General features: G+C 48.8%; 1 protein-coding gene across 1 annotated transcript; it reads left to right on the top strand.

The window, feature by feature from the left end:
- Positions 1-85,235: 85,235 nt before the first annotated feature.
- CUL9 (cullin 9) lies at positions 85,236-528,719 on the top strand. Its single transcript, XM_086948773.1, has 41 exons — positions 85,236-85,316; positions 98,176-98,778; positions 146,439-146,593; positions 148,927-149,469; positions 153,962-154,097; positions 174,546-174,736; positions 175,651-176,032; positions 176,685-176,877; positions 198,965-199,172; positions 206,108-206,298; positions 229,376-229,602; positions 230,730-230,967; positions 232,007-232,112; positions 234,395-234,622; positions 243,063-243,153; positions 244,647-244,818; positions 245,232-245,337; positions 246,455-246,550; positions 260,665-260,840; positions 261,192-261,325; positions 271,033-271,218; positions 277,183-277,298; positions 300,721-300,903; positions 301,347-301,504; positions 314,051-314,285; positions 316,147-316,318; positions 330,867-331,012; positions 343,921-344,050; positions 344,388-344,590; positions 385,929-386,185; positions 407,359-407,728; positions 408,983-409,123; positions 410,696-410,860; positions 427,351-427,514; positions 429,275-429,368; positions 432,467-432,541; positions 447,430-447,540; positions 453,556-453,673; positions 466,057-466,190; positions 525,754-525,827; positions 527,293-528,719. Exons 1-41 carry the CDS (start codon positions 85,310-85,312, stop codon positions 527,507-527,509), a joined length of 7,632 nt encoding a protein of 2,543 aa, XP_086804899.1. The 5' UTR covers positions 85,236-85,309; the 3' UTR covers positions 527,510-528,719.
- The last annotated feature ends 12,432 nt before the right edge of the window (positions 528,720-541,151 follow it).

The raw sequence follows: 541,151 nt of genomic DNA, 5'->3' as shown, positions 1-541,151 counted from the left end.
GGTCAACAAACCCCGCAGACTACCTGTCAAGGCACCCCCAAGAAGCCACTCTGAAAGAGAAGGAGGAAGCTGAGGACACCGAGGAGTATGTCCTGCCAATGGAAACATTTAGACAGGTAAGCAGACTTGGCATAAAGGCTGTCCTTCAGCAGTACCCGTAAACTGCCAGGTAAACCCTGGGCTACTTCCTCACTCTCTTACAATTCTTTACCTAAACACCCGTTCCCTGGTGAAACACCAAATGGATATTTACTTGTTGCTGGACACGGAGAAACCGGATATTCTCCTACTCACTGAGACGTGGCTGACCCCAGATTCCGCCCCGGATGCTCTCCCACCCAATTATTATATCATCCATGCAGATCGGGCCACGGGGAAAGTGGGCGGTGGAGTTGCGGCAATTATCCACACTAATCTGGAAGTTACCACCCAGACCGGCCTCACGTTATTAAACACGGATAATCTAGTATTAAAAATCAAATTTGCCCACATGACGATTGCATGTGTTCTTTTGTATAGACCTCCTAACTCGATGCCTTCATTCCCCATGGCACTGAGTGAACAAGTTGCTAATCTAGCTCTGGACCACACCAGGATCCTCCTAGTTGACGATTTAAATTTTTGGTACAACGATCCTATGGAAAGCCCCCAATCGGTCGAATTGACCGAACTTATGTCCAACTTAAACTTCTCTCAATTAGTGCTCGCCCCTACTCACTGCAAGGGCCACATTTTAGACCAGGTTTGGACCAACACCACCTGTGTAACTACTCCAATAACCTTGCCCTGTCTCTGGTCAGACCACCTGATTCTCAAATTTAACTTGCATTTTGCTCCCGCTCAGACTGCCATACCGGCCACAGGTGGCCTAGCCAGGAATTGGAATGCTATGGATAAAGCAGCATTTCTACAAACACTAACCAACACCACCCCCATCCTTCATGGTGATATTAATTCCTCAGAACCTATTCTCTCAGACTGGCTACAAGTGTCTAGTAATTTACACGCCCCCTACAAAAAAATCAGACTGGCACGGCGAGCGGACGCCCACAGATGGTTCTCCTCTGACCTAAAGTCCAGGAAATTGGCCTTGCGTCAGCTGGAACGCTATTGGCGTCACAACTATGACCTGAGCTAAAGATCAACTATACAAGGGCCAGGAAGGAATATATGAATGCTATTTCCGCCGCGAAGGCGGCTTATTTCTCTTCCCGAATTCTTAAATCCTCTAATAGATCAAAGGATATTTTTAATATCCTTAATGAACTTACAAATCTGGATAATGTCCGTCCCAAGATAACCCCTACCCAGCCTCTCTGTGACTCACTTAATACTTACTTTAGTGAGAAAATTGTAGACATTAAAGCTAGCATCCCCCAGTCTGCGACTCCAATTACGACTGGCATGGTAATCAAGAAAAGCCCTAACACCCTCAGCAGTTTCCTCCCATAACACAGGACCAATTTCAGGAATTACTAACACGAGTTAAATCCGGTGCTCCTTCGGACAACTGTCCCCCCCACATCTTGAAGGAGTGCTTTTCTGCCCTTCCGGCCCCTGCTCTTTCACTCCTGAATGACTCTCTGACTTCCGGCCTAGTTCCTCTAGCTTTTAAGGAAGCCACGGTCATACCGCTCCTGAAAAAACCCTGGGCAGATCCAGCCTGCAATGCAAACTACCGGCCCATCTCCTTACTGCCCTATTTGGCAAAGGTATTGGAGGCCCACATAGCTAAATGCCTCTCTAACTTCCTAGAGGAATCCTGCTGTTTTGACCCCCACCAAGCAGCTTCCGGCCGGCACATTCAACAGAGGCAGTAGTAACCGCTGTCCTGGACACCTTGCGGGATTGTGCTGACAGACGCTCCCCTCAGGCTCAGGTCCTCGTTTGACACGGTCGATCATAACATTCTGATCGACCGTGTCAGACAGGCCGGCATCCGGGATACGGCGGCCTGTTGGCTTATGTCCTTCCTGGAGAACCGCACCCAAGCAGTACGTCTTGGAGACCTTGTTGGTTCTAAACAGTCCATCTCATGTGGAGTTCCACAGGGCTCCTCCCTGTCACCCTACCTGTTCAATCTCTACATCCTCCCTTTGATTCAGGCCCTTAGAGATGAGCAAGTGAAGGTTTTTAACTACGCTGATGATTTACAGCTGCTAGTTATGATCGATAATTCTGAAACCTCCATCCTGCATTTTCAATCGACCATGAGGTTCATTAAAGCATGGATGGACCAAAACCAGCTGAAACTAAACCCGGGAAAAACTGAGTTGATCCTCACTGGAGACAGCGCCAAGTATTGGAGCCACCACTACTGGCCACTGGACCTGGGTCAAGCCCCAACCCCTTCACTTTTGGCTAAAACACTCGGGGTCACCGTGGACTGCGATCTTTCACTAAAAGCACAAGTAGGCCAGGTGGTCTCTAAATGCTTTTTTTAACTAAAAAAGATTCGAAAGGTCCGGCGTCTCCTTACTTTGGATGCGATCACCCAGGTGGTGATCGCTACCGTCTTGTCCCACCTGGACTACGCAAACTCCATTTATCTAGGTCTCCCCCTCTATTTGATAAAACGTCTCCAAATGGTACAGAACTATGCCGCGAGATTGATTCTGAACCAACCTAGGTGGCATGCAGCTACTCCCTTACTCATGAAACTCCACTGGCTCCCAGTTACTCAACGGTGTGCTTTTAAAACAGGATGTATGATTTTCAAACCCTGCATTGCAAAAGTCCCAAATTCATTGATCAACTAATCACAAAATATGTACCATCTCGCAACCTCCGCTCATCCTATCTTAGCCTCCTCCAGATGCCCTCTTTCAAACTCAAGCTCTCTGGAGGCCGTAGGTTTGCAACACTGGCCCCATGTCTGTGGAATACCTTCCTTCTTGAGATCCGGACCTGTCAAGACCTCCTCTCATTTCGGAAAGCTTTGAAGACCTGGCTCTACAGACAAGCTTACAAATAAAATCTTCATCTCCCATCCACGTTTATGTTACTGTTGATTTTAGCGCCAAGAAACCAATCGGCGATAGTGCGCTTAATAAATGCTTTATTAACATAACATAACATAACATAACATAACAAAGATCCCGACCACTACCTATGAGCCTAGAGTCCATCATCGAAGCTTCACAGAGTGATGAATGCCTCCAACTAGTCGCCGATGCGATCCATCCAGGAATCCCTGGGCAAAAGAACCCACCAGGCGAAGGCAGCCCTAGAGTCCATCCTGAGAATCAAAGATGAACTGTCTCTCGACAGCCAAGGATGCATTCTACGAGGTCCCCACCTAGTCCTGCCAAGCAGCCTAACCCATCAAGCGGTGGAACTAGCACATAGAGGACACCAAGGCATGGTGAAAACCAAAAGCCGACTGAGAGCCAAGGTGTGGTTCCCGGGCATGGACCCCATGGTGGAAGAGACTGTCAGAACATGCAACTGGTGTCAGGCAGCGTGGCCGCCGGACCGCCCTCAACCAGTCATGACCGAAGACAACCCCCAGAGGCCGTGGGAGTGTGTAAGCGTGGATTTCGGACACCTCCCTGACGGGCGATACGCGCTCGTGATAATTGATGACTTCACCAAGTATCCAGAGGTAGAGATAGTAGGAAACCAAACGGCCACGGAAGTCATCGCTAAATTCGAGAAGACCATCGCCACTCACGGCATCTTTGGAGTAGTCAAAACTGACAACGGACCACCATTCCAAGGTCAAGAATTCGCAGGCTACCTCAAGAGCTGGGGGATCCGTCACCGCAAAATAACCCAGCGCTGGCCCCAGGCCAACGGGGAAGTAGAGAGGTTCATGCGCAATCTCAACAAGACCATCCGCATAGCCCTCGCAGACGAATCACCTCTGGAAAAGGCCATCTACAGTTTCCTCAGAGAATATCGCATGACACCACATGTCACAAAAGAGGCGGCACCTAGTGCATCGACCATGGGCTGGATAGTGAGAGACACGCTCCCGAACAGCCCCGATATGGACTGCGGAGAAACCCAGCTCCCTCCTCCCAGCTGGCTGATTACCTGGTAGATTGAAGCCTGGAATGAACACTCACAGACTGGTAACAGATCCATCGTCTTATGGTTTAATGCGATGCTTATGTTATTTTGTTTTGATAAAGGTTAGAAGGAATGTAGTGTTCCGGGGCGAGTAGACAGCGGTCTAGATGACCCGCGCCTCCGGAGCGTCCCTGCGCTGACGCGTGACGTCAGGCGCCGGGGGCTATAAATAAAGAGGCGTGGCTACGGCAAGTCAGTCGGAGCCACGTGTAGAAAGTAACCTCGGCTCCTGTGATCTCTAGCGTAACGCGGCCGCTTCCTAAGCGCTAGCCTAAGCACAAACGCTACAGTCTTCAGAAGTGGAGGCGATAGTTGCCACGTTGGCTTCCGGTCTTGGTTTGGACTAATGGTGAAATCGCAAAGAAAGAAGAGGTCGTATGGTTCACAAGGACTATTATGTGGTGGACTTGACAGTGATTGGTGCAGACTGTTGGAGGGGGTTGTCCTTCCGGGGTCATGCCAGTTTAAAGTTTTATTGGCTGCTGTTTTTGTCAGTAAAGAATAGAGAAGCATAATCCTCGCCTCTGTGTCCTTAATAGAATTGAAAATTCTTTGTCGTGTCTGCCAGACAATTTTTCATTCTGGCACAAGAATCACAAATTTGCTAGCATTCGCGCCAAGAATTTGCAATTCTATTAAGGACACGGAGGCGAGGATTATGCTTCTCAATCTTTACTAGAAGCTCACAGCAGCCAATGAAAATGCTTGCTTTTCATTATTAATAACGTTAAACACTACATTCCCCATCATGACTAGCACATAGGCACACCCCCCTTGTCCATAAGAGGCCTCTGCCTGCCGCCATCTTCCTCTTTCTTTAAGGCGAAAAGCTCCAACAACAACTTGGATAACTTTGCAACTCTTCCAACGTGGAAGAACCGAACATCTTCAGGCGTAATATCCTGGCATTCTTTGACCTTCAGTCGTTCTTCTTATCAGAACCTGGAATAAAGGATATGAGACCGTAACCACCATAACCACTGGGTGGGCAAGCATTTATACATAACATGCCGGGTGGGATAATCCTCGCCTCCGTGTCCTTAATAGAATTGCAAATTCTTGGCGCGAATGCTAGCAAATTTGTGATTCTATTGCAGGACCGGAGGCTTCAGATTATGCTTGTTTAACGCTTATTAAAAACTACAGAGGTAATATCCCCCACCGGCTTATAATAATATGTTCTAAAGGTCGATTCCGACGACCAGTCTGCACTACGCATGATATCTTGAATACTGGAACCCAACATGAATGACTTTGACGCCATGGCTCCTCTAACAGAGTGCGCACCAAAAATAGTGATGTCAATGCCGGCTTCTTTCATAACATAACGAAGCCATCTGGCAATGGTGGCCGCAGGCACTGCTTTGAAGGGCTTTTGTAAGGCAATCAAAAGCTGCGAACAGCCCTGAGGCCTAAAAGCCGCTGTACATTCCTCATAAGTTTTCAAACATTTAACAACACATAACTTTTCGTTTTCTTGAAATGCATTATATGAAACATGACTAGATAATGTCTTAGTGCGTCTAACTATGGTAAAAGAAACTCCTTCCGGAGTAAATACTCTACCTGTTAACTCCAGCGCGCGTACATCTGGCGATCTTCTGTATGCCGAAAGGCAGAGTAACATGGCTAATTTAGCCGATAACTGCTTTCTGGATAAAAGGGAATTTGCTGGCCATCTGTTAAATAGGTCCAAAACCAGAGATACATCCCACAATCCAGAGTATTTTGCACACAATAGGGTACATACCTACTGGTTTCCCATCCAGCTGGACATGGCCCGCTGAAATGGCTGATCTGAAGTTGTTGACTGATCTATAGGCCAAACCTTCGGATGCTTTATCCGATAGGAAATTCAGCACATGGGGTAACTCAGCCCCCACGGGATCCAGGTGTCGTTCCACGCACCAATCCACCCAACCTTTCCAGGCCGAGGAGTATCTTTTCCTCGTGGATGGTGCCCATGCTTGCTTGATGAAGTCAGAAGCCTTGCTCGAAACCCCTGGCACTTGCCACTGCTCCCTGAAAGCCTCCAGGCCATCAGCTGAAGTCTGCCTTCCATTATCAGAGGGTGCCTCTCTTGATGAGGGCCCAGCAATAGCGTCATCGACTCCGGGAGGAGTCTGGGTAGGTCAGCTTGGGGAACCAGGATTGCGACGTCCACCATGGAGTCACCATGACCACCTCCGCTTGTTGTCTGATCACTTGCGACATCGCTCTGGGGATCAGCAAGAAAATGGGAAAAGCATACTGTACCCCCTCCGACCAGTCCTGGAGAAATGCGTCCGTTGCCTGCGCCAACGGATCCGGCCTCCAACTGAAGAACCGTGGAATCTGGTATGTTAGTCTGGACGCAAATAAATCCGTCCTGAATGGACCCCAAATCGTCTCCAGCCACTGGAATACCCTCTGGAGCAACTTCCAGTCGCTGTAGTCCCTGAGGTATCTCGAGTTCCAGTCCGCCACCTGATTGGACTGCCCCGGAAGATATTCACGATTATCGATATTTGATTTTGAAGACAGTAGTGCCAAAAGTCTTTGGCTATCTGCACAAGCATGGACGACCTCGTGCCGCCCAACTTGTTGATGTATCTCACTACTGACACATTGCCCAAACGCAGGAGAATACAACAGGATGTTTGCTTCGGGGACAACGTCCGCACCGCGAACGACCCCGCGAGTAGCTCTAGACAATTGATATGAAGAGAAAGCTCTTCCGGAGACCATCTTCCTCCTGTGGAAATGTCTCCACAACGCGCGCCCCAGCCCCAGCGGTTGGCGTCTGACGCTATCGTGATTTCTGGGAGGAAGCCGAAGATTGCTCGGCCGTTCCAGGCATCGACGTACCCCATCCACCATTGCAACTCCGTCCTCTTTTCTTGGGTGAGGGGGATGCTGTCCGAGTACGAGAGACCCCTTTGAAGATGCCTGATCTTCAACTGCTGCAGAGCCCTGTAATGTAGAGGGCCCGGGAATATCGCTTGGACTGATGACGCTAGTATTCCCACCATTCTGGCGATTCCTCTGAGGGAGACTGTCTGACTGTTCAGCAGTTTTCTGATCTCCTTCTTTAGATCCTTCAGCTTGTTCTTCGGGAGGCATAGCTGAGCAGTCACGGAGTTCACTGTGAAACCTAGGAAATCTATCACTTGAGTGGGAACCATGACCGATTTTTTGCTGTTTATTACAAAGCCTAGATCCTGCAGTAAGGTTGTGGTCAACGTGAGGTGTCGCAAGAGAGTCTGCTGGCACTGATCCACTATCAGGATATCGTCCAGATATATGATGAGGCGTATACCCCGCTCTCTGAGGTACGCCACTACTGGCTTCATCACCTTGGTGAAGCACCAAGGAGCCGAGGAGAGCCCGAAAGGCAGAACCAAATATTCGTACCATTGGTTTCTCCACTTGAATTTCAGAAATCTGTGATGCGGGGGAAATATCGGAATAGAGAGATATGCATCCTTCAGGTCCAGCCGGACCATCCAGTCCCCAACCTGCAGTAGGTCTGTCAAAAGATGGATGCCCTCCATCTTGAAGTGATTGTATGTAAGAAACTTGTTGAATTCTCTGAGGTTCAACACCAGTCTGTTTCCGCCCCCTTTTTTCTGTATAACAAATATATTGCTGCAGAACCCGTGAGGGCCTTGCGGACTTGGCGCTATCGCGTGTTTCTGCAGCAAACCTGCGATCTCCTCGTCTATAAAACTGAGATCTAGTTGGGAAAAATGGAGACCTGCCGGTATGCCTGATTGAACAGGATGCGAGTAAAAATCCAAGTGAAACCCTTGAACTGTCTGCAAGACCCAAGCGTCTTGTGTAAGCTCCTTCCACTGCTCCAGGCAGTGCTGTGTTCGACCCCCCAAAGGAAGAAGAGAAACATCTGCTATTCTCACCTGAGTTCTGCTGGTGCTTGAAATTCCCCCTGTTATTATTGGATTGGTACTGGTTCCTGCTGAACCTCCTACGGGAGGGATAGAAGGTTCCACCACGGGTGGAGTCATACTCATTCCTGCCTCTGCCGAAATCGCCTCTATGGGAGTCTGGAGGACCTCCTCGGCCTGACGAGCGGCCCCCGCCTCGTCCGGCCCTGTTAAAAACTCCCTGGTTTAACGCTCGTTTGATGCCCGATTGGGCCTTGTCTAGCGCCGTGAAGGTTCCAACGTATTTGGAGACATCTTTGACAAATTTGTCTCCAAATAACTGTCCCTCAGCAAGGGGCCCTGGCTCTGCGTCTGCAAGTTCCGTCAAGTTGGTATCCATTTTCATAAGCAAAGACTTCCTCCTCTCCGAAGAGATGGCACAATTTGCGTTGCCTAACAAGCAGATGGCTCGTTCGGCCAACACATCTGGGTCCACAGGAGTAGAAGCCTCCTTGGGCGCCAAGGCCATCTCTAAAATCTTGTCCAAAGGGCCTATAGCATCCAGCATCTGGTCCTGACACCCTTTCCAAGTCCTGTCCAAACCTCGCTTGGGATCCTTCGTAAATTTCTTCAAAAAAGTTAGAAGACTTGCGTCTATCTCAGGCGTTTCCGCCACCTTATTAGGGATGTCAGGTCTGGGGCATTCCGATTTTAAACGGTTCCTCACTTCCCTCGGGAAGCTCTTTCGGAGGTTTTCGTGAATATATGCCGCCACTGCCGTAGGCGGAACCCAGTCCTGCGACCTGGGGTGCATTATTTCCGAAGGGTCAAAGGTAAATGGGGTATGAACCGGTGCAAGACCGGCTGCCTGCGCCTTCTTAGCCTTCTGAGGAGGGGGGCGCTCTTCTGATGTATCCGTATCCGTGTCTGTGTTGGTATCAGTGTCAGTGTCTGTGTCCGTGTCGTGGACCCTACACTTAGCTTTGGCTTTACCGCTTGAATATGAATGGTCCGCCATGTCTGGCAAGGTAGCTAAGGCCTGAGCATGAGGCCATGTGGCAGAGTCACCCGAAGGTTGACCCGAGGTGGAAGCCTCAGTTTTCTTCTTCTGTGGCTTGTCGAAGCCATGCCTCTTGGCGAAGCCCTCAAGCTGTCTTCTATAGGGCTAAGGGCTGAAGCAAGGGCTTGCTGTACCGTCTGTGGGACCGTAGTCTCCATAGCCCTATTGACGGAGGACTGGACCGAAGCATCCAATGCACTCACTAGATTGTCCTCCAAGGCAGCCGCCTGCCTAGTCTCAAAAGTCTCCTCCTCTGCATATTCCTCATTATAATGCTCCCATTCCGACATTATGGGGTGGCTTTTGGAAAATGAATCCACTAGAGAGTCCTGAAACAGTATGTTCAGCCACAAGGAGGGTCTAGGGGGGGGGGGGGTCAGCCCTCTCAGCACACTCACACACCAAGTCCTTCAACCCCCTCAGCAAAGCTGTAATCAACAGGGGTCAGAGACCCAGGCCAACACAAAATACCCAGAGCGTGTGCACACTCAAATATAGGCCCTTTTTATATTTTACAACCTTTCCAGGCGATCAGAGGGACAGAGGGACAACCGGCATGTAAAGCAGTCACAAACGCTATAAATTGTCAGTTGAGGATCGCGCCGCGACGTGCAGCCCAAACGCGACTGAATACCTACTGAAAAGTAGCCCAAAATCAGCGCGTTTGGGCGCTCGTCGCGGCCGAAAGCCACCCGGCCTCTACCGGCGTCACCGGCCACTAGGGAATGCCGAGTGCGCCTGCGCAAAGCGCGCCTGTATACGGGGGATTCTCCGGGACACTCAATGCGGCCCAAGTGAAAACCGGAGCCCGTCTGTCCCCGGTCGGAGACCGTAGCTACCTTCGCTCCGATGAGCGCGCATCTCAGCCACAAAGCAAAGGAATGAGGAAGGCGGAGCACCGAGGCTTCCCGCCAGTGCAATAAACTCCCTGAAGTAAACAAAGGTATGAACAAATGACTCCAGATAATAAGTCCCAACTCTAGGACATAATCGATCAATACAAAGCTGTAATTAACACATAACTATGCCATAAACGTATCAAACTGATAACAGCAGAGGGAGTAAACCAAAGTGCACTTAGCTCAGCTGTGAGCAGCAAAGAAAGAGGAAAAAGGGTGGAAGGCGCCCATGCCTGTGACAAGAAAAAGAGAGTGTCCTGAGAAACTCCCGGCACTTGCCATCGTCTCCTGAAAGTCTCCACGCCATGAGAGACAACTGATCCAGAAGGATCAGTGGATGTTGAAGGCCCACAGGGTCCGTCAGAAGGTCTGGGAACAATGAGATTCGCACCGGAGGTGCGCATGCAAGACTCATCGCGACCGGAAACCACACTTGGGTTTTCCAACATGGGGAGATCAAAATCACCTCTGCCTTCTGTCTCGGAATCTGAGCTAGAACCCTCGGGATCATGATGAACGGGGGGAAAGCATAAAGAATGCCCATCGTCCATGACTGAAGAAAGGCGTCCGAGCTGATCGCCAACGGATCCGGGCGCCAACTGAAAAAATGGGGCAACTGTCTGTTGAGTCGTGAGGCAAACAGATCTATCACACACGGACCCCACAAGTGGCCCAAAGCCCTGAAAATCCTGGGATGCAACCTCCAATCGCTGGCATCCCTCAAATACCGAGAGTTCCAATCCGCTGTCACGTTGACAGATCCCGGAATGTACTCTGCCGTCACCGATATTTGATGGTCCAGGCAATAGTGCCAAAAATCCTTGGCTATCTCCGCAAGGAGACAAGACCTGGTGCCCCCGAGGCGATTTATGTACCGTACCGCGGACACATTGTCCATGCGTAGGAGAATACAACAAGAGATCTTTTGAGGGGAAAGAGTCTGCACCGCAAATGAACCCGCCAGGAGTTACAGACAATTGATGTGGAGTTTCAATTCTTCGCTGGACCAACGTCCCCCGGTCTCCACCGAGCCGCAACGGGCTCCCCAGCCCCACCGGCTCGCATCCGACTCTATCACAACTTCTGGGGTGGCCGCAAAGATGGCTCTGCCGTTCCAGGCTTCCAAATGTTCCAATCACCAGTTCATCTCCGTGCGAGCGTCCGTCGACAACAAAACCTGCTGGGCGTAAGTCACGCCCTTGCGAAGATGTAAAGCTTTCAATCGTTGCATCGCTCTGTAGTGCAAGGGGCCCGGAAAGATCGCCTGGATGGACGAGGCCAAAAGCCCCACCAGGCGAGCTAAGGTCCTCAATGAAATTGTCGGAGAGACAAGCACTTTCCTTAACTCCTTCTTGATTGCCACCCTCTTTTTGAGCGGTAGGAGCAATTGAGCTTTCACAGAGTCGACCTGGAAACCCAGGAATTCCATAACCTGTGAGGGAGTCAGAATGGACTTCTGCAAGTTCAAAAGAAAGCCCAGTTCTTGAAGGAGATGAACCGTCCAAGATAAATGGAGCGAAACAATCTCCGGAGAGCATCCCAAAATCAGAATGTCGTCTAGGTAGATGATCATTCTTAAGCCCCTCTCCCTTAAGCACTGAATTATTGGTTTCATCAGTTTGGTGAAACACCAGGGAGCGGACGAGAAGCCAAAGGGCATGGCGGCAAACTCGAACCATTTGTTGCGCCACTGAAATTGAAGAAACCGTTGATGCGGTGGAAAAATGGGCACCGCCAGGTAAGCGTCCTTCAAATCCAGACGTACCATCCAATCCTGTTCTAACAGAATGTCTCGCAGTAGGTGTATGCCTTCCATTTTGAAGTGTCGATACACCACCCATGCGTTGAAATCCCTGAGGTTTAAAACCAACCGAAAACCCTGGTCTTTCTTTGGGACCACGAAGACGGTGCTCGCAAAGCCTTGAGCGTGCGGCAAAGTTTCCACTATTGCTCCTTTTTTGAGCAAAGCCAACACCTCTGTGTCTATGAAACTCTGTTCTTGTAGGGAAAAATGAAGTGGCGCGGTGCTTGACGCTGCGTGGGGGAGGCATAAAACTCTATGTGATACCCTTGGACGGATTGTAACACCCAGGGATCTGTTGTTAGCTCCCGCCACCTGTGGACAAATAAGGCCAACCTGCCTCCCACCTTGTGTTCTGTTGCACAAAGAATTCGTACCTGAATAGGAGTTGTCTCCTGAATTATTTTGCTGTCCTCTGTAATTTCCTTTCTGTCCTCTGCCACGACCTCCTCGATTACGGGAGGGGTAGAAGTTGGGGCGTTGATAACCTCTGCCTCTCTGCTCACCTCCACGTGAGGTCTGATTAAAACTTCGGCCGGACCCTCGACCTCGCTGACGTCCGGCCCTGTCAAAAACACCGGTGTGAAGCACCCTCTTAATCGTGGACTGCGCCTTGTCAAGCGCAGAAAAGGTGTCGACGTACTTGCCCATTTCTTTAACGACTTTGTCTCCGAAGAGCATGGCGTTAGCCATAGAACCAGGTTCGTTGGTGTCTATCTCCGCTAGTTGGGAATCAATTCGCATCAGAAAAGAGCGTCTCCGCTCCGTAGACAGTGCCACATTCGCGTTCCCCAAAAAGCACATGGCGCGTTGGGCCCATTCCATGATATCAGACCTGTCCATAGGCACGCCTTGTTCTTTGGCCTTGACTGCGACATACAGAATCTTAGTAAGGGGTCCAGAGACGTCCAGTAATTTGTCCTGGCACCCCCGCCATGCCCTATCCAGTCCTTTTTTGGGGTCCTTAGCAAACTTCCTCATGAACGCTGTCATGGTAGGATTAAGGTCCGGAGTATCCGCCACCTTCCCTGTCACTGAAGGTCTGGGGCATTCCGATCTCAGCGTGGCTCGTACCCCACTCTCAAAGCCTTGACGCAAATTATTGGTGACATAATGCGCAACTTTGGCACAGGGCACCCACTCCGAGGATCTAGGGTGAATTATATTATTGGGATCAAACAGAAGGTTCCTAGGGCCCTGACTATCGTCTGCCTTGAATGCTGTGTGCTTAGTTTTCCTAGTCTTCTTTTTAGAAGCTATCGAATCCACCTTCAAATCTGAAGTACCAGGTGGCGTCGAGGAGGAATCCCCCGAGGTCTGAAAAGCCATTGAGCCATGGTCCCTCATCACTGACTTGGCCATCTGCGCTATCTTGTGGGCCTGGGACTGATCTGAAGTATCCCCCTTTCGTGAACTTCCTCTTGCCCGATGGATGATGGGACTTAGTAAAAGGCTTTAACGCCTTAATCAGGGCTTTACTGACAGAGCTCTGGTCGTGGGTAGCCAGGGCTTCACCTAAGTTCTCCTCCAGCTGTTCTTCTTCAGGCTCATATTGTTCATACTCATTAAATTCGACCCACTGGTCGCCCTCCTCGGCGTAATACGCCATATCCACGGGGAAAGGAGGTGAGGAGGAGATTAAGAGGGGGGGAGTAACCCAGGGGTGCCTCAACACACTCACTTCGCAACCTCAGTTGCCAACACACCACAGAGGCAGGTCACTACAAGGTGGAAGGAGCCCCTAGCACAACCAAACTCCCCTAGAGCCAAGCTCTTACTCCGGACATGCTCCGCTCAGCGTTAGATTGAGACCAGGGATGGATGCAGTCCTTAACGTGCAGATCGCGAGGAGCCGGTAATCTGAAATCGGAACTCGGCTCCTCGCGCATGCGCGTTGCAATGGGGGCACACACTCGACTGCTCCCTGCGCGCGGCAAAGCCGCGTCTGCCTCCTCCTGCTCCACCGCCCCCTAACGCGCTCAGGCACGCAACGCGCAGGACGGCGGCCCGGGAACGAAACCCAACGCCGAAAAACGTTCGCAAAGGCGCAATAATAATAGCGTAGAAGCGCTACAACCAGTTGCGCACTCAACACCTATAAGTCACACACCATAAACCCCCATTCGCAAAACAAATAAGGGAAAGGCACTTAACTCGCTGCTGCAGCAGCAAAGAAAGAGGAAGGTTCCGGTTTTGTATGGACTGTTATTGTATGGGACTGGACAGTGATTGGTGCAGACTTATGGAGGGGGTTGTCCTTCCGGGGTCATGCCAGTTTAAAGTTTTTATTGGCTGCTGTTTCTGTCAGTAAAGATAAGAGAAGCATAATCAGAGCCTCCGTGGACTGACATAGAATCACAAATTTGCTAGCATTCGCGACAAGAATTTGCAATTCTATTAAGGACACGGAGGCGAGGATTATGCTTCTCAATCTTTACTAGAAGCTCACAGCAGCCAATGAAAATGCTTGCTTTTCATTTCAATAAACGTTAAACTGCATATCCCATCATGCTTTACATATAACCATGCCCCTTTAGTCCATAAGAGGCGTTAGCCTGCCGCCATCTTCCTCTTTTTTGCGGCGAACAGCTCCAACCGAACTTGTAACTCCAGAACTCTTCCAACGGGAAGGAGAACCTTCAGGCGAACCATCTTGTCATTCTTCGAGGCTCAATCACCCTTTTTTTCCGAACCTGAAAGAAAGGATACGAGACCGTAACCACCGTAACCATCTGGGTGGGCAAGCATTTTATAACTCCATATACAATGCCGGGTGGGATAATCCTCGCCTCCGTGTCCTTAATAGAATTGCAAATTCTTGTCGCGAATGCTAGCAAATTTGTGATTCTATGTCAGGACCGGAGGCTTCTGATTATGCACGTTTAACGCTTACTAAAAACAACAGAGGTAATATCCCCCACCGGCTTATAATAAAACGTCTTAAAGGTCGATTCCGACGACCAATCTGCACAATGCATAATATCCTGAATGCTGGATCCCAACATGAACGATTTCGATGCCATAGCACCCCTGACAGAATGCGCACCAAACATGGTGATGTCAATGCCAGCTTCTTCCATCACAAAACGAAGCCATCTGGCAATGGTGGCTGCAGCCACAGCTCTGAACGGCTTTTGTAAGGCTATCAACAGCTGCGAACAGCCCTGAGGCCTAACTGCCGCAGTACATTCCTCATAAGTCTTAAGACAGTGAACGACACATAACTTTTCATTCTCCTGAAATGCATTATACGATACATGTGTAGACAATGTTTTAGTACGTCGAACAATCTGAAAAGAAACTCCTTCCGGAGTAAATACTCTACCTGTTATGTCCAGCGCGCGAACGTCCGATGATCTCCTACACGCCGAAAGGCAAAGCAACATAGCCAGCTTGGCTGAAAGCTGTTTCCTGGAAAGATCTTTGTTAGCTGGCCATTTGTCGAAGAGGTCTAAGACTTGCTTGACATCCCACAAACCAGAATATTTAGGTTTAGGGGGGTTCTCCACCCTAATACCCTTCAACAATTTACACACGACAGGGTGCATACCGATAGGTCTCCCCTCCAGCTGAACGTGGCCCGCTGAGATGGCAGATCTGAAATTGTTGACCGACCGATAGGCCAGGCCCTGCGATGCCTTATCCGTCAGGAAATTCAACACATGGGATAAGCCGGCCCCCACGGGATCCAAATGTCGTTCCACGCACCAACCCACCCAGCCTTTCCAGGCCGAGGAGTACCGTTTCCTCGTGGAAGGAGCCCAGGCCTGCTTGATGAAGTCTGCAGCCCTGCTCGAAATCCCTGGCACTTGCCACTGTTGCCTGAAAGCCTCCAGGCCATCAGCCGGAGCCTGCCCTCCAAGATCAAGGGATGTGTCTCCTGATGAGGGCCCAGCAACAGGCTCGTCGACTCTGGTAGGAGTCTGGGGAGGTCGCAACTCCACTGCATCAGTTTGGGGAACCAAGACTGGGACGTCCACCAAGGCGTCACCATGACCACCTCCGCGTTCTGTCTGATTACCTGCGACATCGCTCTGGGAATCAGCAAGAAGGGGGGAAATGCATATTGAACCCCCACTGACCAGTCCTGTAGAAAGGCGTCCGTCGCCTGAGCCAACGGATCCGGTCTCCAACTGAAGAATCGAGGGATCTGGAAGGTCAACCTCGATGCGAATAGGTCCGTCCTGAACGGACCCCAAATGTTCTCTAGCCACTCGAACATCCTCGGGCTCAACTTCCAATCGCTGAAGTCCCGGAGGTACCTCGAGTTCCAGTCCGCCACCTGATTGGACTGGCCCGGGAGGTACTCCGCAATGACCGATATCTGGTTGCGGAGGCAATAATGCCAAAAGTCTTTGGCTATGTGTACAAGCATGGACGACCTCGTGCCTCCCAACTTGTTGATGTACCTCACTGCCGAGATATTGTCCAGACGCAGGAGGATACAGCAGGAAGTCCGCTGAGGGGACAATGTTCTCACCGCGAACGACCCCGCCAGCAGCTCCAGACAATTGATATGGAGGGAAAGCTCCTCCGGGGACCAACGTCCCCCTGTGGAGATGTCTCCACAACGCGCGCCCCAGCCCCATTGGCTGGCGTCGGACTCTATCGTGACTTCCGGGAGTGAACCGAAGATCGCTCGGCCGTTCCAAGCGTCGACGTGTCCCAACCACCATTGCAACTCCGACCGCACCTCCTGCGTGAGGGGAATGCTGTCCGAGTACGAGAGACCCTTCTGAAGGTGTCTGATCTTCAGTTGTTGCAGGGCCCTGTAATGAAGCGGGCCCGGGAAAATCGCCTGGACTGAAGACGCTAGAATTCCTACCATCCTCGCCAGCGCTCTCAAGGAGACAGACTGGCTGCTCAGAAGTTTCCGGATCTCTTTCTTCAGATCTCGAAGTTTGTCCTTCGGAAGGCACATTTGGGCCCTCACAGAATCCACCGTGAAACCCAGAAAATCTATAACTTGTGAAGGAACCATGACTGACTTCTTGGTGTTTATAACAAACCCCAGGTCCTGCAACATAGTCGTGGTCAGTTGGAGGTGTCGTAAGAGGGTCTGCCGACACTGGTCCACTATCAGTATGTCGTCGAGGTATATGATAAGACGAATACCTCGTTCTCGGAGGTACGCCACTACCGGCTTCATCACCTTGGTGAAGCACCAAGGCGCCGAGGAGAGCCCGAAAGGCAGAACCAAATATTCGTACCATCGGTCTCTCCATTTGAATTGAAGAAACCTGCGATGTGGGGGGAAGATTGGAATAGAGAGATACGCATCTTTCAGGTCCAGCCGGACCATCCAATCTCCCACCTGCAGTAGATCCGTTAAAAGATGGATGCCCTCCATCTTGAAGTGATTGTAAGTCAGGAATTGATTGAACTCCCTGAGGTTTAAAACAAGTCTGTTTCCACCCCCTTTCTTCTGAATCACAAATACGTTGCTGCAGAAGCCGTGAGGGCACCGAATACTTGGTGCAATCGCGTGCTTCTGAAGCAAGGCCGCAATTTCTTCGTCTATGAAACTGGCCTCTAGTTGGGAAAAATGGAGAATTGGGGGTGCGCATGTCTGAACTGGACTTGAGTAAAACTCCAGATGAAAGCCCTGAATAGTCTGTAAGACCCAAGCGTCCTGAGTAAGGTCCTCCCACCGCCCCAGGCAGTGCCGAGTCCGACCCCCCAGGGGAAGAAGGGAAGTATCTGAAATTCTCACCTGAGCTCTGCTGGTGCTTGAACTTCCCTCGTCCATCTCCAGTCTGATATCTGTTTTTGTTGAACCTCCTCCGGGAGGGGTAGAAGGTTCCTCCTCGAGTTGAGTCAAAATCATTTCTGCCCCTTCCGAAGTCTCCTCTGTGGGGGCCAGGAGGACCTCCTCGGCCTGACGAGCGACCCCCGCCTCGTCCGGCCCTGTGAAAAACACCCTGGCTGAGGGCGCGCTTGATGCCCGACTGGGCCTTGTCCAAAGCTGTAAAGGTACCGACATATTTGGAGACGTCCCTAACGAACTTGTCACCAAAAAGAAGGCCTTCTGCAAGGGGTCCCGGCTCCGCGTCAGCGAGCTCCGTAAGATTCAAATCCATCTTCATCAACAAAGATTTTCTCCTCTCTGCCGAGACAGCGCAGTTCGCGTTGCCCAAAAAACATATGGCTCTCTGAGCCCATCCAGCGAGCACGTCCGGGTTTATGATGACTGAGGTCTCCTTGGCCACAAAGGCCATCTCTAGGATCTTTGCCAAGGGGCCGATGGCGTCTAACATTTTGTACTGACACCCCCGCCATGCTCTATCTAGACCTCTCTTCGGGTCCTTGGTGAACTTCTTCAGAAAGGTGAGAAGGTTAGGATCAATCTCCGGTATTTCCGCCACCTGATTTGGGATTTCCGGTCTAGGGCACTCTGAGCGTAAACGATTTCTTACATCCCTAGGGAAGCACTTACGTAAATTATCATGGATGTAAGCCGTGACTGCAGCAGGCGGCATCCAATCCTGTGATCTAGGGTGTACAATCTCCAATGGATCAAAGGTGAACGGTGTATCATCCGGCGCGAGGCTCTTGGGCTGCGCCACCTTTGCCTTCTTTGGAGGATTGCGATCCTCTGAGGTGTCGGTGTCCGTATCCGTGTTCGTGTCAGTATCCGTGTCTGTGTCATGGACCCTACGTTTACTGGTGGCCTTGGCTCCAGCGTAAGAATGGTCCGCCGTGTCCGGCAGGGTAGCTAAGGCCTGCATGTGGGGCCAGGTGGCCGAGTCCCTCGAAGGACCCGAGGTGGATGCATCATCCTTCTTCTTCTGAGGTTTATTAAAGCCATGTCTTTTGGCAAAACCTTCTAGTTGTCGTCGGATAGGACGAAGGGCTGAGGCCAGTGCCTGATGCACTGTCTGAGGTACAGTAGTTTCCATCGCCCGGTTAACGGAGGACTGGACCGAAGCGTCCAAAGCACTGACAAGGTTGTCCTCCAAGGCAGCAGTCTGCCTGTTCTCAAATTCCTCCTCCTGATAGTACCCCTCATTAAACTGCTCTTCCGACATTCTCACTGGGAATTCTTTCTAGGTTGTGTTCAGACAAACCAGGTACGAGGAGGGTCAGGGGGGGGTCAGCCCACACAGCACACAAACTTTCGCTACCTAAACCCCCTCAGCAAAGCTGTAATCAAGGCGGGCCAGAGACCCAGGCCACTGTAATACACTGAGCGTGTGCGCGCTCTAATTGGCCTAATTAGTATTTGTACCACCTCACCAGGCGATCGCTAAGGCAGAGGGATCCTTCCTAACACTCCGATGTGAAATACCAATTGAAACTGACAAACGCGGTTCGCGCCGCGACGTGCAGCCCAAGCGCGACTGAAACCTACCAGAAATTAGCCCAATTCAGCGCGCTTTGGGTGCACGTCGTGGCCGGGAGCCACCCGGCCTGAATGAGCGTCAGCGGCGATTAGGGAAGCCATCTGCGCATGCGCTAACGCGCGTAGCCTACGGGGACAACACCGGGCTCCAGCAGGCTCCACAAACAAACTACCGGCATCCGTCTGCCTCCGGTCAACGACCGTCGCTACCCTCGCGCGAATACAGCGCGCTCCTGCCACCTGAGGAATGGATTACCAGGAAGACGGGCACAAAGGTGCTCCGCCGAAAGACAGCTACTCCCCCTGAAGAGGTAACAACCTCAGCACAATAAATAGCAGTATGATAGCAGTATAATACTAATAAACAGTATGAACAATGTATAAACAGTATGAACAATGTATACAGTGCCAAGTAATGTCAATCAAACATTAACAAGCGCAATAGAGACACAGAGGGAGTAAACAAGGTTGTACTTAGCTCTGTGAGCAGCAAAGAAAGAGGAAGATGGCGGCAGGCTAAGGCCTCTTATGGACTAAAGGGGCGTGGTTATATGTAAAGCATGATGGGATATGCAGTTTAACGTTTATTGAAATGAAAAGCAAGCATTTTCATTGGCTGCTGTGAGCTTCTAGTAAATATTGAGAAGCATAATCAGAAGCCTCCGGTCCTGACATAGAATCCTGAGGCCATGAGGCAAGAGCGACCAGCCAATGACAGGCTCTGTTAGTGGTGGGAAAGAATGGCGCCTTCCGATTGGCTCGCTGTGGTAGCTTCCCATTGGTTCGGTGAACGCTTCTCAATGGATTAGCAGCTGGATGGAGTTCAGGTCAAGAGTTCGTTAGTAAAACTGTTCAGAGACAGCGCTTTGTGATTGGCTGGTAGAAGCCTGACCTAGCTCGGTCACGAGCTCGGCGGCTCGGGAATGGCTGGGAGGCTGCCTGTCATCCGTTGATTGGCTGCTGGGCCCGAGCAGTGCACGTGTCACGAGGCGCAGCCTTCAGCTGCTTGCACGTCCGGACACTTCCGCGTGTGGGCGTGGCTCTGGTGACGTCGGAGCAGCGCGCCTCACCGGCTGACAGACTCTGGAGGCTGCACCTTGGGCCTGAGGCCGGCGGAGGAGCCCGACACCCCCGGGGCGAGAGAACTCCCCACCCCCGGCCGGAGCGGCAGCACCCCCACCCGGAGCGGCTGGCGCTGGCTTCCGGGTTCACCCTGCCTGAGCCACCCGGGCCGTACCGACGTCACCGCGCGTCACCTCCTGTGTGGGACCGGCTCAGGTGCATTTCCGGGAGCCTTGGAGCGAGGGCCGCGCCCCCCCCCCCGGCAGGTGAGTGACGGGGGCCCCAGTGGGGGAGGGGGACAGGCTGCACTGGTGGGGGGCTGCATGCCACCCCCCTGCACTTCACATGGCCCAATGGGGTCCATGCCACCCTGCCCTGCGGCTCCATGCCACCCTGACCTGCATATGAGGCTCCATTCCACCCCGCCCCTGCATATGGGGCTCCATGCCACCCTGACCTGCATATGAGGCTCCATGCCACCCTGCCCTGCGGCTCCATGCCACCCTGCCCTGCATATGAGGCTCCATGCCACCCCGCCCCTGCATATGGGGCTCCATGCCACCCTGACCTGCATATGAGGCTCCATGCCACCCTGACCTGCATATGAGGCTCCATGCCACCCCGCCCCTGCATATGGGGCTCCATGCCACCCTGCCCCTGAGGCTCCATGCCACCCTGCCCCTGAGGCTCCATGCCACCCTGACCTGCATATGAGGCTCCATGCCACCCTGACCTGCATATGAGGCTCCATGCCACCCTGACCTGCATATGAGGCTCCATGCCACCCTGACCTGCATATGAGGCTCCATGCCACCCCGCCCCTGCATATGGGGCTCCATGCCACCCCGCCCCTGCATATGGGGCTCCATGCCACCCTGACCTGCATATGAGGCTCCATGCCACCCTGCCCTGCGGCTCCATGCCACCCTGACCTGCATATGAGGCTCCATGCCACCCCGCCCCTGCATATGGGGCTCCATGCCACCCTGACCTGCATATGAGGCTCCATGCCACCCTGACCTGCATATGAGGCTCCATGCCACCCTGACCTGCATATTAGGCTCCATGCCACCCTTATGGGGCTCCATGCCACCCTGACCTGCTTATGAGGCTCCATGCCACCCTGACCTGCATATGAGGCTCCATGCCACCCTAACCCTGAGGCTCCATGCCACCCTGCCCCTGCATATGGGGCTCCATGCCACCCTGACCTGCATATGAGGCTCCATGCCACCCTTCCCCTGAGGCTCCATGCCACCCTGCCCCTGCATATGGGGCTCCATGCCACCCTGACCTGCATATGAGGCTCCATGCCACCCTGATCTGCATATGAGGCTCCATGCCACCCTGACCTGCATATGGGGCTCCATGCCACCCTGACCTGCATATGAGGCACCCTGCCCCTGAGGCTCCATGCCACCCTGACCTGCATATGGGGCTCCATGCCACCTTGCCCCTGCATATGAGGCTCCATGCCACCTTGCCCCTGCATATGAGGCTGGCTCCATGCCACCCTGACCTGCATATGAGGCTCCATGCCACCCTGCCCCTGAGGCTCCATGCCACCCTGACCTGCATATGAGGCTCCATGCCACCCTGACCTGCATATGAGGCTCCATGCCACCCTGACCTGCATATGAGCCACCCTGACCTGCATATGGGGCTCCATGCCACCCTGACCTGCATATGGGGCTCCATGCCACCTTGCCCCTGCATATGAGGCTCCATGCCACCCTGACCTGCATATGGGGCTCCATGCCACCCTGACCCTGCATATGAGGCTCCATGCCACATGCCCCTGAACTGCATATGTGCCCAGGGAGGCTCCATGCCACATGCCCCTGAACTGCATATTTGCCATTGGGGCTCCATGCAGAAAGTTGCTGTCTATACCTCCCCTTTAAAAAAAAAATACTTTCATGCTTGAGACATTTCTTGTTTATGTATTTACTGATCTATCTTGGATCGGTAACTTTAAAAAAAAAATGTCACCTACATCAGTGTTTCCCAAACTGGGGTCCATGGACTCCCAGGGGGTCCCCAGGCAGCAGTTTTAAAAGCACTACAAAGTTCTTTGTAGAATTAGAAGTTTTTGAGCAACAATAACAGTGTCAAGATAACACCAGTGATTAATGTACCTGCTGGAGAGAGATGAGAGTTTTGTCCAGTGGCGGGTTTGACTTATCTAATGTAGCACAGAGGGTTAATATGCCTACTGCAAAGAACGTGTACCATACATTTAAAAAAATAGTATTTTATGTGCATTGGTCAGTGGGTTACAGCTTTTGTCACAGAGATTCTTGTGTTACTATGCAGCTCATAAGAGACAATCAATCTAGCACAGTGACCTATAAATTGTCATCAAAGAGCTGCTTACACACTGCATGGTACAAGTTAGTAACGTATGTTTTTTTGCAGTCTTTCATTATCCAGATGCTGCTAGAGGGGTGTATTTGGGTGGAAATACATTTATATTGTTAAAGTCAATGCTAACCACTGTGTTATGTTCTGAATCCTGAGTTTGTGCTTTTCCAGACCAAGCATTCTTTAAAAATGCCTACCTGTGTGAATGACATGTGAATCCTACACCTTGTAGTCCCATTTGCCTTATGTAACACTTATTTTCTGTACACTGATTTACACGTATGATTCTTTGTCTCTATGTGTGTGTGAGATGTAAAGTGTTATGACATCCTACAATGGTATGAGAGATGCTATAAAACAAATGAAACACATGTGACAGATGTGCAATGGAGAAATGAGAGGCACTGTTGAAGGATGATGATAAGGGAATCCTTGACGAACCAACAAAGATTGTTGTATCCTGGTGCATAGTAAGGTCATCATTTATTATACTTTAAAAGCTATTACAATTCAATATATAATGATAAATGTGTTGTAGAATGAACCATTGTATCCTAAATTTTCTTGAGAGGAGAGCCTCCGAAAGCCCCCTTTGTAGTGATCAGGCTCACTCCCTGCACTTGGTGTGCACTGTATGGGGACTGGTCTGAAAACATTTTCTAGGGCTGCTTTGGGTTTCCACTCTGGCCTTGGCAGGAGCCTTGTACTGCGAAATAAAACAAACCCTTTAAAAGTTAATCACGAAAATGCAGCACCAACCTTCCCATTACATTTTTCAATTTTTTGCAAACTCTTTCAATATAAAATTCTAAAAACTTTAGTAATTCTAGTGTTTGTTTTGTGTGCACATGTGCGTTCATTTATTTTTATTACTTTTTTAATGTTTGAAATTTAAATCCTACAAATTGCTGGGGTCCCCGGCTTCCAGTGGCGAGTTAATGGGAGTCCTTCAGAGTCAAAAGTTTGGGAACCCCTGACCTACATCATTTAGTAAGGGCACATATACTTAGTGACGCATGAGCACCCCTGTGCACGTTTGTCATCACCCCAGTGAAATGAATCAGCGCCAAAAGGCGAGACCTATTGGCTTTCCAAATGCTTGTTTACACTTTTTAACTCTGCGCCTAAACTGCACCTCATTTAGTACAAGTTTAACACACAAGTATAGCAAAACGCAACTGAAAGGTGAATAGGCAACTTTTGCAAAGGGCCTTCAACTGCGCTGCAACATGTGTTGCGGAATATTCTAGTAACTTTTGATTACTTTGAGCTAGAAACATGTGTTTAAATCTGCAGATTATGCAACAGATGATAGATTATGTGGAAAATCCCTAACTTTGAGGAAAGCACCAGAGCCATGAAATTGCATAATTCCAGCGGACCGGACTATAACCTGGGAAAGTGCAATGTACTGTAACAAGATATCAAAATATGAAATGCCTACATTTGTAACTCTGCAATTCTGGTGAAGGGATGTGGAATTTAATACAATATTTAGTTGTCCATGGGGCAGGTTGCTTCATAAATCTATTTGTCCTGTAATAAAATCCACTTGTCCATTTTGTGCCATGTAATACGGTGACAAATTATGGCAGCAGTCTCATTATATGAGGGCTCCGATATAGCCTCTCTGATTATGCCAGGGCTCATACCATAGTAGGGTTTGAACAATCTCAATTCCCTATGTTGCCACGTTTCTGCAGATCTACATACTGGGGCTGAAGGTAGCTGTAAGCAATAGTTCCTGAGTTGAAATGCCCTTTTGAGTCTGTGCAAGCCTACTAGCTTGCATGTTTTAAGGGTTTTCACCAACTCTTCTGTAATCTTTTCCCATCCTGAGAAAGTATGGAACTTTACTTATTACAAGGGCAGATGTTAAACTTCTTCCAGGGTTTGGGGAAAAAGGGGTTGGAGGGAAAGTGAACTTGCAAACACTCAGATTTTCGTATGAGCAAATCTACACATGCATATTTGCACATGTTAAAATATAGTTCACAAATATTTACTAGGAGTTCTATTTCTTGGCCTACTTCTGTGAATTCTTGAAAGTTGCATATCTGCACTCAATGCAAGGACATATACCATGGGTGCACTTTTGAAACTTTCTTGAATAATTGGGCCCCTAATTATGTCTGGCGTTAATAATGACCTTTTGTGTTTATTCAGATTGTGTCCGTCTCTCTCTCTCTCACCGTCTATTGGCTGGCTTCCCTGTGAGTGACAGCATTCTGCTCTTTCACAAGGAGCATATCCGCACACAAAGTAGTTTTGTTCAGAGCCAGTAACTACAGTGGCAATATGTGATTTTTGAGACCAAAAACAATGTTTGCTTTTGCCAATATTTGTTATAATGGTGAGGTCTCGGCAGCTCCCACACCAATAAGGCTTTACAAAAACCATGCCAAAACAAGTCACACATTGACAAAACCAAAAGACTTACCACAAATTTCAGACCTGCTGGCTTTGCCAATGCTTATTTATTTTTGTTTCCCATAATCTTATTGAAACTGGTTACACTGATATTCCATTATGAATATCTTTGTGAAATACTGGCATACATCAGCACGTTTTACTAAATGATGCTGCAAAGAGATGGTACCTAAAATGTTACAGTATTTTAGCTAAATGTTTTTTTCCTACTTGCATTTTTTTGTGAACATTTTACTTTGAAAGTAAAGACTCATCAATCTTGGTTTCATAGAGCATTCTGGGAGCATTATACATAGCCTCATATTGCTAAACTTTGAAAAGATGTACACATTTTTATACTTGAACCACTCTCAGACGTGCAGTCCGAGCTTACAATATTTACTTGGAGCGCTCACCCTAATAATAAAGACTTTGCATTAATGAACCATGTATACAATTTTCAACAACATTAACACATGGACTTAAATATTACCTTAAGTTCAGACAATGCCCTTCCCTGATCCATAATGTGGTACTGTAAACTTGCAGCCAAAGGGTTTGTGCTGCAGAGTTGGGCCTACTTGTCCCAAGGGCAAAATACACACGAAAACTTGTTGCCCTTGACCCCAAACAATATGCCCAGGGCGTCGGGCTATAGGAATTCAGCATCTCTGCTGGTGAGAATAAATTCAACCCAACACAGTATCTTACAAGATAAGTTATTTACTTTACCACAGCGTCTGACAGAAAACAGACAGACTTGCTCAAAGCCTGATTTGCAAAGGTAAACTTACACTTTTGTGTAAGTTTACTATATTTTTTGATATTCATACACTAAAAGTTTAATTTTACTAATAGTAATTTTAGGAGAGTCAGCACTCGTGGTAGAGACCCTGCACATAAAAAAAATAGGCCTGTCCTATCTTTTTATGAGCAGAGCAGAGCTCTCCATCCCAGACTGTGGCATCTCCAGAGTCGTGAAATTACTGTTAGTAAAAATAAAGTCGTAGTTCGTGAATATAAAAAGTAAAGTCCTAAACTTACACAAACGTGCTAGTTTACCTTTTCAAATCAGGCCCTTAAAATAATAGGCATTGTAATTCCACATTCATTTTTGGGTAATAGGGGGAAACTTATGATTTCCTAGCCCTCGTGGCTGTTTATCTGTTAAAATCAATGAAAGGGGTGGTATGCACACCATTATTTTTCTTAATACTCTGTGTTTTCAGCGTTGTCAGTTGCGTGCGAAACTAGGCGTATGCCTTGCCCGTGGCACCTCATGGTAAACATTCAATGTGGGGAGCGCGGTGACGCTTCACTCCCAGATGCACTGCTTAAATGGATGGAATATCCTATTAGCGAGTTAGTAATTTACAGCAAAATTTGTGTCGGGAGTAATGGGCATAAAGATTTTTTAATTTGGAGAAAAGATATTGTTTCAATGATTCTCCATGTTATACGGAGGAAATGTAGTAATGGTGGTTCTCTTAATGTGTTAACTTACAGTTACCCCTGATGAAGGGCTCAGATAAGCCCGAAATGCATTGGGTTGAATAAAAGAAATGCTGCTCTAAACGATTCTTTGAAATTTTTGTTCGTGTTTAAGAAGAGGTCCAGATGGGCGCACTTGAATGTGGGAAGTGTCAAAAATGCAAGATGCCATACATGTGGATTACAAAAGGAAAACATCAGAATCTTTGAATATATACTGTGGATTCTTTTTGTTGAATATGGAGAAAGCATTTAGTGGAATTACTAATAGGATATTCCATCCATTTAAGCAGTGCGTCTGGGAGTGGAGCGCCACCGCGCTCCCCACATTGAATGTTTATCTGTTGAGGCATGCATTGCCACTATCTGAATAATATAATGCATGAGCCATCCTACTGTATATTACTCTGCGCATCTTACGCAAACTAAAAAACATAAACACTCTGAGCCCCACACAGACCATAATTGAGGTGCAGTAGGCTGTTCACGGGCCTGGGCCCTAGTGTCATTGTACCTGCTACTTCATTGTAAGGTAAACTATGTCCCTACCCTCCCAAATAGAGATGAGGGGCCTACTGTAACCTCAAGCGAGGCTTGAACCTGGCTTGTAAGTAGCCATCCAATGACAAGTGATCAGCAAGTTGTGAACTCAAAAAGATGATATATTTGAAAAGGTTCCAGTTGCTCTAAGCTTGTAACTGCATATGCAGCAGAGGACGGTAGAACAGCTGGGGTGGGTAAGTAGGATGCTCAGGTGACATCCCAGCTGAGTGACCTCCGAAGCAGTGAAGCATATTTTTGGAAACAGCCAGCGCATTACAGGCTTTCTGAATTTGCGATTGTCGTGGAAGTTACTTATCCATGGTGGTAGTGAGTCGCAGAGCTTGGCTGTTTGTACAGACATTCTGAACTCATGCATTTCATGGTGTTCTTATGCGCTAATGAAGCAAAAGGACGCAAATTGAAATCAAATAATTGCCTAGGGTCACGCAGTTGGTCAATTGGTTAACCCGCAGTTGATCCCTGTTTGTCTGATTTCACATTTCAGTTTAGATACTAGATGGGCATCTGTCTCTGGCTTTACAACAAAAGGTATCACCATCGCCATCCCTGAAGACTATAAGATCACACGCAAGGACCGTACCAGCCACACAGGAGGAGGAATCGCTATCGTCCATAAAAAATCAATCCGCATCTCAACCAGCTCTGACGCCAACCTCGCCAACTCCGAACACCTTCACTTCCAGATCCACATCGATCCCAAGACCACACTCAGAGGCACCCTCCTCTACAGACCACCAGGACCCCGCGCAAAATTCAGTGAAGACATCACGGACTTCATCACTCCACACGCGCTCCCCTCCAAAGACTACATCCTTCTGGGAGACCTCATCCCTGAAGACTATAAGATCACACGCAAGGACCGTACCGGCCACACAGGAGGAGGAATCGCTATCGTCCATAAAAAATGAATCCGCATCTCAACCAGCTCTGACGCCAACCTCGCCAACTCCGAACACCTTCACTTCCAGATCCACATCGATCCCAAGACCACACTCAGAGGCACCCTCCTCTACAGACCACCAGGACCCCGTGCAAAATTCAGTGAAGACGTCACTGACTTCATCACTCCACACGCGCTCCCCTCCAAAGACTACATCCTTCTGGGAGACCTCAACTTTCACCTTGAAAAGATCAACGACCGCAACACCACCACCCTCTTGGACAACCTCGCCAACCTCGGATTTAAACAACTGGTCACTTCCCCCACCCACATCGCAGGTCACACACTCGACCCCATCTTCACCTCCACCACAGCTGCGTTCACTTCACCTACAACAAGCCAAAACCCATCAACCACCTCCAACCAACTCTGCAAAGAAACTGGAACAAAATCACCATCGACCAGATCTCCTCATCGCTCCTTCTAAACACCCCAGCCCACTCTTCTAACCCAGACCAAGCCGCCGCCAACTTCACCCTATGGTTATCCAACACCGCTGACACCTTAGCACCACTGAAAAAACGTCAAAGCAAACCTGGCAGCAAGAAGGCCTCATGGTTCAACGATGATCTTAAGAAGTCCAAGAAACTCTGCCGCTCCCTTGAAAAGGCCTGGAAAAAAGACCCAACCACTAGCACCAAGGACGCCTTCAAAAACGCCACCCGCACACACCACCAACTAATCCGAAAGGCCAAGAAAACAGCATTCAAGGATCGACTTGACAACAACGCCCACAACAGCAAGGAACTTTTCAACATCGTCAAGGAATTTACCAATCCCTCGGCCAACTCCAACGACATCACCCCCTCTCAAGCCCTCTGCGACTCCCTAGCCTCATTCTTCCACAACAAAATTGCAGACATCCACAACAGCTTCGACAACCAACCCGGAGACCAACCCACCCAACCATATGCTGAACATTCTCCCCCCTTGAACACCCTCAACGACTGGAACCCAATTTCCACTGAGGACACCATCCGCCTGATGAACTCCATCCACTCAGGATCCCCCACAGACCCATGTCCTCACCACATCTTCAACAAAGCAGACTCCGTCATAGCACCGCACCTCCGAGATGTCATCAACTGCTCCTTCAACTCCGCCACCTTCCCGGAAAGCTGGAAACACGCTGAACTCACCGCCCTTCTGAAAAAACCCACAGCGGACCCCACCGAACTCAAAAATTACCGCCCCATCTCGCTCCTTCCATTCCCGGCCAAAGTAATCGAGAAAGCTGTCAACAACCAGCTCGCCGCTTTCCTCGAAGCCAACAAATCCCTCGACTCCTCACAATCTGGCTTCCGAGCAAAACACAGCACTGAGACCGCCCTCATCGCAGCAACAGACGACATTCGAACTCTACTGGACAATGGAGACACAGTCGCCCTCATCCTCCTCGACCTCTCTGCAGCCTTCGACACAGTCTGCCACAACACCCTTTTACAACGCCTCAGAAACATCGGAATACAAGGAAAAGCACTTGAATGGATCACCTCGTTCCTCACCGGAAGAACCCAGAGAGTCCGCCTTCCACCATTCAAGTCCGAGGCCACTGAAGTCATCTGTGGCGTACCACAAGGATCCTCACTCAGTCCCACCCTCTTCAACGTATACATGAGCCCCCTCGCGGCCATCGCCCGCCAACACAACCTCAACATCATCTCCTACGCGGATGACACTCAACTGATCCTTTCTCTCACCAATGACCCCAGCACCGCCAAAACTAACCTACACGAAGGAATGAAAGAAGTTGCCGAATGGATGAAACACAGCCGTCTGAAACTGAACTCAGATAAAACAGAAGTCCTCATCTTAGGTACTTCCCCCTCTGCATGGGACGACTCTTGGTGGCCGGAAGCCCTTGGAAAAGCACCCATCCCGACAGACCACGCACGGAACCTAGGCGTTATCCTGGATTCTTCACTCTCAATGAACAGACAAGTCAACGCCGTATCCTCATCCTGCTTCAACATTCTCCGCATGCTCAAAAAAACATTTCGCTGGATCCCCACCGAAACCAGAAAAACAGTCACCCATGCTCTGGTCACGAGCCGACTGGACTACGGAAACACCCTCTACGCAGGTACTACCGCTAAACTCCAGAAGAAACTCCAACAAATCCAAAACGCCTCAGCCAGGATCATATTAGACATCCCGCGCAACGAACACATCTCTGGCCACCTGAAAGACCTCCACTGGCTACCCGTCAATAAGAGGATCACTTTCCGACTGCTAACCCACGCACACAAATCACTCTACGACATCGGACCAGAATGCCTCAACTCACGACTGTCCTTCTACACCCCCTCCCGCCAACTACGTTCTTCCAGCCAAGCCCTCGCCACTGTACCTCGCATCAACAAGACCACAATGGGAGGCAGATCCTTCTCATACCTGGCTGCTAAAACATGGAACTCACTCCCCACTTACCTCCGCCTTACCCAGAACCACCTAGCATTCAGAAAGCAACTTAAAACATGGATATTTGACAAGTAATCCTCCTCCCCTCCCTAAGCGCCTTGAGACCCTCTGTGTATGTAGTGCGCTATATAAATTCTTTGACTTGACTTGACTTGACTTGACTTGGGTCTACTCTAACCACTGTGTTGTGGAACCTGCCTAGACCTAAACTGCAGAGTTCACAACCAGAATGTTTTGGAAAAGTGGATTGCTAGGATTAAACATAAAGAGGCCTATTAGGATGGCGGACAGACCTGCGTCCGTCCGCCACCCCCGAGGTGGAGGGACCGTCCGCAGGGGCAGTTGCGGTCCCCCCGTTGGAAGTAGGTGTGACCACTACCCTGGCGGTCACATCTCGTATATATAACATTGCGTCGGATGCTGCTTTAAGCAGCACCCGCCGCAAAGTCAAATATGCATGCTGTGCATTTGCATGCACAAAGCGGCAGGCACCGCGCGGTGCCCGCCCGCTTTGTGCATGCAAATGCAGGGGGGTACCATAGGTACGCCCATGTGCACCCCCCCCATCCCCCAACACCCTGGGGGCTCGCAGCGGGTCCCCAAAAACAAAAGACCACATGCTTTTCCACGGCGGAAAAGCCGCTGTGGAAAAGCATGTTTCCGCCTGATTCGTGATATGGCTGGCCGTGTCTTGCAGACACTGCCACCATATTTGCGTACACCCACTGCGGATCAGCGGCGGACGGACTTGCCGTCCGCCGCTCATCCCAACGCCAACGTAATGTGGCGGTGGTGTTTTCCCTCACCGAGGGGGTGAATCTGCATCCTCCAGCCCGGCGGTGGCTTCCGCCGGCCCGGAGGATGCGGATTCACCACAGTTCTAATCGGCCCCTAAGTCTTCTTGTGCCATGGCTACACCTTTTCCACTGTCCAATGTCTAGCAGTTGAGGGTGGGTGTTTGTGTCTACCCACCTCCGTGTATTGCAATCTTTGTTGGGCAGTCTTTTTCAAAGATTCTTGCAGCATTATCGACCCTCATTTAGCCTGTTTTAAGTACTCCTGAAGTTTACAGACCATAAACTAAAGGCATATGGAGGCTGTGAGGCATAAAGTTCTATTTCAGTTCCGCAAAGAGACTTCCTTTGTACACTTGACGCTCACAAGGTAGTGATAGCATGCAGAGAAGGCTTACCCCAAGGTGTGGTAGAGGGATAGTGTACAGATACAGCATAACACAGTATTGTGAAATCTGCAACTCTTCTAGGGACTAGGAGCTTTAATTAGAGGGCTGTTTAGAGCGAAACCCTCAGAATAACTCCACAACTCACAGGCCACTTCAAGCACAAGCTTCGGTTCACCTATGCCCACCTTATAACCCCATGGCTCCCACCCTCCTGGCATCAGTGCAGCCCTCAGTCACACCATAGACCATACTTTTCGGCCCTTGGGAAACTTTGACGACTACTCATGTGTAGGGCTAACATTTCATTATAACCTATTATACGTGTGTATGTATATATATGACTACTGAAGGGTGAAATAAAAGAATTGCGTACCTAAAAGTGGAGTTTGTGCCCTTCTATTGCGATTGCACTGAGGAGGAAGTAAAGGAGGGTGCTGTTTGGTTTTCTCGAGAAATATACATTTTTTTCACTGAAAAAAACAAAGGTTTCAGGAACGTTCTAGTTAGGCTCAGATTTCACTTGTATAAAACTATTGAAATTCAGCAGTTCTAGTTACCTGAGCCAGCTATAACTTACGGCCCGCAATGCACCTCTTTTGATCTTGTATATTACATCACTGATGACATTATCCACAGAAACACTCATTGTATGTGTGCCATTAATCGATGGATGAGTACACACTGTTTTAAACACAACTCTGATAAAACAGAGATTCTGATCTTTGGCAACATACAACCAAACTGGGGCAATCTGTGGTGGCCGGCAGGGATGGGAGATCCACCAAAACCTGCAGTTAAGGCTAACAACCTGGGAGTGTGGTTTGACAACAAACTTTCTTTCACCCGGCACACACATGCAACCGTTTCCTCCGCCCACTTTCTCATTAAGAAAGTTCGGAAGATTCTTCCTTACATTCCTGTGGACACCGGAAAAACTGTAGTTACATCATTGATTGAGTCTAAGCTGGATTACTGTAACAGGCTGTTTTTAAACATTCAAAAGCAGTGCCTAAAAAAAGCTTCAGAGTGTACAAAACTCCGCTGCACGGCTACTGTCTGTATCCAAAGAGATTCGCAGCCTGCATTGGCTTTCTGTAGTACAACGGATTAAATTCAAGGCACTGTGCCTAGCGTACAAAGCACTGCACCACACAGGTCCTGTCTTTCAGCAGGACCTTCTTATCTGGTATGAACCAACCAGACATCTTTGCTCTTTAGGAGCCAAACTCCTGACAGTGCCCAGAATCCGAACATCACTTTGAGGGGGGGGGGGGGGCAGCTTTAGCTTTGGCACTTCTAAACTCTGAAACTCTCTTCCGAGTAAGCTCAGAAGTGCGAGCTCCCTCTCCTCCTTCAGGAAGGGACTGAAAACCTGGCTGTTCCAGAACTAGACGCCCAAGCAGGTCCACTGTTGTACTTCGCACCAAGACATCTGCGGGTGGGTATACGTGTGCTTTATAAATCACAGTAACATTAACATACACCAGCTCAAACAATCACTCACATACCCATTCACATACTCCTGCACCCACTAACTATAACTCCCCTGTAACTTACTTTTTTTTTTTATATCCGTGAATTTTTGTGTTTTTTTTAAATGTAACTTCCTAACTAACTTTTGAGAGAGAGAGTGTGTGTGAGAGTGCATGAGTGTCTTAGTGGGTGTCTGAGTTGCTCTGTGAGTGGATTCTGCTCATTTTCTGCCTTCTTCTGCTCACTTGTGACCTTTATTTTGCCTCTTTTTGCTTGTTGCTGACCTTTATTTTTTAGGTCTTGTCTACGCATGCGCTGCATAGGAGACCTTTAGCCGTCGTACAGCTGTTTTTTCAAGCACATACTCGTGCTTGTGGCGGCATACAGCTTATGGGAGTGCGCAGCGGCGCACCACAGGCACGAGTGTGTGCTTTGAAAAATATAAATATACATATACACATATACACATTACATACATATAAATATATACATTTGGAAATTAGCACTTCTGGTTGAAACAAAATATCCCGGAAGCGTTTTAAACTGAAAAAATGTCATACACAGCATGCAAGATGCACAACAATCTGAAATAAAATCATTAACTCAATCAATGTATCAATGCCTGCTGTAAAGCACCCACGGACATCTTTAGAAGACGTTAGCATCGGCCTTGATTGAATTGTACTGGAAGTGTACACATCAGCTGGCTAGGCACCTCCACTCTGGCATTTTAATTGAACGTTCACTTCAAGGTTGCATTTGGAGAAAACTGAAGTCATTACCAAAGCTCAATTCACTGTTGCAATCGTGACGGAGACCTAAAACTATTACCCCTCCAAACTATTCAGCAAATTGCAGAATGCTGCTGCAAGCGGAGGGATGTAACGGCTCTGCAAATTAGACCAAAATCAGATGACAAAATTGAACCAAAAAAGTATCGCCTTCACACCTGTCACCAAATCCCCATGCCACATGCTACATTACTGAGTGCAATATGAAGAACTGATTATTGTCGACCCGCTGAAACAACTGTGTGACTCGCTCTTTATTATCACTTGAAAAACGAGTAACAGTCCCATCCACTGTGTGTGAAGTTTGGTTGTCACGATGCAGACATGTCATCGGCTGCATGCAAAGCAGGAATGGAAATCTTACACACTGAACCTCTAAGGGTTACCTGTAAGGTTATGAAAACATGCAGGGCTTTAAGTCGGATAAAAAACTGGAGGGGTCTGTCAAAGGGCGTGGCCAATGTACTTAAGGGCGTGGCTTAAAACAGATAAGCTAGAAATCAGTGCTTACTATGGTGTGCTGCCTGTCTTGTATTTTGCTGTTTCTGTCAGTGCATCCAGATATGATACAACAAGTAACATCATACCTACAAATCAGGACTATTGGCTTTGTCAATGGTTGTTAGCTGCATAAGATAAATAAGCAGCATCTATGGCTAGTATATAATATTAAACAAGCATGGCATAGCCAATAGGTCGCGCCTTTGGGACCTTATAAGTGTTTAGCCATGCGACAGCTGATGTTGTTGCACCAAGGATATTATGCTGGATAACTAAACACTTATAAGGTCCCAAAGGCGAGACCTATTGGCTATGCCAATGCTTGTTTCCTTTTTCTGCTAGGCCTGGGGGAGCTTCCGGAGTTTCACTCTAGAATTCCGCAGAGTTACCAAAAAACTCTGCTGAATTCTGTGAGCGGGCGGGGTATTACTCCGTCACCCCTAATTAAGTCCCCTTGGATGCTGAGTAGTTAAGGGCCAAGGATCCCTTCTGCTACCACCAGTAAGTCCCTCACAGCTGGATTGTTGAGACCTCGCCGGAGGCCCTTCCCCTTTCTCAACCACTCTGCAAACGCGACTCCTGGCACAATACTGGTTGGGGGATTACGGGGGCATACTTCTGCTCGTTTCTGACCTCTATTTTGCCTCTTGCCGGCTCCTTTCCTCTGGCTGCTCGTTTCTGACGATTGTTCTAACTGTTTCTTCTAGTTTCTGACCTTTTTAATCTGTTTTTTACAACTCGTTTCTCACCTTTATCTTGCCTCCTTTTGCTCGTTGCTGTCCTTTTATTTAGTCTCTTTCTGATCTTTTCCACCCGGGACTGCGGGGGAGCCTCAAGACCCCCACTGTCCCTGCTGGCTCCCTGCCTCCTGCAAAGAACCGGCATTGCTCTCACAGATGGGGAGCTGCTAATCATACAGCTCCTTGTTGTGAGAGCAATCCTTTCATTTGTTTTCCAGCCACTTGACAGCAGGCAGGAAAACAGCAAAAAGCTCCACTTCCTGTAAGTGAGAGCATTTATCAGCTCTCGTTGGCTGGAAGCAGATTGTTTGCTGTATCTTGGTGAGAGTTCTCTAAGCTCCTGCCAACTCACAGCAATCAGCAATGTCTTGGGGATGGGCACTCCAGGGCATAGCCGGAGCTGACTTTGGGGGGTAGCGGTCCCCAGGGTTATTATTGGCTCCAGGAGGGAGGACACGCCGCCCCTCCTTGGATTTAGGACTATTGCCCAGGGGAGGTGGCAGTCCACGGGGCCGAAAACAATCGAAAGCCCAGGCAGGGTAGTGGTCCCGTGCAGAACCCCTCTTCAATGTGTATTTAAGCCCCAGGGAGGTGACGGTCTGCACAGCTCCCTCCCCCCCCCCCCCCCCCCCCCCCCAGTTTTTTTATTTTTTTGCATGATCCCGCAGGACATGGCCCACCTGGAGGCTAAACATTAGAGAAGCGCTGCTGGCAGGAGCCACAGACCCAGACCCAGCACGATTCCCACGAGAAATCAAACAAATCTTTTTTTTTTCTCCCATGTGGGACCCTCCCACCTGGGGGTCTTGGGACTGGGCTTGCCCCAGGTTGGAAGTCCAGTCCCAAGATGGCTGCCAACACTTCCTGGCTGAAGTGTTGGCAGCCAATCACGTTTCAGCATGGGGACTATGGGATCCTCTGAGGGTTCACATCCTGATATATCTTTATTTATTTATTTTAATTTTGCAAAAACTACTAAACTGATTTACACCAAATAACAAGCATTTGCAATGCAATAGGTCTCGCATTTGCGAAAGTTTGAGCTGTTGGCATTGTAAATGACAATGCCTTTTATTTACGTGTTGGTTCATAAAACATTAATAAAAGGCATTGCTATTTACAATACCAATAGCTTAAACTCTCGCCATTGTGAGACCTATTGCATTGCAAATGCTTGTTGTAAATTAGCTCCACTACATTTAATGCAAATTCTTTAATAAATGAGCAAATTGGAAACATTGTGATGATGCCTATAAGTGATCATTTTTTCTCCGTGAATATTGTACACTTTAAATGTATTAATGTTGTGAAGCTTTTCAAGACCTATGTTGATTGATGCTGTTGTTAACGCTGAATCAAAAAACAAACACATCAGTAACGTTTTTTATATAATGCATGTAAAAAGTTATCATTTTTTTGTAAGGTACACATCAATTCGCACTGCAAAAGCTTGGCTTGCATTAACATTGATGCGCAGTGATTTTGTCTGTGTTTGCTCATTAGAGACAATGTTTACCTCCTTTTAAATTTTCGACTACAGATGTGCATTAATTGTGTCAAAGTATAAGTATGAAGCCACCTTTAAAAATTGTATTGTTTTTGTTGTGTAGTTTGAGTGGAATACTTTCTTGTACTTATGGAAGAATTGCAATTAGGATGTGACGTCTCGTGCTCTTGTGATTACGCACTTTCTTTGTTTTGTGGATTCTTTCCACCATTGTTTAATGGTTTATTTATTTTCCCTTACTGTCCTCGCGATGCATAAAGTTTTCATTTTTGAATACCTACAAGTGTGTAATATGAAGTTTTGTTATTGAATTAAATGTTGCCTAATGCTATTTACTTTTGGAGTTGGAGGGTGGATTAGTAGTTGGAGGGTGGATTAGTAGTTGGAGGGTGGATTAGTAGTTGGAGGGTGGATTAGTAGTTGGAGGGTGGATTAGTAGTTGGAGGGTGGATTAGTAGTTGGAGGGTGGATTAGTAGTTGTAGGGTGCAGTGGTGTTGTAGGGTGGAGTTGTAGGGTGGACTTGGACGGTGTGAGTGTGAGTGGATGTGAGGGTTAGGGGGTGTGAGGGTGTGTGATGGTGTGTAAGGGCGAGTGAGGGTGACTGTGTGAGTATGAGTGAGGGTGTGAGTGTTGTGGGGGTGAGGGTGTCTGAAGATGAGGGGGTGAGGGTAATGGGGTGTGAGTGTGTGTGATGCTATGTGTGGGTGAGTGAGGGCGAGTGTTGTGAGGGTGTGAGTGTGTGAAGGTGAGTGAGGGTGTGCGAGTTTTAAGGTTGAGTGTGTGACTGTGGGTGAGGGTGTGTGAGGGTGAGTGGGTGAGGGTGTGTGAGGGTGAGGTTGTTGAGGGTGAGGGTGTGTTGTTGAGTGATGGGGTGTGAGGTTGTGAGGGAGTTTTTGAGGATGAGTGATGGTGTGTGAGGCTGAGGCTGAGGGTGAGGGTGGGTGAGGGTGTGAGTGGGTGTGAGTGAGAGTTGTTGTGATGATGGCTATAAGTGTTTATTTTTTCTCTGTGAATATTGTACACTTCAAATGTATTAATGTTGTGAAGCGTTGTTTCTGAAGCTAAGAGACCTATGTAATGTTGATTGATGCTGTTGTTAGCGCTGATTCCAAATTCAAAGACATCAGTATTTTTTTTATATTATACATGTTAAATGTTTTCATTTTTTTGGTAAGGTACACATCAAGCCGCACTGAAAAAGCTTTGCTTGCATTAACATAGATGCGCAGTCATTTTGGAGGGTGGAGTTGTAGGATGGTGTTGTAGGGTGGATTTGGAGGGTGGACTTGGACGGTGTGAGTGTGAGGGTGAATGGATGTGAGGGTCAGGGGTTGTGAGGGTGTGTGATGGTGTGTGAGGGTGAGTGAGGGTGACGGTGTGAGTATGAGTGAGGGTTGTGAGGGTGGACTTGGACGGTGTGAGGGTGATTGGATGTGAGGTTCAGGGGGTGTGAGGGTGTGTGATGGTGTGTGAGTGAGGGTGACGGTGTGAGTATGAGTGAGGGTTGTGAGGGTGGACTTGGGCGGTGTGAGGGTGATTGGATGTGAGGTTCAGGGGGTGTGAGGGTGGGTGACGGTATGAGTGTGGGTGATGGGGTGAGAGTGTGTGAAGATGAGGGGGTGAGGGTAATTGGATGTGAGAGTGTGTGATGATAGGTGTGGGTGAGTGAAGGTGAGAGTTTGAGGGTGAGTGAGGGTGTGCGAGTTTGAAGGTTGAGTGTGTGACTGTGGGTGTGGGTGAGGGTGTGTGAGGGTGAGGGGGTGTGAGGGTGAGGGTGAGTGAGGTTCTTTGTGGCTGAGAGTGTGTGATGTATAGTGAGTGTTGTGATGGGTGTGAGGAGATCGTGGGTGTGTGAGTGTAATGTGTTTGAGGGTGAGGGGGTGTGAGTGTGAGGGTGATTGAGGGGGTGTGAGGCTTCGTGTGTGTGAGGGTGAGAGAGGTGTTAGGTAGAGGGTGTGTGACGGTGTGTGAGGGTGAGGGTGAGTGTGAGTCATTGTGAGTGAGTGCGAGTGAGTGGGTGAGAGGGTGTGGTTGTGCGATGTTGTGTGAGTGTGTGTGAGGGTGAGTGAGGGAGTGTGAGGTTGTGTGAGTGTGAGTGGGTGAGGGTGGGAGTGAGGGTGTGTGAGGGCGAGGGTGTGAGGGTGACTGAGGGTGTGTGAGGGTGACAGAATGAGTGTAAGGGTGTGTGAGTCTGAGGGGTTGATGTTGAGAGAGGGTGAGTTGGTTGATTCTGTGAGGGTGTGCGGTGTAGTGAGTGTGAGGGGTGTGAGGTTGTGAGTGTAGCGAGGGTGTGTGAGGGTGTGTGAGGGTGAGGGGGGTGAGGGTGGGTGAGGGTGAGTGAGGTGGTGTGGGGATGAGGTTGTGTGACGGTGTGTGAGGGTGAGTGTGTGTGTTTGATGGTGAATGATTGAGTGTGGGTGTGTGATGGTGTGAGGGTGAGGGTGTGCGAGGGTGATTTACGGAGTGTGAGGGTGTGTGAGTGGGTGATTTTGAGAGTGAGGGTGTTTGATGGTGACTGAGGGTGAATGTGGTTGAGGGGATGAGGGTAAGGGTGTGTGAGGTTGAGCTGTGTTGATGAGATTTTGCAAAGCTGAGGGTGGGTGAGTGTGTGTGAGTGTGTTTGATGGTGAGTGTGTGAGGTGTAGTGAGTGTGAGAGTGGTGTGAGGTTGTGAGGGGATTGAGGGTGTGTGAGGGTGATGGGGTGTGAGGGTGAGGGGCTGTGAGTGTGTGTGAGGGTGAGCGAGGGAGTGTGAGTGTGTGTGAGTGGTTGAGGGTGAGAGTTAGGGTGTATATTTGAGTGTATGCTGCTCAATGGTAGAGAGGCTGGCTGATGAGGACTTTAAGGAGTTTGCACGTCTTCTTTTAAATGTTTAGGCTGTATGTTTGAGGCTAGAGTCTGAATGTATCCAATGTATGCTGCTGAATGGGAGAGAGGATGGTTGATTTCTGTTGTAAGACGTAAAGGTTGTGAAAGTTGTGGCTAAATGGTATGAGCTGATGTATGCAGCTGAATGTGAGCACGGCTGTATTGCATTGCCTGTTCGTACACAATTTATTTGTACTGAAAGTTATACCCTCCTACAGTGAGTCAAAGTTGTGATGCGAGCCTAGAGTATGAATGTATAAAATGGCTGCTGAGAGGTGGCCATGAGGGTATAGACGGCCCTGCGGCGATTTCATTAGTAATTCGTCTGTGAAGTCGTTTGTTTTTTGGCGGCGATTTCAGTTTCAAGTCTTTTGTTTATTGTGTTGTGCGAGCCTGGCTGTGTGCAGGGAGAGAGAGGGGAGGTGCTGGCGTCTGGGGAGGAGAATTGCGAGCCTGGCTGTGTTCGGGGAGAGAGAGGGGAGGTGCTGACGTTTGGGGGCTGGGGAACAGATGTCGAAGGCTGGTGATTTTGTTAAAAAAAATAGTCTGTTTCAGTGGTCAAAAAATTAGTTGTGCAGGTTTAAGGGTTTAAGACGAGACAAGGTTTAAGGGTTTAAAACGAGAGAAAGCCGTGATACTGCAGGGAGAGAGAGGGGAGGTGCTGGCAGATGGGGGCAATAGTCTTGTATTGGAAAGAGTTTAAGGTATTGCCATTGTAAATGACAATGCCTTTCATTTATCTGTTTAGATAATTAACAATTAATTACAATGCCAATAGCCAGCGTTCAAATGCTGGTGAGCCCAACAAAATCAAAATACAATGGCAGCCCTCTATCTGTTTCGTGTGGCTTAATGGGGTGGGGTGCTGAGGGGGCTTTCAATTCGGCTTTCCTTTTGCTGGCTCAGTTTGAAGCCCTGGTCTTAAGTATGCAGCCTCGGCACTCGATACAAACGGAGTAGCAGCAGAAAGGAACGGGCTGCAACTTGCAACCAGCATTTGAACGCTGCCGTTCACTACCACACATCTAGATAGTGTATTTTATGTTTTCGGTCCAAGGCAAATTAATGTGTGTTAGTTAATACAAATTCTTTTAAGAACATGATGCTTCCAACATGTTTTAGTATTCAATGCGACGATGTGAAATGCGGGTTTAAGACGAGACACGGCCGTGATACTGCAGGGAGAGAGAGGGGAGGTGCTGGCGGATGGGGAGGGGGAGGAGAAATGCGAGCCTGGCTGTGTGCAGGGAGAGAGAGGGGAGGTGCTGGCGTCTGGGGAGGGGGAGGAGAATTGCGAGCCTGGCTGTGTCCGGGGAGAGAGAGGGGAGGTGCTGGGGGCTGGGGAACAGATGTCGAAGGCTGCCGAATTTTGTTTAAAAAATAGTGTGTTTCAGTGTGTGAGTTGTGCATGTTTAAGGGTTTAAGTCGAGACACGGCCGTGAAAGGGTTTAAGACGAGACACAGCCGTGAAACTGCAGGGAGAGAGAGGGGAGGAGCTGGTGGCTGGGGAGGGGGAGGAGAAATGCCAGCCTGGCTGTGGAGGAATGCGAGCCTGTCTGTGTGCGGGGAGAGAGAGGGGAGGTGCTGGCGGCTGGGGGTGGGGATTGCCGTGGGAGGGAGCCTTGTAGCTTTCATGTGCGAGAGAGAGGGGAGGTGCTGGCGGATGGGGTTGGGGATTGCTGTGGGAGGGAGCCTTGTCGCTTTCATGTGCACGCGCTTTTAATGTCAATGCGCTTGCGCATTGAGCTTCAATTTGACGGGCACTGCAAGGAATCGCCATGGAATCGCAAGTTGGTTAAAGTCTGTTTAAGCCCCCATAGTCTCGCAAGCTCAATGCGCATGCGCATTGACAGGCGAGACCTAAAAATGCTGCTGCTAAGCGGGAGCAAACGCAGGCTTCCCTGCCTGTGCCGGCGCCAGCACGGAAATCGCTATGCCCCAGTGTTGGGCTCTCAGAGACAAATCTAGTGATCCAGCCCTGGGGAATGGGGCCACATGGGGCTATTATTGGCTCAGGATGGGGTGTCACAGCGCCCTCTCGTTTAATTAGTGTAAAAGACCTCGGGTCCCCGGGGCCTTTAGAGTCTCGGGAAGGGGACCGTGAGGTCCTCTTCTCTTTTTAGGTCTCGGCGTCAACGCGGGGAAGCGCGTCTCCGCCGAGATCATTTGTTAGCGACTATGCTTCCCAGGAGACAGTCCCGGCCGCGCGCATCCTTCGAGGCGATTTGTAACTGGAACGCGCGCTGTGGCCAGGCGCTGTCTCCTGGGAAGCGCAAGCACCACATGCGCATACACACACACACAAGCGCCCATGCACGCACGCACATACATACATACAGAGACACCACCCCTGACACATACACACACGTGCGCACACACACAAGTGCACCGAGGTCCCCCCTACCCCCCCGCCCCCCGCCGTCACCGTCGCACTCCTCCTCCCCCGCCGTCACCGTCGCATACACACACAAGCATACACGCACACACACAAGTGCACCAAGCCCCCCCAGCCTTTTGAAACTTACCTGGCCAATGTCGGGGACTCTTCTCTCAGCACGCGGCGCCCAACCTCCTGCTAGCGCGGCCCCGGGTCTCCACACCGCTCACAGGAGCCCCGGGCCGCGAGACGCATCGACTCCGCCTGCCTCCTCTTCCGGTCTGGACGTGGCCCCGCCCCCGTCACAGGCGACCGTGCCTGACTTCCGGGGCGGCCGCGGCGGGATTCCACCCGACCATGCTACGCCACTGCTTGTTTCGTAATCTGTAACTACTCTGTTGCCAGGATGGACGTAGCGATTTCTATTGCGGTCCCCTCTGAAGACCCCCGCGTCCCGGTCCCGCTCTCCCCCGCGGCTCGCTCCCGGAGTCCGCCGAGGGCTTTTGAAGCATTTTGCTGGGTTCAGGGCTCCAGGCTAAGGGGGGATCGTGACGTCGTTGAACCAGTGGGCCCTGAGGCTTCTTGAGTGGCGTGAGTGAATCCTTGGGAGACTGAGGGGCCAGGGCTTGGTGCGCGTGGAGTCCCCACGATAATAACCATAATAATGCTGCAGAGGGCCTGCTCGGCCCGCACGCTCACTCACTCAGCGGCCTCACCGCTCCCCTGCCTGGACCTTGAGGTTGTGCGGGCCGATTACAGGCCGAATTGCGGGCAGGTTTGCGGGCCGATTATGGCAAGATTAACGAGGGCGTCTTCCCAATGCGAACTCCTGCTCCATAGCCCGTGTTATATTTCTCGGGTCGGCGGGGCACTGAATTTTTACTTTCTGCAGTACTGAGCCGCAACAAAATTATTAGTATTTCCGAGAAAGGCAAGCTGAAAAAACATAAAAACAATCGTGTCGCGTTATTTCGCAAATGGTGCAGGGAAACCTATACGTGATTTAAAAAAAAAACATATGGTACCGATCCGTTTTGCGTTGAGCATTCAGATTACAATGGGCAAAAACTGCGTGCCGTGAATTGAAAGCAGGAGTGAGAGGAGAAGGCAGGGGGAGCTGCAGCAAGAAGGTGCCGTGCTCCAGGGGGCAAGCGCGGGGCAGAGGAGCAGCCCTCCCTGGCTAGCGCCTGTGCTGTTTCCGCCTAGCTCCGTGCCAGGTACACACCAGCCTCACTCCAGGCGGCATCACCAACCCGGGGGACTCTGTATCACGAACCGGCATCACCAACCCGGGGGACTCTGCATCGCGAACCACCAACATCTTTACCGAGAAGTACCAGCTCTTCTTGGCACCTGGAAAGTAAGGATGCTACCAGATATCCCTCCCTGGGGGGCTTGCCCATTCCATTCTTGTCACGCATGCTTGTCCATCAGCTCTCCCATCTTTTTCCTTTTCCCTGCATTCCTGTCACTCGTTCCTTCCAGTGGAGGAGGGAGGGGGGAGTGTCACCCATTTCTTCCAGAGGGATATTTGTTCGAGTCACCTTTCGATAGAGAGGCCTGCTTACCCCGTCCCCCACCCCTCCCCCTTCTGACTTATATGTGTATATCACAATAGGTGGTACTACGGGAAACCCATGCAGGAAAAAGGTAGTGAGGAGGAAATTGGGGAAGAGTACCACAGGGCGAAGAGGGCAAGCTTCCCTGCCCCCACTCCTGCCTACCTGCAGCCTTGGGTGCCCACTCACAGGGCAAGAAGGGGTGTTGGTGCATAGCAGTTACTCGCTGCTCGCCCGCCCCTTTTCCATGGCTGCGGTGCTTTAAGTCCGCGCAGCTGCCTGCCCTCCTTTTCACCCCCCCCCCACCTACACTTCTGGAAGCCTGGACTACGAATGCTTAGTAACCCCGAGGGGGTACATGGCCTACCTGGTCTATAAACGGAGAATTGCGTTGTGTATTAACACTACACAGAAAAGCCCCCCACCTATCCCCAATTTGCGTGTCATGAGAGTTATAATAATGCAACGCAACTCCACCATAGAGCCAAAGAACGGAGGACTGACTTGTCCCCTCCTCTCATTGCTCTGACGAGCCCATGTCACCTGTGATCTCCGAGGAGGGCTTTGAGATGATGGAACACGCTGTGTGGGGGGGGGGGGGGGGGGGGGTGCAGCTGTGGGCATACCTTTGGAAGGCATGCCTGGTGGCCGTTTGTGTAGTGGGGTCCGGCTTCAGCCGCTGTCTCTGTTAGAATAGATATTTCCCACTGTTTACATCGTAGAACGACGTGCTAGCCTGTTAAATTGTTAATTATGAGAACTGGCTTGAAAAAAATAACACTACTGTGAAGAAATGTGTATAAAACGTACGCACATAGAATGCACGCGCATACATGTGCACACATTCAGTGTTCAAAGTGAAATTGCATGCGATTCTCACTAATCAAGTAACATAATTTTGCAGAACATCTGTGCACTGATTTTACCTGAGTGACAGTGTAAAGGGGTTTGAATCTGCCTCCTCCAAATTCTCTTTTTTCCCGCCCTGAATTTAGAAGGGGTATTGGCAGAAGAATGGCCTTCTTGTGGTAGCAGAGCACTGGCCCCTGATTGCGTTATTGTTACTACCCACAAGGCAAACGTTCGGTTCTATTTTATAGCAGCATTGGTTCTTGCTGTTCAGTTTTTTATATGTACTTTCCGTTCTGATTCAATCTATCCCGAATCTGCTCTGGAGGGCCAGGTGGCAGCCCAGTGGGTTTACGCGCCTGGTGCAGGGATCTGTGTAGAGTGCGCAGAGCACCTATTCTTGATTTCACAAATAGCTGTCTCAGCATCTCACATTTCTAATCTTTGTACGTAGAGGCCATTTGCTTTGGTAATGGAGTAGACTTGTTGTGAAAGGTCACATGTGCCATGCAGCTGAGGTAGCAACAAGTCACGTAATAAGCCCTTATATGGGCATTTACTTTCTTTAAGCACTCTTAATTTTGAAAGGTGCATTTAATTAAGCACATGGAAAATAAGCAATGTGCCCAGGCTCACACAACGAGCCCCTGAAGTGCCTTTTGCCTCTGCAGTCCACCACCAGTAGCCTGTGGCTGATCTTCACCCCTAGACATCCCTCTCATATCCTTAAGAATAGCACCCCTCCTCCCCTTACACATTCACATCTGGAGTCAAAATTCAAACTCTTTTACAGTACTGGTGCCGCCGCTTCCCGATACAAAGTGTTGGCCGCCTTAGGTTTACCAATATGCATTGTTACTCTTTCTTTCCTCACAGAGCTCTCACACCCTTGGAGCTTCTCCTCGCCCAAGGCATTTCTGCAATCCTTCCATTTCACTGGACACTTTGCCATAATGTTCTTCTAAAAGGTGCATACTCAGTCACGAACTGCGAGACCACGCCCCCTCTGGATGGAAATAAAAGCAACCACGGATATCTAGTGCCTTGTGAGGCCGCATCAGTGAATAGCAGCTTGAGGCCTATTGAGGGGCAAGACTTTTGCTTTTGGCACTCTCCATGATAACTCGGTGAGCAAAAAAAAAAAAAAAAATGGAAGGGAGAGCCGCCATGAATTTTCACCAGTGACTATGGTTATTCAAAGCGGTTCCACTCCACACTTTTGGTTTTTCTCTGTAAGTGACTTCGAGAGAGACCAATACTCAAGTGAGGACACTGTCCCCAGTACTGGGGCTTGAACCCACCTTCTCTTCCATTGGCTAGCTTCATAAATGGAATGGAATCTCTGTCACCACCGCAGGCCCGGAAGGCAACAACGGGAATGATGTCTACAGTAGAATATGGAAGCATCTGGGCCTCTCATCACACATAGCGGGTAATATGTATTTCTTTATAAGGACATTGTCAAAGAAGCTGAAGTATTGCACTGTGTTACTGCCGGTAATTAAATATGTGCTTCATGAAGATTATTAGACATTAGTTGTGTACATACAGTAATAGTAACAACTGATCACATAACTTGGGCAGGCGTGTGCGTGGCTCTGTCTGTCTGTGTACCCATGGGTGGCTCTGTCTGTGTGTGCGCGTGGGTGGCTCTGTGTGTCTGTGTGCACGTGGGAGGCTCTGTCTGTGTAGGTGGCTCTGTGTGTGTGGGTGGCTCTATGTGAATGACTGTGTGGGCGGCTCTGTATGTGTGTGTGGGTGGCATTGTGTAATGCAATAGGTCTCGCATTTGCGAGCAATTAAGCTATTGGCATTGTAAATGACAATGTCATTTATTTATGTTTTCAAAACAAAAACATAAATAAAAATAATGTCATGAACAATGCCAATGGCTCTAACTTTAACAATGCCAAGACCATTGCATTGTAAATGCTTGTTTGTCAAATTGTGGTCTCCACAATAGGCTCCTCGAAGGCTGTGATGGCTCGGGAGGGGGACCTTGTAGCTCCCCCCTCCCCCTGTTTTTTTTCAAGAAATTTCGGCCCTGAGGATAGGCTCCTCATGGCCTTTGATGTATCGGAGAGGGCGCCCCCCCCCCCCCCCATTGCCCCCTCCCCTTATTCAGAAATCCCTGTGGCATAAATTGACGGGGGGCAGCACGCCTCCCACCCATTAATAAAAGTAATAAAACATAGCAGCACTGGAAGCCCTTTTATTTATTTTTTCTTTGATCCCACAACATCGCTGCAAATTTTGCCAATTTATATATGTATTATTTTTTTACATTCTAGGGTGGGGAACTAAGTCCCTTAGACCTGCAGTGGCTGCCAGCAACATTTTTCTGATGTTTCTGGCAGCCAATCAGAGTGCGCGCTCCTGCATGGGTCTGAATACTGCAGGAGTAAATTGGCCCAAGGTGAAAAACGCTCCAGCGGCCAATCGCAACACTATTTTTTACAATTGAATTGGAAGGACTCTTGCGAGAGTCCTTCAATCCAAACCGCCCAGATATCCATATTTTTTTAATCTTAATTTCTAAAAAACTACTGAACAAATTTACACTAAATAACAAAAACACAATTTACGTACCAAATCTAGCTTCCTGCCAAATTTTGTGTAATTCCATTCAGCAGTTTTTGCTGTTGCACTTTTTAAGGACGTTTATAGAAAATGTATGGGGACTTTGCATTTTAGGACCTCCTCTGTTCTCCGCCTCCACTTGATGGATCACCCCGACACTTTCCAAGCGCTAACTAGTCAAAAAATAGCACCTTTGTGGAACGTTTCATGGAGATTCGTCAAACAGTGCCCAAGTTATTAGCAACACAAAAACGCTTTTCCCATGAACAGCTGAACCTAACTAGAACTACCCAGTGGCGACTGCCACTGGAGGGGCAAGTATAATGTGTGCCAGTGTGTGTGTGTATATTTTAGTATGTTCGACGGCTGAGGTGCATGCTGGTATCACAATAGTCTCTGCTGCCAAAAATAATCAAATCTTAATAGTGATGTAAAACAATTTCCAGCCTCTGAGCTGCTTACATATACCGCTAACGTTTTGGTTTAACTGTTAAACTCTTGCCTTGTTTCCAGGCTGATGTGGGCTATCTGACCCAGACAGTGAAGAACCCGCACACTAGTGCTGCTGTCTTCTTCAAGCAACAGTGCAATCCCCAGCTGACAGCAACAACGGAGGGTAGCTCCTTTGCCAACTGTCATTGAAAGACTCTGTCACGCATCTTACACTGACCGGTCTCCACCCCAGCTAAAGCAGCTACATCTGGTAGGTACAGCAGGGTGTTATCTGGAGCGGGTAGCTGCAGATGGGAAATGGGAAGCAATTTAAATAATGAGTTTTATGGCATCCATATAAGCAAAGTTAACTCTTCAGTTTAATTTTCTCCCTTATCAAAGTGTTGCCTTTACACGCAGCAGGCGTCTTGCTTCCAGTGGCTGGTAGACACGGAGCCATATTTATAAGAGAAAATATAGCAATTATTTTAAGCGAGAGAAATTTTACACGTGGAAAACTTTACATTATGTAAACATTTTTGCATAATATTTTTCTGCACTTTAAATTTTTGCCTTTTGCATTTTTTTAATTGCATGTTATACCTGTAACCGTGTCATATATGGCAAAAGGTATGTCCTGTGCCCAAAGTACATACGACACAGGCTCTCAGTTACCAATACACATGCACCTGATTCAGACGCACGCATGTTCATACATCCCCAAAGACCACTCTCACTGATAAACATGGCAGCCCTGTCATGGTGTTCTAGTCAAAGTATTTTGTTCAAACCATAGTATCTGGTTCTATGAACATTAGGCTTAAAGTCAACAGAGCTCGGCGTGGGTTGTCTGGTAACAATGAGCAAGTTGTTTAACCTTCAGTCGCTCACAGAAAAGGTTGGAGACTCCAGTTACAGAGGGAGGTTGAAAGATTCTCAAGAAAGGAAGCTAGTATGTAAACATTAATATGCCTGAGCGCACATGCGGATACAAATATCTAGGTATAGTAAAGGCGATCGAGGAAGCCATAAAAGGCAATTATCAGACGTAAAGACTACAGCCATAGCATTAAATACATCCTTTGTCAGGCAACTTAGTAGACTGTTGGGCCTGTCCCTCAGTCCATTCTTGCAAGTGGTGAAGAGCAAAGTCATGCCCACACTAACTTATGACCAGATCATCTTAAATGTGAAATAAATTAAATAGGTCAGTATCAAGTGACAGATCATCACAAGCCCAAGTGCACCTACAATTCAATCTTTTTAACCCCTTTGATGCGCCCGTCGGCCGTTGCGAGCACTACCTCCGTAGTGCTGCGTACGTCCGTTGGCCGATGCGGACCCGCCGACTCAATAAAACCGCTGCACCACAGCGGAATTGCCGCCGCGGTTAAGCAACAGTATGTCCTGAGAGCTTTTTTTGTAGTCTATTGTGTAAAACTTAGAGCGAGCAGCTCAAGAAGATTCATTAAAACTTCTATTGTGGCTATCAATATCAGACGGTCTCAGAAAATAAAAATCCATGGAGCAACTACCTGGAAGACTCATTTGTAAACAATCTTGAACTTGACTTTACCAGTTCAAAGAAACACAAAATTTGTGTTAAAGTAAAGGAAAATTAATCTCCCAAGTGAATGATTATTCTGCCTACAAAAAAAACTCCTTGTTGGACGATATTAAATACATATGAAACAATATAAGACACAAATACTGGAACTTGCCTCTCATCCTTCAGAGGAAATTAGGGCTAATCAGAGTAAAATTTTGTTTACTTCCACTGAGGGTATTTAATTATGACATCACATCTCCTCTTTAAAGTCGACCAGTAATCATTGCTCTGTATCATTAGTATCCGCAATGAGTTTGTTGCCCTGAGGTGGAAATTCTTACGGCAATCTTTCCTTCGAAGAAGTGTTAGGAATTGTACTCAAGTAGTGAAAGCATGCCAGAGTGGAGCTGATCCCCAGTTAACTGATAGCTTTTAAACATTTCTGGGCATAGCTTTAAACATTATTAAATTCTTAGTTTCCTAAACCATCTGATGTTTGTTTTTAATAGGGATAAGGAGCTCTCCATTTTTATCCCCATAGTGTAGTGAATTATTGAAATTTGTTGCAATGATTTTAAATAATTGTGCAATAAATATTTAACATTCAATCCATATGATGGTTTCTAATAAAGTGGTGCTGGTGTTGTTTTTCATCAATTTTATGCAATATTATAATTCTAAATTTGTGTTGAAGCAAATGATTATCATTTTGAAGGCCACATGTAGATTTCAAAATACATCTAGTTTGTACACCAGGGGGCTGATTACGATGCGTTAGGAAACAGCTCCGACCGCGTTTCTAGCGTATCGTAATCAGTCTGTCGGATTCCTTTCCGACCAACGCATTTTGAAGATGTCGGTCAGAAAGGAATCTGACTAGTTATTCCGACTGGCTTCCGACAGTCGGAATGACTTAAGTAATCCCAAGGGCGGCTCTTTCCACCCAAGGGATTACAATGTCTGATTTCGACAACCCTTCTGTGTCTGCCTTTCCGACACAGAAAGGCTGTCAGAAGTCGACTTTGGGGGCCCGTAGCAGGGCCCCCACGGGTGAATGACTTTCAGTTGGAGGCCGAGGGGCACCTATGGTGCCCCCCTTGTTGACCCCTGACCCCGTAGCAGGCACCGTGAGGTGCCTGCCACGGGTGCAGGGATGTGCTGCACCTCTTGGTTTTACAATGAGACCTTGCATTCCGGTTTGAATCCATGCTCCCATTGTAAAGAATAGGAGTGCGATCGAACACTTTTCGGCTGCATTCAAATTGGTCTGTCTGGACCGCCGACAGGAGGTCGGGCGTCCCAAGACCGAAATGATGTCGGTCGGATTTAAGTCCACCCAACATCATAATTAGGCTAAGGTCATACTTTTGGACCTCAGACTGCAGCTCTGTTGGCAGCCATTGTGTTTTCCTTATTAAACTTATCTTCCTCAAATCCTTCCCAGCCGGACCACCGTTGGGTTATATGGTCGCCGTGACCTGAAATGATGCCCTCCCACTGCCTTCTCATCTTCACAAACTACTAGTTAGCATGTGGATGAAACGTCTTGTGTACTGGTCCATTTTGAAGTGGTCAAACGTTATTCTTATTATTATAATTATATTTAAGCTTATAAAGCGCGCAGCTACCCGGAGGTTTCTCGGCGCTAGAGACCAAAAGTGAGGAGAAAACAGATTGATAGCTGAAGCGGCATTATTGGTTGAATAACCAGGTCTTGACTTCTCTACGAAATTTAAGATAACAGGGTTCCGTGCGAAGAGATAAAGGAAGAGAGTTCCAGAGGGATGGGGCCAGGATGGAGAAGGAGCGACCGCCCATCCTGGCTCTCTTGACTCTGGGAACTTGGAACCTGTGCTGATTAGAAGATCGAAGGGTACGGGCAGGGCTGTATCAATGCACTAAAGTACTGAGGTATGGTGGGGCCTGGCCTGTGTTTATCCTGTGCATGTAGCAGAGGGCCTTAAATTTCGTGCGGCTTTCAATGCGTAACCAGTGCAATTTACGAAGTGAGTTGGAAGTGGGAGATGTGTTAGGTAATTTACAGAGCAGTCGAGCCGCCATGTTTTGGACTGTCTGTAGTTTACAGGTTACATCTTTGCACGCCCCCAGGAGAAGAATATTGCCGTAGTCCAGTCTAGAGGTGATTAAGGCCTGGACTACGGTTTTCTGGGTCTCCTGAGGGAGCATCCCGATGATCTTACGAAGCCACTTGATGATGGTAATGCAGGTGGAGGAGATTTTTACCACATGATGTTTCTTGGAGAGTTGATCATCGAAAGTGATGCCCAGATTACTAGCTGTTTTAGATGGTACGGGGAGCTTACCCATTTCTGCGGGCCAATGTTGGGGGTCCCATAGAGTAGTATTCTTGCCAAATAAGAGAAGCTCTGTTTTCCCCCCATTCAGCTTTAGTTTGTTTTCATGCATCCACTTGGCGATGTTACTAAGGCTGACACAGAGGGAAGAAGGGGTGGAATGGGTACCGGTTGAGAGAGAGTAGATCTGTGTATCATCGGCGTATGAGTAGATGGTTAACCCTGCTTGTTCTGCAATGTAGGCCAGAGAGCTGCCATACAGATTGAAAAGTAAGGGGCTTAGGATGGAGCCCTGGGGAACACCTTGCGCCGATTTATAGGTTTGAGAAGCAGAGGAAGGGGAAAAGACTTGGAAAGTACAATCTGAAAGAAAGCTAATGAGCCAGTTGAGGGCTGGGCCGGTGATGCCAGATGATCTAAGGGTATTGATGAGGATGGGGTGGGAGACCGTGCCAAAAGCGGGACTCAAGTCGAGTAGAATGAGTGCCACGGTCTCCCCCTCATCCACTCGGCAGCGAATAGTTTCTGAGACCCCCAACAGGGTGGATTCTGTTCACATGATTGTTCTATAGAAAAGTATTGTAAATAATGATGGGCGCAGTGGGACTTCCAAACACATAATCCACATACATTTACTATGTGAGCATCTGTGGGCGCCCTTTAAATGCCTGACTACCACACATGTTTTAAGGTCATGTGAAAACTCTTGATTTTGGGAGAACTGGTAATTTATAATAGCCCAGGTAGGATAAAAAAAACACTTTTGAGGGTGTGTAACCTGCGCACAAAATGGGACTAACCTGTATTACGACAAGTAATACAAACCGCATGGACCCAGGGCACGTGTTGTGTGATGGTATGTTATCTCAGTCATCAAATGTAGTCATGGCATTTGCACTGAGGCTATTTGTATAACATAAATACAAAATTGAATCTAGTTTAAATTTGTCCAAATGAGTGTACATCTGGTGAACAGAGAGAAAAGGGACAATATAAGGTCTGAGCTACACCCCTATGTTGACCATCACTTGCTCCCAGGTTTACATTAACTGCTGAGCTGCATGCTGATTCTCATTAGTGTGTAGCACCTGAAACTCTTGTAGCTTTTCCAGTGTCTATGGTAAACACTTTCTCAGAACTACAATGATGACAGTCAACTGCCACACATGTCCAGTCTGGTGACCTTGTCCTGGGGGGTGAATTCTTTTTTTGTCTTTGCTGTTAGATTGTTAGCTCGTTTTTATTACATTTATCAAACAACTGAGGTTCAGCTTGAAATACTGAGTTTCTCTACTTTGACTTTGTGTCATTTATCTCTACCCATTCTAACTCTGCAGAGTTTATTTAATATATATTTCACCCCAGCTTTAATATTTACTTTTTGTTCGATGTCTTTTCAAAAATGCACTTTAAAGACGCAAAACTTTTTGTATAAAGCTCCATGTCCATAAACTGCTGATTTATATATGGGATAAAGTACCCTCTTCTGTGCATTCTAAGGATATTGCAAGTTACAGAGGAGTTCTATAACCGTATAGAGGAACTAGGCCGAAGGAGAGCGCCTTTATATGGTTATGGAATCTTTGAGGTGACTTGCAATAGCCCTAAAATGTATGCCAGGAGGTACTTTATCTCATATAATATGTGGTCACACCATCACCTTACCAACAAACCACTTAAAACTTTGTTGCAACGTTGTTTCATGTGAAAGAGTGACCATGTTTCCAAACATGAAGAATAAAAATAAAACCTCCAGTGCAAGATTAAATACATCAAAAATCTGTTCGATATGTGTTGCACCAGATGTTAGAAATGGCTCAATACAAGTATGTTTATCTTAAACATAAAATCTGCAGTAGCTCCGAATGTGTAGAAGCAGGCATAAACCTCTAGCATTTCTCTAATGATATGGGAGCAAAAAATAAACATGTTCTCTCTGCTTGTCATTATAAGCTAAAAAATGGTAGCAGAAGAAAGAAAAGCAACATTTCTTTGTGGTTGCTTTAAACAGCTGCTTCAATTATGCTTAGTGACCTGAGCTGCATTTCATCTCTTCTGGCAGCACGCATTGTTACGTCAGAACTTGACTGTTATAACTGCTATTCGTCAGGTCTGATGTCTTCTTTATAATCGGTGACTGGTGCATCAAAAGTAACCGATTTATAAAGAAATTAGAGACTGACGTTTATACAAGTGTTGGAGAATCCCTTGCTTTATACAAGTTTATTGCTTGACAGTGCTCTCTCTTGTATTGCTGAATTCTTCAAGTTAAGATTTCTAATGATGTAGGTGCACAGTAGTTTGGTCGAGGCCCATATTAATTTACTTTCACAAACATATCTGCTCTGAAAAAAAATGGTCTTCACGTGCTATCTTTAGAATCCAGCAAACGGGGACACTGACCAGCAAAGTCACTTAGTTACATTGACCCTTGTCTTCACACCTGTTGTACTCACTATAAGGCCAAACTCCAGAGATGCGCCATCTCCCTGAAATAAGGCGTGTTCCAAAGGAAGGAAATAAATGCAGTATTTTTGCCAATTCACAAGCTTGCCTCCTCAGTGATTCTTCCTCGTGTAACAGAAAGCCACTCCGCACGGCTTGGAAACGCTGTGTATCCTTGAACCAGTTTGTTTACTCTGTAGCCCTATATTTTTCCTCCAGTAAGTTCATCAGTTTGATGCTCCACTGGTTGTGCTCCACATTTCAACACTGTTAATCAGTCGAACAAGCATCTGCAGGCAGGTGGTACACTTCAGCCCCCTGCCCTGCACACCGTTGGTACTGCCCCAACCTGTAAGGTTATAAAATAACGGGCGATACTGGGAACAGAGTTGTATTCTAATTGCAGTCGCTTTTTACCTCTACCCCTGGTGGAAGCCTTCATACTGGAACGCCTGAGTAAAGGTCTCCCCACTCCTAATTACTCCCCATTACTTGGCTGTTGAACTTGTGCTGGGGATGGATGTATATTTTGTGTGTGGGGAGGTTTACTGATTCCTTCCTTTTGTTTACTTGCACAGTGAAACTTTCTCCGGCCCCCTTTTCCTGTAACAGTAAAGCTCTGCTTGACTCATTCTGGGGCCAGTATACATTCTGAACATGACTAGTTCCAACTTATTTGACCAGAAACAATCTGTGCCTGGAGGCCACCAATACTCAAGATACAGGCTATCATGATCAGACCAATTCCTTTTAAAATTCTCCATAGACATCTAGCCAGACAATGGTCTTAAGATCTGTTTTAACCCCTTGGGCCGCGGGGCTGATTCCCCCGCTGTGCTGGGGGAGGGGGGATGCGCACACCGCCCCGGTGCTCATGGCGAGGTCCGCTCGTCATGAGCCAGGGTGCTCGTGTGCTCATGACGAGCTGAGCTCGTCACGGCCACACCCGTTTCCTTAGAACGCTCGCACAGCAGGGGAATTAGCCCCGCGTGTGAGCGTTCTAACGGCCATGACGAGCTCAGCTCATCTTGAGCACACAAGCACCGTGGCTCATGACGAGCTGACCTCGTCATGAGCATGGGATGGGTTAAAACAAATGCGCCCTCTCTTCCTCTGGGGCAACTTATACTTCAACTAGAAGCATTCTTTCAGGTGCTGACGTCCTGACTCTCCTCTCACTATCTCAGAAGATCTATTTAACCATCTGAACTTCTGAGTTACTGGAGGCCCTCACCTCACATTCTCTCTTCTCAGCAGTAAACTGTTGTCCCATATAATCTGACAACTTTCACTGAATGAATAGGCATTATAGAGCTTTCGAAAGTCAGTAGCTTAAATCTGAACTCTCCTCGGACTGTTCGGCTTGCTGAGTCCACTCCAGAGCCTGCAGGTATGCCAGTGTGAGGGCAAAAAAAGTAATAGTATAGTGCTGCACTGTCATTCCCTCTAGCTCTATCCAGGAATGTTTCTGTATCTGCCAGCGCCTGCATGCTCCCTCTTCTAACATCTGCATCTCGTGTCCTTCTTCCTCAAAACGGACTCCTTAAAGACCCGAATCACTGGTACCAGGGCTCATTCTTGTAAGAACACAGGCCTTTTTTGCCGATGCCCCCACTTTTTGGCCCCTTTTGAACTACAGGATGCTTGTTTTCGACTCCGACAGTGCACCGAAGCCTGCTGACTAGGTCCTAGTGCTCTCTCCCTAAAACTGATGTGTGAATTAGTAACCCCAATTGGCAAAAGACTTTAACCCCTTATAAGTCCCTAGTATATGGTACAGTGGAATTCAGGGCCTGGGTGTTAAATGGGTCCTCAAGGCCTGAAGCACTGTTTGTGGCATCCTGAGTGACACAAGTAAACCACTGGCCTGCCATTGCAGACTGCAGGAGCAGTGCAACTGATCTAACTCGACTTTGCCCTCACCATGTGTGGCCACATCAATGCAGTATTTTTCAAATATGCTAATCCCTAACCTCAGGAGGCAAGGTACATTTAACAAAGGTGTGCACAGGTAAATGCACGCTTATATGTCCCTATAGTGACCTTTACAGTTAAATGACACTATAAGTGATAGACGGTCCATAGGCCACCCTGGCAATCCTGAGGTTGGCAGCGCCATTATGGTATACTTAAATATGTTGTGTTTGGTATCAAAGAATGTGCCTAATCACCCCAGACGCAAATCTTGTGTCGAGGACTCTGTGGCATGCACTTGCGTGGCTACCTTCGATGTTGCCCACCTGGTTGCACCAGCCTTCCTGTGCTCTGACTGCCAGCCCGCACTTGCTGCCGCCAAGACAGGAATCGGACCCCCTCCCAGGAGGTGTGAAGTTTGCCAGTAGTAAGAAACAATGGCCTGGATGGGGAGGAAGTCACACCTCCCTCCCTGACAGGCTGGCTAGTCAAGCAGCACATCGAGGCGGTGTGCTTCAAAGGCTACACCGACTGTGATATGCAATCCAGCTGCGTGCCAAAGAAGGAAACGGCCCTCCCCCAGGCATATTTGCACCCGGGCAGGTGGGAAAGGTAGGTATTCATGAGGTGTACACCCCAGCAGGCTATCCACACCTCTAGGGTGGACTACCTCGTTTGCACAGCTAAGGGAGACTTCTGCCACTTTTAAAAAGTGGTAGAATAGTAGGTTCGGAGTAGAAAAGGTGACATACAACTCCGGATGTGGTCACCTCAGGGGCAGATTAGCTGCGGGGGCTAGTACCGCCTTGACCACTTGCATCCACATCCCTAACGCCCCATAATCTAGGATTTAAGGGCTACCTCTGACACCATACCCTCAGTTCTGAGCCTTCCTGCATCAAAGAGGACAAAGACGAGACCAGAGTCTGCAACAATGGGTCTGGCTCAAACCAAAACAGGGATACATTGTACCTGTGGCAACCCTCCTGGAACTGCATGATTGTGACTTGGCCTAGGCTAAAGCTTGGCTTCCCCAGACAGAGGGGGACCCTTGTGAGAGCTAGCAGCAACCTAAGACTCCTCTGGACTATTAGCATTAGTCCCCTCCAACTGCAAGTAAAAACAGCGTACTAGAACCAAAGAATCAGTGGCCCGTCGAGGGATTGCCCAGAAGTAGGTTCTCCAGTGCATTGTGGGAAACGTAGTCCTGACTTCCACGAAGTTTCAGGCGGCTACCGTATTCTCAAGGAACTCTGGACGTCAGCCCAATTCTGCTGTGTCTATTATTGCCAAGGCTTGTTGGTCGCCAGTCTAGCAACCGCCCCCTTTAATCAACACTGCACTTTGAGGGAACACCGCAAAATCTTCATCTGACGTCGGCAGTGGCTTCATTGTCAACGTTTTTCACCTTGTTCCACACCAGCAGCATGTAAGTTGTAAAACCGCCTCTCTTGTGACTCATGCTTCAGGACCAAATATAGCCAGGAGAACTCTGCCCTCCTCTCCCTTCTTCTCCCTTCTCCCCCCTCTCCCTTCTCCCCCGCTCGCTTCTCCCCCCGCTCGCTTCTCCCCCCTCTCGCTTCTCCCCCCTCTCGCTTCTCCCCCCTCTCGCTTCTCCCCCCGCTCGCTTCTCCCCCCTCTCGCTTCTCCCCCCTCTCGCTTCTCCCCCCTCTCGCTTCTCCCCCCTCTCGCTTCTCCCCCCTCTCGCTTCTCCCCCCTCTCGCTTCTCCCCCCTCTCGCCTCTCCTACCCTCACTTCTCCCTCACTTCTCCCCACTCTCCATTCCTTCCCACCCACTCTCCCTCTCCTAGCGAGCGGAGGCTCTCAACCCAGCGATCCAGAAACCTGTCTGGTGGTGGCAAATGGGTAGCCATTCAGGAACCACACCAGGGCTGATGCCCCCCTGTGTGCGTTGTGCATTAAATCCCACACTGGCATCAGTGTGGGTTTAATGTGCTGAAAAGTGTGCTACCAAACTTCCAGGGTTTTAGTAAAGCCATTATGGAGTTGTGGAGTTTGTAATGACCAACTCCCAGACCATATACTGTTTATGGCTTTACAACACATACAATGTCTAAGAATGGACTTAGATGCTGTGGGTTCAGGGCTTATGCCACTGTACCCTCACCTGGGGCCAGTGCACCCTGATAGAAGGGTGACCTACCTAGGTCACAGGCACTGGGTTGCAGGCATGGTACAAAGGGATGTTTGCCTTGTGGAATTTTCACTTTTCTTTGCACCAAAACACGCAGCCTGCAGTGGGAGTCTGAGGGTGTTAAGGTGCCAGGCCTCTAAGGGTAATGAAACAAAAAGAGGTCGTGGAGAACCACAGCCTACGTAGAGCATTGCGCAGGACAATGTCTTCAAAAGTTTACCTCCAGATTAATGTGCGGATATGTTATGTTCAAACTATTTTAGTTCTTACTATTTTCATCAAAGAATCCTGGTATATATTTTTTTCTACAAAACCTTCCATTTTAGCAGTAACAAACCATACAACTGTGGCGATTCATAATGTGAAAAGAGTCAATTATTTAAACACACATTAAAGAAGAATAACACATCAAAATAATCAGAAAAAAAATCATTGTAAATGAACTTTACCAATGCATTTTGGGTTCATTCTGAACCCTTCTTCAGGGGTTGAAGTTTCAAAATATATTAGAGAAATGCATCAAATCTTGTTAATCCTCCTTCGGAATCTACAACACAATAAATATGAGTACATCTTACTATGGTTCTCAAAGCAAAAACGTTTAATTCATGCAGAGTTCCAGAATTACAATGAGGTGACTAGGATTTGCACTCGAAGAATCACAGTAATTAGAAAAGCACAATGGTATGCCCAAAGGAGAAAGCACCCTGAAAAAGTAGTGTTGAGAAAAACATAAATTTGAACATGTGTGCGAAGCATCTAAATTGTAAAGTACTACAGTATGAAACCACCCTAAACTTATGTGTTGAAGTATCGAAAAACAATGTGACATCCCAAGAATACCAAAAGTAACCTGAAATGCTCTTACCCTCTCAATCTAAGACTTCGCTCTCTGTATCACAAAAAACAGAGGTAGGAGTGGTTGTTAAAATAGACCCAAGAAGAAGAACTAAAGGACATCAGACATGATAGAAAAAGCGGGTCTTACCCGTCGATGTGAGAGAAGAGAACGGAAGTGCTCTGTTTTCAATATGTGAATCCTCATAAGGTGACCCCCAAAAGTTAAACCGATTCGGATAATCCAGCAGAAGCCCCGGAGCGTTCGAAATCCAAACGCCTATTCTGTATAGTAAGTCAAGTCAAAGTCAAATCAATTTATTGTATAAAATTAATAAAAATGATTACAAAATACATTTGGATCATCGTTAAAATATTAAGCAAATATTAACATTTAAATGATTAATTAAAATGAATAGTCCATTCAGATAATTTGAGCTCATATATTTCGATGTGGTATTGTAGTTCCTTGTTCCGCTTATTGTAGGAGTGATTGGACAGACTTCATGTACTTAACCCCCCTACATGCCAACATGGGAGATGATCCATCTAACCATCGAATTACAGCTTGCCTGCATGTTCGAATGTTCAGTTTGTTAAAAATGGACTTTAAAAGCCGTCTCCTCAAATCCGTAAGTGCCGGGCAAGCACATAGTAAGTGGGTTAAAGTTTCATTTTGATATCCACATAGGCGACAATTAGGGTCAGCATGACTACCTTTCCAAGATGGTAGCAGGTCCTTTGAAAAATGTAGGCCCAGTCGATGTTCTATGTATCTTTGTTTTAGTGGCCTACTAAAGTGACTTTCCAGATAAGACTGTGGCTTTACCCCTAAGTATGAGTTTATCACGGTCCACCCGTGTCGTCGTTTTGCGGTAGTTATTTTGTCTTCCAGATAGGATTCCCATTTGACAGCATTATTTATAATCTTGTCAAAGCTATTTCTGTCTGGGGTCGAATCCCATGTTGCTTCGAGTCCTATGCCATTCAAGGATTGGGACAAAAAATCTCCCCAACTGTTTGGCACATGCTGTTTTTCCTGGGTGATGATTTCTCTCCAACACAGGTTATCCAGTGAGCCGTCTTCAGACATACGTAGTATATGACCGAGTTTCACAAAAGTTCCCATACTGCGGAATTTCTGATTGAGCAGACCGAATTCCAAACGAACCTGCGCTGGTGATGCTGATTTTGGAAGGTTTAGAGTTGCCTTATATACCTTTGTTTATAGGTGGTTTAACAGCCCGCTTCTTTGCCACACCAGGTGACCAGTGCGTATGACAAGGTGGGTAGAGTTTGCGCTTTTATCACTTTCAGAAGGTGTGTATAGTTTGGGCAGTTTAATTTTTTTTGTAGTTGCCCGTATGTGTAAATCAGGGATTGTGCTTTTGCCTTTAGGTATAGTTTATGTTCTTTGTTCGTTACTCCTCGCCCCAATTTCAGTCCTAGGTACTTATATGATGTTTCCTCCTTTATTGGGGTACTGTTTGCGTACCATTTAAATGTTTGCTTTTTCGGGTCCACAATGCGTATCACTTTGGTTTTATCATTGTTCAATTCCAACCGTTCGTGTTCCAAATAAATTACCAAATTATTGATCATCCTTTGCAGGCCGATTGGCGTTTGACTCAGAACAACGATGTCGTCCGCATACTGCAGGAAGGGGATCGGCGTTTTTGACAAGTATGGTGGATGGCCTTCCCCGACCTCCAAGTGACTGACGATGTCTGCCATATAAAGGTTAAATAAGCTTGGGGCCAGTATGCAGCCTTGTTTTAAGCCCTGTTGTGTATTAATTTCAGCCGTGATGCTGCTTCCATCTCCCAATTTAACTCGTGCCCAGGTGTTACTATACAAGCTTATAATTGCCTCCAATAGGTTCTTCGGAAGGCCCCATGTTCTTCATTTTTCCCATAGTCGGGTTCTTTTCACCTGGTCGAAAAGTGCGCGTAGGTCTATTCTGTATAGTAAAGATTAAGTATTTAACAGAACTGCCAAGCGAACACAAAACCTGTTTATTGGAATGTAAATAGTGAAACGCTCACCTAAAGTTGGAAAAACGTAGTTTCAAAGTCTAGAAACCGAAGTGAGGCGAACGCCAATCTTCGCGGTGTCGAACTATACCCAGAATGCCTCACGCGTTTAAAGGTCCACGAACGTGAACTTGGAGAGATGTTAAAGAAATACTCACAAAACTGCGGAATAGAGCGGAAACCAACTTTATTGTACCGATCTCTGCAAAAGTCACTGACACTTCTCCTCAGCCTGCTATATAATAATGGAATGCCAGCGTGAATTCGGCTCACAAGCCGAATACGAAGGTATAGGCCCTATGATACAAAGGATGCATGCCGTACAAGTTATGCATTAAGGGTTTGTCTCAAATCAAACAACCATGGAAGGCCGAGCTGCAAACATCAAAGGCTATACTTGATGTCTACACTGCTACAAGAAAGGAAGAGAAGTGAATCAGAGAGGCAAAGATTGTGCTAAAAATAAATAGACTTATAGAACTCATGTGGTAGCTCCTGGAAATGTACTGCAGTAAACCAAGTACACAAAGTGACGGGGAGACGAAAAAAGAAAAAGACATTTTGAAGATGTCGGTCAGAAAGGAATCTGACTAGTTATTCCGACTGGCTTCCGACAGTCGGAATGACTTAAGTAATCCCAAGGGCGGCTCTTTCCACCCAAGGGATTACAATGTCTGATTTCGACAACCCTTCTGTGTCTGCCTTTCCGACACAGAAAGGCTGTCAGAAGTCGACTTTGGGGGCCTGTAGCAGGGCCCCCACGGGTGAATGACTTTCAGTTGGAGGCCGAGGGGCACCTATGGTGCCCCCCTTGTTGACCCCTGACCCCGTAGCAGGCACCGTGAGGTGCCTGCCACGGGTGCAGGGATGTGCTGCACCTCTTGGTTTTACAATGAGACCTTGCATTCCGGTTTGAATCCATGCTCCCATTGTAAAGAATAGGAGTGCGATCGAACACTTTTCGGCTGCATTCAAATTGGTCTGTCTGGACCGCCGACAGGAGGTCGGGCGTCCCAAGACCGAAATGATGTCGGTCGGATTTAAGTCCACCCAACATCATAATTAGGCTAAGGTCATACTTTTGGACCTCAGACTGCAGCTCTGTTGGCAGCCATTGTGTTTTCCTTATTAAACTTATCTTCCTCAAATCCTTCCCAGCCGGACCACCGTTGGGTTATATGGTCGCCGTGACCTGAAATGATGCCCTCCCACTGCCTTCTCATCTTCACAAACTACTAGTTAGCATGTGGATGAAACGTCTTGTGTACTGGTCCATTTTGAAGTGGTCAAACGTTATTCTTATTATTATAATTATATTTAAGCTTATAAAGCGCGCAGCTACCCGGAGGTTTCTCGGCGCTAGAGACCAAAAGTGAGGAGAAAACAGATTGATAGCTGAAGCGGCATTATTGGTTGAATAACCAGGTCTTGACTTCTCTACGAAATTTAAGATAACAGGGTTCCGTGCGAAGAGATAAAGGAAGAGAGTTCCAGAGGGATGGGGCCAGGACGGAGAAGGAGCGACCGCCCATCCTGGCTCTCTTGACTCTGGGAACTTGGAACCTGTGCTGATTAGAAGATCGAAGGGTACGGGCAGGGCTGTATCAATGCACTAAAGTACTGAGGTATGGTGGGGCCTGGCCTGTGTTTATCCTGTGCATGTAGCAGAGGGCCTTAAATTTCGTGCGGCTTTCAATGCGTAACCAGTGCAATTTACGAAGTGAGTTGGAAGTGGGAGATGTGTTAGGTAATTTACAGAGCAGTCGAGCCGCCATGTTTTGGACTGTCTGTAGTTTACAGGTTACATCTTTGCACGCCCCCAGGAGAAGAATATTGCCGTAGTCTAGTCTAGAGGTGATTAAGGCCTGGACTACGGTTTTCTGGGTCTCCTGAGGGAGCATCCCGATGATCTTACGAAGCCACTTGATGATGGTAATGCAGGTGGAGGAGATTTTTACCACATGATGTTTCTTGGAGAGTTGATCATCGAAAGTGATGCCCAGATTACTAGCTGTTTTAGATGGTACGGGGAGCTTACCCATTTCTGCGGGCCAATGTTGGGGGTCCCATAGAGTAGTATTCTTGCCAAATAAGAGAAGCTCTGTTTTCCCCCCATTCAGCTTTAGTTTGTTTTCATGCATCCACTTGGCGATGTTACTAAGGCTGACACAGAGGGAAGAAGGGGTGGAATGGGTACCGGTTGAGAGAGAGTAGATCTGTGTATCATCGGCGTATGAGTAGATGGTTAACCCTGCTTGTTCTGCAATGTAGGCCAGAGAGCTGCCATACAGATTGAAAAGTAAGGGGCTTAGGATGGAGCCCTGGGGAACACCTTGCGCCGATTTATAGGTTTGAGAAGCAGAGGAAGGGGAAAAGACTTGGAAAGTACAATCTGAAAGAAAGCTAATGAGCCAGTTGAGGGCTGGGCCGGTGATGCCAGATGATCTAAGGGTATTGATGAGGATGGGGTGGGAGACCGTGCCAAAAGCGGGACTCAAGTCGAGTAGAATGAGTGCCACGGTCTCCCCCTCATCCACTCGGCAGCGAATAGTTTCTGAGACCCCCAACAGGGTGGATTCTGTTCACATGATTGTTCTATAGAAAAGTATTGTAAATAATGATGGGCGCAGTGGGACTTCCAAACACATAATCCACATACATTTACTATGTGAGCATCTGTGGGCGCCCTTTAAATGCCTGACTACCACACATGTTTTAAGGTCATGTGAAAACTCTTGATTTTGGGAGAACTGGTAATTTATAATAGCCCAGGTAGGATAAAAAAAACACTTTTGAGGGTGTGTAACCTGCGCACAAAATGGGACTAACCTGTATTACGACAAGTAATACAAACCGCATGGACCCAGGGCACGTGTTGTGTGATGGTATGTTATCTCAGTCATCAAATGTAGTCATGGCATTTGCACTGAGGCTATTTGTATAACATAAATACAAAATTGAATCTAGTTTAAATTTGTCCAAATGAGTGTACATCTGGTGAACAGAGAGAAAAGGGACAATATAAGGTCTGAGCTACACCCCTATGTTGACCATCACTTGCTCCCAGGTTTACATTAACTGCTGAGCTGCATGCTGATTCTCATTAGTGTGTAGCACCTGAAACTCTTGTAGCTTTTCCAGTGTCTATGGTAAACACTTTCTCAGAACTACAATGATGACAGTCAACTGCCACACATGTCCAGTCTGGTGACCTTGTCCTGGGGGGTGAATTCTTTTTTTGTCTTTGCTGTTAGATTGTTAGCTCGTTTTTATTACATTTATCAAACAACTGAGGTTCAGCTTGAAATACTGAGTTTCTCTACTTTGACTTTGTGTCATTTATCTCTACCCATTCTAACTCTGCAGAGTTTATTTAATATATATTTCACCCCAGCTTTAATATTTACTTTTTGTTCGATGTCTTTTCAAAAATGCACTTTAAAGACGCAAAACTTTTTGTATAAAGCTCCATGTCCATAAACTGCTGATTTATATATGGGATAAAGTACCCTCTTCTGTGCATTCTAAGGATATTGCAAGTTACAGAGGAGTTCTATAACCGTATAGAGGAACTAGGCCGAAGGAGAGCGCCTTTATATGGTTATGGAATCTTTGAGGTGACTTGCAATAGCCCTAAAATGTATGCCAGGAGGTACTTTATCTCATATAATATGTGGTCACACCATCACCTTACCAACAAACCACTTAAAACTTTGTTGCAACGTTGTTTCATGTGAAAGAGTGACCATGTTTCCAAACATGAAGAATAAAAATAAAACCTCCAGTGCAAGATTAAATACATCAAAAATCTGTTCGATATGTGTTGCACCAGATGTTAGAAATGGCTCAATACAAGTATGTTTATCTTAAACATAAAATCTGCAGTAGCTCCGAATGTGTAGAAGCAGGCATAAACCTCTAGCATTTCTCTAATGATATGGGAGCAAAAAATAAACATGTTCTCTCTGCTTGTCATTATAAGCTAAAAAATGGTAGCAGAAGAAAGAAAAGCAACATTTCTTTGTGGTTGCTTTAAACAGCTGCTTCAATTATGCTTAGTGACCTGAGCTGCATTTCATCTCTTCTGGCAGCACGCATTGTTACGTCAGAACTTGACTGTTATAACTGCTATTCGTCAGGTCTGATGTCTTCTTTATAATCGGTGACTGGTGCATCAAAAGTAACCGATTTATAAAGAAATTAGAGACTGACGTTTATACAAGTGTTGGAGAATCCCTTGCTTTATACAAGTTTATTGCTTGACAGTGCTCTCTCTTGTATTGCTGAATTCTTCAAGTTAAGATTTCTAATGATGTAGGTGCACAGTAGTTTGGTCGAGGCCCATATTAATTTACTTTCACAAACATATCTGCTCTGAAAAAAAATGGTCTTCACGTGCTATCTTTAGAATCCAGCAAACGGGGACACTGACCAGCAAAGTCACTTAGTTACATTGACCCTTGTCTTCACACCTGTTGTACTCACTATAAGGCCAAACTCCAGAGATGCGCCATCTCCCTGAAATAAGGCGTGTTCCAAAGGAAGGAAATAAATGCAGTATTTTTGCCAATTCACAAGCTTGCCTCCTCAGTGATTCTTCCTCGTGTAACAGAAAGCCACTCCGCACGGCTTGGAAACGCTGTGTATCCTTGAACCAGTTTGTTTACTCTGTAGCCCTATATTTTTCCTCCAGTAAGTTCATCAGTTTGATGCTCCACTGGTTGTGCTCCACATTTCAACACTGTTAATCAGTCGAACAAGCATCTGCAGGCAGGTGGTACACTTCAGCCCCCTGCCCTGCACACCGTTGGTACTGCCCCAACCTGTAAGGTTATAAAATAACGGGCGATACTGGGAACAGAGTTGTATTCTAATTGCAGTCGCTTTTTACCTCTACCCCTGGTGGAAGCCTTCATACTGGAACGCCTGAGTAAAGGTCTCCCCACTCCTAATTACTCCCCATTACTTGGCTGTTGAACTTGTGCTGGGGATGGATGTATATTTTGTGTGTGGGGAGGTTTACTGATTCCTTCCTTTTGTTTACTTGCACAGTGAAACTTTCTCCGGCCCCCTTTTCCTGTAACAGTAAAGCTCTGCTTGACTCATTCTGGGGCCAGTATACATTCTGAACATGACTAGTTCCAACTTATTTGACCAGAAACAATCTGTGCCTGGAGGCCACCAATACTCAAGATACAGGCTATCATGATCAGACCAATTCCTTTTAAAATTCTCCATAGACATCTAGCCAGACAATGGTCTTAAGATCTGTTTTAACCCCTTGGGCCGCGGGGCTGATTCCCCCGCTGTGCTGGGGGAGGGGGGATGCGCACACCGCCCCGGTGCTCATGGCGAGGTCCGCTCGTCATGAGCCAGGGTGCTCGTGTGCTCATGACGAGCTGAGCTCGTCACGGCCACACCCGTTTCCTTAGAACGCTCGCACAGCAGGGGAATTAGCCCCGCGTGTGAGCGTTCTAACGGCCATGACGAGCTCAGCTCATCTTGAGCACACAAGCACCGTGGCTCATGACGAGCTGACCTCGTCATGAGCATGGGATGGGTTAAAACAAATGCGCCCTCTCTTCCTCTGGGGCAACTTATACTTCAACTAGAAGCATTCTTTCAGGTGCTGACGTCCTGACTCTCCTCTCACTATCTCAGAAGATCTATTTAACCATCTGAACTTCTGAGTTACCGGAGGCCCTCACCTCACATTCTCTCTTCTCAGCAGTAAACTGTTGTCCCATATAATCTGACAACTTTCACTGAATGAATAGGCATTATAGAGCTTTCGAAAGTCAGTAGCTTAAATCTGAACTCTCCTCGGACTGTTCGGCTTGCTGAGTCCACTCCAGAGCCTGCAGGTATGCCAGTGTGAGGGCAAAAAAAGTAATAGTATAGTGCTGCACTGTCATTCCCTCTAGCTCTATCCAGGAATGTTTCTGTATCTGCCAGCGCCTGCATGCTCCCTCTTCTAACATCTGCATCTCGTGTCCTTCTTCCTCAAAACGGACTCCTTAAAGACCCGAATCACTGGTACCAGGGCTCATTCTTGTAAGAACACAGGCCTTTTTTGCCGATGCCCCCACTTTTTGGCCCCTTTTGAACTACAGGATGCTTGTTTTCGACTCCGACAGTGCACCGAAGCCTGCTGACTAGGTCCTAGTGCTCTCTCCCTAAAACTGATGTGTGAATTAGTAACCCCAATTGGCAAAAGACTTTAACCCCTTATAAGTCCCTAGTATATGGTACAGTGGAATTCAGGGCCTGGGTGTTAAATGGGTCCTCAAGGCCTGAAGCACTGTTTGTGGCATCCTGAGTGACACAAGTAAACCACTGGCCTGCCATTGCAGACTGCAGGAGCAGTGCAACTGATCTAACTCGACTTTGCCCTCACCATGTGTGGCCACATCAATGCAGTATTTTTCAAATATGCTAATCCCTAACCTCAGGAGGCAAGGTACATTTAACAAAGGTGTGCACAGGTAAATGCACGCTTATATGTCCCTATAGTGACCTTTACAGTTAAATGACACTATAAGTGATAGACGGTCCATAGGCCACCCTGGCAATCCTGAGGTTGGCAGCGCCATTATGGTATACTTAAATATGTTGTGTTTGGTATCAAAGAATGTGCCTAATCACCCCAGACGCAAATCTTGTGTCGAGGACTCTGTGGCATGCACTTGCGTGGCTACCTTCGATGTTGCCCACCTGGTTGCACCAGCCTTCCTGTGCTCTGACTGCCAGCCCGCACTTGCTGCCGCCAAGACAGGAATCGGACCCCCTCCCAGGAGGTGTGAAGTTTGCCAGTAGTAAGAAACAATGGCCTGGATGGGGAGGAAGTCACACCTCCCTCCCTGACAGGCTGGCTAGTCAAGCAGCACATCGAGGCGGTGTGCTTCAAAGGCTACACCGACTGTGATATGCAATCCAGCTGCGTGCCAAAGAAGGAAACGGCCCTCCCCCAGGCATATTTGCACCCGGGCAGGTGGGAAAGGTAGGTATTCATGAGGTGTACACCCCAGCAGGCTATCCACACCTCTAGGGTGGACTACCTCGTTTGCACAGCTAAGGGAGACTTCTGCCACTTTTAAAAAGTGGTAGAATAGTAGGTTCGGAGTAGAAAAGGTGACATACAACTCCGGATGTGGTCACCTCAGGGGCAGATTAGCTGCGGGGGCTAGTACCGCCTTGACCACTTGCATCCACATCCCTAACGCCCCATAATCTAGGATTTAAGGGCTACCTCTGACACCATACCCTCAGTTCTGAGCCTTCCTGCATCAAAGAGGACAAAGACGAGACCAGAGTCTGCAACAATGGGTCTGGCTCAAACCAAAACAGGGATACATTGTACCTGTGGCAACCCTCCTGGAACTGCATGATTGTGACTTGGCCTAGGCTAAAGCTTGGCTTCCCCAGACAGAGGGGGACCCTTGTGAGAGCTAGCAGCAACCTAAGACTCCTCTGGACTATTAGCATTAGTCCCCTCCAACTGCAAGTAAAAACAGCGTACTAGAACCAAAGAATCAGTGGCCCGTCGAGGGATTGCCCAGAAGTAGGTTCTCCAGTGCATTGTGGGAAACGTAGTCCTGACTTCCACGAAGTTTCAGGCGGCTACCGTATTCTCAAGGAACTCTGGACGTCAGCCCAATTCTGCTGTGTCTATTATTGCCAAGGCTTGTTGGTCGCCAGTCTAGCAACCGCCCCCTTTAATCAACACTGCACTTTGAGGGAACACCGCAAAATCTTCATCTGACGTCGGCAGTGGCTTCATTGTCAACGTTTTTCACCTTGTTCCACACCAGCAGCATGTAAGTTGTAAAACCGCCTCTCTTGTGACTCATGCTTCAGGACCAAATATAGCCAGGAGAACTCTGCCCCCCTCTCCCTTCTTCTCCCTTCTCCCCCCTCTCCCTTCTCCCCCGCTCGCTTCTCCCCCCGCTCGCTTCTCCCCCCGCTCGCTTCTCCCCCGCTCGCTTCTCCCCCCTCTCGCTTCTCCCCCCTCTCGCTTCTCCCCCCTCTCGCTTCTCCCCCCGCTCGCTTCTCCCCCCTCTCGCTTCTCCCCCCTCTCGCTTCTCCCCCCTCTCGCTTCTCCCCCCTCTCGCTTCTCCCCCCTCTCGCTTCTCCCCCCTCTCGCTTCTCCCCCCTCTCGCCTCTCCTACCCTCACTTCTCCCTCACTTCTCCCCACTCTCCATTCCTTCCCACCCACTCTCCCTCTCCTAGCGAGCGGAGGCTCTCAACCCAGCGATCCAGAAACCTGTCTGGTGGTGGCAAATGGGTAGCCATTCAGGAACCACACCAGGGCTGATGCCCCCCTGTGTGCGTTGTGCATTAAATCCCACACTGGCATCAGTGTGGGTTTAATGTGCTGAAAAGTGTGCTACCAAACTTCCAGGGTTTTAGTAAAGCCATTATGGAGTTGTGGAGTTTGTAATGACCAACTCCCAGACCATATACTGTTTATGGCTTTACAACACATACAATGTCTAAGAATGGACTTAGATGCTGTGGGTTCAGGGCTTATGCCACTGTACCCTCACCTGGGGCCAGTGCACCCTGATAGAAGGGTGACCTACCTAGGTCACAGGCACTGGGTTGCAGGCATGGTACAAAGGGATGTTTGCCTTGTGGAATTTTCACTTTTCTTTGCACCAAAACACGCAGCCTGCAGTGGGAGTCTGAGGGTGTTAAGGTGCCAGGCCTCTAAGGGTAATGAAACAAAAAGAGGTCGTGGAGAACCACAGCCTACGTAGAGCATTGCGCAGGACAATGTCTTCAAAAGTTTACCTCCAGATTAATGTGCGGATATGTTATGTTCAAACTATTTTAGTTCTTACTATTTTCATCAAAGAATTCTGGTATATATTTTTTTCTACAAAACCTTCCATTTTAGCAGTAACAAACCATACAACTGTGGCGATTCATAATGTGAAAAGAGTCAATTATTTAAACACACATTAAAGAAGAATAACACATCAAAATAATCAGAAAAAAAATCATTGTAAATGAACTTTACCAATGCATTTTGGGTTCATTCTGAACCCTTCTTCAGGGGTTGAAGTTTCAAAATATATTAGAGAAATGCATCAAATCTTGTTAATCCTCCTTCGGAATCTACAACACAATAAATATGAGTACATCTTACTATGGTTCTCAAAGCAAAAACGTTTAATTCATGCAGAGTTCCAGAATTACAATGAGGTGACTAGGATTTGCACTCGAAGAATCACAGTAATTAGAAAAGCACAATGGTATGCCCAAAGGAGAAAGCACCCTGAAAAAGTAGTGTTGAGAAAAACATAAATTTGAACATGTGTGCGAAGCATCTAAATTGTAAAGTACTACAGTATGAAACCACCCTAAACTTATGTGTTGAAGTATCGAAATACTATGTGACATCCCAAGAATACCAAAAGTAACCTGAAATGCTCTTACCCTCTCAATCTAAGACTTCGCTCTCTGTATCACTAAAAACAGAGGTAGGAGTGGTTGTTAAAATAGACCCAAGAAGAAGAACTAAAGGACATCAGACATGATAGAAAAAGCGGGTCTTACCCGTCGATGTGAGAGAAGAGAACGGAAGTGCTCTGTTTTCAATATGTGAATCCTCATAAGGTGACCCCCAAAAGTTAAACCGATTCGGATAATCCAGCAGAAGCCCCGGAGCGTTCGAAATCCAAACGCCTATTCTGTATAGTAAGTCAAGTCAAAGTCAAATCAATTTATTGTATAAAATTAATAAAAATGATTACAAAATACATTTGGATCATCGTTAAAATATTAAGCAAATATTAACATTTAAATGATTAATTAAAATGAATAGTCCATTCAGATAATTTGAGCTCATATATTTCGATGTGGTATTGTAGTTCCTTGTTCCGCTTATTGTAGGAGTGATTGGACAGACTTCATGTACTTAACCCCCCTACATGCCAACATGGGAGATGATCCATCTAACCATCGAATTACAGCTTGCCTGCATGTTCGAATGTTCAGTTTGTTAAAAATGGACTTTAAAAGCCGTCTCCTCAAATCCGTAAGTGCCGGGCAAGCACATAGTAAGTGGGTTAAAGTTTCATTTTGATATCCACATAGGCGACAATTAGGGTCAGCATGACTACCTTTCCAAGATGGTAGCAGGTCCTTTGAAAAATGTAGGCCCAGTCGATGTTCTATGTATCTTTGTTTTAGTGGCCTACTAAAGTGACTTTCCAGATAAGACTGTGGCTTTACCCCTAAGTATGAGTTTATCACGGTCCACCCGTGTCGTCGTTTTGCGGTAGTTATTTTGTCTTCCAGATAGGATTCCCATTTGACAGCATTATTTATAATCTTGTCAAAGCTATTTCTGTCTGGGGTCGAATCCCATGTTGCTTCGAGTCCTATGCCATTCAAGGATTGGGACAAAAAATCTCCCCAACTGTTTGGCACATGCTGTTTTTCCTGGGTGATGATTTCTCTCCAACACAGGTTATCCAGTGAGCCGTCTTCAGACATACGTAGTATATGACCGAGTTTCACAAAAGTTCCCATACTGCGGAATTTCTGATTGAGCAGACCGAATTCCAAACGAACCTGCGCTGGTGATGCTGATTTTGGAAGGTTTAGAGTTGCCTTATATACCTTTGTTTATAGGTGGTTTAACAGCCCGCTTCTTTGCCACACCAGGTGACCAGTGCGTATGACAAGGTGGGTAGAGTTTGCGCTTTTATCACTTTCAGAAGGTGTGTATAGTTTGGGCAGTTTAATTTTTTTTGTAGTTGCCCGTATGTGTAAATCAGGGATTGTGCTTTTGCCTTTAGGTATAGTTTATGTTCTTTGTTCGTTACTCCTCGCCCCAATTTCAGTCCTAGGTACTTATATGATGTTTCCTCCTTTATTGGGGTACTGTTTGCGTACCATTTAAATGTTTGCTTTTTCGGGTCCACAATGCGTATCACTTTGGTTTTATCATTGTTCAATTCCAACCGTTCGTGTTCCAAATAAATTACCAAATTATTGATCATCCTTTGCAGGCCGATTGGCGTTTGACTCAGAACAACGATGTCGTCCGCATACTGCAGGAAGGGGATCGGCGTTTTTGACAAGTATGGTGGATGGCCTTCCCCGACCTCCAAGTGACTGACGATGTCTGCCATATAAAGGTTAAATAAGCTTGGGGCCAGTATGCAGCCTTGTTTTAAGCCCTGTTGTGTATTAATTTCAGCCGTGATGCTGCTTCCATCTCCCAATTTAACTCGTGCCCAGGTGTTACTATACAAGCTTATAATTGCCTCCAATAGGTTCTTCGGAAGGCCCCATGTTCTTCATTTTTCCCATAGTCGGGTTCTTTTCACCTGGTCGAAAAGTGCGCGTAGGTCTATTCTGTATAGTAAAGATTAAGTATTTAACAGAACTGCCAAGCGAACACAAAACCTGTTTATTGGAATGTAAATAGTGAAACGCTCACCTAAAGTTGGAAAAACGTAGTTTCAAAGTCTAGAAACCGAAGTGAGGCGAACGCCAATCTTCGCGGTGTCGAACTATACCCAGAATGCCTCACGCGTTTAAAGGTCCACGAACGTGAACTTGGAGAGATGTTAAAGAAATACTCACAAAACTGCGGAATAGAGCGGAAACCAACTTTATTGTACCGATCTCTGCAAAAGTCACTGACACTTCTCCTCAGCCTGCTATATAATAATGGAATGCCAGCGTGAATTCGGCTCACAAGCCGAATACGAAGGTATAGGCCCTATGATACAAAGGATGCATGCCGTACAAGTTATGCATTAAGGGTTTGTCTCAAATCAAACAACCATGGAAGGCCGAGCTGCAAACATCAAAGGCTATACTTGATGTCTACACTGCTACAAGAAAGGAAGAGAAGTGAATCAGAGAGGCAAAGATTGTGCTAAAAATAAATAGACTTATAGAACTCATGTGGTAGCTCCTGGAAATGTACTGCAGTAAACCAAGTACACAAAGTGACGGGGAGACGAAAAAAGAAAAAGAGAGCAAATCCTATTACAAGGAATTCAAAAATCAAGCAATAGATACATCTTCAGAGGAAACACAATAACTCATAATGATCATTGAGCCCCCCTGGAATCACTGTACCTAGTAGTTTTATCCAGTGTCTCTCTACGTGCCAATGCAGTGTTGATATCTGTGCCTGTGTTAACTGCTACCCGTTCTAGAATGGTGAATCTCAATTGTGGAATAGTATGTGAAGCTTGTATCCAATGGGCCACAAGTGAAGAATTGGTGTTTTTATTTCTAATCCTGCTCTTATGCTCTACCATGCGAGTCTTCACCTTACAACTGGTTCTTCCCACATAAACAAGTCCACAAGGACATTTAATCGCGTATATCACTTTCTCCGTATTGCAATCTGCTGTGTGATGTAATTTGATGTTTCTGCCTGTGTGTGGATGTGTAAAAACATCCCCTGTGATAACATTTCCACGCTGTCCACAATTGTAACATTTCCTCATCCCCTTTTGCACTGATTTATCTGCTGTTAATTGAAGATGCTTGTATCGAGTGTTTCAAAATGAAAACTTCACGATTTTTAGATAGTTTCTCACCAGGTTTTAGTAAATCCTCTCTAGATTTCAATGCAACCTTATTAATAGCCGCTACCAGAATCTGCTCAGGATAACCTCTGGTTTAGTAGCGTGTCATTTGCTCACGCATCAACCCGGTGCACGTTTCAGTGTCTGATGTGATTCTCTTAATCCTAGTCAGTTGACAGACTGGCAAGTGACGTTTCAGGGAAAAGGGAGGTGCACTAGAAAAATGAAGTGCATTGTTAACATCTGTTTGCTTTCTGTATACCGATGTCTGCAAGCCTGAATTTGTCTTGCTGATTTCTATGTCCAAAAAGTGAATTATATCTTGTTGTATGTCATGTGTGAATTGAATCCTGGGGTTGAAGCCATTGAGCTCCATGATACATTCTTCCAACTGTGTCTTTGTTCCTTTCCAGATAACGAGTATGTCATCTATATATCGCACAAAAAGTGCTGCATTGTCCATCCATTTAGAATAAGTCAAGATGTGTTTGTGTTTACAATAAGCCATAAATGTGTTGGCATATGAGGGGGCCCCGGAAAAACCCATTGAGGAACCTGTCTTTTGTAAATAAAAATGATTTTGCCAAATGAAATAACTGTGATGCAGTGAAAAATGGAGGAGTTCTAGTAAGAAAACACTCTTGTCTGAAGGTAGTAAGGAGTCCAACAACCTCCATTCAACTGCCTCTGTGCCCTCATTGTGGGCAATTGACGTGTAAAGAGAGACCACATCTATGGTACATAAGATCACATCCTCAGCAAATATGTGAAGCACTTTTTCAAGTTTTAATAAACAGTCAGTAGTGTCCTTGATGTAAATTTTCCCAGGCCTGTACCAATGGTTGCAAATGATGATCTAAATAATAGCCATGAGCTTCATGTATCGAACTGCAACCCGCTACAATAGGTCGAAACGGTGGCCTCAATTTATTCTTATGCATTTTAGGAAGCATATAGATATGCGGAAATTTGGGATTGGTATTTACCAAAAATCTACCAGTGGTCTCATCAATGGTGCCACTTGCCACTGCCTGCGTGATAATGTCTGTCAATAATGTCATCATCTCTTGGGTAGGATCCTTCTCTAGTCTGATATATGTATCCAAATCCTGTACATGTAAATCAACCTGAGAATTGTAATAGTCGGTGTTGAGAATTACTAAAGCTCCACCTTTGTCGGCTGGTTGGCAAATAATGGATCTGTCTTGTCGTAGTGTATTAATGATCCGAAGTTCCTTGTGTGTAAGATTGGCACGTGCTGGTTTGTTGAAAGCTATTTCCTTCAGATCTTTTTTAACCAGAAGTTCAAATGTATCAAGGGATATGTGTGTGACAGGTGACATGAATTTACTCTTCGGCCGAAATAATTTGGTTTCTGCTTTGGATTCCTCAGATGGTGGCAAAGTTGAAAAAATCCACCTCAGGCGTAACTTGCTCATGAATTTAAACAAAGATACTTCAGTTTCCAATTCATTCGAAGTATATGTCGGGACAAAAAGAGATTCCCTCAGCTCTTCCTTGCTCAAAGTCCTGTCAGAGATATTCATTACTAGGAATTCTGTTTCTTGAGGCTCCTCTGAGGTCTTCCTGTTTCTGGAACTCTGGTTCTCAAAGCAAAAACGTTTCATTCATACATAGTAAGATGTACTCCTATTTATTGTGTTGTAGATTCCGAAGGAGGATTAACAAGATTTGATGCATTTCTATTTTAATTTGAAACTTCAACCCCTGAAGAAGGGTTCAGAATGAACCCGAAATGCATTGGGAATGTTCATTTACAATGATTTTTTCTGATTATTTTGATGTGTTATTCTTCTTTAATGTGTGTTTAAACAATTAACTCTTTTCATATTATGAATAAAGCTTTGTACTACTACTACCATATTATGAATCACCACAGTTGTATGTTTTGTGGTTCAGGCAGACCCGGGATCCTGCAGGAGTGGGGGGTTCAGGTGGACCCTGGATCCTGCAGGAGTGAGTGGGTTCAGGTGGACCCCGGATCCTGCAGGAGTGAGGGGGTTCAGGCGGACCTCGGATCCTGCAGGAGTGAGGGGGTTCAGGTGGACCCCGGATCCTGCAGGAGTGAGGGGGTTCAGGTGGACCCCGGATGCTGCAGGAGTGAGTGGGTTCAGGTGGACCCCGGATCCTGCAGGAGTGAAGGGGTTCAGGCGGACCCTGGATCCTGCAGGAGTGAGGGGTTCAGGTGGACCCTGGATCCTGCAGGAGTGAGGGGGTTCAGGTGGACCCTGGATCCTGCAGGAGTGAGGGGGTTCAGGTGGACCCTGGATCCTGCAGGAGTGAGGGGGTTCAGGTGGACCCTGGATCCTGCAGGAGTGAGGGGGTTCAGGCGGACCCCGGATCCTGCAGGAGTGAGGGGGTTCAGGTGGACCCCGGATCCTGCAGGAGTGAAGGGGTTCAGGTGGACCCTGGATCCTGCAGGAGTGAGTGGGTTCAGGTGGACCCCGGATCCTGCAGGAGTGAGGGGGTTCAGGCGGACCTCGGATCCTGCAGGAGTGAGGGGGTTCAGGTGGACCCCGGATCCTGCAGGAGTGAGGGGGTTCAGGTGGACCCCGGATCCTGCAGGAGTGAGGGGGTTCAGGTGGACCCCGGATCCTGCAGGAGTGAGGGGGTTCAGGCAGACCCGGGATCCTGCAGGAGTGAGTGGGTTCAGGCAGACCCGGGATCCTGCAGGAGTGAGGGGGTTCAGGTGGACCCCGGATGCTGCAGGAGTGAGTGGGTTCAGGTGGACCCCGGATCCTGCAGGAGTGAAGGGGTTCAGGCGGACCCTGGATCCTGCAGGAGTGAGGGGTTCAGGTGGACCCTGGATCCTGCAGGAGTGAGGGGGTTCAGGTGGACCCTGGATCCTGCAGGAGTGAGGGGGTTCAGGTGGACCCTGGATCCTGCAGGAGTGAGGGGGTTCAGGTGGACCCCGGATCCTGCAGGAGTGAAGGGGTTCAGGTGGACCCTGGATCCTGCAGGAGTGAGGGGGTTCAGGTGGACCCTGGATCCTGCAGGAGTGAGGGGGTTCAGGTGGACCCCGGATCCTGCAGGAGTGAGTGGGTTCAGGTGGACCCTGGATCCTGCAGGAGTGAAGGGGTTCAGGCAGACCCCGGATCCTGCAGGAGTGAGGGGGTTCAGGTGGACCCTGGATCCTGCAGGAGTGAGTGGGTTCAGGTGGACCCTGGATCCTGCAGGAGTGAGGAGGTTCAGGTGGACCCTGGATCCTGCAGGCGTGAGGGGGTTCAGGTGGACCCCGGATCCTGCAGGCGTGAGGGGGTTCAGGCAGACCCGGGATCCTGCAGGAGTGAGGGGGTTCAGGTGGACCCTGGATCCTGCAGGAGTGAGGGGGTTCAGGTGGACCCCGGATCCTGCAGGAGTGAAGGGGTTCAGGTGGACCCCGGATCCTGCAGGAGTGAAGGGGTTCAGGTGGACCCTGGATCCTGCAGGAGTGAGGGGGTTCAGGTGGACCCTGGATCCTGCAGGAGTGAGGGGGTTCAGGCGGACCCCGGATCCTGCAGGAGTGAGGGGGTTCAGGTGGACCCCGGATCCTGCAGGAGTGGGGGGTTCAGGCGGACCCTGGATCCTGCAGGAGTGAGGGGTTCAGGTGGACCCTGGATCCTGCAGGAGTGAGGGGGTTCAGGTGGACCCTGGATCCTGCAGGAGTGAGGGGGTTCAGGTGGACCCTGGATCCTGCAGGAGTGAGGGGGTTCAGGTGGACCCCGGATCCTGCAGGAGTGAAGGGGTTCAGGTGGACCCTGGATCCTGCAGGAGTGAGTGGGTTCAGGTGGACCCCGGATCCTGCAGGAGTGAGGGGGTTCAGGCGGACCTCGGATCCTGCAGGAGTGAGGGGGTTCAGGTGGACCCCGGATCCTGCAGGAGTGAGGGGGTTCAGGTGGACCCCGGATGCTGCAGGAGTGAGTGGGTTCAGGTGGACCCCGGATCCTGCAGGAGTGAAGGGGTTCAGGCGGACCCTGGATCCTGCAGGAGTGAGGGGTTCAGGTGGACCCTGGATCCTGCAGGAGTGAGGGGGTTCAGGTGGACCCTGGATCCTGCAGGAGTGAGGGGGTTCAGGTGGACCCTGGATCCTGCAGGAGTGAGGGGGTTCAGGTGGACCCCGGATCCTGCAGGAGTGAAGGGGTTCAGGTGGACCCTGGATCCTGCAGGAGTGAGGGGGTTCAGGTGGACCCTGGATCCTGCAGGAGTGAGGGGGTTCAGGTGGACCCCGGATCCTGCAGGAGTGAGTGGGTTCAGGTGGACCCTGGATCCTGCAGGAGTGAAGGGGTTCAGGCAGACCCCGGATCCTGCAGGAGTGAGGGGGTTCAGGCAGACCCCGGATCCTGCAGGAGTGAGGGGGTACAGGTGGACCCTGGATCCTGCAGGAGTGAGGAGGTTCAGGTGGACCCTGGATCCTGCAGGAGTGAGGGGGTTCAGGTGGACCCCGGATCCTGCAGGAGTGAGGAGGTTCAGGTGGACCCTGGATCCTGCAGGAGTGAGGGGTTCAGGTGGACCCCGGATCCTGCAGGAGTGAGGGGGTTCAGGTGGACCCTGGATCCTGCAGGAGTGAGGGGGTTCAGGTGGACCCTGGATCCTGCAGGAGTGAGGAGGTTCAGGTGGACCCTGGATCCTGCAGGAGTGAGGGGGTTCAGGTGGACCCCGGATCCTGCAGGAGTGAGGAGGTTCAGGTGGACCCTGGATCCTGCAGGAGTGAGGGGTTCAGGTGGACCCCGGATCCTGCAGGAGTGAGGAGGTTCAGGTGGACCCTGGATCCTGCAGGAGTGAGGGGGTTCAGGTGGACCCTGGATCCTGCAGGAGTGAGGGGGTTCAGGTGGACCCCGGATCCTGCAGGAGTGAGGGGGTTCAGGTGGACCCTGGATCCTGCAGGAGTGAGGGGTTCAGGCAGACCCCGGATCCTGCAGGAGTGAGGGGGTTCAGGTGGACCCCGGATCATACAGGAGTGAGGGGGTTCAGGTGGACCCTGGATCCTGCAGGAGTGAGGGGGTTCAGGCGGACCCCGGATCCTGCAGGAGTGAGGGGGTTCAGGTGGACCCTGGATCCTGCAGGAGTGAGGGGGTTCAGATGGACCCCGGATCCTGCAGGAGTGAAGGGGTTCAGGCGGACCCGGGATCCTGCAGGAGTGAAGGGGTTCAGGCGGACCCGGGATCCTGCAGGAGTGAAGGGGTTCAGGCGGACCCGGGATCCTGCAGGAGTGAGGGGGTTCAGATGGACCCCGGATCCTGCAGGAGTGAAGGGGTTCAGGCGGACCCGGGATCCTGCAGGAGTGAAGGGGTTCAGGCGGACCCGGGATCCTGCAGGAGTGAAGGGGTTCAGGCGGACCCGGGATCCTGCAGGAGTGAGGGGGTTCAGATGGACCCTGGATCCTGCAGGAGTGAGGGGGTTCAGGTGGACCCCGGATCCTGCAGGAGTAAGGGGGTTCAGATGGACCCCGGATCCTGCAGGAGTGAGGGGGTTCAGATGGACCCTGGATCCTGGATCCTGCAGGAGTGAGGGGGTTCAGGCGGACCCGGGATCCTGCAGGAGTGAAGGGGTTCAGGCGGACCCGGGATCCTGCAGGAGTGAGGGGGTTCAGATGGACCCTGGATCCTGCAGGAGTGAAGGGGTTCAGGCAGACCCCGGATCCTGCAGGAGTAAGGGGGTTCAGGTGGACCCTGGATCCTGCAGGAGTGAGGGGGTTCAGGTGGACCCCGGATCCTGCAGGAGTAAGGGGGTTCAGATGGACCCTGGATCCTGCAGGAGTGAGGGGGTTCAGATGGACCCTGGATCCTGCAGGAGTGAGGGGGTTCAGGCGGACCCGGGATCCTGCAGGAGTGAAGGGGTTCAGGCGGACCCGGGATCCTGCAGGAGTGAGTGGGTTCAGATGGACCCCGGATCCTGCAGGAGTGAGGGGGTTCAGGTGGACCCTGGATCCTGCAGGAGTGAGGAGGTTCAGGCAGACCCCGGATCCTGCAGGAGTGAGGGGGTTCAGGTGGACCCTGGATCCTGCAGGAGTGAGGAGGTTCAGGCAGACCCCGGATCCTGCAGGAGTGAGGGGGTTCAGGTGGACCCTGGATCCTGCAGGAGTGAGGGGGTTCAGGTGGACCCCGGATCCTGCAGGAGTAAGGGGGTTCAGATGGACCCCGGATCCTGCAGGAGTGAGGGGGTTCAGGTGGACCCTGGATCCTGCAGGAGTGAGGGGGTACAGGTGGACCCCGGATCCTGCAGGAGTGAAGGGGTTCAGGCGGACCCTGGATCCTGCAGGAGTGAGGGGTTCAGGCGGACCCTGGATCCTGCAGGAGTGAGGGGGTTCAGGTGGACCCTGGATCCTGCAGGAGTGAGTGGGTTCAGGTGGACCCCGGATCCTGCAGGAGTGAGGGGGTTCAGGCGGACCCCGGATCCTGCAGGAGTGAGGGGGTTCAGGTGGACCCCGGATCCTGCAGGAGTGAGTGGGTTCAGGTGGACCCCGGATCCTGCAGGAGTGAGTGGGTTCAGGTGGACCCTGGATCCTGCAGGAGTGAGGGGGTTCAGGTGGACCCCGGATGCTGCAGGAGTGAGTGGGTTCAGGTGGACCCCGGATCCTGCAGGAGTGAGGGGGTTCAGGTGGACCCCGGATCCTGCAGGAGTGAGTGGGTTCAGGTGGACCCTGGATCCTGCAGGAGTGAGGGGGTTCAGGTGGACCCTGGATCCTGCAGGAGTGAGTGGGTTCAGGTGGACCCCGGATCCTGCAGGAGTGAGGGGGTTCAGGCGGACCCCGGATCCTGCAGGAGTGAGGGGGTTCAGGTGGACCCCGGATCCTGCAGGAGTGAGTGGGTTCAGGTGGACCCCGGATCCTGCAGGAGTGAGTGGGTTCAGGTGGACCCTGGATCCTGCAGGAGTGAGGGGGTTCAGGTGGACCCCGGATGCTGCAGGAGTGAGTGGGTTCAGGTGGACCCCGGATCCTGCAGGAGTGAGGGGGTTCAGGTGGACCCCGGATCCTGCAGGAGTGAGTGGGTTCAGGTGGACCCTGGATCCTGCAGGAGTGAGGGGGTTCAGGCAGACCCGGGATCCTGCAGGAGTGAGTGGGTTCAGGTGGACCCCGGATCCTGCAGGAGTGAGGGGGTTCAGGCAGACCCGGGATCCTGCAGGAGTGAGTGGGTTCAGGTGGACCCCGGATCCTGCAGGAGTGAGTGGGTTCAGGTGGACCCTGGATCCTGCAGGAGTGAGGGGGTTCAGGCAGACCCGGGATCCTGCAGGAGTGAGTGGGTTCAGGTGGACCCTGGATCCTGCAGGAGTGAGGGGGTTCAGGCAGACCCGGGATCCTGCAGGAGTGAGTGGGTTCAGGTGGACCCTGGATCCTGCAGGAGTGAGTGGGTTCAGGTGGACCCCGGATCCTGCAGGAGTGAGGGGGTTCAGGTGGACCCCGGATCCTGCAGGAGTGAGTGGGTTCAGGTGGACCCTGGATCCTGCAGGAGTGAGGGGGTTCAGGCAGACCCTGGATCCTGCAGGAGTGAGTGGGTTCAGGTGGACCCCGGATCCTGCAGGAGTGAGGGGGTTCAGGCGGACCCGGGATCCTGCAGGAGTGAGTGGGTTCAGGTGGACCCCGGATCCTGCAGGAGTGAGGGGGTTCAGGCAGACCCGGGATCCTGCAGGAGTGAGGGGGTTCAGGTGGACCCGGGATCCTGCAGGAGTGAGTGGGTTCAGGTGGACCCTGGATCCTGCAGGAGTGAGTGGGTTCAGGTGGACCCCGGATCCTGCAGGAGTGAGGGGGTTCAGGTGGACCCCGGATCCTGCAGGAGTGAGTGGGTTCAGGTGGACCCCGGATCCTGCAGGAGTGAGGGGGTTCAGGTGGACCCCGGATCCTGCAGGAGTGAGTGGGTTCAGGTGGACCCTGGATCCTGCAGGAGTGAGGGGGTTCAGATGGACCCTGGATCCTGCAGGAGTGAGTGGGTTCAGGTGGACCCTGGATCCTGCAGGAGTGAGGGGGTTCAGGCAGACCCTGGATCCTGCAGGAGTGAGTGGGTTCAGGTGGACCCTGGATCCTGCAGGAGTGAGTGGGTTCAGGTGGACCCTGGATCCTGCAGGAGTGAGTGGGTTCAGGTGGACCCCGGATCCTGCAGGAGTGAGGGGGTTCAGGTGGACCCTGGATCCTGCAGGAGTAAGGGGGTTCAGATGGACCCTGGATCCTGCAGGAGTGAGTGGGTTCAGGTGGACCCCGGATCCTGCAGGAGTGAGGGGGTTCAGGTGGACCCTGGATCCTGCAGGAGTGAGGGGGTTCAGATGGACCCTGGATCCTGCAGGAGTGAGTGGGTTCAGGTGGACCCTGGATCCTGCAGGAGTGAGGGGGTTCAGGTGGACCCTGGATCCTGCAGGAGTGAGGGGGTTCAGGTGGACCCGGGATCCTGCAGGAGTGAAGGGGTTCAGGTGGACCCCGGATCCTGCAGGAGTGAGTGGGTTCAGGTGGACCCTGGATCCTGCAGGAGTGAGTGGGTTCAGGTGGACCCTGGATCCTGCAGGAGTGAGTGGGTTCAGGTGGACCCCGGATCCTGCAGGAGTGAGGGGGTTCAGGTGGACCCCGGATCCTGCAGGAGTGAGTGGGTTCAGGTGGACCCTGGATCCTGCAGGAGTGAGGGGGTTCAGGCAGACCCCGGATCCTGCAGGAGTGAGGGGGTTCAGGTGGACCCTGGATCCTGCAGGAGTAAGGGGGTTCAGATGGACCCTGGATCCTGCAGGAGTGAGTGGGTTCAGGTGGACCCCGGATCCTGCAGGAGTGAGTGGGTTCAGGTGGACCCTGGATCCTGCAGGAGTGAGGGGGTTCAGGCAGACCCTGGATCCTGCAGGAGTGAGGGGGTTCAGGTGGACCCTGGATCCTGCAGGAGTAAGGGGGTTCAGATGGACCCTGGATCCTGCAGGAGTGAGGGGGTTCAGGTGGACCCTGGATCCTGCAGGAGTGAGGGGGTTCAGGCAGACCCTGGATCCTGCAGGAGTGAGGGGGTTCAGGTGGACCCCGGATCCTGCAGGAGTGAGTGGGTTCAGGTGGACCCTGGATCCTGCAGGAGTGAGGGGGTTCAGGCAGACCCGGGATCCTGCAGGAGTGAGTGGGTTCAGGTGGACCCTGGATCCTGCAGGAGTGAGTGGGTTCAGGTGGACCCCGGATCCTGCAGGAGTGAAGGGGTTCAGGTGGACCCCGGATCCTGCAGGAGTGAGTGGGTTCAGGTGGACCCTGGATCCTGCAGGAGTGAGTGGGTTCAGGTGGACCCTGTGGACCCTGGATCCTGCAGGAGTGAGTGGGTTCAGGTGGACCCCGGATCCTGCAGGAGTGAGGGGGTTCAGGTGGACCCTGGATCCTGCAGGAGTGAGGGGGTTCAGGTGGACCCTGGATCCTGCAGGAGTGAGGGGGTTCAGGTGGACCCTGGATCCTGCAGGAGTAAGGGGGTTCAGGTGGACCCTGGATCCTGCAGGAGTGAGGGGGTTCAGATGGACCCTGGATCCTGCAGGAGTGAGTGGGTTCAGGTGGACCCTGGATCCTGCAGGAGTGAGTGGGTTCAGGTGGACCCCGGATCCTGCAGGAGTGAGTGGGTTCAGGTGGACCCCGGATCCTGCAGGAGTGAAGGGGTTCAGGTGGACCCCGGATCCTGCAGGAGTGAGTGGGTTCAGGTGGACCCTGGATCCTGCAGGAGTGAGTGGGTTCAGGTGGACCCTGGATCCTGCAGGAGTGAGTGGGTTCAGGTGGACCCCGGATCCTGCAGGAGTGAGGGGGTTCAGGTGGACCCTGGATCCTGCAGGAGTGAGGGGGTTCAGATGGACCCTGGATCCTGCAGGAGTGAGTGGGTTCAGGTGGACCCTGGATCCTGCAGGAGTGAGTGGGTTCAGGTGGACCCCGGATCCTGCAGGAGTGAGGGGGTTCAGGTGGACCCCGGATCCTGCAGGAGTGAGGGGGTTCAGGTGGACCCCGGATCCTGCAGGAGTGAGTGGGTTCAGGTGGACCCTGGATCCTGCAGGAGTGAGGGGGTTCAGGCAGACCCGGGATCCTGCAGGAGTGAGTGGGTTCAGGTGGACCCCGGATCCTGCAGGAGTGAGTGGGTTCAGGCAGACCCGGGATCCTGCAGGAGTGAGTGGGTTCAGGTGGACCCCGGATCCTGCAGGAGTGAGTGGGTTCAGGTGGACCCTGGATCCTGCAGGAGTGAGGGGGTTCAGGTGGACCCCGGATGCTGCAGGAGTGAGTGGGTTCAGGTGGACCCCGGATCCTGCAGGAGTGAGGGGGTTCAGGTGGACCCCGGATCCTGCAGGAGTGAGGGGGTTCAGGTGGACCCCGGATCCTGCAGGAGTGAGTGGGTTCAGGTGGACCCCGGATCCTGCAGGAGTGAGGGGGTTCAGGCAGACCCGGGATCCTGCAGGAGTGAGTGGGTTCAGGTGGACCCCGGATCCTGCAGGAGTGAGTGGGTTCAGGCAGACCCGGGATCCTGCAGGAGTGAGGGGGTTCAGGTGGACCCCGGATCCTGCAGGAGTGAGGAGGTTCAGGTGGACCCTGGATCCTGCAGGAGTGAGGAGGTTCAGGTGGACCCTGGATCCTGCAGGAGTGAGGGGGTTCAGGTGGACCCCGGATGCTGCAGGAGTGAGTGGGTTCAGGTGGACCCCGGATCCTGCAGGAGTGAGGGGGTTCAGGTGGACCCCGGATCCTGCAGGAGTGAGGGGGTTCAGGTGGACCCCGGATCCTGCAGGAGTGAGTGGGTTCAGGTGGACCCCGGATCCTGCAGGAGTGAGGGGGTTCAGGCAGACCCGGGATCCTGCAGGAGTGAGTGGGTTTAGGTGGACCCCGGATCCTGCAGGAGTGAGTGGGTTCAGGTGGACCCTGGATCCTGCAGGAGTGAGGGGGTTCAGGTGGACCCCGGATGCTGCAGGAGTGAGTGGGTTCAGGTGGACCTCTGATCCTGCAGCGGTTCTGGGGCCCTCTCCGGGGTGGCCCCGGTGGAGTAGGCTTCAGTTTCCCTCTGTAACCTGCTGACACGGGACACAGTCCGCAGCGCCTGTACATCCCTGCAGGAGTGAGGGGTGGTTCCTGCTGCCGTTGGAGCCTTGGGCCAGTAGGAGGGCCTTCTCTGGAGCCTCACTTGCCTGATGTCCGTGCAGTGGATGGAAGGAAGGGCCTGGCTTGTTATCACTTTACGGACATTTAACAGAAACTATCACTTGGAGGCTGGATTTTTATATTCTTCAACCTTTGTATGCGAGAGATACTCATGCGCTGCATCTTTTTGTTTGAGTTTAACAATTTAAATAGCACTTGCTATTTTTTTAAATATTTACATTTCTTATATAGCTCTACTCGTTTGAACATAGGGTGTCACTCGGGGCTTAATTTGTTCTGGTGTTCTCCGGTGCTTGGCACCTGCACATATTTAAGGCAGTTCACCACATGAAGGCGCTGTCAGTTTGGTCTTTAATTAAAGCACATGAGCAAACTGTTTACCCATTAAAGGTAGGATTAAAACAATAGTGCCAGGGTGCTCCGCCTGTGACGGCTGTGGGTCAGCCGGTGGCAGTGCAGTCCAGAGTATAACATATTTAGGGCTGCCGTGGCCCCTGAGAGCTCTCCCGGGACTTGGCACGTGTTATAGAAGTTATCTAGTGGTGTCAGAGAATAACAACCCCCCCTCCCCCCCCCCCCCCCCCCGCAATGTGAGGATTGCAACTTCTGATCTGCAAGTGACTAACAGATCTCTGTGACAGGAGCAGTGACCCACCGAGCTGCCTGCGTGAACTATGAACCTGTGATCCGCGTGTTACACGCACGAGGCGCTGTACAGCACATTACACCTCTGCTGCTTTGAGTGAACCCCTGATCGCTGCAGCAAGCGCATTAACCCCCAGGACTATCTCACCCCCTTAAATCTGCTGGGCAGACAGCAGTCTCTGCAGCAGGTGCCTGGACCCCGTGAGACACCCTCTAATGCAACCTGGCTGTCACCCAATGAAACCAACCAGGACAGACTTCCTGCCAGTGACTGTATAGGTTACCCCCGTCCACACTCCGCCCCGTCTGAGTGCAGCGCCTTGAGCTCCGTCCAGGGATGTCTTGGCGCTCGTGTGAAGCGCAGCCCTTCCCCGCAGCCTGGGGCGCCGGTGCCTGCCGCGGGAGCTGCATTCCTGCGGGGTGAGGAGTCCCTGCTGCTTCCCGGACTCAGGGCCTGGGTGGGTGGATGCACTCTCACACATGAGACTGACTTCATGCGCCGGCAGCCCGCCCCCTCCTGCCTCTCGCCAGGACTTCCTGTAAAGGGGTGTGGGCACTCTCCAACCACATGCCACAGAGGGAGCCGAGCCTCTGACTGCCGAGCCTGCCTCGGGCACTGCAGGGAGGACCCGGGGCCGCCATGGACGGTGAGGGGGCCCCTGCGGGGTTAGGGTGACTCAAGGACCTGGGGTCTGTGAGCTGACGCTCTTAGGGTGACTCAAGGACCTGGGGTCTGTGAGCTGACGCTCTTAGGGTGTCTCTCAGGGACATGGGTCTGTGAGCTGACACTCTTAGGGTGACACTGAGGGACCTGGGTCTGTGAGGGGACCCTCTTAAGGTGACTCTGAGGGACCTGGGGTCTGTGAGCTGACACTCTTAGGGTGACACTGAGGGACCTGGGTCTGTGAGCTGACGCTCTTAGGGTGTCTCTCAGGGACCTGGGGTCAGTGAGCTGACACTCTTAGGGTGACTCTGAGGGACCTGGGTCTGTGAGGGGACCCTCTTAAGGTGACTCTGAGGGACCTGGGGTCTCTGAGCTGACACTCTTAGGGTGACTCTGGGACCTGGGGTCTGTGAGGGGACCCTCTTAAGGTGACTCTGAGGGACCTGGGGTCTGTGAGGGGACCCTCTTAAGGTGACTCTGAGGGACCTGGGGTCTGTGAGGGGACCCTCTTAGGGTGACTCTGAGGGACCTGGGGTCTGTGAGGGGACCCTCTTAAGGTGACTCTGAGGGACCTGGGGTCTGTGAGGGGACCCTCTTAGGGTGACTCTGAGGGACCTGGGGTCTGTGAGGGGACCCTCTTAAGGTGACTCTGAGGGACCTGGGGTCTGTGAGGGGACCCTCTTAGGGTGACTCTGAGGGACCTGGGGTCTGTGAGGGGACCCTCTTAAGGTGACTCTGAGGGACCTGGGGTCTGTGAGGGGACCCTCTTAGGGTGACTCTGAGGGACCTGGGGTCTGTGAGGGGACCCTCTTAAGGTGACTCTGAGGGACCTGGGGTCTGTGAGCTGACACTCTTAGGGTGACTCTGAGGGACCTGGGGTCTGTGAGGGGACTCTCTTAAGGTGACTCTGAGGGACCTGGCGTCTGTGAGCTGACACTCTTAGGGTGACTCTGGAATCTGGGGTCTGTGAGCTGACGCTCTTAGGGTGACTCCCAGGGACCTGGGTCTGTGAGCTGACACTCTTAGGGTGACTCCCAGGGACCTGGGGTCTGTGAGGGGACCCTCTTAAGGTGACTCTGAGGGACCTGGGGTCTGTGAGGGGACCCTCTTAGGGTGACTCTGAGGGACCTGGGGTCTGTGAGGGGACCCTCTTAGGGTGACTCTGAGGGACCTGGGGTCTGTGAGGGGACCCTCTTAAGGTGACTCTGAGGGACCTGGGGTCTGTGAGCTGACACTCTTAGGGTGACTCTGAGGGACCTGGGGTCTGTGAGGGGACCCTCTTAAGGTGACTCTGAGGGGCCTGGGGTCTGTGAGGTGACACTCTTAGGGTGACTCTGAGGGACCTGGGGTCTGTGAGGGGACCCTCTCAAGGTGACTCTGAGGGACCTGGGGTCTGTGAGCTGCCACTCCTAGGGTGACTCCAGGACCTGGGGTCTGTGAGCTGACGCTCTTAGGGTGACTCCCAGGGACCTGAGTCTGTGAGCTGACACTCTTAGGGTGACTCCCAGGGACCTGGGGTCTGTGAGGGGACCCTCTTAAGGTGACTCTGGAACCTGGGGTCTGTGAGGGGACCCTCTTAGAATGACTCTGAGGGACCTGGGGTCTGTGAGGGGACCCTCTTAAGGTGACTCTGAGGGAGCTGGGGTCTGTGAGCTGACACTCTTAGGGTGACTCTGAAGGACCTGGGGTCTGGGAGCTGACACTCTTAGGGTGACTCTGAGGGACCTGGGGTCTGTGAGGGGACCCTCTTAAGGTGACTCTGAGGGACCTGGGGTCTGGAGGTGACACTCTTAGGGTGACTCTGAGGGAGTTGGGGTCTGTGAGCTGACACTCTTAGGGTGACTCTGAGGGACCTGGGGTCTGTGAGCTGACACTCAGGGTGACTCTGAGGGACCTGGGGTCTGTGAGGTGATACACTTAGGGTGACTCTGGGGGGGCCTGGCCTATGTTGCTGCAGCCTTGGGGTACTTTCAGGGCTTTGGGGTCTGCAGGGGAAGGAGACACATGCCCAAAATTCTGCACCGGTTTTCTGAATTATTAAGTGAGCAGTTAGGCGTAGTATTTAATGGGATATTTCAATCCGGCATTTTCCCAGACGCCTGGAAAATAGCATCAATCCTCCCACTTTTCAAGAAATCGAACCTTGACCCTGCAGAATCCACCAGCTATCGGCTCGTCTCCAGACTACTTTTTCCGGCCAAAGTGCTCGAGAAAATACTAAATACACAACTCACGACATTTATTACATCCAGGGACCCCCTAGATCCCTCACAGTATGGGTTCCGGGAAGGGCATGGAAGGGAGGCGGCTCTGGTCATGGCTGTAGAAGAACTGAGAGCAATACTGGGCACGGGGGGAAGGCTGTCTTGATTCTGTTAGATCTATCGGCGGCCTTCGACACTGTGAACCACGAAATACTAGCCAGCAGGCTATCTGAGCTGGGGATCAGCGATGCCGCCCTGACGCTGCTGACCTCTTTGCTTGCTAATCGGACCTTTGAAGTAGAATCAGGAGACTTTTCCTGAGTCTTTTGCTCTTCCTTGTGGTGTGCCTCAGAGCTCATGCTTGAGCCCCACACTCTTTAATGTATATGTGGCCCCATTGGCCTCTCATCAGGCAGGTTGGGTTCTCTGTGGCCTCTTATGCTGACGACACCCAGTTAGTGGTGTCGGTTTCAAGCAATAATGAGGAGACAGTGGACCGTTTCAACAGGTGCATGACACAAGTACACCTGTGGACGCGGTCCAACTGCCTTAAACTAAACGGCGGGAAGACGGAGCTCCTGTTATTAGGCTTTGATTCATCTTTTTGGTCACCTTGATGGTTGCCTGGCCCCAGTGCCTAAGGTCGAAAATCTTCACTTCATCTTTGCCAGTAAGCTGACATTCAAGAATCAGATCAATACCCTCTCCTCGACCACTTGGTTCATCCTAAAATGATTAGGAAAATTCGCCGTCATTCCTCCTGACTTTATAAAAACACTGGTCACAGCAATAGCCTTGTCCAGGTTGGACTACGGCAAGGACTTGAACGTGTGGATCCAAGCTCCGTATCGACAAAGGTTGCAGCGTTGTAGAGTGGTGTTGGATATCCCTAGATTCCAGCCGGTCTAAGAACCCTTCACTGGCTTCCAGTGGACGAGAGGATTAAATGCATATCCCACTGCCTAGCCTTTAAGGAACTACATGGCGCCAGGCCTCAATTCCTGAAGACTCATTTGAAATGGTATGTGCCGTCTAGATGTTTAAGATCTGCACACAGCAAACTCCTGCAAACACCCAGGTTCAAGAAAGCTTACTGGGGAGGGAGAATCTTTTTGTTAGGGACTGCAAAAACTTTGAACTTACTCCTGGTCGATATAAAGAGCAGCCCCACGCTGCTATCCTTCAGAATGGCGCTAAAAACCTGGCTCTTCTCCAACTAACGTGATATGTACACCTTATTGGCAACCTTACTTGGCCCACCTGTCTGAAGTGCCAAGACGCCCTTGGGCTTTCTTTGCACTTTATACATTTATATATCAAATCAGTGTTAGGGTGACTGTGGGACCTGGGCTCTAATGTAATGTAATGTAAGGGACATTTCTACTGCGCAACTTCCACTCCAAGGAGTATCTTGGCGCTCACACAACTCAGATGGGGGAGTTGGAAAGGAAAAGGGTGTCCTGATTTCTACACACACATTACACTAAGGTCCTGCAAGTGGCGTCAGGCAAAGAGAAAATCCAAGTTTTTAATGCCTTCCTGAAGGGGGCTTCTTGAGAGAAAGACCACAAGGAAAAAAGGAAGTTTGTTCCAGGCTTTAGTTCCCAGTACAAAAAGGGATTTGCCACTCTTTGTGGCCAGCTTGAAATGAGGTGGAGTAAGTAAGTTCTGGCTTGCAGATCTCAGACAACGCGCTGGATGGTATCTTTTAAACCCGTTGCATAAATAGGTTGGGCCTCGTTGGTGGAATGCCCTAAAGGTGATTAAAAGAAGTTTAAATAAGATTCTTTTACCTATTGGCAGCCAATGGAGGGTGTTTAGAGCTGCTGAGGCTGACGACTAAGAATAACGGGAGGTGCCGCAGTGTTGGGGTAACTCTCAGTGGTTTGGGGTCTGCAGGGTTGGGGGCACCTGCAGTTTTAGGGTGACTCAGAGTGACTTGGGGTCTGGAAGGTAAGGAGGTCCCTGCAGTGCTAGGGTGACTCTTAAGCGTTCGCGGATCCGGAAAAGTTACTTTTTCATTCTGTTTTTAAGTTGTGATCTCATGCCAGTGAGTGGTATATTTGACGCTATTTGCCCTTTGATTCCATGCCAGTGAGTGGTATCTTTGACGCTACTCGCCCTTTGATTCCATGCCAGTGAGCGGTCTCTTTGACACTACTCGCCCTTTGATTTCATACGGGTGAGCCGTCTCGTCAGCGCTACTCACCCTTTGATTCCATGCCAGTGAGCAGACTCTTCAATGCTAGTCACCCTTTGATTCCATACCAGTGAGCGGTCTCTTTGACACTACTCGCCATTTGATTCCATGCCAGTGAGCTCTCTCTTTGACGCTACTCTCCCTTTGATTCCATGCCAGTGAGCGGTCTCTTCGATGCTACTTGCCCTTTGATTCCATGTCAGTGAGCGGACTCTTCGATGCTAGTCACCCTTTGATTCCATGTCAGTGAGCGGACTCTTCGATGCTAGTCACCCTTTGATTCCATGCCAGTGAGCGATCTCTTCGATGATACTTGCCCTTTGATTCCATGTCAGTGAGCGGTCTCTTTGACACTACTTGCCCTTTGATTCCATGTCAGTGAGCGGTCTCTTTGACACTACTTGCCCTTTTATTTGATACGGGTGAGCCGTCTCGTCAGCGCTACTCACCCTTTGATTCCATGCCAGTGAGCGGACTCTTCGATGCTAGTCACCCTTTGATTCCATGCCAGTGAGCGGACTCTTCGATGCTAGTCACCCTTTGATTCCATGCCAGTGAGCGCTCTCTTTGACGCTACTCGCCCTTTGATTCCATGCCAGTGAGCGCTCTCTTTGACGCTACTCGCCCTTTGATTCCATGCCAGTGAGCGCTCTCTTTGACGCTACTCGCCCTTTGATTCTTTACCAGTGAGCGCTCTCTTTGATGCTACTCGCCCTTTGATTCCATGCCAGTGAGCGCTCTTTGATGCTACTCGCCCTTTGATTTCATGCCAGTGAGAGCTCTTTTTGACGCTACTCGCCCTTTGATTCCATGACAGTGAGCGCTCTCTTTGACGCTATTCGCCCTTTGATTCCATGCCAGTGAGCGATCTCTTCGATGATACTTGCCCTTTGATTCCATGTCAGTGAGCGGTCTCTTTGACACTACTTGCCCTTTGATTCCATGTCAGTGAGCGGTCTCTTTGACACTACTTGCCCTTTTATTTGATACGGGTGAGCCGTCTCGTCAGCGCTACTCACCCTTTGATTCCATGCCAGTGAGCGGACTCTTCGATGCTAGTCACCCTTTGATTCCATGCCAGTGAGCGGACTCTTCGATGCTAGTCACCCTTTGATTCCATGCCAGTGAGCGCTCTCTTTGACGCTACTCGCCCTTTGATTCCATGCCAGTGAGCGCTCTCTTTGACGCTACTCGCCCTTTGATTCCATGCCAGTGAGCGCTCTCTTTGACGCTACTCGCCCTTTGATTCTATACCAGTGAGCGCTCTCTTTGATGCTACTCGCCCTTTGATTCCATGCCAGTGAGCGCTCTTTGATGCTACTCGCCCTTTGATTTCATGCCAGTGAGAGCTCTTTTTGACGCTACTCGCCCTTTGATTCCATGACAGTGAGCGCTCTCTTTGACGCTATTCGCCCTTTGATTCTATACCAGTGAGCGCTTTCTTTGACGCTACTGGCCCTTTGATTCCATGCCAGTGAGCGCTCTTTTTGACGCTACTCGCCCTTTGATTCTGTACCAGTGAGCGCTCTCTTTGACGCTACTCGCCCTTTGATTCCATGCCGGTGCACGCTCTCTTTGACGCTACTCGCCCTTTGATTCCATGCCTGTGCACGCTCTCTTTGACGCTACTCGCCCTTTGATTCCATGTCTGTGCACGCTCTCTTGGACGATACTCGCCCTTTGATTCTGTACCAGTGAGCGCTCTCTTTGACGCTACTCGCCCTTTGATTCCATGCCTGTGCACGCTCTCTTTGACGCTACTCGCCCTTTGATTCCATGCCTGTGCAGGCTCTCTTGGACGCTATTCGCCCTTTGATTCTATACCAGTGAGCGCTTTCTTTGACGCTACTCGCCCTTTGATTCCATGCCAGTGAGCGATCTCTTCGATGATACTTGCCCTTTGATTCCATGTCAGTGAGCGGTCTCTTTGACACTACTTGCCCTTTGATTCCATGTCAGTGAGCGGTCTCTTTGACACTACTTGCCCTTTTATTTGATACGGGTGAGCCGTCTCGTCAGCGCTACTCACCCTTTGATTCCATGTCAGTGAGCGGACTCTTCGATGCTAGTCACTCTTTGATTCCATGCCAGTGAGCGGACTCTTCGATGCTAGTCACCCTTTGATTCCATGCCAGTGAGCGGACTCTTCGATGCTAGTCACCCTTTGATTCCATGCCAGTGAGCGGACTCTTCGATGCTAGTCACCCTTTGATTCCATGCCAGTGAGCGGACTCTTCGATGCTAGTCACCCTTTGATTCCATGCCAGTGAGCGCTCTCTTTGACGCTACTCGCCCTTTGATTCCATGCCAGTGAGCGCTCTCTTTGACGCTACTCGCCCTTTGATTCTATACCAGTGAGCGCTCTCTTTGATGCTACTCGCCCTTTGATTCCATGCCAGTGAGCGCTCTTTGATGCTACTCGCCCTTTGATTTCATGCCAGTGAGAGCTCTTTTTGACGCTACTCGCCCTTTGATTCCATGACAGTGAGCGCTCTCTTTGACGCTATTCGCCCTTTGATTCTATACCAGTGAGCGCTTTCTTTGACGCTACTGGCCCTTTGATTCCATGCCAGTGAGCGCTCTTTTTGACGCTACTCGCCCTTTGATTCTGTACCAGTGAGCGCTCTCTTTGACGCTACTCGCCCTTTGATTCCATGCCGGTGCACGCTCTCTTTGACGCTACTCGCCCTTTGATTCCATGCCTGTGCACGCTCTCTTTGACGCTACTCGCCCTTTGATTCCATGTCTGTGCACGCTCTCTTGGACGATACTCGCCCTTTGATTCTGTACCAGTGAGCGCTCTCTTTGACGCTACTCGCCCTTTGATTCCATGCCTGTGCACGCTCTCTTTGACGCTACTCGCCCTTTGATTCCATGCCTGTGCAGGCTCTCTTGGACGCTATTCGCCCTTTGATTCTATACCAGTGAGCGCTTTCTTTGACGCTACTCGCCCTTTGATTCCATGACAGTGAGCGCTCTTTGACGCTATTCGCCCTTTGATTCTATACCAGTGAGCGCTTTCTTTGACGCTATTCGCCCTTTGATTCTATACCAGTGAGCGCTCTCTTTGACGCTACTCGCCCTTTGATTCCATGCCTGTGCACGCTCTCTTTGACGCCACTCGCCCTTTGATTCCATGCCGGTGCACGCTCTCTTTGACGCTACTCGCCCTTTGATTCCATGCCGGTGCACGCTTTCTTTGACGCTATTCGCCCTTTGATTCTATACCAGTGAGCGCTCTCTTTGACGCTACTCGCCCTTTGATTCCATGCCTGTGCACGCTCTCTTTGACGCCACTCGCCCTTTGATTCCATGCCGGTGCACGCTCTTTGACGCTACTCGCCCTTTGATTCCATGCCTGTGCACGCTCTCTTTGACGCTACTCGCCCTTTGATTCCATGCCGGTGCACGCTCTCTTGGACGATACTCGCCCTTTGATTCTGTACCAGTGAGCGCTCTCTTTGACACTACTCGCCCTTTGATTCCATGCCTGTGCAGGCTCTCTTTGACACTACTCGCCCTTTGATTCCATGCCTGTGCAGGCTCTCTTTGACGCTACTCGCCCTTTGATTCCATGCCAGTGAGCGCTCTTTTTGACGCAGCTTATATACTGTTCGATGCTTCTGGCCTTTGTTACTATTCTCGGAAGTGTGACTCAGCTGGGGTATTTCCAGGTTAGTTCAGTTTCTGCTGCATCACGTCAGATTAGTAAACAGTTTTGCAGAACTCTAGGCATCCAGAGTGCAATGTCCTGAGCTGGGCACTGCTGGACTGTCATGTTTTCCTGTTTGTCTATGTTCTCATCCAGTCGCTCTCAAGTTCAAGTTCAGAAATTTATATAGCGCACTACTCACCCAGAGGGTCTCAAGGCGCTTGGGGAGGCGGGTGCATTTACTTATCGAATATCCAAGTTTTTAGTTGCTTTCTGAAGGAGAGGTAGTTCTGAGTAAGGCGGAGGTGGGTGGGGAGAGAATTCCAGGTCTTGGCCGCTAAGTAGGAGAAGGATCTCCCCCCCCCCCCCATGGTGGATCTGTGGATGCACAGAATTGCGGCGAGGGCTTGATTGGAAGATCGAAGTTGTCGGGTGGGGGTGTAGAAGGACAGTCTCGTGTTGAGGCATTCGGGTCCTAGGTCATAGAGGGCTTTGTGTGCGTGGGTGAGGAGACGGAACGTTATTCTCTTGTTGACGGGGAGCCAGTGGAGATCTTTCAGGTGGCCGGAAATGTGAGCTTGACGAGGGATGTCCAGTATGAGTCTGGCTGATGCGTTTTGGATGCGTTGGAGTTTTTTCTGTAGTTTGGCTGTGGTTCCGGCGTAGAGGGTGTTTCCGTAATCCAGTCGGCTGGTGACCAGTGCGTGGGTGACCGTCTTTCTTCTTTCAGTGGGGATCCAGCGGAAGACTTTTTTTTGAGCATGCGTATGATGTTGAAGCAGGATGATGAGACGGCATTGGCTTGTCTGGCCATTGAGAGGGAGGAGACCAGGATGAAGCCCAGGTTACGTGCGTGGTCCGTTGGTTTGGGTGCGTTTCCCAGGGCCGGTGGCCACCATGAGTCGTTCCAAGCAGAGGGGGATGAGCCTAAGATGAGGACTTCTGTTTTGTCCGAGTTCAGTTTTAAACGGCTGTTCTTCATCCACTCGGCTACTTCTTTCATTCCTTCGTGTAGGTTGGTTTTGGCGGTGATCGGGTCTTTGGTGAGGGAGAGGATCAGCTGGGTGTCGTCTGCGTAGGAGATGATGTTGAGGTTGTGTTTGCGTGCGATGGATGCGAGGGGACTCATGTATACGTTGAAGAGGGTGGGACTGAGTGATGATCCTAGTGGTACGCTGCAGATGACTTCGGTGGCCTCTGATTTGAAGGGGGGAGGCAGACTCTCTGGGTTCTTCCGGCGAGGAACGATATGATCCATTCCAGTGCTTTTCCTTGTATTCCGACGTTGCTGAGTCGTTGTATAAGGGTGCTATGACAGACTGTGTCGAAGGCTGTGGAGAGGTCAAGTAGGATGAGGGCAACTGTTTCTCTGTTGTCCAGTAGTGTTTGGATGTCGTCTGTTGCTGCGATGAGGGCGGTTTCGGTGCTGTGTTTGGCTCGGAAGCCGGATTGTGAACTTTGACGCATGATGGCATGATCGCATGATTGCTCTCAACTGACACATGATGGCTTTCAGCATTGGCTCGACACGAGTCGTGCCTTAGTCTTTAAGGTGCCCTCCATTATTGAAATCCAGGATATGAACGCCAGACCTACAAGTCACACAGTGTCAGCAGCTAGCGTTTAATCCAGTCATACAAAAATATACAGGAATGTACCAGTTCTGAGAAGGGAGGAAATATACTGCAGATTTGCTGAAATAAAACCCCTAGAGTCAAAGCTGCCAGGTACTGCCGGGTGCCAGACTGGGGTGTGACGTTCCTGAGCATTACCACTGGGTAGAAACCCTGCAGACTTGCTTGGGCACTGCCTGTCATGTAGAGCTAGTTTCTGGATGTGTCTCGAGGTGAAGTTCTCTCAAGATGTCCGCTTGAGCTCTTAGGGCAAACTGAGGCAGAGCCCGTCAAGGCGTAGTATATATGGAGCCCCGAAACCTCCATAGCCTTCGAAGAGGGTATGTGAGGCCGCTTATGGGCTGTCTGACAGACAAACTGATACTAATAGAGGCAGAGCCCATCCCTGTTCTAATTGTAGTAAAACCACAAATTTATGTCTGGTTAAATTGTTTTTACTGTAAGTGACCGAGTGGTCCTAGTTCTTTTAGACACGGCTGGGTTGAAAAGGTGGGATAATTTGAGGTCTGCGGGGCAGCCATGCCAGAAGTGAGTGCGTAAGTGGCCGAGTGGTCTTGTTGTCCTGGTCTCCAGTCTAAAGTCGGAGCGCGACTCTTCCAGTGTCGCTCCTGGGACTTGTTCCCTGCTGCAGACCTTCCCATGTGGAGCAGTACTAGGGACAGTTGTCTTAGGTCTGGCTTTGTAGACCACGTTAGTTGTCTTGCCAGACTGTTTTCCCCCCAAAAAATACATTCGCTGTAGGGATTTTGGTCAGCAGGATTCATTCATTTAGTTGTTTAAGTGCTATCTCCTGCCGTTGCATCGTTGTTTTTTTACTGCTTTCTCTTTTTTTTTTAATCCTTTTTCTGCTTTTGCCTAGTTTTTACTTTGTCCTTCCTTCGCCTTGTTTTTCTGAGTGCTTTTGCCTCGTTTATTAATGATTTCTCCTTCCGCCTTTCTCCCTGTTTTTCTGAGTGCTTTGCCCTCTTTTGCCTCGTTTTTTACTTCTTTCTCCGTCCTCCCCCCATTTTTCTGAGTGCTTTCTCAAGCTTTTGCCTCGATATTCACTGCTTTCTTTGCAAAGCAGATAGCAACTCCAGCAAGGTGAGACCCTTATGGGTGAGTTGCAGCGCTTTATAAGTCCTCATTGATAGAGTATGGGACAACGGGTCAGACCACTTTACCCGTGGCTCCATTCACTTTGAGTGACTGCACAAAGCCTACGCACTGTATTTACATCTGTTCCGTCCATAGGTGGCAGTTAGTTTTCATACTAAGGATGTATTTCTTCATAATGTACTGTGGCCTCATAGAAATGTTTATTGCAGCTATCGGGTATTTCCCAATTTCTTCATATTTTATGGGTCAGAGTACATATTCTGGACACTGGACAGCAGTGTCCCAGTGGGCAGAGTCAATAAAATACGGTTGAACAAGAGGCGATAAATCTGTGGCGTAGGCGTGCAGAAAAGGTGTATTTCCTACAATTGAGAAACCTTTTGGTATCTCTCTTAAAATAACTCCTAACATGTAGAAGTGTCACCGTGCCCTTGCAAGTCTTGTTTGACAGTCTAGCCAGATTTTTCAAAGAAAGATAACATGTTTCTACACTTTCCTGCCCTGTCTCCGTTTTATTCTCCCATCTATTTTCTCTTCTGCTACAACTTCTCCCACAGGTTCCTTGCTTACTGAATTTGCTTGCTTAATCTGTGATCACATTCTAACCCTAGAGCACACAACTCAATCCGTTTTTTTCCCTCAACCAAAGCTCCCTTTTGCCATTCACGTGGCCTTAGATCAGATTGCCTGTCGTCCCAAGGAACTCTAAAAAATCATTGGCAAATGATAGTCGTGAATCCTTGGGGAAGTAGTCCTTGACGGTACCCGTTCTTAGCAAGTCAGTTGCCAAACCCAGTATCTTGACCAACTATGGACCCATCTCCCTTTTACCTATGCCTGCAAAAGTCCTAAAGAAAGTAGTTAATTCTCAACTTTCAAGAACGCAAAGATTTGGCAGTAGTGGTCATACTTGACTGCACTACACTATTACTCCGTTTATTACAAACCTCCTGTAATAAATGACTGTCAACAAAACCAATCTAGGGAAAGCTCCAAATAACCAATAATCTCTGGTTATTTGGAATGCTTTTTCTCAATTTTTTTGGGAGAGTTTTATATAGTGCAAACTAGACCCTAAGGTATTAAAGTGCTTTACATTTGCACCAGTTGAGTTACAGACTGGCACATTCATTTATTTTTGTTAGGCATGGGGAGATTAAGTGATTGGCCTAGATTCTCAGGACGTTGAACGTCCCTGCTTAGACTCAAACCCGGTTCCCCAGCTTAGATGTCGACCGCCGTAGCCTTTAGGCCACATTCTCTATTGGATTAGTTCTCTACTTTCCAACTATGTGGAACAAAATTCTCTGTTAGACTCTTCTCCATCGGGTATTCGACCATCGCATATCACCAAAACCATTCTGTAGACCATGTTGGATGATCTCCGAATCATCTTGGACCAAGGAGACTTCGCTGCGTTGTTCCTACTAGACCTGTTTGCTGCTGTGAGCACCTCTTGTTCAGTCCTCATCTTCAGCCTCCGTGACTTTGGTATATGTAAGCAAGCACTGTTTTTCCTCTTCCCTCTTGTATAAAACTTGAACTGTGATTAAATTCAACATGTCACAAACCTTTGTTGAAATATTAAAACGCCTGGTTTCACCAGGTCACTGATAAACTACTTTATTATTGAAAGCATTTTGTAATGTTTTGTTTCTCTAAACCTCTTTACACCTACTCTACACTATGCCTATCTCAGCCCTCTAACTCCTACGTGTGACTCCTCCCCTCCCCCTTTTTCCTGCCCTGCCCCACCTCCCTACCCTCCCCCACCGGTCTACTTTTCACACCTCTTTGCACTGTCCCTTCTCTGCTGAACTGTCTGCCTTCTTTCCCATCCAGCCGCGCTGCCATCACAGGCTTGTCATGACCTCCTTTTGCCTGGATCATGCGCCTGCCTTTCCTTCTTGCACCTTTCTTCCTTGTCTCTCTATCTACCTTTCTCGTAGTTTTTCTAAACCTTCTTTCTCTGTTCAGGCATAAATGTAACTGGTTGTTCGATAAGATAACTATGCTTCACAAGTCCTTTAACATGTTTTTATTTTTGCTTGAAGACACCTGCACGATGGTGGGCGAGCGGAGGAATGGCAACCTGCTGGTCCACCTGGGGCCACGGCTGCAAGCGTACCCCGAGGAACTAATCCGCCAGCGTCGCACTCATGATGGGCACAAGGAATACCTGATCCGCTGGAGCATCATCAGCCTGGACGACAGCACTGGATCCAACGGGGCCGCCTCCTCGGAGAGCAAAACTGAGAACATCCTGATGTGGATGTCGACTGAGGAGGTTTACGCCAACTGCCCGACACTGCTGGGGAAGCGCAAGCACGAGGGGCAGCGGGTAAAAGAGGAGAAGGCTCCCAGCGCGTTCCCTTCCGATGGCACGCTGGACCAGGTCTCACTGCAAGAGATGAAGGCAGATGTTCGCTCACTGGTGCAGCGGGCCTCCAAACAGATGTCCAGGACAAGCGGCCCAGAGTCGTCCATCTTGAACACTATCCATGTGCTGAGTGCATACGCCAGCATTGGATCCCTGGCTGGCGTCTTCAAGGAGACGGGTGCCCTGGACCTGCTGATGAAGATGCTGTGCAATGAGGAGAAGCAGATCCGCAGGAGCGCAGGGAAGATGCTTCGGGCACTAGCCTCGCATGATGCAGGTAAGCAGCCTCTACTAGTCTCACAATGTTTTGTTGGTCCATGACTAGCATCTGACTTTTGAGAATATTTGCAACTTTGCTCCTGATCAAAGTGAAACTGCTTTCTAAGACCAGTCAAATGTTACCTATTTCCTTCCGCTCCTTTTCTAAAATTGACCCTGCGGTCTTTTGTCCTAAGCATCCTCGCCCTGCAGAGTAGGTGGCTTACGCTTCACTTTGTTACAGTTTAGTAAGAGTTGTGAGAGTAAAGTTCCTCTAGACTGCACTTCTACTGTACCAAGCCTCTGGTGGATATTTGCAATTGCCTTCTTTCCAAGCTTTCAGTAACAATGAGCCATGTTGAATTGTAGTCCTGATGGAGGTGTCGAATTGTTATTAGTATCTTTGTCTTTTTTACTTTTATTGAGTGTGTGGCAGCCCTTGTGTCGTGCTCTGTACTTCCTTGAGGCTGATCTTATTCTGATGGTGCATTGTTCTCAGCTGGTGTCTTTAGGAAGGAACAGCCAAACTGATGTGGTGTTAAGAGTCCAGGTATCACACGCTTACTTAGACTTGCATCAAAATTCAAGTTGGTGGCCATGCAAAGTTGTAAAACCTCGTTATTTAGTGTGTGTTTAGGTATGTGAAGCACAACTTGTGAGAGCTAAGACTTGCTGAATTGAAAATCTTTACAATTATTCTTGTACCAAATGCTGTTCCACGGGTATCTAGTGAAGCGAGTCCATGGGTTTGAAACATGCTCTTTTATTGCTGTGTCTTTTAACCTGCATGCAGCACAATGAAGCATGTGAAGTCTCGGTTGAACCTTACCTGGGTTCCTATAAGACATCCCTGTAGCTTGTTTGCTGCCAGGGCTGTGCTGATGGTGTAAGATGCCTTGACGAGGGCCTAGCTCGCTGTCTTGGTATTCGCAGGTGGACATAGCCTGACCATGTTGTTATTGGATGTCTCAGTTGCCTGTATGAAGCACTAATTTTGCATTTAATAATAAGGTGTAACTGAAATGAAAGATTTAGTGCTGGTTTAAAAAAAAAAAGCTCTTAATTTTGCGAAAACATTGATGGGGGAAGCAGTGGTCCCATGAACTACGGGCGATCTGCCCCTTCCTCACTCCACTGAAGCTGCTGAGTTGATTCACAAATGGGAAGGTGTCTCCGAGGGAGACTTTCTGCCTCCGTTACTACCTCCTTTGAGGTGTCAGTAACTCATAAGTGGTTGTCGCAAACCATTGACAAATACCTTACCCAATTGCAATTAGGAGGGAATGCCCCTTTCAAGCCCCTTCCCAATAGTCAGAAAGGATTTTTCAACCCGCAAAATGAGGTTAGTACATACCAAAAAGCAATTTTGAGCTGTAGACCATGTCATTTTGTGAAAAGTGGGGTTTGCCATTGTGAAAAGGCTTTGTACATTGGGCTCCATATCTTCTCCACTAGACTGGCAGCTGCTGTCCGTTTGTAACCGATGAAGAGCTGCAGGAGGGTAGAAAGAGGTAGCTGGAGTAGTTGTCAGAGCTGTTGTTGCTGTAACACTCGGAGGTCCTTAGGGACACTTTTTTTTTTGATTTTCAAAAACCTTTATTGACAAAATTGCATAGACAAAATACATTTTGCATCAGATCAGGACACCGCACACAGTGATACATTTGCGGATTGCAAAGAGGGTCAGTGAAACAAATCAGCATTGGGCAACAATTTACACAGACCCCACAGCAGACACCATTGAACAATAAACAGTTGTAGGAGGAGGGCATACTGGTGCGATCGTGCCCCTTAGATGCTGTCCGGAGTTCTACTGTGAACTTAAGGAGCCTTATTACAGGTCTCCGCCGCGTGCAGTTTGGTTGCGATATGGGCAACCTTTCTGGTGCCACAATAATCAATCGGCTCCCCATCCTAGAGCGCTGTACTGTTAATTTAAACGGGTCACTGTTACTACAACGGCCAAGCTGCGCCTTAATTCTACAGCCCCTGGCGCTATTCAGGACTTCGTGAGGTATTGCCCCCAGTTTTAACTTCACAAACCACCCTTCAACTACCCAGGGTCCCTCTCACTCTCCCATAGGCTCCAATTCTGGAAGCCCGACCACCCCTGGTCCTGCACACGACCCTGTCCTCCATCTATACCACCCGTGAGGCTTTTAAATTCAGGCAAGCATCGAATGTCCTGATGATGATCCACAATCTTAACTGGATCGAAATGCCGTTGACTAATTATGTAGTCTAAACACTAGTTCACAACCTTGTGCAAAAATCATGTTTTTTCTACATATGTGAAGCAAATAGATTGTAAAATTTCATTTTTTGCTCCTTCATTTTCCAATGCCTGAAAATTTCTAGTTAATTGTATCGTGTACTGTTTGTCTAGCCTTGTGGATACAGGACTGTGTCCCACTGCTCAACTGTTGGTTTGTTTATTTTGACTTATTTTATTATCAAATAAATTGCGAAGTCTGGCTGGACTTCATGTTCATTATAGAGCACATTGTAGCCTATAATTACTCTAAAGGTTATTCTTTCTTGTCAAGGACCGTTGTTGTTTACTTTGATCGATACCCCAGGTCCTTGCTTACCTAGCGTGTTCCCTTGTTTCTTGGTAATACTGTGAAATAAGGGGCAGGCCAGACTGGAGGGGAGTGAGGGCAAAGGGGGGGGTGATGGGGTGGCTACTGATCTACACTGGCGGGTGCCGCGAGTGGGAGAGGCAGTTTGGCACAGGGGTGAACGAGTATGAAGGTATGTCGTAAGGGGGCCCCATATGTCAAGGGGCTGAGACCTCGCAGGCATAAGGTCCCAGAATTCAGATAAAAGGGTCTGGCATTGTGACTTCGGCGCAGACACCATATGTCGCGCCAGGACAAGCAGCATAGCAATCAAGTGGCAGGAGGCGACTGGGCAGTACTTAACAAAGCCTAGGAGGCGTAAGGGGGGGGGTCGGACTGAACCAGAGAGGAGGTGATCTCGGAAATTGCAGTGCAGCCCTCCCGCTAGTAGTCTGGCCTTAGGGACACTTGATTTAAACGCTTGTTACATATATGAGTCATGCTCGCGATCACATGTATTGTGCAGCAGTGGGAATTTGTTTTGTGAATACAGATTCTTTGGTGGGTTTCAGCTCCAGCTGGCAGGGCCACAGGTCCTTTGTGACAGGTGAACACTGAGTCCTGCATCAGGATTAATGCCGCATGTTATGAGCGGTTGAAAGAACAGCAGAAGTCTGTGTTTCTGAAGTGGATTTTGGGATAGCTGTGAGTGTACATTGTGAATGAGCACCCAGTGAGCTTGGTCAGTTTGGGATCTGAGGTTCTGGTGCTGATCCTTATAGTTAGTTTTTCTGGTTGCCTTCTTCATGTGCCCAACGGAGCTGGTGACTTCCAGCAGTTCATGGAAGACTCTTCTTCGGGCTCACCCTGCAGGGTTGAGTCCAGTGATGTCTGTTGTTTATACCTGTGCTTCGATGTGGCGACGCTACCGCGAGAGGCATGAGCATTCGTTAGATACCGATCGCCAGAACCAATGCACCTTCTTGTCCAAGGCCCTGTGACATGGTGGCCTCAGCATGGATCTGTATTTAGAGGAAGAAGCCAAAGCCTATTCTCAACAGCAGACACGATTGTCATTATAACAGCACATTATGTGACAATCTGGCTTCCGATGGCGCAAAGGATTGACTTTAAGACCTTATGTCTCTCCTTTAAGATTCTCAGGTTATCCTCCCCTCTGATTCTTGAGAACCTTCTTAATCCCTATGTCCCCTCTCGCTCTCTGAGGTCTCTTGGCCAAAATCTGGTTGTTGTCCCACGATTTAGGCTCTGTAGAGTCGGTGGACGTTCCTTCTGTGTTTTAGCTGCGAAGCTTTGGAATTCACTTCCAAGTCATATTCGTGCTCTCAATGACCTGCTTGAATTCAGGAGGGCTATCAAAACCTTTCTGTTTCCTCCTGCACCTTAGTATTCTGTGCCTCTGGTCTCTCTGTTGTTCTTTGTAGTGTTGTGTTTCTTCTGCCTATCCTAAGCGCCGGGACGCCCCTTTGCTGGGGCAGCTGTGCGCTATAGACGCTTTCTTAACATAACATAACATGTATATGAGGTTCATTTGCATTTATTATATGGAATGTATTGTATGTGGATATCCTGAAAGTCTGGCAAGGATGCAGCAACCCTGTTTTATAGTCGCTTCTGAAGTTCAGATGCACGCCAGTAGGCGGTTCGAAACGTTTCGCACTAAAGAGAAACATCCCAAACTGAACCTGAGGTTTTTTGGGGGGTCCCTTTGAAGGGTGGTCTTTGGTTGTAGGACTGCTCACTGCTGAACATAATGCTGCAGTGAAACCCCCACATACTACTTTGGGTCCCCTGCTGCAAGTACTCCTGCTTCTATGTGCTGATATTCCCTGGTCCTCTTATGTTTCCGGGGAGGGGTGGCTTACTGGCACGGCTCAAAGGCGACGGGCCTTAACGTGGATACAAAGCTGTGAGCCGCATGCATACCCCACCTCCCTATTGTGGCCTGGATCCTTTGGCTACTTTGAGGCGGTATTACTGGCACGGCTCAAAGGCGACGGGCCTTAACGTGGATACAAAGCTGTGAGCCGCATGCATACCCCACCTCCCTATTGTGGCCTGGATCCTTTGGCTACTTTGAGGCGGTATTACTGGCACGGCTCAAAGGCGACGGGCCTTAACGTGGATACAAAGCTGTGAGCCGCATGCATACCCCACCTCCCTATTGTGGCCTGGATCCTTTGGCTACTTTGAGGCGGTATTACTGGCACGGCTCAAAGGCGACGGGCCTTAACGTGGATACAAAGCTGTGAGCCGCATGCATACCCCACCTCCTTGTTGTGGCCTGGATCCTTTGGCTACTTTGAGGCGGTATTACTGGCACAGCTCTAAGGCGACAGGCCTTAGCATGGATACAAAGCTGTGAGCCGCGTGCATACCCCACCTCCCTATTGTGGCATGGACCCTTTGGCTACTTTGAGGCGGTATTACTGGCACGGCTCTAGGGCGACGGGCCTTACCATGGATACAAAGCTGTGAGCCGCATGCATACCCCACCTCCTTGTCGTGGCCTGGATCCTATGGCTACTTTGAGGCGGTACCTGCATAAAGGCTGCCTTGAAGAGTGGGTGGATTCTGTGGGCGCCCCGTTGGATGCAGAGATTTAGGCGTTACATGCATCCTGCCTTCCTCGGAAGCGAGGACTGATTCTATGGATGCCCTGTGCACTGCAGGGTAACCATGATTGATATGTGTCCGCAGTTGTCAGGCAGAGAGGAGCTTGAAGAGGTGCACCCTTAGTCAATGCAGCAGCAGTCCGACTGCAGGGTTCTGCGTCCAGAAGAGTCTGCACAGGTTTGTTTTCGGCTACCCAGAGTCATCTCACTGCTCAGCAGTGGTAGCCTGTTCTTGTTTTAGGGGGTCCTTCTCTGAGTCTCCATGCTTGGCGAGGCGGTGGGTCCAGATTGACTCTAAGGTTTGACTCCGCTGGCAGGTACAGGGGGTTCTCCAATATGTGGCATCCAATGGTAAGAGTGCTGATCAGGGATGAGTCCCTGTAAGGGTGTATGTAGGCTGTGGCCATTATTTGGAAATGTTTGCCCCATCCTGTTCTTAGCTCGCTAGCTTCCACGGTCCCAAAGTGCTGATATGGATGTTGACGGTGGTGGGTGCCCTCTGCTTATTTATTACCTGCGAACCAAATATCTGAAGCTGTTGATTACCTTGTATAAAGCGTGAAGATGAGCAGAGGTGCATGGGTTGAGACGAGTGTGGGGTGAAGCCCAAAAGGAGAGGCAATGCCTTCCTGTGGATGTGCGTTAAGTGTAGTGTGCGGAGTGAGGTATGTAAGAACTGCGCAAAATAGTGGCGTAGTTGCGCTGGCAGACAATTTAAGAAATCAACATAGGCTCCATGGTTACAAAGTGTTGGTACTCGAATTGTTATTGTTACTGTGCCTCCTTTCCCTTAGTTACCTGTTCTCTGCTGCTCTAGCAGTATGAATGTGGTGTAGTGGGAGGCTGGAGTGCCTGGTGTGGTTGGGAGGGTCTCAGTTGGAGTGTGTGGGCTGAGCAGCAAGGAGGCAGCTCCTGGTCGGGCTTACTTAATACTATCTGTTTACGTAATATACTATGTCCTATACTTTGGCTATCTGCTGTCTACTTAACAGCTTACTTGAAATCTTAATACATCCTCTTCTACACTACAGCTACATGGACTTCCTGCCATTACAACACAAGCTACAGAGTTTTCAGTGTGACTGTGTGACTCTTCAGTGCCTTCTGTGTGACACGTGGTGTGACATCTGTTTTGAGTCATGGCATCTATGAACTTGGCACAGTTCAGATGACCACATCAAGTGCAATATTATGATCTGGAAAGAATGTTAATGCACCGGAGGTACTGGTACAAGTCACCCACCTACATCCTTTGTCATGTGTTATATACAGGGCCTATTGTAGTTTTCCCTATGTTAACCTAACTGTGCACGGCACAGGCCAAATTAGCTTTGCACACGTTACTACATATTCTGTTTGCTTTTGTGCCACATTATATTTTCATACAGAACCTGCAGTTGATTTCTCATTCTGTTCTTTCCTGGGATTTAGTCTGAACAGCGCAGACAAGGTCAAACAACAATGTCCCTTGTTATTTTGTTCTGGTCAGGCACTCGCACCTAAACACAACAGACATGCAGCTGTTTATGAGCATGTAAACCTGGTCATATGAGAGTGCACATCACTATAACACTCGGAGAGAGACGCATATTTCCTAAGAGAAGATCACGGCTGTATCTGAGATATAGAACTTCCATCTGTGTACGCTAAAGTACCAGGTCCGCTGCTAAACCCAGAGATTTATGCTGTATGTATCAGTTTTGGTTCTGTAGAAGGGGAAGGGGGGTCAGGCTATACTGTCTTCTAATATGTCAGGGCTTTTCATAATATACGGTTTATTGACAATGCTGATGGTATTTTCAGTATGCATTTGTTTTCAAATGGTGGCACGTATAGTGCATTCTAGAGCACAATAGTTTAAATAAACATTTCAAACTACCTTTGTGTCTCTTTTATATCTTATTGTGAATAAGTACGAGTGTGTGAGCGAAAGGGAGTGTCCCGTCACACGATTCCTGGGAGGGTCGGGAGTGTTGGTTTCTGGGGTGTCAATCCACTTGTCTCTCCGGTTATGAGTAGGAGAGCAAGTGAGACACTAGCTAGTCAGACTCTGGCTCATGGTACTGAGGTGATATGGGGACTCAGTCCATATCTACTAATGTTCTATGGTCCCAGGGATAGTTCTGTGACTGCAGAATTCCTGCAACACCTTTTTGAATATGATGGTCCATCTTGCATTCTGGGGCTGTTGGATACACTATGTCCTCTTCCTCTTGGCAAGCTAGCTCTGTTTCCTCAGTGTGATGCCACAGGGGTGACTTGTCGCTCCCTCCATGGGTGAGAAGCAGAGTTCTGCCTGGTGGCAGGAGAGCTGCTGCCAACTGAAGCCCCATCATCTGTGACCTGTTCAGCCATTATGTTGCATTCTGGGACTTGTAGTTTGTATGCGCTATTGGCGAAAAAGCCAGATCTTCCTGAAGATAGCACACACGCAGGTTAGGCTATGCTGAATACATGTTTACTATAAGGACACGTTGCAGATGTCATTGAGGAGGGAGTTAAGGGGTACTCTGCGTACTGTACATTTTTACATGGGATGCTCTTAAGTCAGTAGTATAAAAAGCATATGGGTACAATTTTTCTGACCAAAAGTACAAGGCAGCAGAAATGTATTCCTTCCGCTTGGTAGTGGTTGGTGCAGACGCTGCTGGGCCCTCCTGTACTCCTGAACACACCATCTATGCAGGGACTCCCTGTGCCAGGTGTGCATACAACTTCAGGAAGGCCACAGTGCCTTGTCTGTACTCCAGGCAGGGCTGAGGTGGCACAAGAAAGGCCTCTGCAGAGATCACCAGGCCAGACAGTGGTGGCCGGATTGGAAAGCCACACTATCCTTCCACCCGCCCGCTGCAGTCCAGTCACAATAAAAAAGAACGAATTACAGAAAGTGTTCTGATGTCTTCTCGATCAGCCTCCGCAATTGGAATCACCATGTGGATTCCAACAGGCTGCACAGCCTTTGTACACCTTTGGTTTGAATCCGATCAATCCATTTCATATACTTTTTCTTTCACTTTTATCTTAATTTAACCATTCATTTTCATCCATTTCTTCTTGTTTTGTATTCAATTTCTTACCGCTTTACCGCGTTGGAAAGGAAGGAAAGCAGAATCGGTTTTTATAAAAAATTGGGTGATTTACAAGCTCGGATACCCCTGAAGAAGGGAATTAACTTCCCGAAATGCATTGGGTGGTCAGAATAAACATAATGGTTTGTGGAACCCACTCCTGACTCTTGAGTTTTTGAAAGATACCTTCGTTTACATAAAATGAATTGAATACAAAACAAGAAGAAATGGATGAAAATTAATGGTTAAATTAAGATAAAAGTGAAAGAAAAAGTATATGAAATGGATTGATTGGATTCAAACCAAAGGTGTACAAAGGCTGTGCAGCCTGTTGGAATCCACATGGTGATTCCAATTGCGGAGGTGTTATGTTACAGCGCAAAGAGATGAAGCGCGAAGCAGGTTTTGCACGCCGACATAAGCACAAATGGAAAGAAAGGATTACAAATCGGGATAAAAAGAATTGCATCTCTTTCTCTTGAACTGCGTCTTCTCGATCAGACCACAACACAAAATGATATGATGCATGTGGTTCGTTTATGCCCTTCCCTTAAGGAAAGTATTCTAAGGAAACGCAAATGTAAACCAAAACTTGCCAGTGTAAGGTGAGTCGTGTGGCTGTACAGGAGATTGCCGAGGCCCTCAACATTGTGAACAGTGGCACCACCAAGGCTGGGATTGCGCACCATCTGATGCATACACCTTCAAAACCTGTCTGAAGAGGCTGTTGGCACCTGGGTCCCTGTCTAGAGTACACTTACGTAGGCTGTGGCGAGGTTGTTCTAAATAAGAATGGCCTGCTAGATTACTGCAATTTCACAGTATGTGGAAATGCAAAGAATCAATAAAAACAGGCCTCAGAGTGACTGCAGCAGGATTCTCATGGTCCTCCTCTCGGTGACTGAAGCACCTGTCCAGACATTGGTCTGTATCCTACATGTCGTGTCACTCCTGCCTTCACCTGTCATGTTTGGAAGCAGTGGAAGCTTGTACAACTCTGCCATGCTGGATCTGTTCTGAGAAAATAATGGCAATTGCACTTCTTGCCTTCGGGGGAGATGGAAACTTGCATTGTTATTGCCAGGCTGTCCCTTTTCCATCAGGAACTAAAGCTTGCATTGCTGTTGCCTGCTTGGGACCTGCTTGTGCTGATGCCTCCCTAGCTATACCTGTCCTGTCCTGAAGGGATGCTTGCACTGCTTCCGCCCAAGATGTAGCTGTTCAGTGAAGAGGGGTGTTTCCAATGCTGCTACCCCATCTTATTAAAACAAAAAAGGATAATGTAAATGTCTGTGCGTAACATGCCCAGGCCAGTAACAGGTTTGTGTTGGACTCGTGGAAAAAATAGTTGTAGGGCCCTGACCCAGAGACCCTGGTTTCAGTTTCAGCGTCCTAGCTTTACCAAACTGTGTGACCCAGGGCAATTACTTTTCTTCCCTCTCCTTCCTTTTCAGTGATCACCACATTTTAGCCGACTTGAAATAATTTAGTTCAGGGTGTTCACTGTACAAAATTCTCCTATATGGTTTAATAAACCCTACTGCTGCTCCATCTTTGGCAACACTAAAGGCCTTGTATAGCAGGCATAAGGCAGTTGACTTGCCTCTTGGGTCAGCAAAAAAGAAAATCGTCCAGGAAATAATGTGATCTCCATCCAGGATCTGAATTGCACAATGTCTAATCAGGAAGCTTGATTCCAGCTCCAGTTTTCAAGCATGAACATATTGTGTGACCGACCCCGGGAAATTACTTTTCTCCTCTGTGCCTTCTTTTCCATGATCACCACGTTTGAGGCACCTTGAAATAGTTCAGGACGCACACCATCCAACAATCTCGCTCGTATATGGTTTAATAGCCCGTAGTGAAGCTTCATCTATAAAAATAAAAGCTTTATGTAGGAGAAAATAAGACCATTGCCATGCCTCTTTAGTCATTTCACAATGGTTACACCAGAAAGGGTGTCTTTCACACATTCTAGTAGAGGCCACTCAGAGCAGTGATATAAACTCGGGTCCTAAAGTGAAGCAATCCAAATACCCTCTGGTCTATAAACATTCTTAGCTCACTTATAAATAAAGTGGAAGTCGCTAACATTTGCAGAATATCTGGAGGTCCAGGCTGAGCCAAGGGCTGTTCCCTTCAGCCTCCATAGCTCTGCTTTTCCAGACAGGATGCAACACAGATAAAGCTCGTTGCAGAGAATGTTAGTTCTGTTTTGAAGGTAGGACGTGATCCAGTCTAGAGCAGTCCCCTCTATGCCGGCATCATAGAGTCTTTGTATCAGAGTGTCTTGTTCAACCATGTCAAAGGCAGCCGAGAGTTTCAAGAGAAGTAGCGCAGCAACCCCGTTGCAGTCAACTGTGTTCTTCAGGTCATCTCAGATGGCAAGGAGGACAGATCAGTGCCTCTTCCTGGGCAGAATCCTGTTTAGAAGCCTGAAAGTATGTAATTATCTTCAATGAATTGTGACATCTGGGCGAACGCTGCTCTTTCTATCAGTTTGCCCAGGAAAAGTCCAGTTGTAATCGGTCTGTAGTTGTCAAGGTTCAGCGGGTCCTAGTTTGTTTTCTTCAGTAAAGGGCGTATGTGATTTTTTGAGTTCTTCTGGAAATATTCCGGTAGTTAAGGAATCATTGATGATTCGTGTTACAGGAGCGGCAGCAGAGGTTGTTAGAACAATACTCTTGAAGGTTTGTGGTGGACACGGGTCAGAAGGGCTGCCGGCAGGCCGGCTTGCTTTGACCAGGTCCATAAATCCATTGTGTGAAATGTGTTGGAAGGAACGGAGATGCTGGGTTAGAGCATTCTTGTATTGTTGTTTTGTAAAAGGGTTAGTGCTGGTGCTTTTTTCTGTTTTAAGTTCAAGTCCAATGTGTCTGCTTTGTCTGTGTAAGGATTTGCCAGTCTGTGAAATCTTGAGTAACAACTGGATGAGTTCCTTCTAGGCAATTTGGTTCACGAAATTCATCGAGTATTTAATAGAGTTCTTTATCTGTCTTTATAGTACCTTTTGTTTGCTTTTTTGATAACTGACTTGTATAATCTGTTACATTTCTGTAGGTGAAGTTTGTCTTTTTTGGCGTTTGTTTTGAGCCAGGCACGTTTCAGTTTTCTAATTTGTTTTATGTCTTCGATCTCTGTATTTCTCCCAGGTGCTTGTTTTCTTTTGTTCTGTTGTGTGGTTTTTAGTGGGACCAGGCTATCAAAAGCTTCCTGTGACCACTCATATAGTTTTTTAACTGAATTTATGATTTCCAGATTTGTACTGGATATTAGTTGTGTTTCTAAGTGTTCCAAATTGAGTTTGTTCCACGATCGATAGGTGGATACATGTAGGTTGATTTTAGGTGAGTCGCTTAGTGTTGTTTTATGTTGGAAAGTAAGCAAGGGGTGGTCTGACCATGTGACCGGAGTTATAGTTAGAAAGGTAACTAGTCCGGTATGAGTAAAAATGACATCCAGGATGTGTCCAGCGATGTTTGTGGACGATCTGATGTAGGTTCAGTGCATCTAGACCGTTGATTGTGTTCCGATGGGGCATATTAGGTTTGTCAAACCAAATGTTGAGGTCACCCACAACGCATAGGTTGGAGTGTATAGTTATCAGGTTTGAAACTGTGTTTAGAGGTGTGTCTGGGATTGCAGCCTTGCTGGGTGGAGGTCTGTAAAGGAGCAGAGGTTAAAGGAGGAAGACTCTGTAGGATTACATATGGTGAGAAGAGCCTCACAATTCTTTATCGAGATGTTGTCAACTTTAGTGATGTGTAATGTTTGCCTGAACACAACAGCTAGGCTACCTCCTTTTTTGCCTATACCATTTTGGGTGATCGCTTGATAGCCTAGAGGAACGGCTTCATGCAGGACTGGAGGCATATCCTCTCCCAACCATGATACAGTTAGGAAAAGTATGTCTGGTTTTGCGACAGTGAGAAGGTCTTAGATGTGATGGCTTTTTGAAGAGAGCTATTGAGCATTTATTAGTAGACAGTTTAGAGAATATGCTTTGGTGACAGACTTGGTTTTTGTAGAAGAGTGATCAGTATCATGTGGGTTTGTAGCAGGTGTGTTTTTAGTGCTGGTGTCAGCTGTATTAAGATAGAAAGCTGTTCTGTAATGTGGTCTTCTTCCAGCAGGCTAAGAAACCATTTTGATGGGTCTGCCTATGTAGGTTATGGAGACTGTGTTTGAGAGTGGGTTGGTGTGCTGATTTGTTTTTGTGGTGTAACCTTGTTGTGCAGTAGACATGGAGAAGCAAAGTTGTGATGTGTGGCACGTTGCTTATATTGTTTGTGTTTGTTTAGGGCGGAAGGTGTATGAGCTAGGGGTGGTGGTGCAGCATGTGGGTCATGTAGTACGGTTCTAAATTGTCCAATGGATGAGAGGCGGTGAGAGAGTTGCTGTATGTGTGTTAGGCGTAGTGGAAGAGAGAAAACTTGGCATTGTAGTTTGTTCATTTGTGTAGTTTGAAAGGTGGTTGTATGATTGTATTTTGTGACTGGAAGTATTAGGAGGTGTTGCGCTTGAGAGATTTTGTTGTGCTGGTGTGTGATAGGTTTTGTTTTTGAGGAGTAGTGAAGGAGATGCTGATGTATTTGTTTTATGAGATGGAGTTGTTTGTATAGTATTGTTTGTGAGCGGAAGTTGTAAGGTAAAGGGAGTGGTGATGTGTTTGTGAGTAGAGTCTATGTTGTGTGTAACAGGGGATGAAGTAGAGTTAAGAGTGTTTGTCTTAGACTTGGTTGCTGCTAGAGTTAAAATGTGTGGTGCTGTGTAAGTGTTGTTGTGTTATTGTGGTATAAAGAAGAGGAGGGTGTTGGTTGGACAAATGATGGAAGGCTGAGTATGGGTTTGTTAGTGATAAAAGGAGGGCTGTTAGCGTAATTAGAGTGGGGACTGTGTGTCTGGATGGGTTGTAGGTAGGTATGGTATGGATTTTGGTTGTGTTAGTAATGAGTGGATAGGTTGGTATTGGATAGATTTGTGTACTGTTTGTAGGTGATTGTGCAAATATGTGGTAGCAGGGATAGAAGGGTATATAGGTGTGGTTTTGTAGTGTGTACTGGTACATTGATTTGTGCATAGGGTGCTTTATAGTAAATGTGTGGAGTACATTTGGTGTGAGTGTATTACTCTGGTCATGGGTGGGGTGGGGTTTGTGCTGATGAATGGGAAAAAGGGCAGCATTTCTGGCTCTGGTCCCGACCAATCTCAAACCGGCTCATACAGGCAACTGTCCTTTTCCTCTCCACCCTTAGCCTTGACGCCCGGGATGAGATGCCCTAAACCCTGGCCTTTTATAGCCATAGTAATCGGGTGACCCCTTCAGCCAATGGGAACCCTAGACCTAACCCTAACCAATCACCACACAGGCCCTAAACTCTAGAACCAGTAGGGGACCAAGACCTTACAGGAAATCATAGCCCTAGTCCATGAGCTCAATCGGGCACAAAACCCTAATCCCTGCGTCCAATAGAAAGACTAACCCTAGCCCCAGCAACCAATCAAACAGGAAACCCTAATCCCTACTTCCAATAGAGAAACTAACCCTAGTCCCACACCTAGTCCAGCAACCAATCACACAGGAAACCCTAATCCCTGCTTCCAATAGAAAGCCTAACCCTAGCTCTAGTCCCAACCCTTGTCACAGCAACCAACCACACAGTTATGTTGTGCTATATAAATTTCTAACGCGCAACGGTTACCCGGGGGTGTCCTGGCGCTGGCTACTACCCTCTGAGCTCAGATTCTTATGGAGATCCTATATGTTAAAAAGCCAGGGTTTTAGTCCCTTTCTGAATACCAGACGGTTGGTGGAATTCCTTAAAATGGGATGGGAGATCGTTCCAGGCCTTTGCTGCGCAAATGATGAAGCTCCTCCCTCCCCACGTAGCTTTCTTGATTAAGGGGTGGGGGTTACTGTCACCAGCTTAGCTCCTAGTGAGCGCAGGGTGCTTTTAGGGGTGTACCATTGAAACCACTGTTTCAGGTAATCTGCCCTTTGTCCATGTAGAGCCTTAAACTGTGCATAGAGATTTGAAGCTCACCTGTTTTCTGACTGGTAACCAATGAAGTCTCTTGATTTCCTTGGAAACTGGGACATATTTAGGTGTGGCCTTAAGAAGTCTTGCTGCCGTGTTTTGCAGAATTTGCAGTTTATTTAAATATCGTTATTTAATATTTAAATAGAGGCCGTTAAAGTAGTCCAACCGTGATAAAAAGAGGGATGTGACGACAGTACGTTGACTGGACAGGAAACCCTAATCCCTACTACCAATAGCAAACCTAACCCTAGTCCCAACCCTACATTAATTGAAGCACTGATCCAGGAACCAATCGAACCCTCAAATACCCAACCAATGAGAACAATAACCCTAATCCAATAGAAACACCAGATACAACCACCAAGCAGTGCATACATGTACCATCCAATAGCAGACTATGTAAGGTCCCAGAGACCTCAGACAAAGTTTGCTGGCCAGGGAGTTGGAAGCTGCTGCTCTATTCAGAGTCTCCTAGGAGACAGACAGGCTCAATCCACCCTTTAGACTTTTGCAGGTAAGGGCCTAACATACTTTGTCCTCTAACAATACTGTTTGTATAAAACTTTACTCACTAGGCAAAAAATGAAGTGCACAATCACTACAAAACACACTTTAAACAGCTTACAGCAGATTACTGCTGTCTCAGAGCACCCTCTGTTCACTCTCTGATGTAGATAAATCCCTGTTGCTTGGGGGATAAAGGGAGGTGGGTCTGGTTTCATTCACCTGCTGACACAAAATAGGAGCTGGAGGTGGATGGCTTAATCGACAGGTCTGAGCACCGAGCAAGGTAGAAATTGGGAGGGAAAACGGAAGTCACTGGAAATGAGAGGGGAAAAAACTATAGATTTTGGACTGCAAGTCCCACAATTCAACTGATTAAATTAAAACAGTCGTGGGCAAGTAAAAACCACAAGCTTCAACACAAAATTGGTGGGAAATGATGCAATTACAGGCAGGTTAAAACTACAATTTTTAAACTGTAACAACCACAAGCAAAACAGTAAAAAAATAAATGCAATCACTGGTAGGGAAAATCGCTTTTCAAATTTTAGGAAAGAGACTGCACTAGTCTGCCTCCGTACCACCTCCTGGTCTTGGGTTCACTGCAATCTAGGGCACAGGGAAACTGCAGCTCACAAAATGTGAAGGGAGTTTACATTTGCTTTTCCAAGTAAAATGAGCAGTTTTTGAAATGCGCACTTTCTGAGGTGGCGAAATATCAGACTAGCGGTTCCCATGTCATGTGCAACCACTGCAGCCAGCCTGGCGTGTCAGCCTTCATGACTGGGTCTGATCGCGAAATGAAACTCTTAAAAGCAAAACTGCAACACACTGTTGGTTGGAAAAAAAAAATATATGATGGTGTGCTATGCCATAATAAAACTGTTAAATGCAAAGTTTCAACATGCTGTTGGCTGAGAAAAACACAAAAAGGAGGATATATCCTACGCCATGGTGCCACAGCGCAGAGATGTAAAATGCAGATTAGAGTTTAGGGAACCCCTCCCTGTTAAAGTACCCAGTGGGTGAGAGGGCAGAGAGCCTTTCAAATGCAAGGGCTACCATCGCCTGCTAATGGGCGACCATTACCATTCCTTGGAAAACTGGCTCGCTGATAGCACCTGGAACAATGCGAGCCGGAGCAGGTCACCAATGCATGATTTATATAGCGCCAACTGGATCCCAAGGTATTGGGGCGCTTTCCAGGGGCACAGTTAGATTACACAAGGTCACATTCATTTTATGAGACCTGAAGGGATTGCCCAGAAGTGCAAGCTTGGGGCCCAGCGAGATCGAAAGGCTGGGCAGCTAGCCATGGATCAGTGGGGTGAGGCCGCTGGCCACCAACCGGAGACCATTGTGTGATCCTGGGAAGAATGTGTTTCAGATTGTTGCCTACGTGTCCGCCTGGGTGGAGGGGCGGGGAAGGAGGGATGGACGTTTGGCTTTGAATGTCATACTACAAACTCAATAAAATATATTTAAGAAAGAAAAGAATCACAAGGTGTGCAGCGGACGCTAGACTCTGGCTTAGTTCCCCAGTCCAAAGTCTGCAGCTGTGACTATAACACCACATCCTCTCTCCCTGCCCCAAAAACAAGTGCAGCCCAGGCTGGGGTGCTGGCCAGCGAGGGCCGCCAGTGGGATCTCAGCTTCCTGTGCCCAAGAGCAGACAGTCTGTCTGTAGTGCTGTGAGATGAGCCTGGGGTCTGCTGTGCTGTGCAGGGAGGGCCGCCAGTGGGATCTCAGCCTCCTGTACCCAGGAGCAGTCAGTCTGTCTGTAGTGCTGTGAGATGAGCCTGGGGTCTGCAGTGCTGTGCAGGGAGGGCCGCCAGTGGAATCTCAGCCTCCTGTACCCAGGAGCAGACAGTCTGTCTGTAGTGCTGTGAGATGAGCCTGGGGTCTGCAGTGCTGTGCAGGGAGGGCCGCCAGTGGAATCTCAGCCTCCTGTGCCCAGGAGCAGACAGTCTGTCTGATGAGCCTGGAGTCTGCAGTGGCACAGGCACGGCTGCTCTAAGGACCAGATCCGCTGCCTCTCACAGTGGCACCAAAAGATCTCCTCCCGCGGGGGCCATTGCTTCCCAGTGCCCACCTCTTGCCGCTTCACTTTCAGTTTTGGAAGCCTGTGTTGCTCCTTGCACCGTTTGCCAGTCACAGCCCCCTGATTGAAACCGTGGTGCCACCTCTGCCCGCCCCCGGTAAATGCTAGCAGGCACCCTGGACAAGACCCGGTTTACCCTGGAGGGCCTGCATAAGATGGTGGTCTCAAAGTATCTTGATTGGTCACCGGATCTCGAATGAGCAATTTATTTTGCGTGACTATTGGATTTAGTGCGGGCAAATTGTCATTGATCGACCCCTGATGCGTGACACTTGACAGGGCTGCAATCGGGTGGGCAGAGGACCAGTTCGACTGGCCAGGCTGGCACCTCCTGCCTGTACCAGTCACACGTGAAAGCTTCTGCTAGGATGCGGCCTGCCTCCCCGAAAAGCTTTTTTAGTCTTAACATTGTGAGCAAATATTTGACACTACTTGTCTGGAGCAGCCCACGTGCCTCAGACTGCAGCTTGTCACTGTTACTAATTAAACCGGATTGTAATTCACTCTGGTTAATACTCAAACTTCATGCTCTAATGAACAGGAGATGTGAGTAAAGGGCCCTATGGGTTGGGACGGTCAACCGGTATGCAGCCGTTCACAGCCTTAAAAACATGTAAATACATTTTCATCTCTAAATCTGAGCAGAAGCAGCCTAAGGAGTCAGCCCACTGGTTCACCTGCTGCCCAAGTGTGACCTTCAGCAGCCTCGTCCACCCAGGAAGCCCTCTCTCCCACGCCAAGGTACGACTGTACTTGTGTCCTCAAGACTTGTGAGTGTACAATTGTAAAGCGCATGGCTACCAAAGGCCTCCCAGTGCTGGAGACAAGCATAAAACTAAGGCAAAGCAGCCGGCTCAGGGGAACAGCATAGCATAGTCTTTAGAAGTTTGCGGAACCGTGAATGGTTGGGCTCAAGCCGAATATGGTCCGGCAGCAGGTCCACCTGTATCTAGTTCCTATATTCCCAATAGGCTCTGCGCATTGGAATAACATAAACAGCAGTGTAGACGTAGGACTGAGGTCTTCTAGGTCTCTACTGACTATGTTAGACTTAATTAGTTTTTGCCAGGTAACTCAGAGGTCACTAGAAACTTTCCCGAATGAATAGGGAGGGGTTAACTTCCCTGATTTAGACAAGAAGGGATTTCACTCAGTCAATCGTGCATGCTTAGTTCCACCAGAGTGCAGAGAAATAGAAAGACTGGCGTTTTCAATAAAAGGGGTTGGTCTTCTTTCTCATGCAAGAGAAATGAATTGCCACAGTTGCAATAATTATCATGAAGTAAAGTGCGTACATTAAAAGGAGTATTATAAAATGATACTGTAAAAGCATTGATATGGTTTCTTAGCCATATGATACTTTAAAACGGATAAAATATTTACATACATAAAAACATTGACTAACTAACTCAACTGGTGCTTCTAAGATACGCCTACCCCGGTGTACCTGACCTAAGCCTAATACGTGGGAAGGAGTAAGTAAGTTGCAGTTTTAAGTTAAGTTGGGTTTTTGCCAAGAATCTGAATCAAAAATTCTCTCTAAGGTTTGAGTCAGCTCCGTACCTTGGTTATAGAATGAAGAAGGTCTTGTATCTCGTTTCTCAGGACTCGATCTTCCAGCAACCCGCGAGGGTGACTGGAAACACCGGAGCTGGATTTCTCGGCGTGAGAAAAGGTAGCTTCTCCAGTGTGTCAAAGGGGAGGGGCGGCTTCCTTCGGCTCTTGCATCAGCTGGGCTACGGATAAGTAGATAGCCGCTCTGCTCCACACCACCGTGGGTTTGCTTAAGGTAAGTGTTGGTATATTTATACCTGGAAGGTGCCGTGTTTGACTTAAGGTTGGACATAAGACGTCAATAAAAGATGTCACTAAGAACTGACTGTTCATTTAGTGCTCGCAGGAGTTCAATGACAAATCAAAACAAAGACATGGGGAATTCCCAGGTTACTGAAGGTTTGGTGTGTCAAAAGAACTCGTTGTGCTCTCTAGGAATCTAAGGAAGTAGCCTTGCCGTGTTTGGGCTGCGTGGGCTATGGCTGAAAATGGGTAAGATTCGTATGCCTTCATTAGGACATGATTTATCAAAACCACCTAAGGGCATGAATCAGGAATATTTAATTAGGGTCCTAGATAAATTCACAACACACCCACCGGTTCACCTGTGTTCGGAAATAGCCGATTGCCCAGTCCCGTTTTTATGGCCATGTACAAACAGGTCACCTGGTCTGTAATTGGCGTCCACTCACGCATTGAAAAAGAAGCTCCTACCTTGCTTGGTCTCATTGCCTCGTCGCCTTTTGCCCGGATTGGATCAGAAGGATTTCTATGCATCTGCTGGAGTAATCTGGGATTGTTGTAGTCTTGTTTCTCTTCCTCTCTTCGTCTGGTTGTTATTAAGGTCCGGTGGCTATCAGATTCTGTTTACTCGTTTATTCGTGTTGAAGCCCTCTCGTTTTTTGGAGGTCCCCGGGCATTGCTTGGGTGATTGCAGGGATAGTAGTTTCTATTCCCTTGAGACCTTGACATTTTACGGGATTTATTGTTCAGTACGCTGTTGCGTATCGCCTGGAGCGGCCATTTCCTGGTCTTTTGTTACCGCTCAATGTCATTGTGTGCAGTTTGGGTGCATATACAAACGCTGCCATGCAGTTACAACATTTACCTTTTTTTTCTTCTTTTGTTCACTTGATATCCCCCTAAGTGGCCACTTATAGTTTATTTGGGGAGTTTTTGTCCTATTATTCTAGTGAAGTAGGGGTTTTTTATGTCTTCGGAAATGCTCCTTTTTTTGCTTATGGAGGGTGAAATTCTATCGGACTACCTGGACACTTCTTCCTTTTTGGATTATTTAGAAAGCTGGAGCCTGGATGCCATTTCAGTTATACAGTCGTCTACAACTGGTTAGAGAGAATCTCTTTACACCTAGGGGGGTGTCTGTTTTTTTGCATGGTCATAGAATGTAAGTTGTGTGCCCCTATATATCCAGTGGTGAGGATTTGTTCTTTGCCTCCTTCTCCAGGTGCCCCTCCAGTATTGGAATATGCCTCTGAAACTAGAATAGAAGGAGTGCCTAACTAGTGGATGTTCTGTGTTGTCTTCCCTATATTTTTTTCTCCCAGCGCCCTAGTGAATAGTGCTCTCTGTCATAATCCGGTGCACTTCATAGGGGTGTGGGTAGCGGATTGGGAACATCTTCCCTCCTGCAGTGTTGGGCATAGCTTGATGGTGAATGGTGACAACCTGATGGTGAATGGTGACAACCTGCTTCCCATGTGTCTCTCCTTTCAGCCTCGTCCACCTAGGAAGCCCTCTCTCCCACGTCAAGGCACAGCTGTACTTGTGTCCTCAAGACGTATCCACCCACTGGTTCACCTGCTGCCCAAGAGTCTCATTTAGCAGCCTCGTCCACCCAGGCTTTATACAGCCCTCTCCCCACGCCAAGGCACAGCTGGGCCGTTCTCTGCTTCTGGGTCTGCCGCCTCTAACAAGTGAGCCACACCACTCCATGTGCTGCAGTGACTGCCCTGGACCACCGCAGGATGTGCTGCAGTGACTGCCCTGGGCCTCTACAGGATGCGCTGCAACGACTGCCCTGGACCACCGCAGGATGCGCCGCAGCGACTGCCCTGGGCCACCGCAGGATGTGCTGTAATGACTGCCCTGGACCACCGCAGGATGCGCTGCAACGACTGCCGTGGACCACTGCAGGATGCGCTGCAACGACTGCCCTGGACCACCGCAGGATGCGCCGCAGCGACTGCCCTAGGCCACCGCAGGATGTGCTGTAATGACTGCCCTGGACCACCGCAGGATGCGCTGCAGCGACTGCCCTGGGCCTCTGCAGGATGCGCTGCAACGACTGCCCTGGACCACCGCAGGATGCGCTGCAACGATTGTCCTGGACCACCGCAGTATGCGCTGCAACGACTGCCCTGGACCACCGCAGGATGCGCTGCAACGACTGCCCTGGACCACCGCAGTATGCGCTGCAACGACTGCCGTGGACCACCGCAGGATCTGCTGCAGCGACTGCCGTGGACCACCGCAGGATCTGCTGCAGCGACTGCCGTGGACCACCGCAGGATCTGCTGCAGCGACTGCCCTGGACCACCGCAGGATCAGCTGCAGCGACTGCCCTGGGCCTCTGCAGGATGCGCTGCAACGACTGCCCTGGACCACCGCAGGATGCGCTGCAACGATTGTCCTGGACCACCGCAGGATGCGCTGCAACGACTGCCCTGGACCACCGCAGGATGCGCTGCAACGATTGCCCTCGACCACCGCAGTATGCGCTGCAACGATTGCCCTCGACCACCGCAGGATGCGCTGCAACGACTGCCCTGGACCACCGCAGTATGCGCTGCAACGACTGCCCTGGACCACCGCAGGATGCGCTGCAACGATTGCCCTGGACCACCGCAGTATGCGCTGCAACGACTGCCCTGGACCACCGCAGGATGCGCTGCAACGACTGCCCTGGACCACCGCAGGATGCGCTGCAACGATTGCCCTCGACCACCGCAGTATGCGCTGCAGCGACTGCCCTGGGCCACCGCAGGATGCGCTGCAGCGACTGCCCTGGGCCTCTACAGGATGCCCTGCAACGACTCCCCTGGACCACCGCAGGATGCGCTGCAGCGACTGCCCTGGGCCTCTACAGGATGCCCTGCAACGACTGCCCTGGACCACCGCAGGATGTGTAGCAACAGCTGTGCTCCAGTGCACTTGTACTGTTGGATTAATTTTTTTTTTTTTTTTGTTACATCGTTTTTATTGCAGCACCAAAATAATTGTAAAATAATTTGTTAAATGATTAATTTGTGTCTGTCTATACTGAGTACAAGTGTACAGACCCATTTTGGCTTGCCTTTTGGCCGATTCTGTGTTCATTGTTCTGTCTTGTGTTCTGTGGGTCACGGCTGTGCCCACTTGTCATTTGAATGTTTTATTTGATACTACTTTTGGAAAATACTATGAAAATAAATTCTTGTCCGGCTGGACAAAAGACATACATTCTATTCTAGTGTATGGTTATCTATCACACTGTATTCCCCCTGAATAGGGACCACTGTTCTCTATAACATGAAATTGCCCAAGGTCCCTGTCTAAAATTCCTTTGGGTTCCCTTGTTCTGTATAAGAGTCCATTCCTTGCAGCATAGTTCAATGTCCGTCATCACATTCACAAGAAAAAGTGGACTGCTTTTGTAATTTTCGCCCCTCCCCCACCCCCGTCAACCACCCTCCCCCCACCTTCTTACAGTCCCGAACTACCCCCCCCCCCCCCCGTGGCAGCGCTGTGTGAAAATCCTAGTCAGAGTAAGGTCTGGTGTGTGCAAGAAGGTCCTATACATTCACTAAGGTGTGTTCCTAGGTGTGTTGGTGGGGTCAGCTGCCACCGAGACCTCCTCCTCTCCTCTCCTTCCTCCTCATCATTATCATCCCGGAGCGCCTGAACCATCATTTCCCACGCTGTTACCCTCTCCATGGCTTTCTCATCATCCGTCCCCCTAGCCATCTGGTACCTCAAAGTACTTTCACATGCTGCCCACCGCAGACTTTCACCATACCACCGTTTATACGTGGGTCCCACTTTTGACTTCCAATTCCTCGTTATTTCCCTCTTTGCAAGGATCAGCCCCAAATCTATAAATCGGCTGGTATTTTTATTTTTAGACGTGTGTGGAAACCAATGTAGGACCCCCACTGCCTTGGTGTACTGCATTTCCCTATCTGTAGCATTATTCAGGGCCCTCCCGACTTCCTGCCAGTAGTCCCCCTAGGCAGGGCAGTCCCACAGCATGTGACCCAGATCCGCCCCAACTGTGTTACACCTGGGACAGGCCGCCTGTTCCACCCCAAAGTATTGCCGTATTTTCCCAGGCGTGAGGTATGCCCGATGAATAATATAAATGTGTATGAGCTGGAACCTAGCGTTCCTTGAGCTTTTCCGCGCCCTTCGTAGCAACTGACCCCAAGTTGTATCAGGGATCTCCATTTGGAGGTCCAACTCCCATTTAGCTTTCAAAGCTGCGAGCGGCTGCAAGGTCTCCCGCAACATTCTGGAGTACAGGCAGGTTACCGCTTTAAAGGTCCCGGCTGCCATCATCGTATATTGGCACGCCATGGATGTCGCCGGTTCCTGCAAACCCTCTCCCCAGTGGTCTTGCATGGCGCCTGTTACCGCCGCATGTAACAAGTAATCACCTTGCGGGAGGTCGAAGCACTCCTGCAACTCCTGAAACGGAAGCAACGCACCATCCTCATACAAGTCGCCCAGCATTTGAATCCCAGCCTCCTCCCAGCCTAGTAATCGCGACCAGTCCCCTCCATGAGGCAGAGCTGTAACCATCCCCAGCGGAATTTCCGGAGCATACATAAGGCGGACCCCTGCTCGTTTGCGCGCCCGATTCCAGCAGAGTCGGAACGTCTGTTCCTCCACTGTCAATTCCCTAACCAAGAGCTTCTGATGCAGCGTGATGTATGCCAGCACATGCCGCGGGGTGCCCTCATCTCTAGAATGCTCCGGGCCTCGATACACCCTCGCGACCTCCTAAGTGAAAGTCTGCAGCTGAGCCGCCAGATAATAACCTTCGAAATCGGGCACCGCCATGCCTCCCTCATCCTTGGGCCGCAAGAGGGTATCCAGTACGATTCGTCGCCTGCCCGTGCCCCAGAGAAACGCTATGGTCAATGATCTCAGGCGTCGAAATACGGAGCCCGGAATCCATACCGGGAGAGTCCTAAAGTAATACAACAGCCTGGGCAGAGCCACCATCTTAAGTAGGGAGACCCGACCAGCCAGTGAGAGTGGAAGAGTGGACCAGAAATCCATACACCCTCTCAGGGCAGTAATACAACGGTTAATATTGCCATCCAGCATATCCGTTGGGGTATGGTAGATGTAAACGCCAAGATAGTGCAAACAATGCGGTTCCCACCGGAGTTCCTGCGCCGTGAGAGGGCACGGCTCTCCCTGTCTCTGAGGGTATAGACAAGATTTGGGCCAATTGACCCTCAAGCCCGACAGCCGCCCAAACAACTCCAACAGACGTCTCGCCCCCAGTAACTCTGCTTCCGCATCAGCCAAGAACATCAGTAGGTCATCCGCATACAATGAGATGACATGCGGCCTGTCCCTGTATATCAGCCCCGTATAATGACGGCCAGACCTGGCTTCCGCTGCAAATGGTTCCATTGCCAAAGCGAACAAGAGGGGAGAAAGGGAGCACCCCTGCCTAGTGCCTCGTCGTACCGGGTATTGCTTCGAGATCAATGAGCCCACTCTGACTCTAGCTGTGGCTTCCGTATACAGGACTTTGGTCCAGTTAATATACCGTCCCCCAGCCCGAAACACCATATCACCTCGTACAGATAGTCCCACTCAAGACTATCGAAGGCCTTCTCGATATCTATAGAGAGCACGAATGGAGTAGTGGCTTCCGACCACTGGGCCCCCATCAGCCTTGTAAGCCTGCGGATATTGTGGGTAGTGTTACGTGTCGGGATAAAGCCGCATTGATCCTTATGAATCAGACCGGTCATGTGGGTCAATAATCTATTTGCCAGGATTTTGCTCAGAATCTTGTAATCCGTCGTGAGCATAGACAATGGACGGTAGGATGAAAGGGCAGCGCCCTCTCTGCCAAGCTTTAATAATGGGATCATAAGGGCCTCGCACATGGAGCTCGGGAGCCTACCTTGTGATTGCGCTTCATTATAAACCAATTGCAGTTGCGGAGCTAGATATTCCAAGTATTTGCTATAAAACTCTATCGGGAGACCGTCAAGCCCCGGAGTCTTGCTCCTAGCCATCTGCTTCACTGCACTCCCCATCTCCCCGATCGTTATAGGCCGACCCAACTCCTCTGCTTCCGAGTCCTCCAATCGTGGTAGCTGCAACCCTTCTAGAAAGGTGCCCAGCTCATCCGCCCCGCCCGTCTGTCCGCTCTCATACAAACCCTCGTAGTACGTCCTGAACCTATCCAGAATCCCGGCTTGGGTGTGGCAAAGCCCCTCCCCCTCTGCCTGAATCGCCATGATCGGCGCGCCCCACCTGATCGGGTTGGCAAGCCACGCCAGCATCGACCCCGCCTTATCACCTTCCGCATGCGCCTTCGTCATATACGCCTTATGGTCAAAGTTACGCAGCCGCTCCAACTCCACCGCTAGCGCTTCCCTGGCGCCACTAAGCCCTTCTTGAAGCTCGGGGTGATTCGGGCGTTCCCTCTCCTTCTCTCTCAATCGTTTCTCCGCCTTCTCAAGATCATCTAGCAAAGTTTTACGAGCCCCTGCAGTGTTCCTAATACAGTGTCCCCTGACCACCACCTTAAACGCGTCCCACTCCACAGCTCTAGTGGAGGCGGAGCCACTATTCTCCTCAAAGTAGCGCGCTATTCGCTCCCCCAAGGCCTCCCTAAAGAGCAAGTCATCCAAGGCATCAGGTTGCAGCCGCCATGTTGGTACACAGTTGATTTCCACCATCCAGTTCAGGGACAACAATAAAGGGTTGTGGTCCGACATCGTGCGAGCCAAATACTCCGCGCTACCCACTGTTGAGAGCATATGTGACGAGCACAGAAACGCATCTAGTCTAACATACAGGTCATGTAAATGTGAATGAAAGGAATAGTCCCTCGTGGTGGGGTGTAGTGTTCTCCAGGCGTTCCCCAGGTCCCAACTCTCCTGCCATTCCAGTCTGCGCTTCGCTACCCTGTGTACTGGGGATGCGTGCAGCGGGGGATGAGATCTATCCAAATCAACATCCACCACCGAGTTGAAATCCCCCCCATGAGCACCGGCCCTGCCAAATAACTCGCCAGTTTGCCCGAGAGTGTCGTTAGAAAAGCGGGCAAATCCACATTTGGGGCGTATACGCTGCAGAGAGATACCACCCGGCCCCTGAGTCTCCCCTCCACCGCCACAAACCTACCCTCTGGGTCCACCACCGTCTTGGTGACCTGGAAAGGAACCCCCGCCCGTATCCAAATCAATGTCCCCCTCGCAAAGGCCGAATATGTCGTGTTAAACAGCTGCCCCCTCCACCTTCTTTGCAGCGCAATTCCCTCCTGCTTGGTGAGATGCGTCTCTTGTAGGAAAGCTATATGCACACCCCTACGCTTTAGATACACGTGAATCTTGTGTCTACGCACCATAGTATGGAGACCCCGCACATTCCAGGTCACACATTTCAGAGCCCCCGCACCAGCCATGTCCTCTTGCACACACAGATAGAACAATAAAAGCCATCGACCATGCGCTTTTGCCAACAACGTGCTGCCCCTCCCTCCCACTCCAAACAAATGAACCTCCCCCCACCCCCCCAAAACAACCTGAGCGTCCCCAACTACTCTCGGTTCCCACCCCCCCAGGACAGGCCCCCCCACAATTGGAAGCAAACCCATCCAAACTATCACACCCAACTATCCCTCAAAGGAAGGCACTATTATTCGCAGTCTCCACTGCGATGACCGTAAGGGCCAGTAGGGCGCGGACCGATGTCGAGAGGGTTCGTTAAAGCAAATCAGTCCCGCATATCCCGCCCCATGATCCCCTCATAGTAGATTCATGAAACCCCATACAACAGTAAACTGCGCTCACGGGCACAGCGCCCCAGTGTCTGACCAGTAGGCCGCTCGTCCAGTCCAGCGGTTCATGCCTCGACTATCTCCCCAGATGTCTGCGGTGTCACTATAGGGCCTTTAGCTCCACCAAATTCCGAGAGCCCGGTCTCCGACCCCGTGCCCTGCTCATCAGTCTGTGCCCTTCCCGGACTGGCTTCTGGTCGCGCTAGACAGGTCCACAACCGCCTGTAGGGCCGCCTTCCTCTCTGTCTCTGACACAGATGGTTTCCCAGTTCTCCGGCGATTTTTACGAATCCGTTGCGACTTCCTGATCGGCTGTGCTTCTCTAGCCTCCTCCGCCCTGGCCTTAGCTCCGTCCGTTCCAGCTTTATAGGTGTCCCACCAGGCCCAAGCATCCGCCGAGGTCGTGAAAAAGAGCGACTTTTCATCCACCACCACTCTCAGCTTCGCTGGGAAGAGCAGGGAGTATTTTATGCCCTCTCCACGGAGCTCACGCTTGAGGGACAAGAAGTTGGCCCTGAGTCTCTGGGTCTCAAAAGTGTAGTCCGGGAACATGGTGACTCTGTTGTCAACTTGAAAGGGTCCCGCTTCCCTCGCCCTCTGTAGTAGCCAGTCCCGGTCCCTGTAATGGAGCAACTTGAACACCACCGGGCGTGGCGGCAGGCCCGGGGCCGGAGGTCGAGCCGGTACCCTGTGGGCCCGTTCCAGGGAGAAGAAAGGAGATAGTCCTTCCGGCGCCACCTCAGTGCGTAGCCAGTTGTCGAGGTAGCCCACCATATTGTCACCCTCAATTTTTTCCGGCAGGCCCACGAGGCGAACATTATTACGCCTACTCCTGTTTTCCGCATCCTCGGCCCTCCTCTCCAACACCTTCAGCCTATCTAGAGCATCCGCCATCTGCGCTTTCACAGCTGCGTGGTCCGGGGTCAAATCCTGAACAGTGATCTCCATAGACTTGACTCTGTCCTTAAGTTTATCATGATCTGCTTTCAGGAGACCCAAGCCCGTCGCCACCTGGGCGATGTCCTGCTGCAGGGCATCTTTCATGGTCGCGATGGCCTCCAATATACGGTCCTGCATGCGCTGGAGAGCAGACTGGTCGTGATCCGCTCCATCCGCCGCCTCCGTGTCAGTCGCTCCGTCCCCCTTCCCTTTTGGTTTCACCATCTCGACTGCAGCTGGTAGCGGCCTCTAGGGTCCCTTTGTCCCCCTCACTGTCTCCGCACTGCAGAGCTCCGCCACTGGAGAACTCCCCGGGCAATAGGATCAGAGACCTAGGATGTCCTCAGGGCAGTGGACTCTGCTCCGATCGCACTAGATAGTGCAGTACCCTGGGGTCCACTGCTGCCGCTGAGCCTCAAGGTGCCAGTTCGTGCTAGGATAATCGGGACCGTCGTCACAAAGCCGCCGCCATTTTAGGACTTCGTCGGCGAACGTAATTGTGGTCGCGATTCCCAACAGCTCGCACCAGTGTGAGGAAAGTTCACCCGTGCCCGCCGGGAAGGTCAAGAGGGGTCTTTCAGTCTAGTAAACACTGCCAGTAATAGAGCAGCAGGAGAATCCGGCCTCGCGCTCCCGTCGTTGCTTTGTCCAGGCCTCAGGGCGCCATCTTAGATCGACGGCATCACACCCGGTGCTGGTCTTCAAAGTCAAATTTCAGGACAAGGAACAGCTCCAGGTCGTCCACTCTGAACGCCGTATCTTCCGCGACGACTTCAGATTATGGATTATCCCAGTTTTACTGGAATCCGCTCGGATAATCAGGATGATATTCGGGATCGGGCGCGGAGCTCCGGGCTCACGCTGCCTACCTCCTCGGCATCCAAGCCACGCCCCCTGTACTGTTGGATTAATCATCAGCCTTTAACAAAGCTGACCCTAAAGTTTAAATGTTATTTTTGCCCCATTTTGTATCCAGCAGAAAACCTTGTACTCTGTGGTTCCACTGCATTCCCTCTCCCTTTATCCTCCTCATTCTCTGTGTTTAGACTTCGGCTGGCTTATCCACTTCAGAGGTGTGCGCCTTTACATGTTCACTACTGACCTCCAAGTCCTTCTCCGGCTCATGTCTGCAGCTGTGTCTGATGGAGGACGTGGAATGGATGGCAGGTGCTGGGTCAAAAACAACTGATGGTCTCTCATCCCCCAGACTGCCCTCTTGCTTGAAGAATTTCTGTCACTTCTAAAAATCTATAGTATGTCTTCTTGTTTTCTCGCAGCTGGCCACCGGGAGAGCAGGAGGTAGGATGTCCAACTTCCTGAGGTTTCCCAGGTGTGAATACCTTCCCTTGCCATTCAGGACCAGACTGGAAGGAATATGTGGTGGTATTGGCCTCTCAGGAAGCAGCATGTTCTTGATGGAATAATCTGCTGTTCCAACTGTGAACCATCACTGCCCTGCATCATTCACGCCATGTTTGTACCTCTTGAAAAGTCTCTTGCTGAACTGGCCGTCCCTTGAAGGCGCACAAGCACTTTAGAAAAGTGCCTCTTAACATAACTAAAGTCCAAGAAGACCTTGTTGGGTGCGGTAGCTGAGAGCCTAGAAAAAGGAGTGCAGTGAAAGGAAGACATGCACGACTCTAGGTGGCTTCGTAGACACGTGTTGTCTTTTCTTTCTTTGCCACTTTTAATCCAGGCGCTTCCGTAAGTCCAGCTTCGATAAAGAAGAAAGGCTGGACAACCTACTTGTCGAGGGGCCATAATTGATCCCCCTCCCCCTGCGGGCCAAAGCTGACTTTTGAACCCTTTCCTGATCACCTCATGCCCACATCGAGCATCCCTGGTGCCTCGTTGGCGGTAAAGGGCCCCAGGTAGGGTAGACTGGCCATACAGGCCTTCTTCCCACTCGTAGGGGTAAAGGTAAAACACCTTTACCGTTGCTATGGATGAATGCCGCGGCCACTGCCTGCCTCTGAGGCAGGACTCCGAGGGCAGTCGCCCTCTCCCCAGGAGGTGCACCCGAGGCCAGCCCCGATGTCCCTCAAGATAACACTGGAGTACCACTGAGCGCACACATGAATATTCGCCTCACTGGGGGAAAAAAGCAGAGGGCTCTGCAGAACTGTGCCCTGGACAGGAGTCCCAGCTTCCCAGAGCCACAGACAGGACTTTCGCCCCCATAAAGAGGCGGTCACTTGCTGGTTCGGTCGATGCCAATTGAAATGAACCGGAAACTCCTAAAATATTTGGTTAAAGACGAATATCTCAGCATTTCCCAAGTATTTGAATTCAAATTGTTACTTTCACTTGAATGTATATTTTACACCTCCGGCGTACTCTGAATCTTCATCATCATATATTTGTTTAAACTCGTGGCGACCAGCTGACGAGGCATTTCCCAGAAAATATGCAGGAACTGTTCCCAGCGATGTAAATGCAAATACCTTCAAAACAGACCGGGCAGGAAGAAGTGTGCCCGAAACAGCTGCAGGATTTGCATCTGTATGGACTCTGAGCACCGCTTCGAGGCATCCGCAGACTGCCAGTGTATCTGTCTCTGGCCTCAGGGGCAGACAGGGCGGATTCCTGTATGCAACACTAAGCACCAGTACTGGCACAGATTGGGGTCTCGCCATCAGGTCTTGGGCAGGTCCCCTCTGCCTCCACTGAACTCCGGTCCCCACCAGTGGCAGTGCAGGACTCTATCCTTTGCTCACAAGTCTCCGAGCAGCGGCTTCTCTGGCTTGGCATACCTTGCAGACCCTGGCAGACCCCTGGCCTTCCATGGGCGTCTGCTCCTGCAGACCTCATCAGAAGGCGGCTCCTTGGTATGGATTGTAATGCATAGGGTGGCCATGAGGGAATCTACCTCGGCCTGGGACACCCTCCCCTGAGGGCCTGTGCACGTCCATACCCTTAGCCACGCTCTGCTTCTATATTCCCTCCTTTGCATCTGGCTGCAACAGCTGTGTGTCCTAGTTTGTCATACCCAGAGAGGGCTTCGGACCGGCCCTCTTTTTGGGTCTGGCCACTACAGCCATTGCTTGAATTAAGCGTCATTCACATTAGGGGTCGAGTCGGAGAAGTATTCCAGTCTTGCTATTGGCTCATAGGTGTCTTAATCCACCGATCTAAGATGTGCACCCACTGCAGCCCAAGGGCAGTGAAGTAAAGAATCCAAACACCAAGTGCATACCTCCCAACATAGCCATGTGAAGGGGGGAAGCCCATGCCCTTCACCCTGATGTCACAGGAAGTGTCGTCATGTACCAACCATTTGACCCTGTTAACCTCACAGGAAGTGCATTGCATGTTATTCTATAACAAAGCAGGCGGTGGCATCCGTGCCTTATATGACAGTACAATATATAAGTTGTTCAGCTACATATTCAGCAGAAAAACAAGCGTGCATCTGTAAACCTATGGCCAACCTCCCCAGGGGTGTCGAGCCTTTTGGGCAGATAGATCCACACACGTCATGTCTGGTTTTGGGCCCTTCCAGTTTGCACCAGCAGTCTCCTGAATCCTCCTATCTGGGCTGCCTTCTTATGGTCTTCGGTTTCCTGTCCTGTAGAAAGTGGAATGAATGGGCCAGCAAGAGTACTGTTATGGCAGGGTGACCAGGCATCCCGGATCTGCCTCGACAGTCCCGGTTTGTAAGGACTGCACTGCCCGACAGTCCCGGATCTGCCCGACAGTCCCGGTTTGTAAGGACTGCACTGCCCCAACAGTCCCGGATCTGCTCGACAGTCCCGGTTTGTAAGGACTGCACTGGCGTCCCACCACTTTAAAAAATAAATACATGTCCCGGTTTTGAGATAGGGTCCGATGAGCACGCACATTTACCTCTGTGCTGTGAAGACTTGTGTTTACACCAGCCCTCTCATCACACCTGGGACAGAGTTTACCTGATGAATGTTCTGCTGTGCTGCCCGGCCTCAGTCCTGCAGCACTGATTCAATAAGGGGTAAATCAGTCTCCATGGAGCTCCTCACTCAATGCCAGGATTTCAGACCTCCAGCCCTTGGAGCAAAGCTTCGGGGAGGAATTCTTAAACTATATATATGTTCATTGAAAAAGCAAAACGTTGGAGGAGGAGCTACTCTGGCAAACAAGATGGTTGCTTAGGCTCCCGGCTCCGCACATTATCCGGTTTTTATGCCCTGCCTCTGTGTGGATGAACTGCTCCGCACTCTAAAAGTGAAATCCTGAAACTTTTATCGGCTTGTTTGACGGTTTCGCATCGAATTGAAGTTTGTGGCCTAGTCCAGCAGGGAAGCCGGGGCCTCGAGTATTGCAGTTCAACAACATCGGCCGAGTGATCCAGGCAGGGCCTGGTCAATTGAAGTGGTGGCTACTTTTATGCCCGAATTTGGCAGTGATCGTTTCCATTGCTCAACATCGAGGGAGGAGTGACTTGGCTTGCTATTGACTGTGGTTGGGGGTCCCCGTCCCGCGGACCCGGTATTGGCCCCCGCCGGGGTTCGGTGGGTTGGGGTCCCGGCCTGCTGCGTTGACGAGCGGTCCGTGGCCGTAGATAGATTAGCCACCCTCCGCAGCTGCCTGTTCGTGATCCTGTTTGTTCCCCCGGATATACCAGATTCACCGGGGGAGGTGATTATGATTGGTACCGGGCGAGAGATTATGGATCGAACGGAGTATGAGCCATCGCTGAGGACAATGTTGGCAGAGATCGGGCGTTTCATTCGCACATGGATGCCTTGGTGCACAAACTGGATATAAGCCTATCTGAGATGTTGTTTGTGGAACCGGACCCTGCCCCATTGTTGCAACTGCAATCTGCAGCGGTTCAAGCCATGGCCATTTTGATTCTGGGTGAGGACCCCGTGAGGGAACAAGTGTCGAAACCCTCGGATGGTGCTCTGGAGGACTTTATTCCCGAGGTCGTGTGCGTATCGCTAAGCCTTCCATCACTGTTGACTTTGGATATATTGAAAGACGTTCCCCTCCCGGAGACTTTTGTTGTTGACTCTTCTTCCATCTTGTGGTCAACAACAAACCATTGGCTGAATACTGCTTGCTGAACCCTATTATAAGTATATTCTATGTATAATTTTAATAAAATCAAAAGGTAAAATTCTGGAATTATGTGGCTGCACGCCCTGATTTCTTCATGTATCCAAATTCTGGAATTCTGTGGCTGCAGACCCTGATTTCTTCATGTATCCAAATTCTGTGGCTGCAGACCCTGATTTCTTCATGTATCCAAATTCTGGAATTCTGTGGCTGCACGCCCTGATTTCTTCATGTATCAAAATTCTGGAATTCTGTGGCTGCACGCCCTGATTTCTTCATGTATCCAAATTCTGGAATTCTGTGGCTGCACATCCCTGATTTCTTCATGCATCCAAATTCTGGAATTCTGTGGCTGCACATCCCTGATTTCTTCATGCATCCAAATTCTGGAATTCTGTGGCTGCACATCCCTGATTTCTTCATGCATCCAAATTCTGGAATTATGTGGCTGCACATCCCTGATTTCTTCATGCATCCAAATTCTGGAATTCTGTGGCTGCACATCCCTGATTTCTTCATGCATCCAAATTCTGGAATTCTGTGGCTGCACATCCCTGATTTCTTCATGCATCCAAATTCTGGAATTCTGTGGCTGCACATCCCTGATTTCTTCATGCATCCAAATTCTGGAATTCTGTGGCTGCACATCCCTGATTTCTTCATGCATCCAAATTCTGGAATTCTGTGGCTGCACATCCCTGATTTCTTCATGCATCCAAATTCTGGAATCCTGTGGCTGCACGCCCTGATTTCTTCATGTATAAAAATTCTGGATGCTGGATATTTCTTCTTTTCTTTGTGTTTTTTTGTGTTCTGTATTTTAAAACTTGCAGGGCAAGGTGGGGGGTCATCGCTTGGCGGTGATGCACCTGCTGGGGGCCTTTGGCAGAGCGCCAGCCGAAGGGAAGGGGCATCTATCGAGGGCGTGATCACTGGCGCTTTTTGTGAAACGCTTTGCGTGGAATCCTACCACATTTCTCACTTTAAACGCAAGGCCATCTCGAAAACGTGCACTTCACATCTTGAAGAGAAGAGCCTTCATCGAAGTTTTTTTTTTCTCTTCCTCACAGTTTTTTAGGGAAAGTTACTATTTCGTGGTTTTTGATAGTGGCATCTTCTCCAGGAGCTATTCAAGAAGTTTTAATACTAGAAGTACCTCAGGGGCTGGGAACACGCATGTTTTTAAGGAGGTACTTAAGGGATCAGCCCCTTCCTCGTGCGCTTTTATCTGCAAGGCACAAGTCTTAAACATTTGCAATGCAATAGGTCTCGCAGCTGTGAGAGTTTGAGCCATTGGCATTGTAAACGGCAATGCATTTTATCTACGTGTTGGTTTTTAAAACATAAATAAAAGGCATTGTCATTTACAATGCCAACAGCTTAATCTCTCGCAAATGCGAGACCTATTGCGTTGCAAATGCTTGTTTTTCAAAGTATTATATATAGACTTAATTTCGTTGTGTGTGTTTTTTTTGTGGAAAGGTGTGTTTGGTAAAGTGCACAACAATGGCTGCTGACTTTAGTCTTGCTTGCGCTTTTCTGTCTTTGCACAAATTGCGCTATCATTAACTCGGTTTGACACACGGGTACTACTGATGAACTTTGCATTTATTTTTAACGCCGGTTTAAAGACCGGATGGAAAATCAATTGCTGCCTAATCAGTCAACGTGTGAAGCCATCATTCGAATTTCAAGGCACCCTGGTAGTATTCGTGCTCTTCTATCTCTGCTGTACATTTCACGTATTTGTTGCCTTTTTGTCACCGATTACTACAACGTGTGGCCGGATTCACTAGACTAACCATATTTATGTAGTGTCCCAGCTTAGAAGAATATTTGTTATGCTTCCGGTGTTCTTTTTGGCAGGCCACCTTACTAATATGGGAATGATGGTCTTTAAATTGCACTTGCATATGTTTTTGGAAATTCCTAAATAGACTATCGCAGAATTCATAGTCGACAGAATGTTGTTAGGAATTGGGGTGTTAATGAATAGTTTATCCACAAACTGATAGACTGGTTCAGGGGGCAGTGTTCTGTTGGCTAAGCAGGTGGGTAGTAGGTCCCTGACTCAAGTTCCTTCCGCTACAGTATGCTTCAAAGATGGGCATGGTATCATCATTTTGGGTTGGGGTGGTGGCATGTGGCTTTTTGATGCCCAAGCGGTCTATCCTGAGTGGTTGCAGTCCTACTATTTGTTTTTGTTTTATACCTGTTATGAAATAAAAATAAAAATGATGCAGTTGAAACGGTGGTAAATCAGTTGATTTGATTTATCAACTTATATAGCGCGCAAATGCCCGAAGGCGTCTTGGCGCTTATGACAGCCAGCCGTCCCCTCTGAAACGGGCCACCTAACAGACCGCAGTAAAAAGCCAAGTTTTCACTGCTTTTCTAAATGAGCCTAGAGATGGGCAGTTCTTTATAGTGAGTGGCAGCAGGTTCCAAGCCCGTGCTGTATGTACAAGAAAGCTCCTTCCACCCCAATTGGCCCGTCTAATTTTCAGGACTCTAATTAGTTTCAATTAGCTCAATCTGAGCAATCTGGAAGGTTCATATTGGTTCTCAAGAACTTTGAGCCTGATCCCTGAACAGCCTTGTATGCCAAACCCAATGATTTAAATTGCACTCTTTTTGCAATTGGAAGCCAGTGTAAGGTTTTTAATTTATGTGCAATTGGCTCATATTTGGGAATACCAAGTACCAATCTTGCAGCTGCATTTTGTAGGCGTTGTAGCTTAGAAAAAGTCTGTACTCTTGCCCCGGCATATAAAGCATTCCCATAATCTAATCTAGATAATGCTAATGCCGTCACTACCGTCTTTCGAGTGTAATCTGGTATATAAGGTAGTAATTTTTTAACCATCTTCAGAATAAACCAGACTGAGGATGCCAGTTTACTAGCATGGGCGTCAAATGAAAGTTTGGTATCAAGGATCATACCCACATTTTTCACTTTTTCTGCTGGATCTAGACAACTGCCCAAGCTGTCGGGCCACCAGGCTGGGGACCAGATGTTAGAATTGGCTCCCAGCAGCAGCACTTCGCTCTTCTCCCCATTCAGCTTCAAGCAATTATCCAGCATCTACTGGCTGACCTGTGACATACAGTGTTTGAATTTTTCTGCCGTCTCATTCACCTCCTTACTGATGGACACCACTATCTGGGTGTTGTCGGCATACGACACTGGAGTGAAACCACATTCCCTTATAATTTCAGCCAGAGGAGCCACATATAAATTAAAAAGGGTAGGGCTCAAGGAGGACCCCTGGGGTTCCCCACAAGGTGAGCTAAATGAATTGGACTTTGCCTCTCCCAGCTCAACCGAAAAAGTTCTATTATACAGATAAGAGGCAAGGAGGGCCGAAGCCGAGTCATGGACCCTTGCTTCTGTCAGACGGATCAGCAGTGTCTCATGACTGACCGTATCGAAGGCCGCCGATAGGTCTAATAGAACCAGGGCGGCCTTCCCTCCATCATCCAACACACTCCTGAGTTCTTCCACCGCGGTCAGTAAAGCTGTTTCCGTCCCGTGACCCTCCCGGAATCCAAATTGAAAAACGATCTAACCAGTTACCTTCCACCAGATATCTGGACATTTGTTTGTTTAATAGTCTCTCCAGGACTTTTGCTGCAAAAGGAATCCTGGCTATAGGTCTATAGCTGCCAGGTTCCTCACTATCCAAATTCGTTTTTTTAGGATTGGTCTTACCAATATAATTTTCCAGACATCTGGAAAAATCCCAGATTTTAGGATTTGTGAAAAAAGTTTCTCCAACAGTGAGCTCAACAAATCAGGAAAGAGCTGCATTACTTTGGGTGGACAGGGGTCCATTGGACTACCTGAGTGGATAGTGTTCACTTCCTGCACAATCTGTTATATTGTGGGTGGAGTGAATTGGAACAGTGGGATCTGCGTCGACCATTCAGCTGCTTTTATTGGGTCCGAAGAAGCCTGTTCTAAGTTACCTGAATGGTGACTCTTAAAGGAATTAAAAACCGAGGATACTTTGTTAACAAAGAACTCACCCAATGTGTTTACAGAATTCTGATGTCATTGTCTCTGAACTATTATTGTCAATTTTTACTAGTTTCTTAACGGTGGAGAACAGTACCTTACTAGATCCCTTTGGATCATTGATTTTTTGCACGAAATAATTGCTTTTTTCCGTAATAATTAATTTTTTGTAGGCACCTAAAGCCATTTTATACTCTTCTTTAAGCCTAGCATCATAGTTTGATCTCCATTTTTTCTCGGCTCTTCTGCAGCTCTGTTTTTGAGCCTTAAGTGTTTCTGAAAACCATGGTTTTGAGGGGGTTTTCCTTTTTAAAAGTGACTTTCCTTAAAGGGGCAGCCACCTGAACTGCAGCGTTTATCCACTCGTTAAGTTGTTCACAGGCTCTATTGCTGTCTGTGGCAAGATCTGGGTAAGATACATGAAGATTATGTAGGAGAGTCTGAGAGTTAATCTTTGACCAGTCATGATAGGTGGCATTCCTCCGCATTTCAACGGGTCTTCCGGTATTTTTACTTAATTTCTAATGAAAAAGTAATCACCTTATGGTCAGACAATGGGACCTGGAGGGTGGCAACTTTATTTAAGCCCTGACAAGAAATGAAAATACCGTCCAAGGAGTGACCAGCGGAATGCGTATCTAGAAAAACCTTTTGTTCTAAAGAGAAACCAGCCAAAGCGTCCTTAAAGGAGTCTACCTTAGGGTCGGCATTTTTCTCTATATGTAGATTAAAATCCCCCAAAATAGTGTAATCGGGACCTATCAGACTTGATTCTAGGAAAGGACTGAGTAACTCAATTAATGGTATCTTTGCACTAGGGGGCCTATACATTAATAGGCCATTAAAAGTGAAGTTATTAGTGGTCTTAATTTGGAACATTAACGCTTCACAATTTGAATTACTGCCTTTATCCGAACTCTTAACCCTAAACCTGTCTCTGGCTTTAATTGCTAGACCAACCCCGCGTTTTCCCTCTTTGTCCTCTCTGTATATAGAGAAACCCCCTGGGACAGCCAAGGCCAGATCAGGGTCAGAGGCTACATCAGCCCAGGTCTCCGTGATAAACAGTAGATCCAGGTTTTGGCTATCAATTAGTTCTGCCATGTGAGTATTATGTTTTACCAGTAACCTTGCGTTTATCAGACCGGCCTTGATAATAGTAAGTTTCCAATCAGATTTACTAGACTGAAAGTGAGAAACACTCAACCCCTCGGTATGTGAAAAGGCAAAGGTCTGAGAACAAGTACAGTTTTTGGGTTCCTGGTGTAGCTCAATAAGGGGACAACTGACTCTAGGTCTCATCAAGCGAAGTTCATGACTAGAGTACCTATACTTTCTCTGAGTTTGTGGAAATTGCACAGGGGTTGTCGCCCTGGGCCCAGTCTTGGCACGGACTGGTGCAGACGGGCTTGCCTTTGGCGCGCCTTCGGCCACCCACAATCTGGTCTTGGTTTTCTTAAGGGTCCACATTTATTGTTGCTGTTGCAAGATGGCTCAGTGAGATAATGACTTTGAGCTGCCTATTGCGATTTGGGCATTGACACGACTAACTCGGCCTTCCAGTGTTGTCACACGTGCGACCGGGACATTGGGCAGTCCCTTGCGATGTGACAATGATGGCAGTCCTAAAGCAGTGATGGTCACTAGCCATGAAGGCAGTGCTTTATAAAAAAGATTCTGTTATGGACTTGAGGAGACTGTTCTGGGGAGGGGGGGCAGTGTTTTGCCACTGTTGGAAGTGGTGACGTAAATACGCCAGTTGGAGCACAGCCCAACAACCATACATTGCATTTGCCTAGACGAAGACTGTGCACTGTGGTGGAATATGAAACCTGTATGATGGATCCTGGAGGGGTGGAGACTTGACCTTAAAGAATGCATACCTGTTGGGGGGCAGCTCAAGCCTCTGTCTGTGAACCTGACAAGAAAATAATTTGCCAGCATAAAAAAGCAATCTTTGTTTTCAGTGCTAGTTAAGCGGAAATAAATAATGCTTGGGGTTATAATATAGGCACGGCTTTTTAATAAAAGGCTTAGTCCTTTACAATGGCAATAGCTCGAACTTGCGTAAATGCGAGACCTACTGCATTGCAAATGCTTGTTTATCTTGACTCTGGAGCTGGGTACTCGTGACTTGCATGCATCCCGGCTTGTGTCTGTGTACCTGTGGCTCATAGATGTATCTTGACTCTGGTGTGCTGTGGTTGTGCCCCTGTAAATCCTCCATCTATCTTGACTCTGAGGTTCAGTCTCCAGTGAGTGGTTGCAGTGGTGCAGCGCAGTGAGTAGTTCTGCACTCAGACTGTCTAATCCTCTTCTCTGTTGATCGCTGCTCTGCTTGCTCCACCTCTGATGGGATTGTTTTGAAGGCGCACATATGCCTTCGTATAGTTTCTGCCTCCAAGAGTGCAGCGTTCGGACTTCCCTCTTTGGTATCGAGGCACTTGCCTCTGTTTGCTGCCAGAGATGTGTTGGTGCCAGAGAAGGCTTCCTTCCTCTTCCAGTTTGCTCACTCTGCCCCTGCTTGCTAACTTTGAGTGCCTCAGCTGTGGGGTGTGTCTGGTTCTGAAGCCCTTGTCTGATGGCATGCTTGCCTGTCCTGTGTGGGTTGGGATTCAGTGGAAATCAGATTACGTACATGAACGAGGAAGCAAGAGTCTGGCGGAGTTACTTGGAAGTTGTTTCATCAGATTTCACGTGGCGTGATCAGGCTGAAGTGCTCGGAGAGCTGCTCTGAGTCCGCTCTGTATTTATGCCCTGAGTCCTGCTTCACTTCCCTATCAGGCGCATTAAAGGATGTGGGCAGAAACGAGGCAAAATGCACCAAGACCTACCCATGACTAACGACTCTGTCCTTGTGCAGCTAGGCCAGCTTCACATGCCTTCGAGGAGGGTTGGAGACTGGGCCAGTGTGCACTGCAAGCTACTCAAGGGCCCAGACTCTGTCCTTGTGCATCTAGGCCAGCTTCATATGCCTTCAAAGAGGGTTAGGGACTGGGCCAGTGTGCACTGCAAGCTACTCAAGGGCCCAGACTATGTCCTTGTGCAGCTAGGCCAGCTTCACATGCCTTCGAGGAGGGTTGGAGACTGGGCCAGTGTGCACTGCAAGCTGATCAAGGGCCCAGACTCTGTCCTTGTGCAGCTAGGCCAGCTTCACATGCCTTCGAGGAGGGTTGGAGACTTGGCCAGTGTGCACTGCAAGCTACTCCAGGGCCCAGACTCTGTCCTGTGCAGCTAGGCCAGCTTCACATGCCTTCGAGGAGGGTTGGAGACTTGGCCAGTGTGCACTGCAAGCTACTCCTGGGCTCAGACTCTGTCCTTGTGCAGCTAGGCCAGCTTCACATGCCTTCGAGGAGGGTTAGGGACTGGGCCAGTGTGCACTGCAAGATACTCAAGGGCCCAGACTATGTCCTTGTGCAGCTAGGCCAGCTTCACATGCCTTCGAGGAGGGTTAGGGACTGGGCCAGTGTGCACTGCAAGCTGATCAAGGGCCCAGACTCTGTCCTTGTGCAGCTAGGCCAGCTTCACATGCCTTCGAGGAGGGTTGGAGACTTGGCCAGTGTGCACTGCAAGCTACTCTAGGGCCCAGACTCTGTCCTGTGCAGCTAGGCCAGCTTCACATGCCTTCGAGGAGGGTTGGAGACTTGGCCAGTGTGCACTGCAAGCTACTCCAGGGCTCAGACTCTGTCCTTGTGCAGCTAGGCCAGCTTCACATGCCTTCGAGGAGGGTTAGGGACTGGGCCAGTGTGCACTGCAAGATACTCAAGGGCCCAGACTCTGTCCTTGTGCAGCTAGGCCAGCTTCATATGCCTTCAAAGAGGGTTAGGGACTGGGCCAGTGTGCACTGCAAGCTACTCCAGGGCCCAGACTCTGTCCTGTGCAGCTAGGCCAGCTTCACATGCCTTCGAGGAGGGTTGGAGACTTGGCCAGTGTGCACTGCAAGCTACTCCTGGGCTCAGACTCTGTCCTTGTGCAGCTAGGCCAGCTTCACATGCCTTCGAGGAGGGTTAGGGACTGGGCCAGTGTGCACTGCAAGCTGATCAAGGGCCCAGACTCTGTCCTTGTGCAGCTAGGCCAGCTTCACATGCCTTCGAGGAGGGTTAGGGACTGGGCCAGTGTTATGTTATGTTATGTTATTAGTGCTTCTAAAGCGCAACATTCATCAATGCAGGATATCACGGCGCTAAGATTGACCAGTAAATTGTGAGCAAATGCCAGAGGCTAATGTTTATTCTATTTTAGGGAACAGTGCTGTCTTTAGTATTTTTCTAAAAGTAGGATAACATTCCATGAGCCTTAGATCTATTGGCAGATCATTCCAAATGTTGGCGGCTAAGTGCGAAAAAGCGCGCCAGCCCTTTCTGGCTCTTTTTACTCGTGTAGTGACTGCTTTGGCTGTAGATTGTGAACACAAGTTCCGAGCCGGTGCATAAAACTTGATTCTATTCTGCAGGATATTAGGACCAGTTTTATGCAGAGTTTTATGAGCAATACATAACATTTTAACAGATGCTCTTTGCCTCATGGGTAGCCAGTGTAAAGCTCTCAAGCAGTTCTTAGCAGAATCATATTTTTTCTTGTTACAGACCGCTTTTGCTGCCGCATTCTGGACAAGTTGTAATTTCGTAAATAGATAATCTGCCATACCAACAAACAGCGAATTGCCATAGTCCAGCCAACTTATCAGTAATGACTGGACTAAGATCTGTCTGCATTCGATAGGAATCCATGGGAAAACGCGTTTTAGCATTTTTAATATAGCAAAGCCTTTGCCACATATTGTGGTGACATGTTTCATAGACAAAGTAGTGTCAATATGAACTCCCAGATTTCTAGCAGTCAGGGTTGGATTAGGTGGAGTGCCCAGAGTATTTGGCCACCAGGTGTTATCCTAAATCTGTTGGGATCCGCCGAACAGAAGGATTTCTGATTTGTCGGCGTTTAATTTCAAATAGTGGCTATGCATCCAATTAGATAGCTCTGACAGACAGTTATGCAGCCTATTTTTGGCGTCCTCTTCGCCATTAAGGGTTACCATCAGTTGCGTATCATCTGCGTATGAGCAAATGTTGATATCCCATTTTTTGCCAATAGACGCAAGAGAGGATATGTAAACATTAAATAATGTCGAGCTTAATGCTGCCCCCTGTGGCACCCCATATTTGATCTTCCGAGGGGTGGAGGTAAAATGTCCTAAAGAGACAGATTGAGATCTGTCTGTTAGAAAAGATTCCAACCAATTCAAGGCTTTGTCTTGTATTCCTTTAGCGGCCAGCATTTTTATTAAAAGATTATGGGATACGGTATCAAACGCCGCTGAGAAGTCTAGTAATATCAGGGCAACCGTTTTTCCTTTATCAATCTGAGTTCGGATATCGTCTATCACGGCTAGAAGCGTTGTCTCAGTACTATTGTTGGATCTAAAGCCCGTTTGAGAGACATCAAGCAGATTGTTGATTTCTAAAAAATTTGACAGCTGTTTATTTACTAATTTTTCCAAAACCATTGATAGGTATGGCAGCTGTGAGATGGGGCGATAGTTAGCCGGGTTATTTATATCCGAACCAGCTTTTTTTAATAGTGATATTACTACTGCATTTTTCCAAACTTATGGAAATTCAGCTTGGTCCAGAGACAAATTGAGAGCTTTCGTTGCTGTTGGACAAATTACGGGCGTGAGTTGAGAAAAAATGTGATGTGGACATACGTCCAATGGGGATCCTGATTTAATTTCTAGCATTGCCTTGCTAACTTCTTCTTCGGAGAAAGGGTCGAAAGTAGAACAACTAGCCAGCAGGGTGGTGTCTACATGATACTCTGCTTGTTCCTGGTTATTGTTTAAAAAGGAAGCATAGATTTTGTCTATTTTTTCGCTAAATAAATTACTAATTTTAGTGCAGTTCTCCTGTGAGGGAGTCAAATTTGAAGTGAGGCTAGGGGGGTACAGAGTTCTTTTACTATTTTAAAAAGCTCCTTAGAGGAGTTTCCTTTATCTAGTATTCTTTGAGAAAAGTAATCTTTTTTTGCTTTCCTTATGGCTGTGTTGTACATTTTCAGCTCGTTTTTATAAGCAAGTCTGTCCTCCGGATTTTTGCTTCATCTCCATTTGTGTTCCAATGTGGTACATTTTCTTTTTGCAACCTTTAGATCTGGACCATACCATTTCTCTGACATTTTTCGTCTGGGTCGATCTTTTGCACCGGGCGTTGAACAGTGATCCAACGTTTTCCCAATATTATCTAGTAGCTTATGGATTTCTTGCTCACTGGAAGTTCCTAGGGTAGTATTATGGCGAAAATGTTTTTGGAATTTCTCCATAGAATTTTTTTTCCAACAACTTATATTAGTTGTGGACTGGACAGTTGGTCTTGTATTCTTTGTGGACAGGGTGAAATTAAATTCAATCCTATGATGGTCAGTCCAAGTCAAGGGTTTTATGTCTGTAATAGTGATGTTTGCTATGTTAGTAAAGATAAGATCTAACATATGTCCAGCTCTGTGTGTGGGGTGTGCTATTTTCTGTGCAAGTTGCATGATTTCCATATCAGCTGCCAGATGTTTAGTTAGTGGATTATCGTGCAAATCGTAATGGACCTTGAAGTCTCCTAAGACTAGAATGTTTTTATGTTTGAGACAGACAGGGAGAATTTGTTCAAGGAGTTGGGTACTAAAATCCGTTGTGCTTCCCGGAGGGTTATAAATGATTGCGCCACCCAGCATCACCTGAGTATTTATAGAAATAGAGAAGATCATGACTTCATGTTTGCCCACTTGAGTGACTGCTTCTTGGTGACAAGAAAAAATGTCTTTAAATATCATAGCTACCCCGCCTCCCCTCTTATTTGATCGATTCAAGTTTACAATTTTATACCCAACGGGTAGTGCTGCAGCAATATCAGGGGTACTATGCTTTCCAAGCCAAGTCTCCGTGAGAAAAGCAAAATCTGGTTTGATCTCCTGTAACATATCCCATATTTCTATGGAATGTTTGGGAAGAGACCTTGCATTGACATAAATGCAGGAGAAATCAAGAGTAGGGGCGTTTTCGAATGATGGATGGTCTATATAGTTACCATCCATCTGCAATTCCGGCAGCCAAAGGGGCCCATGATGTTTAAGGGTCCTACTTTAGCACATTTGGAATGGCCCAGTGATGTGGTTGTGTTAAGATTAAGAAGTTCCCCTCTAGAATATACCAGTGCAGACATACCAGATTTGTCAATAATTGGAGAAGCAGGGGTTGTGGCCCCTGGTCCCGGCCTGTCGCGGACGGGCGCAGACGGGCTCGCCTTTGGCGCGCCCGCTGCGCTTCCTGGGTAAGAAGACCATTTTATGTCATCGAGGGCGGGAGGGGCCGAGCACTAGGCTGCTCACCCTGATCCTCACCTAAGATGGCGGATGGTGGTCAGGACCCCAGGCAGCGCCGATCAGCTGCGAAGGGGGTTAGCGGGTAAGGCAAAGCAAATGCAAGACTGCGGGTCAATGCCCGATAGTACAAACAATTGTTGCGCAAATTATAGAATACAAAATAATAACGAGGGTCTTTTGTTAAATGGGCGAAGTGAGTGCCACAAAATATTCACACAAGTGCAGTTTTAAAATAACAGTATACACTTGCCTAAACCCACGCACCCGGTCCCGGCTTTCCCCCTCAAGACCCCACTCTTGAGGAGGGTTGGAGACTTGGCCAGTGTGCACTGCAAGCTACTCAAGGGCCCAGACTCTGTCCTTGTGCAGCTAGGCCAGCTTCACATGCCTAAGAGGAGGGTTAGGGACTGGGCCAGTGTGCGCTGCTAGTTACTCAAGGGCCCAGACTCTGTCCTTGTGCAGCTAGGCCAGCCTCACATGCCTTCGAGGAGGGTTGGGGACTGGGCCAGTGTGCACTGCAAGCTACTCCAGGGCCCAGACTCTGTCCTTGTGTAGCTAGGCCAGCTTCACATGCCTTCGAGGAGGGTTAGGGACTGGGCCAGTGTGCACTGCAAGCTACTTAAGGGCCCAGACTCTGTCCCTGTGCAGCTAGGCCAGCTTCACATGCCTCCGAGGAGGGTTAGGGACTGGGCCAGTGTGCACTGCAAGCTACTCAAGGGCCCAGACTATGTCCTTGTGCAGCTAGGCCAGATTCACATGCCTTCGAGGAGGGTTAGGAACTGGGCCAGTGTGCACTGCAAGCTACTCAAGGGCCCAGACTCTGTCCTTGTGCAGCTAGGCCAGCTTCATATGCCTTCGAGGAGGGTTGGGGACTGGGCCAGTGTGCACTGCAAGCTACTCAAGGGCCCAGACTCTGTCCTTGTGCAGCTAGGCCAGCTTCATATGCCTTCGAGGAGGGTTGGGGACTGGGCCAGTGTGCACTGCAAGCTACTCAAGGGCCCAGACTCTGTCCTTGTGCAGCTTGGCCTGCTGCTCCTACTAGCGAGAAGAGCTAAATGTTGGTCCCGAGTGGCCAGAGCACAGTGGAACCTACTCCAGAGTAAAGACTCAGTCTTTGTAGAGCAAGGCTGTCTTCACATGCCTGTGAGGTGGGCGTAATGTGAGTGGAGACCGTACCAGTGCTTGTGCTCTGCGATGTACACCCGAGTTGAGGGTTGAAGCATGTGAGTAGAGGCTGCCCGGTGGAGATGTTCCTGCCAGGCTTTGTCCGCCTTTCAAGAGTGAACATGGACTTTGGAACCATAATATATTGGCCTCTGATCAATTATTTGTGATCAGAGGCCCTGATAAGTGTATAGACTATCCCAGTTAGAAGCTGCACCTGAGCCTTACTCGCTGCAGTGTAAATTAACTTTGTGGGGGTATTGTGGGCAGAAGTGCTAGTTGCTTGTCAACCTCTGCACATTCAGCTTCCTGATTACCTGACCATCTACCTTGCACATGCATCCCTCTCAGCCATGTACGGAGTGTGTAGGTGAAGTCACAACAGGGTGCTCAAGTATTTGAATATTAAACCTAGGGATGTCCTCAGAATAATTTCAGAGTACTTCCTTTCAGACCGGGATCTCGCATTGACAGCTCTGGTTGCGGGTTGCACAGTATTAGGATTTTGAACTGACAGCTGTCTCTAGTTTGTGTAATATTAAGAACTCGTAGTGACAGTTGTGGCCATGGTTCATGTAGGATTGGGAACTAGCAGTGCCTGCTCGTTCTCTGGTTGGTACTAGAATAACCATCTCGCATTGCTGGCTCGGTCACTGGTTAATATGGGATTAGCATCTCTCCTTTCCAGCTCAGTCTCTGGTTTATATGGGATTAGAATCTCTCCTTTCCAGCTCAGTCTCTGGTTTATATGGGATTAGCATCTCTCCTTTCCAGCTCAGTCTCTGGTTTATATGGGATTAGCATCTCTCCTTTCCAGCTCAGTCTCTGGTTTATATGGGATTAGCATCTCTCCTTTCCAGCTCAGTCTCTGGTTTATATGGGATTAGCATCTCTCCTTTCCAGCTCTGTCACTGGTTTATATGGGATTAGCATCTCTCCTTTCCAGCTCAGTCTCTGGTTTATATGGGATTAGCATCTCACCTTTCCAGCTCAGTCTCTGGTTTATATGGGATTAGCATCTCACCTTTCCAGCTCGGTCACTGGTTTAAAGGAGATTAGCATCTCTCCTTTCCAGCTCGGTCACTGGTTTATATGGGATTAGCATCTCTCCTTTGCAGCTCTGTCTCTGGTTTATATGGGATTAGCATCTCTCCTTTCCAGCTCGGTCACTGGTTTATAGGAGATTAGCATCTCTCCTTTCCAGCTCGGTCACTGGTTTATATGGGATTAGCATCTCTCCTTTGCAGCTCTGTCTCTGGTTTATATGGGATTAGCATCTCTCCTTTCCAGCTCAGTCTCTGGTTTATATGGGATTAGCATCTCTCCTTTCCAGCTCGGTCTCTGGTTTAAATAGGGGATTATCATCTCTCCTTTCCAGCTCAGTCTCTGGTTTATATGGGATTAGCATCTCGCCTTGTCAGCTCAGTCTCTGGTTTGTATAGGATTGGGATTTCGCCTTGTGAACCCTGTCTCCGGTTTATATAGGATTGGGATTTTGCAATGTCAGCTCTCTCTGGTTTGTACAGGATTGGGAACCTACACAACAGCTTGTTCTCTGGTTTACTGAAGATTGGGATGTCCCATTGCTCTGGTTCCTGCAGAGTTCTGCTGTTGCAGTGTCTGCTTTCTCTGGTTTGTAGATGTGTGGGAGCTTAAATTTACAGCTTCGCCTCTTGCTTGTGCAGGATGAGAATTTTGAAAACGCCAGCACAGACATTTGGTTTGTACAGGATTAGGAATGCACGTTTGCCACTTGATCTCTGGTTTGTACAATATTGGGATCTTATTAACAACTCTGTTCCTGCGACCCCACACTGACCGCTCTGACTTCGGTTCGTGCTGGATTAGGCGCTTGCGTTATCTGCCCTGTCTCGGAGTTATGTAATTGGGATCTCAGTGACCGCTGTGTCAAGTTTGCACAGGATTAGGACCTTGCTTTGTCAGCTACATCTCTGGTTTCTGCTGGAGCAGGACCTTGCATGGACTGCTCTGGCTGGCTTGTGCATGATTAGGATTGTGCGTTGACCGATTGTCTGTGGTTTCTGCAGTATTGGTATCTTGAACTGACGGCTGTCTTTGGTTGGTACAGTTTTAGGTGCATCTCTGGTATCTGCAGGAGTAGGCTCTTGCATTGATAGGCACTGCCGAATTTCTGTGCTTTGTACAGGATTAGGATGGCGAAAAGACAGCTCTTTTGATGCAAGATTGGGTTCTCACATTAACAGCTCTATCCTGGATTTGTGCCGGGCTAGGATCTTGCACCAGTAGCTTTCTCTGGTCTGTGTATGTTAAAGATCTCATATTCACATATTTTCCTCTGGATTGTATCAGATGAGGATCGTGAATTGACAGCAGTCTGGTTTGTAGACGAGTGTCTTAGATTGACAGCTGTGACATCTGGTTTGTACAGGATTTGGAACACTCCTTATCCAGTCTCTGGTTTAAACTGGATTAGGATCTCACATTTGCAGCTCTATCCAGTTTGTACGTGATTACCTGCTCGCTTCGAGAGTTGTCTCTGGTTTGTGCAGGATTAGGATTTAGATCTCGGCATTTCTATCTAATTTGTATACTGTTCGGGTCTCATGTTGACCCTCTGTTTCTGGTGTGTGCAGTATTAGGATCTCACATTAATAACTTTCTCTGGTTTGTGCAGGAAGCCGGGCCTATGTCCTCCTGTCGCTGAGCCAGCAGGATGGCATTGAGCAGCACATGGACTTCGACAGTCGCTACACCCTCCTGGAGCTGTTCGCAGAAACCACATCCTCCGAAGAGCACTGCATATCCTTCGATGGAATCCACCTGCCGCAGGTAAGAGTAAGAGGGAACATTCAGCTGAAAGAACAGCCAATGTGTGAGGGTGCTACATATGGCAGTGAGTAGGACAGAACTACTGAGTACCGGTAAGGGAATTGCAGTCAAGTCGTCCTGTCTTCTGAGTGCCCTCTCTACAGTGCCATCTGACTCTGTAATTCTGTTAGGGGGGTTTTGGGTGTGCCACTCCATTGCAGTGTTTAGGCGAGGCTACTCTGTCTTCGATGTTTTCTGGTACTGAGCATGGTGTCTGCAACTGCATCAGTAAAGTGGCAAGTCAGCAGCCTGCGATTGAACAGGTTAGTGAGTCAGTCCAGTCGGCAACGGTGCGCCAACGTCTCAGGGACCATCTGACCCGCCACCAAATCTCCAGTCTCAAGCGACAGCCTGCAGCTTTTAGGATAACCAATCCCCTCCTCTGCCAAACGGTTTTGCCTCTCATTCCTCTGGCTCCTGCGCAGAAACTATGACCAGGGTCTTGGCCGTCCGCCAGGTACAGAGTGGTCCTCTTTGTCTGTGTTCCGTCGCCACCAGCCAGGATGTTTCTTATCCATTGCTGTGCACTTTCCAGGTCGTCAAAATACTCTTGCTAGCGAATATGATTTTAAAGCATGCTGGGAAGAGGAGCATATATTGCCTCTGCATGGCGCGGAGTTTGTTTCACAGGAAGGAGCAGTGCTGCTGTGGAACCTGTATTGTGAGGTCTGGAATCAGCATAATATACTAGGAGTCATGGGAGAGGGCCCCCTTCTTACATGCCGCCCGGAGGATTGCATCCCTATCTGCAAAGTTAAGGGTGCATGCTATTATTGTTGAGGGGATGTGGGGGGGGGTGGGAGGGACTCGCGGAATTGGGCCAGGGTGCCATGGACCTTTGGGTCCCTTCCACCAGGAAGCACAATGATAGATCCGCTGGCGCTCAAGAGCACAACTGTTGGGGAATGAAGTCCATGGGGTTAGGGCCTTCTACACCATCTGGGAACCAACCCCATCAGGTGGCTGATTCGCCACAAACGCCCTTCGGCCGAACTGTTTGTTGCAAGACATGTTTCTTCAATGTGCAGACCACGTCCTCAGTTCAGAGATGCGATCCTCGGTCTCCATGACGCGGCCCTCTGCCTCCATGACTTTGTCCACTGTATTCTGCAAGTCTTGACGAAGTAGGGAGAGCTCAACACTGATTTCCCCAATTCTTTCCTCCAGTGAGAGTCTAGAGTCATGAATAGATCGAGATATAGTGCTTGCTGATTCTGGGGGGGCCTTGTCTGGGCAGTCATGGTGATCCAACTGATCCTCCTCAGGGCCCCTTGCGGGCTTCGTAAATGTATCTATGTGGCTCTGGCCAGTGGGTGGTGTTGATGTGGTGCTGATGTGGTGCTGATTTGTCTATCCCTATATCCATCGTTCGCTAGGCATCTATGTAAACCAGATTACAAGTTTATTGGCGCGGAAGCAGTATGTCCTGGAGGTAGTAGAGACATTAGTGCTCAGGACAGAGTGGGCCCTCCATGTTGCCAGGTGTCTTGTGGTGGAATGCAGGGCCAAGCCGTGCCCCTTATGCATTCACCCCTGTTAGTCGCTCTGCTGATGGCCTGTCACCGGCTGAAGGCGGTTGTATGACGGAACCACACATGAAATTATATTGCATGCCTTAACAATGTGGTCTTTACCACGACTGCGTCTTTACCATGTATGCCTTTACAATGAATTTCATTTTAAAGGCATATGCGTGGTAAAGATTACACAGCCCAGCCCCCCGCCCTGAACCCTAAAACCGGCACCCAGCCCTAAATACTACCCGACCCCAGCCCTAAAACCGCCTCCAGCCCAAAAAACTACCCTGCCCTGAGCCCTAAAACATGGCCCCAACCCTAAAACTACCCAGACCCATTCCCCCCGAGCCCTAAAACCCTCCCCACAGCCAAAAAACAACTCCGACCCCAGCCCTACTTGCCAAGATGCAGCACAATCCTTCCTGTTCCTTCCATCCTCCCCACCCGTCCTCTTTGAATCTAGAGTGCTAACTGCCTTTACCACGCATCTGCATGGTTCTGTCCGCTTTGTAAATGCAGTTTCCCGAGGAGGACAGATTAAGGGTGGGATTGCAGGCGGAGCCTAGAGATGTGTGACTGTCATGTTGGGTGCCCAGGCCTCCTTTGCATTGTTGACTGGCAGGAGTCTGTTACTGTGCAGTGTTGCCTGACTAAGTGCACTGTAGTGTTCCCTAATGGGGTGTTCTACTTATAGTGTAGTTTGGATGGGAGCTCTTGATGTGCATTGTTGTCTAGTGTGTTGCTGTACAAAACTAATCCCCTGTCTTTCTTTTCCAGATTCCTGGGAAGCTGCTCTTCTCGCTGGTGAAGCGTTATTTGTGTGTCACCTCCCTCGTGGACAAACTGAACAGCAGCAACGAAGAGGGGGCGGAGTGCCACGATGGAGCTGCAAACACAGGCCTTTTGGGGGAGCGGAGCCGTGTGCAGAGAGAGTTTGAGTTCAGCATGGCAATGGCCAACCTCATATCTGAGCTGGTGCGAGTCATGGGCTGGGACCGCGGACAGCATATGGACTTTGGTTGCTCCGGAGGCGAGGAACAGCCACAAATCATTCGTTCCATCTTCCAGCCCAAGATGCCTGGCTGTGCCAGCATCCACGTGGCGATGGAGCCACCACCACCACCTGTGGCTCCTCGCAAGAAGACCGACAAAGAGTTCAGCAGCCCATCCGATTTTGCAAGTCGTAGCAGCTACGTAGATTACGTGCAAGAGACCCTTAAACCAGGCCTTGTTGTGCGGATGCTGGAAGACTATGACGAGGTCAGCTCTGGTGATGAGGGTGTGTTTCTGCAGAGCAACAACGGCATGCCACCCGTGCAGGTGAGGCATCCCAGGGAGACAAGGGGGCATCTGGACATCTGTGTGCGAGGAGTTGAGGTCCTAGCTTTGGAACCAGGAATTCTGAATGCACATCCTGACATCCACACCTAATAAAATATGCGGGATCTTTGGGGGAATCACTTAATTTATCTGTGTCTTAACTTGCAAACAGCATGGTCAGAAGGACTTCCTGAACTTAGTGTTTGGGCAACCCGATGTGGGCAGCATTTCTTGTCAATTTGAAAGCAGCTTCATAGATTTAATCATTTATTGGACCTTCAAAAAGCTGGTTTCAAAGTACTCGAAGTAACAAATTGTGTATTTCCATTAATTCTTAATGATCACCAATACTCTTGTTTTCTAAGAACTAGTATTACTATCAGGAATGCTTTGCTGGCCATATTCTTTCATCAAGTTTGCTTGTCCTCAATGTTATTTCCAAGTTCTACTTCTTAGGTCACGTCCTGTTCTTTCCCACCCCCTTTCTTGTGGCATCCCATGAGCCTCTTTGTTTCTACCATTTTATTTAATACTGATTTCTCCCATTGACCTTTGGTTCAGTTGTTCTGGTTCTCGTTTTACTAATTGATGGAGACCTAAAAACAGCCCCACAAGCAGTGCCTGTACTCTAAAAACAAGGCAGCACATTGTGGCATTTGTAACCCAGTATGACAGAAGGCTGTCTTTATTTCCTAGTCCTGGGGATCTCATGTCTTTAGGGGAGTGATTCACCATGAAGCACATTTTTAAGAAGATGCAAAATTGGAAGCATCTCTGTCGAGGGCAGCGGCACAGAAAGATATTGCCTTCCAGCATAGATATATGGGTTACTTTCCTTTACAGCTGCATGTGCATTATATAGATCGGACTATGATCAGGCGAGGAGGCTTAAGTCCCGCCAGGTGATGGCCACCCTCAATCGAGGGGTCAAGGCTAAGGTTTGGATGATCCTGTACGTTACACACATGATGACCTGTAGGACTATCATGAGTGGAAGATTGAATTTACTGGGTTGCGCTGTGTCTCTATTATCAATGAATCGATCACCCTTTCAATGACCCAGAGCACTACGCAAGGAAACTTCCCACGGTACAGGTCCCACTAAACTCCCACGGTACAGGTCCCACTAAACTCCCACGGTACAGGTCCCACTAAACTCCCACGGTACAGGTCCCACTAAACTCTCACGGTACAGGTCCCACTAAACTCCCAAGGTACAGATCCCACTAAACCCCCACGGTACAGGTCCCACTAAACTCCCACGGTACAGGTCCCACTAAACTCCCACGGTACAGGTCCCACTAAACTCCCACGGTACAGGTCCCACTAAACTCCCACGGTACAGGTCCCACTAAACTCCCACGGTACAGGTCCCACTAAACTCCCACGGTACAGGTCCTACTAAACTCCCACGGTACAGGTCCCACTAAACTCCCACGGTACAGGTCCCACTAAACTCCCACGGTACAGGTCCTACTAAACTCCCACGGTACAGGTCCCACTAAACTCCCACGGTACAGGTCCCACTAAACTCCCACGGTACAGGTCCCACTAAACTCCCACGGTACAGGTCCCACTAAACTCCCTAGGTACAGGTCCCACTAAACTCCCACGGTACAGGTCCTACTAAACTCCCACGGTACAGGTCCCACTAAACTCCCACGGTACAGGTCCCACTAAACTCCCACGGTACAGGTCCCACTAAACTCCCACGGTACAGGTCCCACTAAACTCCCACGGTACAGGTCCCACTAAACTCCCACGGTACAGGTCCCACTAAACTCCCACGGTACAGGTCCCACTAAACTCCCACGGTACAGGTCCCACTAAACTCCCACGGTACAGGTCCCACTAAACTCCCACGGTACAGGTCCCTCTAAACTCCCACGGTACAGGTCCCTCTAAACTCCCACGGTACAGGTCCCACTAAACTCCCACGGTACAGGTCCCACTAAACTCCCACGGTACAGGTCCCACTAAACTCCCACGGTACAGGTCCCACTAAACTCCCACGGTACAGGTCCCACTAAACTCCCACGGTACAGGTCCCACTAAACTCCCACGGTACAGGTCCCACTAAACTCCCACGGTACAGGTCCCACTAAACTCCCACGGTACAGGTCCCACTAAACTCCCACGGTACAGGTCCCACTAAACTCCCACGGTACAGGTCCCACTAAACTCCCACGGTACAGGTCCCACTAAACTCCCACGGTACAGGTCCCACTAAACTCCCAAGGTACAGGTCCCACTAAACTCCCACGGTACAGGTCCCACTAAACTCCCACGGTACAGGTCCCACTAAACTCCCAAGGTACAGGTCCCACTAAACTCCCACGGTACAGGTCCCACTAAACTCCCACGGTACAGGTCCCACTAAACTCCCACGGTACAGGTCCCACTAAACTCCCACGGTACAGGTCCCACTAAACTCCCACGGTACAGGTCCCACTAAACTCCCACGGTACAGGTCCCACTAAACTCCCACGGTACAGGTCCCACTAAACTCCCACGGTACAGGTCCCACTAAACTCCCACGGTACAGGTCCCACTAAACTCCCACGGTACAGGTCCCACTAAACTCCCATTGCTTAGAGTCTCTGCAAGAAATATTTGACAACGTCCATTCAAGATTGCCACGAAGCCTCAACCACAGATGATGGTTTCTTTTCAGGTGCACCCGACACCCCTATAACACACCCTCCACCTCTCTGACTATGGAAGAGAAAGCAGTAGAAAGTTGGGGAGAGACCGTAGACATGGAAAAGGTGGCAATGAAGGTGAAGCAACTGACCAAGCCACTAAGAATTAGTGCCATTACTTTATCCCCCAAGGAGGCCATAAGACGTCACCTTCTGCAGATTCTCCACCTGAACAAGCAGCTAAGCCCCTTGATTTACCAATGACTTCTGTCGACAGTGGGGTTTTTCTGCGATTTTAAGGAACAACCCAGTCAGTCGGCAACTCAATTTTGGACTACATATGGCAAGAGGAGCTGAAACTGAGGGAAGGACTGGCGACGGTCCAGGTTGTCCCTGATTCTGCTTTGGCGTGCCTCGCATGGCACTGTAAGCCTTACTCCATCGTTGCTGTAGCAGTCTACAGAAGAGTGAGAAACCCTGATTGCGCACAGCTGCACTCCTGCTGACAGGGATAGCAGGCACATTGGCAACCTGGGCAGACGGGCCAGTTCCATGGTAGCCACCTCCAAAAAAGCTTTAGTGATCGACAGATGATCAATGCTTTGTCCTTGATCAGTTTGTACAAGAAGAGAGGCAAGTGGGAGCAAAACAATTGTATGGGAAGGAGCCAAGCCTGAGGGGAAATCATAGATGCGACCTTGGATGTTTCCAGCACCCAGCTGTGGCTGTGCCCCACATACACGAGGATGGCTGAAGAGCCGCTCATTCCGCTTAGAGTTACGAAGAAAGATTCTAGACATTCTCTTCAACTGCATGATGCTCTTTGGGTGAGGCCCTGCATGCAATAAATTCTGATATGGATACTACTTGTTCTTTAGTAGTGCTCCAGTACTGACGCCGATCCTCTTTTTGAGGCTCCAGGAAGTTACAGTTCTACAGAAAGTTTCTCACATAACACCAAAGGCAGGCAGTATCGCTCTTACCACCAAACCAGTTATGAGTACGTTTACAGGGGTTAAAAACAAAAGCCATACAACAGGCTCACAAATGAGAACAGGGGTTCATCTGAGTGAATTTCCCAGAATACTAACAAGACAAGAGAGCTGGACAACTCCTTCATGTAGGCCATGAGGGAAGGATCTCCAACTTTGCCTGTGAATAAAAGTGATTATGTTAGATGTTAGTCTCTAAATAGAAAAGTCATATAAACAACTCCTCGGCCTACTTCCCGTAGCACAGTAGTTACCGTGTATTATTTTATCTGTCCCATTTAATTGATCTTTCAAGATTATTTATAATTTCTCTCATAAAAGACCTGATCAGTAGCAAATTTCTCATAGTCAACATAAACTTTATCAACTTGTTTGCTGTCAAAGCTCTGCCAAAGAAGGTGGACCTTATCACTGGCTGGATATGGAGTTTATCAAGTATTAACTATTTTGACTAGTTCCCGAGTTCCAAACCACCTCAACCTCTGAAAAAAAGTCCAGACTGCTCTACTTTTCTGCCCTTGTGGAACCGCGTGTACAAATCGAGTGCCCCAAGTATGCAGTGGAAGTGCAGTATTATTGTGGTCTGCGGAGAGTAGCGGTAAATGACCTCACATACCCCTGCAGGATACTACTTTGATTGCTCGTGGATCCCAGTGTGTCAGCGTACACATTGTCTGGATTTGGGACACGTGGTGTCTCTGTCGCTCTACATTGTGCCCAGTCAAAACTCCCAGGCTCTAACAGTGGGGTTCACTGTGCCCTCATGAGCTGGATGCGCAAGATGGGTGCTGATTTAGCTGTCTTTGTCAACTGCTGATGCTGCTGGACCTGAATTCTTCTATTCTGCTTTCCTTGCAGATTTTGTGGCATTCCACGGGACGTCCTTATTGGGTGCATTGGCACATGGTGGAAATTATTGGCTCTGGCGAGCAATCGGAAGAGAAGGCACAAGACAAGGTGTCTACATTCACAGAGAATTTGAAGGTCGCCACTGGTGAGTACTGCACTCTTGTGAAGTGGGGTGACTTATGGTTCAGTTTCTTTGTTTGCAGTGCAAGTGGTGAGAGGTGCTAATGTCGACTGTGCATAAAGAAGGCCAGACAGAATGGGATTGAGTGTAACAATGCCTTCAAAATGTAGTCAAATTATGTAGAGGTCGGGGGGCGTGGCCAAGATGGCGGGGTGAGCGGACGCTTCCTCCCGTAGCTCCTCCGGCCCGGCTCAGCTCGAGCCCCGATTTCTGCGCTTCTCTCCCCCCGCAGCTGCTTTGCGGGTGAGAGAACTGTGCCGGAGTTCCTGGTGCACATTTTGATGCTACTTTGACTCCTATCGCCCTGGGGGCAGTACCCCGAAAGTTTGCTCGAAGATCGGAACACCGAGGAGAGCCTGGGAGGCGGAGCGAATTGCGGTGCTGTCCAAGCGCCTCGGCTGGGCCGGGTGCTGAAAGCTGGTGATCCCGAGGGATCGGACCCGACGTGCTCCGCAGAGTAACAGAGCCCTCCGGCCGAAGCCTACGTGACCGGTGTCACCGATACACAGTAGACCCTGGACCCTCGCTGGCGCTTTGACCCCTCGCTATCGACGACGGTGCATGGTGCGGAGTGGACCCCGGACCTGGTGGCTAGAGACGGAGGCATCTGCGCGGCGGCCGACCTGGGTGTACCCGCCGGTGCAACTGTGAGACACTGGCTTTGAACTTTCCTTGCCCATTGTGGCCCGGGGGTCGCCGGCGGTCTTGCCAGCCTGGGCCGCTCTCCCGGGCCCCGCCCTGCCGCCATCTTATCACTGAGGAGCTGGAGCTGGCGACCTTCACCCGCGCCTTTGACGAGCCGGTGCCTACTTTCGCCCTGGCTCCTGACCTAATTTCCCAGGGAGTGTGCTACTGAAAGACCCTGACTTTGGCCCCCGATTGCCGCCCTGGTCGGAACTATGATTGTCTCGCCCCGACCTGAGCCGCCATTTTGTCGCCTGTGACGCATCAACCTTGTCTTCGGCGGGGTCTCCACATTTAGTGCCCACGAGCGACTGGACGCATCTGCGGCGGCCGGCCCTGAGCCTTGCCCATTGTTGAGGCCACGATGACTGGGAGAGGAGGCGCGAGGAGGGGAGACCGCACTCTGCCAGACATGCTCAGCAGAGCCCAGCAGCTGCGAGACAGGACACAACCGTCGCCGGGGTCCTCCCGGGCCTCGGCGGACGCAACTGGAGGTGAGCCGCCGGTCACGAGGTCCTTTATGGAAGACTTATTCAGCTCCCTCAAAGACGACTTCCAGACGCTAAAGCAGGAGGTGGCCAGCGAGGTCCGAGAAGTGCGCAGGGAGGTAGAGGGCCTTGGCGAACGTGTTGACACGGTGGAGACGGCGGCCCAGCGCCGAGATGAGGAGCTAGTCCATCTCCAGCAGGACGTTCTCCGTCTACGGGAGCAGTGTGTCGAGCTCCAGGCCCACTCTGAGGACCTCGAGAACAGGTCCAGGCGGAACAATATCCGGGTGCGGGGGGTCCCATCCGCGGACGAGGGAACGGACCTGGTGGCCTATCTACAGGACTTGTTCCGGGAGATTTTGGGAGAAGATGCAGAATTCCCGATCCGCATAGACAGAGCGCATAGAGTGGGCCGTCAGCGCCAGTCATCGGCACCCCCTCCTGATATTCTGGCGTTTCTGCCTGATTTCCCCTTGAAGGAGCGCATTATGACAGAGGCCCGCAGGAAGCAGCCTTTAACTTTCAGAGAGAGGCCCGTGGCGCTCTACCAGGACCTGTCCGCCATCACGCTGCAGAAGCGCAGGTCCTTCCGGATTGCTACGGACTTTCTGCGGGAGCATGAGACGCCCTACTCCTGGGGTCACCCCTTCCGTCTAATCTTCAGATGGAATGGAGTGTTACATCAGCTGCGCTCCCTCCAAGACATCTGCGGGGTGTTGGGACTCACAGCCATGGAAGAAGACGGAGCGACGCCCGCATGGAGACGCTCGGAGAGACGGAGCCGGCGAAGATCGAGGAGGAGACAATCGCCGGCGACTGCGAGTCGCCCTGATTCCCCTACCATCAGGGCGGATATGGCGGAGGCCCTGAGAACGGCGGCCAGGACCTTGCCTGAATCCAACGGCGTGGCCATGACGGCCTAACTTTACTCCGGGGGGAGAGACTCTTAGCCTCTACGATGCTGGGTTAGGGCTGGGGGTTGGGGGGGGAAGGTTGGAGGTGAGTGGCTGAACGTCCACTTGATTGGTTTCTGCGGACTTGCCCGTTCGGGCTGGACTGAGACAATGGGGTGTTTTTCTTTGTTTATGGTTTTGGCTAGTTGCCATGGGTTGGTTTTGGGAGGGCTTAAGAGTTGGTTTGTTGTTGGTGGGGTCCCGTCCAATGTTGCCCAAGCACACGCGAGGCCGGTCTTGGCCTTCCCTGCGCCCCTGCCCCGCGCGCCCCCTCCGCTGATCCCTCGCTTGCTGCACAGCGCTTCGATCCCCTGGGAGCGATGCCGTCCTTGAAGGTAGTGACCCTTAATGTTAAGGGTCTGAACAACCCTGTGAAGCGCAGGGCGATCCTTTCCCTGCTAGAGGGGACGCAAGCGGACATTTGCCTTTTGCAGGAAACTCATCTGCTTCCCAAAGATTGTCACAGGTTGCGCTCTGCCAAGTTCCCCACCCAATTCTTCTCTTCGGCAGCGACCAAGACTGCAGGCGTAGCCATTCTTTTAGCTAGCTCTTTCAGGGGTGAGGTATTATACAAATATGCCGAGCAAAAGGGGAGGCTCCTAGTGTATCGCATGCGGCTTGGGGGTATCGCCTTCACGGTTGGCTCCGTTTATAGCCCGAATGACCACCAGGATCGTTTCCTGGAATCAGTGTTGGTGGACGTCACTGCCTCGCCCGATCGCCATGTTGTCTTGGGGGGAGACCTAAATATGGTCTTCGACTCGGCTATGGATAGGTCTGCCCAGCGCTTCCCGCAGACGGGGGAGCTTTCCCGAGCGGTGCAAGACTGGATTGCAGAGATGGATCTGCATGACCTCTGGCGCGCTATGCACCCCACCGATAGGGACTATTCCTATTTCTCCCACGCGCACCGCACTTATTCGCGGTTGGACTACCTCCTGGTGAGCGGACCGCTGCGTACGGCCGCCACGGCGGCAGACATCGGGGTCTTGTCCTTGTCCGATCACGCACCGGTTTCCGGAGTCTTTGCATGGCCGGCGGCCTCCCCCTCCAGAGGGATGTGGCGGCTTCGGGATACTCTTCTACATAAGAAGTCGGTGGTGAAGCGAGTGGAGGAGGTCATTCAGGATTATCTAGTCCACAATGGCAACTCCGAAACGTCTCTAGCGACGCAGTGGGCAGCCTTGAAGGCGGTCCTCAGGGGGGAATTTATCTCCATTTCCTCGGCCGAGAACAGAGAGCGGCAATGTAAGAGGGACGAACTGACTGCGCAGGTCAGGGAACTTGAGCAGGTTCACCGCTGAACAGGGGCTCCTCGAGTTTGGAGGCAGCTGAAAGCGGCGAGGAAACTCCTCTCTGCGCTAGACCTAGATCGGGCGGAATACGCTGCGTTGCGTCTGAAGCATGCCTTTTATACGGGCGGGGACAGATGCGGTAAGCTCCTGGCCCATCGGCTCAGGGCTGCGCAACAACGCAATGTAGTGAAGGAGCTAGTGGGTGCAGACGGGGTTTTGGTTTCCGGAGACGCAGAGGTGGCGGATTCCTTTCATAGCTTTTACGAGGCGCTATATGCCGCGGAACCCTCCTCACCGGGAGACGCTGAGGACTATCTGGAGTCGGTGACCCTTCCGGTACTAGAGCCCGCCCAGGCGGACCACCTAGAGAGGGACATCCATGTGGAGGAAGTCATCTCCGCTATAGCACGATTGAAACACGGTAAAGCCCCGGGCCCAGATGGCTACACGGCCTTGTTCTACAAGACCTTCTGCTCCACTGTGGCGCCTGTCCTGGCTCGCCTGTTCAACTCTTTCTCCGAACCGGGGGCTATCCCGCCGGACCTTCTTTCCGCGACTGTGTCGGTTATTCCGAAACCCGGGAAGGACCAGACCCTGTGTGGTTCATATCGACCTATCTCGCTTCTGAATGTGGATCTTAAGCTCTACACGGGGATCCTGGCGGCCAGACTTGGCCTGCACCTACCGGGCCTGGTGGAGGCGGACCAGGCTGGTTTTGTACCCGGTAGACAGACGGTCGACAACACCAAGAGAGTGACGCACGTATTAGAAAAGGCCTCGCGCGTCCTGGGGAACGGATGTTACTGTCGGTCGATGCGGAGAAGGCCTTTGATAGGGTTCATTGGCCGTACCTTGAGCTGGTTCTCGGGAAACTGGGGATCGGCGAGAAGTTCCGCACCATGGTCTTCAATTGTTATAAGAGACCATCAGCATCGGTGCGAGTCAATGGGCACAGCTCTGGTAGTTTTGTCATTGAGCGTGGTACGAGACAGGGCTGCCCCCTCTCACCGCTCTTGTTCGCCCTCTACATGGAGCCGTTTGCCCAGAGGATTCGCGACAATCCGGACGCTATTGGGGTTAAGATGGGTCAGTATACCCATACTGTTAGCCTGTATGCGGACGATGTCCTGCTGACCCTGGATGACCCCAGGCGGTCACTCCCTGCTTGCGTCCAGGAACTGAACGCCTTTGCACGCGTGGCCGGCTTTAAAATGAACATGTCCAAATCGGCTGCCCTGGATGTGTCGCTCTCCGCGGACACCAGGAGAGACCTCCAGCGTCTTTTCCCCATGCAGTGGTCCTCGTCCACGGTGCCATACCTGGGGATCCTGCTTGCACCTTCGCTGCCTGAAATGGTCAAAGCTAACTACTCTTCCCTTGGCAAGAAGATTAAGGAGGAACTCGGCCGATGGAGCAAGGGCCTGCTCTCGTGGCTGGGTCGTATCGCAGCGGTGAAGATGACGGTGCTGCCTCAGATCTTGCATCTTTTTCGCGCTCTACCTCTCCAGCCCCCTGTGGGTTGGATACAGCAAGCGCAGGCTGACATCTCCCGTTTCGTGTGGCAAGGCCGCAGGCCTCGGATGAAGAGGGTTCTCTCCACGCTTGCTCCGGAGGCGGGGGGTCTTGGTGTTCCGGATCTCCGGAAGTATTTTCAAGCGGCGCAACTCCGGTATCTGGTGGAATGGAGCAGGTGGGAATCTGACAAGCACTGGCTCTTTCAGGATCAGGCTGTAGCGGGACGCACCCTTCAGGAGGTCCCATTCCTGCGGCGCGCACATCGCCCGGCTAATCTCTACGCCTCCTTTGTCACCCGGGTTCCCCTGCGAGTGTGGGATGCGGTTTGCGAGCTCCGCGAGCTAACTACCTTCCCATCACCGTTTACACCCATAGTTGGTAACCCGGACTTTACTCCGGGCCTAGAACCGGGAGCTTTTTCCCACTGGGTGAGTGCGGGTTGCAGGGTGCTCTTTCAGATTTATGGGCCGGAGGGCGTGCTTCCTTTCCAACAACTCCGACAGGAATTTGGTCTGACAGAGGTAGACAGATTGCGCTACATGCAGGTCCGTCACTGGGCTCTCCAAACCCAAGTGCGCGACGTCGCAGCCCGTCAAATCACACCTTACGAGCGGTGGCTGGTGACCCGGACCTCGGATGCCAAGCTTATTACCGATCTGTATAAATTTCTCCAACCCCCGCCGTTTCATTACCACAATCCGGGGAGGGAGCGCTGGCACAGAGAGTTGGGCAGGGCCCTGAGCCACAAGGAGTGGGACAAGATCGCATATCGGGCGAGGCACTCTGCGTACCACACTGGGCTAATGGAGACCTTTACCAAGGTGTCCACCTACTGGTATTACACCCCGGAGAGGCTCTATGAGATGCACAAACTCGCTGGCGGGGCTGCGGACAGGAAGGTACTGTGAGAAGGTGGCCTGATATGCAGTGCTCACTATTCTAGTGAACACTATGTATCAGTCCAGCAACCCTTATTGATGATTGGTTGTAAGTCAACCTTATAGACCAGCTATCCTAGTAGCGTGGATACGAGCAGTCTAAGGCTAAAGACTCGAGAGGGCGTGTTAAGCCAGCTGTTTACCACACATATACCCCTTGAATACCAAGTGAAAGGACACCACACAAGTGTTATGAAAATAAACAGTTATTTATTTAAAGATCACAACAGCCCTGTACTCTTTATGAGGACAGGGTACTAAGCACAAACCAAAACTCTTACAAAAATACTTAAGTTAGCACAGTATATACAAATGCCCGAGGGGCACGGAAAACCATATACTCTGAAAGTGGAATGCGAAATTCCTAGCAGGTAAGTACAGTACTAATAGCTTTTGGAATCGCTAGGACTTGACTAGGGAATCGTTAGATTACTTCTAGGAGGCCTAGGGGACTCGGGTGCAATGTGTGCACTCTCACGCGAGATGCGGGACAAAAGTCTATGGTAGCTAGGAAATAGAAAGTTAGTGTTCTCGGGCGAACCCGACCTGGTAGGGAGAAAACGAAAGTAGATTCTGACCCTTGGATAGTGAGGCTATGCTGGGGCACCGAAATGCCGAAGTTACCTAGCCCAGGGGCTGCAGCTGCATAGGTCTGAAAAGACGTCGGGAATCCTCGTAGACGGACCAGGAGCCGGAAGAAAAGATGCTGGCCGGTGACCAGTGGAGAAAGTTCAGTTGGATCCAAGCCTGGATCTCGAAGATAGATGACACCTGAAAGCAGAGGGGACCAAGTTCGAGACTACTAGCCAGTAGTCAGTGGGCACCAGGAGGGCACCGGATGGTAGCCACCTCGACAAGGTGAGTGGGTGACGCTTGACTCGAAGATCTCACGGACCAGGAGGCGTTGTCGGCGACCAGGATGGAGGATCGAGCTGTCCCACGAAGATAGAAGCTGTCGGCGTCGCTGGACCCAGGATTGGGCAACAAAGCCTTGGCAAATTCAAGCCCACGCGGTGGACCTAAAATGGCGTCTGGAGTGGACCAGGAGGGTCCGGGGTGCCTCTCTTGAAGAAGGAAGCAAGGGCCAGCCTGGGGCAACCAGACCAGCAGTCGTGAAGTCGTTGGGCGTCGTTCAGAAGGCCACAAGCCAGCCGGCTAGTAGCCAAACAACGCGGTGCACAGCAAACAGCAGAAGGGCCCCACGCAGATCGTGGAGATGCAGGGAGGCTGATCTTGGGTGCTGGAGCTGCGCAGGGTCGGGGCTTCTCGGACCCCAAAGCACTCACCAGTGGAGGACACGGTGGGCTTGCAGTAAAGATGTCGTGCAGTCTTGGCGATCGTCGGTCCCTTGAGGTCTCGTCGCACTCACGGTTCTCAGCTTGGCTGTAGAGGTGAGTAGAGGTCAGAGGTGCCAGGGAAGCCGGGTCTCGTCGAGCTGGGTCGTCGGATTCGTGATGAAGGACTTGCAGCAGACCGCAGTGTTCTTTAGGATGGTGCCCGCTTGATGCAGGGTGACTACTCCTTAGCCACAAGGGAGAATCTTGAAGAAGAAATCGTGAAGTCCTTTCGAAGAAAGTGGTATCTTGATTCCAAAGATGATCTAATTTTAACAGGGGGCCCGCTCCCATCTTTATACTAAAAAAGGGGGCTGACCCGGTGACTAGGTCCTGCCTATGGGTGGGACTAGGTGGGGGGTGGTTACACCCCTCAGCCATGCCGGACTTCCCCAGGCCAGGGGCTGGTGTGCCCCTGGAACTGGTTCAGACCGGCCTATGCGTAGTGAGCACCGGGGTGCCACTCAGCAGTCACCTTCCTGTAAAGCCCTGCCTACCCAGGATACACAAAACCATGTCTGGGACGGTGCTAGCACCGCCCCTGACAGGAAACCCTTTGTCCAGGCTCCCCTCGCTGGAAGGACTCCCAGCTGCAGGGGGTCAGACTCGTGTCTGTGGTGGCAGCATCCATTTGTGGAGCTGAGGCTTCAGTTAACTTTAACCGGGGTTCACAGTTACATACATGTCGTGTCCCTCTAGAAGGGTGGAATGCTAACCCCGTCGCCAGAATTGGCGAGGGGTTAGTATTCCAATTCGTATGACACCTTACTCGACATGTTTTGATAAAGCAATACCAAAGATAGCATTTAACCGCGAGGATTATAATGCACTTAAGAGTATATGGTATGCGATATCATGGAACAGCTATTAGGACTTGATTCCGCAAGCTGCAGACAGGCTCAGCTCATGCCAGAGCACCATCTCACACGATTCCAAGCACTCTGCCTTCAGGATTGTCAAGGCCTGCCATAGGAGTGACTGATAGGAATCGGTGTGTCCATTTTAGGGTTAGGTATAGGTATACTACACCTACAGCAAAGGGTGATTACACGACTTTGCCCCAGCTGTCATGCAGCCAGTTGTGTCAAATTTAGGAGGCCAGCCAGGGGTGGCATAATACATGCTGCAGCCCCTGGCAGCCCTGGGTACACCTATGCCCTGAGTTACAGGGTCTGATAAGGTGGCCCAGTACCAATTGGTAGATGCACCTAGGGTACATGAGGTAATTTAGAAAGAGAACAGCCAGGCTGTGGGTCTGATTGGCAGGCCCACAGCCAGAGAAAGTCGTAAACCAGTGAAACAAAAGCAAAAAATCTGGGTGATCATAGGATTGCAGACCCTACTCTCCTACAGGTACTCTATCGCACATTCTTTGGGGGTGCCCGGTACTGACTGCTTATTGGAAAGAGGTCCTAGATGAGGTGGATAGACACTTTGAGATTGAACTCCCGCGCTTCCCGGCATACGTCCTGCTAGGCCTTCCCAATGACTTGATGTACCCGCTGAAGTCCCGCAGGGGTAGGCAGATTGCTATTGCGCTAGGCTCAGCGGTTCAAAATATCCTTGTCCACTGGCGCACCCCCACTGCCCCCTCTATCACTGGCTGGCTACATAGACTCTGGCAGGTACTGGGTATGGAGAAGATGTCGCTCACAGTGGCTGGAAATGTAGATCAGTTCGAGGAGCTCTGGCACCCCTTCTTGGCACTACTGTCCACGGAATTTCGGGAGCTCACATGTCCGAGGTACCTGCGCCTTCTTAGGCTGTCGCCACCGGCGGCCCCAGCGGATTAAGAGGGATGGGGTTGGGGGGACTGGGGGATGGGGGTAGGCTGTTTGGGGTGGATGTTTCTATTACGGGCTACTGGACGGGGATGTTGGGGTATTGTTTTCTTTTTCTTCCTTTTCCTGGGGACGGGGGGCTTGGAGGGACTGCGTTGTGTTTCACTGTGTTGCAGGACGCTACTCGCGCTTAGCTTTGGGTGGGAGGTTGGGGACTATAGGAGGGTTGTGCGCACTGCCTTATTGCCTTACAGTTTATGCCTTCTCTTCCCCTCCTGGACCACCGACCTCCCCCCTTCGAACTAGAACTGCTGCAACATGTCTCTCCTTTTTTACTCATTGTACTGTATGTAACCTTGACCTCCTACTTCCCTTCCCCATGTTTCTTTTGTTTAATAAAAATGCTTTAAACCTAAATTATGTAGAGGTCAAAAATTGCTGCGAAAATGCATTTCATCGCTTTCACAAAAAAGTTGTGGTAAAGTTGTATTTTTGCCTCTGGGTTTTTTTTTTTTAGGTTTCACCCTATTGTCTCTGTTCAGCTTCGAATTGAGACTGTCGATAAAGAGAACAAGCATTTGCAATGCAGTAGGTCCCGCATTTGCAAGAGTTTAAGCTATTGGGATTGTAAATGACAATGCCTTTTATTTATCTGTTTTCATAATTAATACACAAATAAAAGGCATTATCATTTACAATGGCAATAGCTCAAACTCTTATAAATGTGAGACCTATTGCATTTCAAAGAAGTGGACGCCATTGTCCCAGGCTGCTTGGAAAGTGAAAGAGCGCATGGCACGCTCAATGTTGCAGGAAAGCATGTTGTGCCTGCAGTAGGAGAAACTCGTTAAAGAAAATAGTGCTTACAGATTCAATAAGATGTACTGTGTAATAACCGAAGTAATAAGGCCAGTCCTCATGGGAGGTTACAAATGAAAACAAGGTGGTACTAAGGAGGGACTAACAAGCCTATTAACGAATCGGAAACCAGCATTTACGAAGGACAATGACACAAACCAATGATACATATGGGCTGAGAGTGGGTGTGGCTTCAAGTCCATACTGAATACAGCATGCCTGGCAGAGCAGCGCAGGCGCTGCCCAAGCTCGACCTAACAATGGGCATGTAGAATGTCGCTAGGCACAGCCCGGTGCTGTGTGAGCTGAACAGTGTGTCCTTCCAAGTGAATAACAAGGAGTCCCTGCACAGCAATGCCTGCACTACCTCCTTGCGATGGAGATGCACTCGTCGGAAAAAAGCCCATACCTCCGCTAGGTCCTCCTTGTGGCCTGCCCCCCATCTATCCAAGTCTCCTATCCCAGTAAGCACTCGCGCCTGCTCCCCTCTCACAGAACCTTGGCCACCACACTCCCTCTTGGTTACTTCACCATTTACCTTTTGTTGATTTGGATGTGTTTATCCTAATGGCTGTCACGGTTATTGAAATGATTGGGGAACAATCCTATACCAAAAGGCTATGGTTGTTCACTACCCTGAACCCTGTGCGTGCATGGTCCATCTCCTGTGTCTATTTATTCAGATTCCCAGTATCCGAAGATCTGGACTGGCACATCTCCATTAATCCTAGCAGTTGGGGCATCTGTCAGTCAGTATCCTACTGAAGATTTCCCAAATTTGCACAGGCACCATTCTCTCCCTCATGTTACAGCAGTAATAAATTGCTAAACTGTTGATATGTCACCTGAAGCGATGAGCGTCGGGCACTAGAACTGAATCGGGCTGAGAGCCCTGTCCCCCACCTGGATGTGTCACCTGAAGTGCTGAGCGTCCGGTTCTCTTCCGCGACGATCAGTTGTGAGGCCCAAGCTTGACTCCTCTGCTCACCGCATATGGGGAAAAGAACAGATTTGGATGGGTTGGCACATAGTCCAGTTGTCTCTCCGAAGACCTGCAAAATCTAAAGCACCCTTGGCCCTGTGACCCAAGGGTTGGAGATGAAGAATAATGCGTCGTCAGCATATAGTGCAATCCTGTCTGAGCATTCGGGCAACCAATCCAACCCCCAGAACACCACGTCCAGGCGCACCCACGCTGCCAATGGCTCTATAGCTAAGGCGAAAAAAAGCTGGGAAAGGGGGCAGCACTGGTCCCCGTGGCCGTAAGATCCTTATATGGTAATTTTACATAGGCACGAAAACAGGGCCCTAGGTCAACCGCTTCCAAGAGTTAAAAAAGATAGGACCAGCTCAGTGAGTCAAACACCTTATCGATGTACGCTAGTAGGACAGCCGCGGGGCGTCCTAGGCGGTGGGCCTCAGCTACTGCAATGTGGGCCTGGTTGAGCGTTGTGGCATAAAGCCAGATTGATCTGGATGTACCAGGTCCAGAATACAAGTGCGCAGGCGATCGGCCAGGACTTTTCCTAGCAATTTCGGCTCAAAATTCAATAGAGATATGGGGTGATACAAACCTGGATCTTCTGGAGGGCGACCCGGTTTAAGGAAGATCGCTATTTCGGCATGTCACCAGTCTGGAGGCAGGATACCCTGTTCCGAAGGCATGTGTATGGCTTTAAGTAAGTGTGGGCCAATGGTCCCCATATGGGGGTGCACAAAATCGCTTGGGAACCCGCCCTGGCCAGGTGCCAGGCCCGGATCCTTATTGGAAAAGGCTGCCTGTAACTCGTCTAGAGAGATGGGCTTGCCTACGGCATCCCGCTGTTCGTCCGAGAGGTGTCTGGGAGGGGGGGGCGCATCTAAAAGAAAAGCATCTATGAGAGGTTCGGCTAGTCCCTCGTGGTTGCTGGATTGAGCCTCATAGAAATCGGCAAAGGCCTTAACCACCGCCTCGAGGGAGGTACATGTATCACCTCCAGGGGATCTCAGGAGAGGGACTTGTGTCTGGGATGTCATGATGTCGTTCCAGTCCCCACCGAGGATCGTCAGGCCACCCGGGAGATCCCCCCACAGCTGCGGCAGTCTATCAATAAAAGTGTGGCTGAGTGGTGGGGTGTAAACACTCCCAATCATGATCTGTTCCCCAGCCAGAGTACCGGAAACGACCATGAAGCGGCCTCCCAGATCCGACTGGAATGGAACTCTACGATGACTGAGTATGGCTCTACCGCGTGCCACCCTTGAGAAGCCAGAATGGTATACTGTGGCATAGCCCTAGCGAGAGAGACATGGAGCCTTGTTACCTAGTAAATGCGTTTCCTGTAATAAAAAGATGTCTGCAGAGTAACGCTTTGCCAGGTGAAGTACCGCCCCCCATTTGACCTTATTCAATAGACCCAGTACATTCCTGGATATGATGTTAAGATCCCCCAGGGGAGCGTCACCTGCTGTGGGTGTCATGTCCAATCTTTAAGGTGTAGTGCGAAAGGTGATGCGGAAAGTATGAGACTGTGGTGTGTGCGTTGTGCAGAAACCTTCAACAAACTTCCCCTCTCTCTGACCTCCCACCAACCCCAATACATCCTGGAACATGGAGTATCTGACGCAGTGGAATCTCGTCTTGGCCCCCAAATGTGAAGACCCCGGTGGTTCCCCCAATGGATCCCCTCCCTCCCAACATTACCCATCGTAACTCAAACCAGTGAGGGCGTGTAAGGCCTTGCGCCCTCTAGGGAAATAAGAGACCCCTGACCCTAAGAGGAAGAAATTCCATCATGTGGCCTCAGCCGGTGACCCAACTAGTTAAGGAGGAAAACAGAGTGAGAAATGTCCGAGACACCATGGCTACTTCAGTCTGCAGTACTTGTCCAGTTCTGGGTACACCAATAGGAGCTGGTTTAGTTTCGCAGATGAGTTGCGTCTCCCACTTGTCTGCCGCTCCTATGTGAACCCTGGGAAGAGCCTGAATCCATATTGGGTGGTGAATGCTGCTTAAAGTTGCGTTGTTCATCCGTCCAAGCAAACACCTCCTCTGGGGAATCAAAAAAGAATGTTTTTGAATTGTAGATCACTTTCATGTGGGCTGGGAACAGCAGCGCATAGGATAAATTCAGTTCACGCAGTCGCCGCTTGGCTGCAACAAAGGACTGGCGCTGCTGCTGGACCATGCGGGTGTATTCCGGGAAGACTATGATGGAATGAGACTCAAAAATCATGTTGTCTTTATGCGTCCTGGCAAAACGAAGGACGGCGTCGCGGTCAGCGTAATTGAGAAGGCGGGCAATAACGGGCCGTGGGCGCTCCCCCAGTGGCGGCTTTTTCGTCAGAGCGTAGTGGGCCCGTGCAATCATGAAGCGGGAAGAGATGTCTTCGAAGGGCAACAGCGCCTTGAGCCAACCTGGGAGGAAGGCATCCATCGAGGACCCCTCACAATCCTACCAGGCGGATGTTGTTGCGGCTTCCCCCCCCTTCTGCATCCTCGACCCGCGCCGCCAATTCTTGGGAAGCCTGGTGTTCACCTTTGACTTCCAGAAGAATCTGTGCACCCAGGAGAAGGAAGGGTTACAGTAGGGACCTGAGGATTGGCTGCTCTCTTACAATTTAGGACAAGACTAGAATGGCTGCTGCGAAAATTGTCATTGCTTTGATATGCATTCTGGTGCTGATTACATCTACGTTATCCCCTCAAGAACCCAAGGCACACCTTTGGTGAATGCTGCTATGAAGAGTACTGCCTGAAGTATGGGGTGCTGCTGGGACAGATGACATGTGTTACTACCCAGTCCAATCCGCAGTAATACTTCTTGGTGTTTAAAGCTGGTGAGGACTGAGAGTTGTGCTTGGTCACGCCTCCCCCACCTGAGGGGTGGGGTTGCCAAAGGTTTGCACACCTCTCCTCCTATCTTGGCTTTCCCGGCAATTCTCCTGCCCAAAGTGGGGGTCAGAACTGGTGGGGGCCAGTTGCTGGAGCAGCAAAGGGCTGGGGTCATCTTACAAAGGCGGCATGCCTTTGAAGCTTCCCCATCGTGGATCCTTCCCATCCCGGGGGAGGAGGCTTGGCACCTCGACCCAGGATGTGCTTTGTTTCAGAACCCCTAGAGCGGCAGGCCTTAGACCTAGGGGTCCATAAACATGTCTGGGGGTGGCAACTGGCGAGCAACTACTCAGCCAGGACACGAGAGTCCGCTTGTTTTTCAGGGGGGTATCTCTGAGATGCCCTCTGAGTGCATTTTTCATTAAATCCCACATTGGCATCAGTGTGGGTTTAATGTGCTGAGCAGTTTGATATCAAACGTCCCCGTTTTCAGTAAAGCCATTATGGAGCTGTGGAACTCGTAATGACATACTCCCAGACCATATACTCTTTATGGCAGCACTGCACTTACAATGTCTAAGAATGAACTTAATAGAAATGCGTGACCCTTAATTGAGTCTAAGAATGAACTTAGACACTGTAGGGGTACAGGGCTCATGGCCCTGTACCTTCACCAGTGGCTTAATGCACCCAGGTAGAGGGGTGGCTGACCCATGCCATAGGCAGGGAGTTGTAGGCATGGCCCACAAGGATGTGTGCCTTGTCGACTCTTCACTTTGTTCTGCACCAAAACACGCAGCCTGCAAAGGCAGTGTGCGAGTGTTAAGGTACAGGGCCTCTAAGGATGGCACAATATGTGCTGCAGTCCTTAGAGGCCTTCCCTGGTCACAGTGCCCTGGGTACCTATGGTACATTTTACAAGGGACTTACATGTGGCCATAGAGTTGCCAATTCTGGTGTGCAACAGTGTAGATTTAGGGTAAGAACATCGGCCCTGGGTACCTGGTTCGCAGGAACCCAGGGCACACATAGTCCAAGAGCATCAACATCAGGCAAAAAGTGGGGGGCAATCATGCAAAAAGGGGCACTTTCCTACAGTGACCAACTGCCTCCTATGGAGAACTACCCTCACCTTGCTTCACAGCCTAACTGGCTGGCATCCGACTCGATCACCATATCTGGAGTGGAACTGAAGATTGTATGGGTGGTGTGCCTTGAGGAGTTGTAGGGCCCGTTAGTCCAAGGGACCCGTAAAGATGGCCTGGATTGAAGAGGAGAACTCCCCCCAACTGGGCTGTCTTTCTGAGGGATTTGTGGGACTTGGCTAACATTTGACGGAGCTCATGCTGTGCTGGATCTTTGCCATCTTCCAGGAGGGAAGGCTCAGATGCTGATGTTGAGTCGATGACGAAAATTAAGAAGGTAGTCTACTGGGATGGGACCAGAAGAGATTTCTTTTTGTTGATCACAAAACCCATGCCCTGCAAGAGGTTGATCGCTGTCTGAAGAAGGGACGCTAGTTTCTTGGGGCACTGGGCCAGAAGGAGAATGTCGTCTAGGTAGACAATGAGCTAAACCCTGAGGAAATCTATTGCCGGTTTGAGAACCTTTGTGAAGCACCGGAGGCGGACGACAGGCCAAAGGGAAGAGTCACTAACTCGAAAATCTGGGAACGCCAGAGGAACTGCAGAGACCGGTGGTGAGAGAGAAACAGTAGGACTTTTGGGTATGCATCCTTCAGGTCTGGCGTACCATCCAATCTTTTTTTTTTGCTAATCAAAGGGGGGAGGAGGAAATACTGATCCTTCAGTTTCCTAATTGTAATCCAAATAATCAATGGGGAAGGATCACTTGTCCTGCATGAACCAGGGTATGCAAGAGAAAGTTGAAGTGTCTCCGATAAAAAACCCTCATGCACGTGTTGGGAAGTGTGGGTAGTGGTATGTCTTGATTCTCCGCTCTTCATACACGTTTGTGCATAATCATAGGGTTAGTTTTTGGTATGCAGCCTCCACCAGGAGGATCTTACCCATGGTAAAAACAGTAGTGACCCAGTGATGTGAACAGTGTTCAATTAAAAATACCCGTACAACCAGATATTGAGCTTTATTAATTCTGGGTTCGGGTAGCCCCTCTAAGGGAATGCTCCAAAAATAGTGCGTTCTATTGAAAAGGTTAGGATTTCATAACGCGCTGGCATTTAGTGAATAATAAAAATGGCCGACATGTTGCAGCCCCATTTGCCGGAATTCGGACTTATGAGCTTTCTTCAGGACCATTCGTGGTGAGTGAGAGTGCGCAAGTATTCAGTACTATTGCAAACAAGTGTGAGAAAAGGGAAATTATCAACCTGTTTCTTCTTAATGGTCTCAATGTACCTGAAGTGTAGAGAACTTACACCTCCTTCGGGTATTACAATGGCTTCGAGGGGGCTAGCGCTCCGCTCCTCGCGCCTCACATTACGCTGAAGCTGCCTCTTGTTACCCGGAAGTAACGACTACAGGTATATTGAAACCATTAAGAAGAAACAGGTTGAACACTGTCCACATCACTGGGTCACTACTGTTTTTACCATGGGTAAGATCCTCCTGGTGGAGGCTGGATACCAAAAACTAACCCTATGATTATGCACACACGTGTATGAAGAGCGGAGAATCAAGATATACCGCTGCCCACACTTCCCAACACGTGCATGAGGGTTTTTTATCGGAGTCACTTCACCTTTCTCTTGCATACCCTGGTTCATGCAGGACAAGTGATCCTTCCCCATTGATTATTTGTTGTACCATCCAATCTGACAAAAGCAAGACATCTCTGAGAAGGTGGATGTCTTCCAGTTTCAATTTGCGGTATACCAGTCAGTCCTTGAAGTCTTGGAGGCTGATTACTGGTGTGCATCCCCTGTCGGACTTGTTGACTAGGAAAAGGTTGAGGGGGAAACTGTTGAGGTGTGTCTCAGAGTGACAGATTGCCCCTTTCTGGAGGAGGGCCTGCACTTAGTCTGAGTGCCGCATCTCTAAAGGAGAAACAAATGGGGCAAGGACGGGAGACCGGATGAGGGAACCTGTAAAACTTGATATGAAATCCATGCACAGTTTGTAAGATCCAAGTGTCCGAAGTAATAGTTGCCCACGCTGGAAGGAAAAGTGCCAAACACCCCCCTATCCTTATGAGTGGACGGAAAAACACCTAACTGTTCCAGCATTGCTGTTTGCTCCTTTGAATCCTCTACGGTCCCGAAACAGTTGTCCTCTGGTAGGGTATAAGTAGGAAAGTGTGGATTGGTCTGAAACTGGCCGCACCCGGAGCCTTGTCCTTTAGGGGTTGACAGCAGTAGCTTTGTATGTCAACACAAGTATATACACAAGGATTTCTTCGATTTTTCTAATTGTTCATCTTTTTTTCCGTATTATATTTATGTTTTTTGAATTATTTGAAGGTCCAATGATTAACACCAAAATTAGCCGGTCGCTGGAGAGGCCAACACCTGCTAAAAGGCATCGGTTGCCAAGCTGGCAGAACAATGTGAGATTCTGTACGTGTTTTTGGTTTCTCTAAAAAACACCTCCTGTTTACCAAGAGAGGCCGAGATCTTTCTACTCAGGCTTAGTTACTTGGAACTTTTGATACCTAACAAATAGTGGCAAATGAGGACAAAAAAAAAATAATATACATAAGTCACAATTGTTTCTTCAATCTTTTATTCTTTTCGTAGATTCTTCTCATACGGAAGTTCTGTGACCGATTGAAAGCCAACACATGTTTAGTCGTTTCTGTTTAGATATACACGCGACTTTTTCAAGGCTCAATTGTCTTCAATATGTAATTGTTAACATGTGGGGATATTTCCAACCCACACGGTCCTCTGGCGTGGGGAAATAAAAGTGGTTATGTCCAAATAACGACGCTCGCTCTCCAGTATATGGTTGTAAACAACGTCTAAACCCTTTGTGCAATGTACAGACCCCTCACGCCGGCTTCCTTGAGTAAGCCAGCATGAAGGGTCTGTACGTTGCACAAAGGGATTTAGATAAACAGATTGAAGAAACAATTGTGACTTGTTTATATACTTGTGTTGACGAACAAAGCTATTTCTGTCATTTTCTGTGCTTCTGAAACTTTTACGAGTTCTAGGGACTTCGCAAATACTAAAGTTGCAGCTAAGGCCGCAGAATCTGGGTAGGCAGGTGGTTCTCTCCACCTTTTGGCACCGTACCCAGAGAAAAATGCAGGTAGCGAACACTCGCTTTATATTGGATTGCGCCTTGTCAAGTGACCTTAATATCGCAATTTTTGCGCAACAGCTCCCGACTCTGAGGAGGCCAGATCCCCAACTTGGGATCCACCTTAATTAAAAGGGAACGACGCCGCTCGGTGAAAAGCGCACAATTTGACTTAACAAAGAACACAATTTCCCGCCAGGCCCAGTTAGAAAGTACATCTGGTGCTATCAAGGATCCTGAGGCCTTAGCCTCCTTGGCTGTATCCAAGATCTTAGTCCTGTGGCAAATTGCATCTGGCAGGTTGTCCTGGCACGAACGCCAGGACCTGTTAATGCCTTTCTTTGTATCTTTGTTGAATTTCACAAGGAATGTTGCCATCTTTGGATCTATGTCCGGGGTAAGGGTTACCGTCTCTCCCAGAGAGGGATGGGGCACTCCACCCTAACACTATTGCAGGCCTTGTTTTCTAAAATTTTGCAGAGCTACTGAGCTAAATAGTTGGCCTCTTTCTCACCTGGCACCCATTCAGCGGACGCGGGGTGTATAATCTCATTGGGATCCAGCATATACGAAAGCACCCTGGGGTGCAGGGGTAGGATCAGAAAGACGAGCGCCAGGGCCTAGATGTGGCTGCTTCCTCATCCTTGTTGCTACTGTCACCATCTGGGTCAGGAGTACTGTGGTAGGTAGGGTCTCCAGACCCACAGGGGTTGTCATGAGGCGAGGGGTGGGCCAAGAATGTGTTTGAGGCACTCGAAAGTGTCCTTGTCAACCTCGTTCTCATGCCTTTTCTTGGGAGGTGTGAACCCCCTTGTGGGGCTTTAGCTGGGACCACTGCATTACTCTGGGTATTTTTTGGTCACTCCCTCGCTATCTGCTCAGAGAGGTGTTGGCACATGATTACGAGGGCTTCGGGACCACACCGCGGGCTGCACACCCCGCGGCCGCAAGAGGGAATCTGAAAAGGAAGAGATTTTCCATTGTTGTCTTACACCAAATCTGATTGGTGTGCTCTATAACACGGCCAGATCTGCTGGAGTTGGTGAAACTGGTTAACTCCCCCGTGGACCTTTCCCGGTTTTCGCTGGTGGCTTTATTCATATTTATTTCTCCTGCGCCCTAAAGAAGGTTGACCTCGGAGAGAGCTCTGCCTCGAAACGCGCATCAGCACTTATTTTAAAATCTTTCAGACCAGGATACTTATACAACTTGAGACCCTTTAAACGGAGGAACCTAGGGCCAAAAAGTAGCTGAAATTTTGAAGTACACTGATTTGTTATTACTTAACACTAATGTAAATATTGCATTCTGTAGTTTGTTCAATTTTTTATACTATATAAAAATCAATACACAATTTCTGTGTGTTAACAGAAGGAATATATTTGATGTTTTCAATCTCATGAGAATGATTTGAGTTATGAGATTTGGCGTGCTTTCTTTTTGGGCTATATTTTTGTGCATTCTAATGTATGATTTAAGGTATTTTTTTCATCCATTTTCACGGCAGGGTTTGTTCTTTTATTAGATTGGTTTATTTCCCCTAGTCCTGCTGGTATATTAGTTTTCAGGGGCCCTCTTCTTGTTATATGTTTGATGAGGTCTGTGGCAGTGCAACATGCGCCTGGTATTCAGAAAGAACAGATTGGTGCATTGAGAACCTCTTCTCAGGCAAGTACCAATTTCATTTCGATTCTGGGGTGCTGCAACAGGTTTTCAATTCTTAGAGTGTACTGTCGTGTAGACCTGCTCCCCACAGAAAAAATGGAAAATGCCAACTCGACATGCAAAATGCTAAAGCACTGAACAATATGCATGTCCCTCTGACTTCATGAAATTTACTTTTGAGAACATTCTGGAAATAAAACAACATGTTCATGTGAGAAGGGGCATGCTTATGATTAGCCACTTCTTGTGGCCTCTCAAGCCTCCTGCAGTCGCAGCGACCCACCTTTCTACCCGCAGAGCTTTGAACAGAGAAGTGTACACCATAGCCTGTTTATTTTCCTACCATTGCAATGGCTATATTCAAAGAGCACACTATTTGTGCATTTGCTGATCAGCAGCAGATTCGGAAGACACGTCTGTAGGGGGTTTGAATGCTGACGAAGGACTCCAAACTGACATTTACTAACTTTCAGTGACCTGTAGTTAGGTTTTATTTTGTCAACATTACCTTTGGCTCTTACTATGTAGCAAACAGTATGATCATTGGCCACGCTGCTTTTATTTCCTTTCACATGAGTCTATTCCAGTTTAAATCTGGGAGGCCGATGGGGAGCTATGTGCTCTACAAGTGCCATGATGAATGGAATAGTTGAAGAGACAAACCTTGTAATCTTTATCAGGACGGTGTTTATTGCGGGCAGTCTGGGGGTTCAAGCGTGAAAGTTTCAGTTCATGGAGTGTTGTCTCCACAAACTCGTTGAGAGTCTTAGTCTGTGTTATTTCCGTTACCTTATCGGCTGAACAATCAGTTTATGTCTAGTAGATTTTTATTTGTCACAGTGTATTCGCTTGTGTCCTCCACAGTGTCGCAGACCTTTTACTACAAGCCCTTTGGTGGACTCTACAACATGCCCTACCTGATGGACAGCTTGAGTGAGGAGTCTGGGAAGCTCAGCCAGTCCGAGTGGTGGGAGCTCTTGTACTTTATAAAGAAGCTGGAACCTCAAGAACAGCTGGAAGTCAACAGCATCATTCGAAGAAACGAGGACGAGCAGGTAAGCATCGTGCTGTGAAGCGCGGCTGCTTCTCATTTGTGCATGATAAGCCTGTAACAAGTTCACTTGGAATCAGGAAAGCATGTGTGTAGAGTTGCACTTTTTGTCATTTCAGATGCATCGGAATTTTATAGAACTTTCAGACAATACACAGTACTTGGTTCTCTCTCTAACCTAAAGAACAACGTTGCATGTTATCCCGTGATTCCTTCAGTGTGAATATATTGCGACAATTGTAATGATCACTGTAGGTTGACACAAAAGTAGGGTATCCCTGCTGGGGAATATTGAGTGTAGGGTGAATGTACATGTTTGTGGTTATTTGTCAGTGGGTACAAAGCTTCATTTTAAGCTTGACTTTTTCCTCTTTTTACAAAACTGTGATCCTCTGACTTATTGCCTAGGTGACTATGTTCCCTTGTCCCACAACATGGGGGGTATTAATAAAGCACATGAATTCCATAATTATATGCTATATGCAAACAGACGCATATCTTTATTTACTTTGTCCATTATGTCACGTTCTTACTTTATTGAGCGGTCTTTATTGAGAGGTAAGCTCAGCACCTGGGTGCGTGTTAATTTGTTGTTCGTTCAACCCGAAATGTCTAAGAAAGCTTTCAAATGGACTTTAATTCGTGATGTACTTGGCTTCTCTCTAACTGGGTTGTTCTGTTATAACCATTGGGAAGTGTGATAAGAATGTAAGGGCTATCTGATGATCAACTCTGTCAGGAGACGAAGGTAGATGCTGTACCAGGATCTTGTTATTGGTGCAGATGTATGTAGATCTCATCCACTTAACGGGAGAATTCATACAATCCGTTCCATAGGAAAGGTATTCAGAGTTGATCTAAACAACGTGGGTCTGCCTTTGGCTTATATACAACTGTTGTGTGTCTCTCTACTTCCAGCTGTTGTCGGAAGAAGCCCTGGTGCAGTTGTCTGTGCCTGTGGAGCTGGCACAGAAGCTAGTGTGGTTCCTGAACAAGCACTGCCACGGCTGCACCTTGAGCGACCTGCACAGCTCCCACGTCTACACAAAATACTTCCTTGCCAAAGGTGTCTCTGAACAGGATAGCTTGACTGGAGTTTCTACCCCTACGGAATTCTCTGGAGCTGGTAGTTCATTCCAAGGATCCATGGTCTCAAAGAAACCTAAGAAGGAACCTCTGTCAGCAGCCACCAGTCCATCAACTCCTTCCACAACTGAGAAAACCGACCTACAGCTTTTCAGTGAGCTGCTCAAAGCGGAGGTCCTGCAGCTGCCAGAAATGGTGGATGAAAAGACCAAAGGTGGGTTTTGCAGTTCCTCCATATTAAACGGTCCGGTTGATTACTTGTAATTCATGGCACAGTATTTGTTTTCAAACGTTTGTGCCAATACATTCATACTTGTATTTTTACTGCAAAGTTAGAATGTGGCTTGTTTTTTCTATTTTGGTATATTGTCCTAAAGCAGTTGTGCATTGTAAATAAGTGGGAAGCATAGTGGACCCTTTAGATCCTATTTATAGTCCTTTTTTGAGGGTTTTTCCTTACTGGACTCAGTTTAGCAGGGAGTTACTCCGCGATGAATCGTGTATTAGTTGTTATGGAATCATCCTGTTGTAGAGATGCCTTTTGTATCAAGATCTTTTAGGATTTTCATTTACTGCAGAGATGTGTCTTCATGAATTGGACACTTTTATGCATTTTATTGAGATATTATCGTGCTCTTTCAAGACTCTCCAAACCGAAATAAAGTTGGTCAATAAGTGGGAAGCAGAGATGAGTTGTGTACGGTTAAACATGACTGATTGTTTTTCTCCATTGTAACATGTCTATATATGATGTGGATCACATGTTTTTCTGCAAATAATGCATGACACGATATGAAGACTGGAAGGTCTGCTTCTGGTGTTTAGCGTAAAATTATTACCAATAAATAACATTTTGTCCTAAGCAGCGTTCAGCAGTGTGAAGGGGAGTGGGAAAAAAAACAGCTTGGAGAAGTGTGGCGAAATTGTGGACTTGATCCGTAAATCGAGCTCTGAAGTTGAGTTGCAGTTGACGGCTCTGGTATACATCATCAAACTCCTGGAGGAAGAGCCCGGCCGCGAGAAGCAGATCATCAAAACTGAGAGTGGGCCCACGATCAGGTGAGTCAGACCTTACTGTCTGTCACTGCATAGACAAAAACATCACCATCTTTCTGTTGAATGTGGACATGCTAGGGAACATATTACCACAGTACCCTTTAAAGGGAGACCCTTGTTTTACTAACTCACAGGCATAGTGATTTACAAAGGGCAGATTCTGTACTGTCACAAAAACCTTGCTTTGTGATTTGACCATATGCAAAATGGCAGTTTAACAAAAATATTCAGCTATCTTGATAATGGGGAAGTCCTTTCGGCAGGATTTAAGTTTTGTTTTAAAAAAGTCCTCATATCACCATGGCTTCTGCAAACTCCGGCTGCAATATGATAGATGTCTGGCCCCAATATGATAGATGTCTGGCCCCAATATGATAGATGTCTGGCCCCAATATGATAGATGTCTGGCCCCAATATGATAGATGTCTAGCCCCCAGCCTGCTGCTTTTGACCTGGCCTCACCGCACAAAACAGGACTGAAGCACCTGCCTGGCGTAACCATGCGCCGGTGTAATCATGGGACCTTTGACGTTTCCTTTACCGTCATGCCCCTCCACCTGGAGAGGTCAGCCCAGAACCCTTTCCTCTCACCAGGGCTGCTTGCCACATCCGTCCGCCAAGTGCAGCACAGAGCTTTTAACCAGCCCGCAGGTGAGGGAGGGTATAGATCTCTATCTAGAAATCTCCCTTCTAGGGAGAAGTGTAAAATAGCACAGCAAGCCCTGCTGTGGCAGCCTCCGCATGCTGCGTGATACCATATCCATCTCCATCGAGATCAATGAAAAACAGAGATTTTTTCGAACTCCCAGGATCTCTGAATATAAATAAAAGTATTCTGTCACTGAACACTTTTTACTTCCACTTGTGTGTTGCAAAAAGTTAATCCATAGTACCTCTGTAAGCCGCAGGAAGACATACATAGGGGCCCAGTTATATAACTTACACTTCTACACATTTTCTATTTTGATAGAAGTGATAAGGGGTTGAGAGATGCAGGCAGTTGGGGCGGGAAAACTTTGTCACTCAAGTCTCCCTTTTCCACGGTCAAGTTATTTTAGACGGTAGACTATGCATAAAAAGAGATCACCCCAAAATAATTTCATATAGTAGATTGGGGGGACAAGTTTGCATCCGATACCAATAAAAACTGGCTATATGCAGGCATCCACCTTGCTTTTTCTGGTTTGACAGTACAAAACTCAACCCCATTTTTGAATCCAGTATTCCACAGCCTTCACGCAGACCCCATTTCTACTACTGTGATGTTAGCCTTTGGATGTTAATCTTTCCAGGTTATACCTAAAGTTAGTGACGGTTTCACAGTTTTGCTGAAGAAGACCTCTCCCCGTTCTGCTTTACTACGCTTTACCTGTATACAGGCTGGCAATGGTACTGATAAGAGTTTCGCTAGTTCATGCTCTTACATAACCTTACCAGTGCTCCATTGCAATCCAAGTGGTTTGAGAGCCTGCTCTGTGGAAGTTATCAAAAGATTGATAACTTTGATCCCTTGTGCTAAGCTGCAGAAATATCCTCCAGAGTGAACTCCGATCCCTTGTTAAGGTTGTAGACATATCCTCCAGTTTTAGGTTCGGTCCCTAGTGCCAGGAAGCAAGCAAGGTAAAATTATTTGTGAGTAAATCTACATGTGTAATTTTACACTCACACTTTTGAGTAACTTTACAACTTTACCTGCTCGGCCCTCTGGACAGGCGCCGGTCTTGTCCATGGCTGAGCTGACGCCGCTACGGCGCCGGCGTCTGCTGGGAAACAGCCACTACAACGTGGCCGTTTCCACGCATACACTTAACTACGCATGCTTTACAACGCATGTGTGGTTACCACGCATAGCCTTTACCACGCATTCCTTTACTACGAGATACGTAAAGAATGCACCTGTTTCCGTTGTTTTCTGTTTCTGTAGAACAAAGATGTGGAGGCACTCTGCTTCATTAGAGGAAATGGAAAGACACTACTGCTTCCTCTTTACGACTTGCAACGCAAATCGGAAGTGCTTGGAGTGGAGAGGACGTGGAGAGGCAAGGGGGAATTTAGTTAAAGAATAAAAGGAATGAGGGGGCGGTGAAGCACAGGGGTACATTTTTAGGGTTCAGGGGAGAGGTATTTGAAAGAAGGGTTTGTGGGTGGGGGAATCGTGTGGGGCAAGCCTTTTTAGTGTTCCGGCCAGGGATAATTATTAGAAGGAATGGCGGTGGAGGGTCGCACAGGGGTACAGGGAAGAGGTATATTTAAAAAAAGGAGGGCGCAGGGGAGCAGTAAAAGGAATTGGGGAAGGGATCGAAGGTAACCTTTACCAAGAAAATGCCATTATCATGCATGGTTTCACAATGTTGTAAAGGTATGCGTGGTTATGGCATTTTCGAAGTAAAGGATATGCGTGGTAATGGCATTCGCATTGTAACGCATGCGTGGTAAAGGCAGGCGTTGCAACGGAGTACGTTGTAACGTCATACGGTCGCTCCCCTCGCCCTCTGCCTCCCTACGGACGCTTGTGCTCCCTGCAGCCTGAGCCTCTCTGAAGGTACATCGCGCCACTGCCTACCTGCACGGAAAGAGATAGCTCGCAGCGCTCAGTTTCGCTTTTGCCCACTTTAGATATCCATTTAACTACAGTAGCTGCGCACTCGGCGCCAGAATTAATTTGCCTGACATAATATAATTGATTATTGCTGCGCACTGTAGACTTTGCTGTGTAGGGTTAAGAGAAGTGTTTTACGAGTGTTTTACATCGGCTGTGCCCCAGTCTTGTTGCAGGGACAGGGCTGCCATTTTAAGACTTTGTTTACCTCCGTGCCTCCTCCCAGATCCCGCCTCCCAGCTGACCCGCCCACCCACGAGTACAGCTACAGCGCTCTATCCCCTGGCCATTTGTGACCGTGTGGACGCTTTCCTGCACGGTCGCTCCCCTCGCCCTCTGCCTCCCTACGGACGCTTGTGCTCCCTGCAGCCTGAGCCTCTCTGAAGGTACATCGCGCCACTGCCTACCTGCACGGAAAGAGATAGCTCGCAGCGCTCAGTTTCGCTTTTGCCCACTTTAGATATCCATTTAACTACAGTAGCTGCGCACTCGGCGCCAGAATAATTTGCCTGACATAATATAATTGATTATTGCTGCGCACTGTAGACTTTGCTGTGTAGGGTTAAGAGAAGTGTTTTACGAGTGTTTTACATCGGCTGTGCCCCAGTCTCGTTGCAGGGACAGGGCTGCCATTTTAAGACTTTGTTTACCTCCGTGCCTCCTCCCAGATCCCGCCTCCCAGCTGACCCGCCCACCCACGAGTACAGCTACAGCGCTCTATCCCCTGGCCATTTGTGACCGTGTGGACGCTTTCCTGCACGGTCGCTCCCCTCGCCCTCTACCTCCCTACGGACGCTTGTGCTCCCTGCAGCCTGAGCCTCTCTGAAGGTACATCGCGCCACTGCCTACCTGCACGGAAAGAGATAGCTCGCAGCGCTCAGTTTCGCTTTTGCCCACTTTAGATATCCATTTAACTACAGTAGCTGCGCACTCGGCGCCAGAATTAATTTGCCTGACATAATATAATTGATTATTGCTGCGCACTGTAGACTTTGCTGTGTAGGGTTAAGAGAAGTGTTTTACGAGTGTTTTACATCGGCTGTGCCCCAGTCTCGTTGCAGGGACAGGGCTGCCATTTTAAGACTTTGTTTACCTCCGTGCCTCCTCCCAGATCCCGCCTCCCAGCTGACCCGCCCACCCACGAGTACAGCTACAGCGCTCTATCCCCTGGCCATTTGTGACCGTGTGGACGCTTTCCTGCACGGTCGCTCCCCTCGCCCTCTGCCTCCCTACGGACGCTTGTGCTCCCTGCAGCCTGAGCCTCTCTGAAGGTACATCGCGCCACTGCCTACCTGCACGGAAAGAGATAGCTCGCAGCGCTCAGTTTCGCTTTTGCCCACTTTAGATATCCATTTAACTACAGTAGCTGCGCACTCGGCGCCAGAATTAATTTGCCTGACATAATATAATTGATTATTGCTGCGCACTGTAGACTTTGCTGTGTAGGGTTAAGAGAAGTGTTTTACGAGTGTTTTACATCGGCTGTGCCCCAGTCTCGTTGCAGGGACAGGGCTGCCATTTTAAGACTTTGTTTACCTCCGTGCCTCCTCCCAGATCCCGCCTCCCAGCTGACCCGCCCACGCTCCGCCCCCCTCCACTATCCATTTATGACCAATGTCCCAACGCGCAGCGTTTACGCGCAGCGACCGCGCCCAACCCGCGCCGAAGGTGCGCCAAAGGTAAGCCCGTCTACGCCCATCCGCGCCTGGACCGCGCCCAGCGCCAGACCCCCTGCCCCTCGCGCTGCCCAGCCCCCCCGCTTTACCTACGATGCCGCCACCCTCCTAGCCCTTAACCCCGGTCGCGCCCCCAACTGCGTCCAAGCCGCTCCTGGACGCACCCATGGACCTTTCTCCTGCTACTCCTGCAGATTCGCGAAAGGGGGAAACAAGGGAACCCTACTCACAGCGGAACCAGGGCAATATGTTTATCCAAAGAACAATGGTTCCTGTGGCATATTTATTTAACACAATATTTAATATAACAGCTTAGATAAGCACTATTAAATTGTAACAGAAAAGGGTCTGGCAAAGAAAGAAGCACACATATATACCAATTTTTTAAAGAAATTATTCTTTGTATTTCAACTTTCAGACACTCAGTCTAATAGTTATAACAGCGACATATTTACAAAAAATTGTGCAATGTGTCCCCAGTGGTTTTGTGAACAAAAAACAGAACATAAAATAATAAGTGATCTGTACAACTTTGTTATTATGAATATTTACAAAGGGAAAATGACCAAGCGCAATAATAAAGCAATTCTTAGCAGTGACTATCTGCAATCATAGAACACTGTGCTTGAAAAGGTTCATTCCCTATGGCGTCGACGGCGTTTCGACCTGCTCAGTAAAGGTCTCGTCAGGACTAGACAGTGAGGGACATCTACGGGAAAGTGAAAATTGTGTGAGTATGTGTAGTCGCAATCATTAATGAATATGTATGAATTAAAATGAACGGATAATACCTTGTGGTGTCTTTTATTAATGCAACCCATGCGTGATAAAAAATTGGAATTGACTTACAGTGTACCCAGCCGGGCACTGTTTGGAAGCAAGATAAACAGACAGGTGTTATAAACGTACTGTAGGGTGGGCAAAAGGTGTCTACAAGTCCACAGTTTAGACTATATATAGCGCACACAACAATAGCCACTCACCACTGTCGGTGGATACCGTGGTAATCTTGAATAAAAGGCTGGCAATCGGTATTGGCAACAGAAGACAGGAAAATGCCTGGTAACAAACGGAATTGTATTACAAGAGGGCTAATATATTGCAGGAATCTATGTGCGTGGCAGTATTGCTAAAGTGTCTACAAAAGCCACCCCTTGGACATATATGTCACATGGAACAGCCACTCACCACTGTCGATGGAATCCGTGGTGAACTTGAATGTTAGGATGATAATCAATAATTAGTAGCAGAAGACAGGAAAATGCCTGTTAATAAACGGAAACTGTATTAAAGGAATGCTCGTTTGTTAAAGGTAGGTTCGTTTATTAAAGATATCTACGCGGGGGGCAGTCGTGGTGCTCACCTGCTCTGAGAACTCGGAACGCCTGATCGCGTTTCACCGGTCGTCTGTCTGGTAACAGAGTAGTTCCGGGTGTGTGTGCGTCATCGCGTTTATAACGCGGAGCGTGAGGTGCGCACGCATTCACTGTGAGATAGGCGGAAGGTAAACCACGGGTGATTGTCATGGTAACGGCCATGATATGTAAACACTGAAGGTAAACCACGGGTGATTGTCATGGTAACGGCCATGATATGTAACCACTGAACTATCGCGGTGAACGTGGTGTAATTTAATCGAGTCCTGTTGGCCCCCAAAGCGCCCATCACATTAACAATTGCCGTTTATGCAGAGCTGGCATTACCTGTACAACAATTATTTATCAAAATCACGGTCATTACGATGTGGAATTCTTACGTTGTTCAATTTGCTGTACAGCAGTTCAAACCTATTAAGGATGTTTCAAAACAGACGTGCACAGATGCCATATAGCATAGATATATCACAGCTATATTTGCATTGTTTTCTAATAACTCTATATACAATTATGTAAATAATTAAAGAAACATTACAAGAACCTTCCCACATATTCACATTTCTTATACATCTTCAGACATACAAAATGAACACATGTTTTTACTTTTCATAATCAAGTTGTCAGAGTGGAAACAAAGCCCCTCCATTCATCTGCAGAGTTAAGCCCCTCATTAATTGAATTGACTCTGTCAATCCAATGGCATTCACGTCTTTGTAATATTTGTGAAATATCCCCTCCTCTTTCAGGTATTGTCGCAATATCTATTACCTGCCATTTCAATTGATCCGCAGAGTGATTTTTCTCTTGGAAGTGACATACCAATGGGGCTGTCAAAACTGCCTTTCTTATACGGCTGCGGTGTTGTCCTATTCTGGCCTTTACTGGTTGTTGTGTCTGCCCAATATAGGGCAGACCGCATGGACACCAAATGCAATACACGACATTGCGTGTGTTGCAATTAGAGAAGAAATTTAGTGTGTGTTCATAATGGCCAAATTTGAAAATATTAGTTTTTTCTGTCAATGGGCAGATCACACAATTGCCACAGGGATAATGGCCCAAAATAGGTGGTAAACACCAAGCTGCTTCTAGAGTGCCACCTTTCTTGGCAAGTTTTTCAGTGGAGGATCTAACTAGGTGATCTTTTAAATTCTTTCCTCTTTTGTATGCAAACAAAGGTACCTCAATTAGGGGATCGATGCTTTGTATAATATCCCAATTTTTTATGATGTTTTTACGGATCTTGTTAGTATGAGTTCCAAACGTGGTGACACACACTATTTTCTCCATTTTTGCTTTTGGTCTAGTGACCAATAGTTCTTCACGAGGGCAGTACCAGGCACGTTTTAGTGATTTTTTCACTATTTTAGTGGGGTAACCTCTCTTTAGTAACTTGTTTTTCAGTACTTCTGCCTCATTTAGATAGTCGTCACGTCGAGCACAATTTCGACGAATCCTTAAGAATTGCCCAAAGGGCAATCCATCTCTCAATGCCCTGGGATGTTGACTCTGATACGATAGTAAGGTATTCTTTTCTGTTGATTTTCTATGAAGGGATGTATACAATTTATTGTCCTCATGCTGGATATTTAAATCAAGGAATGGAATAATATCTTTCTGTAGTGTGGATGTAAAAGTTAGATGAGTTTGGGCAGTGTTTAAGTATACAACGAACTTCTCGAAATCCTCCTCGCTCCCTCTCCAAATTAAAAAGATATCATCTATATACCTATACCAGCAATTGATGCTGGTATGGTACGGGTTCCGATCACATAGAACAAAATCATTCTCTACCTTGTTCATGTAGATATTAGCCAAATTTGGAGCAAAAACTGCTCCCATGCTCGTGCCCCCACATTGCTCATAATATTGCCCATTAGAAACAAAATAGTTCCTTTGGAGTGCTACTTCTAGCAATGAAATTATAAATGAAGTGGGTACATTAAACGGTCGTTGTCTAGTATCCAGCAGATCTTTTATACATACAATACTATCATTCTGAGGAATGTTGGTGTAAAGTGATGATATATCTAAGGTCGCTAACCAATCCGTATCTTTATGGAAAGCCAGATCTTCTATTAGATTTATCATATGCATCGTGTCACGAACATAGCTTGCTTGTAGGGGAACGTAATCTCTGATGAAAAAATCAATGTATTTACCAATGGGCTCTAAAATCGAGCCACAACCTGATAGAATAGGTCTCCCTGGGGGATTGGTTATATTTTTGTGTATCTTGGGGAGAGTATACAGGACAGGGGTCCTTGGGTTAGTAGAATTCAAAAAATCAAATTCTTTCTTAGTCAGAAAGCCTTGATCAAGTCCTACTTTGGTAATAGACACAATTTTATCTCGAATTTCTTCCAGAGGGTTATGTTGGAGTTTCTTATAATGCCTTTCTTCAGAAATTTGTTTACTTATTTCCATGTCATAATCAGTTCGTTCTTGTATTACTATTCCTCCCCCCTTGTCTGCAGGTTTAAGTACTATTGAGGTATCTTTTTTCAAATTCTCAAGTGCTCGACGCTCCAATAAAGAGATATTGTAAGGAGTAAATTGTTTGCTTTGCTTCAAGTTATCTACCCCTTCCAGAATCAACTTTTCAAAGGTGAGCAACTCAGGGGGCATCATGCTGTTAGTAGGATAAAAAGTAGAGGGCAGTTTAAGTCCAGTTGTCGATTGGTAATCAGTCAATTCGCGATCTTTAAAGAATATTTTAAGGCGAATTTTCCTAAAGAACTGGAATAACTCAGATTTCAGGTTGAAATAATTACTTTTCTCTGTAATTACAAAGGAGAGACCCTTACTCAACAAAGAGATTTCAGTAGATGACAATATATGCTTAGACAAGTTAAAGATAGGTATTGTATCCATATTGTCTATATGGCTGGGTACATAATCTAGTAAGGCTGTGGCCCCCATTGGTAATGCTTGTTTCTTGTTTGGCGTTCCCCTGGGTATTGGTGCCAGACTCTTGTTTTCTTCGTCTTTCCTCCTCTGTCTAAAAAAGGTTGGCCCTGATGATTGAAATTGCTGGGCCCTGGTTGACCGTCAGAGTCACTTGAGCCTCCTGATGATTCTGAGAATGTTACAGATTGATTTTTTCTAAATCTGCCCCAAGTATTTTGTCTATTTTGATTAGGGAAGTTTACAAAATAGTCTTCTTTTAAGTAAGGAAAGGCTCTCTCCTTGCTATAGAATTTAATGTCTTTAGTGACTTTGTCGGCTTTCTTTTTTAGTTCAAAAGAATTAAATTCATCTATGGTTTTATTTAGTTTATCTAGAAGTGTCTTAGCCTCGGCGACCCCGTCGTCGCCTAGAAGTTCTTTTTCTAATTCTTCTATTTCTTTAAGCTCAGCTTTTGAATGTTCCAAGGCTGTCTCGACACCGAGAACCATCCAGTGTCGCGAGCACGTAACTGAAATACCACAAAAACTGCCTTTAAATTTTGGGTCTTCTCTAAAGATGCCTGGTACGTTTCTAATCTGAAGGCCTTGTGGAATTATGCCTGCGCGTAGATAGTCAGTAAGCATGCGAGCATGCAATTCAGTGCGTACGTGTTTTTTCTTTGCTTTTTCCAACTTCTCAATTAGTACCTGTCTAGGACTGCTAGTATTCACGGGTAGATTTGAAAACAAAGACGGTCCACTTGTTAATTTAGCAATATATTCCTCTGTGTATAATGGTGCATCCTTCTCTGCCATCCCCAACTCTGTATGAACAATACCCTATTAATCTATAGGGAAGGGAAAAATCCAACAGCGTGGATAAACCCTTGCGGTGCAGCCACCGCACGAAAACACGAAAGGGGGAAACAAGGGAACCCTACTCACAGCGGAACCAGGGCAATATGTTTATCCAAAGAACAATGGTTCCTGTGGCATATTTATTTAACACAATATTTAATATAACAGCTTAGATAAGCACTATTAAATTGTAACAGAAAAGGGTCTGGCAAAGAAAGAAGCACACATATATACCAATTTTTTAAAGAAATTATTCTTTGTATTTCAACTTTCAGACACTCAGTCTAATAGTTATAACAGCGACATATTTACAAAAAATTGTGCAATGTGTCCCCAGTGGTTTTGTGAACAAAAAACAGAACATAAAATAATAAGTGATCTGTACAACTTTGTTATTATGAATATTTACAAAGGGAAAATGACCAAGCGCAATAATAAAGCAATTCTTAGCAGTGACTATCTGCAATCATAGAACACTGTGCTTGAAAAGGTTCATTCCCTATGGCGTCGACGGCGTTTCGACCTGCTCAGTAAAGGTCTCGTCAGGACTAGACAGTGAGGGACATCTACGGGAAAGTGAAAATTGTGTGAGTATGTGTAGTCGCAATCATTAATGAATATGTATGAATTAAAATGAACGGATAATACCTTGTGGTGTCTTTTATTAATGCAACCCATGCGTGATAAAAAATTGGAATTGACTTACAGTGTACCCAGCCGGGCACTGTTTGGAAGCAAGATAAACAGACAGGTGTTATAAACGTACTGTAGGGTGGGCAAAAGGTGTCTACAAGTCCACAGTTTAGACTATATATAGCGCACACAACAATAGCCACTCACCACTGTCGGTGGATACCGTGGTAATCTTGAATAAAAGGCTGGCAATCGGTATTGGCAACAGAAGACAGGAAAATGCCTGGTAACAAACGGAATTGTATTACAAGAGGGCTAATATATTGCAGGAATCTATGTGCGTGGCAGTATTGCTAAAGTGTCTACAAAAGCCACCCCTTGGACATATATGTCACATGGAACAGCCACTCACCACTGTCGATGGAATCCGTGGTGAACTTGAATGTTAGGATGATAATCAATAATTAGTAGCAGAAGACAGGAAAATGCCTGTTAATAAACGGAAACTGTATTAAAGGAATGCTCGTTTGTTAAAGGTAGGTTCGTTTATTAAAGATATCTACGCGGGGGGCAGTCGTGGTGCTCACCTGCTCTGAGAACTCGGAACGCCTGATCGCGTTTCACCGGTCGTCTGTCTGGTAACAGAGTAGTTCCGGGTGTGTGTGCGTCATCGCGTTTATAACGCGGAGCGTGAGGTGCGCACGCATTCACTGTGAGATAGGCGGAAGGTAAACCACGGGTGATTGTCATGGTAACGGCCATGATATGTAAACACTGAAGGTAAACCACGGGTGATTGTCATGGTAACGGCCATGATATGTAACCACTGAACTATCGCGGTGAACGTGGTGTAATTTAATCGAGTCCTGTTGGCCCCCAAAGCGCCCATCACATTAACAATTGCCGTTTATGCAGAGCTGGCATTACCTGTACAACAATTATTTATCAAAATCACGGTCATTACGATGTGGAATTCTTACGTTGTTCAATTTGCTGTACAGCAGTTCAAACCTATTAAGGATGTTTCAAAACAGACGTGCACAGATGCCATATAGCATAGATATATCACAGCTATATTTGCATTGTTTTCTAATAACTCTATATACAATTATGTAAATAATTAAAGAAACATTACAAGAACCTTCCCACATATTCACATTTCTTATACATCTTCAGACATACAAAATGAACACATGTTTTTACATATCATGGCCGTTACCATGACAATCACCCGTGGTTTACCTTCAGTGTTTACATATCATGGCCGTTACCATGACAATCACCCGTGGTTTACCTTCCGCCTATCTCACAGTGAATGCGTGCGCACCTCACGCTCCGCGTTATAAACGCGATGACGCACACACACCCGGAACTACTCTGTTACCAGACAGACGACCGGTGAAACGCGATCAGGCGTTCCGAGTTCTCAGAGCAGGTGAGCACCACGACTGCCCCCCGCGTAGATATCTTTAATAAACGAACCTACCTTTAACAAACGAGCATTCCTTTAATACAGTTTCCGTTTATTAACAGGCATTTTCCTGTCTTCTGCTACTAATTATTGATTATCATCCTAACATTCAAGTTCACCACGGATTCCATCGACAGTGGTGAGTGGCTGTTCCATGTGACATATATGTCCAAGGGGTGGCTTTTGTAGACACTTTAGCAATACTGCCACGCACATAGATTCCTGCAATATATTAGCCCTCTTGTAATACAATTCCGTTTGTTACCAGGCATTTTCCTGTCTTCTGTTGCCAATACCGATTGCCAGCCTTTTATTCAAGATTACCACGGTATCCACCGACAGTGGTGAGTGGCTATTGTTGTGTGCGCTATATATAGTCTAAACTGTGGACTTGTAGACACCTTTTGCCCACCCTACAGTACGTTTATAACACCTGTCTGTTTATCTTGCTTCCAAACAGTGCCCGGCTGGGTACACTGTAAGTCAATTCCAATTTTTTATCACGCATGGGTTGCATTAATAAAAGACACCACAAGGTATTATCCGTTCATTTTAATTCATACATATTCATTAATGATTGCGACTACACATACTCACACAATTTTCACTTTCCCGTAGATGTCCCTCACTGTCTAGTCCTGACGAGACCTTTACTGAGCAGGTCGAAACGCCGTCGACGCCATAGGGAATGAACCTTTTCAAGCACAGTGTTCTATGATTGCAGATAGTCACTGCTAAGAATTGCTTTATTATTGCGCTTGGTCATTTTCCCTTTGTAAATATTCATAATAACAAAGTTGTACAGATCACTTATTATTTTATGTTCTGTTTTTTGTTCACAAAACCACTGGGGACACATTGCACAATTTTTTGTAAATATGTCGCTGTTATAACTATTAGACTGAGTGTCTGAAAGTTGAAATACAAAGAATAATTTCTTTAAAAAATTGGTATATATGTGTGCTTCTTTCTTTGCCAGACCCTTTTCTGTTACAATTTAATAGTGCTTATCTAAGCTGTTATATTAAATATTGTGTTAAATAAATATGCCACAGGAACCATTGTTCTTTGGATAAACATATTGCCCTGGTTCCGCTGTGAGTAGGGTTCCCTTGTTTCCCCCTTTCGTGTTTTCGTGCGGTGGCTGCACCGCAAGGGTTTATCCACGCTGTTGGATTTTTCCCTTCCCTATAGATTAATAGGGTATTGTTCATACAGAGTTGGGGATGGCAGAGAAGGATGCACCATTATACACAGAGGAATATATTGCTAAATTAACAAGTGGACCGTCTTTGTTTTCAAATCTACCCGTGAATACTAGCAGTCCTAGACAGGTACTAATTGAGAAGTTGGAAAAAGCAAAGAAAAAACACGTACGCACTGAATTGCATGCTCGCATGCTTACTGACTATCTACGCGCAGGCATAATTCCACAAGGCCTTCAGATTAGAAACGTACCAGGCATCTTTAGAGAAGACCCAAAATTTAAAGGCAGTTTTTGTGGTATTTCAGTTACGTGCTCGCGACACTGGATGGTTCTCGGTGTCGAGACAGCCTTGGAACATTCAAAAGCTGAGCTTAAAGAAATAGAAGAATTAGAAAAAGAACTTCTAGGCGACGACGGGGTCGCCGAGGCTAAGACACTTCTAGATAAACTAAATAAAACCATAGATGAATTTAATTCTTTTGAACTAAAAAAGAAAGCCGACAAAGTCACTAAAGACATTAAATTCTATAGCAAGGAGAGAGCCTTTCCTTACTTAAAAGAAGACTATTTTGTAAACTTCCCTAATCAAAATAGACAAAATACTTGGGGCAGATTTAGAAAAAATCAATCTGTAACATTCTCAGAATCATCAGGAGGCTCAAGTGACTCTGACGGTCAACCAGGGCCCAGCAATTTCAATCATCAGGGCCAACCTTTTTTAGACAGAGGAGGAAAGACGAAGAAAACAAGAGTCTGGCACCAATACCCAGGGGAACGCCAAACAAGAAACAAGCATTACCAATGGGGGCCACAGCCTTACTAGATTATGTACCCAGCCATATAGACAATATGGATACAATACCTATCTTTAACTTGTCTAAGCATATATTGTCATCTACTGAAATCTCTTTGTTGAGTAAGGGTCTCTCCTTTGTAATTACAGAGAAAAGTAATTATTTCAACCTGAAATCTGAGTTATTCCAGTTCTTTAGGAAAATTCGCCTTAAAATATTCTTTAAAGATCGCGAATTGACTGATTACCAATCGACAACTGGACTTAAACTGCCCTCTACTTTTTATCCTACTAACAGCATGATGCCCCCTGAGTTGCTCACCTTTGAAAAGTTGATTCTGGAAGGGGTAGATAACTTGAAGCAAAGCAAACAATTTACTCCTTACAATATCTCTTTATTGGAGCGTCGAGCACTTGAGAATTTGAAAAAAGATACCTCAATAGTACTTAAACCTGCAGACAAGGGGGGAGGAATAGTAATACAAGAACGAACTGATTATGACATGGAAATAAGTAAACAAATTTCTGAAGAAAGGCATTATAAGAAACTCCAACATAACCCTCTGGAAGAAATTCGAGATAAAATTGTGTCTATTACCAAAGTAGGACTTGATCAAGGCTTTCTGACTAAGAAAGAATTTGATTTTTTGAATTCTACTAACCCAAGGACCCCTGTCCTGTATACTCTCCCCAAGATACACAAAAATATAACCAATCCCCCAGGGAGACCTATTCTATCAGGTTGTGGCTCGATTTTAGAGCCCATTGGTAAATACATTGATTTTTTCATCAGAGATTACGTTCCCCTACAAGCAAGCTATGTTCGTGACACGATGCATATGATAAATCTAATAGAAGATCTGGCTTTCCATAAAGATACGGATTGGTTAGCGACCTTAGATATATCATCACTTTACACCAACATTCCTCAGAATGATAGTATTGTATGTATAAAAGATCTGCTGGATACTAGACAACGACCGTTTAATGTACCCACTTCATTTATAATTTCATTGCTAGAAGTAGCACTCCAAAGGAACTATTTTGTTTCTAATGGGCAATATTATGAGCAATGTGGGGGCACGAGCATGGGAGCAGTTTTTGCTCCAAATTTGGCTAATATCTACATGAACAAGGTAGAGAATGATTTTGTTCTATGTGATCGGAACCCGTACCATACCAGCATCAATTGCTGGTATAGGTATATAGATGATATCTTTTTAATTTGGAGAGGGAGCGAGGAGGATTTCGAGAAGTTCGTTGTATACTTAAACACTGCCCAAACTCATCTAACTTTTACATCCACACTACAGAAAGATATTATTCCATTCCTTGATTTAAATATCCAGCATGAGGACAATAAATTGTATACATCCCTTCATAGAAAATCAACAGAAAAGAATACCTTACTATCGTATCAGAGTCAACATCCCAGGGCATTGAGAGATGGATTGCCCTTTGGGCAATTCTTAAGGATTCGTCGAAATTGTGCTCGACGTGACGACTATCTAAATGAGGCAGAAGTACTGAAAAACAAGTTACTAAAGAGAGGTTACCCCACTAAAATAGTGAAAAAATCACTAAAACGTGCCTGGTACTGCCCTCGTGAAGAACTATTGGTCACTAGACCAAAAGCAAAAATGGAGAAAATAGTGTGTGTCACCACGTTTGGAACTCATACTAACAAGATCCGTAAAAACATCATAAAAAATTGGGATATTATACAAAGCATCGATCCCCTAATTGAGGTACCTTTGTTTGCATACAAAAGAGGAAAGAATTTAAAAGATCACCTAGTTAGATCCTCCACTGAAAAACTTGCCAAGAAAGGTGGCACTCTAGAAGCAGCTTGGTGTTTACCACCTATTTTGGGCCATTATCCCTGTGGCAATTGTGTGATCTGCCCATTGACAGAAAAAACTAATATTTTCAAATTTGGCCATTATGAACACACACTAAATTTCTTCTCTAATTGCAACACACGCAATGTCGTGTATTGCATTTGGTGTCCATGCGGTCTGCCCTATATTGGGCAGACACAACAACCAGTAAAGGCCAGAATAGGACAACACCGCAGCCGTATAAGAAAGGCAGTTTTGACAGCCCCATTGGTATGTCACTTCCAAGAGAAAAATCACTCTGCGGATCAATTGAAATGGCAGGTAATAGATATTGCGACAATACCTGAAAGAGGAGGGGATATTTCACAAATATTACAAAGACGTGAATGCCATTGGATTGACAGAGTCAATTCAATTAATGAGGGGCTTAACTCTGCAGATGAATGGAGGGGCTTTGTTTCCACTCTGACAACTTGATTATGAAAAGTAAAAACATGTGTTCATTTTGTATGTCTGAAGATGTATAAGAAATGTGAATATGTGGGAAGGTTCTTGTAATGTTTCTTTAATTATTTACATAATTGTATATAGAGTTATTAGAAAACAATGCAAATATAGCTGTGATATATCTATGCTATATGGCATCTGTGCACGTCTGTTTTGAAACATCCTTAATAGGTTTGAACTGCTGTACAGCAAATTGAACAACGTAAGAATTCCACATCGTAATGACCGTGATTTTGATAAATAATTGTTGTACAGGTAATGCCAGCTCTGCATAAACGGCAATTGTTAATGTGATGGGCGCTTTGGGGGCCAACAGGACTCGATTAAATTACACCACGTTCACCGCGATAGTTCAGTGGTTACATATCATGGCCGTTACCATGACAATCACCCGTGGTTTACCTTCAGTGTTTACATATCATGGCCGTTACCATGACAATCACCCGTGGTTTACCTTCCGCCTATCTCACAGTGAATGCGTGCGCACCTCACGCTCCGCGTTATAAACGCGATGACGCACACACACCCGGAACTACTCTGTTACCAGACAGACGACCGGTGAAACGCGATCAGGCGTTCCGAGTTCTCAGAGCAGGTGAGCACCACGACTGCCCCCCGCGTAGATATCTTTAATAAACGAACCTACCTTTAACAAACGAGCATTCCTTTAATACAGTTTCCGTTTATTAACAGGCATTTTCCTGTCTTCTGCTACTAATTATTGATTATCATCCTAACATTCAAGTTCACCACGGATTCCATCGACAGTGGTGAGTGGCTGTTCCATGTGACATATATGTCCAAGGGGTGGCTTTTGTAGACACTTTAGCAATACTGCCACGCACATAGATTCCTGCAATATATTAGCCCTCTTGTAATACAATTCCGTTTGTTACCAGGCATTTTCCTGTCTTCTGTTGCCAATACCGATTGCCAGCCTTTTATTCAAGATTACCACGGTATCCACCGACAGTGGTGAGTGGCTATTGTTGTGTGCGCTATATATAGTCTAAACTGTGGACTTGTAGACACCTTTTGCCCACCCTACAGTACGTTTATAACACCTGTCTGTTTATCTTGCTTCCAAACAGTGCCCGGCTGGGTACACTGTAAGTCAATTCCAATTTTTTATCACGCATGGGTTGCATTAATAAAAGACACCACAAGGTATTATCCGTTCATTTTAATTCATACATATTCATTAATGATTGCGACTACACATACTCACACAATTTTCACTTTCCCGTAGATGTCCCTCACTGTCTAGTCCTGACGAGACCTTTACTGAGCAGGTCGAAACGCCGTCGACGCCATAGGGAATGAACCTTTTCAAGCACAGTGTTCTATGATTGCAGATAGTCACTGCTAAGAATTGCTTTATTATTGCGCTTGGTCATTTTCCCTTTGTAAATATTCATAATAACAAAGTTGTACAGATCACTTATTATTTTATGTTCTGTTTTTTGTTCACAAAACCACTGGGGACACATTGCACAATTTTTTGTAAATATGTCGCTGTTATAACTATTAGACTGAGTGTCTGAAAGTTGAAATACAAAGAATAATTTCTTTAAAAAATTGGTATATATGTGTGCTTCTTTCTTTGCCAGACCCTTTTCTGTTACAATTTAATAGTGCTTATCTAAGCTGTTATATTAAATATTGTGTTAAATAAATATGCCACAGGAACCATTGTTCTTTGGATAAACTCCTGCAGATTCAGCGGCACCGACAACATCTCCGCTACGACCACAACACAGATTCCCGACCCCAACCACCTAGAATGCATCCTTCTCAACACCCGCTCGGTCCACAGGCACGCCATTGACCTTTGGAACCTACTAGACACCATGTCTCCTGACGTCGCCTTCCTAACGGAAACATGGATGAACGCTTCCTCCGCCCCTGACATCGCCATCGCTATCCCTGATGACTATAAGATCACACGCAAGGACCGCACCGACCATACAGGAGGTGGAATCGCTATCGTCCATAAGAAAACAATCCGCATCTCAACCAGCTCTGATGCCAACCTCGCCAACTCCGAACACCTTCACTTCCAGATCCACATCGACCCCAAGACCACACTCAGAGGCACCCTCCTCTACAGACCACCAGGACCACGCGCAAAATTCAGTGAAGACATCACGGACTTCATCACCCCTCACGCGCTCCCCTCCAAAGATTACATCCTTCTGGGAGACCTCAACTTCCACCTTGAAAAGATCAACGACCGCAACACCGCCACCCTCTTGGACAACCTCGCCAACCTCGGACTTAAACAACTGGTCACTTCCCCCACCCACATCGCAGGTCACACTCTCGACCCCATCTTCACCTCCAGCAACCATGTCTCCTTCAGCCACACTACGGATCTCCTCTGGACTGACCACAGCTGCGTTCACTTCACCTACAACAAGCCGAAACCCATCATCCACCTCCAACCAACTCTACAAAGAAACTGGAACAAAATCACCACAGATCAGATCTCCACATCGCTCCTTCTAACCTCCCCAGCCCTCTCTTCTAACGCCAACGAAGCCGCCTCCAACCTCACCCTTTGGTTATCCAACACCGCCGACACCTTAGCACCACTGAAAAAACGTCAACACAAACTTGGCATCAAGAAGGCCTCATGGTTCAACGACGACCTCAAGAAGTCCAAAAAACTGTGCCGCTCCCTTGAAAAGGCCTGGAAAAAAGACCCATCCACCAGCAACAAGGACGCCTTCAAAAGCGCCATCCGTACTCACCACCAACTGATCCGAAAAGCCAAGAAAACAGCATTCAAAGATCGACTTGACAACAACGCCCACAACAGCAAGGAACTTTTCAACATCGTCAAGGAATTTTCCAACCCCTCGGCCAACTCCAACGACATCACCCCCTCTCAAACCCTCTGCGATTCCCTAGCCTCTTTTTTCCACAACAAGATTGCTGACATCCACAACAGCTTTGACAACCAACCCGGAAGCCAACCCACCCTACCATCAGCTGACCATCTTCCTCCCGTTAACACCCTTAACGCCTGGAACCCAATCTCCACTGAGGACACCATCCGCCTGATGAATTCCATCCACTCTGGATCCCCCACAGACCCATGCCCTCACCACATCTTCAACAAAGCAGACTCCGTCATAGCTCCGCACCTCCGAGACGTCATCAACTGCTCCTTCAACTCCGCTACCTTCCCAGAAGACTGGAAACACGCCGAACTCACCGCCCTTCTGAAAAAACCAACAGCAGACCCCACCGAACTCAAAAACTACCGCCCCATCTCGCTTCTTCCATTCCCGGCCAAAGTCATCGAGAAAGCTGTCAACAACCAACTCGCCGCCTTCCTCGAAGCCAACAAATCACTCGACCCCTCACAATCTGGCTTCCGAGCCAAACACAGCACTGAGACCGCCCTCATCGCAGCAACAGACGACATTCGAACTCTACTGGACAATGGAGACACAGTCGCCCTCATCCTCCTCGACCTCTCTGCAGCCTTCGACACAGTCTGCCACAGCACCCTTTTACAACGCCTCAGAAACATCGGAATCCAAGGAAAGGCACTGGAATGGATCACCTCGTTCCTCTCCGGAAGAACCCAGAGAGTCCGCCTTCCTCCATTCAAGTCCGAGGCCTCTGAAATCATCTGCGGCGTACCACAAGGATCCTCACTCAGTCCCACCCTCTTCAACGTATACATGAGCCCCCTCGCGGCCATAGCCCGCCAACACAACCTCAACATCATCTCTTACGCGGATGACCCTCAACTGATCCTATCTCTCACCAAGGACCCCAGCACCGCCAAAACTAACCTACACGAAGGAATGAAAGAAGTCGCCGAATGGATGAAACAAAGCCGTCTGAAACTGAACTCAGACAAAACAGAAGTCCTCATCTTAGGTAAATCCCCCTCTGCATGGGACGACTCCTGGTGGCCGGAAGCCCTCGGAAATGCACCCATCCCGACAGACCACGCACGGAACCTTGGCGTCATCCTGGATTCTTCACTCTCAATGAACAGACAAGTCAGCGCCGTATCCTCTTCCTGCTTTAACATTCTTCGCATGCTCAGAAAAACATTTCGCTGGATCCCCTCCGAAACAAGGAAAACAGTCACCCACGCTCTAGTCACGAGCCGACTGGACTACGGAAACACCCTCTACGCAGGTACCACCGCTAAACTCCAGAAGAAACTACAACGAATCCAAAACGCCTCAGCCAGGCTCATATTAGACATCCCACGCAACGAACACATCTCTGGTCACCTTAAAGACCTCCACTGGCTACCCGTCAATAAGAGGATTACTTTCCGACTGCTTACCCACGCACACAAATCACTCTACGACATCGGACCAGATTGCCTCAACTCTCGACTGTCCTTCTACACCCCCGCCCGCCAACTTCGCTCTTCCAGCCAAGCCTTCGCCACTGTACCTCGCATCAACAAGACCACCATGGGAGGCAGATCCTTCTCATACCTGGCTGCCAAAACATGGAACTCACTCCCCGCTTACCTTCGCCTCACCCAGAATCACCTAGCGTTCAGAAAGCAGTTTAAAACGTGGATATTTGACAAATAATCCTCTTCCCCTTCCTAAGCGCCTTGAAACCCTCCGGGTATGTAGTGCGCTATATAAATGTTATGACTTGACTTGACTTGACTATGAACTACCTGGAATTTACAACAATCCAATTGGCCCTTGGGGTGTTTTAACCTTGATTCGGGAAAAAAGAGTACTTATATAGATAGACAACACGGCCAGGATGTGTTTTAGTAGCAAACAAGGCGAGACCCATTCGAACCAGCTCCGTTGTTAGTTCAGAAAATTTGGCATTCAACCATTCGTAGTCCTATTAATTTCTAAGGACAGCATCTGCCTGTACTGATCAATGATTTTACAGATCTCTTAAGCAGCTGCATCAACAAAAAGATCACTCAATCAGTAAGTTGACTCATAGAGCATGGCTTGTCACCCGTCAGGGTATCCAGGCACTAGCAGAATTCAGGGTCTTAGTCAAAGAGCCAGGTTTTCAGCGTCCTTAGGAACTATTGATGAGTAGAGGAGGTCCTGAGGTGCAGGGGAATCTGTCCGAGACTTTGGCTGTGAGGTAGGAGAAGCAGCATCCTCTGGTTGTTCTGTGCCATATGAGGGGAGTGTGGGCCAGCATGAGGGCGCCGGAGTGAAGGTGTCTTGCGGATTTGTGGAATCTTAGGTGGTTGATGTAGGTATGTCAGAAGTCGTGCAGGGCCTTGAACGCGTGGATGAGGAGCTTGAACTGGCCCTGGAGCCAGTGGAGTTTTTCGAGGTTGGGGTGATGTGCATGCGAGAAGAGAGATCCAGGAAGAGTCTGATATTTAAGTCTGTTAAGAGGCTTTAGTTGTCCAACCGATCTTTAGCACCTTCTTTCAAATGTCTTAACCATCCACTCTCTAGCCACTGCTTACAGTAGGTTCAGCTTTATAGTCTATGCAGAGCACATGCTTCTAAAGCAGCGTGTGCTCTAAATGGGATATATTACCCTCTAATCCTCTGTATGTACCTTGTGGTGCTGTAGCCACATGTGCTCTTCAACCTTCCCTGTAGCGAGCAATAATTCAGACAATTTACACATTTACTGCTGGTACTCTCGGTGCACAGTACATATATTCTGTCATTACCCGCTGAGGGAAAAACAATGCAAGCTGGAGTCTTTGTCCTTGTGTAATGGGGGCTAAGGGAGGAGTTATGAGCTATCTTGAGACAGCAGACTTCTTCAAAGAAAAACAACTTGCAAATGCCCGCGCCAAAAACTAGATGGCAGGAGGACGCAGAGCATGTGAATCTTCAGCACCACAAGCTACAAGCAGACTGTAGCAGGGCAAGTAACATTCTCCTTTATTGCTTCCAAAGAAACTGTTGAAGCTCACATTTGTATTTCAAGACAAATGTTCCACTGACAGCAGTAATTTGTTTCTAGCACCCATTTGCTATAGAGGATATTATAACAATTTCATTTTAATTTCATAATCGATGCGCTTAGGACAGAGATGAAGCTATAGTTACTATTTCATTCCCCTTATTCCAGGATGAATTGGTATTTCATTCTCCATTTGCCAGGAAGAAACTGGAATTATTATTTTGTGATCCATGTTCCATCAAGAAGCTGTTCCTAATATTTCACGATCTCTGCTCTATTGAGAAGCTGTAATTCGTATTTCATGTCCCCATTTTAAGTAATTAGTATTTCTTGGCCTGTGTACCAGGGAGAAGATTGTAAAGATGCTGGTGGAACTTCTGACCAATCAGGTGAAAGAGAAGACGTTGGTGGTAATGGCGCTGCAGCTGTTGTATGTCCTGATGTCGAAATATGATTGGCGTGTTCTGTTCGCTACCGAGGGAGGTGTGAGAGCGGTGATGGTGGGCATGCAGGAGTACACCACGTCCCCACTGGTGCAGCAGGCGGCCCTGGCGGTAAGTGTTCTACAGTCTCTGCTAACCTTTCTCACCATCAACTCCATGTGTAGTGAACACAGTTGTTACCCTGGCAGGGAGTAGACCTGGTTATAAAATCGCTATAACTTGCAAAGGGTCTTCTTGGTACTGACCACTCTTCCAGCTAATGCTTGTACTTCAGTGGCTAACAGTCTTGTGAATGTCTAATGGGCATTGTGAGAAAGCAGTTGTGTTGAGTGTCCCTTATCTTTTTCCTGCCGGTGTTTTAGATTTTGACCATTGGGAGACTGCTTGAAATCCACCCAGCGCATGCGCACTGACTTTATGAAACCTGTTGAAAGAGTGACTAACCACAGTGCACACATTTAACTTTTAAGTAATGCCACAAAAATATATTCCTATGTGACTGCATCCTAAAACCTACAACAGGGCATGTTAAAGTAAACCGTTTTTGCCTACTTTTCACATCCGTGAAATTACTCTTAAGTATTACCTTGAAACCCACAAGGCCTCAGAGTGAAATGTGTAAAAGTTACAGTTATCCAGTATCAGATATGGCTGTCCCTGCAGTGACTAGATCATAGGAAGCAGTAGCAATAGCATAACTTCCTCAAGTGTCTGATGTGGCGCAGAAGACCCGTAGGACAATTGGATTGGTATGGGGACCAAAGCAAGCGCCAGGAGATGATGGAGGGAGCACGGAAACTTTTCAGACACTCACCCCAAGTCACTATTAGATCTGGGTTCAATCCATCATCATTCTTCTGTTTACTTCACCACCCCAGTTCAGACACAGCTATATGCAAATCATTCTTGACCCTGTGCCTCGTGGGAACAGTCCAGCCTGAGCTGCCAAGCCAGGTCCTCCCTGAACCGAAAACAAGCATCCTGGGACCGGGTTCAGGGTAACACCCCTCATCAGCCAGGCAAGCTTGGATCCAGTGGCAAAGTGAGCAAGGGACCCACGTCTGGGCATGCCCTGCCAACGTAGGGCGAACAAAACAAACACAAGGAGATGATGGATGGTGCGCTGAAACTTTGCAGGCACTCACTCCCAGTCACAGATCTGGGGTGAATCCATCATCGTTCTTTAGCTCACTTCGCCACCCCAGTTGAGACCCAGCTATATGCAAATCAATCTTGACACTGTGCCTCATGGGAACATTCCAGATCGAACTGCCCAGCCAGGTCTTCCCTGGACCATCATCTTCTTGTGTTTGCTTTGGTATGGGGACCATCACAAAAAGAAACTGGTGTATGGCTGGTTAGTCGTTAAAAATATAGATGAACCTTCATACACTAACCTAGGTATCATCGTTCATTATAGGGTTTTCTGCATCCTCCCAACAGGTTAGTGGGCGGGAGGGCGGGCTCGATCGACCTAATTGAGAGCACTTCTGTAGTTTTGTGGCTCACCTGTTGGTGAGGTCAGTGGGTGCTTGCCTGTAAATAAAAAATCCCTTCAGTGATACCTGTTAATATAAGTTATATTCTGTGGGTCAAATGCTGTGGGATATTAAAAACAAGATTGGGTAATCTAAGGGATTGTTATTGTTCCCAACTTGACTCTTTTCAGCTGTCTCACTGGGCCCACATGGGTCCGTAGCCTTCCTCAGGATCGTGATCGCTTGGTCATAAACTCTCACACGCATGCATCCAGTCATTCTCTCTAAAGTATAAAGCCTCCAGGTGGATGTAACTCTATTAGCTCAAGCTGTTACCTGTGGGTGGGAAAGATGAATAAGACACACACAAATAACATATATGTGTTAGACGGTTTGCAGACTGAGTTGAAGAATACCAGAGTTTCTGGACACAGAAGTGAGAACAATGGGTCTGGTCTATCCAAGCTGCACTCATGCTCGTGTGACACTGCAAAAGCAAAGCACTCGTGAGTTGAGGGAAGTGGATCCGACTGGTGATCACAATGGTATGTGAACATGCTCTCATACATGGTGTATTTATCCCAAACCCTTACTAGCACTATGGGTGAACCGCATGGAGCACCCCATGGAGGTCTTGGAAGTTGACGTGCCCTGTGGGCGCACGCTAGAAGATTGGAGAAGAGGTTTCAGGTTCCTATTTAGGAAATTCATTGTAGAGTACAAACAAACCCATAAAGTGAGCCGCTTACTTTGTCAAGGGCTCATATCGGCCAGAAGCCTATCCCAACATCTGCTGCCTCCACATGTTTTCTAATGAGTGGCAGAGCCCCTGTCAAAAGCAGGTCCTGGAAGGAAATGTGGTCATGGGACTGTACACTGTAACACTTACCGGGGCAGTAAAGGACGAAGATAAGGCACTGGGCTATGCTGACAGAGCCCTGCCAGAAGAAAAGTGCCTATGAGGATGCATGTCTGCAAAGCCATGCACAGTTGAGACTGGAGGGAAAATAATGACCATTTTGTGGGGACTCTGTCTTGAAGCTGATGATTTGATATTCACTATCAGAGACTACTGGAGGCAGAGGTATAGGCTGAAACAACTGTCCTTCGGTGGGTTGGATGGTTTGCAAATCAGACATAAGTATCAGTTTCACTGACCATCTTTTATGCGCAAGACCAAGGCAAAAACAAAGACCAAGAAAATGGGGGCCTAAGTTGAGGCTGCCAGCTCCCAACCCCATGATATCATCCATCATAAACGTGAAGGCGGAAGTGCAGTATCCCCATTGGCGTATACGTTGGATAGTATTTTCAAGTCCATCTGTGACAGGAAGGAAGCTCTGGACTCCACTATGGACACAACAATAATAACTGATGAAGGACTGCTTTGTCACGATCCAAGAAAGCTATCGGGGTGAAGTACGCAGAGTAATCAACAGATGAAATACGTCTGTCCACAGATGCTCTAGAAGCAGGTGCTTGACCTTGCCAAGAGAGCAAGATGTCTTGAGGACAGGGCGGTAGTCTCTGAAGGGCACAATAGATAGATCTAGAATAGATGTGAAGATTTCAAAACCTCGGTTGTTGCGATGTCTGAAGGTGACCTCCCTTCTGGACAGTCGTTATGTAGCGTATTCTGCATCAAGTTGCAGGAGAGATTCGGGACAGGAGAGACTGAACCCCAAGCTGCACAGAGAGGTGCATTTGCTGTTTGCGAGGTAGGCCGAAAAAAGGTGACCTGGCATTATAAATCCTCCTTCACTATGACCAAGAATACTGTGACTGGTTTAATATTTAGTGGAGGTGGATTAGAGACAGGAGTTCGATCACAGGGGCCGGGGGAACTTAGTCCCTTCAGTATTCTCCGGCTTTTCCAGGCACGCCAGATTTAAGAATACCCAATTTAACTCTCCACATTGGAGATATCTGATGCCGAAATGATTATGGCTTCAGCACAGCAGCCTGATCTGGATGCATGTTCAAGCAATGCCCGGTAATCAGCCGTTGCTGGAAGGAGTTATAGAGCACCTGATGGAGACTTTAGATTGGAAAGAGCTTTGTACTGGAGGAGACCTTAGACCAGAAACAGCTTTACACCTGGCAGAGACCTTAGACAAGAAACGTTTTGCACTTGGCAGGGACTGTAGGAAACTGAATTTTGTTGCAGTACCCTCCTCTGCTCTCAGGATGCCCTGAACAAAAGAGGGTGAATCTGGCTCCCATCGCAGGAGAGGAAGCCAACTCCTTTGTCTAGGGCCTCCTCGGCACTTTAATAGGCAGAAAAAGTAGGTAATCAGGCAGGCTTGCCACCTCCTGGCTTGTACCACCCCTAAGGTGAGCTACAGTGAGGCGTACACAATTTTTCGGAAGTAGCTTTTTTGTGATGGGATTCTTAGGAATTTTGGTACACAGTTATGCCCATTTCCACCAGGAAATGGTCATATAGGGGGTCTAGTGACCTCAAGATTCAGTAACCCATTGGCTACTATCCTACACTGCCTTAATGCCCCTAAATTCAGTATTTAGTGGAGCCCATAGAACCAGAGAGGCTGATACTGGTGACCAAAGAAGAGAGGACACTGAAGAGCCGAAAAAGCAGCGCTGAGAGTAGAAGCAGCTGACCTGGTGCCAACCCTGCCAGCCTATACTCTTCCCTCAATGAAATGTGCTCAAAAGTTGACTCTTCCTGCATCTGTTAACTTCAGAAAACTGGGAGGGCTGCCTGCCTTAAATAAAGACACAAGACCTCCAGTGGACAGTGAACCAGTTCTCCTGAACCCTGCAGGAACTCCGAAGCAAGGACTCTGAAGCCTTCGGAACCACCAAAATCCGACACCGGAAGCAGCCACTGAACTCTTCACCCCTGGCTCGAGTTGAAGTTTGTTAACGATGGCAAAAAGTCCCCCATCCCTCCAGAGATAGTCAAGCGTGGTTTCACTCCTCTTGTACTCTGTGGCGTCGAAAGCAGCCTCTGCACACAGGCCCCCTCATCTGTGACTGCTGCCGGTGTGTAAACCAGATGCCTAAAGTCCGCTCTGCGTCCGTTGCTTGCGGGCCTTGGAGAAGAGGACACCAGGTGTCCATACGTCCCGAGCATTGCAAGACATGAACCCTCATGTGGGTTCAACCCGACTGGCCTTCCCACCAGAGGCTATGGCCTATTTTCAGTGACCGATCTCTAAAAAACCCTTTTGGGCTCCCAATGCTGTTTTACAGCCTGCACTCAGCCGCCGGTGGTGTACTGTTGATGCTGCCTTGTACCTTGCCCACCATTCAACTCCTGCAGGTTGATCCCATAAGCCGCTGTACTATACCTGTTTGCAAAACTCGTTTTTTCTTCAAAAGGATAACATTCCAGAACTCAAAAATTCACTAAGTGTCCACTTTTAGAACTAAAAAGAATTCCTATTTAAAAACACACTTACCTGAAAGATTTTTCTCTGATGCCTAAACGTATATAAAGATTCTTGCTATTTTTATAAATTGGTGTGGATCTCCTTCTTGAGTCGTCTTATTTGTTGATCATTGTGTATATTTGCAAATGTTTTGCATTCCTTTGTGATAAGCCTAAGACTGATCGATCGAACTACCCCCTAATAGAGCACTTTGGGATTGCACAGCAAGCCCCTGTCCACTCATAAGGAAACCCCTGGACCATTTACATAATATATCAGATTTTTTGATATATCACATATAGAGCCGGCTTCCTACATTTCCTAATGTGGTCCTGAATCCCTATTGTGGTGGCAGCCTTTCCCCAAACTAAGTATACAGGAGGTCACTGGAATACAGGATGGCCTCATGCCCTTGCAGTCTACTCTCCTTTTCTCTATCTAACCTTCACTACATCTTCTCATTTCTCTCACCCACAAAAAAAAGCACAGAATCATCTCACTGCCTTGGCAGACGTAAGGGCACTCTGGCCAGCAAGTAGTTCATTCCTACAGCTAAACCCGCTTAATACGCACCCACAATCTGGAAGTTCCTGCAGATTAAAGCCCTATTGAAATACCCGAATCATTGTACCACTCAACCAAGTATGTCCATGTGCCCAATACAACAGTATCAGCAGCTTCTTCTTGGAATTGAGAAACTAGATCAAGAGCACCAAACTACTACAGCCTCACTGTGACTGACACATTCTGCACATAGACTGTCTGGAGAAAACACTCCGTCACTAACCTCAAAGACGCCCTCACCATTCGTTAGATTATTCTCCCATCTAATACTGGAGAAGTCATTACTTTTTTTCTCAAGATTAAACATAGATCTTCCTATCCATCCCTGTAGGTCACTCGCACCTCTCCTCAAGATCAACACCTAGACTATCCTCCTATCTATCCCTGGAGGAGCAATAAAACCTCGTCTCAAGATTAACACCTAGACCATCCTCATATCCATCACTGTAGAGGAACTCACACTTCAACTCGAGATACACGTAGACCATCCTCTCAATCCTCACTGGAGGAGCTCTCACACCGCTCCTCAAGATCTACATGTAGACCATCCTCGCATCCATCTCTAGAGGAGCACTTGCACCTCACCTCAAAATCAAAATGTAGACCCTCCTCACACCCATTACTGGAGGAGCACTGACAGCTCAACTCAAGATCAAGACCATCCTCCCCTTTATCACTGCTGAAGCACTCTCACTTCACTTCAAGGTACACCCACCTAGAGGAGACCATCCTCTAATCCATCACTTGAGCTCCAGTACCTCTCCTCAGCACTGATGCCTGATTGAGACCAGGCCTGCTTCAAAACTGCCCCAAGCCTGAGACCTCTAATCATCTAATCATCTGGCCTTTATTGGGGGAAAAGAAAACATAGCAGTCGTTTAGCTAATACTGCCTTCTGAAAGTAGACTCTACCAAAAATCTGTTTATCCCTCTCTCCTACTCCAGCAACCAAATCCAGCTCCAGACCCACATGCAAGTGCATGCATTGATTGACCTACAGCTTTTCATGAAACTTGAGCATTATCAGCTCAGTCTTGTATCTGAAAAGACATGCAGGCATGGCAGAAACACCTTGCTTGTAGCCATCTTGAAGTCTTCTTTGTGCCCCCATTATCCTTCAGGCCACTGTATAACACATATTCTAAGGAGCATTAACTGGCTGCTACTCTAGGCCTGCATCATCTTGAGAAGCTGCTTCACATACAAATCCTGGGAGGGGCCTGCAGTGAAGAGGAATCCTTTGAAGTCAAATGTCCTCTGTAATCCAACAATCAAAGGCCATCAGCGTCTTTGTTCTCCTGGACATGCTGCAGATCCTGGCTCTCTATCTTATCTAGTTCAATTGCCGTTTTTGGTGCCATGTACTTGAACTTTAATCTGCTCGCTATCTGAGATTGTCTGGTGTGTCCGTGTAGTGCTTTCTTGCTCTCTTGCTAGGTTGAAAACACCTCCACCGAATGGTCTAATCAGTCACCTATCCTAGCCCTGTTTATGCTTCTATTTTTTTCTAGTTACTTCTCCTTCCTCTTTCTATTATTGTCTTTAGAATGAAGTGATGCATTTGGGTATGCTGTGCGTAATTTTTCACTTCTGGATTACTGTTTCTCAGGTCTTGAAGGTGTTGACTGGTGTTGGCAATAGCCAGCTGGAAGGATCTGCCAAATCGTACACCCTCAGCCATTCGGATGCTCAGGTGATGAGGGAGATCTTCGCCAGCATCGGCTCTGCAGCCAGCATTGGTTCCGATAACCTACTCGCCGTGATTCCAGCTGCCGTCAAGACGATGTTGACCACCCCTGGGTAAGAGCAGGTGACACTCCTGTCGATAGAATACCAATTGTGTGTTTGGTTTCCGGGTGTTCAGTCTTTTACTTATAGTTCATTGACTGTTCCTCACACATTCCTCGCTTGAACTTGAGAAAATTAAATACAAACAATCTTGCTGCAAAATGTGATGTTTCTTTTTGTGAAAGCTGATCCTAGAGCATAGTTGTACTCTTTAGACTGGCAAGCTGTCTTTAGACTGGAAGAAGTGATAACACTATTTGCTAGCTTCATTATCGACCTGTACTGTCAGAACATATTTGACTTGGACCACTAAGGGCATTGGAGGCTAAATGAAGTGAGTTGCCTGTTAAAAGTTTGATGCATTCTTTACTGTGGCCACTGAGAGGGGATGAAATGACCTGTTAGATAATGTTTTCTGCTTCTCAGTCCATTGCGTCTACCGAGGGTAGAAGAGGAGGGCTGCCAATTAAGTCCTTCCTGCTCTCTCTGTTGCACCCACAGAGGATAAATGAAGTGACCGCAGGGTAGGAACTACCCTCCCTCTCATTCCGCTGAATGTAAATTAAGTGAGCTGGCCGAGAAAAACTTTCTTTACTATAATTCTTCTGAAGGCAGATGAAGTGGGCCACTGGATGAGTAATGTATTCGCTCTCGTTCAACTTAGGGTAGATGAAGTAAGACTCCTGATACAAACTTTCTTCCCTGTCCTCGTACTGATAGTGGACAAAGTCAGCCGCTGATTAGGAACTTTTTCCCCTCATTGTCCTGAAGGCAGATGAAGTGATCTGAATGATATTGGGGGTACAAGGTGTGGTGCAGCGGCTAGGGCAGCTGACTTCGGAGCACAGGGGTCACGGTACGATCCCAGCTCCGGCGGCAGCTCAGCTCAACACCGTTGACTCTGGGCAATAACTCACTTAATTTCCACAACGGCCCCCAGCGCCTTGAGACCCATAAGGGTGAGTAGTTGCGCTATATAACAGGCTTACATATATTTTTTTTTACCTACAAGGAAGATCCATCCCTCTCGTTGTACTGCAGGCAAATAAAGTGAGCTCCCCCGGTAAGAACTTCTTCCCTGCCATTGCACTGAGGGTAGATGAGGTGACACACTGGGTAAGAATTTCCTTTCCTATTATTATACTGAGGGTATTTGAAGCCGCCAGGCAAGAACTTCCTTACCTGCCGTTGTACTGAGGGGGATGTGAAATGACCCACTGGCTGAGAACTTCCTGTTTGAGGCATGTTTGGCTGTCGATACACATGCTCTGAATACACCTGCCATCTAGTGTTGGGCCCAGATGTGGGCAAGCTGCTTTTCTTCAAAGTGGTCTTTTGAGTCTCAAGGTATTGTGACTCCTCCTCTTGTTGGCAATGTGCATGGGCATCGACTCCATTATTAGATACATTTTTTCCCACCATCTGGTTCCTGCGTGTGCTCCGGCTTGACACAGTCAGTGCTCTTCTCGAACTTCACAGTTCCTCTTCTTCTGTCAGTAATCTTTTCCATTCACTTTCCTTGAACTACCGTCTTCGGTCAACATCTGGACTCCATCACTCTGTGCGACTCTCCAGTCGTCCTCATCCTCTCTAGGGGGCCCCGTATCTCCTCCTCTGCTTCTCGACATGCCTTGACTGTGATGGAACCGATACCCTTCAGATACTGTCTTCGCTGTCACATGAAATACTCCTGGACCAATCTCCACCAGGTCTGTAACCTCTGCCACTCGACCGAGCAGGGCAAAGCTGTCTGAAGCTCCTTCGGCTCTATAAAGACTCACCTCGACTATTGGGCACGTCACCTCAAGATGTCTCGTAGGAACGGAGACGACACCCCAGATCGCTTCAGCACCCAGGACCTCGTGGGGCATCACCATGCGCTGCCATTGGCAGCTGACGAGGCATTTTCGTCTGCTGCCGGTTTCGGTTTGGAAATTGAAACCTTCCGCCAGCACAGATGGTTGTGAGTAGGGCTCCCCCTTCCCTCGACATCGCTTGCATATCGAGCAGCCCTCTGTGAAAGAGTGTGCAGCCTCTCTAGACCCACAGAGCACAGCATCTAGACCATCACGTTCTTTGTGCCATGGTCTGCACCAAACCTCTGTCTTAAATGCAATAGGTGGCCTCATCTTGACGCCGAAGAAACCCCAGAGACTGCTTCTTTGGCATTGCTCGGTCCTGTCTCTGCACTGACTCACCCATTGGAGCCAAAGCCCTTGGTGTCTAAGCCGAAATAGATACTGGTCTTGAAGTCTTCAGAGTTAGCCACGAAATCCTCAGTGCTGATAACCGTCGGACTAGTCCTACGAAAACTGCAGGATGAGATATATCCATATAAATAAAAATGTAAATGTTCATTTGTTCAAAATCTCAAATCTCCAAAAGTTCTTCACCGATTGCTTTGAAATTTTGACACACCGTTGGATTTGATTAAGCACGTGTTTTTATATACACAACGTTTGATTCCAATACGCACGTGTCCAATACGCACATGTTTTTAATCAAAATCCCGAACAGACCCTGTCGATTTGTTTGCTGTGCAACAACAAAGGACTCTTAGAGACAATAGTCTACATATATTAGGATGGACATTTTGTGTCAGGATGGCAGACTGGGAAGTGAATGGAGGAAGGGGGGAGGAGTTGGTTCAGTTTGCGGTTCTATTACATGTTATATATTAAGGATGCGTCCAATATCTACCATCTGTACTGATTGTTTCTGTTATATCAACTGATGTGATATGATTTAAATATGTAAAAAATGGATATCGGGAAAAACTGGTTAACAAGCAGCAAAAAGGAAAATACCTTGAGTACTTGCTATGATACATGTACTACTAACTGTGGTTTTCAATAAAGTTTGTTATAAAAAAAAAATGTCAAAACTCCGGGCCAAGCTTTAGAATTGTGCGGTTTAGATCTAGACACGGATTGTTTCTCACATGGACAATTATATGTTACGTGTTCTAGAGTCGGCAAACCAGACAATATCTATATCTGCACCCACAATGGAACAACAAAAACATATTACAAAAATGCGCTTACTCTTTGCTTTCTTTCCATTTCACCCGACTGAGCCACAGCAATTCGTGGCCGGGTTCATCTAGTATATACGTGATCAAGCCATTCTTTGGCGAAACGCGTTGTGAATAAACAGCACTTCCTGGATTTAGCGTCTACCAGAAGGAGTATTTGGTTTGTGTGTGTGTGTGTGTGTATATATATATATATATATATATATATATATATATATATATATAATATGTATGTGTGTATATATGTGTATATATGTATGTGTGTGTATATATGTGTATATATATATATATGTCTATATATATATATGTATATGTGTATATGTATATATATATATATATATGTTTTTCAGGCCTTATATAGTTAGGAATTGCGATTCTCATATTGCCATGACTAGAGAATCTGGATTTCATTAAAGACACGGAGGCTGACATTATGCATTATTCCGTTATTGCAGTCCAAGCAGCCGCTTACATCACAATATTAAAAGGTTCCAGAACACTAAAAGTTTTAGGGGTGTTATAGTTAGCTGGACATTTCACTCATACAAAACCATTGAAATTGCTCCTATATAGTTAGTTGTACTAACTATATTTTGCGCACCCGCAATTCACTGCTGATGATGTCATATATTATATCATTCATGACCTGGTCAGTGACATCACTGATGACATCATCCAGTGAATGTAGTTTGCTTCGTTATTTAAATATGCATTATATATATAGCAATTTGCATTGAAGAATGAGTGGATATATATAAATAAATATTTGGATGGAGGATTTAGTAGTAGTGTAATTAACTGTTTACTTGACCAATTTATAGTGTCTCACTAAATATAGTGGATAGTGACTAAACTGTGTGAATATCTGTATCACTTTGTCAGTTGTTGTGTAAACTGGTTCTACAGTTGGTTACTAGCTATGTGAAAGTCTATATTAGTTATAGATTAGTTAACTGCGTATTTGTATGGGAAAGTGAATGTGCGTGTGGTTCGGTGGGGGGTGTATGACTGCCCAAAGATGTTTGAATAGTTGAGTCAGTAGATATATGAAGTTAAAACTACATGTTCTAACAGTTGTTTGGGTGAGTGAATATCTTTATGGGTGTGGTGATGAGCAAATATATTTCTCAATGGTACATGTCCAACAAACTAGAAAAATAAAAGGCAGTGTATGTGTCAGTTGTTGTATATAAATAAGTGTACATAATACTCAATGATTGTGTGAGTGACTGTATGGATAACTGTATACTTGTAATAATGATTTTAAAATTCACTAAGTATGACTTACTATCTAAATGAATAGATGAAGTTGTGTTTGTATAAGTGTGTAGCTAAGTAAATATGTAAGAGTGAAGTAGTGTGGCTCACTGGTTAGAGGTGGCAGACCCGAGAGCAGAGGACGGCCCGGGACCAGGGTTCGATTCCCGGCGCGGCAGGTTTCTGGACCAGGGTCAGCGGACTCGATAATTCTCTCGCCTCGGTGCCCACTCTGATCAGCGATCACACTCGGCAACTCTGGGCATTAGCTTGCCTCATCTTCACTAACGGCCCCACCAGACCGCCGGGGATGCCTGGTCTCACCCTGGAGATACCCATTAAGGGACCATCTCTCAGGGAAGCCAGGAAGGGTTTCGCAGCGGTCGAAGCGCCTTGGGACCCTACGGGTAAGTAGTGCGCTATATAAAATGCCTATACATACATCCATTGTTTGCATAAGTGAGTAGGATGACTTCACATGTGAATAGGATGTGGGCTGGTGTGTAATGTTGATTTAGGTGTATAAGTATTTTTGATAGTGTTCTATTGTTCATTGACAGCATGTATGAGTGAATCTACAGGTAAGTGATTAGATGTGTGTATACATACACCTTGTGGAGAAGTGTGGCTCAATGGTTAGAGGCGGCAGACCCGGAAGCTGAGATCGGCCCGGGACCAGGGTTCGATTCCCAACGCGGCAGGGTCTTGGGTCAAAATGTCAGCGGGCCTGATAATTCTCGCCTCGGAGCCTACTCTAACCTTGGGTCCCACTCTGCAACTCTGGGCAATAGCTTGCTTAATCTTCACAACGGCCCCTTCAACGCCGGGGATGCCTGGTCTCACCTTGAGGGTGCCCAGAAGGGGCCATCTCACAGGGAAAGCCAGGACGGGTTCCCCAGCGGTATACAGCGCCGGGACGCCCGCGGTGTGGGCAGCTGTGCGCTTTACAAGTATACAACATTTTACATCTATGAATCACTGAGTGGGTTTTTAGATACTTGTATTGCTGTGTCAATGGATTCAAATATGATACTCTGTATTTTACAAAGAGTGATGAAAGATTTTACTAGTGTACGAAAAGGTGTATGTGATTGTCACGTGGATGGATCTTACTATCCCATTCAAGGACATCAAACCGAAACAGAGACCCAAAAATGCTCCTTGGTACTCACATGACCTGCGCATTCTTAAGAAAGAATGCAAAAGATTGGAACGGAAATGGTGCATCGATTATTCACAAACCAGCAAAGATGAATATCGGGCTGCCATAAAAAACTATAAAAACGACATAAAAAAGCTCAAGCAGCCTTCTACGAAAATTAAATAAACGAAGCAGCATCTAAACCCAAGGAGATATATCATATCGCGAAGAGCCTGCTCAAACTTCCCGACAAGCCGCCAGACCCTCTAACTGCTCAAACTCGCTGCAATGAACAGGCCGACTACTTCTTCAACAAAATAGCCACAATCTACTCATCCTTCCCCCTACCCCCTCACTTCCAAATAGAACGGAAGGACACCAGACCACCCCCACTTACCACCCTAGAAACCTTTCCACCACTGGAGCCTATCAGCCTGGAAACCATAATACTCCAGGTAAAGTCTCGATCCCCCAGTGACCCAGCCCCAGCTCATTTTCCCAGAGCAATTACCCCTACTATCCTGCCCACCATTCTGAACCTGATTAACAAGTCCCTCTCCTCAGGGCTTGTCCCCCCAAAATGGAAACAGGCAATAGTTAAGGCCCTCCTGAAAAAACCCAATTTAGATCAGATGAACCCGGGGAATTACCGCCCGATTTCCCTGCTACCTTGGATATCCAAAATCGCAGAAAAGCACTTCAATCAATCCCTCACAGAATTCCTGGAAGCAAATAAATTACTGGATACATCACAGACTGGGTTCCGGCCCATGCACTGAACAGAAACCGCTTTACTAGCTTTAACAGAGGGAGTAGAACGATCGTGGATCAGGGCGGCACTGCGGCCATTATCTTATTGGACCTCAGTGCCGCCTTCGACACTGTGAATCATGATATCTTGCTTCACAGAATTTCAGAACTAGGGATAACATCCACAGCAGCGGCCTGGCTACAATCATTTCTATCAGAGCGATCATTCCGAGTCTGCGAGGGCGATACCACCTCGCCCAGTAAACCACTCAGTTGTGGGGTCCCCCAGGGTTCGTCCCTAAGCCCCACACTGTTTAACATATACATGCACCCCCCTCGCAGAAATAATTCTCCCTTTCGGCGTCCAAGTCGTGTCCTACGCGGATGACACGCAACTGGTGGTTACCCTGACTCATCCCTCCTCATATCCAAGTGACTCCAGAGGTTGCATGGAAGCAGTATGTACCTGGATGAGCCAGTCCTACCTGAAACTAAACGGCGACAAGACAGAGCTAATGGTACTGAGTAACTCCCCACAAAAATCCATTGAGTCTCTGTGGCCACCAGCTCTAGGCCCAGCACCCCCAGCCAGGAACATCATCAAGAGCCTAGGAATCTGGTTAGACAGCGCATTATCTTTCGGACACCAGGCAACCAAATTATCTGCCACCTGCATGGGCATTATAAGACTCATCCGAAAAGTCCTGCCGCTCCTCCCTTTCAAAGCCAGACAGATCATGGTCCAGGGCCTAATCCTCTCCCGGCTGGACTTCGGAAATGCCCTTTATCTAGGAGCCCCCGAATCAACCCTGAAAAAACTCCAGTTGATTCAAAACTGCGCTGCCCGCACCCTCCTGCGCATTTCCCGCTGCCAATCAGTGAAATCTGAACTAAAAGTCCTCCACTGGCTGCCAGTAAAGGACAGAATCAATTTTAAAAGCATGTGCATTGCCCACCGTGCCTACTGGAGCAAGACCACTGACTCATTGTCAGTGAAATTGCTCTCCCACCCTCGCAGCTCCACCATTAAGTGAGGTGCCCCTGCCCCTGCACTCTTCAGTGTTGGTGATCGAGGCCCTCCTCCACCCGCAGGTTTCCCTGCGCCTCATCCCTGGTGGTCCAGTGGACCTCTGTCTCCTTTCTTTCTTTCTGCTCCTTCACTCGTTTTTCTCCCCTTTCTATCTTTCACCTTTCTGCACCTCTGCTCTTTTGCGCCTTATTTCTGCCCATTCTCCCTTTCTCTCCCTCTGCTCCTTCACTCGTTTTCACTCGTTTTTTTCCCCTTTCTATCTTTCACCTTTCTGCACCTCTGCTCTTTTGTGCCTTATTTCTGCCCATTTTCCCTTTCTCTCCCTCTGCTCCTTCACTCGTTTTCACTCGTTTTTTTTACCCTTTCTATCTTTCACCTTTCTGCTCTTTTCTGCATCTCTGCTCTTTTGTGCCTTATTTCTGCTTATTTTCCCTTTTTTCTTTATCTCTTCTTTCCTCCCTTTACCTTTCCCCGCCGCTGCAGCCCCTGCGGCCCCTCCCCCCCCCCCAAGCACGACCGGTCCAATCCAGCTCCCCTCCCCGCCTCCCAGCTGTCCAGCACTCCCCGACCCCTACTTAATGGCAGCTGCGGGCTGCGGGCGCGCCGCTGGTGCACCGAAGGCGCGTCAAAGGCAAGCACGTCTGGACCCGTCTGCAACCAGCACCAGGAACCCTGGACCTCCGCCCCGCCAACGCTACGACCCAGCAGCACTCCACGCACTCAACCCAGGCTGCAACAACAACTGCAAGCTAGCATCACCAGCCGACACCCATGGACCCTTCAGCTGTCACCGCTGCCGGCACACCTGCAGCACCGCCAAGAACACGGATCCAGCACAACCCGCCCACAAGAACACAACCGAACCGAAGACCCTGCAATGCATCCTCCTCAACGTCCGATCCCTCCACAAACACGCAACAGAAATCTGTGACCTCCTCGACAGCACCACCCCAGACGTAGCATTCTTCACCGAAACCTGGACCAACACCACCTCAGGACCGGACATCGCCATCGCCATCCCCCAAGGATACAAGATCTCCAGGAAGGACCGCCCCATCCACCCAGGAGGAGGAATCGCCATCGTCCACAAATCCAGCCTCCTCCTGAGCACACTCCCTGACGAGTCCACAGAACTGATGGAACACCTTCACTTCAAGATACTGGCCAGCCAAACCGCCGCCCTCCGAGGAACCATGATCTAGCGACCCCCTGGACCCCGCGGACCCTTCGCCAACTCCATCACGGACATTATCTCCCCGCAGGCCATCGCATCCACCAACTACACCCTGCTGGGAGACCTCAACTTCCACCTCGACAATCAACTGGACCCCAACACCCTCGACCCCCTCTTCACTACAGGAAACTCCATCACCTTCAGCCACACCACCAAACTCCCATGGACCGACCATCGTTGCGTCCACTTCACCTTCAGAACACCCACCATCCACAGACACCAGCACCTGCTTCCACAAAGAAACTGGACCAAAATCACCGATGACCAGCTCACCTCCTCACTCAACAACTCCACCCCAACCATCGCGGAAAATGACGACCCCAACACCGCAGCCCGAACCCTGCATAGATGGATCTCGGACAGCACCAACACCATAGCCCCCCTCAAGAAAAACAATACCCGTGCCAAGAAAGCCAGATGGTTTACCACCAAACTTCGAGAGTCCAGGCGCACATGCCGCCGCCTTGAAAAGGCCTGGAGAAACACTAAATCCACAGAAGCCCACAACAACTTCAGAGCCGCCACCAACGCCCACCATCAACTCATCAGAGAAACGAGGAAAAAAGCGATTGAAGACAGAATCTCCACCCACGCACACAACAGCAAGGAACTCTTCAGCATCATCAAGGAGTTCGCCAACCCACCAGCGAGCCCACCGACATCCCTCCCTCACAATACCTCTGCAACAAACTCAGCATCTTTTTCCACCACAAAATCAAGAGCATCTACGACAACTTCGACGAAGACAACCAACACACTGAACCCTCACCAACCACCCCCGACACCCGGAAACCAGCGATTAATGACTGGACAGCCCTCACCACCGAAGACACACTGAAGACGATGAAGTCAATGCACTCCAGGGCCCCCACGGACCACTGCCCCCACCACATCTTCAACAGAGCCGCCAACACCATCGCACCCATGCTCCGCCAAACCATCAACCGCACCCTGGCGACCGCCTCGTTCCCCGACGACTGGAAACACGCCGAGGTCAACCCCCTCCTAAAGAAACCCTCAGCGGACCCCACCGACCTCAAAAACTACAGACCCATCTCTCTGCTCCCGTTCCCAGCGAAAGTCATCGAGAAAGCCATCAACAGCCAACTCGCCACATTCATTGAAGAACACAACATCCTCGACTCCTCCCAATCCGGCTTCAGAAAAAAACACAGTACGGAAACCGCCCTCCTCGCCGCAGCAGACGACATCCGCACCTTACTGGACAAAGGAGAAACAGTAGCCCTCATCCTCCTCGACCTATTAGTGGCGTTCAACACAGTCTCCCACCGCACCCTAATACGCAGACTCTACGATGCAGGAATCCAGGACAAGGCCCTCGACTGGATCTGCTCCTTCCTCTCCGGCAGGACGCAGCGGGTCAGACTCCCCCCTTTCCTCTCGGACCCCACACCGATCACCTGCGGAGTCCCCCAGGGCTCCTCCCTCAGCCCGACGCTCTTCAACGTCTACATGGCTCCACTTGCACCCATCGTCAGAACCTACGGACTCAACATCGTGTCATATGCAGACGACACCCAGCTCATCCTCTCCCTATCCAACGAGCCCAACACCGCCAGACGCAACTTTCGAGAAGGCATGGAAGCCGTCGCCAAATGGATGAAAAACAACTGCCTTCAACTAAACACCAACAAAACAGAAGTACTCATCATGGGCCCAAACCCCGACGCCTGGAGCGACACCTGGTGGCCCACCGCCCTCGGAAACCCGCCAACCCCCACAGACCACGCACGCAACCTGGGAATCATCCTGGACTCCGAGCTCAAAATGAACCGCCAGATCAACTCTGTCTCATCTTCCTGCTTCAACACCCTCCGCCTCCTTCGTAAGACCTTCAAATGGATCCCCCTCGAACACCGAAAGACAGTCACTCACGCCCTGGTCACCAGCAGGCTCGACTACGGCAACGCACTCTACGCCGGAATAAACAAAAACCTCATCCGCAAGCTACAGAACATCCAGAACGCCGCCGCAAGACTGGTCCTCAACCTGCCAAAACACTGCCACATCTCCCAGCACCTGCGCACACTCCACTGGCTCCCCGTCGAGGCGAGAATCACCTTTAAGATGCTCACCCACGCACACAAGGCCCTCCACGGCACCGGACCAGCATACCTGAACAGCCGACTCAAATTCCACGCACCCCAAAGGACCCTACGATCAGCCCAGCTTTCCTACGCCGTGGTCCCCCGCACCAGAAAGACCAGATCGGGAGGCCGCTCCTTCTCCTTCCTCGCGGCCAAAGCATGGAACGCCCTTCCGCTCCACCTCAGACAGACAACATCGATCCCCATCTTCGCAAGAAACCTCAAAACCTGGCTCTTCGACAGACCCCTCCTTGATGGAATGGAACCTGCACCCCCCCACCCCACCACCCCTAGCGCCTTGAGACCCTTACGGGTGAGTAGTCGCGCTTTAACAAACTCCTGATTGATTGATTGACTGGAGGAAAGGAGCAATCCTGAATCACACCCTGATTACCCCCTACCACCCCAACAGACAGCTGAGGTCGACCCTCGCCTTTCAAGTCATCAAACCCAGGTTCAAAAGAGAAAGGAGTGGAGGAAGAATGTTCTCAACAGACGCGGCAAGGCTCTGGAACTCTCTCCCAATCTCTATTCGTTCAGAACCCAACCTTCTGCCCTTAAGGAAAACACTAAAAACATTTCTCTTCGGCAGATAAAATCGACCAGCCCCACACACCTGTATCTTGCTAAGCACTAGGATGCCTGCGGGTAGCTATCGCGCTATACAAAAACCAAATCCAATCCAATTCAATCCAATTATGTCATCAGTGATGTAATTTGAGATGTCATCAGTGATGTCACTGACCATGTCATGAATTATCTAATGTGTGACATCAATAGCAGTGGATTGCGGGTGCGCGAAATATAGTTATTACAACTAACTATATAGTAGCAATTTCAATAGTTTTGTAGGAGTGAAATGTCCTGCTAACTATAACACCCCTAAAACTTATAGGTTTGTGAGTGAATTTCAAAGGTTTTTTAAATGCAAATTTTTAACTATATAAGGCCTGAAACCTATGATTTTTTCAGTGAATTTCAATGGTTTTTTAAATGCTAATTCCTAACTATATAAGGCCTGAAACAAATGTTTTTTTCAGTGAATTTGCAAGGTTTTGTAAATGCTAATTCCTAACTATATAAGGCCTGAAACCTATGTTTTTTAAAATGCTAATTCCTAACTATATCAGGCCTGAAACCTATGGTTTTGTAAATGCTAATTCCTAACTATATCAGGCCTGAAACCTATGGTTTTTAAATGCTAATTCCTAACTATATCAGGCCTGAAACCTATGGTTTTGTAAATGCTAATTCCTAACTATATCAGGCCTGAAACCTATGTTTTTTAAAATGCTAATTCCTAACTATATAAGGCCTGAAACCTATGTTTTTTAAAATGCTAATTCCTAACTATATAAGGCCTGAAACCTATGTTTTTTAAAATGCTAATTCCTAACTATATCAGGCCTGAAACCTATGTTTTTTAAAATGCTAATTCCTAACTATATCAGGCCTGAAACCTATGGTTTTGTAAATGCTAATTCCTAACTATATCAGGCCTGAAACCTATGGTTTTGTAAATGCTAATTCCTAACTATATAAGGCCTGAAACCTATGGTTTTGTAAATGCTAATTCCTAACTATATCAGGCCTGAAACCTATGTTTTTTAAAATGCTAATTCCTAACTATATCAGGCCTGAAACCTATGTTTTTTAAAATGCTAATTCCTAACTATATAAGGCCTGAAACCTATGTTTTTTAAAATGCTAATTCCTAACTATATAAGGCCTGAAACCTATGTTTTTTAAAATGCTAATTCCTAACTATATAAGGCCTGAAACCTATGTTTTTTAAAATGCTAATTCCTAACTATATCAGGCCTGAAACCTATGTTTTTTAAAATGCTAATTCCTAACTATATCAGGCCTGAAACCTATGTTTTTTAAAATGCTAATTCCTAACTATATAAGGCCTGAAACCTATGGTTTTGTAAATGCTAATTCCTAACTATATCAGGCCTGAAACCTATGTTTTTTAAAATGCTAATTCCTAACTATATCAGGCCTGAAACCTATGGTTTTGTAAATGCTAATTCCTAACTATATCAGGCCTGAAACCTATGGTTTTGTAAATGCTAATTCCTAACTATATCAGGCCTGAAACCTATGTTTTTTAAAATGCTAATTCCTAACTATATAAGGCCTGAAACCTATGTTTTTTAAAATGCTAATTCCTAACTATATAAGGCCTGAAACCTATGTTTTTTAAAATGCTAATTCCTAACTATATCAGGCCTGAAACCTATGTTTTTTAAAATGCTAATTCCTAACTATATAAGGCCTGAAACCTATGTTTTTTAAAATGCTAATTCCTAACTATATCAGGCCTGAAACCTATGTTTTTTAAAATGCTAATTCCTAACTATATAAGGCCTGAAACCTATGTTTTTTAAAATGCTAATTCCTAACTATATAAGGCCTGAAACCTATGTTTTTTAAAATGCTAATTCCTAACTATATCAGGCCTGAAACCTATGGTTTTGTAAATGCTAATTCCTAACTATATCAGGCCTGAAACCTATGTTTTTTAAAATGCTAATTCCTAACTATATCAGGCCTGAAACCTATGGTTTTGTAAATGCTAATTCCTAACTATATCAGGCCTGAAACCTATGGTTTTGTAAATGCTAATTCCTAACTATATAAGGCCTGAAACCTATGTTTTTTAAAATGCTAATTCCTAACTATATAAGGCCTGAAACCTATGTTTTTTAAAATGCTAATTCCTAACTATATAAGGCCTGAAACCTATGTTTTTTAAAATGCTAATTCCTAACTATATCAGGCCTGAAACCTATGGTTTTTTCATTTTATTTCGAAGGTTTTTTCAATGACAATTTTTAAATGTATTAATTGTTATTTTTTTATACTGATTTACTACATTTTTGCAGGCAGGTGTTCAGAGTGCCCCTTTTTGCAACAATCTGCAGCGCAGCTCCATTGCGCTTACTGGAGATACCTGTTGGACTAGTTGTCCTCTAGGGGACCTCTGGATTGAAGAAGAATTAATTCCCCAACTTAAAACACGCCACAGGGAAGTGTAATGAAGCCACGCCCCTTTTTACACCTCTGCAACGCAGCCCCCGGGCGTGTTTGCAGAGGGGGAACTAATTCCCCTTCCATACTGGGGGTCCCTGGGGGCCAACTAGCCCACCTGGAACCTTCAGTATAAGCCAATGGGCTGCATTGCAGAGAGGTGTAATGAGGCCACACCCTTTTTTACACCTCTCTGCAACGCAGCCCCCGGGCGCGTTTGCAGAGGGGGAACTAATTCCCCTTGCATACTGGGGGTCCCTGGAGGGCAACTAGCCCACCAGGAGCCTCCAGTATGCGCCAGGGGGCTGTTTTGCTTTGCCCCGGAGGGCGGCAGTCCCCGGGGCAGTGTGGGGGGAATTGGGCACCCCCCACATTTCTTTATCACTACTCCCCCGCGATTTGGTCCCCCTGGGGGGTAATTTTTAAATAAACATACGGGGTTTTTAAAAAAAACATTTTTGGCCTTGGGGGTCCTTGTGGGACCTCCTGAGCAGGCCTAGGGGGTCAGGGTGCTTCTACCCTGCCCCCTTTTTTTTCTACACGTTTGTTTTTCTGCTTTCTTGTGCCTCGGTCTACCTAGCACATGATGGATGCCAAAACTTCCTGGTTAGAAGTGTTGACAGCCAAGGAGCATGCTGCTTTCTCGGGAAGGCATGCTGATTGGCTGCCACTGTCTGTCAACACTCCAAACCAGGAAGTGTTAGCAGCCATCTTGTGCCTCAGTAGAACCAAGGCACAAGAAAGCAGTGAAACAAAGGTGGGAAAACACGCAAAGGGGCAGGGTAGAAGCACCCTGAACCCCTAGGCCTGCTCAGGGGGTCCCACAAGGACCCCCATGCCCCCCAATTTTTTTTTGTTGAAAAATCACGGCTTACGTACGCGCACCATACACGTACCTCTTCTTAGGTATGCGTACGGTGCGCGCTCCCCGCGATTTCCCCCCCCCCACATTTTTTTTGGGCCTGGGGGGTCCTTGTAGGACCCCCTGAGCAGGCCTAGGGGGTTAGGTAGGTCAGGGTGCTTCTACCCTGCCCCCTTTTTGAGTTCTACACGTTTGTTTTTCTGCTTTCCTGTGCCTCAGTCTACCGAGGCACAAGATGGCTGCCAACAATTTCTGTTTTGGAGTGTTGACAGACATTGGCAGCCAATCAGCACGCAGCTCGCGCACTCGAAGGTCCGCGCACGTACGCGTGCGTACGGCTTGCGTACCGTGCGCGTACGGTACGCGGACTTGTGCGTGCACGGTGCGTGTTTAGATATATACATTTTTTCGAATTCAATTTTCTCAACAACTACTGGAGGGATTTATACCATTTAAACAAAAGGGCGTACTGCGTACCAGTCCCTACCATTTTGCCAAGTTTGGTGTAATTCCGTTCAGCGGTTCGGGCTGTAGCCGTGTCTAATCGTCTTAAGGAAAATAACATGGGGAAAACACGTTTTGGGACCCCCCTTTTTTCTCAGCCCCCACTTGATGAATCCCCCCAAAACTTTCAGGGAAAGAGCGGAGAGTAACGGGCCATCTTCTTTGAGAAATTCGGGAAGATTCATGAACCGACGCCAAAGTTATTACCAATAGAATGTTGTGGATTTCATATGGAAACTAGGTCGTAACTATATATACCTACTGGCGATTGCCAGTAGGTAATATATATATATATATATATATATATATATATATATATATATTCCAGTTCCCAACGAAAGTAGCACAGCGCAGTCAGCCACACTAACAAACAGGAACCGGCGAGACCCAAAATGGTGCAAATTGATTTTATTTAGTATTCAGCCCAGCACCAGTCCGCCATGACGCGTTTCGGCTAGAGATAGCCTTGATCACATGACAACTTCACGAGGGATGACCACCCCTTTTAAAGTGCAAGTAGTGCCATCACATGTAATAGAAAGTAAGAAAATACTCAACTTTCATTGAAACCACATACATTAGTAGTATCACAGCATAAATGCAATTATTGCACAGAAAAAGACAATCTAATGTCATTATTATAACAGTAATATTCAAAATGATTTGTATTAGAATATATACATGTAAATTTAAATGCCTCAGAAATCTGAATTGTAATCAACAAACTCATGGCAGTGGCTAAAAAATAACTTCATAATGTACAAAAGTTAAAAGCCAATAAATAATTATAAATAATCATGTTGCTGTTAAAATTCATTGCAAAAAGTACTCAAGCGTTTGAATAATTCAAACACTAATTGATTAGTGAGCACACATAACTTATACTTTAGGGGCCAGATGTCATGGTTACCACTAGTGCAAAATTAAAGGATGTACTGCCCAAGTGGGCTATTCAGTACTGAGGTGAGCGTTATTAGTTCAATTGTGCAAATATGCAATATCACGTGCAAAACATGTTAGATGGCTGTAAAGTGCTACCATAAAGTGAAAAAGTGCAAAAAGAAATGTTGAATCATTATTTCTTTATGTATTAAAAAAACAGGTCAAAAGCGAGGGTCCAGGGTTCATGCTATACAAATAACCTCAAGATTGCTAGTTTTAAGTTGTTATTACAGGACAGTAACAATTCATTGAGGATAAAAGTGCAATGTGCAAGATAGCAAGGTGGTTCGAGTATTATAGATCGGTGTGGCAATCCTCCCCCATGTTGAGCCCATGAGGTGCCTTAGTATCAAGGGATATGATATAACGGGTCTCCAACTTTCTGAGTAGGGACTCCCTATCACCTCCTCTTCTTTGGGGGGGAACACAATCTATCACAAAATATCTCAGAGCAGAGGTATCCTTCCCATGCATTAACTCGAAATGCCTGGCCACAGGATATGTAGGATCAGCATGGGCTATGGCACGCAGGTGTTGCAAGATCCGCTTATGGACTTGTGGCCTGGTGCTCCCTACATATCTGAGCCCACATGGGCATTCCAACACATAAACAGCAAACTCTGTTTTGCAGTTTAATTTTTGTTTGATCTTGATGGGGGAAGGAGATAAAGGTGTAACTACCTCAGACTTGCTCACACCATGTTTACATGCTTTGCAGGTGGAGCAACGCAAAAATCCCTTGCTATCATCTAACCATGAGCCTGAAATTACCTCTGGGCTACTAGATACCAAACTGTCTTTCATAGATCGTGCCTTCCGGTACGTAATGCTAGGGTATTTGGGCATTGTAGGGCCAATTATAGGATCATTGGAAATCAGTGACCAATTGTCCTTGATTATCTTGTGAATCATCCTATGCTGGTTGCTGTACCCGATAATTAATCTGGTTTCTTCACCAAGTCTATTGGCGGGGACAGCTGGTTCGTCTGCACCTCCTAAGCCTAGGAGTTCCAGCCTATCTGTTCTATTGGCCCTGACAATGGCATTGTCTATGATGGCTGGTTTGTAGCCCCTTTGAAGGAAACGATCCCTACACTGAGATTGTGCCACTCGACATTCCTCTTCACTACTGCAGCTTCTTCTGGCACGAAGCATCTCCCCGTAGGGAATGCTACGTATCAGATGTGCAGGATGATGACTGCCTGCATGTAGTAGGGTGTTCCCTGCCGTGGGCTTCCGGTACAGCCTAGTTTGGAGACTGCCTCCCTGGACAAAGATTTCAACGTCCAGGAAAACAATGGACTGATTACTAATGGTGCTGGTTAATTGGATATTGAGATTATTATTGTTCAGCACTTGTATAAAATCTCTCACCTCAGTCTCAGTCCCGTCCCAAACAAAAAACAAATCATCTATGTATCTAGACCAGAGTTTCACCTTCGTGTTCATAATGACAGAGTGGTCTGCCATCAGGACATGTGCAAACAGGCGTAACTGGGAGAGAAGCAGGCCCCCATAGCTACACCTCTGGTCTGAAGAAATAGCTGCTTTGCAAACAGAAAAAAAAAAAAATATATATATATATATATATATAGCAACACACTCCAACTTTGTGTCGTCAGAAAAACGGCAAGCACACAGGTAATCCGATGTGTAGAAATGCTTTATTACAAACCCCCTCACCCCAGACAGACGCGTTTGGCTATCAAAGCTTCGTCAGTGTCAGTTTGTGTTTGTGATCAGTTGCCATTTTAAAGCCCACCTGACCTGAATTAATTCATCAACATAAAAGAAGGTTCATACATTAAAAAGGCGGTGACCATCTTTGAGTGCATATATGTACATACATTCACAATGACTTTAAATGGCAAATCATTAAAGTGCGTGATTTAAAACCTATTGACAACAACAAACATTTATCATTTATGTACATACTTTCATTTCATAGGTCAGGTCCTGATTTCTATAGCCACTTATTAATCAGTTGCTCTGATCTTGTCTGTGTTATACTGTTATATCACGGGGTGGATCCCCAAGTATAATCTTTATATAAGTGACATAAACAGTTCTCCTGACTTGTTTGTGTAGACCTGTTTGGGCAAATTAGATATTTTCTTAGAAATGCTATAGAGCTACAGCGTAACTTCGGACATAGGGGTTTAGAGACTTTGTCGCCGGTTTCTGTTCACTTGATCTGTTCTCCATATCTGCAACAAGGACAGATCCATGGTACACATGATCCCATGTGTCCATTTAGAGATGCACCCACATCTCCTCATCATTATTCAGACCCCAAGGTGTCATGGTCTTTAAGTCAATGATGTATCTTGACTCTAAAATTCGGAGTGCCTTCTCTCTATCTCCCCCTCGTTCTAGTCTGGATACTTGGTCAATGCAATAAAAACTGAGGAGATCCCTATTGCTCTGGTGATATTCAGCAAAATGGCGAACGACTGGGTAGTTTTTATCCTTATTTGCGATCGCTCGCATGTGCTGTAGGATCCTCAGCTTTGTGGCATTGATGGTGCTCCCAATGTATCTTTTCTTACATGGGCACTCAAGGCAGTAAATGGTGTAGTCGGAGTTACAATTGAGGAGATGATTTAATTTTCTGTTCTGTCTGTCTTTACCTGTTCTGCCTGGGAACTCTGAAACTTTTTTGCTGCTTTTGCAGGCATTGCACCTTAAGCAGGGAAAAAACCCCTTTGTATTGCTTAGAGTTGTAGGTTGGGGTTTGGAAGAGAAGTGACTGCGGACTAAGTGGTCTGATAATGATTGACAGATGCGATAAGTTATTAAGGGCCTGTCTGTCAGATGTTTTCACAAAACGTTATCAGTGGTCAGAATATGCCAATTCTTTTTAAAGCTGTGGACCAGATCACCAGATGGTCATCTTCTTTCAGCTTATCTTTGGCTACCAGGAGATCCCTCCTATTAATCATTGACATCTTTTTCACTGCTTGGTTAAACAGGTTGCTAGAGTATCCTCTAATCTTGAACCTCTTACTTACTTCAGCTTTTGCTTTTTGAAAGTCTTTCTCTGCTGAGCAATTCCTCTTCAAGCGTAAGAGTTCTCCATAAGGGACATTTTTTATAAGGCTCTTAGGATGGTAGCTAGCCGCATGTAGTACGGCGTTGCCCGCTGTAGGTTTCCTATAGAGTCGTGTTTGGAGGGTCTGGTTTTCTACAAAAACCTCCAAATCTAAATAGCATACACTGGTAGTACTTATTGAGCAATGTACCTTGTCCACAATAACAAATTGTTACTCCAAGCCTCATTAGTTCCCCCCATGCCTCGTGCCTCTCCCACCAGCCTACGAACAAGTTCGCATAGCTTGGACAGAAGCACGAGCCCATGGAAGTCCCCCTGATTTGTTTGTACAGTTGTCCTGCAAAAAGAAACATATTGTTAAATAAACAGAAATGCATCATGCTCAATATCATGCTACTGTGTGTACGATATTTCTCTGGCTTCCTATCCAGGAACCATTTAGTAGCTGCTAGACCATATTCATGTTCTATACATGTATATAAATTTACTACGTCCAGGCTCCCAAGATATGTTATCCATCATACGGCGGAAGTCTTGTGTGTCTCTCACGTATGAGGGTAGGTCTTTAACAATTGGTGCAAGGAAATAGTCAATGAAACGCGATGTGTTCTCTAAAAGGCTTCCAATCGAAGATACGATCGGTCGCCCTGGTGGTCTTTTTGCGTTTTTGTGGATTTTAGGGAGATGGTAAAAGGTAGGTAATACAGGTGTATCACATTTCAGAAATAAAAATTCCTCCATATTGAGCATGCCTTCGTCTTTCCATTTTCCCTACATCAATTGGTATTCAGTTATACTTTTGACATACTCCGCTCTTTTTATAATCATATAGCACTCAGTGTCTTTTAGTTGTTTTAGTGCTTCCTGTTCGTAATTTTCTTTACTGATGATCACTATATTTCCACCCTTATCGGTGGAAATATTTTATCTCAATTGTTTTGTCATTTTTTAGAGACTTGATCGCCTCCCATTCCCTCCTTGAGATATTAGATGTTTTCATATCCATTTTTACTTTTGCCATTCTCTCCAAGTCCATCAACACAGCTTCATTGAAAACGTCTATAGCGTCATAAGCAGCATTAGGCAGTTTTTTTGACTTATTTTTCAAATTACTAGGTTCTCTAATTTGTGATGATGCTTCAGATACACTGTTTGCTTGGCTCATCTGTGATCCTCCTTTTTGGGTATCTTGTGTTGGGTCAACAGCATTTCTGCCAAAACATTCGTATCTTCGTCTGTCAGTTCCTCCGTGGTGTCAACCGAACGCGTTCCCATGATCGCGTTTGTAGGGTGTAATAGAAAGATTTTCTTGAATTTCAATTTCCGTATGTATCTGAATAGATCGATTTTTATATCTACCAGGTCAAACTCGCTTGTAGGGCAGAAGCTAAATCCTTTTTTAAGGACATGAATTTCGGATTCTGTCAGTATTTTTTTCGACAGATTTATCACGTTATTGTTCTCTTTTGTTATCGCCTCCTGCGACTTGATGCACTTCGTGTCACCATCGGTGAGGTGTTTGTCTGTGTGCCTCCTCTTGCCCCGCCTCGTCGGCCTCTTTGGTTTGACTGGGGGGGGGGATGGTTCCTTTGTTGTGGTTGTTGGCGAGTCTCCTTTATGACCTGGTACTCGTTGAAAAAAGGGTTTTCTGGCGCCTTTCTTTTTGTTGCTGAAGCTGTTACCTGTTCCCCACCAGATAAGTCGACCTCCGATTCCTTAGTGTCAACATTGCTGGTGCCTACAGTTCCCTGCGCCAATCTTTTCCGCGTTGCATCAAACTTTTTAGCAAAAGTCAATATTCTGCCTGTAAGGTAATCTTGCTCATCCCTTTGAAATTTGTTCTGTTTACGTTTTCTAATTCCCATCTCGTAGTCTTTGATTCTCTGTCATTGCACCTCTTAGGTCGTCGCTCGTTTTTGTGTCTTTCTCTTTTGCGATTGCTTCCTCCAGGTCTGCTATTTCTTTTAAACATTTTTCCCGGTCACTCCATGCATATTTGATTAGTAACCGTACCACTTCCTTTTTAAGACTCCGCTGTGTACTCCGCCCAGTCTTTCAAAAGGGCGGGATCTGGATTCTCATATGATAGAATTGTAAATATTCTGAGCCCCCAGGGGATTCTGTCGCATTCAATATATCGTTGAAGAGAGGTAGCCTCCCACCATTTTCGCACCTCTCTTTCCATTAGCCTCTCAAGTCTCTGAAACAGTATTTTCAAGTTACTGCTTAAGACTGGTGTTGCCGCGGTATTATCAGCTCTTTGTGCTAGACCTAAACATAACATTTGCCGCTAATTCTCTCTCCCCAGTAATGTCCTACGTATTTGGCATTGCAGCTCATAGACGTATGTACTATTTTTTGTATCCGTGTCTCACGGGGCGGTGATTACTCACTTCGCTTGGGGTTTGCAATCTTCTACGGTACCATACGGGTTAGAGGCTGAGCGTGTGAAAATGATTACTGTCCAGGGTTGGTTTACTCACTGTTTCTGAAGCTGGCGCCAAGTCGAAGTCAGCCGACGTCTTCCCCCGCAACCTTCCGTACCGCAGCTTCGTAGACCAACCCCTCAGTTGTTTGCTGGTTTTGTTCTGGAGTCCTTCCTCACTGTCTCCAGTATTTCGTTGTTCTTCGCTCACAGTGCCTCAGGGCTAACGGCCAAAATTAACTTAATGCACAGGTTCCTCACCGCCGTCGCTCCTCCAATTCCCGGGTGCTTCAAAGCCAGCGTTGGTGAGACGCTCGTAAACTGCAACACGCTTCAACTTTGTGTCGTCAGAAAAACGGCAAGTACACAGGTAATCAGATGTGTAGAAATGCTTTATTACAAACCCCCTCACCCCAGAAAGACGCGTTTCGCTATCAAAGCTTCGTCAGTGTCAGTTTGTGATCAGTTGCCATGTTAAAGCCTACCTGACATGAATTAATTCATCAACATAAAAGAAGGTTCATACATTAAAACGGCGGTGGCCATCTTAGAGTGCATATATGTACATACATTCACAATGACTTTAAATGGCAAATCAAAAATCAAAAAAAAAATAAAAAAAATATATATTTATATATATATATATATATATATATATATATATATACACACTTACAGACACAGACTCTCTCTCACACACACTCTTTTTCATATAACCTACACTAAAGATTAAACTGGTAAAACAAGCTGCTTAGCACTCCACCTGGATAAGCCTGAAGGCTGCTGTACACAGCTGCCCCTTACGGAGCTTTCCATGGTTGTCTAAGATCACTAAAATCACCATAAGGGACATCTAGATTAATGCAAGGTGCTTCCCTTGAATAAGTGCACTATATATTAATCCAGCCTCCTACATATATATGTTATAGGTTAAATATCCACATATAGGGAATCTCTGAGTAAGAACAGTGAAAGACTCTTAATGTAATGGAGCAATAATATGTAACTTGCACCTAAGCGTATTGGTCAATCTTTATCAGTGTTAATTGGAAGTTCACCCTAGTACAAAGGTTACAAGTAGGCATGTCTGTACTGAAATGATTTCTTTCCCATTTCAATAAAATAACATTAAGTAAGAGCTGCCCTCTAATGAGCTAGGCCACTCCGTCCTAGCAGGTTAGTTTGAGGATTTCTTAGTGGTTATCTTCTGTACACTGCTCATTCACCCTCCTCCTAGCAGGGATGAGCTTGGTGTTCTATTATACTCTTAATAAAGAGCAAGTGTCAGTCACAGAGAAAGAAAAGTACTTTCTTTCAGTTATAGTCCTAAGTTTTGTTTGTCTTCCTTGATATTTATGTACAACCTACCCTTTTACTCTGTGAACATGGCTAGAAACTGGCTTATTTGGATTTGTATCTGCCCTTTTGGTCAAAATAAACTGCGTAACTAATATTGCTAAGCATTCTAGGCCTGTGTGCCACATGGTTTCCTTGACAAATCAGTGTTAAAGTTCTCTACTGAAAGGTAATAGCTTTGTGTTGTTTTCTGCTTTTTCTTTGCTTTTTAAGGGATTTTAAATTGTGGTGTGAGCTACATGTCTTTTATAGTGCTATGTTATGTATGGAAATGTGTCCCAGGATCCTGCATGTAAGCACAGCTGTTAAATTTAAATTATGTTGGATACTGACCCCTTGCTTCCTCTCTTTCCTCCAGGTGTTACTCTGCAGTACAGAATGGCCTTCTGGTGGTGAGCATGTTGATAAACAACCACAAGAGCTTGGCAGAGCAGTTTGTAAACTGTGGCATCCAAGCTGTGCTGCAAAGCTGCTGTGAGAGTTCCTCCAGCCCCCAACATGAGATGCTGGCGCTGATAGTCAAGAACCGCCTCTCCGCACACAAATTGCCCGCTGACATGGGCAACGCAGGATCCGACCCACCCGGTAAGATCTTCTCTGGCTCCTCTGCTTCACTCTTGGTAAATCTTTATGCTGTGGGTGCCAATGAACTCTTCCTGCCTGCTCTCCTGCCATCAGTCTGATAGCAGGGAAGTGTTGTACCAGGTGAGAGCTTTCTGCCTCCTTTTGCTACTTAAATCACGATAGATGGGGTGACTCGCTAAATCGTTCGACTGGGGATAGATCAAGTAAGCTGTTCGACCAGAGCTTCCTACCTTTAGCCTTTATCCACCAAAGGTACATGAAGTGATCTGTCAGGTAAGAGCGTCCTGCTTCCTGGGCTACTTCCGTTCCGACAGTTGGTGAACGAAGCTGACTGATACAAGATTTCTGTGTTGTCCTCTGCGTCCACTGAACATAGTCGGGGCAAGCCACCAGATGAGAGCTTCCGGCCTCCTTCCTCCACTGAAGGTAAATTAAGGGACTGTCTGGTAAGAGTTCCCTGTCAGTGCTGCGATCTCTACTTTGCAGGATGCTGAAGTGAGCCACCAGAGAAGTGGCTCCTGTCTCCCTCCACTGCAGGTGCATGAATGCTAATTCCACTCTGAGGGATGATGAAGTCAACCACCAAATAAGAGCTTCCTGCCTCCTTTTCTGCTTCTACAGTCAGACGATGAAGTAGTTGGAATGGGCATATTTGCAATCTGAGTTATGTGTACCCACCTTCCATGTTCTCTCTTTACCATCAAGATCAGCATTTTTCGCCTCAGAGTCAGCAATATGTCTGCTTTTATCTTCAGAGAGGCAGGGTCATCTGTTCACTGCTTGCTTATAGTGTGTAACAAGAGGATCAACTCTAGTTTGATGGATTCCACCCGTTCTCTTGGATTTTTCTTTTTGCAATCCTGGCTACTGCACTTTACTACTTATTGTATGATTTTGGGCACTTCACAATCTGTGTCACTCTTATTGTAAATTTTTGTAACGTTTAGACACAGCTGCAGAACTGCTCGTTTCCTGTGTCTGCTGCCTCTCCACATCTGATTTCAGCGGTCTGGTTTCAGGCGATTCCCATCCACTGTAGTGTGCTGCGTACATCGCCTTGCGTTCGAGATGCTCCTTCTGGCAGATCAAATTGTGTAAAGCTCACAGACATCTGTTTTATCTTACAGATTCTGCTGTGCTCTTCGACTTGAAAGAGATGGACTTGAAGAAATTGTTGATCAGTTTGAAGGAGAGCAGCTTGTCCAAAGAGATTATTTTGGCCCTGGAACGTGTAATCTGTGAGGAAACTGTTTCCGTTGAGGGCGACATCGCGGAACTCATGAAGGATAGAGACTCCTTCTTGCTGCTACTTAAAAATCTTGAGCAGCTGCGCACAGAGAAGTCTGTGCAGTTGGGCATTTTGAGGTAAGGTTTGTGTTTGACAGCACCCTGGCGGGGGATGAATGGATGGATCTTCAGTCTGAGCTGTGGGCCCATTGCGGCCTCTGGATGTGACTATGTTTGAAAGGCGGAATAACGTTTTTTTTCATCCTGATGTGCTTCTCCCCGCCCGATTGGGAATGCCTTTGTTCCAAATGTCACTTTAAAAATGGTAATAGTGGATTTTTGACCTCTCATTGATCTTCCTCTTATCTTGATGTCAGTCACTGACGTGTAGGAGGTTATTATCAGGGGCAGCAGTCAACATTGTGAGTTCATTTTAGTAACTTTTGGTAACATATTGGAAACTATGATTAACAAACCGAATATTTGAATTCCTCCCTTCTCAGCCTCCACCCATCCTGTCCTACTTTCTTTTAGTTTAGTTCATCCCTTCACAAGGCCCAGATATTGCTGTCTTTTCTACAGCGGTCATATGTTTGACTTATTGATTTTTTTTAAGCCCATTTTACCTGCATTAATCATACTTACTTTAAACAAATGTAATGTATCTGTATTTGTCCATATCTATTTTGTGTTTAGTGTAACCAATAAACCTGCAATGGTATATTTTCACGCTTATTGTTTGAATGCTGGGTGGGTTTTTAACCATTCACAGACGAACTGACTGCAGTTATTTACGCTTCATTAGGAAATTGTTTTTCTGTTTTTTAGTTCTCCTGTCTGTCTGCAAGTCTAGCACGCATGACTGAGAGTAATGAGAATCATCCAGAAGTAAACATTGTCTTTATTTTTCAAGATTTAAAAACAAATACACGAAAATGAATTGTTTTTTATCTGCAAAAATCAGTAAAAACTGAAAATTGCAAGCCTTAAAAATGACATGCCCTTTTCTGTTAAGCAGACTTTTTTTAATGTTTTAAATACAGGCCAGATCTATTGGCTTTGCCAGTGCCGGTTTAGCTTGGCAGGATTGTGATAATGGGTATACTGTGCTGAGGTTGTGATATGTTTTTCCTGCCCTCCCTTTAATATTCCTGTGCTTTGTTTATCTGCTTTTCAGGATCTTGACCAAGTTCCTGGATAACTACCAGGAGGATGTGCTGCCCTGGCACGAGAGCATCGAGCCCTGCCTGTCGTCCATGTCCGCCCACAACACTGACCGAGAGGTGAGCGCCAGGTGGCAGGGACCAGAAGGGTAGCGCACTTCTGATCAATTCTATTGGGATGTCTAGCTTTGTCTGCATTACTCATTTCACCACACAGGTTCTTACCTTAGAAAACCTTTTTGTAAAACCATTCTGGTATATCCATGTGATTGTTTTTTATCTGTCCTCCATAAATGTGGTTCCATGTGTTTAAACCAAGACCATTACTTCAGGGTTCATCTCAGGGTTATTCTTTTTGTGTTACTTTTTTATTAGTGTGTGCTTGGCATCAGATTCATAAATTAGTTTTATTCCAATTTTAATTTGTTTATTTTTTTACAGGGAATCTGGGAAACCCCCACCCCCCTTTTTATTTTCCTTGCCTTCACCTTTTTTTAGGTGTAATCCTTAAACTTATCCCTTTCTTTACTTACCTGCTCTGATTTTATTTCCTTTCCAATATGTTTGCCTCTTTATTGCTTAAATCACCAATTTTATTGGAGTGGATTTAAACTTATCATCCAACTACTCTTAGCCTAGACCCTTCATTTGCCTTTATTGTTATCCTGACTCTGTGATACCTTGTCTCATTTTTATGTCTCCCTACTAGACATTACAAGCATGGTCTGTTGCAAGATGTATTTTTAGCTTGCAGTGGGTTCAGAGACACCCTTTGCTTACCTTCATTGTCACATTTGCTTGTGTCTTACTCACTAGCGTGTGTAGGCTTTCCCCCTTCTTCCCTTCTTGTATTCATCTCTCCCATAGAGTACGGACACATTACTTGTGTCCTACCACTGCTCACTTTTCAGTTGCTACTATTATCTTCTTTGTTTAAGCACTCTACAAGAGTGTGTGTGTTTTCCAGGTGTCTCACTCCTTTACTTTTCTCCACTGCACACACACTGTTCCTCTCCCTTACCTGGGTGTGTCTCCCCCACTTCAATTATGTTGCTCCTCCCTGCTCTTTTTTGCCTGTTTGCCTCTCTAGCTCTCTCCGTTGCACCCGCTCCGTCGTCTTCTTCCCCCAGCATCCCACATGTGGATTCAGCCCTCCCCCAAACCATGTTGCTTCCAGCTCCCCGTGTCCATTCTACACCCCTCTCGACCCGACCTATTGCTTCTCCCCTCCCTACCTGTTATTCCTCTCTCGTGCCATGTTACTTCCCTCCCCTTTCTAAAAAGATTTTTGTTGTTGTTTTGTTTTAAATTTATTACCATATTGGCTAAAACCATTGGAAAGAAAATCGGTCCCAAAGACGAGACCTATTGCTTTTACGAATGCGTGAGTTTTTCCATTCCTGCTACTGTCTTTCTCTTGCTATTCTTTTCTCTGCTTTTTACGTTGTTGTACTACTTCAAATTTCTGCCTGATTTGCACTTTCAGCTGCCTTTGCATATCATCATCAAATTATGGTGCACGAATGACCACTTGTGAGGAGTCTGTGGTGTCACAGATTTTGAACTTGGAGTGAAACCTCAGGGCACGGACCTTCACCAGGGGACCCGCGTGCTACAAATGATCTACCCAGATATAGAGCAGATTATTGAGAAACGAGACCAGGATTGGAAGCTGGCCTATTATCATTTGACCTTCCCATCAACTGCTGACCTATTCCCCGGGCCACTCTCCTGCTCCAATGTGGCTGTTGTGGTTGATGCCCCAAGCGTCACATAAGCCTGTTGATTCACAAAGGACTGGGGTATCCGTTGTGGTCCTCTGGGGCTACAGCCCCACGTAGATTTCACGATTACTTCAGATTACATAAATGTATCTTATTTAGGTTAATTGTATAACACTTTATCATAAAACTGTCCCAAAATCCTTCTATGATCTTGGTTTTTGTTTCATCTCCACACCTTGAGACTTGGCTTCTGTACAAGAGTCTGTCTCTTTCGAGAGGGCGAGGAGGACAGACTGATCGGCGGGCTGAAGAGACCAATAAAGTCTAGAATACAGGGACGCTCCAATGACGTAAAATGCAATGGGCCAAAATTGTAATTTGTAAATTTGGGCCTAGTATTCGAACAGATAATGGGAATGCTTACATTCCCCCTTAGAGTGAGTGATATTGCGAGACAGCGTATCATATTCTTCATGTCGTTGGTAGGAGTATTGTTGTGCCTCATGAGGTATGTGAAATGGGGTAGAGAAGAGACACCATACTAGGGTGCACTAAGCACGCTGTTAATAATGATAATAATAATACTAAAGAACAAGCACAAGCCTTTTAGCTGCACTTCCTTTTCTCCCTTTTCTGTCTTTCTCGTCTTCCAACGTGACTTTCTCTTTGTCGCTTTAGGTTGTTCAGGAATTCATCCGCTTCCTGCACCGGCTGGCGACCACGAACAAAGACTGTGCTGTAGTGATGTGCCGACTTGGCACTAAAGAAGCTCTGTCTGTAGCCCTGGATAAGCACAGCTCCAACCTGCTGCTGGTGACAGAGCTCAAAGATCTCGTGACGGACTGCGAGAAGTATGCCAGCCTCTACAAGAAAATGACCACCAGCATCCTGGCCGGCTGCATCCAGGTGAGGCTGAGCTCAAAGATTGTGCCCATAGTCAGTGCGAAAGAGGTGCCGATGATGCTATGCTGAGGTTTCTGTGTCAATGGAGATAGTCTTGTGTGCAGCGTTTGGGACAGATGCTCTAATCACCGAGAGGACCAGCTGTGCCTCCCTGCCCTGTTAATTGTTTCAAGCCTCTCCAGTGAACTTGACAATCTGCGAGTCTGCTCGATGATCTCCACGCTTTACCTATAGCTGTTTGAGAGAAGAGCTAGAGGTATACTCAAAGGTCCCTCCCTAACAGTCGAGACTAGCTCCCGCCTCCTGATGTCAGAAAACGATGCGACTTTCAGAAGTTGATTGCAGTTCAGGATAACAGGCCTTTTTTAACCCAATCTCTGGCCGATGTTGGAACAAAGTCCCTTGCATGACTTTGCGGAGCTTTCGCCACCTGTCCGTGCACGTTTTTGCCCAGTGTGTTGACCCCCCCCTCCGCAATCATCCTAGCCCCCTTGAGCTGCTGTTCTTGTTTGATATCTTTGTTGCGCATCAGAGCTGATCTGATATCCTAGTCCGAGAGCAGTAACCACTCCGTTTGACAAGTAGTGCAGGGAGGTTGCCTTCTGGCTCTCCCTTTAAATGGTCCATTCATTCATTCACAACAATGGGGTGCGTGGGGCCCATCATGCCGGGGTTATGTAGGAAGGATGCCTGCTGTATGGTTTGAAATGTGCGTTTTAAAAAAAAAAAGACTGGTGAATGCTGTGATCCATTAGTCCAGTAGACCCTCTGTTTGGTTCTGGAAACCCGCCTGAGCCACCACTGGGGTATATACGTATTAGACATTTCTGCTGCCAATAGTTGGTTCACAGTTGACTCAACACTGAAATATGTATGCCAGAGTAGGTGGGAAATCTGTAGGACTAAAAGTAGAATCTCTGCCGGATTGCATCCTCTTTCCAGACTGTCCCCGAGACTGCGAAATCCTGTGGCGTCGCCTTGCTGCTGTGACCTCTGAAGAGAAGGAAGCCGTACCTGCCTCCAGAAGAGCTAAATTGACATTTGCTAGGTGAATTGACCTGATTACTGCAAAAGTCTGTCCAAAGCTCACCTGTCTGGAAGGACTGGCACAAGGACAGCTTGATGGACTGGGACTGCCCAGGAGCCACAAGGTTGCCCCAGATCAGCTGCTCAGCAGAAGCCAGGTCACAGCCTGGTTGAGGACCTGCCTCGTTGTCGTCCGAAGACAAGAAGCGCGAGCCTGCGCTGTCCCATTCCCATGCTCACCCGGGGTGGGGTTTCGTGTATGTCCATCCTCTGCAGCTCCAGGGGAACCATGGAAGTGGAAGATGCTGCAAGCGCTCTTGTGAGCTAAGTACTTGCCACCGATGCAGGGCTGGTCGGTTGACCTGCAATATGTGCAGCTTTCTGGGTGCGAGTCTCATTTTCATCTGGCTTATTAGTCCCTTTGGTTATTAGGGGGGGAATGCCACTACGGCCCCACATCATTGAACGAGTGTCTGCAGATCCGCTTTCATCACCACAGCTTTGCTAGTCTGTGCCTTTGGAGATCTGTTTTCGAGACTGCTGGGCATGCCTTGAGGTCATCTTTAGTGGGAGCACTTGTGGACTTTGTTGCCATGTTGTCTGTCTCCTCTGTTTGGGAGAGGGGGTCGTATACTGTGCATTTGTGGCAAGAGGCATTTGTCAATTTCTCTTTGCGAATATTTATGGTGGCCCTTCGGCATAGGACCTATCGCTCAGCTTTAAAATGCAGGGTGTTACCGGTGCCCACATCTTCTTTTTTTTAAAAACGTTATTTTTGGTTATACAACATGTATAAAGAACTCCCCAAATTGGCATCGTTACAACCCATGCACACAGCTCGATAACCTCATTTCGGCACTGGAAGACACAGGTATCACCTGGGTAGGTAAAACTCATGGGGAGTAGCAGAATATCAGAGAATAAATAACAGCATGAGGAAGCAGCTGAGCACCGCCCAACTCACCGCAGTCCCCACCTCCCTCCCTGTCAGACCCCGACTCCACTGGTGAGAACAATTCGTCACTTGCCCCATCAGACTCACTTTGGGAAGACCGCCCCCTCTCCGCTAGCCCCGAGGCACACATGATTCGCCAGGCGAGTAAATCATCCTGCAGCTTCTCGCCCCTCCGCGTAAGTTGCATATGCGTTTCCTCAGCCAGGGACCATTCTCTCACATCTTTAATCCAGGTGGGCACCTCTGGGGCCCTCTGTCCCGTCCAAGTGATCGCCGCTCTACGCCTAGCAAGCACCAACGTTAATTGTAATAGTTTATAGGAAAGGTTCCTTCTCTTGGGCTTGGGGACCAACGCCAGCAAACAATGTAAGGGATTCATGGCGATCTGTAGGCCCGTGGTGGTGACTATGCGCTCCACTACCCACGTCCAGAAGCTCTTGATCAAGGCTAAATGCAGGAAGCCCGCTCCCCCTGCACCAAATCTGGGGCAGCCGTGCCCCCTGTCCCCAGAGATACACTTTAACGATATTGGAGTCAGATAGGTACGGTGCATGAAATTAAAGTGTATTAATTTGAACCGAGCATTGCACGATACCTTGTGCGTGAGTGACCCTATTCGCTTCCGCTGCCCCTGCTCCAGGGTAGCACCAAGATCTTTCTCCCATGCCGTCCAAGAAGGCGGCACCGGTGGAGTGGAATCCTGTTTCCTAGCCGAATATAGCAGAGACATTAATCTACACCCCTTGCCGCAGGAAAAAAGAATGTTTAGAGTGTGGGTCATCATAACTGTGCCCACATCTTCAAAATCTCTCCATTCGGTTGCACGACAGACCAGATTTCACTGTTGCTCTAACTAAGAAACTCCCTCTGGTATGTCTTCTTGTAGTCAACCCTGTTGCTGTGATTAGGTCTCCCTGTACCGGTTGTTTTCCCCAGTTGTGGATTTTCTGCTGACTATCCAGATAGTACATATTGGGAAGTCTCTCTCATGGTCCCTTCAGAGCAATTTAATGCATACCTTGCTCTGTCGACTGGTGCCAGGTTCCATTCCCTTCTGGTTGGTATCCCGGGTGCTGTGATTGACTCTGGCCTGGCCTTGTGCCAGGGCTGTGCATTCACTTATGGCCCATCGTGCGACCCTGGGTATATTTGAAGACTTTTGTGCCTCTCTTGCTGTCTCCTCCATGTCTTACCATTCTGGTTACTGTGGCTTGCATGGGGAGGGGTTGGCCCTCTCCCGCGGCAGGTGCCATTTGGGTGGCCTGCAGTATCCCTTTTCCGAGCCTTTACCACCGGAGTTTTGTGCCATTTGGTGTCCCGGTCGCATGATTTGTGTAGGTCAGACTAAGCAAAGTCAAGAATAGTATACTGCAACACCGAAGAGGGTTATGCTATGCAGAGTTGTAGAGCGCGCTATACTCACTCAGGAGAGTATCCTGGTGCGGAGCGGGTGTGCGTTTAGCCAAACCTGTGGCCTCATGGGGCTACTTGAAAAGCCAGGTCTTCGTCTTCTTTTGAAATTCAAGAAGTGAAGCGGAGGATCTCTGTGTAGTGGCAGGTCACTCTGTGCTACAGTACTGAGGTAGGAGAAGGCTCGACCTCCAGGTCTGGTTTTCCTTATGCATGGGTGTGTGGAAGTAGGAGTCTGGATGAGCAGGCGTGTCTGAAAGGTTTGTGAAAGCTGATGTGATTGTTGAGGTGTGCTGGGCCAGTGTTATGGAGTGCCTTGAAAGTGTGGGTGAGGAGTTTAATTTATATTAGTTTGTGTATGGGAAGCAAGTTGAGCCCCTTTAAGTGTGGTGTCATGTGATTGTGATGTGGAATGTTGAGAGTGATTCTGACCGACCATTTCTGAATGGTCTGCAGCCTCCTGTGAGTTTTTTGTTGTTGATCCCAGCATAGAAGGTGTTCCCGTACTCCATCTTACTTGCTTGACGGTTTTCGGAGTACTGAATGGGAGCCATTGACAAATCTTCCTCCACATCTTCAGGGTATGGAAGCTTGAGGCTGTGACGATATTGACTCGGGAGGTCATGTCGAGTTTGCCGTTTGACGATCCAGACGTTCTTGAAGTTTGTCAATCTTAGCTTTATTGGCCACCAGGTGGAGTCCCAGAGTGAAGTGCTTTTCCCGAAGATCGCAATTGTAGTCTTGTTGGTAGTTGGTCTTCATCCAGTGGGTGATTTCCGTCATGCAGCCATTGACCTTGATCTGGGTACGGGGTGTCTTGCCCATGAGGGTGGGAATGAGTTGCGTGTCATCGGTGTCTGAGAGGACGTCGATATTGTGAGAGCGGATGATGCTCGCTAGTGGGATCATGCTTTCTTTGAAGAGGGTCAGGCTCAGGGAGAATCCTTGCAGAACTCTGTAGATGATGTGGAGGATGTCTGAGGTGTGGTCCCAGGCTAATTGACTGGGTCTCTTCTGTCAGAGAGGAGCAGCTCCATCTAGGTGGGTTTCTTTGTATTCTGATGAAGTGGCGTTTGAAGGGAATGGGGTGGGAAACTGTCAAACACTGCAGAGAGGTCCAGAAAGATGAATGTTGCTGTGTCTCTTCCATCCAGAGCCATGCGGATGTCATCTGTGGTGGTCAGAAGGGCCGTTTCAATGCTGTGGTTTGGTCTGAAAACAGACTGAGTAAACCTAGGAAGTTGGTGATTGTTGGGGTATTCAGCGAGTCGTTTGTGTAACCATTGGGGCACATTTTGTTGGAACATTATAAAAACCTTTGACACTCCAGTGAAGACCTGTGTTAGCAGAACATTGAAGTACTGACGCCTACCCCAGGAGGAGGACATTTTGCTGCAGCACTGGCATTGTCAGAATGTTAATGGATGGAACTAGTCAAAACTATGAAACATGGACTTAATGGGATGGACGAATCGGTTCAGTTTAAGTTGATCAACAACTGCCATGTGAGGGTTGCATTTCCATGTACTTAATTGCTGACTGTATATGTTGTTTGTATTGCTCCCCCTAGACCGTTTTTGCGTCCCCAAAAGGTTGGCTAACCACGCCATGTGTGCGCATGTTATTCATTATTGGTTGTTTCTGTTGATTTGCTATAGTATAGATACATTCACTTTATTTAGAGCCACCAAAAGTTAAAGGCAGCTGCGCTTCCCGAAAGCCCAACTGCCTGTTACACTGGCCCGCCACTCGATGACGAGCCCGTGATAACAGAAGTCAAAGTGGACTCTGGTCTACAAAAGAAAAGGATTTGCTTACCTGAAAGCTACTGCAGATTGTTCAGTGACTGGGAGACCAGTTGACCAGTGGCAACTGAACCTGCACTGGCCTCCCCTGATGCAATATGGACATTGAGTCCTGAGGCTGGAAATGACCCCATAAGTTTGTGAACAGCAGGAAAACTCACAGCATCTCTTCAGTATCTCTTCCGCTTTGCAGCTTCCTTCAAAACCCTGCATTAGAACCTCTTCCTAGTTTGATCATTTTTAAGGAGAAAAGTACACCGAGGACCCTAAGACTGCTGACGACGGCAGGCAAACTGTCCCCCTGGACCTTAAGGGCCCCTGTGACTGGCCCCAGCCGTTGTGGTTATTCCAAGAACATTCTAACCGGCTTTGTAGCCTTTTGGCTACTAACCGCTTGCAACAATTTATTGCATCCAAATGAAAAAACATATCCCAGCTCCTCTCAATAGTATTTTGTCATTTAAGTGTCTAATTTCAGATACAAATAAACTATTTTTATAAATCGGTGTTTTATATTAGTTTTGTTATTTATTTATTTATTTAAAATATTTATAGAGCGCGGCTGTCACCTGGCAGGTATCCTGGCGCTGGTAGCTACTCCTGGGGTTTATTGCCGGGGGGGGGGGGGGGGGGGGGGGGGGGGATGGACTGTGGCTGGCCGGTTTAAAGGGGTGGAGGAAAGAGCCATGTTTTGATTCGTTTCCTAAAGGGGAGGAGATGAGGGATTTGGCGAATGTCGACAGGCAGACTGTTCCACAGCTTGGCTGCAGCTACTCTGAACGATCTTCCCCCCGTGCTGGCCTTCTTACATCTGGGCACTCTCACAAGGCAGGCAGTGTTGGACCTGAGTGTTCTGGTGGGGGTGTACCAAGAGAACAGACGTTGAAGAGGTCTGGGTCCTGCACCATGTAGTGCCTTAAAGACCAGGCAGAGGGCCTTGAAGGCAATGCGTTGCTTCAAAGGCAGCCAGTGCAGCTCGGCCAGTGCAGCGGTGGCCGAGGATCTCCTGGTCCAGCCAAGAGCCAGTTTGGCTGCTGCCGACTGAACTCGTTGGAATCTGTCCAGTAGTGTTACAGGAGATTCAAGCAGCAGAGCATTACAGTAGTCGAGGTGACTAAGAATAGTACACCTGACTACCAATGCTCTGGCGGAGGAAGGTAGCAAAGGCAAGACCTTGCGCAGTGAGCGCATAAGGCCAGAGCAGGTAGCGACTGTTCTTGAGACCTGCGTTTCCATGCTCAGTTGATGGTTTAACATGACGCCCAGGTTGCGAACACTGGTGACAGGTGGCGGGTTGTTAGAGTTTTCCGGGGGCCAGAACTCAGCGGGCAGAGGGCGGGGTATGCGACTCGCAGGACAGAACAGCACCTCGGTTTTCGAGGCGTTGAACTGAAGGGAGTTCCGGTGAAACCAGCTCGCAGTGTCTCTTAGACACTCATGGAAGGCTTGCAAGGAGATGGAATCTTCGCCTTCACAAGAGAAAAGGAGCTGGGTATCGTCCGCATAGTTTACTGTGGTCATGTTATGTGATTTAATTAACGTGACCAGTGGTTTCAAGTAAACATTAAAAAGAATCGAGGAACCCAGGGGAACACCGTAAGGGACAGGGGAAAAGACCGATTGGAAAGGGGGGAGGGATACGGCCTGTTTTCTTTCGCTGAGGTAGGAGTGAAACCAGATCAGGGCCGTGCCGTCGATCCCTGCCTCTTTCAACCGCTCGAGCAGAATCCCATGATTAACAGTATCGAATGCGGCAGACAGGTCTAATAAAATCAGGGCCACGGCTTGGCCCCTGTCTGCGCGCATTCGAAGCTCCTCCATGGCAGTGAGCACAGCAGTTTCAGTGCCATGAGCTGGGCGAAAACCAAATTGGAATTCGTCCAGAATGTGGTGCTGCTCGAGGTGGGTTGAGAGGCATTTACTGACCCAACGTTCAAGCACCTTCACCGGGAAAGGCAGGAGTGATATGGGGCGGAAGTTGGACAAACATTCTGGGTTTAGCGTGGGTTTCTTTAGTAGCGGGGTGATAAGCGCTTGCTTCCAGGGGCGGGGGGCGAAGCCGCAGCTAAGGGATTGATTACAAATCATCCGGAGAGTGTGAAATAGTTCGTGCCCACATGCTTTCCAGATTTTCGGAGGCAGAGGATCAAGGTGGGATCCCGAGGTGATGCCCTGTGCAACTTTTTCATACTCTGTTTGAGAAATAAGGGGGAAAGCCAGTAGCCTATTCGTAGGAGGGCAGGCTGACCTCAGAGAGTCAGGATTGGTGGGGCTGACTTCGGGAAGGTTGGGATAAGTGTGTGACGGGGGCGTTGCCAGATTATTGATCTGCGTCTCTTATAAAGTGCGTTGGTACTCGTAAGGGGTTTACACGTGATTCTATGACCTAGTTTGATTGTTCTGTCCCACAGCTGCCCAGTACTGAGCTGAAGGTTTTCTTTTTGTTAAAGAGCGTAAGTGGACCCGATAAAAATGTAAAATGTAAATTGATACTTGTATAGCGCACTACTCACCCGCAAGGGTCTCAAGGCGCTTGTACGAATACCGCTGTGGAACCCATCCTGGCTTTCCCTGTGAGGCGTCCACTCCTGGGCACCCCCAAGGTGGAGGCCAGGCATCCTTAGCGTTGTGGGGGCCGTTGTGGAGATTAAGCAAGCTATTGCCCAGAGTTGCAGAGTGGGACCCATGATTGGAATAGGCACCGAGGCGAGAATTATCAGGTCCGTGGAATTTTGAGCCCAAGACCCGCCGAGGCGGGGAATTGAACCCTGGTCCCGGGCTAGACCTCTGCATCAGGGTCTGCCGCTCTAACCATTGAGCGATAGACATTATGACATTATTACTTGGTGAGGTCTCTCAACCACACCTCCTAATAATCCACTTTCCTAAAGGGTGGAGCTTGTAGCATGCACTCATTGACACATTGCAAGCCTCTTGGGGTCTCCTCTCTAGATGCAACCGGTACCACTAGTAGTAAATGGAGGAGGTGGTGAAAAGCCTACCACACTTGCACCGCAAACCCAGACAGGCTAGTTTTTAAAGGAAAAACTATAAGCAACGTCAGTATACGACCTGATCCAGCATAGAGAGAAATCAAGAGAGGAAAGGTTCCCAGTGTGACGACCCCCTCGATGCATGGTCCATGCAGTAGTAATAGAAGTATTGTTGATTCTGGTGCTAGCACTATGGCCCAAGATGATTTGATTTATTGCCCGGATGTCACATCACTTTCTTTTTTTCCCCCCAGATGGTCTTAGGGCAGATTGAAGAGCATCGGCGCAACCATCAGCCAATCAATATCCCCTTCTTTGACGTCTTTCTGAGAAATCTCTGCCAAGGTGAGTGCTAATGCTCCTTAGACGTTCTGTGTTGGGAACAGCATGATATTGCATCGTTGTCGACCTATTACCAGCGAGGCAAGCTATACTCAGTTGTTGCCTGACTTAACTACACCAAATCTGCTCCTTTTATTGAATCTTGCGGCGTTTTCTAAAATCATGGTTTTTATATTCCGCCTCGGTGGTGGTAGTAGGGAGCAACGACTTGAAAAGTAAATATCTGCTCTACTTATGAGCATTCAGCAAGATGCTCCTTGACCCATCCCGTTTTCCTTCCTCTGCCCATTTCTTTCCAGCATCTCAGTTCAGTCTTTGTATTTCATCTTCAGCCTCTCGCTCTCCAGTAGGTCGCCTCTTCATTAGTAGTCCTTTTTGAAGATAGTGTTGTATGTACTGCACGACTAACTTATGCATATCGAAGAAAGAGCATTCAAGTTGGTAATTCAAATGGAGGGGGCCTCTGCTCGCTAAGGTCTTACTAAAGTTACACCAAAGCTTGTCTGTCCACAGTTCTAGTTGGTGTGGACCGTTGATGAAGGGGGCAACTGAACATGAAACTAGGGAAGGGACTATGGACCGCATGTACGATGGGTTTTAGCAGTTGCAAACAGAGAATTGGCCATTTGAGACCCTATTTTGTGAGCTGGTAACTTATTACCAACTCACAAAGTAGGGTTGGCGAGTCTGCATTAGGAAGAGGCGCGTCAAGGGTGTCCCTTCCTAGTAGCAAGTCGCAGGGGGATGTATGAATACTTTGGGACAGGAAAGCTGTCGCAAAACATTCGCAGTTTACTGCCCACTTTGAGTAGGTGGTAAGCCAGTTGCAAACGGTAAGGGGAGCCCAGGGGAGCCCTTCCCCATTGTGAATTGGTAGTTACAACTTTTCTTAAGAGTAGGCAGTGATCCCACAGACCAATGCTTACTCTTAAAAAAATGAAAGAAACATTTCATTTTTCTTTTTGAAACTCAACGTGCTGCAATAAAAATAATAAGTGGTTTATTTAAAAGCAGTCACAGAAATGGTGGTCTGCTGTCCCCTGCAGGTCACCATCCCTGTGTCATACATTACACCTTACCTCACGAATATTGATGAGGTAGGTCAATTGAGACACCATTAGGAATCACTAAATGTGTCTGAAACACACATTAGGACATTGTATTTGGCGACTTCCTAATTGCGAATCGCAAAACATCGCTATTAGGAATTCACAAAATCTGGTGGTCGTACATGTGGCCCTCAATGCTTTTCCGCACCATGGAAAAAATATTTCTTGTTGTCCGGAGAGTTGAGCTGCTCCCAGGAGGACGTACTTCTTTTTGGTCTTTTCCATTCGCTTTCCTAAAATATTGTGTAAGCGTCTCCATCTGAGATATCTCCACCGAGCGACTTTTGAATGCATGCAGTCCGCATACTTAAAGGACCTAGGCACCGACTTCCCTAGGCCTATACCTACTGTGCGTAACTGAATTACATATTTTTGTGCCTTTTATAGGCTCTAGCGTTGAAGTGAAAGCTGACAAGTGCTGGGAGAAGGTGGAAGTCTCCTCGAATCCTCACCGGGCAAGCAAGCTGACGGATAGGAACCCTAAAACCTACTGGGAATCGAATGGTAGCACGGGCTCCCATTATATAAACATCTTCATGCACCGCGGAGTAGTGGTCAGGTGAGGCTTCTCAGCACTTGCTTCTTGTCTGGTATCCTGCTGCTTCCCCTGTATCGAGGTCCAGTTTAAAGCAAGTTAAATGGAAGTTCACTGCGGTTGTCATGGTGACATGGCGCATAGCCTGTGGGGTGCAGTAGGACCTGCCCCTAGCTGATTATCTTTGTGGGAAAGATGAAGAAGAGTGTTTTTCTACTGTAAGATCCATGGTCTTCCCTGGCTAACATAGACTTCGGCAGTGATTGATGACTACAGGTTTTGGTATGATTGTCTGGTTTCGGCTAGGACATGCTTCAGCTCTAAGTATTTGTAGCTTGCAGTTCCACTGTTTTTGAGTCTGGCCTAAGGTGTATGCCCATATACCAGACTCCCACCAGACCTGATCTCCCTCTCCCCTCTTTCTTTTGCCGCCCCAGGCAGCTGATTCTGCTCGTCGCCAGCGAAGATTCCAGCTACATGCCAGCACGGGTTGTGGTCATGGCGGGCGACAACCCTTCCAATATTAGCACAGAGCTGAATACGGTGAGTCTAAGACTGTGTTAGTGAGTTACCTTGTCAAACCTATGCAATGCTTGCTTTGGTTGTTATTTAGGCGGAGCAGACAGTTAGGAATGCTCACATCCCCTGCGTGCATCGATCATTGAGGGTACAGAGCGGACCATGATGAGTGACATGGCCACTTGAGCTGCTTGCAGGGATATTCTTCTACATACAGCTGTACATTGGAAGTGACTTGGACCGCTTCAGGAATGTGTGCTCACCCTCCATTATTGTACTTTAGTTTGAACCAATATTGTCCTTAACAGAAGAAAAGCAAGCCTTCTTGTGTTTGTCCTAGTAAGATGTTTGGCTACCTCAAGGCTTCAAATCTCAAATAAAAACCATATGAAAGAGAAACTGCTTGCTATGTCCAAATACAAACACTGCAGTCAGTATTTTGTAGAATATGGAAAAATATAAACACTATTTTCTGAAAATATATCTAATTTAACAGTAAGCGATGTGTGAGACACCGCACCTCTGCGTATGCCGATGGTGTAGCCTCCATCTCTTCGCCATTGGATGGCTGCTGTGCCAGTTATTGACCTCATTGCTGCAGGATTTTATGGGTCAGAATGTGATGCTTTCCTCTGTTTCCTGATGTGTGTATCCAGAGTTGCATGTACAGGGGGGTTTCAGTTTATGACGTGCACACTACTTTCCTCTCGGTTCTGTGCCTTAATCCAGGACATTCATAAAAGTGAAGCTTTACATTCGAGGGGTCTGCAAAGCGCACTGCCCTTGACACAGGGAAGAAAGGTCTGGTCAAACTAATGATTCACATGAACAAGTTCTGTGTGTATGTGGGCTTGGAGTAGGTGGTGTGTGGCAATTCAGGCCTCTGACCCCCATACTGTGCTACACAAACGGAGGACAGTAAGGGCTTGGAGTCATTGGGCAGTAGAAGTGCTTTCAGCACTTGTTGTGTAGCATTTCTTATGTTCCACAACCAGAGCATTGAGGGGGTGAAATCAGTGACGTGTTTGGTGCTTGTATCTCTCTTGCACGCCACACCCTAAGGAATGGGATGCAGAAGGGGTCCGGAGCTGGTGGCCTACACAGATGTATTTTAAAATCTTTCTTGTGTTCTTCGCCGTAGGTTAACGTGATGCCGTCTGCCAGCAGAGTCATCCTTGTGGAGGGTTTGAGTCGCTTCTGGCCCATCATACAGATCAAGATAAAACGCTGTCAGCAGGTATGGGAGCCTGTCTCTGTTTTTCCACAGCTGTAACCCCTATGTTCTAGCCCTCCTAAGCAAGTTTAATAACATTTGGATTTTTTATGCAAATCCGATATAGGTTTCAATCTACAGAAGTAGACACAAAAAAGTAGGATGCTATATTTAAAATTGTCCATCTCAAACTATTGATCTACTGTTATGGAAAGTGTTAAATATACATGACTGAATCTGAGTCTATCCAGACAGTTTCTGGGGCCATCAAATCAAGTATGTGGAGTTTTGTTAAAAAACAAAAGAAAAATCCAACACTAACACTCTAAACTCGATCTAACACAGCCAAAATAATAAAGAGGAGGCCCTGGTGTAAGGTAACTGAAAATGCAGAACTACTTTGTTCGCGTCCAAGAACCACGTGCTGACAGGTGTTCACTACTTTTAGCAAATTCTGGTCAGAAACAACCTAATGAGAAACACATATGCACATAGCGTAGGGGACTTTTTGAGAATACACTTCATATGCTGTTAATTTTTCCCTTTTTAATAAACATTATCGTAGCAGTGTATTTTTAAGAAACTTTAAAAGAACTGTGAAAAAAGCAGATTTTACACTACACACTACACACTAGACACATCACAGGATATTCCCTTTTCTTTTATACATTATAACCGGTATAGATTTATATGTAATGTATGTTCAACTGGCTTTGTAAAACAGCTGTAAATAAAAGCGTTAAACCTGCACTTGGAACACTGCAACCCTTTATTTTAATGTATTTTAAAGGAGTAGTTCAGTAGCTGCAGTGTGACCGATGTGTGCTCCACAGTGCACAATTAGTGGGACAAACTGCCAATTACTTATTCTTCCCCTTACAATTGTAAGCGCTGCGTGCAGTGCCGTTTAATCTACAGGGTATCCTCGAGGTCCTATGACCCGTTGTTGGACCTGGCGTGTTTCCTGTGTCTTTCTTACCTCCTGTTTCTGATGGTATGCTGGGCTTCGTTTTAGCTGGTTTAGTGTCTCCGCACACTTTTCCCGCTGCTATTTATTGCTAAAGTGCAAGTGCTCCTACTGCAAATTGTGTTATCATTGCTTTATTTTACAGAGTTTTATATAGCGCGAACTTGACCCGAATCGGTATCGGAGCGCTTTACATAGCACCAGTTATGTTACATTAGGACACACATTAATTTTTTTGTTAGGCACAGGGAGATTAAGTGATTTGCCCAGAATCACAGGATGTTCAGCGTCCTTGCCGGGACTTGAACCCAGTTCCCTAGAGTCGAGGTCGACCGCCCTAGCTGTGCAGCCAAGTCCTCTGCCCCTGGTTGTCCATGATTGTAATATTTGATCCCCTAATAAGTTCCTAGTACAGTGCACTGTGTGCGCCCAGGGCCTGTAAATCAAATGCTGCTAGTGGGCCTGCAGGACTGTAGTAGTAGTTTATTGTACTGTTAATTAAAACTCACAATTTAAAACAACCAGGGTGCTAAAAATACATAAAACAATCCTGATCTCAAAATATGCATTGAATATATATTGCAGTCTTCCATATTGAGCTTGTTCATTTTATACTGTAAATGGGGGTCATATCGAGTCTGTTTTGTTGTCTGTTCAGATCTCTGAAGTGTGTCAGAAATAAATAAAGTGCTTGTGCATCTGAAAGAAACAGGTCAGTATTAGATTCCTTACCTTAGAATATCCCCAGGCGTCAGTCTGGATCCCAAAATGTTTGCGTAGCAGTACCCCTGCGCGTCGGTAGGCGTTGTCTGCGGCTCTGCGGCCGTCGTCGGCATCGTTGGCGCCGGGATGACGTCGCAGGAGTACTTAGACACCGCCCTTGGTTGACTGGGTGTGAGTGTTTGATTGATTCAGATGCTCCGTCCATCACCACCCCCTTTTGTACCGCTTTTGGCCGCCATAAGTGTGGCAGGGTATGCTCAGACGTGAGTCCCTTGCTCACTTTGCCACTGGATTCAAGCAAGCCAGGATGAAAACGTCTGGAATGCCAGAAACCGGTCCTCGGAAGCTTGTTTCCGGTCCAGGGAAGGCATGGCTTGGCAGTTCGGGCTGGACTGTTCCCATGAAGCACAGGGTCAGACTGATTTGCATATAGCCATGTCTGAACTGGGGTGGCAGAGTGGGCTAAAGAACGGTGATGGATTAAACTCAGATCTTTTGACTGGGTGTGAGTGTTTTTTTTATTGGTTCAGATGCTCCGTCCATTACCACCCCCTTTTGTACTGCTTTTGGCCACCATAAGTGTGGCAGGGTATGCTCAGACGCGAGTCCCTTGCTCACTTTGCCACTGGATTCAAGCAAGCCTGGCTGAAGACGGCTGGAATGGCAGAAACCGGTCCTCGGAAGCTTGTTTCCGGTCCAGGGAAGGCATGGCTTGGCAGTTCGGGCTGGACTGTTCCCATGAGGCACAGGGTCAGACTGATTTGCATATAGCCATGTCTGAACTGGGGTGGCAGAGGGGGCTAAAGAACAGTGATGGATTATACTCAGATCTTTTGACTGGGTGTGAGTGTTTGATTGGTTCAGATGCTCCGTCCATTACCACCCCCTTTTGTACGAACAATATGGTAAAAAGATGTTCTCCTCACTGAGTTTGGGGTTGCGGTCAGTTAACACTGCGTGCCTTTTGGGCCGTTATACCCACTCTCTGTGTGACACAGTCGCGGACGTGCTGCCACAATGTCCGGAGGAGGCCCGGACTAAACTCGCCCAAGCCCTTGCGGAGGGTCGAGATGCGGCACGGTATTCCATCCGATGTAGGCTGGATACAACGGACTCGCTAGGCAGGGCGATTGCAACGACGGTGGCGGTTCGCCGCCACGCCTGGCTTAGGTCCGCCAACTTTTCGGCTGATGTCCAGAACACCCTTATGGGCATGCCGTTTGATGGCCGTCGCCTTTTTAGCGACAAGTCAGACAGTGCGCTTGAGCGCTTTAAGGACTCCAGGGCTACGGCCAAGGCCTTGGGCCTGTCGGCCCGCGCCTGCAAACTGCTGCCTTTCGCTCCTTTCAAGGCCAAGGAAGGGGCGCCCCCACACGTCCTGCCAGCCACGGGCCGCAGACTAACATCCAGCGCGGTGTTAGATGTAGTAACCGCCGTGGCGGTGCCGGGGGGACAACGGCAAGGCCAGTTCACATCCACCCCCGCAGCATACGCCTCAAAGCCTTTCTAGTCAGAGCTTTCAAATTTGATGCCAGTGGGGGGAAGGGTTCGCCATCACCTCCTCCACTGGCGCACCATCACATCGGACAGGTGGGTGCTGCAAATCGTCCGAAGGGGCTACTCCCTCCCCTAAGAGGCGACCCCTCCAGCCATGCCACCACAGTACCACCGCGTGTCGGGGATCACTTGAATCTTCTGCAAGAGGAAGTTATGGCCCTCTTGGCCAAGGGGGCCATCGAGCGCGTTCCTTCGCCAGAAGTAGGGTGTGGTTGTTACTCCCACTACTTTATAGTTCTTCCTCTAACTTCTAAAACTACCCTCGACGTAGACTACAATACTTTTGACGCCATCAGTTCCATTCCGGTCATCGATGCGGGCCGTTGGCCCTACCGACGCTGTGTGGCCTACACCACATGGAAAGAACTCCGTTCAAAAGATGCCCGGTATGTCGAGCAAAGTTTCCACATAGCGACCACCACGAGGTCGGCAACCTCTGTCTATCGCCGGAACACGGCGCGTCGACCTGCACAGCTTGTGCATCCTTCCGATCGAAGAAAACCATCTGGGATCGGAGGACCCGTCAACACGAAATGAGATCAGCTCCAGCACCAGAAGACATCTTCGACGAAGAGGTTCCCCTCGTTCCCGAAGAAGACTCACCTGATCTCCAGATCGTATCAGAGGCAGACGACTCAGATGACTCCATTCCATCGGGTCATCGCGAGAGTACTAATGCCCCTGCACCACATATTCTGCCCAAACTGAAGGCAAAGGTCAGCACTCCGCCCAAAGGGCCCAGTCGAGACCGAATACCTGCTTCGAAAGCCCCGCTTTCCAGCCCGGCTCCGAAGAAATCAACTAAGCCAAAAGACCCTTCGGCACCAAAGCCTAAAATAGTACCGGCACCGAAACATAAAGACATACCGGTACCAAAACCGAAAGAAGCACCGGCTCCGCAGCCGTCCACTTCTACACCTTCGGCGCGGAAGAATACAAAGCCTAATTCAGAGGTACCCAAAACCTCGAACATGCCTACAAAGCTGACACCTTCGGCACCGAAAACTATGCCACAGGACGTTATAACACCTCCCAAGGCTAAAGACACACAACAACCTCCACTGGTACAGAAAAAATCGACGCCCAATAAGGTTGCAGAGGAGGGAGAACTTTTTCAACCAGATCCTCGACAAAAGAAAATCTACATCGACCCAAAGACAGGTCATGTAGGTGCTACACCTCACAAGAAGAGACCAGCAGATGCACCACCCACACCTGTGGTTCCTGCCAAGAAGGACAGTGCAACATCTCCTATGCACCCTTCCTCTCCTATAACTTCTCTTCCTTCGTCTCCTGTTCCTCCTCACATATCACCTCAAATCTCTACTGTACATTTCCCATTACCATCACATTCCCCACAGCAGAATGATGATGAATACAATTTTGGTGGAGGGGAGGACATTCAAGAAACTGATTCATACCATGTAAATGTCCCTATATGTCTTTACAAACCCACACAATGTGCCTAACATTCCTGAACCGCAGTCCTACCCATCAAAACCTTCCCCTCCAGAGGATACCATTGGTTTTGGTCATCTGTTAAACAGAGCTGCTGTTTACCTTGGAGTCCCTACGCATTCCGAAGACTTGAGGAGAATTTTCTCCTAGATACCTTTGAGCAGTCTCAGCGGTCTGCCCAAATTCTTCCCATGATCAAGGGGGTTATAAAACACGCTCCAGAGGTATTTAAAGACCCTGTACGCACTAGAATATTAAACCCTAGAATCGAGAAAAATACAGACCGGCACCCACAGATCCAGTCTACATTAAAGGCCACCTACCACTAGACTCATTAGTTGTGTCCAATGCTAGGAAGAGGGCAAACTCTCAAACTTCTGGAGAAGCACCGCCACCTAACAAAGAATCAAAAGTGATTGATGCGTCAGGTAAAAGAATAGCTGCACAAGCTACAAACATTTGGCATATAGCAAATACACAAGCCCTCCTCTCTCGTTACGATAGGGCTCATTATGATCAATTAAAAAAACTACGTGAGCACCTACCAGATCAGTACAAAGATCAAGCACATGACCTTATACAGGAAGGCAAGCTAATATCCAATGCCTCAATAAAATGCGCGCTAGATGTCGCAGACACAGCATCTAGAGCTGTAAATACCAGTGTCATACTTAGGAGACATGCGTGGTTACACATTTCAGGGTTTAAACAAGAAGTGCAAACCAACATTTTAAACCAACTATTTAACCAGAACCAGTTATTTGGCCCAGAAGTAGACACTACACTGGAAAAAATGAAGAAGGATGCCGATACCGCAAAGTCTATGGGGGCTTTACAGTCCACACCAGCTAGAAGCTCCTTTCGTCGCTCCTACAGAGGAGGCTCCAAACAAACTGGAGCCGACACTACAACATCTTTCAAATCACAAACATTCTCTAACAAGGGATACTGTAGAAGAGGATACAGAGGCAATAATAACAAAGGAAGAGGTCGCGGTAACAATAAAAACCGATCCTCTTCCGCCACAAAACAGTGACTTCCCTCTGCACCCCCTACAGCATTCCACTCCTGTAGGGGGCAGACTAACACAGTTCCTGCCTGTCTGGAACTCCCTTACAACAGACAAGTGGGTAAGACAGATTATCCAACATGGCTACTGCCTGGAACTTACAGCAACCCCTCCAACCATACCTCCCAGGCAGCGTCCAATGTCTACAGACCATCCGACTCTGCTTCAACAGGAGGTTCTATCACTTCTACAAAAAGATGCTATTCAAATAGTTCCTTTAGAAAAACAAGGAACAGGGGTTTACTCGCTGTATTTTCTAATTCCCAAGAAGGACGGGACACTAAGGCCAATTCTAGACCTCAGGCCCCTCAACCATTACATACAATCAGATCATTTTCATATGATCAGTCTGCAACAAGTGCTCCCACTGCTACAACAAGGCGACTTCCTTGCAACACTAGACCTAAAGGACGCCTACTTCCATATCCCCATACATCCTTCTTACAGAAAGTATCTAAGGTTTGTACTGGAAGGAAAACACTATCCGTTCAAAGTCCTTCCATTCGGAGTGACAACGGCACCACGAGTATTCAAAAAGTGCCTAGCAGTGGAAGCAGCACACCTCAGAAGACAACAAATACATGTCTTCCCTTATCTAGACGACTGGCTCATAAAAGCCAAGTCATTCAGTCAGTGTGTCCAACACACACAACAGACAGTTCATACGTTGCACGACTTAGGGTTTATAATAAACTACACCAAGTCGCACCTGCAGCCTTCGCATGTACATCAGTATCTAGGGGCTACAATAAACACTTCTACAGCTCTAGCGTATCCCAGTCCAGCCAGGATACAAAGCATTCAAGCCTTAGTCGCCACTTTTCAACACCAACAATGTCTGCAAGCCAGAGTGTTCATGAGACTAATAGGCATGATGGCATCTTGCATCTTCATAGTACCACACGCAAGATTGCAAATGCGTCCACTACAAGAGTGTCTAGCACAACAGTGGAACCAAGCTCAAGGTCAACTAAAGGACCTGGTGTTGGTCGACAGCCGCACGCATTGCTCTCTGCAGTGGTGGAACACCAAAAACTTGACAAAGGGGCGGCTGTTCCTCAGCCCCGACGCCTGCCGGCGCTCCTGACTTCAACCTCACGGCGTTACATCTGCAACACGTGTCACTTTAAGGGCCTGATGACTTGTGTGCCGACCTCTGGGACAGATGCCTACCGTCACCACCTCTTTGGAGCTCATCGCAAGGTCCATGATGCCCTGCATTTCCAAGGTACTGTTTGCGGGTCTTCCGGACACCCTAGCTGGCCTGTGATTCTGCAGCCAGACTGAACTGTTGGATTTGTTTGTTCGCGACACCTTGATAGCACCAGACGGAGTTATATTCTTTAAGGAACTGTATTTTAAAGTTACTCTTGCAAACTAAGTATTTTGATTACTGTAGGTTGGATTTTTATCGTTTTGGTCTTGTTTTACACAGATAAATATTGGCTCATTTTCTGACACCGTTGATGTCCTTTTGTAGTTTTTTCACTGTATTACTGTGTGTTAATTGCAAGTGCTTTACACATTGTCTCTGCAATAAGCCTGACTGCTCGTGCCAAGCTACTAAGTGGGTGAACTGGTGTTAATCAAGACTTTTAATCCCCTTACCCTGACTAGACGGAACGGTCCCTACTTGGACATGATGCACACCTCTGCCAACCAGAGACCCCCATTTCTGACACTATCTGCACACGCCGCCACCGCCGAGAGTCACTTACCTGCAGCAAAGACACCCTGCTGAATCGCCGCCACCGCCAAGGGTCAGGAAGGCACTTGACACCGCGCCGCCGCTCCGGGGGACTACAGCTCCCGGCAGGCCACGCGGCGGCGCGTCTTGGGTGACGCACACGCGCCAGGAGAGCGCCAACAGGGGCAATAAAGGTCGAGGAAGACCGGCAGAGCGGGGGACACTATCTGCACACGCCGCCACCGCCGAGAGTCACTTACCTGCAGCAAAGACACCCTGCTGAATCGCCGCCACCGCCAAGGGTCAGGAAGGCACTTGACACCGCGCCGCCGCTCCGGGGGACTACAGCTCCCGGCAGGCCACGCGGCGGCGCGTCTTGGGTGACGCACACGCGCCAGGAGAGCGCCAACAGGGGCAATAAAGGTCGAGGAAGACCCGCGTTGCGGGACGCGAGCGGGACGCCCGGGGCGAAGCCCGGGCCAAGGGCGGGCCCGTTTTAGCCCGTTCTAGACAGTGAGAGACTGGACTGGGCCATCCCTCTTACTTCCATCCTCTAAATTGAACAGTGGCAAGGTAAAACACCTTTACATCTACAGTGTAATTGGACCATTATTTGCTACTTATTGCTAGGGCCTTGTTGCCAACCATTGTTTGTTTACTATGTCCAAACAAAAAACGCCTGTCACCCCGGCTAATACCATGCATAATTACCTGGTCCAGGTAGTGACAAAAATTAATAATAATCGGAGGTCCTCCCTAGGTATGGGGGATTCGCCACCTTGTGCCCAAATCAACCAATCAGGGGTGTCTCAGTCTGTAATTGATGATCTCATTGCCACCGACCCTAGTGAAGACCCAATTGAGCACTTAGAAACTAATGTTTCAATGACCTCTACGGACCAGCAACTTGACCCCCTTACAGATCTGATCAACTTAGAAGGCCAAGATAAATCTGTAACAATCGAGGAGTCAGTTATAGAAAGCAATACCCCCCCAACACCGGTCCCTGCTCCAAGAGCAAAAAAAGGGATCACTAAGGCGCCACCTAGAAGAGGCGGCCTACGCTCTTCTAAAAACAAACCTGTAACCCCACCTAGACGAGCAAAGAGAAAGAAAGAGGATGGGATAAGGGAGGAAGAGTATGAAAATGAAGAAGGGGAGGACACCCTTTTAATTAAGCTCATGGGTACACTAGAGTCCAAACTGTTAGGTTTAATGAAACCCCTCATATCAAAGGTTGACCAATTAGTTACCAAGGTCAACAAGCTAGAGTCCCTGTTAAGGAAAACCAACGAGGGGGTGGGGGAAATACCAAATCTAGTTGCATCTAAAATTGAACAAATGGAGACTGCGGGAAAATCACTAGGGGTGACCATGAATACTGGCCTACAAGCTTCTTCAGATCAAGTCCGACAAACTAGCCCTAGGAATGATAATACCTCTGACATGGCCCTAGTTTCTGATGCAGCCCAACTAGTGGGCAACAGCATTTCTGAGACCCTAAACCCAGAATCTGCCCCAGTTGAATTAATTGTTGAAGCCTCGCCCCTTATTTTAGTACTAGCAAACACACCCATGCTGAAAACTGGTCAGATCGAGTCTCCAGATTCCTTAAGAAACAAGGCTCTCCAGTGGCTGAGTAGTAACATGCATATATCCCCCTGGGGCAAGGAAAAACTATCAGACGATCTGCTTACAGCAAGAAGAGTTAGGTGGATAGGTACTAAGCCAAAGAAATTTCAAGGGGATTGTGTGGTCTTGAACTTTAAGGGCCCGAGGTTCTGCCCGATGTCCTACGGAACATTCTCCCCCCACAACGTAGGACAGCTGAAATAGTTCCACTGACACTGGATTTCTTCTATAGTAGAAGAGGTCTAGTAGCAAAGCCGAGTATATTAAGAACTAAATGGACAGTAGTGGGAAATAGAAGGGCCAGAACCAACCCAGCATGTGAGTGGGGGCTAAGCTTGGATAATCAATATTCTGTGTTAACGGACTTAAATGAGTGTGATTGACTCGCATGTGTCTCTCCTGTTACCCTGAATATGCAGTTGGGCCAAGGACATGTTAAGATTTCCATGTTAGACGAATCTACACTAGCCCCAGATGTATTTTGTACTTCCTTCTTGGAAGAACAAAATAGAGCCCAGGTGGAACAGGAAAGAACATTGGAGGAAGTTGAGTTGTCATCGAGATTGAATAAAAATGTAATACTAGGAGTAGACCCTGCAGAAACATTATATATTCCTGATATTGTTCAGACATACTCTCAACAGGCTAAACCGCAATTATCAATTATTTCATGGAACATAGCTGGAATTACTAATAAGTTAAACATCCCAGATTGGGTTGATTTTATTAACCAGTACGATATCATCATGTTCCAAGAAACTTGGTCGCTTACACCAATTTTCAGGCAAGGGTATCTGAATTTCTTTGTCCCGGCAATAAGCAATAGAGTGGGACGTCCCTCGGGGGGCCTGATAATTTGGGTACGCCAAACTTTGAATTGTTCGGTTAAGCAAAGGTCTATACCCTCTAACGACATTTTGGCACTTGATATTACCTGGCAAAATGGTCATCAGTTAGCCCTGTTTAATCTGTATTCAAGGGGAGTAGCCAGGGGTAAATCATCAGAGACCCTATCGTGCCTCGAGAATAATATTGAACAGCTACTAGACCCCACCCATATAATAATAGGCGGGGATTTTAATACTACCTTCGAACCCTTGGGTGAGGAGGATAAAGTCCTGGCTGAAGATGAGGATACCAAGTGGGGTATACCCCAACTAGATATCCCTGTAATTAGGAAATGGAGCACGGTAGCAATACAACTGAAAAGTTTTTGTCTTTCAAGAGGACTTAGAGCAGCAAATGGTCGGACAGTGTCAGATTCTATGGGGAAAAATACCTTTGATAATGGCAGATCGGCCAGTAGGATAGATTACATACTCCTGGACGTAAGGTTCTGGGATAAATTGATAGATATGGAAGTGAAGGTTAAGATTGAAAGTGATCACAATCCATTGTGCCTGACACTACATACCTACCACGACATATCTGAGTATCCTAGAGAGGATCATATGGTTACGCAGGACCTAGTAAGTTCTAATAACTCCCGATACTTGAAGTGGAGTATGCTCCTAGAAGATCTCGCTAAAATAGAGACTCTAAAGAAAGTAGTGGTGGGTGAAGTTGCTAAGATTAAGTCCCATTTTGGACAGACTGATTTTATTGACTATATGATGGCTGCCCATGAGATACTTTTTACCACAATCCAAAGTTTTTTCCGTAAAAAAATCTCCACAAATAAAATGAAGAAAGCACAAGAAACCAGGGGGTGGTATGATAAGAACTGCAGGGCAGCTCGAGACAACCTTAGTAAGGAATTAAGACTAGGAAGGCCTGAAGCAGTAAGGCTGGCGAGAAACCAGTATAGGCAGGTCCAAAAATCAGCTAAGAAGCGTTGGGACGAGGATTGTTGGCAAGAACTTAAGGAGATATGTGCCTCCAAGGACTCTAAGCGCTTCTGGGCTTCAGTAAAATGGGCAAAGGGTGGTATAGCACCCCAGCCTGTTAATAATGTCGCAAAGAACAGTTGGATAGAATACTTTCAACCACAGTATGCCCGTAACCCTATGTTTAATAATGTTAGCCTTCCTCCACAAGTTTACTACAAAGCACCACTATTTGTTGAGAGGGATGTGAGTGTTGTACTAGACTGTGTAGCAGGGGGGAAAGCTCCAGGTATGGACGGAATTCCGGCTGATATTTTTCTATCTGACCGGAAGTCCTGGTGCACCTACTTTACAATGTTGGCCAATGCAGTGGCTATGGGAGGGAAAGTGCCTGCCTCATGGAAGGGAGCCGAAATAATTCCCATATATAAAAAAGGCGACCGATCCCTGGCTAAAAACTACAGACCCATTAGTTTGATCGACACAGCTCAAAAGTTAATGGGCAGACTAGTGCAAAATAAACTGCAGCAATGGATCGACGAAAATAACATCTTGTCATCTTATCAAGCTGGGTTCAGGCCCCTAACTAGTAGCGTCGACCAAGTCCTCCATTTTCTAACAATTTATTGGAGAAATGTCACCTTGAAGAAGGGGACATTGTATGCAGTTTTTGTAGATTTAAAAGCCGCTTTCGACCTGGTCCCCAGGGAAAAACTTTGGCAGACCTTGGCGGATGCAGGCATAAAACAGGAATTGCTTACACTCCTTGTTCGCCTACACGAAAACAATTTCGCAAGGATACGATGGGGCAAACAAGGAGAGGTAACTGACTCCTTCCCGGTTGAACGTGGGGTAAGGCAAGGGTGCGTCCTAGCGCCAACTCTCTTCTCTATCTATATAAATGGTATCGTTAAACATCTAGAGAAGATTGCTAGTGACGCCCCTGTAATAGCCGGCTCTCGTGTACCAGTTCTCATGTTTGCGGACGATACATTATTACTTTCCCGCACCCCTAGTGGGTTACAAAAAGTAGTTGATGCCTTTGGTGTATATTGTGACGAAAGGGGCCTAGAATTAAACACTACCAAAACGAAATTCATGTGCCTCAATCAACAGTCCTCTTTTAAGGGTGTAATAAAATACAAAGGAACACCCCTAGAAAGAGTGGACTCTTTTTCATACCTAGGTATCACTCTGCAAGAAAACATGAGCTGGAAGCATCACTTAACTACAACCCTTCTAAAATTTAGACAGCTAGCAGGTGCCATCTCGCTAAAACACCGAACCTCACTGACAAAGCCTGTGAACTGTGTTATGGAAATGTATTCCATGAAAGTCCTGGGGGCTTGTTTATATGGTTCTGAATTATGGGGTTTCTCAAACTTGAGCGAACTGGGCCGAGCTGAGAATAGGTTTCTAAGAGGGGTCGTAATGGTCCCCCAAAGTACACCAACAATTCCGTTAAAACTAGACCTGGGCAGAAAATCAGTTGTGGATATAGCGAGGCTTCGGCCCCTCCTATATTGGAGGCGAATTATGGTGACCCCAGAGCTAGGCCACTATGCAGCAGCATTGATGGATGTCATCAAATTCGATCGTTTCCATACTATCCCATGGCTAAGGGAGTTGCGGGGACTACTCACAAAATTAAAATTGGACCACCTATGGGACAACAAAGACCCAACTTGCTTCCCTTCTAAGGAAAAGCTAAAAGATCTTTATTGGGAAATGATATATCTTGCAATGTTTAGTGACAGTACAAGCGCAAATCTAACATCTCGCTTTTTAAATCTAAAAATGTACCCATCATATGAATGTTTTTGGGACCTAATTGAAAAACCGTATGATAGAAAACTTTATTTTCAATTTCGCATTGGTACATTACCTTTAAATGCGTTTAAGAAGCATTGGTCCCAGACATGGGATGAACATTGTCACCATTGTAATGAGGAAATTGAACACATCTCCCATTTCCTGTTTTGTTGTCCACTGTATTTGACCCCCAGACGTAAGTGGCTAAAACCGGTATGCTTAAAGTTGGGAACCCGAAGCCAATCTGAAGCCCTTAGGATACTTGAATCAGACTGTACAACATTATATGTGGTTGGTGTAGCAAAATATCTGGCGTGGTCGTGGCTAATTCGTACCCGATCACTATTGGCTACTGTATTATAATGAAATTATGTATATCCTTAAATTATCTTCTTGCGACATACAGCATGTTTTTTTAACCTATGGAATGTGTCCTTTTAAATTGTAATAATGTGTTGTAATTTTATGACCTTTTACTATGTATTATTCGACATCTAATGTTTAATATGTATTTTTAGAAGTATTTTTATAAGTAGTATTTATTGTATAGGGCTAGGTGAATGCTTTTATGACAAAATGTCGAATAAAGCTTACAAATTGAATTGACACCCAGATACTATTGTCAGCAGATGGTCGCATTCCCCTATCAGCACGAGGCCCTTTACTAGAACCTCTGCTCACCGTTAAGTGCTTTCAAGGTTATATACCCTTGTTTGTTGTCGTGATGAAGACCCAGCTCCCAAGTCAAGCTACACGGAACAAAACGTCCACCTTGAAATAAGCTATGAGCTCGATACATAAGACCCACTAAGGGGCAGAAAAAGGAGTTGACAGTTTGTACCATTAGTTGTGTACTTAAAGTGTAGAAGCTCCTCTTTATGTCATATATAGAGTCCATTTATTTTGTTTGTGATCTCCCTTTCACAGGCACTGCTCCCTTTTCACCCTACAGTTCTTAAATACAGTTTGTTTTGTGTTAAGTGGTGTGGTGTTCTTGGTTAATAAATAACGTGCAAAAGGGATTTATTGAACCCCTTACTAATATTGAAAAATGTTTTGCTATAGTACACTCCCGACAAAATCACCGTATGATTGTGTGTGTATATATATATAGTAGACCCTGATTGTGAGGGTGACCGGGTCCACCCTATGTAAATGTAACTGTTGATACGAAAGCATTATTTTTTTGTTGCACCTTTTTGAAAGAGTTAAAAAAATGTTTGGATTTATGTTGAAATAAAAATTCAGGGGGTACAAGATCCATTCTGATGATCAGACATGTGGGCCGAATATCGCTGGTGACTTTGTAGCTTTAGCATTGCTAGTTTGAAGCATACAATGCTCGGGATGTGTGGTTTCATTAAGTGTTGCCCTGCAAATTAGTCATTTTCCTACTTTTTTTTTCAGGGTGGCATAGACACTCGTGTACGTGGCATTGAGGTGCTCGGCCCGAAGCCAACCTTCTGGCCTGTGTTCAAGGAGCAGCTCTGCAGGCGTACTTACCTGTTCTACACCACAAAGGCTCACACCTGGTGTCAGGAGATATCGGAGGACAGGATGCAGCTGCTGCAGCTATTTAACAAGTAAGAAAGTCCCCACTGTGGGGAACAAGGCATAAGGAGTCTGCCGGACCTTCTCAGCATTAAAGTCTCCTATGCTCGGCAGAAGGGATATGGGTGCAAGTAGTGATGTTGCGGAGAGACCTGTTCTTAATATTAGAAAATCTTTACGAGCTTTGGAATTTCCTTTTTATATTCAAGTCATTTATGGCATCCACTACATGGCACACTTTAGACTAACACATCAAAGTGCATCATTTCCACTGCTTTATGATTGACTGTTGGGGAGAGGGGCGGGGTTTCTAAGTGGATGCTGTTTTTTTCTTCAGCAGTGTTGCACCTCAGTCACTCGCCCTGGTTCTTTTTCTGATGCAGGTTGAACAGTGCTCTCCGACACGAGCAGGTGTTTGCAGACCGCTTCCTGCCCGATGATGAAGCAGCACAGGCCCTCGGGCGGACATGCTGGGAAGCCCTCATCAATCCATTGGTGCTCAATATCACAGTGCCAGGTATTCAAGAACACCAGTGAAACGGAATCCATTCCTACGTTGGTGCCCCAGAGTCTCTGTAATAAGACAGCGCCCACACGAACTCCATCCTTGTAATCTCTTTGCCCTTGGTGCATAGCTTTTTATTATTCCTCAACACAGACCCCCATTCTTCAATTACTTTAACATGTAGGAGTGCCAGTGCATGATTGATTGGCCAGAGACCTTTAACTTAAAACCTTGTCATCCAGTTTTCCCAATCCTGCATATGATCTGGTATTTTATGATAAACCATGTGTTCTTGTAGATCCCGTGCTGGGCAGTATTTTGTCCTCTGGTGTTGGGTTCAGAGTGTTACAGATTTAGGTTCCAGTTTCGAGAATGACCTATGATCCCATAGATGAAACCTGCAATGCTTCAGCCTGCGGGTGCCAGTTGTCTAACCACCACACGTGTGGTGCCATCCACTACATGCACGCACTCAAAATGCACATGGACTAGAAACACAAGGACCATGGGCTCTCGTTAAAGTGAAGCTTTACATCAGAGGGGTCAGTAAACCGCATGGCCCTTAACACAGGAAATAAAAAGGTCTGGTCACTAATGATTCACATGAACTCTGTACGCTGTCACCGCCGCTGTTGGTCTCTACCCCAATACATGGACAATAGTCCTCTGTTTCACTTCTGAACAAGTTCTGGGCCTCGTATTACCCCAGACAGGCCAAGGCCCCTAGATTACAAGGTCAAGCAACACGTCAGGATTCCAATTCCATATGTAGTCCAAGCACTCTGGCAGGAGTGCTCACATGTTTACCATGTCGGCAACATTCCCATCACAATATCATTGAAAGCTTGTCAGGCACTAATAGAACAGTTCAATATTTCAATGGGTAAAAGACTCAGATCTGCTGAGAACTACAAAAACTCACTCAAAACACCTGCAAATGAAGCTGCTCCACATGACCAGCTGTGATACACATCACGTCCCTCCTGCTTCTCTGGCCACCTCTACTGCTTGGAAAAGATTCATTAACCCGGGTACCACGGAGGAGCCACCCTCAGACCAAGCATAAGCCTTATGCGACAAGCATGTCCATGGCAACTGCAACCTTGTGGTGTATGCCAGACTCCAAGGCTCTCCTCAGCCAGAAAACATGGTGTAGATCCCCCTGCACCTTTCTGAAAATATCAGAAGAGAAGACATTTCCAACTGATAAACCTCATTTAAAGGGGCGGCGTCTGCTGCTCTATCAATGCTGCAGATGCAGTATGTGACCAGATAAAACCAGTAGCATTTTACACTGCCACGTGAGGCTATGTATCTCTGCTGTATGCCATGACGGGCAGCAACAATTACTAGGTTTGCCATCGAACAAATTCCTTTTATTTGTCTTACATATTGACATGGCCCGTGAAAGAATATACTGTCAAGTCCATAGTTTCCCTTTTGCCACTATAATCATTGCAACGCCGCCTACAAACACAGCAAATTTACTTAGCTGCTCAGTCCTTAACAGCGAAACAAAAGGGGATGATGGACGGAGCGTTTGAGCAAATCAAACACTCACCCCCAGTCAAATGATCGGGTTTAATCCATCACGGTTCTTTAGCCCACTCCGCCACCCCAGTTCAGACACGGCCATATGCAAATCAGTCTGACCCTGTGCCTCATGGGAACAGTCCAGCCCGAACTGCCAAGCCATGTCTTCCCTGGACCGGAAACAAGCATCCTGGGACCGGTTTCGGATTCATAATCCTCATCAGCCAGGCTAGCTTGAATCCAGTGACCAAGTGAGCAAGGGACTCACGTCTGAGCATACCCTGCCAACTTAGGGCGAACAAAGCGAAACAAAAGGGGATGATGGACGGAGCGTTTGAGCAAATCAAACTCACCCCCAGTCAACTGATCTGGGTTTAATCCATCACCATTCTTTAGCCCACTCAGCCACCCCAGTTCAGACATGGCCAGTCCAGCCCAAACTGCCAAGCCAAGCTTGTTTCCGGTCCAGGGAAGACATGGCTTGGCAGTTCGGGCTGAACTGTTCCCATGAGGCACAGGGTCAGACTGATTTCCATGTGGCTATGTCTGAACTGGGGTGGCAGAGTGGGCTAAAGAACGGTGATGGATTAAACCCAGATCAGTTGACTGGGGGGTGAGTGTTTGATTTGTCAACGCTCCGTCCATCATTTCCTTTGGTTTTTCTCAGTCCTTAACAGCAGCAGACGCCACAAAAACCAGTCCTTCAGAAAAGAGGGTTTTGAAAGTTTGTATCCAAGGCTGTACTTTGAGTGTGAGGTAATGGAGTGTATTATATGGCGTGGTTGTTCCACCTTACTGTGTAATACACTTACCAACCCCTTTATAACCAGTAGGTTTCGTCTGTCAAACCCTGAGCTCAACCCTGAGCAGCTGTGGCACTGAGCAGAAAAGCTTACACAGAGGAAGAAGTATTAAGCAATTAATCAACAACAAAACAAAACGGTCACGAAAATCGACAACAATTTATAATAGGCTGCATTTAAAAAAAAAAAAATTTTGACACTATAAGGAAAAAATCCACAGAAGGGCTCTAAAGATAGAGGTTTTACAAGCAATAATAAATCAAAGCAATTTCACTCCACCATGACCAAGCCTCTGCAAAGTCAAAGAATTTGACACTTAGACATTTTTTCAAAGAAAACTTAGATAAGTTTCAACGTGGTCAGTTAGAAGTACTCGGGCCGACCACCTCTGTCAGGGAGTTAGTCAGGGGGACCTGCAAGGTCATCAAGAACAGTTACCTTAATAGAAGAAGCAGTCCTTCTGCAGTTCCAGACCCATCGTCTGTGTTGCAGTGGATTCCTATGTTGTGATCCGGATACAAGGGAGGAAGGATGCTGAAAATGCTCCAATGATGCTCTGGATGCGATGCAGTCGACGGGGGTCTTCCTGCAGGGATTCCTCGTTCTACGAAGATGGTGAGAGGATTCTGGTTGCATTGTTAATGTGTAAAGTATATAGGACCGTGCACAGCTGTTGATGATGTATCACGAGAAAAGTAAATATTTTTTAGGTGCTCTTAGGTGTCGACCATCACCCTCGGGCGAGTAATTGACAATCCGAAACAAGTGTGATCAATGAACCATTGATGACATCCCTAAGGCTCTCACTCTGGTGTATTCTTCCAAATGATTCACAAAAAGAATTGTAACTGCGTGTTCGAGGCATATGGGCTGCAGATGGTACATTATGAATAGATCGCCATCTGGTGTTGGGCTCGGATGATTGCACTTTGTTTTTCTCTTGGAGAGTCTTTGTAGATTGGTGACTCCTCCTTAGGTTGCTAGTGCGCATGGGCATCGGCTCCATCCTTAGATTCTTTTTTTCCGCCATCGGGTTCGGATGAGGATTGAAGCGCTCCAGATCGACTTCGGAAAGAAGTGATTTTTCGGCGCGTATTTCCTTTCCAATTCGACGGTATTGTTATCGAACGCGATTTCATTTCCATTCCGACGCGTTTCGACTCCAACATCAACGAAAAACTTTGATCTACGTCGACTAACAGGAGGCCTTTCTCGACGTGGTCAAGCCCGGAGTCCATGGAAAGGACTGCATTTAAGAAATGTCCAACGTGTGGTGCTAAGTTCCCACACAAGGACCTACACGAGGTGTGTAACCTCTGCTTATCACCTGAACACGAATCCAGGGACTGCGAAGCCTGCGCAGCATTCTCCTCTAAGTCGACGATTAGAAACCGTCGAGCCCGAAGACACGAGGTTTCCAGAATGCAGTCGGAGGCGATCCCGGAGCTGTTCGAAGACCAACACCTCGATGAAGAAGAGGATCATGAGGACCAGTCGGGGTCGGAAGGGGACGAGTCGGATGTCGAGGAACTCGACGTGCAACAAACCGTGAGTGACGACGTCCCCTTCCCAAAAAAACTACCCCGTGCGGTAACGACTCCGCCTTCGAGCCCGGTCAAACCGCAGAAAAAAGTTTCCGACGCCCCGCCTTCGGGCCCGGCAACGAAACCGAAACTCTCGGGCTCCCACCATGTCGGATCCGAGAGACGGTCGACATCGACTTCGACACCGAAGCTTCATGCAAGGGAAAGCTCGGCATCGAAACATTCCATGTCGAAACCGAAACATACTTCGACGTCGAAGACTCACTCGATACCGAAAAGATCGGAATCCAGCAAATCCTCGGTGCCGAAAACACCGAACACTGACGATCGAAAGCAAAGGCACCTTTCGGAACCAAAAGCTTCGGTACCGATACTGGAGCAACAAACAGATCCGAAACAAAAGATTTTGTTTATCGATCCACAAACTGGCAAAGTAGTGACAAAGAAGAGGAAGAATGAACAGCTAGAAGACACACCTCTTCCTTCTAAAAAGAGAACAATGGGGACAAATACAACTCCTCCTACTTCTCCTTGACCTAGAGGCACACCCTCTTCTCCTATTCCTCACACTATGCCAAATATTCCTCCACCTTCTACCCCAAGACCATCTACACCACAGTCAGATGTAGACAGTGATACAGGGGAGGGAGAACCTCATGAGGACAATGACACTATCCCAGATGAGGATGACTCCTGGGAAAATTATGACGCAGGGTCAGATGATGACAACGACCCAGAGTTATATCCCTCAAAGCCTTCACCACCTGATGATAACACAGGGTTTGTACAGCTCATTAATAGGGCAGCAAAATATCATAAGGTAGACCTACATACAGAACCTCAAGCAGAGGATTTCCTATTGGAGACACTACCTACTACACAAAGAACATCAGGTACTCTACCTATGCTGAAGGGTCTTCTCAGTCACAAGCAGACATATTCAAAGACCCAGTGAGGGCTAGGGTGTTAAACCCAAAAATTGATAGAAAATATAGGGCAGCTCCAAAGGACCCAATATTTATCAAAGGACAGGTACCTCTAGACTCGCTGGTAGTATCAAACACTCGCAAAAGAGCGAACTCATTATCCACAGGAGAAGCCCCTCCACCGGATAAGGAGTCAAAATTAATAGATGCATCAGGCAAGAGAGTAGCATCACAAGCCTCAAATAACTGGCGCATAGCCAATACACACGCGCTACTTGCACGATATGACAGGGCACATTATGATGAGCTAGAAAAACTCATCACACATCTCCCTAAAGAACATCAGAAGAGGGCAGTTCAGCTAATACAAGAAGGGAAGATAATAACTAACACTTCCATTAAGTGTGCATTAGACGCAGCAGACACTGCAGCAAGATCCATCAACACCAGTATCATGCTAAGAAGACCTGCATGGCTTAGGGTCTCAGGGTTCAAACAAGAAGTACAAACGTCTTTATTGACCCAACCCTTTGATCAGAAGACACTTTTCGGATCAAGCACAGATGAGACCCTAGAAAAGATGAAAAAGGACACAGAAACGGCTAAGTCAATGGGAGCATTACAACACCCATCTCAAAGGGGTTCCTTTCGTAGATCCACCTATAGAGGAGCCTCAAAAAATACAGGAACAAATCAGCAATCCACCTCTTTTACACCTACGTCACCCAAAGGTAATTCAAGAGGCAGTTACAGAGGTAACAACAACAAGGGTAGAGGTCGCGGAAATAATAACAACCGCAACTCCCCAACCCCAAAACAGTGACTTAATACAGCTTCCCCCAGACCACATAACACCGGTCGGGGGACGTCTATCACAGTTCCTACCTGTCTGGGAAAACATCACATCAGACAAGTGGGTGAGACAAATTACCCAACATGGTTATTGCCTAGAACTCACAGCTACCCCACCAAACATCCCCCCCAAACAGCGTCCAATGAGTCAAGACCATCTGACATTGTTAAAAGAAGAAGTACTATCACTGCTACAAAAGCATGCCATAGAGAAGGTTCCAAAACATCAACAAGGGACAGGAGTATACTCTCTATACTTCCTAATCCCCAAAAAAGACGGGTCTCTAAGACCAATCTTAGACCTCAGACCTCTCAATGCATACATAAATTCGGAACATTTCCACATGGTCACGCTCCAACAGGTTCTTCCTTTACTGAAGAAAGGGGACTTTCTTTCTACACTGGATCTAAAAGACGCTTACTTTCACATCCCAATTCACAAAGCCCACAGAAAATACCTAAGGTTTGTAGTGGAAGGACAACCTTATCAATTCAAAGTCCTTCCGTTCGGTGTCACAACAGCACCAAGAGTGTTCACAAAATGCCTAGCTGTGGTGGCAGCACACCTAAGAAGACAACAAATACATGTCTTCCCTTACTTGGACGATTGGTTAATAAAGGCCAAGTCACAAGAAGAATGCCTTCACAACACACAGAAGACCATTCAATTGCTGCACCACCTAGGGTTTACGGTGAACTACAAAAAATCACACCTACAACCAAACAAGATTCAACAATACCTGGGGGCTACTATAGACACAGAAAGAGCCAAAGCACACCCCAATCCAATCAGGATACAGACAATGGTCAAGCTGATACAAAAATTTCAACCACAACACTCACTACCAGCAAGAGTGTTTATGCAACTGTTAGGCATGATGTCCTCCTGCATACTGCTAATACCACATGCCAGACTACAAATGCGTCCGCTACAGGAGTGTCTAGCGACACAGTGGAATCAGGCTCAAGGTCAAATTACAGATCTGGTGTTGGTAGACAACCGTACGCATCGCTCTCTGAAGTGGTGGAACACGACAAACATTTCCAAGGGACGGTCGTTTCTAGAACCGATTCCACAAGTGATACTGACAGCGGACGCATCGCTCTCCGGATGGGGAGCGCATATGGACAAATACACAGTGCAGGGGAAATGGAGTGTGCAGCAAAAGAAACTGCACATCGACTACTTGGAACTACTAGCAGTATTTCTAGCACTAAAAGCTTTCCAAATGCAGATAACCAACAAGGCAGTCCTGATCAGAACAGACAACATGACTGCAATGTATTATATTCAAAAACAGGGGGGGACACACTCTCTCCAAATATCCAAACTAGCACAGGACATTTGGAGATGGGCCATTCCTCAAAACATCTATCTGTTAGCAGAACACCTACCAGCAGTTCAAAATCAGATAGCAGACATCCTAAGCAGAGAATCAGAACAAGTACACGAATGGGAACTGCACAACCAGATACTGCAACCATTCTTTCAAAGATGGGGGCAACCAGAGATAGATCTGTTTGCCAATCATCAGAACGCAAAATGCCAAAACTTCGCATCCAGGTACCCACACCACCGGTCCCAGGGCAATGCGCTATGGATAAATTGGTCCAACAAATTTGCTTACGCTTTTCCCCCTCTCCCACTAATTCCGTTAGTGGTTCGGAAACTGCAACAGCACTCAATGACAATGATACTAGTAGCACCCACGTGGGCAAGACAGCCGTGGTTCACCACGCTACTACAACTCTCACAAGTGCCACATCAAAAGCTAAGATTATTACCCATGCACCTTACACAGAACCATGGAGAAATAATGCACCCAGGTCCCAAACAATTGAACCTAGCGATCTGGCTCCTGAGGTCATAGCGTTTGGATATTTAGATTTACCACCAGAATGTATGGAAATCATTAAACAAGCAAGACGCCCTACCACCAGAGCATGCTATGCATCAAAATGGAAAAGGTTTGCTGTACACTGTAACAGTAATCACATCAACCCTCTGGACGCATCCATTAAACAGATTATTTGCTATTTATTACACTTGCAGCAATGTAACTTAGCATATACCTCTATCAGAGTTCATCTAGCAGCGATAGCGTGGTACCTACAAAACAGGCAACATCTTTCCCTGTTTAAAGTACCAGCAATCAAAGCTTTCATGGAAGGACTCAAAAGAGTCATTCCACCAAGACTACCGCCTTCCCCAGTCTGGAATCTCAACATAGTACTTACCAGACTAATGGGGCCACCATTTGAACCTATGCATAGGTGTGAAATACAATTCCTCACATGGAAGGTGGCCTTCCTCATAGCCATCACGTCACTCAGAAGAGTGAGTGAGTTGCAAGCGTTTACAATTCAAGAACCATTCATGCAGTTACACCAAAATAAGGTGGTTCTTAGAACAAATCCAAAATTCTTACCAAAAGTAATTTCTGCATTCCACATCAATCAGTCAGTGGAACTACCGGTCTTCTTTCCAAAACCACAGACAGTAGCGGAAAGGGCCCTACATACATTGGATGTCAGAAGGGCAATATTGTATTATATAGAAAGAACACAAACTTTCAGAAAGACAAAACAGCTATTTGTAGTATTTTCTCCTACACATAAGGGCAATCCCATCTCTAAAACAGGCATTGCCAGATGGATTGTAAAATGTATACAAATATGCTACTTAAAAGCAAAGAGGACATTAACTGTTCCTCCTAGAGCTCACTCTACACGTAAACTAGGAGCATCTATGACATTCTTGGGAAACATTCCACTAGATGACATATGCAAAGCAGCTACCTGGGTTACACCGCATACCTTCACAAAGCACTATTGTGTAGATGTGCACACAACACAACAAGCTAGAGTGGGACAAGCTGTATTAAAGACTTTATTTCAGACTGTTGCAACAGACACGGGCGACCACCGCTAGGGAGAGAACTGCTGTATAGTCTATTCATAATGTACCATCTGCAGCCCATATGCCTCGAACGGAATATGCTGCTTACCAGTATGCATCTGTTCTTGGCTTAGAGGGCTGCAGAGTGGTACATGCCCTCCCAGCCTCCCCGGAAACCTGTGTCTGTTCCAACAATATCTTATTTAGATACACTTACATGGGCATTCCTATCTGTATTCTATCATACTACTCCATCTAACCCTACTATGGCAAAACAATCTAAGGATGGAGCCGATGCCCATGCGCACTACCAACCAAGGGAGGAGTCACCAAGATACAAAAGACTCTCCAAGAGAAAAACAAAGTGCAATCATCCGAGCCCAACACCAGATGGCGATCTATTCATAATGTACCACTCTGCAGCCCTCTATGCCAAGAACAGATGCATAGTGGTAAGTAGCATATTCCTTCAATCTGTATTTAATTGCTTTTCAAAAATGGTATTCATTTCATATCCATTTATAGCAGTATTTCAGAAACATTCCAAGTTCAAAGATACAAATTATTGGATCCCGCTCCAATGCATTTCGGGCCACCGCCCTTCATCGGGGAGCATCTAAAATGAAGACAGTATCTCATTGTAACACTCATTCTTTGTATAAGCGAATGTCCAAAAGGATACAAAATAAGTAAAGGTTCCTTAATCCCTTTAAGACACCAATGTGCACATGTAAGCGCGAACTATTCAAGTGAAATGTGATCCAAGAAAAGATTATATAGATCAGAAATTGGGGTGACCTAAAAAACGAGTTTAAATCAGACTGAAGATTTCACATCGTGCAGGTTAAGTAGAAGTGAACGCGCCTAATGCGCTCGAAAACAGATGTAAATCCGACTAGAGATCTCTAGGTCCTCTAGGTCTCTAGTCTGCACAAAATAAAAGTAAACCTATTGAAACTTTCTTCTGTTTAACTGTGGAAAATCTGACAAAGGGCCTATGCAAATCTTTTTTTCAGTTGTTTTGTAGAGAGCTAACATGTTGAAGAAAAATAATTAATTTAGAACCACTTTTCACTAAACCTAGTTGACCTAAAAATAGCACAAATTCTACAAATGTCTAAACTGACAGGGCCAACAAATAAAATCTTGTGTTGTGTTTTAGATTCCAGCGGTGTGAGCCCTCTCTGCTGGCTCCTCAGTGAGTACCTTGAGAACTCTGAAACATCTCGGCGTGCGAAAAGCCGAGCCACGATCTTTAACTCGCGTGTACGTAGACTGAGCCATCTCCTCGTCCATGTGGACACCAATAGCCTTGAAACGGAGGACCTTAAACCACCAACCAAAAGTAGTGAGTATTATTTTATCCAGATGTGCACCTCTGTCTTGTTGTCTTTCTCCCCAGTGTTGTTTCTCATTAGTTATCCTGTCTGGTTCCATCTTCACTCATATCACAGGTAATATTACTTTGCTCTGTTTTGTGCTCTGCAGAGTTTGTCATTTTTTGACGAGGTCCATTATCTCTTGTTTGTCCCTTCGTTTCATTGGATGTGCGGGGGTGTTGAATTAGAGCGTGCAATTAAATGTTGTTTAGAGTGTGCCTGTGCGGTGGAGGCTTTGTGTTCTTATTGCTGTACAAACTTTGAGGTGGTAGACCAGAAATGGGGTCATGGAGATTATGAACAGCTCCCTTGTACCCAGCTAAATGTCTTGGGGGAAGGGTCTGGGAAGTGATGGTGCCTGAAATGGGATGTGATTTCCGGAGCATCTCTGTTTGACTGGTGTAGTCCAGGTAGGTGGCCATGTTACTCCCCTTAGGCACACGTGTCTGCTCACCAGTAGTGCTGTGGAGCGATGAAGGCTTGCTTTAGGAGGAAGAGAAGGATGGAAGTTCAAATACAACATCACATAGTAATTAATACAAGGCACTGAATGTGGAGCCGAGAACAGCTGGGGTCTTCGGAAGACACTTGTGGCGGCTGGGAAGGATACTGAAAGAGATGAAGGTGGTTGGGGAAGAAAGACCGAAGAGTCCAATAGAGACAGGAGTGTTGACAGAGAGTCTGTAGGTGAACAGGAGATACGGATGAGGTCTCTTTTGATGAGCACAGATGTTGTGTAGGGGACACACATGTGGGTACACAGTCTCCTTCTTGGATGGCCCATCTCTGGATTCTGAAGCACCTGCACCTTTTTGTGCAGCTCTCCCTCCCTTAGTAACCAGCAGAACTGAATGCTAAGTCTTCCATGGTAGAGTAACTCCACGGCAAGATTGTCAACAAAGGGTTAAAAAGGGCTTGAAAGGCGTTTCGAACCTATTATGCCTCACTATACGGGGCCGAGGCGGTGTTCCTCGAGGAGGTCGATGCGTATTTGGATACGGCGATGATCACCGAACTATCTCCGGCAAATGCATATGCTTTAGACACCCCATCTGTCTGGAGGAGGTGCTGTCCGCTATATCCCGCCTCCGCCCGCTTAAATCCCCAGGACCGGATGACTTCTCGGCCGGTTTTTACAAAACCTTTAGCCAGCTGCTAGCTCCTGTCCTTACCGGGCTCTCCAACTCCTTTGAAGGCCCAAGCTCCATTCTCCCGGATATGTTGGCAGCCGAAGTGATGGTGCTGCCAAAACCGGTTAAGAAACCCATGCATTGCTCTGCGTTCCGCCCTATTTCGTTGCTTAACCTAGACCTGAAACTCTTCACCGAAATTTTAGCTGCGCGTCTTGGTCCATGCCTGCCTGGGATCTTGGAGCCTGACCAATCGGGCTTTGTGCCTAACCGTCAATGCGTTCGACCGTGTCGATTGGACCTATTTACAGCGAGTCCTGGCGCGTTTTCGGCTGGGAGACCGCTTTCAGTCCTGGATCGCCTGCTGTTACCACCGCCCCCAAGCTCGGGTCTGCTTGGGTGGCCTTCGGTCAACCCCGTTTGAAATCCAACGCGGAACGAGACAGGGGTGTCCCCTTTCCCTCCTCCTGTTTGCCCTGTACATAGAGCCCCTAGCGCAGAACCCTGACATCCGGGGCATCACCTTCGGCCGAGAACCCCACACGATCAGCCTTTATGCTGACGACATAATAGCCTCTCTCGACCATCCAGACCGCTCTGTACCCGCCTTTTTGGAGGAGTTAGACTCCTTTGGTACTGTCTCAGGCTTTAGAATCAATAGAGGGAAATCCCTGATATAACCTCTGGGAAAGAACGCCCACTCCAACAGGTCTGCCTCTACATATGGGAGCGATCTCCAGTTCGCCACACAACTCCCGAATCTGGGAGTCACCCTCACCTCTTCGACAGAGTCGACGATAGCACTTAATTACAAGACCCTTGCTGACCAGATCCCGACGGACCTCGCGTTTTGGTCAAAGCAACCCCTCTCCCTACTAGGGAGAGTCGCGGCGGTGAAGATCTTATATCTCTTTCAGACTCTCCCGGTCACGCCCCTCCATAGGCGTCCTCACAGACCTGCAGGCCGCCCTCCACCATTTCATCTGGGAGGGGAACCGAGCACGCTTACATAAGCAGATGATATACAGGAGCATGGATGAAGGGGGTCTCGGAGTCCCCAACCTACTGCAATATTTCCAAGCCTCTCAACTCCGCTATTTATTGGAATGGTATAGGCCGGAATCCGAGAAGAGATGGCTCTTCCAGGATAGGGCTATGGCTCAGACGCCCCTCTGGAGGGCTCCTTTCCTCACCCGGCAGCACCGGTCGCGATACATCTTGAACTCACCTATCACCCGCACCATCATGCGGGTTTGGGACACGGTCGCTGTCAAGAACGGCTTATCAAGCTTTCCCTCTCCGTTTACCCCCATCCTGGACAACCCGGAGTTTCCGCCGGGCAATGATCCTCACGCCTTTTCGCAATGGCGTGGTACCGCCTGCCGTTCTGCCGGCGACCTTTTAGACCTACGGGGCTTTCTTCCCCTCTCGGACATTAGGCAAGGCTATGAGGTGGCGAACTCTCACCATTTCCAATACTTCCAACTCTGACACTGGCTCACCAACCCGGTCACCGTCACTCTAGTGGGTCGACCGATGACAGTTTTTGAGAAATGGCTGCTGACAAAAGACACGGATAGACATCTTATCTCGGACATCTACAAAATGCTCACGCCCCCACCCGTCCCAGGTAAAACGGCGGGTCAGAAGCCTTGGGAGGCTATACTTGGTAGGGCACTAACACCTAAAGAATGGGGCTACATATACTACAGGGCCTCACATACCACACGCAACACCACGGGCAGGGAAACTGCGGTGAAGCTGGCAATGTTTTATTTATTTATTTTATTTAAAACACTTGTAGAGCGCAACTGTCACCTGACAGGTATCCTGGCGCTGAAGCTCACTCCTTAGGATGGAAAGAGACGGGAAGCTAATAAGAGAGTTAGCAGTGAACGGTATTGGGGAAGAGCCAGGTCTTGATTCGCTTTCTGAAAGGCAGGAGTTGTGGAATTTGGCGAATGTCAACCGGCAAACTGTTCCAAAGTTTGGCGGTGGCCACTTTGAAGGATCTTCCCCCGGTCCTTACTTTGTTAAATCTGGGCACCGACACAAGGCAGGCTGAGGTGGATCGGAGAGTTCTGGTGGGGGTGTACCAGGAGAACATTTTTTGTAGGGATCTGGGGCCCGTTCCGTGTAGTGCCTTGAAGACAAGGCAGAGTGCTTTAAAAGCTATTCGCTGCTTCAAGGGGAGCCAATGTAGCTCGGCTAAGGCTGCTGTGGCCGAGGATCTCCTGGTCCAACCCAGGGCCAGTTTGGCTGCAGCCGACTGGACTCTTTGGAGTCTGTCCAGTAGAACAGCTGGGGACTCGAGCAAAAGAGCATTACAATAGTCAAGGCGACTAAGGATAGTACACCTGACTATTAGTGCTCGGGCCTGGGCGGGGAGTAATGGCAAGATTTTACGTAAGGAACGCAGTAGGGCGAGCAAGTAGAGACTGTTTTAGTTACCTGTGTTTCCATGCTGAGGTTGTTATTTAGCATAACACCCAGATTGCGGACACTAGTGACCGGCTGTGGTTTTTCTGGGTTTTCCGGGGGCCAGAATTCTGTAGGAAATAGGCGAGGAATCCGGCTCCCAGAGCAGAACAGGACCTCGGTCTTGGAGGAATTGAATTGCAGGGAATTCATGTGCAGCCAGCCGGCTGTGTCTCTTAAGCAGTCATGGAACGATTCCATGGGGATTGAATCCTCCCCCTCCCAGGAGAGGATGAGCTGGGTGTCGTCCCGGTAGTTTACAGTTTTCAATCTGTTGGATTTGATTAAAGTGATCAGTGGGCCGGTGTGAGGTGCCAATGTATTGGCACCTCACACCGGCCCGGCTTCATAGAGGGAACCCGACCGCAGCGCATTGTGCTGGAAGGGATGTGGGGAGCAAGGCACATTAACCCATCTCCTCTGGGACTGCTGTGAAGTCCGGAGCTATTGGGAGACGGTCCTGGATGACATCGACTCCACCTTTGACACTGAAATCCCGAGATTCCCAGCCTACACTGTCCTGGACTTACCTAACGCACTCACTTTTCCCTTGAAATCTACCCGGGGTCGCCAAATGGGGATCGCCATGCAAGCAGCTACACAACATATCTTATGGCTCTGGGGCTCGACCACCAAGCCCACGCATTTGGGATGGCTACACAAACTCTGGTTCACTTTGGGGATGGAACGCATTCAGGCTACACTTACACATACCACTGCTGCATTTTAAAAGGTTTGGCTTCGGTTGCTATCCCTCTTGTCCAAAGAATTTAATGAGATCACATGCCCCAGATACCTTCGCATTCTGCGCCTTAATGAAGCTACGCATGAACCTCCGTGACCTCATGTATGATCGCAATATCTACTATTTGGCTACTTCTGGAATTGTTTCCTGCGCATGGCACACTGGTTGGGGTGGGGGAGGAAGGGGTGGATTGGGAACGGGGGGGGGGGGGTTCTGGTTTTTGTTAGTACGGTTCTGCTCTTTTACACTGCTTATCACTAGTCTCCTTGGTATCATACCTCTGCTCTGGCATATGTACCTCGCCTTCTATTCAATTTACAGAGAAGACGTGCCTGTCTGTCTCGTTCACCTTATATGCCTAATGCCTTTCCATTGTAACGAGATGCCTATTTCTGCTCTTAAAATCAATAAAACACATTTGAAATTAAAAAGAGCTTGAAGCGAGCCCTGTACTCCTAAGGCTACGGGGCCTGCTTTATATACTGATGTCTGTGAAATATTGGAAGCTACTTGTTGGTTTTCACTGGATTTGTAGTATTTTCTGATCCTTTTCCTTTCATTTGATGAAGGTCACTGGCTGTTTATTGTCAAAGGCGGTGTTTTTACGAGGAAGGACATAGATTCGATGGTGGGGCAGGGGTGCGGAGAGTCAAGCTATTCAGGGAAATGGCTTTCATTTTCTTCAGTTAGACGATGTGTTGCTTTTCCAACACTATCCACCTCGGCACCACCATCGACTATGTACTGGAGGAAAAAGGCCTTTTTTTGGGGGGTTTTGAGGGTGGTTTCTATTTTGAGATACTAAATGATGTTGTAGGCCTTAAATTACATGAGAAGCGTAATTCTGGGAAGCAAGGACAATGAGCTGCAAGTAGGAACCACTTGCACCGTGATATGCAGAGGCCTAAGAAATCCTTGGGGGTGCTACCAGATGGGAAATATCTGAATCGTTTACAGGAACAGGATAAAGGCTTTTCACAGAAGTGGATGTGAATGCAGTTGCCAGCAGCACTGACGAAGCATGCGCAGTAAAGGAATTGCTGAAGGCCAGGGCATGGAGAGTACAACAGCAGGGCTGGATAATGATGGGCACAGTTTGAGATCTGTGTCGAGAGCAGATTGGCGAGGACAGACTGGATGGCCCCAGTGCTTTGCTTCCAGTGCTTAGTTCCAGGCTCCCCTCTGTCATACCCCCCTTCCCACCCTTTTCTCAGTCTTCCGGTGTTTTAGCATTGTTGCTTGTGTCCGCTGGCATGTCTTATGCATGTCCTGATCTCACCCAGTCTCCTTTAATCAATGATGTGTTGTTCTTGCACACATTTCCAGCTCCTCTTACAACTTTAATAAGTCAAACTCTATCTCATGTGCTTTCTGTCTCTGTTCGCTGCCTTCTGTGGTTGCAGCTCCTTTCCCTCTCTCTCTGTGCCCCTCTGTCTTTGTCGCTTTCTTGCTAGGCTTGCTACATGTATTTTTCTTAGATCTCGTGTGCACTTCCCACCCCCTGCTCAGATGTGCCCCTCACTTCCTTCCTGCATAGTATACTCTTTGGCTGAATTTAACCCCTTTTGAACTGTTTGCAGATGGTAAGAATGGGAAAAGCAAGGAAGCGAGCGCTGGTGCAGTGAAAGTGCCCGTCAACAAACCCAGCAGCATGATCGGGATCACCCAGTGCTGGCAGGGCGTGGTTCAGCAGCAGGTACGTCTTTTCACTGTCCTCACAGGAACGTTGCATTCCCTTTCCAGACATACATGTGTCCCATTAATGTTGCATTCATAGCATTCATTCACTTATTGTCTCCTAGCACTTTCCAAAGTCCTCTCTGTTCATCATGTGTGTCGTTCATTCCCAAAGCGGCTTCAAACTGCTATAGGAGTTTATGGTCTTTGCAATGACTTCTCCTACCCTTTCGATACCTTTCAGCTCTCTAAGGGGGATCTGCACTTGTCCTGATACTAGAGCATGGGCACTCGAAACATTTCTGTGGCATGCCTGAGGGCCACACTTATGCAGCATTGCGAGAGTTGAGGTAATGAAAGGTGGGCGTAGGGGGACTAGAGGCATATGCATGGTGTGGACAACAAACCGAGCCTTGTGACTTCTGTCTGCCACCAACGCTCTATTCTCAGGGACCAAGAATTCTAGTCAAAGAATGAACTTCTAATGTAAAATGTGAGAGGGAAAGAGATGCTCATCTTGTGGCTGAATTGCAAAAAGTGACACCAGAAAACCTTAATGTATGCCTGTTTCACAGCTTTCTGAATGTTCCTGATCTGTCGAGTGAACAGAAGCCCAGAGCTGCTGGTCACCAGGGGGCCGCAATTAGAGGTCAGGTGGGCCGCCTGCGGCCCAGGGCCGTACTCTGAGTATCCGTGTACTAGAGTTCCATAGTTCTTCCATTAATGTCGCTCGGCCTTCCAGCCCAGTTTAGTAAGAGCATGAGCTTAAGTTACACCTTACTGCACAAATTGCTTAAAATGTTTCCGAAGAGCGGCTCTGTCTCCATGTGAGCTGTATACACCTTTTGAAGTCTGTTGTGGAAAGCCAGCACTAATTAATTTTGTTCCCATGCGCTCTGCTTTCACAGCCCCTCACCATCTGGTGTTTAGTGTTACACTTTTATCTTGTTAACTTGTTCAGATTTTAAATAATTTGATTAACTTCTACTTGCTCTGGTCTGTTTGGAGGGACTGCTCAGTTTTGTGTCCGTTTCACTTTATTTGCTTTAATACCAGCTTTAACATTTGCCTTGGTTTTCAGATCACAGCTCCTGCTCTATTTTCATCCCTCCCTGCATTTGAGCCACAAGAGATGCCATTTCTTAAAGTGCTCTCTCTAGTGGTTTTAATCTTCTGCCATGTGCAGACCGTCAAGGGGGTTATTTTGGGATGGATGCAGCACTGAGACGCAGCATGCATGCTTAAGGCAAGCCCGTATGCACCCTGGCCAGACCTAGTGCTTGTGATGCTGCCCATTTGAGACCTCAGATCAGCAGAAAATGTATTTCGTCTCTCCACACTTCCCCTTTTAAGTACTCTCAGGCCTGGATGTCTTTCTAACTTTCGGGTAGACCCTGAGTGTCTGTTGCCCAGTTGCAATGCTGTGTCTGCCCTCCCACCTTTCAGTTACATTTCCCATCAATGTGCCAAAGTCTTGATGAAACACTCCCTCACAAGGCCCATCTGCTATTTGGTTTGCTTTGCCTAACTCAATCAGTAGTGCGCTAATCACAGATACCTACCTGCTGAGCCTAAATTGTCTTGGTCGACTCATGCCCTCGATTTAAGCATAACTTTGAGGTTATACACCACCTCTTGGACAATACAGTAGGCATTGCTTTTAACCGAGTCCCCTCTGAAAAAGTTTCCTCTCCAGACAGTCTTGTAGTTCCTCCAAGCGATCATATAAAGCATCTTTACCACCCACCACTTCTAGTAATGCTGTTGCCCTAATTTTAAAGTCACCTCCAAGGACTCTACTCTGGCAGCAGACCAAGTAAAAGACTCAGAAACTCTACCTGTGGCTGTTAACCACCAGCCCCAATTTCACTTTAAGTTTAAAGTATTTTATTCAGCGTGACACACCAAAACAAATACACAGCAGCATAGGATCGGCAGTTGAAAAGGTGCATAGGTCTGGCATGACACAACATTTTACTACAAACGCCACCCCCCACCCCAACGTTCAATTGCCCAGCCCAACTCACACCCATTGTCCAGTGCGCTACCGACATGCAACCCATACTCCAAGGCTGTAGGTGATTGGGAAAGAGGGCTTCACCCCGCTCACTGATCTGGCGCCAACGGGCTCGTAAGCCGCAGGAGGTATCTCGGACAGGTGAGCTCCCAGAACTCCGTGAGCAGCAGAGAGTGAAATGGTTGCCAGAGTTCATTAAATTGCGTTATATCCCCAGCCACCACCAAAGACAGTTACTCCATACCCAGCACATGCCACAGTCTGTGGAGCCAGCCAGTGACCGTGGGCGTTGTGTCCGTGCGCCAGTGTATCAAGATGTTCTGAACTGCAGAGCCAAGGGCGATGGCGATCTGCCTGCCTCTTCAGGACCTGAGGGGATACATTAAATCATTTGGGAGTCCTAGCAGGGTATATGCCGGGAAGCGCGGGAGCTCAATGCCAAAATGAGTCCATTTCGTCCAGCACTTCCTTCCAGTAACCAGTTAAAAGAGGACAATCCCATAGGATGTGCGTGAGCGTACCCCGATGTCCGCACCCCCGCCAGCATGTGTCTGCCTTACTATGGTCGAACTCATGGATCCGCTCAGGCGTGTAGTACCAGTAAGTGGACACTTTGGTGAAAGTATCAGTGAGGCCCATGTGATATGCAGAGTGGCGCGCCCTATAAGAGATGTGGTCCCATTCCTTGGGGCTCAGTGTCCTCCCAAGTTCCCGTTCCCATTTAGCCCTCCCAAGATTATGAAAGTGTGTTGAGGGCAGTTGTAAGAACTTATACAAATCCGAGATTAGTTTCGAGTCTGACGTACGAGACAACAGCCATCTCTCGCACGGCGAGAGCATCCTATCCGCCACGTCCCTTACCTGTGGCTGAAGAGCCCAATGCCGGACCTGCATATAATGGTGTCTCTCAGTTTTGGGGAGTGAGTGAACGGGATGACCCCCTCGGGGCCATACAGGTGACATAATGCTCTGCACCCTGCCTGCCGCCAGTGTTTAAAGGCTCCTTTCTCCATTCCGGGAGTGAAGGCAGGGTTATCCACCAGCGGCGAAGGGAAGGAGGTGAGGTCATACCGAAGGTAAGTTGCGTCCCAACCCCGCAAAGGCACCCTAGTGATAAAAGAGGCGTAGAGATTCTTAGGCCGATGGGTCCGGTGTAGGAACGGTATCTCCTGCAGAGGCCGCCCCGCCACCGCCTGGTCCTGGAACAGCCAGTGCTTATCCGACTCCCATCTGCACCATTCGACTAAATACCTCAATTGCGTCGCTTGAAAGTATTTATGGAAGTCGGGAATGCCTAGACCTCCAGCGTCGGGAGACAAAAGGGAGAGGGTCCTGCGTAATCTAGGCTTTTTCCCTTGCCAAATAAAACGGGCCACATCTGATTGTTGCTGCTGTATCCATCCCTTTGGTGGTTGAAGCGGCAGGGCCCTAAATAAGTAGAGCACCTGCGGCAAGATCGTCATCTTAACGGCAGCGATTCTACCCAACCAGGAGAGGATGCCGCGATTCCAGCGGCCTAGTTCGTTCCTGATCTTAACTCCCAGGGCCAAGTAATTAGCCGAGACCATGGCTGGCAGTGTAGGAGCTATCGGAATCCCCAAATATGGTATCGCTTCTGAGGACCAAAGTAACGGGAACCTGTTCTGCAGATACGCCCTGGTGTCAGGCGCCAGAGAGATATCCAAAGCCACTGACTTCCCCATATTCACCTTAAAGCCCGAGACTGAACCGAACGCTGCCAGTTCTTCCATACAGGCCGGCAATGCTATCCGGGGTGTAGCCAACCTGAAGATGACATTGTCAGCGTAGAGACTAATTGTATGGGTAAATCCACCCATCCGTATCCCCTCCACTGCTGGTCGCGTCCACACCCTTTGGGCAAACGGCTCCATGTATAGAGCAAAGAGCAAGGGTGAGAGTGGACAGCCTTGCCTGGTGCCTCTCTCAATGGTGAAGGCCGCGGAGGCGTGGCCGTTTACCCGGACCACAGCCGAAGGTTCCCTGTAGCAATTGAGAATCATAGAGTGAAACCTCTCCCCAATGCCCGCCTTCACCAGCACCTGCTCTAAAAAGGGCCAATGTACTCGGTCAAACGCCTTCTCTGCGTCGACCGTTAGCATCATCCTTTCACCCGGAATCCGGGAAGCTTTTTCCAGCAAATGGACCACCCGCTTTGTATTATCCACTGTCTGCCGTTCTGGGACAAAACCCGCCTGATCCGGGTCGATAAGGCCGGGCAAGTGGGGTGCCAAACGACTGGCCAGGATACCAGTATAGAGTTTCAAATCCACATTCAAGAGGGATATCGGTCTGTAAGACCCACAATGTTTAGGATCTTTCCCTGGGTTGGGGATGACCGTAATAGAAGCCCTCAGGAGGTCAGGCGGGATGGCACCAGGTTCCGCGAAAGAGTTGAAAAGGCGGGTGAGGACCGGGGCCAACGACTTGCAGAATATTTTATAGAAGAGGGCAGAATAGCCATCCGGGCCCGGTGTTTTGCCGTGTTTGAGTCTGGCAATGGCCGACACCACTTCCTCTATGTTAATATCCCTGTTCAGGTGGTCCGCCTGCAGAGGCTCCAAGGAGGGCAGGGTGACCGAATCCAAATAGGAGGTCATAGCCGGCACATCCGACGGGTCGCCGGCGTAAAGGTTTTCATAGAACCCTCGGAACTCGGCCGAGATGCGGGCGTCGTCCGTCACTACACTGCCCGTGGGGTCAGAGAGTTCTTTCACTAACTGACTCTGCCTAGTGGCCCGGAGTCTATTGGCCAAAAGTTTGCCACAACGATCCCCCCCCCAGTATAAAAGGCATGGCGCAGTCGAAGGGCCGTATATTCCGCTCGATCCACATCCAAGGCGGCAAGGAGTTTCCTTGCTTCTTTAAGCTGCCGCCAAATTCTTGGCGCCCCTGTCCTACGGTGAATCAACTCCAGCTCCCGGACTCTGTCAGTAAGCTCATCCCTCTTTATCCTGCGCTCCTTGTTTTCGGCCGCGGAAATCGACAAGAACTCCCCCCTGAGGACAGCCTTCAAAGCTGCCCATTGCGTGGCCCGGGTGGTATCTGTGTTGTCATTGTGAGCCAAATATTCACGGAGCACCTGCTCAATACGGTCCGTCACCGTTTTCCTATGTAACAGAGTATCCTGGAGGCGCCAAGTCTTCGCTTGAGAGTCAGAGGGGGCAGGCAAAAAAAGGCCTCAACCGGGGCGTGATCCGACAAGGAAATTACCCCCACGTCCACGGCGCACGCCAGAGCCTGCACTGGCGAGGTGACCAGAAGATGATCAAGCCTCGCGTAGGTCTTATGCGCGTGGGAATAGTACGAGTAGTCCCTATCTGCGGGATGCATGTGACGCCAGAGGTCCAGGAGGCCTACAACCAGCTGAGAATTCCCCGACTTGCAGGGAGCGCTGCGCTGATCTGTCTACAACCGAATCAAAGACCATATTAAGATCTCCCCCGAGGATAATATGCCTGTCCGGCGAGGCAGTAATCTCCTCTACCGCAGATTGTAAGAACCGCTCCTGTTTGTCGTTGGGACTATAAAGGGAACCTATCGTGAATGTAATTCCCCCCACCTTGAACCTGTGCGCCAGCAACCTCCCTTTTATTCCGGTGAATTTGTGAATGTGTTCCCCTCTAAAGTGTCGGGCCACCAGAATCGCCACCCCGGCTGTCTTGGTGGTACCAGAGGAAAAAAACTGCGTCGGGAATTTATGAGAGCGTAACCTATGTGTGTCCTGCGGCAGTAAGTGTTTCCTGAAGGAGGCATATGTCCGCTCAAGCATTTTCTAACCGGGAGAGCACTGCCCGCCGCTTAACAGAATTGTTCAGACCTCGAACATTCAAGGTCACGACTTTAAAAGTGTAAGGAGGCATAATGGAAAGTGTATGTGAAGGCGTTGGCGTCCTGCGTGGGGGTTGTAGCGGGCGTGTGTACCCCCCCCCAGCTCAAGCAACAAAGTAATCGACCAAAAACAATAAGCAAAGCCGCTCCCCCTTACGCCGAGCAACCTAGCACCCACCATGAGCCCCAACGTGACCGTGCCTCCCCCCATACACCAGCCAGCTCCCCTCTCCATCTCCACACTCGCCTCCCCTCCTGCGCCGATCAGGACAAGATGGAGAAAAACAGGTGAAGCAACAAATCCTAGCACAGCGCACTGGACAACCCCTTCCCCCACACCCAACTCCCACAACCCCTCCCAGTTCCCCAACACCCCAACACAACCCCCTCTACCCCCAGAACTCCGTCCCCGTCCTCCCAAAAATGGAGTCAAAGGAACCATTGTCCAAGCCCTGCCTAAACAGGCAAATCTATGGAAAGTCTCAAAAGTGGACGTCCAGCCACTACGCAGCCCCCGCCCCCCCCCCCCCCCCCCCCCCCCCACCACCACCCCAGGCCCCTAAACCTGCAGCTCGGAAGAAGCGATGTAGATCTCCCCCCAGGGGATTTCTAAGGCGGTCAAAGCAACCTCGCCAGTCGCCGTTTCTCTAGCGACCCCTCTCACAGCACTATCCATTTCAGCCCGGATTGTAGGCGAGTCAGGTCTCGCCGAAGAAGTCGAATGCCTGCAGCCAGGGACCGATTGCCAGCCATCCCTGGTGACTCAGTGGCGACGTGGGGTGGGAGCCTCTTCGTCGGTCGCTGTAATGCCCAGTACTGCACAGGTGCCCTGGCGAGAGCGCAGCTGATGCAATGTTCCGTTCCAGCGGAAAGGGTGACCCCAAGAGTATTGAGTGTCATGTTCCCGCAAAAAGTCAGTCGCAATTTTGAAGGACTTGCGTTTCTGTAGGGTGACCACTGAGAGGTCTTGAAAGAGGGCTACTCTATGGCTCCTGAACTCCAACGAGGGTTTAGTGCGAGCCACCCGGAGGATTCTTTCCTTCAGGGTGTAATCCGGCAGGTAGGCCACGAGGCCGGGGGGGGCGCCGGGGATCTGCGCCGCGGGCCCACTCTATGCGCCCTGTCAATCCTTACAGAAAAGTCAGTTGGTTCATTCAGGATATCCCTGAACAGATCCTGCAGGTAGCCTGCCGCATCCTCCCCTTCTTCTCCGAGAGGAACACCCCGGACCCGAATGTTGTTCCTCCGGGAACGGTTCTCCAAATCCTCCACGTGCGATTGGAGATCGATTTGTTGGTCTCGGAGCCTGATCACCTCCTGCTGAAGCTGTGTGAGTTCTTCGTCTCGGGCATGACCAGCCTCTTCCACGGAGGTCACCCTTTCTTCCAAGCCATCAACCTGTCCCTGCACCTCTCGCACTTCCCCCGCCACCTCCTACTTGAGCGCCTGAAAGTCCTCTCGGAGAGAGCTGAAGAGCGATTCGAGGAAGGACCTGGGGACCGGCGGCTCCCCTCCGCTCGCTCCCTGGGAGCTGCTTGACTCTCCCGGGGAGTGCTGTCCGCGATCCTGCCGTGCGGCGCCCCTGCTCAGCATTTCCGGCAGGGTGCGGTCACCCTTCTTATTCCCTTTGGTACCAGACATTGGACGGCGTACCCTAGTCCCCACCGGCTCATTGTGCCATCAGGATTCAAGCAAGCCGGGCCGAAGACGGCTGTAATGCCAGAAACCGGTCCCCGGAAGCTTGTTTCCTTCCCAGTATAAGAATTGGCTTGGTAGTTTGGTCTGCCCTGTTCCCATGATGCACTGGGCCAGGGACAGACTAATTTGCATGTAGTCAGGTTCTGAGCTGGGATGGTGCAGTGAGCTAAATAACGGTGATGGATCAAGCCCTGATCTCTTGACTGGGTAAGAGTGGTCTGCTTAACTCAGACACTCTGTTCATCACCACCCCCTTTTTGGACCGCTCAATAGGCCTGGCGTAGTCCTCCGGTAGTTTGGGCCTACCAGCTCCTCGTCCCTGCCAGGAACACTAAGGGGGTCACACAGAGCTGACCTCGCCTTCACTGCCAGATCCTGCTGCCTTCAGAAGCACCGGGCTCATCCACTGCGGCCGGGTGAAGCAAAAAGAGTCCCCCGCTGGCAGGCCACCCGGCTGGGGGGATGGGAGCACACCTCGCCGCTCCGGCCTCTCACCACCGCACCTAGGCCCACGGTCCTCCGATCCCTGCAGTCAAGCAGGTGCACCCCAGGCAGCTGACCCCCCCCCCCGCCGACAGCAACCACCACGAGGCACAGGCTCCCGCCTCGGGCCTCCTGCGTCTCTTCACCGGGGCACAGTCGCCGGTAGCCTCCGGCCAGCACTCCTCCGGCCTTCTGTGGGGAAAGACAAAAGCCTTGCGGGGGCCGGTCGCGCCGTCAGCCGCCAGAGACGCAGCCAGTCTTTTGCGAGCTCCCCCCGCCGGGCACAACACCGCACCTCACCAGTCTCCGCGGGGGGGTCGTCTCCGCACTCGGCTCCGGTCTGTCCAGGCCTGTGGCCTCGTTCAGAGCCTCTCGCGTTTTTCCTGCGGCCGCGACTCGGCCCTGCCACGCCTCCAGGCTCGGACAGGCACACCGCCTCGCACACCCCAGGCCGCACACTGTATTCCGCAGGGTCGCATTGTAGCAGAGGCCCGGCCAGTCAGGGCCCCATGCCGCACCAAGCAATCCAGGGCCTCCGCTCGGCACTCCGGGCTCAGGTAGTCCCTCAAGGTGGGCCCAGCAGCACTTCCGGTCGAGGCCACGACCCTCGCGGATTCCGGCGCTTGACCAAATCGCGCTGTGAATGCCGTCTATCACACTGATTTTCCTCGGATGCCGGCGATTAGGTCCCCCACCCCTTCCGCCGCCGTTAGATAGCAGCGGGGGGGGGGGGGAGATCGTCTGCAAATAGGCTGTTTAGGGGCCTTGGTCGGAGGAGATCGCTGAAGTCGCGTCCTCCTACTCCGCCATCTTGGCCACGCCCCCCCCCCCCCCCCCCATTTCACTTCAAAGGAACTATTAATATATCATCCTTCTGGCCCTATCAAGAATTTTTCTAACTTTATTGACCAAATTGATTTCCTCTCAGTGCTTCAATAGCAGTCATTTAATTGTTTTGTGTGATTTCGACATGCATGTTAACCACGCCACTAACAAGGCAGCCCAGGACCCACTCTGCTCCAGTTCGCCCATTCAGCTTATACGACTAGTGTCTGCCCCTAATCCATGTGCTGGATATACTATACATTTTATTTCAGCACATATACTGGGCTCACCAGGTCTGACCATAAAGCTCTTTCCTTTATTTCTAGCCTGCTCGCCTAAACCTATTGGAAACTCCTATTCGCTCCGGACATACTGTCCTTCGTCCAAACTTAATCTCTCTAATTTTGCATCTATATTGGACAGCATTATACTCACTGCTGACACTGATCAACACCCAGTCCACTCTTCATAATAACTGTCAAAACGTTGTAGGTGTTACCATTCTTTTAAAGGTCAAAAATGTTCATAAACCGCGTCCAATAGCCCCTTCATATTTGGATACTGTCAGCAGTGAAGAGGCGCTGCAAACAATCTGAAAATCAATGTCCTTTTATGTCAAACACTGACAAAGCTTAAAAAACTGAGCTGTGCTCTTCTGAAAAAGCTGGTCAAAAACGCAAGAGTTAAACATTACCATAAGTAAATTTGATCAGCTAGCATCCTCCAGAAAATCTTTTTGATATAGAACGCCCTCGGTCATCGCGTCGCTGCCACTATGGTTATTTCGTCATCCCAATAGCTGTACTTTGACTTTTTCAGGATAAAATCTCTCGGGTAAGTTCTTTCACTACCGTCCGAACTGTTGCATTTCAATTCTATGTGGTAGCAATTCGTTTTCTGACTGTTCACCATTTACTCCTGCGCACTCAAATTAAATGCTTGCTAAGATACTCTGGTCTTTCCCCAGGCTCTTCTCTCCATCCCTCCGGATAAAGATAGTTCGACCTGCTGCTTCCCCCTTCATGCCGTTCATGGCTTCTCTCTCCAATACTATTCTTAAAAACATGAAAGCCTTGGTTATCCTTCTCCTAAAAAAAGTCTAGCTCAGTCCCGGCTGTTCTTACAAACTATAGCCTGATCGCATTGCTGCCTCTGATTGCTGAGCTGTAAAGCTGCGACAACGAGCAGCTGTCTAAGAAAATCGAAGAACGTGCCTTATTGAATACCTTCAACTCTGGTTGTGCGCCACCTTAGCAGTTCCTATTATAAGGAATACTAATAGAAGTGATAGAAGTGCATATATATATATAATATACTGTGTAACTCTATCATGTGGGGATGACTATGTTGGACACTGGCACTTTAAAAATGAGCACTTGTATGAGGGACGTTGTCATGTGAACAAGGCTCCAGGGAGCCGAAACGTCATGCAGCATACTTTGCTTCAATAAATTTTGCACAACGAATGGGTCCGTGTCCTAGGAATCTGTGGCAGCGATGCACGAACAATTGGTGTGTTTGCACTGAGACGCGTTATCTACACAATATATATGTCTGGTGAATTCTGAGACGGCCATTACACGGGACCCTCTTCATGTAACGGACAACGCCAAAAAACTTGGGATTGCATCTAGGCTTGGCCTGGATACTATTGCTCCGGAAGGAGATTCGGCGTTTTAACCCCCGTCAACCACGTAATTGATTTCGGTCTAACCGAGCCCAAGGGATAACGCAGGAGCGGAGATACGGAGAAAACCGCGAGAGCACCTGGGCAGCGGACCGACTAACAAGTAAGCGGAATACGGGAAGAAGAGTATTTTGCAGCAGCGCTCTGATACTAACACTGCAATCTCTTGTGTGTAGATTAGGCGCGCGCGGTAAAGTTTTGAATAGTGCAAAGATGACGGCTGACAGCGTTCGAGAACGGGGGGCAGCGGCACTCACCATATTCTCCGATTGCTCACCCATCCCCAGTAACATCCGAGGTGTGGGTAATGAAGGAGCCAGCAGCAGTAACAGCACACTAAAGGATATATTCAAAACATTAGAAAAGAAATCCAGAACAAACCAAGTGGTGGGAGTCTCAATCCCTCCAAAGTTACATCGATGTTCATCGTATACCACGTGGTCTGCGCATTCTTACTGCACCCACATATGAAAATCCTAACCCCGAACTCATGAGAGAATGGACGAAAATTAATCTTGAAGCCTCTCGCCGCATTGTGCTGATACTAATCAAATACTCTGATATTGACAGGGCAGCGTTATTAATTGAAATTAAGGCATTGTATGAACAACTTGAAACTATGGGGGAGCAAGAGGAAAAAACCAAATTGAAAAATGAAATGAATGCGCGTTTGAAAAAAGAGGAGGCTAAAATAACGGAAAGAAAAACCTATACATTCCAGCGGGACCGCAATGATTATGAACTCGGACAGATATTTACTTTCGCCAGGAAATATGACTCAATGCTGGGGTCGGCGTCAAAACCACCACCAAAGGCGAAACAGAGCAGAAGGCACAAGGAACAAAGTGATTCTTCAGTCTCAGCATTAAGCTCTGATGTGGACACCGAATCTGAGACAGAGCGCCGTGGTAATGTTGCCGCGGGAACGTCAATAAAACCATCACCTGGGCAGGAAATACGTTTTTTATGCCAGGAAAGATTGCAAACCTTAAGGCTCCGAACTCAGCAAAATTACAGCGTCAAAGGGCAAACTTCAAAAGGCGGCAGAGGAACAGGGCGAGGAAGAGGCGGGAACTATCAGAAGCAAAAGAAAGGCAGGGGCCAAGGAACCACAAATCTTTAATATCTAGTGGCAGGCCCAATCGGACGATAGTCAATTTGACATCCCTGACCTTGACAACTAATGAAGAGAATATTTTGAATCTGGGACTTTCGTTTGCACCCGCCTGCAACTTCAACTACCCTGCCACTCGATGTGATCTGTACAAGGCAGTAAGAAAACTTAAACTACGAAAATGTTATGCCCTCAAAGCAAAAAATAAGGGAATAACTCAACAGCAAGTGGCAACTACCACAGAGGATATGCTCAAAATCTCGGTCTCAGAGGACATTGTAGAACTGTGGAACACAGAAGGGGCAGGCTATGACTCACACGAAAGGAGTTGTAATCCCATAGGTACGGTTGATGAAATAGGAAACCGTTTAGTGCCCAAACACCGTTCAAGCCTCCATCCATTTTTAATCCAATCATGCCACGTGATGCAATCGACATTTTCCATGAAAACACAGTGAAACAGCTTAAAGACCTGCAAAAAATCACTTGCCAGCAAATGAAAAAGTATGACAAACAATCTCAACAGTATGAAGCCCTTGTCTCACGCCTCAGTGAAGATAAGAAGATTGTCATTCACCAAAGCGATAAAGGGGGCAACATTGTTTTGATGACCAGGGGCAACTACGACAGAGAGGCATACCTCCAACTTAACGACAGAAAGTGTTATGAAAGAATCAACTGTTTGACTCTGAATTCAATTAAAATCGAATTTCATCGCAAACTGCTAAAATGGAAAGCTAGCAGGCTGATATCAGAGGCTGAATACAAATACTTGAGAATTGATAACCCTGTGACTCCCCTAATCTATTTCATACCGAAGATACATAACGCCTACAACAACCCCCCAGGCAGGCCCATCATCTCTGCCCGGGGGTGGCTGTTAGAATGCACATCAATTTGTATTTATTACTTTCTTCAAGGTTATGTGCGCTCATTGGAGTCTTATGTCCAGGACACAGGAGATTTTTTACAGAAGATGCAACACATTGAATGGGTGGAGGGCGATTGGCTAATGGCCCTCGGTGTGACCGCCCTCTACACCAGCATTGTACACTCGGATGGTCTGGCAGCTGTCGAACATTATCTATCCAGACGTCCATATTGTCACAAGGATCACAATGCTATGTTATTGGAAATGTTGGAATTCTGTTTAAGTAACAATGTATTTATGTACAATAATCTCCTTTATCGGCAACAGCAGGGGGTGGCGATGGGGGCCAGTTTTTCGCCAAGCTTTGCTTGTCTCCACATGCGAGCTTCGGAAGAGCTGGTCCTCAAGACCACCTATCAGGAGGCATTTGAGGCCCATGTAATTGGTTGGTATCGGTTTATCGATGACCTTTTTGTAATTTGGAGGAACAGTGAGATGCAGGCAAAGCAATTTATTGATGACATCACCACTAACAATCTCAATTTGGCATTCACGGCAACCCTAAGTCAAGCAGCTATAACATTTCTGGACACTGAGGTGTACGTTGGCAATGGCAGGTTGGAGACTAAGCTCTTCCGTAAAAAAACTGCAGGGAACACTATCCTGCATGCGGGCAGTGCCCATCCAGCCCACCTCATCGCAAGCATACCCTACGGGGAAATGCTACGCATGAGGAGGGTATGCAGCAATCCCAGCGATTTAGAGGCAGCCTAACAAGCCAGCAAAGAAAGATTCCTTGAAAGAGGTTATTCAGAAGGTCTGGTTGAAGGAGCTAGGGTCAGATCTGAGGTTTAGTAGACATGACCTACTTGCCAAATACACCCAGAATTCAGTTGAGACAGCACGGTCCAATGAGGAGAATGTGGACAATGGGAAAGATATGACTTTCAGGATAATTACTGGCTATAGTAAGCAGCACATTAACAAGATTATGAATAGGAATTGGCCTATTGTTGCGAATGATCCTGTAATAGGGTCCACTTTACCAAACAGGGTTTCACTTACATTCAGTAGGGCACCCTCCCTCAAAGATCAGCTGGTTGATACCAGTCCAGAAACTTTAGAGAATACTACATGACTGCAAAATAACAGTGGCTTTTTCAGATGCAAAACCTACAAGTCATGTTTACATGGAATCAACAAAAAGTCATTTGTGGATGGTTTCAGTAAACTAGAACACTCTATCACGTAAGTTTTGACCTGCAAGACCGAATTCGCTGTGTTCGAGGCATGTGGGCTGCTGAATTCATATCTGTGCATAGTCCGCCACCTAGTGTTGGGTCCGGATGATTGCACATTGTTGTCCTGGAAGAGTCTTCGAAGTATCACGAGATAGGTGGCTCCTCCCCTGGACTACAGTGCGCATGGGCATCGCCTCCATCCCCAGATTGTTTTTTTCCGCCATTGGGTTCGGATGTGTTTCGGTTCCCTCTGTCGGAACCGATAGTTGTTCTACTTTATACTCGAGACCAAAAGGTCTTTAGGCTGGGCGTCGGTATAGTTGCGTACGGTTTTCTTTCTGACTCTCAGCTCCGATCTCTTACTGCCCTTCCACGTGCTTTCGGCGCGGACGGGCCTACACTACACCCTTTGCTATGGAGCGGACTCCGTTCAAATAGTGTCCGCTGTGTCACTCTAAATATTCGCACCTCGACGTGCACCCTGTGTGCAATACCTGCTTGTCACCGGATCACCGCGAAGACACCTGTATGGCGTGTTCGAAATTCCGAAGCAAGAAGACTTTAAAGATTCGCCGGGCCAATCGGCTCCAGGCTCAGTTGTCTGCTTCGGCACCCCCACCAGATGACATTTTCCAGGAATCTGTCGAGGGAGAAGACGACGTGCGAGGGTCGGACTCTGGCCCCGCGTCCGAGGAGGAGGCCTACGACGCGGGTGAGGAGGACTATAACGAAGTCTCCGACGAGGTAGGGGACGACGATCAGGCTTGTGCCACGATGGGAGATAGCTCGGAGGAGGAGCATCCCCAAACAGACTTAGGGGTTATTCCCCTTCATGCGGCCCAGGTCGAGGGATCGCCTTCGGGCCTTACCCAAGATCTAACTATGAGTCCTACGTCCCCGCCTCCGGGCCCGGTCACGGACATTTCTAAACCATCACTTATGTTGAAGAAAACGAAAGTGAAGCCAACGGGTCACGCACCCTCGGATGCGAAACCGAAACTGAAAGTTGCGCTGATGAAGAAGGTTCTGGAGGCGTCAACTTCCAAGAAAACCAAAATGGCCGACTTGAAGAGCCACGCCAAAATGGCCGACCCGAAGCCCTCTGGGTCGGCGCCGAAGGCGAAGGCCTCCGACGCGGCTGCGTCGGCGCCGAAAGGGGTCGTGGACCCGAAGACGGTTCCGAGGAAACGTCAGGCCGACGACGCGCCTAGACATGGGGCGTCGGGCCCGAAGAAGAAGTCTACCGGCGATCAGGCTCTCGAAGATGAGGGGTCGCTCGAGCCGGTTCAGCCCTCGGCAGCCTTTACGAAAAAAGGGGGGGAATCCTTACAGCGGATCCGAAAGTCCACTGAGGTTCCCGCTCAGGACACCGTAGTGCCTACGCTCACGCCTAAGCCTACTAAAGAGCAGACGCCCATTCGTTTTACCCTTCCACCCAAGTCGGCGCCGAAGGCCTTCGCGCCGAAACAGGGCGGGCACGCAAAGGAGGTATTGACGCCAAAAGCTGCCTTGGTGGTGTCGAAGCTTCGGCTCCAGCCGCTTGCGGTGGAGGAACGTCGTGAGGTGATCATCGACGCCAACACCGGGAAATTGTCGCTCCTCAAACGAAAGATTACGTCGGAGCCGGCCTTGGAACCTTTTAAGATCCCGCTCAAGAACAAGAAGTACTCTGCGGACTCTTCGGCTCTGATGGAACCTGTGTCCCCACAGGCCTTGGAACACTCGCCGACGCATTCCCCCGCGCCTGATGCGGACGAGGAAGATGCCGAGTACACCTATCCTGCGTACTCGGATCCGGAAGAGGAGCATGTGCCTTGGGCCGCAGGAGGCGACACAGAAGACCCGCAGGCGGGTCAGGACACTCAACTTTTCGCCGCCAAGACGTCCCCGACAGAGGACTCGGCGGCCTTCAATGCCTTAATAGAGAGAGCTGCGGCGAACCATGACGTCGAGCTGCACTCGGACCCCGTGGATGCGGACTTCTTATTCGACACCTTCTCGGTAGCCGAAAAGCAAGTCAAGACGCTACCGATGCTTAAAGGGGTGCTGAAACATGCACCGGAGGTTTTCAAGGAGCCCACCGGGGCGCGGGTGGTCAACCCTCGCATCGACAGGAAATATAAAGCGGCGCCCACGGATCCCACTTATATCAAGGGACACTTGCCATTGGACTCCCTGGTGGTTTCCAACGCTCGGAAGAGGGCGAATTCGCAGACTACTGGTGACGCTCCTCCCCCAGACAAAGAGTCCAAGATCTTTGAGGCATCAGGCAAACGCATTGCTGCACAGGCAGCTAACATTTGGAGGATCTCTAACACCCAAGCTCTGCTTGCACGTTATGATAGGGCCCATTATGACACATTAGAGGCCATTCTGCAACACTTGCCTGACCAATACAAGGAGGCAGGAGAGATGCTCATTCAGGAGGGTAAACTCATTACAAATGCATCCATCAAATGTGCCCTAGATGTGGCAGACACAGCCTCCAGGGCTATCAATACAAGTGTGTTACTTAGACGCCATGCCTGGCTTCGAATTTCGGGGTTCAAACCCGACATCCAAACCACGATATTGAGTCAAACAGTGAATCCTGACCATCTGTTCGGCCCTGAGGTGGATGCCTCCCTAGAAAAGATGAAAAAAGATACCGAAACTGCCAAGTCAATGGGGGCTTTACAAAGTCAGCAGTTTCGGGGTGGTTCCTTTCGCCGCTCCAATTCAAAAGGCACCTCACGGGGACAGGCATCCCAGTCCACACAATACTACAAGGGTAACACCCAGCCCTCGTATAACAACAACAAGGGCAGGGGTGGCTACAGAGGCAATAATATCAAAGGCAGGGGACGTGGAAACAATGGCTCCAGGTCCACCACCACCAACAAGCAGTGACGTCTTGTCACTGCCCCCCGATCACACAACACCTGTCGGGGGGAGACTCCAGCAGTTCCTGCCGGCGTGGAGGTCCATCACCACGGACAGGTGGGTGAGGTCTCTTATCCAGTACGGGTACTGTCTAGAGCTTACGTCCATTCCACCGGACATACCGCCAAGAAGCCGTGCTATGTCCGGCGAGCACTTGACCTTGTTGCAGCAAGAAGTTCTAGTCATGCTGCAAAAAGGGGCGATAGAGCTCGTTCCATTGCAAGAGCGGGGAACAGGGGTTTACTCCCTGTATTTTTTGATCCCCAAAAAGGACGGATCACTCAGACCGATCCTGGACCTCAGGCACCTGAACTGGTACATCCTCTCGGAGCACTTCCATATGCTCACGTTGCAGCAGGTGCTTCCCCTGCTTCAACAGGGGGACTTTCTGGCTACGCTGGATCTGAAGGATGCCTATTTTCATATTCCCCTGCATCCTTCCCACAGGAAGTATCTCAGATTCACGATCTTAGACCAGCATTACCAGTTCAGAGTCCTGCCGTTCGGAGTCACCACGGCACCAAGAGTATTTACGAAATGCCTAGCGACTGTGGCGGCGCATCTCCGTCGCCAGCACGTCCACGTCTTTCCATACCTGGACGACTGGCTCATTCAAGCAAAGACAGAACAGCAGTGCGTAGACCACGTGTCACGCACCATTCACCTCCTGCACGATCTGGGATTCTCTCTGAACTACCCAAAGTCCCATCTCCAACCCCCCCACGTGCGACAGTATCTGGGCGCGACAATCGACACTCTGGCAGCCACTGCGCAGCCGAATTCAGTGAGAATCGCCAGTATCCAGGCGCTGATCCAACGATTCAGACCCCAACACTCGCTTCCAGCGAAGGTGTTCATGCAGTTGATAGGCATGATGGCCTCCTGCATCTCCATTGTCCCGCACGCGAGACTGCATATGCGTCCGCTTCAGGAGTGCCTAGCACGTCAGTGGACTCAGGCTCAAAGGCAACTGACAGACCTAGTGTTGGTGAGCGGTCGGGCGTACAACTCTCTGCATTGGTGGAATCCACAAAACCTTTGCAAGGGCCGACCATTCCAAGAGCCTGTCCCACAGATCATCCTGACGACGGACGCCTCTCTCCAGGGATGGGGAGCGCATGTACTCCATTACACTGTGCAGGGACTATGGACACTACAGCAAAGGAAGATGCACATCAATGTGTTGGAACTGATGGCAATCTTCATGGCCTTAAAGGCGTTCAAAGTACATCTGTGCAACAAGGTCGTGTTGATCCGGACGGACAACATGACGGCCATGTACTACATCCAGAAGCAGGGAGGTACACACTCTCCACAGCTGTCTCATCTGGCTCAGAGCATGTGGAAGTGGGCCATTCAGAGGAACATCTTCCTCATGGCAGAGCATCTCCCGGGCAAGGACAATCAAATGGCAGATCTGCTCAGCAGGCACAGCCATCAGATGCACGAGTGGGAGATACATCCATCAGTACTCCAACCGTACTTCCAAAAATGGGGTCATCCAGAGATAGACCTGTTCGCCACAAAGGAGAACGCAAAATGCCAAAGCTTCGCCGCCAGGTTCCCACACCCCCAATCACAGGGCAATGCGATGTGGATGAACTGGTTAGGCAGATTTGCGTACGCTTTTCCCCCAGCACCCCTGATACCGCTGGTGGCACGCAAGCTCAGGCAACACTCGATGACGCTCATCCTGGTTGCTCCAACGTGGGCTCGCCAACCATGGTACACCACGTTTCTGGAACTCTCCGTGGTACCGCATCAAAGGCTTCATCTCACTCCCAGCCTTCTGACGCAGAGCCATGGCGACATTCAGCACCCAGGTCCGCAACAGCTCAACCTGGCGATCTGGCTCCTGAAGTCCTAGAGTTTGGCTACCTCAATCTTCCTCCCGATTGCATGGACATCATTCGGGAGGCAAGGAAGCCCACTACTAGAGCTTGTTATGCGGCTAAATGGAAGAGGTTTGTCATCTACTGTGTGAACCACAACATTGACCCGCTAGATGCTTCCATTCAAAACATCATATGTTACCTCTTTCACCTGTATCGATGTAATCTAGCGTACTCTTCCATCCGCATTCATCTGTCTGCTATGGCAGCATACCTCCAGAATAGGCAGCACCTGTCACTCTTTAAGGTCCCTGCTATCAAGGCTTTTCTGGAAGGACTCAAAAGGGTCATTCCACCAAGGACTCCACCAGCTCCAGAATGGAACCTCAATGTGGTTCTTACAAGGCTGATGGGTCCTCCCTTTGAGCCACTGCACTCTTGTGAGCTCCAGTTTTTGACTTGGAAGGTTGCGTTCTTAGTAGCAATTACATCGCTACGGAGGGTTAGCGAGCTGCAGGCGCTCACCATCCAAGAACCTTTCTTCCAGGTACATGCTAACAGGGTGGTGCTCCGCACTAACCCTAAATTCTTACCCAAAGTGGTCTCACGGTTCCACATAAACCAAACAATTGAATTGCCGGTGTTTTTCCAAAACCCAGAGACGCTGGCGGAGCGTATGCTCCACACTCTTGATGTGAAAAGGGCCTTGATGTACTATGTGGACAGGACAAAAGATTTCCGCAAAACCAAACAACTTTTTGTTGCTTTTGCCACACAACACAAGGGAAACGCAATCTCCAAAGCGGGGATTGCTAGATGGATAGTAAAGTGCATTCAGATCTGTTACGCTAAAGCTAAGCGCACTCTCACTATCCCACCGAGGGCCCACTCCACTAGGAAGTTGGGGGCCTCTATGGCTTTCCTAGGTAACATTCCCTTAGAAGACATCTGTAGAGCAGCCACATGGTCTACCACACATACTTTCACTAAGCACTACTGTGTAGACGTGCATTCCAAACAGCAGGCAGCTGTTGGTCAGGCTGTTCTAAAAACGCTTTTTCAGACTGCTGCAGCTGGCACGGGCGGCCGCCGTTAATGGAGGGACTGCTATGTATTCTATGCACAGATATGAATTCAGCAGCCCACATGCCTCGAACTGCAAATGCTACTTACCAGTATGCATCTGTTCTTGGCATGTAGGGCTGCTGACATTCATATCGCCCACCCTCCTCCCCGGCGCCTGTAGCAGCTGCAGTATTTATTCATATAAACACATATGCTCATAGGATGGTCATCACTCACTTTCTTCACTCCATCTCTGCCAATGGCTAAAAACAATCTGGGGATGGAGTCGATGCCCATGCGCACTGTAGTCCAGGGGAGGAGCCACCTATCTCGTGATACTTCGAAGACTCTTCCAGGACAACAATGTGCAATCATCCGGACCCAACACTAGGTGGCGGACTATGCACAGATATGAATGTCAGCAGCCCTACATGCCAAGAACAGATGCATACTGGTAAGTAGCATTTGCAATACGTATTAGAATGTCCATGCTCGCTGCAGTACCAAACTAGCCGTACATAAACGCATACTGCAGCATTTAAGAGCCATCACCAATCAAGACAATACGTATCCGGTGGCGCAACATTTTCGCGAACACCATCATGGCGACAACACTAGCCTTAAGTATTTTGTCATCGATGCGGTCAAGGCTAGTAGGCGTGGAGGCGATAGGGAGGCCGGGTTACGTAAACTGGAAACCCGGTACATTTTACAACTTGATACTAAGGTACCAGGTGGCCTGAACACTTCGGAGGACATGTACACATGTCTACCCTAATGCCTATGAAACCTCCATATCTGTCTTTCTCTTGGACAGTCACTGTATTGTTTAAAGTAACTGGTGTCATGGGCTGATGGCACGGCAGCATTAATCATGCCCCTTATTGGTGCAGGGGGCGATTTGTCATTGATACCATGAGAGCAGTGTCATTTTGTTCAATCTCACTGTGTTTTACTTGGTATTCCCGGCTCGGGATATCAGCAAAGGATCATTTTAATAGGATCATCGATCACAGGTCTATACTTGGTTGTTGGGTGAATTATTTATGAACATTTACCAACTATTCTTTAACTATTTTGTCCCTGTTTCACAGTGAATGTGAGATGATATATCTTGTACACTGTTGCTGCTATTAGTAAGGATATTGAGGAGTACCACAACTCAAAAATAATTTTAACTTCCCTCAATGGGTAGAATATATATAAAAAAGCACTTTAAATTTGTTTAATAGATTTTACACAGTGACTTTGGATTCGCCTCTGTGATGAAGCTCGGGTACTTTATATACTGAGGACATATCAGTGGTAGCCATGCAATATGAATTAATATCTTATTCATATTTTTGGATGTATATCCAGCACATGTCAATTGCACTGTATCTAGATGTTTATATGGTATTTCCCCCTAAAGAGTCAGGCCTGTCAACATTGAAACATGAGTATATGTTTACTAAAGGCATTATTTGCACATGAACAATAACCGTTTACTCTGCGTTGTTTGCACTATGAAAGTTTTGCACTTGCACTTTACGATTATACAATGAATATTGTGTAATTTGTTAAGTTCAGCATATTTGCACATATTTGCATTACTTTGCACTACTGATGATAGACCTGAATAGTACTTTATCTCATATTTGATCCAGTACACCTTTGTTAAATATTTGTTCAATATGTTTATCTATTGAATATTGGGAGTATTACCTTAAACATTTTAACATTTTTTACATTTTTAAACTATTTATTGATACAGGCACTTTTACATTATGAGATACATTCTTGAGGTAGTTTACAGAAGTTATATTATATTCTATTATGAATACTGTATTTTAACATTATTTGGCTGCCATTTAGATCCAATGTTTTGCATTATCTCGTTTTTACACAGACATGTGGATCTGTCTTCCATTTTTACTGTGTAACTCTATCACGTGGTGATGACTATGTTGGACACTGGCACTTTAAAAATGAGCACTTGTATGAGGGAGGTTGTCATGTGAACAAGGCTCCAGGGAGCCGAAACGTCATGCAGCATACTTTGCTTCAATAAATTTTGCACAACGAATGGGTCCGTGTCCGAGGAATCTGTGGCAGCGATGCACGAATGATTGGTGTGTTTGCACTGAGACGCGGTATCTACACACAATATATATATATATATATATATATATAACACACACACACACACACACACATATATATATATATATATATATATATATATATATAGAGAGAGAGAGAGAGAGATACAGATATACATATGCACACACCCACAGACAAAGGAGTAGTAGAATGTTAGCTGGTGGTCACTTAAAATCGCATAGTCAGTGCATCAAAGATGTTTGAGCAGTCAGATGTGCAGTGATTAACATTGATCAGACAAAAAACGGAGCATTCCCTACAGTTACGGAGAAGGGAGGGGAGAAGGTGGCATGTGGGCTGAATACTGTCCCAGAGCAGTGAGGAAAACGTTGTTAGTAAAACACAAGCAAACCAACTGGAGATGCCATTAGTTGATATAAGGGCTTGAATTTATAATACATCTTGAACTATACGGATATATATGGTTGTTTGTTGTTCTAAGTAACACATATGCCTGTTATTTTTTCACTTCTCTGACTGTGTATTATCGTTATTTCCTTTGGTTCCCCTTTGTCACATGAGACACTATGCAGCATATAAAGAATACTAATTGGAATATATTCCTAGTGATGACTCTTGCATATTTTATGTTGTGGACATACGCTTATATACAGCCGTTGTATTGTGTATCCTTGAACTACATGCATCTCTAATAGAACCAATGTTTCTTTAAAAATACTTTACGCCCTGCTTCTTGTGGAGTAAGGCGATACCAAAGGGGATGATGGACAGAGCGTTAGAGCAAAACAAACACTCACCCCCAGTCAACTGATCTGGGTTTAATCCATCACTGTTCTTTAGCCCCCTCTGCCACCCCAGTTCAGACATGGCCATATGCAAATCAGTCTGACCCTGTGCCTCATGGGAACAGTCCAGCCCGAACTGCCAAGCCATGTCTCCCCTGGACCGGAAACAAGCACACTGGGACCGGTTTCGGATTTATAATCCTCATCAGCCAGGCTATCTTGAATCCAGTGGTAGAGTGAGCAAGGGACCCACGTCTGGGCATACCCTGCCAACTGAGGGTGAACAAAGTGATACCAAAGGGGATGATGGACGGAGCATTAGAGCAAAACAAACACTCACCCCCAGTCAACTGATCTGGGTTTAATCCATCACCATTCTTTAGCTCCCTCCACCACCCCAGTTTCGATTTGTTGAGTAAGGGGGCCCTTGTTTCGCTAGAGAATCAGTCGATTATGATGGCACAACTAAAGGACATATCTAAACTCAGACTTGCATCCCTATTCCCAACTTACTGGTACTCATTTTATTGACCTCGGAGGGATTAAAGGCTGAGTGCACCCACCGGCATTTGAACCGGTGACCATATGGTCAAACACAGGCCCCTACCATGGACACATTAGTCCACTAAGCTACCAAAGCTGGCCTTGTTTTGGGGTCATAGCACATACACTGGCCACTGGAGAGCAGTGTCCCAGTTTTAGACTTCAAGATTACCAGCAGGTGAGTTCCCCTCTCACCCCATCCCCAAAAATTTAGAATTGGGGGTGACTACTTAAAAAGGGGTTACTTTGAAACATTCCTCTGAAGTTTTCAGTCCACAGTGCATGCAAGGGTGAATAATTGTAAAACCATAATGTTCTTTGGTTAAGAATTGGTTGATTATAAATTAGAAATGTTCAATCGATGTTGGCAAATTGCCATCTCTTTAATTGTTTCCCTGAATTCTAGGTGAAGAGGTTCCTCGAGTCTTCCTGGAATACAGCAGACTTTGTGGAGCGATATCGGAACATTTACCTGCGGCTGAAGAACGCAATGGAAGAGTTATTTGGTCAGCAAACTGCCTTTGTTCTGGCGCTTCGCCACGGATTCTCTGGGGGCCTCCTGCAGCTTTCCTTCCTGACAGCCATGCATGTGAGTGCCTTTTGCGTTCATAAAAGAACGGCAAATGCTCACTGTGGTATTTCTTCATCCCCTTCCCTTCATGCCTCCCCATCCTCCCCATCAGTCTCTTAGTTGTGTTACTACTCAGGTCTGAGGCTACTTCCTTCCATGAATATACTTATTGACCTCAATGTACTGATTTAAACTGACACCTGAGCCATAGACCCAATTAATGCATCCATCTTGTCAGTCTGCTCAGTGTCCCTCCACTCATTCCTGCAGGGTCTACGTGCACCATTCCTGTGGCATCCCTACATTCAAGTCCAGCGTGCCCCTGAGACTGCTAAGCTTGCATTTCTGCATTCATTTTCTGACTTGCCTTTGTGTCTATATTGTACTCCTCTACTGACTTCTTCTCCCATGCGCGTACTTACCTCACCCCTTCCTTGACATGTTTCTCCTATGTTTCGTAGGTTAGTGAGCAGTTTGCTCGGTACATCGATCAACGAATCCAGGCGAGTCAAACGGACTCGTCCAACATGGAGACCTTGAAGCAGCTGCAGCAGTTTATGGAGCCCATGCTCTTCCTCTCTGGCCTTGAACTCTCCAGCACCTTTGAGCACTTCTACAGGTAGTTGTCGAGTCTCTGAACGTGTATGGCACGCCAGCCAAAGAAGTGAAAGGAAAGGGATACCAGAGTAGAGTAAATGGATAGGGGCATTCTGAGACGAAGTGATTGGAGAGGAATGTCCTGAGAAACCGTGAATGCTGCAGAGATCCCAAGGAAGAGTGAACAGAGTTTGAATCTTGAGAGAGTGAATGGAGAGGGACGTGTAGAGAGCGCTCGCCTTTAGCAGATCTTAATGACAAACCTCAAGCAAGCATCGGTTTGAGGAAGGGGACTTTTAGGTGACGTTTTCCAATGTACCAGTGAGCAGTGCTCTACGGGAGCCACAGACATGTCTGTAAGCATTGCCTTGTAGAAGAGGACTTTGCTACATCTTTGATATAGCATGGACAGGTGGATAAAGAGAATATCATTGAGTAAAGCCCATAGGAAGAGAAACTGTCAAGTGATCAGTTTCTTGAGATGGGCAAGATGTGGGGATAAACAGTGTTGAGAAGTGCCTTAAAAGCAGGGCCAGAATGTGTCAAATGAAGGGCAGAGGTGTGTATTTTGGATGCTTAAGAGTCTTATGATTGGTACCTTCAGATAGGTGAGTGAGACAATCGTGTGCAATCTACTCTACTATTCAGGTCTGGGAAAAAGTCTGTCATTTAGGTAATTTCAGATCAACACTTCTGTGTGCAGATTCCAATCTGTTGAATAATCCCAGGCATCATCAGCCTGGATCCGGAAACTTCAAAGCTCTTTGATGCTGTTAGGGGGCACTGGCTTAGGGTCTGCGTAAGAAATGATGCCTGTTGGTGTTTCTTAAACTATATAGCGCCCACCCCAGCACATAGTCCGTTCCTTTGTGTTTTCACTTTTGATGCAGATCTGAGCTTCCCCCCACTGAGAGATTTATTGTTTTCCTAAGAAGAGAGATTCACACAAAAAAACAAGTGCAGTGCTAGGGATATATGCGCCAAGCTTTCAGGCTTCAAGCCCGACCCTCCCTCTATCTGCCTGCGGTGCTTGGAGTCGGACCACGACTCTTAAGTCAAGCTAGTTGTGTCTCAGTATGCACCCAAAGACAATCCAAGAATGGGATGCAAAATTTGTCACATGCCTGCAATGAAAAAAGACACAGGCTTTAATCCTGGGCCCAGTCAAGGTCATCTACTTTTCATTCCTCGAGTAATAATTCATGATCATGGTGCTCTCAAAACTTCCCTCAGAGGGGGCACTTGATTCGATCCAGGCTGGCAGCATCCAGTGGCTTTACTACTCTACTCTGACTTTCCGGCCCCAAGGGTGGATACAGCAGAATTCCTCAATGCTCCGCATGGTCATTAGAATGGCAGCCGCTTTTTGTGCGCCTTCGGGCCCCATGTAGCTGTACAGCATGCCTACATTCATACCCTCTGCACTGGCGTCATTTGGAGCTGCACCTTTGAAGTCCGGCAGTGGTCAGGTCCCTCTCTTTACAACTGTCCACAGATATGTGGCATCAGTTCGGCTGCAGGTGCCACAAATGGCTTCTCAATTGATACTGCTGATCCCTGCTCCCCAACTTTCCTCTACTCCGCTGAACTGACAATGACGTTGGTGCCTGTTTTTCGTTCAAAAGCTGCACCCCAAAGCACTCAAGGATTTGTTTATTTATTTTATTTATTTACTTAAGGATGCTGCAAGTTCACTTGTGCCCACATGCATCAACCTATTTAGGAAGTGCAAACGGTGCGAATCGCAAAATTCGGCCGTTTGCGATTTCTAAATAGGTTTCTGGAATGCATCAAGCATTTTTGTTGAAATCGCTATTTTTAGCGAATTCCAATAATGCGTTTGCTTTTAAGGAATCGCAAATTTGCGATTCCTTAAAAGCAATGCATGATTCATTTTAAAATTGCAAATTCGCAATTAGGGGGTGCAAATTACCACGAGGTTGAACCTCGTGGTAATTTGCGAAAATGTGTTAAAATGCTCTAATTTGCATTTCAAAACACTGTCATGTTACAGACACACATGTCCTTAAGACACACATGTCCTTAGGACATGTGCGTTTGAAACATGCACTTCAAAATACATTTCAGGGGTGCAGGGGGGGGGGGGGTCCTTTGGACCCCCCCCTGCACCCATGGAATGCATCAACATTTTGCGAATTCTAATTTGCGAATTCGCAATTCCCATTGATTCCTATGGGCCATTTGGCCCATAGGAATCAATGGGAATTGCGAAATCGCAAATTGGAATTCGCATAATATTTGCGATTCGGTAAAAATTGCAATTTTTACCGGATCGCAAATTTTATGCACTTTCAATCGTGCATCCCGTTTTGCGATTCCTTATTTGCGATTCGGTAAAAATCGCAAATTAGGAATCGCAAAATCGGACTTTGATGCATATGGCCATGTAGTCTGGGCAGGGAGATTGGGAACGCTTGCGGTGGTAACAAACTCTGGCTCAACAGACACTAGACCCGTATATCTCTTTAAACTAGGTTTTATTTTCAAAGTGCGTCTTGTGCGGAATGTTAGTCTTTCCCTCGCAAACTCTATCACGGGGCACGCAGGGCAGTTGATAGGAAAAAGTCCCGCTATTCAGAGGTGAATGTAGGAGGAGTGGTGTCTTCTTGGAAAAGCCGGTTGTCGTCACTCTAGTAAGGTCCCCGTCTCTGGCGTTGCTCTCCCCGATAAGTCCACATGTAAGAAAGGAAATGGACAGAGGGACGCCGTTAGTCTTTTTATCTGACAAGCTTCAGCACCCAGGGGAACCCGTGGTAGTGAGGGACATCGGTGTATCGTACAAACACGCTAGTGACTCTGTGCTGTAACGTGGGGGAAACGAGTGAGGAGAAAACAGGGTAGGTGCGGTTCAGGAAGGTAACTTGATTTAGAAAGGGAACGGGAAACACAGAGGGAAGGTACACACAGGGGTTTTAACGCTATTCACACGGGGAACTCTTTCTCCCCACCCAAGCCGCCCAACGCCGCCGTACCTGGCTGAGCCACACTCCTCCTTCGGGAGCGTGGCACGGCGGAACACAGGGACGTTGGCCTCCTGGCTCTCCTTCTTCTTTTCGCCTTCCGTTTTCTCTCTCGTCTTCTTCTTCCGCTCGGTTCTCCTCGCGTCCTCCGTCTCTCGGTGCGCTGGTGACGTCACACGCCGCGTACAGGGCTTCCCCCGTTTTCAGCCATCCAGGATCGTTGACGTCAGAGGTAGGCGTGTCCTCCGGGAAGTCCTCATACGCCCACTTAAAGGGAACTGTGGACGATTCATCGGGTGGTTCCGCGTCCCAGGCCCCCCTCGTAGTTGAAGTCTGTGAAGTAGAAGGGGTACAATCAGGAATCCACCATTCCTCTTGGCTGCCCAACCCGACCCCGTTACACTGCTCCCCCCTAGGATTCTCCCGATCGGGGAGAATGGGTGTTCTTGATAGGAAGTCTGCATTGCCGTTGTGTACGCCTTTCCTATGGACTAGGGTGAACGAGAAGGGTTGCAAGAAAAGGAACCACCTCAATACCCTGGCGTTTTGTGACATGGTCCTCTGCATCCACTGTAGCGGAGCATGGTCCGAGAACAGTGTAAACGGCTTGCCCTCCAGGTAATACCTTAATTTGTCTACTGACCATCGGATCGCCAGGCACTCCTTTTCAATCGTGGGGTATTTACTTTCTCTAGGATGCAGTTTTCGACTGATGAAGAGAATGGGGTGTTCCAACCCATCATCCCCCGCTTGCGACAGCACCGCCCCAATCCCCACGTCAGAGGCATCAGTTCCCAGGGAGAAGGGTTTGTTAAAGTCCGGTGGTATCAATACAGGACTGGATGTGATCGCTGTTTTCAATCGCTCAAAGGCTAAGCAGGCGTCTGTGGAAGGATTCTTCCCCAGGTTGTTTTTGGAATTGTTCTTTAGAAGGTCTGTCAAGGGAGCCGCGGTCTCTGCAAAGTTCATGATGAACCGTCGGTAATATCCTATCAGACCTAGGAATGCACGTAGTTCTTTTTTTGTGGTTGGGAAGGGGGTGTTGGTGATTGCTTTAATTTTCTCCTCCTGAGGAGCGATGACCCCCTCGCCCAACATGAATCCCAAATACTTTACCCTAGGAAAAGCAGCCCTCGATTTTTTTGCATTTACATGTAGGCCCGCATTTTGTAGGGCCCGTAAGATGTTGGTGAAATGGACAAGATGCTCCTTCCAGGTCTTACTAAAGATGACTATATCATCGAGGTACACGGAGCTGTACTTGGTGTGGGGAGCTAATACAGTGTTCATAAGTCTCTGAAAAGTTGCTGGGGCTCCGTGTAACCCGAAAGGTAACACTGTAAACTCAAACAACCCATCATCCGTGGCAAACGCTGTTTTATGCCTGTCCGTTTCACGCAGGGGCACTTGCCAGTACCCCTTAGTTAAGTCCAGAGTTGTGATATATCTGGCCTCTCCGATTCTCTCTATGAGTTCATCAACTCGTGGAATCGGAAAGGCATCAAAGGAAGAGATGGCATTTAGGGCGCGAAAATCCATACAAAACCGGGTGGACCCGTCCGGTTTTGGTACCATCACTATGGGGGACGCCCAGTTGCTGTGTGACGGCCGGATAACCCCTAACTGTAGCATGTCCAGGACCTCCTTTTTTACGTCGGCTCTCCTGGCCGCCGGAATGCGGTAGGCCCTTTGCTTCACTACCTTTCCGGGTTCAGTTTCTATACAGTGCTCGGCTAAATGAGTGCGACCTGGCACATCTGAAAACATTGGAGCGAACTGTTGTAAAGTTTGTGCTAGTTCCTCCTTTTCAATGTCTGTTAGTTCAGGATTGAGAGGTAGTTCATCGAGGGTAGATCCTTCACTCCTCGATGGCAATGTTAAGTTTGCTGCTTTAGGTGGGGGACCTATCCATTTTTTTAATAGATTGATATGGAAAGTTTGTTGTCTTCCCGGTGTGATTTGAAGTCGATAGGTAGTTTTGCCTATGGTTTCTATGACCAGGTAGGGTCCCTTCCACTCACTTTTGAACTTTTGGTTTGATGAAGGAAGAAGCACTAGTGCCCAGTCCCCCTTGTTCAACACCCGCCATTTCTTGCCTTTGTCGTACTGGTGTTTCTGATTCACCTGGGATCTTTCCAAGTTGGAGTATGCCAGGTCCCTGAGTTTACCCAGCCGGGATCTCAACTGATTGGTATACTCTAATAGTGACCTTTGTTCCACCTCCCCTTCTTTTTCCCAGGCCTCCTTCGTGATCTCTAATAGTGACCTAGGTTGGCGGCCATATAACAACTCAAACGGGGAGTACCCCAAGCTGCTCTGTACTTGGGCCCGCAGCACGTAGAGGGCCAACGGTAACAACTTGTCCCAGTCTTTGTTTTCGGCCGCCAACATTTTCTTTAATGTGGATTTGAGAGTACGGTTGTATCTCTCAACCAACCCATCCGTTTGTGGATGATACGCCGAGGTGCGTATGTGTTTCAGTTCTAGAGTTTTACAAACCTCGGCCATCATTTTAGACACAAAGGGGGTCCCCTGATCCGTGAGGATCTCTCTTGGAAACCCAACCCTTGAAAACAATTCGATCAATTTATCTGCCACATTCCTGGTTGTCGGAGCACTAAGAGCAAAAGCTTCAGGAAATCTGGTGTTATAATCGACGATAACAAGGGCATATGTGTGTCCTCAGGAGGTACGGGGTAGGGGGCCAATGAGGTCCATGCCCACCCTTTTGAAAGGGTTGCCTATGATGGGTAGTGGTTGGAGAGGTACTGCCGGGGGTCTACTCATGTTTTTCTTTTGGCATACCTCACACTGTCTACAATACTCTTCGGAGGTTTTATAAATGCCAGGCCAAAAGAACAGCCTTGTGATGTTTTGTAGGGTCTTCTCAGCCCCGCTATGACCCGCCGTGAGGTGGGTGTGGGCATAGAACAGAATTTGGTCTCTAAAGTCCTTTGGGACTACTAGCTGTGGAGAATCACCTGCTTTCCCTTCCCTATACAACAGATCATTAATGATCTTGAATCTGGGATACCCAGGTGAAGGTGTGGTTTCATTGATATGGGCTGCTTCCCATGCATTCAGGAGCGTAGGGTCATTACTCTGGGCAAACTTAAAACTCCGGTCTGTCTCCCAGGGTTCAGTGGATAACAATGCCTCTCTAGGTAGTTCTAACTGCTTGCGGAAGAGATTCAAAAAATCAGGATTATCTAACCCCAAGATTAGGTCTTCAGGTAATGACTCCACCACCCCTACCTTCACTCTGCAAGGTTCACCACCCAAGGGCTTAAGAGTAAGATGAGCTACTGGGTACGGTTTCACGTCACCATGTACACATCTAATGTGTACTGTCAGGTCAGGACCCACCTGGGAGGGCAGTACGTGTAGTTATTTTATGACAGATTGTTTGCAACCGGAGTCTAGGAGGGCTTTTATACATTTACTGTTCACTATTACCCTTGCGTAGAAGGAAGGTCCCATCTCCGCTGTGTACATCACGGCCTTTGGTATATATCCGACCTCCATAGGCTCCTCGGTTGATCTTTTCCGGGGACACATTCTAGCTATGTGGCCCCACTCTCCACAGTCAAAACACTGAGGACCTCTTTGAGTGGGGGGCTCATATCTTATGGGGCGATGTTTCCACTGTTCTGGTGCTGGTTTTTTTTTTTTTTTCCGGTTTTGCCACCCCCATAGGTCCTTTGTTGCCTTTGTCCATATCCCATGGCAAGGCTCGGGGCATCGCTCTATTGTAGTTCGAAGCCATCTCTATGGCCTGTTCAGCGGTGAGGCCTGAATGTTGTCTGAGCCATCGCTGAGTGCCATAGGGCAAGGCTTCCATGAACTGTTCCAGGTATATGCTGGACATGACTTCCTCTTTGCTCCTACTTTCAGGCTTCAACCACTTGTCGGCGGCCATTTTTAACCGCAAGTATAATGTCTTGGGATGTTCCCCTGCTACCCCTTTTTCTTTTCTAAACCGCAGTCTATAGGCCTCTGCGTCCAACCCCAAATGGTCTAGGATGACTGCTTTAATGGTCGCATACGGAGTCACTCCCGCGTGGTTGGCCACTTGGTATGCGGCTTGTGCTTCACCTGACAGTAGTGGTGCCAAAAAGAATGGCCATTTCTCCTCGGGCCAACCACATGCTCTGGCTGCTCGTTCAAAGTTTAGTAGGAACGCGTCGGGATCCTCCCCTGGCACGTATTTCTGCAACTGCATTCCGGACGGATGGGGCCCAAATCCCCTTCGCTCTGTTGTGGGCGGCACCCCGGGGTTCTGTGCTACCTTGTGTAATCCCTCGAGTTGGGCCGTAATGGAATTTTTAAACATGTCCCTGTCAGCATCCGCAGCAGACATTTGTTGGCTGATAGCCCATTCCAATTTCTGTTGGCCTTCAATGAGTTGTTGCACCACCTGTTCCATGTCTGCTGTTTGAGTGGAGGGGCGAAATCCCACTTCTGACACCAATGTAGTCTGGGCAGAGAGATTGGGAACGCTTGCGGTGGTAACAAACTCTGGCTCAACAGACACTAGACCCGTATATCTCTTTAAACTAGGTTTTATTTTCAAAGTGCGTCTTGTGCGGAATGTTAGTCTTTCCCTCGCAAACTCTATCTTATCCGTGGTGGAGGTCTTCGGGGCACGCAGGGCAGTTGATAGGAAAAAGTCCCGCTATTCAGAGGTGAATGTAGGAGGAGTGGTGTCTTCTTGGAAAAGCCGGTTGTCGTCACTCTAGTAAGGTCCCCGTCTCTGGCGTTGCTCTCCCCGATAAGTCCACATGTAAGAAAGGAAATGGACAGAGGGACGCCGTTAGTCTTTTTATCTGACAAGCGTCAGCACCCAGGGGAACCCGTGGTAGTGAGGGACATCGGTGTATCGTACAAACACGCTAGTGACTCTGTGCTGTAACGTGGGGGAAACGAGTGAGGAGAAAACAGGGTAGGTGCGGTTCAGGAAGGTAACTTGATTTAGAAAGGGAACGGGAAACACAGAGGGAAGGTACACACAGGGGTTTTAACGCTATTCACACGGGGAACTCTTTCTCCCCACCCAAGCCGCCCAACGCCGCCGTACCTGGCTGAGCCACACTCCTCCCTCGGGAGCGTGGCACGGCGGAACACAGGGACGTTGGCCTCCTGGCTCTCCTTCTTCTTTTCGCCTTCCGTTTTCTCTCTCGTCTTCTTCTTCCGCTCGGTTCTCCTCGCGTCCTCCGTCTCTCGGTGCGCTGGTGACGTCACACGCCGCGTACAGGGCTTCCCCCGTTTTCAGCCATCCAGGATCGTTGACGTCAGAGGTAGGCGTGTCCTCCGGGAAGTCCTCATACGCCCACTTAAAGGGAACTGTGGACGATTCATCGGGTGGTTCCGCGTCCCAGGCCCCCCTCGTAGTTGAAGTCTGTGAAGTAGAAGGGGTACAATCAGGAATCCACCATTCCTCTTGGCTGCCCAACCCGACCCCGTTACAGGCCACTAGTGAGTATGTTGGGTTTGACCTCCGTGGATGAGAGCTGCAGGTATAACCTGTCCGCAGCCCTCCTGATCACTGTGCAATAGGAGGTCACTTCTGAAGGAAAAAGACCCGTGATTGGCAAGTTCCCCCTCCTGTGAGGTATCTAGCAGACTGGTATCCTTCACGTCTACAATGTCTGTGACCACTGTAACTTCTTGTAAGAAAGTGGATTGCTGGTTGAGGGTGGTAAAACCCTACTCAAGCAGAAACCACAATCTTGGTCAGGGTGAAATCATAAGCAAGCCCCAAATTAAGCTGTGCTCAACCCTCTGGTAGTTAGGCACAGAGCAGTCAAACTTGAATAGGAGGCAATGTGTGAAGTATTTATACGAGACCCGGTTACCGAGGGCAGACGCAGGTACCAAGCGGGTGCTAGATGCTGAGGGCGGTGTGCCAATTGCATCACCACCCCCCTCCCGAGGTCTATGGTGTGATAGTTTCACACCTGTCAAGTGCATTTTATTTTTTGTGTGGTCTCCTAAACTGCGAGAACCTACCATTTTATTGCACTTCTTTTTGACAGTATTTTTATTTTCACTTTCACGTCCCTTGGTAGGGTGGGCCTTAGCGCGTCCATACCGCCGGGGTTTATTACGCTATAGATCCTGATAAATGCCAGGTAAATTAACACCGACATTGGCAGTTACATGTTGACCAGCATATAAATCCAGAGGAAACAAGCCACTCAATTTATCTGGCTGAGTTTTCCTATACATCATTTTAATATGTCTTATTGATCAGACAATAAAGGAATTTTTTGATACAAGTAAGGCATTTTTAATCTCACCACGTACACTTTCTCTAGTCACTTACACAACCCCTTAGCCACTCACAACTTCACATCAACCCGCTCCGCAGTAAATCTGGCGTTGAAGCACACTGGGGTGGCACTCGGCCACTCCCAGTGGGGCCCGATGATGAAGCATGTCACCGACCAGGTCGGCGGGTGAGGGCCTTCTGTAAACACCAAGAGGGTGTTTCTACTTTCTTCTCTTTGTGCTCTGAAACCCGTCCTTCCCGACGAGCCCTGAACATTTTTGTTGTTGTTGTTAATGATGATCAGTGGGGAATAAGAGTGTTCCCTTCTCCCTACCTCTCTCCTTGTTGATACGTAAAGTATTTATGCAACATTTCAAACAGTAACACATTGAAAACACACCACAGAAGTATCCCAGACCAGATTTAGAAACCTAGATTATTCTTTGAAAAATAAAACAAGACCTAAAAGACAAAAATCCAGTCAGTAGAACTCGAGATATGCAGGTTTGAAGTTTGAGTAAATAAAGCGCCAAAAAGCACAGCGCGCTGAATGTGGAGATCTGGTCATGCCGGACTGGGACAAAGGCACAAGTTCAGGCCAACTTTGATAGAGCCCTGGTCAGCTACAGGGACTCAGTGAGGCCAGCTGAACAAGAGCACCTTAGATCCTGGTTTGTGGAGCATAGCAAGGTCCTGCACCTCGTCATCCAGGATCCAGTTTTGGTGAGGGCTTACGAGGTGAGGTCCCGTGTCTGGGATCGGTTGCATAGTTGAGGTGAAGTTTTGGCTCTGAAGAGCGGTTGATGTGGGCTGCGAGGTCAATGTGGTGTCCCTTTCACCTGGAGCACCCTCGCAGTAGAGGCAGGTTGGTTTTGCTGGGTCCACAGATGGGCTAGCAGAGCACCTCTAGGTCCACTTACAAGGGTACAGGACTGGTATGACACCACTTGACAGGGTAGGACTCTCAGATGACCGACTCCAGGTGCTGGGTTTAAGGTTGTTGGAGACTTCTGTCCCTTAGGCTCTAGTCAGAGGCTAGCCAACAAGCCCTTGGAGTCACTTTGGGTTCCTGGGTTGAACAAATGTCGGTCCAATCCTTCTCACCCAGGCAAGAGGGCAGCAGGTCAGCAGTTCCTTCAGGGCAGCAGTCAAACAGAGTGGCAGTCCTTTCAGCAGGTCCAGAAGTGTCTGGAAGGTGGGAGAATGTTCTAGAAATTTTCTTCGAAGTGCACGGACTTCCTACCTTCCCTGGCCCCAGACTAACTACAAGGAATATCCAGCCCATTGTATAGAGGCAGGACACAGCCTATTCAAGTGTAAGTAGGGCTGTGCCCAGCTCCGCCCTTCCATCCTGCCAGTATATGGCCTATCCTGGCACACCTAAGCTCCTCCTTATGTGTGGCTGTCTAGGAGGAATAAACAAAGGTCAGCTACACCCAGTCATATGACCGAGGGGCAGGCTACAGGCACTAAATAGCTATGTCAGGAAAATGCCACCTTTCTTAACTTGTGTTACAGCAAACAAATGATGGACGGAATGCTGACAATGCAAACATTCTTCCCAAGTAAAAAGATCTGGGTTAAATCCATCGTTCTTTTGCCCACTACGCCACCCCGTTTGGACCCAGTCATATGCAAATCGGTCTTGACCCTGTGACCCATGGGAACAGTCCAGACCGAACTGCCAGGCCAGGTCCTCACTGGACAGGAAACAAGCATCCAGGGACCAGTTTCAGGGTATGTCACCCTTCTTCAGCCAGGCTAGCTTGAATCCAGTGGCTCAGTGACCCTGAAAGGCATATTTCAAGTTGATTGTGGCCTAAAGCCAAAGCATGTCGCCCCATACGAGAATATCCCCAACAGGCCAGACCTTCTAACTTAAAATCAATGCAGGATCAGACACCTTGATCCCAAGCAGCTCAACCTAGAGTTTGGTTACATTAACTTATTTTAAGAGGGCACGGACATACTCAAAGAAGCCTATGAGCATCCTATACACACCTGCTGTGCTGCTTACTGGAAACTGTTTGTCCCCTACTGTACTCCAAGATGTATGAACCCTCTCGCGCCCATAGTACAAGACATCATTTGCTATCTTCTACATCTATAAAAGTCTGGTTTAGCCTACACTTCACTTTGCTTCATGAAGCTGCTATAGTTGCATGCAGGGAACTTTCCTCACTCTTCAAAATCCATGTTAAGACCTTTATGGCGGGCATTAAACCTGTCCTCCCACTTACTGTGCCAACTTCCCCAATTTGGATTCTCAATGTTGTCCTCATCAGACTCCTAAGGCCCCACTTCGAACTGCTGCATTCTTGCCTCTGGCAGTTTCTCTCCTGTTAAGTTGCCTTTCTGGTAGCCATAACATCTCTAAGGCGTATTAGTGAGCTTCAGGCCCTAACACTACAAGTTCCTGCCTAAACTGGCCTCTCTTTTCTACCTTAATCAAATAATTGATCTTCATCTTATTTCCACAGCCTTATTCAGTAGCCAAGAGAGCGCTTCACATTCTTGATGTCAAGCGTTGTCTTATGTACTATACAAGCAGGAACAAACCTTGCCGTAAAACACGACAGCTGTTTGTTGCCTTTGCTCATCCTGATAAAGGCTACCCCGTATTGAAGGCAGGTATTGGCAGATTAATCCAGACCTGTTACCTCTAAGCCAAAAGGACCCAACTTGCCCACCCCAGGCCACACTTCACCTGCAAGCAGGGTATCACTATAGCTTTACTTGAGAACATACCCAAAGCTGGCATTTGTAAAGCTGCACCCCTCGGCAGGACCTGCCTCTTGCGTCACTGACATGCTCAAAGGAATCGGGGTGCAGATAGGAGTCCAGTTGATCACTAGTCAGCCTCCAGCTGGCTGCACATATGAACCAACCTGGGGGTAGGAGAGACTGTTTAATTTCCCTTCATGCAACTCCTCTTACAAGTCTTCAAAAACATCCCAAAAGTTTGACCCTCTGTGCGTCGTCCCGTCTCCTACTAAGTGGGGCTTTAACATGAACTAATTAGCCGTAGGATGTGATAGGACAGTTACTTTTGGGTGCGTTGAGTTGCAGATGTTTCCTTTGACTATCTTGGGATTGGCCATGTTGGAGTCAAATAGGGTCCCTCGGTCGTCTACACAGCGACAGATGCCCGGATTTCGAGGTCATTTGCATGCTTTGAGCTCATATACAAAAAATTTGATGTTGAGACTTTTCATGTTCGTTGGTTATTCAGGAATTAAGGCGGAGCTCAATGGCTCGGGCGCCTTGGGCACTCCCCTGACAGACTCTCGGTTGGTAATAATGCTTTCTTTTCCAGGTATTATCTTGGCGATCGTCTCCTGGCTCAAGGAAGGGTCTGGCTGGAGAGGGCAGTTATTGATCAGATTGGCTTGTGCTTCCCAAATCGCTTCCCACAGCAGATGCTGAAGAACTTGACAGAGTCAGAGGAGCTGCAGCAGGAGTTCCACCTTTTCCAGCTGCAACAGCTCGACAAGAGGCTCTTGGATGAGGAAGACGATGATTTGATAGCTGTCGATATGGAAGATGATGAGGTGCGTGCCGTGTAAAGAGTTCCACTTTGCAAAGATCCAGGGAGAAATGTCAGTGGGTTGAGGTGGGGCTTCTCTATGACAAAGCTATGACAATCATTGGCAGAATTATTAAGCAACACTTAAATACAGGGTCATGAATTGTAATTGCCTCGTTCGAGCCCTTTGTTGGTCTGGTGGTGGCTTGAACCTTCTGATTTGACTAAAATTATCATATGTTATGCTTATAGGATCTTTTATCTAACCCTCTTGATCCATTGGTCTGTGATTGTGTCGTTCACATTTTTCTTCTGACCACTACAGCTTACTGCACGGTGTAGTAGGTCAGTCCACATCAGCCACTGGCTGTTCACTGAGTGGCGGCATGCTACTCTTTCACAAGAGGCACATCCACACGCAAGAGTTCCCTTCCGTGCCGAGGACTGCTACACCATTGTTGCTTTTTGAGACTCCGATATATTTTTGCTTATGTTTTGTTTTATGTATTGGGATAGGCCAGCTTCTCCTCAACAGTAATTTTTTTCAGAAATGACACAATAAAGAAAGCATTGTCAAAGCTAAAAAAGCTGGCAGCCAGTGCCAAATTTGGTGGCTTAGCTGGTTAGATTTCACCTAGAGAAAGCTTTGTTTTGACAACAAATCCTAGTACAAATGCATGCATATATAGAGGGGTTTCTGTGGAGCCCTCTCCATCCATTGGGCTCTGCAGGTGTCCCCCTGGCTATGCATTTAAGTGCAGTGTCCCCCCCCCCCAGCTTACCACAAGGGGGCAGCAGCCTTGACTCTTGCACTGTGAGTGCATTTCGCCTTAAAATGTGCCAGGGGTGGTGTGCCCGAGCGGCATAAATACGCCTTTATTTTTTTTATTTTCTATTCTCAAGCTAGCATATCATTTATCAACCCCTTTTTTTTGCCTGAGTATTGAGGCTCGGCACATATTGTGAGGATGATCGCTGCCCTGCTTCAGGCGCTTCAAATGGAAGCTCAGAAGGGTTTCCTAATCAAAGCCTGTATTGCTTCAGCAGTTACTAGGAGACCCAAAAAGGAGAGAAACCAAACACTGCTGTCACCTTTTTGTTATTCATACCTCGAGAATAATGAAGCATGAGGTAATTAATGCTGAAGATGTAGTTGCCTGTTCTTTACATTAAGTCCTATTTGGGGGTAAAGAGTCTTAAGTCTTTGAGTTTATTCTGCTTTTCTGTTATTTTGCTAAAGCTGTCAGTTTTCCAGAGAGCTTTCTGATGGCCACATCGTCTGTTTGCACCCTCATGTCTGGGCGTAATAGAAGGTTCAATGTCGAGGCGCAGGCCGGCACGTTTCAATACAGTTATGAAGTATATGTAGGTCAGCTAATTCCTTCAGCAAGATATTTTTTGGCCTCTCGACTGGTAGCAGTGATTCTGTCTTTCGTTCAGCCCATCCCCAGGGGATCCTTCCATCCGACTCCAGGCAGAGCACACACTCCTCAGAACACAGTCACATCATATTTTGCAACTATCAGTCACCAAAATGATCCCAAATGTACCACATTCTCGTCACAGCCACATACAACATATCTTCGTTTACACAGGACAAAAACACATCATGTTAAGAAGTTCCACAGAATCCCTGGATTGCATGCTGCTGGTGTGTAGAGTATTGTGGGGGATGTATGTTGGTACTCACATTACCGTGGTGGTTCTTTTCTACATAGTAACTATGTCCTGTTACTTTATTGTAAAGCTTATGCATCGCTTGGCACTTCATCTTTGGTACATGTCAGACTGAGACACCTCTGTGGTGATTGCTGTGGGGCTGGACCCTGCTTTTGTCGCCACAGTTTTTCTTAACACACTTATCTTTTCCATGGCTCTTTCTTTAGATGGTGGAGGATAACCTACCAAGCTCAGAGGAGGAGACCGACGTGAACGTGCTCGCTCTTTCGCCACGCTGCTGGACCATATCCCCACTTTGTCACATGCAGGATCCCAGCAAATACTTCCCAGGTTCCCTCAGCAATTACCTCACAAAGTTTGCAGACTTTTACACTAAAAGTGAGTTAATTACCCAAGTCAAAAGTTGAGACTTTCTTAACAATTTGCATTAAGTGTGTAATACTCGATTGCTGCAAGTTACTGGGATTATATGGTTCTTGGAGGAGACAGACAAAATGTCCCTTTTTTTGTTTTTTTGCTTTTCCTAATAAACATTTAAGTAGATATTTGCCAGAATCTTGCAAGTGGAAGAAGGGTCGTCATTCTATCTATGAAGATGGCTGCTCTGTGATGGTATGCACCTGTAAATTCAGATACGCAGTCTTTATGTAAACATTTGATTTGCTTACCTGTGATAGACCGTATGCTTCATCAGCGTGCTGCAGAGATCCATCTTTCAGCTGAGGGCCGCGGGTTGATTTTCTAGTTGATCTGCCTTGGGTGTCGGCTGCTGGTCAATTGAGCCATTGTTGAGTTGGTGTTTGATGTAGTGCCCCTTTGTAGAAAGCAGTGTCATGAGGTGGTGACTTGTGTGTCCCAGTTAAGATCTTTAGACGCTGTGAAGTTCTAGTGCTGCAGTTAGATGTGAGCGTACCCTCTGGTATTGCTTCTTCCCGACTTTCTCGCAGCACTGCTTTTCTTTGATTTAAACTTATTGTCTTTGCCTGTTGCTGTATGAAGTGCTCAGCAGAGTACCTGCCTGTGATAGATTTTGGTTATTGTCTGCTGCTGGTGTTCGTTTCACCTTAGTGAGGACGATGAGATAATGTTACTTGTGAATCTGGACAGATGCCGCTCATCGCTGATGTATGCATTATGACCCTCAACAATCTCACCTCCCTCCCTCTCATGACTTTGCTCTGTCTTCTTGTTATCTTAAGTCACCCTGGATGAAGTCCTTGTTTTTTTTCTTCATTCTATTGGCCTTGAATGTCTCATCTTCTACCCAGTATTCTACCTGGCAGATCACTTGTTCCCTTCCATGCGGTATTTATTTATGGATTTTAAATGTACATGGATAACCTTGTATTATCCAGTATTGGGGCATCTTTCATAGATTCACATGCCTGAATCTTTCCCCATCGTAGAAGTGGGAGGTACCATAGTGAGCAGTAAGACTTGTACCATAGGCCATAATAGCACTAGAAGACGCACTTATTGCCTATCTATGTCATTTTTTAATAAAGAACCAAATTTGACATATTCATTCAGGCGACAGCACCCTCTAGAACACTCCAACCAGAGGTTGAATCCCTCAGATTTTCTACTGCACATCATGTGAAGGGAGTCTCCCTGAGCTCTGCTCAGTTTTTTTGTCAGATTTTTCTGTATTCGGTTTATCTTCACGACGTCTGACTCTTCAAAACATTGTCTCTTCAGATGCTGCTCATCCTGTGTGAAAGATTTCATGCGAGTGATCCACATAAAGACTGCCTTTACCCTCAGCACCAGGTGAAGGAGTGCAAGATTTGTAGCACTTTTTCTACAAAGACTCTGAGAGACAGAGAAGGACATCTTTCTAAATGGCTGAAGGAGTCAAAAGCCCAAACAACCAGCACTTCTGGTAAAGACAGCGACTTTTCTCATGCCACCCTAAAAAGTTCAAGATCCTCTGACCATGGGGCTCCTGAAGGTAGTAGGAAGGCCCTAAAGAAAGATCCCATCAAAAAGGAGACATTATAACTTGTTTCCAAAGGGACAGCCTGTTCCCATCCCTCTACTCCTTCTGACAAGAAAAGGGAAAGACTGAGGTTTCCTTCCTCAGAGCTGTGGACATCAAAATAGCAAAAATTATCGCCGACCCCCATCTACAATGAAGACTACAGGTACATCGACCTCGTTTTCTAAAATGTCGTTGTACAGAACGTACTGTCCAATTCGATGGCAATGACCCCTGCCGTTGCTGCAGTTGATAAAGGACCATTCAACGGAAGCTTGATCCTCCAAGTCACCGTAGACGAAAGTGGCATCCAGAGGTATCCAGCCAGCGCTCAAGTCATCGGCAAAAGCACCATCCACACAAACATCGGCAGCAGCTGTTCCACTGATGAAGACACCGTTGACGTATTTTTAAAAAAAACATTTTTTTTTAAGTTTTATGTAGCGCAAACTAGACCTGAGAAATCAGGTATCAGAACGTTTTACATGAGCACCAGTTTCGTTATAGAAGAACACATTCATTTTTGTTAGGCATGGGGAGATTAAGAGATTTGCCCAGAATCACAGGATGTTTTAGCGTTGTTGCCGAGACTCTAACCCGGTTCCCCAGCTTAGAGGTCGACCGCTCTAGCCCTCCTTCGATGCCGCAAGTCTCATAGTTGACGGTACCGTCGCCAAGAGTTAAAATTGCTAAAGCTGTTCTTACACCAAGGATAATATCTCCTATCAAGATATCTCCTCCTTTGCCTAGCCATTTGCTAGATATACAAGACTCTTGAGGAAGAGGGGTGTTATGGGGATACGTACAGTCCTTCTGACCTCCATGTAAAGTGTAAAGATGTCGACTCTAATGACAGTGATGACCATTATTCTTCATAATATGATCCTCCTAGGCATTATTATCAACATTATAGCTATCAACAGGCCCATCTTATTATTGAACAACTTACAAGCTATGTTTCGGGACTATAAAAGGCGCTTTCCCGACCACCCACAGGAACAAACACCTGTACCTCCCCAGCCTGTGCCACCGGCTACACCAGTAAGTCCGGCACCAGTCTTACTGATAATGTCACCCACACCTAATATGCCAACCCCAAGAGAGGACCATACTTCCTCTGAGGATAAAGCGAGGAAGGCAAAGTTCAGGAACACCAACCACCACCTAATGAATGGAAAGACTACGCCTTCTGCTTCCCAGCCTCGTTCCGCATATTCTCCCCCAGAGGACATTGGGAGCTTTCATAACTTAAAGGACAGAGCAGTGGCAAGATTCCATCTTCCCACATCCATCAAGAAATCTGATTGCTTCCTGCGTGATTTTAAGGAGCAGGGTAGAAAGTCCATGAGAGCTATTCTGATCATTGATTACATTTGGAAGGAAGGTATAAAAATAAGAAAACCAGCAACGGTTGCTCCTGTACCACCTCGCTCTTGATAAAAAATACAAGGCCACAGATGATTCTTCAGCCTGTCTTGTTTGCCATCCTAAGCCAGATTCTGCTATCTCGCAGGCTGCGCCAAGGCGTTCTAATAATCTGTCCACTCCTGTTTCGACGCCTCTAGATAAGGAAGGAAGACACCTCGATAATGTAGGGAAGAGGTTCTCCCTTATGTCATCAGTTACAGTCCGTGCAGCAAATTCCCCAGCTATATTAGCACTCTGTGACCGACAGATGTGGACAGTTGTCAGTAGCCTTCTTGACCTCATTCCTGAAGAAATGAAGGAAGAGACACAAAAGAATATGCATGAGGGCGAGCACACTTCTTCAGAGATTGATTGCGCTCTAGACATTGCATTTGTCAAGTAAAGGGAGAGTGATCAATGGATCAACGGACACTAACTATCACTTAAGCAAGTGAAAGGTCCAGTCGCAGCGTGTGCCCGTATAAGATACTGGTAGTTCAAAGAAGGGGGTTGCTGCACTGTTCCTCAAAGGGGAGAAAGATTAGGAGACGCTGACGTGACCTAAGGTGTGGGTAATACACCTTTGGGCATCCATTTTGTTGGATATATTTGCCTCACACACCCAAAAGGGTGTCATGCTTCATCATTGGCGGTTGCTCCTCGTCGGGGGGGGGCGGTGCAATCCCCAACGGGCTCACCTCTAGGAGGGGCTCTTTAGCGGAGATCTTTTGTATCCAACAGCCCTATGGTGAAGTGAGGGTATGTGGGCAGAGTATCAGGTAGACTCGGTGTAGTGATTAAAATGCAGTAGGGGATGCCGGAAACAACTTTATTCTGGGGGTCCCCCTACTACAATTAAAACCAGTGGAGAAAGGCAACTCGCTAGGGGTAACCAAGTTAGGTAAAGTGATCCTAGAGAGGCCTTAGAAAACAATGGGTCAACATGTTTCTCGCATTGGGTTAATCACCTGCGATTCATCAGGACCTTAAAAGTGAAATGAAAAAAGGAAAAAACTCTTAACATGCGAGTGTCATGTATGTAGTGTAGGTGTATTTTACCTTGGGGGAAAGTCCTATGCCTAAATAATGAGACAAAACAGAACGTTATTAATAGTATATTTCTCATCAAAAGCATGAACTGGGTCAACGTCAGCATGTAAAAACAGTGAGGCATGCTCCGGGTGGTGTTGGGGGGGGGGGGGAGTACCCAACCTAGACATGCCAGGTGAAAACAGCGTGCAGTGCAAGGATCACACACTCACACTGTGTTGGTGAATGAAAAACATTATGGTAAAAACCAGTGTATTAAAAGCAGCAGTATTGTCTAAAAACACCATCCATATTATGCAGTGTCAATTTGTGTCAAAATTATATGCATAACATCAGATTATCATCGTGGAGGAAAAACAAGCATATGCAGGCAGATGGCTCACCTAAGGGTCAAGGTCTAAGAGCCACATGAGTGCTCGGCGGGTCAGTTCTACGAGGGCAAGCCTTCAGATGTGGCTACAATATACAAGGGATGTTAAACCAGGGAGCGTAGAAAAGCGAGATAAAGTACTTGCTAACAAGGACTGGGTAGACCCAGGAAATGTCATGTCGACCCGCCTTACCTTACTCGTCCCGTGACCGCGTGGGTGCACCTACCCATCTCCGCCGAGTTCGGATAGATGGGTAGGTCTGGCGGTGTTTGTTGTTAAAAGGGCACCGGCGGGGAGGAGCCTCGTCAATGGCGCCCTTCCGTGTGGGTCACATGACCGAGGTCGTTTCTATAGCGGCCATGTCAGAAAGGTAAAATGAATATAGCGGTAATGTGGATCAATGTTTAGTGCAACAGCTAAATAGCGGGCAGTTGTTAAACCCAGCCGATGCCCATGTTATTCAATTCGCGCACAATTTGCGGTTTTACGGAGTATTTGGCCATTCACTTTATTAGAAAAGGCTCAATCACTGGAGTGAGCCGATACAAATTTGACTAATATCCATTCCATTATGTAGGAGAATGACAAGCCAAATCTTGCATTTTATTTGCAAGAACAATACGACCCTTGGAAAAGGTCGCGTGATGTGTTATGTGCACGGGTCGGCCATGATGGATAGGGAAGGGGCTCTGGATGGAACACAGCCGATGGGGGGCTGTCACGTCAAGACCACGGGTGTGTGAGTTGTACCACTGCCGAGGCAATTGTCAATATTAATAGTTTCTATTCTTATTGTCATCCGTTAACTCACATCGTGTGTCTGGTCATGCACTATATTAAACATATGAACAACAGGAGAATCGCCGCCCAACTAGTCATAATTGGGTCATCCTCCGTCAGCCGTTAAACAGTTACCACTCATGCTGGTTGTCTAATGTATACAAACAGACGCCATCAGAGATCAAGTGAGTGTATCATGTCAAATTGGCAGAGAGTGTTCCTGATGTATGTTGTCAGAGCCTAACTAAAATAAAGGTAAGGCAATGTCAGTGTAGGAACATTGAAAAAGATTGCCTTATAGCGAATGCCAGGGGATATCTTCATTCAAGCCATGGCTGTCAGAAGATAAGCGATGGACCCATCTCTGCTCCTTCCTAAAGAGTGCATTTTTTGGGGAGTTTGGGCTGGATTCCAAGATAACCCAATTCAGGGACTCTTCATTATGGTTGCATTCCACGTAGTGTTTGCACATTTTAGTATTGGTTTTTTTACAGCGAAAATTGCTGCGGTGTTCAATGATGCGGGTTTTAATGGGGCGGGTGGTCATCCCAATGTATTGCAAGTTGCATGGGCAAGTCAGTAAGTAAATGCAATGTGAAGTATTGCAATTAGTGTGTTGCCTGAGTTCCCAACTGAAGGTCTCTGAAAGTTTGATGGTTTTCACTACTGAGGTGTATTTACAGACACCGCACGAACCACAAGGGTAGTGGCCCCTGACAGGAGGTAGCTGCCAAAGGGTCTGTTGTGTCTCTTTTCTGGCTTTCTTTGGCCTGGTGCTGATCAGAATATCCTTCAGGTTCTGTGATCTCCTGAAAGCAAACCTAGGCTGCTCCATATCCAGGTCACCTGTATTGAGGATGCCCCAGTGACGTTTAATGGTCTGTTTGATTTTGTTGGACCGTGGGGTAAAGGTGGTGACACAGGTCATCGGTTGGTTCTCTAAAGGTGCGCTCTCCCGTCTCTCTAGTAGAGCTTCTCGGTTGTTATTCCGAGCCCGTTTTCTGGCTTTGTAAACATGGCTTTTAGGATAACCTCTGTCCATGAGGTTCCTAGACAGTATCAAGGATTCTTTCTTGTAATCAGTCACATTGCTACAATTGCGCCTTATCCGGAGAAATTGTCCGAATGGTAAGTTTGAGCGCAGTGCCTTCGGGTGGTGACTTTTGTAGTGAAGTAAACTGTTACGATCTGTGGGTTTTCTATACAGGGATGTACTGAGAGACCCATCTTCCAATTTGATAGTAAGATCAAGGAAGGCAATTTCCTTAGGTGAAGAGGACATCGTAAAATGTAAGAAGGGGTTCAGTGTATTCACCCATTCAAAGAACTCCTCGTGGGTTGTTGTGGGGCCTGACCAGAGTATTAAGATGTCATCTATGAAGCGTCTCCATACTAGAATATTCTCTCAAAGGGTTAGACTGGTGATGTAGATGCCTGTCTTCAAACTCTGCCATATAGAGACAGGCCACCGAAGGAGCGAAGGTACTGCCCATTGAGGTCCCTTGGGTCTGATGATAGTATTGTCCCTTGTACTCAAAGTAATTCTCAGTGAGTGCAAGAGTAGCACACTCCATGATGAAAGTTTGCGGAGTGTTAGAGTTCCAGGTTTGGTGCCCCAATCTTTCCTCTATTACTTCTAGGGTGGCCCTCTGAGGAATGTTCGTATAGAGGGCCTCCACATCCAGAGTAATCAGAAGGTCAAATTGTGTTGTGTCCTGAATGGAGTTCAAAATACGTAGGACATCAGTAGTGTCCTGGACGTAAGAAGGAATACATTTGACCAGTGGTTGTAAAAAGTGGTCACAAAATTGTGAGAGTGGCTCTAGAATTGAGTTGATCCCTGACACGATTGGTCTCCCTGGTACTGGTCTCGTTCCCTTATGGATCTTGGGCAGTATATAGAAATAAGGTACCCGGGGGTCACTTTTAACTAAGAACTCTGCCTCTTTTTTGGAGATCCATTCTTCACTCTCAGCATCCATCACCAACCCTGTGATAATGGTCTGCAGGCGTCTGGTTGGATCACCGGGGATAGGTGTATAGTACCTGTGATCATTTAGTTGTCTGGTGCATTCCAGGTCGTAATCAGTAGTGTTCATCAGGACTGTTGCTCCGCCCTTATCTGCCTGTTTAATGGTGATAAGGGGGTCTTCTGCCAGTGATTTTATGACCAACATTTCGTTATTGGAAATGTTCGAATGACGAGTCTGTCTGTCCATCCGGTTAATATCCTTGAGTACTGCCTGAGTACTGCCTGTTCAAAGGTCAAAATTTCGTTTGGAACCATACCATTATGTGGTGTAAACGTGGAAGGGTTATGTAAACCAGAGTCATCAATAGGGTCACAAGTTTGAAGACAGGCATCTACATCACCAGTCTAACCCTTTTCGAGAGAATATTCTAGTATGGAGACGCTTCATAGATGACATCTTAATACTCTGGTCAGGCCCCACAACAACCCACGAGGAGTTCTTTGAATGGGTGAATACACTGAACCCCTTCTTACATTTTACGATGTCCTCTTCACCTAAGGAAATTGCCTTCCTTGATCTTACTATCAAATTGGAAGATGGGTCTCTCAGTACATCACTGTATAGAAAACCCACAGATCGTAACAGTTTACTTCACTACAAAAGTCACCACCCGAAGGCACTGCGCTCAAACTTACCATTCGGACAATTTCTCCGGATAAGGCGCAATTGTAGCAATGTGACTGATTACAAGAAAGAATCCTTGATACTGTCTAGGAACCTCATGGACAGAGGTTATCCTAAAAGCCATGTTTACAAAGCCAGAAAACGGGCTCGGAATAACAACCGAGAAGCTCTACTAGAGAGACGGGAGAGAGCGCACCTTTAGAGAACTAACCGATGACCTGTGTCACCACCTTTACCCCACGGTCCAACAAAATCAAACAGACCATTAAACGTCTCTGGGGCATCCTCAATACAGGTGACCTGGATATGGAGCAGCCTAGGTTTGCTTTCAGGAGATCACAGAACCTGAAGGATATTCTGATCAGCACCAGGCCAAAGAAAGCCAGAAAAGAGACACAACAGACCCTTTGGCAGCTACCTCCTGTCAGGGGCCACTACCCTTGTGGTTCGTGCGGTGTCTGTAAATACACCTCAGTAGTGAAAACCATCAAACTTTCAGAGACCTTCAGTTGGGAACTCAGTCAACACACTAATTGCAATACTTCACATTGCATTTACTTACTGACTTGCCCATGCAACTTGCAATACATTGGGATGACCACCCGCCCCATTAAAACCCGCATCATTGAACACCGCAGCAATTTTCGCTGTAAAAAAACCAATACTAAAATGTGCAAACACTACGTGGAATGCAACCATAATGAAGAGTCCCTGAATTGGGTTATCTTGGAATCCAGCCCAAACTCCCCAAAAAATGCACTCTTTAGGAAGGAGCAGAGATGGGTCCATCGCTTATCTTCTGACAGCCATGGCTTGAATGAAGATATCCCCTGGCATTCGCTATAAGGCAATCTTTTTCAATGTTCCTACACTGACATTGCCTTACCTTTATTTTAGTTAGGCTCTGACAACATACATCAGGAACACTCTCTGCCAATTTGACATGATACACTCACTTGATCTCTGATGGCGTCTGTTTGTATACATTAGACAACCAGCATGAGTGGTAACTGTTTAACGGCTGACGGAGGATGACCCAATTATGACTAGTTGGGCGGCGATTCTCCTGTTGTTCATATGTTTAATATAGTGCATGACCAGACACACGATGTGAGTTAACGGATGACAATAAGAATAGAAACTATTAATATTGACAATTGCCTCGGCAGTGGTACAACTCACACATCCGTGGTCTTGACGTGACAGCCCCCCATCGGCTGTGTTCCATCCAGAGCCCCTTCCCTATCCATCATGGCCGACCCGTGCACATAACACATCACGCGACCTTTTCCAAGGGTCGTATTGTTCTTGCAAATAAAATGCAAGATTTGGCTTGTCATTCTCCTACATAATGGAATGGATATTAGTCAAATTTGTATCGGCTCACTCCAGTGATTGAGCCTTTTCTAATAAAGTGAATGGCCAAATACTCCGTAAAACCGCAAATTGTGCGCGAATTGAATAACATGGGCATCGGCTGGGTTTAACAACTGCCCGCTATTTAGCTGTTGCACTAAACATTGATCCACATTACCGCTATATTCATTTTACCTTTCTGACATGGCCGCTATAGAAACGACCTCGATCATGTGACCCACACGGAAGGGCGCCATTGACGAGGCTCCTCCCCGCCGGTGCCCTTTTAACAACAAACACCGCCAGACCTACCCATCTATCCGAACTCGGCGGAGATGGGTAGGTGCACCCACGCGGTCACGGGACGAGTAAGGTAAGGCGGGTCGACATGACATTTCCTGGGTCTACCCAGTCCTTGTTAGCAAGTACTTTATCTCGCTTTTCTACGCTCCCTGGTTTAACATCCCTTGTATATTGTAGCCACATCTGAAGGCTTGCCCTCGTAGAACTGACCCGCCGAGCACTCATGTGGCTCTTAGACCTTGACCCTTAGGTGAGCCATCTGCCTGCATATGCTTGTTTTTCCTCCACGATGATAATCTGATGTTATGCATATAATTTTGACACAAATTGACACTGCATAATATGGATGGTGTTTTTAGACAATACTGCTGCTTTTAATACACTGGTTTTTACCATAATGTTTTTCATTCACCAACACAGTGTGAGTGTGTGATCCTTGCACTGCACGCTGTTTTCACCTGGCATGTCTAGGTTGGGTACTCCCCCCCAACACCACCCGGAGCATGCCTCACTGTTTTTACATGCTGACGTTGACCCAGTTCATGCTTTTGATGAGAAATATACTATTAATAACGTTCTGTTTTGTCTCATTATTTAGGCATAGGACTTTCCACCAAGGTAAAATACACCTACACTACATACATGACACTCGCATGTTAAGAGTTTTTTCCTTTTTTCATTTCACTTTTAAGGTCCTGATGAATCGCAGGTGATTAACCCAATGCGAGAAACATGTTGACCCATTGTTTTCTAAGGCCTCTCTAGGATCACTTTACCTAACTTGGTTACCCCTAGCGAGTTGCCTTTCTCCACTGGTTTTAATTGTAGTAGGGGGACCCCCAGAATAAAGTTGTTTCCGGCATCCCCTACTGCATTTTAATCACTACACCGAGTCTACCTGATACTCTGCCCACATACCCTCACTTCACCATAGGGCTGTTGGATACAAAAGATCTCCGCTAAAGAGCCCCTCCTGGAGGTGAGCCCGTTGGGGATTGCACCGCCCCCCCGACGAGGAGCAACCGCCAATGATGAAGCATGACACCCTTTTGGGTGTGTGAGGCAAATATATCCAACAAAATGGATGCCCAAAGGTGTACTACCCACACCTTAGGTCACGTCAGCTTCTCCTAATCTTTCTCCCCTTTGAGGAACAGTGCAGCAACCCCCTTCTTTGAGCTCTAGACATTGCCTCATGTGGGTTTAGGCAGCTGGCATTGATGGCTCTCCTAAGACTCCAGGGCTGGCTGAAGGCTACAGCGTTTAGATCAGAGGTTCAAAAGAAAATGCTTGATATGGCCTAAGATGGTGAATCCCTATTTGAGAAACATGTTGACGAAGTGCTGCGGGGGATAAAGACCGATACGGGCACCACCTGATCCCTTGGCACTTTGCAATATCGCATGGAGGGGGATACCAACGACAACAGCAGTATCAGCCACAGTTCCAGTATAGGACAGGCTATCAAGAACCCTACCTCCAGCCACCTTCTGCTGCCTACAACAGGTAAACCACGAGATGTAAACAGGCTCATCTGGGTTGTGACACTGGTCGCAGGCAGTGACCGTGATCATGCACCAGCTGCTCCTCCTTCCAATCACCAACGACCTCCCACATTGACAGGGGATACATTCGACAAATGGCTGTAGGATTTGGTAGCATACGAACACACCCTGGAATTTGTTCAGAGACCGCCAAATAAGCCTCCAAAAGGAGCGCTGTTTTAATTATTTCGGAAATAAGCTTTGATTATGTTAGAAAAAGAAGCAATAGAGCAAGTCCCTGCTCCACAGAAGAACAAAGGTTTCTACTACAATTTATTCCTTATTCAAAAGAATTCAGGGGAATGGAGATCCAAATTAGATCTCAGAGCATTAAACAAGTTCTGTGTGAATCCCCTTTCTGACATTTCATGACTTCCCTGGGTTTGCAGGATGCTTATTTTCATATCCCTATACATCAGAAACATAGCAAGGATCTCCATTTCGCCATAGCCGGTGCCCATTTACAGTTCAGAGTACTTCCTTTTGGGCTCCGATCTACCTCAGAATCTTTACAAAATATTTTGCCCCAGTGGTAGCTACACTTCGCAAGCAAATCATCAGGTATTTCCCTACCTCGACGACTGGCTGCTGAAAGCTTCCACACTGCAATAAGCTTCCAAGACTACAGTGTCATGCCTGGCGTTATTTCAGAAATAATGTCTCACTGTCAACAATCAGAAGTCCTTCCTCGTCCCGAGCCAACAAAGAATTTTCTTAGCCCTTAACCTCAATACCATCATCAAAGCTTATCTGTCTCTGGACAGACCACATCGGTTGTCAAACCTGGCATTAGCAATCTGACGAAGAACATCAGTTTCAGTGCGATGTTCAAGTCAATCCTTGGCATGATGTCCTCTGCCATAAATCTAGTCTCACTGGCCCCACTAAAGATGAGGCCTCTGCAGGAGGAAATTCAGTTACAATGCAGCCAGTTGACCGGCTCATTCAACAACTTCATATATGTCACCTCTGGAATGCAACAAACTGTGACGTGGTGGTCCCAACTGCCTCGTTTATCACAAGGTCTCACATTTCTGACTTCAACATCCGATTACATTATCACCACCAACGCCTCTCTAGAGGGCTGGGGAGGCCCTTTACTGGACCTCCGAATTCACGGGAGGTGGTTGCAATCCCAGAAATTACTCCACATCAACCTTTTAGACTGAAAAGCGATTTTTCTCACTCTCCAAGCATTCCTCCCACGTATAGCAGGAGCTTCCATGCTGGTTCGAACAGACAACACGGCCAGCATGTTCTATATCGACAAACAAGGCGGAACAAAATCTCTCCTTCTATTTTAGGAACCTCAAGCCCTTTGGAGATGGTTAGAGGCGCACCAAATCACCCTAAAAGTAATGCATTTTCCAGGAATCAACAACACGCCAGCAGATGCGGTCAGCAGAACCATGGACAATTGCCACAAATGGGAACCAGATGACCAAGTGCTAGAGGCGATTTTTTCACATTGGGGCACACCTGTACTTGACCTTTTTGCAACCAACGAGACCGAAAAATGCAGACATTATGCCGGTTGATACCCACTCCCAGGGTCATGCGGAAATGCCCTGTCAATGAGATGGTCAGGGCTTTATGAGTACAGTATTCCCCACCCCGTCACCCCCCCCTTCCATCACAAGGATTTTCACCAAATTGAAGCTGGAAGGATGTCGCCTCATCCTCATAGCTCCCCCGGTGGCCCAGACAAGACTGGTTCACCAAACTTCTACTTTCCAAAGTCCATCCCATCCGACTTCCGAAGAAACACAACCTTCTCACGAAGAACAGAGGTCAAATTCTCCATCCCAAGCCGGCATCTCTTCAGTTGCTTGCATGACTGCTGAATACCATGAAAACTGCAATCTAGATATTTCTCAAGAATGGAGAGACATTCTGGCCAAACCAGAGCCGACTTCACAAACAAGACCTACAAGCTGAAGTGGAAAAGGTTCTGCTTGTGTTGCAAAGCTTCCAATATTCATCCTTGAGAATCATCACCGGACAGGTTCTTCCATACTTACTATCTCTAGCCTGTTCAGGCTCGGTGCATTCTTCAATTAAGGTTCATCTTGCAGCAATATCTAGATTCAGGCGTTCCTCTAATTCAATTTAATCAAACAATGTGGTTCTCTGCCAACTCATGTAATCGCCCCTTGAGCCGATCCACAGGGCGGATCTCAAGGTCTTTACTTGGAAAGTTGCTCTCCTACTGGCCCTCACGTCAACCAGAAGGGTTAGTGATCTTCAGGCCTTCAATACTCCGGAACCTTTCCTCCAGTTTACAGATGAGTATGTTATGCTTCACACAAACCCTAAATTTATTCCCAAGGTGCCATCACAGTTTCACCTAAATGAATCTATCCTTCTCCGTACTTTTTTTCCATAGTTGGATCACCAACTGCACAGTCTCTTCATACCTTGGACCTCAAGAGGGGTCTTAAATTCTGTTAACAAAGAACTATGCAATTCAGAAAGTCTGATCAGCTGTTTATCTGGTATGGTCTCCCTATTAAGGGTTCCGCTGTCACCAAAGCTACCATTTCCAGATGGATAGCTGGTACAAATCAATGCTGTCATTTTAAGGCTGGGAAACCTCTTGCAGCCAAACTAAAAGCACACACTGCAAGGGTAGATTCTACTTCTGCAGCCCCGTTTCCCATTGTTCCACTGGACAGAAATTGCAGAGAAGCAACGTGGAAGAACGCTCATACATTTACTCTACACTATTTCTTGGAATCGGCCCACAATAGTGATGCTGCTGTGGCACAAGCATACTTTCACATCACTTATTCCGCTGACTTGAGCCTTCGAAACTGTAAGTGATTTGGCTCCATTTAAAATATTTCATATTTTACATTGTTGTATTCATATTTCATAAATTGATGTATAACATATAAAACTGATATCCACCATCCACAAGGGTACATTTACGTGAAAAATGATGTATGTCTATACAGTTATGGACTGCTTGTTATTTTGATTCAAACATGTGAATCTATGAAAGATACCCCAATACTGGGTAAGAAAATGTTACTTACCTGTAACTAGAGTCATCAAGTATTGGTATCTTTTATAGATTCACATGAGACCCACCCTCCTCCCCGGAGAGGCTACCCTCATTGATTGGGATGTTTTATTTCCACTTGTGCTTGAAAATCTGAGGGATTCAGTCTCCGTCTGGAGTGTTGGCTATGTGTCAATTTGGTTCTTTAAAAAAAAAAAAGGACATAGATAGGCTATAAGAGTGTCTTCTAATGCCATTATGGCCTATGGTACAAGTCTTACTGCTCACTATGATGCCATGGGACTCCCACTTCGACGCAAGGAATAATGCATGCTTGTGAATCTATGAAAGATACCAATACTGAGGGTAAGTAACTTATTTTCTTCTACTGTCATGTCTAGCGCTGTATTTGACTTACACCTAGCGTTCAGCAATGCTGCCGTTTGCTTTCTGATAATGACCCCTCCTCTCTGCAGGTCAGAACATGTACGGCTTGGAGCACTCAAAGCCCCGGAGGTTGCAGTGGACGTGGCTGGGACATGCAGAGCTGCAGTATGCTGGGTGGACACTCCATACCTCTACCCTGCAGATGTACATTTTGTTACACTTCAATCAGCAAGAGGTAGGCTGAGCTTTGTAGGGGCGCTATTGAGTTACGTGGGGCTAATCACGTCAGCCGAGAGTGACAGGAACCCACTAGAAATCGGGTGCATGGGAATGAAAGTTGGGGGAAGGGGGCTTATATGTACTGTAATTTGAAAGTAACTTGGTTAGAAGTTGTATGAACCATTGGCTGTGAACTCTGCATGCTTTGGGAAAGTGGTTTATCTTGTAGATGATTTCATAGGGGCTTTATCGTTGCCATCTGTAAGTCTTCTGTAAGTCTTCTATCCACTTCTCTGAATTGCCAGCGTATGAGGAATATAGTGCCACCTTGTGAAGTACGAAGGTGTACTTGAGAGGCCAGAGATACAGGGGCAGGGCTCGCTCCCTTGCACAAATACATCCCCCGCTTGCTTCGCCACAAGATCCCTATTTTACTCCAACCAGAGCAGGTAGAAGTCCACTCTATGTTCTGTTCCATAGTGCAATTAAGGGTGCATTTTTGTGACTGTAAGCACTCTGCTTTCTGTTGTGTGTCACACCTTTCTTCTTTCTGACACACACAGTTTTCAGTATTGAGAAAAATGTAGCACCAAATAGCTACACGCTCTAGTAACAATGGGGCGGTTGTGGGAACTTTTTCCAGAGTCCTGGACCAATCTGTGCTTAATGGTCTCAGTTTCCATCACAACTTAATACTGCTACGCGGGCACTCCCTCTCCCCACCATTTCTCCAGACAACCCTGCTCCCTATACACCTCAGGGGGTCAGCACGTTCATACTGAGAGGTGTAGGGGGATATCTGTTCCACGTCCTACCAAAACTTATTGGTAGGGCTGCCTCCTTCCACAAGGTGAAGGACTTCCTTTTGAGACCCTGTCCTCCACCCCCGCTCAGCTCAGTACCTCCCCATGCTTAGAGGCATGCTTCGTTCACTAGCCCGTCTGTGCTAGTCTCATTACACCTAGGTTGGATTAAAAAATCCAAAGTTTCTCCTACTAAGCTTCTTGACATTCCTGGCCAGCTGCCACTCGACTCTCTAGTGCTAAGTGCTAAAATTCAGACTACTGGTGATGCCCCTCCATCACATAAAGTAAACAAATAGATGCTTCAGGTAAGAGGGTAGCTGCGCAAATGGCCAACCTATGGCAGATTGCCAATTCCATTGGGCTCCTCTCTAGGTATGGCCGTGCCATTGAGATGAAGGGGGTCCTCCAACATCTCCCAGAGGAGCACAGGAAAAGAGGTATGAGATTATCTTTGAAGGAAAACAGATGTCCAACACCAGCATCTGCTGCGCACTAGATGCCACTGTTGCAAGGGGGGTCAGCTCCAGTGCCGTTCGGCGCAGGCATGCCTGGCTCCATAGCTCTGGATTCAAGCCAAAGTACTGCAAAGTTGCTCAACCTGCCCTGCAATGGCCAGCATCTGTTCGGAAAGTAGATTGACCAGATTTAAAAAAAAAATAATGATACAGAGACTGCGATGGGTATCTTCAAGCGCCTACCCCATGTGGCTCTTTTCGCCACACGTCCTACGATAGAGGCTCCCCACCCTCAATCCCCCCTAATAACCAGGTCCCCAGAGCCAGTGTTTTTTTCCCCAAAACAAGACAACTGTTCACTTGATCACCAGATGACCAGGCCTCTAGCTCCTCTGAGAACCCCTAGTAAGTGGTACCTCTGGTACCTTACGTCATCGGTACTAAAGATGGTCCCGAAGAGCTGTAGCATCTCTTGGGTCACTCTAAATGACCCAGCACCAAACTCATACTGACTGCTATTGCAGGCTGCGTGATAAGGTGCACCAAAGAGTGAAACAACATATGGCACGCTTGCGTACCATGTTCCCTAACACTCCATGTAATATTTGTAAGTCACCCCTACAGCAAGCCTTACAGCCCTAAAGTAGGGTGCATCATATAACATGTGAGGTCCTATCTGCATGAGCAGATATGCCCCAGTGCTGGCCAGTTCAATTACTGACAGTACAAGTGAACAGGGAAGCCACCTTGAGGTATGTACTGGGCACTGGTCAAAGCTAGTTACCCCAGGTCGCTAATGGCTTCACTGAAACCACCGTGTATTAATAAACCCACACTGATTCCAGTGATGGATTTATTAATATTGCACCCAGAGGGTACCTTAAAAGTACCCCCGGACCCTGCTAAACTTCTAGTCTGTTGGCTGATTGGTCCAGTCCAGCCTGCCACCACAGACGAGTGTCTGGCCCCCTAGGAGGTGAGAGCCCTGCTCTCAGAGGACAGAAACAATGCCTGCCCCAAATGAGGAGTGTAATCACCTCCTCCCAAGGGAGGCTGGTAAATCTGCAGATCAAGGTAGGAGGCTTCAAAGGCCTGTGCTGCCTTTGATATGTGACCCAAGGCTTCCTCAGACAGGGAAAATGCCACCCTCTGCCCTGGGCCCCTCTGGCACCACGATAGGGGGGGAAATAAGTTATGCAGGAGGCGTGTTTCACTGCCAAGCAGGACACACCTCTAGGGTGACCAAGCCTGAAATAAACACAAATTTTGAAACATTCCCTACTTTTTAGTGGGAAGGCAGGCGGGAAAAATTAGCCAGCCCAGAAGGTGTGCCAACTCCACCCCTCAGGTAGGCGACGTGAAGCCCACTCTTCAGTGCCCGCCATCTTGCAGATGGCATGCACTTCCCAATCAGGATTAGGGATTGTGCCCACTCCCCCATATGGGATGAGCACACCAAGGGTGTAATCCCCTAAGGTCAGTCCACAGATCTGTTTAGCCGAAGAGCCAGGTCTTGAGGGTCTTCCTGAAGGTGTTCAGAGAGGGGGCGCGTCTGATGTCTGCCGGTAGCTCCTTCCAAGTCTTGGCTGCGATGTGAGAGAAGGATCTTCCGCCTGCACTGACTCTGTGGATGCGCTGGGTTTTGGCCAGTGCGAGGTTGAAAGATCTGAGGTTTCTTTTTGGTACGTGGAAGTTGATTCTGTCGTTGAGGTATTTGTGTCCGTTGTTGTGTAGGCATTTGTAGGTGTGAGAGAGGATTTTGAAAGTGACTCTTTTCTCCACAGGACACCAGTTGTGACTTCGTAGGTGTTGGCTGTTGTGTTTGTGTCGGGGGAATGCTTTCTTTTCTTTCTCTGTTCTGCCCCCCATTATGTTTTTATCACTGTGTTGTGTTATTCCGCTGTAGATTTCTCTAGCAAAAGCGCCGGGACACTCTTTTTGAGTAGCCGTGCGCTATACAAGAATAAATATAACATAACATAACATGCCGAGGACTAGTCTGGTGGCGGTGTTCTGTATTGTCTGGAGTTTGCGGAGTAGGGACTTGTGGATGGCGGCGTGGAGTGCGTTTCCATAGTACAGTCTGCTGGTGATGAGTGTGTGGGTGACTGTCTTCCTTGACTCAGGGGGGGGATCCGATTGAAGGTCATGTGGAGGGTGTTGAAGCAGCTGGATGTGATGGCGTTGACCTGTCGGGTCATGGTGAGTGATGAGTCAAGTACGATGCTGAGGTTCTTGGCGTGGTCTGAGGGGGCTAGGTGGGCTTCCGAGGGCGGTCGCCCACCAGGTGTTGTCCCATGCATAAGGGGTGGTACAGAGGCCGAGGACTTCTGTCTTCCTGGCTTTGAGCTTCAGGCAGCTGTTGGTCATTCAGACTGCGATATCTTGCATTCCTTTCTGGAAGTTGAGTTTTGCGGTGGTGGGGTCTTTGGTGAGGTAGAGGATGAGCTGGTTGTCGTCGGCGTAGGATACGATGTTTAGGCAGTGTTGGACGATGTCTGCAACAAGGGCCATGTAGAATTTGAAGAGGGTGGGGCTCAGGGATGAATCCTGTGGGACTCCACAGGTGATTCTCGTGGGGTCGGAGAGGAAGGGTGGGAGTCTGATCCTTTGGCTTCTTCCAGTCAGAAATGATCAGATCCAGTCCTGGGCTGTTCCTTGTATGCCTGCGTTGTGTAGTCTCTCGACTAGCGTGTGGTGGGACAGGGTGTCGAAGGCTGCTGATGGGTCCAGTAGGATGAGGGCTGCAGAGTGGCCTTGGTCCAGGATGGTGCATATGTTGTCTGTGGCGGCAAGTAAGGTGGTCTCTGTGCTGTGGTGGCTTCAGAATACGTATTGGGACCGGTCGAGGACGGTGTTCTCTTCAATGAATCGTGTCAGTTTTCTGTTGACTGTTTTCTCTGCAACTTTGGTTGCGAAGGGGAGGAGCGAGATGGGCCGATAGTTTCTGAGTTCGGTGGGGTCAGCTGTGGGCTTCTTGAGCAGAGTTTGGACTTCTGCGCGCTTCCAGTTGTCTTTGAAGGTGCCTGTTTTGAAGGTGGTGTTGATGGTGCGTTGTAGTTTGGGTACGATGGCTGCCGCGGCTCTGTGGTAGATGTGAGGGGGGGGGCAGGAGTCGGTGGGGGCCCCCCGAGTGGATGCTTTTCATGGTCGAGGCGGTGTCTTCGCCCGTGATCGGGTCCAGTTGGAGATGGTGAGCTGGCTGGTGTTTCTGGCGGGCGGGGGGCCATATGTGGTGCCTGGTGGATGGTCGATGAAGTTGTCATAGAGGTTTTTGATCTTGAGGTGGAAATAGGTTCCAAGCTTATCGCCGAGGTCTTGGGATGGGGTGATGCCTGTGGCTTCGCTGCGTGGGCTGGTGAATTCTTGAGTGACACTGAAAAGTTCCTTGGAGTTGGTGGAGTTGGCCAAGATTTTGTTGTGGATGAAGTTCCTCTTGGTGGCTCTGATCTGGTTGTGGTAGTCCGTCATGGCGTCCTTGTAGGTGGTGTGGTTTTCGGTTGTCTTGGTGTTTCTCCAGATCTTCTCCAGGCGTCTGCAGGTGCGTGTGGCTTCTTGGAGAGCGGTGGTGAACCAACCGGCTTTCCTGGGACCCAGTGTCCCTATGTGCCAGAGGTTCATAAGGGTCGAGCCCCCTGTGTTTTCCCCCGGACTGGTCCACCAGTCCCAGCTTGCAGTCTTTTTCTGACCGTACGGTCCCCATTGAGTGAATGGGACACCTGACGCTGTAACACACCTATGTACCCTGATGCCCCTGAGCTTCCGAAGGTGATCTTGGTGTGGCCTTGGGGTTTATCCCATACTTACCTTAAAGCCTGGAGAACAGTCCCATACATTGCTGTTAAGTGTCCGAATGCAGTACATGTTTTCCCCCAAAGGATTACATTACCGTACAAAGAAATTGCACCAAGTGTCGTCTTTTGAAAACTGTAAAAATTCAGAACGCGAAAAGTGCTTATCTGATTCCGATGATCTTGGCATCTGAATTCATATAATAGTACGTGTGTTTTTTATTTAATTGCTGATGGATTTCTTTGAGTGTGTATCCCACTGCCTTTGTGAGTGCTATAAATGCGTAGCGCTACCCTTGGATATGACTAACTTCTTGCCCACACTACCACAAAAGAGAGCATTTGGAGTTGTATTTGTGCCTCTGTAATTCCTTTGGGGGTTGCCTGCACTCTTGGCACAGTGTACCTCTTTTTTTGGTCCACTATCTAGAGAGTCCGCTTCTTAAACTTCTGCCGTTGGGTATTCTCAGAGATGGACCTCTTCGCCATGGCAGAAAATGCCAAATGCCCAAACTTCGCCTTCAGGTCCAAACACCTGCAGTCCAGGGGCAATGCACTATGTACAAGTTAATCAGGGATATTTCCTTATGCTTTTCCTCCTCTCCCATCACTTCTGCTTTTGGTTCAGAGGCTTCGGGAGACGTCTCACACCCTCATCCTGGTGGCTCCCACCTGGGCACCCCGACCATCGTTCACTACCCTCCTCTAAATTTCAGTGGTTACGCACAAGGGGCTCCTCACAGGCCGGACCGTCTCATGCAAAACCATGGAGAAATCAGGCACCCAGACCTCAGGTCTCTCAATCTTGTGGTTTGGTTCTTGAAGTCCTAGACCCTAGACTTTTTTGTACCTTAATTTTCATCCTGAATGCATGAGCATTCTTAATGAAGCACTCAGGCCTACTACTCATGCCTGTTACGCTGCTACGTAGAAGTGATTTGTCTAAATTGATTGATTTTATCTGTTCACTGTGTACTTGAAGCCTGTAGCTTCACTCGCCAAAACCTAGCTCGAACAGCGTCCCACGAGACAGCTGCAACGACCCCCCCAGCTCGCCTTCGGCGACGCACAGGCCACGCCCACTTGGAAGGCCACGCCCTCCCCTGCCCATATCATGTGCTGCCAGCGGAAGCGCAGCGGACGAGCGCAGCGGGAGCGCCGTTTGCGCGCCGAAGGCGCGCATAAGGCAGGCTCGTCTGCGCTCGTCCGCGCCGAGTCCGGGCCTAGGGCCACCCCCCTAACACCCGTTACTACGAAACCCAGGCAGTACAGCTCCGAAAAACTCTTAGAGCTAAGACTCCCACAATTGAACTGTATCCAGCATCCTTACCACGTTGAATGTCTTCCGTATATATGCAACCTCTGCAAATGCACCCTCAAGCCCCCCCCACCCTCGGACCAGTGCCACGAGTACCGCATGTTCTTGTTTAACTGTAGGTCTCTGCCCAAACATAAGAACGAATTTGCACTCTTGATGGAGGTGCACAAGCCCGACATTGTTTTCCTAACGGAAACCTGGCTCACCTTAGACTCGGACCCAGCCTTGGTTACAGCCATTCCCCCTGGCTTTAAAATCTCCCGCCAAGACCGCCCAAAAGGCAGAGGAGGAGGATTAGCAATTGTTCACAAAGAACAGTTCCTCTGCCGAATCATCGCAGAAAGCATCCCAGACTGCGAAAGCCTAGCGTTTAGTCTGGAGCTCTCGCCGAACAACTGCTTCTCAGGCACCCTCATATACAGACCTCCCGGCCCCCCAAAACAATTCCACATCCAACTAGCACGGATTGTGGCAGATCGTGTCAGCAGTTCCGCCAATTTCACATTGTTGGGTGACCTTAACTTTCACTTCGATGCCAAACTAGATCACACAGCAGCTCTCCTTACCGACGACCTTGCCGCGTTACAATTACACCAACTGGTCAGCTCCCCTACCCACGATCAAGGACACCTGCTTGACCCAGTTTTCAGCAATTGTACTAATTTGACAACTAGTCCACCCCTCCCTCTCCCCTGGACTGACCATCTACTGGTCCCTTTTCTATGGCACACCACCAGACCCCCAGCCACCAAACCCACTATAAGAATAGCTAGACCGTGGTCCCGCCTCCCTATCGAGACATGGACCAAAAAACTGTCCAGTAACACACCCCCGCTTAATGAGGACCCATGCCTCGCAAACCTTTCTTATGAGGAATGGATCACCAAGTCACTCGACCTTTCCCTACCTAAACGGAAAACCACCACTAAACGCTGCCACAAATCAGCTCCATGGTACTCTGAATCCCTCAGAACTACAAAACGTCAGTGTAGACAAGCAGAAAGAAAATGGCGCCTGGACTCTCTGCCAGAAAACAAAATCCAATACCAAAAATTACTCAAAATATATAAAGAACAAATTAAGGCCAGCAAAACAGCCTATTTCGCCAACAATATCATCCTGGCGAAATCTAAACCCAGGGAAATTTTCCGCATCGTGAAAAGCCTCACCAAATTACCACCCAGTCTAGATGAGTCTAAGACCGCAGAACACTGCAACAACATGGCAGATTTTTTCCTGCAAAAAATTACTACCATTTATGAATCATTCCCTGCTCCTCCCAGCACCCCCTCTATCGCAAGCCATTCTGACCTGAACTCCACCCCCACTTTGGACCACTTTGCTCTTCTTAACCTCTCGACTCTTGAGTCCTTGGCAAAAAAAGTCAAATCCGGGTCTCCGGGGGACCCAGCCCCGCCAGACATCATTATGTCAGCCTCAGCTATCACCCTGCCCGTCATCATGGACCTCCTTAACTCCTCCATTATTACTGGCGTAGTCCCGCCACAATGGAAACAAGCCATGGTCCGAGCACTATTAAAGAAGCCCACTTTGGATCCCTCGAACCTCAGTAACTACCGGCCAATCTCTCTCCTTCCCTGGCTTGGTAAAATCCTAGAGAGACATATCAACAGCCAGTTGATCAAATATCTCGAAAACCACCAGCTCCTTGATCCCACTCAAACGGGCTTCAGACCAAGACATGGCACCGAAACCGCGCTCCTCATGGTCACCGAGGAATCCAGAAACATCTTGGACCAGGGAGGATCAGTGGCAGTGATCCTCCTTGACTTAAGCGCGGCTTTCGACACGGTCAGCCATGACACTCTGCTGGACCGCATGGCAAACATCGGCATAAAGGACAAAGCCTTGTCTTGGTTTGAATCCTTCTTACAGGACAGATCCTTTCGGGTATTTGACGGAACTTCCTCCTCTACCAGCAGACCATCAAAATGTGGAGTCCCGCAGGGCTCCTCACTGAGCCCGGCGCTCTTCAACATATATATGAGGCCACTGGCTGAAGTTGTTCGTCAGCATGGAATTAAGATCATTTCATATGCTGACGACACCCAGCTAGTGGTCTCACTGGCACAGGAAGTTAACCAGACCTCAAAAGGAGGGCTGAGGAAATGCCTAGAGGAAGTCAAGGACTGGATGTCCTCCTCCTCATTAAAAATGAATGGAGACAAGACAGAGCTTATGCTCCTGGGCCCTGCCAACCCTAACTCCCTCAGCACTCTATGGCCACCCTGCCTGGGCACCCCTCCGGCCCCAAAGGACAGCATCAAGAGCCTTGGGGTGTGGCTAGACAGATCTCTGTCCTTCGGCACCCAATCCACCAAACTGGCAGCCACCTGCTTCGGCCTCCTCAGAGTGCTAAGGAAGGTACTCCATCTTCTACCGATGGAGGCAAAACAAGTAGCCATTCAGGGCCTTATCCAGTCACGACTGGATTATAACAACGCCCTCTACCTCGCCGCCCCTGAGTACACGATACGGAGATTACAGACGGTGCAGAACTGTGCCGCGCGCACTTTGCTTCAGATTCCTCGACGTCAATCAGTCAAAAATGGACTGAAAAAACTGCATTGGCTACCCATTCCCCAAAGAATACAATTCAAAGCCTTATGCATTGCGCACCAGGCGTTCTGGGAAACGGGTCCTCTCATCACTCGCAACCTAGTGTCACACTACCTCCCCACTAGGAATTTGCGATCCAACCAGACCTTCATGGCCACAATTCCCAAAATAAAAAAGTCCAGAACTGGCGGTAGGACTTTCACCTACAACGCTTCCAAGCTATGGAACACCCTACCCCTCCACCTAAGGAAAAATTCCAATCTCACCTCATTCAGGAAACAGTTAAAAACATTCCTCTTCACGGCTGCCCAATAACACCGGGCTACCTCCCCTTGTTCTGTTGGTTTCTTAGCGCTTGGACGCCCCCGGGCAGCAATCGCGCTCTACAAATCGACATACAAATACAAATACAAATACTATTTTCATTCAAAACACATTGACTCCTTAGCAGTCTAAGTGCAAGATAATGTCCGCTACCTACTTCACTTCCAAGCTTGTGGTTTAGCTTTCTTATCCATACGACTACACTCAGCTGCTGTAATCGCCTAACTTCAGAACAGTCAACATGTTTCCCGCTGCAGTATTCCAGTAATTAAAGTTTTATAGATGGTCTTGAGCCATTCCTCCTTGGGTCTCACCCGCCCGACATGGAACCTCATTGTTGTGTTTACAAGACTCATGGGCCCCTCCGTTCGAACCCCTCCAGGCCCTCTCTTGGAATGTAGCATTTCTAGTTGCAATCACTTCACACAAGCGTGTCAGTCAGTTTCAGGTTCTAACCTTAGAAGAACCTTTCTTTCAGAGAGACCGGGGTAGGGTTGTCCTTCGCACCAAATCCAGATTTCTCCCTTAGGTGGTATCACAATTCCATCTCAATCAATCCATTTAACTTCCTTTTTTTCCGCTCAACCTGATGCAGTTGCGGACAAGCTCTTTATTCTTTAGATGTTAAACGAGCCCTCATGTGCTATATTGACAGAACTAAACCCTTTAGGAAGACGCAACAGCTCTTTGTTGCCTTCTTCAACCCCCACAAAGGGAAGGCATTGCAAGATGGATTGTAAAATACATCTAGACATGCTATGCGAAAGCCTAAAGGACCTTTCCCATTCATCAAAAAGCCCACTCCACTCGGAAAAAAGAAACTTCCATGGAATTCCTGAAAACATCCATATAGCTGAGATCTGTAAAGCAGCTACCTGGTCCACACCACATACTTTTACAAAATATTATTGTAGCTGTGATAGTTGGACAAAAAGCCAATGTTAGCCAAGTAATTCTCCATACACTTTTTCAATCAACTGGAACTTCCTCGGGCTAGCCACCACTTTTCTGGGGAGACTGCTTTACAGTCTATGCACAGCATATGTATTTACAGCCACATATGCCTCGAATGGAAAATGCTACGTACCCAGTAAGCATCTGTTTGTGGCGTGTAGTGCTGTAGCTTCACATGCGCCACCCTCCGGTGGTTGTTGCAGTCATCTTTCCTGTTTCTTTGCATTGACCTCTTTCTATCCAACACTTGGCTTCACATTCCATCCTCACCTGCTTGCGGGAAAACAATCTAGCAATGGAGTTGATGACCTGCACAATACAAGCAAGAGGGAGTAGTCACAGGACCTTGTGACTCAAAATACTTTTTTGAAGAAAACCAACTTTGACACATCCGGCCCTTCACTAGATGGCAGGCGTATGCACAGCATGCGAATCTACAGCACTACATGCCACGAACAAATGCTTACTAGGTAAGTAATGTTTTCCTTATGGCTCCCGTCTCTTTGGCAAAAATGTAGACTTTGCTGTCGAGTGCTTTAAACCATAAACGGCCACAATTCAGGCTTTGGGCCTGGCCAGCACTACAGTTTTAGCAACATTGACACAAATTAAATGGCAATTTCTGTGGCATGCTATTTCGGAGAGGTCCGCCATTTCCCCCCCTGTCAGTCTCGTAGCAAGTTTTCTTTGGCCTTCCGGAGGGCACTGTGGTTCCAATTAATCTAAAGGTTTGCAGCAACAGTCCTTGTCTTCCTCCTCTCAGCCACCCACAGATAAACTGTTTGTCTACTCTTGAGGGAACAGAGCAGGTACAGCTTGTGTTGGAGAAGGGTGTCGTACCGCTTCATGCACAGTCAATCACTGTAGGCCACTGAGTCCTACAAGTTCTTTGCAAAAGCTATGCTGCTCTCTTTCACGACTCCCTGCCATTCATTCCTCCTCTCTTAATCTCCAAAGTTTATGCTTTATCTTCCTATCAGGATTTGCTTCACTGTTAAAGGTACGGTAGAACTAGTGCCGGCATCAGAGATGGGACGGGGATGCTACACAATATTTACTTGATCCCAAGTAAGACTGGGACGTCCAACCCTCTTAAAGACTGCTAGGCCTTTGTGTATCTCCTTCAGATTCAAGCCATGATCCATATATAACAGGAGAGAACTTGTCGTCCGGCCGTGATAGTCCTTCATCTTCTTGACCTGTTTGCCTCCTGCATCCTGTGAGCGCCTTACCCTCAGTAGTCTGTGGTCACTACAGTGGTGCTTCCAGTGGGCCCAGCACAGGCGAATCTCTCATTCCTTAAAACCTTTCTTTGTTTACCCGATCAGCCATTGCTGTTCGTTTTTCATATTGTTATGCAGTTCCTGAAGGGATCGATGCATTTCCTTCCCCCGTTCTCTTTGTGATGCCACAGCGTGACGTGTATTTGGTGCTCATGTTCTTGCTTTCTCCCTTTGACCTCATGCACAATTGGTTTTTGAGGCTTCTGATGTTAAAAACTCTCTTTCTCGCTGCCATACATTGGCTGGGCGAGCAAATGAGCTGCAAATGTTGTCGTTTATTCGAAAGGCGGTGAGTCTCTTTCATGTGGCCAGTCTTCCCGACTCCTCATTCTACCGAGGAGGAGGGTGAGCTACATCGCTTGGACCCTCTTTTACCTTTTATAGACAGAACTCTTGACTTCTGGGTAGACTGTTAACGTGTTACAATGGTACACAAAATGGCAAGGGGATTCAAAAGCAAACAATTTCCTGTTGAATCATCGTGTGTATTATGATCTGCTATGCCCTGACCAAGAAGGACTCTGCAGAGGTCATCAATGCCTGTTTTTCCAGACCTATTGCTGTCCAGAGGAGTACTCGCGCTGGACATTTACCAGGCAGGGGCCTGGTCATCGGTTCACACCTTCATCAGACACTGTTGTGTAATCGGTGCTGTAGGAATGTTTTGGTTGACTCTTTCCTCAAACCCACTGCCTGGGAGGCTCTGTGTTTGTGTTGGTATTGGTTCAAGAGATGAGGAATCTGCACTTAGACGTATCTATCAGAAGGATGAGTTACTTACCTTTGGTAACGATCTACTGTTGGACACTGTCTACTTGTAGTTACCTCACTGATCCCCTCCTGCCTTCTCGTTACGAGGATAGGTCCTGCGTATTTCATAATAAGGTTTCATTGAGAGTCCAGCACTGCTTGTTATATCAGCCTCATCAGATTCATCTCTTCCTCCAGGAGTATTAGAAAAAGATGAGGAACTGACACCAGTGCACTGGGATGGTGACTTATAGGACATCCCTGATGCGTATCTGGGGCGAACCCCAAACTCTGTGCAGAGCTCTGGCATCACTTTGCTGTGCAGAGAGCTGTTTCAGTTTCTGCATCCAGTCTGGTGCCTGGCATTATTCAAGAAGGGAGGATTCTGCCAGTAGCTAGAGTAATTGCCTGAAAGATCATTACAGATGGTAAGTATTGTTCTCCTTCAAAGTTAAAACATTGATTGGACATTATTTGCCATGTTTTGCTCATAAAAGTGTGCCTCTCTCATCCCCTTGGCGCTATAGGAAATGTTGGTACTGCAGTCTGTCACTTGCAAAATGAAAGTCCTCTGCGTGGCCTTGTGTTTCCCTCCAAGTGCTAATGCTCTTCATCTCACGAGAGCCAAAGCTTGAAGCACCCTTACTTTTTCTTTGGCTCCAGGTGGTTAGTTTGGCATCCCTGCTTCAGTCCACCGGCCTCTCTCCAGCGCTCCTAAATCATGCCCTGAATCCTCTGACTGAAACAAAAGGAATCGTCGTCAAGTCTGAGAGCGAAGAGCCTTCTGAAGGAGGTATGTGTTGTACAGCATTGGTAACAGGACACAGATTTTGTCCTGAAGGGTAGTGTTCAACAGTGTGGCTAAAACATTGTGTTGATGAATTCGCATGTCACCCTACGTGTTAGTTAAATTTAGGCGTGTGTAGTTACTCTGCAAACTGATTTTATGTGCTCCTAACATTCAAGTATGCAAACCTGCTCTCCAGCACAGCATGGCTTTGATCATCCCTCTGAACTGAAGCAGTTCAGCTCTGTAAGTAGGGACTGTCCTTAAGCCACAATTTCCATTTGATTTGTGCCTCTGGAAGGATGTGTGCCTCTAACCCATTTTTCTGTGCTTTGGTTTTCAGTTGTTTTGCGTTTGAACGAAGACTATGTCCGAGAGTATGGAGAACAGCAGTCGGTACTGTGGCTGCTTCCGAAACAGACTTACCTGAATGTCGAAAATGACGAAGGCAGTACCTTGGAACGGAAGCGGAACATTATCTGCTGCCTGATCATCCAGATCATGAAGGAGGAAAAGGAAATGCACATGGACAACCTGGTGTTTAGGGTAAGAGAGAGATAGAGGGGACACATCTGATCTGTTTTTAGTCGTCATCAGCATGTAGTTTCGGAAAAAAGTACCATTAGGCAAAGTTTTTACGGTGCGATATGCATGCGGCGCAAAGCAGTGCAAAATTGCAGGAGAAAGCTAAACTTTTTTGGGGGGTTTGAGTGTTCTGCATAGATTACATAGAGGGGAAGGCCTGCATTTTCAAACCGAGCTCTGCATGAGAAGCAGCTTGTATTGTGTAAACTCAACTCTGTATTGGGACAACTAGAAAGGTGGGCTTCTCTAGGAGAGTGCCCCTTTTTGACAAGGTCCCCTCCACTTTGTGCCTGGTAAATTATGTGACTTCGACTGGAAGTGCATTGAGTTCCTGCTAATCATGTCCCCAGTGCCAGAACTCTTTCCCAAAACTGTTCAGTTGTTCCCTCTATTGGCAAAACCTTCAGCACCCTCTCTACGTTCCTAGAAAATTGTGCCTTAGTACTTAGGGCCTGAGGTACTAAAGAGGGCCCTTAAGGAATGCAGCACAAATTGTGCCAGCCTGAGGGACCCTTTACCCTGCACATGCATGACTGCCATTGCACGCTGCGTGTCTTGGTGCAGACAAAAGTGAAAACACATGTCACACATCCCTGTGTCCCATGTGCCCTAACACTGCATGTGATATTTGTAAGTCCCCCCTACAGCAGGTCTGACGACCCTCATGCAGGATGCTGAATATAACCTGCAAGGCCGTTCCTGCATGAGCAGATACCCCCGGTGCTGGTCAGTCCTATTACTGCCAGTACAAGTGACCAGGGAAGCCATTTCAAAACATGTGCTGGACACTGATGAAAATAAGATCATCCTGCTACATGATGGCTTCTCTGAAAATAGGGATGTTTGATGTTGAACAATGCATATTGATAAACCCACACTGATGGATTTACCAAGAGATGCGCTCAAACCAGCCTCTGGCATGCTGGCTGACGTTTTGTTTTGACAGTCTGCCACCTGAGACACTGTTCTGACCTCCTAGGGTGTTTACCTCTGCTTTCAGGAGACCCAGAACAAAAGACTGTCCGTGAAGAGGGTGGAACAGCCCATCCCACAGGATGACCTGCTGATTGGCCTTCCTTGGGCTGCAAGCCTCAAAGGGCTGCCGCCTTTGAAATGCGAACCTGGCTCCTCTCACAGGAGAGGAACCACCCCTTTGTCCAGGGCCCCCTTGGCACCTTAACAGACAGGAAAATTGGCTAGTCAAGTAGCCGTGCCACCTCCAGGCCCGTACCAAGCCTAAGGAGGGCTACCGTGAGGTGGACACTATTTTCAGCAGTAGTCATCTTTTGGTTAGCATACCTTAAACAGAATTGCCATTTTCTCTGGATCCGCCCAGGCTTTTGTCCACCCTGCTGGGCCAAGTTAATTACCTTGTTCCAGCAGACGGAACAAAGGCCTCCCCACAAAAAGGGAGCAATTAACAGGGCTTCACTCCTCTCCTGAGGAGTAAGGGGTGCCTGTGAAAATCTGCATCCTTTAATTAGCTGTCACACTACCAGGGTTGGGACAGCCTAGTCCCACTGAATAAAAGAGGGAGCCCAAACCTGTGGAGTCAACACAGACGAGGGCTCCTCTTTGATGTTCAAGTGAGAAAGCCCGGTAAGTGAGGGGTGGAGCTGTGGACCCCAAGGAGTCCTACAGCTCCCCCACTGGAAACCCAAAGAAGGTTTTAAAAATTCCAGACCCTAAGTTAAAGGGGTCAGAGAAAAGATGACCCCCTGGCTTTCTCAGCCAAATGTAAGCACTTCCAAGGTTGCAACGTTTGTTGTACAGCCCGGGAGTGCAATAACCCCTGTTAGTTGGTTTTATGGCTGCAGGTATTGTGACCCAAGTCTGTTTAACCCCTTGCATGCTGATGACAGAACGGTTCCACCATCAGCGTCGGTTGAGCTGTGCTGATGACGGAACCGTTCCGTCATGACTCCGCCCGTGCAAGGCGGAGTCAGCACAGGCGGGGAATACGCCCCGCACGCAAGGGGTTAAGAAAGACACAAACACATGTTTTATGTTTGTACACTGCTTTATTTAAAGGTGTTGTTTACAATGCTTTATTGAATGCTGATGTTATTACCGACAGTAATCATTATTCCTGAAAGGCTGCAAGTGTGCACCTGGTTTCAATGCTTTATTACTTATGATTGCCGATGGGTTATGGTTCCTGAAGTCAGTGACAGAATGCAGTATTTTCACACGTGATTCTGGTCTTTAAGTGTGGTAGCATTGACATGATTTAAAGTAACACCCTCCTTTGTGGTTATGTGCTACATTGTATGGGAGGGGGTACAGTGATTTGTGCAGGCACGACCAATTAGGAGTCAAGTGTAATGTTACCCGAGGTATTTCCACGTGCCTTATATAAAATGCTGCGTTGTGTTAAGTAGTGTGTGCGTAATAAATTTCCTTTTCAAGAGAAAAAGCACAGGCTGGACAATCATTTGAGTGTTAATATTGTGTGCCAGCGAATGGCGATTACTAGCCCACACCACCTTGCTGGTGAAGGCCATTGACTGCTCTGCTTTGCTACCGCGAGACAGTCTAGAGCTACAGAGGGGTGTTTGGTTCCTAGTGAGTCGGGGTTGTGGACTCATTTTTGCAGGCTTCACAACTAATGGCTCAGTTCATTATATCTGATCGCTGCTGAAACTGAAATCTTGACCTTTTTATGTTTGGCACTGGTTTCGCTCTAACATAATGTGTACACAGAGGCCTAAGCCGGTCCCTGGATATGCGATGTTCAGAATCCTTTTCTATGACCCGGAGGGATGCCCACGGTGTACCCACATAGCAGGCATAGGACAACTGTCCCTGCTTGGAGTGAATCCTATAAAGTGGTTGAGGTGACTTGCGGAGATTTTTATGAATCATTAGTGTGGCCAGACATTTTCTCTGTGTCAGGGAGAGTGTTGTTTACTCCAGTATTGGAACTTTCATAGATTCCCATTGCTTGTATCATTCCCCGTCGTCGGAATGGGAGCCTCGGTAATTATATATATATATATATATATATATATATATATATATATTGAAGCTCCTGTGTTTAACAAAACACGCCACACTCACGGGGGTGAAGAAGAGACAGGCGTTTATTGTGCAGCAGCCTGCTGAATAGCTACAGGGTCCATGGAAAGCCTCAGAAGATTCAGAGGCCGAGGGTTCGTCTTGCAAGTTCCGACGCGTTTCGAAGGTTAAGTTCCTTCTTCCTCAGGGAAATGACGAACATCACATATGGTGCAGGTACGGGTCCAGTTAAATACATGACACGCCCCTAATGGCGGGCTGGGCTGATGCCGCGGTGTCTGCTGGAACAGGTAGGCTGTCTTTATTGTTAATGCATATTTCGCAGTCCTCATCAGGGATCCTGTTCTGCTGCTGATAATCACCCGCTCCGCGCCCCCTCGCCTGCCACGATAACAGCTGAGCATGGAGAAGGAGTGGTGAATATCCGGTCTCCTTCCGAATCTGTATGATTCCCGGTTTCAGGCTCCAAATCAGGCTGTTATGTTATGTTATGTTATTTATTATTTGTTAAGCGCGCATACGCCCTGGGGCTTCTTGGCGCTGGTGAGAGAATCAAACATAACAGTGCATAAAAGAAATACAATTATTTTTTACAATAGGCCTGGGAAAAAAGAAGAGTTTTAAATGCCTTCCTAAAAGCAAGGAGATCCTTGCTATGTCGCAGGGTCAAGGGGAGGGAATTCCACAATGAGGAGGCTAAAAATTGAAAGCTGCTGCCTCCTTGACGTTTCTTTTTGAAACGAGGGACCTCGAGTAGATCTTTGTGGATTGATCTCAGACTGCGCGAAGGTGTATATTTGCGCAGTAGTGATCTAAGGAACATAGGGCCCTTGCCCTCCAGAGCCTTGAACACAATGCAACCCACCTTGAAAGTGGCTCTCTGTTCCACAGGCAGCCAGTGCAAGGTCTCTAGTCAATGTCTGATTGATTCCCACTTAGGTACTTTGCAGATAAGTCTCGCAGCTTGATTTTGCAAGTACTGCAATCTTTTAAGTTGGCCAATAGGTGCCCCCAGGTAGAGGCCATTGGAGAAATCAATATGGGACAGGACTAGAGCACTGACTGTCTGAATTAAAGCCAGGCCTGTGAGAAGATGTGCTATTTTTCTGATCTTCCTTAATTGAAAGAACCCCGAGGAGACCACAGTTCCGACTTGGCTCACCAAGGTAAGGTCCTCACTAAGAGTCACTCCCAAACTTTTCACTGTACGGGATTTTTTTGGGGGCGAGCCCATGTCCGATGGCCAGAAACTGGGACTCCAGCTGATCTCACTCTTCCCAGGTAGAATGAGCTCCGTTTTTCCCGGATTTAACTTAAGGTGGTTTAGAGACATCCACCTCTGGATAAAGGACATGGTGGCTCGAAATTCCTCGGCAGCATTGTGGGAGTTTAGCACAAAAACCAACTGCAGGTCGTCTGCATAGTTATAGACATCGACCTTGAACTCTCGTAGGGAGAATAACAGTGGGCGCATGTACAAATTAAATAATAAAGGGGACAAGGAAGATCCTTGAGGGACCCCACAGAAGGAGATTTTTTTAGGGGCTGTGAAGGAACCTAGTCGAACCGATTGAGTACGTCCAGAAATAAAAGACTTGAGCCAGGCCAAGGCCGAGTCTCGAAGACCGGCCTGTTCGACACGGTTGACCAAGATGGTATAGTCAACCGTGTCGAACGCCGCAGACAGGTCCAGTAACACCAAAGCCTGGTGTAAGTCCCTGTCTGCATTAGACCTTAGAGTATTCTGAACGGCCAATATCACTGCCTCAGTGGAGTGACCAGGCCGGAAGCCTGCCTGGTTGGGTTGTAAGTACCCGGAAGCCTCCACAAAACTTGATAGGCAGTTGGTTACATGCGCCTCCAATATTTTGGATAAGTAAGGCAGTAACGATATTGGTCTGTAGTTAGAGAGGTCTGAGGAATCAATGCCAGTTTTTTTTTTCAAAGGAATCAATAAGGCCTGTTTAAAACTATTAGGGACACTTCCTGACACGAGGGAGTTATTGAGCAGTGGGATCAGGCTATTTGGGAGCGCCCGACCAATTTCTCTCATTACTTGGGGAGGGCAGGCATCCTGGGGAGATCCTGATACAGGCTGGTACTGTGGCGGTGCTAGGCATATGCAGGGTCACTGCGACGCTCCTTTTTCCGCCTAAATGTCCATGCACTCTTGAGTACGGGTGCAGAGAACGGTGGCGGACCGTTAAAATATTGAAGCTCCTGTGTTTAACAAAACACGCCACACTCACGGGGGTGAAGAAGAGACAGGCGTTTATTGTGCAGCAGCCTGCTGAATAGCTACAGGGTCCATGGAAAGCCTCAGAAGATTCAGAGGCAGAGGGTTCATCTTGCAAGTCCCGACGCGTTTCGAAGGTTAAGTTCCTTCTTCCTCAGGGAAATGACGAACATCACATATATATATATACACCTAGGTAAATACACCCCTATAGGTGTAAAAAGTAAAAAATTAGGCCTAGGCCTCATTATCTTTTGTAGCCTATTGGTGTCATTATGTAAAAAGACCCAAAAGTCACCCTAGCAGCCAATCAGATCAGCCTCACCCTGTGGAACCTTCCTGAGAAAGCTCAGAGCCTCAGATTTTCTACCGCATCGTTGGTGACAGGGAGTCTCCTTAGAGCTCTGCTCTAACTTCAACTTGAGGTACTATTTAAGCTGTTTTTCTGACAGGATTTCTTTCAGCTTTACTATGGCTGATAAGGAAAAGAAGAGCCTTTTCAGGTCTTGTGCCACTTGTGGCAAAAAACGACTTTATACTGAGGATAAACATAATGACTGTATATACTGTTTATACCCCGACCATAAGGCAGAGGGTTGTAGAATATGCAGGATGATGCCAGTGAAAACCCTCCGTGATCGTGAAGGAAGGCTACTTCTTTGGCTCAGGAAATTGGAAAGGAAGGAGGTAGTGGTATCTAGTGATGAGGAAGATGCCAGATCATCATCTTCTAAGACATCTTTAAAGAGGGGTGAATCTTCTGTGGAGGTTTCATCTGAACCCCCCTCAAAGGCTATGCGTGGGACCTCTGATAGGTCTGGCAAGCCCGGGCCTAGCGAATCTCCTCACGAGAGTGTAAAGGAGAGGGACAGGCAGGCACCTCAGGTGCAGAAGGCTAAACTGGATGAGAGCTCGGCTGGGCCTTCACATCAAGAGAGAGTATCTAAGTCCTTCAAAAAACCAACTGTAGAGGCCTCTACAGTGGTCAAAAAAGGCACTAAAGCCTCTGTGGTGAATTTGTCTCCTCAGTCGTCGACGAGCCATCCAGCGACGACGAGGGCGACGACGACGAAAGCGTCGACGAGGACTTCGACGTCGATGCCGTCGACGAAGACTGGGTCGACGACAGCGTCGACGACGATAACTACGTCGACGGTTACCACCTCGTCGACGAAGACCATTCCGTCGACGATGACCATTCCGTCGACGGTGGCAATCTCCACGTCGACGATCGCGTCGGCGACGACGAGCCCGTCGACGATGACAGTTCCGTCGACGATCCCGTCGACGATGACGAGCCCGTCGACGATGACGATTCAGTCAACGGTGAAGGTACTCTCGTCGACTGTCCCGTCGACGACGATTCAAAATAAGGAGATGGCGGATTCTTTTTTGACACCGTCGACGGCAGGTGCTACAGAAGGCACCAGGAAGAGGAGGATAACTCCGGATATGACTTCACCTAGAAAGGTGCCATCATTACCTCCAGCCCTTTTGTTGGACGAAGAGGATTACTCGGAGGATGAGAATGAGATGTATGGAGATGCATACAGTCCATCTCAGTTGAATCTAAAATACCATGATTCTGACCTAAATGAGGAGTATTATTATCGGCAGGAGCAGCGTCCACAAAAACAGGTCGCATACCAGGAAACCCAGGCACAGCAGGGCATGGTGACGATGCCTATGAGTCTTTTGACAGACTTAAGAGCAATGCTGGAGGAGTATAGGAGCAGACAAGGGTCGCGACCAGTGGAAGGTCAAGCGCAGGTTCAACCGCAGGTGGTGGCAACTCAATCGGTACCACCTTTACAGGGGGAAGAAGAAAGAGAATATCCTCGGCAGACACAAGTCCAAGTAGATTCCTCGGATGAGGATGACGCAGGGGACAACCAGGATCAGGATCCTGATAACGAATGGAACCAGTATATAGCTCCGGATCCGGCTTCGCCAGTGCCAGACCCGGTCGATTCACCTCCGGCTGATGTGGGAGGTTTCTTCAGTTTGATGGAAAGAGCCACGGCACGCTTTAAGCTCACCATGCCTACAAAATCTACGGATTGTTTCTTGTACGATTTTAAAGAGGCATACCGTAAGGCGGTGCGTTCGATTCCCATTGTAGAGCACAAATGGGATGAAGGAAAGAAGGTGATGCAGTCCCCAGCGACGGTCATTCCAACTCTTCCACGCTTGGAGAAAAAATATAAAGCTCCTGATGACAGTCCCGCCTGCTTGATTGGACAACCTAGACCAGACTCGGTCATATCGCAGGCGGCGCAGAAGAAATCAAGGAATCCTTCAGCCTCCCTCACAACTCCACCAGACAAGGAGGGTAGAAGGTTAGACAACGCGGGGAAGCGTTTTTCGTCTATGGCTAGCTTGTTGGTCAGAGCGGCGAATGCCTTGGCGATTCTAGCAAGATACGACCGCCAAATGTGGAGTGATGTGGCACACTATGTGGACCTTCTAGCGGATGACCCTAAGGCTGAAGCACAGAAACTTCTAGAAGAAGGACAACGTTCTTCTTCGGAGATGATTGATTGCGAGATGGACATCGCCACCATATCTTTCCGCGCTCTGGGCAGCGCGGCGGTTCTTCGGCGACAGGGATGGTTACGAGCGACTTACTTCCGTCCAGAGGTCCAGAATAGGATTTTGGACTTGCCCTTTGATGGGGACATGTTATTTGGGAAGCATGTCGATGAGACCCTACAGGGAATAAAGAAGGACACAGAGACAGCAAGGGCTCTGGGAAACCTACAATATAGAAAAACACCGTTCCGTGGAGCAAGAGGAAGAGGCTTCACTTCACCAAGAGGAGGATACCAGCAGCAACGGTACTCGTCGCAGTCGTACAGACCTCAGTACGGCAATCAGTATTATCAGCGACAGTCACAATCTCAATCGTTCTCTCGTCAGAACGCTCGAGGACGACAAGGACGTCAGGGCAAGGACGCTGGCAAGCGTCAATAGCGGCCTCCTGACTCTGCCAACTGTTCCTCCGCTTCTGGGATCTCCAGTGGGCGGCAGGATATCACAACATCTGAGCAGCTGGGAAGAAATAACATCGGATCAGTGGGTATTGAACATCATCCGAAATGGGCATACGCTAGAATTCCAGGAATTTCCACCTACAAGAGCTCCCCACGCCACTACTTCAAAACATCTAAACCTTCTACAAAAAGAAGTTCAACAAATGCTTCAGAAGGGGGCGATCCAACGTGTTCCCCTATGGCAAAGAGGAGAAGGTTTCTATTCAAGATTTTTTCTGATCCGCAAAACGAAACAAAAGTGGCGTCCGATCCTGGACTTAAGGGAGCTCAACACCTAGCTCGTGAAGCTGTCGTTTCGGATGATTTCACTCCAGGACATATTGCGCCTCTTGAATCCAGGCGACTTCATGGCTACCTTAGACCTGGAGGATGCCTATTTTCATATCCCGATCCATCCAGCTCACAGACGTTTCCTTCGCTTTACAGTAGGCAAGAGTCACTTCCAGTTCATGGTGCTCCCATTTGGATTAAAATCCGCTCCTCGGATATTCACAAAGGTGCTGGCCCCGGTAGCAGCATTTCTGAGAAGGCAGTCGCTGGAAGTATTCCCGTACTTAGACGACTGGCTGCTGAAGGGTCCAAGCTTACAAAAGGCATCAGAAGCAGTGAACACGTGCTTAAACCTCTTTATTCATCTGGGTTTGCAACTCAACAAGGAAAAATCAGTTCTTCAACCGGCAGGTACGGTGAAGTTCTTGGGAGCGATACTCGATACTCAGGTGTGCAAAGCCTTCCCATCGGAAGAGAGACAGATGAAACTCATGTCTTCAGCTGCTCGATTGCAGAAGAGAAGTTGGATAACAGTCAGGATGTACAAATCTCTTCTAGGGTCGATTTCATCCTGTATTCAATAGATTCCGCACTGCAGGCTGCGAATGCGCCCCTTGCAGGAGGAACTGGACCTTCAGTGGAGACAAGTGGAAGGGTCGTTCGACGACAGAGTGACGGTTACCCAGCAGATGAAACAGTCGGTTTCATGGTGGCTGAAAAGATCTCACCTCACAGTGGGTCTCAGTTTCAGGGCGGCACCGGCTCCTCGCGTCATTACCACGGACGCTTCCCTTCAGGGTTGGGGAGCGGTCATGCAAGACCTCCAAGTCAGTGGTCACTGGACTCCGGGAGAACGTCACTTACATATCAACGTTCTGGAGCTAAGGGCTATTCGGTTGGCGATGTTGGCTTTCCTTCCAAGGATTTCAAATTCGGCAATCCTAGTGCGGACGGACAACACCACCGCAATGCATTACGTCAACAAGCAGGGAGGCACAAGATCGCCACTGCTTTCTCAGGAAGCCCAGATGCTGTGGGAATGGGCGATCTCACAGAACATCATGCTCGTGGCAGAACACCTTCCAGGAGTATGCAACACGAAGGCGGATACACTAAGCCGCCTGAGGGCAGTCTCACACGAGTGGGAATTGGACAACACAGTGGTCAAGAACATCTTCTCCCATTGGGGGACCCCAGCGATCAACCTGTTTGCAACACCAAAGAACAAGAAATGCCGGTGTTATGCAAGCAGGGAACACCATCGAGGGTCACTGGGGAATGCCCTTTCGATGTCTTGGTCAGGCGCGTTTGTTTACGCCTTTCCGCCATTTCCCCTGATTCCTCGAGTCCTCAAGAAGCTCAAGATGGACAAGTGCAGGATGATAATGATAGTGCCAGCATGGGCTCGCCAGTTCTGGTACACGGAGTTGCTTCTTCTATCGGAGAAGCAGCCCATTCATCTGCACCCCAACCAGACACTTCTGTCCATGTACAACGGCCAGGTTCTCCACCCGAACCCGAGCTCTCTTCAATTAACAGCTTGGCTCCTGAATACAGAGAGTTTAAAGATTTAGACATTTCAGAGGAATGCAGGAACATCTTGGCACAGGCACGAGCTCCTAGCACTAATAGAACATATAGAGCGAAATGGAAGAGGTTCTATTTATGGTGCCAGAGAGAAGGAGTGCATCCATTCTCTTCAGCTCCGCATCAACTCTTACCATACATTCTATCTTTGGCACAGGCAGGTCTGGCTCATGCTTCCATCAAGGTCCACTTGGCAGCTATTTCCAGGTATAGAAGAACAAGATCGGGCCCCTCTCTTTTATCAGCAAGAGTAATAAAACAATTCCTGAAAGGACTGTTTAGAGTCTTTCCGCCAGTTAGGCCCCCACCTCCGGTGTGGCACTTGAATGTGGTCCTGGCTCAACTGATGAGATCGCCATTTGAGCCAATACATAGGGCGGACCTAAAGTTCCTATCATGGAAAGTGGCGCTTCTTCTGGCACTCACCTCTGCAAGGAGAGTAGGAGAGCTTCAGGCTTTAACTATCAAGGAACCTTTCTTGCAGTTCAAGAATGATACATTGATCCTGCGGATGAACCCCAAGTTCATTCCGTAGGTACCGACAGACTTTCATCTCAATGAACCGGTGGTTCTGAATTCCTTTTTTCCTCTGCCTCCAACCCAGGCTGAGAGGACACTTCATTCTCTGGACGTTCAGAGATGTTTGAAATTCTATCTACAACGCACAGCTGGATTTCGGAAGACACCCCAGCTATTTGTGGCTTTTGGAGCCTCAAGGAAAGGATTTCCATTGTCAAAGCAAGGGATTTCTAGATGGGTATCAAGTGCGATCCGTTTCTGCCACCAGGCGGCAGGCAAGCCTTTGCAAGGACAGGTGAAGGCACATTCCACAAGATTAATCTCAGCGTCAACAGCGCTGTTTGCGGGAGTATCGATAAGGGATATTTGCATAGCGGCCACCTGGAGCAGTACTCACTCATTCACGAGGCACTACTGCCTGGAGGCGGCTGCAAAGGAGGATTCGGCGGTTGGACAAGCAGTCCTGAGAAATCTCTTCCAATAAGAGGGGAGCTTTCCTCTCTTCCCTCCTCCTGTTGTTTTCAAACATTTCGTCTGTTATGCTATGGTAACTGATTTATGGTTGTTATAATTTGTGATATCATTGGTTTATAATGGTTCAGTAACTATGCACAAAATGTTTGAGGTATGCTAACTGCTATCTACTCTGATACAAGCAATGGGAATCTATGAAAGTTCCAATACTTGAGTAAGAAACCAGTTACTTACCTGTAACTTTAGTTCTCCAGTATTGGTAACTTTCATAAATTCCCATGCGCCCACCCGCCTCCCCTGGGAAAGCTCACTTTAGGGCTAGGTGATTATGTGGCAAAGCAACGGCTACGAAAATCTGAGGCTCTGAGCTTTCTCAGGAAGGTTCCACAGGGTGAGGCTGATCTGATTGGTTGCTAGGGTAACTTCTGGGTCTTTTTACATAATGACACCAATAGGCTACAAAATGTAATGAGGCCTAGGCCTAATTTTTTACTTTTTACACCTATAGGGGTGTATTTACCTAGGTATATATATATATATATATATATTCTTTCCACAAATCACCTCAATAAGAAATGATAGCCCGGACACCTCTTCTGTGCAATAAATGATAGATTTAATGGCAATAGCAACGCGTTTCGGCGATTAAGCCTTGATCAGCGTGATCAAGGCTTAATCGCCGAAACGCGTTGCTATTGCCATTAAATCTATCATTTATTGCACAGAAGAGGTGTCCGGGCTATCATTTCTTATTGAGGTGATTTGTGGAAAGAATTTATCGGGACCGCTGGTGCCCAGCTCGGACCGCCCGCTGACAGTGCTTCTCCACCACCAGCACTCGTGGAAAGGATATATATATATATATATATATATATATAATTACCGAGGCTCCCATTCCGACGACGGGGAATGATACAAGCAATGGGAATCTATGAAAGTTACCAATACTGGAGAACTAAAGTTACAGGTAAGTAACTAGTTTCTTCCTGTCTCCTCTCAAAATAGGTTTGCTGTTATGGTGAACCCCAGAACTTTGTACTGACATGTTGTGTACTTGTTAAATGTGTATATGCGAAGTGACAGTGTAGCAAGCACATGTATAGTAGTAAGATTGAATTTAGCACAAGATGAAGATAGCGGAAATGTACGGCCTGTGACTGGCAGATGGAGACCCAGAGACTGGAGTCAAGGGTAATGGAATCGGGGGTCATTTAGAAACTCAATGAGACTCTAGTTAGCAAAAGTCTGTTTAGTTCAGCCTGATCTCTGCCATTTGGTAGACGATAGGGATTGAGCAGTGGGATTATAGTTTATGCTGTTCTAAGTGAGGTAGTTTCTAGTAAGGGCATTTTGTTGACCCCTGATTACTGAGTCAGGTGGCTGGTGACAGTCAGAGACGGATATCTCACACTTCATAGTGCATTGTTTTGGACACTGCTGCTTTATTTATTTATAAAAGTTTTGAATAGCACGAACATGACCCCGAAGGGTATTGGAGCGCTTCACATTTTGGAAGGGAAGGAAATAGTTTAGGGAAAATGGCAAAGGGGGTAACAAAGAATATCATATTTAGCTAATACCATAGTGTACTAGGAGGCGAACAAACATTACTTAATAGAGTATATCAGACAACCCTGACCTTCACAGTTGTTGGACCAATAAAGAACGTAGTCCGAGGGGCAATGAGAAACCGACAACACATGACCAGATCTTCGTGCCGGGACAGAGAAAGCTCTGTGCCTCTTTCTCTTTTTGCAAAAAATCTAATGTTTCAAGAGGATACAATTTGCACTGCTTGATGGTCTACCCCTTCCAGATAGTTCTAGCTTTTGAGCCAGATAACCGGGGGGTTTGAAATGGAGGGCTTCCTGCATCAAGGAGGCAATCTTTAGCTGTATTCTTGCTTCGTAGGGCAACTGATTTAGAAATCTTCTGGCTGGGGATATGTGAGCAATTCTTTTTGTACCCCTAATAAAATCTGGCAGCAGCATTCAAGGATGCCCTAAGTGAGGAGGAGCTTCGCGGGCAACCAAGATGGCCGCGTGAGCTCGGAGCTCCGAAGACCTCTCGATCCTCCGCAATTATCCTGCCACCCATCCTGTCCCATGATTGTGGGAATCTATTGCTGAGCCGGTCCTGAAGCGGCGCCCGCTTTCGGAATGAAAATCCGACATTCCTGGACTTAACTAGCTCGTCGGAACTCTGGTGGCCCCGCCTGCGTCACTGGTGAACGTCGAGGGGTACAGCGGTGTCTTCCTGTGGACCTCCCTGCCCGCGCTTCATCTCCCCGGCAAATATCACCGGAACCTGCATTCTGATACTGGGTGCCTTCCTCGGTGCCCTTCGGGGTCCCTATCGCGCTGATTGAGTGCGCACCACACGGCTCCTTCACCCCCTTGGACCATCCTGCCCGGGCGTGCCAACATGGCGGGCAGAGGGGACTCGGACAAAGGCAAGCCCCCGAGAGTCAGCAGAAAGCCGACCCAGTCCCAATCCACCATTCCAGAACGATTTTCCCAGTCTAAGGGATCTGGCGGGCCGCACTAAGGACCCGGGGAGGGATGAATCCCCTGATGACTCCGAGATCACGCTTCGGGACGTGATGGGTGCGATAACTGGGGTGAAGACGGAGATGCACACTCTCCACGAGGCACTGTCTAGCAAGGTCGATTCTCTGAAGATCGAGTTGAACCTCATCAGAACCGACCTCGGAAAGACCAATGACCGGGTGAAATCATTGGACCTCAAGACATCGAGCCTGGTCAATGATGTGTCCGACATTCAAACCGAGGTCCGCGACTTAAAGATGGCGAACGGACTGCTGGCACGCCGACTGGACGAGTTCGAGGGTCGTGCGCGACGCCAAAACGTCCGCATCACTGGAGTACCGGAGAAGGCCGAGGAGGGCTCGGCTGAACTTTTTGTCGAGGAACTTGTGGTCAAGAATCTGGCACCGGGGGGCCTGAGCAAGTTCTTCTCGGTGGAGAGGGCCCACAGAATACCGGGTGGGCCGCTTCCCCTCGCCCCATCATTGCGAGACTTTTTAATTATAGGGACCGGGACGCCATCCTGCAGGCATCGAGGACCGCAGGCCCGCTGCGTTTCCAGAACTCAGACGTCAATTTCTTCCCCGACTTCACCCAGGCTGTACAGAAACGTCGCCAGAGCTTTGCTGGGGTAAAACGAAGGCTAAGAGACTTGGGATTGCGCTATTCTATGCTTTATCCGGCTAAACTTCGCATTGAACACAATCGTCGGACTCTGTTCTTCGACTTTCCGGACGCGGCAGGAGATTGGCTTGATACTTTATCCCAAGAACGACCCGACCCGGCGGACCGGACGGAGGAGGCCACCGGCGGAGCGGACTCTCAGGAATGACTGACTAGACTTTAGACTTTCTGAAGGGGTGCGGCCGCGAAGGGCATCGGCTGGAGACATTGCTGCAATTGGTTTGAATATCCTTGTTAGTTATATGGAGGGTGACGGGAGGAGATAGGGTGCCTCCTTTCTCCTCTGTGGGACTTCTTGTAGATTAGTTAAGGGGCGACAGGCACACTGCTAGTTGGGGTGGCTATTAGTCTTATGCAGGGGTGCAGGGTGGTGGGTAGTTGGGGTGTGTTTTTTCTACTTTCTTTCTTGTTTCCTTCTCTGTTTTGGCTGAGGTCTCATTGGAATGATGTGATTGCTTTGCGAGCACCATTGCGGGTGGGTGGGAGGGGGCGGAGCGTCCTTGATGATGGGGGGTAAATCTCTTACTTTGCTGAGTTGGAACGTGAACGGGTTAGGTGACCGAATTAAAAGGGGGGTTGTACGGCAACTACTCAAACGTTGTTCGCCTGATGTTGTTTTCCTGCAGGAGACCCATCTTGTGGGGAATACGTGTAAGGCTTTGAATAGGCGGGGGTTCAAGATGGTGGCTCATTCAGGGTTCTCCACGGGATCCAGGGGGGTGGGCATCATGGTGCGCACGTCCCTCCCGTTGGAGGCGGTGTCTACACTTGTTGATGAGAGGGGCCGATATGTGGCGGTGGTGGGTAAATGGGAGGGGCGCACTCTAGTTTTGGTTTCTGTTTATGTTCCCCCGGGCCTGCAAGAACCTACTTTCCGAGACCTGGGTAGCGCCATTTTGAATCTCCCTGAGGGATTGCTGATCGTGGGTGGGGACTTTAATTCTGTGGTATCCGGGGACTTGGATCGCTTCCCATCCAGAGACCTACGCGCCTCACAGTCCTGGCTCCCAGACTTCCTGAGCTCAATGGGGATGATTGATTGTTGGCGTCTGCTACACCCTGCCCTGCGGCAGTATACCTTTCTTTCGGGTGCCCACGGCAGTCTGTCTCGTATTGATTATGTCCTCACCCCCGCGGCTCAGGCACAGTCAGTTTCCACCGCTCGTCTATTGGCCAGGGGCATTTCAGATCACTCCCCGGTTTGGGTGTCCTTCGACTTCCAGATAACCGCGACCTCGCGAGTGGCTCCTATTAATCCGTGGTATTTTCGGGACCCGAAGACTATGGATCTCCTGGCTAAGTCTATAGAACGGTACTTCACCGAGAATACCGGTTCGGTCGATTCTGCGGTCTCCCTATGGGAGGCCTTTAAAACAGTGCTCCGCGGCGAGGCCTTCTCCCTGATCGCGGAAGCCTGCAAACGGCGAGATGAGGACGTGGTGCGGCTAGAGTCCGAACTCGCTGACTTGGACTCCCAGCTCGCTCTGGGGCCGACTCCTGAGCTACTCCATGCCCTCTCCCTCAAACAATCCGAACTCCGGGCCACTGCAACCGACGCGGCGAAGGCCTTGAGCAGGGAACAGCAGGGCAGGATTTATGACTCGGGAGACAAGGCCGGTAAGCTCTTGGCTTGGCTGGACAGACGTGAGCTCGCATCTCGTATAGTCCCGGAGATACTGGGTGACGATGGCCTGGTCCTCACGGATCCGGCCGCTATAGTTGGGTCCTTCGCGGAGTACTTTGAGGCGGTTTACACGTCTGCGACTTCCCTACCGGAATCTGCTTCGACTTCCCTTCTGGAGGGTATCGAGCTTCCCTGCCTCTCAGATATCGAGCGGGAGGACATGGACCGAGATCTGACGGTAGATGAGGTGGCGCTGGCGATTCGATCGTTGCGCTCCGGCAAAGCGCCGGGGCCCAACTGCATTCCTGTTGAGCTGTACAAGCTCAGGGCCGACGTGGTGGCCGCACCCCTGCTGGACATGTTTCTCGAGGCCCGCGAGGCCGGAGAGCTCCCGCTCGACCAGAGGCTCGCCACCATAGTGGTGATACATAAGGAGGGGAAGCCACGTGATCTTTGCCGCTCGTATCGACCCATCTCACTTTTAAACGCCGAACCCAAGATTCTGGCCAAATTATTGGCCAATCGACTGGTGGGGGTGATCTCGGACTTGGTTCATCCGGACCAGTCTGGATTCATACCACACCGCAACACGGCCCTCAATCTTCGACGGCTTCACGCAGTTATGGCGCGAGCACACCTTCTTACTGAACCCACGGTACTCGCTTCGCTAGATGCCACCATGGCCTTCGACTCGTTGGAGTGGAACGATCTGTGGGCAGTACTAGCCAAAATGGGGTTTGGACCCGCTTACATCGGCTGGGTCCAGCTTCTGTATTCGGCCCCGCTGGCTAATGTGACTGTTAATGGTCGGTTGTCAGCCTCCTTCGCATTGCGCAGAGGCACCAGACAGGGATGCCCGTTGTCACCACTCCTGTTCGCCTTGGCACTTGAGCCCTTGGCGGCGTGGATCAGGGTACATCCTGATGTCGCTGGGATAACGTGGGCTCCTGGATTTGAGGACCGGGTGTCACTATACGCGGACGACATTCTCCTGTATCTTACCTCCCCCTGTCGCTCGCTTATAGTTGTGTTTGATCTGCTGGGCACCTTTGGAACCTACTCCGGCCTGGTTATTAACTGGTCCAAGTCCTCACTGTACACACTGTGTGGGGACACCCTGCGCCTTCCCCGTGGCTGCTCAATACAGATTGCCCAGCAGGGCTTTAGGTATTTGGGTATCTACGTGTCGCGGGACTCCCGAGCACGGTACTCGCACAACCTGTTTCCACCTCTGGCGAGGCTGCGTCGAGACGTGGAGGGCTGGAAGAAACTGCCGATTTCCTTGATGGGCAGGGCGGCGCTGTTCAAAATGATGGCGCTGCCCCGGTTCCTCTATGCACTGCAAAACACCCAGGATCCCGTGCCTGCTAAATACTTTGGGGAGGTCGAGTCCTTGCAGCGAGCTTTATTGTGGGACGGTAGGCCACGGATCTCCCTGGCTAAACTGACCATACCATGCTACGACGGCGGCATAGCCCTGCCCGACATACGGCGCTACTACTGGGCGTCCCAGCTCGCGGCTATCAATCATGGCCTTTACGGCCCGGCAGTCAGCCCAGGCTACGCCATGGACCGGTGGCTCATGAAGGGCGGGAACTATTATAGGGCGCTATATTCCAAGTCTCTGGATCGTAAGTTGACAGGGCCCACTAAGACGGCGGTGCATTTGTGGCGGGCGGTCACCAAAACTCTGGGCTGGCAGGGTAGGATTTCTAAAGCCACTCCATTGTATGATTCTGACCTGTTGGGGAAGCTGTGGCACACCAAAGGCTTTGACAGGTGGGACACCATTGGTATATCGAAGGTGGGGGATGTGATGGCTGGGGGAGGGATCAAGTCATTTGATGCGCTGCAGTCTGAGTTCCAACTGGGGCGACGGAATATTTCCGATATGCACAGATTAGGCATGCTCTCTCTTCCCGCATACCGGCGGGGGAGACGGTGCCCGAATCGTCACCACTGGAAGACAGGGTGCTGGACGGCCATATGCCGGACAGCGCCATCTCCCTCACCTACAAGAAGCTTATTAACACGCGTGCTGATCAGCTGTTGCGGCTGAGGGAGCTCTGGGTGAACGATGGCATTGAGGTGGATGATGAGGAGTGGCAGTCGGCGGTCTCTTCCCCCAGGGAGGTGGCCATATCGGCGCGACTCCGCCTTGTCCAGCTGAAGATACTACACAGAGTTTATGTCACGGGCCCCAGACTTATGCACATGGGGCTCTCGCTGGATGGTACGTGCCGGAGAGGATGTGGGATGATTGCGACCTTCATGCACATTATCTGGGAATGTCCTGAAGTGGCTCGATTCTGGGTGCGTGTGCACGAGGTGATGAAGGATGTGACTGGTGTGACTTTGCCCGCGGAGGCCCGGCGCTGTTTACTCAACATTTGGGGCCCGAATGACTATAACGTTGCCCAGACCCGCTGGGTCACTCTGGGCAACATGATAGCCAAGAGAGACATCGCTCAGAGATGGGGTGCGCCAGCTCCTCCCACGGTTGGCTTGTGGGAAACCAACATGGACTGGTGCATGCTACGTGAGAAAACAGTATATGTAGCCAGGGGCAAGCCGAGAATGTGGAGGTCTGTGTGGGGTGCTTGGAACTCGTATCGAGGTGACATTTGTACGCCCCCTGTGGAGGTAGAACCTGATGTCCATCTGTCTCCGTAGCGTCCCTTGCCCGTGGTTCCATGACTGATATCCTGCTGTGCTACTCCCCACATGACCTGTTGTCGCTAATTGCATTGCAAACTACAAAAGGGGTGCGGCCCCCGATCTCCCACTGTGATGTAAGCCCAACGTCTGTGATATGTCCTCAGCCTACTTTCTTTTCTTTTTTCCCTTTCTTCTTCTTCTCTCGTTCTTTCTCTCTTCCTTACTTTATTCTATGCGGCCTTTGTGGTTTATTTGGTTTATTTATTCTAATGTTCTTATATACTTGAAATTAAACCTGACTGCTCCTGTCTACCGTTTGGTGCACGACTACTACTGCTACCTCAATGCTGCCTGGCCTCCGGGATGTATGGCTGAATAGCGGTGTACTTTTTTCTACTAATAAAGGTTTTCCAAAAAAAAAAAAAAAAAAAAGGATGCCCTAAGTGGGGCCAAGGTATATTTGGGGAGGCCACAGAGTGGAGCGCTGCCATGATCTAGCCCTCGGCAGGACAAGCGCTTTAACCACCTGCTTGAAGTCATCTTGGGGAAGGAATGGTTTGAGATTTCTAAGAATCCTCATCTGGTGGTTAGCGCCATTGCACATCTCACTAATATGATTCTTCATGTTCAAGTGCATGTCCAGGGTGATTTCGACTGATTTACTGAATCAATAAGGCGTCAAGCCAGCATCATTCCTACTTTCGGTGAGAGCAGACACCTTGCACAAAGGCTCTCTCTACATGGCAGCCAGAAAATTACATTTGAAAGAGAACAAACCCAAATGGGTCCTGAAACACTAGGCCATGAACCCGCAACCCACCCACGATTTTCCAGTTGTTCGTTCATGATGAAGTAAGGGAGTGCTTCCCAGAGTACCACAAGCGCTGCTTGCATAGGAGCCTGCCGCCCAGAAGTGAGGGGGCATTGTGTTAAGTCTGCACTTTCTGGCGGATGAGCAGAGGGTTTAACTAGCAGGCTGTCTGCCTTCTGAGCGGGAACGATGTCTGCCTGGCCCTGCCAAATGACAGACCATGCAGCATGAGAAACCCAGCATGTTCCAGTGTAGGGAATACGTAAAGAGAGCGAAAGCACTCTGGGTGGGAGGGGACCCTGGACTCCAGACTGGTTCTCAATGTGAATGGCATCAAGACTTCTGCAAACATCAAACATCATGTGTGTCCAGCAGTCCGCCATGATTGGTACTGGTGCTGACATTGCTGATGTCTGATACAAATGCTCAGTGCCAATTTGGGACCCCTGCTCAGCATTCAGGCCACTGCTGCCAGAGACCTCCACAAGATCAAGGTCCACATCCACCCACGTGCTTTATCAGAGCCTCGTCTGCAACCAGCCTAGGGAGGCCGCTACTGCTGAAGAGTAGAGCTGCTGTATTGAGTTCTATATGCCTTCAAGTTCCAACATCGGTGGAATCTCTCTGACCGTTTCCAGGTTTCGGAAGAGCCTGCAAGAGATCTGCAGTGGTGGGTATTGAACCGCAATCTGGTTAGCCTCAGACCCCTCTCCCTCCCAGAATTAACAGTAATGACAGATGCATCATGTAGGAAGGTAGATACCTGACTATGGTTACCCCCGACTTTTTGCCTGGTGTTTTGCTGGTTTTCCGACTTAGTTGACCTGGGGCCCTGCCAATCAGGACCCCAGGCCTACTGCTCTCTCTCTAAAATGGATTCCATGTACCTTAGGTACATTTCCAATTGGAACTGGGCCACCTTGTCAGACCCTGTAACTCAGGGCATAGGTGTACCCAGGGCCTACCCGGGGCTGAAGCATGTATTATGCCACCCCTGGATGGCCATCTAAATCTGACACAACTGGCTGCGCGACAGCTGGGGCAAGGTGGGGTAATCACCCTTTGCTTTAGATATAGTATGCCTATATCTAACCCTAAAATGGACACCCGAGTTCCTATCAGTCACTCCTATGGCAGGCCTTGACAATCCTGAAGACAGAGTGCATGGAACCGTGTGAATTGGGCTCTGGCACGAGCCGAGCCCGGTTGCAGCTTGCGGAACCAAGACCCAATGGCTGTTCCATGATAACGCGTATCATATCGGTAACTTCGTTATAGCGTTATCAAGACATGTCGAGTAAGGTGTCATACGAATCGGGATGCTGCCCCCTCACCAATTCTGGCGACGAGGTTAGCATTCCGCCCTTCTAGAGGGACACGACATGTACGTAACTGTGAACCCCGGTTAAAGTTAACTGAAGCCTCAGCTCCACAAAATGGACGCTGCCACCACAGACACGAGTCTGACCTCCTGCTGCTGGGAGTCCTTCCAGCGAGGAGAGCTTGGACAAAGGGTTTCCTGTCAGGGGCGGTGTTCGCACCATCCCAGACAGGGTTTTGTGTATTCTGGGTAGGTAGGGCTTTGCAAGAAGGTGACTGCGGAGTGGCACCCCGGTGCTCACTACGCATCTGCCGGCTAGAACCAGTTCCAGGGGCGCGCAGCCCCTGACCTGGGAAAAGTCCGGCAGGGGAGAGGGGTGTAACTACCCCCCTTCCTGGTCCCACCCCTAGGGCAGGACCTAGTCATGTACCCACCCCTTTCTTTAGGATAAAGATAGGAGCGGTCCCCCTGTTCAAATTAGATCATCTTTGAATCAAGAACTACTTTCTACGAAAGGACATTCGAGACTCTTCTCAAGATTTCTCCCTTGTGGCTAAGGAGTAGTCACCCTGCACCCGCAGGCACCATCTAAGAACTCTGCAGTTTGCTGCAAGTCCTTCCTCAGGAATCCGACGACCCAGCTCGACGAGAACCGGCTTCCCTGGCACCTCTGACCTCGACCCACATCGTCAGCTCAGCTGAGATCTGTGGGTGCGACGAGACCTCAAGGGACCGGCCATCATCAAAACCTGCACGCTTTCTTAAACCAGCACGATCACCGAAGGAATCCTCTGGTGAGTGCTCTGGGGTCCGAGAAGCCCCGACCCTGAGCCGCTCCAGCATCGAAGTACAGTCTCCCAGCATCTCCACGATCTGCGTGGGGCCCTTCTGCTTTGCTGCTCAGCACGTTGTCCGATCACTAGCCGCTGGCTTGTGACCTCCTTGACGACATCCGACAACCACCGCTGCTGGTCTGGTTGCTCCAGACCGGCCTTTGCTCCCTTTTACGAGAGGAGCACCCCGGACCCTCCTGGTCCACTCAAGACGCCATTTTAGGCCCACCACGTGGCCCTGAAATCTGCCAAGGCTTGTTGCCCCAATCCTGGGCCCAGCGACGCCGACCGCATCAACCTTCGTGGGACAGCTCGCACCTCCATCCTGGTCGCCGACAACGCCTCCTGGTCCGTGAGACTGCAGAGCCTAGCGTCGCCCACTCACCTGGTCGAGGTGACGCCATCCGGTGCCCTCCTGGTACCCTCTGACTACTGGCTAGTAGTACGAACTTGGTCCCCTCTGCTTTCAGGTATCAACGATCTCTGATCCAGGCTTGGATCTCTACGAACTATTCTTCACTGGTCGCCGGCCAGCAACTCCTTCCTTCCGGCTCCTGGCTCGTCAGCGAAGACCCCCGACGCCTGTAAGACTTGTGCAGCCGCAGCCCTTGGGGCTAGGTAACTTCGGCATTTCGGTGCCCGCATAGCCTCCTTATTTAAGGGTCCCGAGTCCCTCGCTTCCGACTTGCCTTATCGGGTCCGCCCGAGACCACTAAACTTTCCGTGCCTTCGGGCACTTGTATTGATTGTCCACTTGAAGTATTTTCCTAAGAGTTTTGTTCTGTGCTTAGTACCCTGTCCTCATAAAGAGTACAGGGCTGTTGTGATTCTAATAAATATACTGTTTATTTTCATAACACTTGTGTGGTGTCCTTTCACTTGGTGTTCAAGGGGTATGTGATGGTATAACAGCTGGCTTAACACGCCCTCTAGAGTTTAGCCCGAAGACTGCTCGTATCCACGCTACTAGGATAGCTGGTCTAAGGTTGACTTACAACCAATCACCATAAGGGTCGTTTGGACCGATGCATAGTGGTCGCTAGAATAGTGAACACTGCATATCGGGCCAACTCCTCACACATCACTTCTGGGGTGGGCTGGCCAATGTGGGAGAGGTGAAGATTAGAGGACTCTGGTCTCCCGCGGAAACCCGCCTCCACAACAAGCACGAGACATTCGCTTAGCGTTGAAAGCGTTCCTGCCTTCCCTCTAAAAGACGCTGGTTCAGGTGTTCACTGGCAAGGCCACCGCCATGTGGTAATGCAACAAGCAGGGTGGGTGGAGTCGGGGACACTGTACCAGGAGCCTTGAGCCACTGGAAATGGCTGAAACGTCAAAACATCTTCCTTGCCGTGAGACAATTCCTTCTGCAGCCCTTAGGGACCCTGTTTAGGACTATTGCCCTAGGTACCAGAGGTACTATTTACTGGGGACTTACAAGGTTCCCAAAGGGGTGCCAATTGTGGAACAAAAGGTACAGTCTAAAGAACTAACACTGGTGCTAGTGGGTTCGTGGCTTGCAGCATGCCGAGCTAGACGTGCAGCTCGGGAGCTCCCGGCCGCCGATTCCTTAATCCGTCTTAAAATAGTTGCCACACACTCGAAAATAACCGACAGAGTGCAGATGAGCCTACAGTAACTGCAGCGCTGTCAGAAGGAACTTGCTGGAGCGGTAGGAGCCTGAAATCCGCTGTTTGCCTGGCCGACGACCGAGAGGGCCGTGGGAGCAAGATGGCGACGCCGGCATGCCATTAAGGCCGGACGACCATCGGAGAGCCTGGAGTGACCTGCGGTAGCCGGAAGGCCAATCGGCGGACAACGGGAGGACTCGGGGCAGTGGGAGCGAGCTTGGCAGCCCGATTACCCGGTACGAGCGATCCCGATACCCGGCCGCACCTCACCAAGAGGGCGACATGAGGAGGACGGAGTGACCAGGAGCCTGCACCGGGAAGATACAGGCACTCCACGAAGCAGACCCCGTCCTCAGCCCGAGACCCCTGAGGCGGCAGCCCCGACGGACCCGAGACAGAGGTGAGAGCCCCCCCTCCCCCCGAGCACACCTAACCAAGATGGCGGCGTGACTTGTCGGCGGACCTCGGGGGTCGCTCGGGGGGCCCGGCCTGGTCGGAAACGGTGCGTGCGGTCCGGAGGAGGCCCCACACAGTCACTGGAGGAGCAGGCGAAGGGGGAAGCGGCTGCTAACCCTCCATGTACCCGGCCGCCCTTTACATACATGGCGGCTAGGTAAAAGAAGCCCGCGACTGCAGGCAGCGGGCGCGGGTCAGAACCAGGGCTTTCCAGGAGACTGGGCGGAACGCCGCTGATAGAGGCTCAGACGGGCGGAAGAGCTCGCGGACACTCGCTGGCGCGCTGGCTTTGACCGCCAGACAAGAGGGAAAAGCCTACCTACACCCTGACGGATATTAGAAGAGAGTGTCCCAGGCTGTGGTGTGTGCGGTGAAGCTCTGCGTACAGTGTGTTGCTGGTCATGGATCGAGGCGACACCTCTGCCTGAGACTACCAGGAGACTGCAACGAGAGGCGCACACTGATCCCCGACATACATAATCTCCTGACCCCGCATCCCTGCCTGACCTAACCTTCACGGAAAGCCGACCTTCCACGACCATCAACGATGGGGAGAGAACACTTGCAGGGACGTGCTCAGAGAGCGCCTAGATCTACTTGAGGGTCTTTGGGACAGGTGAGACAGTGGGCTCATCGCGGAACAGCAGCGAACCCCTGTGAAACGCCTCTGATGCTGGGGATGTACAAGTGAGAAGAAGAGTGGACACGTGGGGTCGCATCCAGCGCACTGTAAAGGCTCTGGTGACAGGTACTCGCCGCGTGTACAGACATACGGGCGTGACGGAACAGTGTTCAGAGGTGAGAGCACTACAGCGACATCTGTGGAGTACAGACCTACCGCAGGCAATCATGGGAAAGAAAGAGACTATACCCAAATCCCTGAAACAAGGCCCAATGGACAACTTTGCGACTTCCCGCCCGGGCAGGGAGACACCCAACAAAGCGCAGGAGGGGCCAATAGAAACTGGTAGACTGCTGGCAGCTATTCAAGCATCGAGATCAGACATCTAGGAATCTAGAGCGGCTCTAGAGGTCAAAATCGGTGAGGTGGGGTCGGAGGTCACCCTCCTGCAACAAGACTTCAGGAACTTGTCAGCGAGAGTCACTGAAACGGAAACACGAATTGGGGAGGCGGAAGACTCACTCACCACGCTCCAAAAAGACATGGTGGAACTCCAAGCATCACACAGGCAACTCCTCTGGAAGGTGGATGATGCGGAAAATAGGGCACGCCGCAACAACCTGCGCTTTGTGGGATTTAGGGAAGGAATCGGGGGGAACGACATGGCGGCCTTCCTCCAAACGTGGCTGACTACGACCTTCCCGACGGCACGCTTCTCTGCGTGCTTCGTTATTGAAAGAGCGCATAGGGCACTGCTGGCGAAACCCCCTGAAGGTGCGAGGCCTAGACCGGTGATCGCACGCTTTCTGAACTTTGCGGACAGGGACTTGATACTTCGGGAGGCCAGGAAATTGGGAGAGATCCGACTAGAGAACACCAACATCATGATCTTCCCGGATTACAGCCAGGAGGTCCAGAAACAGAGACGCTCCTTCGACCTGGTGAAGGCAAAACTGAGGGCACTGAAGATTACATACATGCTGCTCTTCCCTGCGAAACTCAAAGTTCTATACAAAGAGAAATCGATATTCTTTAACCACCCTGAGAACGCATGGCAGTGGCTCGAAGAGAGGCCGATCCTCAACAGCAGAGAGACTGCAGGGCGCGAGGAATTGGACAGGTCTCTGAGGGAGAGGACGCAATGGGGGCTCCCAAAAGCACAACGGCGGAAGTCCAGAAGACTGCATTCTCGCACACCTGGGACACCATACCAGGCCCACACATCCGCGGGTATAAGGAGAGGGCGATTGGAGTCGCCGGGGGAATCCGCCACTGCGGGCTCAAGAAGACAGGTCCTTCGTCAATCAACACTCTCGGAGGGAGACTGCGAAGACCAAGCAGATGGTGGAGAGTCGGACCCTGAGGAGGAAGAGCCGAGGGTGGATCAGGACTCGATGCATCCACTGGAGAAGGAGATCCGCCATCTGGAGCAGGACTCTTCCGACAAAAATAGCGGAACTGACTCAGCTACACAAGATTCACACTCATGAACAATGACCGAGTGGCGTACCAGAGAAGGCGGCCGGGGAGACCGGAGACACGCAAGTTGACAATCCCCCTTGTTATTTTCACCCTGCCCAGTTTGTATGTTTCTTTGCATTGGTTAAGTTAGCCGACTAGGCACGGTACTGGGCCTAGTGACCTCACAGCATTCCACGTTGGGGGAAGGGTGAGGGGTAGTTAAGCGAGGGGAGGCGAGGGTGGGCAACAGACCGACTCCCGCTGAAAGCTTTGTCCTATACTGGAATGAGTCTGGAAGGGGAGGGTGGTGGGGAGGCGGGGGGTACGAGGGGGGCCAGAGTTGCAATGAGTTGGGGAGGGGGGGAACAAGGTTGGGGGGGAACACAGTTGGGGGAAAGCCACGAATGCACACTTTGACACTCCGTCCCAGACACCCACCGTCTGCACCGCTGGCAGATGAGAATCGGCCCACACAATGGCAAGTACATTAGCAGCACAGCCTAGGGAGGACAGGGGACTCTCTATTCTAACATGGAATGTGAACGGCCTGGGATCAAAAGTTAAACGGGGACTAGTGGATGCATACCATAGGAGAATGGCACCGGACGTCATTCTTTTGCAGGAAACACACCTCAGAGGGGATAAATGTGCATTCATAGCGAGAGGTAGACACAGGGTTCTGGCACATGCAGGGTACACCTCAGACTCCAGAGGCGTAGCGATTCTGGTTAAAAAATCAACACCGTTCAGCACCACGCGCACATGGAGTGACCCGCAGGGTACGTATGTGGGGATACAGGGGACGTGGAGGAGACAGCGCTACACTATAGTGTCGGTGTATGCGCCGCCGAAGCTCCAGTCACGTACGCTTAAGGCAATCACGTCCATCCTCATAGACACAGCAGACCCCATACAAATAGTGGGGGGTGATTTCAATGACGTGATGTCTGACGAATTGGACCGCACGGGACAACCACGCAGAGGGGGAACACAGACAGTTCTGGCACAAACGATGAACACTATAGGACTCACAGACACATGGCGATGGCGTCATCCTACACAAACCGCTTACTCCTACTCGGGGGCACACAAAGTCTTCTCCAGGCTCAACTATATTTTCGTGGCAAGGCAACACCTAACGGCAAATGATGTGGTTGAATACAAAGCGAGGGGTATTTCGGACCACTCACCCCTGTACGCGAAGATAGGTGGTGCGAGAAAGGGGAGAGGCACTGAATGGCGCCTGGCGGCATGGGATATCCAGTCTCCGGAGATCGCACGTGGCGTCAGGGCTGACATCAAGGTGTACATAGCGGAAAATGAGGGGTCAGTCTCCTCTGGGAGGCGATGAAACCGGTACTAAGGGACAGAATCCAGGGAAGGTTGGGAGAGGCAAGACGAAAACAGCAGGAGGAGGTGGCGGACAAGGAGGCCTCTATCCTGAAACTGGAGGAAGAATACCAGGTACATAAGGGTGCGGACACTCTGCGACGACTGCTAGATACCCAACAGAAGTATAGGGAGATAGTCTTGAATGAGGCAAGGACACAATCACTGGCAACTCTCCATCGTTTATACGATGTGGGAGACAAATCGGGTAGGCTCCTGGCCTGGCTGAGTAGGAAAGAACGGGATGCCAGGTGGGTGGAACAAATCAAATCGGAGGACGGTGGTATGTGGTGCACTTTTTTCGATTTTACGAAGCCAAAGACCTGGGGGACATAGATGTGGCGCTACAATATATGGAACAGATGGAGGTACCAACACTATCTCCTGAAACCTGCTCGGCGCTGGAAACGGACATCACGTTAGACGAGATATCCGAAGCCATAGCAAAATTGAAAACGGGCAGGACGCCGGGCCCTAACGGGTTCCCAGCGGAATTCTTTAAGAAGGCGACAGATCTCCTGACACGCCACCTTAAAAACCTCTTTACTGAATCATATCAGCAGAAGTCGCTGCCACCGGACCTCGCGTTGGCCACCATTGTGCCGATATACAAGGAAGGCAAACCTAAAGAGGATTGCGCATCCTACCGCCCCATTTCCCTCCGTAATATGGAAGTGAAGGTGATAGCGACGATCTTAGCAACCCGCATGAGATCGGTGATCCCAGACCTTGTCCATATGGACCAGTGGGGGTTTCTCCCTGATAGAGCGACAAAATTAAACCTTAGGCGCACGCACAGCTGGTTGCAAGAGGTCAAGGGGAGGAGCGAACCGCACTGGTTCCTCTCACTCGACGCAGAAAAAGCGTTCGATGCGGTGCACTGAGCCTTCCTCATGGCGGTGCTCCAACGGTTTGGTTTTCGGACCAAAACTGCGTGGCTGGATACAACTCCTGTACACTGCCCCGAGAGCACGAGTGAGAGTGAATGGGAGACTATCCCGCGAATTCAAGGTTGAACGGGGTACACGCCAGGGGTGCCCGCTGTCCCCCCTCCTATTTACACTAACTATCGAAATCTTGGCGCTTAATATAAGACGGAACCCGGACATCCAGGGCTTTTCACTAGACCCCTCAGTGGCTGTGCAGGAGAAAATATCACTTTATGCCGACGATGTACTGCTTTACATCACCAATCCCGACATAACAGTGCCAGAGTTGTTTAGGGAACTGGACAGCTTTGGGGCAAGAGCAGGCCACACCATAAACTGGCACAAGTCGGTTCTCTATGACCCACAGGGGAGGGAGCAATGGGGAGACGTCCCTGAGCGCCTGGTCACAACCTCCACAGGCTTTCAATACTTGGGAGTATATATTACCCTGGACAAGAAACTATCATTCTCCAAAAATATAGACAGAATCATGGGGGACACTGTGCAGGACATGGATAGATGGAAACGGTTGCCGCTCACGCTTTTGGGCCGGGCGGCAATGTACGAAATGATTACCCTGCCCAAGTTCCTCTACGCGCTCCAAAATGAATACTACCCGCTACCGACCAATACGATACAAAAGATACATGCAGATCTTCGCACCTTTTTATGGCTGGGAAAGCAACCGCGGATAGCCCCGCAGACGCTCCAGCGACACCAATACAGTGGGGTTTTCTCCCCACCTAACTTAGATGCCTACTACTGGGCGGAACACCTGACTCCGATAAACGACTGGATCCATGTCCCGGCGGACCACCCGACATATGCACTCGAAAGATATAAACTGTCACCCAAAAACATTTTGTATTATCTGTACGGGGGTAAGGTGAGGAAGTCGCTCCTACCTGCGACGGTAATCACATTGAAAGCTTGGCTGCAGGCCACCAAACGTACACGATGGGAAGGAAAACCCACCAGACAAACACTTATGGCACTGCCAGTGGCTGAGAGAAATTGCTAAGCTCAGGGGCTTCCAACGGTGGGACGATATCGGTATATCAAACATAGGCGACGTGATCTCCAGGGGGGAATTGAAGTCATTCCAGGCACTCCGGACTGAATTCGGGCTCCACCATTCACAAATGTTCAAATACACGCAGCTGAGACATGCCTGGAGGGCACAAAATATCACACTTACGGAAATACCTGAATACGCACCACTAGAGGGCAGACTCCTCCAAGAACATATAGTGGGCAAAGCGGTTTCCCTCACTTACAAAACCCTGACTAATAATACACTGGGTGACTTGGCGAGACTTAGGGGCATATGGGAGGCAGAGGTGGGGGTGATGGAAGATCTAGACTGGGAGATGGTCCTCATGCACCCTCGAGAAGTAGCGATCAAATCTAGGTTACGTCTCATTCAGTTAAACGTGCTTCATAGGACGTATTTCGACAGAGTACGTCTCCTTAAAATGGGGAAAATAAGCGACCCAACATGCCTTAGGTGCTGCCGACAGCAGGGGGACTTCTACCATACCATATGGGGGTGCACAAACATACAAACCTATTGGTCACACATCTTCACTGAACTCGTGGAAGTTTTAGGGGTGGAACTTACGCAGGAGCCTAAACTGGCCCTATTGGGCATGACCAACGAAGTAGACCTGCCTCGACCTCTGCTCATTTTCCTGGTACTAGCGTTGGTAGTTGCCAAACGAGTAATAGCAAAATATTGGGGGGCCGCAGAATCGCCGAGCATTGAGGAATGGAGACGGTGGCTAGACATCTATATGGCAGCGGAGAGGGTAACATATAAGGCGAGAGGGTGCCCCAAAAAATTCCGTAGAGTGTGGGCAAAGTGGAGACAATATCATGGTCTGGAGGGGGGGCAGTGAGGAGGGCACCGGAGGGAAGAGGAGGAGTGAAACTTAAAAATGTCATGGAATTGGACCTGTATTCACTGTGAACCCCGCTGTGAGGTACCTCGGGAAGTTGGGAACAGGTTGTAAATTAGAAATGCTAAAGAATGCGGTTACGTGGGGGGAGGGGTGGGACGGGGTTGGAAGGGTTGCACATGAATATGTATATGTAAGCGGAGAATAAGCTTCGAAAGCAGCCCAAGGTGCAAAACGTGGCTCGGCACAAGCCTGTCGCATTTGCGGCAGTTCAGTTGAACTGTTGGGGGGGGGGGGGAGGAGATGGGGGTTAATGGGGACTAAATTCAAACAGAAAAAGCAGATGTTCAATATGATTTGGAATGCCAATGCCGGCTCCGCTGGTATGCCCTCAGCACGAAACTTACAAACGCCGCCCAACCTCCGGGGTGTGGGCTGAATGGCCGTGTGACACTGTGTTCTACATACTGACTCTCCCGCGTCTGGGACGGCTGAGATATGCATACTATGCTGTTTTCTTTCTTTGTATCTGCAATAAAAATAATCAAAAAAAAAACACTGGTGCTAGTGACCTCGTTAGCAGGAACCCAGCACATGTTCAGTCATAGTTGCACCAGATACCAGGACAAAAGGGGGGGAGGGGGGATTATTTCAAAAGAGGCACTTTCCTACAAATACATTACAATCATCCATGTGTGAATTAACTGCAGTGTCAACCACCAGCAAATAAGAATCTGTTTAGCTTGATAGTAGCCGAGGAAACATTTATTAGTAACTGCACTAATGTTGGGTTTGAGAGAGGCCTGAAAGACAAGATAAAGACTATGTATTTACCCTGGATACCCGGGCACGCTGTCAGCCAGTGATGGAAGAGTATCATCAAGGATTGTGAAGCATGTCTGTTCTTGATACCTAAAATGATCAGCAACATTTCAGTTGATAGTAGTTTTGTGATGGCCTGACTTGAATGTCTTGCTGTACAGTTGTAAGGCTGCTTTGGGGCTGTGGATAGAGCATGTATGTACATTTGGTTGCCGCCTGCCTAAGATTGAATGTGAATCTTGAGGTTCTTGCAGAGTTTGACCAGATGTCTTTGTAAATGTTGAACCAGGCAGGTGAGAGGGTGAACCCCTGTGGCACTCTGTCTTAATGCAGGTCGAGGAGAGTGCACAGATCCAAGCTTCACCGGTCTATGGTCTGATAACAAAGAGTGGAACCATTGTATGGGAGAAGGCGAACCCCTGTGCACAGATCCTAGTTTCATCGGTCTATGGTCTGATAACAAAGAGTGGAACCATTGTATGGGAGAGGGTGAACCCCTGTGCACAGATCCTAGTTTCATCGGTCTATGGTCTGATAACAAAGAGTGGAACCATTGTATTAGAGAGGGCGAACCCCTGTGCACAGACCCTAGTTTCATCGGTCTATGGTCTGATAACAAAGAGTGGAACCATTGTATGGGAGAGGGTGAACCCATGTGCACAGATCCTAGTTTCACCGGTCTATGGTCTGATAACAAAGAGTGGAACCATTGTATGGGAGAAGGCGAACCCCTGTGCACAGATCCTAGTTTCATCGGTCTATGGTCTGATAACAAAGAGTGGAACCATTGTATGGGAGAGGGTGAACCCCTGTGCACAGATCCTAGTTTCATCGGTCTATGGTCTGATAACAAAGAGTGGAACCATTGCATGGGAGAGGGTGAACCCCTGTGCACAGATCCTAGTTTCATCAGTCTATGGTCTGATAACAAAGAGTGGAACCATTGTATGGGAGAGGGTGAACCCCTGTGCACAGATCCTAGTTTCATCGGTCTATGGTCTGATAACAAAGAGTGGAACCATTGTATGGGATAGGGTGAACCCCTGTGCACAGAATCTGAAAGAAACACGTTAGTGTTAGATTCCTTACCTTAGAATATCCCCAGGCGTCAGTCTGGATCCGGAAACTTTTGCGTAGCAGTACCCCTGCGCGTCGGTAGGCGTCGTCTGCAGGCGTCCCCTGCGGCTCCGCGTCCGTCGTCGGCGTCGTGCGCCGTGATGACGTCGCTGGAGTACATAGACGCCGCCTCCGCGCGCTGACGTCAGTTCTTCTTTTTTCCGCGCCAGTGGACGCAGATCTGAAGAGCAGTACTCCGGTCTTTGACCAAGTTTTTTCGATTGTCTTTTTCTACTATTGTGCCTGATAGGATGCCAGGATTTAAGAATTGCGATGGCTGTGAGCGCACGATGTCGGTCACAGACCATCACCGCCTCTGCCTCCGGTGTCTGGGCCCCGACCACGACGTGGAATCCTGCGTCGACTGCCGGGCCCTTACCAACAAGGCTAGACGGGAGCGGTCCCGCAAGCTGCTGGAGCTCCGGGTGTCGGCCCCACGTCGGGACCGGGAGCGGTCCCGGTCCGGCCGGAGGTCGAGAGAGCGTTCGAGGGAGCGGTCGCGGAGCCGCGCCGGGCGCTCCGGAAGTCGACGCCACTCGTCATCCTCGTCAGGTAAGAAACACAAGAAGTCGGGGCGTCGTCATCGTACCCCCGACTCCCCCCGACGCTCGCGCGATGCGGCCGGGGGCTCGGGTGACCCCATCCCCGCGGCTCCGCGAGAGTCGCCGGCGCGGCCTGCCTCATACCCTCCGGTCCCTGGGCATGGCGCGACGCCTGAGGAGATCGAGGCGTTCCTCATGGCCATGAGGGCGCTCGCTTCTCCGACGGGGCCTACGGCGCCTTCGGGCCCAGTGCTACCGTCTGGGGGCCCTGGCGGTTCGGGTGTCCCTGCCTCGGCGCCGTCGGGTGCTCCGGCCCCGGCGCCGCCGACGGCTCCGACCCCGGCGCCGCAGGGGCCTTCGGGATCGGCGCCGGCTGGTCTTCCGGCCTCCCCGGCGCCGTTGCCATCGGGGTTACCCCCGACGCCGCCCCCGCGCGGCGCCGGTTCTCCGCTGCCGGTTCCGGCCGGCGGTGGGGTTCCGGCGCCGGCTCCGGGCGGCGCCGTCCCCTTACCTTCTCCGACGCCGGACGCGGCGCCGGACGGGCGTCGATCGACGCCGGCCCCGGCGCCGATGGGGCCCATGAACCCCGAGGAGCCGGTCTTCATCATTGACTCCGAATACGGAGAGGATGAGGAGTACGGTGAAGGTTGGGAGGGGTCCGAGGACCCTCTGGCTCGCGAGTGCCAGTATGACCCGGACTGGACAGGTGACTTGGGGGATGCCAGTGGTTTGGACGACTCCCCTAACCCTGGTTTGATCTCTCCTCCAACCGTGGCATCGGTGGAGGGAGCTGCCTATTCTGTGGTGCTGATGAGGGCTGCCAAGGCCTTAAACCTTGAGCTCCCCGTCGCGGCCGTGAGGCCTAACATCCTCACCGAGGTCTTCAAACCGCAGTCGTGCCCTTTGGAGCCTCTGCTGCCGTTTAATGAAGCCTTGTCTGACGTTCTGTTGGGCACGTGGTCCAGGCCCGCTTCAGGTGCGCCTGTTGATCGGAACGTGGCCAGGCGCCACCGTCCTTGTCCGGACGACCCCAAGTACCTGTCTACCCACCCCACTCCTGAGAGTCTGGTGATCCAGGCCTCGACCTCCCAGTCCGCATTCCCGTCGGCCCCGCCCGACCGGGAATCCAAGAGGTATGACCAGTTTGGCAAAAAGGTCTTCTCGTCCATTAGTTTGGGCCTGCGGTCTTGCAACACCGCCTGCCTCTTGGGCCGCTACACCCACTCTGTGTGGGATACGGTCGCGGAGCTGCTGCCAGAATGCCCCATGGAGGTGCGGGCAAAGCTCGGTCAAGCTGTAGCTGAGGGCCGGGATGCAGCGAAATATTCCATTCGGTGTGGTCTTGATACGACCGACTCGCTGGGCAGGGCTATGTCTACGACGGTGGCGATTCGTCGTCACGCCTGGCTGAGATCCGCCAATTTTTCGGCTGATGTCCAAAATACCCTGATGGACATGCCGTTTGATGGCTGTCACCTGTTCGGTGACAAAGCGGACCACGCGCTGGAACGCTTCAAGGACTCCAGGGTCACGGCCAAGTCCTTGGGTCTCTCGACCCAGCGTCAGCAACCGGGTTCGTTTCGTCCCTTTCGTGGCCAAGGAAGGGGCGCCCCCACACGTGCTGCCAGCCACGCGCCGCAACAATCCTTCCAACGCGGTGGCGGCCGTGGAAACCGCCGTGGTGGCGGTCGGGGACAACGGCGGGGTCAGACCACACCTTCCCCCGCAGCATCTACCCCAAAATCCTCCTAGTCCGTGCTTTCGGCCCCATGTGACGCCAGTGGGTGGCAGGGTTCGCCATCACCACGCTCACTGGCGCACGATCACTTCGGACAGGTGGGTGCTGCAAATTGTCCGAAGGGGCTACTCCCTCCCCTTCGAGACCTCTCCTCCAGCCATGCCACCGCAGAACCACCGTGTGTCGGGGGACCACTTGACACTTCTGCAGGAGGAAGTTACGGCCCTCTTGGCCAAGGGGGCCATCGAGCGCGTTCCTGGGCCAGAAGTAGGGCGTGGTCGTTATTCCCACTACTTTCTGGTGCCCAAGAAGGACAAGGGGGGCCTACGTCCTATCTTGGATCTCAGGAACGTCAACGGCTTCCTCCGGAAGGAGAAGTTCAAGATGTTGACGTTAGCTCAGGTCTTGGCTGCTCTAGACCCGCAAGACTGGATGGTAGCGTTGGACTTGCAGGACGCCTATTTTCACATCCCCGTCCTGCCGGCCCACCGGCGTTACCTGCGGTTCACGGTAGGCCAGGAGCACTTTCAGTTTATCGTGCTCCCCTTCGGCCTTACCAGCGCCCCACGGGTGTTCACAAAGGTGATGGCGGTGGTCGCAGCCCATCTGCGCAGGTTGGGGGTTTCAGTCTTCCCCTACCTAGACGACTGGTTGTTGAAGGCGGGCTCGCCCCAGACAGTCGTCCACCACCTTCAGATGACGGCAGACCTCTTGCACGACCTGGGGTTCTCCATCAACGTGCCGAAATCACACCTGTGTCCCTCTCAAAAGCTCCTTTTCATCGGAGCGGTTCTGGACTCGGCGCAGTTTCGGGTTTATCCTCCGGAACGGCGGGTTCGGGATATTCAGGCTTTGATTCCCATCTTTCAGCCGCTATCCCGAGTCTCGGTCAGGTTGACGCTGCGGCTGCTGGGACTGATGGCTTCCTGCATCCTTCTGGTGCATCACGCCAGGTGGCGGATGCGGGCTCTGCAGTGGGACCTGAAGTTTCAGTGGGCCCAGCATCAGGGCAACTTGTCCGACCACGTCTTGATCTCGGAGGGCACTGCGAGACAACTGCAGTGGTGGCTTACGGACCGCGATTGGGTCAGGGGCAAGTCCCTCTCCCTTCCCCAACCGGAGCACGTTGTCGTGACGGATGCGTCCCTCCAGGGCTGGGGTGGCCACTTGGGAGAGGCAGAGATCAGAGGCATCTGGTCTCCGGCGGAGTCCCGGCTCCATATCAATCTGTTGGAGCTGCGGGCGATTCGTCTGGCACTGAAGGCATTCCTCCCCTTTGTCAACGGGAGTGTAGTGCAGGTGTTCACCGACAACACCACCGCCATGTGGTACTGCAACAAACAGGGCGGAGTGGGGTCGTGGACCCTTTGCCAGGAGGCTCTGCGCCTCTGGCAATGGCTGGAACGTCAGGGCGTGACTCTGACGGTTCAACACCTGGCGGGTTCTCTGAACGCCAGGGCGGACGAACTCAGCCGTCGGTGCTCGATGGATCACGAATGGCGTCTGAACTCGGACGTGGCGCAAGGCATCTTTCTGCAATGGGGAGAGCCTTGGTTAGATCTATTCGCCACAGAAGAGAACGCGCAATGTCATCAGTTCTGCGCGTTGGAGTTTCCAAGACGGCACTCGCACGGCGACGCCTTTCGGCGCGAGTGGAGTTGCGGTCTGTTATACGCCTTTCCGCCTATACCACTTCTGCCCAGAGTGCTGAAGAAGATCAGGCGCGACCGGGCCCAAGTTATCCTTGTGGCTCCAGACTGGGCTCGAAGGTACTGGTATCCCGAGCTACTCAGCATGTCAGTCGGTCCCCCGATCCGCCTGCCCCTTCAGGAGGACCTTCTGTCGCAGCAGCAGGGGACGGTCCTCCACCCGAACCTGTCCAGTCTCCACCTCCATGCTTGGAGATTGAGCGGCGGCAGTTGAGGCCATTTGACTTGCCTCCTGAAGTCTGTGATGTTATTCTGGCAGCCAGGCGTCCCTCCACTAAGTCGGTATACGCCTGTCGGTGGAACAGATTTGTGGCATGGTGCACAGCAAAGGCTGTGGATCCTCTTTCTGCCCCTCTTTCGGAGGTTCTTCTGTTTCTTCTTTCTCTTGCCCAGCAGGGCTCTGCTCTGGGCACTATCAAGGGCTACCTTTCTGCCCTTTCAGCCTTTTTGAGGCTTCCTGATCAGCCTTCTTTGTTCAAATCCCCGATTGTAACTCGATTCTTGAAAGGCATCACTCACATGTTTCCACCTGTTCCGTTTGTGATGCCTCAGTGGGATTTGAACCTGGTTCTAACTTTCCTGATGTGTGCTCCCTTTGAGCCCCTTCATTCTTGCCCTCTCCGTCTCCTGACTTTAAAGACGGCTTTCCTGGTTGCCATCACCTCTGCCAGGAGGGTGAGTGAGCTCCAGGCTCTTTCTGTCCAACCTCCTTTCCTGTCCATTCATCCTGACAAGGTGGTTCTGCGGACTAGACCTTCTTTCCTGCCCAAGGTTGTTTCGGCCTTTCACATCGGGCAGTCCATCACCCTCCCTTCCTTCTTCCCGCCTCCGCATCCTTCAAAGGATGAAGAGCGGCTCCATCGTCTGGACCCAAAACGTGCGCTTTCATTTTACATGGATCGCACACGCCAGTTCCGGGTGGATGACCAACTGTTTGTTGGCTACGTGGGTGCGAAGAAGGGACGGGCGGTTTGTAAACGAACCATCTCTCGATGGGTCGTCCTCTGCATCAAAGCGTGCTACTCTTTGGCTCGGAAGGAGCCTCCTGTTGGGCTGAGGGCCCATTCCACTCGGGCCACGGCGGCTACTACTGCCCTGGGCCGGGGAGTCCCCTTGCAGGACATTTGCCAGGCGGCTACGTGGGCCTCGCTGCACACCTTTGCGAGGCACTACTGCCTGGACAGTCAAGTCCGGAGGGATGGCTTCTTTGGCCGTTCTGTCCTCCAGGACTTTCTGGTGTAGTTTTGTATTGGTTCGCAGACCCACCACCGGGGTTGGTATTGCTGGGGTATGTATTCTAAGGTAAGGAATCTAACACTAACGTGTTTCTTTCAGATGAACAAGTTACTTACCTTCGGTAACGATATATCTGTAAGAAACATTAGTTAGTGTTAGATTCCTTACCGAACCCACCCATCCTCCCCGTTCTGCGAACTGATACCTAGGGTTAAGGTCATCCCTTTCAGGGCCCTAGTTTGTACATGGCACCAGTGTTGGTTCTCTCATGGCTCTGCGTCTCCTGGCGCGGAAAAGCTGTGTGCAAAGAACTGACGTCAGCGCGCGGAGGCGGCGTCTATGTACTCCAGCGACGTCATCACGGCGCACGACGCCGACGACGGACGCGGAGCCGCAGGGGACGCCTGCAGACGACGCCTACCGACGCGCAGGGGTACTGCTACGCAAAAGTTTCCGGATCCAGACTGACGCCTGGGGATATTCTAAGGTAAGGAATCTAACACTAACTAATGTTTCTTACAGATATATCGTTACCGAAGGTAAGTAACTTGTTCTCCTAGTTTCATCGGTCTATGGCCTGATAACAAAGAGTGGAACCATTGCATGGGAGAGGGTGAACCCCTGTGCACAGATCCTAGTTTCATCAGTCTATGGTCTGATAACAAAGAGTGGAACCATTGTATGGGAGAGGGTGAACCCCTGTGCACAGATCCTAGTTTCATCGGTCTATGGTCTGATATCAAAGAGTGGAACCATTGTATGGGAGAGGGTGAACCCCTGTGCACAGATCCTAGTTTCATCGGTCTATGGTCTGATATCAAAGAGTGGAACCATTGCATGGGAGAGGGTGAACCCCTGTGCACAGATCCTAGTTTCATCGGTCTATGGTCTGATAACAAAGAGTGGAACCATTGTATGGGAGAGGGTGAACCCCTGTGCACAGATCCTAGTTTCACCGGTCTATGGTCTGATAACAAAGAGTGGAACCATTGTATGGGAGAGGGTGAACCTCTGAACGCTGTGAAGAAGCAATGCAGCGGGATCGTGAGGCCCACGGTGTCGAAGCAGTCCGATAAATCACCGCTACTTAATTCATAGCATAAAGGTTATCCTCACAGAAGCCTAAAAGGGCAGATTCCGTCCAAGCTGCTTGACTGAATCCAGTATTGAAATTGAAATTGAAATTGAAAGGCTCTTATATAGCGCATGGCTACTCGGAAGCATCCCAGCGCTTGAAAACTAAGTAGAAGGGTGATACAGAAATTAAAAAATGGGGAAGGCTGATTTTATGGCCTAGGAAACAATGCTGTTTTTAGCTGTTTTCGGAACACCAGCAAGCTGGGTTCTAAGCGAAGTGATAGCGGAAGGGCATTCCACAGCTTTGCTGCATTTCGGGAGAAGAGGCGGTCCCCAGATCGGACTTTGTTGGTCCTGGGTGTTATGAGGAGATTTTGTTGGTTAGAGCGAAGGTGCCTGGATGGAATGTATGGTCTGATCATATCCTTCAGAATGGGGGGGCCATTCCCATAGAGAGTTTTATGGACCAGACAGAGAGTTTTAAAATGGATTCGCTCTTTTATTGGGAGCCAGTGTAGGGTCCTTAATGCAGGGGCTGCAGTCGTACAGCGGCTGGTGCCGGTGAGTAGCCTTGCTGCGGAATTTTGAGCTATCTGCAGTTGACGGATGACTGAGGTAGGGGCTCCTAGGTAGAGAGCATTCCCGTAATCCAGCCTCGATAAGATGAGGGACTGGACTATGGTTTTCTTCGCGGTTTCAGGTAACTGGGGGAGAATTTTGCGTATGGTTTTTATTAGACCTAAGCACATAGCCACTGTCTTTTTGGCCTGAGTTTTAAAGGAAAGCTCCGTGTCGAGCCAAAACCCTAGGGTTTTTATCTCCGTTTTGGGTGTAGGTCTAGGTCCCATGCAAGGAGGCCACATAGAGGGGGTGTTAAAAGTGGCCTTTCTTCCGAGCAACATCAGCTCGGTTTTTCCTCCATTCAGTTTTAGATGGGAGGCATCCATCCATTCTGCAACTTCACCCAGGCAGCTACAAAGATTGTTCTGAGGGGAGTCCGTCTGGGTGAGGGAGACTACTAGCTGGGTGTCATCAGCGTAGCTCACCAGTTGGATTCCGAAGGGGGCTACTACCTCTGCCAGAGGGGCCATATACACATACTCTATCTCCCACCCAGCATGGGTGGGAGATAGAGTATTGTTTTCATTGGAAAAATCTTCAAGTTGGGACTAGATTACATTCTCTACTTCAGACAGCACTGGAAAGGTGGCAATGCAGCAGATGTTGGAAAGATCACTTACTGAGGGATGAGATTTTTGAGCAGAAGGGAAATGTATCTTCCTCAAGGACGGGCGCTACAGCAAACTTTTAAATTGAAAGTTTCCTGAATGTTTTAAATGAGGAGCGAAGCAGAGTGCTTCTTGTTTCAAGATCCATGCTGGAGCAGGTTCGCACACAGAATCGGGGGCTTTCAGTTTGTATAGTCAAGAAAGGATAGCGTAAGTTGCCGGTTCTAAGATGAATTACTGCTGTCGTCACTGCTTGCTGTGGCTTTTTACCAGTCGCCAACAGCGAACGCCGAGCCGACCGATGCCACTTTTCGACGCACAGGGTACCGCTGGCGAAAAAATTCTCCAGTCTGATGCCTGGGGGCAAATCTACGATAAGGAATCTATAACTAGCCTATGTTTCTTACAGATATATCATTACCGAAGGCAAGTAACTTGTTCTTCTTCTCCAAATTCTTTCTTGCTGATGGCAACATTTCTTTAGGTCCCTGAGCTTGGTTGAATACCAGGGTGCCGAAGGGTGGGACCTTTCATTGACCTTTTTTGTAGGTGGAGCACGTTTAATAGCTGCTTCCTGAATCAATTAAAATAATTCGAGGGGGCAGCATTTGGGGCGTCGGAGAAATCAGGTTCAGTCGTTTTAAGAGTCCTTACTAGATACGTTTTGTTAGCTTTACTCCAGGGCCTAACTAATTTGGTTTGAGTAGGTTGTTTCAAGGGTCCTTTAGTATTACTAAAAGTAGCATTGAATTGCACTGCCATGTGATCAGACCATGTTAAAAGGAGTATGTCTCCCTTCTGAAGTTCAGATAAGGTTGTAAAAATACTATTAAGTGTATGTCCTACTTTATGCGTCGGGGAATGTATCAATTATTTTAGCTCAAAGCTTGATAAGTTATCAATAAGAGCATTTGTATCCCTATTATCCTCTAAATAAACATTTACATCCCCTAACAGTGTGAAATTGCAAAATTGCACACTTCCTTCTAAGAAATCACTACGGTCATCTAGGAAAATGGTCCTTGGGCCCAGGGGGTCCATTGTCATTTACATTACATCTAAAAGAGAGTACTTCAAAGTCTGTTATATTTTCTGGGTCATATTCAATCTGTAAGGAGTTTTTATAAATAAGTGCTACACCACTGCTGCGTTTACCTGTGCAATTTAGTCTATATCACTAGTCTATATTGCTACAAAATAAAATGTAAAAATTGCAATGTCACTCCATAGCAAACTTGGAAGTCTGGCCCACTATACAGTCGCCAGCATCTACGTTTTTATTCAAATGTTTTGTATTCACATTGCATTTGCTGAGCTTGGAAAGTACTTTGGAGCGCTTTGGAAGGGAGAGGATAGTCTCCGACCAGGAATGAGCAGAGTTTGACATTAGCTCTGATGAAGCCCAAAAACAGCCAGGTTGGGGTGGGGGTCTCAGTCCTTCCCAATTTTCATAATCTGGTGCTTTGGGATGAATCGGGGAAAGCGCTCCCTAAGGGAATTCTTGACTTGGTAGAGATCTATTTGCAAACCACTTGAACCTTACCAAGTGTGTGGACGGTCTTCTTCGGGTTATCTTGCCAGCAAGGTGTGAGTAACTGCTGTAAAACATGAGTGCATCCAGGCCCTTTAAATTAGTTACTTGTGTAGCCGTGACTTCCTGGTAGTGTGAGTGACTGGTGTGAAGCGGCAGACTGTGCTAATGTTCCTAGGGCATGCTTCGTTACAGATGAAAACAATCCTTTCTGTACAGAGTAAAAATGTCCAGGGCTGTAATCCTAAATCAGTGCTTATTTTCTCTCTCCTTCTGCAGGTGATTGATGCTTGCCAGAAATGGGAATCTCGCGCTCCTCTCAAGTTTCTCAGCTTCTGCAGCAGTCACACAGACGTCTTGTCGTGTGTGATGCACCTCATCAACCAGGGCTATGTCCGACGCAACGATGATAGCCCTCACATCCTCGAGTACGTCTCCAAGGACCCCACCACTCCACACAAGGGTCAAGCGCATATCGTTTTCCAGACACCAGAGAGGAGGCAACAGAATGACAAGTCCAAGATTTCTTCCCTCAGGTAAAGCCAGTGCGCAGTCTACTACTAAATTAAACAGTTGCCTAGTAACCTTTCTTTGTATTCATCGGTTTGCCTAATAAGCTCAAGGTGCATAGGCTGATTGTGAATGTGCTTTGGTGAATCATGGACTGTACGCCTGTGGCATGTAATATCCTTGCACTGCACCCCTTCTTACCTCCTGTATGAGTTCGACTGCAAGGTTTCAGTGGTGTAGGAAATGTCCTCCCTACGTTCAGGTTAACCATTTATTGTGTTCTTTCTGAACTGCTTGTCGCCTACACCGCACTGCCCTGCTATAGATGGTCATTTGTAATTTGACAATTCGTTCTCTCTGTACCCAGGTTCCTCTGCCTTCCTTCTTCCAAACACCTTCACTGTCTCCCAAACCTCTTTGTTATAAACTCTAGGGAGGGCCTCTGTACAGCTCTCACATTATCTTTAAACTTTCTTCTTCCTAATATTTTCTCACTTTAGCAGCCTCTCTCACCTTCATGTTGTCCAGAAAATGGCAGCTTTGCTTATTCTAGGTCCCGCCTATCGACCGCCCGTTCTCCAATCATTTAAGGAGTCTCCATTGACTACCTTTGGTCAAAAACACTGCTTTTTGAATGCAAGAATTGTCTCCCACTTTCCTCTGTTCTCAGACAATTACTCAAGTCTTGATGGTTTTCCAGAAAAGTTTACCTCATTTCTAAAATTTTTCATTTTTTAGCTCCTGTTAGCTTATTTTTTTGCTTGTTATATTTATCTGAAAGAGACACGTTAGTGATAGATTCCTTACCTTAGAATATCCCCAGGCATCAGACTGGATCCGGAAACTATTGCGTCACAATACCCCTGCGCGTCGGTAGGCGTCGTCCACGGCTCCGCGTCCGTCGTCAGCGTTGTTAGCGCCGGAATGACGTCGCTGGAGTACTTAGACGTAACCCTCGCGCGCTGACGTCGGTTCTTCTTTTTTCCGCCCCAGCTAGCGCAGATCCGGAGAAGCTCTACCCCTTAGTCACTTTTTGACTAAACTTTTTTGATCTTTTGATCTGTTTTTTCTCGAGTCGTTCGACTCCTACAGTGCCGGTAGGGATGCCCGGGTTCAAACCCTGCTCCAAGTGTAACCGAATGATGTCTGTTACCGACCCCCATCGCGGGTGTCTTCAGTGTTTAGGCCTCGACCACGACGACCGTACCTGCTCCGATTGCCGGGCCCTGACGTCTAAGGCTAGGCGGGAGCGGTCCCGCAAGCGATTTGAGATCCGGCAGTCGGCCCGCGCCGTTCGAGGTCCCGGTCCCACAAGAGGTCGAGGGACCGGTCGCAGGGTCGGAGTCCTCGTAGCTCTGAGAGTCGACATTGGTATTCGGGATCAAGATCCTCAAGTAAGAGGCATGAGAGGTCGGAAAGGCGTCATCGCTCTTCCGACCCACCCCGATGCTCGAGCGACGCGGCCGGGAGTTCGGGTGACACCATCCACGCGGCTCCGACGGAGTCGCGAGCGCCACATCCTGCCCCACACCTTCCGGTCCCTGGGCACAATTCAACGCCTGAGGAGGTCGAGCGGTACCTCATGGCCATAAGGTCCCTCCCTCTTCTGCCGGGTTCTGCGGCACCTTCAGGTCCAGCGGTCCCGGCTGGGGGGCCTAGCGGGTCGGGTGCTTCAGCTTTGACGCCGCCGGGTGCTTTGGCCCGACGCCGCTGGCCACTTCGGTCCTGGCGCCGCAGGCCCCTACTGGATCCACTTCCGGATCCGGGTCGTCGCCGGTCGACATCACGACCTCACCGACGCCGGCCCCTAGGGTGTCACCCCTGGCGCCGCCTACGGGCGACGCCGTCCACATTCCTGCCCTGGATTCAGTTCCGGCGCCGCTCTCGACTTTGTTTGGAGATTTTTATTTCCACGAACCGGCCCCATCCTTTGAACCTGAATTTCAGGTGATGGGTGACGAGGGGGATTGGGAGGGGTCTGTGGACCCTCTGGCACAGGAGTGCCAGTCTCAGCAGGACTGGACATGTGAGCTTGGGGATGCCAGTAGCCTGGGCACTTCTCCAGGCACTGGTTTTGTCTCCCCTCCAACCGTGGCTACAGAGGAGGGGGCTGCCTACAGTGTAGTGTAGACGCGGGCGTCCAAGGCCTTGAGCCTGGCGCTCCCCGTCGCGACCATGAGGACTAACCTCCTCACTGAGGTCCTTAAACCGCAGGCAAGCTCGGCTGAGCCTCTGCTGCCCTTTAATGAGGCCTTGTGTGACGTTCTTTTGAGCACTTGGTCCAGGCCCGCTACAGGTCCGCCTGTAGATAGGATCGTGGCCAGACGCTACCGCCTAGCTCTGGGTGACTCTTGCTACTTGTCCACCCACCCCACCCCCGAGAGCCTGGTTATCCAGGCCTCGACTTCCCAGACTGCATTCCTGACAGCTCCGCCCGATCGGGAATCCAAGAGGTACAAACAGTTCGGTAAGGAGGTGTTCTCATCACTGAGTTTAGGGTTGAGGTCAGTCAATGCCGCATGCCTCTTGGGCTGCTACAACTACACTCTGTGGGACACGGACACGGTTGCGGACGTGCTGCCACAATGTCCGGAGGAGGCTCTGACTAAACTCGCCCAAGCCCTTGCGGAGCGTCGAGATGCGGCACACTATTCTATCTGGTGTGGGCTGGATACCACGGACTCACTGGGCAGAGCGATGGCAACGTTGGTGGCAGTTCAATGCCACGCCTGGTTGAGGACCGCCAACTTTTCGGCTGATGTCCAGGCTACCCTTCTGGACATGCCGTTTGATGGCCGTCGCCTCTTTGGCGACAAGGCAGACCATGCGCATGAGCGTTTTAAGGACTCCAGGGCTACGGCCAAGTCCTTGGGCCTCTCGGCCCCACGCCAGCAAATGGGTGCCTTTCGCTCCTTTCGTGGCCAAGGAAGGGGTGCTCTCACACGTGCTGCCAGCCATGCAACGCGAACTAATACACAGCACGGTGGCGGCCGTGGAAACCGCTGTGGCGGCAGTCGGGGACAACAGCGAGGCCAGTCCACACCTTCACCTGCAGCATCCGCCTCAAAACCCTCCTAGTCTGTGCTTTCAGGCCCATGTGAAGCCAGTGGGGGGCAGAGTTCGCCATCACCACTTCCACTGGCGCACTGTCACGTCGGACATGTGGGTGCTGCAAATTGTCCGGAGGGGCTACTCCCTCCACTTCGAGACGACCCCTCCAGCCATGCCACCGCAGTACCACCGCGTGTCGGGGGATCATTTGCAACTTCTGCAAGAGGAAGTTACGGCCCTCTTGGCCAAGGGGGCCATCAAGCGCGTTCCTGGGCCAGAAGTAGGGTGTGGTTGTTACTCCCACTACTTTCTGGTACCCAAGAAAGGCAAAGGGGGCCTGCGCCCTATCTTGAACCTACGGAACGTCAACAGCTTCCTTCGGAAGGAGAAGTTAAAAATTCTGACATTGGCTCAGGTCTTAGCTGCCCTGGACCCAGGAGACTGGATGGTAGCTTTGGACTTGCAGGACGCTTATTTCTACATCCCCGTCCTGCCGGCCCACCAGCGCTACCTGCGGTTCACGGTAGGCCACGAGCACTTTCAGTTTACCGTGCTTCGGCCTTACCAGCGCCCCATCGTGTTCACGAAAGTGATGGCGGTGGTCGCAGCTCATCTGCGCAGGTTAGTCAAGTCAAGTCAAGTCAGAGAATTTATATAGCGCACTACATACCCAGAGGGTCTCAAGGCGCTAAGGAAGGGGAGGAGGATTACTTGTCAAATATCCACGTTTTAAGTTGCTTTCTGAATGCTAGGTGGTTCTGGGTAAGGCGAAGGTAAGTGGGGAGTGAGTTCCATGTTTTAGCAGCCAGGTATGAGAAGGATCTGCCTCCCATGGTGGTCTTGTTGATGCGAGGTACAGTGGCGAGGGCTTGGCTGGAAGAACGTAGTTGGCGGGAGGGGGTGTAGAAGGAAAGTCGTGAGTTGAGGCATTCTGGTCCGATGTCGTAGAGTGATTTGTGTGCGTGGGTTAGCAGTCGGAAAGTGATTCTCTTGTTGACGGGTAGCCAGTGGAGGTCTTTCAGGTGACCAGAGATGTGTTCGTTGCGTGGGATGTCTAATATGATTCTGGCTGAGGCGTTTTGGATTCGTTGGAGTTTCTTCTGGAGTTTAGCGGTAGTACCTGCGTAGAGGGTGTTTCCGTAGTCCAGTCGGCTCGTGACCAGAGCATGGGTGACTGTTTTCCTGGTTTCGGTGGGGATCCAGCTAAATGTTTTTTTGAGCATGCGAAGAATGTTGAAGCAGGATGAGGATACTGCGCTGACTTGTCTGTTCATTGAAAGTGAAGAATCCAGGATAACGCCTAGGTTCCGTGCGTGGTCTGTCGGGATGGGTGCTTTTCCAAGGGCTTCCGGCCACCAGGAGCCGTCCCATGCAGAGGGGGATGTACCTAGGATGAGGACTTCTGTTTTATCTGAGTTCAGTTTCAGACGGCTGTGTTTCATCCATTCAGCAACTTCTTTCATTCCTTCGTGTAGGTTAGTTTTGGCGGTGCTGGGGTCCTTGGTGAGAGAAAGGATTAGTTGGGTGTCATCCGCGTAAGAGATGATGTTGAGGTTGTGTTGGCGGGCGATGGCCGCGAGGGGGCTCATGTATACGTTGAAGAGGGTGGGGCTGAGTGAGGATCCTTGTGGTACGCCACAGATGACTTCGGTGGCCTCGGACTTGAATGGTGGAAGGCGGACTCTCTGGGTTCTTCCGGTGAGGAACGAGGTGATCCATTCAAGTGCTTTTCCTTGTATTCCGATGTTGCTGAGGCGTTGTAAAAGGGTGCTGTGGCAGACTGTGTCGAATGCTGCAGAGAGGTCGAGGAGGATGAGGGCGACTGTGTCTCCATTGTCCAGTAGAGTTCGAATGTCGTCTGTTGCTGCGATGAGGGCGGTCTCAGTGCTGTGTTTTGCTCGGAAGCCAGATTGTGAGGAGTCGAGGGATTTGTTGGCTTCGAGGAAAGCGGCGAGCTGGTTGTTGACAGCTTTCTCGATTACTTTGGCCGGGAATGGAAGGAGCGAAATGGGGCGGTAATTTTTGAGTTTGCTGGGGTCCGCTGTGGGTTTTTTCAGAAGGGCGGTGAGTTCAGCGTGTTTCCAGCTTTCCGGGAAGGTGGCGGAGTTGAAGGAGCAGTTGATGACGTCTCGGAGGTGCGGTGCTATGACGGAGTCTGCTTTGTTGAAGATGTGGTGAGGGCATGGGTCTGTGGGGGATCCTGAGTGGATGGAGTTCATCAGGCGGATGGTGTCCTCAGTGGAGATTGGGTTCCAGTCGTTAAGGGTGTTCAAGGGGGGAGAGTGTTCAGCATGTGGTTGGGTGGGTTGGACTCCGGGTTGGTTGTCGAAGCTGTTGTGGATGTCTGCAATCTTGTTGTGGAAGAATGAGGCTAGGGAGTCGCAGAGGGCTTGAGAGGGGGTGATGTCGTTGGAGTTGGCCGAGGGATTGGAAAACTCCTTGACGATGTTGAAAAGTTCCTTGCTGTTGTGGGCGTTGTTGTCAAGTCGATCCTTGAATGCTGTTTTCTTGGCCTTTCGGATTAGTTGGTGGTGAGTGCGGGTGGCGTTTTTGAAGGCGTCCTTGGTGCTGGTGGTTGGATCTTTTTTCCAAGCTTTTTCAAGGGTGCGGCAGAGTTTCTTGGACTTCTTAAGATCATCGTTGAACCATGAGGCCTTCTTGTTGCCAGGTTTGCTTTGACGTCTTTTCAGTGGTGCTAAGGTGTCGGCGGTGTCGGATAACCATATGGTGAAGTTGGCGGCGGCTAGGTTTGGGTCCGAGGAGTGGGCTGGGGTGATCTGGTCGGTGGTGATTTTGTTCCAGTTTCTTTGCAGAGTTGGTTGGAGGTGGTTGGTGGGTTTTGGCTTGTTGTAGGTGAAGTGAACGCAGCTGTGGTCAGTCCAAAGGAGCTTCGTGGTGTGGCTGAAGGAGACATGATTGCTGGAGGTGAAGATAGGGTCGAGGGTGTGACCAGCGATGTGGGTGGGGGAAGTGACCAGTTGTTTAAGTCCGAGGTTGGCGAGGTTGTCCAGGAGGGTAGCGGTGATGCGGTCGTTGATCTTTTCAAGGTGAAAGTTGAGGTCTCCCAGAAGGATGTATTCTTTGGAGGGGAGCGCGTGTGGAGTGATGAAGTCCGTGACGTCTTCACTGAATTTTGCGCGAGGTCCTGGTGGTCTGTAGAGGAGGGTGCCTCTGAGTGTGGTTTTGGGGTCGATGTGGATCTGGAAGTGAAGGTGTTCGGAGTTGGCGAGGTTGGCATCAGAGCTGGTTGAGATGCGGATTGTTTTCTTATGGACGATAGCGATTCCTCCTCCTGTGTGGCTGGTACGGTCTTTGCGAGTGATCTTATAGTCTTCAGGGATGGCAATGGTGATGTCTGGTGCGGAGGAAGCGTTCATCCATGTTTCCGTTAGGAAGGCGATGTCTGGAGAAATGGTGTCTAGTAGATTCCATAGGTCAATGGTGTGTCTGTGGACCGAGCGGGTGTTGAGAAGGATGCATTGTAGGTGGTTGGGGTCGGGAGTCTGTGGTGTGGTCGTAGCGGAGATGTTGTCGGTGCCGCTGAATTTGCAGGAGTAGCAGGAGAAAGGTCCATGGGTTTGTCCATGAGCGGCTTGGACGCAGTTGGGGGCGCGACCGGGGTTGAGGGCTAGGAGGGTGGCGGCATCGTAGGTAATGCAGGAGGGCTGGGCAGCGCGAGGGGCAGGGGGTCTGGCGCTGGGCGCGGTCCAGGCGCGGACGGGCGTTCGGCGTGTACGTAGCGCGTGGACGCTGCGCGTGGGACCATCTGACATTAATGGACAGAGGAGAGGGAGGGGCGAGGGCGGTTCAGCTGGGAGGCGGGTCGGGCTAAGGAGGAGGTCAATAACAACAAAATGGAGGCGGAGGGGTCAGGACGGAAAGAGCGCTTGGGGGAAAACACAAATGCTGAATCACGCTATCAAATCAAAATGCTAATAAGCAAAGCGGCGAATTTGAGCACAAGCACAAAGTCTGCAAATAAAGTCACGCTGGCAATGTAACAATGCGAAAGGGCAAATCAGCTAATTAACTATGCAAATGGGCAAAAGCGTCAGTCAAAGCACGCAGCGGCAATCAGAGCACAAAGCAGGCTATAGTTTTAAATAACACTCCAAATCATATAATATGCGTTCTGCAACGATACCGCAGCAGCAGGGGAGCGACCACTCAGCTCGGAAGCGAAGAGCGAGTCACGGCGCTTCCAGGTAATGGAGCGCTGTTTGTTGTCTGTGGGAGGGCGGTTCAGCTGGGAGGCGGGTCGGGCTAAGGAGGAGGTCAATAACAACAAAATGGAGGCGGAGGGGTCAGGACGGAAAGAGCGCTTGGGGGAAAACCCAAATGCTGAATCACGCTATCAAATCAAAATGCTAATAAGCAAAGCGGCGAATTTGAGCACAAGCACAAAGTCTGCAAATAAAGTCACGCTGGCAATGTAACAATGCGAAAGGGCAAATCAGCGAATTAACTATGCAAATGGGCAAAAGCGTCAGTCAAAGCACGCAGCGGCAATCAGAGCACAAAGCAGGCTATAGTTTTAAATAACACTCCAAATCATATAATATGCGTTCTGCAACGATACCGCAGCAGCAGGGGAGCGACCACTCAGCTCGGAACCGAAGAGCGAGGTTAGGGGTTTCAGTCTTCCCCTACCTCGACGACTGGTTGTTGAAGGCGGGCTCGCCCCAGACAGTCGTCAGCCACCTCCAGACAATGGCGGACCTCCTGCACCAGCTGGGGTTTTCCATCAATGTGCCGAAGTCACACCTGTGCCCCTCTCAGAAGCTCCTCTTCATCAGAGCGGTCCTCGACTCAGCGCAGTTTCAGGTTTATCCTCCCGAACAGCGGGTCTGGAAAAATTCAGGCTCTGATTCCAATCTTTCAGCCTTTATCCCTGGTCTCGGTCAGGTTGACGCTGCAGCTTCTGGGGCTGATGGCCTCCTGCATCCTTCTGGTGCATCATGCCAGGTGGCAGATGCGGGCTCTGCAGTGGGACCTGAAGTTTCAGTAGGCCCAGCATCAAGGCAACCTGTCCGACCATGTCCTGATCTCGGAGGGCACTGCGATACAGCTGCAGTGGTGGCTCACAGACCGCGATTGGGTCATCAGCAGATCCCTCCCCCTTCTCCAACTTGGAGATTGAGCGGCGACAGTTGAGGCCATTCGACTTGCCTCCTGAAGTCTGTAATGTCATTCTGGCAGCCAGGCGTCCCTCCACAAAGTCGGTATACGCCTGCAGGTGGAACAGATTTGTGGCATGGTGCACAGCAAAGGCTGTGGATCCCCTTTCTGCCCCTCTTTCTGAAGTTCTTCTCTTCCTTCTTTCTCTTGCCCAGCAGGGCTCTGCTCTGGGCACTCTCAAGGGCTACCTTTCTGCCCTTTCGGCCTTCTTAAGGCTACCTGATCAGCCTTCTTTGTTCAAGTCCCCCATTGTAAACAGATTCTTAAAGGGCCTCACTCATATGTTCCCTCCTGTTCCTTTCATGATGCCCCAGTGGGACTTGAACCTGGTTCTCACTTACTTGATGTGCGCTCCCTTTGAGCTGTTTCAGAACTGTCCTCTCCGTCTTCTTACACTTAAGACTGCTTTCCTGGTTGTCATCACCTCTGCCAGGAGAGTGAGTGAGCTCCAGGCTCTTTCCTCTAAACATCCTTTCCGTCCATCAGGGAAAGTTTGTGCTGCGGACAAAACCCTCTTTCTTGCCCAAGGTAGTCACAGCCTTCCACATCGGGCAGTCCATCACCTTGCCCACCTTCTTTCCGCCTCCGCATCGCTCGAAAGAGGAAGAGAGGCTCCACCATCTGGACCCAAAACGTGCGCTCTCTTACAATCTGGATCGCACACGCCAGTTGGTTACGTGGGCGCTAAGAAAGGACGGTTGGTGCACAGGTGGACCATCTCTCGGTGGATCGTGTTGTGCATCCAAGCGTGTTACTCTTTGGCTAAGAAGGAACCTCCTGTAGGGCTGAGGGCCCACTCAACTCGGGCCACGGTGACTACTACTGCCCTGTGCTGGGGAGTCCCCTTGCAGGACATTTGCCAGGCAGCTACGTGGGCCTCGCTGCACACGTTCGCAAGACACTACTGCCTGGACAGCCAAGTCCGGAGGCATGGCTTCTTTGGCCGTTCCGTCCTCCAGGACTTTCTGGTGTGATTATTAGTTCGCAGACCCACCACCGGGGTTGGTATTGCTGGGGTATCTATTCTAAGGTAAGGAATCTATCACTAACGTGTCTCTTTCAGATGCACAAGTTACTACTTGTGTAACGACATATCAGTAAGAGACATTAGTTAGTGATAGATTCCTTACCGACCCACCCATCATCCCCGTTCTGCGAACCGATATCTAGGGTTAAGGTCATCCCCTTTCAGGGCCCTAGTTTCATGGCACCAGTGTTGGTTCTATCATGGCTCTGCGTATTTGGCGCGGAAAAGCTGTGTATAAGAACTGACGTCAGCGCGCGCAAGCCGCGGACGACAGACGCGGAGCCGCGGACGACGCCTACCGATGCACAGGGGTATTGCTACGCAAAAGTTTCCGGATCCAGTCTGACGCCTGGGGATATTCTAAGGTAAGGAATCTATCACTAACTAATGTCTCTTACAGATATATCGTTATGCAAGTTGTTACTTGTGCGCCAGGATCAGTAGCAGGGTACCCTGTTTGTGTAACTGTTGTACTTCAAGAATTTGTCATCATTTACTTGTGAATGTGCAGTTCACAAAGAAGCAGGTAATAGCTGCCCCTTTATGAGACGTTCACCAGGAACCCAGGACACAAAAGATTCAATTGGTGACAGAACATCAAAGACCAACCCTGGCATCTGACAGATGATCCTCCTACATAACGATGAAGACATGGACATCATATGCACATCTGAACTGCAGCGGTCCAATGGAAGTTGGACATCTGTTGGGCCCTTCAGTTCTGGGAGCACGGGATTGGATGTAAGCTGCTTCCAGGGATTGTCACTTGTTACTGGGTTAATGAGCTTTCAGACCTCGTGTCCTACAATAAATATTTTTATTTGCATTACCTTATCACAAAACCACTCTCTAGCACTGGAAGGTAAATTGAGTTGTGCTGTGTTGCAGAGGCTGAGTAAAAAGTAGTTTCCTTTCACCCCCTTGGAAAGGATCCTTTATTCTAGTCCCTGGGCTTACAGGTGGTGTAGAAAACAGTGAGAGGAATTTTTAGACTTACACATTATGCTATCCAACTAGGGTTGCGTGAATCAGTGTCTTGAGTTTTTGCTCCTCTCCAGCCTCCAAAAACATCACAAGTCCCCTCGTCCTCCCTAAAATAAAGTCTGGCCAGATCCATAGAACCAACCTCAAGAAAAGGGGTAAGGTTTACGCTATATAAAAACGCATATATATATAAAAGGTGGGTAGCTGCCTGATGGCATGTAAAGGATGCTTGCTGCCTTCGGCTCTCCACCCTGGTTTACTGCTTCACCTCTTAGCTGGTGAGCACCTCTGTATTTCAAGCCAGTGCCAAAGTTGAGCCCTTTACCTCCTTGTTTGTTGATACAATGATCCTGAAGTTGTTGCTTACAAGTGCAAGAGACTTTGAAATGAACAGTTCAGTCTCTTTGCCTGTATGTTTTCAAACCCACCTTTCCTGGCATAGAGAGCTTTGTATATGCTGAAGGCAAAGTGAACTCCTGTGAGAAGGCTTGGGTAGGATCAAGGAAACATTATGCCCAACCTGTGGACCTCTGTCAAAGTACAGTTACAAAGAGAAAGATTGTGCGTGGAAAAGAAACCGCTCCTCTGAAGTTTTTGAAGATGGCCCTAGGATCTTCCGCCGAGAGGCGAAAGTTCATCCTCCAACTATGAGTCACAAACGAGTTGTTTCATAGTCGTTGCAGGTATTTTGCTTCCATATCTATATTCCTAGTTTGTTTGTCCCCAATTTGAATTGACAAACTTGGGGTTGTGTTTCTCAGTTGTTGCAGGTGTTTTGTTTCCACATGTATATGTCTAATTTATTTGTCTCCACCTCGAAGAGTCACAAACGTGGGATTATTTCTCAGGTGTGGTTGGTATTTGTTTCCACATGTATATTCATAGTTTGTTTGTCTCCAACTCGAAGAGTCACAAACGTGGGGTTGTGTTTCGTAGTTGTTGCAGGTATTTTGCTTCCACAAGTATATTTTCCTAGTTTGTCACCAGCCCAAAAAGTCACAAATGGCGCTTGTGTTTCTTAGTTATTGAAGGATTTTCTTTTCATGTGTATATTTTCCTAGTTAGTTTGTCACTAACTCGAATAATAATAATAATCCACATTTGTAAAGCGCAAACAATGACCCGTAAGGGTCTCCAGGCGCTGGGGAACGTCGGGAAGATTAAGCAAGCTATTGCCCAGAGTTACATGGTGCTGGGCTAATCTGCCGCCGGCGCCGGGGATCGAACCGTGATCCCCAGATTCCAGCGTCAGTCGCCCTGGCCGCGGCGCCGCACCTCTCCCACATCCATGGGGTTGTTTCTCAGTTGTTGGTATTTTGCTTCCACATGTATGTTCCTAGTTTCTCTCCACCGCAAGGAGTCACAATCGTGGGGTTGTGTTTCTCAGTTGTTGCAGATATTTTGATTCCACATGTATATTCAGCTTAAGCCTTGAGAAAAATCCATCAGCTTCATGGTACACGTTTGACCTAAAAAAACATACAAGTAAATGTAGGGCACAAGAGCGAAAATGGAGGAAAAACCATTGTTATGAAGAGAAGAATAATTATAAAATAGTTAATGAAGAGTACTGTTGTTTCAGCATAAACAAATCTTTACTGAAAAAATAGCCAGGAACTCAACCAGCGAACTCCTCAAAACTGGTTACTGCGCTTTCAAACTTTGATCAGGGTTAACTGTTTACCCCAGATCAAGAATTCTGCAACAAACTTGCTGAATTTTTCCACTGTAAGTAAATGTTGTCTACGAGGAGTTCTCTGCTAATCCGATAATCTGAAAGCAAGTCACTTGGCCGAGTTGGCCTGCTCTGCTCATGTAAAACCAGTTGATGACCTTAAGGACACACAGGATGGTTTCGTAAATTTTCCTCCTTTGACGTTGGAAAAAGTGATACGTTTTCTGGAAACTGCTAAATCAGGATCCTCTGTAGACCTGTGTCCGTCTTATGTATTACAATTGGATCCTCACATGATTGCGACACGCCTTTTCCCACTCCTAAATAAAGTATTTGTAGGAAAGTGGCTCTATATATACTGGACCAAAGTAAGGTACAGTGTGTGTAGTCTCCCCAATCCCTAGAGGTTTGGCAGAGGCTAAAGTTAAATATAACCGTACTCTCTAAAGTGGTGGCTTGGTCAAGCAGTAAGGCTTCATGTCCTCCTGACTGGCTTCAAGGTTGGCCTTGGCGAGCTCCCTGAATCGCCGGGTCTGGTTGCAGAGGGTCAGGAGATACTTGTATACATCCGGAGGAGTCTTCTGAGGGGCCACCTCCCACCCTTCTTTGACTAGGCTGAGAGGACCCCGGACGGGGTGTCCATACAGGAGTTCGAATGGGCTGAAGCCCAGGGATTTCTGGGGGACTTCTCGGTAGGCGAACAGGAGGCACGTGAGCAGCACATCTCATTGGCGACGTAGGGGTTCTTCCAGGCCCGTGATCATCCCCTTGAGGGTGCGGTTAAACCGCTCGACCAGGCCATTTCCTTGCGGGTGATAGGGGGTCGTGAATTTGTAGGTGACCCCGCACTGTTGCCGGAGAGACTTCATGTATTTAGAGATAAAGTTCGTGCCCCTGTCGCTGACGACTTCCCGGGGGAAGCCCACCCGAGAGAAGATTCCCATCAGGGCTCGGCCTACCACGGGCGCCGTCACGGTCCGAAGAGGGATGGCCTCGGTATAGCGGGTGGCGTGGTCCACCAGGACCAGGATGAACCGGTGCCCCTGTGCTGTTCGGGGGTCCAGGGGCCCCACAATGTCTATTCCCACCCGTTCAAACGGGGTGGTGATGATGGGGAAAGGCTGCAAGGGTGCTTTGAGTTTTCGGCCGCTTTTCCCGCTGGCCTGGCAGGTTGGGCAGGCCCGGCAGTGGTTCGCTACATCGTTCCGCATCTTCGGCCAGTAGAAGTGGGTCACCAGGCGGCTGTACGTTTTGTCTTGCCCCAGGTGTCCGGCAAGAGGCACATCGTGTGCTAGGTTCAAGAGGAAGTCTCTGAAGCGGAGGGGGACCACCAGCACCCGGCTGGCCCCCAGCTCAGCAATCTTTTGCTCACTGTAGAGCAGGTCATTGTCCCAATAAATCCAGTGGGCCCCCGAGGTGTCTCCTGTGCTCTGGGCGAGGGCTTGCTGCCGGAGTCCCTCGAGGGAGGGACATGTTCTCTGCTCCTGTCGGAATTGTTCCTGAGTGGGGCCACCCTCTTGACGCCACTGGGCCAGTTCGGGAAGGTCCCGGAGCCGATCGAGTCCTTCCTCGCTGTGTTCCAAGAACTGGCTTCCAGGGTGGCTCCCTCGTGGACGATCGGGGGAGGAGGCTCTGGCCATACGGGTTCTTCGGGACTGGGGATGGTGCGGGCGGCCATGGACCGGGTCGTTACGCAGACCCATTCAGGGAGGCCCAGCATCCCCAGGTGCTCTCTTCTCTCGACGGCTGACCAGGGAGAACTTTCGAGGTCGTTCCCCAGGAGGCAGTCCACGGGGGCATCATCGCGGACAGTCACTTTCAGCATTCCGGATACTCCTCCCCACTCGAAGGGGACGCAGGCCATCCAACATAGGCTTTCTGAGTTGTCGGCCGACCGTACGGGGCAAAGGATATTTGGCAAGATCTGGTCCGGGGTCACCAGATGGCAGCGGACTGCGGTCACACTGGCCCCGGTTTCGCGGAGGGTTTCAGCCCGGTGCCCATTAATGTTGACCCACTGGCTGTACTTCTGCGTGTTGGCGGGAAGGGGTGCCCGCGGGATCAGGTCTCTTTCCCCTAGGCAGACCAGGGACATGGCGGCGGGCTCCCACTCGGGCTGGTCTGGTTCATACTCTTCAGTGTCTTCTTGGGTTTGCTCTTCTCCCAGGGCGGCGGCAGCGACCTGGCGGGGCATAGGGCTCTGGTTCTTCGGGCAATTGGGATCATTGGCGTAGTGGCCGGGTCGCTGGCATCGGTGGCAGGTAACGTTGGCGCGGAAACCTGGTCGCGTCGGGAGGCTCCCCCGGCCGGTCGGGGGCGGGGTGTTGCTGGCGGGAGCCACCGGGACGGTATCTCTTCCCCGACCCTGGCCTCCTCCTCCCCCTCGGGGGCGATGGAGCCCTGGGGCGGCTCTGTTCTGTTCGCTGGGCCCGTTTCGGGGAACCCGGGTGCTTTCCCACCGCTCAGCCTCGACGGCGAGTTGCCGAGGTTCAGTCAGTTTACTATCAAGGAGGTGCTGCCTGAGCTCGACGAAGCAGTTATTAGAGAGGTGCTCCCATACAATAAGGTCAAAGAGTTGCTCGTAAGTGGTCACCTTGCTGCCCTTGATCCACCCCTCGAAGGCTCGGCTAAAGAAGTTCACGTACTCTACCCAAGTCGTACCCGGGATCCGTTTGCAGTCGCGGAACCTCTGGCGGTACATCTCGGGCGTGAGTCCATATCGAGTGAGGAGGGCGGCATTCATGTGGTCGTAGGATGTCATCTGATGGTCCGGGAGTTGCAGCAGGGCGTCTCGCCCTTCGTTGACAAACCTCCCCCATAACCCGGCTCCCCAGTCGCTCCGGGGAATCCGGTGGGAGGTCATAGCTACTTCGTAGGTTTTGAACCATTGCTGGATATCATTGTTCCGGTAATATTCTCTGACGACATCCTGGGGGATGTGGACCTTGGGGTCCGTAGTGACCGGGGGGCTCGGGTATCCGGGGACCCCGAGGTCTTTGTTGTGCCTCCGAATCTCTAGTTCCTTCAAGTTGCGCTCATGCTTGTAGGCTAGCTTTTTCTCTTCTAACTCTCTCTGCCTTTGTTTCTCTTCTCGCTCCTCTCGGAGCCGTAAGTGTTCCAAAGTTATTTTTTGTTCCGCCAATTTGAGTTCTCCATCCAAGCGAAGTCGAGCCAGCTCCAATTCGTGGAGCCTGCTCTTCTCTCGTTCTCGGGCCTCCTCTGGTGAGAGACCCGGTCTTCTTTCTTCTGTCGGCATGGTGCTTGTTTCGGTTGTCTCTTGGCTTTGGTTTTGGGGTACGGCCGTACCCGTCTCGGCCCAAGATTCCAGGGCGTGTTTGAAGTCCTCTTTCGTGCTCAGTCCTGTGGTAGCAATGCCCAGTTCTATGCAGAATTGTTTTAGTTCTCTGTGGCTGTATTCTTCTAGTTTTTCCATCTGGAATTTTTCCGTTGTTCCGCTCTCTTTTGTTGTCATGGTGGTTGTGTGTCGTGGGGTGAGTCACTCTCTGTACGATTATGCGTTGGCTCGGATCGCGCCGCTGGCCACCAATGTTAGACGGGGACCCGGAGGGTCGGCCGAGTACAGGGGTAGAGGCCTCCGGTGAGGGACGTCTCCGGCGATCGTACAGATAAGTAACTTCCCCCCCCCCCCCCACAGATGGACACCACACAAGGATGAGTTCAACACTCTTTATATACGAATCTTGAGGCAAGGTGATACGATACAGTGGGGTCAGGACACGAGGATCCTCCCAATTATAGTCTCTGTAGGGGTAAGCGGTAGCGGGACAGTCTTAGTACCGGTCCGGTACAGGTGCAGCAAGAGGGAAGCTCACAATCCTCGAGCTTGGGGGTCCGCAAAGATGGGCCGCGGCAGCGCCAGCAGGCTAGGTCGATGGTTCACAGCAAGGAGGGCCGCGGCAGCGCCAGCAGGCTAGGACGATGGTTCACAACGAGGAAGGCCGCGGCAGCGCCAGCAGGCCAAGACGATGGTTCACAGCAAGGAGGGCCGCGGCAGCGCCAGCAGGCTACGAAGATGGAATGATGTGATGAGGGCCGCGCCAGCAGGCTAGGACGATTGTTCACAACGAGGAAGGGCGCGGCAGCGCCAGCAGGCCAAGACGATGGTTCACGTGGAAGAGGGCCGCGGCAGCGCCAGCAGGCTTCGGAGATGGTTCACAAGAAAGGGCCGTGGCAGCGCCAGCAGGCCTCCAAGGATGAGTTCCTCACGGTGTCTCTCGACTCCAAGATACAACTGCCTTCCTGCTCTGGGGCTGCCCCAGTTATAGGTCTGGTCTCCTTTGATGTCCGGACCCTCGCACTTGGAGGTCAGGAGGTCCGGGATGAGGGAGTCCAGACACCCAGCAGGGGGGTGGAGCCAGCGCCCGGGGAGGCTGGGGGCGATCGGCACCTGGCGGGGGAGAGCCATCGACACTCCTCTCTCCCATTGACCTGCCAAGTGGTCTCTTCACCCCCTGGGTGGATGGTGGTGCCTCGATGTCGGGGCCTGGCCAGGCCCAGGGTCGGGGTCGAGCCGAGGCCACGCGGCCTTGTTATGTAGTGTCCAAAAATGGCGGCTGGGCCGGGGCAGTGGTGCTGACGGGGGGGCCGGGCCAGCCGATACTGGGGTGTTCGGGGGCTGGAGTTCCGTTGTGGACGGGTCGTGGGTTGCCCCAGCGGGTTGCCGGGATGGTTCTTGTCGGGGATACAGGGAGAGCAGGGGTCCAGTCCTCGTCATGCGGGGAGGGAGCGGGACTCTTCCGAGGCCTGTCCAACAGTCAGTGCTGGGCTGAAAGATACAGCACTGGGTTCTCTCCTGATAACAGGTGAGTAAATCGGAATTTGTTGTTCGGCTGGTTTTAGATGAATATTTTAAAGTCTCAAAACTCCACACTTAAAAGAATTTCCAAGTGAAGCCAGCCAATGTTACCCTATGGAGGAAAATTGAGTTATCGGCTTTTGGGTAAGTACTCGACTGGCATAGTTAAGGTTCTGGGCACAGACTCAGGGGTCTCCCAGTGTCGGGTAGGTACAGTTGGTACATCCTCAGCGGCAGCCGGGTGCAGAGGTAGTTAGGCCCAATGTTATTCAATTAAGGCAGGGGGCTTTCGGTTGGTGGATGCTGGCTAGCAAGCCACGCGCTGTGGGAGCTGGGCTCCTGGTCACTTGCTCAGGGCAAATTGGGAAGTAGGTTAGGACCAAGGTTGCACTGCCAGGGGCACTCAGGCAGCTGGGTGCAGTGTGCTTTTGAGCCGTCTGGCGCTCAATGTTATTCAATGGAGATCTTGGAAGGTGAACAAAGGCTGCAGGCTCGGGGACGGAGATTCTTCAAGAGCGAAAGTTGGGATCTTGAGGATAGGTAGGCACCCCGGAGTTGGGCACAGGGGGCCGCAGGGTGCCAGGTGCAGGGGTTTCTTTTGGTGTCGGGAAATCTTACCCTCAGCTGGTCGCGGTTGGAGGGGTCCCTTGTTGTGAGGCTGCAGGCGTCGCCAGGATCGTCGAGTAGGGTCTTTGGGCACTGGATTCCGGGTCACAGTCGCTGGGGGGACGTCCTCAGGGTCTTTTTTCCACTCAGGCACGGGCTGGGCTCGGCGGGTGCAGTGTGTGCTGGATTCGCGGTTCCTAGCTGGCACCATGGGTGTTGTTGTTTGAGCAGAACCTGCTCATGGGAGTCCCAGTTTTTTAGATGAGCAAGGCAGGCAGGTGCCCTGGGATTTTCGAGGTTGCTGTCCGCAGGAGACGCCAGGGTTTAGCAGGAGCAGGTTCAAGGATCGACAGGCCTGTAGGGCTGGGGCCAAGTTAGTTGGTTTCGTCCTCTTGTTAGCAGCTGCACGGCAGGTCTTCTTCTTCGTGTTCTTCTTGTTTAAAAATTGGGATCTGAGGAAGGAAGGTTCAGGGTGCCCCTAAATACTAAATTTAGGGGTGTTACAGGTAGGGCAAGGGCAGGGGCCAATAGGTCCCTGTCCTGGGGTGCGTACACCCCCTACCCAGCTCCTCTCCTGTGGGAGGGGGACAGGAACTTAGCTGTGATTGGGCAGGGCTCCTCATCCTCAAGATGGCGGTAGCCCGGAGATGTGCTTTGCCTCGCCTCTCCCACCTGAGGGGTGGAGTTGGCACAGGCTGGCACACCCCCTTTCCTCACCTAGGGTTTCCCGCCTGCCAGAGTGGGGTCAGAACCGGTGGGGGCCAGTTGCTGAGTACAGAAATTGGCCTGGGGAAGCTCACAAAAGGCGGCATGCCTTTGAAGCTTCCCCTGCCCATCCTGGGTTAGGAGGCTTGGCACCTCGTCCCAGGATCTGCATTGTTTCAGGCCCAGGGAGCGGCAAGCTCTCGACCCAGGGGTCCAGAAAAATGTCTGGTGGTGGCAGCCTCGGTAGCCACGCAGTCAGGACACTGGGAGTTGGTTAGGTTTCAGGGGGCATCTCTAAGATGCCCTCTGTAGTGCATTTGGCATTAGATCCCACACTGGCATCAGTGGGGGTTTAATGTGCTGAGAAGTTTGATATCAAAACGTGTCAGTCTTCAGTGTAGCCATTATGGTGCTGTGGAGTTCGTAATGACAACCTCCCAGCACCATATACAGTGCCCAGGAATGACCCTGGGTACTGTAGGGGCACAGGGCTCATGCATCTGTGCCCACACCACTGGCATAGTGCACCCAGCTAGAGGTGTAGCTAATGTATGCCAGAGCAGTGTGTTTGTGGGCATGGCACACAGGGATGTGTGCCATGTCGACTCTTTGTTTAGTTCTTCACTAGGACACTCAGCCTGCAAAGGCAGGGTGTGTGTGTCAGGGTACAGGGCCTCTAAGGGTGGCACAATAAGTGCTGCAGCCCTCGGGGGTCTTCTCTGGTCACAATGCCCTGGGTACCTAGGGTACCATTTACCACGGGCTGACATGTGGCCAGAGAGGCCAATTGGGGTTTAGTTTCAACACAGTTTTAGGGAAGGAACACAGGCCCTGGGCACCTGATTGGCAGGAGCCAATCAGGTGCCCAGGCGCTGGCAATTGCAATGCAATAGGTCTGGCATTTGCGAGAGTTTAACCCGTTCAGCGCGGCGCAAATTCCTGCGCTGTGCTGAACGTTCCAATGGGCTTATGGAACCATGACGGAACGGTTCCGTCATGAGCACAGGCCAACCGACGCTCTTGACGGAACCGTTCCGTCATGAACATGGAAGGGGTTAAACGACTGTAAATGACAATGCCTTTTATTTATCTGTTTTGAAAACAACACATAACTAAAAAGCATGGTCATTTACTTTGCTAGTAGCTCAAACTCTCCTAAATGCAAGATCTATTGCATTGCAAATGCTTGTTTAACTTGTCTCAGGGAAGCATGTAGGGACACAGCAGGCCCCCTGTCTGTTAAGTGAAATGCTGTGCACTGCCCGTGGCACCTGCCGGTTGGATTTTGAGTTGAGGTGCTCCTCTGTGCCGACCCTCGTATCAGGTATGCACCAGAGTATATAAGACTGATCAGCACAGCATGGAGGCCTCTTTGCACCATGACTCCGCTCAGCATTTAAGGGAGAGGGATTTTGAGTGTGGAACCACTGGGTATTGGCAATCAGATGTTAGGCCGTTGGGATGGCGAATGTTGTTAGCTGACTCGTTACATGATCTATCAAAATGAGAAATGCCGTGTAAAGATTCGAGGGGGTCCCTTATGAGTGGCTAGGGCTTGCTATGCAATCCCTGGGCGTAGTGTGTTTGAGCATTTTTAGGCTTAACACAGAGGAGGGCAAGACATTTGCAAATGCACACAATGATTGATAAATGACTACACGACTCAAGAAGGAGATGCACAGCAATTAAGCAGTAACCTCCATCTCCATCAAACAATTTAGTATTTCACGCAATGGGGGTAAATCGGGTGACTGGCATTATCGTATCAATGATCATCACAGTCTGGGTTAAAATACACAACAGTAACAATATAATATTGCAAGCACTGGGGGAAATCAGGTGGCATGCAGGACCGTTCATCAAAGACCGTCGCTCTTGGTTGTAAAAGCACACAGGCTTTTGCAAGTTTTGTGCCAACGCACTTGGATTTGGTTTCTGCTTTTTCTAAGCAGAGGTGTTTAGGGTCCCAGAATCCGAATGTGACAAGAAGTGCTCGATTACCTTGCCCAGACACTCTAGATGCAGGGACACGTGGAATTGTCCATCACCGGGGGCTGGTGTGCCAAAGATGCACCTTGTTCGGTCTGTCAACGAATGACGGTCATGCCCAGACAGTTTCTGTCACACATTCGACACCACCAAACAGGAGATGCAGAATCACAGAAGCAGGGTCGTTTCCGACGTCTGTCGCGGTTGCTGTGTAATGCCCTCTTGTTGAAGTGAAGACTGAAGGGGTCGGTGATAGGAGTGGCTAACAATAAACCTTGGCTGTGGCAAATGGAATTGAAAGGGACCTCACAGGCTGGAGGTCACTGGGAGGGAAGTAGGGTCTCGGAACGTCGGTGAGAGCCAACTACCAGTCTTGAAGTGCTCTTGCCGTTGCTGTTTCGGACTTGAGCAAAAAAGAACAGATGATGGACGTAATGCTGAATAATGGCAGCATTCACTCCCAATCATAGCTCTGGGTTTAATCCAACGTTCTTTTGCTCACTACGCCACCCCAGTTTGGATCCAGCCACATGTAAATCATTGTTGACCCTGCTCCTCATGGGAACAGTCCAGCACGAACTGCCCAGCCTGGTACTCCCTGGACTGCAAACAAGCATCCTGGGACCAGTTTCTAAAAATCACCTCAGATCAGCCAGGTTAGCTTGAATCCAGTGACGTAGTGAGCCCGGGGCCCATGTCTGGGCATACCCTTGCCTCCATGGGCAACACAAACAAAAAGAACAGATGATGGACGGAATGCTGAGTAATTCAAACATTCACCCCCAGTCAAAGATCTGGGTTCAATCTATCGTTTTTTTGCTCAACACGCCACCCCAGTTTGGCCCAGCCATATGCAAATCAGTCTTGACCCTATGCCTCATGGGAACAGTCCAGCCCGAACTGCCAACCCAGGTCCTCCCTGGACCGGAAACCGAGAATCCACCAGAAACATTGTTACCAAAGGTAAGTTGTTTTATTTTGATCGTCTTCTTGTGCCATTACATAGCATTTGTGTTATTAACGGATACTTGGTTTCAACCGCCTCATCTTTCTGCCCACTCCTTCTTACACATAAAACTCCTACAGGTAATGTTACATTATTGTTGCTTTTGTTTTCGAGTAGTACTTCATGTGTAAATTGTAAGCTAACTCTGTCCTTGCTGTGCAGCTTTGACGTCTACGGCGGAGGTGGTGGGACAGAGGATGGTGTTTTAGAGACGGTGTTGCTTCCGATGGGGCGTACCATGAGCCAGGAAGAGGTGGTGCTGCTGATGACTCAGACTGTGAAGCAGGTGGAGGAAACTCTCAGCATCAAGGCAGACATTGCTCAGCATCTCCTCATTCACTGCAAGTGGAACGTGGACCTCCTCATCCAGCGCTACACAGAGGACTCGGAGTTACTGCTCATTGCTTCTGGTCTTGAGGTTCGCAACCCAGAGGCCCCACAGGCTGCCCAGCCAACCTGCCCTGTGTGCGTGAGTCCGCTCTCCCAGGACGACAGCACCCTAGCCTTGTGTTGTATGCACTTATGTTGCAAGGTAAGCCGTCTTTCTGCAGAGGGGAAACCTGAAATACTGAGCGAGAAAGCTGAGCCCAAGGAGTGTTTTAAGTATAGGAGTGAGACAAGAGGGACACTGACTTAGCTTGGCAGAGGCCATGGATGACCTTGTACAGAGGTTGAACGGAGCTGATGCTTGAATGTTTATTTAGAACATTGTAGATTTGATGCAAGGACAAAAAGCTCCAAAAGCTTTTTCCATCGTGGGGAAGAGCTGGTGGTGCTGCTTCAATACTTGCAATTTTCAGACTAGGGTAAAAGCCAGTGGGTGCAGGTTGATAGGGTGACAGGACAGGAACTAGGAAGGAGCAGTCAGACCTCGCAGTACAGCCCAGCAGTGACATGCAGACGTGAAGACCTGAGACTGGACGGAGAAACCACCAGTCTGAACAGGTGGATGAAAAAATGTGAGTCTGGAAGTCCAGGAAGAGTTTAAGCCCATAAACGAGAATGTTGGCAGGGGTTGGTTGCATTGGGTTAAGACGTGCATAGTTAACGGCTGGTCAGCAGCTCTGCAGGGGAGTGGTCTTGTTTTTAGGCTGTGAAGTGCTCTCTGGGAGGGTAGAGGAGAGCTCGCACGGAATATGGCAGTGCAAATTTGTTGCCGCAGATCTGCCCTGAACCCAAATAAATGTGTGATTTGGGCATTGGGCCTTCAGCAATAGCAGGGATAGCTGCTACACAACAGGAGACGCTAATTCACCCTTGTTGAAATGTATATTAGCTGGAAGTCGTAGCATCATATCTTGGTGGGTCATCCCACCCTCCATTCTTCTGAGATCAATAGTTTTGTTTTATTCTATTTAATTTCCAATCCATAGAAACACCAAGACCTTTGAAACTATTTATGAAGGATGTGCAAGGGCAAGTGATACTGGCCTCATAGTGAACGTGGTTCCTAATTTCAGCGTGTCCTTGCAATAACTTTACACATAATATAGCGCTCTCTCTCAAGGTAACGGTCTCACACTCCTCAGAATCTACTCTGTCTCTTAACTGGTTTGTAAGTCTTTCTATTGAGGCTAATTCCAAGCTCACAAGGACGCTGCACGCTTTGCCGTGTCAAGCTCTTAAAAAATGCTGGTTTATTTTTGGTAGGATTTCATAGAACGTTTGTAATGAGTTGTTCTTACTCCTCGGAAGCAGTGAATTGTTCCGCTAGACATGTGGCAGCAGATAGTTCTCCCTGAACTTTCGGTGCGTGGTTGAAATGGCTCTGGGTTTATATTTTCAGTCTTGTTGGAATGAATACCTGACTACACGAATCGAGCAGAATCTCGTTCTGAACTGCACGTGCCCTATTGCTGACTGCCCCGCGCAGCCTACCTCGGAGTTCATCCGCAGCATCATCTCATCCAAGGAAATTATCGAGAAGGTATGTGCATTGAGGCTGGATCTCCAGCGAGCAGAATACAATGGCGCTTGTAGGCAGAACAGTAGATTAGAAAGGGGGAAGAGAAGAATGCCACCCCTTGGAGGCTTCATTGGTCAGAACAAGGTCCACCTTGGAGGGGAGAGGAATGACAGTGGCCAGGAAAGTGAACATGATTGGGCTGAACAATTAGTTTTTTAAAGGGGAGGACGTGGTGCATATTATGGGAGACTGCAAATAGATGGAACAAAGGGTACTCTGGGAGAGTCCGAGAACGGAAGAAGAACCATCCTTGGAGGAAAAGGCAGAAACAATACCTAGGAAGAGAGAGAGAGAGAGTGTGTTAGTCTTAGGTGGCAGATGGTAGAATGAACATGAGGAGAGGGGGGAGATCATTCTTGCTCCACATTAGATGTTAAATTGGGCAAAATGAAGAGAGAAGAGAGGTAGAGTGTCCGTTCTTTGCAGAAGATGGTGGAATGAACATAGTGAGGACATGAGATGAGGTAGAGCTTCAGGCCTTAAATGAATATGGTGGAATGGACAGAATGAGGAAAGCAGAGGTAGAGGATCGTCCCTGGCAGAAGATGGTGGAATGGACAGAATGAGGAGAACAGAGGAGGTAGAGGATCGGCCCCGGCAGAAGATGGTGGAATGGACAGAATGAGGAGGGGATAGGTGGGTTAAGCATCGCTCCTTGGCAGACGATGGTGGAATAAAAAGGAGGAGAGGGGCTAAAGCGTTGGTCCTTGGTGGACTGGACAGAAGGAGGAAAGGAGGAGGGGACACAGCATCGCTCCTTGGCAGACGATGGTGGAATAAAAAGGAGGAGAGGGGCTAAAGCGTTGGTCCTTCGTGGACTGGACAGAAGGAGGAAAGGAGGAGGGGACACAGCATCGCTCCTTGGCAGACGATGGTGGAATGAACATAGTGCAGACATGAGGAGGTAGAGCTTCAGGCCTTAGAAGAAAATGGTGGAATGGACAGAATGAGGGGAGGGTGGAGAGTATCAGTTCTTGGTAAAAAAAACGAGTAGGGAGGGGGAGGCGGCATTGTTTAAGGTACAGCACCAAGGTGGCCTTCCAGCATTTATGATGCATATTTGTGAGTTAGACTGTTACAACTGAGGTTAACAATTTGGGAGCAAGTTATGTTTCTGTGCATATGTAAAGGAGAAGGGATGATCTGTTTCCCAGGTCCGTTTGTTGTTTTGTGATCTACAGTTTGCAGGACCTGAAGCTGCTATAAAGTTGTGCCACCTGCACATACTGTGTTGAATCTCAGTCTGCTGCGCACAAGCAGCACATAAGGTGCCGTGGTGATAAACCTGGTTTACTAGTTGAACAAGGAAGAATGTTTCTGTAGCAGGCGAAATGTCGACCAAGAATATAGGACATGGGATTTAAAGCTTAGCAGAGAGTAACGTCTTCTGTGAGTTGTGGAATGCTGACTTCAAACAAGACAAGCACGCACTTGCTACTTCTGTGGGTAGATTGCATGAAGCCTGCTGTGAGTGCTTTTGTTTAGCTCTTGAATTGTTAAGACTCACCGGCCCTTCTCCTTCTGACTCTCTAGTATGAGAAGGCGCTCCTGCGAGGCTATGTGGAATGCTGCTCTAACCTGACGTGGTGCACCAACCCCCAGGGATGTGACCAGATCCTGTGTAAAGAAGGGCTTGGCAGTGGCGAGGCCTGCTCCAAGTGCTCCTGGCTGTCCTGTTTCAACTGCAACTTTCCAGAGGTGAGTCGTAGCCAAGACCTGGTCAGACGCTTGCTGGGGAGGATGAGACTTGAAAGGAAAGGGCTGAAGCGGCCTTAATAGAAGTGTTTTGTAGCAGGTTATAATAACTTTGTCAAACACAACATGCAAATATGCAGCTACATAAAATGCTATTTTACAGTGGTTATTACTTTAATCCTTAAACACACAAAATAGAGAAATTCTTACAGTGAATTGGAGCTAAAGTTGGGCCAAGTGAACGGTAGACCAGTGCTGAGATCTCGTGCTGAGTGTACCTACAGGTAACTCCATAAACAGCGCTGTTGCTCACCATAAGCCTAATACTAGACCTAAGATTAAACCTAGCCGTGTGTCTTCACCCTATGCCTAGTGGTAGCTGCATAGGTGTGCAGAGGGTTGAATCCCTACACACGCTCCTCCTGGATCTGGCTGCTTCAGAGTTACTCCAGGCTCGGGGGCTTTCAATCATCTCCGTGGAAAAAGATCTGAGAAAGGCCTTCTGTATTCCTCCAACACATCCCTTATCGAGACAGAGGTCCTCTGCATGGACTCAAAATACTGTGCTGTTTTGCCTCCTGCCTTTCCTTCATTGAACCCTACAGTTGCGAGTTCATCGAAGGTTTGACTATAGTGTTTGTCAGTAGAGCTTGACATCAGCTGACATCGCAGTCAGCACAAAGTGACCCCTCAACAGAGGCCATGATGAGACTGGTGGTAGCGCCAGTGGAATTATAGTTTGTAATACAGACCGTTGCTGCTTCCCTGGCCACCTGTGGTTCCCTGTCACCTGGCTCGCTCTTGTGTAAGCCTGCCTGGTCTTCCCTCCATCCAAATGGGATTTTATGCAGTCATTGTATAAGATACACAAGAGCCCCCCTTCCCTTTGTTCAGTGTAGGTTTTTCCTGCTAGAGTGTAACTTTCTGTGTTCCTCGCTGTCTCCTAACAATGATAAAATTCTCCCTCTGGTCTATTCAGGGCAAACAGATATTGACACCTTGACCAGTACTAACTGGGCTGACATTGGAATCCTTGCTGCATAAACAAGGGACGAAGGAGGAACGTCAGAAGGCGAAAATAAAACATACCTTACTTGTCCCAGGCCTCCATATTGGCATAAATACTCAGCCATATCACCCCAACACTAGGTTGTATTCGCATTCCTCTATGATGTAAACATATGGGCCCCATATGAAACCTAACACACTTACATGCCCCATCTTCCCATCATATGGTGATCAAAATGGGTGATGACAACTAGATCCAATTTGCAAGAGTAAAATGAGGATGGTGGAGTGTACTTAGTTGAGCATTTTATCACTTGTAAGAATGTGACTCACCAGGGATAGTGTTGTTCAAGCAGAGAGATTTAAAAAAAATACCTCTGAGAGGCGCCAGTGCAGAGTCACGTACCGGGGTAGTGAGGGAGAATCTAGGAACTCAGACCTTGCGCCTGGTGCCGCGTCCTGAAGTAGGTTTAGGCCTTATTTGTGAAGTCTAAGCACAGGCATTGAGGAACTCAGGCCATGACCATTTAATGGCCGATATAGTATCCTCTGCCCCATCTATGGTGGAATAGGAGAGAAGAACCACATGGAGATGCCAGAGTTTATTTGGCCATAAATTTGAGGGTCAGAGTCCAATTTGAATCTCAAGCTATTAACTGTGGATAAGGGCTTAGGACAAGTGCCCAAGTCTCGTGATCAGTGACCTACAACAAAACATAAGTATTTGTAAAGTGCACGTTCACCCCTGACTGGGCATCTTGGCGCTGAATAACAAATGTTTAATGCTACCCAACTTAATGGTACTCATTTTATCGACCTCAGATGGATGAAAGGCTGAGGGGACCCGCCGGTATTTGAACCTGAGACCACGAGCTCGAACACAAGCCCCTGCAGTAGATGCATTAATCCACTGAGCCACCAGACCCAGGGATTTACATTGACACCAAGCAATACCTCTGTTTTAGCTCAGACATAGATTCTGACCTGGAGAGATTGGAGGAGGTAAAATCATTTGACAATCTGGCCTATAAAACTGGGAACACTTTTAGAGTTTAGAAATAAATTGGAAGCCTAGGAGTTCTCTTGGAAGGGTTCTATTAATTCTCATGGTAACCAGGTAGCTAAATCTCCATTTCAAGTTCTGCAGACTATACGGCACATCTCCCTGTATCTGGGTACCCACCAACAAATCCAGGCTCTCAATCCCTAGGCCTATCTCAGCTAGGTGATGCTGTTGGCCTAATTTTTCGTCCTGTTCAATGGAGACACTGCTTTAGTCATGAGCGGTCTTCAAAGAAGTCTGAACACCAACATATAAAGTAAAGAGCCCGCATCTCCCCTGTCCTAAAGACCCTTCACTGTCTCTTCGGAGCTAAAAGATCTATTTTGAAGATAATCTGCATTCCTCCCAAGGCAATCAATGGACGGCTTCAGTTTTCTTACAAAGTTTGAGATTCTCCCAAAAATGAATGCTACGTTCCAAATTAGCACTCTGACTAATCGCACCCATTAGAAGACGTAAATGATCTGTGGGGCCTCATTCTCAGTCCAAGCTGCCAAAATATGGAGCTCACTTCTGGCAAAGTTCCAAGCCTGAAGTAAACACCTGGAATAGAGGAGATTGGTGAATACCTGAATTTTCCTGTCCTGAACCCGATGGAGATGGACATACCAGTGCACACCACTGCCTTGGTGGTTGGACGCTGAGTAGCAGGATCTGACTCACCGTAAGTAAAACATGTTTACACTCTTGAAAGGAGCCAAATATATCCAAGTACAATCTAGTGCAAATGGCCACATGTTACAGTGTGAGTTAGAACAATAGAGCCTTTCACTGTGAAAAAAATGAATCCACAAAAGGCAAATCTTTGGGTCTAGCAGACGACAAAAATCATTATCTTTTCAGGAGGCAGAGCAGTGCACTGTTTAGCTAATAAAAATCAATAACCAGCCTTCCCCATGTTACTCATTAACCCGTTTGACAGTTATCCCTACCCTCGTAACCTTCAGACTTCACTGACTTCCTCATTAATGTGCATGATAATCATTCCTACCTCTCTATCCTTCAGCCTTGTCTGACCTCATTAACTTCCATGACTGTCTTTCCGGCTTTTCTTAGGTTTAGCTGTCCCTGCCTACTCATTAACCTGAATAACAATTGTTTTCTGCATTAAGCTTCAGTTGTCCAACCGCTCATTGGACTGGCCACTAGACCGCTGTGGACTTGGGGAACGTGCGGACCGGAATAACAGGCGGGGAGGCCGAATATAGTGAGCTATGTCTGTGGTATTTATTCAACCGATGAATGGAAATACAAAGTCACAATGCAGATAGGGATGGTGGACTTGGCTGATGACCCGGCTCGGTGAGGTGGATTCTGGATCAAGTGCTGCTTCCCGCTTTCACCAGTAGTCTCCTCGGTATGGTACTGGGGCTCCACGGAGGCTTGAAGAAAGGGAGAGAAGCGTAAGGGCTTTAGTCCGAGCAACACAGTCGGAATGCTTCCACCTACACCCGGGCGTGAGAGGGTATGAAAGAGGACGGTGAGGGAGGGACGGTAAGGGGGTTGGAAGAGGCAAGGAAGAGGGGGGAAGGGAGAGAGGTGCCAGGTGCTGGGCAGTGATGGGCTCTATACAATGTGCGTGAAATAGGGGGATTAATATACAGTGTCTCGGTGCTCGTGAATCCTATGATATTTACAACTCTATATATACAACTCTATGTACAGGGGCACTGAGAAAGGGTGACGTGTACTCACGTGCCCCGCCGCAACTCTCGTCCGAGTTGCGGCCGCTCTCCAGCCTCCTCCTGAGGACGCCACCAGTCCTCCGTCCAGACGTCCTCGTCCTCTTCCTCGCTCCGGTCTAGCCGTGCTGCGCCGCTCTCTGTCGGGGGTTTGTCGCTCTCCGCTGCCTCCTGCCACGAGTCGGTTGCTCCGAACGTCGTTCCTTTCTCCTCGGGGCTTTTTCTATCTTCCGGCTGGTTGACAGCCCGACCACTTCCGGGGTCAGGGGCGGGTACTTCCGGGTTGATAGAGGTCGTCCTGTTTCGGCTTCCGGGACCGCTGGCGAGTGTTTCCGGTTCTCCGCGTTCGGGGTTCGGCACCTGCAGGGGACGAGAAAGAGAGGGTGTCCTGGGTGACCGGGACGTTAACCGACCGAGCGTGGGGGACAGGATTCCCACGCTCGGACACCGCTGTAAAGAGGTAGGTGCAGCCTCCGTTCCACAACCGCACAATAAGTCATCCCATGCAGCTGCATGACTGTCATATACTTGAGTTGGATGGGTGACCCAGTCTGCCCCCTCTTGAATGGGAGCTGCTCAATACAACCAAACGCAAGACACTGCAGGAAACCACAACGGAAATATAACCTGAAGCATAACTGAACCACTAAGACTGGGCTCCCTCAGGTTGTGCTCTGTCTGCCTGAAAACGCTCTTCGGCACCTCATCAGGATTACTAAGCTCTGTATTAACAGTTACTCCTGTATTGGAACTTTCATAGATTCCCATAGCTTGTATCATGTAATGTAATGTAATGTAATGATGTCTTGTAAAGAGCATGTATCACCCCGCCATAGGGTATCTCAGCGCTGTGGACCGCTGGGGAACCCGTCCTGGTTTTCCCTGTGAGATGGTCCCTTCTGGGTATCTCCAAGGTGAAACTAGGCATCCCCGGCGTATTTGGGGGGCCGTTGTGGAGATGAGGCAAGCTAATGCCCAGAGTTGCCAAGTGTGATCCCTGGTTAGAGTAGGCACTGAGGTGAGAACTATCGAGTCCGCTGACCCTGGTCCACGACCCTGCCGCGTCGGGAATTGAACCCTGGTCCCGAGCTGTCCTCTGCTTCCGGGTCTGCCGCCTCTAACCAGTGAGCCACACCACTCCACAACTCCGTCGTCGGAATTGGAGTCCCCGGTAAATAGAAAATACCATAGCAATAGGTACAAAAAAAAAGTCTAGCCTCATCTCATTTTGTAGCATATCCGCCTCTTTTTGTAAAAGAGACCAAATAAAATGAACAGCAAATCAGAACAGCCTCACCCCAAAGAACCTTCCTGAGAGAGCCTCAGATTTTCTACTGCACATTGTGCAAGGGAGTCTCCTCTGAGCTCTGCTCAGGTTTTTCTTCATCTTCAACTACTTTGTTCTTCTCAACTCTTCACAACTCTTCATTATGTCTGATAAGGAAAAGAAGGCTCTGTTCAAGGCTTGTGCCACCTGCTCCAAAAAGAGGCTTTATGTGAAGGACAAACATAAAGACTGTATTTATTTGTTTGTATCCGAACCATAAACCTACTGACTGCAAGATTTGTCGGACCTTCTCAACTAAGACCTTGCGGGACCGTGAGGGATGTCTGCTCACTTGACTATAGAAATTAAAGTCACAAAAAGATCCTGTTTCCAATGACAGTGATGGTGCCTCCTCTGCGACTTCTTCGAGGAGATCACAAAAAGGGGTAGGTCTTCACCTTCTACTTCTTCAGACCCCCCTGCCAAAGTCTTACAAAAGACCTCTGATAGGTCTGACAGGCGTAGTCCCATCAAATCTCCTCACCGAGGTGTAAAGGAGAGGCTAGGACTGGTTGTTGATGTGGGATCTGTGAAGAAGACAAGCCATAGCTCTTCTGCTGCTTCTCCACCTTCTGAGAAGCAAAGAAATTCAAGAAACCAGCTTCTGTCTCACCTGAGAGGAAAGCTGACAGAAAAGTTTGTTCGTCGTCGACGACGACATCAATACTGTCGACGACGGCTTCAAAAATCCAACCGGCATCAACTTCGGCTCCGTCGACGGGCTCGTCGACGAGAATTTCCTCGTCTCCATTGGCTTAGTCAACGACGCCACATACTGAGGTACCTTTTTGTTCTGTCATCGACGTCTACTGTGACAACTTCCACGTCGTCGAGGATGGCGACGGTAATGGTGTTGACGGCGACCATGGCTACGACGACAGCTTCTAACCTGATAAAGACGACGGTCTCGACGACGGTCCCGTCGACGGTGGCCCTTTCCTCGTCGACGGTTCAATCATCGTCACTGGCGGCTCCGTCGACGAACTCGTTGACAATACAAAATGTGTCAATTTCTATACAGAGACGTCGCATTACCCCAGAAATTACTTCTCCAAGGAAGGTAACAACCCTGCCTCCTGCTCTCCTTTTGGAAGAGGAATTTTCAGAAGAAGATGACGGTCCTTATGTTGATGCAGATAGCCCATCTCAATTGCATGTTAAGTATCAGGACTCAGACTCTGAGGAGTATTATATGGAGCAGCAACAGTATGTGCCGCAATCCAGGTCTCAGGATCAATATCAGCAGGACATGGGATGCATGCCATCTTCCCTCATTACAGACCTCCAGTTCATGATGTCGGACTACAGAATGAGATTCTTGACTCAGTCCTCTGGTCAAGAAACAGGGCAAGTGCCTCAAACTCAACTTGCGCGTCCAGTTACACCTCAGCCTCCTCAGACTCCTGTACGGATGTTACCAGAGGCGCAGCAGAATGTGGTCACAGTCCAGGACAACACATCGGATGATGACCAAGGCACTATAACAATCCCGGACGGGGAATAGGATGACTATATTATTCCGGATCCCGCCTCTCCAGATTCTGATCCAGCGGTTTCTCCTCCTGCTGATATTGGAGGTTTTCACAATTTAATGGAGAGTGCTTCTAAGCGTTTCGATCTGCCCATTCCATCAGTGCAGTCGGAATGTTTTTTGTATGACTTCAAAGAACCATACTGGAAGTTTGTTCGCTCTATCCCGATCGTGAGCCATGTCTGGGATGAGGGGATAAAGGTCATGAAGTCGCCGGCCACTGTCATGCCTGTGCTTCCTCGCCTGGAAAAGAAGTACGTTGGGAGTCTACAATACTGCAAGATTCCGTTCCGTGGAGCGAAAGATAGAGGTTTTTCGTCATACGGAGGCAGATAACAGCAACAGCGCAATTCCTCTTACTGGCAGCCTTCTCAATCTTACAGGCCACAATATTCACAGCGACCAGGCCAGTCGTCTTCTTTCTCTCAATCATCATCTAGAGGAAGGCAAGGGCGCCAGGGGAGGGATTCCTCTAAGTGCCAGTAACGGCTTCCTGGCTCTTCCTACTGTTCCTTTGTCCCCTGTAACACCAGTGGGGGGCAGGATGTCCCAACACTTCCACAACTGGCAGTTTATAACATCAGATCGGTGGGTTCTCAATATTGTCTTGTCAGGCCATACGCTGGAATTTCAACAGCAGCCACCGTCCAAAGCTGCTCGCGCCACCGAATCCAAACATCTACGCCTTCTACGTCTAGAAGCCCACCAACTACTTCTCAAGGGAGCAATAGAACTGGTTCCTCTCTCCCAGCAGGACAAAGGATTCTATTCCCGCTTATTGCTCGTTCAAAAGACCGTTGAAAAATGGCGCCCAATTTTAGACCCGAGGGAGCTAAACACCTGTCTCATAAAACTCTCTTTTCGGATGGTCTCCTTACAGGACATTAAACGGCTCTTCAATCCAGGAGATTACATGGCTACCCTGGATCTCGAGGACGCATACTTCCATATTCCCAACCACCCGGCCCACAAGAAGTTTTTACACTTTACTGTAGCCAAGAGCCACTTTCAATTCAAGGTCCTGCCTTTTGGACTCCGATTCGCACTGTGGATTATCACAAAGGTCTTAGCCCCGATCTCAGCGTTTCTCAGGAAACAGACACTCCAGGTCTTTCCTAACCTGGACGACTGGCTGGTAAAAGCTCTGTGTTATCACCATGCACTCAGCTCTTCCGTCACCTGGGGCTTCAGCTCAACAGGGAAAAGTAAGTCCTGTGCACGGCCAAGTCAGCCAAGTTCCTGGGAGCTATCCTGGACACAACTTGTTGCAAAGCATTCCAGTAAAAAGAAAGGCAGACAAAACTGATGGCCTTTGCCTGTCGGTTGCAAAAAAGGTCACTTTCAGTTTGCCTCTACAAGTCCCTTCTAGGATCGATCTCTTCCTGCATTCCCTTGATTCCACATATCTGAAAGAGACACGTTAGTGATAGATTCCTTACCTTAGAATATCCCCAGGCGTCAGACTGGATCCGGAAATTTTTGCGTAGCAATACCCCTGCGCGCTGGTAGGCGTCGTCTGCGGCTCCGCGTCCGTCGTCGGCGTCGTGAGCGCCGGGATGACGTCATCGGAGTATATAGACGGCGCCCATGCGCGCTGACGTCAGTTCTTCTTTTTTCCGCGCCAGCTAGCGCAGATCCGGAAGAAGCTCTACCCCCAGTCACTTTTTGACTGAAAACTTTTTTGATCTTTTTGATCCTCTATTTAGTCGATTCTCGACTATCGGTGCCAGGGATGCCCGGGTTCAAGCCTTGCTCGAAGTGCGGCCGACTCATGTCGGTCACGGACCCCCATCGCCGGTGCCTGAAGTGCTTAGGCCTCGACCACGACGATCGAACCTGCTCCGACTGCCGGGCCCTGACGTCGAAGGCTAGGCGGGAGCGGTCCCGCAAGCGTCTCGAGCTGAGGCAGTCGGCCCCGCGCCGCTCCAGGTCCCGGTCCCGGTCCCACGGGAGGTCGAGGGACAGGTCGCGAGGTCGGAGTCATCGACGTTCCGGGAGTGGACACCGATCGTCTGGTTCCAAGTCCTCAGGTAAGAGGCATGAGAGGTCGGAGCGACACCATCGATCCTCCGACCCGCCCCGTCGCTCGCTCGATGCGACCGGGGACTCGGGCGACACCGCCCACGCGGCTCCGCGGGAGTCGCAAGCGTCGCCGCCTGCCCCACACCTTCGGGTCCCTGGGCACGGCGCGTCGCAGGAGGAGGTCGAGAGGTACCTCATGGCCATGAGGGCCCTCCCTCCTCAGTCGGTTCCCGTGGCGCCTTCGGGCCGATCGGCTCCGTCTGGAGGTCCTTCCGGGTCGGGTGCTTCGGCCCCGACGACGTCGGGTACTTCGGGCCCGGCGCCGCTGACGACTTCGGTCCCGGCGCCGCACGACCTCGCTGGATCCGGCTCCGGATCCGGGACCTCGCCGGTCGACTCTACGACCTCGCCGGCGCCGTCCCTTCAGGTGTCGTCCCCGGCAGCCGAGGTGGTTGCCGCCCCCGATGTTTCCTACGGTCCTCCTCAGGAGTCGGAGGGGCGCCGCTGGGCGCCGATTCCGTCGGCCTTCGGAGAGTTCTATCTCCACGAGGAGGCCCTGGCTGTTCATCCTGGTCTCCAGGAGCCGGGTGACGAGGAGCAATGGGAGGGGTCCGAGGACCCTCTGGCACGAGATTGCCAGTCACATCAGGACTGGACATATGAGCTTGGGGAGGCCAGTGGTATTGACACCTCGCCAGACACTGGATTTACGTCGCCCCCGACTGTGGCTTCGGAGGCGGGTTCTGCTTACAGTGTAGTGTTGACGAAGGCAGCTAAGGCCTTAAACCTTCAGCTCCCCGTCGCGGCCGTGAGGACTAATCTCCTCACTGAGGTCCTCAAACAGCAGTCCGGCTCCGCGGAGCCCCTCCTGCCGTTCAACGAGGCCTTGTGTGACGTTCTCCTGGGCACTTGGTCCAAGCCCGCCACAGGCCCCCCTGTGGACAGGAACGTGGCCAGACGCTACCGCCCGGCACCGGGCGACCCTTGCTTTTTGTCCACCCACCCCACCCCCGAGAGTCTGGTCATCCAGGCCTCCAACTCCCAGACCGCATTCCCGTCGGCCCCGCCCGACAGGGAATCCAAGAGATACGAGCAGTTCGGGAAGAAGGTCTTCTCGTCTGTGAGCCTAGGGCTACGGTCAGTGAACACCAACTGTCTCTTGGGCCGCTACACCCACACTCTGTGGGACACGGTTGCGGAGGTGCTGCCACAATGCCCTGAGGAGGTCAGGGCTAAACTCAGCCAAACCCTTGCGGACGGCCGAGATGCGGCACGTTTTTCTATCCGGTGTGGGCTGGATACCACGGACTCACTGGGCAGGGCGATGGCAACGACGGTGGCGGTTCGACGCCACGCCTGGTTGAGGTCCGCCAACTTCTCGGCCGATGTCCAAGCCACACTCCTGGACATGCCGTTTGATGGCCGTCGCCTCTTCGGCGACAAGGCAGACCATGCGCTGGAGCGTTTCAAGGACTCCAGGGCCACGGCCAAGTCCTTGGGCCTTACGGCCCCACGCCAGCAATCGGGTGCCTTTCGCTCCTTTCGTGGCCACGGAAGGGGCGCCCCACCACGTACCGTCAGCCACGCGCCGCAGAATGTACAGCAACGCGGTGGCGGACGTGGGAACCGCCGTGGCGGTGGTCGGGGCCAGCGGCGAGGCCAGTCCACACCTCCCTCAGCAGCCCCTGCCTCAAAACCTTCCTAGTCCGAGTTTTCAGGCCCATGTGACGCCTGTGGGAGGCAGGGTTCGCCATCACCTCTCCCACTGGCATACAGTCACTTCGGACAGGTGGGTGCTGCAAATTGTCCGAAGGGGCTTCTCCCTCCCCTTCGAGTCCTCCCCTCCATCCATGCCACCTCAATACCACCGTGTGTCGGGGGATCACTTGCGACTTCTGCAAGAGGAAGTTTCGGCCCTCTTGGCCAAGGGGGCCATCGAGCGCGTTCCTGGGCCAGAAGTAGGACGTGGCTGTTACTCCCACTACTTTCTGGTACCCAAGAAGGGCAAAGGGGGCCTACGCCCTATCTTGGATCTGCGGAACGTCAACGGCTTCCTCCGGACGGAGAAGTTCAAGATGCTCACTTTGGCTCAGGTCCTGGCTGCCCTGGACCCAGGAGACTGGATGGTAGCGTTGGACTTGCAGGACGCCTATTTCCACATCCCCGTCCTGCCGGCCCACCGGCGTTACCTACGGTTCATGGTAGGCCAAGAGCACTTTCAGTTCACCATGCTCCCCTTCGGCCTTGCCAGCGCCCCACGGGTGTTCACGAAGGTGATGGCGGTGGTCGCAGCCCATCTGCGCAGGCAGGGGGTATCAGTCTTCCCCTACCTCGACGACTGGTTGTTGAAGGCGGGCTCGCCCCAGACAGTCGTCAGCCACCTCCAGACTACGGCCGACCTCCTGCACTTGCTGGGGTTCTCCATCAATGTGCCGAAGTCACACCTGTGTCCCTCTCAGAAGCTCCTCTTCATCGGAGCGGTTCTCGACTCGGCGCAGTTTCGGGTTTACCCACCCGAACAGCGGGTTCGGGATATTCAGGCTCTGATTCCTGTCTTCAGGCCGTTATCCCGGGTCTCGGTCAGGTTGACGCTGCGGCTTCTGGGGCTGATGGCCTCCTGCATCCTTCTGGTGCGTCACGCCAGGTGGCGGATGCGGGCTCTGCAGTGGGACCTGAAGTTTCAGTGGGCCCAGCATCAGGGCAACCTGTCCGATCATGTCCTGATCTCGGAGGGCACTGCGAAGCAGCTGCAGTGGTGGCTCACGGACCGCGACTGGGTCAGTGGCAGACCCCTCTCCCTACCCCAGCCGGAGCACGTAGTTGTGACGGACGCGTCCCTCCAGGGCTGGGGAGGCCACATGGGAGAGGCGGAGATCAGAGGCCTCTGGTCTCCGGCGGAGTCCCGGCTCCACATCAACCTTCTGGAGCTGAGGGCGATTCGTCTTGCACTGAAGGCATTCCTCCCCTCTGTCAGGGGGAGCGTAGTGCAAGTGTTCACCGACAACACCACCGCCATGTGGTACTGCAACAAACAGGGCGGTGTGGGGTCGTGGACCCTCTGCCAGGAGGCTCTGCGCCTCTGGCAGTGGCTGGAACATCAGGGCGTGTCTCTGGTGGTTCAACACCTGGCAGGCTCTCTGAATGCCAGGGCGGACGAACTCAGCCGCCGGTGCATGATGGATCACGAATGGCGTCTGAACTCGGACGTGGCGCAAGGTCTCTTTCGACAGTGGGGAGAGCCTTGGTTAGATCTATTCGCCACAGAAGAGAACGCGCAATGTCAGCAGTTCTGCGCGTTGGAATTTCCAAGGCGGCACTCGCTCGGAGACGCTTTTCGTCGCGAGTGGAGCTGCGGTCTGTTGTACGCCTTTCCGCCTATACCACTTCTGCCCAGAGTGCTGAAGAAGATCAGGCGCGACCGGGCCCAGGTTATCCTTGTGGCTCCGGACTGGGCACGAAGATACTGGTATCCCGAGCTACTCAGCATGTCAGTCGATCCCCCGATTCGTCTGCCTCTTCGGGAGGACCTTCTGTCGCAGCAGCAGGGGACGGTCCTGCACCCGAACCTGTCCAGTCTCCACCTACAAGCTTGGAGATTGAGCGGCGGCAGTTGAGGCCATTTGACTTGCCTCCCGAAGTCTGCGATATCATTCTGGCAGCCAGGCGTCCCTCCACAAAGTCGGTATACGCCTGCCGGTGGAACAGATTTGTGGCATGGTGCACAGCAAAGGCTGTGGATCCTCTCTCTGCACCCCTTTCGGAAGTGCTGCTCTTTCTTCTTTCCCTTGCCCAGCAGGGCTCTGCTCTGGGCACTCTTAAAGGGTACCTTTCTGCTCTATCAGCCTTCTTGAGGCTACCAGATCAGCCTTCTTTATTCAAGTCCCCTATTGTGAGTAGATTTCTGAAGGGCATCACGCACATGTTCCCTCCTGTTCCCTTCGTGATGCCCCAGTGGGACTTGAATCTTGTTCTCACCTATCTGATGTGTGCTCCCTTTGAGCCACTTCATAACTGCCCTCTTCGTCTCCTTACTCTAAAGACGGCCTTCCTGGTTGCCATCACCTCTGCCAGGAGGGTGAGTGAGCTCCAGGCTCTTTCTTCTTCTCCACCTTTCCTGTCTGTTCATCCTGATAAGGTGGTGTTGCGTACACGACCTTCCTTTCTGCCCAAGGTTGTCACGGCCTTCCACATCGGGCAGTCCATCACTTTGCCCACCTTCTTTCCGCCTCCGCATCCCTCGAAAGAGGAGGAGAGGCTCCACCGTCTGGATCCAAAACGTGCGCTCTCCTACTACCTAGACCGCACTCGCCAATTCCGGGTGGATGACCAACTCTTCGTTGGTTACGTGGGCGCGAAGAAGGGGAAGGCTGTACACAAGAGGACCATCTCTAGGTGGATCATCTTGTGCATCCAAGCATGCTACTCCATGGCGAGGAAGGAGCCCCCGGCTGGATTACGGGCTCACTCCACTCGGGCCACGGCAACGACAACTGCCCTGGGCCGCGGTGTCCCCCTGCAGGACATCTGTCAGGCAGCCACGTGGGCCTCGCTGCACACGTTCGCAAGACACTACTGCCTGGACAGTCAAGTCCGGAGGGATGGCTTCTTTGGCCGTTCCGTCCTCCAGGACTTTCTGGTGTGATATTGGTTCGCAGACCCACCACCGGGGTTGGTATTGCTGGGGTATCTATTCTAAGGTAAGGAATCTATCACTAACGTGTCTCTTTCAGATGCACAAGTTACTACTTGTGTAACGATATATCTGTAAGAGACATTAGTTAGTGATAGATTCCTTACCGCCCTCCCATCCTCCCCGTTCTGCGAACCGATATTTAGGGTTAAGGTCATCCCCTTTCAGGGCCCTAGTTTCATGGCACCAGTGTTAGTTCTATCATGGCTCTGCGTATCTGGCGCGGAAAAGCTGTGTTATCAGAACTGACGTCAGCGCGCATGGGCGCCGTCTATATACTCCGATGACGTCATCCCGGCGCTCACGACGCCGACGACGGACGCGGAGCCGCAGACGACGCCTACCAGCGCGCAGGGGTATTGCTACGCAAAAATTTCCGGATCCAGTCTGACGCCTGGGGATATTCTAAGGTAAGGAATCTATCACTAACTAATGTCTCATACAGATATATCGTTACACAAGTAGTAACTTGTGCTGCAGGCTGTGAATGCGCACCCTCCAGGAGAAACTGGATTTGCAGTGGTGCCAGGCAGAAAGCTCTTTCGAAGACAGGATCACAATAACTCAGCCTATGAAAGACACAGCCAGCTGGTGGACTGTCAGAGACAAGATCTCTCAGGGTCTCACCTTCTTTACAACAGACGTCTCTCTGGAAGGCTGGGGAGCAGTATTACAAGACCTTCAGGTGAGCGGCCGTTGGCTACCCCAGCCTCGCCTTCTCCACATCAATCTGTTAGAACTCAGGGCGATTCGTCTGGCCTTACAGGCCTTCCTTCCGCGAATCGGACGATCCAATGTCCTGGTCCGTACGGGCAACACGACCGCCATGCATTATGTAAACAAGCAGGGAGGAACAATGTCTCGTCTGCTATCCAAGGAGGCTCAGGAGAATTGGGCATGGGCTATCCAACAACCGATATCTCTCTCGGCGGAGCATCTTCCAGGTGCCCTCAACAAAACTGCAGATCCACTCAGTCGCCTCAAGTCGGTGAGCCACGAGTGGGAATTAGACCAACACACTCTGGAAAGGATTTTCAGTCTCTGGGGCACTTCGCCCATAGATCTCTTTGCCACTCCAGAGAACAAAAAATGCTGACTCAACCAAGCAGGGAGCACCATCAGGGATCATTGGGGAATGCGCTTTCGGTGGCCTGGTCAGGCGCCTTTGTTTATGCTTTTCCTCTGATTCAACTAATTCCAAGGCTTCTCCGGAAGCTCAAGGCAAAACCCTGCAGGATTATTCTAGTGGCCCCGGCGTGTCCTTGCCAGTTTTGGTTTACGGAGCTTCTCCTGCTCTGCCTCGATCATCCAATTCATCTGCGCCCAATTCCTCCTCTGTTGACGATGTCCCAGGGACAAGTGGTACATCCAGATCCGAGCTCGCTTCAGTTAGCAGCGTGGCTCCTGAGCACAGAGAATTTCAGAATCTAAATATCTCGCCAGAGTGTAGAGAGGTGCTAGCTCAAGCCCGAGCACCAAGTACAAATAAGACCTTTCGCTTGAAATGGAAGCGTTTCTGCCTGTGGTGCCGGCAAGAGAACATTCATCCTTACTCTTCTGCTCCTCATCACATTTTTTCATACATTTTGGCTTTGGCTAAGTCAGGTCTCGCTCATTCCTCTATCAAGGTGCACCTGGCAGCCATTTCTAGATTCAGACAAACGTCTTCCGGACCTTCCCTCTGGTCGGCAAGGATCGTGAAACAATTTCTGAAAGGTGTTTTTATAGTTTTCCTACCAGTTAGACCTACACCACCTCTGTGGCAGCTGAACTTAGTCCTTACTCAACTCATGAGGCTGCCTTTTGAACCTATTCATAGGGCGGACCTTAAATTCCTCTCATGGAAAGCGGCCCTCCTTCTCGCTTTGACATCAGCCAGGAGGATAGGTGAACTGCACTCTCTCACTATCAAGGATCCGTTCTTGAAGTTTAAAAAGGACACTCTAATTCTGAGGACGAATACAAAATTTATCCTGAAGGACACTTCTGACTTTCATTTGAATGAACCTGTAATTCTCAAGTCCTTTTTTCCTCGACCCAATACTCCAGCGGAGAGGGCTCTTCATTGGTTGGATGTTCAAAGGTGTTTGAAATTCTATCTCCAGCGAACCAAAGATTTCAGAAGATCTACACAGCTCTTTGTGGCTTTTAGTGCTCCTCACAAGGGATTCCCTCTTTCAAAGCAGGGGGTTGCACAATGGATTGCCAGCGCGATCCAATACTGTCACCAGGCGGCCGGTAAGCCCCTAGAAGGGCGGGTCCGGGCGCACTCTACAAGATCCATGTCTTCTTCAGCGGCTCTCTTCGCCGGAGTGCTGATCAAGGACATTTGCAGGTCAGCAACTAGGAGCCAGTCCCCCACCTCCCATGGGAAAGCTCAGCCTCTAGGATCTTCTGTTATACTGTTACACAACGGCTACGAAAATCTGAGGCTCTCTCAGGAAGGTTCTATGGGGTGAGGCTGTTCTGATTGGCTGTTCATTTTATTTGGTCTCTTTTACAAAAAGAGGTGGATATGCTACAAAATGAGATGAGGCCTAGGCCTTTTTTGTTACCTATTTGCTATGGTATTTTCTATTTACCGGGGACTCCCATTCCGACGATGGGGAATGATACAGCTATGGGATTCTATGGAAGTTACCAATACTGGAGAACCAAAGTTACAGGTAAGTAACTTGTTTTCTTCTACCATTCTATACTTGCAAGCTGGAATGTTGAGACACGCTTTCCAGTTCAAACGCAAAGGGATACCACCAAATGGAAGCCTGTGAATCATACTTACCACACACGTGCAACATACTTGATATATGTCTCAGATATCGAAAAGACAAAGGAACACGGCTGAGCAGACCTTTATTGAGGAGAGCTCCTGGATTATAATCTCACGCCCACCACGGACCTCCCATGGGAGACAGTTTTTTTGCGGCTCCAAAGGACAGGAAAAGGTAAGAAAGACTTGTGTTTTTCGGAGGAAAAAGAAATGCAAGTCATTCATATTTTAGGAGACGGACCGTACTGCTTTTTCAAGCCATGCAGAGGACATTTGCCCCAACACTCCTCATATGTTCTCTTTTTCACCTGCCTCCTCTTTTTACCCTCCTTATTATCCTCGCTTGCGCTCTCTCCCTCTTGCTTCCCCTCACAGCCTATCTTCTCTTGTCTCCTTAAAGGCGCATTACCCAGCCAGCTGCAGCCACATGTCTCAGTGGATGGATGACGGCGGATTTTACGAAGGGATGACCATGGAGGCTCAAAGCAAACACCTTGCCAAGCTAATCTCCAAGCGGTGCCCGAGCTGCCAAGCGCAGATAGAGAAGAACGAGGGCTGTCTGCAGTGAGTATTCCCTTCGCTACCAAACACTTACAGGTGCAGCTGTAGATGGAGGGGTCTCTGCTATACCCGTGTCACCAGAGTTAGGTTCTGTTGACAAACCGTTCAGGGAAAATTTGGAGGAACTTGTGTGTCCTACCACGTTATGAAGTTCACTGGAGAGCTCTAAACTCATCCAGGCACAAGTCTTATATCACAACAATATCTTTATTTTAAATGGTAAGTTATTTTTCTACCTATACAGAAAGATCTATCTATTTTACGGGCTATCGCCCTGGATAAACATTGAGTTGGTTGTGCGGTGTTTACTTCTTTTGCTGTTACTGAGATGCACCTGTGCTACTCCAGGTGAAGTCTGGTTCCAAAAGGGACTGGATTGGTTAGTGCATTACATTCTAAGACTAGGTTACTCAAAGCTAAATGGCACCCACCCATCCGGTAGACCAGGATTGTCCCAGTGTTCTCGGGATAAGGCCTCCCACATGGAGTTTAGCTAATGCATATCCTAAGAAGGCATCTCTTGTTTTAACAAACGATGTATGTTTTTGTCCTGTGTACCTGCATTTCTATTGGGCTGTCTGCATTTGTGGCTCGTGTTGGTCTTTATGCATGTGTGTTTTCAGTTGTATTGGTCTGTGAACTTTTGTTCTTTTTTGGACATGCACTATTCCGCAGCCAGTGTAATTGGCTTTGCTAGTGTACTTGGTTATCTGATGCGTAGGAGTGAAGTGGCAGCGAGACGCAAAGAACCAGAGTTAGAACTAGAAGTGCCTGATGCTAATGAGCTCGGCTGAGTGTCGTCAAATGGGCTGTTGGGTTAGTAAATTCGTTAGTTTGTGTTTAGCTTAGTGAATGAGTGACTGCGTATTTAAGATGTACAAAAAGTTAACCAAATTGCAATTTTTAGTGTTTAGTTTAATTTTTCTTAGATTTCTTTTAATTCTCTACTTTTCTCTTTTTCTCCATATTGCCTTCTGTATTCTTGCCTCATCCTCGCACTCTTCCCACTGTTCTTCTCTTCAATCCATGCCCTGCTCTATATTCTTCTGTCCTCTTCCATGTTGTGCCCTATGCTTCTCCATCCCTTTCCGTGCCCTCCCTTTCTTTTACGTGTCCTTCCCTCCTCTTCCATGTCCTGCTCTATATTCGTCCATCCTCCTGTGTGTCCCGCCCTAAACTATTCCGCTCCTCCATGTCCTGCCCTATATTGCTCCCCCTTCTTGCATATCCTGCCCTCCTGCATGTCTTGTGTATATTGTCTCACGTGCTCTTGTGCTCTGTTGTTCCTTATGTCCTGCTTGCATCATATTTCACTGTTCACGTTCCCTTTCCTTCATTTCCGTTTCCTGTTTGGTTCGATCTTGTTACACTTTCTTCCACCATATCACAACTTGTATGTTTTTGCTCTTCATCTTGCTTCCTACTCTCACTTGCCCCTCATCCCACCGTACCCGTTCTGTGCCTTTCTTCATCTCCACCTGCCTGTCTCATGTTCCTCACTGCACTCTTCCTTTCTTTCACCCACTCACTGCCCTGTCCCCCACTTTACGCCTTCTCTGTTGACCTTTTCTTCCCTTCACCCCACACTGTCTGTGCTGTACCCTCTTACTCTTCTCTCACTCTATGGCCTGTCTGTACTGGTTTATTCTTTTATCTCCTCCCCCACACCTCTCTCTGTGCTGTACCCTCTTTTTTCTCCTCCCATCCTCTGCCCTCTTTGCTAATTTCCTCCCCTTGTTTTCATTCCTTTCCATCCGTCAAAGTATGACTTGTGCCAAGTGTAATCATGGCTTCTGCTGGCGCTGCCTCAAGCCTTGGAAACCGACCCACAAGGACTACTACAACTGCTCAGCGATGGTGAGTGTTCTGTGGCAGCCCTCCGGGGGGCGCTAATCGTAGCAGTCCTGGTGCACTGAAAGCACCGGGGCACTGCTGCTAATAGACTGATGTGCTCTATTCTTGTAATACCGAGCTGCTGCTCTCCCTGCCATAATAATCAAGAGCACAGTGAGCAGTATTGAACCTGGCTCATCCCCTCCCTCCTACCCCCCTCACACACACACAGACCCACACACACACACAGTGTCACATCTGGTACCCCCTCTCAGCCATTAATATCAAATCTGATGCTTCCCTCTTAGCTCAAGGTTTCCCTTCAGGCCCTGAACTACCTCACCTCACTGTGTAAACCTGCTCTTCTCAACCTAGTGCCCTCCCTAAACCACTAATACTGAAACCGAAGCCTCTGCATCGAAGTGATGCAAAGCTGGCACTGTTTCCATCCCCCAGCCCTGTCAAGTCAAATCAATAAATTTATATAGCGCGCTACATACCCATAGGGTCTCAAGGCGCTTGAGGAAGGGTGGGGAATTACTTGTCGAATATCCAAGTTTTAAGTTGCTTTCTGAATGCTAGGTGGTTCTGAATAAGGCGAAGGTGAGTGGGAAGTGAGTTCCAGGTTTTAGCTGCCAGGTAGGAGAAGGATCTACCTCCCATGGTGGTTTTGTTGATGCGAGGTACAGTGGCAAGGGCTTGGTTGGAGGATCGTAGCTGACGGGAGGGGGTGTAGAAGGACAGTCGTGTGTTGAGGCATTCGGGTCCAAGTTCGTAAAGTGCTTTGTGTGCGTGGGTTAGGAGGCGGAAAGTAATCCTCTTATTTACGGGGAGCCAGTGGAGGTTTTTCAGGTGACCAGAGATGTGTTCTTTACGCGGGATGTCTAGTATGAGCCTGGCTGAAGCGTTCTGGATGCGTTGGAGTTTTTTCTGGAGTTTTGCGGTGGTACCGGCGTATAGGGTGTTTCCGTAGTCCAGGCGGCTCGTGACCAGTGCGTGGGTGACCGTTTTTCTAGTTTCGGTGGGGATCCAGCGAAATGTTTTTTTGAGCATGCGAAGAATGTTGAAGCAAGATGATGAGACGGCGTTGACTTGTCTGGTCATCGAGAGTGAGGAGTCCAAGATGACGCCCAGGTTCCGTGCGTGGTCCGTCGGGATGGGTGCTTTTCCAAGGGCTTCTGGCCACCAGGAGTTATCCCAGGCGGAGGGGGAGGTGCCTAGGATGAGGACTTCTGTTTTGTCTGAGTTCAGTTTCAGACGGCTGTGCTTCATCCACTCGGCTACTTCTTTCATTCCTTCGTGTAAGTTGGTTTTGGCGGTGTTAGGGTCTTTGGTGAGTGAGAGGATCAGTTGAGTGTCGTCAGCGTAGGAGATGATGTTGAGATTGTGTTGGCGAGCGATGGCCGCAAGGGGGCTCATGTATATGTTGAAGAGGGTGGGGCTGAGTGACGATCCTTGTGGCACGCCGCAGATGACTTCAGAGGCCTCTGACTTGAATGGTGGGAGGCGGACTCTCTGGGTTCTTCCGGTGAGGAACGAGGCGATCCATTCCAGTGCTTTTCCTTGGATTCCGACGTTTCTGAGGCGCTGTAGAAGGGTGCTATGACAGACTGTGTCGAAGACAGCGGAGACGTCGCGGAGGATGAGGGCGACTGTGTCTCCATTGTCCAGTAGAGTTCGAATGTCGTCTGTTGCTGCGATGAGGGCGGTCTCAGTGCTGTGTTTGGCTCGGAATCCGGACTGTGAGGGGTCGAGGGATTTGTTGGTTTCGAGGAAGGTGGCGAGCTGGTTGTTGACGGCTTTCTCGATGACTTTGGCCGGGAATGGAAGAAGCGAGATGGGGCGGTAGTTTTTGAGTTCGGTGGGGTCAGCTGTGGGTTTTTTCAGAAGGGCGCTGAGTTCTGCGTGTTTCCAGCTTTCTGGGAAGGTGGCGGAGTTGAAGGAGCAGTTGATGGCATCTCGGAGGTGTGGTGCTATGATGGAGTCTGCTTTGTTGAAGATGTGGTGAGGGCATGGGTCAGTTGGGGATCCTGAGTGGATGGAGTTCATCAGGCGGATGGTGTCCTCAGTGGAGATTGGGTTCCAGTCGTTAAGGATGTTCAGGGGGGGTGAGGGTCCTGCAGAAGATTGAGTGGGTTGGTCTTCGGGTCGGTTGTCGAAGCTGTTGTGGATGTCAGCAATTTAGTTGTGGAAGAAGGAAGCTAGGGAGTCGCAGAGGGCTTGGGAGGGGGTGATGTCGTTGGAGTTGGCTGATGGGTTGGTAAATTCTTTGACGATGTTGAATAATTCCTTGCTGTTGTGGTAATGTTGCCCTGTAATGGTAAACCTGGCACTGCCCCTAAACCCCTAATACTGAACCGAAGCCCCTCTATCATCCAGATGCAAAGCTGGCACCGTTTTCACCCTCCATTGCCTGTTAGCCCGTAATGGCAAACATGTCTCTAACCCTATAAAGGTAAATGTGGCACTGCCTCTAATCCTGTAATGTTAAGCCTTGCATCACCCCAAGCCCTGTAATAGTAAACCTGGCACCGCCTGTTACAGTAAACCTGCCACGTCCTCTTGCCCTGTAATGGAAAGCCTTGCATCGCCCTTAATCCTGTAGCATTAAACTCTGGCACCGTCTCTTGCCCTGTAATGGTAAACCTGGCATCACCTGTAACCTTAACCCTGTAACAGTAAACCAGGCACCGCCTCTTACCCTGTGATGGTAAACCGGTCTCTAACCCTGTAGTGGTAAGCCTGGCACTGCACCTATCCTTGTGATGCTAAACCTGGCGCCTGCTCTGTCCCTGGAGATCGAACCCTGACACTGCCTCTATACCTGTAATGCTGAGCCTCATGCCGCTTCTAACCCTGCAGTGCTAGAGCCGGTTGAGCAGCATTGTATCTTTGAATATTTCCCTGTGCCAAGCTAGGAATCTGTTGGTAATAAAGCCAAGTAAAGAGGCTATGTCTTTAGATAAAGATCCATATACATGTAATACCAGACGCCACTTTCAAGTCCTAGCGCTATGCTCTTTACCTTTTAGTGTTGTGAAAATGTGGTGCTTTGTGTGTTAATGTCTGAAGTTTGAGAATAGTGTCAGATGTTCAATAAATGTGTTTTCTTTGTTCTGCAGGTTAGCAAAGCAGCGAGGCAGGAGAAGCGATTCCATGACTACAATGAGCGCTGCACCTTCCACCACCAGGCCAGGGTAAGGAGCCGATCTAGGCTCGAGTTCAAAGGATGCCGCCTTGAGGCTTTAGTTCTAAAGATTCCCATCATCAGCTGCCTCTGTGAAAACCAATGCATTGATACTTGGCCTCTGTCCCAAGCCTTTCTCCGGCATAGGGCAGCAAACCGCAGCATTCCTCCCCATATCTACAGGGGATTCATAAAGCACAAACACTCCTACAGACACACTCTCCGCTGCTCTGTCCAACAAAAGCCTGCTGATGAGTCAATAGCATGTAGAGGCAAGGTCTTTGCGGCACTTCAGTTCAACGGCATCAAAAGCCCTTACTGCACCATCTGCTTGCGTCAGAAGCAAAGGCCAGTACTGTTGGCTTGGCGTGATCGAGATCGTTTCCGGCCTGTAGGCGGCCTTATGACTGTGCCAGCTACTCTCTTTCATTGCTCAAAGATAAATGTTTTCAAACTGTACGCTTGCAGTGCAGTCTGATTTAAATTCTTAAAATCACCCAGAACTATCAGTTCCTAGAGCAGTGTGTCTAATTTAATAGCTAAGAAAATATCCAACCAAGTAAACATTAGCATCCAGTATATAAGGTCCGGATTGCATTCAGAATTAAGTTGCTATCACTGATACAGATACTGCTGCAGGCATTGAGGGCCTGGCCCAGGGTTAGTTCGCCCGTTTATCTTTGAGAGAATCTTCCAGGTGATGGCTCCTCCCTTCGCCTCCCAGATACATGATCAGTAGTTAGTAGCTCTCTCTGATGACTCTACGCACGATGCTCCTAAGTTTAGGAGCGATCTTGCTGTCGTCGCGGAGTGGATGACTGCCAACTGTCTCCAGCTCTATGCTACCAGGAAGAGACCCTGAGCTGTGGAGTGAGAGCTGGTGACCAGCAACTCTGGACTGTGCACCCGCCCCCACACACGTGGTAAAAATCCTGGGTGTATGGGTTGACTCGACCCTCAGCTTTCAGGTCCAAAGTAAAAAAGTTGCGGGACTTGCTTCGAACTCTTGCGAGGGCTCAAACCGCTGTTGGGGTTTTTTGATCCCACAGTCCATCAAGTCATCATCCTGGCTTCCATCATGTCTAGGCTGGTCTACGCCAGTTCACTCTGTCTGGGGGTTAATAAGGCCGAAATCCTCCGCCTGCAGAGGGTTAAAAATGCGACTGCGAGAACTCTTCTTGGCCTCCCTAGAACTTGGCCTATGGCCAACTCCATCCGTTGACTACATTAGTTGCCAGTGGCAAGGCGCATCGAGTTCAAGTCCCTCTGCATTGCCTTCAAAATCATGAACTCCTCCTCCCCAGATATCTGGGCGAACTTGCTCTCACCCTACTCCCCTACTCGCCTACTTCATTCTAGCAGCCAGCATCTGGCAGTTGTCCCTCAGGTAAGGAGGGTGCTTGCAGGAGGTCGCTCCTTCCGCACCCGGTTGCAAAACTGTGGAATTCCCTTCTTGCGCATATCCGTAGCATTGACAACTATCTGGTATTCCGCAAGGCCATTAAAACGTACCTTTTTCCTTTGCTTTAGGCCTTGCCTGGGTTAGTAGCTTCCCATCTTCCTTCTGTTAGCACTGGGACACCCATTTGCTAGAGCAGCTGTGTGCTATACAAAATTTGTAACATAACTGTATTCCTGGTAACTACTCGAGCTATCTGCTTGTTCCACACTGACCCGCCAGCTTCCCAATTTGGAGTAGCATTGTGTTTTTATTAAGGTTCATAGTTAGTTTTTCTGCACCGCATTTGTTGTTTCATTCAATCTTGTCTCTGCTTCTAAGGGCGTTGGAAAAAAGGGCACAAACTGACATCGGAGTGGTGCTTTTTATGGCTCCTTGACGTCACAACTGAGAGGGGTGGGGGGAATACTGGAGTTGAGTTGGAGCCGTGGCATCGCCTGTCGACCATGAATGTTATTCGAACTCTTTCAGCTTCATTTAGCGCCTGTGGAGATTCATGTGGTGAGAAATCCACAGATAGACTGAATATTTACCAGAAATATCATCACCAAAGGTTAGTAACTTCTTCTTTATGTATTGATGCTGACGGCGAGACACCATCATCTTCAATAATAATTCCTATTTGTAAAGTGTGGACATATCACCCTTTAAGGTTTCAAGGCGCTGGGGCCGTCGGGTGAGATTAAGTGAGCTATTGCCCAGGGTCACATGATGCTGAGCTGCCACCAGTACCGGGTATCGAACCGGAAACCCTGCCCTCTGGAGTCTGCCCCTCTGGCTGCTGCGCCACACCTCTTACACATTGCTTAGTCTGGGTTAATGACCACGTAAAAAAAAAATGTTGAGTGGAAAGTGCAAACCTAATTGAAAGTAAATGTAGTTTGTGAGCAAAAATCATCTTGCAGGTTAAAGCTTTATTTCATACAATATTTCGAACGGTCGTGAGTTTTTCAGTATTAGCCAAACTCTTGCTTCAGTTTTATTTTAATGACGTTCTAGAAAGCCACTAATTTCCAATATCTCCTAATCTTTGTCGCCAAGCCTTCTGATGATGATCTGGTATTTCAGCGATTTAAGGACTCCATGGCTACAGCCAAGTCCTTGGGCATCTCTGCCCCTTGCCAGCAAACGGGTGCCTTTCGCTCCTTTCGTGGCCAGGGAAGGGGCGCCCCACACGTGCTGCCAGCCACGCGCCGCAGAATGACTAACAGCACGGTGGCGGCCGTGGAGACCGCCGTGGCGGCGGTCGGGGACAACGGCATGGCCAGTCCACACCTTCCCCCGCAGCACCTGCCTCAAAACCCTCCTAGTCGGTGCTTTCAGGCACATGTGACGCCAGTGGGGGGCAGGGTTCGCCATCACCTCTTCCACTGGCGCACCGTCACGTCGGACAGGTGGGTGCTGGAAATCGTCCGAAGGGGCTACTCCCACCCCTTCGAGGCGACCCCTCCAGCCATGCCGCCGCAATTCCACCGCGTGTCGGGGGATCACTTGCAACTTCTGCAAGAGGAAGTCACGGCCCTCTTGGCCAAGGGGGCCATCGAGCACGTTCCTGGGCCAGAAGTAGGGTGTGGTTGTTACTCCCACTACTTTCTGGTACCCAAGAAGGGCAAAGGGGGCCTACGCCCTATCTTGGACCTACGGAACGTCAACGGCTTCCTCCGGAAGGAGAAGTTCAAGATGCTGACTCTGGCTCAGGTCTTAGCTGCCCTGGACCCAGGAGACTGGATGGTAGCGTTGGACTTGCAGGACGCCTATTTTCACAATCCCGTCCTGCCGGCCCACCGGCGTTACCTCAGGTTCACGGTAGGCAACCAGCACTTTCAATTTACCGTGCTCCTCTTCGGCCTTACCAGCGCCCCACGGGTGTTCACCAAAGTGATGGCGGTGGTCGCAGCCCATCTGCGCAGGTTAGGGGTTTCAGTCTTCCCCTACCTCGACGACTGGTTGTTGAAGGCGGGCTCGCCCCAGACAGTCGTCAGCCACCTCCAGACTAAGGCCGATCTCCTGCATCTGCTGGGGTTCTCCATCAACATGCCGAAGTCACACCTGTGTCCCTCTCAGAAGCTCCTCTTCATCGGAGCGGTTCTGGACTCGGCGCAGTTTCGGGTTTATCCACCCGAACAGCGGGTTCGGGATATTCAGGCTCTGATTCCGATCTTTCAGCCTTTATCCCGGGTCTCGGTCAGGTTGACGCTGCGGCTTCTGGTGCTGATTGCCTCCTGCATCCTTCTGGTGCATCACGCCCGGTGGCGGATGCGGGCTCTGCAGTGGGACCTGAAGTTTGTGGGCCCAGCATCAGGGCAACTTGTCCGATCATGTCCTGATCTCGGAGGGCACTGCAAAATAGCTGCAGTGGTGGCTCACGGACCGCGAATGGGTCAGTGGCAGATCCCTCTCCCTACCCCACCCGGAGCACGTATTTGTGACTGACGCGTCCCTCCAGGGCTCGGAAGGCCACATGGGAGAGGCGGAGATCAGAGGCCTCTGGTCTACGGCGGAGTCCCGGCTCCATATCAACCTTTTGGAGCTGGGGGCGATTCGTCTTGCACTGAAGGTATTCCTCCCCTCTGTCCGGGGGAGTGTAGTGCAGGTGTTCAAGGACAACACCACCGCCATGTGGTACTGCAGCAAGCAGGGCGGGGTGGGGTCGTGGACCCTATGCCAGGAGGCTCTGCTCCTCTGGCAGTGGCTGGAACATCAGGGCGTGACCCTGGTGGTTCAACACCTGGCAGGTTCCCTGAACGCCAGGGCGGACGAACTCAGCTGACGGTACATGATGGATCACGAATGGCGTCTGAACTCGGACGTGGCGCAAGGCCTCTTTCAGCAGTGGGGAGAACCTTGGTTAGATATATTCGCCACAGAAGAGAGCGCGCAATGTCATCAGTTCTGCGCGTTGGAGATTCCAAGGCGGCACTCGCTCGGGGACACTTTTCGTCGCAAGTGGAGTTGCGGTCCATTGTACGCCTTTCCGCCTATACCACTTCTGCCCAGAGTGCTGAAGAAGATCAGGCGCGACCGGGCCCAGGTTTTCCTTGTGGCTCCGGACTGGGCACGAAGATACTGGTATCCCGAGCTACTCAGCATGTCAGTCGATCCCCCGATTCGTCTGCCTCTTCGGGAGGACCTTCTGTCGCAGCAGCAGGGGACGGTCCTCCACCCGAACCTGTCCAGTCTCCACCTACAAGCTTGGAGATTGAGCGGCGACAGTCTCTCCCGAAGTCTGTAATGTCATTCTGGCAGACAGGCGTCCCTCCACAAAGTTGGTATACGCCTGCAGGTAGAACAGATTTGTGGCATGGTGCACAGCAAAGGCTGTGGATCCTCTCTCTGCCCCTCTCTCTGAGGTTCTTCTCTTCCTTCTTTCTCTTGCCCAGCAGGACTCTGCTCTGGGCACTCTGAAGGGCTACCTTTCTGCCCTTTCCGCCTTCTTAAAGCTACCTGATCAGCCTTCTTTGTTCAAGTCCCCCATTGTCAACAGATTCTTAAAGGGCATCACTCATATGTTCCCTCCTGTTCCCTTCGTGATGACCCAGTGGGACTTGAATCTTGTACTTACTTATCTAATGTGTGCTCCCTTTGAGCCGCTCCATAACTGTCCTCTCCGTCTTCTTACCTTGAAGACTGCTTTCCTGTTTGCCATCACCTCTGCCAAGGTTGTCACGGCCTTCCACATTGGGCAGTCCATTACCTTGCCCACCTTCTTTCCGCCTCCGCATCCCTCGAAAGAGGAAGAGAGGCTCCACTGTCTGGACCCAAAACGTGCGCTCTCTTACTATCTGGATCGCACACGCCAGTTCCGGGTGGATGACCAACCCTTTGTTGGTTACGTGGGCGCTAAGAAGGGAAAGGCGGTGCACAAGCGGACCATCTTGCGGTGGATCATCTTGTGTATCCAGGCGTGTTACTCCTTGGCAAAGAAGGTCCACAGACCGCTCGGTCCACAGACACGCCATCGACCTCTGGAATCTACTAGACACCATCTCTCCGGACGTCGCCTTCTTAACAGAAACATGGATGAACGCCTCCTCAGCCCCAGACATCACCATTGCCATCCCGGAAGGATACAAGATCATCCGAAAAGACCGCAACAAGCAAACAGGAGGAGGCATCGTCATCGTCCACAAGAATTCCATCTGCATCTCAACCAGCTCAGACGTCAACCTCGCTAGCGCCGAGCACCTTCACTTCCAGATCCACACCGACCCCAAGACCACACTCAGAGGCACCCTCCTCTACAGGCCACCAGGACCCCGTGCACAATTCTGTGAAGACATCACTGACTTTATCACCCCACACGCCCTCCCCTCCGAGGACTACATTCTATTAGGAGACCTCAATTTTCACCTGGAAAAAAGCAACAACAGCAACACCACCGCCCTTCTGGACAATCGCGCCAACCTCGGACTCAAACAACTTGTTAATACCCCCACTCACTACGCAGGTCACACACTCGACCCTATCTTCACCTCCAGCAAACATATCTCCTTCAGTCACACCACAGCTCTCCATTGGACGGACCACAGCTGCGTTCACTTTATCTACAATAAGACCACAACCCACAACCATCCTCAACCTACTCTGCGAAGAAACTGGAACAAAATCACCATCGACCAGATCTCCTCATCGCTTCTTCAAAACCCCCCTGCCCACTCTTCGAACCCCAACCAAGCAGCCATTAACCTCACTCAATGGCTAACCAACAGCGCCGACAACCTAGCACCCCTGAAAAATCGTCAAATCAAACTAGGCAACAAAAACACACCCTGGTTCAACGATCTTAAGAAATCCAAGAAACTCTGTCGCTCCCTTGAGAAGGCCTGGAAAAAAGACCCATACACCAACACCAGAGACGCCTTCAAAAACGCCACCCGCATACACCACCAACTGATCCAGACTGCCAAGAAAGCCGCATTCAAAGACCGACTAGACAACAGCGCCCACAACAGCAAGGAATTATTCAACATCGTCAAAGAGTTTACCAACCCCACTGCCAACTCCAACGACATCACTCCCTCTCAAACCCTTTGCGACTCCCTAGCTTCGTTCTTCCACGACAAAATCGCAGACATCCACAACAGCTTCGACAACCATCCCGGAGACCAACCCACCCAATCTTCTGCCGTACCTTCACCCCCCTTGAACATCCTTAATGAATGGAACCCAATCTCCACTGAGGACACCATCCGCCTGATGAACTCCATCCACTCAGGGTCCCCCACAGACCCATGCCCTCACCACATCTTCAACAAAGCAGATTCCATCATAGCACCACATCTCCGAGACGTCATCAACTGCTCCCTCAACTCCGCCACCTTCCCGGAAAGCTGGAAACACGCCAAACTCAGCGCCCTTCTGAAAAAACCCACAGCTGACCCCACCGAACTCAAAAACTACTGCCCCATCTCGCTCCTTCCATTCCCGGCCAAAGTCATCGAGAAAGCTGTCAACAACCATCTGAAAGAGAAACGTTAGTGATAGATTCCTTACCTTAGATAGATTCCTTACCTTAGAATATCCCCAGGCGTCAGACTGGATCCGGAAACTTTTGCGTAGCAATACCCCTGCGCGCTGGTAGGCGTCGTCTGCGGCTCCGCGTCCGTCGTCGGCGTCGTGAGCGCCGGGATGACGTCGTCGGAGTACTTAGACGGCGCCCATGCGCGCTGACGTCAGTTCTTCTTTTTTCCGCGCCAGCTAGCGCAGATCCGGAAGAAGCTCTACCCCCAGTCACTTTTTGACTGAAAAATGTTGATCCTTTTTGATCTTCTCTTTAGTCGACTGTCTCGACTATCGGTGCCAGGGATGCCCGGGTTCAAGCCTTGTTCGAAGTGCGGCCGACTCATGTCGGTCACGGACCCCCATCGCCGGTGCCTGAAGTGCTTAGGCCTCGACCACGACGATCGCACCTGCTCCGACTGCCGGGCCCTGACGTCGAAGGCTAGGCGGGAGCGGTCCCGCAAGCGTCTCGAGCTGAGGCAGTCGGCCCCGTGCCGCTCCAGGTCCCGGTCCCGGTCCCACGGGAGGTCGAAGGACAGGTCGCGAGGTCGGAGTCATCGACGTTCCGGGAGTGGACACCGATCGTCTGGTTCCAAGTCCTCAGGTAAGAGGCATGAGAGGTCGGAGCGACACCATCGATCCTCCGACCCGCCCCGACGCTCGCACGATGCGGCCGGGGACTCGGGCGACACCGCCCACGCGGCTCCGCGGGAGTCGCAAGCGTCGCCGCCTGCCCCACACCTTCGGGTCCCTGAGCACGGCGCGTCGCAGGAGGAGGTCGAGAGGTACCTCATGGCCATGAGGGCCCTCCCTCCTCAGTCGTTTCCCGTGGCGCCTTCGGGCCGATCGGCTCCGTCTGGAGGTCCTTCCGGGTCGGGCGCTTCGGCCCCGACGACGTCGGGTGCTTCGGCCCCGGCGCCGCTGGCGACTTCGGTCCCTGCGCCGCGCGACCTCGCTGGATCCGGCTCCGGATCCGGGACCTCGCCGGTCGACCTTACGACCTCACCGGCGCCGTCCCTTCAGGTGTCGTCCCCGGCAGCCGATGTGGTTGCCGCCCCCAATGTTTCCTACGGTCCTACTCAGGAGTCGGAAGGGCGCCGCTGGGCGCCGATTCCGACGGCCTTTGGAGAATTCTATCTCCACGAGGAGGCCCTGGCTGTTGATCCTGGTCTCCAGGAGCCAGGTGACGAGGAGCAGTGGGAGGGGTCCGAGGACCCTCTGGCACGTGATTGCCAGTCACAGCAGGACTGGACATATGAGCTTGGGGAGGCCAGTGGTACTGACACCTCGCCAGACACTGGATTTACGTCGCCCCCGACTGTGGCTTCGGAGGCGGGTTCTGCTTACAGCGTAGTGTTGACGAAGGCAGCTAAGGCCCTAAACCTTCAGCTCCCCGTCGCGGCCGTGAGGACTAATCTCCTCACTGAGGTCCTCAAACCGCAGTCCGGCTCCGCGGAGCCCCTTCTGCCGTTCAATGAGGCCTTATGTGACGTTCTCCTGGGCACTTGGTCCAAGCCCGCCACAGGCCCGCCTGTGGACAGGAACGTGTCCAGACGCTACCGCCCGGCACCGGGCGACCCATGCTTTTTGTCCACCCATCCCACCCCCGAGAGTCTGGTCATCCAGGCCTCAAACTCCCAAACCGCATTCCCGTCGGCCCCGCCCGACAGGGAATCCAAGAGATATGAACAGTTCGGGAAGAAGGTTTTCTCGTCTGTGAGCTTAGGGCTGCGGTCTGTGAACACCGCCTGTCTCTTGGGCCGCTACACCCACACCCTGTGGGACACAGTTGCGGAGGTGCTGCCTAGATGCCCGGAGGAGGTCCAGGCTAAACTCAGCCAAGCCCTGGCGGACGGCCGAGATGCAGCACGCTTTTCTATCCGGTGTGGACTGGATACTACGGACTCACTGGGCAGGGCGATGGCAACGACGGTGGCGGTTCGACGCCACGCCTGGTTGAGGTCCGCCAATTTCTCGGCTGATGTCCAGGCCACCCTCCTGGACATGCCGTTTGATGGCCGTCGCCTCTTCGGCGACAAGGCAGACCATGCGCTGGAACGTTTCAAGGACTCCAGGGCCACGGCCAAGTCCTTGGGCCTTACGGCCCCACGCCAGCAATCGGGTGCCTTTCGCTCCTTTCGTGGCCACGGAAGGGGCGCCCCACCACGTACCGTTAGCCACGCGCCGCAGAATGTACAGCAACGCGGTGGCGGACGTGGGAACCGCCGTGGCGGTGGTCGGGGACAGCGGCGAGCCCAGTCCACACCTCCCTCAGCAGCCCCTGCCTCAAAACCTTCCTAGTCCGAGTTTTCAGGCCCATGTGACGCCTGTGGGAGGCAGGGTTCGCCATCACCTCTCCCACTGGCATACAGTCACTTCGGACAGGTGGGTGCTGCAAATTGTCCGAAGGGGCTTCTCCCTCCCCTTCGAGTCATCCCCTCCATCCATGCCACCTCAATACCACCGTGTGTCGGGGGATCACTTGCAACTTCTGCGGGAGGAGGTTTCGGCCCTCTTGGCCAAGGGGGCCATCGAGCGCGTTCCTGGGCCGGAAGTAGGACGTGGTTGTTACTCCCACTACTTTCTGGTACCCAAGAAGGGCAAAGGGGGCCTACGCCCTATCTTGGATCTGCGGAACGTCAACGGCTTCCTCCGGACGGAGAAGTTCAAGATGCTCACTTTGGCTCAGGTCCTGGCTGCCCTGGACCCAGGAGACTGGATGGTAGCGTTGGACTTGCAGGACGCCTATTTCCACATCCCCGTCCTGCCGGCCCACCGGCGTTACCTGCGGTTCACGGTAGGCCAAGAGCACTTTCAGTTTACCGTGCTCCCCTTCGGCCTTACCAGCGCCCCACGGGTGTTCACGAAGGTGATGGCGGTGGTCGCAGCCCATCTGCGCAGGCAGGGGGTATCAGTCTTCCCCTACCTCGACGACTGGTTGTTGAAGGCGGGCTCGCCCCAGACAGTCGTCAGCCACCTCCAGACTACGGCCGACCTCCTGCACTTGCTGGGGTTCTCCATCAATGTGCCGAAGTCACACCTGTGTCCCTCTCAGAAGCTCCTCTTCATCGGAGCGGTTCTCGACTCGGCGCAGTTTCGGGTTAACCCACCCGAGCAGCGGGTTCGGGATATTCAGGCTCTGGTTCCCATCTTCCAGCCGTTATGCCGAGTCTCGGTCAGGTTGACGCTGCGGCTTCTGGGACTGATGGCCTCCTGCATCCTTCTGGTGCGTCACGCCAGGTGGCGGATGCGGGCTCTGCAGTGGGACCTGAAGTTTCAGTGGGCCCAGCATCAGGGCAACCTGTCCGATCATGTCCTGATCTCGGAGGGCACTGCGAGACAACTGCAGTGGTGGCTCACGGACCGCGACTGGGTCAGTGGCAGACCCCTCTCCCTACCCCAACCGGAGCACGTAGTTGTGACGGACGCGTCCCTCCAGGGCTGGGGAGGCCACATGGGAGAGGCGGAGATCAGAGGCCTCTGGTCTCCGGCGGAGTCCCGGCTCCATATCAACCTTCTGGAGCTGCGGGCGATTCGTCTAGCACTGAAGGCATTCCTCCCCTCTGTCCGGGGGAGCGTAGTGCAAGTGTTCACCGACAACACCACCGCCATGTGGTACTGCAACAAACAAGGCGGGGTGGGGTCGTGGACCCTCTGCCAGGAGGCTCTGCGCCTCTGGCAGTGGCTGGAACATCAGGGCGTGACCCTGGTGGTTCAACACCTGGCAGGCTCTCTGAATGCCAGGGCGGACGAACTCAGCCGCCGGTGCATGATGGATCACGAATGGCGTCTGAACTCGGACGTGGCGCAAGGTCTCTTTCGGCAGTGGGGAGAGCCTTGGTTAGATCTATTCGCCACAGAAGAGAACGCGCAATGTCATCAGTTCTGCGCGTTGGAATTTCCAAGGCGGCACTCGCTCGGAGACGCTTTTCGTCGCGAGTGGAGCTGCGGTCTGTTGTACGCCTTTCCGCCTATACCACTTCTGCCCAGAGTGCTGAAGAAGATCAGGCGCGATCGGGCCCAGGTCATCCTTGTGGCTCCGGACTGGGCACGAAGATACTGGTATCCCGAGCTACTCAGCATGTCAGTCGATCCCCCGATTCGTCTGCCTCTTCGGGAGGACCTTCTGTCGCAGCAGCAGGGGACGGTCCTGCACCCGAACCTGTCCAGTCTCCACCTACAAGCTTGGAGATTGAGCGGCGGCAGTTGAGGCCATTTGACTTGCCTCCTGAAGTCTGTGATATCATTCTGGCAGCCAGGCGTCCCTCCACAAAGTCGGTATACGCCTGCCGGTGGAACAGATTTGTGGCATGGTGCACAGCAAAGGCTGTGGATCCTCTCTCGGCACCCCTTTCGGAAGTGCTGCTCTTTCTTCTTTCCCTTGCCCAGCAGGGCTCTGCTCTGGGCACTCTTAAAGGGTACCTTTCTGCTCTATCAGCCTTCTTGAGGCTACCAGATCAGCCTTCTTTATTCAAGTCCCCTATTGTGAGTAGATTTCTGAAGGGCATCACGCACATGTTCCCTCCTGTTCCCTTCGTGATGCCCCAGTGGGACTTGAATCTTGTTCTCACTTATCTGATGTGTGCTCCCTTTGAGCCACTGCATAACTGTCCTCTTCGTCTCCTTACTCTGAAGACTGCCTTCCTGGTTGCCATCACCTCTGCCAGGAGAGTGAGTGAGCTCCAGGCTCTTTCTTCTTCTCCACATTTCCTGTCTGTTCATCCTGACAAGGTGGTGTTACGTACCCGACCTTCCTTTCTGCCCAAGGTTGTTACGGCCTTCCACATCGGGCAGTCCATTACCTTGCCCACTTTCTTTCCGCCTCCGCATCCCTCGAAGGAGGAAGAGAGGCTCCACCGTCTGGATCCAAAACGTGCGCTCTCCTACTACCTAGATCGCACACGCCAATTCCGGGTGGATGACCAACTCTTTGTTGGTTACGTGGGCGCAAAGAAGGGTAAGGCTGTGCACAAGAGGACCATCTCTAGGTGGATCATCTTGTGTATCCAAGCATGTTACTCCATGGCGAGGAAGGAGCCCCCGGCTGGATTGCGGGCTCACTCCACTCGGGCCACGGCAACGACAACTGCCCTGGGCCGCGGTGTCCCCCTGCAGGACATCTGCCAGGCAGCCACGTGGTCCTCGCTGCACACGTTCGCAAGACACTACTGCCTGGACAGTCAAGTCCGGAGGGATGGCTTCTTTGGCCGTTCCGTCCTCCAGGACTTTCTGGTGTGATATTGGTTCGCAGACCCACCACCGGGGTTGGTATTGCTGGGGTATCTATTCTAAGGTAAGGAATCTATCACTAACGTGTCTCTTTCAGATGCACAAGTTACTACTTGTGTAACGATATATCTGTAAGAGACATTAGTTAGTGATAGATTCCTTACCGACCCACCCATCCTCCCCGTTCTGCGAACCGATATCTAGGGTTAAGGTCATCCCCTTTCAGGGCCCTAGTTTCATGGCACCAGTGTTAGTTCTATCATGGCTCTGCGTATCTGGCGCGGAAAAGCTGTGTGTCAGAACTGACGTCAGCGCGCATGGGCGCCGTCTAAGTACTCCGAGGACGTCATCCCGGCGCTCACGACGCCGACGACGGACGCCTACCAGCGCGCAGGGGTATTGCTACGCAAAAGTTTCCGGATCCAGTCTGACGCCTGGGGATATTCTAAGGTAAGGAATCTATCTAAGGTAAGGAATCTATCACTAACTAATGTCTCTTACAGATATATCGTTACACAAGTAGTAACTTGTGCAACTCGCCGCCTTCCTCGAAACCAACAAATCCCTCAACTCCTCACAGTCCGGCTTCCGAGCCAAACACAGCACTGAGACCGCACTCATCGCAGCAACAGACGACATTCGAACTCTACTGGACAATGGAGACACAGTCGCCCTCATCCTCCTCGACCTCTCCGCAGCCTTCGACACAGTCTGTCATAGCACCCTGATACAACGCCTCAGAAACATCGGAATCCAGGGAAAAGCACTGGAATGGATCACCTCGTTCCATGCCGGAAGAACACAGAGAGTCCGCCTCCCACCATTCAAGTCAGAGGCCACAGAAGTCATTTGCGGCGTGCCACAAGGATCCTCACTCAGTCCCACCCTCTTCAACGTATACATGAGCCCCCTCGCGGCCATCGCACGCCAACACAACCTCAACATCATCTCCTACGCTGATGACACTCAACTTATCCTCTCACTCACCAAAGACCCTAACGCCGCCAAAACCAACCTACATGAAGGAATGAAAGAAGTAGCCGAGTGGATGAAGCACAGCCGTCTGAAACTGAATTCTGACAAAACAGAAGTCCTTATCTTAGGTACCTCCCCCTCTGCCTGGGACGACTCTTGGTGGCCAGAGTCCCTTGGAAAAGCACCCATCCCGACAGACCACGCACGGAACCTGGGCGTCATTCTGGACTCCTCACTCTCGATGACCAGACAAGTCAACGCGATTTCATCATCTTGCTTCAACATTCTTCGCATGCTCAAAAAAACATTTCGCTTGATCCCCACCGAAACTAGAAAAACGGTCACCCACGCACTGGTTACAAGCCGCCTGGACTACGGAAACACCCTATACGCCGGTACCACCGCAAAACTTCAGAAAAAACTCCAACGCATCAGCCAGACTCATACTAGACATCCCGCGTAAGGACCACATTTCTGGTCACCTGAAAAACCTCCACTGGCTCCCCGTCAATAAGAGGATAACATTCCGCCTCCTAACCCACGCACACAAAGCACTTTACGAACTCGGACCCGAATGCCTCAACACACGACTTTCCTTCTACACCCCCTCCCGTCAGCTACGCTCCTCTAACCAAGCCCTTGGTGCTGTTCCTCGCATCAACAAAACCACCATGGGAGGAAGATCCTTCTCCTACCTGGCGGCTAAAACCTGGAACTCACTTCCTATTCACCTTCGCCTCACTCAGAACCACCTAGCATTCAGAAAAGAACTTAAAACCTGGATATTCGACAAGTAATCCCCCACCCTTCTCCAAGCGCCTTGAGACCCTCTGGGTATGTAGCGCGCTATATAAATGAATTGAATTGAATTGAATTGAATTGTGGGTCTACGGGCTCATTCTACTCGGGCCACGGCGACTACAACTGCCCTGGGCCGAGGAGTACCCTTGCAGGATATTTGCCAGGCAGCTATGTGGGCCTCGCTGCACACGTTTGCGAGACATTATTGCCTGGACAGCCAAGATGGCTTCTTTGGCCGTTCTGTCCTCCAGGACTTTCTGGTGTGATTATTGGTTCGCAGACCCACCACCTGGGTTGGTATTGCTTGGGTATCTATTCTAAGGTAAGGAATCTATCACTAACGTGTCTCTTTCAGATGCACAAGTTACTACTTGTGTAACGATATATCTGTAAGAGACATTAGTTCGTGATAGATTCCTTACCGGCCCACCCATCCTCCCCGTTCTGCGAACCGATATCTAGGGTTAAGGTCATCCCCTTTCAGGGCCCTAGTTTCATGGCACCAGTGTTGGTTCTATCATGGCTCTGCATATCTGGCGCGGAAAAGCTGTGTATCAGAGCTGACGTCAGCGCGCATGGGCGGCGTCTAAGTACTCCGACGTCATTCCGGCGCTAACGACGCCGAGGATGGACGCGGAGCCGCGGACGACGCCTGCCGGCGCGCAGGGGTATTGCTACGCAAATTTTTCCGGATTCAGTCTGACGCCTGGGGATATTCTAAGGTAAGGAATCCATCACTAACTAATGTCTCTTACTGATATATCATTACACAAGTAGTAACTTGTGCTTCATGGCGCTAAAACATACACAAGTAGCTGTGGAAGACCATATTAGCACGATTGCACAAAGAGCCAAGTGTTCAGGGCCTTTCTGAAGCCTAAAAGACTATCAGAGTTCCTGACTGTTTCATTCACATTGTATTTTCAATCTTTCAGGAGTTCGCCATGAACCTCCGGAACCGTGTGTCTGCAGTCAGCGAGGTTCCCCAGATGAGGACTCTGACCTTCGTCGTTGATGCTTGCAAAGTTCTAGAGCAGGCACGCAAGGTAAGGCTACCCAGTGTTGGTCAAGTACTAAACCTGCCGATACCAACTAGACCAAAAGTGACCCAAGAAAGGAAGCAAGGCCAGGCAGCATTGAGGTGGTGAATGTAGAGGTGCTGGCTGCACACAGTGTCACTTCCGCAGACATACTGTGGACAGAGATAACAAGCTTAGAGCTGTTGTCTATTCAGAGATGCTGTTGGCCACGCACCTCCGCTCTTCGCGTACAGATGTGAATTTACATAAGGACATCTAAAAGCTGTTCAGGGTTTGGTAAAAACAAATGCTGTCAATGACTTTCCTCTATCTTTGTTGCTACCATTTGTTTTTCATGTGTTTTATTTTAAAAATTCAAGTCTTGATTTTAGACGAGTATCAAACATACTGTAGCTCCAGTTCATGGAAGGGGGGCGCGTTTGGGCTCCATCATACGAAAGGCACCCTTGGAGGATGGATGGGCTCATCACAGACCATATTAATCGGTCTTTAAACATTTTTAGGTCGAGCTGATGTGGCATTCATGCGAAGCATGAATGCGTCAGCTCGACAACTTATGTTGCCGGTTTTTAGGAGAGTGGACAGCAGTCAGACGCGCGCTTTCCCATTGTCCGATTTCACCTCGGGAGCGCGCGTCTGAGCTGCGCTTGCGCAGAGCACAGCCCTCGCTCACACACAGACACAGGCAGCCCCCACCCCTCTGCATGCACGCACGCACGCACACACACACACACACAGGCGCGCGCATGCACACGCAGGCATACGGCACACATACAGGCACACTATCCCCTACCTCGCATTCTCTCTCAATCACACACAGTCACGCATGCGCACACACATTCCCTCGCGCACACACGCACACACACATTCCCCCCCCCCCCCTCCCAGGCATACACACAGGCACGCACGCACTTCACATCAGCCCTGGGCCCCACTCACCGACTGCGCTCTTCCGGCGGGGCTCCTCTCGCGCTCCGCTCCTCACGGCGCGGCGCGTCTCGTCTCCTCTCCTCTTCTGAATCGGGGCTCCCTCACGTCAGAGGAGCCCCGCAACAGGCGCCACACTCCTCCTTCTCCCCGGCCCCCTCCTGGGGACCCGGGCTACCCCGGACCGGCAGGGCGCTCCATGCGCCGGCATACCTGTTCACGGACCTCGGGAGGCGGGACTTCCGGTCGGCCGCGAGCGGATTGGCCGGCCGGACAAGAGCTTCCGGGTCGGCGCGGGCAGCGCAGCGGCACCGATTTGTATTTCTTCATCAAGTTTCACTTAAATAGGAAAATGCCTTGAATCTTGTTAAAGACGTTGGCCATTTCACGCTTATTTTTTTAAAAGGGTTGGCTTGCACCACAATTACATTCAATTTACTAACTCCGCTGTAAGTTATGCCTTGTGTTGGCTCGTGACCTGCTTGTCAGTAAGGAGGGTCTTTCGCCCAAAGGCCATTTCTTATAAGCTGCGCGCGCTCCACTGCAGTCAGTGGTGAAGCCCTAAGACACATCACAGGCTGGAAACTTCTATCCGAGGGCTGGGACAGCGAAGTCTCATCTATGGCAAGTTCTAGCTGACGCATTCGAATTCATGGTCTCTCTCTAGTTTGGATTGAGCTAATGATGTGGCAGTTGACGGGGCGTTCAAGGCGTGTGAGTGTCTGCTTTCAAATGGAACATGTGCTGCGCCGTATTCTTTGTAGCAGCGTGGAGCGTGCACAAAGGCATTCCTTGGATTGTTTGTTAGCAGACTGGAGAGGAAATGCACAAAACCATGGCCAGATTCTTATCCAGTTACATTTCATGTTGCCCCGGCCAGGAAGGAAGCTGGTTTTGTTTGAAAAGTTACAAAGAGAATACCTAGCTGGATTATGGAGCTGGGCTGGTCTTCGGTTGATTTCTGTAGAAAGGCCCTTTGTGAGCCTCTCACTGAGGTTAAAACCTACTGCTCTCTGACAGTCACCGTAGCCATATTTCTCTATACTCGAGTTTAAAACTTTGATCTTATTGCGCTTTCTGAGCGTTTATAATAATGTGCTCTAGAAAGGTATCTTCTGAAATTACGCTTCAGGCAATTTTGTTTCTCAAATTATAAGCAAAACGTTTGTTTACAACTGCAGATTCTCATTCCCCCTTTAAAGTTGAAATGATTGAGTCCTATTTCTGTTTTGCCCAGATCTCCCAGGCTCCCACATCTCACGTGTGGCATATTTTAAGAAGGATTTCCTGAAAGTGATTTGTGCGTTTTGTCTGTGTGAACATCCATTGATTCTAAAAGGGTGGCCGCCTTTCCATCATTACTTTGCAGGTCATGTCGAGCACGCATCAGAATTTGACTCGCTACGAGTTGCTCGGGGTCTTTTCAGACCTTCCGTCTGTAACATCCTCCTTCTAAATTAAACGCGGAGTTATGTCCTCTGCAACAAAAATGCCCAGCACCATGTAGGAATTTCAATTCCTATAGCGTCACACACCCTCACTCTAACACCCCCTCACTCTCACTCTCACACCCCCTCACTCTCACACCCCCTCACCCCCCCACACCCTCACCCTCACACACCCTCACCCACCCTCACCCACACACACCCTCACCCTCACACCCCCTCACCCTCACAAACCCTCACTCACCTTCTCACCCTCACACACCCTCACCCCCTCACACACATCCGCACACACCCTCACCCTCACACACATCCTCACACACCCTCTCACCCTCACACACCCGCACCCACCTCACCCTCACACACCCTCACCCTCACACACCTGCATCCTCACTCACCCTCACCCCCGTCACCCCCCTCACCCTCCCTCACCCTCTCACCCTCACAACCCCACACCCTCACCACCCCATACCCTCACAACCCCACACCCTCCCCCTCACACCCTTGCACCGCTCACCCACACTCTCACACTCACACCCCCCTCACCCTCACACCCCCTCACCCTCACACCGCCCTCACCCCCCCTCACCCTCACACACCCTCACCCCCACACAACCTCACCCTCACACACCCTCACCCCCTCACCCTCACACACCCTCACCCCCTCACCCTCACACACCCTCACCCCCTCTCACCCTCACACCCCCCTCACCCTCACACCCCCTCACCCTACCTCACCCTCACACACCCTCACCCCCCCACACCCACACCCTCACACCCCCTCGCCCCCCCTCACCCTCACACACCCTCACCCCCTCTCACCCTCACAACCCCTCACTCAACCTCACACCCCCTCACCCTCTCACCTCCTCACCCTCACACCCCCTCACCCTCACACACACCCTCACACACCCTCACCCCCTCTCACCTTCACACCCCCTCACTCACCCCCCCTCACCCTCACAAAATCACTATGTGCTACCACAGCATCACTGAACGCCACAGCATCACTCGTTTGCCAACACAACATCACTCAGCGCCACCACATCATCAATCTCTGTGACCATTCAACAACACCTGGTTCAAATATGCTCTCTCAATGTTTGAAGCTTTATTACAAATGTAACAAAAACATGTTAATATTTCACTTCTGTTCTTGGAATTTCGTCACAATAAAATACACTGAACATAATCTTCACAAAAGTTATTTACAAAACTTTAAGCTATTGCCATTATAAATTACAATCACTTTTATTTAATTATTAACTATTAAAAAAAAATTAAAAGCCATTGTTATTTGTAATATCAATACATGTAAGTAACGTAAATACAACACATATTGCATTACAAATGCTATAGGTGTCACATTTGCGAAAGTTATAACTATTGGCATTGTAAATGACAAAGCTATTAATTTAGTTATTTTCAAAAACAAAATATAAATAAAAAAATTGTCATTTACAATACCAATAGCTCAAACTTTCCTAATGCGAGACCTATTGCATTGCAAATGCTTGTTATGCTTGGGCTGTTGAGACTGAACCAGGCAGATCACATTATGCCTTTTCCCCTGTAGCGTCTTAATATACAAATGCAGGACCCCCTGTTTTCTCAGCTTGGAACTGCCCTGGTTTGAGAGAAGGGCACTGGCATATGAATCTACTTACCATGTTTATGCAAAGCTTATACATGGGGAAAGCATTTGTGTTAAGGATAGACAACCTCATAGTTCCCTTTGTGATCTGACTGAGGCTGATAATTTAGAGGGATGCCTGCTATGGTGTCTGAGGCGAGGTTGATGTGTTTAGTAAAATGGGCCCATTAAGCTGAGATTGCTGTTGATTGAAGTATATGGGGGGATGGAGGGGGGAGGGGGGTACTGTGGATCTGCAGCACTGATATAATAAAAAAGAAAAAAAAGCCAGCTCTTGCCATTTTTATTTTTAAGCCTCCCATTGTGGGCCAGCCCGGGGGGGGGGGGGGGGGGGGGGCGGTTAGAGAATGGGTGTTGGCACAAATATTTTTAAGGGAGAGTCCGTCCCACAGCCAATTTAAGGACCCAGCGCTGCTTTCCTTTAAATGGTGGCAGGCGGAGGGAGGGCACAAAGACCGCTCCCTGAGCCATTTTTATTCCCTGATGACGCCATCCCCGAGGGGACAATTGCTCTTTTAGGGAGAGGGAGCATGCGCCCCCTCCCAAACCATTTTTACACCCACGGACCCCATCCCTGAGGCTGATGGCCTTTTTGAGGGGCAGGGTGGCGTGCAACCCCCTCCTAGAGTCCTTTTTAGGACCCATTTATGGGGGTAGGGGGAATGTACAGCCCCCACCACTACCGAGTCATCCTATGGCCCTGGAACCACATTCCCCTGGACCCAATGGCATGTAGTATCCCTGGGATCCCATCCACTGGGACAGTGTGCTGTTCCCTGCCCGGGAGAGAGTGGGCAGGAAATACAAAATGAATTCCACTGCCTGCACTCTTCCAGGCCAACAAACAGAGCTTTGTTTCTGACTGGAAGGTGCAGAGAACAAAGCTGCTCCCTCTGGGCAAGAGCTAAAAACAGGCCTGATGGGTGCTGGCTGGGCAGCCCACACACAAAATATGTTGGTGTCTCAGGTGGGCACCGGTACACCCACGGTATTAGTAAAACTACTGGCTTCTGCCGGCACCCACAATGGGTGCTAACTGTTGAGCTGACGGCACCACGAGGCTCCTCGTGCGGCCCCCAACTTTAGAAAAGTGTGGATGCTCTAGGTGGACAGCTATGGTAAGAGTAAAATGGCAGATTCTTGCCGGCATGCAAAATTGGAGCTGGCTGAAGAGTTGCGGGCGCCTTCGGTTTCCCTCGCTGCCCCCAACATTGATCATGTTGTGTGTGCCTTTGGGCAATCACTGTAACATGCTCGCTGGCTCCCACTAGCATCCAGTATGGGTGCTGGCAGGGGCCGCAGAGGAATTGTGGCCCCCGTGACCCCAAACATTGGGCATGTAGTGGGTGACTGGGTGTGCACAGGTACCCCCATAAAAACAAATATTTAAAAAAGAAGAATGAATGAGCACCAGGAGCCGCTCATTAGCTATTCACCGGGTGTGTGGGGAGGGGCATGCGCCCGAGAGGGCTTGGGTGCAGACCGAGCTCCCCGCCCCATGCCGTGCATGGCGATAGACCTCTTACTTAACGTTAAAAAAAAGACACTTTCCTGAATTTAAAGTGAGGTTATGGTTGGGAACTGCTAATAACTTCCCTTATTAAATCACTCAGGACATGTTCGATGACCTAATTGATAGCATAGTTGCAACATCTGAAATGACATCAATGATAGCACTGTGCATGGCAGGGGCAGGAGATATAGTTACCTTAAGGCACAAGTCCGAGTTACTTGAGAAAATAACTGGTGAATTTCAGTAGTTTTGTTATTTTAAATCCATATGACATTTTCACCTACCTGTAACGTTCCTTTAACCTTTTGGCTTTTTCGGGCGAATTCAAACTTTATTTTAATGTTAATTAAAATATTAAAATTGTGATCAATAAATGAACGTTAATCTTTGTTTTTTCAGTAAATAAATAAATGATCTAGGTGCTGGGGTAGTTGTGTGAACCTCCTGTTTGTCCCGCTAACTGAGGTCATCCTCTCTGCCCGCAGGTCCTCGCTTACTCCTGTGTTTACAGCTACTACAACCAGGACACCGAGAAGATGGACATCATGGAGCAGCAGACGGACAACCTGGAGCTCCACACCAACGCCCTGCAGATTCTCTTGGGTAAGGAAGGCGCTGTGTCGCACGGTGTGGCCATGTTGTTTGCCCCTCACTTGCTCTGTCCCTGGTGAAGCGTGGCCCAAGGATGGAGATGAATCCGGATCAAAGTTCAGGGACGCCTTGCAAGAAACAGGAAAAGACAGTAGGACTACCCTCAAGCCATCTCTAATGATGCGATAGTAGAAACCACTCCTAAATTGTATGCCGACCTCTCAGCCCCTTCTTGCTCCCACCTGTAAGTCTCACCTGATGCTGACATTCTTCCAATTATAGACTTCTTCTGTAAACCCTTCCACCCTGAATCATCTAATGCATAGCACATGTCACTGTAACCCACTGCCCCTCTCCTCCCCTCGGTTTAGTGCCTGCCATAGTCCTAATGTTCCCTTATTTATAATACTGTGTAGAACTATCCACCCTGCCCTATCTCTCCGTGGCCCAAGTTCAGGCGTCAGTGAGCAGAACACTCTTTTAGCTGGCTATGCTTTGTTTTACATGCATTTTCTCTTTTATTGCATTTTGTTGCTTATGGTTTGCTTCAGCTGATCTGGTCTGGACGCATAATTTGCTTTTCTTTGCTCACGATTTCTGCTGTTCTAATCGAGAAACCCCATGTCCTTTCTGAGTTTACCTCATTCACCTGTTGGCTGGTTCTCTTAGACTGATGATCAGTCGTTGCAACTCGTTTCTAAAGAGAAGATCTTTTAATCAATCAATCAATCGGGGAGTTTAAAGCGCGCTACTCACCCGTGAGGGTATCAAGGCGCTGGGGGGGGAGCAGCTACAAGTCAGCCGAAAAGCCAGGTCTTAAAGCTCTTCCTGAAGGTGTGCAGTGTGGGGGAGCGACTGATGTTGACTGGGAGCTCGTTCTAGGTCTTGAGGCTCTTTCTCAAGGTGTGCTGAGTAGGGGAGCGACTGATGTTGACTGGGAGCTCGTTCTAGGTCTTGAGGCTCTTTCTCAAGGTGTGCAGTGTGGGGGAGCGACTGATGTTGACTGGGAGCTCGTTCTAGGTCTTGAGGCTCTTTCTCAAGGTGTGCTGAGTAGGGGAGCGACTGATGTTGACTGGGAGCTCGTTCTAGGTCTTGAGGCTCTTTCTCAAGGTGTGCAGTGTGGGGGAGCGACTGATGTTGACTGGGAGCTCGTTCTAGGTCTTGAGGCTCTTTCTCAAGGTGTGCTGAGTAGGGGAGCGACTGATGTTGACTGGGAGCTCGTTCTAGGTCTTGAGGCTCTTTCTCAAGGTGTGCAGAGTGGGGGAGCGACTGATGTTGACTGGGAGCTCGTTCTAGGTCTTGAGGCTCTTTCTCAAGGTGTGCTGAGTAGGGGAGCGACTGATGTTGACTGGGAGCTCGTTCTAGGTCTTGAGGCTCTTTCTCAAGGTGTGCTGAGTAGGGGAGCGACTGATGTTGACTGGGAGCTCGTTCTAGGTCTTGAGGCTCTTTCTCAAGGTGTGCAGTGTGGGGGAGCGACTGATGTTGACTGGGAGCTCGTTCTAGGTCTTGAGGCTCTTTCTCAAGGTGTGCTGAGTAGGGGAGCGACTGATGTTGACTGGGAGCTCGTTCTAGGTCTTGAGGCTCTTTCTCAAGGTGTGCAGAGTGGGGGAGCGACTGATGTTGACTGGGAGCTCGTTCTAGGTCTTGAGGCTCTTTCTCAAGGTGTGCTGAGTAGGGGAGCGACTGATGTTGACTGGGAGCTCGTTCTAGGTCTTGAGGCTCTTTCTCAAGGTGTGCAGAGTGGGGGAGCGACTGATGTTGACTGGGAGCTCGTTCTAGGTCTTGAGGCTCTTTCTCAAGGTGTGCTGAGTAGGGGAGCGACTGATGTTGACTGGGAGCTCGTTCTAGGTCTTGAGGCTCTTTCTCAAGGTGTGCAGAGTGGGGGAGCGACTGATATTGACTGGGAGCTCGTTCTAGGTCTTGAGGCTCTTTCTCAAGGTGTGCTGAGTAGGGGAGCGACTGATGTTGACTGGGAGCTCGTTCTAGGTCTTGAGGCTCTTTCTCAAGGTGTGCAGAGTGGGGGAGCGACTGATGTTGACTGGGAGCTCGTTCTAGGTCTTGAGGCTCTTTCTCAAGGTGTGCTGAGTAGGGGAGCGACTGATGTTGACTGGGAGCTCGTTCTAGGTCTTGAGGCTCTTTCTCAAGGTGTGCAGAGTGGGGGAGCGACTGATGTTGACTGGGAGCTCGTTCTAGGTCTTGAGGCTCTTTCTCAAGGTGTGCTGAGTAGGGGAGCGACTGATGTTGACTGGGAGCTCGTTCTAGGTCTTGAGGCTCTTTCTCAAGGTGTGCTGAGTAGGGGAGCGACTGATGTTGACTGGGAGCTCGTTCTAGGTCTTGAGGCTCTTTCTCAAGGTGTGCAGTGTGGGGGAGCGACTGATGTTGACTGGGAGCTCGTTCTAGGTCTTGAGGCTCTTTCTCAAGGTGTGCTGAGTAGGGGAGCGACTGATGTTGACTGGGAGCTCGTTCTAGGTCTTGAGGCTCTTTCTCAAGGTGTGCAGTGTGGGGGAGCGACTGATGTTGACTGGGAGCTCGTTCTAGGTCTTGAGGCTCTTTCTCAAGGTGTGCAGTGTGAGGGAGCGACTGATGTTGACTGGGAGCTCGTTCTAGGTCTTTGCTGCCATGCGGGAGAAGGATCTTCCACCTGCTCTGGTTCTGCAGATGCATGGGGTTTCTGCTAGGGCGAGGTCAGTGGAGCGAAGGTTCCTTTTGGGTACGTGGAAGGAGACTCTTTCATTGAGGTATTGGGGTCCGTTGTTGTGGAGGGATTTTTAGGCGTGGGTGCGTAGCTTGAAGGTTACTCTCTCTAGGGTTAGCCGTCGGAGTTGTCTCGTAGGTGTTTGGTGATGTGCTCATGTCGTGAGATGCCGAGGACGAGTCTGGATGCGGTGTTCTAGATGGTCTGGAGTTTGAGAAGCAGGGATTTGTTGATTCCAGCGTAGAGGGCGTTTCCATAGTGTAGTCTGCTTGTTATGGATGTGATGGTGACCGTCTTTCTGGCTTCGGGGGCGATCCACTTGAATGTCTTCAGAGGATGTGGAGGATGTTGAATTAGATGGAGGCGACGGTGTTGATCTGGAGGGTTATGGTGAGGGAGGAAAAGATGAGTGAAAGAGAGTTATGTATTGTTGTGGCACCTTTTGCGAAAAAAACAGATACTAGAATACCAGTGGAATCAATACGAGAGGCTGAGATTCATTCAGCACTCCAGCCATCACTTTCTGTTCCTCTCTGACAGGAATTAGATTTTTTCCTGAAGAATCTCTTCTGGCATTATTTATATTGGACATGACAACGGTATTTTCTCCCCATTAGAATAGTTGTTTTTTCTGTATTTTAGCTTCTCGATGAAACGCAGCTCAGTTAACATATTCCTTTCCCTTGAACTACACTTCTGTCAGTTGTGCACAGACATTGTTTCTGTACAGCTGAATTGTGGAAAAGCCTATTTGCTTAATTTTAGGGGAAAGCTTGATCTGAGCCCACAAAACGCATCTTAAGCCATGCGTAAACATAGTTTTAGAAGATTTATGCACCGCCACCACCTGACCCATGGTCAGCACAACTGTGAAATACTCAAAGCAGAAACCGAGATGAGGGTGCTCACATGACAAGGCACCTCTTTCTGGAGAAGAATCCGTCCGGGGGGCATCAAAAGTCTTACAATCCCGCTTATGAACCTTTGTGGATGAAAAGGTTGCACGGCCACTGGGATCCATGCAGTGTGCTGTGCACAAACAGAAACAGCGATGATTGTTGCTTATTGAAAAATAGGACGTATACAGCCGATGGGTATAATACAGTCACCAAGGAAAATGTTCATTCTGTCCAAATGTGTGCATTACGTGCCAGACACTCTTTCAGTGTATGGGAGCGTTAGGATAGAGCGCCTTCTTCGTATTCATGCACTAGAAGACGCTCTTGTGCGTAGGAGACCCTGTATAGTCAGGCACGTTGAAAGATCATGCATATCCTCTTCATAGACCGCTCTCGAGCGAACCGATAAGAGCCAAGGAAGCACCTTAGACGGCTCTCCATCCTACTGTAATTTTGTGACTGTTGACACAGACTCGGATCTAGAAAACTTCTTGGTCACCCGTCCTGTTTGAACAAAGAAACCTCTTGGACGCCCGTCTTGATTGATCGACAACCTACACGCTCCTTTGTTCGTTCGCTCCTTTGTCCGATCTATATCCGGCTCGAACCCTCATGTTCTACCATAATATTTGTATTGTACATTTGCACATAGTTGTACATGCTGTGAAGCGCTCTGACACCCTCGAGTACAGCTAGCGCTATATAAAACTACTAACGGCAAACAAGTGCTTCGCCCCTTACCAGGCGCACAGGCTTCAGGCTTTTTCAAGACTAATAATCCAAAAACATTTCTTAATTATTGATAAATGGAAAATTTGTGTTTTTTTAGACACGGGCCCTGCATGACTGTTAATTTACATAAAAATCTATTTAATTTACTCTGTTAATATAATATTCCACCATACCTAAAAATTAGTGATGGATACTTCTAACTGTGGATTCCTCAGCTTGTGAATATCCTCCAGCACCAGCCTGGATCCTGAAACACCAAAAGTCGTGTGAGTGCACATTGGTAGGAGGCGCCATGTGGCTCCGCGCTGACTACTTTACACTCATGAAGTGACGAACGGAGCCACATATAATCGCCACCTATGTACGCTGACATGAGATTCTTTCAGAAGCTTTTCTGAGACCTCCTATACGCAGCCGATGAGCTTTTTGGAAGGACCAGTGTGCAGATTCCTGAATTGGGACATTTTTAGGAGACCATTCCACAGAACAGGGAGGTGAGGAATCTGCAGTTATAATATGCACCAGAAAGAGCTTTACCAAAGGTAAGTAATATGTTCTTCATTAACTTTTTTGTGGCTGCTAACCAGACCTCAGTGCATTATGTGAATTTAGAAGTTGCTGCTGACCGCTGCCTTTTATGGTCTTCATATTATTGTTGGTCATAACTGATACATGTGCAAGTACATAACTAAAGTCAAAGTCAAAGTCAAATAATACTTTATTCGGTTCAAATTTTCAAAACCATAAAAGTACAGACATACATAAAAAAGGTCCAAACGTTAGAGTTCATCATTAAAGAAAATAGTTACAATTTAAAAAAGCAGCAAGGTAAAACATTACAGAATAAAAACCAAATGGTTGGAACATGAACTACACCCAATTGATCTTTTTGCCCATTCTCATAGCAATGGTTAAAAACTTGGCCACATTGTAGATTTCCCAGATGTTAGTTAGCATCTGGAGATATAACACCGCTGGTTTGACCTGCCTAAATCCCTTCCCCTTCAACAGGGGAATGATGAATTTTTCCCTGATGATTTTAAAATGGGTACAAAAAAACAGAAAATGGGCGGTGTCCATAATTGAGTAACCGTCACAATTGCATACACTCAGTGCCGAGTCCCTGGTCCAACCAGGGCGACCACAAATTAGCAGGTGAACCTTGTTTAATCGGAACTTGGTGAGGAGGTACCTGTGGGTTGGGTTATTTACAACTTTCAGGTAAAGCTCCGGTTCACAATCTGAGGAAACAATCAATTGGTGTGACCTAACAGAAGATTTTTTCAGCTCCTTGCTTTCTCTGTCCATTCCACTGTGTAGCAAGAAGGTGTTTTTAACCCACTTCAAGTCAGCCTTGACGAGGGCAGAGGGATTGCGGAACAATTCAGGCCTGCCCAGTTTAACACAGGACTGTTCGACGTATTTTAGCCAGGGAATCTTGTTCCAATGATCTAGTTTTAAACAATCCTTCAAAATTTCATGGTTGACATCAATCTCTGAGTTGAGCCACACAGATATCCATTTCAGGAGGGGGGCCATAGCAATTCGATCCTCCAAGAAATCCACCCCACATTCCTGATGGACAATAAAGTTAGCTGTGGATGTTGGTAAAGAGAGAATGGACTTCAAGAAGTTGTCTTCAATCACTTGGAGGGATTTAGTGGGCATAATGCCCCACAGGTCCGCGCCATACATAGCAATAGCTATGCATTTAGCGGCGTACACTTTTAGGACAGCCTCTATTGGCTTCACCCCGATTTTGCGTGAGAAACCAAGGACTGCGGATGTAGCGCGCATCAAGACCTTTTTTTTCTCCAGCAATTGGGGAAGCCAGGTGGAGCGATCGTCAAACACTACGCCCAGATAGGGGAATCTTGAGACTCTAGATAGTTTATGTCCATTGCAATGTATAGACAAGGCGCGTTTTTTGGCCTTAACATGAGTTCCGACCACCATTACATGGGATTTGCCAAAGTTAATACTGAGGTCCAGATTTGTCATAAACTTATAAAAGGAATTCAGCAGACTTTGCAAACCCACCGCAGTTCTAGCTATAAGAGCCGCATCATCTGCGTATAGTAATGCGGGAAGTGTATATTTCCCCGCTCTGGGTATGTCTTTACAGGCTGGATCCAATGTTCCACCCAAGTTGTTAATATATAAGGTGAACAGCAGGGGAGCAAGAATGCAACCCTGCCTAACACCATTAGTAATATGGATTTTCCCTGTACAATTCCCTTTTCTGTCATAACGAACAGTAGCGGTGAGGTCCTTGTGAAGGTCTGCCAGAAAATACACAATGTTTGGATCAATGCCTATACTGAGGAGCTGGGCCCACAACTTGGACCTGTTCACTCGGTCGAAAGCCGAGGACAGATCCATAAAGGCAATGAATAGGGAGCCTGGTTTAGCTTGAGTATATTTTCCGATCAGCAATTGTAAATTTAAACTCTGATCGATAGTGCTCCTTCCTTTTCTAAAGCCATACTGAGTTGGGGACAAGGTATTAGTCTCCTCTAACCAATCATTGAGTTTACTAAGGACCACTCTCCCTATGACCTTAACCGCAGAGTCTATCAGGGATATGGGGCGGTAATTTCCCGGTTCCCCCCTGTCACCTTTTTTAAAAATAGGCACTATAACAGATTGGGACCAGGAATCAGGAATACCCGTTTTAAAGATGCTATTAAAAACTCTAGCTAAAATTTTGGACCAGAATAAAATATCCACTTTAAAAAGGTCGGCTGGGACCCCGTCCGGCCCCGGAGCCTTATTGCTGGTCATTTTTTCGATGGCTAAACCCACCTCTTCCTCATCCACCGTTAAGCTATACGGGAGCTGATGAAAACTAATCGTATCCTCAGCCCCGTTACCTTCCTGCTCATACACAGATTTAAAGTGCGAGTGCCATTTATCTTCTTGGATGCCACAATCTAAATCGCTATTGCATGTATCTACAAAATATGGTTGATTTACCACGGCCCAGAATTTGGTGCTGCTTTTTAAGACATCAATTGAGGTCAGGTCGGCCCAGGCATCCTCTCTGATCTCACGCCGCCTTTTCTCAATGGCAGTCTTATATGCTTTCCTAAGGGTAGCCACAAGTTTTCTATCTACAGGGCTAGATTTTAAAGCTAGTTTTAATTTGTGGTTGGCAGCAGAACATTTACTGTCGAACCAGCCTACCCTATCCTGATTTTTCCTTTTGCAATGTTGTGTCAGGTTAGACACGATGTTAATGCATACCCTCTTATATGCGTCTAAGACCTCAGTGTCCCCCGCCTGGTCATTTAAACAGAGTTCAAGATCCTCCTGACTATTTAAACACAAATTGCCAAAGAAATCCTCAGGAATTATTTTGCACCATTTAATTCGCCGTGCCTGATCAGTTGATCGTAAGTCACATTTATCAACCAAACCCAAGCTAGTGTCATTAAGTTCTAATACATTTCTAACTTTAAGTACAACAAGATTGTGATCACTAAAATGGGATCTAACAACGGTATAACAGATAATATGACTACTGCAAACACTGCTCACAAAAATATAATCAATAGTAGACCCGCTACCATGACCCGTGAAGGTTGGAATGTCCTCTCCCCCCCCAGAAGGCAACATTAAACCATTTTCGGCTAACAGAGATTCTAAGAAAACGCCCTGTTCTGAGTGTTCAAAATGGGTATTTTCATCATCAGGGGAACCAAAAAGAAGGTTAGGGGGACAGTCTTCCTGACAGCCGTGTACATTAAAATCTCCTAATAAAATAACAATACAATTGGCCTTCATGGACTCTTGAAACTTAATTAAAAAAGAGTTTAGCCTCTGCAGGTTATCAACTGAGTTTTCTCTATCAAAAGAGTTATAGAAGTTCACTAATAATACAGCATTTGAACTCCTATTTGTGATTAAGACTGCAAGGCAGTAAGGACTACCAGTGGGGATTTCTTTATAGGAGCCTGAAATTTTTGCTGATATCAGGGTGATCAGACCACCTCTAGCCCGCCCTCTCAGTGAATTTACGGCAGGGAGGGAAAAGGTGGTATATCCATCCAATGTAAGCAAGTTTTCGGTCACCCACGATTCTTGCATGGCAATAATGTCCATGGAGCCTATGAGATCTCTCCAATGAGGGTCATCGATTTTGTTCCTGAGGCCCGCTATGTTCCATGAGGCCATAGTGATCCCCTGCCTGCCTTCTTTATTTCCATCAATTACAGACAAATCTGTCCCCCCCTCCATGAACTGTTCTGCAATGGACATTTGCTCAGTACTTAGGTCAGGGTTTAAATCTACTGGGGAGTGACTACTCTGTGAGGTGGTGTATGGGGAAGTTAGAGATAGTGTTGCATGGTGACCCAGTGTTTGTCAATCTACCCAGTCCATAAAGGACGGGTGATCGTAATGATTGAACGTGGGGACATTGAAGTAATTTTCCTGCCCATTTACGTAGTGATGGTCATGGTGTGGATATTTGTTTTGGGGGCCCGCAAAAAAACCACCCTGAAAAGGACCAGCTCTTCTTCTCCTGACCATGGTCCACCCGTCTTCCCCCCCCTCCTCCCAGCCACGTGATTGAACCTCCCAGGGGGGATTAAACCTCTGTCTATGATTGAGCTCATGAGGGCCCTTTAACCAACTCCATCTTTTGTCCGGTTGGTTCCCTTGGACGTAAAAATAGGAGAGAGGCCTAGCCGTGACCGTACTCGCCTGATGGCGCGGGGTACCGGCACAAATGTAGTTTACTGTTTGTGGGTGCTCAAAGGTGACCACCACGCAGTCACCTTGTAGATTTTTCCTATTGCCCCCTACCCAAGGTGCTCTCTCCACCATTAAGATGTTACTAGGCATGCCGGGCGGTAAAGGAAAATTTTTAGACAGCCAATGGCACACCTTATTTTTTAGGGTTTGGTAAGACTCCGTTTCAGTTTGCCCAAGTTCAGTGACCCCTGTCAGGATGACTACATAGGAGCATGCATCCGGGGGAAGATGGATGTTTCTCCGTGATTCTCTCCTTTCCTTTGGTGTCTGATCCAATTTAGGAGTCGGGGGTACAGGATCTTTAAACTTAACCTGCGGGGCAACCTTAGGATTAACAGGGTTAGGGACTAGTTTAGTGTCAGGGGTTATTAAGGAAGTGCCCCCAGTGGTAATAGAATTAACTGGATTGGTGGGCGCACTTTTTTTTAGGGATGGGGTATTCTTGTTAACCAGCGGAGGCTTGTTCATGGGCTTTTTTACGGGGGGTATCTTATTATCCAGGCTGAAGCTAGGAGCGCTTATATCTTTGTGAATGTTTTTTAAGATGGTTTCTAGACAACGCAGCCTTACTTCAATAGGTTCAAGCAGGGTTTTTAACATTTGGAAAATGTTGTTATTTACCAAGTTGAGGCTATTCCTATCCTCATCGCTTCTAACGTGGTTGTCTACATCGCCACCTAGATCCAAAATTTCCTCTAAACTACTATCTATAACTGTGTCATCTGGTAAGCTTAAAGACATGGCCACATTGGTATGTTTGGGACCATCAGTGTCAGCAGTGTTAGTCGCCAGGACACTGTTGGGGTTTAGGGTCACCAGGTCTGGGGTAGTCTGGTCTAGGTTCTCTGTGTTCAAAGCTTTCTTTCGCTTACGTGTGGCAGGTTTAGACTTTTTTTTGGGTATTGCTCCCTCTTTCAGGCCCCTTTCAAGTGCGTTTTCCAACGAAACATTTCCAGGCTCATTTAGTGAGCCACTCTCAGCTAACAAAGCGAGATTAGGTGTTGCCTCCAAACCTTCTTGTGAGCTAATGTCGTCATGAGCCCCCTCATTATGTACAATTGCTAAGGTGTTAGGATTTGTTACTGCGTGTGGAGTACGGGCTTGTGCTATGAGGCCTAGAGAGGATCTCCTGGCTAATGCCAGATCTTGAGATACCCTTCTATCCATTAAAATAATCCCCTGATCTATTAAAGCATGGGTCCGAACAATAAAATCATCAAGGGTACCCGTCAGTTTTTTGGCTCCAGCAGCTGCCATGCTTCTGGTCTCTCGACAGTTCATTACAGTGCGAAAAGAAAAAATACAATTACAATGCAAGGCAGCCGAGGTTACGTGTAAATAATGGGATAAGAGGCTCTAATGTTAGTCCCGATAAAAAACACAAATATACCAGTATGCAGACTTACAATTGAGTGGTAGTGGGTCCGTTAGTCCGGAATATAGGGCGGCCAAGTGACAAGAGGTGTGGCCCAGACCAGGCTCCTCAGGCCTCTGAGGGCCACAGAGGGCCCGCCCTTTGCCCGGGCTTAGCCCCGGGCGTCCCGCACGCGTCCCGCGTAGCGGATATCAACTATTGCTAATGAGGAAATGAGGTGGTTGGGGGCGGGGCTACCCGGGAGAGCGTCCAGGTGCAGGGGATGACTACACAGGGACTCCTGGGAAATGGAGTCCCTGTCCCTCACCTGGTGCTCGCAGCCCGGGCCGAGTGTTTTCCTCTTCGCCCCTGTAGAGCAGCCAAAGTTCTCCCCTTTCCAGAGTCAGCCCAGCAGAGCGGGCGATGCGGGACCCGCGGAGCGGGTTCCGCGAGGTACGGGGATGGAAGGCAAAAGGTCAATCCGGTAACAGGAACGATGCAGGGGTCAACCACAGAACTCCCTGGTCGGCGGTAGTCAGTCTCAGCGTTTCCCAAGTTGCTGCGGTGGACGGCAGCTTTTACTCCGGCGGTCGGGGGCGGGGCTACCCGGGAGAGCGTCCAGGTGCAGGGGATGACTACACAGGGACTCCTGGGAAATGGAGTCCCTGTCCCTCACCTGGTGCTCGCAGCCCGGGCCGAGTGTTTTCCTCTTCGCCCCTGTAGAGCAGCCAAAGTTCTCCCCTTTCCAGAGTCAGCCCAGCAGAGCGGGCGATGCGGGACCCGCGGAGCGGGTTCCGCGAGGTACGGGGATGGAAGGCAAAAGGTCAATCCGGTAACAGGAACGATGCAGGGGTCAACCACAGAACTCCCTGGTCGGCGGTAGTCAGTCTCAGCGTTTACATAACTATATATGTGCATAGGAAACCATAGGCCAGGCCTTCTTACCTTGCATGGGTATTTTAATTAATTTTGAGTTCCTGGGTTGTAAGCTGAGGATTCCACATGAGGGTGCGACTGTTTTTTATGTTCTGTTTCCAGGACGTGGGCGGTGCAGTTCTCTGAGACATAGCCATGTTTTCAACTGCTAGTGTAATTGCTCCTGAGTGCTCCTAATGTTGGTTGGTAGTGCGTTCCAGAGCCTGATGGCTTGTACCGAGAAAGCATACCACCGTATCGTAATAAATCTGTAGGAGGTACTAAGTGCAGTGTCCTGTTTGGTATGTATTGTTTGAAATTAACTTGTAGGTATAGCGGTCCTTTTCTTTGGGTGGCTCTGTGGACAACGCAGAGTGCCTTGAGCATTGCCCTTCTAGCTGTAAGCAGCCAGTGGAGTGTTTGTAGGACTAGAGTCCGGCGTCTTCTTGCGTAAAGGCTTAGAAGAAGCCTACGGGTAGCAGTGCGCTATATAAATGCCTACACAAGAAGCCATGTGGCAGATTTTTGGGGAGTTGTATGTTGTGTATGATGAACACGGGTGCGCCAAGGTGTAGGCTGTTGGCATAGTCGAGATTGAGTGTGAGGATGGTTTGCAGTTCATGTTTTGGGGTTCAGGAAATGTAGGGATGCATTAATTTATCTCCAACTGTACTCATGCTGTTTGACAGGGTGTTTGCACCTTTTTAAAAGCAGCGATGAGATCAAAGAAAACAATGGAGGGTTAGATGCAGCATCAGATCTTACCCCTTCGGGCGAGGGCAAAGGGTCTTTTGATCTTGGTCAGGGGTGGTGCCATGAGTTGACTGTGATGTATTGTAATAGTTGATGTTCCTGGTTTTTTAGATTTGTATTGTAATTCTTCTTCTGTTTTTGGTGTGTATGGACTTTTATCTATGTATTTTTTATGGCTATTTATGTGCCAAATAAAGTATTATAAAAAATGCTAACCAGACGTCTTGCACACTAACCTGCTTGGCATGTCCATTTTGCCTGTGTTCACTGTTGCTGTCTTGCCTTCTAGAGGACACCCTGCTCCAGTCTCAAGATTTGGCCGCCTCCATTCGGCTACTAAAAGAAGAGCACTTTAACACCGGCCTGGAGCTGGTGCGCAGGATACAGGAGAGACTGGCAGCTATTCTGCAGCACTCCACTCAGGTGCGTGCACCCATGGGTTCCACATCACGTGCCAGTGTGAGCGTTGGGTGGTTGAGACTCCCACAACCGGCAGGGTAGCCATAAAGAGATAAGTTGTCTTGTGCGTGCCGTTGTGGGGGTTGGGTGGAGAAGACTTCCACGATTGGCTGGGTATCCATAAAGAGAAGTTTTCTTTTGTAAGAGACAGAGCTACACAGAATGACAAAGTAGATACTAAGTTATTTCGCTTCTATGGGTGATTGTTACATAAGATTTGAGAAGTACTTTTACTTTATAATGTTGGTGTCTCAGTAAACAAATCACCCCTGTTGTTACTCTCCAATATTGTGTTGTTTAGTTTCAGTGAATTGTGTTTTGATCAAGTCAGTCTAACCCCTCCAGCCGGTCTGATTGGATATACAGATCATCTGAGCACACTGACGCTCTTTTGCGCCACATGTTGTTCAATCTTTTCTTGGTTTATAACCAATTTTATTGAATTTATATCGGTAAAACTACTACAAACATGACCACCTTCCTCTGAACGACACAATATGAACAGCGCATACTAATACACAGTTGATCACCACATCCAGGCCATAATAAGCCAACCACATGCCCCAAACCTTTCCGTATTTGCTTGCGCAACCTCTGGCCTCATAGATGGGGCGCTCCTGTTGGGCACACAAGGCCTTCCCTCCCCCTCCACTGGCGCCACCAGCAGGGGGGATCTGAGACTTGCAATTGTGAGATATCTCGTTTGGCCACCAGCGTTGCCACTCCGATAGATTTGGACTCCATTCTCTGCCCACCCACATCCTCCAATAGTCCCAGCAGGGCAATTCTCCGGGTGATGTAGAGGTGCTGGCCCAAAAATGCGGAGAGCTCCTTTCCAACCCCCTTCTAAAAGGGACCCGCTCTCGGGCAGGACTACACCATGTGAAATAAATCTTTTTCTGACAATGAACAGTGGGCACAGCTGGCCTGGGAACCCTTGCCAAATTGATGGAGGTGTTTGGGAGCCACGCATGCAATATGATGGTAAGTGAGTTACACCAACCGGAGGTTCCCGGAGATAGCCAGTTTCCCGGGGGCCATGAAGGCCTTGCACCACTTCTCATCTCCAAGTTCAGCCACCCAAGCCTCCCATCTTCTGTGTAACCCAAGGAAACGGTTGGGGGCATTGATGATTAGAGAGCGGTGGATCCAGGAGACAGCTCCCTGGCCCAGTCCCCTCCTCAGCAGTTTGGCCTCAAGGAGGCTAAACTCCGGGATCAGGGTGCCTACAGGAATCCTGGCCGACAAAGCATGACGCAGCTGCAGATATTCATGGAAATGAGTTCGGGAGAGCTGAAATTGCTCCGGCAGTGCCGGGAACGCATGAACTCCATGCGAGGGGTCAAGTTTAGGCTCCAGGCCAATTCGGGTAAGTAGAAAACGTAGACACCTAAATACTTAAGACTCGTGATTGATTGGAATCACCGCCTGCCAGGAACCACAATCCTCGCCTTCAGCAATGATTGTTTGATGTTTCCCCCTAGAGTCGTAAGACCTCCATGCAACGCAGACCCTGAGGTTTCTGGGTCAGACAGTGACTTCAAAATATCATTGGTGTGGAGCACAATACGCTCCTCTGTGCAGGGCCGGACTGGGAACCAGAACCGGCCCTGGCAAAGTGCTCGGCCGGCCCCCTCCCCCCTCCGGGAGGAGGAGGAGGTGCGACTGCGCTATGTGCCAGGGCCGGTTTTCTGACGTTTTTGTTACAGGGTCGTTTTTGCAGCATAACGGCCCTGTAACAAAAACGGCCCTCAGGGGGCCAAAGTCGGCCCCCAACCATGCGGCCCACCGGGGGATTGCCCGGTCCCCGCAATGGCCAGTCCGGGCCTGCCTCTGTGCCCCCATCTTATGACCACCCCTGGATGCAAGCATCACAACGGATGAGGCGCGCCAGGGGCTGTGCACCAAGGCGAAGAGGAGAGGGAGCAACCCTTACCGGTGCCACTGCAGTTCAGGAATGGTGAAGACAGTGTTCCGTTAAGCTGGACTTGGGCAGCGGGTTGGTTTAGAGGAGAACCCCACAAGTGTGTGAAAGTATGGTCCACTGACCTCCATCTGCAGCACCAGATCCAAGAAGGACTAGTCAACAGTATTGAAAGCCTTCTCAGAATCCACCAGTAGGATGGCTGAGGAACCGCCAAGGCGAGGGACTTGGTGGAGGGCCTAGTGGATCTTCAGATACAAGCAGAGTGCTTCTGTGTGGCATAAAGCCACATTGGTCAGGGTGGACCAAGTAAGTCAATGTGTGGGATAAGCGGTTGGCAAGGACTTTAGCAAACGCCTTGACATTGGCATTAATAAGTGAGCTAGGTCAATAGGATGAACAGCAGTCCAATGGTGGCCTGGTTCGAAGACCACAACGGTCGTCGCTGTGTCTAGTCCCGGGGGTTACTTCCCTTGGTGTAAAGTGCCAACAGATGGGGAAGGAGTAGGGTCCAGAACCGACAAAGATACTCAACCGTGAAACCCTCTGGACCAGGGTTTTTCCCCAGAGTCTTGGCGGAGAGGTCTTCTCCAATCTCCTCCACCGTGATCTGGTGGTCCAGATCCGTATTTCGCCCAATCTTAAATTTGATGGTGACCTGCAGCGAGGGTGAGTGAACCTTTGTGGTTATCAGCAGAGGAGACGTCCTTCATCCAGGAGCGACGTGTAACATATAAGTTAGATGAGTTGGGAACATTTCAAGACTTGCTTGATATCGAAACGCAGCCCCTTGCAGGCATGTAAAGACAAGATTGCTTTCTGACATTTATTTGTAGTTTAATTCCAAGTAACATTTAAATATGGTCAGATTTAAGGCTCTAAAATGGCCACATTTTTTTTTTTAAAAAAGGCGAATCTGAGAAAGCCTGTCTCTTGTGTATAGTGTTCCAAGATCCTGTGCGCGAGTCGAGATATTCATTGCTCAGTTATATCAGGAAGGATCTCACAATGGAGAAAGTTCGTTCCATTCATCTCTCAGTGCATGTGAGGACTATCCAAGCCAATCATGTTTTCTAAAGAAGAAGCAGCGCTGCAGTGTAAAGACCCTGTTTTGTCTTTTTATTTAAAATAATCTGCCTTTAGGCAGACGCACATACTTTAGCTGGGGTCTAGTATGGTCTGGTTTATGAGTTCATGAGTCAGGTTAAATTTGAGGGAAACTAGGATGGCAGGTGAAGAACATTTCCGTCAACCGAGACACAACTGAGGGTAAACAGTGCCCGGTGCAGCCTCGACTCAAGCTTACCTCGGCACCCCTTGGATCCAGAAGGCGCCTGAACTTAACATGTCTAGTTCAAAGTGAGTAATCACTCTATTCTGGGTCGCAGTCAGATATGGTTCAGCCATTTAAAATATATGTATTGCAATATAGCCCTAGGCTAGGCCTTCGTTAGGAACCGGGGCAGGAGCCAAGAAAGGAGAGTGTTGTATGGAAGGACAGTTGATCAAAGGCGAGGTGTAGGGAGCGGGCTCTTTGTCCAGCATTTTGTACACTGTATAAAGTCCAGTGAGTGCCCAATTGGTATACAGAGGCAAAACAGATAACACTAATGCTCTATTCTGTGGTAGTGTGGGCGAGCAGTTAGGTTGGGTTTATCAGAAGCTAGTGTTAAGCATTTCTTGTACAGAGGCAATAAATGAAACGCACACTCTGAGACCAATTTAGGAAATGACACTTCCTATATATTTTGTCAAACAAAGAACTTCGTTCAAAAGTAAGTACTGTTCACAGGTGGGTAAAATAGTTCTAAGCTGTGTGCTTTTACCACAATGCGATCCGATGGGAGGAAAAAGTATAAAGATATCACAACCAGTACAGACGGATTCAGGGGTTCACCTTCGGGGTTTCGAGTTGCAGTAAACCCAGGTCCAAAGTAATACCCATATTTCTTTGAGAGATGTACCGATTCGGTCGGGAACAGGGTACTGGTGACGTTGGTATCTGGTGCGCTACTAAGAAGGAAGACCACCTGGAAACAGGCTTCATAGGGGGACTTGGGGACAAGTCTGAGAGCTCCCAAATGGAGGCTTGGGCTACAAGCCTTTGGGACAGGGGAGCACAGCCGATTCTTTAGTGACCGGGCGGGGAGGGTGCAGAGCAAACAGCTGGCAGGGTCAAAATCAGGATTGCTGGGCCATCTCAGAGTAGGTCTCCGGGGTGCTGATGTACCTCTGTACCTCGACGGCTGCTCGGCTATGCTCGGCTATGGGACAGTGTCAGTTCCGACTGGACTCTTCACGGTGTGTGTTTGTTGCAGGGTGTCCTGTACCTCGGGTATTGGTGCTACACGTCTCCGGTAGGTCATGGTGTCATCACTCTCGTGGGAAGACAGATCTGACCTTCCAGAGCACAGGTATCTCTTCTTGGTCAGTTGCTGCATCGGTCTGGCTGGGGAGCTGCAAGTCGGTGGACCGGGCTCTTTGTTTTGGTGCCTGCCGCTGGGTCCTGTGCTCTCCATACCACTGGAGTAAAGCCATCCTAGCTGATGAGGGCTGAAAGCCCGATACCGGTCCCAGGATGCCTGTTTCCAGTCTGAAGGACTGGGTTCTTTAAGACCCAGCGGTGCCAGGGGACAACACCTGAAACCTTCGTGGGTAACCTGCTCCGGCGTACAAATCACAGAGACACGGGACACTTCCTTCGGCGTCAAAGATTCAAGGTTTATTTGCTGCAGGGAAACACAGAAATCACGGAAGTACAACGAGTGTAGTTCGGGGAGACTGCTTCAAATTGGTTCTGTGGATCGCTCCTTTTATACAGAATTCTCCCATAGGTTTGCATAGCACACAAAGGTTTACAACCCGGTTCCCTTAATCATCCCCCAGAGGGGTCGCTTTGGTCACTTTGATACATACAAGGTCCGGAACATAAGTGCGGAAACATTTGGCGGTTCCCAACTGTAAAAACCCATCTTCCCACCATTAGTACATTCCAATCAGCAGTAAAACAGATCGAAGAAGGAACAAGGACAGGTGCAGAGGAAGATGGAAACAGTGGGGAGATTGGAAAGGGTGTAAAAGGGGAGGTATCGGGAAACACGAGCTACAGGCATCAAAGGGACGTGCCTAATGAGATGCACGGCTGAGACAATAAACCAGCACGGCGAGATGAGCCTCGAGCGGGGCCATCTGCCTTACAGTATCATCCCCCTCATCATAAAGACACTTACAAAGGACATGTGTCTTCCGCAAATATCTTGGGAGTCCCAGGGTCGCGAAGCGGACAACGTCCGTTCGCTGGCTACTTGAGGGCAAGAGACAAAATGGATGCCATATCTAAGATGGAACCCGTGGGTACAGATGAAAAACCCACGTAACAAACGAACGGTTTAAGTTAGCACAGCGAAACTGCGCACACTTACTAAACTCGTCATTTGCGGTTCATAGATACCAGACTCGGTCATATTCGTGCGAGTCGAAAACACCACTTACAATTGTCACGGAACCTAAAGTCCCGAGAGGGCCTGGCAGTTAGGGCTGGACTGTTCCCACTGGGCGCAGGGTCAAGACTGATTTGCATATGGCTGGGTCCAAACTGGAATGGCATGGTGAGCACAAGAACAATGGATTTAGGCCCAGATCTCTGTATTGGGGTGAATGTATGACATTGTTCTGCATTATGTCCATGAATTGTTCTTTTTGCACTTGACGCATCTGACAGCTCTTCCAGAGGCGTAAACTCCAGTGTGCTCCTTCGTAGGCATGCTTTACTTCATATCTTCGAATGTCCAGTAAAGCCTGATCAATCAATCAACATGTCATTTGGCGGGCAACACCTGTTCGAGCCGTAGGTTAACCAAACGCTAGAAAAGATAAAATTGCATAGATAATAAAGGCTATGGGCGCCCAGCAGACGCCTGCACCTCGTGGGTCCTTTTGACACACACCATATCGTGGAGGCTCGAAGACCACCTCCCCTCAAATCCCCACGGCTTTCTAGTGACAATAGGCACAGCAGCCCTCCCCTAGAAGCCACTTTAAAGGGTCCTACCAGGGCAGTAATGCCAAAGGTAAAGACAAAGGTGGCACTCCCTAGGGTGCTGCCACTACCACTAAGCCCTGACTTGCTTCTTCTGCCCTCAGATCACACAACAAATGGTGGGGGCATCTACAAAAATGTTTCCCTACGTGGCTCAAAACCCATCCGACCAGTGAGCGTTAAATATCATCCAACATGGTACCTCCACAGCTCCAACCATACCATCTCTCAAGCATAGATTCTCCCCAATACACCAACATCTGCTCAGAGAAAAAGTCTTAGAGCTCCTCCTCAAAGGGGCAGTAGAGCCTGTTCCACACACATCTGCAGGGCCTGGGAGTCTACTTGCTTTACTGCCTGATCCCCCAAGAAGAACAAAGCAAAACCAAAGGGGATGATGGACGGATAGTTGAACATCGCAAGCACTCACCCCAGTCAACTGATCTGGGTTTAATCCATCATCATTCTTTAGCTCACTCCGCCACCCCAGTTCAGACATGGCAATATACAAATTAGTATGACCCTGTGCCTCATGGGAACAGTCCAGCCCGAACTGCCAAGCCATGTCTTCACTGGATGGGAAACAAGCATCCTGGGACCGGTTTATGGCTAATCTGCCAGGCTAGCTTGAATCCAGTGGCAAAGTGAGCAAGGGACCCACGTCTGGGCATACCCTGCCAACTTAGGGCAAACAAGGCAAAGTCAAACGGGATGATGGATGGAGTGTTGAACTTTGCAAGCACTCACCCCCAATTAACTCATCTGGGTTTAATCCATCATCATTCTTTAGCTCACTCCGCCACCCCAGTTCAGACATGGCAATATGGAAATTAGTCTAACCCTGTGCCTCATGGGAACAGTCCAGCCCGAACTGCCAAGCCATGTCTTCACTGGACCGGAAACAAGCACCCTGGGACCGGTTTCTGGCTAATCAGCCGTCATCTGCCAGGCTAGCTTGAATCCACCGCAGATGGTAGGGAGTTTCCCGCCTCGCTGACTGCCTGAGGAATCCCTACACAAGATGGATTTCTAATTTCTATCTGATATGCATCCATTCCTTTGAAAAATTCAACGAAGGATAATCTCTCCCTCTCCCCATGGTTCCTTACATAGCCTGAACAACCCTGGAACCAGCCGGAGTTTGATTCATATGTAGCCCTGCGGGCAACTGATACTTTCCCATTGAACCGCATGGTAATCCCTGTGCTACTGTAACAAGCAGTGAAAGGCCAATAGCAGGCCTCAAATGGAAAATCACACGCACGAGCGTGTGGAATTTCCAGGTCCATTTGCAAAACACGGCAAAAGGACTCTTGCCGCGAGAATACTGCTGCGCGGTCTATCGCTAGGTGCGGACCTAAAAAGGCGCTAAATGGATACTACTATTTCCTAGGTTAGCTTGTGTGTCCCACACCACTTATCTGTCCTCCGCCCTGATGAAGGTGTGGCCCCGTCTTGGGCTGTAATTAGACCTTGCCTCCATTCACCTTTGGAAGGACACACGAGAACTTTCCATTCTGACATCACGTGACTGTTTTACCACCTTGATTGATTTTTGATGTTCTAGGAATGTTCTTGTTAAATGAATGTGTATGCTGCTATGAGTGAAGGTGAGCATGACTGATGCTTGTGAATGTTACGTGTGGGACCTGTATATACTTATTGATTATACTTTATGTATTTAATTACTATGTGAAGTTTGATAATGTCTGAAATAATGAAATGAAAAAAAAAACAATTTGCTAATCAGTTTATCTCTGAGATTTCTTTGAACATATCCGTTTGTCAGCCCCAGTTGTTGCTGTATATTATTGTGACCCTTTCTTTTGGGCCTATTGAAATCCTTTTATATAGGCAGGTGGTTTTCTGTTAGTGTTGGTTTCTATAACCCAAAGAGACTCACACATGAACTGCATGAAGAATGCCATTGCATGATGTGTGAAATCATTTGAAAAAATGGACATTGCCTATCCCCTGTACACAATGCCTATTGTAGTGTAGTTCTTATATTCCCAATAGGATCTGCACATTGGATTAACATATCCTATGGAACTTTGTTTCCCCAAGAATAAAAACATATCTTCTGAGTCGTGGAAACATTAGATAGATATTTTACTCAGTCACTCGTGCATGCTTCGTTTCACCAGAGGTGCAGAGAAATAGAGACTGGCATTTTCAATAAAAGTATTTATTGAACAGTCTTCTTTCTCATGCAGAAGAAATGAACTGCTACAATCTTAATACTGGCTGCAAAGTATAATGCGTACAGCAAGAAGAGTATTATAAAATAATACTGTAAAAGCATGGTATGGTTTCTAAGCCATAAAATACATACATAAATAACATTGGCTAAAAGTACTCAACTGGTGCTTCTAAAATACCCTACCCCAATGTACCTAACCTAAGTCTAGTGCAAGGGAAGAAGTAAGTGTGGTATAGGTTTTGTAATCTTTCGTCAAGAATCTATCCAAGATTTCTCTTAGTCTAATCCGCTCCGTACCTCGGTTTTAGATTGAAGGAGGTCTGGTATCTCTGTCTCGAGACTCGATTTCCCAACACCCCGCAAGGGGAGCCTGGAAACACTGGAGCTGGATTCTCAGCGAGAGAAAGGCAGCCTCTCCGTCAGTGCGTCAGCTGGAGGGTCGACGTCCTTCGGCACTTGCTATAGCGAGCTCCGTCGGGCAAGTAGATAGTCGAACTGCTCCGAACCACTGTGTGCTTGCCAGGGCAAGTGAGGACATATTTATACCTTGAAGGTGCCTGGCTTGACGTAAAGTCGGACATAATAACGTCATCAAAGAAGTCCAAGGGAATGGTATTTCTTTGAAAACTCCATGAGTTCTTGGATAAATCAATATTCAAGCAAGGGGAGGTTCCCTAGCAGCTTAAGCCAAGTTTTCAAGAAATCGTGGCTTTTTGGAACTGGTGGAAGTAGCCATGCTGTATTTGGACAAAATGCATGGGCTATGTCTATGGTTATGATTTCTATGCTTATATTATGGCAATGTGGATTGTGACTATATAAGGGCATAAATCGGGAAAATTACACTCTGGTCCTAAAATGCTATAATAATAATAATTTTTTGATCTAACCAGAATGGAATTTGTTCCTGTTTTGCGGGTAATTTACCAATGACTGATTGTATAGTCTGTGGTGTGATTTTGTTTGTGTTCCCCTGGTACGGGGTTTGTTGCGGAATTCTTATAGTCGGTTGGACTGTTAGAGTCCGCATGACATATTGAACCAATTGTCTATGTATTTTTATTAATTGTTTTAGCTGAGCTAATAGTTCTACATCTGACATTCTTTCAATGTCAGGATGTGGTGTATAGCTGGCTAGCACCGGCTATGTTGCTCCTGGTCTACCTAGTGGACCGAGCCTGGTAATGTGATTTTGATGTTGTAGGGCGCCTTTAAACCAGAGCGCGTGCTCTTGGTATGTTAATGAATTTCAACATCCTCGAAAGGAGTGTATTCCGCTGGTGGTTCCTCTATTTTGATAAAGTGGAACACGGTTGTGCTTGGATTAACTTCAGGAAACCAATCCATGAATAGAATACCTCTGTCTGCCGATATTCATGTGCCTCAATAACAAATCTTACCCTACCACCTTTTGGTGTTAGCCCATTTGTTATAAGCTTTAAAGTGATGGTTTTCCTTAAGTTTTCCGGGATGATTATAGCATCCGCATCGGCTTCAGTAAAGCCTGTAACGTCAAGACCTGAGGCCATATTGCCTGAAGTTTCACTGTTTTCAGTGTCGCTATCTGACATTCGTTGACTGAATTTTTGCAGAGCAAGTTTCAAGGAAACAAAGATAAGGTGCACAATGTTTTGGAACACTGTATCCTTCACAGTTGAACTAACCAAAAACTAATACATAGGATTTTCGTCCTACTCCGTTATGGGGGATATTATCCTTTTACCCACTCCAGACGTCTATTGGAGTATTTTACGGTAAAAAAGGGTTCTGTGTGAAAAGCACGACTGAGTTACTCTAGTATCTAGCGTTAAATTAGTGCCTTACCAAAGGTTGTGCGCCATGTAGTGTAGTTCCTATATTCCCAATAGGCTCTGCGCATTGGAATAACTTATCCTATAGAATTGACATAGGACTTAGGTCGACTAGGTCTCTATTGAATATATCAAACTTAATTGTGAGTGCCAGCTAGCTTAGAAGTCACTAGAAACTTTCTCGAATGAACAAGAAGGGATTCGTTTCTGACAACCGCATAAACATGACCATTTCGTTTCTCCAAGAATAAAAACATATCTTCAGGGTCATGGAAACAATAGATAGATATTTTACTCAGTCAATCGTGCATGCTTCGTTTCACCAGAGGTGCAGAGAAATAGATAGACAGGCGTTTTCAATAAAAGTATTTATTGAACAGTCTTTTTTCTCATGCAGAAGAAATTAACTGCTACAATCGTAATACTGGCTGTAAAGTATAATGTGTGCAGCAAGAAGAGTATTATAAAATAATACTGTAAAAGCATGGTAAGGTTTCTAAACCATGAAATACATACATAAATAACAATGGCTAAAAGTACTCAACTGGTGCTTCTAAAATATGCCTACCCCAATGTACCTATCCTAAGTCTAGTATGAGGGAAGAAGTAAGTGTGGTATAGGTTTAGTAATCTTTCGCCAAGAATCTATCCAAGATTTCTCTTAGGGTCTAATCAGTTCTGTACCTTGGTTTTAGAATGAAGGATGTCTGGTATCTCTGTCTCGAGACTCGATTTTCCAACACCCCGCAAGGAAAGCCTGGAAACACAGGAGCTGGATTCTCAGCGAGAGAAAGGCAGCCTCTCCGTCAGTGCGTCAGCTAGAGGGTCGACGTCCTTCGGCACTTGCTATAGCGAGCTCCGTCTGGCAAGAAGATAGTCGAACTGCTCCGAACCACCGTGTGCTTGCCAGGGCAAGTGAAGGCATATTTATACCTTGGAGGTGCCTGGTTTGACGTAAAGTCGGGCATAATAACGTCATCAAAGAAGTCCAAGGGAATGGTATTTCTTTGAAAACTCCATGAGGTCTTGGATAAATCAATATTCAAGCAAGGGGAGGTTCCCTAGCAGCTTAAGTCGATTTTCCAAGAAATCGTTGTGGCTTTTTGGAACTGGTGGAGGTAGCCATGCTGTATTTGGACTGCATGGGCTATGTCTAAATATGGTTAGGATTTCTATGCCTATATTAGGGCAACTCTGGTCCTAAAATGCTATATTTATTTATTTGTTTACATTTGTAATGCGCACAGCTACCCAACAAAGGGTTTCCTGGCGCGGCAGATCCCAATAGCAATGCGGTTACAGAAAACTAGATGTTAAAGAGCCATGTTTTTAAGGCTTTTCTGAATTTGATGTAATTCGACTCAGACCGCAGTGTATGTGGCATTGAATTCCAGAGAGAAGGTCCCAGGAATGAAAAGGACTTGCCACCCATGCGTGACAGCTTGGTCCTTGGAATTTCAAAATGATTTGCCATGGAAGACCGAAGAGATCTGGAAGGACGGTAGGGGCGCACCAGGTTTTGCAGATATTTAGGAGCGGTGTTGGTGGAAATCCTGTGCATAAAACATAGAGATTTGAATTTAACTCGGTTTTCAATTTTTAGCCAGTGTAACTTCCTGATGTATTTAGTGGTTGGAGTAGAGATGGGAATTTTACAGAGTAGTCTGGCTGCTGCATTTTGCACTGATTGTAACCTGCGGACAGTAGCTTTGTTCGCCCCCAGGTACAAAACGTTGCCATAATCTAGCCTAGATGTTATTAGGGCATTGACAACTGTTTTCTTGGTGTTTTCAGGCAGCATCCAACAGATCTTTTTTAGCCCTTTTAATATGGCAAAGCAGGTGGCTGAAGTCTTTACCGCTTGCTGATGTAAACTGAGTGAGTCGTCAATAATGACGCCCAGGTTGCGAGCATGAATGACCGGGGTAAGGGGGGTGCCCATTTCAGTTGGCCAATGTTGGGTCCCCAAAGTTCTTTATTTTTGCCCAACACGATTAACTCGTTTTTTTCGTCGTTAAGTTTTAGGAAGCTTTTTTGCATCCAATCGGCGATTTTACTAAGTCCGAGTTGTAGGGAGGAGGAATTATCAGAATCTGCAGCTGATAAAGAAAAAAGCGGCTGGGAATCATCAGCGTAGGAAAACATTAAAAGCCCTGTTTCCTCCACTATTTTGGCCAGGGGGCTCATATACACGTTGAAAAGCAACGGGCTAAGAATAGAGCCCTGTGGAACTCCGTGTTTGAATGTCATGGTATCGGAGCAGGCAGTTTGTGAGAGGACCTGGAACGTGCGGTTTTCCAATAATGATCTAATCCAGTTGAGAGCTGCCCCATGGATGCCCAGGGAGTGGAGTGTTTGGGCGAGGACCGCATGCGACACGGTGTCGAATGCCGCGCTGAGGTAGAGCAGCACAAGTGCCACTGTTTCGCCCTTGTCCACCATGCGGCGGATATTTTCGGTTACCCCCAGCAAGGTAGTTTCTGTGGAAAAGCCTGCACGAAATCCCGACTGGTGGGATGGTAATAGGTCATGAGTGGTAATGAAATCAGTGAGGCAACGATGTACATGTTTCTCCAATATTTTTGCAAAGGTGGGCAGCAAGGATATTGGGCGGAAGTTAGCTGGCAAATTGGGGTCTGCGCCGGCTTTCTTCAGGAGCGGATGAATCATTGCATGCTTCCATTCACTGGGTACAAATTGTTCCAGTAACGAAGCATTGAGAAGATCAGTGATGGTAACCAAGACGTTGCTGTTAAGTTGCTTTAAGACTGAGCATGGCAATGGGTCTTTAGGTGAGCCAGATTTAATAGTTTTTAGCAGCCTTTGAACCATATCAGGATTCAGCAAGGGCCAACTATCCAGTGTGACAGAAGATGCATTAACCGGAGTAGAGCCACTCCAAAAAAAGGCCCTGGCCGATCCTACTACCCTGTCCAACCTGCGCCCGATCTCTCTGCTACCCATCTTATCTAAGCTGACTGAAAAGTTTGTCAATAGCCAACTGACAAACTTTTTGGAGAAGAATAACGCTCTCCATCCGAATCAGTCTGGCTTTCGGTCAGAACATTCTACCGAATCAGCTTTACTATACTCTGCTGAAACTTTAAGAGCAGCAATGGATCGGGGAAAACAGGCTGTCCTTATCCTTCTTGACCTGTCGGCAGCCTTCGATACCGTGTCCCACAAAATCTTACTGGACCTGTTGGCTGCCGCAGGTGTGGGAGGACAGGTGTTGACCTGGTGTAGGAACTTCCTTACAAACAGACGCCAAATAACAGTGCTTGGCCCATATCAGTCTGAGGCTAAAAACGTCAGCTCAGGGGTGCCACAGGGCTCTAGCCTGAGCCCTGTCCTTTTCAATCTATATATGGCACCCCTGATGAACTTGATCGAGTCATTCAGGATCAGTTCTATCTCATACGCTGACGACACCCAGCTGATTTTGGTGCTGGATAAGGAACAACCAGGAGCCGAGGAAGACCTTAGGAACTGTCTTGCAGCGACATTCAAGTGGATGAATAACAACCATCTAAAGTGCAACGCCGGAAAAACGGAAATTTTACCCATAGGGATCAATAATCTTTTTTCCCCTTCAGTATGCTGGCCATCGGATGCAGAAGCTCCACCTAACACAATTGCATCCGCCCGTAACCTAGGCATAAAGTTTGACAACTGCCTATCCTTCAAACCTCAGGCTGTAGCAGTGGCAGGTATGTGCTTTCAAATTATCAAAGCACTTAGGAAATTTTTTGACCTCCTTCCCCTTTCGGCGAGGAAAACAGTCGCAGTGGCCTTGATAAATTCTAGGCTAGATTACTGCAATGGACTTTATGCTGGAGCAAACAAAATCGTGCTCCACAAATTGCAGATGATCCAAAACGCGGCTGCCCGCCTCGTACTGCGTCTGCCCCGTAGATCATCTGCCTCTGCAGCTCTAAATACCTTACACTGGCTGCCAATAGGAAAGAGAATTCTGTTTAAACTTCTCTTGATTACTTTTAGGGCCTTCCATCAACGTGGCCCGACCTATTTACGAAGGGGGTTCAAAAGATACTACCCAACACGCTGCCTAAGATCCGCTAGTCAGAACTTGCTTACCATTCCCCGTTTTAAACTGGCTACAAAGGGTGGCAAATCCATCTTTGTACTGGGAACCAAGGCCTGGAATAAACTCCCCCTTCCCTTGCGTTCTTTCTCCCAAGAAGCCCCTTTTAGGAAGGCACTGAAAACCTGGATCTTCTCCATGTCTGACTCTATGTGTAGAACCCTAGTGTAGTGGCTGTGTTTAAGAATTTGGACTTCTTTCCCTATCCAACTCTTCCACCTGGGTTGTGTAAGCGCCAAGATACTCCTTGGAGTGGTAGCAGCGCTCTATAAATGCCCATTACATTACATTACATTACATTACAAAGAGCAATCCGGAATACCTAGGGCATTACCCGAGATAGGTGATGCACAGTTTGAGGTAGCTTCAGTGGTTAAATTATATTTATTAGAAGCTTGATTAATGTCTATAGAACACTATATTTAAGTCACCCCTACCGCAGGCCTTAGAGCCCTATGGCAGGGTGCATTTTATTACGTGAGGGCTCCCCTGCATGAGCAGATGTGCCCCTGTGATGCCTAGTTCTATTGCTAAGTATTGCAAGTGTTCAGGGAGCCATGAGGAAGACATTCCTCATGATTCACCTAGCTACATAATGGCTTCACTGAAAATAATGGTGCTTGGTATCTAGCAGCTCGTCTTAATAAATCTGTGCTGTTGCCAGCATCAAATTTATTGTGACATGCACCCAGATTGCACCTTAGAGGTGTCCCTGAAGCCTTACTAGCCCCCTAGAGTGCTGTCTGCCACACAAACTTGCTTCTGACCCCATGCACGGGAGAGCTTGTGCTCTCATGGGTCAGAAACAATACCTGCTCTAGCAGGAGGTGTTATCATCTTCTCCAGCAGATGGCTCGTATATATCTGCATACCAAGGCCGGAGGCCTCAAAGCCTGTGCTGCCTTTGATGTGCAACCCCGGCTTCCCTCCTGACCTGGGCTTGCCACCCCCTGCCGTCCATTTGGCACCAGAGCAGACAGGAAATTATCTATGCAAGGGGCGTGTTTCACTTGCAGGCTAGTCACCCACCTAAGGTGAACTACCTGAAGTACATCTTTGTAGAAGGGTTTCACCATTTTTATTTTGGTGAAAATAGGAACTTTGGGTCAGGATTATGCCCACTCTCTCCAGGAAGTGGTCATCTAGGGGGTATCATTGCCCCAGGGGTAAGTAGCCCATTCGCTACTGCCTTACAGTACTCTTAACGCCCCTGAATGCAGTATGTAGGTTGCCCCTGACACCAGGAATTCAGATCCAACTACTGGGAACAGAAGAAAGACCACTTAACAACATGAGAACAGAACGCCAAACTCTGCCAGGCTACTTGCATCTCGACAATTGCTGAGAACGACTTGCCAAAAAGCTGAACATTCTCCCAAAATCCTTAAAGGACTACCCTACACTTCGCCAACCAGCAAAGATCTCCATTGGAATGGAGGATCCATCCCCCTGCATCTGCAGGCAGCAATCGCAATGCCCAGTAATCCGTTGTGTTGGCCATCTGGCCCACTGATAGAGTATTGTGGCCAAGAGAAGGTTGTTGAGAGACCAGGAAGTCATCCCTGTTGCTTCACTGAAGTCCCAAGACACTGAGCCCTTCCGGAGCCTGCCTGCACCAATATCCTGGGCACTGGAGCCCTTGCAACTTCCAAGGCTAGTTGCGTGCCCAGCCTGGACACCACCAAAGCTGACCTGCCAACGAGGGAGGTCAGAATTAAAGAGGCCAGCACCGAGAGTGGCCCTGTTTTCGTCCCCCTCGCCCAGGTCACCCATACAAAGTTGAGAGCCTCTTAACTCAAGTGACCTGTCAAATTCAGCACCTGAGCCTCCCAGCCTGGGTTCGCAGAGATCAACCATGTCCCTCTGCTCCAGGGACCCTCAAGTCCCCCTTTGGGTTCTGCAGAACTTGTCCCTAAGTCCCCACTTGCAGCCTTTCTTTTGCAGGTCCCTTCCTATTGACTTTATCACGTAGTGCTCGAGGCTACGAATGTGACCAGCACCTCTGCACCTGGACACTCGAGGGCATGTAAAACTGAACTGCTGGTGGCTTCTTGGACCTTGTCCCCCAAGCACCTGAAGCCCTAGAAGGCATCCTCCAGAAACGTTTGCAGGTATATGTATGCAGTGTATAGGATAACATTACCATCATCATCACAAAAACGTTATTTCGGTTAACATAACCTCAAAAAGTAAAGTCATAAAACATAGCAATGCATTTAAAAATGGTGACAATAAAAGAAGGAAAGAATGTGTATCATATAGATTTGTCATAGAAAAGTACAAACAACTGGGGTTTGTTTGTGGCAGTCTATGGGACTCCATAGTCGGAAGTGCAAATATGCTAAATAAATAAATTACCTAAAAACATTTCCTTTACAAGAATACAAAAAGAGGATGACCTTTACTCTAATGTTCCTCAGACGTGGAACCCAGGAGTCAAAAGTTTCCTACGCCAGGGTCTAGGGCCAACAGCACTCATACATTTTTCTGGTATCTGTGTAACCTAATAAAAAATAACAGACTCGTATAGTGTAATTAATATCCTGCTCCAGATGGAATGAGTCACATACAAGAGGTGTATAGGATAACATTACCACATTCGAGGATCATACCTCAAAAATGTTATTCAACTGTATTTTCTATTTATTGCTAAAATCTATAACTCTGAAAGTACTTACCTGGTTCCGATAATCCTGGTGTCTAAAAATACAAAGAAATCTGTTATTTTTATAAATTGTTCTTGGATTTATTCATGAGTGTAAGTACCATTTATTGACTGTGTGCGTGTGAAACACATGGCTAACACTCCCTCTGATAAGCCTAAGGTGCTTGCCACCCTACCACAAATAGCACCTTGTATTATTACAGTGAGCCCTCTTAAACTAATGAGGGTCGTCTGAATTTTCTGCATAGGGTACCCTTACATTGGTACACCTACATAAAAAAAACAGCTCCTAAACTGGTGGTTCATGGTGAGATACAAGACTTTGCATTTGTTGTCCCACTCAGTAAATATGTAATTCCACAAATAAATCAACAATTGACATTAGTCCCAAAAGAAAGAAGACACACAATTGATGGACGGAATGCTGAACAAATCAAAGCATTCACCTCCAGTCAAGGGATCTGGGTTAAATCCATCTTTCTTTTGCCCACTACACCACCCCAGTTTAGACCTGGCCATATGCAAATCAGCCTTGACCCTGTACCTCATGCGAACAATCTAGCCCGAACTGCCATGCCAGGTTTTCCCTGGACAGGAAACAAGCATTCTAGGACCAGTTTCGGGCTTTCAACCCTCATCAGCCAGGACGGACACAGCGGGCCTCATTTCCTGAGATTGTTACCAGGGGAGGCGAGGTTGTTCCATTGTGCACTATAGGTGTCGCCATTACACCACAAGTCACAGAGGGCTCACGAGAATTTGGTAGGTTGTAAACAGTCCAACCTATTTTGTTCAATTTTTCATTCACGGTACGCAGTAGCAATACCTGTTATAGGTCCTGAAGAAAGCCAAGATCACTTTCAATCATAATGGCTGAATCATGTTGACCAATAGATGATGAATAAAAGGTGTTCTCTATTGTTAACTATTTTAGCTTGCACTACACTTCCCACACATTCGCACAGCGCCCATCACTCCATATATAAATTCTTTGGTCTTCACTTAGCTGATACTAGGGATACTCTGACTGAAAACATCTGCGAGCTCCTCCTTCGTAGAGAGGGAGTTGTAGCCCTTATCTTCACCAGGTTTCAGATAAGAGGAGGTCCCAAATGATGAAGCATATCACCACAGTGAATGTTGGGATTCCATCCTTTTAAAAGGACTTTGCATGGCCTACACGAGAGGGTTTCGTTTCTTTTCTTTCCTTTCTTCCCTTTTTTAGGTCGAGCCTTCGCAGCACATGCGCTGCAAAGGAAAACGACCTTTTCTGAGAGCTTTGGCTTTTCAGCCAAGCATGTGCATGCGTTCCATTGCCTTCAATGGCAACGCGTGCACGTCAGGAGATCCACTCGCGGGAGCGCGCGGCCCATCTAGCAGCAATTATCGCTACCGCGAGTGAATTGCGCCCCCGCCACGCGAGGCGATAGTGTTTCTCGCTTGTTTGTACTAGCTTAGGACTGTTTAGAGACACTGCTTATTCTCAAGTTACTGCTGTCAAGTACATTTTAGTTAAAGCAATAATCCTTGTTTTGAATGCTAAGTAATTATTTGTAAGTGTAAGATTGTACAAAAGGGACGCCTTTAGTTCCACTCACGGGCCAGGATGCAGGGCAGGGCGCGGCGGCTCCCGGCCAAAGCAGAGCGCCCTTTGAATATTGCTGAAACCGGATATGAGCGTAGCTAATTGACTAGAGGAAACGTGGCTAGAAAATGTTTTCTGTCGTGTTGGTCTTGTCCTCGCTTTGATAATGCACAATAATCGTGGAGAAGTGTTTGCGCGGCGTAGTTAGAGCCCTGAAATGTGATCTCTGAACACGGTTCTCCTTTGGCGGGCACCCAAGAGCACACATCCTCGCTGGGCGCACCTGGGCATCTGTGGCGGGCCTGGTAAAATCAGCTAATTAGCAGCGCAGGCTTTAACAGGCACCTCATCTGGCAGCACAGCCAGCGGCCTGTGGGCGCGCAGCAGGGTTTGGTAGGCTCCTTATTTCCCCTCCTAATGGTCTGCTGCCCACCTAATTATGCCTCTTCATTAGCCCCCACTTACCACAGCTTAGGGCCCTCCCAGGAGGGTTAATTATTATCAAAGGATTAGGGGGTTGTAGCCTCGCAACGCTGACATTTCTGATTACCTGTCTCTGCCAGAACCCTAATTAGCTGTGACTAATCAAGAGAAATGCCCCGCCATAGAAAACAATTTAAAAGAGCTGAGAAGTAGAAAAAAGCAATTCAAAAGCTGAGCAGTTCTTAAACCTGCTGATGCTCCTTGGAGTTCCTGCTGAGCCTGAGCGCACCTTTAATTGTAGCCGCCGAAGAAAGGCCGTCTTCAGACAGGAAGTGATCCAAGCTGTTCGAAATGACGTACGTGCACACCACTTCTGCAGCCTGCTCCCTCGGGTAGCTGACTGGCTGTGTGTGTCCTTGCTTTTATAAAACGTGTTTCCTTGATGTTCGCTGGGACAAAATTGCCAGGTAGCACTTTTTTCACACTGACCCTCAATATTTTATTTAGCCACCCTCCTTTGAAAAGTACGATTTTGTCAGAGACACGATTCTGCAACGTATCACACCTGAACTCTTCCCAAAATTTTAAGGAAGCTCTCGTTTTACTCGGCGAGATGGCTGAGCGCCTTAAACGGTCACGGCTGGACTGGTATCTTTTAAGAAGTGTAGGAAGGATAAAATGGGTCCTGGTGCAAGCAAGGAAAAAGACCCATTGTGACTGATGTTGGTGTAGTAAATACAGAATTTATCAGGTTTCATTTGGCCCTTCAGAGCTCTGGGCCCGGGTGCCACTGCGCCTGCTGCACAGATGGTAGCAACGCTCTTGTAGCTATTGTGACATGTAGGTCACAAGTGTAAATACTGGGTGACCCAATGCCATCTTTCATCCTTCAGAGGTTGATAAGCGAAATTGCATTACATTGGGAAATACTGATTTGTTTTATAGATAGCCTCTACAAACAGCTACAAAACACATTATAATTATTAAAACAATTGTGATGCCTTTGGGAATTGCAGCTGGTCACTTAACTTGTTGGACGATGACAGCATCTTATTTATTTTATTTATTTATTTTCAAGATTTTTATAGCGCAACAAATACCCTGGGGTGTCTCGGCGCTGTGGAGCCACTGGAATCAACCATCATCTTACTGGTTAAACAACCAAGTTTTTAAGAGCCTGCGGAAGCTCATCAGGTTAGGGGCGGTCTTAATGGCCAGTGGCAAGAGATTCCAGAGTTTTGGAGTGGCCACCAGAAATCGCCTGTCTCCCCATGTGACAGTTCTAATCTTAGTGAGGTTCCAATGCCTATGGGACACACATCTCATCTCTTTGTCCACAGCGGTACTGAACTCCTCTCCTGGACATGGTTGCATCACATTGAGGGGCTGGAGATACCCATAAGACTTACTTGAGGGCAGCCGCGGCAGGCAAAGTTCTCTCTTTTGGCTGGAAATAGGATACTACCTTCAAAACCAACAAACGTAGTCAGATTCTGTGGTACACAGAAATATCTGAACATGCATCCAGTCTTTGTTGAACGCCTGATCACACATGGCAGGCAGTCTTCAGAATTTCAGATTTTCTTCACCGCTGTAGCCCATGTTCCATAAGATGGGTCTGCTGCTAATAAGTTACCACTATTTTGAGAAGTTTCAGTGTGCCACCTTTCATCCTTCAGAGGTTGATAAGCGAAATTGCATTACATTGGGAAATACTGATTTGTTTTATAGATAGCCTCTACAAACAGCTACAAAACACATTATAATTATTAAAACAATTGTGATGCCTTTGGGAATTGCAGCTGGTCACTTAACTTGTTGGACGATGACAGCATCTTATTTATTTTATTTATTTATTTTCGAGATTTTTATAGCGCAACAAATACCCTGGGGTGTCTCGGCGCTGTGGAGCCACTGGAATCAACCATCATCTTACTGGTTAAACAACCAAGTTTTTAAGAGCCTGCGGAAGCTCATCAGGTTAGGGGCGGTCTTAATGGCCAGTGGCAAGAGATTCCAGAGTTTTGGAGTGGCCACCAGAAATCGCCTGTCTCCCCATGTGACAGTTCTAATCTTAGTGAGGTTCCAATGCCTATGGGACACACATCTCATCTCTTTGTCCACAGCGGTACTGAACTCCTCTCCTGGACATGGTTGCATCACATTGAGGGGCTGGAGATACCCATAAGACTTACTTGAGGGCAGCCGCGGCAGGCAAAGTTCTCTCTTTTGGCTGGAAATAGGATACTACCTTCAAAACCAACAAACTTAGTCAGATTCTGTGGTACACAGAAATATCTGAACATGCATCCAGTCTTTGTTGAACGCCTGATCACACATGGCAGGCAGTCTTCAGAATTTCAGATTTTCTTCACCGCTGTAGCCCATGTTCCATAAGATGGGTCTGCTGCTAATAAGTTACCACTATTTTGAGAAGTTTCAGTGTGCCACCTTTCATCCTTCAGAGGTTGATAAGCGAAATTGCATTACATTGGGAAATACTGATTTGTTTTATAGATAGCCTCTACAAACAGCTACAAAACACATTATAATTATTAAAACAATTGTGATGCCTTTGGGAATTGCAGCTGGTCACTTAACTTGTTGGACGATGACAGCATCTTATTTATTTTATTTATTTATTTTCGAGATTTTTATAGCGCAACAAATACCCTGGGGTGTCTCGGCGCTGTGGAGCCACTGGAATCAACCATCATCTTACTGGTTAAACAACCAAGTTTTTAAGAGCCTGCGGAAGCTCATCAGGTTAGGGGCGGTCTTAATGGCCAGTGGCAAGAGATTCCAGAGTTTTGGAGTGGCCACCAGAAATCGCCTGTCTCCCCATGTGACAGTTCTAATCTTAGTGAGGTTCCAATGCCTATGGGACACACATCTCATCTCTTTGTCCACAGCGGTACTGAACCCCTCTCCTGGACATGGTTGCATCACATTGAGGGGCTGGAGATACCCATAAGACTTACTTGAGGGCAGCCGCAGCAGGCAAAGTTCTCTCTTTTGGCTGGAAATAGGATACTACCTTCAAAACCAACAAACGTAGTCAGATTCTGTGGTACACAGAAATATCTGAACATGCATCCAGTCTTTGTTGAACGCCTGATCACACATGGCAGGCAGTCTTCAGAATTTCAGATTTTCTTCACCGCTGTAGCCCATGTTCCATAAGATGGGTCTGCTGCTAATAAGTTACCACTATTTTGAGAAGTTTCAGTGTGCGATGAACTAAACTGTTGCAACTTGGTAACAGTACACCTTATTTGACACAAATGACGGGAGCTTCCATAGCAGTGTGGATGATTTTCTAGACCTTATTACAAGTTCCAGTGAGTGGTGACTTGGAAGGGCAAGGGCAGGCAAGTTTAAAACAAGCATTGGCTTAGCAAATAGGTCTCGCTTTTGTGGCATAGCAAATAGGTCTCGCTTTTGGGACATTATTAGTATTTAGTTATGCAGCAGAATATCCTTGGTGCAACAACATCAACTGTTGCATGTCTAAACACTTATAAGGTCCCAAAGGCGAGACCTATTGGCTATGCCAATGCTTGTTTGTCTAATAGTTACTGCCAGTTGCCCTACGAGCGATTTAAGATCGCTTAGACCCATGGACACTTTTGTGTTTGTCATATGCAGTTTGGGGAATATGTCAATGATGTGGTTTTAAAAACTTCCCTTAGAACCTCCACTCCTCTGTTTGTTATTGTTGTCCAATCCCACAACCCCAAAGCTCCAGGAGCTCCTTACAGAGTTGGATGCAGTCAGTCTGAAAAAGATCCTGACATTCCTGGAGAGGAAGGAGTCAGTGATGATACTGTAACCAGTAATCATGAGGATAGCTCCCCTACCAATTCTACAGAGGATGAGGAAAACAACAGACAACTCTGTCCTACGCATGTACCTGTAGGTGTCCAGGCCATTCCAGGCCCATAGAAGAACTAGACGATCAAGAGCTACATCTTTGGAGACTAGCCAGAAGAGCATCCCCAGAAGCCAAAATCCTGGCTTTAGAGAAAGAAAGGGCTGAGGGTCTCACACCCATGGATGGTGACAGCAAAATAATAAATAGAGAGAGAGAGGAAACTGTTGATACCAAAATCCCCAAAGTGATTGTCGCAAAATATGTTGAGAGTGATGACATTATAGTGTGACTTACAGCCATTGATAGGGCTTGTAAAATGAGAAAGTTACTTCAGAGACAATAGGGCTCTCTACTATCATAGCTTTTCTCAGGCAAGTGCAGGGATAGACTCCTGACACCTAATAAGGAAGAGACGGAGTCCTACGGTTTCAAAAATGGAACCCCGATTGAGGGCTTTGGACTCACCACTGAGTACAGGATTAAAGTCATTAAGGTGCAAGACTACGAAGGGCTCTCTAATATAGTTATAAAGGAGCATTTATTAAGTATTGTACTTCTGAGAAATTAGATCAACACTTGGTGGACTTAGGGTTAGTCTCTCCCCAGGAGTTGGAGAAGAAGGCTGACTGTTTGCTCAAAAGTGTGTGTACCATTTATTGACTTTCTGTGTGCAACAAATGCCTAACACTGCCCTGTGATCAGCCTAGGCTGCTCAACCACACTGCCGCAAGTAGAGCACCTGGAATTATTAAAGTAGGCCCTGTAAACCAATGAGAGTCGTCTGGACTATCTGCATAGGATACCTTTGCATTGGTATATCTACATAAAAAGCCTGATTCCTACACCCTGAGAATACAGAAATGCCAAATCGGGGTCATTCTTTCTCATTCCTGGCTTCGAAACTCTGGACGAGATGCACCTCTCCCTGAGGATGACCTCAGATGAACTAACATTTAGGAAAGAGCTTAAATCATGGCTTTTTTTGCTGAATATTTTGACAGTATGCATGAGCTTCACTGGTTCAAGCAGTTTCTAGGGCCGGGAAACCCCTTGTGGGTCGCCATGCACTTTATAAAACTGGTAAATAGAAATAGTTGTGGCCAGGGTAATGAGCAGTTTCCTCTACTGTGGTCACTCAAATCCAGATCTGGGGGTAGCTTTCCTCGTACTGGGTTTGCCATCCTGGTTAGAGGGACAAAAGCCTGTCCAGGTGTCACCTAACATTTACTTGTGACAGGAAAGGCCTCTATGAAGTAGATTAATTTTCTGAGTCACCCTTACTGGTCTTACTGCCAAGGGAAGAAAACATGTACAGACTCCCATGCCATTTTCTCTGCTGTGGGTGTAGTTTTCACACCTCATTGAGACCTAACTTAGGCCAAGCACCGGCTGAGCCGTTGTTGGGAGTTAATGCCAATGCGCCTCCAACAGCTACAGGCAAGATAAAGGTAACTTTCGAAAAGTTACATTACCCTGATATTTAATACAAATCTAACTTTATCATCGGATTGGATTTTTATAGAATAGAAAAATATGTCTTTTAATGAAGTCTGTATCTGTTACAGGTCGAAGGATCTAGAATAAAGTGTGTAATGTATTCGTTGAAATCCTAGAAGCTTAGGCAATGTGGAAACATGCCATATTTAATGTCACACATGTTCTACTCCTAGATATTAGGGACCGTGCCTTGTGGCTAGCAAGGCGTCCTTTGAGGTGATGTTTTTAATATTTAAAATCCTGTTTTCCTACCTGTCTAAACAGCACCTGGACAGGTCTGTGTAGCAGAGTTCAAGCTGCTGTGGTCAAGCTACATAGAGTGGGACTGAAACCATGGTTTCACACATAAAAACATCATCATATTGGGCGACCTTAACATCCACCTAGAAGACAGTCACTCTAAGGAAGCGCAACTCCTTCTGAATGCTCTCAATACTATTGATCTGAAGCTCCTATCTATCATACCTACGCATCAACAAGGGCATCTATTAGATCCCATATTTACAAACTGCGTGGGCATTGAAACTTCCCCACCAGTTCCATTGATATGGTCTGACCATTGTATGGTGCCATTTAGAATAGCTAAAAACGTTATTACCAAGCCATATGTGAAAAACCCCCCCTACAGACGCCGAAACTTTAAAAAATGTACCCCCGAAATACTGCTGCAGGAACTTTCCGATCACCCCCTGACTGCAGCCACGTCCCTACAGGAGGAATGGGACAACTTTGAATCATGGCTAACAAGAGCATTAGACAAAACTGCTCCCTGGACGACCAAGCCCCCAGCTCGTCAAACTAAAAGTGCCCCCTGGTTCTCTGAAAAATTGAAAAAGGCTAAAGCACAATGCAAATTCATTGAACGAATGTGGAGGAAAGACTACGCCCCAGAACTCAAAGAAAAGTATAGAACTGAGCTGAAAAAATACCAAAAATTGGTACGAGCAGAGAAGAGTCTTTATTACAAATGCAGAATCACGGAAGCTAAAAACCCTACCAAAGAACTATTCGGTATCTATAAAGAAATCACCACACTATCCCGCTTGGATACTAAAGACACCTACTCCACGGAGATATGTGAACAAATAGCTGATTTCTTTGTGAAAAAGGTAGAAAATATTCACGCCACATTCACCATTAGCACCAGGTCAGATAACAATAAGGCAGAGACTCTAGACGTCCGCCCGCAAAAACCCCAGTTCACAAATTTCAGGACCCCCAACAAACAGGAACTGATGAATATCATAAACACCATTAGCTCTGGCTCCCCTATGGATGCCTGCCCTCCGGAACAATACAAAATGATCATGGAAAGCGCACTACTGGATCATATAAGCAACATGATCACAACCTCGTTCCGTGAGAGCATCGTCCCGAGTAACTGGAAATCTGCCCAGGTAATACCTCTAAAAAAGAAACCGAACATCCCAATTACCCAGCTTCAAAATCTGCGACCAATCTCCCTTCTCCCTTTCTGTGCTAAGATCATAGAAAAGGTGGCCAATCTCCAACTCATGGAGTTCTTGGAGAAAGAATCTCTCCTCCACCCCTCCCAATCAGGGTTTAGAGCAGGCCATTCAACGGAGTCTGCCGTTCTGTTCTCCACCGAGCAGATCCGGAAACTGGTGGATGAGGGAGAGACGGCAGCGTTGGTCCTATTGGACCTAAGTGCAGCATTTGACACCGTGCTGCACACCACGCTGCTGTCTCGACTCTCAGACATGGGAGTTAAAGACTCTGCTCTCAAATGGTTCCAGTCATACCTCTCGGACAGAACTTTCCAACTTCACTGCCCCCCCTTCAAGTCATCTCCTCGCAATGTTAGCCATGGGGTTCCACAGGGCTCAAGTCTGAGCCCTACCTTATTTAACATCTACATGGAACCCCTGGCACACATTGTAGAGGAATTTGGGGTGGGCATTGTCAGCTATGCTGACGACACCCAGTTGGTGTTCAAAATAACACCTGACAGTAGAGACTTAGCTTCCAACTTCTCTAACTGTATGCTAGGGATAGCGACATGGATGAACGCCAACTGCCTCCGTTTGAACGGAGATAAAACGGAGGTATTGATTGTAGGGAAGAACCCTTCAGTCTGGTCCCACGCCTGGTGGCCTAGCGAATTGGGAGAACTTCCTGTGCCTGCAGAGAAGGTGAAGAACCTCGGTGTCATGCTTGACCCTAATCTCTCAGGTAGAGCCCAGGTAAATAAAGTGACAGGGAAATGCTACAGCACCCTTAAAGTGCTGCGCAAAGTACTCGACCTGCTTCCAATTGAAGCAAGAAAAACTATAGTCTATGCTTTAATATCTCCCCATCTAGACTATGGTAATGTTCTTTTACTGGGTCTTAACCAAAAGAGCCTGCACCAGTTACAATGCATACAAAACTCTGCAGCGCGACTGGTGCTCGGTCTCCCCCGTAGAGCATCAACAAAAAATGCACTTGCCAAGCTTCACTGGCTCCCTGTTAAAGAAAGAATAATATTCAAAACGCTCTGCTACACACATCGCATTGCCCAAAACAAAGGCCCCAGCTATCTAAGAGGCCTCTTGACCATCCACAGGCCAATCAAAAATCTCAGATCAGCGGGCACGATGCTGTTTAAAATCCCTCGCATCACCAAAGCGAAGATGGGAGGAAAATCCTTCCGCTTTTTGGCCACGAAGCTTTGGAATGCCCTGCCAATTCAGCTACGTATGGAACCATCTGAAACAAGATTCAGAGCCAGACTCAAAACTCACCTATTTCCTAAAAACTAATCCCCGTTTGCCTGTTCTCTTCCCTTAGGCGGATTTTGCATTTGCAGTCAGCGCGGGGACACACAGTTTTGTGCAGCCAGGCGCTTAATAAATGCTTATTATTATTATTATTATTATTATTACTGTACTGGATGCATCAAAAGGTGAGCAGTCTACAAGTGGCATTTAACTTTCAGGACCACCAACCAAGAGACCCCTAATGCCTGGGATGAGGACACAGTATCCGCTCTCGACTAAGGGTGGACGTATACTTCATGTGCGCCCACAACAAGTACAGCCTCTACTCTTCTCCCCCAATGCCTGGTATGAGGACACAGTATCCACTCTCGACTAAGGAGGGTGGGCGTCTACTTCATGTGCTCCCACAACAAGTAGAGCCTCTACTCTTCTTCCCCCAATGCATGGTATGAGGATACAGTATCCACTCTCGCCTAAGGGTGGGCGTATACTTCATGTGCGCCCACAACAAGTACAGCCTCTACTCTTCTCCCCCAATGCCTGGTATGAGGACACAGTATCCACTCTCAACTAAGGAGGGTGGGCGTCTACTTCATGTGCTCCCACAACAAGTAGAGCCTCTACTCTTCTTCCCCCAATGCATGGTATGAGGATACAGTATCCACTCTCGCCTAAGGGTGGGCGTATACTTCATGTGCGCCCACAACAAGTACAGCCTCTACTCTTCTCCCCCAATGCCTGGTATGAGGACACAGTATCCACTCTCGACTAAGGGTGGGCGTCCACTTCATGTGCGCCCACAACAAGTACAGCCTCTACTCTTCTCCCCCAATGCCTGGTATGAGGACACGGTATCCACTCTCGCCTAAGGGTGGGCGTATACCTCATGTGCGCCCACAACAAGTAGAGCCTCTACTCTTCTCCCCCAATGCCTGGTATGAGGACACAGTATCCACTCTTGACTAAGAGTGGGCGTCCACTTCAAGTGCACCCACAACAAGTAGAGCCTCTACTCTTCTCCCCCAATGCCTGGTATGAGGACGCAGTATCCACTCTCGACTAAGGGTGGGCGTCCACTTCATGTGCGCCCACAACAAGTACAGCCTCTACTCTTCTCCCCCCATGCCTGGTATGAGGACACAGTATCCACTCTCGACTAAGAGTGGGCGTCCACTTCAAGTGCACCCACAACAAGTAGAGCCTCTACTCTTCTCCCCCAATGCCTGGTATGAGGACACAGTATCCACTCTCGACTAAGAGTGGGCGTCCACTTCAAGTGCACCCACAACAAGTAGAGCCTCTACTCTTCTCCCCCAATGCCTGGTATGAGGATGCAGTATCCACTCTCGACTACGGGTGGACGTATACTTCATGTGCACCCACAACAAGTAGAGCCTCTACTCTTCTCCCCCAATGCCTGGTATGAGGACACAGTATCCACTCGACTAAGGGTGGGCATATACTTCATGTGCGCCCACAACAAGTAGAGCCTCTACTCTTCTCCCCCAATGCCTGGTATGAGGACACAGTATCCACTCTCGACTAAGAGTGGGCGTCCACTTCAAGTGCACCCACAACAAGTAGAGCCTCTACTCTTCTCCCCCAATGCCTGGTATGAGGACACAGTATCCACTCTCGACTAAGGGTGGGCGTATACTTCATGTGCGCCCATAACAAGTACAGCCTCTACTCTTCTCCCCCAATGACTGGTATGAGGACACAGTATCCACTCGACTAAGGGTGGGCGTCTACTTCATGTGCGCCCACAACAGGTAGAGCCTCTACTCTTCTCCCCCAATGACTGGTATGAGGACGCAGTATCCACTCGACTAAGGGTGGGCGTCTACTTAATGTGCGCCCACAACAAGTAGAGCCTCTACTCTTCTCCCCCAATGACTGGTATGAGGACGCAGTATCCACTCGACTAAGGGTGGGCGTCTACTTCATGTGCGCCCACAACAAGTAGAGCCTCTACTCTTCTCCCCCCATGCCTGGTATGAGGACACAGTATCCACTCTCGACTAAGGGTGGGCGTATACTTCATGTGCACCCACAACAAGTAGAGCCTCTACTCTTCTCCCCCCATGCCTGGTATGAGGACACAGTATCCACTCTCGACTAAGGGTGGGCGTATACTTCATGTGCACCCACAACAAGTAGAGCCTCTACTCTTCTCCCCCAATGCCTGGTATGAGGACGCAGTATCCACTCTCGACTAAGGGTGGGCGTATACTTCATGTGCACCCACAACAAGTACAGCCTCTACTCTTCTCCCCCCATGCCTGATATGAGGACACAGTATCCACTCTCGACTAAGGGTGGGCGTATACTTCATGTGCACCCACAACAAGTAGAGCCTCTACTCTTGTCCCCCCAATGCCTGGTATGAGGACACAGTATCCACTCGACTAAGGGTGGGCGTCTACTTCATGTGCGCCCACAACAAGTAGAGCCTCTACTCTTCTCCCCCAATGCCTGGTATGAGGACACAGTATCCACTCTCGACTAAGGGTGGGCGTATACTTCATGTGTGCCCACAACAAGTAGAGCCTCTACTCTTCTTCCCCCAATGCCTGGTATGAGGACACAGTATCCACTCTCGACTAAGAGTGGGCGTCCACTTCAAGTGCACCCACAACAAGTAGAGCCTCTACTCTTCTCCCCCAATGACTGGTATGAGGACACAGTATCCACTCTCGACTAAGGGTGGGCGTATACTTCATGTGCGCCCACAACAGGTAGAGCCTCTACTCTTCTCCCCCAATGCCTGGTATGAGGACGCAGTATCCACTCTCGACTAAGGGTGGACGTACACTTCATGTGCGCCCACAACAGGTAGAGCCTCTACTCTTCTCCCCCAATGACTGGTATGAGGACACAGTATCCACTCTCGACTAAGAGTGGGCGTCCACTTCAAGTGCACCCACAACAAGTAGAGCCTCTACTCTTCTCCCCCAATGACTGGTATGAGGACACAGTATCCACTCTCGACTAAGGGTGGGCGTATACTTTATGTGCGCCCACAACAGGTAGAGCCTCTACTCTTCTGCCCCAATGCCTGGTATGAGGACGCAGTATCCACTCTCGACTAAGGGTGGACGTACACTTCATGTGCGCCCATAACAAGTAGAGCCTCTACTCTTCTCCCCCAATGACTGGTATGAGGACACAGTATCCACTCTCGACTAAGAGTGGGCGTCCACTTCAAGTGCACCCACAACAAGTAGAGCCTCTACTCTTCTCCCCCAATGCCTGGTATGAGGACGCAGTATCCACTCTCGACTAAGGGTGGACGTACACTTCATGTGCGCCCATAACAAGTAGAGCCTCTACTCTTCTCCCCCCATGCCTGGTATGAGGACATGGTATCCACTCTCGACTAAGAGTGGGCGTATACTTCATGTGCGCCCACAACAAGTAGAGCCTCTACTCTTCTCCCCCCATGCCTGGTATGAGGACACAGTATCCACTCTCGACTAAGGGTGGGCGTCCACTTCATGTGTGCCCACAACAAGTACAGCCTCTACTCTTCTCCCCCAATGACTGGTATGAGGACGCAGTATCCACTCTCGCCTAAGGGTGGGCGTCCACTTCATGTGTGCCCACAACAAGTACAGCCTCTACTCTTCTCCCCCAATGCCTGGTATGAGGACGCAGTATCCACTCTCGCCTAAGGGTGGGCGTCCACTTCATGTGTGCCCACAACAAGTACAGCCTCTACTCTTCTCCCCCAATGCCTGGTATGAGGACGCAGTATCCACTCTCGACTAAGGGTGGGCGTCCACTTCATGTGCGCCCACAACAAGTAGAGCCTCTACTCTACTCCCCCCCCATGCCTGGTATGAGGACACAGTATCCACTCTCGCCTAAGAGTGGGCGTCCACTTCAAGTGCACCCACAACAAGTACAGCCTCTACTCTTCTCCCCCAATGCCTGGTATGAGGACGCAGTATCCACTCTCTACTAAGGGTGGGCGTCTACTTCATGTGCGCCCACAACAAGCACAGCCTCTACTTTTCTCCCCCAATGCCTGGTATGAGGACGCAGTATCCACTCTCGCCTAAGGGTGGGCGTCCACTTCATGTGCGCCCACAACAAGTAGAGCCTCTACTCTACTCCCCCCCCATGCCTGGTATGAGGACGCAGCATCCACTCTCGACTAAGGGTGGGCGTCCACTTCATGTTTGCCCACAACAAGTACAGCCTCTACTCTTCTCCCCCAATGCCTGGTATGAGGACGCAGTATCCACTCTCGACTAAGGGTGGGCGTCCACTTCATGTGCGCCCACAACAAGTAGAGCCTCTACTCTTGAACATCAAACAAAAAACACTTCAAATTGTTATTTTGACAGATATTTGTGGGGTCATGTCCTGAGCTCCTTCTGGTCATTGGTTACAGTACCCTGGTGGATACTGTTGTTTCCCACTTTGTTCTGAGGCCAAAATACTATTGCACTTCAATTGGATAACTGTTACTCCCCTTGTTTTGGGTGCGAGCAGGGTATGGGGGTCATGAGGGTGATATTGGGACCCCAAAGCACTGGGCGACAAAGTGACTGGAGCTTATCAGTGTGCAGTACCGCACCAGCTCAGTTCGTTAGTTAGTGACTGATCTTCATGGGGGGTTGTAAAAGTAGAAAGCGTTAGAACAGCATTTCAAGCTGTAAAATCGAGCTTTTTTTTTATAACTGTGTTATATATAGGTTAGCTTTGAAAAACACATTGTTAGGCATCTTGGAAAATTCCTGCATTTACATTTTACCAATGCACTGGATGGTTCAACTATGAACTATTTTTCCCTAGTGGGGTGCTGGAAGGAGCTGCATGTGCTGCGTGCACTTATGAGGTGAAGTGGATGTTTGAGTTTTAGGGTAATATTTCCGTTGACATATGTGCGTCCCTTGGGTCCTTGCACGTGGCTTGGGACAAGGCTTTTCTCTAATTTGGTTGAGTTGCTGGATTACTTCTGGAAGGGTTGAGAATCTTGGGCTGATTTTGGACTCTTGTGCAGGTTCTGGTGGGCGTTTACCAGTGTTTTTGGGCCTTGCTCATTTTAACAAAGGATACCAGAGGTGGTCGAAAAGCTGTGTCTGGACCCCCATTGGGCCCATGCAGGGAAATGGCTGGAATTGTTTGTCTGCTGCACTTCTTGGCGGGAGTTGGGGGGTCTCGTTGTGGACTTTGTGTGATTGATCTTAAGTGGTTAACGGTAATGAGCTTGATGGATTTTCCCTATGGACTTGGGTCGTGTGAAATGGGTTTCTTTAGAGTTTTGAGGACATCATCGCCCTACGTCTGTTGAGGAATCCGGATCATGGCACTGGAGCATGCGCCTGATTTTGGAACTAAAGGAGGGCCTCCACTTGGTGGTAAACCCTTAGGCAGGTGAGACTTACATAAGCTGCATAAAGTTGGACTTCGGTGAGCGGTCCTGGGCACCTGTCTTTATGCACCAGCTAACGTCATGCCCTGCTCCCTCATAACTGTCCTCCCACCGGGGGTATGGTCAGCCCTGGGCAGTGGAGGCTCCTGCGAGCATCTGGATGGCGAACTCTAGCGTGGATGCTGGTCGACATAATATTATATGTCCTACACAACTGTTGTGGATGTAGGTAAAGAAATGTGTCTGCACGGTGGTGTGAGTCGGATACATCCTGCTGGGGGCGATCTTGCTGCTGTGTTTGTGGTTTGTTATTATGTGAAGGCATTGCCTCCCCAGAAAATTACACTTCCCTGCCGTGGCCCAGGTGTAGTTGGACTGGGCTCTCTGCCTGCTGTGGTGACTGTTGCCATGCGCTCCGCCAGCTGCCCTGTCCCTGCTGTGGTTGGGCACCGGTTGCCTGATTTCCCTGGGGCTGATTGGAAGCTGTAGCGACATTGCTCAGGTCTTGATTTTGTGGATGGGTATTATGTCAAGTCAAGTCAAGAGATTTATATAGCGCGCTACATACCCATAGGGTCTCAAGGCGCTAGAGGTAGGGTGGGGAATTACTTGTCGAATATCCAAGTTTTAAGTTGTTTTCTGAATGCTAGGTGGTTCTGAGTAAGGCGAAGGTGAGTGGGAAGTGAGTTCCAGGTTTTAGCTGCCAGGTAGGAGAAGGATCTACCTCCCATGGTGGTTTTGTTGATGCGAGGAACAGTGGCAAGGGCTTGGTTGGAGGATCGTAGCTGACGAGAGGGGGTGTAGAAGTACAGTCGTGTGTTGTAGGCATTCGGGTCCAAGTTCGTAAAGTGCTTTGTGTGCGTGGGTTAGGAGGCGGAAGGTAATCCTCTTATTGACGGGGAGCCAGTGGAGGTTTTTCAGGTGACCAGAGATGTGTTCTTTACGTGGGATGTCTAGAATGAGTCTGGCTGATGCGTTCTGGATGCGTTGGAGTTTTTTCTGAAGTTTTGCGGTGGTACCGGCGTATAGTGTGTTTCCGTAGTCCAGTCGGCTCGTAACCAGTGCGTGGGTGACCGTTTTTCTAGTTTCGGTGGGGATCCAGCGAAATGTTTTTTTGAGCATGCGAAGAATGTTGAAGCAAGATGATGAGACGGCGTTGACTTGTCTGGTCATCGAGAGTGAGGAGTCCAAGATGACGCCCAGGTTCCGTGAGTGGTCCGTCGGGATGGGTGCTTTTCCAAGGGCTTCTGGCCACCAGGAGTTATCCCAGGCGGAGGGGGAGGTGCCTAGGATGAGGACTTCTGTTTTGTCTGAGTTCAGTTTCAGGCGGCTGTGCTTCATCCACTCGGCTACTTCTTTCATTCCTTCGTGTAAGTTGGTTTTGGCGGTGTTAGGGTCTTTGGTGAGTGATAGGATCAGTTGAGTGTCATCCGCGTAGGAGATGATGTTGAGATTGTGTTGGCGAGCGATGGCCGCAAGGGGGCTCATGTATACTGTTAGACGGACCGGGAGGGTCGGCCGAGTATAAGGGGAGAGGTCTCCAGGGAGAGCCGTCTCCAGCGATCGTACAGACAAGTAACTTCCCCCCCACAGACGGACACCACACAAGGGTAAGGTTAAACGGTACTTTATCAGCAATTCTTCGAGTACGGTTAAATGATACAAGGAGGTCTGGACTCAGGGGTCCCCTCGGTTCAGGTCTCTGGTGGGGAAAAGGGGTAGCGGGACAGTCTTGTTACCAATTGGGTAGATGGATAGCTCTCAATCCTCGAGCTCGGCGTTCTAGATGATCGGGCCGCGGCGGAGCCAGCAGGTCCCGAGTTGGTTGAAGGTAGCGACGGTCCGCGGCGGAGCCAGCAGGTCCCGATGAAGATGGTGGTACAAACGGTCCGCGGCCACGCCAGCAGGTCCCGACGACGATGAAGGTTCACGGAGGTTACGGCAACGCCAGCAGGCAGGACGATAGATCACAAGGGGGGACTACGGCAGCGCCAGTAGTCCGTCAAGGATGAGTTCTTCTCTGCGTCTCTCGACTCCAGGATACAACTGTCTTCCTGCTCTGGAGCTGCCTCAGTTATAGGGCTGGTGCCCTTTGATGTCCGGACCCTCGCACTTGGAGGTCGGGGGGTCCAGGATGAGGGAGTCCAGACACCCAGCAGGGGGGTGGAGCCAGCGCCCGGGGAGGCTGGGGGCGAGCGGTACCTGGCGGGGGAGAGCCATCGACACCTCTTTCTCCCATTGACCTGCCAAGTAGTCCGCTCACCTCCTGGGTGGATGGTGGTGCCGGGATGTCTGAGGCCTGGCCAGGCCCAGGGTTAGGGTCGATCGGAGGCCACGCGGCCTCGTGGTGCAGTGTCCAAGATGGCGCCCAGGTCGGGCGCGCGGGCCAGTAGTGGATCGGGCCCACGAGGTCAATAGGTTCAGAGGCAGGGGTCCCGGAGGGGACGGAAAACGTGAAGTGGTGGTGTGTAACACTTGAGGGACCGGGCTCGGGCCTGGTCGGCAGAGGGGGAGCGGGCCCTTCATGTGGCCTGTCCAACATATACGTTGAAGAGGGTGGGGCTGAGTGACGATCCTTGTGGCACGCCGCAGATGACTTCAGAGGCCTCTGACTTGAATGGTGGGAGGCGGACTCTCTGGGTTCTTCCGGTGAGGAACGAGGTGATCCATTCCAATGCTTTTCCTTGTATTCCGATGTTTCTGAGGCGCTGTAGAAGGGTGCTATGGCAGACTGTGTCGAAGGCTGCGGAGAGGTCAAGGAGGATGAAGGGCGACTGTGTCTCCATTGTCCAGGAGAGTTCGAATGTCGTCTGTTGCTGCGATGAGGGCGGTCTCAGTGGTGTGTTTGGCTCGGAAGCCGGACTGTGAGGGGTCGAGGGATTTGTTGGTTTCGAGGAAGGCGGCGAGCTGGTTGTTGACAGCTTTCTCGATGACTTTGGCCGGGAATGGAAGAAGTGAGATGGGGCGGTAGTTTTTGAGTTCGGTGGGGTCAGCTGTGGGTTTTTTCAGAAGGGCGCTGAGTTCTGCGTGTTTCCAGCTTTCCGGGAAGGTGGCGGAGTAGAGGGAGCAGTTGATGACGTCTCGGAGGTGTGGTGCTATGATGGAGTCTGCTTTGTTGAAGATGTGGTGAGGGCATGGGTCAGTTGGGGATCCTGAGTGGATGGAGTTAATCAGGCGGATGGTGTCCTCAGTGGAGATGGGGTTCCAGTCATTGAGGATGTTCAAGGGGGGTGAGGGTGCGGTAGAAGGTTGGGTGGGTTGGTCTCCGGGTTGGTTGTCGAAGCTGTTGTGGATGTCTGCAATTTTGTTGTGGAAGAAGGAAGCTAGGGAGTCGCAGAGGGCTTGAGAGGGAGTGATGTCGTTGGAGTTGGCTGAAGGGTTGGTAAATTCTTTGACGATGTTGAATAATTCCTTGCTGTTGTGGGCGTTGTTATCTAGACGGTCTTTGAATGCGGCTTTCTTGGCAGACCGGATTAGTTGGTGGTGTATGCGGGTGGCGTTTTTGAAGGCGTCCCTGGTGCTGGTGTTTGGGTCTTTTTTCCAGGCATCTCAAGGGAGCGACAGTGTTTCTTCGATTTCTTAAGATCATCGTTGAACCAGGAGGCGTTTTTGCTGCCTGGTTTGCTTTGACGTTTTTTCAACGGTGCTAGGATGTCGGCGCTGTTGGATATCCATTGGGTGAGGTTAATGGCTGCTTGGTCGGGGTTTGAGGAGTGGACAGGAGGGTTTTGAAGAAGCGATGAGGAGATCTGGTCGATGGTGATTTTGTTCCAGTTTCTTCGCATGGTGGGTTGAGGATGGTTGTGGATTGTGGTCTTATTGTATGTGAAGTGAATGCAGCTGTGGTCAGTCCAGTGAAGAGCTGTGGTGTGACTGAAGGAGACATGTTTGCTGGAAGTGAAGATAGGGTCGAGTGTGTGACCAGCAATGTGGGTGGGGGTAGTGACCAGTTGTTTGAATCCGAGGTTGGCAAGATTGTCCAGAAGGGTGGTGGTGCTGCTGTCGTTGTTCTTTTCCAGGTGAAAGTTGAGGTCTCCCAATAGAATGTAGTCCTCGGAGGGGAGGGCGTGTGGGGTGATAAAGTCAGTGATGTCGTCACTGAATTGTGCACGGGGTCCTGGAGGTCGGTAGAGGAGGGTGCCTCTGAGTGTGGTCTTGGTGTCGGTGTGGATCTGGAAGTGGAGGTGTTCGGCGCTGGCCAGGTTGGCGTCAGAATTGGTTGAGATGCGGATGGAGTTCTTATGGACGATAGCGATGCCTCCTCCTGTTTGCTCGATGCGGTCCTTACGGATGATCTTGTATTCTTCCGGGATGGCAATGGTGATGTCTGGGGCTGAAGAGGCATTCATCCATGTTTCTGTTAGGAAGGCGACGTCCGGTGAGATGGTGTCGAGTAGATTCCAGAGGTCGATGGCGTGTCTGTGGACCGAGTGGGTGTTGAGCAGGATGCATTTTAGGTGGTTGGTGTCAGGTCTCTGATTGGTGATGGTGGATGAGGAGCTGGTTTTGGTGCCATCGAACTTGCAGGAGTTGCAAGAGAAGGGTCCGTGGGTGAGTCCGGGAGCGGCTTGGACGCAGTTGGGGGAGCGGCCGGGGTTAAGGGCTAGGAGGGTGGAGGCGTCGTAGGTAATGCTGGAGGGCGGGCATTGCGAGGGCCAGGGGTCTGGAGCTGGGCGCGGTCCAGGCGCGGACGGGCGTAGACGGGCTTACCTTTGGCGCACCTTCGGCGCGGCCGTAGCGCGTGGACGCTGCGCGTTGGGACATCTGACATTAATGGATAGTGGAGGGGGCGGAGCGTGGGAGGGGCCGCTGGGAGGCGGTCTCGGGAGGTAGAGGCGGGCCAGGAGAGCTGACAACAACAACAAGATGGTGGCGGGCTGATTCAAAACGAAACCGGGGCACAGTCCGAGTCAAGTTTGAGCTATTACCACAAAGTTACACACCACTGGTGGGTCCGGCCAGAAGCGCTATGAAAACAAATGCCAGGCAGCTCACATGTAATTGCAAAATCTAATTGCGTGCAGAAGCGCTATGTCATATCATATGTGCAGCAGGCAGCAGATAGTTCTGTGCAGGAGCGCAGTATCCAGTCAATGCTAGCAGCGCTGTAATGAATAAAAATGAGCAGTTAACGATACCAGCGCTCCTTCCAGGGCCAAGGGAGCGAGGGGAGCGACCGTGCAGGAGCGAGTCCAGGCGGTCACAGCTGCACCAGGGAGGAGGCGAGTTTGCTGTTCGTGGGTGGGAGGGGCCGCTGGGAGGCGGTCTCGGGGAGGTAGAGGCGGGCCAGGAGAGCTGACAACAACAACAAGATGGTGGCGGGCTGATTCAAAACGAAACCGGGGCACAGTCCGAGTCAAGCCTGAGCTATTACCACAAAGTTACACACCACTGGTGGGTCCGGCCAGAAGCGCTATGAAAACAAATGCCAGGCAGCTCACATGTAATTGCAAAATCTAATTGCGTGCAGAAGCGCTATGTCATATCATATGTGCAGCAGGCAGCAGATAGTTCTGTGCAGGAGCGCAGTATCCAGTCAATGCTAGCAGCGCTGTAATGAATAAAAATGAGCAGTTAACGATACCAGCGCTCCTTCCAGGGCCAAGGGAGCGAGGGGAGCGACCGTGCAGGAGCGAGTCCAGGCAGTCACAGCTGCACCAGGGAGGAGGCGAGTTTGCTGTTCGTGGGTGGGAGGGGCCGCTGGGAGGCGGTCTCGGGGAGGTAGAGGCGGGCCAGGAGAGCTGACAACAACAACAAGATGGTGGCGGGCTGATTCAAAACGAAACCGAGGCACAGTCCGAGTCAAGCCTGAGCTATTACCACAAAGTTACACACCACTGGTGGGTCCGGCCAGAAGCGCTATGAAAACAAATGCCAGGCAGCTTACATGTAATTGCAAAATCTAATTGCGTGCAGAAGCGCTATGTCATATCATATGTGCAGCAGGCAGCAGATAGTTCTGTGCAGGAGCGCAGTATCCAGTCAATGCTAGCAGCGCTGTAATGAATAAAAATGAGCAGTTAACGATACCAGCGCTCCTTCCAGGGCCAGGGGAGCGAGGGGAGCGACCGTGCTTGCGCCTTTTTGATTGTGCTACTTTTTTAGACTTCACCGCTTAGCCCTGTGTCCCATTCTGAGCCTCATGGCATTCAATGAGGCTGGTTTGGACTCAGCCTCCCTGACCTCTGCCATTAGGACTGGGCGTATACCCAATGGGGTCCATTAGCAAAGCTCCCTTTGAGACTGGTGCCAGCTGGATGTCCGTAACAAATGTGGCCCCCGCAAAGGCGGTCTTTTTCAGCTTATGTTGGACCAGTTTGGCGGTGTCTCTCTGAGGCTGCGACTGCTTCTCTCTGTCCTTCTCCTATCTTGTCTAGTAATAATGTAGTATGGGGGCCTGTATACTATGCACCACTCCCCTCCACACTGCACCACTGCCCTCTATAACGTGACACTCTACGCCACTGTAAACTAATATGCACCAATACACTCCACTGCACGACAAGCCAATGACCTCAAGCCCACTGCACACTACTCTTTGCCAGTCCACTACACTCTACGCCCCCCATAGCACAATACCCCACACATTTCCAGAACAATTCACTTTAATCCATTCTTCCCCAGTGCACTCTACGCCCCTTTACTCCGCTCTATAATAATACACCCTGTATCACTGCACTCTATTGCATAGCTACACTCCGACACTGCACTCTATGCTATGATAAATCTCTGTGCCACTCTACGCCACTGCATTATAATCTGCGCCATGCTACTCTGCACCACTCTACACTACTATACAACATAGATAAAATATACTTGCAAAGCCAATAGCTCTCGCATAGGCAAAAATATTGCATTTGACAATGCCTTATTAAATTCTGAAGGGGATACAGGAATAAAAATTAAATAGGATGAAAACAAATAATTTAAAAAAAAGACAATTTTCACAGATTGCACACTTTAATCAGGAAAGCTGCATTTTAGTGCGAAAGTCTGTTGTCAATACAATGCAAAATGTCGATCCTTAAAGGGAGACAACCATCTGAACGCATGCGTTTACATCGCGTGCCATCACAACGCACGCGACGTTACGATGCGTGCGTTCACTACGTACGCCATTACATCGCATGCTCTTTGACAACGCATGCTTTTAGAGCGCAAGGGATGTAATGAACGGGTCGTGCGCCGGGACACAGACAACGGGGAGACAACGCTGGAACCACGACGAGAGACAGGCAAGGACAATACTGGACTCGTAGTGTTTTAGGGTTTAGGGTTTAGGGCTTAGGGTTGAGGAAGTAGTATATGGTCGTGTTTTAGGCTTTAGGGATTAGAGTTGAGGAAGTAGTATACAGTGTGTTTTAGGCTTTAGGGATTAGGGTTGAGGAAGTAGTATACAGTAGTGTTTTAGGCTTTAGGGATTAGGGTTGAGGAAGTAGTATACAGTGTGTTTTAGGCTTTAGGGATTAGGGTTGAGGAAGTAGTATATGGTCGTGTTTTAGGCTTTAGGGATTAGAGTTGAGGAAGTAGTATACAGTGTGTTTTAGGCTTTAGGGATTAGGGTTGAGGAAGTAGTATACAGTGTGTTTTAGGCTTTAGGGATTAGGGTTGAGGAAGTAGTATACAGTAGTGTTTTAGGCTTTAGGGATTAGGGTTGAGGAAGTAGTATACAGTGTGTTTTAGGCTTTAGGGATTAGGGTTGAGGAAGTAGTATACAGTAGTGTTTTAGGGATTAGGGTTGAGGAAGTAGTATACAGTAGTGTTTTAGGCTTTAGGGATTAGGGTTGAGGAAGTAGTATACAGTGTGTTTTAGGCTTTAGGGATTAGGGTTGAGGAAGTAGTATACAGTAGTGTTTTAGGCTTTAGGGATTAGGGTTGAGGAAGTAGTATACAGTAGTGTTTTAGGCTTTAGGGATTAGGGTTGAGGAAGTAGTATACAGTGTGTTTTAGGCTTTAGGGATTAGGGTTGAGGAAGTAGTATACAGTGTGTTTTAGGCTTTAGGGATTAGGGTTGAGGAAGTAGTATACAGTAGTGTTTTAGGCTTTAGGGATTAGGGTTGAGGAAGTAGTATACAGTAGTGTTTTAGGCTTTAGGGATTAGGGTTGAGTAAGTAGTATACAGTGTGTTTTAGGCTTTAGGGATTAGGGTTGAGGAAGTAGTATACAGTAGTGTTTTAGGCTTTAGGGATTAGGGTTGAGGAAGTAGTATACAGTGTGTTTTAGGCTTTAGGGATTAGGGTTGAGGAAGTAGTATATGGTCGTGTTTTAGGCTTTAGGGATTAGAGTTGAGGAAGTAGTATACAGTGTGTTTTAGGCTTTAGGGATTAGGGTTGAGGAAGTAGTATACAGTGTGTTTTAGGCTTTAGGGATTAGGGTTGAGGAAGTAGTATACAGTAGTGTTTTAGGCTTTAGGGATTAGGGTTGAGGAAGTAGTATACAGTGTGTTTTAGGCTTTAGGGATTAGGGTTGAGGAAGTAGTATACAGTAGTGTTTTAGGCTTTAGGGATTAGGGTTGAGGAAGTAGTATACAGTAGTGTTTTAGGCTTTAGGGATTAGGGTTGAGGAAGTAGTATACAGTGTGTTTTAGGCTTTAGGGATTAGGGTTGAGGAAGTAGTATACAGTAGTGTTTTAGGCTTTAGGGATTAGGGTTGAGGAAGTAGTATACAGTAGTGTTTTAGGCTTTAGGGATTAGGGTTGAGGAAGTAGTATACAGTGTGTTTTAGGCTTTAGGGATTAGGGTTGAGGAAGTAGTATACAGTGTGTTTTAGGCTTTAGGGATTAGGGTTGAGGAAGTAGTATACAGTAGTGTTTTAGGCTTTCGGGATTAGGGTTGAGGAAGTAGTATACAGTAGTGTTTTAGGCTTTAGGGATTAGGGTTGAGGAAGTAGTATACAGTGTGTTTTAGGCTTTAGGGATTAGGGTTGAGGAAGTAGTATACAGTAGTGTTTTAGGCTTTAGGGATTAGGGTTTAGGGTTAATAGTAGTGCAGGGTACTGTTTTTTGCTTTAGGTCTTATATTTTATTTGTACATTTTCAGTGTAACAAAAACAAAGTAAATGCATACAAATTCATAGCATTGGCATAAATACAATTAACAATTGAGTTGATGTTACTTAATACTACATAGTTCGGTTGTTCAGGCAGCTACAATCGGGACAGTAATTAAGAAATAGAAAAGTGCTTTTTATGACGGGATAGGGCTAGGCACATCAAATAACATACAGTATCTCAGACAGTAGTTACAGTCAGCAGATCAGCAGTGAGGAGACCCCAGGTATTACGTGGTTTCTATGTCGAGGGCAAATCCTCTGCATGACATGTGAACTGGTCCCGACAGTAGATCAGATCCTGCAACCATAGTTTAGTGGTAGGCGCAGGTCTGCCGCCCCCTCCCCTCCTCTGCATGACATTCACATGTCATGCAGAGGAATTGCCCTCGACATAGAAACCAAGTTCCTGCCAGGCTTTGGCCGTAGTTTGAACAGTATCAAACTCCCCTTTTTCAAATACTGTGTGTTTATTCACTGTCATGGCTTTAAGCAGTATTGGGTGCACATTGCCCGCCTCCAGCGCAACATGAGGTATGTAAGCTGGGTCCTCCTGCCAGTAGTAGGCGTAATGCGCCTGTGCGCAAAGATAGTATGGATGGAAATTGAGTGCCGTGAATCCCCCTTGATTGTAAGGGAGCGTGAGGGTCTCCCATTGAAGCTGAGGTTTCTTACCTCCCCATGCCAGCGTAATTAATAAGGATCGAAGCGTATTAAAAAAATGGTGCGTTACTTGTGCAGGGATATTTAGAAAGAAAGAAAGCGTGGAAGAATTACCATCTTCATTAGCACTATGCGATCTGCAAAGATAGGGGTAACTTGGTCCAACGAGCCACGTGCCCTTCGAGTCGCGTGATTGCTGTGCCATAATTGGATTGTATGACCACCTGCGGGTCTCTATGGAACCATTTTCCCAAGTATCTGACAGTGTCAGTACACCATTCTAAAGGATAGTCCAGGTCCAATTGTGGTGTGCAGTCCGTGAGAGGCAAGATGACTGATTTAGACCAATTTATTCCTAAGCCCGAAAACCACTCAAACCGGATATATTCCCTGATGAGTGGCGCCAGGTGTACAGCAGGATCCCGAACGTACAGCACCATGTCGTCCGCATACATAGAGACTGCTAGAGGGCGTTGGAGAAAACGTAATGCGGCCTGCGCATAGCGTTACCTCAGGATACAAGCTAGCGGCTCAAGTATGAGTGCAAAATAGCAATGGTGAAAGTGGACACCCCTGCCGTGTGCCGAGGGCTTGGGGTTAATAGTAGTGTGGGGTACTGTTTTGGATTTCGGGCTTAGGGTTAATAGTGTAGTGTACTTTTTTTGGTATTCGGGGTTAAGGCTTAGGACTTAGGGTTAAGAGTACTGTAGGGTACTCTTTTTGGCTTTTGGGGTTAGGGCTTAGGGTTGAGGTCGTAGTGTAGGGTCGATTTATAGGCTTTAGTGTTTAGGGCTTAGGGTAGTGTCAGGGGGTCGTAGTGTGTTTGGTATGTTGCTATATTAGTGTTTCGTCGGCCGTCAGGGAGAAATTTGCGATGTAATGGAATGCGTGGCATTTGTGTGCGTTGGGAAGGTATTTTGCATACATGTGAAGGGGGAATGCGGTGTAATGGTTTGCATGGTGAATGCGTGCGATGTAAAAAATGCGATGTAATGGCATGCATTGTTTTGGTTTGCGTTGTATGAACATACATCCGTCTTTCAATAACAGTCCAGTATCACACCATGCCTCATATTTATGTAAAGTGGGAGTTTTTAAATATAAACAGAGAAACATCCCGCCCCGTCTAATATCCAATTCAATATGTAAACAAAAAAACAAATCACAGTGATATGCACCATACATGTGTGCTAGATATTAATTATACTTTCAAATCAAACCATTTTTTATTTTGTTTATATTTATTTATTTCCCATGCTGAAATCGCGCATTTAAAGATACTTTTGTATGTGTGAAAAAAGAAAACTCCAGCCAGTGAATTACAGTCTGACTAGGATCACACAATTTGAAAAAGGCTTCTGGTTCAAGCATATTACCGTTATGTTCAATAGATTTTCAAGTCAATAGTCTTGTAGGTATGGTGACATTTTCCAGATTCATCAAAGCCTGCACAGATGTTATGCTTTAATCTAACATTTTTTCAATATACATTTTACAGATTACGGAAGCACCACCAGTAACCATAAACTTACATATTTATGGATATGAAAATATAAATGAGGATACAGTTACATTAACTACACAACTAGTCCACCGTGAACCTTTTCATTCAATGAATGCCAAGATTCAGCTTATTAAGGACTGGCTGAACATTACTGCCACTCAAGAAGACTTTGGGGATGCTTTAACAGAACATATGCCAATCATATGTCAAGTTATGTTTTGTAATGGATACATTATTGAGTTTTTACAAAATTGTTATGAAATATAAATACTAATGTAACATATTACTTAAGCATTTTAAGTTTTATTACCTAAATAAAAATTGTCAAAATGCGATATGCTCCTACTTTGAATGCCACAAAATAAAAATAAAAATGCTGAAAAAAACACCTTGTTAAATGCATACTATTTTACAATTCAACACATCACATTAACACACAGTAACAGCAAAAAATGCACAAAACATATCTTGACCCTATTCCAACACAACATAAAATATATATCTGCGCAAATTTTTTAAAGTTTACTTTCTTACCCCCCAAAAAATACATCAAAACAATAAAAAATAACAAGCAACAGTTTCATGTTACCGTTATGAGATCAGTCTCTGTCCTGGTCAAAGGGTTGCCTGCTCTCCCTCCTTTACCTAAAGTACCATTATTTCAGTGAGGTGCTTCTGGCCCCCTAGTAATGGTAAAGGAAGGGTTGGACACAGCAGCAAGTGTGGGCACCAGCAAACTCTAACAACAAGACCAGGTTGTGTAGGTCAGCAGCTCACACATCTCCTTCTAAACCGCTTTTCGAATTATTTCTTTTTTATATATATCTGAAGCACAACCATAACCTATGGAGTTAAAGTGGGCACTTTAGAAAAACACCTATCAAATTATGAGATACAGAGTGACACCTTCAACAATACAAGTCTCCTACAGGTCATAGTAAGAGGTTGGTAAATACTAGCAACAAATATTATGGTCCGCGGAGAGGTTTGTCCTCTGTGAAAACATATCTCCTCCTAAAAAGACAATTTAACTCGCCAAATATGTAGCCCAAAAGCATGCCTTCGGGTCACCACCCTTTACAGTCATTGGCATACAGTCAAATACAGATGGTATACACAGGCTTCAGAAAAATTCTATTTGTAATCACTGAAAAAAACTAAAGAAAGTTTTGCCCTGTCCTACAAACTCTCAAACATGCCTCATCTTTTTTAACTATAAAATAAAATCATTTATTGTCCTCATCACTTCCTTCTCTTCAATTTGTTCACACCCTTTTCCACGACCCAATTCTTCCTCCTTTCTCCAAAACTACTAGTCAAGCTCTATGAAAACATTTTTACCATAAATTTTACTCCTCACTCAATTTTGATCCCTGGCAAAATGGAACATATTTATAATTTAACAGGAAACGTAGTAGGCACAAATTCAGCTTTCAGTAGCCAAATTAAAACCCATAAATCAAGCACACAAAAACACACAAAATGCATTTAACAATGAAATTGCATTGCATCAATTAAGTATAAACCACATTTATCAATCTTAAAAAACACAAACAAATGCATAACATTTTAAAGACCACGTGGCACTGCTTCCATAGTCCGGCCACAAGGCCTTGAGAAGAACTTAATAAACAAAGCCTACAGCTCAATTATCACAAACATAAGCCAACACTACTATTGTTAAATACAGCATGGAACATTAAAACAATAACAATTAAGGAAATACTAACCCCACTAGCAACTGCAGTTACTTTTTAAATTCTAGAACAAAACATTCAATGCAGACCGGATAAAATGCACATAATAAAATAAAAGCATTGGCATAGCCAATAGGTCGCGCCTTGGGGACCTTATGTGTTTAGCCAGAACTTTTAGCTATGTTGTAGAGCATTGTGGAATTGTGCAATTTAATACAACACATCAATAGGTATTAAGCAGCTCTGGTCTGGCTGCGGGCATTCTCCTGCCCTGCGTGGGGGGCTGTGTGACTGCAGAGCTCCCTGAGGGAGGCTGCAAGGCGCTGTTGGGGTCAAAAGGTGTGAAGCTTCTCTGGGGTGTTCTCGTAATGTGCTGGGTGCATGGGCTCACGCAGGGGTGCTGTGGGTGGTTACAGAGAAGTGTTTTGTGTGACTGCTGAGCTCACCGAGGGAGGCTGCTAGGCGCTGAGGTCACAAGTTGTGACTGTGAAACTGCTCTGGGCTCCCTGAGGGGGGGTGTTCTTCTGATGTGCTAGGCTCATGGGGTCATGCGTCAGTTCTCGATGCACTTAGCGGTGCTATGTGTGGTTACTCAGAGGTGCTGTGAGACTGCGGAGCTCACTGAGGGAGGCTGATAGGCTCTGTTATGGTCACAAGTTGGAGCACCCGTGCATAACCTGCACCAACGAGTGTGCTGAGAATTCAAGGACTCTGGAGGCTGCAGCCAGGGGAATGCAATGCAGCCCCCTAGCATAAACCTGAAACAGCACGCCGTGGTGTGCTGCACGAACACAAATGGTACCAAGTCAGTGGCGAAAGTGAAAGCGCTGCGTTTAAAGTGCACATGGACCAGCGCGACCGCCATCTGTTTCCAATTAAGGGGTGTGATAATTGGAAACAGATGGCGCTGCTGCTCGCTCCCGAGCTCCCTAGGCCAGGGGAGAGAGAAAGTGGGACATGCACCTGCCTTTGGCCAATTGCGTGCTTTCTTAGAAAGACGCATGCAAAGGCCAATAGCGGGTCATGAAAAAAAAAGCACACGCACAAGCGTGTTTTAGAGTTTAAAGTCCTTACTAAAAGCCTTGCAGAGCAGAACATGCACGCTGGCTCAGGCGAGACCAAATGAGGCACCATAGCATATCATAACGTCCATTTGTAAAGCGCACACTCACCAGTAGGCATCTTGGTGCAGAATAACACATGCTTATTGTTGCCCAACTCAATGGTACTCATTTTATCGACCTCCGATGGATAAAAGGCTGAGTGGACCGGTGGGATTTTAACCTGTGACCATGATGTCGAACACATGCCCCTTCAGTGGACACATTAGTTCACTGAGCCACCAGACCTAATATCACTACATAAAACCAATAAAAGCTTTCATAAACAGTCACACAGGAAAAGCAGGTAACCATCTACGATCCTCTCCTTCGACTCATTCCAAACATAAGAAACCTATATAACCTTAACTTACATCACACAATTTTTCCACATTCACCAATACCACAGAATTCTATCTGCCGCAGATCACTTTAACCTCCGAAATCAATGGGAAACTAACATGCTGGTCCCCAACCTTGCAACAAACAAAACGTAAAAACAAAATACAACCCACAGTAGCAACAGTAGTTACTTCGGAGTTGCCATCTCCCCACACTTCGAAGTAGTCAAAAAGAAAGCATAAGAAGCAGTGCCATTGGTCTCGAAGTCGTTCTTCAAAATGTGGTTCACCGAGGTTGGCGTCTCTGGATCCAAAACCTCAGGAAGATAGAAGTTGTCACCGACTCCATCTCCGAGGATGTGTCCGGCTTCGCCCCTGGTACTGAGGCTGATGACTCCGTCCCCGGATCTTAGGCCATTGACTCCCACCGAATTGCTTGTACTGGAGCTGGATTGGGAGATCCCTCTACAACATTCTACGGCAGTGCCCTCGAACCAGGAATCTGGGTATCCGGATTTCCTGGCTCATAGATCTGATCCTTCCTCATTTCTGACTGCTATGTTTAGCATTTTTACGAGGGCTGCGACTCCATCTGGTGCACCAGGACTGTGGCTCCATTGTGTATTCTCCTGGAGGATTTCTGGCTCATTATCAAGAGGCACCCTTTGTGCCTTTTACGCCCATGACTCTGGTGGCTTGGCCTCCGCCAACCGGACCGAGACAGCTGATGCCTTTGCCACGACTGGAAGGGCATGACTCTTTGGCGCCACTTGAACCCTCTCTGGTGCTGTCTGGATCTGAAATGACACTTCGTCTTCCGCAACCAACTTCTCCAACTCTTCCGCATTCTGAACCACCTTCGGCGTCAGTACCGCTTCTGGCACTGCTGCCGAAGATCAGATCCCATAGGGAAGCTCAGAGGTTTCTGGAGGAAGATAGTTATCGAGAGAGTATGAGGGTATTAATGAATGAGAAATTATAGGAGTGGATCCAGACTTTGAGGGTTTAGAAGAGGCCAGTGGTCTGAATACCTCCCCTGAGTGGGAGTTATCTCCTAAAGGTTTGGCACCTACTGAGGTCACTTCTTATCATGCGGTGATGAGAAAAGATACAGATATATTGGACTTGCCTCTCCCTTCTGCTGAACTGAATGCAACACGCTGACAGAAATGCTTCATTCCACTGCTTCTTCAGAGTCGCCGCTACTCTTGAATGCAGCTTTGAAGGAGCCCGTACTTGAGGTCCTTCTCCACCTCTCCTCGTGCCCTCCGCTCCGTCTCTCTCTCAGGACAGACCTCCACCCACAATCGCAGGGGCAGGTTCTACTCACCCCCCCCCACACCTCCAGACCCTGCACCTTCATGTTTGGAGAATGAACGGGCAACCTGAGTTCTTCCTCTCCCCCACCTGATGGGGTGGATGTTATTTTATCGGCCAGAAGTCACTTCACCAAGACGGTCTATGCTGGCAGATGGACGAAATTCATTAAATGTTGTGGAGAGAAGGTAATTGACCATTTGAAAGCCCATTTATCAGATATTGTAAGTTTTGCACTATCCGTGGCTTAGCAAGGTTGCGCTGTTGTGTCTGTTAAAGCGTATCTATCTGCCATATCAGCATTTCTTTGTTTGTCGGATCAGCCTTCATTTTTTTAAGTCCCCTATAGTCATGAGATTTGTTAAGGGTCTCACTAATAAGTTTCCTACCTCTCAGTTTATAAGGCCTCAGTGGGATCTTAATATTACGTTTCTTTTAGGTTCTCCTTTTGAGCCCTTGCGTAGTTTCCTGCTGCAGCTCCTTCAAAACTATATTTTGAGTTGCTAAACAGAGAATTCAACAAACTCGTACAGTGCAACAAAAACGCTGTCCCCTAGCTCCACCCAAAGCGTTCTTAGCAGCATAAAAAGTTTTAAATCCAGTTTTTCTAAAGATTTTTTTTAAGTTGCCCAGCTTACAGGTAACCTTACAATACCGGTTACATTAACGCATCAGTTTGTCACAATTTGTGTATGGTCGTAAACTGATGCACTTCTAAACTTTAAAAGGGCATTCTCCATTCTGTAACATTAGCATTCAGCCGTTGTAAGCACTATATAAATACTTATAACTTACCACATGGTATTCCACAGCAACCATTGGCAAAGCCAAAAGGGCTCACCTATACAAGATCTATTGGCTGTCAGTGTTTTTTAGCCATGTTATACAGCAGCACTGTCTTTAATGCAGCATAGCTTAAAGTTGATAGTTAAAAAAAAAGCAATAACTCCGTCAACGCTGGCTCTCTTAAAGCTTATTTTTTTCTTTACTTTCAGCCATTTGCAACATAGCTAAAAAACATTGGCAAAGCCAGTGCATCTTGCATAGGCATGATCTATAGGCTTTGCCAAAGCTTGTATTAATTTTGACCTTTATGAATGAAAAACACCAAACATGTCTATAGAAGGAAGATGTAACTCTTTGCAGGTGTAGTGCAGTTTTAATCAAACTTTCTTTTATTAAAGGCATTAATATTTGGCCCCTTTTGTAGTAAGTGACAGAATTTATTACAGAATGTTTTGTCAAAAGTAGAAACAGGCTGACCACAATAAATTTACTCTTTTGTGACAACTGTCCACGACAGAGAAAGGAGGTGAGAGACCGGTTTAAATAGGGAGAGAAAAAGAGAAGGAGAGGAGAGAGAGGGAACAAGGGGACAATGGGAGGGATGGGAGTGAAAGAGGGACAAATAGGAAGAAGAGTTACAGAAGTGGTAAATAAAGTAGATGGCTGAGACATTCATAGATAGGCATAGAGAAACTGGTGTGATTGGATGAGAGGATAAGACAAGGATCAGGCAGGACAAAAGGAGAAAGGGAGTAGAAAAAGAGATAATGGACAGAAGACGAAAGGTAAAAGAGGAGGAAAATGCAAAAACAGGAAGAAATGCTATGGGAGAAGTCAGAGAATAAGAAAGGAGACACAGGAAAGGTTAGAAGAGAAGAAAGGGGAGATAAGATAGAAAGAGATAGAAGATGAGGGAGAAAAAACAAAAGCTAGAGGAAATCTGCGTGAATTGCGATTTGTTTTTTTTATTGGCTGTTCTGTGGGATGTCCCTTTACAGAGACACCCAGAGGTGGGTCTCCTGTGGCAAACTTCCATTATTCGATACCTTTGGATTAAAATAACTATGGATGCGGAGTTACTTACCCTAAATATCTTCGCAGGGTTGTAGAAGGCCTGAAACCTTTGGTAAACATTTGGAATATTCTTCGGTTGTGCCAGATGGGTAAGATAGCTCTGATAAAGATGATTATTTTACCTCAAAGTGTGTATATCTCCCAGGGTTCTATGACATCCCTGGAAGGTTTTTGTTGAATTATATATACTGATTGTAGAGTCATGGGCCACCGGAAGGAAGCAGGTAGGCCTGGCCATGCTCAAACGGACTTGGAACAATGGGGAATAGAGGTGTTTTGCTTGAAGCTCTATTATGTGGCCACCCAGTTGCAACATGTGGGGCAGGACGAAGGAGACAACTGGGAGAAACGGTTATTAGCAGGCACATAGAAGGAAGCCCTGCCAGAGCTCTTGATGATGGGAGCTGGTGTCCCTAGCTCAGTGCTGTATGTGTTTGGGCAGGTGTGCCTGATTTGGGAATGGGTAGTCAGGCGAGTGCTGCGACATGCACTTTACGCGCCGGGTATTTGTATCTGGACTTTGCATCCTTTCGCGAAGATCGCGCAATTATTGGCCAGTGATAAATCGAGAACGGGGAGTTGCAAGACCTATATTCCAATGAGAAATTTGGCACACGAGCTGGAGCAGTGGCCACATTTAACTTTTGGGCTGGGGCAGTTCTTGCAATTCGCCAAGATTGTGGCTACTGTAAGGGATATTTTTCCAATATTCTCAAAGGTACCACCGGAGTAACAGAGACTAGTTACCCTGCTTAAAATGGCTAGTGGAAGGAAGTTGATCCCACACGATGACAGGTCACTGTGGGAGGACTTTCCGGCGCATACCCGGACGGTGCTGGGTAGATGGCAGGAAGCCCTATGAGACCCTAAACTAGCTAAGGGATGGGGGTTATTTACAAAGAGGTGAAAGGGATCTCCACAAACACTCAGTTCAGATTAAAACAGTAGAATGTTGTGCACCAGGTGTGCTTGTCTCCTAAATCGCTTCATGCTATTTACCCAGGGTGGGCGGTGTCCTGGCCGTGTTGTTTAACGACTGGAGCAGATTTTCTATGCATGGCCTGGGGTGCCCCATACTTGATGATTATTGGAAGACTGTGGTTACTAGACTGAATGGGGCCACAGGAGGGACCATCACCAAAGATATTAGGCTGTGCTTGCTTGGTCTGGTTTCTGTATGAAAAAAGAAAAAAACGTAGTTGGAAATTCATACTACTAAGGTTGGTGCTAGCCAAACGTAGGCTGGTAATCCTGTGGCTCTTTCCTAACCTGGTGCTGTTGGAGAACTGGCAGAGAGATATGGCAGAGTGGATAATGGTTGAGGAAAGTCATATACAGAGGGTACGCAGAGACAATAAGTTGGCAGATGATTTGCAGGCCTGGGCAGCAATGCTCACTGAGTTGATATACCATGACAGTCACAAAAAGCTAAGCTGGCATAGTAAAGGTATAACCGTCACGACGCCCGATCGGCTGGCAGTTGGCGGGGCATGGGAAATGGTGGTTGGAAAGGAAGAGGATGTCTGGAAGGCTCTGAGCTTTTAACAGTGTATTGTATGCGTCTTCTCTTTACATAGACTTAGATGTCATCAAATGACCTAGTGTATCTTGTCCGATGCTAATTTTGCTGTGAAGCAACGGGGTGGGAGGGTTGGGTTTTGTGTTATGACCACTGTTGTAAATCTGTGTTAATGCCAATAGAAATGTATACTACCTTAAAGAAGTGTCAAGGCAGATCTTCCACATTCGGGTGACTCTAAGTAAATCTTTTTGCAACACAAGAATGCAAAATGCCAAAGCTTTGCATCCAGGTTCTACCACCCAGAGTCACTAGGGAGTGCCCTGTCAATAAAAAATGTTCCAGGATATTTGCTCGTCTTTTCACATATTCCAATAATACCGAAGGTGATCCAGAAGTGCAGTCAGGAACAAGTCACCCTGATATTCCCACAATGTGTTCCACAGACATGGTTCTCAGACCTCACGGAAATAACCCAAGGGCAGTAAATCCCACTCCCGGCACACCGAGACCTGTTAACATTACAGGAGGGACAGGGGTGGCACCTGGAACCAAACATCCTCAACCTGGCAGCACGAGTCCTGGGGACTAGAATTTGGACAGCTCAAGTTGCCAAGAAAGGGCAATGGATATTCTAAAGAAAGTGAGGCAACTAACAACAAGGAAATGTTACAGCAACTAATGAAAGAGATTCCCGCTATGGTGTAACAGCCCTAGAAAACTCAGACTGGACGCAAGAGGTCACAATCATTAGACAAACGGCTCTCCAAAGCCTCTATTAGAATCCACTTAGAACCAATTGTAGCACACACGAAAGGCATATTGGGTAGAAGTTTCTTCACCACACCAGTGGTGAAGCGCTTCCTCGAAGAAGTTAAGAAAGTAGCACCCCCCCCAAGAAATGTGCAAAGGCCTACATGGAACTTGAGTGTAGTACTCACCCTTCAGACCAATACGGGATGCACAACTGAGGTTTCTAACCTTCAAAGCCACATTCCTCATTGATATGACCTCGCTAAGAAGAGTAAGTAAGTTGCAAGCACTCACCGCTCAAGAGCCATTCCTGTGGATACATAGAGACAAAGTAGTTATGAAAACAAACCCAAATTTTATACCAAAAGTGGTATAAAAATTCCATGTTAACCAGCCTTTTTTCAACAGCCTAAAATGCAGGAGAGAGTTTTGCACAAGCTAGATGTCCGAAGTGCAATTATGTATTATTTGGAAAGAACAAAATACATCGGGAAACAGTTATTTGTATCCTTTCACACACATGAAAAGGACTTGCAGTCACCAAAGGAACAGTTGCAAGATGGATAGTACAAACAATACAATATTGTCACAAGAAGGAGGTAAGTAACAAAAGCCAGTGGCGCATTCAACCGGGGAAAAAGGCAACACTTACCTGCTATGCAGTATAGCATTAGAGGACATATATGCAGCTGCCACATGGCCATTGGTACACACCTTCACAAAACACTACTGCGTGGACATTCAGATCAACAGGGATGCAGAAGTGGGACAGAGTACTGAAACATGTCTTTGCAAACACACACTATAAAGAACCCAACCAACCCACATGAAGAAGAAACGCTCTGTAATAGATGCACAGCATCTGAATCCAGAAAACATTCAGGCTGCCAAATGAAATGGTTACTTAAGGGTAGGATTAGTTTTGCTGCTTGAAGAATTTTCTAGATTCACATGCGACCCAGCCAATTCCACCAGTATAGGTGTATTTACAAACTCAACTCCAGAAAATACTGACAAAGGGGAAGGAAAAAAGGCTCTTCACATGGCAACTTAGTCGAGGGATTTCCAGGGTGTACTTCTGACATCACATAAGGAGGAGTTTAAACCCAAATGGTCGACTCCCACAGGAAAAAAGAGAGAAAAGAGGCATCTGATAGAGACATCGAGCCGCAGATTCCTTACCTTTGAACTTCCAGGCATCAGGCTGGATCTGGAAGATTTTTCTTAGTAGTACCCCTGCGCGCTGGTAGGTGGCGCAGGTCGACTCTCTGTGACGTCGGTGTTGTGTTCGTCATCGTCGTGATATCCGTGCCGTCAATATAACCGGCACTCTGGCGCGCTGACATCTGTTCTTTCCATGCCAGCCAGCGCCGATCCGTTGACGAGAGCTACCCCCTGTCCTTTTTTGATGGACCTTTTTCGGCTTTTATCAACTTCTTTTGGTAGGATGTCCAGTAAAAGACCTCCGGGTTCAAGCTGTGCGACGCCTGTCATCGTCCCATGCCGGTCACAGACTCCCCACTTAGTGTGTCTCTGGTACCTGGAGAGCGCCCACGACTCAGTCATGCTCTGACTGCCGGGCCATGGCACCAAAGTCATTGAGAGAGTGGTCCCTAAAGCTGCTTGCAGCCCTGCATCCGGCACCGCGGCAGTCACCTCGTCGGTCTCGGTCGAGAGGAAGGTCTAATCCCCACTCCGGCGAACCAAAGTCCTCTTCGTCAAAGTCAGGTAAAAGGCGCCACAAAAAACACAAGAAGTCGAGCGTGCTTAGACTTCACCCTGCTGTCCCATGACTGAGTGACGAACCTCCGTGTTGAAGGACCCGCTCCGCGGAGTGGGTGCCTTGGTCGGGTCTGCATTTCTCTGCCTTTCTTGGTCCAGGAACGACCCCCGTCCAGCCTACAGACTTCTATGACAGCATGTGTGCCATATTTGGACGTCCTGACCCTGCCGGCGCACCTTTGGGCCCCACATCAGATGATGGAAGAGTCCCCATGGCACCCCAGTCTGCAGCTCTGGTGCCACAGCCTCGGATTGAATACAGGTCTGGACCGGCACCGAATGCACCTCCGTAGCGACTTTTGTCAGCGCCGGGTCCAGGGCCGAGGTCCTCTGCGTCCTCCCCGATCCTCATTCCTGACGACACAGAGCCTGTCTGGTGTCCCCGAGACCTGCACCGACAGAGCCGTACGCCTCCATATCGTTCAACCTGCCCTATTCTGAAGGGTTAGGGATGGATGAAGAGGATTGTGAGGGGGAGCAGGATTCCTTAAAACTCCCGCACCCTACGAGGAACTGGGTGATGCCAGTTGTTTGAACACCTCCCCAGACTCTGGTTTGCTGTCTCCACCTACCCTGGCTACGGAGGAGGGGGCATCATTTGCTATGGTGGCGCGTAGGGCTGCGGAGGGCCTGGACCTGCAGCTCCCTGTGGAAGCAGTCAAGATAACGTCTTGACAGAGGTCCTGCAGCCTGGGGTTTCCAGCTCGGTACCCTTACTGCCTTTCAATGGAGTCTTAACGGACTTCATTGGTCCAAACACAGCACAGGGGATCCTGTGAATAGGAAGTTTGCCCGCTGCCATCGCCCTGTAACAGGTGATCCACTTTTCCTCCCTGCCTGCCCCACCCACCAAGCCTGGTGGTCCAGGCTTCCATTTTCCGTTGTACGTTTCCTTCTGCAGCCCGGACAGGGAATCCAGAAACTGGAGTGTTTTGGAAAGACATTTTCTTCTTCAGCCAGTCTGGTATTGCCATCGGTAAACACTGTGGGCCTTTTGGGCCGTTATTCCCATTCGATATGGGAACACGTTTGCTCAGGTGCTGCCCATGGTCTCGGAGGAGGACCTGGCTCAACTCGGCCAAGCTATTTCAGACAGGAGAGATGCAGCAAAGTTCACCATCAGATTTGGCTTGGACAAGACAGACTCGCTGGACAGAACGATTTTCACCATGTCTGGCTGAGAAAATCTTGTTTTTCGGGGGATGTCCAAGCTAACCTCGAGGACATGCCCTTTGATGGCTCCCATCTCTTCAGAGACAAATCAGATGCCACCCTTGAGCATTTCTTGGACTCTCATTCAGAGCCATTTTCTTGGCTCTCACCACAACTTCCCGGCCCGAATCTGCTCTTCCCTCCTTTCGTGGCTAAGGAAGGGGCTACCAACTGCGCCAACCCTATTCTGGCCAGCGAGCCCCACAAGTTAAGCAACCTATGCGGGTTGTGGATGCAGTTCACGCCAACCCCGAGGGTTGGGAGGCCAGAAGTCGAGCCAAGCCACGCTCCTTCTCCACCGCAAAACTTTTCTAGTCCAATATCCCAAGATCATTCACAGCCAGTCGGTGGCGGAGTATGCCATCATCTCCACCACTGGCGGAACATCACATCGGACAGGTGGGTGGTGCATATAGTCCGAAGGAGCTACTCTCACCCCGTCGAGACTACCCCTTTGTCTATGTCACCAGTGTACGATTGGGGGACGTAGGTCCACCTTACTCTGCTCTGTGAGGAAGTCAAGAGACTCTTGGCCAAGAGAGCAATGGAGCGGGTTCCCCGGCCAGAAATAGGCTGTGGTTGTCATTCCCACTATTTTCTGGTTCCAAAGAAGGAAGTAGGCCTTCATCCTATCCTAGACCTCCGAGCCCTCAACTACTTCCTCAAAAAGGAGAAGTTCAAGATGCTCACCCTAGCTCAGGTCCTGTCTGCCCTGGATCCAGGAGACTGGATGGTAACGCTGGACTTGCAGGATGCCTATTTTCATATCCCTGTCCTGCCAGCTCATAGTCACTACCTCCGGTTTACAGTGGGCCACGAGCACTTTCAATTTGCAATGCTTCCCTTCAGCCTCACAAGAGCCCCTCGGGTGTTCACAAAGGTGATGACGGTGGTCGCAGCTCATCTGCGCAGATCAGGGATTCCAGTCTTTCCCTATCACAGCGACTGGCTGTTGAAGGCAGGCTCGTCCCAAACAGTTGTCTCCCACCTCCAGGCTACGGTGAACCTCCTGCATTCTCTGGGGTTCATTATCAACGTGCCAAAGTCACACTTGACTCCCTCTCAGACGCTCCCTTTCATAGGAGTGGTTCAGGACATGGTATAGTTTTGGGCTTATCCTCCTGAATGGCGAGTCCAGGATATTCAAGCTATGATACCGATGTTTCAGCCTCTATCCTGGATTTCTTAGAGATTGACTCTGAGGCTGGTGGGCCTCATGGCCTCATGGCCTTCTGCATCCTGCTGGTGGACCATGCACGTTGGCACATGCGGCTCTGCAATGGGACCTGAAGTTCCAATGGGCACAGCATCAAGGAAATCTCACCGACCTGGTTCAGACATCAGAGGGCACTGCGAAAGACCTGCAGTGGTGGCTAACAGACGGCGATTGGATCAAGGGCAGACCACTCTCCTTTCCACACCCAGATCCCACAGTAGTGACAGATGCGTCCCTTCTAGGATGGGGTGGCCATCTGGTGGAGGTGGAGATCAGAAGACCAGCAGAAGCCCAGCTCCATAGCAATCTGTAGGAGCTTTGAGCGTTCCGACTGGCACTGAAAGCCTTTTTACCATCTATAAAAGGAAGGCTGATATAGGTGTTCACAGATAACACTAGCACCATGTGGTACTGCAACAAGCAGGGCGGAGTGGGGTCATGGACTCTTTAAGAGCCCCTGCGTCTCTGGACTTGGCTGGAACAACAGAACATTTCCCTGGTGGTTCAACACCTGGCCGGTTCCCTGAACGCCACGGCGGATCACGTGTGGCGTCTCCATTCTGAGGTGGCACAAGGGCTCTTTCAGTGGTAGGGAGAGCCTTGGTTAGATCTGTTCGCCTCTGAAGAGAATGTTAGCAGTTTTGCGCGTTTGAGTTTCCAAGGCGGCTCTCGCTCTCGACGCTTTTCACTGCGAGTGGAGCTCAGGCCCCCTATATGCTTTTCTGCCCATACCACTCCTGCCCAGAGTGCTCAAGAAGATCAGAAGCGACCGAGCACAAGTTATTCTTGTGGCTCCGGACTGGGCACAGAGAGTTTGGTATCCCGTACTGCTAGACTTGAGCATCAATCCTATGATCAGGCTGCCCCTTCGGGAGGATCTTCTGTTGCAGCAGCAGGGTAGCGTCCTCCACCCAATTCTGTCCACTCTCCGCCTCCTTGCGTGGAGATTGAGCGGCGACAGTTGACAGCTTTTGACCTCCCTCATGTAGTCTGTGAGGTTATTCCGGCAGCCAAGAGTCCCTCCAGGAAATCGGTATGAGCCTGCTGATGGAACAAATTTTGTAAATATTGTGCAGAAAGGTCCCTTGTCTGCCTCCTTTTGTTTATCCTTTCCGTGGCCCAGCATGGCTCTACTTTGGGCACTTTGAAGGGCTTCCTTTCGGCCCTTTCAGCTTTTCTTCGGCTAACTGCTCAGCCTTCACTTTTCAAGTCCCCTCTGGTGCAAACGTTTTTTTGAAGGGATTAACCCATTTGTTCCCCTTTCTTCTCCTCCTCTTATGCCAAAATGGAAGCTTAATTTGGTCTTCACCTTCTTGACGTGAGCACCCTTTGAGCCGATGCGCAACTGCCCTTTACGGTTGCTCACGATCAAAGCAGCATTCTTGGTGGCAATTGCCTTTGCTAGGAGGGGGAGCGAACTGCAGGCACTGTCATCACAGCATCCTTACCCAACACTTTTTTCTGAAAAAGTGGTGCTGAGAACGAAGGTGTCCTTTTTGCCCAAGGTTGTAACTCCCTTTCATCTGGGGCAGTCGGTTACTCTGCCCACTTTCTATGCACCTCCACATCCTTCCAAGGAAGAGGAGTGTGTCCACTGTCTAGACCCAAAAAGAGCGTTATCATTCTATCTCGATCGCACTAGGGAGTTCCGGGTGGATGAGCAACTCTTTATAGGATACGTGGGAGCAAAGAAGCGATGTGCTGTTCAAAAGAGGACCATCTCTTGTTAGGTCATCCTCTGTATAAAAATGTGTTATGCCTTGGCACAGAAGCAGCCTCCTGACGACCTTGGGGCCCATTACACAGGACGTCTCTGCACACATTTGCCATCTACTATTGCCTGGATTTTCAGGTTAGCAGAGCGGGCCTGTTTGGCCCCCCTGTTGTGCAGGATTTTCTGCCCTAAAACTTTTCCGCAGTCCACCCTCCGGGGAAGGTACTGCATGGGTATCTGTTCTAAGGTAAGGAATCTGCGGCTCGATGTCTCTATCAGATGGACAAGTTACTTACCTTTGGTAACTCCTTATCTGGTAGAGAAATGAAGTAGTTGTAGATTCCTTACCAACCCACCCATCCTCCCTGCACTGTGGAATTGGTTTTAGTGTCAGGGATGTTCCCCTTCAGGGCCCGAGCTGTTCTCTTTTTAACACACCATGATCAGTCACTTCATGCTTCCACGCTTCTGGCATCGAAAGCTGTGAAAAGTACTGAAGTCAGTGTGCCGGAGTGGCGGTTATATTGACGACGCGGATGTCACGACGACGAACACTATACCGACCACGTCACGCAGAGTCGTCGACACCCCCTTTCGGCGCGCAGGGGTACGGCTAAGAAAAATCTTCCAGATCCAACCTGACGCCTGGAAGTTCAAAGGTTAGGAATCTGCTGCTAGATCACATCTCTATCAGATAAAGCGTTACCAAAGGTAAGTAGCTTGTCCTTCAAGAGGACTACCCAGACCCACCACTAGATGGCAGAATAATGCTCAGCATGTGAATCCAGAAAATTCTTCAAGATGCAAAACTACTCCTACCGGTGAGTAATCATTTTGTTTCTAGTTGTAATTACTTGAGGAATGCGTAGGCAGGGTCTCCTCAGTATTTACAAAATATTGTTATAATTAAAAAAACAAAAAGATAAGCAAGCCAACAAGGTGCAGGCATGGTTCACCAACCAGTACAGAATTTGAATGATGTAAGCAGTCTTGTGTGTAGTCCAGTTTCAAACGATTGGAGTGTCCTTCAGGTATGATCCCATCAGGAAGAAATCTTCATGCATGAAGCCCTCCCGTCATACTGGGTCATCTTATAATATAAGCTCCCGCTTTTTGTTGTTTGACTAGACATGAACCAACCTCTAGTCAATGGTCTGTTAAGAATGTTCAAATCTTGTACACTTGGGTGAAGGGACGGGTACTTGAAGGCTAGGAGTATCTTTTTGCCAGGATGGTACTAGTCTGTTTCAGAAAGTAAATGATACTGAACAGCTCCTGAAGCTACCAGCCTGGCAGTTAGCAGGATGGGGAGGTCGGTGCTTAGCAGTTCAGGCTATTCTGTATGCAGCACTCTTCCTTTCCTACTGTTCCTGGTTGTAGACCTTAGAAGCTATAAACTTTGGCTTCTGCACTCAGTCATCTCCAAATCCTGGTTGGTGATAGAGGAAAGTATCGCATGCATATAATGTTCTTTTGTCCCCTATCCCTGTTAAAGGAAGGTCTGTGGGGTGGAGCTGTCGGCAGTAAAGTGATTCATCCATGGTAGTCACTCATCGACTTGTTTTCTTGCAGGATTTTCGGTTTGGTTTTCATTCCAGGGCTGGATCTGATGGGGAGATAAAGCTGTCTAATGTTCCTGCTGCAGAGTGAGTATCCACCACCTACTTTGAATTGATTTTTTGTTTTGGTTGTTGGGTATGGTGCTCAAAGCAGCTGGTATTATCAGGCCTACCACTCGCTGCAGAGGGTTCGGTACATTTTGCAGACCCTAGCTATGTATCCCTGCTGGGGAATGTCTTTCCAGTGTTAATAAAAATGAGACCCACTGGTTTTGGTCTTGTTAACGCCAAGTATTGTTTATTGCTGAGAAGCTCCCGAACAAATACCTCAGAATTTAAGTTGAGAAGAGCAAGGAAGTAGTGGATGAAATGCTTGAATCAATCTTATCCTCAGTAAGTTTTTCTGGTCACATGTTTTTGCCAAACATGTCCTCTCAAACAGGAACCAGCCATATGCAAATCAGTCTTTGTCCTCCCTCAATAGGAACAGTGTTGGTTGAGCTGCCAGACTGTCCCTTCCCGACAGGAACGCAAGCCACCCAGACCATTGTGGCTTATGTGAGCCTCCTCACTGGCTGCACCCTGAGCCCTGGGGCATAGTGGGCCATGTCTGGACATAGCTTCAGGTTCTCTCTCAGGAAACAAAATAGTAATGGGTGGAATGACCACCAGTGGCGGAGATAAGTTCAAGCATTACTTCCATCGCTTTGTTGTTGTTCTTTAACTCGAAGCATAGAAAGATGAAGAACTGGAGTCATAAAGGGGGTAATCGCTGCCTGGATAACCAGTGGACCCCTAGATTTACATGTGACGGATAGCAAGAAGGCTTATACTGAAATTAACATTTCTTGAGCCCCACAAACTACGTCCCCCAACTGATTGGCAAATTCTGAGCATTTCTAAGCAATTGCACACTAGCTGGGCCTTTTTTGCTAAAGTCCCTCATGTCCAAGAGAAGTGGAGTGAAACATCCTCACTTGTGGAGCACAAGGCCAAGAGTGAAGTTATGAATGACATGAGAGACACGTAAAAGTGTGGTTTAGCAAGATGTGTGTTTAATGTAAAAAAACAGCAGTTGCAAGAGGAAGGCAGGGGTAGTCCATTGTGCAGGGGGGGAGGGGGTTATTCGGAATCCAGAAAGGGAGTACAGAACTCGACGTGCAAGGGAGGTTGATAGAAAAGAAGGTGGGGGCTGTGCTGTAAGGTGATGAATTAGCTAATTGAGGGAAAATTGAAGTTCCCTCAAAGATTCTTGGTATTTTTTATGTATGGAATATGTTTAATGCATCAGATCCACATGCTAAAACCTAATCTTCATTTGCTCAGGTTGTGTACGCCGCTGTGTCTGAAACAGATTATCAGACCCAAGCGATTGGGTGAACTGCATGATGCTTTTATATTCATAGGATGCTGTCTGTCTGTTAGTCCTTGCTACCTTACCTATCCTTTCATGGTCCCTTTATGTTGATCAAAACCTTTGTTGATGCAGGTCCAGCAGCCTGTTTGGTAAGATGGTGTTGCCTTGTTAATAGCAGTCCTTCTCTTTGTGCAGGCTGAAGTCTGATTCGCCAGATACAGATGAAGGGGATGCTAACAAGGAGCAAGAGGATGACGACGACGAGGATGAAGAGTATGTTCCTGAGTGGCAAGAAGAGTATGACGATGAGGATATCGACGACGACAACTTCTCCTACGATGACGAGTCTGAGAATCTGGAAAGGGATTCTTTTTTCTTTGACGATGAGGATGACGGGGAGGTGTACGAATAAAAACAATGCTCTCAAGCTAGGAAGAGAAGAACTCCAGAAAGAGGAGCATCGCCCATACATGTCGATCTGTCAACTAAACCTCAGTCTTAGTTCATGGTGCACGGTGCCCTGCAAATGCACAGGAATTACAGACTGCTCTCCCCTCTTGCCCTTCCACATCACTTTGTGTAGCACTTATGTATTGCCTGCACCTCCAGGATGGCTCCGTGAAGGACCTTCATTGTCTCGGCTTTCTTATTTGCTTCTTGACTGGAATTTTAAACATGGCAAACGATGGCTCTTTAGGTAGACTTGTGTTTAATTTCCTAAAGTCGTTCTCGAAGGTGGATTAGGGAAGTTATCCAACCATCCTGTTTATTCTGCAGGCCCTGTTGTGAAATGAGGAGCAGAAGGTCCCTTGCGCACATGCTTCCTGGTCCAGCAGATGGTGTCATCCCTCACCGAGTGCTTATTGCTCAGACTTAACTTTGCTCCTGTTCCATAGCTCACTGGGTGGGGATTAGTACTCCCAGCTGTACTGACCCAGAGGATGGTTTATCCGGGCACTCTTACAACAGCGCCATTAGCCCCAGAAAAGCAAGAGGTTAGGTTAGAAACAAATGACAGAATTATGAGAGCAGAAGCAAATAGAACAGGAGTTTAATAAAGGAGTGTGCGCAGCTAGATGGATCACTGTGCGAGTGGACGCGGAACAGGGCCTAAGAAACACTGGAAATTCACACGACCGTCTCAATGTTTTTGGTGATAGCTGAGAAGTAAAAATCACAAGCAATTTTTACAGCATCTAAAAGTATATTTTCAGAAAGAAACGACAAAGCCGAAGTGCCCACCAGCAGTACAACATTTTTGGGGATGCTGGCATCACCTCCCCCACAATGAAGGCACCTTAAAAAGTTCGAATTTTTAATTTTGAGGTGAAGTTGATGAGAGTGCTTTGGTAGTGATGACAAGTCCTAATTTTATGTTGGTTTCATACATTTTTCATTGTTTTGTTACTGAAACCCCAGGCTTGGGGATATTCCACTTGCCCAGAGGAGGAATTGTTGTTCTAAGATTTCCTATATATACTATAAATATATATATATATATATCTATATATCCTCCAGAATGGGTATTGTTCACAGATCACGCTTTTATCTTTCTTGGAGAAAAGAATAGGAAGTGAGGTAACTTCGATTTACTAAATAAATAGCTTTTCTTTTTAAAAAAAGAACACAACGGACTCCAAAATGTTTTCCTTTAAGATTCATGGATTTATTGCAATTGACTAGGTTTCTACAACAAGTAGCTCATGAGCTACTGTTGGCTCCCTAGCTACCTGTAAGTAGCTCTCTTGTGTGCAGCCTTGCCTTCTAAATTAGAAGCTTTTAGTGGTAAATTAATATATGTATACATATATTGAAATGTGTGTATTTAAAATGAAAATGTGTATATTTTCAGAAATCATAAGCTGATGATTGGAGAATGATGACTTAATTTTCAAAATATGTGTTCGAGGCGTGTATGGCTGTAGATACACATGCTTAGCATTATCCCATTATCTAGCGTTGGGCTTAAAAGCATGCAGGTTATTTTTCTTCGAAAGGAAGTCTTTCGAGTCTCAAGGTAGAGTGACTCCTCTTGCTGGTGATGCACCTTGGCATCGACTCCATTGTTAGATTGTTTTCTTCTGCAATCTGGTTCGGACCTGTGCTCCTCTGCTCCAGTTTGACACAGTCGCAGTTTGTCCTTTCCATACCTTACCGTCGGTATTGTTTTCGAAAGTGATTATTTTCAGTCTCCCTCATCTCTCAGTCTACATTGACTTCGTCAAGACAGCATAAATAGACCGTGGTTCCAGTTGTCCTTCCCCCTTTGGTGAAGACTTTATCTTCCACGTTCCTTCCACACCTGTCCACCCGGATGGAACGAACACCTTTCAGATTCTGTCCTCGTTGGCACACCAACTACCCACGCATGATATAAATCAGGTGTGGAACTTGTGCCTCTCTCTGGACTATGAGGAAGCCACCTGTGAGGCCTGGAAATCCTTTCGGTCCAATAAGACACTGCGGGATCGATGACTCTCGATGTCTCGCCTCAGCGCCGAGGACATGCCAGACCTTGTTGGAACCGAAAAACCTCAGGAGGAGGCCCTCGCCCAAGCATCGGCAGCAGATGAGGCCTCATTTACATCTGGATACAGCTCAGGCTCTGAGTTGGAATTGCAGGATATCACAATGGGACAAACTGTGAGTACTGTGCCTCCTCATCCAGGTCCCAACACCAGTGACCCATTCCAAAAACTCTGAACCAACCAAAATCTTTACTTTGGCCACCACTGCCCTCAGGCCATGGTCGGGGCCGAGCAGCTGTGTCTGATGCACTCAGCCACGGCTTGACACTGAAAAAACAGCAAAAGACACATGCTCTCGAAACGAACTCAATCGGAGTCCAGCCGAATGTCACCTCTGCGTTGAAGTCGTCCGTTGACCCAGGATCCTTATTTTTTTTTTTTTGGTGTTCAAAACCACTTTATTGTGCATTGTGTACATTACACTGCTTCATTCGCCCACAACCCGGAGGCCGGCAGCTTAATATGTAGCCCAAAAAAAAACAGTAAAATGCAAAAAAAAAACCATAAGGGGTCTCGTAGTATCTTAACACAGCCGTAGAACCGGCAACCCAGAGGCCCGGTGGCGTAATCTCTTATCACGGTGTGAGTATCTGATAGGCAGTGCAAAGTGAGGGGTATACAGAAGGATACAACACGGCAGAACAGGTTTTCAGTGTATTTTTCACCTCCCCAATCCCCAACAAGAAACAAAGAGCAAAAGAAACTATAGAGGAAATGTAGTCTCTGTCCGGTAAAGAGTCTGTAGTCTATACATAATATAACAGGTCATTGATCGTAATCTGCTACACAGTGAACTGTCTATAGCAGTGTCATGTAATGTGTAATTGGGGTCTACAAGTCCCCCGGTGTGTCCCAAGGGTGGCAACCCAGTGTGATAGGAAGGGCACATGAACGGGGTAGGGCGATGAGTGCTAACTAGTTGTTAAGGATCCAGTGAAGCCTCCTACGTATATAGTGCCGTATCAGTAATAAGTGACCCAAGGACATGCTAGGTAGCGCTCCGCAGAGGTAAATGCTGTGAAGCTTGGCATGGCCGGAGGACCACATCCTGTGCGCACTCGCATATAAATCTCCTACCCCCTAGAGTCATCAGGAAAGCTGGTCATGTATGTGTCTTTAGTCTGAAGCAGTACCATCGTCCGCCTGGGCTAGCAGGTAGTCAGTCAGCGGGCCCCAGAAATCTTTCGGGCGACTAGAGATCGGCAGTAATTCAGCAAACGTAGTGTGTTGCTCCTGACAATAAGTCATATCTGCCATCCATTCCTTGAATTTAGGTGCCCTGCCGCAGCCCCAACGGCATGCCACTCGGCGCTTGGCCAGAAGTAGTGCATTGTCGATAAACTTCCTACTGGTTTTCGGGATGTGTAAAGTGTGTCCCAGCAACATGAGGAGCGGATCTACCGCAACAGGTTCTTTAGTCATTGCTGTAAGCGCAGCAGTTACTTGCTGCCAAAAAACCCGGACTGGCGGGCACTCCCAGGCCAAGTGCAGGAAACCCGCGTGTTCAGCTTTACATCGCTCGCACCTGTCGGAGTCTGTCAGGTGGAATCTATGCTTTTTTACTGGAGTATAGTATAACCTATGCAAAAACTTATAGTGGATCATTTTGAGTCGACTGCTGGCCGATATCCGCGCCGTAGTAGCGCAGCAATATTGCCATTGATCATCAGTAATCTCGGTGACCAGGTCAGCATTCCAGTACTCCCTTGCTTTCGCCGCAATCGGCGTGCCAGCCGATCTGAGTTGTCGATACAAACCAGAGACCAAATGCGCCCTGTCTTGTGAATTTAACAAGAATTGCAAAGGGAGAAGTGTCTCTGGTTCACAAGGGAACCCAGGCAAAATGACCTTCATTCCCTGTCGCAGGCGTAAGTAGTAGAAGACGTCAAGCAGAGTGCGGTCTTGGGAGGCAAAAAATTCATCTGCAGTTTTAAATTTCCCATTGGCGAAGAGATCGCCCCAGGAGCTGATTCGCAGTCGTCTACGAAGCATACCAAAGCCACATTCTTGTAACAGAGCGAGGGCAGGATGGAATGTCAGTGGTAGTCTAGGAGAGTATAGGAAACAGCAGGACAGTCTCTTTACCATGCTGCGCCACGCGTCAAGTGTGCAGGACACAGAGGTGTTGGGCGTTTGGGTCAGCGCTTCTGGGCAGTGGAGCAGGCCATTAAGTGGCACTGGATGCACTATCCAGTCTTCCACCGCCAATTGTGGCATGAAGGGCGTGGGGACCAACTAGTGATATGCATAATGTGCTTGTGCACACAGGTAATAGGCCTCGAGGTCAGGTACGTGAAAGCCACCAGAGTCATAGGGCTGGATCAGCGAGGTCCACTTCAGCCGTGGATTCCTACCACCCCAAAAAAGTCGACAGAGCTCCGATTTTAATGTCTTAAAAAAAAAGGCGCCCGGATAATATGGGATGTTAAGAAAAAGGTAAAGAAATCGGGGCAGCACAACCATCTTGATGAGGGATGCCCTGCCAGCCATGGAAACTGGAAGGGGGATCCATCGATCCATTGCTGCCGTGAGTTTTGTAATTGCCACTCCGTAGTTGGAGCGAATCGTCTCATCCTTATCGCGCGACACCTGGATGCCAAGGTATCGGAGCTCCGTCAGGCACCACTCCAGTGGGTAGTCAATCGGAAAGGTCGCGACCGCATCAGTGAGGGGGAAAAACTGTGACTTGGACCAGTGTATGTGTATCCCCGATATATCTCCAAAGCGTACAAATTCCCTCAAGAGCGGGTTCAGGTGTACGTCGGGGTGCTTGACATAGTGTAATATCATCAGCATATAATGACACATCTATTTGTCTCTGGAGACACTGCACCGCGCCCTCTCTATGCAGTTGGCGGAGCTTACAGGCTAGCGGTTCCACCGCTATTGCAAATAGTAGAGGAGATAGGGGGCAACCCTGTCGCGTCCCTCTGGTGATGGCAATGGAATGGGACAAGCGTCCGTTGATGAGGACTCTCGCCATAGGCTGAGTGTAGAGTAGCTGCACCCAGGAAATGAATAGTCTGGGAAAACCCATGGCGGACAGGACAGAAAACAAGTAGGGCCATTCTACCGAATCGAATGCCTTGGTGGCATCCGAGAAAACTGCAGCTACTGGGAGATCACGGTGAATGGTGCGAAGCAAAGAAAACAGAGTTCGCAGATTATGTGAGGTGGACCGGCCGGGGACAAACCCAGATTGGTCAGGAAGTACTATCCTGGTCATGAGTAAGGAAAGTCTGGTGGCAAGGACCTTTGCGAGGATTTTTATGTCGCAGTTGAGGAGGGAGAGTGGGCGATACGAGCTGCACGAAGTAGGTGTTTTACCTGGTTTCAAGAGTGAGTGTATGACCACCTCTCGCATGGAGCTAGGAAGGATGCCATTAGCAAGCGATTCTTCATACACCTTTCGAAGAACCGGGGCCATAATATCTATATAGGTCTTATAAAATTCGGCGGGTATGCCGTCCAATCCATGTGCCTTGCCGTTCTTAAGAGACATAATGGCCTCGCGAATTTCATCTAGCTCAAAAGGGGCTGCCAGGAAGACCCTATCTCCATCGCTTAGCCAACAGAGAGCCACGTCTCCCAGGAATGCTGCATAGGATGTATCAGCCGCTGCATTGGTAGTGTAGAGGGAGTGGTAGTGAGTCGTGAAGGCGTCAAGGAGTGCATCCGAGTCTCTGATCGTGTGCCCTAGTTCATCCGTGAGTTCAAGTATGGTGTTGTGATCTCGTGGGGGGCGCGTTAACACCGCAAGGGCTCTCCCCGGTCTATCCCCCTCGCAATACCTTCTGGCCTGCCAATGCTTCCCCCTAAACTTCGCCTCCCTGATAGCCTCCTCCTCATATTGTGATAGCTTGATCCGAAACTCAGCATGTATCTCGAGATTGCAAGTCTCTACCATCCTAATTTCCAGTGATCTCAGGTCTCTGTGTAGCATGCGTATAGTGTTTTGTATGTCTCGTAGGACCCTAGAGCTCTTAGACATGCAATAGCCTCTGATGGTGACCTTGAAGGCTTCCCAGATGTTTTCTACCGATTCCACTGACCCTTTATTTCTAGGAAAAAAATTCAGCTATTTCCTCACCCAGCTCGGTCCAGAATAGTCCGTCCAACAATGCCGCCGGTTGCAGCCTCCATTGGGGGGTCTAGGGTTATCCCACCCAGGGATCTGTGTGTGCATTAGGACAGGACTGTGGTCCGAGTATGTTCTCGGTAAATGTCTAACCCCCTGCACCTCTGGTGTGATCTCTTTGCTGGTAAGGAAGTAGTCCAACCGTGCCCATGTTCTAGTCTGTGATGTAAAATGCGTACCTTCCCGAGTTGTGGGGTGGAAGTGGCGCCATGTGTCTACTAACGCACCCTCCACAATGATGCCTCCCAGCGCTTCGCGAGCCCTAGGTTTATAATGAGTCGCTCTGTCTGCCCTATCAAGGTGAGGCACTGGTGCCAAATTGAAATCCCCTCCCCAGATGATATGGCGGGACCCTACATCCACTATTTTACCCCAAAGTACAGTAAAAAAAATCAGGCATGTCTGTGTTAGGCGCATAGCAGTTAACAAACGTGACCGTGTCACGGCCCAGTCGTCCCCATAGTAAGGCGTAGCGGCCTTCCCGGTCAGTCAGGTCGCCGCACTTCTGGAAGGGTATGTTACGCCTGAAAAGGATGGCGACTCCCCCCGCATACGTGGAGTACGAAGAGAATGTGCGAATTCCCGCCCATTTGATGGCAAAGGAGGTTCGTATCTGTGGTGAGAGGTGCGTTTCTTGCAACATGGCAATATGAACATTGTCTATCAAGGTATGCTATCACATTGCGACATTTTTTAGCATCATTGAGCCCCCTCACATTCCATGACATGCAGTTAAACTGAGCTTCGACCCCTAACATCGACATAACCAATGGAGTGCCAATGTGTTCCCCCCCATATAATCGGGAGATCGCAGCAGTCCACTTACCCAGACAAGTCAGTGTAGTAAAGAAGATAGTGTAACGATCATACAGACTACGTGTGTCTCTCAGCCCCTCAAAACATCCCAGCCCCCCACCCACTACTGCATCCCAATCATGCCAGCAGCCATCTTTCCCTCCCATCTCCACCCCCCCCCTCTCCTACCCTCTTCAACTTCAAAAACACAAAGGTCCGTGTGGGGAACGATTTACACATAGAGTACCTAGAGGTCAACAGACAAAACATGAAACTCTACTGCGGCAGCAAGAACTTACACCATACATAAAAGATTAGTGGAAAACGACAAGTAGTGAAATTAAACGTGAAATCACAATTTTAAACACTCCAAAGGCTGGAAAAAATTCCCATCAGATAGCCACTCTGTACCACCCTCGTTTACATCATTTGGGTACTCCTTGCCCAGGAGATGGAAAAGGAAAGGTCAGTAAATGTTATTGTGACCTGTTGTGATGTACATGATAGTGTGTTAATGAGGGGGTGCAAAAGTAAATTAACTCAGAGGTTCTGTGGCTACTGAAAAATTAGCAGTGTCAAAGAAAAGAGTGAACGTGGTGAATATAAAATTGGATACACTAGATGAAAATATGAATTTTAATTGTGTCACCTAGTCTCCCAAGGCTAAAAAAGTGCAGATACAGATTTAACAGAATATCTGTGGTGGATGGTCAACATGTTTCAGCATGTAAGTGGAATACTTCCAATGCTTTCGTCAGGACCAAAAAGGTGGAATAACTACTGCTTCATTATTGTGAAAATTGTGACACCTCTATATTAAGGTGTATACATACAACCACATACTATTAGTTGTGGTTATAGCGCTTCACCCCACCTGGCAAGCAGCTCAGGTTAATGAGGAGCACCGCTCTGTCCGTCGGTGTCTCCTGGCAGTCATCCGAACTGCATGGGGGGGCCGTGTGGGGAACGCCCAATAGGGATACAGCATCAAAATCGCACAGCCACTGCGCCTGCCACTGGCCTCCAAAACTGTACCACCCTTGGTGGAGGCCAGGGTCAGGAGAGTGGTCCTTGGCATACGTTACCACAGGAGAAAGGAGCCAACGTGGATCAACCGTGCGTGGTCGCTGCTCCTCGTACACTCGAATCAACAGTCAGTGAGTGCCATCGTGAAAGAATAAGAGATCTGGTAGATGCAGGTGCTCAGTGTTCATCCGCTGCCGATGATAGGTCGTCCTCCTCGGGGTGCGCCTCCGCGTTTCTTTCTCCTCTGCGGGCTTTGCGAATCGATTTTAGAAAATCTTCAACTTTCTGAGGATTAGTAAAGAAGCGTTGTTGTCCCTGGTTTTGCCGGATAGAGCAACGCGTAGTCCAGTTGAGCCTCCCGCAGCTTCTACTTTACAGGGATGAACTTGCATCTCTCTTCCTGCACCAGCGGGGTGAAATCCGGGTAAATGGAGAAGGTAACGCCATTGTATTGTATAGTTTGTTTAGATCGGGCCGCTCTCAGTGCGGCGTTGCGATCCCGATAGTTCAAAATTTGGCAATTGTCGGCCTAGGCGGTAGTCCGGGCTTGGGAACTGGCGCCAGTGATCGGTGTGCCCTCTCAACGATAAACTGAGGTGAGAATGCGTCCTCTCCAATCGAGCCTTTGAGAAGTTTTTCTACATATAGCTCCATTCTGCCCGTGTCTGTGGATTCCGGTACGCCCGTGACGCATATGTTGTTGCGTCGGCTACGGGCTTCCAAGTCCTCATTCTTGGCCGCTATGACCTTAAGCAGGTTGTCCATTCTGGCCAATTGCGTGGTGTGGGACGAGGTGATGTCATCGGTATCAGAAATGCGCTGTTCCGTAGCCGTCAGACGTTCTTCATGGCGATCCACTTTATGAACCAGGGCGTCCAGCCTTGCAGTCACACCATCAACCTTCTCTACCACCGTAGCAAACCCCTCTCTCATCTCCTGGAACAGGCTGTGCAAATCCAAGTCCTTACTAGGAGTGGCACCGGCCCACGCGGTAGAATCGCTGGGGCCAGGGTCAGCGGGCGTCCCCTTCGCGCCTTTCTTGTCGCCATCGAAACTCAATTTGGTTTGGCGATTCTCAGGGCGCACCATATTGGCGACTAGGAGCGGCACCCTGACGCGACGCGTCCCACCGCAGCCGCGCAGCCAAGTGCCTACCAAGGGGTAAAGTTCACTATCACAACAGCGTTAGCGCGTTTTTCCTGCGCTAGTCCAGCGCAGATATGGCACTACCAGCGTCTGTTAGTTGTCTCCTGGAATGGTGCAGGTCACTCGTCACTCTCGGCGTTTATAAGCACCCCAAGAGGAAATGTTCAACAGTTAGCACCGCACACCATGGCATATCTACGGCTGTGGCGCAGTAGTGCAGAGTCAGAGGTCAACACTGCAGCGTGTATGCCAGCAAAGATGCAGGAGTAGTGTGCACAACAGCCAAGCAAGGTAGCGTCCAATTCCAACCAATACCCACCGCGGTCCAGGCGTGGGCTACAGCTGGATTCAGCGAGTCTATTCCGCGTGTGCAATGCAGGCAGGGCCGTCTTCAACAGACAGGGGCAGAGATCGTACGGGTGTTGAAGCGGCAGGGAGCCGCCCGGCTGTCAGGATAGGCCGACCCCAGGTCTCGTACCGCCTGTAGGTCCCACTGGGGTGGCGCCCCCGTTAGGCGCGAACAGTGCTCACCTCACTGTGCCCCGCGCCGGTAGAAGCCGATGTCCGGCCCAACTCCGCCGTGTCCGATGTCGCCGCAGTCACAGCAGTTCGCAGCCTGCGCAGGCCATAAGGCAGGCCCGCGGCGATCCTCCAGCCAGAAGTGAGGTGCCAGTGGGGGCCGCAGCGCTGTACGTTGGCCCCAGGATCCCGGGCAGATTCAGCTCAGGCCACAAGCACACAGACGCGATTGGGGCCTAATCCCTCGTGTCGCGCCCCGGGTTCGCGTAGTCCACCGCGGCCGAGCTCCTCCATCCGCGGTCTCCGCGGGTGCTGTCGGGCAATCTCTAATCGGCAATTACTCCGGCTCCGGCCACCACAGCGACCCCAGTCTTTGGTCGAGTGCAGAGGGCAACTGTCCGCAGCGGATGGTGGGCAAATTTAACGTTTTTTCATCCTGTGACTTAAGATAAATGCCGGATAGCTGGCCAAGGAGCGGGAGCTACGCAATCAGGCAGCCATTCCGCTTGTGCGCCCCCCGACCCAGGATCCTTGACATTGACAGCCTTGGAGTCAAAAAGCTCGGCATCGAAAGGCTCGTCATCAAAGGTTGCATCGGAACCTGTGCTTCAACGTATGCAGGAGGAAATAGACACCAAAAACATCTGGTCATTCATCCAGACACTAGCCATATCCTGGCTAGACCTCCTCATGCTGGTTAACAACCAGCAAAGAGACAACTTACTTTTGAGGAGGCTTTGGACATACCTATACCACCAGAGCACATAAAAAAGGCTGACAAGGCAGCTAGCCCTCTGTATGCCATCCCACCAACACTTGCTGCACCACCTTCACCTCCTACACCAGCATCATATTCCCCAGAGGGTTCTATTCATTCTTTTGGGGAGGGATGAGGGGGGTCAGGGATGACCAAGATCAGATCTCAATTCCACCTCAGGATGATCTGTGGGACACCTATGACAGGGACTGAAATACAGACGCAAATCCTGATCTTTACGCAGCAAAGTTGTCTCCCCCAGATGACACCACTACCTACCACGACATCATAGATAAGGCGGCTGCATATCATAGGATTCAGCTCCAAACTGAATCACTAGAGGAAGATTTTTTTATTTGAGACTCTTTCCTCTAGCCAGCATTCAGCACAGTATCTGCTGATGCATAAAAGTATGCTTAGACACACACCTGAAATCCTTAAAGACCCAGTTAAGGCACGCCTCACTATCCAAAGGTTTGGTAAAAAGTCCATACCATTTGGAAATGGGCTCTCCCATAAAGCATTCATCTTGTAGCGGATTAGCTGCCAGAAGCAGACAACAACTTTGAAGATCTCAGCAGGAGGCATCAACAAATCCACGAATGGTAGCTCCACTAGCAAGTTCTCCTCCCATACTTCCGGCACTGGGGTCACCCAGAAATAGACCTTTTCGCCACAGAAGAAAACGCAAAATGCCCATGCTTTGCTTTCAGGTTCCCGCAGTCCAAGGCTGCGGGAACACTATGGACGAGTTGGTCAGGAATATTATGCTTTTCCACATCTTCCATTGCTTCTATTTGAGGTTCGCAAACTTTGGCTGACAGCTCTCACCCTCATCCTAGTAACTCTCACTTGTGCACGGCAACCATGGCTTATCGCACTCCTTGGGCTCTCAGTCCCCACGAGGAAGCCAAACAGGCAGGACCTTCTCACGCAGAACCATGGAGAAATCCGGCACCCAGGCTCCAAGTCTCTCAACCTTGCGATCTGGCTCCTGAAGTACTAGAGTTTGGCTATTTGAACCTACCACAATACTGTATGGAAGCACGTAGACCAGCACTCGTTCTTGTTATGCTGTCAAGTGGAAAAGATGTGTCCAGTACTGTCATTCCAAAAATAGCCCCTTTAAAATCCAATGGACAAGACATTGTCTATCTATTCCATTTACATACTGCTGGTCTAGATTTTATATCTATACGGTTACACCTAGCGGCAGTGGCCGCAAATCTACAAAGCAGACAACACACCTTTCTATGCAGGATTCCTGTCTTTAAAGCTTTCTTAGAAGAACATATAAGTTATTCCTCCCAGAGTGCCACCTGCTCCTACTTGGAATCTCAGTATTGTACTAATAAGATGAATGGCTCCTCTATTTGAGCCCCCATTCCTGCCCCTCCAGTTTTTTATCCTGGAAAGGATATTTTCTAGTAGCTATCACTTCACTCAGAAGTGCAAGCAAGCATCAGTCATTACCTTTAGAAGAACCCTTTTTAATACATAGAAATTTGGTGGTACTACGTACCAACCCTTAATTTCTTCTAAAGATAGTATCTATATTCCACCTTAATCAATCTTTTGAATTGCCAGTTTTTTCCCCAATCTGAATAGAAATAGAAATAGATTTATTGAGCGCGGTTGCTGCCCAGGGCCGTCCAAGCGCTGAGGTAAGAATCGGAGAGACAGGCCGAGTAACAGATTAGAGCTCGGAGGCTTTAGCGAATAATAAAGTCTTCAGCTTTTTACGGAATGAGAGCAGGTCCGGGTTGGAACGGAGTGAGAGGGGGAGGGTGTTCCAAAGTTTAGCGGTATTCAGTGAGAACAGCCTGCCCCCGGATCTGGCTCTCTTCACTCTAGGAACCACTGCCAGGAAAGCCTCAGTGGAGCGGAGGTTCCTATTTGGATGATAGGGGATGACAAGGTTGCTGTTAATTGCGGGTCCTGTTTTCCAAAAAGCCCGGTGCGCAATGCACAGCGCCTTGAATGCCACTCTGTGCTTGACTGGCAACCAGTGAAGACTTTTTAGTGCAGGTCTGGCTGACTGGGCTCGTGGAATCTATTGCAGGGTGCGTGCTGCGCAGTTTTGCACCACCTGGAGTTTCCGGAGAGTCATCTCGGGAGCCCCTACATATAGGGCATTGTTTGAGTCAAGGCGGGACTGGATGAGGCCTTGTACTGCCACTTTCTTGGCTTCTAGAGGCAGAAGTGGAAGGACTTTCCTTAGAGTTTTGAGGATGCCAAAGCAGGTGGCGGACAGCTTAGTAGCCTGGGTGGAAAAGGAAAGCTTCCTGTCCAGCCACACTCCTAGGCTCTTGACGCTTTCCTTGGGGGTAGGGGGAGTGCCCAGAGCTTGGGGCCACAAGGAGGTGAAAGGTATTGGCGAGGCTGGGCCAAGAAGCATGAGCTCTGTTTTGTCTCCGTTTAGTTTAAGGGAGGAGCTGGTCATCCACTCCTTAACGTCCTCTAGGCAGCTCAGCAGGCCTCCTTGGAGTTGGCTGATGTTCTCTTGAGCCAATGATACCACTAACTGAGTATCGTCGGCGTACGACACAATTTTGATGCCGTACGGTTCGACGATCCCAGCCAGAGGTCTCATGTAGACATTGAATAGCACAGGGCTCAAGGAGGAGCCCTGTGGTACTCCACAGCTGAGAGGCTTGCTGGTGGATATTGTGTCGCCATCGAAGATCTGAAAGGATCTATCGGACAGGAAGGAGTCGAACCACCTTAGGGCGTCGCCTGAGACTCCGATGTCCCGGAGACGGTTCAGCAAGGTGGCATAGCTGACCGAATCGAAGGCGGCGCTTAGATCAAGGAGGATCACTGCCACTGATCCTCCCTGATCCAGAACCCTTCGGGATTCCTCGGCGACCGCTAGTAAGGCAGTTTCGGTGCCATGTTTCGGCCTGAAACCTGTCTGGGATGCATCCAGTAGGGAGTGATTTTCAATGAACTGGACCAGCTGGGCATTTATGTATTTTTCCAACACCTTGCCAGCCCAAGGGAGGAGTGAAATGGGACGATAGTTCGAGTGGTCATCGGGGTCCTGGTTAGGTTTTTTCAGCAGCGCCCGCACCATGGCTTGTTTCCATGCTGTTGGAACAGCACATGAGGCTATAGATGTGTTTAGGAGTTCCAAGATAACAGG

This window comes from Lissotriton vulgaris, unplaced genomic scaffold (genome assembly GCF_964263255.1).
Source record: "Lissotriton vulgaris unplaced genomic scaffold, aLisVul1.2 SCAFFOLD_375, whole genome shotgun sequence".
Taxonomy (NCBI): Eukaryota; Metazoa; Chordata; class Amphibia; order Caudata; family Salamandridae; genus Lissotriton; species Lissotriton vulgaris.
This window is presented reverse-complemented; position numbering and strand designations above follow the sequence as displayed.

What these genes read in the sequence shown, in the direction of transcription:
- CUL9 (XM_086948773.1), top strand. An exon ending in TACACTTCAATCAGCAAGAG is followed by an intron (nt 331,013 to 343,920) that starts GTAGGCTGAGCT and finishes CTTTGGCTCCAG; the next exon opens with GTGGTTAGTTTGGCATCCCT. An exon ending in TTCTAGAGCAGGCACGCAAG is followed by an intron (nt 447,541 to 453,555) that starts GTAAGGCTACCC and finishes CTCTGCCCGCAG; the next exon opens with GTCCTCGCTTACTCCTGTGT.